General features: G+C 36.4%; 20 protein-coding genes and 7 long non-coding RNA genes across 48 annotated transcripts; 13 read left to right on the plus strand and 14 right to left on the minus strand.

Annotated features, from left to right (window-relative positions):
* Window positions 1–9,802: 9,802 nt before the first annotated feature.
* LOC126724175 (uncharacterized) lies at window positions 9,803–10,564 on the plus strand. Its single transcript, XR_007654664.1, has 3 exons — window positions 9,803–9,922; window positions 10,026–10,121; window positions 10,505–10,564. It is a non-coding gene; the product is annotated as an uncharacterized LOC126724175 (long non-coding RNA).
* Window positions 10,565–23,070: 12,506 nt separating this feature from the next.
* Window positions 23,071–26,251, plus strand: LOC126724177 (uncharacterized). The gene is made up of 2 exons (XR_007654666.1): window positions 23,071–23,276; window positions 25,955–26,251. It is a non-coding gene; the product is annotated as an uncharacterized LOC126724177 (long non-coding RNA).
* A 17,644-nt stretch (window positions 26,252–43,895) lies between these two features.
* LOC126724167 (putative disease resistance protein RGA3) lies at window positions 43,896–44,791 on the minus strand. Its single transcript, XM_050428531.1, has one exon. The coding sequence runs from the start codon at window positions 44,789–44,791 to the stop codon at window positions 44,228–44,230; it is 564 nt and encodes a 187-aa protein (XP_050284488.1). The 3' UTR covers window positions 43,896–44,227.
* Window positions 44,792–67,016: 22,225 nt separating this feature from the next.
* Window positions 67,017–69,333, plus strand: LOC126724168 (uncharacterized). Its single transcript, XM_050428533.1, has 2 exons — window positions 67,017–67,268; window positions 68,977–69,333. The coding sequence occupies exons 1-2, from the start codon at window positions 67,051–67,053 to the stop codon at window positions 69,221–69,223; spliced, it is 465 nt and encodes a 154-aa protein (XP_050284490.1). The 5' UTR covers window positions 67,017–67,050; the 3' UTR covers window positions 69,224–69,333.
* A 1,862-nt stretch (window positions 69,334–71,195) lies between these two features.
* LOC126724170 (uncharacterized) lies at window positions 71,196–158,987 on the minus strand. 2 transcript variants are annotated; one of them, XM_050428536.1, is made up of 3 exons: window positions 158,820–158,987; window positions 71,734–71,841; window positions 71,196–71,597 (listed from the first exon to the last, which is right to left on the minus strand). In XM_050428536.1, the coding sequence occupies exons 1-3, from the start codon at window positions 158,880–158,882 to the stop codon at window positions 71,376–71,378; spliced, it is 393 nt and encodes a 130-aa protein (XP_050284493.1). In that variant the 5' UTR covers window positions 158,883–158,987; the 3' UTR covers window positions 71,196–71,375. The 2 variants fall into 2 exon arrangements, with proteins under 2 accessions (XP_050284493.1, XP_050284492.1); XM_050428535.1 differs by lacking the exon at window positions 158,820–158,987 and adding an exon at window positions 73,614–73,789.
* Window positions 143,421–319,801, plus strand: LOC126724163 (callose synthase 2-like). Of its 16 annotated transcripts, none has more exons than XM_050428516.1 (43): window positions 217,175–217,806; window positions 219,685–219,909; window positions 222,150–222,250; window positions 223,609–223,733; window positions 223,835–223,910; window positions 224,106–224,216; window positions 224,302–224,418; window positions 297,303–297,395; window positions 297,488–297,579; window positions 297,834–297,960; window positions 299,131–299,268; window positions 299,365–299,441; window positions 299,537–299,630; window positions 302,058–302,180; window positions 302,275–302,392; window positions 304,538–304,872; window positions 305,065–305,117; window positions 305,212–305,272; window positions 308,038–308,119; window positions 308,196–308,245; window positions 308,338–308,424; window positions 310,111–310,248; window positions 310,638–310,732; window positions 310,858–310,939; window positions 311,021–311,181; window positions 311,288–311,411; window positions 311,499–311,596; window positions 311,682–311,814; window positions 313,471–313,622; window positions 313,906–314,018; window positions 314,125–314,247; window positions 314,356–314,424; window positions 314,520–314,709; window positions 314,793–314,952; window positions 315,310–315,429; window positions 315,688–315,806; window positions 315,923–316,006; window positions 317,197–317,309; window positions 317,404–317,633; window positions 317,723–318,517; window positions 318,605–318,655; window positions 318,821–319,006; window positions 319,191–319,801. In XM_050428516.1, the coding sequence occupies exons 4-43, from the start codon at window positions 223,660–223,662 to the stop codon at window positions 319,437–319,439; spliced, it is 5,493 nt and encodes a 1,830-aa protein (XP_050284473.1). In that variant the 5' UTR covers window positions 217,175–217,806; window positions 219,685–219,909; window positions 222,150–222,250; window positions 223,609–223,659; the 3' UTR covers window positions 319,440–319,801. The 16 variants fall into 16 exon arrangements, with proteins under 16 accessions (XP_050284470.1, XP_050284477.1, XP_050284476.1 ...); XM_050428511.1 differs by lacking the exons at window positions 219,685–219,909; window positions 222,150–222,250; window positions 223,609–223,733; ... (1 more) ...; window positions 224,106–224,216; window positions 224,302–224,418 and adding exons at window positions 292,593–292,818; window positions 294,603–294,703; window positions 296,396–296,517; ... (1 more) ...; window positions 296,908–297,018; window positions 297,104–297,220; XM_050428515.1 differs by lacking the exons at window positions 223,609–223,733; window positions 223,835–223,910; window positions 224,106–224,216; window positions 224,302–224,418 and adding exons at window positions 296,396–296,517; window positions 296,619–296,712; window positions 296,908–297,018; window positions 297,104–297,220 and having other exon boundaries at window positions 217,176–217,806.
* Window positions 210,114–214,132, minus strand: LOC126724172 (uncharacterized). Of its 3 annotated transcripts, none has more exons than XR_007654657.1 (5): window positions 213,763–214,132; window positions 211,672–212,470; window positions 211,303–211,358; window positions 210,711–210,812; window positions 210,114–210,415 (listed from the first exon to the last, which is right to left on the minus strand). It is a non-coding gene; the product is annotated as an uncharacterized LOC126724172 (long non-coding RNA). The 3 variants fall into 3 exon arrangements; XR_007654658.1 differs by having other exon boundaries at window positions 211,672–211,860; window positions 213,763–214,124; XR_007654656.1 differs by lacking the exon at window positions 213,763–214,132 and having other exon boundaries at window positions 211,672–213,712.
* On the plus strand, window positions 225,182–227,134 carry LOC126724169 (callose synthase 2-like). The gene is made up of 4 exons (XM_050428534.1): window positions 225,182–225,635; window positions 226,421–226,558; window positions 226,655–226,728; window positions 226,824–227,134. The coding sequence occupies exons 1-4, from the start codon at window positions 225,561–225,563 to the stop codon at window positions 226,963–226,965; spliced, it is 429 nt and encodes a 142-aa protein (XP_050284491.1). The 5' UTR covers window positions 225,182–225,560; the 3' UTR covers window positions 226,966–227,134.
* Window positions 234,832–235,609, minus strand: LOC126724178 (uncharacterized). Its single transcript, XR_007654667.1, has 2 exons — window positions 235,301–235,609; window positions 234,832–235,175 (listed from the first exon to the last, which is right to left on the minus strand). It is a non-coding gene; the product is annotated as an uncharacterized LOC126724178 (long non-coding RNA).
* On the minus strand, window positions 267,664–268,271 carry LOC126724171 (60S ribosomal protein L39-3). Its single transcript, XM_050428537.1, has 3 exons — window positions 268,174–268,271; window positions 267,981–268,084; window positions 267,664–267,911 (listed from the first exon to the last, which is right to left on the minus strand). Exons 1-3 carry the CDS (start codon window positions 268,174–268,176, stop codon window positions 267,863–267,865), a joined length of 156 nt encoding a protein of 51 aa, XP_050284494.1. The 5' UTR covers window positions 268,177–268,271; the 3' UTR covers window positions 267,664–267,862.
* Window positions 319,802–334,592: 14,791 nt separating the features above from the next.
* LOC126722839 (uncharacterized) lies at window positions 334,593–335,633 on the plus strand. Its single transcript, XM_050425979.1, has one exon. The coding sequence runs from the start codon at window positions 334,593–334,595 to the stop codon at window positions 335,631–335,633; it is 1,041 nt and encodes a 346-aa protein (XP_050281936.1).
* Window positions 335,634–340,852: 5,219 nt separating this feature from the next.
* Window positions 340,853–341,590, minus strand: LOC126722840 (uncharacterized). The gene has a single exon (XM_050425980.1). The coding sequence runs from the start codon at window positions 341,588–341,590 to the stop codon at window positions 340,853–340,855; it is 738 nt and encodes a 245-aa protein (XP_050281937.1).
* Window positions 341,591–355,084: 13,494 nt separating this feature from the next.
* Window positions 355,085–363,669, plus strand: LOC126722848 (serine/threonine-protein phosphatase 7 long form homolog). Its single transcript, XM_050425993.1, has 6 exons — window positions 355,085–355,703; window positions 355,903–355,972; window positions 360,596–360,707; window positions 360,813–361,576; window positions 363,311–363,401; window positions 363,514–363,669. Exons 3-6 carry the CDS (start codon window positions 360,597–360,599, stop codon window positions 363,667–363,669), a joined length of 1,122 nt encoding a protein of 373 aa, XP_050281950.1. The 5' UTR covers window positions 355,085–355,703; window positions 355,903–355,972; window position 360,596.
* Window positions 363,670–365,817: 2,148 nt separating this feature from the next.
* On the minus strand, window positions 365,818–367,663 carry LOC126724166 (uncharacterized). Its single transcript, XM_050428530.1, has 2 exons — window positions 366,224–367,663; window positions 365,818–366,125 (listed from the first exon to the last, which is right to left on the minus strand). Exon 1 carries the CDS (start codon window positions 367,469–367,471, stop codon window positions 366,224–366,226), a length of 1,248 nt encoding a protein of 415 aa, XP_050284487.1. The 5' UTR covers window positions 367,472–367,663; the 3' UTR covers window positions 365,818–366,125.
* A 4,693-nt stretch (window positions 367,664–372,356) lies between these two features.
* Window positions 372,357–402,233, plus strand: LOC126724162 (callose synthase 1-like). 2 transcript variants are annotated; one of them, XM_050428506.1, is made up of 43 exons: window positions 372,358–372,570; window positions 372,996–373,221; window positions 373,870–373,970; window positions 375,655–375,776; window positions 375,878–375,971; window positions 376,167–376,277; window positions 376,362–376,478; window positions 376,561–376,653; window positions 376,747–376,838; window positions 377,045–377,171; window positions 378,322–378,459; window positions 378,556–378,632; window positions 378,714–378,807; window positions 381,715–381,837; window positions 381,932–382,049; window positions 388,290–388,624; window positions 388,816–388,868; window positions 388,964–389,024; window positions 389,401–389,482; window positions 389,561–389,610; window positions 389,740–389,826; window positions 390,783–390,920; window positions 391,049–391,143; window positions 391,278–391,359; window positions 391,441–391,601; window positions 391,707–391,830; window positions 391,919–392,016; window positions 392,102–392,234; window positions 392,822–392,973; window positions 393,855–393,967; window positions 394,064–394,189; window positions 394,290–394,358; window positions 394,456–394,645; window positions 394,731–394,890; window positions 395,239–395,358; window positions 395,480–395,598; window positions 395,715–395,798; window positions 399,700–399,812; window positions 399,906–400,135; window positions 400,225–401,019; window positions 401,107–401,157; window positions 401,302–401,487; window positions 401,669–402,233. In XM_050428506.1, the coding sequence occupies exons 2-43, from the start codon at window positions 373,038–373,040 to the stop codon at window positions 401,915–401,917; spliced, it is 5,847 nt and encodes a 1,948-aa protein (XP_050284463.1). In that variant the 5' UTR covers window positions 372,358–372,570; window positions 372,996–373,037; the 3' UTR covers window positions 401,918–402,233. The 2 variants fall into 2 exon arrangements, with proteins under 2 accessions (XP_050284462.1, XP_050284463.1); XM_050428505.1 differs by having other exon boundaries at window positions 372,357–372,570; window positions 393,855–394,189.
* Window positions 402,234–414,666: 12,433 nt separating this feature from the next.
* On the plus strand, window positions 414,667–418,518 carry LOC126724179 (uncharacterized). Its single transcript, XR_007654668.1, has 3 exons — window positions 414,667–414,878; window positions 415,332–415,425; window positions 418,038–418,518. It is a non-coding gene; the product is annotated as an uncharacterized LOC126724179 (long non-coding RNA).
* An 11,693-nt stretch (window positions 418,519–430,211) lies between these two features.
* On the plus strand, window positions 430,212–432,657 carry LOC126724180 (uncharacterized). Of its 2 annotated transcripts, none has more exons than XM_050428540.1 (2): window positions 430,212–430,506; window positions 430,710–432,657. In XM_050428540.1, exon 2 carries the CDS (start codon window positions 430,928–430,930, stop codon window positions 432,221–432,223), a length of 1,296 nt encoding a protein of 431 aa, XP_050284497.1. In that variant the 5' UTR covers window positions 430,212–430,506; window positions 430,710–430,927; the 3' UTR covers window positions 432,224–432,657. The 2 variants fall into 2 exon arrangements, with proteins under 2 accessions (XP_050284497.1, XP_050284496.1); XM_050428539.1 differs by having other exon boundaries at window positions 430,213–430,506; window positions 430,808–432,657.
* A 954-nt stretch (window positions 432,658–433,611) lies between these two features.
* On the plus strand, window positions 433,612–438,421 carry LOC126724182 (N-acylphosphatidylethanolamine synthase). 2 transcript variants are annotated; one of them, XM_050428543.1, is made up of 7 exons: window positions 433,612–433,883; window positions 433,994–434,121; window positions 434,329–434,414; window positions 434,951–435,088; window positions 435,416–435,703; window positions 437,791–437,990; window positions 438,107–438,421. In XM_050428543.1, exons 1-7 carry the CDS (start codon window positions 433,669–433,671, stop codon window positions 438,117–438,119), a joined length of 1,068 nt encoding a protein of 355 aa, XP_050284500.1. In that variant the 5' UTR covers window positions 433,612–433,668; the 3' UTR covers window positions 438,120–438,421. The 2 variants fall into 2 exon arrangements, with proteins under 2 accessions (XP_050284500.1, XP_050284499.1); XM_050428542.1 differs by having other exon boundaries at window positions 437,791–438,421.
* Window positions 438,240–452,213, minus strand: LOC126724181 (myosin-12). The gene is made up of 40 exons (XM_050428541.1): window positions 452,058–452,213; window positions 451,826–451,954; window positions 450,836–450,979; window positions 450,597–450,742; window positions 450,346–450,502; window positions 450,213–450,271; window positions 449,947–450,106; window positions 449,717–449,866; window positions 449,500–449,636; window positions 449,242–449,388; window positions 448,854–448,955; window positions 448,729–448,786; window positions 448,548–448,649; window positions 448,420–448,457; window positions 448,031–448,157; window positions 447,777–447,947; window positions 447,561–447,692; window positions 447,351–447,457; window positions 446,999–447,059; window positions 446,700–446,877; window positions 445,981–446,186; window positions 445,240–445,359; window positions 445,016–445,114; window positions 443,538–443,753; window positions 442,801–442,940; window positions 442,623–442,724; window positions 441,631–441,736; window positions 441,387–441,434; window positions 441,250–441,309; window positions 440,964–441,134; window positions 440,606–440,761; window positions 440,322–440,528; window positions 440,093–440,242; window positions 439,941–440,011; window positions 439,739–439,838; window positions 439,602–439,658; window positions 439,456–439,512; window positions 439,068–439,148; window positions 438,740–438,822; window positions 438,240–438,652 (listed from the first exon to the last, which is right to left on the minus strand). The coding sequence occupies exons 1-40, from the start codon at window positions 452,058–452,060 to the stop codon at window positions 438,529–438,531; spliced, it is 4,662 nt and encodes a 1,553-aa protein (XP_050284498.1). The 5' UTR covers window positions 452,061–452,213; the 3' UTR covers window positions 438,240–438,528.
* LOC126724183 (uncharacterized) lies at window positions 438,520–440,514 on the plus strand. Its single transcript, XR_007654669.1, has 2 exons — window positions 438,520–438,647; window positions 440,008–440,514. It is a non-coding gene; the product is annotated as an uncharacterized LOC126724183 (long non-coding RNA).
* Window positions 448,072–450,333, plus strand: LOC126724184 (uncharacterized). Its single transcript, XR_007654670.1, has 2 exons — window positions 448,072–448,180; window positions 449,033–450,333. It is a non-coding gene; the product is annotated as an uncharacterized LOC126724184 (long non-coding RNA).
* Window positions 452,214–469,141: 16,928 nt separating the features above from the next.
* Window positions 469,142–469,720, minus strand: LOC126722851 (uncharacterized). Its single transcript, XM_050425995.1, has one exon. It carries the CDS (start codon window positions 469,718–469,720, stop codon window positions 469,142–469,144), a length of 579 nt encoding a protein of 192 aa, XP_050281952.1.
* A 38,888-nt stretch (window positions 469,721–508,608) lies between these two features.
* LOC126724186 (uncharacterized) lies at window positions 508,609–511,363 on the minus strand. Its single transcript, XM_050428544.1, has 7 exons — window positions 511,030–511,363; window positions 510,634–510,720; window positions 510,257–510,505; window positions 509,984–510,148; window positions 509,835–509,888; window positions 509,587–509,733; window positions 508,609–509,396 (listed from the first exon to the last, which is right to left on the minus strand). Exons 1-7 carry the CDS (start codon window positions 511,225–511,227, stop codon window positions 509,016–509,018), a joined length of 1,281 nt encoding a protein of 426 aa, XP_050284501.1. The 5' UTR covers window positions 511,228–511,363; the 3' UTR covers window positions 508,609–509,015.
* Window positions 511,364–532,653: 21,290 nt separating this feature from the next.
* Window positions 532,654–535,242, minus strand: LOC126724583 (uncharacterized). Its single transcript, XM_050429064.1, has 7 exons — window positions 534,968–535,242; window positions 534,663–534,749; window positions 534,318–534,557; window positions 534,048–534,212; window positions 533,888–533,944; window positions 533,654–533,800; window positions 532,654–533,055 (listed from the first exon to the last, which is right to left on the minus strand). The coding sequence occupies exons 1-7, from the start codon at window positions 535,151–535,153 to the stop codon at window positions 532,684–532,686; spliced, it is 1,254 nt and encodes a 417-aa protein (XP_050285021.1). The 5' UTR covers window positions 535,154–535,242; the 3' UTR covers window positions 532,654–532,683.
* A 10,620-nt stretch (window positions 535,243–545,862) lies between these two features.
* Window positions 545,863–547,074, minus strand: LOC126722852 (uncharacterized). Its single transcript, XM_050425996.1, has one exon. The coding sequence runs from the start codon at window positions 547,072–547,074 to the stop codon at window positions 545,863–545,865; it is 1,212 nt and encodes a 403-aa protein (XP_050281953.1).
* Window positions 547,075–549,677: 2,603 nt separating this feature from the next.
* LOC126722855 (uncharacterized) lies at window positions 549,678–550,637 on the minus strand. The gene has a single exon (XM_050426002.1). It carries the CDS (start codon window positions 550,635–550,637, stop codon window positions 549,678–549,680), a length of 960 nt encoding a protein of 319 aa, XP_050281959.1.
* A 6,421-nt stretch (window positions 550,638–557,058) lies between these two features.
* Window positions 557,059–557,953, minus strand: LOC126724187 (non-specific lipid-transfer protein 8). Its single transcript, XM_050428545.1, has 2 exons — window positions 557,448–557,953; window positions 557,059–557,304 (listed from the first exon to the last, which is right to left on the minus strand). Exons 1-2 carry the CDS (start codon window positions 557,801–557,803, stop codon window positions 557,295–557,297), a joined length of 366 nt encoding a protein of 121 aa, XP_050284502.1. The 5' UTR covers window positions 557,804–557,953; the 3' UTR covers window positions 557,059–557,294.
* Window positions 557,954–576,716: the final 18,763 nt, after the last annotated feature.

A 576,716-nucleotide genomic window follows, 5' to 3' on the forward strand; every position in this document is an offset into this window, starting at 1 on the left:
GGTTATTTTCTTTGCGGAAATTGTAATTTCGTACACCCAAAACATATTATCAAATAATCAATTATTAGCAAAATCTAAGAATTAAATTTCTATATATGCATTATTATAAAATAATAATAATAATAATAAAAATAAAATTGCGAAAGATAAAATTTGTCTCTCATCCAATAACTTTTGTTTAGCCAACATTTGCTTTTCTCTAAATAAATTGCATTATAGAGTACTTTTAATACTATTAAGAGTACTTTGTCCACCACAAAGGATTAAAAAATAAACAAAAATGATTAAAGTCTCATAGTTTAACATCTAAATTGAGCACTATAAAAATCATGCTATCAAATTACAGTAACTAACAAATTAAATTATCCAAATCATGCTATGTATTAGAATAATATTATATTTTTATATTTAATCATTTATAACGCAATAGGATAACATTTAACAATCAAAGAGAGAGAGAGAGAGAAAACTGAATCGCATTAACCTAAAGTAGATTAAAGAATATAAAAAATTATCAACCTAAAGCCAAGATGCAAGAAAAATAAAAAATAAAAATCCACTCAAAAATTGTGTGTGTGAGAGAGAGTGAGAGAGAGAGAACCTTTTTTTTGTAAGGGAAAACTATGCATGGAATGAATGAGATAGTGACAAATTTATAGTAAGAGAGTGTGAATAAGAAGAGACAAAAATAGAGGAAGGTGAAGGGAAAGATGAAGAATGATATTAATGTAGAGAGTAGTGGGGAGATGAGAAGGTGAGAGAATGAGAGAAGGAGAAAGGTTAGAAAAGTAGTGGAGAGATGAAAAGGTAAGGGAGGGAGAAAGGTTGGAGAAGTCTAAATATGATATAAAAAAAATTATAAATAATTATAAGAAAAAGAAAAAAAAAAAAGATGATGATGTGGACGTTGACGTGGCTCAACGTGAGCGTAGCAGCATTAAACGCTACGCTTCAGCTTTTAGTAATATATTGATTTATATTGGGTTCATTGTAACTGAATCGCATTAACCTAAAGTAGATTAAAGAATATAAAAAATTATCAATCTAAAGCGAAGATGCAAGAAAAATAAAAAATAAAAATCCACTCAAAAATTGTGTGTGTGTGTGTGTGAGAGAGAGAGAGAGAGAACCTTTTTTTTGTAAGGGAAAACTATGCATGGAATGAATGAGATAGTGACAAATTTATAGTAAGAGAGTGTGAATAAGAAGAGACAAAAATAGAGGAAGATGAAGGGAAAGATGAAGAATGATATTAATGTAGAGAGTAGTGGGGAGATGAGAAGGTGGGAGAATGAGAGAAGGAGAAAGGTTAGAGAAGTAGTGGGGAGATGAAAAGGTAAGGGAGGGAGAAAGGTTGGAGAAGTGTAAATATGAAATAAAAAAATTTATAAATAATTATAAGAAAATGAAAAAAAAAAAAAAAAAGATGATGATGTGGACGTTGACGTGGCTCAACGTGAGCGTAGCAGCATTAAACGCTACGTTTCAGCTTTTAGTAATATATTGATTGATTGGGAAGGAGTTCTAATCAAAGTGACGGTAGTCCTGCTCCTACTCCTAATGGTAATGTAACCAACATACATAAGTCTTCTTTTTCATTTCAATTTCTTTTGATACTATAGAAAACTTCTTAAATTTGTGGGTAATTTATTTGGCTACAGGTGAAGGGAGTTCCGCGAGTGCCAAAAGTGAGGGGACTATTGGTCAAGACAAGAATGAAGATTATTATTTGCGGGGCCTTAACATGGTGTTTCATCAGTTCACACTTGTCATATAGGCACTTGGACTGTCACTCTTCAGTAACTTTGGTCTTGACTACTGTTTTGTTATCGTTATAATACTCCCTACCTCTATTTAGCTCGTAATAATAATAAAACCCTTCCAACTCTCCCTTTGTCTCAGCTTTTCCACAAGGGGTGTCATTTGGACTATGTTTTTCTTATAAATCTTCCCAATGAAGACCTATGAATCCAAGGATAAAGTACATCTATATGTATCTAGTATGAGAATAAAAAAGTTATAGATAAAATTAAACTCTAATCACTATCCTTGAAGTGAAGCTCAAAGGATGTTGCAAAAAATACAAAAGAGTAACTTTCTCAATTGTCTTACAAGAGAAATTTCTCCAATTTTTGTAGATACCATATATCTTATCCTTGATTAGATTGGGGAAAAAAACTACTATGAGAATTTTGCTAAATTTCTGAAGATTCCAATTTTTTTTTCCTTGAGCTTTCAAGGTATTCATTTAGTTAGAATGATATCAATATTGTTTTCTTTCTGCATCACTATCACATTGAAAGCCAACTTGTGCCCAAATAATTATTTGTGAATAATCTTATCAATAGAATGAAACTTCTGTACACATATACTCAATTCCAGGATTCACTACTTCAAGGATCCTACCTAAGAACAAAACATAACTAAAAAAATAAAAATAAATGAAAAACATACATATTCAAATATCCAATTTGTGCCAAGACTATATTTACAAATTTTTTTGGAACCTCAACTATTGGAAATGTAATTACCTGATATTTTACAGGTTTCCTATTTCCAAATATCTATAACTTCATGGTATAGTAAACAACCTTGAGAATAAAGTGCAAAGATTTCATGGTATGGTAAGCAACCTTGAGAAATTGGTGCAAAGATGAAATCAAATGTCTTGTTCCTGATTTTACAACACTCACCAAACAATCCTTTTGTTCATGGAACTCATCAAGTTAAGAAGTCCAAGAATCACTTGAGAAAGCCACATATTGTTGTAGAAAGCTGGCTATACAAATGCACTTGATAAAAGCTTGAAACACCTGCATTAAAATGATGCATCAGGTTCTACTGTTACTATCAGTAGAAAACATAGCTCCAAAAAAATAAGGATTTGTCTTGACAGCAATATTTAGTTTGTAATGACAATAACAATAATTAATAGGTGCTTGATCTCTATAAAGTATAGTTGGTGTTATAAAACATGTTAGAGGTAGAAACTTTTTTTAAATCAACAAAGTGAGAAAACTTAGTTTGTTGTTTAGGTAACATATAGTAATATTTTCCTTATAAATATCCGGCAAATTTTCACAATAAAACCATGATGCTTGAAAATTATATTTTACTAGTCGCTAATCCATGCGTTGCACAAGATTGTTTTAGATCGAATGTTAACATGTTAAGGTTTAAACATCTCTCTAATAACTATTGAAAGCTATCATCTCCAATATAAGATGAAAAATGTAGTTTGAACATTTCTTGTGATGAAACATTCAAAATTTTACACACAATATCATTAAAAATGAGATACATACAAATATTATGAAGTAATATATTATAATAATCATAATGTGCTCTTACATTTGGTTTAATAAGTTTTTTTTTTTTTTTTTTTTTTTAGAGTCAATTTGGTTTAATAAGTATTACAAAAGAATCAGTAAATCAAATAAGTATACAACTGCACTTACATCTTAATATCAATAAATTTACAATTAAAGATATTAAGATTGAGTCAAACTCAAATTGGCAAAATCCGCCACAAACTTGTAATTCAACTAATTGGCACCTCTTGGTATTTCCAATGGAGACATTCAAGATTCAAATCCAATAATCTCCAACTATCAAACAAATTGAAGTTGCATTAAAAAAATAAACATAAAAAAATCTATTCCCATAAAAATATTATATTAAGATAAATCCTATGATATATTTGGCTATGTAAACAAATAGAAAAGATGGAAAAAGAAAATAATTTGAGAAAATGAATGTCACAAATTGAGAGCTAAGGGGAGAGAGAATGTGACAAGCCTATTAATGTGATCTCTTGACAAAGGGAAGAATTTGGATCTCCTTTAAAATTAATAAAATCAAACAACTGTTATTATACTAAATAAACCAAGTATTTCACAAATTAACCAAACCAAAAAAAAATTAAAAATAAGGATGGGAGATTTTTACTATTCTTTAGTTGAAAATCAAATTAGTAATGCATCAAAACCCAATCATCACAAAGATAATAGAACTTCTAGACCATACAATCATCACTGCAAATTACCTATCTAGATCATTGGACTTCTCACAACAATTGCACCAATAACAAATAGGATTTTGTCATATTTTCCTATTCAAATCATAGTTTCACGCATGTTTTATAAGGACGGGCCAGTCAAACAACAATTCACCTCATGAATGTGAAACACAAAATTTATATATTATAAGTTGGAAACTAAATGAAACTCACAAATATTTTACTTTTTGTACTTAAAAAACCCATACGCATCAACCACTGCAATTGGCTTTGATGCTTCAACAACCATGATAGCCCCTGGACATCATTCCAAATTTAGATGTTAGAGCAAATGGCAAACTACTTGAATGAGGACAATCTCATCAATACACAACAATACATTTTAAAAAAAGAAAAAAAAAAAAGGCACCTCACCATTATTATTGATCACAAATCTAGCCTAGAAGGAGAATAGCATCAAATATGTCCACCCCAAACATGCCCAAAATTGTGTAAGTCCTTGCAAATAATTTGAGCCTAACTTATTTAAGCATAACCCAACTTCAAATTCTAATGGATGTGGCTACGACTTATGACCCACAACCTCTAATTCTCCCTTTCTCATTTTATTTTTTATTTTTTGTAATACTACTCTTTGAAGAAGTCAACAATAAGTAAAATTAGACAAAGCAAGGAAAAAATATTTAAATTGTTAAATGGTAGGAAGTACAAAGCAACCAAGAAAGAAAATTAAACGGAGACATGCAGTATGGTTCAAATAACTTGAACCCAACTATTGATTTATTTTTAAAAATCCAATATATTAAAAATCTTCATGAAAAATAAGTATTCTATTAGTCTTCATCATGAAATTCAGAAATAAATAACAAAAGTGAGTATACACACAAAACAAATTCAATCTATCCAAGTTATATATAAAACACCAATACTAGTTGTACTAAGGTGGAAAATGGTACTCTCTTTTGTCATATTTAAATACAACATGACCTGAGACCTCAAAAGCTTATATGAAACATGTTAAAATGGTACCATATAGTTTTATTCAAACATTAAGAATACAAAAGTCACAAATCCAGATATTTGTGGCATTTGTTTCAAGTTTATGCCAAACCAAAACTAAAGCCAGGCCCTAAAAAAACACACAAAAATATACATTTAAATGCAAATTTGTTAAAAAATATATGGTAAAACTGCTTGGAGTCATTTAAGTACATACCATTAATGAAACATACAAATAATTACCAGCATAGACAATTCAAAGAAAGCATTTAAGAACCTAAGACAATTCAAAGAAAGCTTTTAAGAACCTAAGACCAAGAACTTAATCTGAATAGAATAACATAGCTTTCACCTAATATGATAGGTAAAATAGTTGGGTTCATAGATTGTAAATGGATTTTGCATATTGATTGTTTGAAAGACATGGAGCATGTACTGTCATGTCATGTGTACTTGTTAGACATTGTGCATGCTCTGTCATGTATTCTATAATTGATTAGTAATGTGAGTCAAGCTTGAATTCAAGCCAATGAGTATCTATATACTAAACAAAGGGGAGAAAAGAAAATTCTTACCAAGACTAAATGATGGAAAATTAACTGAATCTTAGCTTTTCTTGTCTATGTTCCTACTTTCAAATAAGGATTAAAACCAAGAAAGCTGAAAGTTCAAATAGTGTAAAAACACCCTTGAACGTTTAGACCCTCAATTTACAAATTAGCCAATTCAAGTTTTATGTCAAACAACTTGTGTGCAGAAAATGAACAAAAGCTATAATATAGAATTGGAAAAAACTATCTAAGCCAAATTAAAATCACAACCCATAGCAAATAATAAAAGGCAAAGATAAAAGGGAAGGAAGATGCAAACACAAAGACAACACACGATGTGTTATCGAAGAGGAAATCGAAGCCCTCAGCGTAAAACCTCTCCGCCGCCCTCCAAGCGGTAAACAATCCACTAGAAAATGTAGTTGGGATACATGGACAGCAATAGACCCTCCAAGCCTAATATACCCAGTGCACCTAAGCCCTCCAAGCTTCTTGCTCCAACGAGGTTGCGCCGAACCTTTTTCTTTTCTAGCTTCCCGGATTCCGCTACTAGACCATAGTATCAACCAATGTAGATTGGTTCCTTCCTAACTGCTTCCCAGAACACCAAACAGCCCTCTCACAGTAATGAATATGGTGAGAACAAGGTTTTGGTAAAATGCCTCTCAAGGGTTTGACAATGGAGAGGAAGAGAGTTGAGGAATTTTAAGAGACTCTAATGTATAGATTGTAGGTGAATCAATCTTGTTTTACTCTAGGGTTTCTCTCTCAAAATTCTCTCTGGAAGCTCTCTTTCATTTGTGGGTATAAGGGGTATTTATACTGAGGAGAGAGGAGAATGTGAAACGTCAGGTTTTTCAAAACAGGGGTGGCTCGCAGCTTGGCCTCACGACTTGACTGAGTCGCGAGATCCAGTTGCGAGATTACCGTATGGCCAGTTGTCCTGTTTTGTCCTGTAGTGCTCCAGCTAATATGACTGCTCACCTTCTGGCATGCTTGGCACGTGTGCTGCATCTGGTGGCTTGCAGCCGCGAGTCACCCGCGAGATCAAGCCATGAGTCTCTGTTTTTTTGCACACTCTTAAGCAATCAACACTCTATCTCACTCACTACCCTTACAACAAACCCACCTAAATACAGGGTTACTAAATGCTGAAATACAAGCAAATTTGGCACGGAATAAAGCCAATAAGATGGTTGATTAAATTCAACCTTACAAAAGTAATTCTACAAAAAGAAGTACATCACACATTAATTAAAAAAAAAATCTAAAATAAACCATGTGCTAAATGGGCATTATATACTGCCAAGACCATGTATATAATGTGTAAGAAGAACATCTCCATTTACAATTTTTGGACTTAATTCTAGGGAAGGAACAAAACAATCAGGTATTTTATCGAACAAATTTCGTGCATGTAACAGAGAATCTACTTAATTAAGTCCTCAACTCCACACCAAAATAATATAGCAATATTTTTTAGAGGGGTGATTGGCAGAGAGAGACAAACAAATCAAAGCTTCAGAGAAACAAAATAGTCAAACACTAAATTAGAAGGTCAAATCAAGGTGACCTAATTATGGTTGCTAAACAAAAGATTTGATTGCTTCTATTAAATCAGACTATCAAACATTTGACCACAAATGTATGAAAACTATTAGTGGTGAGCAAAGGCTTATAGTTGATTTCGTAGTCCCATACATTGCCCAAAAGGAAAGTCATAGGTTTTTGGACCCAAAAGTACCACCACCTACCCCATTGGAAATGGAGGCATTGGCATTTGTTGCGTCCCTAGCATTGGATTGTGTAAGTGAAAGTGCACTTCGCCCCTCAATGACTAAGGTTGCAAACAACCTACAAAGTGCCTTGGAAGGGATTTTGGAAGGGCAAGGTGATTGCTGTGGGCAAAAGGATGGTATGTAACACTACAGGGTGTGCAGCTAAGGTAAAAGGAATTAGATGGGCAGTTTTATTGAGTCAAGAACTAAATTTGAGGAAAGTAGTAATTGAAGGAGGCTCAAAAGATTTGTATCAATGCTATTAACAAAACTTTGAAAGGGCAAGGCCTATCTCTGTTCCTTGGCAAGCTATATGTATTGTAGAAGACACTTGTGATATGGCTAAAAGGTTGAATCCAATGGCATTCTCTTGGATAAATCATGAATAGTTTGTTAATAATAGGTGGCAGGGGTTTGTTAATGAAAAGTCCTTACCCTGATCAGTTTGTGAATGTGATCAAGAAGGATACTTTGAATGAATAGTCTTTACCCTATTCAGTTTGTATTTATCTATTGAAGCTTGCTTGGCATTTCAAAAAAATAAAAAATAAAAAGCCTTGGATTCATGTGTTGATCTTGATCATAAAGAGTGTTCATTTAAAGATTAATTAGGTTAATTGTGGTTAAACCAACTGAACCTTAATGTGTCTGTGGCATTTCTCACAGGCAAGAATAATAGCTTGATGTTAATAGTTTCCATCTGTCTTTGATAATCCTAATGCAGTCTTCAGGTTGTTCCTTTGAAGCATTTGACCACAGATATACAATAAGTATCTGTTTGTATTGCACGTTTTACGTGTCCATGTTCAGCGTTTTTGGTTTTTTTTTTTTTTTTTCCTCAGCTCAGCGCCTCTTGCACTGTTCATGGGACATGAACAGTGTAAACAGGCCAATGAACAGTACCCGCATGTGAACAGTAATTTTTATTTTTTTTTATTGTTTTCAGTTTTCAGAAAAATAAGCTGTATCCAAACGGATCCTAAAACTTGAAGGATGCTTAATGTTAACACTATCTTTATAAGCCATGCCTCGAAGCCCAAGCCCCCTTTTTTTCAGTTTGGCTTAGTCATTTTGTCGAACATTTTGAGTGTGAAGGGTTGGCCTCTCTTCTCTTGTCATGCATAAAGAATTATCATAGTCTACTGGTTTCCATTATTTAGTTCAAGCATTCCACCATAAAAAAAAAAAAAAAATATATATATATATATATATATATATCTTGTAAAGGGAAAAAATTACAAAATAGAGTCTTTGTTTGTAGACTTCTCAACCTAGTCTAAAACAAAGACATCAAAAATTGAAATCATAGAACACACAGGTGTTGCAACCAAATAGACAGCCAAACTAAATCTTTGTGTGCACAATGAACATACCAATTTTTTGGGTTTTCTCAACCTAGAAAATCCCCAAAAGAACTCAGAATGGACATACCCAAAAGAAGTAGTGCTCCAATTAAATAACCCAGCAGTAACAAATTCAACACCCCAACAAAAATGATTTAGAAAGTAAATGTAACGTAACAACCATCCACACCACAGCACGAAAAAGGCAGAAACAAATGTAGAAAGGGGGAAAAAAAACCATCAAGCAAAAGAATAGAGCACAAAAGAAATTGGGATGTAGGGATACCTCAACTGAATCACCTGGCTCATGTCAGTATTTATATAGATGTGAGGAGAGGAAGGAAGATAGAGAGGCTGCCGTTAGAAGTGAAAATAGAAGCTGAAACCGTAGAACAGGAAGATGAAACCATGAGTGAAACAGTGGAATAGAAGCTGAAACCGTGATATGGTGTGGATGAAACAAAACGTGAAATGATAGAACAGAAGTTGAAACAGGTGGGGAAGGGGAAGGAACTAAACTTGAAAAGGAATAGCATAAGTTGTAACCGTGAAAAGCATTCAGGTTTGACAAAAGGAGTTAGCTGAAAAGGCTTTAGTTGTGGGTTGGAATTAAAGTAGAGATAGGGCTCCATGTAACAGAAGGAAAGGGAATAGCATAAGTTGTAACCGTGAAAAGCAATTAGGTTTGACAAAGAGAGTTAGCTGAAAAGGCTTTGGGTGTGGGCTTAGGCTTTGTAGTGGATTTAAATGTATAAGAAGTGGACTTTAAAGTAGAGATAAGATTGGAAATTGAATTAAAAATTGGCAAAAACTATTTTCAAATCTATTAACTATATAAAAAGAGGCTATGCCTCTACAGTGATTTGGTACTGTGCAACCAACGTTTTTCACTATTCATCTACAGTGCAATTTTGGTGAGTCCCTCTATTTTGTCTTTTTGTGAAGCCAAAACTGTTCGTTTGGCTGAAATGTGAAAACCAAATAAAAAAAGAAAAGAAAAAGAAGGCAGAGATAGAGGGCGAGAGGGCTAGAGAGTTTTGGAATCTGGAACTCTCTCTGCCTCTCAACCTTTATTTTTCTCTCTTTCTTAATGTCTAGAGATTTTTTGGAACGAGAGAGCAAGCCATGGTTGCCAATGGCTTTTTTTGGATGTCTATGGTGGTATATTGACTAATCTGTATAGAGCAAAGGGGGATGGGTAGATCGGAGTGAGGGAAGGCTTTGAGTTGAAAGGTATGATCTTTTGCTTTCTTCCTTTTTGCTTCTATATAATTTGCTTTTATTTCTTTCTTTCTTTCTTTCTTTCTTCCAGATTTTTGATATGTGTTATGGGTAGGTGTGGAAAGGACCCTCCCAAGACTTCTCATACCCTCTTCCGTCCCTTCCAAGATCACAGCCAAGCATATGAAGGTTGAGAGAAGGAGTCTGTAAGGTAGAGATTGAAAACTGTGGGCCGCCTCCACTGTCAGCATGGCCGTTCACCACCGTTAAACCGTTGGAATTCAGTTTAGAATTGGTTCTTTTGTTTTTTAATTTTTATTTTTTGGTATTTGGGTTATATTGGGTTTTGCCTAAAGAAATTGGATTAGAATTGTTTTTGTTTTTGTCTATTTGGGTTGCATTTGTTTTGGGTATCTGTTTAAACTCAACATGCATGCCTTTTTATTTATTTATTTATTTATTTTTAAATTGGTATTTATTTCATTCCTTCTTCCTATGTTTTTGTTTCTAATGTTCTCTTTGTTCGTTTTTGTCAAGTTATTTGAGTGCTTTTTTATTAAAAAATTAAAATAAAATTTAATTTTTTCCTTGCAGTTGCGATACATAGGCTTCAACGTTCACAGATTATAGCGATTGAGTCATTGCATTAGAACGTGTAAGGTTGAATTTAATCAACCATGTGTTGGCTTTTATTCCGTGACAAATTTGCTTGTAATACAGCACTTAGAAACCTTGTATTTAGGTGGGAATCATGTAAGGGTAGTATGTGAGAAAGTGTGAAGAAATGCTCAAGACTGTGCAGTGAAGCAAGGACTCGCGGCTTGATCTCGCGGGAGGCTTGCGGCTTGCAAGCTGTCAAAAGTTGCACACACACAGAGCATGCAGGGGAGCTAAACAGTCATGCTACCTGGAGCACTACAAGACAAAAATCCAGACTGGCCATTAAGTTAGCTCGCGGCTTGAACTCGTGACTCTGTCAAGTTGCGAGGTCAAGTCGCTAGCCAGCCCTGTTTTTGGAAAAACTGACTCTTCGCATTCCATTCTCACACCAGTATAAATACCCCTCATTCCCACAAAATATGTGTGGCTATTCAGAAAGAAAAACTCTAAGAGAGGTTTCTTCAAAACACCCACCTAATTAGAGAGAGCTACTCATTCTTAGAGAGAAATCTTTGTAGTCTCTTCTCATTCCCTCTCTCATTGACAGTTTTTAGACCCCTTAAACAATTGATTAACCCTAGTTAATTAGCCAAGTTGTTACTTAGTCAGATTAACAAATCTAGGTTATCACAATAATAAAGATCAAATCATGCAAAGCAGCGGAAAATAAATAACACACGATATGATCACCCAGGAAACCAAACCGGTAAAAACCTGGGGAGAATTTGACCTAGCTATCCTCAAGGTAAACTTGAATCCACTATCAGAAAGAATCGAAATTCATACAAAAGGACTTACAAGTACCCCCGCTCGACTTCCTAATGCTACCAACCAGTAGAACTTACTGACACGACCACATGCAAGCTCCGAATCCACGGACTCCTTCTTTCTTTGGATTCCACCAGCTACAAGCACCCCCGCTTGTGTATTCTTTAAGCTTTAATGGCAGCAACTGTTTTGATCATCAAGGTTTAGAGAATATCTCTTCCTTGAAAACCCTAAGTTTGTGTAAAGGAAAGCTCCTCTAGATCTCACAAGAGATTTACACAAACCGCAATATGAGCAACACTAAAACGTGGCTAGGGTTTGCCTTTTATACTTAGGACAAATAAGAAACCCTAAAAACGTTTTAAACACATAGGGCTGAGTTGGACGAATCTGCAGAAAAGCAATCTGCCCGACGTTCGATCGGTCGAGCCTAAGCTTCGATCGATCGAGCCAGGCCGAAAGCCATACTACTTTCTGCTTTCCACTCGATTCCAACTTTACATTGACATACAACTTTGAGCTAGCTTTAAACACTTCTAAACACATTGTTTTGATCATGGCTTGCCAACATTACACATTAGAGTTCTAAAATACATAAAGTCCTAAACTTTAGAACCTAACAAACTCCCCTTTTGGCAATCCGTACACAACTTAAAAGCTCAAAGTTTACAACATGAAAAAACCCTTTACAAAATAATGCCCATAAACAAAAATTCAATCCTAACTATTATCCATCAGTTGCAAGTTTAGACAGAAACTCAATTGAATCAACCTATATATTTCTTGAAACACTAAACAAAATGCATAACCGCATGTGTGGAAATAATACAAGTAAACTAAGTAACTTCTTGAATTCAAACAACACACAAATAAAGACATATATCAATGAATAACTCATGAATATAAATCAATAAGCAGTTTGAAACAAGAAACAAATAAAGTACTAACAAAAAACATAAAACTCCCCCTAACATGAATATCTATCAAAAACAAGGAAAGAGCTAAAAAAGTTAAGTACACAGTGAAGCACCTAGATACAATCTAAAAACTCCACAAGCTCCAACCAAAAACAAAAATCTCCCCCTGAAAGCAAACTCCACAAGTACTCCCCCTTTTTGTGACGGAATGCCAAAGGGCACACAAGAAATCCATCATCAAAAGGGAGGTGGTCCAAACTGCGCCAACTTCGCACGCAAAGCACGGATCTCATCAAGCACGTCCACCAAAATCTGTCCTTGAGCTGCCTGAACGGTCAAGAGATGATCCAACATGCGACGAATGTCTGAATCATCCGTAGCAGTCGGTGGAGGAACAACAGCATCAGCAGTACCTGAAGGCTCAGCAGCATCTGTACCTATAAAAGAGGGAGGAGGGGGAACACTACTAGACAACGCACCTCTAGGACGAGAAGGAGGACCCTTCAACTGAGCAGCCCTCTGACGAAGAAAGGTGGCACCTATAGGAGCTATCACATGAATAGGCTCACCTGAAGAAAAACCATCTAAACCCAAATAGAGTAGAATCCTATGAATGAAAATAGGATGAATCAGCACATGCCCTACGGCAGAACTCCTATGAACCTCGTTCAAAGAACGAAGGAACAAGTGAGGAAAATTGATAGACGCTCCAGAAGCTAAGGCATACAAAAACACACATCGCTCTAAAGGGATGGTGTGGAAGTGAGAGATAGGCCACACTGAATGACACGCAATCCTAAAAAGGAGATAAGCAGTCTCGGTAAGCTCAGCGGACGTGATCCGAGGATCAGAACCCCACTGGATAGATGACCCAGTGATGTAAGACATGACTACATCTAAAGAGGGTGACTCCTCATAGGGATAGATAGCATCCCGAACTACCGGCACCCCTAGAGCATCAGCCACCACCCGAGGGGTAATGGTGAACTCTACATCTCGTATCCAACTCCTAACAAGGGTGTTGGAATCATAGATGTGGCAAGAGAGATTCACATAGAACTCTCTAATCAGGGCGGTCGGAGGTGGATGATCTATCTGTACGAGAGGCAACCAACTCCTAGACTCAAAGTTAGCCCTAATGGCCGGATCAAGCGCATCTAACACAACAGCTCGCTCAGACCAGATCTTACGCCTACAGATCAAGGTGTCATAGGCTTCTCTACACTTATCATTCTTAAACAGCTCTACTCTAGGTGGAGACTCAGAGAAAGTGGAAGTGGTCCTATTAGCTCTAGTTTTCCTAGGCATGGTGCTAAGAGAAGGATCAAAACACAGAGCGAAAGAACAAAAACCACAAAACAGAAACCAAGGGCAGACTGCAAGTTATCACAAAAAACAAAACAAATCAAAACCTATATGATGCATGAACAAGTTAAAATGTCATGATGCATGTGCTAATGCAGTGAATTGAGTCAAAAAGATTCAAATTATAAAAATGGCTTGCACATAAAGGTTTTTAACACAAAAACCCCAAATTAAAGAAACCACTTGATCAATTTTTAAAAAAAATTGACGAATTGATCATTGCACATGATAGAATAACAATAATAATGACCAATTACATCAATTGGAGAAGCCAATTTCATCAATTTAGACCTAATTTGACAAAATCCCTAATTCGGATCAAATTCAAAACCCTAGAATTTTCAATTTTTCAAAAACCACCAAATTGATCAAATTAAATCATAGGGAACATTAATATAACATCATGGCATAAAAACCCATTGATCAATTACACAAGAATTGGCTTGAATCATCAAAAACCCCAATAATTTTGAAAGTGCCGAAAATAGTCATGACAATGCATGAAATCAAGAAATAAACTTGAAAAAGATGGGCAAAAGGATCTTACCGGCTTCCAAAGACAAAAACACAGCAAGAATCTTGAAGGAAAATGACAAAAATTGATGGTGGAGCCAAGTGCCAACGCGGAGAGAGAGAGGAACTTTGAAAAAGTTTGAATAGTGACTTTGAAAAAGTCCTATTCTGCCTTTTCTAAAAACCAGAAACCCGAGTTTCGATCGGTCGAAAATCAGCCTCGACCGGTCGAAACAGACAGAGGCTCCCTCTCTTAAAAAAATTAAAATTTTAAAATTTCGATCGGTCGAAAAACAGGATGGACCGATCGAATCAGGCAGAGGCTTACCAAATTTTCTGAAAAAAAAAAACCCAATTTTTGAAAAACAAAAAGATTTGACTCAAAGCATTAAAATTTAAGACCAAAAATGCATGAGTATGAGATGATATGTTTTTCCAAACAAGATTTTTAAACCCAATATCCCCAAAAACAAAATTTTGCATTCTCCACAAATTTTTAAGCAACAAATTTAGTTTGCACATAATTCATAGTGATTGCAAAAACTTGGTTGGTCAGACCATAAACACACACAATAACATGTACAATGTTTAGCAACGAGTAACTCGTGTAGTGTGTGCGACTAGCAAAGACATGAGAAACATGTGAGATGATATGTGAATAGCAATTAATCACAAAGTCTACAAAATTCATCACAAAGAATTTTAAAAGAGACTATCACCTAAAGAGTTACATCATATAACTCCCACATCTCCTAGATCATAAGCTTGCAATCATGTAAGTTTCTTGTATTTATGCCTCATAATATACATTCCAATTTTTAAGTTTATTGTGAGTTTGGCTTCAAGCCTAATAGTACACGCCAATTAGATTTTAAGAATTAAGCACTTTAACCGAGGCTTCACCTTATGTTCTTTTTGTGCATGTGCTACACTTTCTCGAGCACAAAATCTTATGATATGCACTAAGGTATTCATGATTGGCTAGTGAACAGTGGTGAGATGGTTATTTATGCCTTTCTCTAAAAGTTCAAGTCCAACATTTAAAAACATGTGACTTCAAGATTAAGACATAGTAATCAAAAAACCATACACATCTTTCCCACACAACATGCACTACAAATCTTCAACTAGTAGAGTGCAATAAATAAGCTCATCAAAGCTAAACAAGGTACAAACAACATGTTATGTGAAAATATTTTGACCAACCTTGTTCTCAAAAACCAAGAAGAATAGTGCAAAAACAAAATGTGCTTCGTTTTCCCTTTTTTTTTTTTTTTTTTTTTAATACAAATAAAAACACCTAGAATGAAATGCATGAATGTTATGCAATGCAAATCCTAGAGACAACAAAAAACCAAATAACAATGGTCACAAAGGGTATAGCAATGAAGCACAAGGACCATGTCAGAAAGACTCAGTTAGGTCGAGTCTTTTGCATCCAAACTTTTTAGATGCACCACGAGCATTGGAGTTCTTATTCACTTGAGAATGATTTCCAACTCCAGGATTAGAATAAAAGTTTAAAGCCTTTACCAAATCACCAATAAGTACCATAGGATCAAGTGCTTGAGGCACAGGTACTTTTGGTTTGTTTGCTCTCTTTGCAGCTTGCAGCTTGTAGCAATTTGGACGTATGTGTCCAGTCTTTCCACAAAAATGACATACCCATGCAGGTTTATCATGTGTCTTGTCCTTAGATAGGGTAGGCTTCTTAGGCTTAGATTCTTTCAGATCAACCCTAATCTTCCTAGATGGTGAACCTTCTAAGGGTTTAGCAACCTCACTCACTATCTCACTCGCAGAAGGTTCAGAGGAAGAAGATGAAGGAACAAACTTAGTGGAATGGGGAGCGGACACACAGATGCTATCAACATAACCTAAACCAGTTTTGTCAGAAGATGACTTTTGAACACTTAGCATTTGATCAAGTTTAGAACTAGCAGATCTAGCAATAGATAAATCAAGTTCTAAGGATTTAACTTTATCAAGCAAAAGCATGTTTTCAGTTTTCACATTGTTCAAAAGGTCATTAGCATCAAATAATTTAACAAGCAAATTTTTCTTTTCAAGCTCAAGAGATTCAATTTTCTTTAGGCCAAGTTCAACATTCATAGCATCCTTTGCAGCAACTTTGCAAAGTTTGTTATAGGCCTCTTGAAGATCTGCATCTTCAGAGAGTTCCCCATCAGAAGAGTTCTCTTCAACAGATATGCTCTCATCAACTACAGCAGTAGCAGTGAAAGCAATGAAGTTTCCATCCTCATCACAATCAGAATCATGATCAGAAACTTCACTATCACTAAGAGTTACAGCCATAGCTTTACCCATAGACTTCAAATAGGTTGGACATTCAGATTTCAAGTGTCCATACCCTTGACATCCAAAATATTGAGAGCCCATAGAATTATTGGAAGTTTGACCTACTCTTTCTCTAGGTTTATCATTGTTGTTAACCTTAGTGGGATCATACTTCCTAAAATTTCTAGGTTCAGCAGTGTTTGTGCCTCTTGCCTTTCTATTGTTATTCCTGAGAAAATTTCTAAAATTCTTGGCAAGATAGGCAATCTCTGTAGCAGAGAGCTCATCATCAAATCCACCACCATCAACATCATCAACTGACTTAAGAGCCATTGATTTGGATTTGGAAGTTTTAGGTAGATCCAACTCATAGGATTGAAGAGATCCTACAAGCTCATCAACAGGGATGGAGTCCACATCCTTGCTTTCAGTAATGACAGTCACTTTGGGTCTAAAGTCTTCAGTCAAAGATCTAAGAATCTTCCTAACAATTTTAGGTTGATCATAGATTTCACCCAAGTTAAAAGTAGAATTAACAATATCATTCAGTTTAGCATAGAATTCATCAAACGATTCATCATCAGACATCCTAATGCTTTCAAATTTTGAAGTCAATTGCTGCAGTTTATTTATTTTGATAGCCTTTGTGCCTTCATGCACAGTCTGGAGGATATTCCAAGCAGTATGAGCGATCTCAACATTCGAGATTCTCTTAAATTCCTCCATAGAAACAGTATTAAAAATCGCATTCATAGCCTTGCTATTAAACGAAGCTGCTTCTTTCTGAGAAGTTTGCCACTCACTAACAGGAGTAGTGGGCTTCTCCCATCCGTATTCAACGGAATTCCACACCCTCTCATCAATGGATTTCAGGAAGGCTTTCATCCTTACTTTCCAGTAAGCATAATTATTCCCATCAAAGTGAGGAGGAATAACTAGAGAGTGTCCGTGTTCCATGACAACAGGGGTCAAGGATCAGCTCAAAGATCAAAAGATCAACAACAAAAGAGCTACTTGCTCTGATACCACTTGACAGTTTTTAGACCCCTTAAACAATTGATAAACCCTAGTTAATTAACCAAGTTGTTACTTAGTCAGATTAACAAATCTAGGTTATCACAATAATAAAGATCAAATCATGCAAAGCAGCGGAAAATAAATAACACACGATATGATCACCCAGGAAACCAAACCGGTAAAAACCTGGGGAGGATTTGACCTAGCTATTCTCAAAGTAAACTTGAATCCACTATCAGAAAGAATCGAAGTTCATACAAAAGGACTTACAAGCACCCCCGCTCGACTTCCTAATGCTACCAACCAGTAGAACTTACTGACACGACCACGTGCAAGCTCCGAATCCACGGACTCCTTCTTTCTTTGGATTCCACCAGCTGCAAGCACCCCCGCTTGTGTATTCTTTAAGCTTTAATGGCAGCAACTATTTTGATCATCAAGGTTTAGAGAATATCTCTTCCTTGAAAACCCTAAGTTTGTGTAAAGGAAAGCTCCTCTAGATCTCACAAGAGATTTACACAAACCGCAATATGAGCAACACTAAAACGTGGCTAGGGTTTGCCTTTTATACTTAGGACAAATAAGAAACCCTAAAAACGTTTTAAACACATAGGGCTGAGTTGGACGAATCTGCAGAAAAGCAATCTGCCCGACGTTCGATCGGTCGAGCCTAAGCTTCGATCGATCGAGCCAGGCCGAAAGCCATACTGCTTTCTGCTTTCCACTCAATTCCAACTTTACATTGACATACAACTTTGAGCTAGCTTTAAACACTTCTAAACACATTGTTTTGATCATGGTTTGCCAACATTATACATTAGAGTTCTAAAATACATAAATTCCTAAACTTTAGAACCTAACACTCATTGTCATACCTATTGAGAGGAGATTTCTATCCAAACACTACCCACACCCATTTAGAGTGTTGAGTGTTTTTGGAGCTTTGGGAAGCATTGGAAGATGCCAAGGATGGCGGATGCTATGGATTATAGCGGAATCCGGTAAGCTAGAAAAGAAAAAGGTTCGGCGCAACCTCGTTGGAGCAAGAAGCTTGGAGGGCTTAGGTACATCGGGTAGATTAGGCTTGGAGGGTCTACTGCTATTCATGTATCCCAACTACATTTTCTAGTGGATTATTGACCGCTTGGAGGGCGGTGGAGAGGTTTTATGCCGAGAGTTTCGGTTTCCTCTTCGATAACACATCGTGTGTTGTCCTTGTGTTTGCATCTCTCTTCCCTTTATCTTTGCCTTTTATTTTTTGCTGTGGATGTGATTTATAATTGGCTTAGATTGATTTCCAATTCTGTTTATAGCTTATGTTCATTTTCCGCACACTTGTTGTTTGTCATAAATCTTGAATTGGTAATTTGTAAATTGGGGGTCTAAATGTTCAAGGGTGTTTATACACATATTTGAACTCTCAAAATGAGCACCAAAAGTTTTGAAAGGTAAGTTTTTATGAATTTCCCCCTTAATTGTCCAGTTCTTAATTTATTCTTTTGTGAATAAATGGTTGATTAATTTGTGCTATATGTTCAAATTCCAACAGGATTTGGTTTTTGAGATTAATTTATGATTAGTTTTGGAGTTAGTTTACAAAAGAAACATAGTTGACAAAAATCTACATAAATAATTAGTTACATGTAAATCTATAGCTGTTGAACAATTATTGATTATGATGTAAGGGGGTGAATTCTATTGAATTTTGAGTCAATGTTATTTTTTTTAAGTTCAATGCAGCCAAATAGATGCATTGAGAATCGAAAAGAGTTTTAGTTTCAGCATTCAAATTTAGTTAGTTGCTTGGTAAATATTTGTTTTTAAGGCATTGAAATCGGAAAGATATGTTATCTATTTGTTTATTATTTTGACTCAACCTATTAACTGAGGATAGAACACAGAAATCATTTACTTTTCGTTTGTGGGTTTGGGTTGATACTCTTCAAACTTTGTATTACATTCTGAGATTGGTAACATAAATGCATGTGTATGTATGTTTTGTTTGAAATGTGATTTTACAATTAGCTTTTGTTTAGATAGTTTCCCTCACCACGTGTTTGATGTGGAGCAACTTAGATGTTGTAGCCTAACTATGTTCATATTTATTTTTGTATTGTAGCCAGTTTAGCCTCACTATATGCACTTTATCTTTGCATCTTATAAGCCTTCAAAGAGATGAACGAAAATATCTTCTTTGGTCTTGAAATATTGCTGGTATGCCCATACCATTCTCATCCTACTTAATCATATTTAACTGAGTTATATTTTAGATCAAGTTGCATTTTCAACAACAAATAATGACATAGGAATTATATGTGTAGCCGTTTGTAATTTCTTGTGGCTGGATTCTTTTAAAATAGAGTTCTAAACATGTTTATATCTATAATTATTTATAGCTAGGAATTGATTTTCTCATGCCCAACCTTTACCACTCCGATGCAAAAAATTATTGCAATTCTTAGCCTGTATGGATCATATCATTTGACTTTTGTGTTTGCCTTTGTCTTTGTTCTTTTGCTTGCAATATCCCCACTAAATCTGGACATTTTTTCCACTGTATTATTGTAGTTCTTAGCCTATATGGATCATTCTTCTTCAGTTGGTTTATAATCATTTAATCCTTTCATAATTTTCTGCACACTTTGTGTTGGCATCATTAGAGATGCTTTGGTGAGAAAGCATATAAAGTCTTTGGAAGTTATTTTCCTTTCTTTAAAAAGAACAATGTTAGTCGAAAATGCCTATTAGTTTTTTGATAAATGTACTGTGAGAGAATAGGAGATCAGTGGCACTAAATTGAGTGACCATATTATATTTTATGAATATGACTTCCATTCTTTCACCACTTTATTTTCACACATCATTGTTTGCTGATTTGAAGCTTTGGATCTTTGTATTCTCACATCATATTGGGGGCTCAATTGAGTTATTGTTTGCATTTGCTACATTTTTTAATTGGTTGCTTAAGCAGTAAATATTTTACTATGGGTTGGTAGTTTGAACAGTCAAGAAAGAAACCTGAGAAATCATAAAATAATTTTATAAAGATGCTAAATGTTATTGTCTGCGCCATTCTAACTTGCGCCTTTATTACTGTTAACTATGCTTTCCTCCTTTGAAAATTTGTTTGAACAATTTGGTGGGTTATTCTTATGAAAAACATGCCAATTATAAAGTTTCCAATTACTCATTATAGAACTCATAACCAAAAAATTTGCCACTACCAATAAAGGTTTTTTTTTTTTTTTTTTTTTTTTTTTTTTGTTAATATATATGATTTAGGTTTGGGTATTTTGGCTAGATTGGTTTTGATTTTGGTATTTGGGTTAGATTTGGTTTTGATTAAGTTATTTGGTAGACTTTTTGATATTAAATGATCACATAAGAACTTTTGAAGTGGAATATATACTCCACAAGTTTATGTGCTCAGTGCTCTTTACCTTAAGTGTCCAAATAGTGGGGTCACCTTAGTAGAAATAAATTTGAAGCAAAAAATAGTGTATTCTGTGAAAGCATAACAAATAAAATAAGTTAAGTTGGAACTTTTATTGTTTAATGAGTGGATTAGGTTTGGAGTAGATGATGGCTTAGGTGTTTACTATTTACCCTCCCTAAAAAATCGCTAACATAAGCACTCTAACCTTAGATACAGTAGAGAGAGAGACACTTTAGTGGCATAAAAACTCAATTCTTTGCAGGTCCACCAAGTTTCTTTCTTTTTCTTATCTTGTACTTCTTAATGAAGTTTAGGTGAATACCCAGTTGCTTATTTTGGATTCTAAATTGTTATTCAGCGTCCATTGCATTAAAATCAGTAAGTAGAGGTATTTCTTTGGTATATTTGTAAACTTGTAATGTAATCCTATTGTGGGAATTTGATTGGGCTTCTGATATTGGTGAATATATGCCAATATTTTGCATCATATTTCTGCTTTTTAAAGGGAAAGATACTATCTTCAAGTTCTTTTAAGCTTTATATTATGTTGGTTGCTATATTAAGTTGGTTTGAATTTTGATAATAAACCATATTAACAGTGGTAGTTAAGGTGTTACATGTGTTTTATGTAGTTTAGCATCCTAAAAGTATGTTTTTGGAGTTGAAATATCATTCATATTTTGCATTGGTTCTGCTTTTAGTGGGAAGATAGTATCTTGACATTCTTTGGAGCTTCATATTATTTGTTTTCCTTTTAAATATATCCGTGAAAATGTTAGGAATGAATTGCAGTTTGGGAGTATATGTGATGAGGACTAAATTAATGACTTTTCCAAGTAGATTTGCAATAAATTTAGATTATCGTCACTTCTTTGACATCCTAAACTTTCTAATAATGACAACAATGCTAACAAGTGGCAATGCAACTATTGCTCAACTCAAAATCCAATGGAAAGGTAGTTTTTTGCATTGTCAAAGTCTTTTTTGTAGATGGAATGGTAGTTTTATTTATACCATTAATAATTATGTTATTTTTACTAAGATGTTTCTATGATATTCTATTCTATTTTATTTTCGTTGGTTATTTCAATTTAATAGATTTGGGAACTCTCTTGACACCATTATTCATAGAGAGATGCTATGCTCACAATATTTTTACAACAAAACACAGGTGATTAGTTGTTATTGGTTCAAATTTGACCCTAACACTAAGTTACTTTTTTGCCTCAACAATAACAACCAGTAACAACTTGCCACTTAGGATTTGTTGTAAAAATGTTGTGAAAATATTGTGGACATATCATTTCTCTTATTCATATGGGAAGAACACCTTAATAACTTCTCCATTCGTTGCAGGTACTTGCAATTTTTTTTCCATATTTGTAGCTGAACTTGATTAAGCAAGGGTTACATATGATTTTTTGTTTATTGTTTTTTTTTCCTTTTTTTTTTTTTTTGGTTGTAATAAGCTTAATATAATTACTGCATTGAAGTGTTTTTTCTTTTTTGTTCTTTCTTATGTTGTTTTTTATCTCCAAAAGAATGTACTACTATATTTTTTTGATAATCAATGTTTTGCTATATATGTAGTATGTTAGTTGGATAAGTTAAATATTATGTTATGCTTGGTTAAATGAGATTTCTTTTTTGGGGCCTTAATTTTTATAATTTTTTGTTGTAACTTCCTGAGGGCATGAGTTTCTTAGGCATTTTGTGCATGATAAATCTCTCTTTTTTTCTTAAATTTGCTTATTTTTATAGAGTTTACCCAAAAAAAAATTTTAATGTGAATAATTTTGATTTTGTTAATTTTTAAAATTTTAAACAAGTTATCGAGGTTTTAGAACATGCATTTTGCAGTTAGATTAGTGTGCCAAATTTGGTGAATTTTGGGGAATGTAATAGTCTGAAAATTTTAGAAACGTTTACTGTCTAAAAAGCCATGAACAACATAAGTCCAACACTAAGGCCATGAACATCTAGGTAGTCTCTTGGCATATTTTTGTTTCAATTCTTTTCCTTCCCTTGATATAATTTTGCTGTTTGATTTTATGTATAGTTTTCAATGCAACTAACATCAATTCAATACACAAACATGAAGGTGAAAATGAGAGTTCTTGATGCTCTTTTTTAAAGTTCTCTCTAATTTATTAACTTGTGTTGCTTAGTGTTTCAATTTTAAGGACTCAGTGATTAACTTGTGTTGCTTAGTGTTTCAATTTTAAGGACTCAGTGACAAACTGATGCTGTATTTGTACTTCTATTTTACTTGTGGGGAAAATTTGATGAGTTTTCTATGTTTCTATTTTGCATTTCGTATTGTTCTGCTGGATGAGAATGGTGATGTGGTGGACTTAGACAAAGATAATGAGCTACTGTCTTCGATCTCAAGGTTTTTGTTTATCCTTTATATTAAGTTGTAAATGCATAATAGTTTCTTTGAAATCTTATATAGATTCTATTTATAATCATAGTGTCAACATAATATATTCAAAGAAACTCCTATTAATTTTATTTTCCTTGAGTTGTTGAATCAAACATGCATCCAAATTTTGTTTTAAATGGAAATAATGCAACTGAAGATTATTTACCTTTTTTTTTTGGCTAGACTATAAATGAATGATTACATTGAATTGTGTACTTGATGCTGCACTCTCCCACATAGATAGCGTGGAAGAAAACCATAAATTGGAGTTCTATGGAGTTCTTGAAAACTTGCCTCAATTTATGATTAGGAGTTCTACAATGATTGTATGTAACTCATTATAGAACATGGTGGAAAAATTGGATCTAAAGGAAAGAGGAAACATTTTGGTCAAGATCAAGTGTCACAAATGTCTAAAAGGCTATTATTAGCATATGTTGACAAGTTTGGAGTAAATTTATATTGTAAACACATAAATATTGGCAAATGTTGTACACATTTGCAAAATTTGTACCTTTTTTTTTATTTTTATTTTTTGCAAATGTATATAATATTTCCCACTTTTTGTGTGCATACAATGTAAGCTTACATTATAAGTAGAAAGTAAACATATAAAGAAAAGAAGCCAAAACCAAGTTGGTGAACTTGAAGGGAAAAAAGAAAAGAAAAGGAAAAAGGCAACTCACTAAACCAAAATTACTGTTCATGAACCTTTTGACACTTTTTATATATAGACTAGCCATTATGTTATTGTAGAGTAAATGTTTAAGCCATTTTCTCAATTTAGGCTCAACAACACTGAAAACACTACAGCCTTAAAATTATGCTTTTTTAAAATAGGGAATTGGTTTAGACTTCCTTCTGAGGTATTGCAAGTTCCTTAATATAAATTATAGGGAATTGGTTTAGACTTCCTTCTAAAATATTGCAAGTTCTTTAGAAATATACTTTTACTCTCAACAATTTAGTTTCATTGTAATGATTGTCTCTAACGTTACCAAGAGTTTCAGTTCACTGTTCAAAAATAAATATTTTGTTCAGATTTTTATTGTTCAATCAAATTCTCTAAAGCCTCATTGTATGTAATGTAAACTAGATAGTGACAGTAAGAATCCTAAAATCATGAAAATGTTGTTGTTTGTTGTAATCGCTTTGAATACTTGGGATATATTCTGATGGGTGCTTACTAATTAGGAACCTCATGATCTCTTGGTCATTGTTTGCAACTTACTCCAAGGGATTCTATTTTTCAACAAAAGGATTTGGTCCAACCATACATGTTATATTTTCCTCATTTTGATTAATGGTGAGCATCATGTATCTTGAACAAGAGCGTCATATTTTTTCAGACTTTCATTTAAAATTTGCTAATAGATGTTATTACATTACTGAAAGTTCAAAAACGTGTACAAAACACCTTTGAACGTTTAGACCCCCAAAATACAACTTAACCAATTCAAGCAATATGTCAAACAACTAGTGTGCGGAAACTTAACACATGCTATAATATGAATTTGGTTAAATACTATCTAAGCCATAACAAAATAAAACCACAGCAGATAATATAAAGGCAAAGATAGAGAGGAAGGAAGATGCAAACACAAAGACAACACGCGATGTGTTATCGAAGAGGAAACCGAAGTCCTCGGCGAAAAACCTCTCCGCCACCCTCCAAGCGGTAATCAATCCACTAGAAAATATAGTTGGGATACAAGGACAGCAATAGACCCTCCAAGCCTAATCTACCCAGTGCACCTAAGCCCTCCAAGCTTCTTGCTCCAACGAGGTTGCGCCGAACCTTTTTCTTTTCTAGCTTCCCGGATTCCGCTACTAGACCATAGCATCAACCAATGAAGATTGGTTCCTTCCTAACTGCTTCCCAGAAACCCAAACAACTGTCTCACAGTGATGATGATGATGAGAACCAGGTTTGGTATAAGACCTCTCAAGGATTTGACAATGGAGAGGAAGAGAGTTGAGGAATTTGAAGAGACTCTAAGGTATAGATTGTGGGTGAAACAATCTTGTTTTTCCCTAGGGTTTCTCTCTCAAAATTCTCTCTGGAAACTCTCTTTCAATCGTGGGTAAAAGGGGTATTTATACTGGAGTGGGAGAGGAATGCGAAACGTCAGGTTTTACAAAACAGGGGTGGCTCGCGGCTTGACCTCGCGGCTTGACTAAGTCGCGAGATCCAGTCGCGAGTTAACCGTATGACCAGTTGTCCTGTTTTGTCCTGTAGTGCTCCAGCTAGCATGACTGTTCATCTTCCAGCATGCTTGGCACGTGTGCAGCTTCTGGCGGCTTGCAGCCGCGAGTCCCAGCCGCGACTCTCTGTTTTCTTGCACACTCTTGAGCAGTCTTCACTCTATCTCACTCACTACCCTTACAACAAACCCACCTAAATACAGGGTTACTAAATGCTGAATTACAAGCAAATTTGGCACGGAATAAAGCCAATTAGATGGTTGAATAAATTCAACCTTACAATTACTTTTCAAAATTTTTGCTATACACTAACATTGATCTGATTCTATTTTAGCAATTTATCTTGCTAGATAGTAGATACAACTGATTACTTGATTTTGTTCTTTCCTATGTTCATAAAAGAATTTTGTTTGTTAATTTGTATTGTATGTATGGTGCAGTAAACAACATTTATTCCAAAATAGGTGGTCACCTTGTGTGATATGGCGATGTCAACTTATGAAGGTTTTATGACTTAAGACAACGGATACTTGAAAGCCTAAACCTTTGGTAGAGTAAGAAGTGTGGACCAGAAACAGAATTAGAAGTATAAGGAGTGAAAAGAAAGATCAATTTTTATGACATATAATAATATTTTTTCATTGTTTCATGACATATAATATATGTGTCTTCTTCAATTGGAATTTATTGTAGATGTGGGATTTATATTATGGGTGAAAGCTATAGTAGGTTCTATACTTGATCTTATATCACTATTCAACGTACTGGCTAGCACGTGCCTTGCACGTGCAGCCCAAACTAGTTGAATTAAAAATTCAAAAAAAAGGATGAGAATGACATGGCTGTTGACGTGGCTTAATGTGAGCGTAGCAACATTAAATACTACGCTTCGGCTTTTAGTAATATATAGATTATAAAGCATGATCCCATAGTGATTTAATTTTAGATAACAAATTGTGATACATGGTGTTATCCGTAGACATAAAAGAAAATTGTAAGCTTATATATAGAAAGGAATTGAAGCAGAGGGAATACCTGTACAATGAGGTGATTCCTATAGCGTGGTTACTGGATTCAATTCCCCAAGTAATATTACCTTGTGCCAATTTGATTCTATTTACACAATGGGAAAAAAAGCACATCAAATACATCCCGATTGAAAATACAAAGATGGAATTTATTCAAATGTAAGAAATTAGATGAAAGAAAATTTCACATTATTTTTTTGCTTAACATCAAAAGATATAAGTCAAAGAATGAGAATATTATGAGCAGATAAAGGGGGAAAGAGAAAGAAAAGAAAGGTGATAGTACCAGTGAGTGAGTTATTGAGTTGTTGAACAGTTGCAGCACCCAAAAGCTTTAATTAAGTCCCACTTCTTAAGAGTAGGTTTCTTTGGTTCTTCATCTGAAATTTCTTCAATTGAAATTTCAACATCTGAAGTGAAAAACATAAAGATTCAAATATCCAATCTGTGCCAAGACCATATTTACAAATTTATTTGGAACTCAAACAGTTGGAAATAATATTACTTGATATTTTACAGGTTTCCTATCTCAAAATGTGTCTATAACATCATGGTATGGTAAGCAACATTGAGAAATTAGAGCTAAGATCAAAGCAAATGTCTTGTTTACAATTTTACAAAATTCACCAAACAATCCTTTTGTTCACAGAACTAATCAAGTTAAGAAGTCTCTAAGTGCCAACAGCCTTCATTTATAAGAACCTATTAGATTAACGTTTAAGAAATAAATTTAGAGAATAAGTGAGAAAGTAACAAATTTTCTACCAATCCATGCTTATTGCCAAAACAATGAAGAAGAGAAACATAAATTAAAAATAGAAGGTAGAAAGTAATACTTTTTCTACCATATTTGTGAGTGCCAGGAGGGGGGGGGGGGGCAGTCCAGCACACAGCTGGGTTGGATTTCAGCTCAAATGCAGTTGATAAGGCACCTTTGTAGTCCTTGACAGTTCTCCTAGCAATTTCCCATAATTGGATGGGAAGTGATAAGGTTGACTCACGCACCATTTGATTCCGGTTGTGCCAAATAGGCCAGGCTGTGACAAAAAAAGTTTCCAAGTATTGAACGGTGCTATTGGTGATGAACTGAAGTGCTACTAGATCAGTAAAATCCCTAGAATTTGTCTCCTAATCCACTGGATAGTTTAGCCAATTGCTCCACACCTCTTTGAGAGTGTCACAATGTATGAGGGCATGCAGAGTACTTTCAGGGCACAAATCACACACATGGCAAATACCATCTGTGCTTACTACTCTGGTTCTTAGGAAATGCAGAGTGGGGAGGGCATTCATGCAGGCACACCAGGCGAAGATTCTGATCTCTGTTGGGATGTTGAGGTGCCAAATCCTTTTCCAGAGAGGGGAACGAGGATCATCTCTTGAGCTTTCACCCTCATTAAATGGAAGGTTCTTCTAACAACATCAACCTTCCAACGCCTTGTGTCTTCATCAATTAGCACCGAGACCATGGGAAAATATCTTCAAATAACAATTCTGATGCATGCATAATAATACTTAGAAACAGATACAAGCATGACAAGCAAAAATTTACAAACTTAATGTACTGGAATACAAAAGCAACTGTTCAACCATTACTAATTCAGATACGTAAGCTACCTCTCACAGGAGTCATGAGTTTATTTACGTACTTTGTCAAAGTAATTATCATGTATCTCAATGTAAGTATGGAATTGGAAAGCACTACATCACCTTATACATGGGTTATCATTTACTCTACACTTCTCATCATATTAGCACATGAAATGGAACAAATCAAGAATAGATATTAGTTCATAAACTGACAACAAGAAGTCATATGGAATAACAAACAATCTACAAGTAAATCAGGTCTTAAAGAGGTGAAAGAAGAAACAAGGGGGAAATAACAAAAAGGACTCTAGAGAGGGAAATTAGGATATTGTATGAGTTGCCTCCTTGGATGATTCACTAAAGGAAGCTATGGATTGTTATGAGAAACCGCCAACATGAATGCACATGATAAAAGCTTGAAAGTGCACACATTAAAATGATGCATCAAGTTCTGTTGCTAATATCTCTATAGAAAGGATTGCTTTACAAAACAATAGTGCTAACTAACTATATTATTTAGTCTGTCATAGCAACACCAATAATTAAAAGATTTTTGGATCTCTAGTTTTATAATATATGATAATTAGTGTTATGAAACATATGCTAGAGATTTTTTCTTTTTCTTTTTCTTTTCCAAGCAACCTACAATTCAAAAATTGATAGTGAGAAAAATATAGTAGTTTACTGTTTTGATAACATATAGGAATATTTTCCAATTTATTTGAATTTATCAAATGATTTTAAAAAATTCAGCTGTGTTTTCAAATAAGACCAAGCTATAAGAGAAAATTGCGAGTCATTATTATTAGGGATAATTACAGTAAACCTACCTGTGGTTAGGCCCATTTTCACTTTGCCTACCCGTGGTTCAATCATTTACACTTTGCCCACTTGAGATTTGTTCTGTTAAGGATCCATTACCCACCTCTCCTTTTGCTGTTAAACAAACACTTTTTTAGGGAAAAACAAACATAACAAAAATAAAAAAGCTAGGGTTTTGATTGCTTAAGAAGTTCTATAAGAACAAAGTGGAGAAGAACGCAAACCAAGAAACTACTCTCCGATCATTCTATAAACCTCTCTAGCTTAATCCCACTCTCCCCCATCATTCTATAAACCTCTCTAGCTTTAGTTACAAGATTTCTATCCCTAAGTATCCTAAGAATCCTATTACAATTTTTGACATCTGGCAACAACCCATTTGCTATCATCTTATCAAAAATCAACAAGCATTGCTCAATCATGGATTTCTTCGTATAAACCCATAACAAAAGATCGAGAAGCTAAACCAAAATCTCATAACCAATATACCCATCAACCAAAACATCCACAATTCCATGCATATCTACACTAATAACCCTCTCCACCACCCAATAAGCCGACCTCATCAAATTATTCTTCACAAGTATTTCAAGCATGGCACAAAACGCAAACTCAGACTGCTTAAACCTCGGTTGACCCTCAACCCATCGAAAGAACAGCAAAGCGATTCTGGGTCTAATCCGAATCGAATCAAGAACTCGGACGAACAACTCAGGGTCAACAATAACAGCTCGAAATTGATTAGATACCTAGTTGTTGTTACAAAAAGCCTGGGGCTTTTCTTCAATTGTATCGAAAATAAGGTCTCTGTATTGGGTCTCAGAGATTGTAGCAGGAGTAGAAGCTATGCCTATGGTTGTAGTGCTAGCGGGACAGTTGTGGAAAGAAGAAAATAAAGGAAATAAAAGGATATCAATTTGGTTGACTAAAGTAATACTACTCTAATTTTTTTTTTTTTTAAAATCTCTCTACCTCTCAAACCCAAAAACTACTCTTGGATCCACGAGCTAAGAGGGGCTTGTACAACGCGTGAACCACTAAAAGTGATTTTCATTGAGCCCAATGATTTGTGTGCTATTCCTCCACTTTGTTCTTTCTTAAGCAATTAAAACTCTAGCTTTTTTATTTTTGTTATGTTTGTTTTTCCCTAAAAATGTGTTTTTCTAATGACAAAAGGAGAGGTGGGTAACAGATCCTTAATGGAAGGTACCTCAGGTGGGCAAAGTGTAAATGATTGAACCACGGGTACGCAAAGTGAAAACGGACTATACCACAGGTGAGTTTACTGTAATTATCCCTTATTATTATTGTGATTGTGATTTGAAGATATAACAGCAAGTTGGGTGCTTACATATAAAAAGGATTTGAAACAACAAAATTCCTGTACAATGAGCTAATTCCAGCAGTATGGTTGCAAGATTTAATTCTCCCTGCAATATTACCTCTATATCATCTTGAGCCAAATTTTTCTCGGTTTAAACAATATTTGAATCACATCAAATACATCATGTCATCACACAATTTGAGATATAGCGATGCAATTTATTAGAATGAAGAAAATTTTGAAGGAAAAGTCACATGTTTTTTATTAAAATGCAAAAGTCATAAATTAAATATCTAAGATCCTTAGAGCAGATAAAGGGTAAAAAAAGGAAATGAGAAAAATACCAGTGAGTTCAGTCAAATAAGCCTTGGTATCCATTCCAACATCCCGCGACTAAAAATAGAGGAAGTTCATGTTTAAAAGAATCGATCTTAGTCGTTTACGTGAACACTCTTGCCTTCACCTTGAAAGCCAAATTCTACCCCGAAAAGAATTTACTTATATAACATAATTGGAAATATTTATGAAAAATGAAGAAAAAGGGAACAATTTGTGTAAAGGCCTTATAATTTTACTTTGGAACTCAAATCACTGGAAATAAATCATTTATTCTCTTCTGTCTAATAGCTGTTGTTGTCTAGTATTCAATTTAAAAGCCATTAGAAAGGTTATGAACTACTGTTCTTGAGAATAGAAGGTGCTAGATTTTATTTTATTTTATTTTTGGGTAATCAGGCAGAAATTTCATTGAAACCAAGCTGAAAACCAGCAACTCAAATACAACAGCAAGTCTGAAGCAGAAGACAGAGCACTAAGACAATTACAACTCAGGACAACAAAAGAATGACTCTTTACAGCAGCAATACAAATACACCAGCAAGCCTAAACCTATCTGATAGAGCACTAAACAAAAAATTCCAACAAGGTGTTAGATTCATGTGATATTTCACAGGTGCCATATCTCTAATATAACTCAATGGTATGCTAAGCAACCTCAAGAAATTAATCCAAAGATGAAAGAAATGCCTTCTTTATTAAGTAACGGAACTCTCCAAGCAACCCTTGTTCACATAGTCTTACTGGTTGAGAAGTCCAAAAATCATTCACCATGAAATTAAGCTATCCTTAAAAGCAAGTAATACTTTGAGTGGTAACACCAAGCTATAGCTTTCATCCATGGTAACCTATCAGACCAAAGTTTGAGAAATAAAAAGGTGAATAAGTGAGTGAATAGGTTTTCCACCATATTTCAAAAAAGGAAAAAGTTTTGAGAGGAAATGAGGATCCATAGCTAACCTCAAAACTTAGGAATATCGCTTTATTGATGATGTTGCCTATCATATTGCTAGGAAAAAAAATTAAAAAACTCAAAAATTGAAGCCAAACCTACGAGGAAAGATTTAATGTGGTAAGGAACGAGATAGTTACCATTATTTTCTCGTTTCTGTGTAAACTTCGCATGGTCTAGTTTGGAGAAAAACATGCACTTTTAAATTCTTGCCTACTTTAGTATTCAATCTCCTCAAGTTTCTGCATATAAAGCCCAATACATGATAAACTCATCAACTTGAAACCAAAGGGTAAATTTAAGAGTGAACGAGATTAGCATCTAAAAATTTTGGTTTTGTAGTATACTAACTGTATATTTGGACCTTGTCTTTTTGTTTGATAAAACACTTACTTATATACTGATAAAATAAAGTACTTGAGAAATTTGGAGGGATATGAGAAACCTGTATACACACTGGAGCTAAATCCTTCCAAAATAAATTTCAATCTTTTAAAAAGTAAAGCAAAGTGCATAATTGTAGTCATAGAGGAGATATGTGGGGGGGGGGGGGGTTCGTAGTTTTCTCATTGAGTCCAAATTTTTTCAATTAGTTGTAGAGGAAGGGGGTCGTTATTTCTTGTTACGGATTTTTGAGAGGGGCAAATTCATTATGAGATCAGTTTTCATGGGCAAGAATGCAGTTCAATGGCTGATGTTTAACATTGAACACCTTGTTGTTGGGGAGAGTTTCAAATAGTTTTTTACTTTTAGAGAGGGTGACACTGCTTTCACTCTCCAATGGTGTTCCAACTCTTCTGGTCAGTTCTTGCTGTTGACTGAACTCAAAGCTAGTGGGTCTAGGAGGTCGATTATTATACCAGAAGGCAAAGAGAGATATGGTTGGAGGTTTTTTGGTCTAGAACTAAGGAAATTGTTGAACCCTTCTCAATATGCAATGGGTGGAAATGGTCTTCCTAAATTCATTCCTCAGGTGCGGAAGTATAACTTGGAGGATCAAAACTCTAGAACTTTTGCTGAAGTTATGCAAGGCTTTCATGGAAGAACAGAGGATAGAAAGCAGCTGAAACAACTAGGACTCACAGCCAAGGGGAAGTTAACACAGTTAGGAGAGGAGAGAAAGGGGGTGAATCTGAGACTTACTGGTGCAAAAGTGGGGGAAATTCCAGTAGGCAAGTCTGAAAAGATGGAGGTGGTGGGAGGGGTTAGGAGGGAGCAACGGTTGAATGAGGTGGCAGAGGTGGGTAAGCAAAAGCTGGCAGATACTAGGTTACATTTCCCAAGCTTTTTGAATTCAAAAGCTGATGAAAAGGGGAAGAAGTGTGATTTTAGGAGATCTTGCTGGTCAGGGAGAGGTCTTGTCGTAGAGGTTGATGTGAAAGGGAGGAGACGGGTCTCTTGGGTTAGAAAGAAAGGGGGAGCTTCAAAGATCAGAGGGGAAGCACGTGAAGAGGAATGGGATTGCATTTCAGATGCTTCGAAGGCCCTTAAATGGGTTCCAAAGGGAACCAAACAGGCTGTAGTTAAGCCAGTTTTGGGCCTTGGAACAAGCCTAGTGCTGACTGACTCAGTTTTGGGTCATTCTTATTCGGGCCCAAGCTTATTTGAGGTGGGTGAGAGCTCTCTGGCTGGGGAAGGTATTTCAGCCCAGATTCTGTTGTCGATAGAGGCATGCCCCAAGGCTCGTCACCAATCTCTTGAGCCAGGAGCGTCAGACTGGTGCGCTAAGCCTCTGGTGGAGGCCAATAGCTCTTTCTTTGCCGGAACCAGCTCCGACGAACTCTTGGTGCCACCGGGAAAGACCGTTGGTCTCCTCACTGCCGGTACTTGGTCCGTTGAGTCTCCGATGTAGCTGGTGGAGGCTGATGGCCCTTTCTCTACCGAAACCAGCTCCGACGAGCTTTTGTTGCCACCGGGTAAGGCCGGTGACCCCTGCGCCGCTGGTTCTAGTTCCGTTGAGCCCCCGATTCCTCCGTTTAAGGCTGGCAGCCCCTCCTTTGATGGAATTAGCTCTGATGTGCCCACGGTGCCATCGGGTAAGTCAGATATGGTGCCGTTGAGGTCATCGGTAGAAAGCTTTTTATCCGATTTCTTTTTGAGCTTATTGCGGGTTGGGCTTGTGGTTTTGAGTGATAATGTTGGGGTTGAAGGTGGCTGGGACAGTTGTACCAACTTCAAGCCGAAAGCTGCCCTTGAACTTGAGCAACCTAGTTTAGCAGTGTCACCCACGAAGGCTTTGTGCGTTGTCCCTAGGGCGAGTGCTTTGGTGGAGAAGAATTGATTATTTCAGATATGGGTTTGGGTGGAGATGATAGTTTATCAATACCTTTGTTGTTTATCACGCCCTTTGGGTTACCTTTGTCAGCTGAGTTGAATTGTAGCAATGAGGCAGTGGAGAGTGTGAACATGTTGGATATTTCTAGATGGGTGAAGAACAGACTTCCTGGTTTTAGTAAACTGGTGGGGCTGCCTTTGAGCCGGCATGAGAAGTTATGTATTGCCTTGCTACAAAAGATTGAGAGGGAGACGGAGGCTGCCAAAGAGTTGAACAGGAAAGCTACAGTTTCTAGAAAAGTTGTCATCTTTAAGGATAAAGGGAAGAGAGAACTGAGGAATTTGCAATCTTCGGTTAATTATGATGGTAGGTAGTGTGTTGGCTGCTGAGCTTTTTGTCAGTTGGGGATTTCTTGTCTTTATGAATTTGAAAATTCTTTCGTGGAATGTTAGGGGTCTGAATGACTGTCGAAAACGTTTGGTAGTGAAAAATTTATTGCGTGAATGGAAGTGTGATGTAATCTGCCTTCAAGAAACTAAGCTTGTTGGCCTGGATAGACAGTTGGTTGGTAGCTTATGGAGTTGCCCTTTTATGGATTAGGTGGCTTTAGATGCTGTCCAGACGGCTAGTGGGATTTTGATGATGTGGGATAGGAGGGTTTTAGAGAGGTCGGAGTTTTTGGTGGGTTCTTTCTCTGTGTCTGTTCGGTGGCATGGGGTGGGGGACGGTTTCACTTGGGCATGTTCGGGGGTTTATGGCCCAATTGATAACAATGAGAGGGGTCTAATGTGGGACAAGTTGGTTGGTGTTCAGCATTATTGGAACGTCCCTTGGTGTTGCATCGGGGATTTTAATATTGTTCGTTTTCCTAGTGAACGGTTGGGTAATTCTCGTCTTACTCTGGCCATGGAACTCTTTTTGGAGTTCATTGGGGATCTTAATTTGATAGACTTGCCTCTGGAGGGTGGGAGATATACTTGATCTAGCGGGTTAGATCAACCTTCGATGTCTAGGATAGACAGAGTTTTGGTGTCTCATGACTGGAAGGAGCATTTTCCAGATGTGACCCAACGGATTTTACCTCGCCCTATTTCAGACCATTTCCCAATTCTAGTGGAGGTAGGGGGAATGGTGAGGGGTAAAAGTCCGTTTAGGTTGAGAATATGTGGCTAAAGATGGATGGGTTTACTGATAGAGTTCATTCTTGGTGGAATCGACATTCTTTCTCTGGTACTCCTATTTTCTGTTTGCCAAAAAGCTGAAGGCTTTGAAAGAAGATATCGTTCAGTGGAATCGTTTGGAGTTTGGTCATGTTGGGCACAAAAAGTCACAATTATTAGAGGCTTTGAAATCCTTTGATGCCAAGGAAGGGGAATTTGGCCTCTCTGATGCTGAGTCTTGTGAGAGAGATGTGGTGAGAACTGAAGTAAAGAATCTTCTCTCTTTGGAAGAAATTTCATGGAGACAGAAATCAAGGATGTTATGGATTAAGGAAGGAGATAATAATACTAAATTTTTCCATAGGGTGGCTAATTCCCATAGAAGGTTTAATAATCTGAGTATTTTGGAGGTGGATGGGGTGATTTATGAGGAGGAATCCGAGGTGGCTGCCCAGGTAGTAAATTTTTATAAAACTTTGTATCAGGAGACAGAGGAGTGGAGGCCTTTTGTGGAAGGTTTGGAGTTTGATCAGATATATGGGTTGGAGAGGGGTTGGCTTGAAAGGAGGTTTGAGAAGGAGGAGATTCTTCTAGCTGTTAACGAGCTGGTTGGAGATAAAGCTCCAGGTCCAAATGGTTTCTCTATGGCCTTTTTCCACCATTGTTGGAGAGTGGTGGAAAGGGACGTCCTAGCAGTTTTTGAGGAGTTCTATCAACATAGTAAGTTTGAGAAATCTTTAAATGCTACCTTTTTAGCTCTAATTCCTAAGAAGAATGATGCTTCCAATATTCGAGATTTCAGGCCTATTAGCTTGGTGGGGAGCTTGTACAAGACCCTGTCTAAGGTTTTGGCGAACCGTTTGAAACTGGTATTAGATCAACTGATTCTGAGTCTCAGAATAGTTTTGTGGGAGGAAGACAGATTCTTGACTCAGTTCTTATTGCCAATGAGTGTATTGATAGTCGAGTGAAGAGTAAGATCCTAGGGGTTATTTGTAAGCTAGACATTGAGAAAGCTTACAATCATGTGAATTGGGAGGCTTTTGTAGATCTTTTGAAGAGAATAGGCTTCGGGGAGAGGTGGTGTAGATGGATTCGCACTTGTATCTCAACAGTCCAGTTTTCTATTTTGATTAATGGGGCTCCAGCTGATTTTTTTGGGAGCACGAGGGGTTTGAGACAAGGGGATCCGCTATCTCCATTGTTGTTTTTAGTCATGATGGAGGTCTTAAGTAGGATGTTGAAAAGAGTTGAAGGTGCTGGCTTGATCAAGGGTTTCAAGGTTGATGGAAGACGGGGTGAAGGGGAATGTGTCTCGCATCTTCTATTTGCAGATGATACTATTTTGTTCTGTGATGCGGAAGTGGAGCAGATCCTTCATGTGTGGATGCTTCTCCTCTATTTTCAGGCTGTGACAGGTTTGAAGGTTAATGTCCTGAAGAGTGAGATGGTTCCAATAGGGGAGGTTAATAATATTCATGCATTGGCAGAGATTCTGGGTTGTCGGATTGGGTCCTTGCCTATGACCTATCTTGGTATGCCATTGGGGGCTTCCCATAAGTCCCCTTCTATTTGGAATCCTATCTTGGAGAAGATTAATCGGAGGTTGGCCGGGTGGAAGAGGTTGTATTTGTCAAAAGGTGGAAGATTGACGCTGCTCAAGAGTACGCTTTCCAGCCTTCCTACTTACTATTTATCTCTTTTCACCATCCCATCGCATGTGGCTAATAAAATTGAGAAGATTCAGAGGGACTTCCTGTAGGGGAAGTCGAAGGTTCATTTGGTGGGGTGGGATAAGGTGTGTGCTCCTAAGGCAAATGGTGGCTTGGGTATTAGGAAATTGACTTCCTTTAATAAAGCCTTACTAAGAAAGTGGTTGTGGCGGTTTGGGGTTAAAGAGACTCGTCTTTGGAGGAGGGTTGTAGCTTTGAAGTTTGGGGAAGAGTGGGGGGGTTGGTCTTCCAAGCTAGGTAGGGGTGTTCATAGGTGTGGTTTATGGAGAAGCATCCGAAAAGGTTGGGAGGTTTTTAGCAAGTTTATCCGGTTTGAGGTAGGGGTGGGGGATAGAGTGAAGTTTTGGACAGATCAGTGATGTGGGGACTCACCTCTCCATATATCCTTCCCAGTAGTGTATGGGATTGCTACTAATAAAGAGGCTTCTGTGGCCTTGTCTCTCGAAAGATTGGGGATCGAGGCTCGGAGAAGCTGGAAGGTTCTTTTACTTAGGGATCCTAATGATTGGGAGATGGGAGATGTGGATGAATTTCTTCATACCTTGGGTTCTTGTTTACCACTTTCTGAGCAAGGAAACCGCATGATTTGGAAATTGTCAAAGAAGGGGGATTTTGACATTCACTCATTTTATGACAAGCTTCGAAGTCCCTTGCCTTTTACTTTTCCTTGGAAAGGTATTTGGAAGGTTAAGGCCCCTACGCACGTCTCTTTCTTTGTTTGGATTGCTACTTGGGAGAAGATTCTTACAGGGGACATTTTGCGGTGTAGAGGCTTTGATCTGGTTGACTGGTGTATTATGTGTCGTTGCAATGGGGAGACGGTGAATCATTTGCTTCTCCATTGTGAAAAAGCTTATAAGTTGTGGAGCTTGATTTTCAGATCTTTTGGGATTTCATGGGTCTTGCCAAGATCGGTTGCAGAAACGCTCTTCAGTTGGTGGAACTGGTTTGGAAAGCACTCTTCTAGCATTTGGAATTTAGCTCCGTTGTACCTAATGTGGTGTATTTGGAGGGAGTGGAATTGGCAAACTTTTGAGGACAGGGACAAATCTGATGACCAGTTGCTTGCTTATTTTTGTGGTTCTCTCTTTGATTGGTCTAGGGCTTGGGGACTCACCTCTAGTGATTCTCTCCCTTTGTTCCTTTGCTCTCTCCTTTGTAATTAGTTCTTTGTTGTTCTCTGTTTGTTTTCTTGTTCTCTTTTCTTTCTTCTGTTTGTTTCTTTCTCTGTATTTTCTGTTCTGCCTCTGTTTTCATGAGGTAGCCTATTGAATATACTTCTTTCTTACTTATCAAAAAAAAAAAAAAAAATCAATCTTTGGGATGTGAGCAGCTTAATGCACTCATGACCTATTTCCTCCTGCATTTTTCAAATAAATTCATATTATTTTGGTTCACAGGACTCAAATTCCTCCTCTTCCTCTTCCTTTCCCATTCAATAGATAAAGCTAAAATGTCTCAAAAAAAAGCACTATGATGCAAACACATCTAGTTTGCTATACAAACGGGTGAAAAAGCTCCCACATTACTAGGGGAAGTATCATTGGATATTTAGAGGGGAAAAAAAAGGACATACAAAAATTATACCTAGTAACAGAATTAGATAGAGGTAAAAGTTGCAAATATAAAATACTAAAATATACAAAATTAGTAGTTAAACAATTGCGATTTTAGATAAGTTGGCTTACCTTTCACAGGAGTCTTGAGGCTATATGCAAACTGTATGAAAGCAATCATCTCTGTATTTCAATGTACTTTGAGATCAAATGCACTACATCACTTACACATGGGGACCTATATTTATTCTCTACTTCTTGTCTTGTGCTGATGCATGTGAAATACAGTAAAACAAGAATTGATGTTAGTATCTGAAGATGCAAAGATGCGAAAGAAGAAACAAAAGAAGTAAGGACAAAGGACACTTGAGAGGGAGGTTAGGATATTGTATATGAGTTACCTCCATTGATGAATCACTTGAGAAAGCCACATATTGTTGTGGAAAGCTGGCTATATAAATGTACATGATAAAAGCCTGCAACACTCTACATTAAAATGATGCATCAGGTTCTACTGTTACTATCAGTAGAAAATCTAGCATTAAAAAGAAAAAAAGGAGAAGAACGATTTGTCTTTACTGCAGTATTTAGTCAGTAATGATAATAAAAATAATGAATTGGTGCTTGATCTCTAGAAAGTATATTTGGTGTTATAATTTATAAAACAGGTCAGTGGTAGAATTCATGTTTTTTTAGCTCAAACCAGCCAACAATAATAAAATCAACAAACTGAGAAAACTTAGATAGTTCGATGTTTTAGTAACATATAGTAACATTTTCAAAATAAAACCATGATGCTTGAAAATTATATTTTGCTACAAAGCATGATCCCATAGTGATTTAACTTAGATAACAAATTGTGATAAATGGCATTATCCGTAGACATAACAGAAAATTGGAAGCTTATTTATTTAAAAAGGAATTGAATACCTGTACAATGAGCTGAATCCTATGGCACGGTTGCCCAGTTCAATTCTCCTAGTAATATTGACTCTGTTTACACAATCGGTAATGAAAGAAAGTTCACATTAATTTTTTTTCCAAAACATAATTTAAAAAATGAGAATATTATGAGCAGATAAAGGGGGAAAAGTAAAAGAAAAGAAAGTAGATAGTCCCAATGAGTGAGTTGTTGTGTTGTTGAACAATTGCAGCACCCAAATGCTTTAATTAAGTTCCAATTCTTATGATCAGGTTTCTGTGGTTCTTCTTCATCTGAAATTTAATCACCAAGAAATACAGACGTTGAGAGAGAACAATGGAGAAGAAGAATTGGGCTTTTGGATTATTTTTTAATTGAAGGTTGGGAGTAAAATGATGACTTTTACATACCTAGTTCTTCTTCTTGCGGAGACAGTTCTCCTCCCAAATTGGAAATGTGAGAAATTTTATTCCAATCTTCCCCAATTTGCTTCTTGCATCTTTTTAGTAAGATGGGACATCCAACAATTCCTAGTGTTTGCAAAGAGGTAAGGGCACCGATTCCTTCTGGCAATGATTCCAAATTAGGGCAATCCCTAATTGTAAGAGATTGAAGAGATATGAGTTTGCATATCCACTCTGGTATAGCTATCAAACTAGGACATTCCCAAATTCGGAGATTTTGTAGAGAGCTGACATATTGAAGTCCCATTGGGAGAGAGACCAACTTCGGAAGTTTATTGAAATGCAAAGTGAGAAGGGTCCTAAGTCCTTGCCATTCCATCTCATCCCAATCATTGGATAAATCAACTACCTCAGAGTCCCAAACATACAGATATTGAAGTGCAGTAAGATATCGCATGCCTTGAGGAAGAGGACATTTGTCTAGATGCAGAGAACGAAGAGAAATGAGATTTCGTAGCCATTCCTCTGGCAGAGATTCTTCTATTTTCATGTAACTTAATTGGGAGAAAGGGGCAACAATTGTAGAAGAAGAAGAAGAAGCGATTGATGGTAGATTCCCTGAAGAAGTCTTGTTATTTATCATCATCCTCTCCAATGACTGCTTCAAGTTCAAGCTACAATTACTCAGGCTCAATATTTTGAGATATGGAAACAAAGGAAAGGAAGTCAACTGAGGGCAACCCCTAATATCTTTTTTTTTTTTTTTTGAGAATCCGCCCCAGGAAGATGAGAGGGGAAGAAAATTTCATTAAACTATTTCAGAAGAGTACACAGAGAGGATGTCTGGAGGAACATCCTCCATCCAGACAATAAAAGGAGAAAAATTACAAGCTCGCCTAGCAATCGAGTGAGCTACTTTGTTGCCTTGTCTGCGAGTATGAAAAAAACTGATCTCACTGAATGCTGCAGAAGCAATCTTGATATCTCGGATTATATGCCCAAAGCTGGTGGAGGAGGCGTTTGAACTGTTAAGAGCCTTAATCACCACTTCCGAGTCACCTTCAATAATTACCTTATTAAATTGAAGCTCCCGAGCAAGACAGATGGCATTACGAGCTGCCAGCACTTCCACCGTCTCTACCGAGGTAGGCAGCGGAATGACTTGTGCCGAGGCAGCCATTACTAGACCAAGGTCGTTTCTTATAATCACTCCCAACCCAGCAGAATCGGTCTCCTTGAATAAAGCCCCATCGAAGTTAACTTTCACCCAACTTACAGGAGGCGGAGACCATTTGACAGGAATAGGGGAAGGGGATGGGCCACACGGGAGAAGATTTACATCCTGGAATTCTTGAAGCGAGTCACAAGCCATGAAATTGATTTTCTGTAGCGGGATAGGAATTTCCCCAACTCTCAACCTATTCCGTCGGGTCCAAATAATTGAGGATATGGTTGCAAACAACTCAAAGGACTCACTCCTAGAGCAACAGACTTGAATAATATCCAGGAAATTGGAACATAGCCTCGTTTTCCTGATTAGCCAAGCAAAGCGTAAGGACCAAACCCCATCTAAGGTCGGACAAGACCAGAGGGCATGAAGAGTCGTTTCTTGCTCAAGACTACAACTGGGACAGACCGGATCACATTGCACCATTCTTTTAACCAAATTCACCCGAGAAGGCAGAGCATCCAGCCCCGCCCTCCACATTAGTATTTTAACTCTGTTTGGACCATTCAAATTCCAAATTGCTTTCCAGATTTGCTTGGATTGGGAAATGTCCGAAGAGCTCGGGTTATCGCTGGCACCCAAATTCGAAAGTAGCCTATATCCAGTCTTCACCGAGTATTTACCATTAGGAGACAAAGGCCAGAAAATTTTATCTTCACAATCCACCAAGCTGATAGGAATAGATTTGATCATTTTTGCTTCGTGAGGTAAGAAGAGGTTATCTATTATCTCATGCAGCCAGCTTCTATTGACACCATCCATCAACACAGACACTCTAGCATCTATGCTAAGAAAATCAGGGGGAGACAAAACTCTATTAAGGTAAGGGTCTAGGAGCCAATTGTCCTGGAAAATTCTTATCTCCGAGTCGTTACCCACCCTCCAGCGCATCCCTTTGCTGATCACTTCTCGCCCTTTGAGAATGCTTTTCCAAGCAAAAGAACCAGTCCCAGCCTTTGCATCGAGAATACTCCCATTCGGGAAGAACTTAGCTTTGAAGAATCTATGGAAAAGAGAATGTTCCCTGCCTAAGAGACGCCAAACTTGCTTAGCCAACATAGAGTCATTAAATTTTTGGAGGTCCTTGAAGCCCAATCCACCCATACACTTGGATTTACACCGAGAATGCCAACTTGTCCAGTGGATTTTCCTTTGATTACCACGCTGCCCCCACCAGAACTTTCTAATTAAAGTTTCAATGTCGTTGCACAGAGAGATGGGGAGCTTAAAGCAACTCATGGCATAAGCCGGGATGGCTTGGACAACGGCTTTTAGAAGGATTTCCCGGCCCGCTTGAGAGAGGAGCTGCTCTTTCCAGCCTTGGAGCTTTGCCCAGACCCGCTCCTTAATAAAATTCAGACTGGCTCTCTTAGACTTACCGACTAGAGCAGGGAGACCGAGATACTTTTCATATAGCTTGATGTCCTGAACCCCCAGGGAGTCTTTTATTTGAATTTGGATCTCAGTAGGCGTGGATTTACTGAAGAACAAGCCAATTTTGCACCTATTTAACATCTGCCCCGAAGCTCTTTCATAACATGTCAGCAATTTCTGAATCATATGACATTCGGCTAAGGAAGCCCTAATATCTAAATCAGAAAGACGAGGAAATGAAGGAAGAGAATCCCTCCTTCCCCACCACCATCCCTTCAAATTAGGGCATTCCACAATACTGAGTGTCTTCAGAGATGGGTAGAATAAAGAATCACTGTTATCTCTCTTTGAATTTGATATGTGCTCTAAACAATCCAATCTGTGCAACTCGATAATTTTGAGAGAAGGAAATTGGTCCAATGGTGGAAGATATTCACATTTTTTACATGAATATAATTTAAATTGGACAAGATTTGTGAGGGACAGAAACCAATGTGGAAATATCACTCCCCCATATAGCACTAAACTCAGTGCTTTGAGATTTATATGTGGTTGCAAGGCTTCCAGTGACATGTCATCATAACCAGCACCCGTCTCATTAATGTCTTCTTCTACCCACTTCAAGTCCAAACTATCAAGACGTTTTTCTTTCAAATTTGCATCCTTATACTCTAATGCGGCATCTTTTCTGTGTTTGAGATTTGCAATTGACAGATTTCCTCTTAGCTCATTTAGCCTGTCAAGTTCCTTCAATCCACCGTTACTTCTAGGCACTGAATCGATCTTACCCTTACTCATCACAAATCTTGACAATGTCTGTAGATTAGTCAATTGGCCCAGTCCATTTGGCATATGAGTCAAACCCCAACACATATCAATTTCAAGAAGCTTGAGGTTGACTAATTTGTTAATATCTTTTGGCAATTCTTTAAGGTTTCTACACTTAGAGAGTTTAAGTGTTTGCAAATTGTACAACTTCACCATAGAATTAGGAAGCATCTCAATGTCTTTATTCTCAGAAAGATCAAGATATCTTAAATGCTTCAACTTTTTTATGGAACTTGGAATTGTTTTGATCCCCATGTTATGCATATCCAACAAGCATATGAACTTAAAACTTGCAATAATTTTACTACAAATTGATTGGTCCAAATTTCCAAACATATACCCTTGTTGACATGGCAAAAGAAATGTCTTTATCTTTCTTGCTTTATATAATGAGATCGAAATCTCCGATGATGAGTACAACGTATCCCCAAATGACACATGATAAGTTTTCTCGTCAATGACATTCTCTTTTGAATAAATGATGGTGCTCCCTGATCCCGTTACTTGTATTGCTATATCATGCATGAGATCATGTATTTTGAATTTTGAAATATTGCCAAGTTCATCTTCTTCAACTTATTGAAAGAATGATCTCCAAAGCAAATCCATATAATACTCATGACCAACATCTTCTGGACATTGCTTTTCGTCATACAACGTGATGAACCCATGCGCCATTCACATATTAATCAAACTTGATTTGTCAATCTTGTAATCCTTTGGAAATAGACTACAATAAGCAAAGCACTGCTTCAAGTGTGATGGGAGATGATCGTAATTCATCTTTAGTGTTGGTAAAATGTCATTTTCATTCTGATGTGTTCATTGTTTTTGAATAATAACCCCTCTATTTCAGATTTTTTTAAATACAACATACCTCCTATTGTTCTTATTGCGAGCGGGACTCCTACACACTTTTGTAAAATTTCCTTCCCAATTTCTACAAAGCTTGCATTCTTTGGTTCTTCCCCCTCCTTAAACGCCATCTTCTTAAATAAAGACAAAGACTGTTGATCATCTAAACCCTTTAACTTGTGTGGTTGCATAGATTGTATTATCTCTGCCACTTTTTCACTACATGTAGTCAACAATATTCTACTGCCTCTTGTGCCACCCTTCAAAATAGCTTTCAAGCTAAACCATTTTTCACGATCCTCATTCCACACATCATCTAGCACAAGCTAGTATCTTTTTCCATTAATTTCTTTTTGAAGATCATTGACTAATGTGTTCATTTCAAGGTCCTCTGGTTTCTTGTTTTTGAGACACTCCATGATTTTCTCAACAATTATTTTCACATCAAAATCATCAGACACACATACCCACAATTTTAGCTCAAAATGGTTCTTGATTTGTTCATCATTGAAGACAAGTTTAGTGACTGTCGTCTTTCCTAGGCCTCCGATTCCAAATATCGGAAGGACCGAAACATTCTCTTCAGCATTAGCATAATCCAACAGAGATTCAATAATAGCCTTCTTAGTGGAGATTTCGTCCAGCAAGTCATCCGCATCACACATGGCATCCTCAAGGCTTTTCAGCCACGGTTTGATCGCTTCACTCCGTTCGCTGTTGTGTTCCTTCGCCTCTGCATGCAAAATCACAGCACTGATTGTGGAAACTATCTCCTTGAGTTTGTTGATCTCGTCTTTGACACCCCAGATGAGCGCAACCTCTTGTAGTGCTAGCTTGCCCGCCATCCCAGTGATTCCCTTAGCAAAGTCGAACAGAACACCTTCCGCCATTTCTTGAATTAGAGAGAATTGAATGAATGCTAAAGCTGTCTTTGTGAGAACAGAGAACTGAGAGCAGAAGGATCTGTGATCTGTGATAAGGGATGGGGAATATGCTGTTTGACTCTTTGAGTGCTTCGATGACAGTGAGCTCTTAATTAGTATAATAACACGTAGTAGTGGAATACAACGATGCAAACGAAAAATATATACATATTTGCCCAACTTGCATCAATAATCAAAATCAGACAAAACACCAATGGCAATGGCCCCGAATGCAAACCGCGTTCATACGTGATTCAGGAAGGGCTTGCAAAAGCCTAGTCCAAAAACTTCTGTTGATGGGCTTTGAGTGCGGCCCATGACTTAAAAAAAAAAATTGCTGATGGGATTCTAAATAATAGCCTTTTTCACATAATGTAGCTTTCTTTCTTTGGTGAAAAAATTTGCACCTGAGTTTTCCGCACTTATTAGATTTTTTTTTTTTCATATGTGAACTTAAAATGGCTGGCATTATTCACCTTCACTTGTCTTTGAGGATAAAAATATAATTTCAAAATGATAGTTATAAGATTTAGGAAGATAAAAATCTTACGACAATTTATATATTCATGGTGTCTTTTTGACCTATTATAAATATGTACAATGCAATGTTGTATTTGTTTATTTAGTACATTCAATTGCTAAAGCTCTTCAATTCTAGTTCTTGGTTTCTTTTGGCTCTATGTTTTATCTGAAGGAGCAATTAACCCTATACACAAGAATTAAAAGTTGAATTTATAGAATTCTTAGCGTTTCATGTGAGAATTTATCATTGACATTTTTTGATGCATAACTACCTAGTATGCTGGCATTTTTCTTAGTTCTTCCATGCTTGAATCTATCTCATCCATCTCTTAAGTATCATACCATAAGAATCCCTATAATGGACTCATTTTTCAAGATACAAGATGTAATAGTATAGAACCATTGGTTAATTTGGTTTTAAACCATAGGTGTTCTTCATGTTTAACGGTAGAAATGAATAAGCTATTATAATTTCTTAATGATGGTTCCAAAACTAGCTCTTCTTTTTTCTTTTTTCTATTTTGAGGGGGTTTAGGATTTAGGTTTTAGAAACTAGCTCTTTTTAATAATAAAAAAATTCTTTAAAATACTTTTAAAAAAAATTAATGCATCAAAAACTTTTTTTTTTTAATTTCATGTACAAGAATTATTTATTTGGATCTTGAAATTCTAGAATAGATTTTTTGAAAAGAAAATTCTAGATTAGATGATGCTGCCATTTGTTTAATAAGATTGATTCATTCCATAATAAAAATAATTGTACAAAATTGCAATCCTTCGATTGACTAAGGAATTACTTTGCCTTTTTCAGACCAGTTGTTTAGTGCACTTCTAAGCATGTCACAATGCTTACGTTTCAATGCCTTTGTAATAGTTACCTTGTTGGTTTTTTTTTTTTTTTTTTTTTTGAGGGGGGGGGGAGAGAATTTATCTATTGGAGATCAAGGATATTTTTGAGCTATGGTGGTGTTGGAGGAAGCAATGAAAGCATGACTAGTGCATAATAAAATTAGGTCAGATTGGATGTCACAAGCAAGCTTCTCCAATGCAGTCGAAATATTCAACAAAATGTTAGATATATTGGTGGTAGCTAATATGTTTTTTCACAGCTAAAAATTGGTATATTAGATATCGCACAAAAATTAATCTCACTGGGAGGCCGTTGAAGAGTGAAGACTTGAAGTGTAGTATTTGTGTAAAAGATATAGCAAATTGGTTAGGGAAATCAATGCTCTTGCTGCTTCTATTTTTTTCCTACTACGTGTAGGTAGGTACAAAGTCATACATTTTTAAGAAGAGAAGCTAAAAACTAGTGGCTCCTTGTACCTTCATATGTCATGATCAATTGAGGTGGATTGATGGTACTGCAAACTTGCTCCATGAATCGTTGTAACTCTTGTTTTATATTTCTACCCTCTCTTGGGTACAATTTTTTTTTTAGTGAGTTTCAATCTATGACGTCCACTCATGATGATAACTCTTTATTATCAGACTAAGACACCAATCAGTTTTTGGTGTAAGCAGGAATTAAACTCTAGATCTCTTATTCAACCATAAAAAAACTTTACAAGTTGAACTAACTTGAATTCACCTCTTTGGTACAAGTTTGTCCAACCGGAGAATGTTGTGGTCCAAATCCCCTAGCTCATTCCTAAAAGGAATTGAGGCCCGAATAGAATAGAGAGAATGCCGGCCCAAGAAGTGTAGAAAGGAAAACAAAAATGAAGGACAAACAGGGATTGTATTGTGATGATTATATCTGTATAAAATATTTTAAAGTTTTTTTTTGAAGGATATAACATTTTAATTTTGAATAGTAATATATATATATATATTTCTGCACTCATGTTGAGCAACGTTAGCATAGCACTTAAGTCCATTTCTATCCACTTTGGTCTAATTCAATCAACTTCGGTCCAACTCGTAGAATGAGAAATTTGAAAAAAATATTTAGTTGTACAAAAAAAAAGGAAAATATAAAGCATAATAATAATAGTTAAAAGAAAATGGACCACTTCAAAAAATATTAATATCAATCAAAAACATAAAAAATAATGGGTGAATATTTACTGTACATAAGGCTAGGCCCTCTCTCCACTTTATTGTTAAATGAAAGTAAAACCATAGATCTCATTCTTCTAGAGATTATGGTGGCTTGCCCCATTGAAAGCTGTCATGAAAGGAGGAGCATGGAGAGGAGTATCTGCTTAGGTTGTGTGCCAAGTCTGCACATACATGTTTGTTGCTATTGGTAATCTATTTGGGTTTACTCATAATTTTTTGAGGTATGTCCCTAAACCTTATATATTTATTGATTATTTGTGTTCTACTATCATGCCTTTAATTTTTACAGTAGGTCCTTACCAATATTTTCCATATCCATTAGAAACTTTTAAAGAATTCTTGGGTTCAACCAAAACCCACACTTGCGTACCTGCAAGTCTCAGTTTCAAATGCATTACTCATTAGTGAACCTTTTTGGAAATTTGTTAAAGCAGTACAAGAAACGAAGATTAAAGACAGATGTAGACAAACAGCGTGTTGTTTTTTCCACAAAAATTAAGGCTCTCTCAGCAACATGTCGTCCTAGTCTAAAGGAAAATCTCTCATTACTAAACGACATGACGTTTTAGAACTTGTTTTTTCTACAACTTGTGACTTTATATTGGAGGAACATACACAATGTTAATAACGTTTTGTAAAGATAATTTTCCATATTTTCCAGTGTTTGGTAACATTAAAAAAAAAACTGGTCAACGGAAAACTATCTTTAGTTAACGGAAAACACTAATAAAAATAAAGCTTATTTTCTATAGGCTGTTTTCCAAAATATTTTTTTGGAAAACAATTTCTCTCTCGTGTGTTGCATTTCCTATAAATATTATATTCATCTGTAGCCGCAGGAAACATAATTTTTTTGCGCCTTCTCTCTCTCATAGTAAGCTCTTTCATTTTCTCTCTCTTCCTTTTACTTTTTCTCTCCTTAGTCCTCATACCCTCACTGTCACTAACTCTGGTCTCCCCTCTTCCTATAGATTTTTCTCTTTCTCTATCTGTTTCTCATCTCTCTTTTCTCCATGTTTCTCTTCACCTCTATAATGTAGTTCTTTTTTTTTCCCCCTCACTAATTGGTCAATAGCTCCGACTTGTAAAGGAGAACAGATTTGCAACAGTTATTATTTCATTCCTCTCTACCAAAATCTCAATTCTTTGCTTTGAATTTCAAGCTTGATTTTATTTTTTCTCTTAGAAATTTTCGGTTTAATGGATTCCAGACAGAAGTTACTTCTTTTTTGCACATAAAAGTGCAAAAAAAAAAAGAAAAAAAAAAAAGAAAAAAAAGAAGAAGACGAAAATAAAATTTTAAACATAGTGCCTCAATGGCTCTAAATTGCTTTTACATAGGACAGTATTTATGGTAAATTAAAAATATTGTTATATAATTGTTTAGGGGAATTGCATTTGTTGGCGGATACATTATGCAATGATGATATATTATACAAATACAACACATAAATACATAATTTAGAGTAATATTGAAAACTTTTAGTTGACCATAGTTAACAATTAGTTTACTAGTAAAAATAGTAGACAATTAAAAATTATTGTTATTTATACTTATTGAAGGTATATTCCCCTGTCAATTTATATATATGTGTGTACATGTTTTAAATTATATAAGAAATATAAATAAAAAAATTGCATACCAAACACCAGAAAACGTTCTCAAGCTTATTTTCAAGGTTGTTACCAAACACCGAAAAATGAGATAGTTTTCTAGAAAATGCTTTTCAGAAAATGAACTCTTTTCCAGAAAACAATAATGTTAAAACAAACAGAGCAGTAGTATTGTTGAATATGCATGTCCTATCTAATGGACACAAAAGAAGCGGATAATGTGGCTTTGTAGCCCATTGCCATTACTTTTGCTTGGATCTTTATCTTTATTCCTGGAGATGGGCTGGGCCAACTTAGATGTTTTCCTACACATCAGTATAGATGCTTATCCAGCAAAAACTAACATGGATCTTACCCATCTATTTTTAAGGATGAGTTTAATTTTGTGTACGTTTTGTACAGGATTTATTATATTAAAAGAAAGTGTAGGATTTGTTTTGTTTAAAATAGAAACAGTATAAAAATACAATAAATTTTTAAAGAGTTGTACCAAACCAAATGAACAAAATAAGTTGGGCAATAAATAAAACGAAATGGAGTCGCAAATAAATAGATTGCTTGAAGTGACTGTGTCATATACACTTTTCTCATAGTCAAGGATGTAGGATTTCCTTGCCAAAAATGTAGGTGTTCTATGTATTATCATCACAATTTATATTTTTGATAGTTTTTAGTGCAAATATAAAATTTTCGTTAAACTTTGTTATGTTAATAGCAATTTTTACTTTTAGGTGTTTTCAACTGAGACATCTAAAATTCAAATCCTCCATTACTTGTTATAAACTATTGAGTTTATCCAAAAAAAAAAAAAAACTCATTAAATAAATACATCAATCTTAAATTGAGATGAATGAAAATAATTGGCAAAAAAGAGGACCCTATAAACACATGCATAACTCATCAAAAATATTAAAAAATATATATATACATATATTTTTTTTTGAGAAGAAAATTATATAAAATTGAGTTCAATCTATATCATATGCCAATTATTATGATCCAAATTCTAAGAACTTATGATTACCATCTATAAATTAAAGAAGCTAGTTCAATTCTTCTATAAAAAAAAAAAGTAAGTCGAATTTATTTTATTAATTGTGTGAAAAATGTAACTATGATTTAAAGTATACAAATCTCACCACTCTTTTGCAGTAGACATCTTCCAATTTTCTAATTAGTATATCAAAATGCTTATTATTAAGTTACATTGAAGGAAAATAATTATATATAAAAACTAGAAAAAGTCACACTCTTACTATGAAAAAATTATGATATAACTTTCACTTTGTTTTCTCTCATATGATAGGTTTTTTAATCCATTGAATATTTATATTATGATGACCTATTATTGTGTGAAAAAATTGAATATCGGCCTATGAATCTTAATAGTCCATATTCCAGATAGATGATCCTCACATTATCATTTTTTTTTTTTTTTGATAATTAATACGTAAGGGTACTATACCAAGCAGGCCATATATATCCTGGATTTTATCATACTATTTGTCTAACTATATTTCCTATATATACTGATATACATTTCTATGTGTATATTATAATATATATAGTTTAATAATAATGGTCCAAATTCCTTTAGAAATAGATAACATTTATTAATAAATAATGTGTGCTTGCTTTTGATAGAATAAGATATTGAATTAATATGCAATTTCCCAATGTTCAATTTTAGATATCATGCAATGGTTTCTCAAAAAAAAAAAAAAAAAAAAAAAAAAAAAAAAAAAAGATATCATGCAATTGAAAATTTTATTTGTTATGTTATTGTTGATGGCTTTGACCTCACAATATTTCTATTCATTTTCAAGTTAAATTTTATGCTCGAAATTGCTACATATCAATGAATTAAAAAAAAATCCTCATATATATGATTTTATATTAAAAAAAAAACTATTGGTTTCTATATTTTTCATCATTAGAAATCATTTTGATTCTTTTTACCGTTTATTTTCATGTGTTTGCATATGATTATAAACTGTTAAAATTGCAATTAAATAGTCTTCATTTGTTTGATTACACCATATATTTCTCTAAATATTGGTATACTTGCTTATTTTAGCAACAAAAATATTGAAAATGGTGCTAAGCAATGTAATATAATGATTTTTTTTTCTATAGATATAGACAAATAACAAATGGTTTTTAATGTATAACATAGAATTGTTTTAGAAAATGATTAAAAATATATAATTTTTTTAGGTTGTGATGAATATCACCCAAAATCTCCTAATGGTACTTCTTTATGATTTATTGGTGAATATTTCCAGTAAAATTTATTAAAGTTGTTGTTATAGGTTGATGCAATTATAATTGATTATTACTAGCTTTTTTTCTCTCTCTCTAATTTCTAAGGGCATCTTTGCAGATTCAAGCATTTCAGAAGTGTTGAAAAAATATTTCATCATATGAAGGTTGTGAAATTCACAAAATTATGTTGATAGAAATCTTTTTTTTTTCCTAACAAATTTACTATAGAACTAAAATTTTACATAGAAGACTATTGACAAAGTTAAGTGGTTCTTTTTTTCAAACGTTTAGTTTCAAAATATTATATAAGTAAGCTATAGATTAACTTTTTACATTTCATTATATTGCACTGGAGTCACACACACATACACACAAATAAAAGGAGTAACATAGGTATAAAGAAAATGCAATAAAATTCAAACCCTTTGATAATATTTTTTAAATTTCTAAGGAAATACTTATAAAAAGTAATTTGGGCATCTAAAAGAGTAATATTATAAATTTAAAAATAAAAAAATTTTGGGTCCTAATCAGTCCTATTCGGTCCACCTTGGTCCATTCGGTCCACTTTGGTTATATTCGGTCACATCGGTCAACTTTGGTAATATTTGGTCTACTTCAGTTCTATTCGGTCTACTTCGGTTTATTCAGTCTATTTCTATTCTATTCGGTCCATTCTGTCTACTTTGGTCTTACTCAGTCCATTTTAGTTCTAATCGGTCCATTCTGTCAACTTTGGCCTTAATCGGTGCAATTCATTCTAGTTCGGTCCTATTCAGTCCATTCTGTCTACTTTGGTCTTATTCGGACCTATTCAATACACTTTTGTTCTCTTCGGTCCACTTTGCTGCAATTCAGTCTTATTTGGTCCATTATGTCTACTTCGGTCTTATTCAATGCATTTCGGTCCATTTTGGTCCAATACATTCCATTCGGTCCTATTCAATCCTATTTGTTCTTATTCGGGTCTTTTCGGTCCTATTCAGTCCATTTGGTCAGACTTAGTCCATTTTGGTCCTATATAGTATACTTTGGTCCTATTCGGTCCATTTGGTCCATTTTGTTTATACTTGGTCCATTCGGTCCTATTCAGTCCACTCAGTCTTATTCGATCTATTTCTCTCCTATTCCATCCTATTCTGTCCATTTCGGTCATATTTGGTCCACTTTGGTCTTAATAGGCCTATTCTGTCCTATTCGATCTTATGCGGTCCATTTTGGTCGTACTTGTCCATTTTGGTCATAATCGGTCCTTTCAGTTCATTTTGGTCTTATTATCATCACAATGTGTATTTTTCGTTGTTTTTAGTGCAAAACTGCAAATATCAAATTTTCATTAAATTTCGTTATGTTAATAGCAATTGTTACGTGGGTTCCGGTTAGCTCAACTGGTAAAGTCTCTGATGATTGTATAACAAATCTGTGGTTCAATCCCCGCCTACACCAAAAACTGATTGGTGTCTTGGTTTGATGATAAAGAGAGCTATCATCAGGAGTAGACGCCATAGGTTGAAACTCTTTCAAAAAAAAATAGCAATTGTTACTAAAGAATATATATATATATATATATATATATATATATTGGAATGATCAACTAAAGGCATTTTTTTTTTTATGACAAACATACATCAATGAAAGGCATTGAATCATCAATTAGCAAAAAGCATTACAATATGTACCATGAACATAATGTATTGAAACATTTTGCTATTTGGTTGGTTGTAATTTTCTACATACATAAATTATAAATACACGTATATAAATAATTTTAATAGATGGGTATAAAGCAAATGGCTAGATCAAGGATTGAGGATGCTAACAGAGCCCAAGAGACGTCGGGGTTTCGCCGGCCAAGGGCGAGCCATACGCGACCCGGCAGCAGCGGCGCATAGTCACCAGGGAATTTTGGAAAGTGAGGATGAACTTCGTACCACAGATTGTTTAAAGGGGCGCATTCACTGTTAGGGTCGCGCTGTGTCTCTTCCCCATCGGACTGGTCCAACTCAGAGCGTTCCGTCTCCTCACCTACATCAGGAATGGCGGGAGAGTGAGAAGCGATTTCCTTCCCTTTACAGCGGGAAGAGCCTTGGCTTTTCACCGGTAACATGGTAAGAGGACTTAGTTGGAGAAGATGGGTATGGGTGTTTGAAAAGGAAAAGATAGTGAAGAGTAGGAGACGGAGAGTATGTGTTCTTGGAAAAGAAGGAGTTTGTGTTTAAAGTGCAGAAAGATTCCTCTTTAAATACCCTGGTCATTAATAACGGCATGAAGGAAGATGACGGGTCAGCCATCAGAATGGGATGATATTAATGAAACGGTAGCTATGCTTAGAGAATAACTACCAAACTGGGAAATTCGAAGAGACAACCTTGTTCGCAGTAGGAAAGAAATAAAAAAAAATATATATATATATATATAATAATATATAAGGAGGGGTCCACTGCTTAAAAAGGCCCACGAAGAAAGAAGAAAAGGAAGAAAAGAGAGAGGACAGAAACGTCTTTTCGTTCACATATGAACCGTAAGAACGTTTCATATGTTCAGGGGACTAAATGTTAAGGGTCATTTGTGAGAATCCAGGTGGAAAGAAAGAAAGCCCAATAACAAGGGCAACAAAGAATTGGCACAAGAGACAGTAAAACTATCAAGCCCAAATGGCAGGAATAATGAATCACAGGCCCAAGAAATAAACAAATAGACCTTGAAGAGGCAAGTGGGCTTAAAGAAGCCCGGAAAGAGAAAAATAGTATCCCATGGGCAGTGTATGATGCAGAAAAGTGAGAAAGGGCCGCCGGAGGCCCAAAGTAATGCAAACTAAGAAAGTAAGGGGTTTATGGCAGGCCCACGAACCCTAAGGATAAAAATAAGGTTATTGGGCCAGGGAAGCCTAATGAAGTTAGTAAAAGCCTATGGGAATGCAGAATTAGCAAAAGGGCTGAGGAAGCAAAAGAAAGCAAATGGGCCAAGGATGCCTAAGAAAAAGACAAAAGGGACATAGGAGCCCATGAATAAGAGAAAACCAGTGGTCATACCAAGCCACTAGGAGAAGGAGTAAATGGCTAGCCTAAAAGAGGCCCAGCAGGAATAACAGAACGATATGGTAAGAAATGAGAGAAACCAAGGAGTGGGCCAAAGAAATATAAGGCCTATCATCAAATAAAGCCCAGCTCCTGAGAGGAGCGGGAAAACAAAAAGCAGTCCACATAAAAGATCAAAAAACATGGACGGCGAACCTCTAGACCATGGTAGACGAATGGGTAGTTGGCAGAATTTGGACACATATGGAATGAAGGCACGCGCAAGGCCTAGGCACCACCAGCCTGTACCCAGCCAATACAGAGCATGGTAAGGTTGGTGGGTCAGAGATTCAGAGGGCATGGTTTGGTGGTGGGGAGAGGGGAAAAAATCTATTTTTAAGGTTCCGACTCAGGCTCTTTTGGGGAGGTATCCTGCTGGGATGGCTTACTACCCAAAAGAGGCAAGTTGAGTTGGAACCATTAGGTGCATGCCATGAGGGATAAGGAGAGAGAAATAACCGAGACCGTAGCAGGAAAGGGTGCCACGACAAACTAGCAAACAAAATACTCTTTCTTGTCTGGTGATGGGAGGGTGATACACAGACAGAATAGTGATGGTCGGCCAGTATACCCAGACCAGACAAAGGGAGTTAAAGGCTAAAATAGTAAAATTTGGTCACGGCAAGCAATATAAAAGGAGGGTCTTGCCGTGAACAGAGGAGGGAGGAACAACGGGAGCTTCGACTAAGAGATAGAAAAAAACTTAAAAAGAAATAGCAAAGAAACGAGTGGGAAAGGAAAGAAAACCGCAAGAAAGAAAGAAAAAGTGAGAATTAGGATAGTAGGCATGCACCTGTAGATTGGTCCCTTCTCTCCCTCATGAAATCCGACTCTCTGTGAAAACCTCAAAAGCATCTGTGCAGAAAAACCACTCAGGGCCGTTTCCCTCAGGGCAGTTAATCTCCACGGCAGAACCTTTTCCTGAGAGATTAACTACGTTAATAAGGAATGTTCTTTCCTTTTTGGCTCTGTTCCCTCGGATTGGATTTTGATTGATTTCCCTAATATTCTGACTAACTCATGTGTATTAATGTTTAATATCCTCTGTTATGTTCTTTCCTTTCTACAACGAAAACATTTAATATTGCTGTTGTAATTGAGTTTAGGGGCTATTTGGTCATTTCCCACTGAGTGACTAGATATTTTCTTTTGTTTATTTTATTATTATTATGTCTGTCTGCCGCGATTTGCCTGAAACAGTTTTTCCTGCTGTGAACACGTTCGTGGCAGACCTGGCCTAGTTTGCGCACAAGCCGAACCAACCCAAGCTGAAGCTGGATCGGTCCTAACTCTCTTATCCAGAAAACTTGGGCTTAGTGCAGCAGGAGGCAACCCAACACCACTAGCACAGCCCACCACCTTACAAACGTCATGTGCACTGGTCGTCCAACCGTCGAACAGGATCGTCACCTGGTTCCCCCAATAAAACGTCATGTGCATCATCTTCTTCGATCTGATCTTGTTTTTCTGACTTTGCTTTTCTTTCTTTTTTCTTTTTTCTTTTCCTTTAAATTCCAATTTTTTTTTTAAAGAAAAAAAAAAGAGTCAAAACGACGTTGTTTTGGCTCAATTAACAGCAGGACATAACTATAGTTTAACAGAGTACCAAATTAACAATAATTGAAAGTTAGAGGATTGAAATGACAAAACTAAAAGTTAGAGGACTGAAATGAAAAAGACTGAAAGTTAGAGGATCAGTTTTGCATTTTTGCCCAAAAAAGATTATGGTCATAACACACCAAGTGCCAATAAATTCAGAGTACTAGCCCACTTCTCGTTAGTGGGCTAATTTGGAGTATGTAAGCCTCTTAATTAATTCTTAAATTATTTTGGACGTAAGATGAAGGGCTAGGAATTAATGCTTATATTCTTAAATAAGCTAGAAGTGGGCTAGGAATTGCCATGAGTAAGGTGAAGTGGTACGTATAAAACGTTTTCACCAAAAAAAAAAAAAAAAGTGTCTATAGGTATCAACCGCTTCCATAAATAAATTTAACCATTTCAAGCTATATAGCGGGGATAAATCTAATTGTGTCTCTGTTTATAGAACTATAGAGTGGGGATAAAGTTATTACTTATTATGTCTTTATAAATTATTATATGACTCATTAAATCATTTAAATAAATTATATTATTATGAAATAAGTCATATAACAAAAAATATATATTTTTTAATAAAGTTTCAACCTATGACGTTCACTTCTGACGATTGTGCTTTTAATCATAAGACCAAAACATCGATCGGTTTTTGGTATAGACAAGGATTGAACTTTGTGAGAGTGCTTTTTTTCTTTAGCACACAGGCCCAAGGATCCTGGGCCAAATAGTTGTATTTTGGTGGACTGAGCTTGGTTCACCGCAGCTAAATGGGGGCTGATTACGAACCAAGTTGTGCGCAAGTCACATAAATCTCCTCAAGGCAAAAATGCGATTCCTCCTAAGCAATAAAATACCATTATAAGTGTTTTAGTATCATAAAATGACCCTTTACTCTTACAAAATAAGTAAAATAGATGTTCATAATATTCACAATGAGAAAGAGATTGAAATAGAATATTTAAGGCTTATCTTTTATCGTATAAACATTTTAAAGAATTCCTTCACTTGGTACCCCGGGCATACTGTCGTGGGATCCCGGGACGTACTGTCGTGGGATCCCGGGGCGTATTAGGCCTGTAAGAACCCAGAATCTCTGGTTCTCTGCACTATACAATCTTTCTCCATGCTTGTTATGCAATGGAGTTTTGTCATTTCCTTTTACCTCTATAGGTCCTACACAAGAACAACTATACAATGCACATATCTTCAAATAATTGTTAGTTTCTTAGATTAGAATATATATATATATATATATATATATATTAATACATATACATATATGTAAATGAATTTTATGAGAATGATTCAGCCACAAGGATCCTGACCCCAATTCTCACAGACTTAGTGCTTTTGCACCAGACTTGTGGGATTTGGAACTCAAGTCTGAGTGGCTTTACTTGGGCAAAAGACTTAGCTTTACAAGCAAGAATATATGTATTGAGCAGCAAGAAGCAGTAAAGGAAGATAATACAATAAAGAAATATGCAAAGTAATTGTTAGAAATTCTCAAATCAATATGAGATATTTCATTATTTTTCTTAATTATGGATTACAAATGTGCTCACTAAAATGTGATACAAGGTTCAAATAAGCTCAAAAATTACAAACTTTGATGGCTATTCAAGCCTCTAAGACTTGCAAAGTTTGAATCCTTTTGAATCCAAGTATGTGCTATAGTGGCTGTTTCTGGGATACCGGGAGACAAATATGTGCTATAGTGGCTGTTTCTGGGATACCGGGAGACGTTCCTTTGTTTTTCTTAAATTTTACAGAGTTCTCATGGCTCTGTTATGATATTCTTCCTACTGAAAATCCTCCCCCCTTTTCAACATGGGTTTTCTCTTCTTTTTATAGTGTGTTTTCTAGGGCTCCATGGTACTAGTGATTTCTCTCTTTTGCCCCTCAGAACTCGTGCTGTGATAGTTGCTCAAGGGCAGGTCTCTTCGCTTTTTTCTCATAGTTTTCATCTTTTATTGCTGTTTCTCTAAAAGTCATTTGCTGACTTTCCATTTCAAGGCATCCTCAGCAATTAGCCTTCAATCTCTCTTCTTTCAAGGTTTCTTATTTTTCAGACTTAGCTGTCGGTGTTATTTCCTTGTTGTCATTATTCCCAAATAGTTGGAATCTTTTACTGCTGGGTTGAAAGTTCTCTTCCAGTTGCTTCTACGTATGATTTTCTCATTCTTGGTTCCTTGTGATACAGCTCCTTTGTTCATGAATGTTTGCTTTATACTTTCTGATTCTTTGCTGCACCAATGGGTACTTGAGAAGGACATCTATGTTCTTCATTTCTTGTATTTCGTGGTACCTTTCTTGAGTTGTCTCAATCCTACAGTAGCTATCCTGCATTACCTGAGGATCCCGGGCGTCTGGCAGCCTCTGGGTATCCCGGCCCTCTGGCAACCTCTGGGTATCCCGGCCCAGTTCTTTCACTGAATTTTGCTAGACTTCTTAATGACCTTTTTGCTGGAAATCTGAACATAAATAGGGCCTTAATGTTGATTCTTCTTGCTCCTTGAATTGGGCCTTCTTTACTTTTCATGGAATGGGCATTCTTGTGAAATTTTGGCCTTCAACAAACTCTAAATCTCTTATTCAAGAATAAGAGACTTTACTAGTTAAACTAACTGAAACCCACTCAAAATATATGTTCATACTCAATTGAGTTGACATGTAGTGGGTTGGATAAAATATTTTTCAAATTGATTTAATTAGTAGTAAATCCTATTCATTATAAATATGCTACTTGTATGGTACCACTAGCCATAAACTGATGAACGGAGGGACCTGTCCTAGCGCTTTTGAAAGCGCTGGAATGGGGTCCACCTATCCCAGCGCTTTCAAAAGCGCTGGGACAGGTCCCTCATTCCCTTATGGAGAAAGACCTATCCCAGCGCTTTTTGAAGCGTTGGAATAGGTTAACCTTATTCTAGCGCTTTTAAAAGCGCTGGGATAGGTCTTTCCCCCTAAGGGAAATCAATAACCCTATCCTAGTATTTTTGGGCTTCCTATACCAGCATTTTTGAAAAACGCCGATATAGGCCTCCTATTGTAGTGCTTTATAAAGCGCTGGTTTTGAGCCGCCGTAATAGGATTTCCTATACCAGCGTTTTCAAAAAGCGCTGGTACAGATTTATCTATTACGGCGGTTTGTAAAAACGCCGGGAAAAAAACGTTGGGACAAGACGATTTTTTTGTAGTGAACATAAAACCATGTGCCTGGTCCTCTGGTTCCTCTTAACTCTCCTAGTCAATCCCTCTCTTATTACGGAAGTTAATTCAGACTGGCATATACACTAGCACCAGATTTTATATGAATGAATGATCTAATTAAAAGCTATCTCTACCTTCTAGAAGTCAGCCTACCGAAACAATCTACTAATTATTTGTTATTTTCTATTAGATGAACATGAAATTATGCATGTTTATTCAAACAATTACAAAAAACACATCAAAGGCTAATACTTAGGAATGAAGCCCACTAGCCCCATCCCCCCTATTTTTTACCTATCAAAAACATATATTTCCTTTAAAAGAAAAACCGAGGAAAGGTAATACTTAGGATGATAAGCTGATTATGACTCTGCTAAGTACTAGTTACCCAAGGCTACTAATGCCCAAGGGCAGTAAGTGCTCTGGCAACACCTCAAAAAATACAACCTCAATTTGTATTTTTCATCTAATGCCCATGAGAGTCATGAGCAATGGAGACCTATAGTGCTACAGACAGGTCCCCCCAGTCATTATCACTATTACACTATCAATAAACTTTTCATGCCCAATACTGAAAGTATTTTTCCATATCTCAGTCAAGAATGTAAAATTCCTTAGTGCAACCAACATGAACTTGGAAACAGTACGAGCAAGGTCCACTTACTTTTCACATGCTCCCTTCCTGTACTTATCTGCCTGAAATATTTTTGCACCTCTATCATACCAGGATTTTGTATAATTTGGATCCGACTTCCATTTCCTTTGATGTTTTAAACTCTAAAAAAGAAAAAGATAGAAAATCCTTGATGAGAATAGTGCCTTTATATGCGTGAGAAGGTTTGTATTGAACTAAGTATGTGTGAAGCTTACTGGTCTCTCAGCATTAAGATACCAAGGTGCAGACGACATCTACTGAGGAATGTGAGGGTTAATCTCTTTTCCATCTTCATCAACCTCTGCTGGTGCAAGCCCCGCTTTACGCGCTTCCTCCAATTCAAGCTGCTTCCGATGATCCTCTCTAGATTTGAAAGCCACTGCAACACCCAGGAAGTAAAACAGATTAACCAAAAATAGATATTCATGATAGAAAATTAGAAACAGTCACCAAAAGGTCAAAATAACAAGGGCAGCCACTGCAGTTTACCATAAATGACCTGTACTCCTCATGTTCAATGTTTCTAACTTCAAACTTAAGACACTACTACAACTACAGTACATAAACAATGAAATGAGTATTAAGATAATTATTAATTAGCGCCATACATGGCAATCATTATTGGCTATTATAATGTGTATTTCTATTTTTTTATGGTCAAATACCTCTTTACAATTTTATTTTTTTGATAGTTGGCCATAATAATAGTAGCTACAAATTTCATTATCACTAGTTATTCAATATATATATATATATATATATATATTTATTATGCAAAAGACATGCAACGCTCCCCTCACATAAAGGTGGGACCAACCCTATGTAATAGAAGACATATACCTGTTATATTATATCCTCACTTAGTCAACAGCTATAATATCAATTTTAATAGGTTGGTATGAGTCAGTTTTATCGTAAACCAACCACTTTAATCAAACCAATTAGGTGAAACTGCGCAATTAATATTGTAAGAACCTTAATTATGTGTGCAAGCCATGGCCACGTATCTTAAATACAACCCTTCTTTGATGAAATCAAATCCCTTCTCTTAAAGTCCAATTTGGCAATGTTCAAGGACATATGTGTGCAAACCATTGCCACAATTTGTTTTTCCCTTACTCTTTGATGAAACGAAAGCCCTTCTTCTTAAAGTCCAATTTGAAGAAAATTTTTGTAAAAAAAAAAAAAAAAATTAATAAAAAAGAGACCATCCCTAACTCTTAATAAATACAACGAGACCTCTTGTCCCCCTATCTATTTATTATGTGTATGGAGATGTTGGGTTTCCTTATCTCATAAAAGTGTGATGCAAAGCTATGGGATCCATGAGAGCTTCGAGAAATTTTCTTGCATTTTTGCATTTATTCTTTGCGAATGACCTGATATTATTTGCCAAAGCAAACATGAAAAATTGCTATAACATGAAAGAAGCCCTTGACTCGTTTTGTGAACTCTCTAGCTAGAAAGTAAGTCTTAATAAGTAAGTCTTTGGGACATATTGTGGGTGTTGGATTGACAACTTTGCCAGATATATTTACTTTACCATTAAATCATGAAATTGAGGACCCTAATTGAATATTTAATCCATTCATTTAGTGGTCAATTAAAACATCATTAAATGGTTGATTAACTTATCATTAAAGATATATGTTACACTTTATGATTAGAAAATTATTCACTACTCTTTGAGAGTAGACATGCTACTCTCTCCTTTCAATAATTTTATTTTTTATTTTTTTAGAGGGTTTCAACCTATGACGTTCGCTCCTAATGATAGCTCTTTATCATCAGACTAAGATACCAATTAGTTTTTGGTGTAAGCAGGAATTGAACCCCAGATCTCTTATACAACCATTAGAGACTTTACCAGTTGAACTAACTAGAACCCACATATAGCTCTCTCCTTTCAATAATTGATAGATCTAACCACACTATTAATTAGTAAGACCCAAGATTTATACTAGGGAAGGAAGTACCATGTCATAATTTTTCTTCAAGGTTAGTGTTTCATGCATATATTAGGGATTTTGTATTCTAGTAACTCTCTCTCTCTCTCTCTCTCTCTCACACACACACATTTTATGAGAAATCGATCTAAGAGTTTTATACACATATGGGCTAAATTGCCTTCAAGTACATTTTGTAAGTTTGGAGTTGTACTCTTACCACTCAAACCATCAAATTGAATGTTTAATGTGAAATTGATTCCCAAAAAAGAAAAAAAAAAAAAAAGGAAAAAAAAAGAGTTCCTAATTAGAGTTTGAACTCTCAATTTGATCATAATCTGATTGGATTAAAGCAATTCAATAAAAGGGAGATTTTTTTTGGTCACCTTAAATTAAGAATTTTCAACCCTGTTAGGTTTCATTGTTTGGGTTTGGCTTACCTCCAATACATTTTAGAATTTTGACAAAAACATAGTCCATATGTACTTCAAACTCCCTACCGCTTTGTGTAATGAGATTGAAACGATGATATGCAAATTCTGGTAAGGGCAGTGAGGCGATCAACGGAAGATCGATTAGACCAAATGGAGCAAACTGTTGTTGATGGCCATTTTGGAAGCCCAAGTGGAAAGGAGAAGCCCAGCAACACGGACAGAAAAGAGTTGGCAAATGAATAGAAAACCCATTAAGCCCAAGCGGTAGGAATAATGGATCACAAGTTCATTAGATAAACAAATAAGCCTTGAGGGAGGTAAATGGGCTTAAAGGAGCCCAAAAAGAGAGAAAAAAAGCAAACCATGGACATTATATGATGTGGAAAAGTGAGAATGGGCTACAGCAGGCCCAAAGTAATGAAAGCAAAGAAATTAAGGGGTTGATGGCAAGCTCATGAACCCCAAGGATAAGGGATAATGTAATTAGGCTGGGGAAGCCCAAAGAACTCAGTAGAAGCCCATAGGAATGCAAAGTTAAGAAAAGGACTGAGGAAACCCAAGGAAAGCAAATGGGTCAGGGACACTTAAGAGAAAACAAATGGGTCAGGGACACTTAAGAGAAAACAAATGGGACACAGGAGCCCGCCAGTGATGTAATAAAAGAATCAATGGCCGTACTGGGCCATTGGGAGAAGAATAAACGGCAAGCCCAAAGAGGTTCAGCAGGATTAAGGCAAACAACTTCGTAACAGGAATGATAGAGTGGTATGGTAGGAGATGGTAGCAGGAAAAATGGTAGGTTGAAGAAAGGCAAAGCCCACCGTCAAGCAAGGCCCAGTCCCTAAGTGGTGCAAGCCATAAAGGAAAGGGGAACCAAAAAATAGTAAAAAAGGGACGGCAGACTATGCAGGCCAACCACGACAAACGCATGAGCAATAGGCAGATTTTGGACATACATGGAAGAGAGGCACGTGCAAGACCTAGACCTCGCCAACCTGTACCCAGCCAATACAAGACATGGTGAGGTCATGGGTCAGAGGTAAGAGGGCATGGTTTGGCGGTGAGGAAAGGGGGAAAACCTATTTTGAGGTTCCTGCTCAGGCTCTCTTGGGGGAAGTGTCCTCTTGGGATGACATACCACCCAAAAGAAGCAAAATTGAGTTGAAACCACTAGATGCATGCCATGAGGGATAGGGAGAGAGAAGACATCCACACCATAGTAGGAAAGGGTGTCACGGCAAACAAACAAACAAAATAGTTTTCTTTTGTCTGGTAATAGGGAGTGGCACACAGACAAACCAATGGTGGTCGGCAAGTACACCCAGACTAGACAAAGGTGGTTAAGGGCTAAAATAGTAAAATCTGGTCATGGCAAAGCACTATAAAGAGGCCCTTGCCATGTACAAGAGGGGGACGACACAAGCAACACGGTATTAGGAATTTGAAAACCAAGAAATAGAAAACAAGTATTAAGAAAAAGAAGTAGAAAGAAAAAAGATAAAAAAGGAGAATATTAGAAGAGAAGGAAAGAAAAAGATAGAGAGTTAGAGCGGCAAGCATGCACCAATAGGTTGATTCCCTCTCTCCCTCTCAAAGTCCTGCTCTCTGATGGAAACAAAAAGTTCTCTTATGCACCAACCATTCAGGTCCGCTTTCCCTCAAAGTGATTAATTTACATGGTAGGATCTTCCTGAGAGATTATTCACTTTAAGAAGAGGCGTTCTTCCCTCTCTGGTTTTGGTCCTACAGATCAGATTTAATTTGATTTCTTTCCTCTTTTAATTAACCCATATACTACCCTTTTGTTTCCCTTACTTTCCTTATAAAAATAATTGTTGTTAAACTTTGATTACCTTTTCTTAAGTAGGGATTACCTACTTACTTTAATAAAGAAGTCAAAGTACTTTCTTTTATCTTATTATTATAATATCTGTCTACCACGACTTATCTGAAACAGTTTTGCTCGCCGTAAGTGTGCTCTTGACAAACGAGGCATAGTTTGGACACAAGCCGGATCAAATTGAGTTGCAGTTGGACCGGTCTCAACTCTCTTACTCAGAATATTTGGGCCCAATACCACAGGAGGTAGCCCAACCTAGCCTGATTTAACCAAAAAGGCCCACTACAACTGTGTCAACCCAAACACCTCGATGGTATGGGTTTCAGAGAACTATAGAAATTCAATGATGCTATCCTAGCTAAACAAGTATGGTGGTTAATGGATTATCCAGAGACTCTCTTTCACAGTTTTTTTATGGCAAAATTTTTCCCTAATGGCAACATTATGGAAGTGAAGGAGGGGAATGACTCTTTTGCTTGGAAGAGCATCCTCAAAGGCAAAGATGTGATAAAGAAAGGAGCCTAATGGAGAGTGGGTGATGGATCATCAATACAGATATTCAAGGATAGCTAGCTACTTACTCCTCATCACAGTAGGATTATCTCCCCTATAACTTTCTTTGATCCTGATGCTCCAATTTCGGTTTTAATTGATAAAGAGAGGAACTGCTGGCTAGCTGATGCGAATGATAATAATTTTCTGCCATTTGAAGCTGAGACAATCAAATCCATCCCTCTCAACCTGTCTGTTAGCAAGGATAAACTATTTTGACCTAGCAACTTGGATGGAGTTTATTCCATGAGGTCAAGTTACAAGTTGCTACTCTAGGAAGAGTCCAATGATAGACCAGGCTCATCCACTGATGTAGGGAATAAGAAGTTTTGGAAGAGTATATGGAGTTTAAAGGTCCCTAATAGACTAAAGTCTTTATTCTGGAGAGCCGCATCAAATTCACTACCATCTCAGACCAACCTCTTCAAAAGGAAAGTTGTATTAGGCCTTTTATGCTAGTGCTGTGGTTCAGACCAAGAAACTGTCCACCACGCCATTTGGTCTTGCCCAGCTCTAGCTACAAACTGGAATTAACACTTCAGTTGGCTGACCAAGGAAACCAGTAGCAGTAGTAACTTCTTGGATGTTATATAGCTCTGTTTGGAGAGAAGCTTCCTCACCAATCTCTTAGCCATGACTACTGCACTAATCTGGATGAGAAGGAACAAACTGAGAGTGGGTGAACCAGCAATGCCTCTTAACAAAATCAGTTCCACGGCCATGGAGAATCTGCAAGAATTCCAGAGGTCACGGCCTATTAGAGAGATTCCTAAATCATTCCCTTGTCAAGATAGATGGAAACCTCCTCCTAAGGATTAGGTTAAAATCAACTTTGATGGCACTACCTTTGCTGAGAGCAACCTTGCAAGTCTTGGAGCTATAATCCACAACGACAAAGGTCTTGTTATGGCTGCCTTTTCACAATCAATTCCACTGCCTACCTTGGTAAAGATGGTGGAAGTGTTAGCAACACGGAAAGCAATATGTTTTGCACAAGAACTGAACTTTGCTCAAGTAATTTGTGAGGGAGACTTCGAAATTATCATTAAGGCACTGAATAGTAATAATTTCTCTTCCTCTAGCTTTAGACATATCCTACAAGATATCAAGTTAGTTTCCTCCTCTTTCCAAAACTCCATCTTCTGCCACACTAGAAGATAGGGGAATAGAGCAACACTTGGTCTTGCTAGATTAGCCAATTTGTTTTTCAATTTTTAAGTTTGGATGGAGAATGTTCCACCAGATATAGCTAATGTCTACCTTTCTAAAATTACTTAATAAATTTCCTCCTACTCTGATTAGGGTGGTTTCTCAGGAAAAAAAAAAATTATATATATATATATATACATACTTTTTTTTTTACGTGAATATTCCCTCTAAAAATAAATTTTAAAAAAAATCATACACTAAAGGTGAGTGTGTTAAAAAAAGTTATGTGACATTTGGTATAAGGTAATGTTTTAGGATTTTCAGTAAAACATGTGGGTATCTAGATTCCCAAACTTTTAAAAAAAAAAAATTGAATTTTTTATAAATTGAAAATTTTAACCCATTTTCCCTTATCATTTAAGCAATTGAGATAAAATATAAAATAAATCATCAATATCTTTTCCTTTGTCTTTATCTCTACCTACCAAAACAACATAAAAAAAATAAACAAGATAGACAACTTTATTGATATATTCCTTAACAAAGTTCTATATAGGTTTCACGTGTGAAAAAAAAAAAAAAAGTTTGAAGGGAACCCTCTATTGTTGTCAAGTATTCACTTTTAGTGTTGTATGTGTGTTGCTTAACAAATTATTAATGGATCTATTTTCAAATTATTTGACCACTATTTACTATATTCAAATAATGGTGTAAATTATTTGTTTGCTTTATAGATACTTTTTCTTTAATTGGTATGATTTATTTTATTGTATTCGGCCTTTAATTTTGGGGTAACTTTATCTCTTATTATTGCAGTTTATTATTTTAAAATGTTAGACTATAATTTTAGCGAATTTGTCATAATTTATTGTTTATACCTTATATTTCATTATTTATTTAGAGGAATATTAAAAAAAAAAAAAAAAAAAACTTGATATTGTATTTACAAATCTAAAGATAAAATGAAAAAAATAAATAATTCATTTAAGATTTTTAGGAATAAACCAAACATAATAATTTCACATTCTTAAGAATCTTATTAGATTTTCAATTAAATCAAATGTAGAAATAATTACATTTTTAGGCATTCAGATTACAAAACATCACATTCTCAATAATCTAAATGCTAGGAATAATGTGAAATTCCCATGTCAAACGTGGCCTTAAAAGAATTTTTAAAGTTTGATGCATGATGTCATGATGATGAGGCCTAACATATATTTTTTATATTGGGAAAAGCCCACGTGGCATAACATCCATGATCCAACACAACAGTATATTCGATTAGGAAAAGGAATGGAGGCATTTGTCGGATGTGAACATTCATTGAGTTTCACGAAACAAAGATTGAAAGAAATGGCATCACTCTCTGCTTCTGTTTCTGCTTCTGCTTCTGCTTCCCTCCTAGGGTTTCGTAGTGGAAGTGGAAGTGGAAGAGCTCAAATATCCACCACTGATGTCCTCAATCTTAAGCAATTTGCTTCTAAAGTCTCTCCAATCCCATCTTGTTTCAGGTACTTCCAATCTGTACTGTATTTTTTCTAAAGTTGCCTCCTTTTGTTTATTTCTGCTCAAACCCATCAATCAAGCAGCTGCCTCCTGCCTTGTTCCGTTTGCCTCAATGTATTCGCTGGATTTTTCTTGATGTGAGAGAGAGAGAGAGAGAGAGAGAGATTTGGCCTGTGAATGTAGGCTTGTATGAATCCTGTCATTTGAAAAATTGAAGACTTTGCATCATTTAATTTATTTTGTTATTATGCTTTCTATCCTCCCCATTTATGTCGATGTCATTATTTACACTTGCTTGCTTTAGGCAACCAGTGAAGCAGCTTATGTAATTTAGTCTTGAGTTGTTTTTTTCTTATTTGGTATGATATTTAAAAGTTGTATAAAAAATTGTGCTTAGTCTCAATTAGAAATTTTCCTTTATATTCTTACTCTTGTCAAATTGACAGAGAAGTGTTGATTGACAAGTCTTATCATTTTTGGGAAAGCATCCCCTCCCATTTTAAGCCTCCAATTTCCTTCAATTTTAATCAAAATGTAAGAGATGTGGCATTTTAAAAATCCATTGGTCTTAAGAAAAAACTCATGTAAACCACATGAAACCAAATAATTGGCATGTGCCTCACATCTAGTTGAAAATTGTGGGGAATTGGAAGTTTAAATGAGAGAGGATCTCATCTCATCATTTTTATTTTGATTGTGTAACAAATTTTTTATCAACCAAAAAATCTACTTGAAAATTAGTGGATATCTTTTGAATTTATGTGAGTTTTAGGGGCAATTCTTAGTTTCTTACATAGTCTGAAGTAGTGCTGCAAGACTACCTAATAGCCCGTTTGGATTGAGGGGAGAAGAAGGGGGAGTGGAGGGAAATAGAGTAGAGTTGTTTGAAAATAGGTTAATTTTAGGCCAACTCTACTCTACTCGCTTTCCCTCTCCCTCGATCCAAATGGACCATAAGTTTTTTCCAAGTTTTAGGCACAGACTGATGCACATTACCTGACGTGAGATGTCTTGTCTCAGCTGTTTTTGTTATCCTTAATAGGTATAGAAATTAAAGTTTCTGAGAATTGTCTTGGTTGGATGCCAGTTTTTGGTTATCTTTGACTTTGACCAGACAATGTGGGTCTGATCCTATTTACTGATAAAAAAGCAGGGTTATTGACACTCATAAATCCTATCAATGCATATTGTGTAGTGCAGAAAAATAATATTAATAGTAGCACTATCCACCATCATTTTCACAATTTCAACAGTATCCAGGGATTCTTTGTATTGCATGATTAATGTTCATTATAATTTTCTGGCAGCTGCTGAATTAATCATAGAGTTCCTTGTGCAGTTCATTACAGCTTCTTTTGTTCTCTAAAACCTATTGCACTGTTTAGTACCTTCATTGTTCTCTGAATAAATATGCACAAGAGATGATTTTAGTACATTTGATGGTTTTCTAGTTTTAGGCTTCTTGCATAAGTTCAATAGTTTTGGACCTTTAGGCGCTCTGTTGAATTTACTGTTTTCTGCATTTTTTTTACTAAAATAGTGTACAGATATCTCTCTTGCTTTTGCTTTATCAATGGCAGAAGGATTGAGTAATTTGCAATTGCCATGTTCTCTTATACATGAATGAAGTTCAATTAATGGTGTGTAATACTCATAAAGTTGCTGGTAAAATTTTACTGCATTGTATTCTAAATATTAATTTCTTTCATTCAGGTTCAAGAACACTGCAAGATTGCAAAAAAGGCAAAGGTTGGTTGTTGCATCTGCATCAAACTCTATTCCTTCAGGAGATTCCAACAAAGAGAAATCAAGTGGGATTAAGACGAGTGATGCTCCCCAGGGACCTCCATTCCTTACCGTTTTGGCTGGTTTCTTAGTCTTTTTGCTTGTATCTTGGATTGTCGGATCCATTATCTTGTGGCTGATTGGCATAATTGTTAAGGTGCCACCATCAAAGTAGGACCGTAGTTGCAAACTCCTGTTGAAAGCTTGAATGGATTTATAATTCAGATTGGAGTTCATCTTAATTAATTAGGATATATAATATCCTACATTCCTCTTCCTGCCTAATTAATTGTTGTTGATGATGATGGGGAGGAGTTAATATATTATTTTAATGTATAGAATTGAAAGAATAAAACATGTGATGAATGAGATATTGTAAAATGATGTGATAAAATAATAAAGTATATTTTTGGTGTGTCAAAATGACATTTTTTTATAGAAGAGCTGATAGTAATGCTCTAGGAGTCTAGATATTACATGGAAATAGACTGGTACGTAATTTTCATTTTGGAACCTGTTGTAGAAAAGATTTATCCCCTTGCCTGCGTTTTTCATAAATCAATTCCAATTGTAATTCTTTAACGTGCATAAGCATTAGATCTTGGTCCTTTTTTATTTTCATGATGTCATATTTTATTGCAAAACTTATGGAACGTATAACAATGTAGTAAAATTTTGTGAAGTGATTAATGGGGCTGTGTATTGGAAAGGATAACCATACATAAGTTTTTTTTCCCTCTCTCATAAATCAGTAACATTGTTCGAATGCAGAAGTATGCACAAAGTTCACATTTTAATGGGAGGTGGAATTTGAAAGTTCATTGGTGTCATAAGAATTTGGTAGTTAATATTTCTTTTAACTCTATTTTCTTGATTCTCCACAAAATTCTGTAGCAAGATTGGCAGTTCTGCTTAGTAGGAGGTAGACTTGTTTGGGTAGTTTGTGCTCCAATGCCCTGATCCTACATCCTAAGATTCCTAACCAAGATTCTTCTAGGTTTATTGACCAACTACTAAAGAAGATTAGACAAAAATTTGCTAGGCTAATCTAAGGACATGGTAGTATAAACGTCTAACCTTAATAGAATACATAAAGTATGAGATGTGTAATAAACTATCATATCTGTAAGCCTATATCTTCTAGGAAAAATAAAAATTAAAAAGACCTCTAAATCATAACTTAGCTTAAAAGTAAGTGATCATGTAAATGTAATAAATGACAATTTGACGTTCACTAACATTATTCCAGACGCAGTTGGCGTCCATTGGTAATGACTAACTTCTTCCTGGTACATAAAATATCATGAGCTCCGGGAATATTCATGATCTACATGTAAAATCCCCATTTTATGTAAGAGAAAGATATAATACACTGGACTGGACGCATCAAATAATTTGATTCAAATCCCCACAAAAATAAATAAATAATAAAATAAATTTAAGTAACAAGAAACCAATGAACATTCATTGGATCTTGCCTGATTGCATTTAGAGCTAGCTTAAGGTCTGTTTGCATTTGTGCATCCCCATGTTAGGCCAGTCAAACTTGTGCAAATGAGGAGGGTGAGGAACTCTGCATTGCAAATGACATAAAATAGAAGCCAAAAGTAGGCTTAAATGCATTATTAGTCCTTCAAGTTTAGGCCATCAACAATTTTAGTCCCTAAAGTTTAAAGTGATCACTTTTGGTTCCTTAGATGACATGGTTAAACTAATAACAGATACATCATCACTCTATAGGGACTTAGAGATCACTTTTAAGTTTATTAGAGACTAAAATTGACCACTTAAGTTTTGTACAAACTAAAAGTGAGGACTTTAAGTTTTAGGGACTAAAAGCAATCACTTTAAACTTCAAAGATCAAGATCGCTCATGGGCGAAAGTTAGGGACAAAACAAAAGTAAGAGGCCTGGGGGAGATCCATAGAATCTATCTATGTGGCTGTTAACAAACCAAATAAGTAGTTCCAATGATGGGAGTTATTCCTAACTCTAATAGTAGACCTCTATGAATAAGCAAATCAACCTTGAAATGTATCTTCCAGCATAGTCAATCTTGGCACCAGAATTATCAACATCTCCAATAATCTTGTGCAGAATTATAAAGGATGATTCTGATAGCTATTTTCAAAAAGAAAAGACAAGGCTTTGATAAATGTGCAGTAAATAATGAAAAGGGGTCGATTGTTGCAGTAACCATCTCCTGCTAGTACAAATAATTCATTAATGAAAAAAAAAAAAAAAAGGCATTTCATTTCATAAGGAAGAGAAGGCAAACATGAAAATAAAAATCGAGAATCATATAAATAAGCATTAGATTTAAGGAATTAATTGGAAGTTTTCCCTCCGACTTCAGAGCAATCATCTCCGGTTGGTGCAGAAAAATTAAGACGCTCCTCAGCAGTAGCAGTGATAACTGGCATCCATACATCAGCAGTACCACTCAAGAGTGACTGCACCTTTGGGTCTTCAGCCAATGCTGATGATATCATCTCATCTACATCATCCAACTTTGTGGATAATTTATCCAACTCCTTGGCTATTTCCAGCTATATAAACAAGGATTAAAAAGTGCAATGAATAAAAGATGATAAGATGAAATTTATTTTCCTTGATATAGCACACTTGGGAGTACAAGAGAAACATGAACATTGGGAAATGGATGTAAGAGGAAGTCAAAATTACCTCATCAAGATGCTGTGCAGATTTTGAAGGAACTTTTGTAACTTCTAAACCAAGGGCTTCAATTTTTGAACGCAGTTCAACTTCTTCTTGATTGGTCAATGCTTCGACCTGCACAATACAAGTAACTGAGAAAACCCTATTGGAAAACATTGTACATCTAAGAGAAACAGCAAAAGAGTAATTCCTTGCAAAGATATATTATTACTCAGTAATTGTGTGGTAATATACCCTCTTTTTTCAATAAAAATTGTGATGTGCACCTAGTAACAGGATCATTGTCTTGTTATCAAAACCCGAAATCTCATTAATCTCCCTTTTTCTTGCCCCAGTGATATGTAAACTTTGCTATTAGGTAATAAATGAATTTGATGACAATCGTATACCAACAGATATCAACAGGGAAAACCATGAGTAACAAGTCGCTGAAGAAAAAGTCAGAGGACTGATGTATCATAAAATTTTCCTTCCAATCTATGACTCTCAATGAACTTTCACTTTCAAATTCATGTCAATGAAAGAAAATGAGAGCAAGTACACAGAAATTTCCCACACATTACACCCCAAAAGCTTCTGGCCATCCATATCTTGTATTCAAAATTCAAAATTACATAAAAGTTCATCAAAAAATTTCATATAGCAGTATCATTAAAAATAGCCTTCGTAAGAAAAGATTTGTCTTTTATTAACATCAAACCTTTTTTTCAACACACAGCATTAAATATGTACCCTTAACATTAGCAACATTGATAATTAATCTTCCTTCATCTTCCCCAATTCCATTAGACTTTCATGAACCAGGAAATCATATTAATTGGCTACTGCATCAGGTTTAGATTAATAGACATCGTGTGGTGCAAAGACAGTAACTGCATGATTAATAAGTGGAAATTGCAGGTATATGGCCAATAAAGCAAGCCTGTATACTATTGTCATATGAGATGTGCCATGAATTGTTTAACATGCATATACAGATTATATAAATAGCATGGGCTATTGCAGCCATCTCAAGAACTATGACGTGTTGTCAGGGCCAATTCCTATCTATCCTTACTAATTTTAGACCGACTCGAATTTACCTACCACCTAGCATTTTTTCTGGTGATAGGCAACTCTGAAAAAGCTTAAGACACATGTCAAATATGTCAAGTGCTTGAACTCTACAAATTGGTGGGCACTCCCCCAACAACAAAAAAAAGATTATTTCCATCCTAGTAGATTTGGAATTCCTAACTCTTGACGTGTGATCAATTTTGAATCTCAATCAATTAGATGAAGAACCTTTGATGTCTTCTTTCCTATTAAAGAAGTACTAACACAAAGTAACAAAGATTATTGTATCCATGATTAGCCACCCCGGTGCATCTTAGTGTCTAGATAGCATAGTGTAGACAAAATTATTGCACAATAGTGTAGACAAGAGCGTGATTATGCCAAATTCATTCTTATTAACCTAATCATATGCTGAAAATTGTTTCCAAAAGACCACACAAGACAAGAAAGAAATAGTAACAAATCAATTACAATGAAAATATAAGGGGGAGGGGGGGAGATTACAATGGCAACATATTACAAACTTTCCCCAATTTATTAGGAAAAATATGCTTCAACAAGTGAAATTTGACTTAAAGATCACCAAATCCAATGCAGAAATTGACAAACTTTGCCGAGATCATTAATACCCAGATCATAAATTTGAGAGAAAGCGGTAACCAGAAGCTTATCAAGTCATACCTAGATGATTATTCACTCTAATTACTGTCAATAAGCTAAGAATCAAAATCAACCGCCATAGCAGACGAAAGTAAAAAGATTGAATTTTTAGCTCATTACAAAATCATATTATGATGTGAAAACGAAAGAGAGAATGGGAAAAATGAAACCTGGTGGAGGAGACTGGAGAGGAGCTGAAATAATTGCTCATCTGCTTTTCCTTCCTCTGCCATGATTCTCTGTTTCTGTATTTTGGTTTTTGGGTACTTCTGGCTTACTCTGTTTTAGCCAATGTCACCACTTGTTGAGGCGAAAAACTGTTGTTGTTAAAGCAGCCGGAATTCTCCATGCCTCCAACAACTTCATTTATTTTTTATAATCGGGTCCCGTAAGTTACCCAATGGGTAATTGTTAATAAACAATTTAAAGAAAATTTAGAAAATACTTTTATGAAAAATTAAAAAATTTGTTAAAATATTAATTTTTCTTTTCTTTTTTTATAAAAATTTTATTAAAATAGTTTACTAACAAATAGCCTTAGAGTATTTATTAACTTTTCTCAATTTGATAATTATATATTATAATGAATGTAAGAAAATTTGAATTATGAATGTCTATTGAAAGTACTAAACAACCACATATTCCTCTTAAAGTCTTAACCAATATGTTTACTAAAGATATATTATAGATATATTTTCTCTCTTCATTTGTTTCATCAGAAAATCTTATATAAAGATAGTTTTTCAAATTTTTCTATATTTGGCAGTATTAAAAAAAAAAGGGTCAAAGGAAAACTATTTCTTAACTTATCTTATTTAGCTTTGCATGTGATAAAGTTGTTTTCCGCTATATTTTCTAGAAAACAACTCTATCTCACGTGGAGCTAAATAAAGAAAGTTAAGAGGATTTTCCAACTCATTTTGTGGTTGTTGCAAAATATAGGAAAATGAAATATTTTCTAGTAAATACTTTTTGAAAAATAATTTATTTTTAGAACATGTTAATGTCAAAACAATCAGAGAGACTCTATAAACACAAAAAATTTCACACTGACTAATATGACAAATTGTTAATAGTAGGTAAAAAATAATATTAGTGGTGAGTCAAGATAAAGATTCAACCCTTAAGAGTGGCAACAATTATTTTCTGCTGCATACAGTCTAAACTGTAATTAGGCATATGCGAGAAGCCAAATTTAGTTGTTTGCCGGTCATAGAACAAGAGGAACAACTACTGGTTTTACCTAATAAGCTTGTCTAGAGTCTAACAATACCTAAACCAAAAGCTAAGAACTACCACATCCTACCATGTCTAGCAGGAAATGAAGACAGTCGCACCCTTTTGGCACTGAATCAAAAGGAACCACACTCTAGTGAAATCACATAGACTGGCCAAGTGAAACCTCATAAGCAAACCTTACAAGTAGCTAGGAATTAGAACCTCATGGAAACACAAAAAATCAAGCTCTTCATTAATAAACATTGAACATCTCAATCGCCACTGTCAATCCAAGTAAATACTTTAATCATATGAAGAAATTAAGATTAAGTGATTAACCTACAAATCAATATTAGTCAAAAAAAGTAAATAAACGTTTAGGAAGGGACTCTTATAAGTTCCTAGTGATAATGTTCCGGTGCTTGTCGTTGGAGACCAGGGCAGGCCCAAGGCCTAGGCCTAAGGCCCCCACCACAAAAAATATTTACCCTTTACAGAAAAGGCCCCCATCCCATTGTAAAAGGCCCAAAATTTTATAAAAGATATGAATTTTTTCAAATAATTGTGCACTTTTAATTATTAGTGATGTTAAGGATATTACAAATTTTACTATAGATTTATAAATTGACATGTTATCAATCACAAAAAAATATTTTAAATATTCATCAATTACATTATTGAAGTTCATCAACCACATTATTGAAGTTCATCAACCACTGTTATTGTCATATTATATTGTGAACATTTTGTAATAACTTTAGCATTTTTTTTTCTAACAAGGCTTTAAAAAAAATTTGCAAATGTGTTAGATCATCAATGATGATTAATCTCCCTTAATAGTTTGAAACTTTCATATTTGTAAACTAATCTACTACAAAGCCACACATCAATTAATATCATAGATTATACATTAGATTATAAATGTAATTAACTATGTATCGTCATATATCCAAGATAAATTAATTTTCTTCTTAAAAATAATATATATTTTTTCTTTTTGTTAAATTTATGTTTCAACTATGATATTCAATTCTCTATATGAAATTAACCTTAGTTTTAATTAGTATTTTTCATTAAATTATGTATTTAATTCATCAAATTAACCTCAATTTGATTAACATTAAATAATTTTATTTAATTAATATATACATATAAAATGCCCCACATAAATCTTTTGCCTTAAGCCCCAAATTAGGTTGGGCCAACCCTGATGGAGACACTGTAGTTGCTGACTCTTTTGCCATCCTCATGGTATAATAATTCCATTTTATATATATATATATATATATCCATCCCTTTTTACCAATTTTTCATTTTCTTTATCATTTTCATTCACCAATCTTGAAGCATCTCTAAATTTAGCGCTTGATGAAGGGCTAGCCAGAGAAGATTTGCGATTGCGGCAAAATTCTAGAGAGTTGTGGATTAAAGAAGGAGATCGCAATTCTAGATTCTTCCACCTTTCAATCATCATTAGACGGAGAAGGAACTACATTTCTGAAATCAAGCTGGAAAATGAGTTTTGGATTAGAGACCGAGAGGATATTCAAAGATATTTTTTGGATAATTTTTTATCCTTATACAATACGAGCCATCCTCAGTTTCCTGAGAATCTTGAGCGTCTCATACAAACTTGTGTAACTGACCAAGATAATTTGGAGCTTTGTAGAGTACCCTTTAGAGATGAGATTAAAAAGGTAGTGTTTGGAATGAAGGCTCTTAAAGCCCCAGGGTCAGATGGATTCCCAGTGCTCTTCTATAAGCACCACTGGGATATTGTTGGTGATCAACTAACACTTGCTGTCTAGGGCTTTTTCCATAATGGCTGGCTGCTGAAGGAATTCAACAAGACCTTTATTTCTTTTATTCCTAAAAAGAAAGGTGCGCACAATTTTAACCATTTTCGCCCTATCGATCTTTGCAAATTATTGTGAATAGGCTGAGACCTTTGCTAAACAAAATGATAGATCTTGCTCAAGTGGCCTTTGTACCGAATAGGTGGATAAATGAGAATGTGGTACTAGCCATTGTGCATACTTCCAAACATACACGGAAAAAAAAAAGGTTACCTTGGTATCAAATTAGATTTCCAAAAAGCTTACAATAGAATGGAATGGAGTTTCTTGATAGCGGTTCTTAAAGCCTTTAGGTTTAGCAGCAATTTTACCAAGCTCATCCACCAATGCTTATCGTCAGTAGAGTTTACCTTGCTGTTAAATGGGGGCCAATGTCCAAGCTTCTTCCCTTCTCGAGGTCTTAGACAAGGCGATCCTTTATCACCTTATCTCTTCATCCTAGGAAGTGAGGTGCTCTTGAGGCTCTTAAACAGGGAAGTGTCACAAAAAAGGCTTTTAGGGGTTAAAGTTTCTAACACTGCTTCGCCCATCTCCAAGCTATGCTATGCAGATGACATTATTTTGTTCTGTAAAGCTAAATCTGCCGAGATTGCCATCCTCACATCCTACCTAGAGAAATTTTGCTCTTGGTCGGGTTAGCTTATTAGCATGGAAAAATTTGGCTGTTTCCCTTCTAAAAGGGTAAGTTCCCAGTTCATTAGTCAAGTTAAGCATACTTGGGGACTCAATACGTTGCCTCAAAACTCCACCTATCTTAGGGTCCCCTCTTTATTTCCAAGAACAGAAATAAAGATTTCAGATTTATTAAAGAGAAGCTGGACAACAAGTTATGTGGCTGGAAAAGCAAAAATTTGTCTTGGTCAGGTAGAGCTACTTTCATCAAATCAATTGCTCAAGCAAATTCCGATCTATGCCATGTCCACTATTTTGCTCCCTAAAGGCTTGTGTGACCAACTTGATGCTTCAATTCGTAGATTTTGGTGGAATCCAAAAGCAAAATTTTGATCGATTAAGCCAGGCAGATTTACACAGTAAATCCTACAGAACACTCGATTCCAACTTTACATATTAACACACTTTGAGCAAGTTTAAAACAAGACTAAAAACATTTTGATCATGGTTTGCCAACATTACAAATTGAAGTTCTAATACATTAGCTCCTAATTCCTTAGAACCTAACAGGGATCAATAGATCGCACAGCAAGGATTCAAAACTAATCAAAGTGTGCCTGCTCTGATACCACTTGATAGGCTAAGAATGTATTGACCCCCAATGGTAAATTAACCAATTAATTTGCCAAGTGAATTAATTAAGTCAATTTAACATGCAAAAAGCGTTGTAGCACAAACAAATCACCACCTAAGTTAAATGCAGTGGAAAATAAATTTGACACAGGTGATTTGTTTACAAATGGGGAAAACCACTGAGGGAAAACCCCACCGAGTTAATTTAAGGTAAAAAATCCCAATAATCCACTATTATCAAAATAAGCGGTTACAAGTAAAAGGAATCCTAGTACTTAATGCCAACTTATAGTTGAACCGTTACCCCAATACACAATCAAACTTGTAATGTAGTGACAATCTCTCCATTAAATGCGCGGCTCCAAGTACGTGAAAAACCAATTAATGCACGGATCTCAGTACGTGACTAACACACCAACTTGAGAAAGATGTTGGCTGCAATGTTCTTCACTTCATTCAAATGATGAAGATCAAGAAATTCATTGGTTACAAAACTCTTGGCGTACAAACGCAGTAGTTTTTACAAGAGAAAGATGAACTAGGGCAAATTGTCTCCGGTCACAATTCGAGTGAATGATCACTTTGCATCAAGTTGCATCACCTTAGACGGCCCTTAAAATAATCATTCTATATGTCTAGGGTTATGAGAAAAGAAACCCAACACAAATAATTTGGATATGCATGAAATACATATTTGGAAATCTAAATTTTGTAATTCTCAATAGATACTGTATCTGTCGAGCTGCTATCGAGATCACTCATTAAACCTCGATAGATTTATCTATCGAGCTTTAATGAACAGCACTTCTTCACTTGTTTAAGCAGTGATGAGTTGTGTCAGGTGAACACCTGTGTTGGTTGTATTGCACAACGAAAAGCTGCCATGGGTGGTTTCATTGCTTATACTTCACCATCTTCATCGGCTTCGGAGGATGTGAGTGGTGATGGCTCTAGCAGTGATGATGCTGATGAGGACGACGATGCTAGCTCGTCCAGTGATGATGAGATGTCTACTTGATGGACTTACCCTTTGTCACTCGTGACAAAAAGGGGGAGTAGTTTTGATATGAGAGTAGTCATATACATAGAGGGAGAGTTAGCATAGGAGATTTTTGTGATATGGGGAGTGTTATACTATGAGGGATATAGTGAGGTTTTTAGGTATTTTCTTTTCTTTCTTTTACATTTACCTCATGTATATTGGTCTTATGACCATTTGACATACATTCTACTTATATTTGGGTTTATATCTATTGATGTATGTTATTCACCTATCTTTACATGTGTTGTTTCTTTTCTCTCTTTATGCACATGCTTCTTATATATTGTATGCAATCTTTTATTTTTATTTCACACTAAGATACCGTGATGAGTTTTGTTTAAAGTGTTTCAGAAATACAGGTTGTCAAATTCTTCTTGCAAAGTTTTTCAAGAGTTTTTGTTAGGATAGATTTTATTGTATTCAACAAGTGAATATGAGTTAAGTGATTTATGACTTTTCTCATATGTTCATTTGTTTGTTGTGGTTTTGTCACGGCTTGCCAAAGGGGGAGATTGTTAGGACATATTTGATTCAATGTTAGGAACATATGTCAATATAGAATTGGCTAATCCTTTGACAAAACACACTTTACTTGTAATTGGGTAGATCTATGATGTGTTTAATGCTTCAAGGAACAAGGTTTCAAGTTCAAGTGTTAAAGCCATGCAAGTCTGTCCAAGAATAAAGTGAAGAAGTGCTGGATTTTAAAACTCGATAGCTAGTATCTATCGAGGTTTAAAAGACTGCTGAAGTTCGATGCTCGACAGCTTCTCAACAGATAAGCTATCTATGGAGGTTTATGAAATTCAGTTTTTCAGAATTGATTTCAATTCAATTCATGAATAGATGTTTGGATTTTCTTTTCTCACAACCCTAAACATATATAAGAGTTGTTTCAAAGGCCGTCAAAGGTTGCGCAAGTGTGAAGCAAAGTTGTGTTCATGCAAATTGTGACCGGAGACAGAATTTGCCCTAGTTCATCTTTTTCTTGCCGAAGCTGCTGTGTTTGTACACCGTAGGGTTTTGTAACCAAGGAGCTTCGTGATCTTCATTGTGTTGATGAACTGAAGAACTTTGCAGCCAACATCTTTCTCAAGTTGGTGAGTAATACGTGCATCGAATTTGTTAGTCATGTACTGGTGTAGACACCCTATTTTACAACTTGCATTTAACCAACCGGTAGATCTTCAGATTTGTGATAGAAAACAAATCTTGATGCTCTAACGATCATAATGGTATGTCATAGGTTTTGATCGGACCACCTGATCAAAAGTTATCATACAGACAATTTTCAATGATCATGGCTTGCCTACACGATGGGCCTAATCACGTCCTATTTTAAATACTTAATTTTGATTGGTTCTCACAAGAACTAATTTAAAATTAATTAAGTGTGATTTTTGATTGGATTTCATTTTATTTCATTTTAAAAAAATAATAATAATAAAAAATGTTTTTCTTTATGGCATCTTATCTGCTCTTTTAAAAATTTTTGGAGATATGATCCATGAAAACTTCAAAAAAACAGAAAAATGTTAAAAAAAAGTCATTATTTTCAGCGGCAACTTGAATCACATTTTTTGCCAGAAAAAAAGTTGAAATTTGGATTTCTCTATTTCTATAAAAGTTGTAAAGAATTAAATTTCCTTTCAAAAAACATCAATCCCGAATCAATTGGAATTTTGAGCAGTAAGTTAGGGCCAAAATACGAAACAGGTGCAGAAGATAACACAAATTTAGCATTATCTTCAATTTTCTCTCAAAAGTTCAAATGGGGATCAACATCAAATCTGTTCAAGCCTATCTAATAGACTTAACCTTTCCCTTTGCTTCAGAAGAAATATTTTTGAAAAATAAATTGGATAAAAAAACAGATACATCCTGTGAAAAAATTCAAAAATGCTCAAAAGACGTTACTATTTTCAGCAGCAATTTGAAACACATTTTTGGCATGGATAACGTTGAAATTTTGCTTTCTCTATTTCTGAAAAAGTTGTAGATAATTGAATTTCCTTTCAGAAAATACCCATCTTGAATCAATTGGAATTTTGAACGGAAAAATTAGAGCCAAAATACGAAGCAGGTGCAGCATCATTTCAAAATTTGAATGGGGATCAATACCAAATCCGTTCCAACTCATTTAAACAGGTTATCTCCTCCCTTAGCTTCAGAAGAAAGCTAATAATTTAGCTTTAAAGCTAAGCCATCCCTTCCCCTATAAATAGAGAAGACTTCTTCCATTTTCTGGACCCCGAATTCCCTCTAGAGAGCTAGTGAGAAAGCAGAAAAGAAAAGCTGTTGAGCAACCATTGTTCTTACTTTGGTTGTAGTTTAGTACTTCCTTGCTTTCTCCCTAGCCCTTTAAGTGATCACTTCCCCCTTTTAATTTATGCTGGTAAGTAGTTAATTGTTTTTTTTTTTTTTTTTTTTTTAAATTCTTTATACATGCTAGAATAAATGCTTACAAATCATTATTAACTTCTTTTATGCTATGCTCGGATGAACATGCCTCTATGTCTTATTGATTTTCTCTTACATGCTTAGATGAACATTTCTAGGTGATACACAATTTTCTCTTGATTGCTTAGATGAACACTTCTAGGCTAATACACAATTTTCTTTTGAATGCTTAGATGAGCACTTCTAGGCTAAAACACAACTTTCTCTTTAATACTTAGATGAACATGTCTAGGTAGTTGTTTTACTTTTTTAAATGCTTGAACAAACATGTCAAAGTATTTTGATTTTGTCTAGATAAACATGTCTAGGGCTTTTTCCTTTACTTCTCTTCATAATTGCTTGGATGATCAAATATGCTTAAAGGTTTTATTTTTATTTGTTTCTCTTTGCAATTATGTTGATGACAAATAACATGACAATTTTGTTTTTCCTTCACATGCTTAGATGAACATGTCTAGGCTAGGAATTCTTTATTTATATTGATCTCTTGGATGAACATGCTTACCTTCATTTTTTTACATTAAAATTGTTATCTAACATGTTTTTTTTGTTTTTTTTTGTTTTTTTTTGTTTCTCTTTATGTCAAATTCCCTTAACACATATTTATTTACAATTCCTGCAAATCACATGTTTATATGACATATTCTTTGTATTTGTTTGACATGACATGACATTGGCCACCTTAACCTAGGAGACCGGTTTTACCAGGCGAGATGGGTGCTTAATCCCTTCCCATCTCGTAAATTAGCCTCCGAACCAAGGGTTCTAGACAATGCTCTTGTATATACAATTTTACTTTTTTTTTTTAGAATGTAACTAGGAAATAAAGCAATGTAATTTACTTTTCTTAGATTGTATCTAGGACAAAAAGCATTGTAAATTTTTGTTACAAAATTCGATGTAAATTGTCATATACATTAATACAACAGAAGTATTTTTCATTAAAGGTTTTCTTATTTTTCCTTTTAAATTAAATAAGTGACGACTCCATGTAAAACCCTTGATCTAGGGGGGAGCACATTTTACAACTGGGAGCCGTGCATTAAAAGGAGAGATTGTCACTGCAGAATAAGTCCAATTGGGTATTGGGGTAAGGGTTCAATTGTAGGTTGGTATAAGGTACTAGGATTCCTTTACTCGTAATCGTTTGTTGTGATAATAGTGAATTCTCGGAAGTGATGACCTTAAAATCACCCGATGGGATTTTTGCCGTGTAGGTTTTCCCCATTTGTAAACAAATCACCGTGTCAATTTAATTTATGCTGCAGTTAGTTATTTGGTGATTTTTTTTTTATGCTACCATGCGTATTGCATGGTAATTGAATTAATGAATTAACTTGGCTAATTAATTTATTAATTCATCACAAGGAGTCAATACATTCTTGGCCTATCAACCATGACAAGTAAAAAATTTCAAACTTAATGTACTGGAATACCTAAGCAACTGTTAAACCATTACTAATTCAAATAAGTAGGCTCACCTCTTGCAGAACTCATGAGGTTATTTGCATACTTTGTCAAAGTAATTAGTAGAACACAAACATTGAATTGGAATGGATTATGATGTAAACAAAATTTTTAACCTTTTTTTTTAAATTTATTTATGGATTTGAACGTGTATTTGAAAATTGAATGTGGTGTGGTGCAGTTAATGGGTTTTATTTTACGTATTTGTTCCCAAGTTTTCTCATAACTTAAACTTAGGGTTTAAGGGTATTTTTGAACCACATAAAAGTCTAGTCCAAAAAAGGGAATCTTATTATAGATAATACTAGCCTCTACACATGCGTCTTCTGTGTGCTTAGAGGCTCTTCTACTTATTTTTTTTTTCTAAAAAAAAAATCATATATTACTAACTTGGAATTCTTGCACTATCCAACCACCAAAGTTCCTAGGGAAGTGATGAGCGTAGTATGGAAAATTTATTTCATTCACAAACGGATAAATCATCACACTCATAGAAATTTTGGTGATTGGATAATGCAACAACCCCAAATTAATATATATGAAAAAAAAATTAGATAAAAAAAAAATAGAAGAACCTCTGAGGACACGCATGCATAAATGCTAGTATTTATTAAACAACCTAATAACATGCCAGTAAAAAGGACTATTCTTTTCCACGCCAAGCCTCATCTTAGGTTATACCATGTTATGCCAAAACTCATCTCACATAAAATAGGGAACTTAAGGATATTCTATTTTAAGTGTATGAGTTAAAGTAAACAACTAATGTATTTCTAAATTGCTACAAAATACAAAACCGTGAATCACAAAAGAAAAAGAAAAATAGTAAAAAGGAAAACCAAACAAACAAAAAACGTAATGATGAGGGAGAAAGAAAAAAACTGAAGTCGGAGAACAAACTCTTTCCCCATAAGATTTAATATATAGAGCATGGCTCTCCAATTTTTGTAAAGGACGTATGGAAAGAGGGTGAGTGCTCCTAGTTATTGAGGGCCCCTCTTGAGCAGACGTTTTCTCCTAGCTATTGTTTTGCAAATATTTCAAAAATTACTAGAGCAAATATATATATATATATATATATATATATATATACTCTAAACTCATCACACATGCTTTGTGTGTGCAATAATACTCTTATTTATTTATTTGTTTTTTTGGTTTAGTATTATAATTTTTAAAAGTGGTATATAAATAACTGTTTGTATTTTTATTTTTTAAAGAAAGAGATAAGGTAATGTGGAATAATGTTTAAAAATGAGATAAAGATAGTGTCCTAAGTTTTAGGCTAAATGGAGAAGATAAAGAAAAAAGCCTAAAACTTAAGAATAATAAATTACTCTTTTAACCAATTTGTGTTTTAATTTGTGTGGGTATATATATATATATATAACCGAAAATTTTGAAGCTTTCATAATTTTCCACGTTAGCACAATATTTAAATTAAATTATCATTTTATTTAAATAAAATTATTATTTTTAGTTCAAACTTAACTAAGAGTGAAACTCTATCTCTCTAGTAAGTCCAACTTTAACTCAAACTCATCATTATCATTTTTTTTAAACAAAATTATTTTTTTAATCAAAACTTAATGAAGAGTGAAACTCTATTTCTCTAACAAGTCTAACTTAAACTCAAACTCAAAAGTTGATAATCTATATTAAAACAACAAAAATTATGATAGGCCTAAAAAAAAAAAAAAAAAAAGACTCACGTTGATAATCATGAGTTTGATTTTTAGGTTGAAATTTCTACTAATTATTTTTTTATATTGTACATGGCAGATGTGGGGCCAGAGAATTCACGGCCCAGGCCCACTCTACATTAGGGCCAGAGGCCCAAGCCAAGGAGAACCATTCGCCGAGGACGCATAATGAAATCCCAAAAGGAGCATAAGGATATTGCCGAGGACGACCTCATGCTCAGCACCTCACAAAATGCCTGAAGAAAGGGCAAACTCAGTATAGGGGCAGGACAAAGGAAAAAGCTGCCAACATCATAATACAAAACCCTGTATTTGACAAGCCCATGCTCCAAACCATGCCATTTAACTTTTCCAACAACCCCCAACCACTCTAGGTATGGGTTGACAGGACAAGTCTGCACCCCAGAAAGTAAGAACTTACACGTGGACACTAAAAGGGGAATGAAAACTAGTATAAAAGAAAAAGAAAGCGAAGAAGAGAAGGGGCCCCCTCCCCCTGCTGGAGGAGAAAAAGAAATCCTGCAAAGGGGAGAAAAAGGGAAGGGTACAAGCTCCTCGGACGCTGTCCGAGGACTTAAACCCTGTAACTCACTCTAATGAGAGGCTTAGCTAGTCAAACTAAGCCCACCCATAGAGAAGCTTCCACAGAAACCCCGACTAAACCATTAACCTGCGGCTAAGGTCCCGCCTTTCAAGCCCACTCTCTACAAATCATATTATTAGGGTCCTTTACTTACGAGCCCAACGTCATTCTTGGGCCGTTAAATAAATCGTGACCCTACAATTGGCGCCGTCTGTGGGAAAGGCTTGCGCATTGGCGCAGGTGGCGGTGGAGTTGAGCCTCTGTCAAGCAAATGTCTATGAAGGTTCCTACATTTCCAGCGACGTCTGTGAAGGTTCCTCCATTTCCAGCGACGTGCTGTTGTTGCTCCGACATAGATTTCCACTAGGGGCTACGCCTCGCAGTGCCAATGGCATGGGCAATTCTAGGGGCTTCAAACATCGAGCTAGCTCCCCCCACCTTGGTCAAGGGGCTAACCTTCGGAAAATAAATAACTAAATGAACGACTACAAGTTTTGGACAGAACCAAGGCCTTGTATGGTCCTCGGACTCAAGCCTCTGGGGAAACCAACTACTTAGAAGAAAAACTACAAGTTTTGGACAGAACCAAGGCCTTGTATGGTCCTCGAACTCAAGCCTCTGGGGAAACCATCTACTTAGAAGAAAAACTACAAGTTTTGAACAGAACCAAGGCCTTGTATGGTCCTCGGACTCAAGCCTCTGAGGAAACCAACTACTTAGAAGAAAAACTACAAGTTTTGGACAGAACCAAGGCCTTGTATGGTCCTCGGACTCAAGCCTCTGGGGAAACCAACTACTTAGAAGAAAAACTACAAGTTTTGGATAGAACCAAGGCCTTGTATGGTCCTCGGACTCAAGCCTCTGGGGAAACCATCTACTTAGAAGAAAAACTACAAGTTTTGGACAGAACCAAGGCCTTGTATGGTCCTCGAACTCAAGCCTCTGGGGAAACCAACTACTTAGAAGAAAAACTACAAGTTTTGGACAGAACCAAGGCCTTGTATGGTCCTCGGACTCAAGCCTCTGGGGAAACCAACTACTTAGAAGAAAAACTACAAGTTTTGGACAGAACTAAGGCCTTGTATGGTCCTCGGACTCAAGCCTATGGGGAAACCAACTACTTAGAAGAAAAACTACAAGTTTTGGACAGAACCAAGGCCTTGTATGGTCCTCGGACTCAAGCCTCTGGGGAAACTACTTACTTAAGAGGAAAAATGCAGGGTTTGGACACAACCTGGACGTTATATGGCCCTTAGAATCTACCCCGGAGAAGGGTTACCCATTGATAGTTAGGTTAATCCCTAGACTGAATAAAATACCCAGCCTGCCCTCGGATCCTCAATACCAAGGGAATTAGTGCAACTGTTATAGGGTCAGGCGTTATCGAAAACACGGCCGAAGTCCCTCACTACTTGGCAACCCTCTCGGATGGTATATTTAGAGTTTATCGTTCTCGGACGGTCGCCTCACATGCATTACAGAGTATTCAGCTGTTATCTCGGTTAGTTTCATGAGTTTAATCTATTGGGAATTATCATTATTATGCTTGATAATGTCGATAAATTAGAACTAGTAGGGTTCTGTTACAAGGTATCCTGCTCTAAGTATCATTAAAGAAAAACACACATATAGCACACCCGTTCACAAAATAATTGCTGTAGAAAGGAAGAGTATTTAAAAAGAAATAACTTCATAAATTCATCTTTTATTAAGACAAAGAAATAATACAACGTACAATGAAAGAGCTTGAATAAGCTAATACTCGAACTGACTACATAAGCGAAAAGAAAAAATACAAGGGAATGAAGGAAAAGGAAGAGGCGCAGGGAAGGGGGATGCTGCCGTTCCAAGATGTTGTCTAAGGAAACCATTCCTCAATACTTTTACATGCCTATAACTCAGGCAGCCAAAGAGCCCAACTTCGGACTAGCACCGTTGAAGAAAAGGTGCAGGGAGCCCAACTTGAGGCTAGCACCGTTCAAGAAAAGGTGCAGGGAGCCGGAAGTTGATGAGCCTCCGTAAAACCACGCCTGCGATAGAGCAGACGGCGCTGATGGCGGAGAACCTTACTTCTGACGCACCAAGAATCTGATGCGACCAGTACCTGCTTCGGATTTTGACTGAAAAAGGAAGAAATATCATTTCTCCCTTGTCAAAACAGAGGATTCCGTTGAATCTGTGCCTCCCCTGTCCATACCACGCCACCTTCAGTCTCAGAAGGACCCGGTGCCTCTGTGGCGGATGTAGTTCCTTTACCCTTGCCCATGTCTCTAACATATTGCATAAAGGGTGGATAGCACTGATTAAAGCTGAAGGATTATGATTTTGAAGAGTGCCGAAGGGTTTGTATGAAAGGAGAATAACCTTCTATCCTACTTATATAAAGGGTAAGGTGGTGGCATTCAATTCGTGCAGCTTTCCAAGGAATGCTACGGACAAGGCAGATTTGGCTCAATTTCCAACACCATTCGCAACCGTAGGATCTGAAGATCCTCGTGAAGGCGCGCCACGAGTATTGAAGCGTCAAAGGACTCCGCGTGAGTGGATAAAGGAATGCCTCTTAATTTGGCACGTTTCCCATGTAAGTGGAAAAACACAAATATTAGTAGAGTACAGAATTTGAGTGAGCTATGATGTAGGCCCAACATCACCAAAACCCTCCTCCCCAACTAAAAAGTCGGGCAGCAGGATTTTGAGGGGCTATTGTGGGGCTAGAGAATTCACGGCCTAGGCCCACTCTACATTAGGGCCCGAGGCCCAAGCCGAGGAGAACCATTCGCCGAGGACGCATAATGAAATCCCAAAAGGAGCATAAGGATATTGCCGAGGACGACCTCATGCTCAGCACCTCACAAAATGCCTGAAGAAAGTGGCAAACTCAGTATAGGGGCAGGACAAGGGAAAAAGCTGCCAACATCATAATACAAAACCCTGTATTTGACAAGCCCATGCTCCAAACCATGCCATTTAACTTTTCCAACAACCCCCAACCACTTTAGGTATGGGTTGACAGGACAAGTCTGCACCCCAGAAAGTAAGAACTTACACGTGGACACTAAAAGGGGAATGAACACTAGTATAAAAGAAAAAGAAAGCGAAGAAGAAAAAGGGCCCCCTCCCCCCGCTGGAGGAGAAAAAGAAATCCTGCAAAGGGGAGAAAAAGGGAAGGGTACAAGCTCCTCGGACGCTGTCTGAGGACTTAAACCCTGTAACTCACTCTAATGAGAGGCTTAGCTAGTCAAACTAAGCCCACCCATAGAGAAGCTTCCACAGAAACCCCGACTAAACCGTTAACCTGTGGCTAAGGTCCCGCCTTTCAAGCCCACTCTCTACAAATCATATTGTTAGGGCCCTTTACTTACGAGCCCAACGTCATTCTTGGGCCGTTAAATAAATCGTGACCCTACAGCAGATAAAGCATCTCTATTTTTTTGGAGAAAAATCTAAGATACATCCTATGTCTTCCAACCTAGGAAACGATAATTTTTATTAGATACATTATATATAAATTTGTTGAATTTGGTTTGGTTCTAAAGTAGAATTTGGGGATTCAACAATTTTGAAATTTTAAGTCTTGAGGTTTTTGGTATTTGCGTCTCAGTAGGTTGATCATAATTCTTTACCTTAAATGCTTTTTATTTAAGTTCATGTGATTTTTTATTTTCTTATTAAAAGCTATATTTTTTGTTGATTAATTTTTTTTAGATTAATTTCAATTAAATTTTTTTTTTTCAGAATGTCAATAGTTTTTCCTTGCATCGCACAGGTTAGCGACTAGTTAATAATATATATATATATATATATATATACACTAGACCCATCACACGTGCTTTGCACATGCAATAAGATACTTTTATTTTATTTTATTTTAGGTTTAGTGAAATAATGTTCAAAATTTAGATATAGATAAAGATAAAGATAGTTTCCTAATTTTTAGGATTTTGATAAAAGCTTGAAAGCCTAAAATTTAGAAACTCTTTTAAAAATAGTAAATTACTCTTTTAACCAGATTGTATTTTTAAATTTAAAATTATTGAACTTAAAGATAGAGGTATTTTAGAGAGTTTAAGAATTTGTGTGAGGGTATTTTAGTATGCAAAATGTTGAAAACTAAACAGGGAATCTTGTTATTAATAGTACACACACACACACACACTATTAATAACAAGATCCCCTTGTTTCATCTTCAACTTTTAGCGTACCAAAATATCCTTATACAAATTTTGAAATAATGTACCCTTTAGTTTAATTTTATTTCCTACAAAAAAGAAAAAAAATGTTAAAAAAAGTAATACTATCTCATATAAAAAAGAAAGAAAAATTCAAATATCTGATTCCTATCTGTATTTGTTATCTATTTAAATTCAAATATTTCAATTATGTTTATAAAAAAAAATACAAAATTACCTCAAAAAAAAAAAAACCTTATTCTCACCACCCATTTGTATTCAAATGTCTGATTCTTATCTATATTTGTAATTTATTTTAATTCAAATACTTCAATTATGTTTATTAAAAAAAAAAAAATTACTTCTTCCCAAAAAAAAACCCACTGCCTCATTGAGAAACTACCCATTCTTATCCTGAAATATATATATATATATATATTATTCTTTAAAACATTCCAAAATTTTTGTTATCCAAATTATATATAGTTATCACAAATCTCCATCCATCCACATTGTTGAGTTAAGATAGCTTGATCCTAGTTAATTAATTCAATTTACCCAAGTTGATTAATTAGGTTCAATTGTATGCAAATTGTGGAAGAATTAACAAATCACCAATAAACTAATATGCAACAAAAAATAAATAACTTGGTGATTTGTTGACGAATAGGGAAAACCTCTCGTAAGGCAAAAACCCCACAAGGTGAATATAAGGCCTCCACTCTCAAGAATCCACTAATCAACAGTCAAGCGGTTACAAGTATAAGGAATCTTACCAACTACCTTCGTCTATCCCAAAACACCAACCTACAATTGAACTTTCACTCCAATAACCAATTCGACTTGATCCTGTAGAGCATTCTCTCCCTTTATGCACAAATCTCCAATCTGTGACTAACCCTTTTGCACAGATCCAAGTACATGACTAACTCCAGCAACTTGAACGATGTTGTTAGCTACAAAGTTCTTCACTTCATCAACAATGAAGATCAAGATGCACTTGGTTATAAAATCTTATGGTGTACAAATGTAGTAGCTTCTCACAGAGAAAACAAATCTCTAGGTCGTTGTATCTGTGTAAGACGACTCTTAAAATAAGCCTTATATATGTCTAGGGTTTTGAGAGAAGAAACCCTAAACAAATACATAAGCTTGGACCAGATTTTAGTCTTGGAAATTCTAAAATCGTATTTCTCAATAGATCGAGCTGCTGTCGGGCTATTTATCGAGCTTCACATTAAGTTTCGATTGTAAAGTTGAATTTATTCAACTATGTGTTGGCTTTGTTCCATGCCAAATTTGCTTATAATTTAGCATTTAGAAACCTTGTATTTAGGTGGGAATAATGTAAGGGTTGTGTGTGAGAGAATGTAAAGAATTGATCAAGTGTGTGCATCAAAAGGCATCTCGCTACTAGATCTCGCGACTAATTCGCGAGTGGTGACTCACCAGAATCCAGCATACGTGTGAAACATGCAGGAAGTTGAAGGATCAGGACAACTGGATCATTACAGGACAAAAAGTACAGTTTGGCCATTCTGTTATCTGGCAACTGGAACACGTGACTTATCCCAGTCACGAGTGACTCGCTAGTACAACCTGTTTTGCTGAAAAGTGACTTTTCACATTCCTTCTCATGCCCTATTATAAATACCCTTATATCCACGAAATGTAGAGAGCTTTCAAAGAGAATTTTGAGAGAGAAACCCTAGAAAAACAAGATTGACTCATCCACAATCTTATACATTTGATTCTCCAAATTTCTCTACTCTCATCCTCTCCATTGTCATACCCATGAGAGGATCTTAAGTCAAATCCTAACCTCACCAGATTTAGACTAGTGAGAAGGTTCTTAGTGTTTGGAAAGCAATTCAAGAGAAAACCAATTCATATTGGTTGATGCAATGGGCTAATTGTGGGATCCAGTAAGCTAGAGAAGACAAGGTTGGGTGTAACCTTGTTGGAGCAAGAAGCTTGGAGGGCTTAGGTGCATCAGGTAGATTAGGCTTGAGGGTCTATTGTTATTCATGTATTCTAACTAATTTTATAGTAAATCATTTTACCGCTTGGAGAGTGGCGGAGAGGTTTTTCGCCGAGTTTTTTAGTTTCCTCTTCGATAGCACTTGCTGGTGTTATCTTGTGTTTACTTCTCTCTATTCCTTACTCTTTACTTTTAATTACTGCTAAGTTGTGATTAAGATATGGCTTAGAGTAGTTTGCATATTTGGGTATCACTTATATTTCATTTTCCGCACATATATTGTTTGTATATAAGCTTGTATTGGTTTATTTGAATTTAGGTGTCCAAACATTCACTAGTGTTTTATACACTAAGTGATCTTTCATTTGGTATCAGAGCGGGTACACTTTGACGGATTTCTATATCCTTAGTGTGATCCTTGACCCCTAGGATGGATAGGTCTCAATCCCTCAATGCACCTCCTTTCTTTGATGGGAGTAATTACACTTTTGGAAAGTGCGTATGCGTGCATTTTTGTGCTCCATTGATGAGAGTGCGTGGGATGCTGTAGAAAATGGTTGGACAAGGCCAGAGGCTACCAAATCTACTTGGGATAAGGTAGCTCTCACAGCAGCTAATGCTAATAACAAAGCATTTAATGCTATATTTTGTGGTGTCTCACCAGATGAATTTCACAAGATTTCTGATATGTCAATTGCCAAGGAGGCATGGAAAATTTTGGAGACTACCTATGAAGGCACCAAGAAGGTGAAGGATACCAAGCTTCAAATGCTTACCACTTGGTTTCAAGAATTGAAGATGAGTGAAGATGAATCATTCTACTTATTCTATGGAAAGTTGAATGAAGTGGTAATCGGGAAATTGAACTTAGGTGAGAAGATGGAAGACTCCAAAGTAGTAAGAAAGATTCTTAGATCATTGCCAGAGAGCTTCTGACCAAAGTGACCATCATTAAGGAGAGCAAGGTTCTTGATGAGATAAAGGTTCATGAACTTGTGGGTTCTCTTCAAACATATAAGCTCTCTCTACCATCTCAAAGGAAGAGCAAATTCCTTGCTCTTAAGACGATCAATGAGAGAATTGAAGCTCAAGATTCCTCGCATGAGGATGAAGTTGAAAAAGAGGTGGCATACCTTGCATAGAACTTTCGCAAGTTCTTGAAATTCAAAAAGGATGGGAAGTCATTTGAGAAAGGAAAATTCTTTAATTTCAAGAAAGACAAGAAGGACTTCAAAAGGAAGGATTTCAAAGACTCTTCTCCTTCTCAAGTAGTCACTTGTTATAAGTGCAACGGGCATGGTTATGTGAAGAAAGAATGCCCCACCTATTTGAAGGCAAAGGGTAAAGTTCTTGCTACAACCCTTAGTGATTCGGATAGCTCAAACTCCGATTCTGAAGAAAGCTATGATAGGGAAGGAAACTACTCCGCTTTCATGACCATTGCAGCCGTAAACTCTTCGGAAGATTTAAGCAATCTAGTGGAAGAGCTTGGTGAGGATACTGAAGCGGAATCTATGGGTGTTGGAGATGAATCCGATGATGATGAAGAAGAATGAATTTAGGAAGGAACAAATAGATTGCAAGAATCCTACAATGCGCTTCTTGAAAAGAGAGGAGAATATACAAGAGTGGTTAAGACAGCCATTAGAAAAATGAAGAAAGTTGAACAGGATTACAAAAGCACCCTTGTGTGGTACAAAGAGACCAAGTGTAAAGTTGAAAAGTTAAATGAAGAACTAACCAATGCCTATTCCAAGATAAAGTTTCTTGAGCTTGAAGTTGTTCAAGCATGTAAAGTTGTAATTTACAACTATATGTTTTGTTGGCTTTAATTCCGTGCCAAATTTGATTGCAATTTTATTCAATCTTTTGTACCCTGTATTTATTGTGAGATTTAAGTGTAAGGGTTGTGTGATAGAGAGAGAGTGTGAAGACTCAAGCAATTGAAGACAGAAGAGTTTTCTCAGGTAGCTCGTGACTAAGCATCCCACGAAATGATGCATCTGCCCTGCAAATGACTGGAATGCGAAAAGTCAGGACAGATGGAGACAGTTGTGTTTAGCGAGCAGCTCGCGGGCAAGGCCTTCCCGCGAGACACTCACGAAACATTCTGTTTTGCCAAACTGTGCTATCCGATACACACTTTCTATACCCACACTATATATACCCATATTACCCACAAAAGTTGAGGAGTGCTTCAGAGAGAAATCTTAAGAGTTAGAGATTGTTATACCCACATTTCTCTACACAATTGCTTGTGGATTTTCCTCAACTCCTACCTCTCCATTTCCATACCATTGAGAGGTTGATAGCCCAAACACTTACCACACCCTTTCAGAGTGTTCAGTGAGGTTTTGGTGCTACTAGGAAGCATTGGAAGAAACCAAGGATGGCAAATGCAACATGGAGCTTGTTGCGGGATTCAAAGAGCTAGACAAGACACGGTTCCGAGAAGCCTTGTCGGAGTAGGAGCTTGGAGGGCTTAGGTACATCGGGTAGATTAGGCTTGGAGGATCTCTTGCTAACCCATGTATCCCAACTGATTGTCTAGTGGATTGATTATCGCTTGGAGGGTGGTGGAGAGGTTTTTTGCCGAGTTCTTCGGTTTCCTCTTCAATAACACATCGGCGTGTTATCTTGTGTTTGCATTCTTCTTCCCTACTCTCTTACCTTTCATTTTACTGCTGTGTTATAATGTTTATGGGTTAGAGTAGCTTGTTTGTTTATCCGCTCGCATTTACTCTATTCCGCACTTAGTATTAAGTTAGAGTAAAATCAATCGAGTCATAACTTTAATTTGGGCGTCTAAATAGCTCTTAAGTTTTCACACATTTTCGAGCATTCAAAGCAAATGCCAAAGTGGAGCATGTTGCTTCCAAGAAACTTGATGAAGTGCTTGCCTATTAAAAGCCCTCTGCGGATAGAAGTGGCTTAGGATATACTGGAGAAAGTAGCTCAAGCTCTAAAGTGTCTAAGGAAATGAAGTTTGTCAAGGCTGAAGAACCATCAAATCCTCTAGTTAATAATGTAAAGATTGAAAAAAAGCCAAATGTTGTAAATCAAATGGTTATGACAAAGCCTCCAAATCCAATTGTGGCTAATCCCAAGGCAAAAGGAAAGTCTCTTCCTAAGGTACAAAGAGTTCCTCAAGCACAACACTATTGCCATCACTGTGGAATCTGAGGGCACAATAGGCCAAATTGCCACAAGTTCCAAGCATTGAAGAATGCGGATCTTCAAAAGCTAGGAAGACAAGGAAAATGAAATGGGAAACCCAAGCAACCAAAAGGGCAAGAAGAAGAACCCATTATGAGTGATGTGATGAAGATGATTGACACCATCATCTCATGTTTGGCCAACTTCACCTTAAGGTTTGAGAATCATGGCTCAAGTACCCAATCCTCAAAGGATATCACCCCAAACGCACGTGTCGTGTGGGTGAAGAAGGGTACTCATGTATAAGCATTATAACATGTCCATGCATTAATTCTTTCTATATGATGTGACATTGTTGGTTGTTTGCTTATTTTACATTCTAGCATGTTTTCATTGTTTTTGTTGTTTGGAAAGCTTTGGTAGTTTGTTGTTTTTTATCATTCTTTTCTTGCTTTGTGTCAAAAATCCAAAAACACATAAAAGTTTAAAATCCAAAAAGTTTGATAGGCGTTGTTGTGTATTGTCACATGCATGTTTAGCTTTGTACCTCCATACAAATGGCTTTGTGCATTAATGAGCTTAGCTTATTCTCTATGCACTTGTAGCTTTGTGGGAAACATCTTGACATCTATGTGATTGTTGTAAATAGATCTTTAAATTGTCATGAATGATTAGTTAATAGTTTTGTTGATCTTGAGACATGCGTAGACTTATGCCTATATCTCTTCCCATTCATTTTTTTTTGCTTAAGAGCTCAACCAATGTCAAATCTCAAAAAAAGATAATGAGCTATAAAAGCCATCGTGCAAACTAGTATTTGACTAGGAAAAAAGGAAAGCGACATGTATTTAAAATGTATGGTGCCAAAAAGCCAAAGGCTTACTCATCAAATTGAAATATCAAAAAAGTGATGTGCTCAAGCAATTGTTGATCAAACCCAAAAAGATTTTTGAGTATTTTAATTGTTTTTGGAAATTATTTTTTTTTGAAAAATTTTCACCAAAATTCCAAAAATTTTCAACTCTTCCTTTTGGTGACTCACTCACAAGTCATGAGTTTTTAAAGCTTTAATCGCAAGTTTACCTAGAACGTGTCACGAGTCATTGGCGAGTAAGAGTTCAAGTAGTGAAAAAGACTTGGAAATTTTTTCAAAATCTTGGTTTTAGACTTTTTGGTGACTCACTTGCGAGTTAGTTGAGTCGTGAAAATTACGTGTTTTGCAAAAATAGGGTTAAAACTCAGATAGTTTTTCAAAAACTTTTCAGTTTCCCTCGCATCATGTGCTTTTCTCTTTGTCTTCTCTACCTCTTCCTCTCTTAAAACTGCCATTTTCAATACAAGAACCTCTATTTTCATCTTTAATCTTCACTCCAAATCCAAGAAAAGGTCTGGGTTTTCACTCCTTTTTACTTTGTTTCAAGTAATTCATTATTTTTCATGGATTTGTTGTTTGTGTTGAGATATTGAGATATGGTTGAAGAACATGGGTTTTTATTGTTTTTTATGATATTGATATATGGGTTTTGTTGAGATAGATGGTATAATGCTTGTGTTACATGTCTTACATGTTTTTATTACATGCTCATGCATTATACTATGTTTTGTGTTGTGGTGTGCATACCATTTTGTTGATAAAATGTCCATTTAGATGTTTTTGTGTGTATTTTTGGACTCTGTTGAGTACAAAATTGGGGGATAATCATGTTTCCATGTTTGGAACAACTAATGATTATTTGTTTTCACACTTTGCCCTTTGCATGCTTTCATGCCTAATATGCACACTTTTTCATATGATGCACACACAGAAAAAATCTTTGACATGTTGTATGTCTAATGCCATCATCATATCATGCTTTGATGTTTAGCATCTTCACATGTCAAGTTTTTTTGAATTGCTTTTTAAATTTTAGTTTTTAGGGTTTAATTCATAGTTTATGTTTTTGGTACTAACTTGTTGCTAATCAAGTTTGTTACCGTTTATTGTGCTCTGTTTTTCTGGTATTTACTCCTATATTTTGTATCTGGCTCCACAAAAAACCGTTGCTCAACGTGGTGACAAGAGAAAGCGTCTTGACAATAGCCTGTTTCGCTCCCCTTAACACTATGAGAAATATTCCCATCAACTCGAAATAGCTCCAATCATTTAGGAGAGACCTATAAATCTTCTTAATCTTAGGGATTCCTTCATTCCTAGCTGTTTTGAAGGACGGAGCAAGGATAAACTCCTTGGTGAATTCCTCGGAGTTTGTGAACCTTTGATCAGAGAGTTCTATGCTAATGCATCACTCAAAGAGGATCACATAGATTGCTGGGTTAAAGGTCGTGCATTCACTCTTGACATGGAGGGCATTGATGGTATACTTGGGCTTGTAGAACAAGATCATGAAGGGTTCATTCCATTCAAGGACAGAATGGTCTCTCTAGAATCTGTGTAACTTCACATTGGTGGCTATAGGGAAGGAAGATGCCTCAACACAATCTCCTTTCCTTCGGATTTGAGATGCCTCGCCTACATCATGATGTTCAACTTGTATCCGTTAAGGAAGTTGTCAACCATCAACAGTGCTAGAGCCATATTCCTCATGGAGGTTCGTGAGAAAATCTACATTGACATTGGTACACACTTGTACTACATCATTATCGAAGCCACAAAGACAACTTCATGGTCAAATCTTGTTCTCCCAAGTCTTATAATGAGGATTCTTCATGAAAATGGTGTGAAGACTCCACAACACATAAGCCTAATGACTCCATCTTCGTCCATTAACACTCAAACAATCCTAAGGAGTAGGGTTCAACTTCCTGGAGATGAACAAGCTGAAAAGCCTGAAGAAGCACCTCCTGTTGATACAAAGACTAAAGTGGAAGGACAACAACCTCCTCCAAGATGTAGTGGTGGTCAAGGTAGAAGTGGAGCATCATCATCTTCATCAGTTCCTCCCGATGCTTTTCAGATCATACTTGAGAGGATTAATGGTCTTCGAGATGTAGCAAATGAGCATTCCAACAGTCATGCAGCAATCCAAGACTAAATCAACTTGTTGGCAGCCAAGATTGATAGCTTTACTCACTAGCCTTAGCCCTTTGGCCATTCCGGTCAAAAAGGGGGAGTATTATGGGTAGCTCTTGAGGGGGAGAACATAGAATTGGTTTTCATACCACTAATGGTTTTTAAAGTTTTTATGGTTTTCATAGCACCTTGATTTAGTACTCTATTGGTTTTAGTACTTTGTTTTTAAGAATGCTTGGACATTTTGTGTTATGGATACTTGGATGTTTTAGCTATTTAAACTATGCTTTTATGTACCTTTGCTTATGTAGCTTAGTACTTTTAGTTAATGTTGTGCATTTTCTTTAGTACTCTTGTGCCCTTGTTGGATCTTTTATCCTTGGTGCAATTGCTTTAGTGTTCTTGCATTGGTTGAGTGTAGGACATGCAAATGATACATTGCATTAACCTTATTTGCTTGCATGTCCGGATGTTCATTCACCGAGTGAATGTTCATTGTAGTCACTATTTATAGTGATTGTTCTTGTATGGTCAAGTTATGCTTCATTATCATATTCTTTCTTGCTTGATCGTATTGTGCTTGCTCCATATGCTTTCTAAGATTTCCACTTACAATGAACTTAATGATTGCATTTTGCGATATTGTTTTTCAGGAAACTTGTTCGTATGGTTCAAGAGCTTCACATATCTAGAATTAGGTGTGAGTGAGTTTTTGTAACTGTTCCCAACTCACATATTTAAGTCTAGAGTATGTTTTAGGGTTTTGTCACGGAATAGCCAAAGGGGGAGATTGTAAAGTTGAATTTATTCATCTATGTGTTAGCTTTATTCTGTACCAAATTTGCTTGTGATTTAGCATTTAGAAACCTTGTATTGAGGTGGCAATAATGTAAGGGTTGTGTGTGAGAAAATGTGAAGAATTGATCAAGTGTGTGCATCAAGAGGCATCTCACGACTGACTCGCGAGTGGTGACTCGCCAGAATCCAGTACACGTGTGAAGCATCCAGGAAGTTGAAGGGTCAGGACAGCTGGATCACTACAGGACAAAAAGTACAGTCTGGCCATTCTATTATCTGGTGACCGAAACTCGTGACTCATCCCAGTCGCGAGTGACTCACTAGTACAACCTGTTTTGCTTTTTCACATTCCTTCTCATAACCTACTATAAATACCCTTATACCCACAAAATGTAGAGAGCTTCCAGAGAGAATTTTGAGGGAGAAACCTTAGAGAAAAACAAAATTGACTAATCCACAATCTTATACATTTGATTCTTCAAATTCTTCTACTCCCATCCTCTCCATTGTCATACTTATGAGAGGATCTTAAGCCAAATCCTTACCTCACCACATTCATAGTAGTGAGAAGGTTCTTGGTGTTTAGGAAGCAATTTAAAAAAAACCAATTCATATTGGTTAATGCAATGGGCTAATTACGGGATCTGGTAAGTTAGAGAGGACAATGTTAGGCGTAACCCTGTTGGAGCAAGAAGTTTGGAGGGCTTAGGTGCATCAGGTAGTTAGGCTTGGAAGGTCTCTTGCTATTCATGTATTCCAACTGATTTTCTAGTGGATCATTTTACCGCTTAGAGGGTGGTGGAGAGATTTTTCGCCGAGTTCTTCAGTTTCCTCTTTGATAACACGTGCCGGTGTTGTCTTGTGTTTGTTTCTCTATATCCCTTACTCTTTACTTTTAATTACTGCTGAGTTGTGATTAAGATATGGCTTAGAGTAGTTTGCATATTTAGGTATCACTTATATTTCATTTTCTGTACATATATTGTTTGAGTATAAGCTTGTATTGGTTTATTTGAATTTGGGGGGTCTAAACATTCACTAGTGTTTTATACACTAAGTAATCTTTCATCGATAGCAAGCATATGTCGACCTATCCGTCGAGACTTAAAGAACAACTTATTTTTCACTTGTTTCTTGGACCAATCTTCATGCCTTTTAATACAAACACTTGATATGCTTGAACAACATATTTCTTGATGTATTAAACCCATCTTAGATCTATCCAATTACAAGTAAAGTGCATTTTGTCAAAAGATTAGCTAATTACATAAAACATGACCCTAACACACGCTAACGTATATCATCTTTATTTTTTTCAAATCTTAAATTGTTTTACTTATCACAATTCTTATCTCAATCAATAAATTCAAATATCTCATTGGGTTTCAACTTCTTACGGTACAAAATTGCCCTCATTTGAACGTTAAAATTGCATTTACCCACTACTATCACAACTCCCTTGAGCCACTATCAAGCATATCATGTCTCCCACCTTCTTACTTCGCAAATTCATTCTAATTTAACAAACCCACTAGTTTTATGATAGAATCAAATGCAACGACCTTTGAAATCCGCTGAATTTCAATAGTTAAAGGTACATTATATCTAATTTATCTGAAGAAAAGAATTTTTATTGAGGTATGTATTTAAATGTGTTTGTTGTTGACAAAGAGCTTGGCGAGAGAGATAGAGATCATTGACTACAAGCCCAGTCTTAATTTTTATTGAGGTATGTATTTGATTCCTTTGTAATTTTTTGTAATGTTGGGCCTATTTTGATCGATTTTTGGTCTTACCTTGAGCATAATTACACGCGCTTTGCACGTGTGATGAGTCAGTATATATATAGTTCTATTTCACAATTAAAATTAAGATATGGTACAAGTTAATTGTATGGTATTGATGAAGATAATTGCAACTTCTTTTAAAAAAAAATGAAAAAAAGCAATCCAAAATATCAGTTATCCATTTTTTTTTCATAAGATATCCGTGCAATTACAATTAAGAGATGGTAACTACAAAATTCAATAAGCTATAAGAATCAATTTAATGACTTCCAAAATTTGAAGTTTATTCTTACATACCTTCTTTTCTAGGTAGTGTTGATTATGTATCTCTGTCACGAAATGTCTCTAGCAAAAAATCTACATGAGTTTTGTGTTTTTTTCCTTTCCAAAAAAAAAAAAAAAAAATTAAAAAAAATTAGTGCAACTAAACTTTAATGATGACTACCAAAATTTAAGGTTTACTATTACATACATTCCTTTCCCTTCCTTTCCAACAGTATTAATTATGCAGATCTATCCCAAAATGGCTTTAGCAAAAAAACTGCATAAACAAAAAACAATAGTGCATAATTGTCTATAAAGAGGATGAGATGAACAATTTTGTAAAGAACGTACTAGAAGAAGGTGGGTGCTCTTAGTTACTAAGGACCCTTCTAGAGTAGACTGCTCTCCAAATTTTGTATTTCTGTTCCGATTGTTTTTTTTGCAAATATTTCAAAATTAATTGTGAATTGAGATTAAAAAAAAAAAAGAAGATGAATGTGATATATATTTTTTATTTTTAAGCAAAATGATAAACTTTAAAGATAAGCAGAAAATATAATTTGTTTTTTGAACGTGTGTTTTAAAGTAGTGTAGTGATATAGAGAAAAGATTAGAATAAGGATAAGTAATTCTTTTTTAAATGAGTATTATGTTTTTTTTATTAAAAAAAGTGGAGGTATTTTATTTGGAATTTGGACTTCTTGTGACGAGATTTTTTTTTTCTTCAAACAAATAAAAATGATTAATTTCAGAAATAAACAGTAACTATAATTTCTTTTTGAACGTAAGTTTGAAAGTGGTGTAGTGATGTAGAGAAAAGATTGGGTAGGAAAAGATAAGATGAACATAGGGAAAGAAGGCTAATTTTAGGAGTTATCTTATTTTTTTATAGGAATTTTGTTTTTAACTAGAGGTGTTTTATTCAGATAAAAAATTAATAAAAAAATAGAAAAAGTTTAGGGAATAAAAAGATGAACATGTAGGAAAAAAAAAAAAAAAAAAACCAAATTTTATGAGTTCTCTTTTTGAATTCCAAATGATAGTAGCTGTAAGTGTTGTAGAAAGTGTAGATAAATTTGTTATTTATTTGACATTTAACATCCTATTTCTAAGAGAAGTTATCTTTTGGGTTGTTGACTCTTTCAAAATTTGGTTTGATGCCAACCAACCCTGAAATTTGAGCTAATAGCAACCAAACTTTGGTTTGCTAACTGCATTTTACAAATTTTATAAAAGAAAACTAGAACTACAAATCTACAGCCACACTATAAATAAAGGGCATATTAACAACTCTATTTTATAGACAAACAAAATGAGTCATTTCGATAAAAACGTATCAACATTGTTGTTGCTTGCATTTTTTATAATTGTTGCTACTTTCTCTATGAATGCAGAAGCTGATCAATTTGTAGTCCAAAACAACGCGACTCGGACCTCGAAAATTAATATCACTTGTGCAGACGGCTACAATGATTTTCCTTCCTTTTTCGTTGCCTATGCTGAGAAACACGTTTTCGAAATTGAGAATTCTGATCTAAATATCAACTGCTTTTTTGAATGGACGGGGGTATCCCACAGGTTCCAGATTTACGATGTTGAGAGGGACCAGTGCGTTACTTGTAATTGGCATCTTATAGCTGATGGTCCATGTTTTCAAGACGAATTGAGACATGGTGAAAAATGTTATCCTTGGTATAGTTAATTCTATGCTTTTCCATGGTGTGTTGTAATAAAGGAGATTCATTCACAATAGTGTTCTCCTTCTGGGTTTTAGAAAAAAATAACAATAATATTTGGGATATTATGAATGTATGGTCTTGTCAAATAACAATTTCAACAAGATCTTTATAAATATGTATGTTTGAGTTTGGATGAATGATATGAATAAGTCTGAGGCCTTAAATGATCAATTGGGATCATGCCTCGTGAAATAGTTGTCACTAATTTGAGTTTGAGATGACTAATGCATTTGGGTCTAATTCTTGTTATTGCCATGCTACATTAGTGGTCTCAGATAATGCACCCTCTAAAGCAATTGTTGTCGTGCTTGCCAATGTATCTATTTGCCATGTGCATGGCATCCCACATTTTTATTTTGTATTTTTAAGGTCTTGGATATTGTTTAGTGTTGGACTCACTAAGTGTAGTTTTGTGAACATTTTTTGAATTTGTAATTTACTTGGATTAATTGGCTCAAAATGTTCATACCAGAAGAAGTGTGCTCTTCAACCAAAGTTTTACAAATTTTAAAAATTTGTTTTTAGATTTTATTTCTCTTATTGTTTTATGTATTATTTTGTTTTAAGATGAGAGATACATAAATGTGAGAAAAATACATATTTACCCTTATTTTTAATAGAGGTGGATAACAGAAGACTAACGGATATAACCTCAAGTAGGCAAAGTGTTAAGTTTTGAACCATAGGTAGGAAAAGTGTAAAAGAATCAAAACATAGATGGGTTTACTATAATTTGCCCTTAACTTTAACATAGACAAGGCTAGCTCATTAAGAAAATTGCAATTGAATGAGTTGGAAGAAATCTGGCGTGATGCATATGAGAATTTTAGGAGTCATAAAGAAAGAATGAAGGTTTTTCATGACAAACATATTTTAAGGAAATCTTTTGAATCATCTCAAAATGTTCTTTTGTATAATTCTAGGTTACATTTGTTACTTGGAAAATTGAGATCTAGATGGACTGAACTTTCATTGTTAAAATTTTTTTCCCTCATGGTGCAATAGAAATTGAGAACCCTAAAAATGGTAACATATTTAAGGTGAATGAACAACATCTTAATCCATTTCTTGAGAAATTTTCACAAGCAGAGGAATCCATTAATTTGGAATCCCATTTATCAAGACTTGCCAAGCAATTAGCATTAGTGTTTGTTTCGTAGTTTAGATTGTGTTTTTCTTTTTATTATTTTTGTTGTTTTGTTTTCTAACCCCTTTTGCAGGTGTTAATTTTTTTTTTTTGTTCATTTATATTTATTTCTTCAAGGTACTCTCTATAATCTCTACTCTTTATTGCTTTTCCATGTTAACATTGATGACAATGTAAATTTTAGGTTGGGGGAGGACATTGAGATAATTTTCATTTGGTTTTATTTTATGTTAATGTTTTGTTGTTGTTATTTTTAGTCCAATTTTTTTTTTAAGAAAAAAATAAATTATTTCTTTAGCATGAGTTTTAAGTTGAAGTTCTTTATGCTATTTCTATCTAAAGAATTCCACTATTTTTTTTAACAAAAAATGAAAAAAAGAATTCCACTATATTTCATACTCAACTATTATGCACATGCACTTTAGTCACATGAACATGTTTCTTAGTTAAGAGACAGAGATGACTTTGAAAATCTTGAAAATAAAGTGTAGATACTTTAACTCATGTGAGAATTAAGTCATTCATTTCTTTTAGAGAGTTATTTTCTTTTTATTTCATTTTTCATTTAGAAGCACATAACTTTGTTGTTTCTTAGTCTCATTATTCTTTCTTTTGGTTGAATACTAAGAAATATGCACGTGAATAAATACACAAACTCTTTTGCAGTACACATCACCAGCCTACTGCTGTAGCACAGGCTATAGCCATATCAAATAGCTGCCTCAGCGAACCACATGCACCAACAGACGCCACTGTTCAGCCAAGTCATGTTCGCAATTTTGGATGTGCTGCTCAACAACTCACCACTGAAGAATACACTATCAAGTCATATCATCTTTATTCACGTGAATACTTACCCTTACTTATAGTCAAATCCACGTGAATACTTGCCTTTGCAAAACTCCTATATAAAGTCCTATTTACATCTACCCTTGCAAAATAACTACACATACCGATCTAAAGTCACATTTTCCAATGTCAACGCATAATTGGATGCTATCTTGTTTTCTAGATAACTATAGGAGCGAGAGAGATTTCGATGAGAGGGAATATTACGCTGGACTACGACAGGAGTGGGACTTCCGCGTGAATGAGTCCAACGCTCTACACGATGATCTCGTGCAACTCAGATCGCCTCTTGTCAACCGTATCTCGCTCACACTGCCACGATGAAACATGAACCAATATGAGTGTGCAGTGACTAAAATATAAAAAGAGAACAATCTTATGATACTCCGTAGGTGCAGGTATCACATGCTACAACTTGCGGAAGAACTGGCCGCTACAACCAACAGGCAACTCACTCCAGCAGATCGTAACAATGTCCTCAACTACGAGGATTACCTGTCAGAATGAATGTTTATGTGGTGTGTGTCTTATGTCTATAGGTTAAGTTAATAATGTTAGTAGCATTAGTGTTCGATATGCAATGCATGCATATTGGTGGCATTGTGTAAGAATATTTAAGTTTTCTGTGTTATGCTGTAGGTGCAGCCACCACAACCAACAGACAACTCATTCCAGCGGAACATAACAATGTCCTTAACTACAAGGATTACCTGTCAAAATGAATTCCTATGTGGTGTGTGTTATGTCTAGGGTTAAGTTAATAATGTCAGTAGCGTTAGTGTTCAATATGCAATGCATGCATATTGGTGGCTTTATGTATGTTATTTTAAGTTTTCCAATGTTATGTCATAGGTACTTATTAAAAAACATCATGTGTGAGAATATTTAACTTTTATGCGTTATGTGGGAATAATCTAGATTACGAATAACTTGCATGCTCCTCACAATCAATAATAAAGTTTACATAGTACAAATGCAACAACAATGACACACATACATATATAACATAGTTAAGCAAAATAATTCTCCAACAAAGTCCAATTACATCACGACACGATTACTCTTCATTTGACATCTCCACATCTAACTAATAAATGGGATCAGCAAGAAGTGATTGCATGTATTGTGCATGCTCGTACAACTTACACTCCACTGACTCTCGAATTTCGACTTGGGTCCGATATCGATTAAGACGTATCTTCATTCGATTATTTTCTTCTCTTATGCGGTTCAATGCTTTACGAAATTCGTCGATTGTGTCTCTTGGCAACTGTGATGCGAGTCGTAGAGGCACTAGCAACTTATAACCAACCAACTTATCATAAAACATTTGTTGTTCACGGAATAACCAAGCCCACTCTTGTCTCATGGTATTATGAACCCTTACACTATTTCGCAGATTTGGATCGATTAAATAGCTGAACTCATCTCCCAATACCCAACAACGACCCATAGCAGTGAATACATCACAAGGCCTATAGATGAAAGGGTTGCTAGAACCAAACATTGATGCTGAATACAATAACATCAAATGATCAAGTTAACAGTGTGCATCAACTGTTGGTAAATAATGTAATGCTACATAAGATGTGTAAGGTTGAATTTATTCAACCATCTTGTTGGCTTTATTCAGTGCCAAATTTGCTTGTATTTCAGCAATTAGTAACCCTGTATTTAGATGGGTTTGTTGTAAGGGTAGTGAGTGAGATAAAGTGTTGCTCAAGAGTGTGCAAGAAAACAGAGTCTCGCGGTTTGATCTCGCGGGTGACTCGCGGCTGCAAGCTGCTAGAAGCAGCACACGTGCCAAGCATGTCAGAAGTTGAAGCATCATGCTAGCTGGAGCACTACAAGACAAAATAGGACAACTGGCCGTTCTGTTATCACGCGGCTGGATCTCGCGACTTAGTCAAGCGTGAGTCACCCCTGTTTTGAAAAACTTGACGTTTCACATTCCCTTCTCACCCCAGTATAAATACCCCTTATACCCACAAAAGAAAGGGAGTTTCCAAAGAGAATTTTGAGAGAGAAACCCTAGAGTAAAACAAGATTGATTCATCTACAATCTTTACATAAGAGTCTCTTCAAATTCCTCAACTCTCTTCCTTTCCATTGTTAAACCCTTGAGAGGTCTTTTACCAAAACCTGTTCTTACCATATCCATTACTGTGAGAGGGCTGTTTGGTGTTCTAGGAAGCAGTTAGGAAGGAACCAATATACATTGGTTGATGCTATGGTCAAGTAGCAGAATCCGGGAAGCTAGAAAAGAAATAGGTTCGGCGTAACCTCGTTGGAGCAAGAAGCTTGGAAGGTTTAGGTGCACTGGGTAGATTAGGCTTGGAGAGTCTATTGTTGTCCATGTATCCCAACTACATTTTCTAGTGGATTACTTACCGCTTGGAGGGCGGCGGAGAGGTTTTACGTCGAGGGCTTCGGTTTCCTCTTTGATAACACATCGCGTGTTGTCCTTATGTTTGCATCTTCCTTCCCTTTTATCTTTGCCTTTTATTATCTGCTATGGGTTGTGATTTTAAATTGGCTTAGATTGTTTACCAATTCTGTTTTATAGCTTTTGTTCATTTTTTGCACACTAGTTGTTTGACATAAAACTTGAATTGATTAATTTGTAAATTGGGGGTCTAAACGTTCAAGGGTGTTTTTACACTATTTGAACTTTCAATTGGTATCAGCGCGGGTACACTTCTAATGGTTTCATTACCATAGTATGATCCTTGACTCCCTATTGAGATGGATCGGTCTCAATCCCTAAATGCACCTCCATATTTTGATGGTAGTAATTATGCTTTTTGGAAGGTTCGCATGAGAGCATTTCTGTGTTCCATTGTTCCATTGATGAATCTGTTTGGGATGCTGTTGAGATAGGTTAGACCAGACCTGAGGCAGCCAAATCCACATGGGATAAGGCAGCACTCACCGCATCTAATGCTAACAGTAAAGCACTCAATGCTATTTTCTGTGGTGTGTATCTAGATGAATTTCATAGGATTTCTCACATTACCGTTGCCAAAGAAGCATGGGAGATATTGGAGACCACTTACGAAGGCACGAAGAAAGTAAAAGATACCAAGCTGCAGATGCTAACCACTCAGTTTGAGGAGCTAAAAATGAGTGAGGATGAGTCCTTTGACTCTTTCTATAGCAAGCTGAATGAGGTGATTGTAAGCAAGTTCAATTTGGGAGAGAAAACGGAGGATTCTAAAATTGTAAGGAAGATCCTTCGATCATTGCCGGAAAGTTTTCGTGCCAAAGTGACAGCGATTGAAGAGAGCAAGGACTTTGATGACATCAAAGTCCAAGAGCTGATTGGTTCTCTTCAGACTTATGAAATATCACTGCCCAATCAACGGAAGAGCAAATCTCTTGCTCTTAAGGCCATTGATGAGAAGGTGGAAGTCCATGACTCATCGGAAGAAGATGTGGTTGACAAAAATGTTGCATACCTTGTAAAAAATTTCCGAAAATTCTTAAAATTCAAGAATAATGACAAATTTGGTGATAAAGGAAAATTCCAAAGTTTAGGAAGGGAGAAAAGGGAATTCAAAAAGAAATATGGAAAAGAATCCCAATCTATACAAGGTGTCACTTGTTTTGAATGCAACGGGCATGGACACTTTAAGAAAGAATGTCCGAATTATTTGAAATCGAAAGACAAAGTGTATGTCACGACATTGAGTGACTCGGATTCATCCAACTCTGATTCTAAGGAAAGCTGTGACGGAGAAGGGAATTACTCCGCTTTTATGACTATTGCTCATGTTGATTCTTCAGACGAGTTGAATCTGCTTGTACAAGAGCTTGGAGTACATAGTGATGAAGAATCATTAGGAGCTGTTGAGGAATCAGATGCAGAAGAAGATGGAAACACAGCCAATCTTCAAGACAATTATAACTCACTCCTGGAGAGGTTGGGTGAGTACACAAGGGTGGCCAAGGCAGCTGTGAGAAAAATGAAGAAGGCAGAGGAGGACTATAAAAGTCTCCTAATTCGATATAAGGAGGCCAAATGTGAAATAGAAACATTGAATAATGAGCTGTCAAAAGCTTACACAAAAGTGAGATTTCTTGAGCAAGAGGTTGTGCAAGCAAATGCCAAAATAGAGAGGGTCACCACCAAGAAGCTAGATGATGTTATTTCATCACAAAAGAGCTTTTCAGATAAATCTGGATTGGGATATACCGGAGGGAGTAGCTCATCTGGTAATATCACTAAAGAAGTGAAGTTTATAAAGGCCAAAGAATCAGCTGAAGTTGGCCCTACTACTGAGAAGCCCAAGATAGAGGAGAAGAGGAATGTGGGGAACGAATGGTTGTTGAATCCTCGTAATCCATCTTTGGGCAGGTCTGAATCTCGAGCCAAGTCTCGTCCACAATCACAAAGAGGTCCTAGATCGAACTATGTGTGTCATCATTGCGGACTTCAAGGGTATACTTAGCCAAATTGTCAAAAGCTGAGAGCAATGAATAATGCAACTGCTCCAAGGTCACGAGGACCTAGAAATGACAGAAGAAATTGGGCTGTTGAACCATCAAGAGATCAAAGTGGTGATACCGGAATGATGGACGTGATGAAGATGATTGGTGCTTTCACCAACTACTTGGAGAGCTTCACACGAAGGTTTGAAAGCCCTAACTCTCGTACCCAATCCTATAAGGAAATCACCCCAAACGCAAGTGACATGTGGGTGAAAAAGGGTACTTATGCATAAGCATTACAACATGTGCATGCATCAATTCTTCCTATGCTTTGTGACTTAGTTTGGTTGTTTGCTTTTTAATTGTGTTGGTTGAATTGTGTTTATTTATTTTTGCATTCTATCATTTATTCCTTTTTTTTGTTTTTGATCAATCTTTTCCTTCTTATGTGTCAAAAATCCAAAAACCACATAAAAAGTAGAAAATTAAAAAGTTTGATCGACATTGTTGAAGTTTTGTCTCAAAACTTGTTTTGCCTTGTACCTTTGTGCTAATGGCTTTGTGCATTTCGAGCGTAGCTTGTTTCTTTGCACTCTTATCTCTGTGGATGAAATCTTGAAATCTATGTGACTGTTGTAAATAGATCTTCAAACTTATCATGAATGATTAGTGAATGGTTATGTTGATCTTGAGACATGCATAGACTTGTGCCTATATATCTTCCCACTCTTTATTTTTTTTTGCTAAAAAGAGCTCACCAAATGTAAATCTCCAAATGAAAAGAGATATTGAGCTGTAAAAGCCTGTCGCACATATTAGTATTTGACTAGGAAAAAGGGAAAGCAACCAAAAATTAAAGTGAATGATTATTCAAAAAGCCAAAGGCTATCTCATCAAGGTGAAATATCAAATATCACTCTCACAATGAGAGGTGATTGTCTCAAAATGATCAAAAAGATCAAATGTTATAATTGAAAGTGGAGTCAAATGTAAAGCTCCAAGTTATGTTATCAAGTCTTGTAGGAGGTCATATATGCATACTTCTATAATTGAGATGGGTCACATGATCTAGTGCTAATTGTGTATGCCTTGATTGAATTGATCATTGAAACTTCACATTAGACTAAGGACTATCTCATTGTTGATATCCACACACAACATACAAGTTTATGTTCAATAAATGCCATATTCATTTGTGTGATTGTACTTGATAAAATGTGTTTTCACATGCTCAATCTTTGTTGATTCAAGCACAAAAAGATTTTTGAGTGTTTTAGGTGTTTTTGGAAAGTATTTTGTTCTTCAAAAACTGAAAATTTCAAAAAACAGTATTACCCTGTTTTGGCGACTCAGTCGCGGGTAAGTCAAGTGGCATGCCACAGTCGTGAGCTCGCGGGTCAATTTTGGCGACGTGTTCACGAGTGAAACTTCCAGTCGAGAAAAACACTTAGAAAATTTTTCAAAATTTTTTACTTAAGTGTTTTGGCGGGTGGATCTGGCGACTATCTGGCGACTTACCTCAGCCACGAAAAACGCGTGTTTTGCACAGTAAGGGCAATTTTTAAAATCTTTTTCAGTTTTCCCTCGAACTTTTTGTAACTGTTGATCTTCTCTCTCAACTGTTCTTACCCAAACACTCCGTGTCTCCATTTTTGAACTCCATTGTTGCTTCCTTTCAACTCAAAATCTTCAAGAAAAATTTATGGGTTTTCTTTCTCACACTCTGTATTTCTTGTTTTTGTGTTTTTCCCTCTTGATTATTTGCATTTTTTGATTTGAGTTGGGTTTATGTTTCGGCTATTGTTCTTTGTCTGTGCCTAGCTAGTAGAGGCTATTGATTTATTTTGAACTTGTTTAAGTTGCTAGTTTTGGTCTTCATCATGTGACTTTCTCCCAGCGTAGGGTTTGTTATTTGTCATTTACCCATCTTGTTTGATCTTATTTTGATGTGTTGTTTCAAAATGTTCTTGTTTTGTTTGTTGGGTTTACTGTGTTGTTTCTGTGCTTGTTTATCTAGTGTATGCATCTGTCTTGTGTTCTCTGGGTCATTTCATACTCATCAAACTGTATGTCTCATTGACATATATTTGTCCTTTGGGTGATATCAATCTCTGTAGCTTTAGTACTCTCTTGCATAATGCTAGTTGTTCTTGAGTATCTACCTTTAGGTTCATTCATCTGTGTGGTTGATTTAATTTATGAGGCTTGTCCTTTTATTTTTGTCTTTGTTACTAACAAAGTACTGATTTGTTCTACACATGTATTGTACTATGTTGTTGTGGCATTTTCTGATTGTTCACAGATGGCTCCTTCATCCCCAAAGAAGAAAACTCCTGCAAAGAAAGCAGATAAGAGAATGAAAATAGACCCTAATCTATTTAGGTCTGTTTCCCATTTTGAGAGATACAAGGATTTCTTCTTAAAGGCAGGAATCATTCAAGAAAGGTTTGTGGATTTGGAAAATTTAAAAGACACTTTTATCCCTAGCTGTTTTGAAGGGAGAGGATGGGAAAAGCTCCTGTGTGATCTCCTAGTTGTGTGTGAACCCCTGATTAGGGAGTTTTATTCCAATGTTGTGATAAGGGAAGAGGAACTAAGCTGTTGGGTTAGAGGTAAAGAATTCACCTTAGATGCACATGACATTAATGATGTGCTAGGTGTTGAGGGGTTAGAAGATCAAGAGTTTGTCAACTACAAGGATAGGATTCTGTCTATTGAAACTGTACAACAGAGGATAGGTGGACAGAGAGAAGGGAAGTGCCTAAAAACCACAGCTTTTCTAGTGGGCATGAGGTGTCTCACTATTATCATGATGTTTAACCTATATCCTATAAGGAAGTTGACTACAATTAACAGTGCAAGAGCAATTTTTCTGATGGACCTCAAAGAAAAGTCATTCATTGACATCAGTTCCCACATATTTGACACTATTATGGATGAGACTAGAACCATTTCTAGGCCTAAACTGATCTTCCCTAGTCTGCTCATGAGGATTTTTAGAAAGAAGAGTGTTACAATCCCTCGAGACATCAGTCCCATGTCCACACCTTCTGCAATTAACAAGCTCACCTTCAAGAGGATAAGTGTTCATGTTCCAGGTGAAGAAGATGAAGGAGAGGGTGTCCCAATGGAGACTGAGGTAGAGGCAGCAGGCCAGGCATCAACTTCAACACCTAGGAGGAGTGGCAAGAGGACTAGAGCATCAACTTCTTCAGATACACCTTTAGATGCATTTCAAATCATTCTGGTACGACTTGATGGAATCAGAGGGGTCCAGACCGAGCACTCTGAGAGGATAGCAGCCATGCAGGACCAAATTGATGTTCTATCAGCAAAATTTGACAATTTTACCACCCAGCATGGACAGTAACCCTTTGGCCATTCCGGTCAAAAAGGGGGAGATAAAGTTTTTTTTTTAAGAAGCGGCTCTTAAGGGGGAGTAATATGTTAAGGGGGAGTAGTCAAAAACAGTGTCCATCTTGTTATCTTTGTTTATATTTTGGATTAGTGTTGTCTCTATGGTTTTGAAACTTTGTTGGTTATGGTTTATGTTTGTTTCTAACTCATAAACTTGGTTTATTTTATATATATATATATATATATAGTTGATGTTCTTCAGAAGTATAATGTGTTTGTACCCATGCTGCTTTTGTAAACTTTTAGGGTTTCTTGTAGGCTTTATGGTTTGTACTATGCTTTATGCAGCCTCTATGTTTTTGTTAAATCAGTACTTCTATCTAAATGTCATGCATTTTTTGGTTAAGTACTGTCACTCTTGTGCCCTTGTAGGATTGTTCCTAGATGCATATACTTAGTGTATTATGCATTGGTTGAGTGTTGGGCATACAAGTAACTTGCATTGTTCTTGTTAGCTTGTATGTTCAAGTGTTCATTCCAAGTGTGAATGAGCATTGTGATCACTACCTTGTAGTGATTACTTGTTTGATCAAGCCATGGTTAGTTTCTTAACTTCATCTTTGCTTGATCACTTTATGCTTGTTTCATATGCATTTCATGTTTTCTGCATACAATGATCATGGTGTATTGTTGTGTTTCAGGAGTTTCATGTTCATATGTTTCAAGTGCCTCACAGTTTCTAGAATTAGGTGTGAGTGAGTTTTGTTCAACTGTTCCCAACTCACATGTTAAGTCTAGAGTCTGTTTTAGGGTTTTGTCACGAAATAGCCAAAGGGGGAGATTGTAAGGTTGAATTTATTTAACCATCTTGTTGACTTTATTTTGTGCCAAATTTGCTTGTATTTTAGCAATTAGTAACCCTGTATTTAGGTGGGTTTGTTGTAAGGGTAGTGAGTGAGATAGAGTGTTGAATGCTCAAGAGTGTGCAAGAAAATAGAGCCTCGCGGCTGGATCTCGCGAGTGACTCGTGGCTGCAAGCCGCCAGAAGCAACACACATGCCAAGCATGCCAAAAGTTGAAGCGTCATGCTAGCTGGAGCACTACAAGACAAAATAGGACAACTGGCCGTTCTGTTATCACGCGGCTGGATCTCGTGACTCAGTCAAGCAGCGAGTCACCCCTGTTTTGAAAAACCTGACATTTCACATTCCCTTCTCACCCCAGTATAAATACCCCTTATACCCATAAAAGAAAGGGAGCTTCCAGAGAGAATTTTGAGAGAGAAACCCTAAAGTAAAACAAGATTGATTCATCTACAATCTTTACATAAGAGTCTCTTCAAATTCCTCAACTCTCTTCCTCTCCATTGTTAAACCCTTGAGAGGTCTTTTACCAAAACCTGTTCTCACCATATCCATTACTGTGAGAGGGCTGTTTAGTGTTCTGGGAAACAGTTAGGAAGGAACCAATATACATTGGTTGATGCTATGGTCAAGTAGCAAAATCCAGGAAGCTAGAAAAGAAATAGGTTCGACACAACCTCGTTGGAGTAAGAAGCTTGGAGGGCTTAGGTGCACTGGGTAGATTAGGCTTGGAGGGTCTATTGTTGTCCATGTATCCCAACTACATTTTCTAGTGGATTACTTACCGCTTGGAGGGCGGCAAAGAGGTTTTACGCCGTGGGCTTCGGTTTCTTCTTCGATAACACATCGCGTGTTGTCCTTATGTTTGCATCTTCCTTCCTTTTTATCTTTGCCTTTTATTATCTGCTATGGGTTGTGATTTTAAATTGGCTTAGATTGTTTACCAATTCTGTTTTATAGCTTTTGTTCATTTTCCGCACACTAGTTGTTTGACATAAAGCTTGAATTGGTTAATTTGTAAATTGGGGGTCTAAACATTCAAGGGTGTTTTTACACTATTTGAACTTTCAAGATGGTACACGACAAAGACATTTATAAATTTGTGTACTATTACATACTAAAAATGAAATACTAACACTCACATTTGACCATAAATATTAGATGTTGTTAATGTCTACACGTTGTGTGCAATACAAAATGTTGTTGTTAATGTCTAGCCAATGATGATTATGTACACGCCCCTATATGATTGTGACCAATGATGATTATATGCAATATAAAATGTTGCTATGGTAAAGATTTCATTCTCTTGTGATTAAAATTTACTACAACAAACAACCAAAATCACACCAATTCTGGTGTGAGTTTTTTACCTGAGGTGATACAAATTTTAGTTGAGTTTGTAAGCAGCTGTGGATTTGTGGAGCAGAGTGGAATTCAGTTCAGACGGAAAGCAAGACACTTTGAACGAGAGGAGAAGTGAAGCTATTATACGAGAATAACTCAATTTTGGGGAGTGTGAGTTTGCTTTATAACTCGACATTAGAGTAATCGAGTTATATTAAAACTTTGACAAGCTACACCTGACACCAAAACAATCTTAAACAGCTATAACACAAGCATAACTCGATATCTATCTAGTCGGTTATATAACTCGATTTTATGATAATCGAGTTATTCAAGGATTAAAAAACAAGAAAATGCCACGCTGGCTGGCCAGCATGGCACAAAGTTGAGGCTAACTCGATTATACAAGGATTGAGTTCTTCACAAAACTTGACTTTTGCTATTATCGAGTTACAAAAAATGGGCATTTCCCTAATTAGTTTGAGAAAAAGGGTAAAACGCTGGTATTTTTGTACGAAAAGAGCATTTGTCCATTTTGGCCATAAATATTTTAATGTCAAGTTAGCTTATGATTAGTATCTCTATAAATATTTCCAATAGCCTCATTGTAAACTGACAATTTATTATATGGTACATATATAATCCTTTTAGAACTTTTTTTGGAAAAGAATCTTTTAGTAGTTTTTATTAATGTAAGTGTAAACGAAAAAAAAATCACATGTACACAGCACACTTTCTATTATTTCTTCTTACTTGTTTTCTCAATCTCATTAACAATTCTAACATCCAAAGTACATACTTTAGTAAACATTTTTCCCAAACCACAATTCACTCTCTATTTTTTCTTCGCTCTCATTTTCTCAATCTCATAAACAACTATAACACCCAATATGCATACTTACAAGTGTTGGTTTATGAAAGTTCAAATATGTGTATAAACACCCTTGAACATTTAGACCCCCAATTTACAACTTAACCAATTCAAGCATTATGTCAAACAACTAGTGTGCGGAAAATGAACATAAGCTATAATATAGAATTGGAAAAACTATCTAAGCCAAATTAAAATCACAACCCACAGCAGATAATAAAAGGCAAAGATAAAAGGGAAGGAAGATGCAAACACAAAGACAACACGCGATGTGTTATCGAAGAGGAAACCGAAGCCCTCGGCGTAAAACCTCTCCGCCGCCCTTCAAGTGGTAAACAATCCACTAGAAAATGTAGTTGGGATACATGGATAGCAATAGACCCTCCAAGCCTAATCTACCCAGTGCGCCTAAGCCCTCCAAGCTTCTTGCTCCAACGAGGTTGCGCCGAACCTTTTTCTTTTCTAGCTTCCCGGATTCCGCGACTAGACCGTAGCATCAACCAATGTAGATTGGTTCCTTCCTAACTGCTTCTTAGAAAACCAAACAGCCCTCTTACAGTGATGAATATGGTGAGAACAAGGTTTTGGTAAAATGCCTCTCAAGGGTTTGACAATGGAGAGGAAGAGAGTTGAGGAATTTGAAGAGATTCTAATGTATAGATTGTGGGTGAATCAATCTTGTTTTTCTTTAGGGTTTCTCTCTCAAAATTCTCTTTGGAAGCTCTCTTTCATTTGTGGGTATAAGGGGTATTTATACTGGAGTGAGAGAGGAAAGAGGCTGAATGCTTGAGGAAACAATATTGGCTGCCTACATATCAAGTTATAAAGGCAATTCCATTATTGTGTGAATATTAGCAAAAAATGGATAAGGTACAGCAAAGAATTATGCCTGATTAGATCAGGAAGCTCTAAACGTTTCCTCAAGGCTGGACAAGAAAGTAAATCCGAAGAGTAATTTTGAAAAATATTATCTAGACTAATTTTCTTTTTTGTTCCAAAAGTTTGCATGAATTTCTTTTTTTCATCCCTAAACTTTAATTTTTTTTTCCCTAAACTATTGAAAACATTACACCATTTGTCATTAAACTTTAAAATTTTCTCTTTTAGTCACTGAACTATTAAAAAAAGTTCTTTTATCATCACTAAACTTTAAAAAAATCTTCCATACTAAGTGTGTGACCAATAGTTTCTTGCCACTTGTTCATCTAATGTGTGCCATTTTTTTAATTTATAAATGTAATGGTCCATGTCAGATTCTCTAATGCTAAAAATAGTGCCACCTAAACACAGGATAAAACTGATTAGGAGTGGACAAAAATATGATAAGTGTAATGTTTTCAATAGTTTAGTGATGAAAAAATGATCTTTCTAAAGTTAAGGGATGGAAACTGAATTTCATGAAAATTTTACAAATAAAACAGTATTTTTTTCCAATTACAAGACCAATCCTTTTAGTGTTATTTATCATGTGTGTGGCACAATAACTTGCAGGTGTGTTGGCAAGGTTGTATGGAAAAGAACCCTCCCCATTTGCTTTTGAAATGGGGTGTCCAATTCAAAGTGAAGATTTAGTATTTAAAAAATCTAAGGATGAACATGATGCCACCTAAATCAATTATCATTCCTTAGTTGGTGGAATACAATTTTAAATGATGTTGCACCAAATACATCTTAGATTTTAGAAAGCTAAATCTTTACCATGACATGGACCATTTCAATTTAAAAGCAAACGGATAGAAGCCTGATTCTAGGCACCAATACACAAGGCATAATTTACTTTATTTCAAAATTACCATAGCGGACACAGCCACTGGACTCTCTCAACACAGCAGAGGAGAAATAGTTTGGGCTAAAGCCGACATCAAAAGAGCCATAAAAATTGCAAAACAAAGACCACTTGGCTAAAATGTGGGTAGTCCCATTAAAGATCCTAGGCACCCATCTAACAGCTACATTACTATAACTAGACAAAAAGGACCTCAAATCAGAGCATAAAAACCTGATTCTCCAAGGGGGAGGCCCTGTTAAGTTCGAGATGAGTTTGGCCACAACTTGAGAGTCTGTTTCCACCGAGACAGAATCACACCTCAAGTTCGAAACTAAAGAGAGCGCCCATCTCACTGCTTCCACTTTAGCTTGAAGAGGGATGGTGGTGTTCACCTTTCTTGAACTAGCAAATACCACTTTCCCTTTCCAATCTCTTGTGATTGCAGCAATGACAGAGAATCTTGGACCTACCGCAGCATCTACATTTATTTTTAAGCCAAGCCTCGGTGGAGAACTCCAACCCAAGGCTGAAGCAGAAACTTGAGATCTCACAAGGGGGGGTCTAGCACTTTTATGCTCAACAAAAAGGATGAAAATTCTGGCTGCAACACCTTCCAAATTTATGTTCATGTTCTCAAATATGGAACAGTTTCACTACTTCCAAACAACATCACAGAGGATGGCACCAAATAACAAAAAGTCCTTTCTTTGGCTAGGCAACAGATTACTCGCAAAATTCAGAGATAAAAGAAAATTGACAAACTTCGGAGGGGATTCAAAATTCAAAACTTCCATTCTCAACCCCCATTGGCTTTGGTACCACAATGATTTAGAAAAGGGACAAACCATGAATAGATGCAAGGTTGTCTCCACTGTAGAACTGCAGAGAGGGCAGCATAAACATACTTTCATTAAATTTGCTAATTATCTCTTTAGATGGCAGCAAGTTAGCAGCAATTCTCCAAAGAAGCTTCTTGAAACGTTCATGTATTTTTGTCTTCCAAATTTGACCCCTAACAGCATCAATATTGGAGGGAGGAGATTCCACTCGAGAGCCAATAAGCAGATTTAACAGAGAACAACCTGGAGTTTGAAGTTGTCCAAGCCCAGCAATCTTCCTTTTGGAAAATAGGGATGGGAATGCTTAGAATTAGCTTAACCACTGGTTCTTCAAAAAAATAGTTTAATTTGGCCATGTCCCAATTTCTTTGCTTTGGTGTTAATAGTTGCGAAAGCACCAAGGCCAAATCTGAGTTAGCACCCTCTTTAGGAGAAGGGATAAAGCCTGGGAGGTTGGAAATCCAAGGATCAGACCAAATTCGAATTGAAGCACCATTCCCAACTTGAAAGCAAGCTGCCTTAGCTACAAGGTGTCTAATGCCCATTTAAATTTTCCAAAAAGGAGAAGATTTACTTGAAAGGGAGAGGGAAAGCCAATTATTTTGAACCTTGTATTTTGCTTTCAATACCTAAACACAGAGGCAATCCTTTCTTGAAACAATCCACTAGCCAAATTTGGAGAGGAGAGCTTGGTTGAAGACCCAGAAGTTTATGAAACCCAAGCCTCCCTCCTTTTGGGGCCAACACAAAGACGACTATGACATAGGAGTCCAATAGAATGTGTAGACATTAACAACAACGTCTAATGTTCATAGGTAGAAATTTTTGGAAATCATCATTGCTTGAATCTGAGAAGTTTGAAATATCTCTTTCATCACCTAACGCAGTAATTTTATTAATAGACTTGATGGCTCACTCTTGCACCTTCCCCTTTAGATGCTTCCTAGCTTTTTGAATTGCGTAGGTTCATCTCTAGGTAACTCGGCTGAGCGTGCCTTAGGAACTCATAACCCATGCCATCGACAATACACCTCCAACTAACACTTCTTCTCGTATAAGGTTGATCATGGTGGTTTTGCTATGGTGAACTCTATTGCAATGGTATCTGTACTTAGTTTTGTAGGTTTTCCCACCATGATGTGCCCGACTCTTCCAAGACTCTCGTACATGTATATTGGCATATTAACGAACTCTCTCTTCTTTCCAACCCATTTCCCTCCATAGTAGTTTATGTATGTCTATAGTTGTTGATCTGTTGGAACTTGTGATGATCCATTTATTGAAGTAGATCCAAACTTGTTTCACATTGTACGATTTGATATTGAGGCGTTGCGACTCATAACTTAGTCAATCTATGAAGTTAGTGGGGTAGAAAGAAGATCATTATTGTGGTGCATTTATAACCTCATTTCATGGTCCAAGCATTACAATTTTAGTTATTAGGGCTTGTCATGTCAATACAGGTTGGAAAACACTATATGAATAGGATTTTAAATGTTCCCAATGTCACATCAAAGGTGGGCAGTAGTTGCAACATTAGATGTTAATGGGACATCTATGCATCCAATTGCACAACTGTGTATTCACGTGAGTGTGGGTGTGAAATAGTGCCAAGCTGTTGAGCAGCATATGCAGAATTGCGAACATGACTTGGCTAAATAGCCCCGTCTGTTGGTGCATGGTGTTCGTTGAAGGAGTTTGACATGACTACAGTTGGTGCTACAGCAGCGGGCTGGTGACGTGCCTTCAAAGTTCGAACTTGGTCATCTTGAAACTTTGCTATATTAATTGTGTTTGGTCTTTCACGCTGAAATTTCGCTATATTAATTTATTAATCGTGTTTGGTCTTTCACAAAACATTAAACATCACAATGTTTATTATCTTTGGTCATTTTCAAGGTGTTTAAACATCACGGTGTTTACTATCTTTGGTCATTAAACATTAAAAGTATCACTTTGCTTTCAGGAACCATCACTCTTACAAATTACGCAGCCCCACAGCCTAAAACACTGAAATATTTCTTGTAATCGTAGCCAATTAACGTGACACTGTAGATTTGGAATACATATTTACTTGATTGTTCAATCAAACATTGTGGTCATATACGTTCGATTATGGTAGCTAAATCAAAGACTCGCCAGTCTGAAGTGAAGCCCAACTAGAATTGACTTTGAAATCTGTTATACCTTTGATGTCGGTGGCTTGAGCTCATTGTTATATCTGTTTAATTGTGTTTGTTCCTTCACAAAACATTAAACATCAAGGTGTTTATTATCGTTGGTGATTTTCAAGGATTCCAGTCAAAACGCTCTTCCCATAATCCATGACTGCTGGTTAAAAGGGATTGCACATGGTAAAGCCATCTTGAACCCTGAAACTGAGCTCTTAAAGAATTGCGTCCCATAAACATTTAGAGGTTAAAAGCATCACTTTGCTCTCAAAACTTTGACGTTGGTGGCTTGAGCTCACTGTTATATCTGTTTAATTGTGTTTGGTCCTTCACAAAACATTTAACTTCACGGTGTTTATTATCTTGACCTCATTGTTATCTATACTATTATTTAAGGGGCTTCCCCTATTTGGATTCCTCATATTTTAGTTCAAAAATGCCCCTACACCCCTATGTTTAAGTAGAGACAACACTAAAAGACAATCCGGTAAAAATGCTGTTAAGGACATATTTTGTGTAATTGGCTAATCCTTTGACAAAACGCACTTTACTTGTAATTGGGTAGATCTAGGATGTATTTAATACTTCAAGAAACAAGAGTTCAAGTCTAGTATTGAAACCATGCAAATCTGTCCAAGAAACAAGTAAAGAAGTGCTAATTTTTTAAAGCTCGATAGTTGTTCAACACCTGGCTATCTGTCGAGCTCTTCAGTTGATTGTTATCGCAATCTCGACACCTCTCGATAGCTAGTGGATCGATCAAGAAAGCTCCTGTCTCCTCAACAACTCCTCAACAGCTTCTCGATAGTTATATCTATCGAAGTTTAAAGCTCGACACCTCCCGATCGATTGAGGTTACGGGAATTCAGATTTTCAGATTTGATTTTCGGCCCATGATGACATGTATGTGTAGGGTTTCTTTTCTCACAACCCTAGACCTATATAAGGCTTATTTTAGAGGCCATCACATAAGAGAATAAAAAGGAGAACATATTCAAAAGGTGACCGATGCCTTATTCTCTTTGAAAGAAGCTACTGCATCTTTTGCGCCTTAGGGTTTTGTAACCAAGTGCTTCTTGATCTTCATTATTGATGAAGTGAAGAACTTTGCAGCCAACATCTTCTTCTAGTTATTGATTTAAGTCGCGTACTGGGATCCGCGCAATTGGTTAGTCACGTACTGGGATTCGTGCATCAAAGGGTGACGTTCATATATTGAAGAGTTCAGAGGTTCTGAAGTGGTAGAAGGTTTTTGCTGTGAGTTCATCTACGGGGATTGTAGAGTCTAGGGACAAAAGTTTTATACTAGATCTGAAACTTCTCTTTACTATAGTGGATTGCTTTTCGCGAAGGTTTCCCTCCAGGTTTTTTACTGTGAAACTAGTTTGTTTCATTGGTTTTCCTGGGTCATCATATCTTGTCTTATTTATTTTTTTCCGCTGCATGATTTTGACATGATATTGATGTTTGTTTGTTTTAATAAGTTTTATTCATAATAAATCTAATTAACAAACTTGGATTTAAAACTTATTAATTCTATCAACTGGGGTCTAAATTTCCCAACAAATGCAACTCTAACTCTCACTAATACATTACCCAAAATACCCTCATCATACCCACCTACAAGTTTTCAAGTAATGTGGATAAATCTGTAAATTAAAAAACCTACACTTTAAGACCCACAAACTCACGTACACTGCCAGTTTCTATCTCACTTTCTATCTCTCACTCTTCTTCAGATTGAAGGCATTTAATTTAGCTTTACATCCTCCTTTATTTTTCTTTAGATTGAAGACATTTACTGTGAGAGTCTCCAACAACTTTTTAGGTTCTATCTTTTCATGATGGCTTATTATCCCCGTTGACTTCGAGATTTTAAATAGGAGGGTTTGTGCCTGAAATGGCTGTTTGAAAAAGAATATTGGTATACTACTTTTTTTAGTGTTTTTTTTTTTTTTGGGAATTTACGGTATTTTATTAAGGGAATTAAGCTACTTGGATGAGAATTAAGACTGATTGGTTTTGCATTTACGTGTGTAGGTATTGGATAAGGTTCAATTCAACAAGACTCTCTCTACTTATGCGTGCAGGTACTTATATATTATTCTTCTCTATTTTGGTCCAATAACGTAATATTTAATGTAATTTTAGATTGCTAACACTTTTTCGGGTTTTTGGGTAATAGATTTGGTGAACAATTTGGGTGCAATTGCGAGGTCTAGGACTAAGGAATTTATGGAGGCATTGCAAGCTGGAGTGAATGTATGCATGATTGGTCAATTTGGGGTTGGGTTTTAACGGAATTAAGCTGCTTAAAGTGGTAATTTACACTACACTTTTTTCTACTGTAATTTACACTAATTTTTTTTTAGAGAGTATTATGTAAACAAGTTCTTCCATGTAATTTACACTATTTTTTGTAAATTAATGTAATTTATGCCACTTTTTTTTAGAGGGTATTATTATATACTTGATGTATCGTGTTAATAGTTACCCAATTGAAACATCACATGAAGTGGATGTTATCTATCATCCTTGTAAACAAATTTCTATTGTATCATAAGTTATATTTATCATTCGTATAATTCTATGTGAAATTCAATTTACATTTTTTTTTTATAATTATTAATTTACTACTCCACAAAAGATGTTAAGCACATTTGCTTAGTTTTAAGGGTAATTGATATCTTTGAAAATTAAACTCTTTTTAACTTTTGTTATGGATGTGTAGTAAGTGGCAAACCATTATTGGTCCTTTCACTATAAAATAAATATATTTGAAATTTAAACTCTTTTTCACCTTTGTTATGGATGTGTAGTAAGTGGCTAACTTTTAGTATTAAAACAGTACATGTAGTTTTTAATCTTTGAATTTGAGAAAAAAAGGGTGGTCGGGTAGTTTTTAAACTTGGGATAGAAAGTGGGATTTTTTTTAAATAGTACATGGATAGAACATTGGATTTTTTTTTAAACGTGTAGTTTTTCTTTTTCTTTTTTTTAACTTTTTTTTAGCATTTTATTTTCTTTCAAAATCAGATATGTTAGTGCCTAAATATAAGGATATGGATAGAGAAGTTATAGTAGTGGCTTTATAGTAGGAGTCTTTTTTTTCCCCAAAATATAGAAGAGATTTTAAAAAAAAAAAAAAAAAAGATATAATTAAGGAAAAACGTCAGATATTTCTTTTTTTACAAAAGAAAATAGTTTTGAAAAGTGGGATAGACAGTGAGATTTTTTTAAATAGTACATGAATAGAACATGGGATTTTTTTAAACATGTAGTTTTTCTTTTTTTGATAAACTTTTAAATAAGGATAGGGTCACACCAATTCCCCACCTTAATGTTTTAAATTTCCCTACTATTTAGCCTTTTATTTTCCTTCAAAATTAGATATGTTAGTGCCTAAATATAAGGATATGGATGGAGAAGTGGAAACATATATACTTTTGGATAATCAGTGACAAGAAACAGGAAACATAGGTACATATTATTAAAATAAATCTACGTGTATTAGTGCGTAAAAATTGATAAATGTTATTAATTGTTTTTTTTAAAAGAACAACAACACCAAAAATAACGTGTATCTCTTGCCATAAAATTTTAAATTTAAGCTTTAATTGACTTATGTTATGGATGTGTGGTAAATGGCTAAATTTTAGGATTAAAAAATGACATTTTAGGATTAGACAAAAAATGATAACTGCCATACATAAAATTTGAAAAAAAGAACAACATCAACAACACCACAAAGGAAAAATAAATAAATAAAAACGTGGATGGGTAGTTACTAAATTTTAGGATCTTTTCAGGAGCATTTCTTTGAACAAAAGTCGGCTTTAATTTACTACTCCATAAAAACTGTTACGTACCTTATAAAATACAATATAAGTATTGATAATGATAGTCTATCAATTTTAAAGTCATTGGATACTCATTATTGTAAAAATTAGTAGAAGCATCCAAATCCCAATCCAAAAATGCAAGCCATGTATCAGTATGTCCCATGTATTCGTCTGTCAATTTTAACCTTTACCCAAAAAATAGAAGAGCCTCTGAGCATGTGCGTGCTCAAAGGCTAGTATCTGTTTAATCTACTTTTATGATCTCTTTTTATTTTTTTGGTATAGCCATTGCAGAGGTAATCGATAATGCATTTGATGAGGTAGGTTCCTTTCTGTTATCATTTTAATGACTGTAGTTTTTCTTCAAATACACATATGTTATTAGTGAGGTTACCTTATCCACATTCCAGTTGAAGGAAAAAAATAAAGAAAAGGATCATTCAATATAAAAGTCATCACACGTTGTGCATATGGTCATATTATCATAAAATTAAAACCATGTTTGTGGACCTTGAAGAGTACATATAATAATATACAAATACTTGAAAATCACTTTAAATAACTTTCATATAATCTACATAAGCTACAAAAACTACTCTCCTCCCTAAGCTATAATCCCTACTTCCCCTGTCTGTTATGTATTGCCAAAGGCAACCATCAAGTGTCAGAGGGTGGAGGAGGTGGAAAAGCACTCCTATACTCTGAAAAATCCACTCTCAAAGCAGCAACTTGGCAATAAGCTCATCTAAAAGCTGTCCATGAGCTGCTTGAGTCATCATAAAGGTCTTCATCATAGCACGAAGAGAGGGAGGAGGGCGGCTTGTATGCACTGTAGTAGCAGTGTCAACATCTACCTCATCATCACCGTACTCATGGTCTCTTGGATGAACCAACACTGGGGTCGACAAACTTCTTTTGGGCACTTCGCTGTTTCAAAAATTTGGCTCCCATGGGGGCTTAGATGTGGACCAACTCTTGGGAAGGAAAGTTCTCCAATCCTAAATATTTGAGGACCCTATGGTTGAAAACTGGAAAGAACAGACCATGCCTCTTATTCTTGCTCCTACGCACCTCCACAATGGTTTCAATGAAAAGGGAAGGAAAACAAATGGAACTATCAGTGACGAGGGTGTAAAGAAAGAAACACCTGTCTACAAGGATTGTACGAATATGAGATATAGGGAAAATGTTGTGATAAGCTATCCTAAAGAAGATATAATTAAGTTCAGTTAACTCACTTGAGCTAATACTTCGGTTAGAACCCCGAGGGATTGATCTTCCGCAATGAACATCCATAACATCATCAATACGAGGAGACCTAGAGTATGGATAAGTAGGTGTACAACTTATAGGTACATCAAGAGCTTCATATACGTCGTCCCTAGTTATTGTAAATGGTACACCACGTATCCACGATGCCACTTTGTGACCATCGTCATCCTCATGCACCGAGTGATTTGAATAGAATTCTCTAATCAAGTTAGCTGTAGGGGGTTGTATGTTTGTACACAGGGACAGCCAATGCCTGGACTGTAGATTATCACGGACAGAAGGATGAAGTTCATGTAGATTGATTTGCCTTTCTCCCTAAATACACCTATTAATCAAGGTTTCAAAGGTTTGCTCATTTGCGTGCATGAGGAACCTTAACTGATCAAACACCACTTCAGGTTCGGATGCAGCTTTGGATTTTCCCCTCTTAGCCCTCCTCGGAGCCATAACTAACTGATGGTCAGCAGTGGAAACACAATTAACTCACAAAAAAACAAAATCAAAGACCGCATTATGAAGAGATAAACACAACATTCATACTACCTAACCCATTGATATTTTCATAGCCAAACAAATCATTACATCACAATCTACATAGACAATGAAGTTTGAAGCAGAGAATAAAAATTGGAGAATAACGCACCACCATGTGTAGAAAATCATCCATACAATGTACTGCCTAGAGCAGTTTACAAGTATACAATGAAAAAACAATATTCTGATTCACAGGTTGTTTAGTTGGTGAAATAATTGTAATGCATTTTGGTCCGAGTCAATAATTTGAAGATAGAGATGATTATCAACTTTAGTTGAACTCAAAGAGCCAACATGTAATTTGTTAACATATTGAATTTTGTCAAAATGATCAATAATGTGACGCACCGATAGCTTCTTGCATTCTAACAGCAATAATATTCTATAGGAAACATACAAGTGGATGTAGGACCTAACACATTTTAGAAATTCCTAGTTACATGTAGTAAGTTTCACCAACTCGTACAAAAAACATTAAATTTCACAATGTACAGTTCAGACATACAAACAGTAACACACACATATGGAGCCACTGGCAAGTTCATTTTGTAGAAGGAGACTAGTCGAAGACAGCCTACGAGATAAGCAAGTAACCTTACTAACAACAAAGCTTTTGGCTAGCCAAATATCCAATTTCATCACAATCTACATAAACAATGAAATTTGAAGCAGATAACAAAAATTGGAGAATACTGCATCACCAAGTGTAATTTTAAAGACAATAACGTTTAAAAGAGTCTTATTGCATAAAATCCTCAAAGAATTTGCATAGGAAATTGTCGATTCTAACCGGATGCAGCGAGAGCAATTGAAAATGTCAATTTTGAATTGTTACAAATTCTACAAAACTGGGAAATTTATATTAGTGGGTAATATATAAAACTCGATTATTAAGAAATTGAGTTATTAAGCAACTCAATAATACCAAAATCGAGTTATATGCATTCTCTACTCCAAGCCAGTCCACATATTTTTGGACTGATCTAGATGTAGTCCAAGAGGAATCCAACTGTGCAGAATGGGCTTCCACATAACTCGATTTTCCCATAATCGAGTTATGTTAACTGTAACTCAATTTCTAAAAAATTGAGTTATGTGCACATCCAAACCCAGTCCAGGTGTTTTTGGACTAATCCAGATGCAGTCCAGGAGGAATCCAACTGTGCAGAATGGGCTTCCACATAACTCGATTTTCCTATAATCAAGTTATGTTAACTGTAACTCAATTTCTGGAAAATCAAGTTATGTGCACATCCAAACCTAGTCCAAGTGTTTTTGGACTGATCCAGATGCAGTCCAAAAGGAATCCAACTATGCAGAATGGGCTTCCACATAACTCGATTTTCCCATAATTGAGTTATGTTAACTGTAACTCAATTTCTGGAAAATTGAGTTATGTGCACGTCCAAACCCAGTCTAGGTGTTTTTGGATTGATCCAAATGCAGTCCAGGAGGATTCCAACTGTGTAAAGTAGGCTTCCACATAACCCGATTTTCCTATAATTTAGTTATGTGTAGTGTAACTCAATATATAGTAGATCGAGTTACTTGGGAATATGTTCTCTACATTAACTAAGAACTCATGTAGCTATTCACACCTATACTAATTTGACCTGTTTATTCATCATAAAAGTGGACCTGGTCACAACCATACTATAAACAACAACTCATCCATATACTGAATGGAGGCTTCCATAATCAAATCGTCCATACAATTCCAACCACATCCATAAAAAAATCATTCCCTCATTTCCAATACACGAATAATAAAATCATCCATACAATCTTCAAAGTAAGTAAAGAGTCATTATAAATTTAAATCCATTGAATGCTCAACCTATTGTTCACAATCTAAGTACAACCATTTACATATAAATGATGTCTTCTTATAGTTTACAAAAAGAGATTTGAGTTCAAGTAGCACCACAAAAACTGTCTCCTTGCCACGAATCCCATATCTGCACAAGTACAAAGAAAAATACATCAACACCGCATCTTTTACTCATGCAACTACTTGAACAACTAATCACAAGATTGCCCAAAGTGTAACTAATCACAACTATGACTTGTAATTGTGACCTATTATGTAGCACCACGGCTTGTTGATTCCACATTTCAAGTCGGACATCTACAACAGTTATGGCCCTCTTGGCGACACAACCCACACTTCGACTTTAGTCCGTTCTCAATTCACAAAGAGGTTGGAAACTCCCTATCCTCGTCATCCATCTCATTGCGGATTCTTGTGGACTTAGGCCGACCTTTCTCTTGGATCAACCGTGGATTTGGCATCACTGTTCTCCTTTCTGCCGACTCCGACCATTCTAACCTATCTTTCAGTGGTTGGAATATCGACTCATAGCTTTAATACCATTCGGACACACGGTAGAAACGATCCATAAACTCCGTCGCATTGTGGTTGTACTTGGCACAAACTGCTATCAAGTATGAACAGGGGATCTTGTTTGCTTCTCATTTCCCGCACGTGCACGTCCTATCCATGAGCGAAACCCTATGGGTGTGAGCTCCCCCTCTAGTAGACAACAGTTGCGCGCTCATCCTTCTAACTATATTGAGCTTCACCTTCTCTTGATTTGCCTCGAACTTGTCATAGGCATATTTGCACCACTCTTGCCCCTCTTCCAACTGCTCTAGGGTCGATGATCATCAAAGTACAAATTCACTTTGTAAAATGTGAACTTCACCATTGCGGTTATGGGCAAGCTAAATGTGCCCTTAAGTACCCCATTGAAGCACTCTGACAGGTCATGTGCAAGTGTCCACTTTTCATGAGCTACATCCTTAAGATAGTCATACACATCCGGATTGACATTCATGATGCAATCCATGGTGTTTTCAAACTTCTTAACCTGATTCGCAATTGCTACCTTCCATACCAAGTTCTTCAATGCCACACTATTGAAGTTAGTGTTAACATTGCTTACTAAATGGCGGAGGCAATACCAGTGATGGGTTAAGGGCACTTGCAAATAACCCCTAGTGGTGTTATCAAAGCATGATTGTATCCCACAATGCTTGTCGGAGATTATACACAAATTGGTCCGATCTGTAACTCGACTGAGTAGGCATGCCAAGAACCATCCCCATGTCTCCGTACTCACTTTCAACAATGGCAAACGCGAGTGGATAAACCTCATTGTTACCATTTATTGCCATTGTTATCAACAGCTTTCCTTTGTACTTGCCATAAAGGTGCATTGCATCTATGCTTATCACTGACCTACAATGCCTAAACCCCTTAATACACGGATCAAAAGCCCAAAACGCAAAGTTGAATATACAAGTCCCCGGGACACGGGGGTCACACTTTAGCAAAGTTACAGTGTTCGGATCTGCATCATCCAATGCCACTAGAAACCGTGGCAATGCCGCGTATGACTCATCAAAATCCCTGTAAATACGCGCAACTACCTTCTATTTGGCTTCCTAAACCTTGTACATAGTTACATCATGCCTGTGCTTCGCATGCAGCATACTACTCAGGTCCTTTATGGATCGAGTTATGTCCTCTTGTATATATTGCTCAAGTGCAATGGAAATGAACCTTGAATCCATCATCCATCCATCGGTCGCTACCTGGAGGGATGTGCAACTGTGGGACCCTTACATTTACTGATGTACCAGATAATAAATTGTCATTTACAATGAGGCTATTGGAAATATTTATAGAGATACTAATCATAAGCTAACTTGGCATTAAAATATTTATAGTTATAATGTACAATACAAGTAGTACTGATAAATTGAGTATGGATTAACTAAAATGGACATGAATCTTGGGTGTTTAACATTGATGCTTATAATACACCTTATGAAATGGCACAGTGACGTCTTCAAGGGGATTCTTTCTACATCAATGTTAAACAACCCCTTTGTAACAATAAGGTGGGAGGGTTAGACTGCGTGTTTTAGACTTTTTTCGTTGATGCATACATAACTTTTTTTTTTTTTAGAATGAACTTTTTGCACTTTTATTGACGTAAATGAGTTACATCCAAACGTAAAAACGGAACAATATGCGATGGAACATCCTCCATCCATACTTGAAAATCTGATATGCAAATTGCATGTTTGGCCAGATTATGTGCTACACTATTGCCATTTCTCTTAACATGAGAATACAATACTCTTCTAAATTTACTTCCATACACTTTCACATCGTCTACTAGCAGACCCCACGGTGATAGATTCTGATCTTGTGACTTCAACTGCTGAATTAAACTCAAAGCATCACCTTCAAGAACTACATTTTGGAAACCCAGTTCATGTGTGAAAGTCAAAGCCTTCAGTGCAGCCATGGCTTCGGTGTCTTCTGCCTTATAACTTTGATCAATTTTTTCTGCACAAGAAGCTAAAACATCACCATTAGAGTCTCTTATTACCACCCCTACACCAGACAGCCGTGAGACTTCAGAATTTGCTGCATCAAAGTTTGCTTTCACGAATCCTATTGGCGGAGCTTTCCACCTATTTCCCCCACTGCTGCTACTCCCTATCTTTACTTCTGAAACGTCAATGTCGGCTCTGTATTGCTCCAGCTTAGTCCGTGATTGAGCAACAACCTGATGAAGCAGGCTGGCTTGCAAATTCAAACGTGCTTTATTTCTCTGATTCCAGATATTCCATGCCGTGAAAGCTAGAAGCTCCAGAGACTTCCCTTTGTCCACCATCCATAGCAGCAACTCCTTAACACTTATGAATCCAACTTCACACCGAAAACTCCATGCTTCTTGATCTGACCACACCTCATCCAGTTCCGGACACAACCATAGTGCGTGTAACGGATCTTCCACTGCCTGTTCACATCTCTCACATGTTGGATCCTCTGCAATCTTTCTTCTCATTAATGCTTGTTTGGTTGGCAGAGCATTATGGCAGGCCCTCCAAAGAAAGTTTTTAATCTTTGGAGGGGCTTGTATCTGCCATATTTCCTTCCAAAGCCGCCTCTCACAGATTGGGGGGGCTTGCGGATTGGATTCTAGTTCCACCTCTTCCTTAAGAAATCTGTATCCAGATTTACATGAGTAATTTCCGAATGGAGTATAAGGCCAGTATAGGTTGTCCTCTGCTGCATTACGGCTAAGTGGGATCTTCTTAATTAATTCAGCGTCCTCGGTCACAAATAACCCATCCACCAACTCTTCATTCCATTTTCTTGTGCTTGGATCAATGAGGGTGGCTACGGTATGATTTTCAAAGCTATAGGGCAAGTTGGCAGCTGTGTTGGGTGTTTTCTTGGCAGCCAACACTGCTGCCAAATGTTAATTTTTTTCTCCATTTCCAACCCTCCATAAAGCCCCTCTTTGAATTATGTCTCTACCCCTAAGGATGCTCTTCCAAGCATATGACCCCATCTTTGAATTTGCAGCCTCCATAATTGTCGAATGTGGGAAGAAACGAGCTTTAAACACTTTGTAGAAGAGTGAGGTTTTATCATGCAAGAGCCACCAAGCTTACTTTGCCAAGAGAGAGTCATTGAACATAGCAAGATCTCGAAAGCCCTTACCTCCAATAGTCTTCGATTTTGTCATTTCCTCCCATTTTACCCAATGGATTTTCCTTCGATCACCCCTTTGACCCCACCAAAACTTCTTGATTAGAGTCTCAATCTCATTGCATAAACCCAATGGCAATTTGAAACACCCCATAGTGTAAGTAGGGATGGCTTGTATGATTGCCTTTAGGAGCACTTCTCTTCCCGCTTGCGAAAGCAATTTAGCTTCCCACCCTTGGAGTTTCCGCCATATCTTCTCCTTTATGTAATTAAAACTCTCTTTTTTACCTTTGCCAACTAAAGAGGGTAGCCCAAGGTATTTTTCATAGTGCAAGATTTCGGGGACTCCAATGGCCACCTTGATTCCATGCTTTTCCTCCTCCGATACAGACTTGCTAAAGAACAAAGAGGTTTTACTTCTATTCATTTTTTGTCCCGAGGCTTCCTCATACTCCTTTAGTATATTCAAGACCTTTCCACACTCCTCCATTGTTGCCCTGCAAAAAATCAAACTATCATCTGCAAAGAGCAGATGCGTTAGTTTTGGACCCCTCCTGCAAAGGGAGTATCCATGGATATCACCCTGTAATTCAGCCTTCTTAATTAAGCCATTCAAACCTTCCGTACAAAGAAGGAATAGGAAAGGAGAGAGTGGGTCTCCTTGCCTAATACCCCTTGTAGGAAAAATCATCCCACATGGATCACCATTTACCAAAACAGAATAGGAAATAGTTTTAACACAACCCATTACAAGATTAATCCACCTCTCCCTAAAACCCATCTTCCTCATTATCCCCTCCAAATAAGACCATTCCACCTGATCATATGCCTTACTCATATCCAATTTTAGTGCCATATAACCATAATTACCTCCCCTAAAACTTTGTAAACTATGCAAGGTCTCAAAGGCCACCAAAATATTATCCGAAATTAATCTACCCTTAGTGAAGGCAGATTGGTGTTCAGTGATAATGGAAGGAAGTATATTTTTAAGGCGATTAGCAAGAACCTTGGAATAGATTTTATAAAGGACATTACAAAGGCTAATTGGACGAAATTGGTGAGGAAATTCAGGAGATTTTATTTTTGGAACAAGAGTAATGAAAGTATGATTTAGATTGGTTGGTATGGTACCTGAGTTTAACCAAGACAAAATGGATGAGGTGACGTCCTGATTAACCATGCTCCAAAAATGCTGGTAAAAGAGCGGGGGCATACCATCCGGGCCAGGTGCTTTGAGGGGCGCCATTTGTTGGAGGGCATTGGCAACTTCACTTGCCTCAAACTCACGACAAAGACTTTCATTCATCTCCTCATCTATCATTGTTGGTACACAATCAAAAGTACTTGTGGATACTATCCCCTCTGATGCGGTAAATAGTTACTTAAAGTAGTTAACCATAATTTCACCCATCTCCTCTTGTCTGGTTCTCCAAACTCCTCTCTCATCTCTAATACCCTCCAATGTATTTTTCTGGAATCTCCTTGTAGCACAACAATGAAAGTATTTCGAGTTTTTGTCCCCTTCATTTGCCCATAGAATTCTTGACCGTTGAGCCCACATCGTGGCTTCCCTATCCTGCAACACCTCAATCTCTTTTTTAAGCTGTCTCACCCTGTAGTTGTTTCCACTCACCATGGCTGCCCTCTCTTCTTTAGTTAGTGCTTTTTTCAAATGGCTCAATTCCATCCTAACATTACCGAACACATTTTTCTCCCATTGCCCCAACTCCTTCCCACACTTTTCAATTTTACTTAAAATATTACCCTCTATCCCAACATCACTTCCACTACCCCAAGCCGAAACCACCATATCCTCACAGCTCGAATTTGAGAGCCACATTTGTTCGAAACGAAAAAAAATTTTCCGAATTGGAGGGTTCAAACCCGATAGAGAAATTAATATTGGGATATGATCCGATGACGTGCATGACAAGTGGTACACTTTTGAACCTCCAAACTTCATGAACCAACTATTATTAACCAAACACCTATCCAATCTCTCCCAAATTGAAACCCCACTTTCAAAGTGTTTACTCCACGTAAATTTATTTCCCTCAAATCCCAAATCCATGAACCCACACTCATCGATCACTTCCCTAAACTGTTGCATCTGATAATATGGCCTTCTTGCACCTCCCAGTTTCTCCTCTTGTCTGATAATCTCATTGAAATCCCCGAAACAAAGCCATGGCTTTTTTGGTTGTGAGTTTAAAGCCCTTAACTTTCCCCAAGCTTCATGTCTTCTACCTATATCAGGTTCCCCATAAAACCCTGTTAATCTCCACTCATTCTCCGAATTTTTATCAATTACCACATCAATATAATATCTATCCGAGCCTTCCACCATCAAATTGACTGATGCTTTCCAATACAGAACTAATCCACCACTCCTCCCCACTTTTGGCACAACCCATCTATGATCAAAACCAATATTTCTCTGCACAACCTCTAGCCTTGCATCATCTGTAAGTGTCTCGGCTAAAAACACCACAGAGGGATCTTTTGCCCGAATAATTTCACCGAGCTCCCTTCTTGTACGTAGGTTCCCAAGCCCACGACAGTTCCAAGCTAAACAACTCATTGCCCTTGGCAGGGCTGAACATCAGCTCCCGCCACTACAAAAGTTTTTTCCTCTTCACTGTGAGTTACTTTGAATCGTTTAGCTGAACCTGCCATGTGGGAAACCTCGGGTGCAGCCATTCTTTTTTTTCCTTGCACCTGAACTCCTACTGTCGTGTTAATTTTTGGACTACTTCTTTCTCTGCGTGTCCAAGAACGAGATGTACGTGGAGGCTTTTGTTTGTGAACCCTATTTTCTCCAATATCACGTGACAACTTAAGTGATGATGTGCCATTTAAATTGTTACGTGTAATAGGGCTGGGATTATCACCTGGAGTAGGGTTTTTACTAGCCTTCCTTTCTAATCCCAAAAACTTAGCCGCCCCAAACTGTTTTGCTAGACTTAACTCCTCATTACACACATCCACCTCAATTTCAGTTTCCTTAGGAGTCTTTAATTCCCCAATTACTTCCTCATTAACTCTATTTTGAATCAACATATCTTCTCTCATAATCCCTACTCCTTTATTGCGCTTTAATGACCTAATTTCATCAGCTTCAATGCTATCATTAGTGCTGTCCGTTACTTCTTGTGGCTGTTCCGGTGTACCTCCTCTGCCAGAAACAGAATTTCGGCCTGAATTGTTTTCCTCTGATTTACCTAAACTCACCTTCTTCTTCTCGGCATAGAATCCAGGGACCATGACAGCACTACATCTTGCAGCAACAAAAGGAGGCGTTCTTAAGTATGGTCCAAATTCACGCTGTTCAGGTTTGAGGGTGCCCTCACTCTCAATCCACAAGTCACAGTCTCTATCATCATGAGTAAGCCAACCACACCAGTAACATATGTTAGGCAGCCTTTCGTACTTGAAAGATATCCATACTTGCTTCCCTTCTTCACCTACGGACACCAATCTACCACGGCACAATGGTAATGACAGATCAATGGACACTTGAATACGAATAAAATGACCACCATCAAATAATTTTGGGTTTGTCGGTGCAAACACCTCCCCCAAAACACTACCAATTTTCTTGGCCGCCTCAATAGTCATATACTTGATCGGAATCCCATGAAGTTGAACCCACAACTTTGTCTTCTCAAATTTTACATCTTGAAGTGTGGACTCATCCTCGTATCGATTCATGACCACTAGGTGCTTATCAAATGTCCACGGTTCACCTTCTATAATTCTATCCACATCCTCCTTATTATCAAAGATGAAGAGAAATTTGTGGTCTCCAAAGCTCTGAATTTTGAAACCATTCTTGGCTCTCCATAGCGGGTTAAACGTCTTAGCTATGACTTCCATATTAATTGCTCGCCTAGTCAAAAACTTAGCAGCAATGGAAAATTTCTGACTACTATCATCATCAAGCAAGCAACACCCTGGCTCCTCTCTATCTGAAAGAGTAAGCCTATTCCAAGACTGAGCCAAATCATCCATCCTTCCACACACTCAAAACTATTTCCCCACCCCCGGAAAAACAACCCAACAAGCCTAGGAATAACAGTGTTACTCCTAGGATACTACACACCTTCGATGAAGGGACTCACTAATTCTACTGTGGAAAGAAGTTAGAGAGACACCTAGCTTCTAAAACCACAAAGAAACTTTTTATTTATTTTTTGTGGTTCATACGTAACTTAGAAATAAAAATAATAATAATAACAATAATAATATTTTAATGAAGGTATCCGGAGTTTAAATCCCACTCCCCAACAATTAAAAAAAAAAAAAAAAAATCAGCAATACATCTCGTCATCAATGGCTATGATTTAATAATCAACACTTTTGAACCGGTCACTACTAACATGAAAATGTAGACTATCTTTTGACCATTAATATCTACCATTTTGGACACATATGTAGCTTTCATTTTTTGGGCAATGTTTTCGTGATTGTATGTAAACTATTATTGACAACTATCTTAAGAGCACATGTTAAAGAATATTTAGCTTTGAATTGTAAATTATTTTAAATGTTTTTAATAGAAAAATTAAAAGATTCATTAGTTGTTTGCGTTCCCTGTGTATACAGATTCAAAATTGCTGTATGTTTTTTACTTATTATTTGTGTAGTGATACTCTAAATGAGAAGTTAATATAACATATAAGAATATCATTCCACCTAAAGATAAACATATGAGGTAAGCCCCAATTATATTGTATTAACCACTCATTTTTGTCATTAGTATTTCATGTGTGACTTTAAAACACAACTAATCACACAACTCACAATGAATATTTCAACAAAAAATATTGATGATGTGGTAGAATTCATGATGATTTAATCCATAAGTCTTGAATGAAAAATATTTGGATAGAAGTTTTTTTTTTTATTAATTTTAGAAAATTGATATTAGGTTTGATTTGTGACAAACCTAACATCCAAACGGTTAATTCTTCAAATTAAATGTTCAAGAGCCAATTTAACTCTTAGGTCAAATTCAATTAATATTTGTAAAAATAAAACCCCTTATAATCAAAATAATCATTTAATTTTAAAATTAGTATTAAGTAAAATAAAGTTTTGCATAATATAACTTTTTCTTAACAAAAATGAGGCTGTGACAAAGCTAAAGAAGTTTTGAAAATTTTTGGTAAATGAAAATATAAGATAATTGTTCGTTTGCTAGAAGCCTCAATTCTTATTCATAATAGAAACGAAAAAGAACCTCAATTTACTCTTCTTCCATCCGCTTAGCTCTTACTGATGAAAACTTGGCTTAACCAGTAGTACCATAAAATATGAGATCATCTCAAAGTCACACCCATTCATATGATACAAGAATCATATTAAATTTTCAAGGGAGCAGTGATCATCTGTGCTCAATTCCATCCAAGCAAATGAAGTCATGACTTAGTTATTGACTAAAATATTAACCCAGCTTTGCTTGTACTCTAAAGTCCTACCAACTCCTAATTTTTCAGATTCTTTTTTTATTATTATTATAAAAAATGGGAGAAGGGAATGTTACGAAATTGTGTGGTATATAGATTTGTAAAGCTAGAAGTGTTTTTAATTTAAAAGGCGTTTTAAGATTTTTTATTTAAAAAAAAAAAAAAAAAAAAAAGCTTTTGAAAAAGCAGTTTTATCCAAAATTTTGCAAAAATCACCTTTTAAAAAAGGTATATCAAACCAAGATTAAAGTGTGAAAACTTAAAACTATTGACAAAGATTCTATGATATCTGTGTGTGTAGCACATATATTAGTAATAGAAAAATACAAATGATAGTGGATTGTTCTTTATCTTTTAGTAGCTTCCATTTTATACAAAGGTATATCACGAACTATTTTAAAATTTTATGGTAACTTTTAAGAAAAGGTGGAGTAGTAACTCGCAATCTTCTTAAACATTAACTTTATAGTTTTCGTAGATTCCAAATAGTTTAACTCATGAAGTACTATGTCATCAAATAAGGAACTTTAGTTCAAATCCCATCTACACCAATTACCAAAAGTTAATTGATGTATTGAGTCATCAATCATCATGAATTAAATTTCATAAGTTCAAATTTATTGTATTTATCAAAACTTCATAGTGTTTTAGTGTTTTTTTTTTTTTTTTTTTTTTCTCATTAGATTATGATAGGTCAAATAAGATAGTGTCTATGTCAAATCTAATGGTAAGTTTCGCCATATCTTATGATAACCCATGCTTCTTTTTTCTTTTTTATTCATCTTGTACTAACAGTAAAATAGTCACACACTCACACATGATACTAATTTTGTTACAGTCATTAATCCATAACCATAACTTTTTTATTATTGGTATAAATTCACTTTTAGTCTCTACATTTTGTGTCATTTCTCAATTTGGTCCGTAAACTAATTTTGCTCCTAGGTCAGTCCTCAAAATTAGAAAATCGATTCTATTTTGGTCCCTACTGTCAATCCACTAACAGAAAATACATATGTGGTAGACAGAATACATTGTTTGCTGACGTGGCTAATAAAATTATAATAAAAAATATATATCTTACATTTTTTAAATGCCACGTCAGCATTTAAATTAATAAAAAAAAACTAGCTCAAAAATTTAACAAAAAGTAAATTAATTTTTTTTTTTAAAAAAACCTTAAATCGAATTTAAACTAAAATCATTTCTTAAAAAAAAAAAATCCTTATCTTTTTAATTATTTTCTTTTTCTTTAACCTCATCAGCTTTAAAAACTATAGCAGCTTTATCTTTTGAGATTATCTTTTTTTCCTTTGAGATTATCTCAAAAGGACTAATCTCGATGGTCCTCCACCAAATATCCAAATAGGTCAAATTCTCTATTTGAGATAATCTCATCAAAGATTAATCTCAAATTCTCTCTCTCTTCACTATCCATCGATAGAATCTCTCACTCTCCACTGTAGGTCCATCGCCGGAACTCACTCAGCCTTCTTCTCCACCACGCACCGGAGCTCACAAGCAGACCAACGGCGAGTTGATCATGCTTCTCTCTTGATGCAGAGAAAACGATGGGGACAATGGATTTCACCGGAAAAACGAACTTGACCTGCGTGAGAGAGAATGATGCGATGAGGCCAAACTCTCTCTTTGATTGATGAGGACGAAGATGACGAGGAGGTAGTCATTTGTCAAGACAGCGTTGTTTGACAGAGTGGCCGAGGAGGCAGAAACAGTGCGGTTTGACGGCATCGTTTTGGTGGAGTTAGGGTTGGTGGTGTGAAACGATTTCGTTGGATTTGAGGAGGCAGAAATGATGCCATTGGATCTACTCCAAACCCAAAAACTCAAATCTGCTCCAAACCCAAAAACCATAGAATTTTTCTTTGAGTTTTTTGTTACTTGCTGCTGTGTTTGGTTACTAAGAGATGAATGTGAAGTTTGCTGGGTATTCTTGTTCTTGTTCTAGGTTTGATTATGAGAAGGTGAAGTTTGATTCTAGGTTTGCTCTTGTTCTCTTCGAAATGCACTGTTGGTTTCTTTGATTTATTTCTTGTTTTTCTATATTTGATAGAGATTAGATTTGGTTGCTGGATTTTTTTTTTTAAAACGATTTGGTTATTGGATTTAGATTCGGGATTTTTCATATATTGGTTTGGGTGTTGGGTTTATTTCTTGGATTTGGGAAGAACATGAAGAATAAGTTCTTATTTTCTTATTAAAAAAAATAATGAAATAAGATTTAAGGTTTGTTTTTTTTTTAATTTAGTTTAAATTTTCTGAGCTGGCTTTTTTATAAATTTAAAGCTGATGTGGCATTTAAAAAATGCTAAATATTATATATATATATATATATATATATATATATATATTTTAAAAATTTTATTAGCCACGTCAGCAAACAGTGTATTCCGTCTGGCACGTATGTATTTTCTGTTAGTGGGTTGACAGCAAGGACCAAAATAAAATTGATTTTTTAATTTCGAGGATTGACTTAGGAGCAAAATTAGTTTAGAGACCAAATTGAGAAATGATCTAAAATGTAGGGATCAAAAGTGCATTTACGTCTTTATTATTTTACTTTTTTTAAAAAGCTAGGCGTAAATGCACTTTTGGTCCCTACATTTTATTTTTACCACTTTTAGTTCATAAACCAATTAACGCGTGACATTTAAGTCCTTACCGTCAGTCAACTAACGAGAAAAGCTGAGGTGGCAGACGAAACACCCTATTAGCTGACGTGGCACTGACGTGGCGATTAAAATATTATTTGGCATTTTATATGCCATGTCAGCATTTTAATTTTTTATAAAAAGCCATGTCAGACAATTTAAACCAAAAAAAGAAAATAAATTAAAAAAAAACTTTTTTTTACTTTCATTATTTTTTCGTAAGAACTGAAGTTCTTCTTCATGTTCTTCCTAAATCCATGAAATAAACCAATCTCTAGCAAACCCCAAATCCAAATCCAGCAACCAAATCTACTCCATCAAATCTAGAAAAATCTCAATTTGAAATCCAGACATATATTTCAAGACTTCTTAAACCCCAATTTCAAATCCAGACATATATTTTAGGACTTCTCAAATCCAGAAAAATAAAATTCAAATCAACCACTCCACAGATCTCAATCTCGAGACCCACAGCAAGCTGCTACCCATGGCCCCACGAACCTAGGTCCACCCACAACACCACGACCCCATGTTGATGTCCATCGTGACAACCCAAAATCTCAGATCAACCACCACCAAAACCCAAATCGCAACCTACATGTCATGCTCCTCAAAACCCAGACCCAAATTAGTCATGCTCCTCCTCCACAAATCAAAACCCAAACCCATAGATTGGCTTTGCCGGCAATAGATCAAAGATGTTGGAGGTGGGTATGGCTTCGCCGGCATGAAGGAGATTTTTGCCTTGGTGGATCGGGTACATGCAGAGCTCGAAGTGGGCAGAGGTGAGAGAAGAGAAGAAAAGGGAGAAAACTCACCAGACTGGCGTCGGAGTGTGGGGTGGAGCTGCGTCTCTTTGTTGTCGGTGTGTGGGGGTGGAGCTGAAGTGAGCTTGAGGATGAGTTTCGGAGTGTGTGAGGAGTGACCAATCCAGAAATCTATTGAAGGTAAAATGGAAAGGGAAATTCATTTACGGCATGAGAAGCTTATTTTACAGCGTGGGGTCGTGTTTCTAAAGAAAAATTCTGGGTTTATGGGTTTGCTAGAGATTGAATTGGTTACTGGGTTTATGGGTTTATTTCTTCGATTTATTTATGGTTTGCTTTGGTTTCTTGGATTTATTTCTTTTTTTCTAGATTTGATGGAGTGGATTTATTTGGGGTTTGCTGGAAATTGGTTTATTTCATGGATTTAGGAAGAACATGAAGAACAACTTCAGTTCTTACGAAAAAGTAAAAAAAAAAAAAAAAAAAAAAATTAAGTTTTGTTTTTTAATTTATTTTCTATTTTGGTTTAAATTGTCTGACATGACTTTTTATAAAAAAAATTAAAATGCCGACGTAGCATATAAAAATGCCAAATAATAATTTAATCACCACATCAGCACCATGTCAACTAATAGGGTGTTCAGTCTGCAACCTCAGCTTTTCCCATTAGTTGGCTGATGGTAAGGACTTAAATGTCACGCGTTAATCGATTTAGGGACTAAAAGTGGTAAAAATAAAATATATGGACTAAAATGAAAAAAGTGCAAAATATAGGAACCCAAAGTGCATTTACACCAAAAAGCTTTTTTTTTTTTTTTTTATATATAAAAATGCTATTTTTTTTTTATATCTAAAAAAGCTATTGTTATAGATTTTTTTTTTTTTTTGCTGAATTATTGTTATAGATTGAACAACGGCTATATGCTATATCGTATCTTAAAAATATTATAGATAGTACATCTAGGTTTTCAAAAAAAAAAAAATTCAAAAGCCATTGAAAGAAAAAAAAAAAAAAAAAAAAAGATAGTACTGTACATTTAAAGACATAAAATTGTTCTTATATCTAGCTTTTTATTTTTGTAAAATGTTACATTATTCTTAAATTTTAAAGTGCACTATAGTGTTTTGTATTGGCTATTTTTTAATTTCACCCTCTCTCTCTCATAAATGGTGGTCTAAGTTGATGTCTTCAATGATGGCAAATTTGGCTATAGGGCATTGTGATGGTGGTTGAGCATCTCCAATAGGCTCTCTAAAGCCATTTATGAAAAGCAAACACACAAAAAAACCCTTCTAACAGCCTCTCCAACTCCATTGTTTTTTTAGATTTGCTACAATGGCGACATGGAGAACACCGTAGCAATTACTGTAGCACCTCTAAACAATATTCTCTCTTAAAATAATACCCGGTTGAATAAAAAAAGAATTTTTTTCTCTTTCCTCCATTTCTCTTTCCTCTGCGCTCCCTCTCTCTCTTGCTTCTCTTTAGAAAAAATCTCTCTCTTTGCTTCTCATCAGAAAACAATGGTGAAGCACAAAATCGATAGAGCTCTCAATCAAAACACAAACTCAACTCACAATTTTAAAACTAATCAAATTTTAACAAAAAAAAAAAAAAAGCAAAGCTGACCCATCTGAGCCTCGGTGGGGAGGAGAAAAAAGGTTGTCCTCTAGCCTTTGTCATCCGCCGAGGATGTGAGAGAGAGAAAGAAAGAGAGAGAGCTTCCTAAAAAGTGAAGATAGCTCCAGACGAAGTGCTAGAGAAGAAAAGAAAAAAGAAAAGTGAAGATAGAGATAAGGGAAAGGTGTGGAGGAGAAAAAAAAGAGGAAAAAAGAAAAAGAAAAGAAACATGTGGGTGAAAAAAAAAGAGATAAAAGGGAAAAATAAAATAAAGAATAAGAAATTAAAATTGAGAAATGCTACTACAATATTTTCACAATAAATTTTAAGTTGTTGGTTGTTACTAACTAATACTGATGAAAAAAAAAATTAAGTGATGTGTTCAAATTAAAATCAGTAATAACTTACCACATATAATTTATTGTGAAAATATTGTAAAATGTTAAGGACGTAGCACTTCTCAATAAAATTAGATGAATGAAAGAAGATTGAAAAAGAAATATTAAAGAAAGAATGAAGAAATAATATTTAAATGAGATAGAGAAAATGATAGAGGGTCTGTTGGAAAGTGTATTTGAAAAAGTAGGTAGACAAAAAGTAAAATGAACTGTTCACTCTCCAAACAATACAAAAATTTGAAGAGGATGCTGGAGATGCTCTAAGACAATAGTGTTGGAAGCAAGATGGAGTGAAATTATTATTTTAGAATATTTTGAATAAAATATATTGCAAAATAAAGAGTAAAGCTGAGAGAGAGAGAAAGAGAAAGGAAAGAGAGAGGAAAGCTGAGAGAGAGAAAAAGAAAAAGAAAAAGAAATTAAAAAACTCTAGCATCTTGTTATAGTCATAGTTCTCAGAACTGGACCAAATCGGAAGGTCGGACCGTGAAGATCGAGAACTAAGATGAAAACTGGTTTTTTAAGCATAAAGAACCGGACATATGTGACAATTCCGTGAACTCCTAAACCGGGGTTGGACTGCATGAACCGATGGCAAGAACTGTGTGGTCCAACCCCTTAGCAATTTTTATTTTTTTTATTTTTTTTTATGAAAACAACTTAACACAATTTTATTCTATTTAATTAAATTATTCATCTCTTACAAGGAATAAAAAAAATTATAATTAAAATCCTTCAAAGATATTCAACTTTACTTCAAAAATTAATCATAAATTTTAATGTTTTCATCGTTATTATTTTATTTTATTAACTTTCTTATTTTTTAATTATTAAATATATTCTTGAAAATCATTAAATTTCCCTCACATATATAGATATATTAGTTAATTTTGCAAGTTTTATAAATTTGATATCTATATTTAGGCTTTAATTAATTATGACGTTATCACAGTTTGACCCCGGTTCGACTTTGGTTCGACCTCAAAAACTTTGAGTCTCTCCCTTTTACAGTTTAATGAACAGCCTGGATCTGAAAACCTTGGTTAACAGAGCAATTTGACTTTCGACATGTAATAATATTTGCTTCCGCATCTTCTGATTCTGCGTTGCCATGAAACAGACCAATCACTCACCAACCACTCTCTCTCTCTCTCTCTCCGTTACTTTTTTTATGTAAGTTCCCACTCTCTCTCCTTGTTTATGCTATACTATTTATGCTTTTTTGGTTTTCTGTCTAAGACACAGTTCTCTGTGTATATCTGTGCCTGAGTAATTGAAAAAATGCTTCAACCATTTTGAGAGGTACATATAATGGCTTAGTTGAAGTATGCTTTACATTTGGATTTGGAAACACTCCATTATTTCTTTTGTTTCTGTACTTCGTTATTACAGAAATAACAAAAAAAGAAAAGAAAAGAAAAGAAACAATACTATTTTTTTTTTGATGTGAACAATACTATTAGTATTACACTTTGTTTGATACTAAGGAAGTGAACCAAAAGAATAGTAGGTAACTAGATACACAGTTTTTGCCTCTTCTGCCTTTTGATGGTTTTTAATATCTTGAATTTGGGGGGAAAAATGGAGTCAAATATTGAGTTATGTATCAGTTGGGTGAAGCTTTTTTTTTTTGAATTTCAGGGGCTTATACTTTATATATAGTGAAATTGTGGCAGACCTATAATTTGGATTCAAACTGATGGGAGTTTCTCTATTTTACTTGATTGATTTTGGCAGGTAAACAAGGTGGCTTGAGTTGATATTTGTTGGGGTCTAGAGATGTCAAGTAGAAGTGTGTCTGATCAGCCACCGCCTAGGTGGATTTTGCGAACTCAGACTGCCGGAAATTTAGGAGAGCCAATCTTTGATAGTGAGGTGGTGCCTTCTTCCTTGGTCGAGATTGCTCCAATTCTTCGTGTGGCTAATGAAGTCGAGTCTAGCAACCCAGGAGTTGCTTATCTCTGTAAGTAGCAGTTTTATTTTATATGATTTGAATTGTATATATGCTTGTATGCTTTGTGTATGTATCTATACCTGATTAAGTATCCTTTTTGATCCACTAGAATTAAGAAGTCAGTGGATTTAACATACTTAAAACTATGTTGATTTATACTTTGCTTTGATCTGTATCCAAAAAAGTGAAAGAAAAAAACTTGCTTTGATCAGTTAGCTGTATATATGATGTAGTTATCAGGTCTTCCGTTGTTTTCTGGAGGTAGAACTTATGTTGGAACCAAAATTCACCATCAACAGTATCACATGATTAATTCTCTTAAATCAAACTGACAACTCTCATGATCAGTACAAACATAATGACACTCAAAACTCTTATGAACGTAAACTAACCCAGATCCCATTAAATCCAAAGTAAACTTTCAATATCAATTAAAAAACTCACAAAGGAGGCACTCACTATCCCAAAAGCACAATACATCCAATGATGCTCTCTCATTCACACAATTATTCAAAGAAACCCACTCTATGTTCTTCTAAGAGTCTTTTTCTCTCCCCAGGGGCAACTTGATGTATTTGGAGGCCTAAGGCGAAAATTAATTATTTTATTTTAGATGCAAAATTACTATTAATTAACATAAACTACGTAAAATAAATTTTTAAAAAAATTTTATGAACAAAAAAAATTTGACAAAATTTTTCATATTTATTGATATGGTAGATTGATAATATTAAGTAAAAGAATGGTGTTAGTGGTAGACTTAGACGAGAACTAGTAAAAGTTTGCTAACTAAACTCTTATTATTATTCTTATTTTTTTTAGAAGTACAACATTCACAATATTTTTTTACAACAGATCCTAGGTTTTAAGTTTTTTTTTTTTCCTCTCTCTCTTTGAAAATATCACTATAATTATTTTTTTGCCATCAATAACAGGTTGTAACAACCTGCTACTTATCATAATTGTAAAAGTGTTGTAAAAAATATTGTAAACATTGCATTTTTCTCTATTTTTTTTTTTTCATATGGTAAAAAAATATTATTTTATTTATTGATTATAAATAACCCTATTGGTTAAAATTTGGGGGCTTTTTTTTTACTTGGGGCCTTAGGCGACCGCCTCTCTTGCTCCACTATTCAGCCGGCACTGCCTCTCCCAATGTGGGAGGAGCCTTTATCACCACTGTATATATAAAACTTCACTACATATTCCTTGGCAGAGTATGAATACCTTCCATAGTTAACAATGAATACCAAATTACTTTCTTAACAAGGCATAGACTTTAATCCCACACTAAGAAAATTCAAACCAAGTCAAGTTAGGAATTTGAGGCAAATTCTAACGAAAATTCCACCAAGCAATTCACCTTAATCTAAGAAAGTTTTCGCGAAAAAATTGATCATTTTTTCTACATCTGAAGTTAAAATTGAGTGCGCATATATTAAACCAAAATTGTACAAAAACTCTTTTCTTGAACCACACTAGGGTGAACCTTGAGCTTTGATATCAGTTTGTAGGAATTTTTGGGGCTAGAGAAAGTGCATTAAAAAAAAATCATATAAGACACAAAAATTTAATGTAGTTCGGCCAACTTCATGTATCAATGGGCAATGCCAACCAAAATTTTGTATCAATGATATCACATAACTAATTCTCACAAACCAGACTCACAGACACTCCCACATAATATTCATGGTATTTTTCAATCACAAACACGCTCAAAACTCTCACAAACACAAACTAACCCAAATCCCATTATACCCAAAGCAATCTCTCAATACCAACTAACAAAATCACAAACGAGACACTCAGCATCCCAAAACCCCAATGCATCCAAAGGTGCTCTCTCAAATAATAGAAAAATACTCTTTAAAGAAACACACTCCATGTTCTTCTAAGTGTCTTTCCTCTTCCTATGCGTGAGATCCCTTCAGCAAGAAAATATCCATTCTGTCTGTTTGACAGTTTTTCACTTTTGGTAACTCACACTTATACTATTTATATGGTTTTTTCTATAATCAATAACATTTGAGTTTGCTGTTCAATTGCTACGACATTCTTCCTTCGTTGATTCTATTGTATATCCTAAATAATAAATCACTGCATTTGGTTTTGTCTATTTTTATATGTTATAATATGTCAGAATTTAACATGGTGTATATCTCTTAATGAATACAATGGGATGCTTTCTGAACTCTGATATGTATCTGAACTCAAATGCATATTTTTGTCAATGCTGGAATTAGGTCGGTTTTATGCCTTCGAAAAAGCTCACAGACTGGATCCTACATCTAGTGGACGTGATGTTCGCCAATTTAAAACTGCACTTCTTCAACGTCTAGAGAGGGTGAGCTTTAAAATCACTTGCTCATTAAATCTACTTTTTCTTCTCTAGTAAGCAATATTATTCTAGAAGGATCATGATCAAAGGTGTAACAATTTATATAGAGATTCATATAACTATCATGATTTGCGTTTTTTTTAGTGAATTAGTAATTTCATTCCTACAATCAGTGCAGAGAATGTCTCCTGTATAACTCCAATTAACCTGTTTGATCCCTGGTTGATAACTTATTCCTGATTGCAATTTAGTTTATAAAGGAATGATTTGGAATAGATTTTGTAAACCATACCAACTTCAACCAAGAAACAAAGGGGAATTTCTAAGTGCTTCCAAGTTGAAGTACATTAATATTTAGCATCCTTTGAAGGAAGCTAAGTAATTGAGTCTGCAGTACTCAAAACAACTTTATGTAGTCTGGGCTGAATAGACAGTGAGTCCTCAGATCTAACCAGGGGCCAACACGGCAAGACCATTTATCATCTTGAAGTAAAAAAATTTTTTAATGTCATTTTGTTTGCCATGTCACAGAGAGCTATATGGTTATTCATAATATATATATATATATATATATATATATATATATATATTGATAAGTAATAAACTTCATTGAAAAAAGAGAAAAAACAGAGGAAAAAATTAGAATATGGTGGTCCATCAGGATGCCAAAAATCATGACAAAGGAAGATAGTATCTCCTTGTCCCACTGAGAATTTCAAAAAATATCTTGCTCTGTTCCTCAAGCTGAGGATCCTTTTCCATTCCCATGTGCTCTCTTGTGGGACTCTAACTACCCAAATGCTTATTGCTCTAAAGCTTTACCCAAGCAACCATGATAGAGCATGCCTGAGCAAAGAGATTCCATATATGTCTCATAACTGCAGCTGTATTATTCTACTCTTCCACCTTCCTCAAACTGCTAGGACCAAGTTAGAACTCAATTGAATCAAGAAACAAAGGAGGACACTCGAGTATTGGAGTTTCTGACCCTAAGTGCTGATCAGCACTTAGCTTAGAAAACACCTCACTCTAACCAGAATTGGCCGTCAAACCAGACAACATTTCAAACTCGTCTTGTACCTGCTTGATAGTCTCAATGGTGATCTGGTATTTTTATCTCAGATATTGCTTTTGTGTGAAGACTGACTTTAAATGATATACATGTTCAGTGCCTTCTATCTGCTTTCTCCTTTTTTTTTTCCTTTCATTTTTCATTTTTCTTCCTTTTGGAGTAAAACTAATTTGCCCTACCTTAGAAAGTGTTCCATAATGTTTCAAGATGTCATTACCTTTTGGCTTTAATTCCCTACAATTTCTAATCAAGGGTCTCTCTGAAGAAATATTTATCCACTCTTATTTTATTTTCAGGAAAATGAAACGACATTGGCAGGAAGGGGGGCGAAGAGTGATGCTTGAGAAATGCAGAGATTTTATCAGGATTACTACAAAAATTATATTCAAGCTTTGCAGAATGCTGCTGATAAACATGACTGGTTGGTTCTCTGAGAGAATTGATGTCTTGTTGATTACTTTCTTGGGGGTTGGCTCTAGTGCATTATATTTATTTGATATTAAGTTCATGCTCCTGACTCAGTGCCCAACTTACAAAAGCATATCAAACTGCTTCTGTCCTATTTGAGGTTTTGAAGGCTATTGCAATGTCTATTGAGGTGAAACTGAATGCATTTTACATCTTACTTCTGAATGATATCAATATATTGGGACTTTTTGAAAAGAATACTTTTTTTGTCCGAGAACCCTCATGTGCTGTGGTTGCATTTATATATATGGATGTAGTAATTATTTTCTTTTTTCTCTTTTGTTGTGGTAATTGGATAGTGTTTCCCTTTTGATTTTTTTTGTAGATTTTGCAAGCTCATGCTAAGGTCGAGGAGAAGAAACAGTTATATAAGCCTTATAATATTCTTCCTCTTGATCCAGATAGTGAAAATCAGGCTATTATCCTGAGGTTTGTTCCAGTTTTCTGGTGTGGAATAGTTGATTTTCCTTAGTTCTTGCACACTTGAGTTTGATTTTGAATTATTTATTTGCAGATTCAAGCTAGTGTTTCTGCACTTTGTAACATCAGGGGTTTGCCATGGCCAAAGGACCACCAGAAGAAAGTAAATGAAGACATTCTAGACTGGCTTCAGGCCATGTTTGGTTTTCAGGTGACTTGCCAAATTGTTTGTTGACAATTACTTGGTTTTTCATGTTTAATCAGCAGGCTACTTTCCATTTATTAATATACAGAAAGATAATGTTGAGAATCAAAGGGAGCACTTGATTCTGTTGCTTGCAAATGTACGCATAAGACAATTTCCAAAGCCTGATCAGCAACCCAAGGTCTTATTTTTCTTAGATTGCTTGGGATTTTATTTTTACTTTCTGAGCCAATCTTTAATTTTCCATAACATATGCTACTTTTTGCCTCTTTAGTTGAATGATCGTGCTCTGACAGAAGTGATGAAGAAACTTTTTAAAAACTACAAAAGGTGGTGCAAGTATTTCGATCGCAAAAGTAGCCTTTGGTGAGGCTTCCTTTTTTTTTTTGTCTTTTTTTCTTTTATATATATATTTCAAAAATATGTTTTGTTTTGAAGTGCCAAGTGAATTAGTTATAGTGTTGCGTGCAACAGTGCTATACTGCTGCTTCCTTCTGCTGTAGTTGGTACTTAAAAAGCACCTTATTTTCTCTGTTTGGGCATTTCCTATTCTCTTTCATGCGAGTTGATGCTAAACGGTCAGGCACTCATGATTTGATATATTGCTCTTACTTTATGGCTTTTTTAATTGGCAGGTTACCAACAATTCAACAAGAAGTGCAGCAGCGAAAATTACTATACATGGGTTTATATCTTCTTATATGGGGAGAAGCTTCAAACTTGAGATTCATGCCAGAATGCCTCTGCTATATTTATCATCATGTATGTACAGTTCAAATTGTTCCTGAGATTGCAATGAGAGAAAAAAGAATTAGCTTTCTTTTTCATTTCTTTAGGGCTCTAAATCGTAAGGAGATGTATGAGAGATTTAGATACTTATGAGAATTAATTCAAGTGTGGGGATGTTGCATGGAAGTTGAAGGAACCAAAATATCACAAAATTACTTTTAATAATTTTTTACTAGATATTATAAAGAGATTATAACTGAAAAAATATACATAATTTGTTTTTTCATTTGATTTTTGATGTGCTATAGCGAGTAGTTGGGAATGCCAAGGTCATGATGTGAAGGGATACATGTTTGTTCCTATTTGCAATTTTATCATCTATTGGTAGGAGAGGTTTGGAAGATGTATGCGGGGTTGAATGGGCTGCAAGAATATGCAAGTCAACTCACTGACTTCGTGGTTTTTTGAAATTACTTTATACAATATGATAGAGGTGCCACCCCAGGCTTTCATGTACTTGGTTTTTGTTGTTCTCATAGACTTCATAGGTAGTGTAATATTGCAAGCTAAGGACTTACTAATAAATATATTAATCAGTAAGCAATATCTAGCTTGTTCAGTCTAAACATTTTGATGAGTATGTACTAATTATGTCCAAATATTTCTCTCCCCTTTTTTTAGGAAACAGAGATAGAGGTTTTTCTCTTAAAATAATAATTCCATAAATAAACCTTTACAGTTTATTCAAGTAATGAGATATTGTCAAGCGTCTAGTCATTAGAGGTTGGTAGGTTTAAAGTGTGCAGTGATATCATTGTAACAAGTATACCATTACAAATTTCTAAAACGTTGAACCATGGTGTACATCAGAATTTTCCATAAACTTATTTGTAGTAAATCCTGGCCATTACCATGTTTCATACATTCTGCCTTATACTAAAAAAAATTTCTTTAGTTGAGTTGTGGAATTTTGGGTCTCAAACCCAAAAAAAAAAAAAAAAAAAAAAAAAAAAGAAGAAGAAGAAGAAGAAGAATAAGAATAGGTATGGAGTGGTTGAACTTTGGCCAATTTAAAAGATAAATTATGGATGTTCAGAATAAATTTTAATAGACTTGCTCTGAATTTTCAGGTTCTTATACATGTTTCATATTTATAGTTTTTATGATATTTATTAACTTTTATGATATTTATAGTCTCATTGAATTGGTTACTATCATTGAAAATTGAGTATCTTGATTGATTTAAGTATAATTATTCAGTTGTTGTACTCCTATCTTTATAGATGGCTTTTGAGTTGTATGGGATGCTGGATGGAAGAATTAGTCCAATGACTGGTGAGCCTGTAAAGCCAGTCTATGGTGGTGATGATGAGGCTTTTCTAAAGAAAGTGGTAACTCCAATATATGAGACAATAGCAAAGGTGTTGCTTTTGCACGTTCTGTTGGGTCTATAAAAATGCATTTTGTTCTATTGATATTTGACTGCTTTGTCTTACCATTTATTTTGTGCTTTACAGGAAGCTAAAAGGAGAAGAGGAAAAGCAAAGCATTCTCGGTGGAGAAATTATGATGATTTAAATGAATACTTCTGGTACAATGGGTTTTTTTTATATTTTTTGTATTTTTTATTATATGAATTTCATATGTACAGATTATTAAAAATTATGTTGGTGTGAATTGTAGGTCAGTTGATTGTTTTCGGCTAGGTTGGCCTATGCGTACTGACGCTGATTTCTTTTGCCAACCTCTGGAAAAGCTTCGAGCTGACAAAAAGTTTGTATGTTGTAATTTTTGGTTATATGTTGCTTGTTTGTTAGTTTTCTAGTCTTGTTTATGTTTCTTTGAAACATATAAATCTAAATTTATTTCTTTTATTGAAGAAGATTTTTTTTTTTAATGAATCTTATCTTATTTCATTGTAAATTCATGAAATATTGTCCCTTGATGGAACAGGGAATTTTCCTACTCTATCTTAAGCTTTTTTGTACTAAATATGCTTCAAACGTATATCCATACATTCAGGGTATGTTTGGAATGGAAAGAAATGGAAGGAGAGAAGATGAGAGTAGAAATGTAAAAGCTGTGTCTTGAGGAGACGGCTTCATGCTCCTAGTTATATTTGTAATATTTGCCTCTTACAAGTGGCTTATATTGCTGTCCATTACCTACATGTACAAAGACACTACGAGTCTGTTTGGATATCGCCTATTGTTGAAAACTGAAAACTGAAAACTGAAAACACTATAGCAAAATAATTTTTAAATATGTAAATAGTGCCATGAGACCTAGTTTTAAAGTTGATTTTGCTAGATTCCGTACAACACGCAACTCCAGGCCTAAAACACTATCCAAACTCACACCACCTAGGTGAGGAAAAGTTAGAGAAGAGAAATATAAGGTTGGGGTAAATACTAAACAGGGAGGAATCAGATGTAACAAAAAGTAAAGGCTAGGTTATTGTAATTATTGAAATGAAAAGAGAGGGGATAAGGGAATTGAATCCGAGAAGAAAGAGCCAAAATCCAGGGTTTGGAAGAAAGATATAATGTAAGAGGATAGACGAGCAAAAAAGCCACTTGCTGCAACCCTAGGTTTTGGAGTAGAGCTTTAGTGGGATTGGAGAACCTTACAAGAAAAAGTCCTGAACAAGTTTGAACTGGAGTTCAACAAATCAACAACAAAAAGCAAGGAAACAGTAGTACGTCAATTGTAACCAGATTAATTTGAGGAACTATTTAGATTAAGAGAGAGCTAGCACATACTTAGCCAGATACTTAGTTCCTTTGTTCTTGTTGATCAAAATTTTATGGGTGGTTCTCGCAGCTTTTTTATTCAATTCAAATTTGTTCAATTGGTGGTAGAGGAAGGGGGACAGTATTTTTCTTTAAGGATTTTCAAATGGGGAAAATACTTCATGAAATCGATTTTTATGGGTAAGAATGCGACACAATGGCTAATGAAGAATATGGAACACATTGTCATTAGGATTAGTCCCAAACAATTTTTTACTTTCAGAAAGGGTGATATAGCTTATACTTTCCAAAAGAGTTCCAACTCTTTTGGCCAGTTCATACTATTTACTGAATTCAAAGTTGGCAGGTCTAAAAGGTCTGTTATTATTTCGAAGGGTAGAACAAAGAATGGGTGAAGGGCTTTTGGGTTAGAACTAAGGAAGATGCTGGAACCTGAATACTATGTGAATGGTGGCTTTGATCATTCGAAATTTGTTGCTCAGCCTCATAAGGATAACTCAGGGATTTAAACGTCTAAAACTTTTGCTGAGATAATGTGTGGCCATCAAGCACAAGTCAGGGGCAGAAATCAGCCACTATTGTTAAGCATCCATGATAAGGGGAAGTTGCACTTAGGGGAAGATAGGGTGGTGAAGCAGAATCCAAAAGGTGAACAGATGGTGTTGAGCAAAAATCCGGCGGGCAAACCATGTCTGATGGCTCTTGGAGGAGGAGGAGATATGGGTTCTCGGTGCATTAATGTGAATTTTAATTTGGGTGAGATATATCTTGTAGGAAATAAAAAGTGATTTCCGTTAAGATTCAGTTCAAATTTGAATGAATCTGTATATGGAAAAGAACGTGATCTGAGGAAGTCTTACTGGACAGGGAAGGGCTTGACTGTGGAGGTCATTGGAGAAGGAAAGAGACGTGTTGCATGGGATTGCAATAAAGGTGGATTTAATAGCTTTAAATGGGTCATAAGAGGTCAAAAGGAGCACATGGTGGGCTTAGGCATGAATTGTGACCCATGGGGTCAAGTAAAGCCAATTGTGGGCTCAGACCCATGTTGTGACACAACCTTCGGCCTTCCACATTTACTGAACCCGAAGTTTACAGGCCCAATCAGGTTTGAAGTTGGTGAGAGTTCTTCCCTGGCTGACCCGAGACCATTAACACACGAAGCCCATAAGTTGGTGATGGTGGCAAACTCCAAAATAGGTCACGACATTTCTGTTGCTTAGACCGAGGGGATGGGTCGACCTGCAAAGCCTGCGAGGAAGGTTGATAGCTCTGTTTCCAGTGGGTTTCACACCAAAGAGTCACCAATGACATCGGGTAAGGCCGATACAGTGCTAACTTACTCATTGGTGACGGTGACGAGCTCTGATTATGCTCATGAGGTTTTTGTTCCTCAGATCGAGGCGATGGGTCGACTCGCGAACTCATCAATGGAGGTCACATGTCCTTTTTCTGATGGGTTTCGCGCAGGTGAGCCTTCGATGACATTGGGTAAAGCAAAAACAGAGAGTTATAGGGCATCAATGGGTCTTTTTCTGTCCAACTTTTTTTTGAGTTTATCAAGAGCTGGGATAGCAGATTTGGGTGTCCAAGATGGAGATGAAGGTGGTTGGGTTGATTTTGCAAGTGTTTCTCAAGGGATAGATACTCTTCATCAGGGTAACCAGTTAGTGGTTTCAGCAGACTGTGGTTATACTAAGGTGAGAGTATCGACAAAGGGAGAAGCGGTTAGTGCAGACTTGGGGTTAGGTAATGTGGATAGTCCTTCCCCTTTGATGACTATCACTCCTCTGGGGTTGGCTGTGTCACCTAAGTCGAACAGTGGTGTGAGGTTTTGGGGCTTGAAAATACTTTGGATATTTCTAATTGGGTGAAACATAGAATCCCTAGTTTTAGTAAATTGATAGAGAGATGAGGAGATGAGGAGATGTGTATTATGCTTTTACAAAGGCTTGAGAGGGAGATTGAGGCTGCCAATTTGCTACATAGAAAAGATGCAACCCACTGGAAAGCTGTGTCCAAGGACAAAGGGAAGAGGGAGTTGAGGAATTTGATTTCCTCGGTTAACTATGATGGTAGATAGCCTTCTTTGACTGCAATACTGAGATTGGAGTAGGGAGTTAACAGTTTTTATGAAGTTGAAAATTCTATCATGGAATGTTTGAGGATTGAATGATTCACGGAAACGTTTGGTGGTTAGAAATTTACTACAAGAGTGGAATTGTGATGTAGTTTGCCTTCAGGAAACTAAGCTTGCTGGTATGGATAGACAATTGGTTTACAGCTTTTGGATTTGTCCTTATGTTGACTGGGTGGCTTTGGATGCGGATCAAACAGCTGGTGGGGTTTTGATGATGTGGGATAGAAAGGTTTTAGAAAAGTTGGAAGTAATGGTGGGTTACTTTTCCATATCGGTTCGGTGGCAGGGTGTGGGGGATGGATTTATTTGGGCTTGTTTTGGGGTTTACGGCCCAAATTATAATAACTTAAGGGGGCAGATGTGAGGTGAGCTGATTGGAATTCAGCATCTTTGGGACGTTCCATGGTGTCACATAGGGGATGTTGCTCGTTTCGCAAGTGAACGGTTGGGGGGATCGCGCCTTACTCCGGCTATGGAGAATTTTTCTGAGTTCATTGAGGTGCTTAATTTGATAGATTCGCCATTGGAAGGAAGGAGTTATACTTGATCTAGTGGCTCGGGATTAACCTTCGATGTCCAGGATAGATAGGGTTTGGTTTCTCATGATTGGGAGGATCACTATCCGAATGTGATCCAGCGGGTCTTACCTCGTCCTCTCTCAGACCACTTCCCCATATTAGTGGAGGCAGAGAGGATATTGAGGGGGAAGAGTCCTTTTAGGTTTGCGAATATGTGGTTAAAGACAAAGGGGTTCACAGATAGGGTTCATTCGTGATGGAATCAATACTCTTTCTCAGGTACTCCCAGTTTTGTGCTTGCTAAGAAGTTGAAGGCTCTAAAAGGAGACATTTTTCAGTGGAGCCATAATGAGTTTGGAAATGTAGGTTGTTAGAAGAAAGAGCTATTGGAGGCCTTGAAATTATTGGATGCTAAAGAAGGGGAGTTTGATCTTTCAGAAGTGGAGATAGATGAGAAGGTTGTGATGAGATCTTAAATACAGAACCTTCTTTCTTTGGAAGAAGTTTCGTGGAGATAGAAATTGAGGATGCTTTGCATCAAGGAAGGAGACAACAATACCAAATTCTTCCATAATGTGGCTAACTACCGGAGAAAGTATAATCATATTAGTATGCTGAGGTGGATGGGGTTACTTACGAGGGTGAATCAGAGATGGTGGACCAAGACGTACAGTTTTATAAAACTTGTACAAGGAGACAGAGGAGTGAAGGCCTTTTATGGAAGGTTTGGAGTTTGATCAGATTAAAGGGTTGGAGAGGGACTGGCTTGAACGAAGGTTTGAAAAAGAGGAGATTCTTTGTGTTGTTAAAGAGTTGGAAAGAGATAAAGCTCCAGGTCCTGATGGATTTTCTATGGCCTTCTATCACTATTGTTGGGGAGTTGTGGAAAGAGATATTTTTGCTGTGTTTGAAGAGTTTTATCAACACATTAAGTTTGAAAAATCTCTTAATGCAACTTTCATAGCTGCAATCCCTAAGAAGTTTTGAAGAGTTTTGGCAAAGCGCTTGAAAGAGGTTTTGGATCAGTTGATATCTGAGTCTCATAACAGTTTTGTAGGTGGCAAACAGATACTTGATTCAGTTCTTATTGCTAGAGAGTGTGTGGATAGTAAGGTAAAGAGTAAGATTCTAGGGGTTATTTGTAAGCTGGACATTGAGAAAGCCTATGATCATGTGAATTGGGAGGCTCTTCTAGATTTGTTGAAGAGAATAGGATTTGGGGTGAGGTGGTGTAGGTGGATCCGTACATACATATCTATAGCCCAGTTCTCTGTTTTGGTTAATGGGTCTCCAATTGAATTTTTTGGGAGTTTGAGGGGATTGAGACAAGGGAATCGGCTATCTCCTATATTGTTTCTGGTTATGATGGAGGTTTTCAGTAAGATGATGAAAAGAGTTGAAGGTGCTGGTTTACTTTGAGGTTTCAAGGCTAATGGTAGAAGGGGTGAAGGGGTGGGTGTCTCATACCTTTTGTTTGCGGATGATACGATTCTGTTTTGGATGCAAATAAGTAGCAGATTCTACATGTTCAGATGCTCCTTCTTTGTTTCCAAACTGTGACAGGATTAAAGGTTAATGCTTTCAAGAGTGAAATGGTTCTCATTGGGGAGGTTCCTAATATTCATGTCTTGTCAGAGATCTTGGGTTGCCGAATTGGGTCTTTGCCTATGACCTATCTTGGTATGCCACTGGGGGCATCCTACAAGTCCCCTACTATTTGGAATCCTATATTGGAGAAAATTAAGCACAAGTTGGCTGGTTGGAAGAAGATGTATTTGTCAAAAGGTGGAAGACTGATGTTGCTTAAGAGTACATTATCTAGTCTTCCGGCCTACTTTTTCTCTCTTTTTACAATCCCTATGCATGTCGCCAATAAAATGGAGAGGTTGCAAAGAGATTTTTTGTGGGGGGACTCCAAGACACATCTGGTGGGATGGGATAAGGTGTGTGCACATTTGGAAATTGGTGGGTTAGGAGTAAGGAAATTAATTACTTCTAATAAAGCCTTACTAGGAAAATGGTTATGGCGGTTTGGAGTTAAGGAGACAAGGCTTTGGAAAAGGGTTGTAGCTCTAAATTCGAGTGAAGCTTTGGATAGATCAATGGTGTAGGGATGATCCACTTCAATTGACCTTTCCAGTTATGTATGGGATTGCCTCCAATAAAGGGGCATCAATGGCCTCTTCTCTTGAACGGTTGGGGATAGAGGAACGGAGAAGTTGGGACGTTCGTTTCATTGGGAAACCAAATGATTGGGAAATGGGTGGTGTGAATGCATTTCTCCGTACTTTGGGCTCTAATTTACCTCCAACTGAGAATGGAGATCGTATGCAATAGAAGTTGTCGAAGAATGGGGATTTTGATATTCGATCGTTTTATAATAAGTTAAGAGGACCCTTACCCATTATATTTCCTTGGAAAGGTGTTTGGAAGGTTAAGGCCCCTCGGCATGTTTCTTTCTTTGTGTGGACTGTTGTATGGGATAAAATCCTTACAAGTGACAATTTGAGGGGTAGAGGTATGGACTTTGTTGACTGGTGCATTATGTGTCATTGTAATGTAGAGATGGTGGATCATTTGCTATTGCATTGTGTTAAGGCTTACCGGTTGTGGAGTTTCGTGTTTAGATCTTTTGGGATTTCTTGGGTCTTGCCAAGATCAGTTGTAGATACTCTCTTTAGTTGGTGGAATTGGCCTGGAAAGCATTTGTCTAGCATTTGGAATTTAGCTCCGCTATGCTTAATGTGGTGTGTGTGAAGGGAGCGAAATTGGAGGACATGGAAAGTTCTGATGATCAGTTATTGGTTTCTTTTAGTGGCTCCCTTTTTGATTGATCTAGGGCTTGGGGACTCACCTCTAGTGACTCTCTCCATATGTTCCTTAGCTCTCTTCTTTGTAATTAGTATCTTTTCCTTCTTTTTTTATCAGCTTTTTCTGTAATTTTTATCTCTGTCTTATGTTTTTCTGTATGAGGCAGTATTTTTGAATATATATCTTTATTACTTAAAAATATATATATAAAAAAATAAAAAATAAAATAAAATAAAATAAAATAAAAAACTATATGAGGAACTTGAGTAGAAAGTCACAGTTGAATTTGTCCAATCAGTCTTTTCAAACTCATTATGGAAAGAACAGGAAGCCTATAATGGATGGTAAACAGTGCTGCCTTTCAAAATACCATGCACTAATTGATTTTTTCTTTTTTCTTGTAAATATTTGTGCGTGTTTGCGCGCGCGTAATCAATCTTACCAAATTGGGCGAGGATCTTTGAAGACAACCTGCACATGAGCCCTTATTCTCTGGAGTAAGGCCCCGAGTTAACCGAAGTATCCATTCTATGTTAATACAAAATTCAGATACAGGTGTACGAATATGGATCCATTGATGCCCTTCTTGAGAGCAGTAATGACTTAAAACTACTAGTAGTACTAGCATAGTTAGTATCAACAGCTATTGCTTTTGTTGCTATACCCTTAATTATGATTAATAGATTTATAGGTTTCTGTTTTTGTATCTACACATTTATATTCTGCTCTTTGTCTTCCTAAATTCCTGTATTTATAGTAACTGTCATAGTCAGTGATATGGATCTTTTATACAATATGCCACTAGTCCACTTAGTTTCTTAATCTTATTGATGGCATTTAAGAGTAGCACATACATTGAGGACTATAAACTGCCAATTCCTATCTATCCTTATTAATTTTAGACTGACTCCAATTTGCCTACCACCTAGCATTTTTATCTGGTGATAGGCAACTCTGAAAAAGCTTGAGACACATGTCAAATGTCACTCCTTTGCCAAATATGTCAAGTGCTTGAACTCTACAAGTTGGTGGGCACTCCCCCAACAACAACAAAAAGATTATTTCCATCCTAGTAGATTTGGAATTCCTAACTCTTGACGTGTGATCAATTTTGAATCTCAATCAATTAGATGAAGAACCTTTGATGTCTTCTTTCCTATTAAAGAAGTACTAACACAAAGTAACAAAGATTATTGTATCCAAGATTAGCCACTCCGGTGCATTTTAGCGTCTAGATAGCATAGTGTAGAAAAAATTATTGCACAATAGTGTAGACAAGAGTGTAGACAAGAGCGTGATTATGCGAAATTCATTCCTATTAACCTAATCATATGCTGAAAATTGTTTCCAAAAGACCACACAAGACAAGAAAGAAATAGTAACAAATCAATTACAATGAAAATATAAGGGGGAGGGGGGAGATTACAATGGCAACATATTACAAACTTTCCCCAATTTATTAGGAAAAATATGCTTCAACAAGTGAAATTTGACTTAAAGATCACCAAATCCAATGCAGAAATTTACAAACTTTGCCGAGACCATTAATACCCAGATCATAATTTTGAGAGAAAGCTGTAACCAGAAGCTTATCAAGGCATACCTAGATGATTATTCACTCTAATTCCTGTCAATAAGCTAAGCATCAAAATCAACCGCCATAGCAAACGAAAGTAAAAAGATTGAATTTTTAGCTCATTACAAAATCATATTATGATGTGAAAACGAAAGAGAGAATGGGAGAAATGAAACCTGGTGGAGGAGACTGGAGAGGAGCTGAAATAATTGCTCATCTGCTTTTCCTTCCTCTGCCATGATTCTCTGTTTCTGTATTTTGGTTTTTGGGTACTTCTGGCTTACTCTGTTTTAGCCAACGTCACCACTTGTTGAGGCGAAAAACTGTTGTTGTTAAAGCAGCCGGAATTCTCCATGCCTCCAACAACTTCATTTATTTTTTATAATCGGGTCCCATAAGTTACCCAATGGATAATTGTTAATAAACAATTTAAAGAAAATTTAGAAACTACTTTTATTAAAAAAAAAAAAATTGTTAAAATATTAAAAAAAAAATTTCTTATAAATTTTTTATTAAAATAGTTTACTAACTAAAACCCTTAGAGTATTTATTGAAAGTTTAGAAACTATTTTTATGAAAAATAAAAAAAAGTTGTTAAAATATTAATTTTTCTTTTCTTTTCTTATAAAAATTTTATTAAAATAGTTTACTAACAAATACCCTTAGAGTATTTATTAACTTTTCTCAATTTGATAATTACATATTATAATGAATGTAAGAAAATTTGAATTACGAATGTCTATTGAAAGTACTAAACAACCACACATTCCTCTTAAAGTCTTAACAAATATGTTTACTAAAGATATATTACAGATATATTTTCTCTCTTCATTTGTTTCAACAGAAAACCTTATATAAAGATAGTTTTCCGTATTTTTCTATATTTGGCAGTATTAAAAAAAGGGGGGTCAAATGAAAACTATTTCTTAACTATATCATCACTACATAATATCTGCCAACAAAAAATGTATTTGCCAGCAAATGCAATTCTCCTAAACAATTATCATTCATTATATAACAATATTATTAGTCCACGGTAAAGATTGTCCCATGTAAAAGCAATTTAGAGCAATATAGGTACTATGTTTAAAATTTTCGTATTTTACTTCTTTCATTCTTTCTTCTTCTTCTTCTATTATTTTTTTATTTTATTTTATTTTATTGCACTTTATGTACAAAAAAGAAGTAACTTTTGCCTGGAATCCATCAAATCGAAAATTTCTTAGAGAAAAAAGAAAATCGAGCTTGAAATTCAAAGCAAAAAATTGGGATTTTGGTAGAGAGGAATGAAATAATTATCGCTGAAAATTTGTTCTCCTTTGCAAGTTGGAGCTATTGATTGATGAGTGAATTAAATAAAAATCTAATTAGAGAATTGTGTTATAGAGGAGAAGAGAAACATGGAGAAAAGAGATAAAAGAGACAATTAAAGAGAGAGATCTATGGGAAGAGGAGAGACCAGAGTTAGTGACGGTGAGGGTGTGAGGAGAGAAAAAGCAAAGGAAAGAGAGAAAAAGTGAGAAAACTTACCATGAGAGAGAGAAGGCGCCAAAAAATTATGTTTCCCACGGTTATAGACGAAGATAATATTTATAGGAGATGTAACACATGAGAGAAAGATTGTTTTCCAAAAAAATTTTTTGGAAAACAGCTTATAGAAACTAAGTCTTATTTTTATTAAAGTTTTCCGTTGACCAAAGATAGTTTTCCATTGACCAGGTTTTTTTTGTGCTACCAAACACTGGAAAATGTGGAAAACTATCTTTAAAGAAGGTTTTCTAACGAAACAAACAGAGCGTTATCTTATTTAGCTTTGCATGTGATAAAATTGTTTTCCGCTATATTTTCTAGAAAACAACTCTATTTCACGTGAAGCTAAATAAAGAAAACAATTCTATCTCACGTGGAGCTAAATAAAGAAAGTTAAGAGAATTTTCCAACTCATTTTATGGTTGTTGCAAAATATAGGAAAATGAAATATTTTCTAGTAAATACTTTTTGAAAAATAATTTATTTTTAGAACATGTTAATGTCAAAACAATCAGAGAGACTCTATAAACACAAAAAATTTCACACTGACTAATATGACAAATTGTTAATAGTAGGTAAAAGGTAATGTTAGTGGTGAGTCAAGATAAAGATTCAACCCTTAAGAGTGGCAACAATTATTTTCTGCTGCATACAGTCTAAACTGTAATTAGGCATATGCGAGAAGCCAAATTTAGTTGTTTGCTGGTCATAGAACAAGAGGAACAACTACTGGTTTTACCTAATAAGCTTGTCTAGAGTCTAACAATACCTAAACCAAAAGCTAAGAACTACCACATCCTACTATGTCTAGCAGGAAATGAAGACAGTCACACCCTTTTGGCACTGAATCAAAAGGAACCACACTCTAGTGAAATCACATAGACTGGCCAAGTGAAACCTCATAAGCAAACCTTACAAGTAGCTAGGAATCAGAAACTCATGGAAACACAAAAAATCAAGCTCTTCATTAATAAACATTGAACATCTCAACCGTCACTATCAATCCAAGTAAATACTTTAATCATATGAAGAAATTAAGATTAAGTGATTAACCTACAAATCAATATTAGTCAAAAAAAGTAAATAAACGTTTAGGAAGGGACTCTTATAAGTTCTTAGTGGTAATGTTTCGGTGCTTGTTGATGGAGACTAGGGCCGGCCCAAGGCCTAGGCCTAAGGCCCCCACCACAAAAAATATTTACCCTTTACAAAAAAGGCCCCCATCTCATTGTAAAAGGGCCAAAATTTTATAAAAGATATGAATTTTTTCAAATAATTGTGCACTTTTAATTATTAGTGATGTTAAGGATATTACAAATTTTACTATAGATTTATAAATTGACATGTTATCAATCACAAAAAAAATATTTTAAATATTCATCAATTACATTATTGAAGTTCATCAACCACTGTTATTATCATATTATATTGTGAACATTTTGTAGTAACTTTAGCATTTTTTTTTTTCTAACAAGGCTTTAAAAAAAATTTACAAATGTGCTAGATCATCAATGATGATTAATCTCCCTTAATAGTTTGAAACTTTCATATTTGTAAACTAATCTACCACAAAGCCACACATCAATTAATATCATAGATTATACATTAGATTATAAATGTAATTAACTATGTATCGTCATATATCCAAGATAAATTAATTTTCTTCTTAAAAAATAATATATATTTTTTTCTTTTTGTTAAATTTATGTTTCAACTATGATATTCAATTCTCTGTATGAAATTAACCTTAGTTTTAATTAGTATTTTTCATTAAATTATGTATTTAATTCATCAAATTAATCTCAATTTGATTAACATTAAATAATTTTATTTAATTCATATATACATATAAAAGGCCCCACATAAATCTTTTGCCTTAGGCCCCAAATTAGGTTGGGTCGACCCTGATGGAGACACCGTAGTTGCTGACTCTTTTGCCATCCTCGTGGTATAATAATCCCATTTTTTATATATATCCATCCCTTTTTACCAATTTTTCATTTTCTTTATCATTTTCATTCATCAATCTTGAAGCATCTCTAAATTTAGAGCTTGATGAATGGCTAGCCAGAGAAGATTTGCGATTGCGGAAAAATTCTAGAGAGTTGTGGGTTAAAGAAGGAGATCGCAATTCTAGATTCTTCCACCTTTCAACCATCATTAGAAGGAGAATGAACTACATTTCTGAAATCAAGCTGGAAAATGAGTTTTGGATCAGAGACCGAGAGGATATTCAAAGATATTTTTTGGATAATTTTTTATCCTTATACAATACGAGGCATCCTCAGTTTCCTGAGAATCTTGAGAGTCTCATACAAACTTGTGTAACTGATCAAGATAATTTGGAGCTTTGTAGAGTACCCTCTAGAGATGAGATTAAAAAGGTAGTGTTTGGAATGAAGGCTCTTAAAGCCCTAGGGTCAGATGGCTTCCCAGTGCTCTTCTATAAGCACTACTGGGATATTGTTGGTGATCAACTAACGCTTGCTATCTAGGGCTTTTTCCACAATGGCTGGCTGCTGAAGGAATTCAACAAGACCTTTATTTCTCTTATTCCTAAAAAGAAAGGTGCACAAAATTTTAACCATTTTCACCCTATCGATCTTTGCAAATTATTGTGAATAGGCTGAGACCTTTGCTAAACAAAATGATAGATCCTGCTCAAGTGTCCTTTGTACCGAATAGGTGGATAAATGAGAATGTGGTACTAGCCATTGTGCATACTTCCAAACATATAGGGAAAAAAAAGGTTACCTTGGTATCAAATTAGATTTCCAAAAAGCCTACGATAGAATGGAATGGAGTTTCTTGATAGCAGTTCTTAAAGCCTTTGGGTTTAGCAGCAATTTTACCAAGCTCATCCACCAATGCTTATCGTCAATAGAGTTTACCTTGCTGTTAAATGGTGGCCAATGTCCAAGCTTCTTCCCTTCTCGAGGTCTTAGACAGGGCAATCCTTTATCGCCTTATCTCTTCATCCTAGGAAGTGAGTTGCTCTTGAGGCTCTTAAACAGGAAAGTGTCACAAAAAAGGCTTTTGGGGGTTAAAGTTTCTAACACTGCTCCACCCATCTCCAAGCTATGCTACGCGGATGACATTATTTTGTTTTGTAAAGCTAAATATGCCGAGATTGCCATCCTCAAATCCTACCTGGAGAAATTTAGCTCTTGGTCGGGTTAGATTATTAGCATGGAGAAATTTGGCTGTTTCCCTTCTAAAGGAGTAAGTTCTTAGTTCATTAGTCAGGTTAAGCATACTTGGGGACTCAATACGTTGCCTCAAAACTCCACCTATCTTAGGGTCCCCCTCTTTCTTTCCAAGAGCAGAAATAAAGATTTCAGATTTATTAAAGAGAAGCTGGACAACAAGTTATGTGGCTGGAAATCAAAAATTTGTCTTGGTCAGGTAGAGCTACTTTCATGAAATTGGTTGCTCAAGTAATTCCGATCTATGCCATGTCCGCTATTTTGCTCCCTAAAGGCTTGTGTGACCAACTTGATGCTTCAATTCATAGATTTTGGTGGAATCCAAAAGCAAAATTTTCGATTGATCAAGCCAGGCAAATTTACACAGTAAATCCTGTAGAACACTCGATTCCAACTTTACATATTAACACACTTTTAGTAAGTCTAAAACAAGACTAAAAATATTTTGATCATGGTTTGCCAACATTACAAATTGAAGTTCTAATACATTAGTTCCTAATTCCTTAGAACCTAACAGGGGTTAATAGATCACACAGCAAGGATTAAAAATTAATCAAAGTGTGCCTACTCTGATACCACTTGATAGGCTAAGAATGTATTGACCCCCAATGGTAAATTAACCAATTAATTTGCCCAGTGAATTAGTTAAGTCAATTTAACATGCAAAAAGTGTGGTAGCACAAACAAATCACCACCTAAGTTAAATGCAATGGAAAATAAATTTGACATAGGTGATTTGTTTACAAATGGGAAAAACCACCGAGGTGAAACCCCACCAGGTTAATTTAAGGTCAACACTCCCAATAATCCATTATTATCAAAACAAGCAGTTACAAGTAAAAGGAATCCCAGTACTTAATGCCAACTTACAGTTAAACCGTTACCCCAATACACAATCAGACTTGTAATGTAGTAACAATCTCTCATTTCAATGCACGGCTCCAAGTACGTGAAAAACCAATCGATGCACAGATCCCAGTACGTGACTAACACACTAACTTGAGAAAGATGTTGGCTGCAATGTTCTTCAGTTCATTCAGACGATGAAAATCAAGAAGCTCATTGGTTACAAAACCCTTGGTGTACAAACGCAATAGCTTCTACAACAAAAAGATGAACTAGGGCAAATTGTCTCCAATCACAATTCGAGTGAATGATCACTTTGCATCAAGTTGCATCACCTTAGACGGCCCTTAAAATAATCCTTATATATGTCTAAGGTTGTGAGAAAAGAAACCCTACACAAATAACTTGCATATGCATGAAATACAAATTTGGAAATCTGAATTTCGTAATTCTCGATAGATACTGTATCTGTCGAGCTGCTATCGAGATCACTCATTAAACCTCGATAGATTTATCTATCGAGCTTTAGTGAACAACACTTCTTCACTTGTTTAAGCAGTGATGAGTTGTGTCAGGTGAACACCCGTGTTAGTCGTATTGCACAACGAAAAGCTGCCATGGGTGGTTTCACTGCTTATACTTCACCATCTTCATCGGCTTCAGAGGATGAGAGTGATGATGGCTCCGGCAGTGATGATGCTGATGAGGACGATGATGCTAGCTCGTCCAGTGATGATGAGATGTCTACTTGATGAACTTACCCTTTGTCACTCGTGACAAAAAGGGGGAGTAGTTTTGATATGAGAGTAGTCATATACATAGGAGGAGAGTTAGCATAGGAGATTTTTGTGATAGGGGGAGTGTTTATACTATGAGGGATATAGTGAGGATTTTAGGTATTTTCTTTTCTTTCTTTTACATTTACCTAATGTATATTGGTCTTGTGACCATTTGACATACATTCTACTTATATTTGGGTTTATATCTATTGATGTATGTTATTCACCTATCTTTACATGTGTCGTTTCTTTTCTCTCTTTATGCACATGCTTCTTATATATTGTATGCAATCTTTTATTTCTGTTTCACACTAAGATACCGTGATGAGTTTTGTTTAAAGTGTTTCAGAAATACAGGTTGTCAAATTCTTCTTGCAAAGTTTTTCAAGAGTTTTTGTTAGGATAGATTTTATTGTATTCAACAAGTGAATATGAGTTGAGTGATTTATGACTTCTCTCATATGTTCATTTGTTTGTTGTGGTTTTGTCACAGCTTGCCAAAGGGGGAGATTGTTAGGACATATGTGATTCAATGTTAGGAACATATGTCAATATAGAATTGGCTAATCTTTTGACAAAACGCACTTTACTTGTAATTGGGTAGATCTATGATGTGTTTAATGCTTCAAGGAACAAGGTTTCAAGTTCAAGTGTTAAAATCATGTAAGTCTATCCAAGAATCAAGTGAAGAAGTGCTGGATTTTAAAGCTCGACAGCTAGTATCTATCGAGGTTTAAAAGGCTGCTGAAGCCCGATGCTCGACAGCTTCTCGATAGATAAGCTATCTATCGAGGTTTATGAAATTCAGTTTTTCAGAATTGATTTCAATTCAATTCATGAATAGATGTTTGGGCTTTCTTTTCTCACAACCCTAAACATATATAAAGATTGTTTCAAGGGCCGTCAAAGGTTGTACAAGTGTGAAGCAAAGTTGTGTTCATGCAAATTCTGACCGGAGACAGAATTTGCCCTAGTTCATCTTTCTCTTGTTGAAGCTGCTGTGTTTGTACACCGTAGGGTTTTATAACCAAGGAGTTTCATGATCTTTATCGTGTTGATGAACTGAAGAACTTTGCAGCCAACATCTTTCTCAAGTTGGTGAGTAACCCACATATTGGGATCCGTGCATCGAATTGGTTAGTCACTTACTGGGAGCCATGCATTAAAAGGAGAGATTGTCACTGCAGAATAAGTCCAATTGGGTATTGGGGTAAGGGTTCAATTCTAGGTTGGTATAAGGTACTAGGATTCCTTTACTTATAATCACTTGTTGTGACAATAGTGAATTCTCGGAAGTGGTGACCTTAAAATCACCCGGAAGGGTTTTTGCCATGTAGGTTTTCCTCATTCATAAACAAATTACCGTATCAATTTAATTTGTGCTGCATTTAGTTATTTGGTGATTTTTTTTGTGCTACCACGTGTATTGCATGGTAATTGAATTAATTAATTAACTTGGCTAATTAATTTGTTAATTCATCACAAGGAGTCAATACATTCTTGGCCTATCAACCATGACAAGTAAAAAATTTCAAACTTAATGTACTGGAATACCTAAGCAACTATTAAACCATTACTAATTCAAATATGTAGGCTCACCTCTTGCAGAACTCATGAGGTTATTTGCATACTTTGTCAAAGTAATTAGTAGAACACAAACATTGAATTGGAATGGATTATGATGTAAACAAAATTTTTAACCTTTTTTTAATTTATTTATGGATTTGAACGTGTATTTGAAAATTAAATGTGGTGTAGTGCGGTTAATGGGTTTTATTTTATGTATTTGTTCCCAAGTTTTCTCATAACTTAAACTTAGAGTTTAAGGGTATTTTTGAACCACATAAAAGTCTAGTCCAAAAAAGGGAATCTTATTATAGAGGCTCTTCTATTTTTTTTTTTCTAAAAAAATAATCATATATATACTAACTTGGAATTCTTGCACTATCCAACCACCAAAGTTCCTAGGGAAGTGATGAGCGTAGTATGGAAAATTTATTTCATTCACAAACGGATAAATCTCATCACACTCATAGAAATTTTGGTGATTGGATAATGCAACAACCCCAAATTAATATATATGAAAAAAAAAATTAGATAAAAAAAATAAAAGAACCTCTGAGTACACGCGTACATAAATGCAAGTATTTATTAAACAACCTAATAACATGCTAGTAAAAAGGACTATTCTTTTCTACCATGCCAAGTCTCATCTTAGGATTTTTTTTTGATAAGAACACTAAGATTTTATTGAAAACGGGAAAATGACAATACATCTTGGATAAGAGCTTGCTCAATGCATCAAGAATCCTCTTCAATCCAACTAATAAAGTCAGCAACGTTAGATGCATTATTGGCTAAAAGGTGTGCAGGTAGATTTCCTTTTCTACGTACATGAGAAAAGTCGATATTCCTAAACTCCCTACACCGGTCCAGCACAGGCAGCCACTTATCCATCCAAACCCGAACATTTGCACCATTACCTATCCTCCACCTTATTCCTTCCTTTACCAAATTTTGTGCCGCCATAATACTTCGCCATGTATAAGAAGGATTGTGACCGATTGAGGCATTAATAAAATCACTCCTTGGGAAATATTTTGCCTTCAATACTTTATACACAAGTGATTCATGTCCCACTTGTAACCGCTAGCCTTGTTTTGCAAGGAGTGCAAGGTTGAACAATTTCAAGTTCTTGAATCCTAACCCTCCACCTCCCTTAGGCTCACATAACTTTTCCCAACTAATCCAAGGGATTTTCCTCTCTTCATGTCTTTGTCCCCACCAAAAATTACTGATCATGCTCGTTATCTCATCACACAGGGAGCCTGATAGCTTAAAACAGCTCATTGTGTAAGTTGGAATAGCAAAAGCCACAGCCTTGATAAGAACTTCTATACCCGCTTTAGACAACATTTTCTCCTTCCATCCGGCTAACTTCTTCCCAATCTTTTCTTTGATATCATTGAAAGTGCCCCTTTTATTCTTCCCCACAAGTGATGGCAGACCTAGGTACTTCTCATGTTGCTTAATGACTTGAGCACCAAATCTCCTTTTGATCTCCTCCTGGATTTCCTTGGGAGTGTTTCTACTGAAATAAAGTGAGGCTTTTGCCAGGTTCAATTGTTGGCCAGAGGCTTTCTCATAAATTTCAAGCACCCTTTGAAGAGAGGCACACTCCTTCAGAGAAGCTTTGCAAAAGATGAGGCTATCATCAGCAAAGAATAGGTGAGATAATTTCAGACATCCTCTACATATAGCAATGCCCTCCATATGCCCAGAGTTAACTGCAGCCTTGATCAGTGATGATAAACCTTCTACACAAAGAAGAAACAAATAAGGTGATAAGGGATCTCCTTGACGGATGCCCTTTGATGGAATAATGCGACCTCTAGGACTCCCATTAATTCTAATAGCATAGGTAATAGAAGTAATACACTGCATAATAAGATTTATCCACCTCTCAACAAACCCAGTTTTTCCATAATTTTCTCCAGACATTTCCATTCCACCCTATTATATACCTTACTCATATCAAGTTTAAGTGCCATCTTACCCTCCTTCCCCCCTCTTTTCTGGTTTATATGGTGCATGGATTCAAAAGCTAACAAAACATTGTCAGTAATAAGCCTCCCTTGTACAAAAGTACTCTGGGTATCACTGATAATAGTAGGAAGGACTTTTTTGAGCCTATTTGCTATCGCTTTAGAAGCTAGTTTTTAAACCACATTACATAAGCTAATAGGCCTATAATCTATGACTCTTTTAGGGTCCTTAATTTTTGGAATAAGTACAATATGAGTATCATTAAAGTTTGGAGGGATAATACCATGATTGAGGAAGTCAAGCACTGTTTTTGTGACCACAGCACCACTTGTACTCCAAAAGTGTTGATAAAAGAGAGGAGGCATGCCATCTGGACCCGGGGCTTTGAGAGGGAACATCTGCTTCAAGGCTACTCAAATCTCCACACCAACGAACTCACAGGTCAGCTCTTCATTCATTGCCAAGGACACTTTTGGCTGGACTGCATTCAGTAACTCAGTAAAATCAACCGGGTTGCTTGTAGAAAACAGCTCCTTATAGTACTCCACTACAATTTCCTCCACCTTAGCATCATCCTTCTGCCACATATCATTGGCAACCATCAACCCCTCCATAAAATTTTTCTTATGTCGAGCCAATGCTTTAGCATGAAAGAAACTTGTGTTTCTGTCACCCCCCTAAAACCAGTTTAGTCTTGACCTTTGCCTCCACATCGCATCTTCTTTTTCCAACCAACAATTTAATTCAACTCTGGTACTCTTCAACTCACAGACCTGCTCTGCAGAAGGTGGTAGCAATTCTAGCTCTTCTAACCTGCTTTGTAATTCTGATATCTTCCTTCCCACATGGCCAAATTCTGACTTATTCCACGTAGACAAATCAGCCCTGCATCTTTCCAAACATCTTTCTAGCACTCTTCTGTGGCTATCATTTCCTCCTCCACCCAAGCTGTTTTGACTACTTCTTCACACCTTTTATCTTTAAGCCACATGGACTCAAATCAGAACATCTTCCTAGCTTTTCTTCTTCTTTGTCGGTGCACTAAATGGAGGCAGAGGGGAGAGTGGTCTGATGCAGAAGAGGAGAGGTGGTGAAGCTTTGCTGTAGGAAAAAGCTTCAACCACTCCTGGGTTGCCAATGCCCTATCTAACCTCTCCTTTATTTGTTCTCCATCCTTACATTGGTATATCCAGGTAAACCTAGGACCCACATAATCCACTTCTCTAAGACTACACTGATTTATGGCTTCAACAAAAATCTCAATTTGTCTTTAAGCCCTCATACTTCCCCCTTCCTTTTCAGATGGACCAGTGATCTCATTAAAATCCCTTATGACCAACCATGGTAAAGAGGAGGTATTCTTCAGGTGTTTTAGCTTTACCCATGATTCTGGTCTTTTCGTTGTCTCCGGGTTGCCATAGAACCCCGTAAGATGCCACCACCCTACCTCAGCTCCCCCATCCACCCAAGCATCAATATGGTCATCTGAGTATGTCTGCACATCTAGTGTAACCCCTTCCTTCCACAGCATTGCCAATCCACCCCTACTACCATTGCTAGGAACAATAAGGCCATGCTTCATATTACATCTTTCCTTTACTTCCTTCATCCAATCTCTACTAGACTTTGTCTCCATTAAGAAGACTATTATGGGATCTTCTTTATTTACTATCTTTTCAAAGGCTTTAACTGTCCGAAGGTTCCCAAGCCCCCGACAATTCCAACTGAGAAGACTCATTGGTCTCAGCAGGGTTGCCCAGCAACTTCCGCCGTTTCTACAATATTGCACATCTCCGTCACCTTCTTCTTTTTTTCATGCAAGTTCACATGAAGTAGGTCTATATTAGAACCTTTAGGATTTCTTTTTGTTCCCGCCCCAATACTTAATGGTGGATCCAGAACAGTTGATGGGCTTTTTCTTGCTCTTCTCTTCCACGACCCCTCACTAAAGCCCACGATCTCTTTAATTATTTTGTCACTTCTATGCTTCTGACTTGTAACTTTGGGCTTTAGTTTTTGTTTCCCTTTGCTTGCACCCTTACTGGGCTTACCCATTTGTGTCACTCCTTTCAAGCCTGTACTAGCCTAGCCCAAACTAAACCCAGCCTCTGACATCATGGTGTCCGTATTTAACTCCACTATCCCTCCCTTTCGATCCTGATCTTTATTTCTCCAACCCGGATTATCCTCCAAGATTTCAACGTCAACTAGATTTAATGCGCCTTCATTCTGATTTGCCGTAAATTCAGAAAATGCAGCCTTTAACTCCGGATTCCTAGGACCGTTACCTATAGCTACATCAATCTCATTTAAAACTTCCTCAAAATCCAGGATGTGCGCCCGTGAATCTCGTACACCCACATCATGCTCACGTTCACCAACTCCCATCTCGGCTCCTCCACCGTTTACTGTCCTCGGCGCCATTGTCTCGGGTTTAGACGTCGACGTCGCTATCCCAGGGACCATACCTATAGTTCTTCCATCCGAAACCACAACTTCCTGTCCTGATCTCACTTCTCTGGGACCCATTGACTGTGTCTTCATGCTCTGTGGTTGGTCGTAACCCTGCACCTCAACGACTGATCTTCTCACAGGGTTGAACTGCGAAGCTCTAATCCAAGGTCTGAATTGTTGATCTTCAGTCCGTAGTGTACCTTTGCTGTTCAGCCACAAGATGCAATCCTTGTCATCATGCGAGACAAGTCCACACCAGTAGCATATATTTGGCAGCCGTTCGTACATAAACGCTACCCAACCCTTTCCTGTTTCATCCCATGATATTTTCCTTCCCCCGCATAGCGGTTTGGTTATGTCCACCTCTCATCTCTCCTAGATCCTTTGGCCGACTCACCACTCCAATGGTCTCCCCAATGCTAAGCGCCGCCTCTATTGTCAATAACTGAAAGGGAAGATTATGGATCTGAATCCAAAAGGTTGTCGACTTAAACGCTAGATCCTGGACATGAACTGACCCGTCGTACCTCTGCATCGCCACTAAGTTCCTGTCAAACGCCCAAGGTTGCCCTTGAATGACCTTTACTGCATTTGCTTCCATCTCAAAATCAATCAACAGGATGTTATCTTTTCCCTCACAAACCTCAAAATTTCCTCTGGTTCTCCATAACGGTTGGAATGTCTTCACCACCGCCTCAACGCTTATTGTCCTCCGAGTAAAGAACTTCGTGGCCAAAACTGCACCTATTTTCATTTTTTCCTTCGTAAGATCAACCCTTGCCTCCTCCTCCTCTATTAGCGAGAGACTCCACCACCTATTTGTCAAGTCCTCCATGCTGGTAAAACTGTCCGAACCAAAACCTCACTCCAAACTAAGCAATAGAAAAACTAATACCCTCCTAGTAGCGAGAAGACTAAAGGGACCTCAGCATCCTCCACAGGGAGGGAAACGCACTACTACAATGAGAGAAGTGAAAACCGCTCCCACCGAGAACTCGTTTTTTTTTTCTTTTTTTTTTTTATGGGGTTAATATATCTTCTTTATTAATATAAACTAGTCGTCAACCCGTGCGATGCACGGGAAAACTATTAAATATGGGACAAAATTTAATTACAAAATTAGTTGTAACCTTAGGCTACAAACTTAATATTTTTTTTATTGGAGGTGAATTTTGACAAATCTACCATTAAATTACATCTTCTTCTTATATCCTCCATGCTTGCAAAATTTCAAGAAAATTAAAAATCAATAACTATGACATTAATAATTTTTTTTTAATTGCAAGTTTTTGTAATTTAAAATTATGCATAAAATATAAGCTTATAGATCATATAGTAAATAATACCCGATTGATACAAAATTTAACATGTATATTAAAAGCGTAAAAAATATGCAATTCAATGGTTAGATTTTCAAAATATGTTGTAATATTTATTTTATTGAGTGAATTTGTAGCCTTAAGTTACAACCAATTTTGTAGTTAAACTTTATCCTTAAATATGAGTTATTGCATATTCTATTTGGGTAGTTTAAGAGATTATTTTAAATCTCCATTTCATTATATTTTAGCTGGAAAATACTATATTGTCCCATAAATATTGGAACACAAATTGTCTTTTAAGGCAAATGTTTATGAAGTTGCATTTCAATAATAAATTCCCCACAAAAATAATATAAATCAACCAAAAAAACAAACTTCTATGAACAACTACTAATGTGAGTTTCATATTTTGTTGTTATTTCTATAGTATAATATAGTCGCTAACTCATGCGATGCACAGTACAATTTAATTAAAATTATATATATTTATTCAAATTTGTATGAAAAAAAAAAAACTAAATTTTGGTTCAATTTTCAATCTCTCTATTAATTCACATGTTGTGAGTTTTATAGACAAACTTCATAAACAAAAATGATAGAGAACATCATACAAACATATAAAGGCAAAGCAAATAATGATTTTTTTTTAATTTAATTAAGAATAGTTGTATCAATAGGAGTCAAGGTTTCATGTTTCAGTTTGGATGTTTCTTTTTAGTTGTATCAAAATAATTACATACAATAAATGATATATCAATTTTTATTAATTGATAATAATAATAATATAATAGATGTACATGGCCTAACTTCTCTGAGGTAACCAATTAGACTCATAATTAAAAATTATAATAATCTACAATAAAATGCCCCAAACAATTTCACAATATTTCTAAATTAGTATATCAACTCAAATAAGAACAATATAATGCATTAGGACTTGGGCTTGAGCCATATCTGTAACATTTATTACTATAAATTTTTTTGGGTAAAAAAAATTACATATGATACAATCATAAGTGAGACCAAAAATTAGAAGTATTTGATGAAGTAATTAAATTGAAATATTGCACTACCTTGCAGATAAGGATTCTGAGCATCTGTTGGTCACCACCATAGTCGGAAATAGGGCTGAGGGATCCACCCAACACAAGTTCCTTGTTAGTTTGAAAAAAGCTTGAGCACAGCATATTGTAGCAACAGTTGTTATTATTTGGAGAAGTCTGCAGGCATTATAAAAAACTCATTTCAAAAACCAGTAAAAAGAAACAATAATAGGCTGGTGCTAGCGGGGGAGTCAAAAACACTAAAATGGGCATAGCTATTATAAAAAAACACTTACATAGTTTAAAATCGTGGCATGCTTTTTCACCACACATTGAAAAGTGGTTGCAGCCTTTTTAGTTGGTCTTGTTCCCTCCTTCTATGCTACTCAAATACTCTCTCGGTAAAGTGCCATTTGAGCAAGACACAAACTTGTTTGATTCAAATTCATTCATACACAATACAATGAGAGAGAGCAGGGCTGTGTGTGAAGAAGATAAATAGAGGAAAAGAAGAAGAAAATTAGAAGAAGAAGAAGAAGAAGAAAAACTTACATCTATTATATCTCCTAGTGGATGATAAATCTGAGTTTTTCAAACTAATGGAGTCATTGGTCTGCGTTTAAGGTGTAAAAAAAGGGTTCACCTTGCCTTCAAGGTGGCACCGCCAATGCCTCAGCCGCATTGATGCCAATATTCAAAGCAAAGAGAATCTACTCTTTAGGGTTTTGAGTTTGTTGGTGTTATAAAATAGGAGTCGGGTTTCACATTTTAGTTTGATGTTTCTTTTTCTTTTTTTATATAAAATTTGAAAATAAATTAGTAATGTGGAAAATATTTCTTTAGTATATATATAGAAATATAAAATCAAAATTTTTGTTTTTTTTTAAATAATGCTGACATGGAAAATTGCCTCCTTCTATGCTACTCAAATACTCTCTCTGTAAAGTGCCATTTGAGCAAGACACAAACTTGTTTGATTCAAATTCATTCATACACAATACAATGAGAGAGAGCAGGGCTGTGTGTGAAGAAGATAAATAGAGGAAAAGAAGAAGAAAATTAGAAGAAGAAGAAGAAGAAGAAGAAAAACTTACATCTATTATATCTCATAGTGGATGATAAATCTGAGTTTTTCATACTAATGGAGTCATTGGTCTGCGTTTAAGGTGTAAAAAAAGGGTTCACCTTGCCTTCAAGGTGGCACCGCCAATGCCTCAGCCGCATTGATGCCAATATTCAAAGCAAAGAGAATGAACTCTTTAGGGTTTTGAGTTTGTTGGTGTTATAAAATAGGAGTCGGGTTTCACATTTTAGTTTGATGTTTCTTTTTCTTTTTTTATATAAAATTTGAAAATAAATTAGTGATGTGGAAAATATTTCTCTAGTATATATATAGAAATATAAAATCAAAATTTTTGTTTTTTTTTAAATAATGCTGACATGGAAAATTGTGGTGCTAGCAAAAGCTTTGGTTATATATATATATATATATATAGATAAAATTCCAAAATTAATATAAATAAAATACCATGTTATGCCAAAACTCATCTCACATAAAATAGGGAACTTAAGGATATTCTATTTTAAGTGTATGAGTTAAAGTAAACAACTAATGTATTTCTAAATTGCTACAAAATACAAAACCGTGAATCACAAAAGAAAAAGAAAAATAGTAAAAAGGAAAACCAAACAAACAAAAAACGTAATGATGAGGGAGAAAGAAAAAAACTGAAGTCGGAGAACAAACTCTTTCCCCATAAGATTTAATATATAGAGCATGGCTCTCCAATTTTTGTAAAGAACGTATGGAAAGAGGGTGAGTGCTCCTAGTTACTGAGGGCCCCTTTTGAGCAGACGTTTTCTCCAAATTTTGTATTTCTATCCTGCTGTTGTTTTGCAAATATTTCAAAAATTACTAGAGCATATATATATATATATATATACACTCTAAACTCATCACACATGCTTTGTGTGTGCAATAATACTCTTATTTATTTATTTGTTTTTTTGGTTTAGTATTATAATTTTTAAAGTGGTATATAAATAACCGTTTTTATTTTATTTTTTTTAAAAGAAAGAGATAAGGTAATGTGGAATAATGTTTAAAAATGAGACAAAGATAGTGTCTTAAGTTTTAGGCTAAATGGGTAAGATAAAGGAAAAAGCCTAAAACTTAAGAATAATAAATTACTCTTTTAACCAATTTGTGTTTTAATTTGTGTGGGTATATATATATAGCCGAAATTTCTGAAGCTCTCACAATTTTCCACGTCAGCACAATATTTAAATTAAATTATCATTTTATTTTAATAAAATTATTATTTTTAGTTCAAACTTAACAAGGAGTGAAACTCTATCTCTCTAATAAGTCCAACTTCGACTCAAACTCATCATTATCATTTTTTTAGAAAAAAATTATTTTTTAAATCAAAACTTAATAAAGAGTGAAACTCTATTTCTCTAACAAGTCTAACTTAAACTCAAACTCAAAAGTTGATAATCTATATTAAAACAACCAAAATTATGATAGGCCTAAAAAAAAAAAAAAAAGAGACTCACGTTGATAATCATGAGTTTGATTTTTAGGTTGAAATTTCTACTAATTATTTTTTTATATTGTACATGGCAGATAAAGCATCTCTATTTTTTTGGAGAAAAATCTAAGATACATCCTATGTCTTCCAACCTAGGAAACAATAATTTTATTAGGTACATTATATATAAATTTGTTGAATTTGGTTTGGTTCTAAAGTAGAATTTGGGGATTCAATAAATTTTGAAGTTTTATGTCTTGAGGTTTTTGGTATATGCGTCTTAGTAGGTTGATCATAATTATTTACCTTAAATGCTTTTTATTTAAGTTCATGTGATTTTTTATTTTCTTATTAAAAGCTATATTTTTTGTTGATTAGTTATTTTTTTTAGATTAATTTCAATTAAATTTTTTTTTTAGAATGTCAATAGTTTTTCCTTGCATCGCACAGGTTAGCGACTAGTTAATAATATATATATATATATATATACTAGACTCATCACACGCGCTTTGCACATGCAATAAGATACTTTATTTTATTTTATTTTAGGTTTAGTGAAATGATGTTCACAATTTAGATAAAGATAAAGATAGTTTCCTAATTTTTAGGATTTTGATAAAAGCTTGAAAGCCTAAAACTTAGAAACTCTTTTAAAAATAGTAAATTACTCTTTTAACCAGATTGTATTTTTAAATTTAAAATTATTGAATTTAAAGATAGGGGTATTTTAGAGAGTTTAAAAATTTGTGTGAAGGTATTTTAGTATGCAAAATGTTGAAAACCAAATAGGGAATCTTGTTATTAATAGTGCACACACACACACTCACACACACACTATTAATAACAGGATTCCCCTGTTTCGTCTTCAACTTTTAGCGTACCAAAATATTCTAATACAAATTTTGAAATAACATACCCTTTAGTTTAATTTTATTTCCTACAAAAAAGAAAAAAAAATGTTAAAAAAGTAATACTATCTCATGTACAAAAGAAAGAAAAATTCAAATATCTGATTCCTATCTATATTTGTTATCTATTTAAATTCAAATATTTCAATTATGTTTATAAAAAAATAATAATAATTACTTCAAAAAAAAAAAAAAAACCTTATTCTCACCATCCATTTGTATTCAAATGTCTGATTCTTATCTATATTTGTAATTTATTTGAATTCAAACACTTCAATTATGTTTATTATAAAAAAAATTACTTCTTCCAAAAAAAAAAAAAAAACCCACTACCTCACTAAAAAACTACCCATTCTTATCCTGAAATTTATATATATATATATATATATATATATTTATTTATTCTTTAAAACATTCCAAAATTTTTGTTATCCAAATTCTATGCAGTTTTCACAAATCTCCATCCATCCACACTATTGAGTTAAGATAGCTTGACCTTAGTTAATTAATTCAATTTACCCAAGTTGATTAATTAGGTTCAATTGTATGCAAATTGTGGAAGAACTAACAAATCACCAATAAACTATTATGCAGCAGAAAATAAATAACTCAGTGATTTGTTGACGAATAGGAAAAACCTCTCGCAAGGCAAAAACCCCACCAAGTGAATATAAGGGCTCCACTCTCAAGAATCCAATAATCAACAATCAAGCGGTTACAAGTATAAGGAATCTTACCAACTATCTTGGTCTATCCCGAAACACCAACCTACAACTGAACCTTCACTCCAATAACCAATTCGACTTGATCTTGTAGAGCATTCTCTCCCTTTATGCACAAATCTCCAATCTGTGACTAACCCTTTTGCACGGATCCAAGTACATGACTAACTCCAGCAACTTGAACGACGTTGTTAGCTACAAAGTTCTTAACTTCATTAACAATGAAGATCAAGATGCACTTGGTTATAAAATCCTATGGTGTACAAATGTAGTAGGTTCTCATAGAGAAAACAAATCTTTAGGTCATTGTATCTGTGTGAGACGGCTCTTAAAATAAATCTTATATATGTCTAGGGTTTTGAGAAAAGAAACCCAAAACAAATACATAAGCTTGGACCAGATTTTAGTCTTGGAAATTCTGAAATCGTATTTCTCAATAGATTGAGTTACTGCCGAGCTATTTATCGAGCTTTACATTAAGTTTCGATTGTAAAGTTGAATTTATTCAACTATGTGTTGGCTTTATTCCATGCCAAATTTACTTATAATTCAGCATTTAGAAACCCTGTATTTAGGTGGGAATAATGTAAGGGTTGTGTGTGAGAGAATGCAAAGAATTGATCAAGTGTGTACATCAAAGGCATCTCGCTACTAGATCTCGCGACTGACTCGTGAGTGGTGACTCACCAGAATCTAGCATACGTGTGAAGCACATAGGACGTTGAAGGGTCAGGACAGCTGGATCATTACAGGACAAAAAGTACAGTCTGGCCATTCTGTTATCTGGCGACTGGAACTCGCGATTCATCCCAGTCGCGAGTGACTTGCTAGTACAACCTGTTTTGTTGAAAAGTGACTTTTCACATTCCTTCTCATGCCCTACTATAAATACCCTCTTATCCACGAAATGTAGAGAGCTTCCAAAGAGAATTTTGAGAGAGAAAACCTAGAGAAAACGAGATTGACTCATCCACAATCTTATACATTTGATTCTCCAAATTTCTTTACTCTCATCCTCTCCATTGTCATACCCATGAGAGGATCTTAAGTCAAATCCTTACCTCACTAGATTCAGAGTAGTGAGAAGGTTCTTAACATTTGGGAAGCAATTCAAGAGAAAACCAATTCATATTGGTTGATGTAGTGGGCTAATTATGGGATCTAGTAAGCTAGAGAAGACAAGGTTGGGCGTAACCTTGTTGGAGCAAGAAGCTTGGAGGGCTTAGGTGCATCGGGTAGATTAGACTTGGAGGGTCTATTGCTATTCATGTATTCCAACTAATTTTCTAGTCAATCATTTTACCACTTGGAGAGTGGCGGAGAGGTTTTTCGCCGACTTCTTTGGTTTCCTCTTCGATAACACGTGCTGGTGTTATCTTGTGTTTACTTCTCTCTATTCCTTACTCTTTACTTTTAATTACTGCTAAGTTGTGATTAAGATATGGCTTAGAGTAGTTTGCATATTTGGGTATCACTTATATTTCATTTTCCGCACATATATTGTTTGAATATAAGCTTGTATTGGTTTATTTGAATATGGGGGTCTAAACATTCACTAGTGTTTTATACACTAATTGATCTTTCATTTGGTATCAGAGCGGGTACACTTTGACGGATTTCTATATCATGAGTACAAAATTTGGGGATAATCATGTTTCCATGTTTGGAACAACTAATGATTATGTGTTTTCACACTTTGTCCTTTGCATGCTTTCATGCCCAATATGCACACTTTTTCATATGATGCACACAGACAAAATCTTTGACATAAAATCTTTGACATGTTGTATGTCTAATGCCATCATTATATCATGCTTTGATGTTTAGCATCTTCAAATGTCAAGTTTTTTTGAATTACTCTTTAAATTTTAGTTTTTAGGGTTTAATTCATAGTTTATGTTTTTGGTACTAATTTGTTGTTAATCAAGTTTGTTACCGTTTATTGTGCTCTGTTTTTGTGGTATTTGCTGCTATGTTTTGTAGATGGCTCCATGAAAAACATTGCTCAACGTGGTGACAAGAGAAAGCGTCTTGACAACAGCCTGTTTCGCTCCCCTTAACACTATGAGAAATATTCCCATCAACAAGAAATAGCTCCAATCATTCAGGAGAGACATGTGAATCTTGTTGATCTTAAGGATTCCTTCATTCCTAGCTGTTTTGAAGGACAGAGCAGGGATAAACTCCTTGGTGAATTCCCCGGAGTTTGTGAACCTTTGATCAGAAAGTTCTATGCTAATGCATCACTCAAAGAGGATCACATAGATTGCTTTGTTAGAGGTCGTGCATTCACTCTTGACATGGAGGGCATTGATGGTATACTTGGGCCTGTAGAACAAGATCATGAAGGGTTCATTCCATTCAAGGACAGAATGGTCTCTCTAGAAACCGTGCAACTCCACATTGGTGGCTATAGGGAAGGAAGATGCCTCAACAGAACTTCTTTTCCTTCGGATTTGAGATGCCTCGCCTACATCATGATGTTCAACTTGTATCCGATAAGGAAGTTGTCAACCATCAACAGTGCTAGAGCCATATTCCTCATGGAGGTTCATGAGAAAATCTACATTGACATTGGTACACACTTGTACTACATCATTATCGAAGCCACAAAGACAACTTCATGGTCAAATCTTGTTCTCCCAAGTCTTATAATGAGGATTTTTCATGAAAATGGTGTGGAGACTCCACAACACATAAGCCTAATGACTCCATCTCCGTCCATCAACACTCAAACAATCCTAAGGAGTAGGGTTCACCTTCCTGGAGATGAACAAGCTGAAGAGCCTGAAGAAGCACCTCCTGTTGATACAAAGACTAAAGCGGAAGGACAACAACCTCCTCCAAGATGTAGTGGTGGTCAAGGTAGGAGCGGAGCATCATCGTCTTCATCAGTTCCTCCCGATGCTTTTCAGATCATACTTGAGAGGATTAATGGTCTTCGAGATGTAGCAAATGAGCATTCCAACAGTCTTGTAGCAATCCAAGACCAAATCAACTTGTTGGCAGCCAAGTTTGATAGCTTTACTCACTAGCCTTAGCCCTTTGGCCATTCCGGTCAAAAAGAGGGAGTATTATGGGTAGCTCTTGAGGGGGAGAACATAGCATTGGTTTTCATAGAACTAATGGTTTTTAAAGTTTTTATGGTTTTCATAGCACCTTGATTTAGTACTCTATTGGTTTTAGTACTTTGTTTTTAAGAATGCTTGGACATTTTGTGTTATGGATACTTGGATGTTTTAGCTATTTAAACTATGCTTTTATGCACCTTTACTTATGTAGCTTAGTACTTTTAGTTAATGTTGTGCATTTTCTTTAGTACTCTTGTGCCCTTGTTGGATCTTGTATCCTTAGTGCAATTGCTTTAGTGTTCTTGCATCAGTTGAGTGTTGGACATGCAAATGATACCTTGCATTAACCTTATTTGCTTGCATATCTGAATGTTCATTCACCGAGTGAATGTTCATTGTAGTCACTATTTATAGTGATTGTTCTTGTATGGTCAAGTTATGCTTCATTATCAAATTCTTTCTTGCTTGATCGTATTATGCTTGCTCCATATGCTTTCTTAGATTTTCGCTTACAATGAACTTAATGATTGCATTTTGCGATATTGTTTTCAGGAAACTTGTTCGTATGGTTCAAGAGCTTCACCTATCTAGAATTAGATATGAGTGAGTTTTGGCAACTGTTCCCAACTCACATATTTAAGTCTAGAGTCTATTTTAGGGTTTTGTCACGGAATAGCCAAAGGGGGAGATTGTAAAGTTAAATTTATTCAACTATGTGTTAGCTTTATTCCGTACCAAATTTGCTTGTAATTTAGCATTTAGAAACCTTGTATTTTGGTGGCAATAATGTAAGGGTTGTGTGTGAGAAAATGCGAAGAATTGATCAAGTGTGTCCATCAAGAGGCATCTCGTGACTGGATCTCGCGACTGACTCGCGAGTGGTGACTTGCCAAAATCTAGCACACGTGTGAAGCATGCAGGAAGTTGAAGGGTCAGGACAGCTGGATCACTATAGGACAAAAAGTACAGTCTGGCAATTCTATTATCTGGTGACTGAAACTCATGACTCATCCCAGTCGTGAGTGACTCGTTAATACAACCTGTTTTGCTAAAAAGTGACTTTTCACATTCCTTCTCATACCCTACTATAAATGCCCTTATACCCACAAAATGTAGAGAGCTCCTAGAGAGAATTTTGCGAGAGAAACCCTAGAGAAAAACAAAATTGACTAATCCACAATCTTATACATTTGATTCTCCAAATTCCTCTACTCTCATACTTTCCATTGTCATACTCATGAGAGGATCTTAAGCCAAATCCTTACCTCACCACATTCATAGTAGTGAGAAGGTTCTTGGTGTTTGGGAAGCAGTTCAAGAGAAAACCAATTCATATTGGTTGATGCAATGGGCTAATTGCGGGATCTGGTAAGTTAGAGAGGACAATGTTAGGCGTAACCCTGTTAGAGCAAGAAGCTTGGAGGGCTTAGGTGCATTAGGTAGATTAGGCTTGGGAATTCTCTTGCTATTCATGTATTCCAACTGATTTTCTAGTGGATCATTTTATTGCTTGGAGGGTGGTGGAGAGATTTTTCGTCGAGTTCTTCGGTTTCCTCTTTGATAACACGTGCCGGTGTTGTCTTGTGTTTGCATATTTGGGTATCACTTATATTTCATTTTTCGCACATATATTGTTTGAATATAAGCTTGTATTGGTTTATTTGAATTTGGGGGTCTAAACATTCACTAGTGTTTTATACACTAAGTGATCTTTCATTGATGGCAAGCATATGTCAACCTATCCGTCGAGACTTAAAGAACAGATTATTTTTCACTTGTTTCTTGGAACAATCTTCATGCCTTTTAATACAAACACTTGATATGCTTGAACAACATATTTCTTGATGTATTAAACCCATCTTAGATCTATCCAATTACAAGTAAAGTGCATTTTGTCTAAAGATTAGCTAATTACATAAAACATGACCCTAACACACACTAACGTATATCGTCTTTATTTTTTTCAAATCTTAAATTGTTTTACTTATCACAATTCTTATCCCAATCAATAAATTCAAACATCTCATTGGGTTTCAACTTCTTACGATACAAAATTGCCCTCATTTGAACGTTAAAATTGCATTTACCCACTACTATCTCAACTCCCTTTAGCCACTATCAAGAATATCATGTCTCCCACCTTCCTACTTCGTAGATTCATTCTAATTTAACAAACCCAATAGTTTTATGATAGAATCAAACGCAACGACCTTTGAAGTCCGCTGAATTTCAATAGTTAAAGGTACATTATATCTAATTTATCTGAAGAAAAGAATTTTTATTGAGGTATGTATTTAAATGTGTTTGTTGTTGAAAAAGAGCTTGGCCAGAGAGACAGAGATCGTTGACTACAAGCCCAGTCTTAATTTTTATTGAGGTATGTATTTGATTCCTTTGCAATGTTTTGTAATGTTGAGCCTATTTTGATCGATTTTTGGTTTTACCTTGAGCATAATTACACTTGCTTTGTGCGTGTGATGAGTCAGTATATATATAGTTCTATTTCACAATTAAAATTAAGATATGGTACAAGATAATTGTATGGTATTGATGAAGATAATTGCAACTTCATTTAAAAAAAAAATGAAAAAAAGCAATCCAAAATATCAATTATCCATTTTTTCTTTTCATAAGATATCTGTACAATTACAATTAAGAGATGATAACTACAAAATTCAATAAGCTATAAGAATCAATTTAATGACTTCCAAAATTTGAAGTTTATTCTTACATACCTTCTTTTCTAGGTAGTGTTGATTATGTAGCTCTATCACGAAATGGCTCTAGCAAAAATCTACATGAGTTTTGTGTTTTTTTCCTTTCCAAAAAAAAAAATTTATTTTCTGCAACTAAACTTTAATGATGACTACCAAAATTTAAGGTTTACTATTACATACATTCCTTTCCCTTCCTTTCCAACAGTATTAATTATGCAGATCTATCCCAAAATGGCTTTAGCAAAAAAACTGCATAAACAAAAAACAATAGTGCATAATTGTCTATAAAGAGGATGAGATGAACAATTTTGTAAAGAACGTACTAGAAGAAGGTGGGTGCTCTTAGTTACTAAGGACCCTCCTAGAGTAGACTGCTCTCCAAATTTTGTATTTCTGTTCCGGTTGTTTTTTTTGCAAATATTTCAAAAATTAATTGTGAATTGAGATTTTTTTTAAAAAAAGAAGAAGATGAATGTGATATATATTTTTTATTTTTTAAGCAAAATGATAAACTTTAGAGATAAGCAGAAAATGTAATTTTTTTTTTTGAAAGTGTGTTTTAAAGTAGTGTAGTGATATAGAGAAAAGATTAGAATAAGGATAAGTAATTCTTTTTTAAACGAGTATTATGTTTTTTTTATTAAAAAAAGTGGAGGTATTTTATCTGGAATTTGGACTTCTTGTGACGAGATTCTAAAAAAAAAAAAGAAAAAAAGATGAACATGATTTTTTTTTTCTTCAAACAAATAAAAATGATAAATTTCAGAAATAAACAGTAACTATAATTTCTTTTTGAACATGAGTTTTAAAGTGGTGTAGTGATGTAGAGAAAAGATTGGGTAGGAAAAAATAAGATGAACATGGGGAAAGAAGGCTAATTTGAGGAGTTCTCTTATTTATTTATTTTTTATAGGAATTTTGTTTTTAACTAGAGGTGTTTTATTCAGATAAAAAATTAATAAAAAATGGAAAAAGTATAGGGAATAAAAAGATTAAAAAAAAAAAAAACCAAATTTTATGAGTTCTCTTTTTGAATTTCAAATGATAGTAGCTATAAGTGTTGTAGAAAGTATAGATAAATTTGTTATTTATTTGACATTTAAGATCTTATTTCTAAGAGAAGTTATCTTTTGGGTTGTTGACTCTTTCAAAATTTGGTTTGACACCAACCAACCCGGAAATTTGGGCTAATGACAACCAAACTTTGGTGTGCTAACTGCATTTTACTAATTTTATAAAAGAGAACTAGAACTACAAATCTACAGCCACACTATAAATAAAGGAAATATTAACAACTCTATTTTATAGACAAACAAAATGAGTCATTTCAATAAAAACGTATCAACATTGTTGTTGCTTGCATTTTTTATAATTTTTACTACTTTCTCTATGAATGCAGAAGCTGATGAATTTGTAGTCCATAACAACGTGACTCGGACCTCGAAAACTAAAGTCACTTGTGCAAACAGCTACGTTGAATATCCTCCCTTTTCCCTTGCCTACGATGAGAAACTCGCTTTCGAAATTAAGAATCCTGAACTAAATATCAACTGCTTTTTCGAATGGACGGGGGTATCCCACAAGTTCCAGATTTACGATATTGAGAGGGACCATTGCGTTACTTGTAATTGGAATCTTATAGCTGATGGTCCATGTTTTCAAGACCAATTGAGAGGTGGTGAAAAATGTTATCCTTGGGATAGTTAATTCTATGTTTTTCCAAGGTGTGTTGTAATAAAGGAGATTCATTCACAATAGTGTTCTTCTGGGTTTTAGAAAAAAAATAACAATAATATTTGGGATATTATGAATGTATGTCAAATAACAATTTCAACAAGATCTTTATAAATATGTATGTTTGAGTTTGGATGAATGATATGAATAAGTCTGAGGCCTTAAATGATCAATTGGGATCATGCCTCGTGAAATAGTTGTCACTAATTTGAGTTTGAGATAACTAATGCATTTGCGTCTAATTCTTGTTATTGCCATGCTACATTAGTGGTCTCAAATAATGCACCCTCTAAAGCAATTACTGTCGGGCTTGCCAATGTATCTATTTGCCATGTGCATGGCATCCCACATTTTTATTTTGTATTTTTAAGGTCTCGGATATTGTCTAGTGTTGGATTCACTAAGTGTAGTTTGTGAACATTTTTTGAATTTGTAATTTACTTGGATTGATTGGCTCAAAATGTTCATACCGGAAGAAGTGTGCTCTTCAACCAAAGTTTTACAAATTTTAAAAATTTGTTTTTAGATCTTATTTCTCTTATTGTTTTATGTATTATTTTGTTTTAGGAGGAGAGATACATAAAATGTGAGAAAAATACATATTTACCCTTATTTTTAACAGAGGTGGATAACAGAAGACTAAAGGATATAACCTCAAGTAGGCAAAGTGTTAAGTTTTGAACCATGGGTAGGAAAAGTGCAAAAGGATCAAACCTTAGATGGGTTTACTATATTTTGCCCTTAACTTTAACATAGACAAGGCTAGATCATTGAGAAAATTGCAATTGAATGAGTTGGAAGAAATCTGGCGTGATGCATATGAGAATTTTAGGAGTCATAAAGAAAGAATGAAGGTTTTTCATGACAAACATATTTTAAGGAAATCTTTTAAATCATCTCAAAATATTCTTTTGTATAATTCTAGGTTACATTTGTTCCTTGGAAAATTGAGATCTAGATGGACTGAACTTTCATTGTTAAAAATTTTTTCCCTTATGGTGCAATAGAAATTGAGAACCCTAAAAATGGTAACATATTTAAGGTGAATGAACAACATCTTAATCCATTTCTTGAGAAATTTTCACAAGTAGAGGAATCCATTAATTTGGAAGATCCCATTTATCAAGACTTTCCAAGCAATTAGCATTAGTGTTTGTTTCGTAGTTTAGATTGTGTTTTTCTTTTTATTATTTTTGTTGTTTTGTTTTCTAACCCCTTTTGCAGGTGTTAATTTTTTTTTTTTTTGTTCATTTATATTTATTTCTTCAAGGTACTCTCTGTAATCTCTACTCTTTATTGCTTTTCCATGTTAACATTGATGACAATGTAAATTTTACGTTGGGGGAGGATATTGAGATAATTTTCATTTGCTTTTATTTTATGTTAATGTTTTGTTGTTGTTATTTTTAGTGATTTTTTTTTTTAGTCCAATTTTTTTTTTAGAAAAAAATAAATTATTTCTTTAGCATGAGTTTTAAGTTGAAGTTCTTTATGCTATTTCTATCTAAAGAATTCCACTATTTTTTTTTAACAAAAAATGAAAAAAAGAATTCCACTATATTTCATACTCAACTATTATGCACATGCACTTTAGTCACATGAACATGTTTCTTAGTTGAGAGACAAAGATGACTTTGAAAATCTTGAAAATAAAGTGTAGATACTTTAACTCATGTGAGAATTAAGTCATTCATTTCTTTTAGAGAGTTATTTTCTTTTTATTTCATTTTTCATTTGGAAGCACATAACTTTGTTGTTTCTTAGTCTCATTATTCTTTCTTTTGGTCAAATACTAAGAAATATGCATTTGAATAAATACGCAACCTCTTTTGCAGTACACATCACCAGCCCGCTGCTGTAGCATAAGCTATAGCCATATCAAATAGCTGCCTCAGCAAAACACATGCACCAAGAGATGCCACTGTTCAGCCAAATCATGTTCGCAGTTCTGGATGTGTTGTTCAACAGCTCGCAATTCTGCATGTGCTGCTCAACAGCTCGCCACTGAAGAATACACTATCAAGTCATATCATCTTTATTCACGTGAATACTTACCCTTACTTATAGTCAAATCCATGTGAATACTTGCCCTTGCAAAACTCCTATATAAAGTCCCATTTACATCTACCCTTGCAAAATAACTATACATACCGATCTAAAGTCATATTTTCCAATGTCAACGCGCAATTGGATGCTACCTTGTTTTCCAGATAACTATAGGAGCGAGAGATTTTGATGAGAGGGAATACTACGTTGGACTACGGTGGGAGTGGGACTTCCGCGTGAATGAATCCAACGCTCTACACGATGATCTTGTGCAACTCAGATCGCCTCTTGTTGATCGTATCTCACTCATACTACCACGGTGAAACATGCACCAATATGAGTGTGCAGTGACTAAAATATAAAAAGAGAACAATCTTATGATACTCCGTAAGTGCAGGTATCACATGCTACAACTTGCAGAAGAGCTAGCCACCACAACCAACAGGCAACTCACTCCGGCGGAACGTAATAATGTCCTTAACTACAAGGATTACCTGTTAGAATGAATGCCTATGTGGTGTGTGTCTTATGTCTATAGGTTAAGTTAATAATGTTAGTAGCGTTAGTGTTCGATATGTAATGCATGCATATTGGTGGCATCGTGTAAGAATATTTAAGTTTTCTATGTTATGCTATAGGTGCAGCCGCCACAACCAACAGGCAACTCATTTCGGCGGAATGTAACAATGTCCTCAACTACGAGGATTACCTGTTAGAATGAATTCCTATGTGGTGTGTATTATGTCTAGGGTTAAGTTAATAATGTTAGTAGCGTTAGCGTTCAATATGCAATGCATGTATATTGGTGGCATTGTGTAAGTTATTTTAAGTTTTACAATGTTATGTCGTAGGTGCTTATTGAAAAACATCATGTGTGAGAATATTTAACTTTTATGCGTTATGTGGGAATAATCTAGATTACAAATAACGTGCATGCTCCTCACAACCAATAATAAGGTTTACATAGTACAAATGCAACAACAGTGACACACATACATATAAAACATAGTTAAGCAAAATAATTCTCCAACAAAGTCCAATTACACCACGACACGATTACTCTTCATCTGACATCTCCACGTCTAACTGAAAAATGGGATCAGCAAGAAGTGATTGCATGTATTGTGCGTGCTCGTACAACTTACACTCCACTGACTCTTGAATCTCGACTTGGGTCTGATATCGATTAAGACGTATCTTCATTCGACTATTTTCTTCTCTTATGCAGTTCAACGCTTTAAGAAGTTCGTCAATCATGTCTCTTGGCAACTGCGACGTGAGTCGTAGAGGTACTAGCAACTTATAACCAACCAACTTATCATAAAACATTTGCTGTTCACGGAATAACCAAGCCCACTCTTGTCTAATGGTATTGTGAACCCTTGCACTATTTCATAGATTCGGATCGATTAGATAGCTGAACTCATCTCTCAATACCCAACAACAACCCATAGCAATGAATAAATCGCAAGGCCTATAGATGAAAGGGTTGCCAGAACTAGACATTGACGCTGAATACAATAACATCAAATGATCAAGTTAACAGTGTGCATCAACTGTTGGTAAATAATGTAATGCTACATAAGATGATACACGACAAAGACATTCATAAATTCGTGTATTATTACATGCTAAAAATGAAGTACTAACACTCACATTTGACCATAAACATTAGATGTTGTTGTTAATGTCTGACCAATGATGATTATGTACACGCCCCAATATGATTGTGACCAATGATGATTATGTGCAATACAAAATGTTGCTATGGTAAAGATTTCATTCTCTTGTGATTAAAATTTACTACAACAAACAACCAAAATCACACCAATGTACTCACTTCACACTCATTCAACCAAAAAAATAAAAATTCAGTACAATATTAAATGAAAATTCCATTGCCATAAAATTCTGGTGTGAGTTTTCAAGACGAATTAAGACATGGTGAACAGTGTTATCCTTGGGATAGTTAATTCTATGCTTTTCCATGGTGTGTTGTAATAAAGGAGTTTCATTCAATTTCCATGGTGTGTTGTAATAAAGGAGATTCATTCAAAATAGTGTTCTCCTTCTCGGTTTTAAAAAAAATAACAATAATATTTGGGATATTATGAATGTATGGTCTTGTCAAATAACAATTTCAACAAGATCTTTATAATTATGTATGTTTGAGTTTGGATGAATGATATGTATCTTTATAATCATCATGCAATAGAAATTGAGAACCCTAAAAATGGTAACATATTTAAGGTGAATGAACAACATCTTAATCCATTTCTTGAGAAATTTTCACAAGTAGAGGAATCCATTAATTTGGAAGATCCCATTTATCAAGACTTGCCAAGCAATTAGCATTAGTGTTTGTTTCGTAGTTTAGATTGTGTTTTTCTTTTTATTATTTTTGTTGTTTTGTTTTCTAACCCCTTTTGCAGGTTTTAATTTTTTTTTTTTTTGTTCGTTGATTTATATTTATTTCTTCAAGGTACTTTCTGTAATCTCTACTCTTTATTGCTTTTCCATGTTAACATTGATGACAATGTAAATTTTAGGTTGGGGGAGGACATTGAGATCATTTTCATTTGGTTTTATTTTATGTTAATGTTTTGTTGTTGTTATTTTTTGTGATTTTTGTTTTTTTTTAAGTCCATTTTTTTTAAGAAAAAAATAAATTATTTCTTTAGCATGAGTTTTAAGTTGAAGTTCTTTATGCTATTTCTATCTAAAGAATTCCACTATTTTTTTTATAAAAAAAAATGAAAAAAAGAATTCCACTATATTTCATACTCAACTATTATGCACATGCACTTTAGTCACATGAACATGTTTCTTAGTTGAGAGACGGAGATGACTTTGAAAATCTTGAAAATAAAGTGTATATACTTTAACTCATGTGAGAATTAAGTCATTCATTTCTTTTAGAGAGTTATTTTCTTTTTATTTCATTTTTCATTTGGAAGCACATAACTTTGTTGTTTCTTAGTCTCATTATTCTTTCTTTTGGTCGAATACTAAGAAATACGCACGTGAATAATTACGCAACCTCTTTTGTAATACACATCACCAACCCGCTGCTGTAGCACAAGTTGTAGCCATATCAAATAGCTGCCTCAACGAACCACATGCACCAACAGATGCCACTGTTCAGCCAAGTCATGTTCGCAGTTCTAGATGTGCTGCTCAACAGCTCGCAGTTTTGCATGTGCTGCTCAACAGCTCGCAGTTCTGCATGTGCTGCTCAACAGCTCGCCACTGAAGAATATACTATCAAGTCATATCATCTTTATTCACGTGAATACTTACCCTTACTTATAGTCAAATCCACGTGAATACTTGCCCTTGCAAAACTCCTATATAAAGTCTCATTTATATCTACCCTTGCAAAATAACTACATATACCAATCTAAAGTCACATTTTCCAATGTCAACGCGAAATTGGATGCTACCTTGTTTTCCAGATAACTATAGGAGCGAGAGAGATTTCGATGAGAGGGAATACTACGCCGAACTACGGCGGGAGTGGGACTTCCGCGTGAATGAGTCCAACGCTCTACACGATGATCCCGTGCAACTCGGAGTGCCTCTTGTCAACCGTATCTCGCTCACACTGCCACGACGAAACATGCATCAATATGAGTGTGCAGTGACTAAAATATAAAAAGAGAACAATCTTATGATACTAAGTAGGTGCAGGTATCACATGCTACAACTTGTGGAAGAGCTAGCCGTCACAACCAATAGACAACTCACTCTGGCGGAACGTAACAATGTCCTCAACTACGAGGATTACCTGTCAGAATGAATGCCTATGTGGTGTGTGTCTTATGTCTATGGTTAAGTTAATAATGTTAGTAGCGTTAGTGTTCAATATGCAATGCATGCATATTGGTGGCATCGTGTAAGAATATTTAAGTTTTCTGTGTTATGTTGTAGGTGCAGCCGCCATAACCAACAGGCAACTCATTCCGGCGGAACGTAACAATGTCCTTAACTACGAGGATTACTTGTCAGAATGAGTTCCTATGTGGTGTGTGTTATGTCTAGGGTTAAGTTAATAATGTTAGTAGCGTTAGTGTTCAATATGCAATGCATGCATATTGGTGGCATTGTGTAAGTTATTTGAAGTTTTCTAATGTTATGTCGTAGGTGCTTATTGAAAAATATCATGTGTCGAAAAATTTAACTTTTATGCATTATATGGGAATAATCTATATTACGAATAACGTGCATGCTCCTCACAATCAATAATAAGGTTTACATAGTACAAATGCAACAGCAATGATACATATACATATAAAACAGTTAAGCAAAATAATTCTCCAACAAAGTCCAATTACACCATGACACGATTACTCTTCATCTGATATCTCCATGTCTAACTGATAGATAGGATCAATAAGAAGTGATTGCATGTATTGTGCGTGCTCGTACAACTTACACTCCACTGACTCTCGAATCTCGACTTGGGTCCGATATCGATTAAGACGTATCTACATTCGATTATTTTCTTCTCTTATGTGGTTCAATGCTTTACGAAGTTTGTAGATCGTGTCTCTTGGCAACTGCAATGTGAATCGTAGAGGCACTGGCAACTTATAACCAACCAACTTATCATAAAACATTTGTTGTTCACGGAATAACCAAGCCCACTCTTGTCTCATGGTATTGTGAACCCTTGCACTATTTCGCAGATTCGGATCGATTAGATAGCTGAACTCATCTCCCAATACCCAACAACAACCCATAGCAATGAACACATCGCAAGGCCTATAGATGAAAGGGTTGCCAGAACCAGACATTGACGCTGAATACAATAACATCAAATGATCAAGTTCACAGTGTGCATCAACTGTTGGTAAATAATGTAATTCTACATAAGATGGTACACGACAAAGACATTCATAAATTTGTGTACTATTACATGCTAAAAATGAAATACTAACACTCACATTTGACCATAAACATTAGATGTTGTTGTTAATGTCTACACGTTATGTGCAATAGAAAATGTTGTTGTTAATGTTTGACCAATGATGATTATGTACACGCCCCTATATGATTGTGACCAATGATGATTATGTGCAATACAAAATGTTGCTATGGTAAAAATTTCATTCTCTTGTGATTAAAATTTACTACAACAAACAAACAAAATCACACCAATGTACTCACTTCACACTCATTCAACCAAAAAAATAAAAATTCAGTACAATATTAAATGAAAATACCATTGCCATAAAACTCTGGTGTGAATTTTTTACCTGAGGTGATACAAATTTTAGTTGAGTCTGTAAGCAGATGTGGATTTATGGAGTAGAGTGGAATTTAGTTCAGATGGAAAGCAAGACACTCTGAATGAGAGGAGAAGTGAAGCTATTATACGAGAATAACTCGATTTTGGGGAGTGTGAGTTTGCTTTATAACTCGACATTAGAGAAATTGAGTTATATTAAAACTTTGATAGGTTACGCTTGACACCAAACAGTCTAAAACAGCTATAACACAAGCATTACTCGATATCTATATGGTCGGTTATATAACTCAATTTTATGATAATCGAGTTATTCAGGGATTAAAAAAAAATGCCACGCTGGCTGGCCAGCATGGCACGAAGCTGAGGCTAACTCGATTATACAAGGATCGAGTTCTTCACAAAACTCGACTTTGCTATTATCGAGTTACAAAAGAGGGGCATTTCCCTAATTAGTTTGAGAAAGAGGGTAAAACGCTGGTTTTTTTGCACGAAAAGGGCATTTGCCCATTTTGGCCATAAATATTTTAATGTCAAGTTAGCTTATGATTAGTATCTCTATAAATATTTCCAATAGCCTCATTGTAAAATGACAATTTATTATATGGTACATATATAATCCTTTTAGAACTTTTTTTGGAAACGAATCTTTTAGTAGTTTTTATTAATGTAAGTGTAAACGAAAAAAAAAAAAATCACACCTACACAGTACACTTTCTATTATTTCTTCTTACTTGTTTTCTCAATCTCATTAACAATTCTAACATCCAAAATACATACTTTAGTAAACATTTTGCCTAAACCACAATTCACTCTCTATTTTTTCTTCGCTCTCATTTTCTCAATCTCATAAACAACTATAACACCCAATATGCATACTTACAAGTGTTGGTTTACATGTTTGACACATTGAATTACACAAAATGAATGCTTCAAGATATCCAAATACCCACAACATGCGAGGTTGACCTCATTAAAACCAGGAATTGATTTCAACATGGTATATATAAAAGATAATTATATCTTATTTTTATATGACCGTAGGCATTTAATTAAAGAATCATGATCTCACTCACCGAGTAATATCTCTATTTTTCATATTACTGGGCTTTCTCAAAGAAAAAAAAAACTTGACACAAGCATGAGCATTGAGCACCTCCCATCACTTTCAAAATGACATGCGTAAAACTACTTCATTTATATGTCATGCATGAACTGTATTAATTAGTACAACTTTGATCTGGTCAATAAATTATTGCACCTTAATCTTGCATTTTAGCTCTCGGTTTTAGCAGTAAATTTTTCAGATAAGGGTATAACCGATTAAAACAAAAACCCTAATTCTTTTACCTCATTTATATATTGTAATAAGTTTTTTTTTTAAATAAAAATAAAAAATAAAAACCTGACGTGATGATTCCAATCATTCTTTATCCATTTTCTTAAATAGCTACATTCGAAAGGACTATTTTCTGCGTACATTTCTTTCTTCTTTTACATTTACCTAATCTTGTATGAATAACGTCTCCATCTGTCGATAACAATAGGTTAGAAAAGCATGGAAATTCAAACAATGAGACAATCTCTCTCTCTCGTCATGATTAATTAATGATTATGTAAAGCCGCCAGTGCTTATGGATTAATTAATGATTCACCTATTCTAATATCACCCATCCAGTTACCATCATTTTGGATGGGCCAAATACATGTGTATTTATCAAATGTAGGAAACTATAGTGCTATGTTTTGAGTACAATTAACCTAGGAGGTTGGCCAAGTTGGTTGAGCTCTTGGTCTCAAAGTGCTTGTATTGGGCTCGACTAGGTGTGCTCCCTAGTTCGAGTCCTGCTACCTGCACTTTGAAAAGAATTTCCTGGGCCAGTGCTTTACCCCTTCGTGGGCCCACCCGGCACGAATAGTGATTAGTCTCTGGTTGAAAGCCTTGAAGAAACACTATGGGAAACCAAAAAAAAAAAATGTTTTGGGTACAATTCTCAAGGAGGTGCTAGAAGAATAATGAGGATCATTAGGCCTTATAAATAGAGTTGTAGTGTAGCCTGTTGTTGTGTGCGTAAGAGTTAATTAGAAGACAAAGTTTTGTCTAGCAAGAGAGTTAGAGAATAAGCTGTCTAATATGCTATTATGAAAGCACCTTTAGGTGTATTGGGGATTTGGGTTAGTTTATATTTGTGAGGTTTATGAGAGTTTATGACTGGTTGTAATTATCATTGATAGTGGATATTTTTGTTTGGTGTCGCCGGATATTTATGTATTGTTTTGCTTTCCATTTATTATTTTACACGTTTTTCACAAGGAAAATCCATTGAAATTGAGCTATTTTCTTTTAGAGCAGATGCCGAGCTAATGAATGAGTCATTTCTAAATTTGGTACAATCCAGTAATACTTTTATACAAGACCAGAGACTTTCTGTCCAAATCCTGACCCAATTATTTCATTATCAAATGCTTCTGGATTGACCAGATTCTGATGCATATGTTATCAATTAAATAACATAGCAAAATGCAATATTTTTTCTGAAGTAAAGGTGAAAAGATTTTGAACTAATCACTGTCCCCTTAACTTGAGTGATTACATGGCTACTTTCACTGTCAACCATTGGCACATACACAAGCTAGATTTTAGGAAGTTGTTAGAAGTAGAAGCCATGTGCTGTATGAAACATAGCATGTGATTAATATGCATTCCCAAATTTGATCTAGCCTAAGCAGCAGCACATCACAGTCCCTGCATCAATTAGGTATATTTATATATTTTAGTCAAAAACTTAGTGCTTAGAGTTGAGTACGGTGCCTTCATGTCTCATAATCCATGGTTTGGGTTTGGGAGAAGAACCATCTTCAAATTGCAATCTTAAGGATTGAGAAGTGGGTTATACTATTTTATATTGTGTTCTGCTGTTTGTTGGTCTCAATACTTTATTTATTTATTTTTTTTTTTTGCTAGCATTGGTCTCAATACTTAAGGTTGTAATAGATTTACAAGGTAGCAAAAGAAAATCTTTGTTTGGTTGTAGAAGATAGACCGACTTTAGGATGGTTGACGACTTCCTTAGCAAAGGAGCCCCTACCAATATTGGAACATTTTGGTAGTAAAATGAAAATTCATAGCGATGGCCATTCTTTTGCAGGTAGAGGAACCCAGTTGTTAAAAAGATCAAGATAGTCCATGAAAATAAAATTATACAAGCCCTTGTTTTCCCACAAACTATTAGGATGATTTTTTTGGGAGATATGAACACTAATCTGATTGTCCTAACAAACAAACATGTATAATCCCTCCACCAGATCAAGTGTCAATTGTCCACTTAACTTGTCTTCCTTACTTCAGTTGAGTGTCCTTGTGTAGTAAGCTCTATTGAGCTTACAAAGTCCATTGACAATGTGCCAAAGTTATTTGCTAATCTTGTTAACCACAGACCATGGAGGGAGTTTGGAACTGATGCAGATAATTAAAATCAAGATCCAGTATCATTAGTTAGCTGTATCTCCTAAATAGCTCATGCAAGGACTAATTTCTCAGCTTGTAACTTTATAGTGCATGTATGTTTGCAAATACTATTTATCAGATAACTTCACTTATATTTTGCTAAATTTCTATATGTGTTTTCTCAATTTAAAAGAAAGTATAACTAGATCGGAGGGATTGGTCTTGTCATCAGCTTTTAAATTAAACCAGCCTTCAATCATACGAGACTGGCATGGTAGAAAGATATTTTTGAGTTTTTTGCTTTCATGGGCCACAAAAACTTCGTAATTTTTTTTTCCCGCTTTGGGGCCCGCCTGCCAGGGAAAGGGGGAGTACTGTGCAGCTTAGTAAAATCTTACCTACAAAGCCTTTTTTGATAAAATGTTGAACCCAAGCAAGTTTCACATCAGGATAAGAACAAATTTTTTCCTCAATGCGCTTCTATATATAGGAGCAAAAGCAGAAAAACAAAATTTATATCATATAAGTTCTAACAATTTCATGAAAATAACAACATAGGGGTGTATAACCACAACAGTCTCACAAGGATATATACCAGTGTGGTACTTTTTGAAGAGGCTGAATGCTTGAGGAAACAATATTGGCTGCCTACATATCAAGTTATAAAGGCAATTCCATTATTGTGTGAATATTAGCAAAAAAATGGATAAGGTACAGCAAAGAATTATGCCTCATTAGATCAGGAAGCTCTAAACGTTTCCTCAAGGCTGGACAAGAAAGTAAATCCGAAGAGTAATTTTGAAAAATATTATCTAGACTAAAATATTTGTTTTTGTCCCAAAAGTTTGCATGAATTTCTTTTTTTCATCCCTAAACTTTAATTTTTTTCCCTAAACTATTGAAAACATTACACCATTTGTCATTAAACTTTAAAATTTTCTCTTTTAGTCACTGAACTATTAAAAAAAGTTCTTTTATCATCACTAAACTTTAAAAAAATCTTCCATACTAAGTGTGTGACCAATACTTTCTTGCCACTTGTTCATCTAATGTGTGTCATTTTTTTAATTTATAAATGTAATGGTCCATGTCAGATTCTCTAATGCTAAAAATAGTGCCACCTAAACACAGGATAAAACTGACTAGGAGTGGACAAAAATATGAAAAGTGTAATATTTCAATAGTTTAGTGATGAAAAATGATCTTTCTAAATTAAGTTAAGGGATGGAAACTGAATTTCATGAAAATTTTACAAATGAAACAATATTTTTTCCAATTACAAGACCAATCCTTTTAGTGTTATTTATCGTGTGTGGCACAATAACTTGCAGGTGTGTTGGCAAGGTTGTATGGAAAAGAACCCTCCCCATTTGCTTTTGAAATGGGGTGTCCAATTCAAAGTGATTAAAAAATCTAAGGGTGAACATGATGCCACCCAAATCAATTATCATTCCTTAGTTGGTGGAATACAATTTTAAATGATGTCGCACCAAATACATCTTAGATTTTAGAAAACTAAATCTTTACCATGACATGGACCATTTCAATTTAAAAGCAAACGGATAGGAGCCTGATTCTAGGCACCAATACACAAGATAGAATTTAATTTATTTCAAAATTACCATAGCGGACATGGCCACTAGACTCTCTCAACACAGCAGAGGAGAAATAGTCTGGGCTAAAGCTGACATCAAAAGAGCCATAAAAATTGCAAAACAAAGACCACTTGGCTAAAATGTGGGCAGTCCCATTAAAGATCCTAGGCACCCATCTAACAACTACATTACTATAACTAGACAAAAAGGACCTCAAATCAGAGCATAAAAACCTGATTCTCCAAGGGGGAGGCGCTGTTAAGTTCGAAATGAGTTTGGCCACAACTTGAGAGTCTGTTTCCACCGAGACAGAATCACACCTCAAGTCCGGAACTGAAGAGAGCGCCCATCTCACTGCTTCTACTTCAGCTTGAAGAGGGATGGTGGTGTTCACCTTCCTTGAACCAGCAAATACCACTTTCCCTTTCCAATCTCTTGTGATCGCAGCAATGACAGAGAATCTTGGACCTACCGTAGCATCTACATTTATTTTTAAGCCAAGCCTCGATGGAGAACTCCAACCCAAAGCTGAAGCAGAAACTTGAGATCTCACAAGGGGGGGGTCTAGCACTTTTATGCTCAACAAAAAGGTTGAAAATTCTGGCTGCAACACCTTCCAAATTTATGTCCATGTTCTCCAATATGGAACGATTTCTCTGCTTCCAAACAACATCACAGAGGATGGCACCAAATAACAAAAAGTCCTTTCTTTGGCTAGGCAACAAATTACTAAAATTCAAAGATAAAAGAAAATTGACAAACTTCGAAGGGGATTCAAAATTTAAAACTTCCATTCTGAACCCCCATTGGCTTTGGTACCACAATGATTTAGAAAAGGGACAAACCATGAATAGATGCAAGGTTGTCTCCACTGTAGAACTACAGAGAGGGTAGCATAAATCCATACTCTCATTAAATTTGCTAATTATCTCTTTAGATGGCAGCAAGTTAGCAGCAATTCTCCAAAGAAGCATCTTGAAATTTTCATGTATTTTTTTCTTCCAAATTTGACCCCTAACAGCATCAATATTGGAGGGAGAAGATTCCACTCTCGAGAGCCAATAAGCAAATTTAATAGAGAACAACCCGGAGTTTGAAACTGTCCAAGCCCAGCAATCTTCCTTTTGGAAAACAGGGATGAGAATGCTTAGAATTAGCTCAACCACAAGTTCTTCAAAAAAATAGTTTAATTTGGCCATGTCCCAATTTCTGTGCTCTGGCGTTAATAGTTGCGAAACCACCAAGGCCAAATCTGACTTAGCGCCCTCTTTAGGAGAAGGGATAAAGCTTAGGAGGTTGGGAATCCAAGGATCAGACCAAATTCGAATTGAAGCACCATTCCCAACTTGAAAGCAAACTGCCTTAACTACAAGGTGTCTAATACCCATTAAAATTTTCCAAAAAGGAGAAGCTTTACCTGAAAGGAGAGGGAAAGCCAATTATTTCAAACCTTGTATTTTGCTTTCAACACCTAAACACAGTGGCAATCCTTTCCTGAAACAATCCACTAGCCAAATTTGGAGAGGAGAGCTTGGTTGAAGTCCCAGAAGTTTCTGAAACCCAAGCCTCCCTCCTTTTGGGGTCAACACAAAGACGACCATGACATCAGAGTCTAGTAGAATGTGTAGACATTAACAACAACGTCTAATGTTCGTAAGTAGAAATTTTTGGAAATCGTCATTACTTGAATTTGAGAAGTCTGAAATATCTCTTTCATCATCTAACGTAGTAATTTCATTAACAGACTTGATGGCTCGCTCTTGCGCCTTCCCCTTTAGATGCTTCCTAGCTTTTTGGATTGCATGAAAACGGTCTAGTCGCCTTTGCATTTGATTGTTCTCTTGTTCAAGACGAGCAAGTATGTTGATAGGTTCATCTCTAGGTAACTTGGCTGAGTGTGCCTTAGGAACTCATAACCCATGCCATCGACAATACAACTCCAACTCACACTTCTTCTTGTATAAGGTTGACCATGGTGGTTCTGCTACGGTGAACTCTATTGCGATGGTATTTGTACTTAGTTTTGTAGGTTTGCCCACCATGATGTGCCCGACACTACCAAGACTCTCGTACGTGTATATAGGCTTATTAACGAACTCTCTCTTCTTTCCAACCCATTTCCCTCCATAGTCGTTTATGTATGTCTGTAGTTGTTGATCTGTTGGAACTTGTGATGATCCAAACTTGTTTCGCATTGTACGATTTGATATTAAGGCGTTGCGACTCATAGCTTAGTCAATCTACGAAGTTAATGGGGGTAGAAAGAAGATCATTATTGTGGTGCATTTATAACCTCATTTCATGGTCCAAGCATTAGAATTTTAGTTATTAGGGCTTGTCATGTCAATACAGGCTGGAAAACACTATATGAATAGGATTTTAAATGTTCCCAATGTCACATCAAATGTGGGCATTAGTTGCAACATTAGATGTAAATGGGACATCTATGCATCCAATTGCACAATTGTGTATTCACATGAGTGTGGGTGTGAAATAATGTCGAGCTGTTGAGCAGCATGTGCAGAATTGTGAACATGACTTGGCTAAATAGCCCCGTCTATTGGTGCATGGTGTTCGTTGAAGGAGTTTAACATGACTACAGTTGGTGCTACAACAGCGGGCTGGTGACGTGCCTTCAAAGTTCGAACTTGGTCATCTTGAAACTTTGCTATATTAATTGTGTTTGGTCTTTCACGCTGAAATTTTGCTATATTAATTTATTAATCGTGTTTGGTCTTTCACAAAACATTAAACATCACAATCTTTATTATCTTTGGTCATTTTCAAGGTGTTTAAACATCACAGTGTTTACTATCTTTGGTCATTAAACATTAAACATTAAAAGTATCACTTCGCTCTCAGGAACCATCACTCTTACAAATTACGTAGCCCCACAGCCAGAAACACTGAAATATCTCTTGTAATCGTAGCCAATTAACGTGACATTACAGATTTGGAATACATATTTACTTGATTGTTCGATCAAACATCATGGTCATATACGTTCGATTATGGCAGTTAAATCAAAGACTCGCCAGTCTGAAGTGAAGCCCAACTGGAACTGACTTTGAAATCTGTTATACCTTTGATGTCGGTGGCTTGAGCTCATTGTTATATCTTCTTAATTGTGCTTGGTCCTTCACAAAACATTAAACATCAAGATGTTTATTATCGTTGGTCATTTTCAAGGATACCAGTCAAAACGCTCTTCCCATAATCCATGACTACTGGTTAAAAGGGATTGCACATGGTAAAGCCATCTTGAACCCTGAAACTGAGCTCTTAAACAACCACGTCCCATAAACATTTAGAGGTTAAAAGCATCACTTTGCTCTCAGAACTTTATCGTTGGTGGTTTGAGCTCACTGTTATATCTGTTTAATTGTATTTGGTCCTTCACAAAACATTAAACTTCACAGTGTTTATTATCTTGACCTCAATGTTATCTATACTATTATTTAAGGGGGCTCCCTGTTTGGATTCCTCATATTTTAGTTCAAAAATTCCCCTACACCCCTATATTTAAGTAGAGATAACACTAAAGGACAATCTAGTAAAAATGTTGTTAAGGACATATTTTGTGTAGTTGGCTAATCCTTTGACAAAATGCACTTTACTTGTAATTAGGTAGATCTAGGATGTATTTAATACTTCAAGGAATAAGAGTTCAAGTCTAGTATTGAAGCCATGCAAATCTGTCCAAGAAACAAGTGAAGAAGTGCTGATTTTTTAAAGCTCGATAGCTGCTCGACACCTGGCTATCTGTCGAGCTCTTCAGTTGATTGTTATCACAATCTTGACACCTCTCGATAGCTGGTGGATCGATCAAGAAAGCTCATGTCTCCTCAACAGCTCCTCGATAGCTTCTTGATAGCTGTATCTGTCGAAGTTTAAAGCTCGACACCTCCCGATCGATCTAGGTTAAGAGAATTTGGATTTTCAGATCTGATTTTCAGCCTATAATGACATGTATGTGTAGGGTTTCTTTTCTCACAACCCTAGACCTATATAAGGCTTATTTTAGAGGCCATCACGTAAGAGAATAAAAAGGAGAACATATGCAAAAGGTGATCGATGCCTTATTCTCTCTAAAAGAAGCTATTGCGTCTTTTGCACCTTAGGTTTTGTAACCAAGTGCTTCTTGATCTTCATTGTTGATGAAGTGAAGAAATTTGTAGCCAACATCTTCTTCTAGTTGGTGATTTAAGTTGCGTACTGGGATCTGCGTAATTGGTTAGTCACGTACTGGGATCTGTGCATCAAAGGGTGGCGTTCATATATTGAAGAGTTTAGAGGTTCTGAAGCAATAGAAGGTTTCTGCTGTGAGTTTATCTACGTGGATTGTAGAGTCTAGGGACAAAGGTTTTGTACTAGATCTGAAACTTCTCTTTACTATAGTGGATTTCTTTTCGGGAAGGTTTCCCCTCAGGTTTTTTACTGTGAAACTAGTTTGTTTTATTGGTTTTCCTGGGTCATTATATCTTGTCTTATTTATTTTTTTCCGCTGCATGATTTTGACATGATATTGTTGTTTGTTTGTTTTAACAAGCTTTATTCAAAATAAATCTAATTAACAAACTTGGATTTAAAACTTGTTAATTCTATCAACCGGGGTCTAAATTTCCCAACAAATGCAACTCTAACTCTCACTAATACATTACCCAAAATACCCTCATCATAACCACCTACAAGTTTTCAAGTAATGTGGATAAATATGTAAATTAAAAAACATACACTTTAAGACCCACAAACTCACGTACACTGGCAGTTTCTATCTCACTTTCTATCTCTCACTCTTCTTCAAATTGAAGGCATTTAATTTAGCTTTACATCCTCCTTTATTTTTCTTTAGATTGAAGACATTTACTGTTAGAGTCTCCAACAACTTTTTAGGTTCTATCTTTTCACGGTGGTTTATTATCCCCGTTGACTTTGAGATTTAAAATAGGAGGGTTTGTGCCTGAAATGGCTGCTTGAAAAAGAATATTGGTATACTACATTTTTTTTTTTTTATAGAATTTACGGTTTTTTATTAAGGGAATTAAGCTACTTGGATGAGAATTAAGACTGATTGGTTTTGAATTTACGCGTGTAGGTATTGGATTAGATTCGATTCAACAAGACTCTCTCTACTTATGCATGCAGGTACTTATATATTATTCTTCTCTATTTTGGTCCAATAACGTAGTATTTAATGTAATTTTAGATTGCTAACACTTTTTCTGGATTTTTGGGTAATAGATTTGGTGAACAATTTGGGTGCAATTGCGAGTCTGGGACCAAGGAATTTATGGAGGCATTGCAGGCTGGAGCAAATGTGTGCATGATTGGTCAATTTGGGGTTGGGTTTTAAGGGAATTATGCTGCTTAAAGTGGTAATTTACACTACTCTTTTTTCTACTATAATTTACGCTAAATTTTTTTTTAGGGGGTATTATGTAAACAAGTTTTTCCATGTAATTTACGCTATTTTTTGTAAATTAATGTAATTTATCCCACTTTTTTTTAGAGGGTATTATTATATATTTGATGTATCATGTTAATAGTTTCCCAATTGAAACGTCACATGAAGTGGATGTTATCTATCATCCTTGTAAACAAATTTCTGTTGTATTATAAATTATATTTATCATTTGTATAATTCTATGTGAAATTCAATTTACATTTTTTTTTAATTATTAATTTACTACTCCACAAAAAGTGTTACGTACATTTGCTCAGTTTTTAAGGTAATTGATATCTTTGAAAATTAAACTCTTTTTAACTTTTGTTATGGATGTGTAGTAAGTGGCAAACCATTATTGGTCCTTTCACCGTAAAATAAATATATTTGAAATTTAAACTCTTTTTCACCTTTATTATGGATGTGTAGTAAGTAGCTAACTTTTAGTATTAAAACAGTACATGTAGTTTTTAATCTTTGAATTTGAGAAAAAAAAGGGTGGTCGGGTAGTTTTTAAATGTGGGATAGAAAGTGGGATTTTTTAAAAAAGTACATGGATAGAACATTCGATTTTTTTAAATGTGTAGTTTTTTTATATGGATGGAGAAGTTATAGTAGTGGCTTTATAGTAGGAGTCTTTTTTCCCCAAAATATAGAAGAGATTTAAAAAAAAATTATAATTAAGGAAAAACGTCAGATTTTTTTTTTTTTTTTTTTTACAAAAGAAAATAGTTTTGAAATGTGGGATAGACAGTGGGATTTTTTTAAATAGTACATGGATAGAACATGGGATTTTTTTAAACATGTAGTTTTTCTTTTTTTGATAAACTTTTAAATAAGGATAGGGTCACATCAATTTCCCACCTTAATGTTTTAAATTTCCCTACAATTTAGCCTTTTGTTTTCCTTCAAAATTAGATATGTTAGTGCCTAAATATAAGGATATGGATGGAGAAGTGGAAACATATATACTTTTGGATAATAAGTGACAAGAAACAGGAAACATAGGTACCAATTATTAAAATAAATCTACGTGTATTAGTGCGTAAAAATTGATAAATGTTATTAATTGTTTTTTTAAAAGAACAACAACACCAAAAATAACGTGTATCTCTTGCCATAAAATTTTAAATTTAAGCTTTAATTGACTTATGTTATGGATGTGCGGTAAATGGCTAAATTTTAGGATTAAAAAATGACATTTTAGGATTAGACAAAAAATGATAACAGCCATACAGAAAATTTGAAAAAAAGAACAACATCAACAACACCACAAGGGAAAAAAATAATAATAATAAAAACGTGGATGGATAGTTACTAAATTTTAGGATCTTTTCAGGAGCATTTCTTTTAACAAAAGTCGGCTTTAATTTACTACTCCATAAAAACTGTTACGTACCTTATAAAATACAATATAAGTATTGATAATGATAGTCTATCAATTTTAAAGTCATTGGATACTCACTATTGTAAAAATTAGTAGAAGCATCCAAATCCCAATCCAAAAATGCAAGCCATGTATTAGTATGTCCCACGTATTCGTCTGTCAATTTTAGCCTTTACCCAAAAAATAGAAGAGCCTCTGAGCATGTGCGTGCTCAGAGGCTAGTATCTGTTTAATCTACTTCTATGATCTCTTTTTATTTTTTTGGTATAGCCATTGCAGAGGTAATCGATAATGCATTTGATGAGGTAGGTTCCTTTCTGTTATCATTTCAATGACTGTAGTTTTTCTTCAAATATGCATATGTTATCAGTGAGGTTACCTTATCCACATTCCAGTTGAAGGAAAAAAATAAAGAAAAGGATCGTTCAATATAAAAGTCATCACACGTTGTGCATATGGTCATATTATCATAAAATTAAAACCATGTTTGTGGACCTTGAAGAGTACATATAATAATATAAAAATACTTGAAAATCACTTTAAATAACTTTCATATAATCTACAGAAGCTACAAAAACTACTCTCCCCCCTAAGCTATAATCCCTACTCCCTTGTCTGTTATGTATTGCCAAAGGCAACCATCAAGTGTCAGAGGGTGGAGGAGGTGGAAAAGCACTCCTATACTCTGAAAAACCCACTCTCAAAGCAGCAACCTCAACAATAAGCCCATCTAAAAGCTATACATGAGTTGCTTGAGTCATCATAAAGGTCTCCATCATAGCACGAAGAGAGGGAGGAGGAGGGCCTATATGCGTTGTAGTAGCAGTGTCAACATTTACCTCATCATCACTGTACTCGTGGTCTCTTGGATGAACCAACACTAGGGTTGACAAACTTCTTTTGGGCACTTCGCTGTTTCAGAAATTTGGCTCCTATGAGGGCTTGGATGTGGACCAACTCTTGGGAAAGAAAGTTCTCCAATCCTAAATATTTGAGGACCCTATGGATGAGAACTAGAAAGAACAGACCATGCATCTTATTCTTGCTCCTACGCACCTCCACAATGGTTTGAATGAAAAGGGAAGGAAAACAAATGGAACTATCAGTGACGAGGGCGTAAAGAAAGAAACACTTGTCTACAAGGATTGTATGGATATGAGATATAGGGAAAATGTTGTGATAAGCTATCCTAAAGAAGATATAATTAAGCTCAGTTAACTCACTTGAACTAATACTTCGGTCAGAACCCCGAGTGATTGATCTTCTGCAATGAACATCCATAACATCATCAATACAAGGAGACCTAGAGTATGGATAAGTAGGTGTACAACCTATAGGTACATCAAGAGCTTCATATACGTCGTCCCTAGTTATTGTAAATGGTACACCACATATCCACGATGCCACTTTGTGACCATCGTCATCTTCATGCACCGAGAGATTCGAATAGAATCTCTAATCAAGTTAGCAGGAGAGGGTTGTATGTTTGTACACAAGAACAGCCAATGCCTGGACTGTAGATTCTCACGAACAGAAGGATGCAGTTCATGTAGATTGATTTGCCTTTCTCCCTAAATACACCTATTAATCAAGGTTTCAAAGGTTTGCTCATCTGCGTACGTGAGGAACCGTAATTGATCAAACACCACTTCAGGTTCGGATGCAGCTTTGGATTTTTCTCTCTTAGCCCTCCTCAGAGCCATAACTAACTGATGGTCAGTAGTGGAAACACGATCAACTCACAAAAAAACAGAATCAAAGACCACATTATGAAGAGATAAACACAACATTCATACTACCTAACCCATTGATATTTTCATAGCCAAAAATATCATTACATCACAATCTACATAGACAATGAAGTTTGAAGTAGAGAACAAAAATTGGAGAATAACACACCACCATGTGTAGAAAATCATCCATACAATGTACTACCTAGAGCAGTTTACAACAATACAATGAAAAAACAATATTCTGATTCACAGGTTGTTTAGTTGGTGAAATAATTGTAATGCATTTTGGTCTGAGTCAATAATTTGAAGATAGAGATGATTATAAACTTTAGTTGAACTCAAAGAGCCAACATGCAATTTGTTAACATATTGAATTTTGTCAAAATGATCAATAATGTGACGCACCGATAGCTCCTTGCATTCTAATAGCAATAATATTCTATAGGAAACATACAAGTGGATGTAGGACCTGACACATTTTCGAAATTCCTAGTTACATGTAGTAAGTTTCACCAACTTGTACAAAAAACATTAAATTGCACAATGTACAGTTTAGACATACAAATAGTAACACACACATATGGAGCCACTGGCAAGTTCATTTTGTGGAAGGAGACTAGTCGAAGACAGCCTACGAGATAAGCAAGTAACCTTACTAACAACAAAGCATTTGACTAACCAAACATCCAATTTCATCACAATCTACATAAACAATGAAATTTGAAGCAGAGAACAAAAATTGGAGAATAATGCATCACCAAGTTAATTTTAAAGACAATAACGTTTAAAAGAGTCTTACTGCATAAAATCCTCAAAGAATTTGCGTAGGAAATTGTCGATTCTAATCGGATGCATCGAGAGCAATCGAAAATGTCAATTTCGGATTATTGCAAATTCTGCAGAACTGGGAAATTTATAATAGTGGGTAATATATAAAACTCGATTATTAAGAAATTGAGTTTTTAAGCAACTCAATTATACCAAAATCGAGTTATGTGCATTCTCTACTCCAAGCCAGTCCACATATTTTTGGACTGATCCAGATGTAGTCCAGGAGGAATCCAACTGTGCAGAATGGGCTTCCACACAACTCGATTTTCCCATAATCGAGTTATGTTAACTGTAACTCAATTTCTAAAAAATTGAGTTATGTGCACATCTAAACCCAGTCCAAGTGTTTTTGGATTGATCCATATGCAGTCCAGGAGGAATCCAACTGTGCAGAATGGGCTTCCACATAACTCGATTTTCCTATAATCAAGTTATGTTAACTGTAACTCAATTTATGTAAAATCAAGTTATGTGCACATCCAAACCCAATCTAGGTGTTTTTGGACTGATCCAGATGTAGTCTAGGAGGAATCCAACTATGCAGAATGAGCTTCCACATAACTCGATTTTCCCTTAATCGAGTTATGTTAACTGTAACTCAATTTCTGGAAAATCGAGTTATGTGCACGTCCAAACCCAGTCCAGGTGTTTTTGGACTGATCTAGATGTAGTTCAGGAGGAATCCAACTGTGCAAAATAGGCTTCCACATAACCTGATTTTCCTATAATCGAGTTATGTGTAGTGTAACTCGATATATATTAGATCGAGTTACTTGGGAATACATTCTCTACATTAACTAAGAACTCATGCAGCTGTTCACATACTAATTTGACCTGTTTATTCATCATAAAAGTGGACCTGGTCACAACCATACTATAAACAATAACTCATCCATATACTGAATGGAGGCTTCCATAATAAAATCGTCCATACAATTCCAACCACATCCATAAACAAATCATTCCCTCGTTTCCAATACGCGAATAATAAAATCATCCGTACAATCTACAAAGTAAGTAAAGAGCCATTATAAATTTAAATCCATTGAATGCTCAACTTGTTGTTCACAATGTAAGTACAACCATTTACATATAAATGATGTCTTCTCATAGTTTACAAAAAGATATTTGAGTTCAAGTAGCACCACAAAAACTGTCTCCTTGCCACGAATCCCATATCTGCACAAGTACAAAGAAAAATACATCAACACTGCATCTTTTACTCATGCAACTACTTGAACAACTAATCACAAGATTGCCCAAAGTGTAACTAGTCACAACTATGACTTGTAATTTTTACCTATTATGTAGCACCACGGCTTGTTGATTCCACATTTCGAGTCAGACATCTACGACGGTTATGGCCCTCTTGGTGACACAACCCACACTTCGACTTTGGTCTGTTCTTAATTCACAAAGAGGTTGGCAACTCCCTATCCTCATCATCCATCTCATTGTAGATTCTTGTGGACTTAGGCCGACCTTTCTCTTGGATCAACCGTGGGTTTAGCATCACTGTTCTCCTTTCTGCCAGCTCCGACCATTCTAACCTGTCTTTTAGTGGTTGGAATATCGGCTCATAGCTTTGATACCATTCGGACACACGGTAGAAACGATCCATAAACTTCGTCGCATTGTGTTTGTACTTGGCACAAACTGCTATCAAGTGTGAATAGGGAATCTTGTTTGCTTCCCATTTCCCGCACGTGCACGTCCTATCCATGAGCGAAACCCTATGGGTGTGAGCTCCCCTGCCAGTAGACAACAGTGAAGACTATGTCTCCACTGTATATAAGCGCTGTTGCGCGCTCATCCTTCTAACTATATTGAGCTTCGCCTTCTCTTGATTTGCCTCGAACTTGTCATAGGCATATTTGTACCACTCTTGCCCCTCTTCCAACTACTCTAGGGTTTTGTTTCGATGATCATCAAAGTACAAGTTCACCTTGTAAAATGTGAACTTCACCATTACGGTTATGGTTAAGCTAAGTGCGCCCTCAGGTACCCCATTGAAGCACTGTGACAGGTTGGTTGTCATTGCCCCATATCGATGCCCATGGTCATGTGCAAGTGTCCACTTTTCACGAGCTACATCCTTAAGATAGTCGTACGCATCTGGATTGACATTCATGATGCAATCCATGGTGTTTTCAAACTTCCTAACTTGATTCGCAATTGCTGCCTACCATACCAAGTTCTTCAATGCCACCCTATTGAAGTTAGTGTTAACATTGCTTACTAAATGGCGGAGGCAATACCGGTGATGGGTTAAGGGCGCTTGCAAATAGCCCCTAGTGGTGTTATCGAAGCATGATTGTATCCCACGATGCCTATCAGAGATTATACACAAATTGGTCCAATCCGTAACTTGACTCAACAGGCATGCCAAGAACCATCCCTATGTCCCCGTGCTCTCACTTTCAACAATGGCAAACACGAGTGGATAAACCTCATTGTTACCATCTATTGCCATTGCTATCAACAGCTTTCCTTTGTACTTGCCATAGAGGTGCGTTGCATCTATGCTTATCACCAGCCTGCAATGCCTGATCCCCCTAATACATGGACAGAAAGCCCAAAAAGCAGAGTTGAAAATACAAGTCCCCGGGACACGGGGGTCTCACTTTAGCAAAGTTACAATGTTCAGACCTGCATCATCCAATGCCACTAGAAACCATGGCAATGCCGCGTATGACTCATCAAAATCCCTGTAAATATGCGCAACAACCTTCTGTTTGGCTTCCCAAACCTTATACATAGTTACATCATGCCTGTGCTTCGCTTGCAGCATACTACTCAAGTCCTTTATGGAACGAGTTATGTCCTCCCATATATATTGCTCAAGTGCAATGGAAATGAACCTTGAGTCCATCATCCGTCCATCGGTCGCTACCTGGAGGGATGTGCAACTATGGGGACCCTTACATTTACTAACGTACCAGATAATAAATTGTCATTGTACAATCACTACAACAAATCTGACTTTTTTCAAGGGTCAAAACCCTTAAAAAAAGTATTAAAAAACCTTGAAAAAAATTATTTTAAGAGTTCAACTGACCCTTGATAACCTTCGAAACATATACCATCGAAAAGGAAATTTTAACGACCTTCGTGGCCCTTAAAACAAGTGCTCTAATCTTATCTTGAGGGTCAAGAGACCCTTAAATAACCTTTTACCAAGGTTTAAAAATTTTATATTTACAACTCTTGATAAATAAGGTTATTTAAGGGATCTCTTGACCCTTAAAATAAGATTTTATTTTATATTTAAAAAAAAAAAAACTACAATCATGCACTATATACACACACACACAAAAAAATTCACAATTGTTGAGATGATATGCTATGATATTGATGTATAGCAAAAGTGGTATGTTGTTACAATTACACTTTCTTTGATCTCTAATCTCAAACCTACAAATTAATAGATTAGGGGCCGCATACAAACTGCCGATATGTCAATTATTGTTTAAGAGAAAAGATATCAACAACCACACTTTGTACAAAGACCAAATTTGTCCAAAAGTTAAAAGTTTTGATACATTTTATTCTTCATCATCATCTCCAAAGCAAGAAGTTATCAGCTAGTACAATTGAACATTTCAGCCATTATGGGTGCCCTCAAGTTTCTGGAAAAGAGAGAATGATACCAAAAGTTTGTTAATTTCCCAACAAATATATCTACACCTTTCCACAATATCAAATTCAAGATACCCACAATTTCAAAAAGAATGAAAAAGGCACAACAGAGTTCATAATACAAGGTTTTTTGCACAATTTGACATGGTATCCATTTCAACAGGAGCAAGAGTTTTAAATTGTAAAAACAAGGTTCTTTGCACAATCTAACATGGTAGTAGGTGAACAAAACAAAACCACATAAAAATATACTATCTATATTAATATAATTATAAGATTTCATACCAATGCATCTTGTGTTGGTTCATTTACTGCTTGCCCATTAGCTTGCACATGGGTGATGTCAAATAATTCAATTCTACTAGGGCTATGACCTGTCTTCTCTTTCTACCATTTGACAAAACAAATAGAAAGCATATAGTAATTAAGTATTGAAGATAAATAATGCAATAACTCAGCAAAACGAAGTCAAATAACAATAAATAGAAAGCATTCACAGAACTAAGAAACAAATAAAAAGTCAAGAAACATGGTTCTAAAATATTTTGGTATTGTCCAAGGGCTATACAACTGTAATGCAGATCTAGTGACAGGGCTATATAACTGTAAATAGGTCCATGCAATAACTCAGATGGGTTGAAAAGAACTAGCACAATGAAAGGAACCAAGAGCAAGCCCAAGGTTGATGTATGTGTAACTAAACTATATAAATGGTTCTTTAAAAGACAAAGCACTTCAAGAATGAGTATTTAAAGTTGTGGAGGAGAAAAACCATGATAACACATCATATAACCCAGCAGAGTCAGCAGACTAATCTAAAAGAATGGCAAACTTGGAAAAGGCTAAGTTCAAATAAAAAGAAGATTGTGTTTCTCACATTGCCAACAAACACTGATCATGCATCTGCCTCCTCCTTGTTTTCTTGAGAAGCAACTGCAGTGGCAAGGTTTGCAGAAAATGACACATACATAAATACAATCCAAGCATTAAAAGAAAAAAAACTTATACAAAAAAAGGTGACATGTCAAAAAACATAGAGGCATAGCAGTGCTCCACAAGGTGATGGAATATGAGACAGCCCCAGGGGAATGTCCATGTATAATATTGCATTTCAATTTCAGGGTTCTGTATCAATAGGACTTCTATTCATATTCAACATAAGAACTTCTTTATGTGTGCATGTAATATGAGTAGAAAACACATTCAGAAATGGCACTAAAAGTGTCACAACAGAAATTGGACTAACCTGTAACACATTCTCAAAGAACTTATTCAGATCTTGCAAGACAGAAAGATTCTCAATCAAATTGCTGAAATGAAATATTGGAGATAAAGGCCTTGAAATAAGAGATAATAATTTCCTATAACTTAATAATCATAATGACTCATAACCAGCAATAGCAGGTCCATGTTTCTGAGGAATTGAAGTTTCTATCTGTGAACGAGTAATTGTCACACTGTTAAATATTATTCACACAACATAAGTTAGTTATAATTGTAAAGATACCTAAAAAAAATAGCACTAAATAATGGAATGAACAGAATTTCATGCAACATGATTTTATTTATAATTGATATGCAATTTTTTTTGTAAGAGGAACACCCCTTGTACACAGGACATATAACCTAAAAAGGTACAATGTTCAAGAATTACAATCTAAAGAAATGAAATCAATAAAATCTACTTTTTTTTATAAGCAAAATTTCATTAAAAAAAAAGGGAGGGGGGGGGGGGGGGGGGGAGCTTGAAAGGACAACAAATTAAATGCTAGAAGTACATCGATCAATCAAATCAGGCAAAGAAGTAAAAGAAAACAACCCAGAAGCAATTATCCACTCAAACAGAGTGTTGAGGAATAAAAGCTTCAGATCATGAACAGATTTCTAACAACCCTCAAAATTCCAAGCAACCTCTCCAAATTGGGCACATTAAGCACAAGAGGATCATTTTTCAAATAGACCTCCTTGGTATACCGCAGCAGTTCTTCCATCCACCAAATACTTCAACTACCCTCTTAGGCATTACCCAAGGACCCCAGTCATGACTATAACAGATATAAAACAATTTGCAAAAACTGAGTTAGGAAGGACTTGTATCCATAATGGGAAAGAAAAAGAGAAAATTGCATCACATAATCCAAAGCATGGGTGTGTGGCCACATAAAACTAAAGATGAAACTATTTTGTTTATAAGGCAGGACCATTAAACAACAGAAACATTATTTCATTTAGCAAAAACAGCTCTTTGCCCATCTCAAATTGAGAATCAAAATGGAGAACTATGCTAGCAACTTCTAATGATTATAAGAAGACTCAGCTCATTTTACAAATGACTATATTATCAATAGCAAACGGATATATTTAGCAGTCTCACAAGCAATTATTACAGATGACACTTTCTGAATCTAAGTACATTTTTGTACGGCATTAACCCATAGTAATTACTTTTAATTTTAAGGTAAAGGTATGCATCATGAGAACTTGGAAGTCATCATTTAAATGTCAAATTGCCCATATCTGCAATCAAAATTTTAACTCAGATGGAAGGTCTTATTCCTGTTAACCACATACTCAAATGGTGAATTTTTCAACACTATAGGGAGTTTTACAAGTTTATAATGCTTCAATATGATGCATTGACACCATGCCATAACTACACCGAGTTAATACTTTCAGGTCAGACATAAACATCTTATCAAAAAGAAAAAAGAATGCAGGATTTGTATTCATTGGAATAGAACAATATCAAATATAAGGGAAAAATAGATTACCAATTCCAAGCTACATAACTTGAAAATGAATTTATAAAATTCATAAGCTCTAGTAAGTTTTATAAACAAAATGAGTGTAAAAATCTCTGCAATGTAAAGAAGCTGAACAGAGCATTGAATTGCAATGACCCAAATCAAGCAAAAATTAAATTGATACAATTGATAAACCAATGCTCGTTTCCACAAGAAACCTAAAATTAACAAACACAACAACACAAAAAAACCTCATAGATTCAACCCATACTTAAATTGATATTATTGAAATACTACACCATTAACACTTACCAACTCCTTTTTAAGCATTTCTTCAATATAATATGTAATTCCATTTCCAAAGTATCCAAACCCTTGCCCCAAATTATATTATTGGCGAGGAAGAGAAATATCAATGGAGAGAATGAGAGAGAGAAAACAAGAAAGAATACCGAAATTCCTTTGCAAAGTTCTACTAGGTAATTTCCAAATTCATTCATAAAAAAATTAAAAAAAAAAAAAAAAAAAAAAAGGTAATTTCCAGATTCAATTTTTTTTTCTCGGGAAACAAACAGAGAGAGAGAGAGAGAGACTTGTAATCAAACAAAGGGGCGGAGGAGATGGCTTTGACTATCAACCGCTGGTCGTCGTTGGAGATAAGATCGCCGACCACCGCGCCTCAACCGATCGTCGGAGATGAGATGAGCTCAGATGAGAGAGAGAGAGAGAATTTTCTAAGAGTTCTCATTTAGTTTGGAGGATGGTTGAACAAAATGAAAATGGGTTTTCATTCTGAGTTTGTGAGAGTGAGCAAAGACTTTATTCGAAAATGGTTTTCTGAAATATGAGTTTGTGAGAGAGAGACACTTTATTCCGAGGGTTAAAATATTTGGATATCTTTTATTAAGGGTTGTGTTAGAATTCCGTTGAAGAATGTAAAAATTTGGAGGCAACAATTAAACGGGATTTTAGTGTTTTAGTTTATTTCAAGGGTTTTAATGGCCATTGTAATAAAATTAGTCACATTTTAATTAGCGCGTTAGTTTTTAGTGTTTGTTTCAACTATTTTCACTGAACCCTTGGAAAAAGTGGGTTGAAACAAGTCATGTTTTTTTGTAGTGAATGAGGCTATTGGAAATATTTATAGAGATACTAATCATAAGCTAACTTGACATTAAAATATTTATAGTTATAATGTACAATACAAGTAGTACTGATAAATTGAGTATGGATTAACTAAAATGGACATGAATCTTGGGTGTTTAACATTGATGCTTATAATACACCTTATGAAATGGCACAGTGACGTCTTCAAGGGTATTCTTTCTACATCAATGTTAAACAACCCCTTTCTAACAATAAGGTGGAGGGTTAGATTGCGTGTTTAAGACTTTTTTCGTTGATGCATACGTAACTTAGAAATAAAAATAATAATAATAACAATAATAATATTTTAATGAAGGTATCCAGAGTTTAAATCTCACCCCCAAAAAAAAAAAAAAAAAAATCAGCAATACATCTCGTCATCAATGGCTATGATTTAATAATCAACACTTTTGAACCGGTCACTACTAACATGAAAATGTAGACTATCTTTTGACCATTAATCTCTACCATTTTGGACACATATCTAGCTTTCATTTTCTGGGCAATGTTTGCGTGATTGTATGTAAACTATTATTGACAACTATCTTAAGAGCACATGTTAAAGTATTAGCAAAAAAAAGAGCACATGTTAAAGAATATTTAGCTTTGAATTGTAAATTATTTTAAATGTTTTTAAGGGAAAAATTAAAAGACTTGCTCATGATTCATTAGCTGTTTGCATTCCCTGTGTATACAGATTCAAAATTGCTGTATGTTTTTTACTTATTATTTGTGTAGTGATACTCTAAATGAGAAGTTAATATAACATATAAGAATATCATTTTACCTAAAGATAAACATATGAGGTAAGCCCCAATTATATTGTATTAACCACTCATTTTTGTCATTAGTATTTCATGTGTGACTTTAAAATATAACTAATTAATCACACAACTCACAATGAATATTTCAACAAAAAATGTTGATGATGTGGTAGAATTCTTAATGATTTAATCCATAAGTCTTGAATGAAAAATATTTGGATAGAAGTTTTTTTTATTTTTATTTTTTAATTTTAGAAAATTGATATTAGGTTTGATTTGTGACAAACCTAACATCCAAACGGTTAATTCTTCAAATTAAATGCTCAAGAGCCAATTTAACTCTTAGGTCAAATTCAATTAATATTTGTAAAAAAAAAAAACCTTATAATCAAAATAATCATGTAATTTTAAAATTAGTATTAAGTAAAATAAAGTTTTGCATAATATAACTTTTTCTTAACAAAAATGAGGCTGTGACAAAGCTAAAGAAGTTTTGAAAATTTTTTGATAAATGAAAATATAAGATAATTGTTCGTTTGCTAGAAGCCTCAATTCTTATTCATAATAGAAACGAAAAAGAACCTCAATTTACTCTTCTTCCATCCGCTTAGCTCTTACTGATGAAAACTTGGCTTAACCAGTAGTACCATAAAATATGAGATCATCTCAAAGTCACACCCATTCATATGATACAAGAATCATATTAAATTTTCAAGGGAGCAGTGATCATCTGTGCTCAATTCCATCCAAGCAAATGAAGTCATGACTTAGTTATTGAAACTAAAATATTAACCCAGCTTTGCTTGTACTCTAAAGTCCTACCAACTCCTAATTTTTCAGATTCTTTTTTTATTATTATTATAAAAAATGGGAGAAGGGAATGTTACAAAATTGTGTGGTATATAGATTTGTAAAGCTAGAAGTGTTTTTAATTTAAAAGGCGTTTTAAGATTTTTTTTTTTTTTTTAAAAAAAAGCTTTTGAAAAAGCAGTTTTATCCAAAATTTTGCAAAAATCACCTTTTAAAAAAGGTATACCAAACCAAGATTAAAGTGTGAAAACTTAAAACTATTGACAAAGATTCTATGATATCTTTGTGTGTGTGTAGCACATGTATTAGTAATAGAAAAATACAAATGATAGTGGATTGTTCTTTATCTCTTAGTAGCTTCAATTTTATACAAAGGTATATCACGAACTATTTTAAAAATTTATGGTAACTTCTAAGAAAAGGTAGAGTAGTAACTCGCAATCTTCTTAAACATTAACTTCATAGTTTTCGTAGATTCCAAATAGTTTAACTCATGAAGTACCATGTCATCAAATAAGGAACTTTAGTTCAAATCCCATCTACACCAATTACCAAAAGTTAATTGATGTATTGAGTCATCAATCATCATGAATTAAATTTCATAAGTTCAAATTTATTGTATTTATCAAAACTTCATAGTGTTTTAGTTTTCTTTTTTTTCTAACTTCATTTTTTCTCATTAGATTATGATAGGTCAAATAAGATAGTGTCTATGTCAAATCTAATGGTAAGTTTCGCCATATCTTATGATAACCCATGCTTCTTTTTTCTTTTTTATTCATCTTGTACTGACAGTAAAATAGTCACACACTCACACATGATACTAATTTTGTTACAGTCATTAATCCATAACCATAACTTTTTTATTATTGGCATAAATGCACTTTTAGTCCCTACATTTTGGGCCATTTCTTGATTTGGTCCCTAAACTAATTTTGCTCCTAGGTCAGTCCTCAAAATCAGAAAATCGATTCTATTTTGGTTCCTACCGTCAACCCACTAACAAAAAATACATACGTGGTAGACGAAATATACTGTTTGCTAACGTGGCTAATAAAATTATAATAAAAATATGTATATTTAACATTTTTTAAATGCCACGTTAGCATTTAAATTAATAAAAAAAACTAGCTCAAAAATTTAAACTAAAATCATTTCTTAAAAAAAAAAAAAAAAAAATCCTTATCTTTTTATTTTTTTTTTCTTTAACCTCATCAACTTTAAAAACTATAGCAGCTTTATCTTTTGAGATTATCTTTTTTTTCCTTTGAGATAATCTCAAAAAGACTAATCTCGATGGTCCTCCACCAAATATCCAAACAGGTCAAATTCTCTCTTTGAGATAATCTCATCAAAGATTAATCTCAAATTCTCTCTCTCTTCACTATCCATGGATAGAATCTCTCACTCTCCACTGTAGGTCCATCGCCGGAACTCACTCAGCCTTCTTCTCCACCAAGCACCGGAGCTCAAAAGCAGACCAACAGCGAGCTGATCATGCTTCTCTCTTGATGCGGAGAAAACGATGAGGACAATGGATTTCGTCGGAAAAACGAACTTAACTTGCGTAAGAGAGAATGATGCGACAAGGCCAAACTCTCTCTTTGATTGATGAGGACGACGAGGAGGAGGAGGAGGTAGTCGTTTGTCAAGACAACGTCGTTTGACGAAGTGGCCGAGGAGGCAGAAACAGTGGGGTTTGACGGCATCATTTTGGTGGAGTTAGGGTTGGTGGTGTGAAGCGATTTCGTTGGATTTGAAGAGGCAGAAATGATGCCATTGGATCTACTCCAAACCCAAAAACCATAGAATTTTTCTTTGAGTTTTTTGTTACTTACTGCTGTGTTTGGTTGCTAAGAGATGAACGTGAAGTTTGCTGGGTATTCCTGTTCTTGTTCTGGGTTTGATTATGAGAAGGTGAAGTTTGATTCTGGGTTTGCTCTTGTTCTCTTCGAAATGCACTGTTGGTTTCTTTGATTTATTTCTTGTTTTTCTATATTTGATAGAGATTAGATTTGGTTGCTGGATTTTTTTTTTGAAAACGATTTGGTTGCTAGATTTAGATTCAGGATTTGTCATATATTGGTTTGGGTGTTGGGTTTATTTCTTGGATTTGGGAATAACATGAAGAATAAGTTCTTATTTTCTTATTAAAAAAAATAATGAAATTAGATTTAAGGTTTTTTTTTTTAATTTAGTGAGCGTTTGGGCTCCGCGTTCGCTGCGTCTGCGTTTTTCCAGTTCGCGTTTTCTCTTTTTTTTTTTTTTTTTTTTTTTTTTTTTTTGGCCCGCTTTTGTTGACTTTGGGAGACAAATTTCACTATTATGAACAGTAAATGTACTGTTCACGTACTGTGCTGTTACTGTTCACATATAAAAAATATTAAAAATGGGTCTCACGGTACTATTTACACATTTAAAAATTATTTTGCTACAGTGTTTTCAGCAACAATTTTCAGTTTCAGCAACAATAAGCTGTATCCAAACGGACCCTTAGTGCCCGTTTGCTTTGGACGTTTTGTTGCTGAAGTGCGTCTGCGTTTTGGGCATGGGACCCATGCTACAGTAACACAGTAAACGCGTCCCTTTTTTTTTTTTTTTTTTTTTGTTTTCTCGCGTTTCACTACTGTTCAGCCGTATATGTTGACTTTTCAACTGTGAACAGTGCATTTGTGTACTGTTCACGGACCCACAAATTCCACTTTTTACAATTTTTTTACTAAAAATGGGTCCCACGGTACTATTCACACATTTAAAAAATATTTTGCTACAGTGTTTTCAGTTTCAGTTTTCAGTTTCAGCAAAAATAAGCTCAATCCAAACGGACCCTTAGTTTAAATTTTCTGAGCTGGCTTTTTTTATTAATTTAAAGCTGATGTGGCATTTAAAAAATGCTAAATATATATATATATATATTAATTTTATTAGTCACGTCAGTAAACAGTGTATTCCGTCTGCCACGTATGTATTTTCTGTTAGTGGGTTGACAGCAAGGACCAAAATAGAATTGATTTTCTGATTTTGAGGACTAACCTAGGAGCAAAATTAGTTTAGGGACCAAATCAAGAAATGGCCCAAAATGTAGGGACTAAAAGTGCTATACTATTTATTATTATTATTATTAATATCAATAAGTACTATTTGCATGTTTAAAGCTATATATTTTCTTGTCGACTTAAAACTTAAAAGTCCTCTGCAGCTGGGACACTCTTCCTTCTTCCACTTCATTTTACTTCTGTTCCTATCTTTCTTCGAAACCCACTTCTTCAAATTTGAAGATTTTCTCTTTTGCTTCTTTGGTTTTCTGTCTAAGACAGTTCTCTGTGTATATCTGTGCCTGAGTAATTGAACAAATGCTTCAACCATTTTCAGAGGTACATATAATGGCTTAGTTGAGGTATGCTTTACATTTGGATTTGGAAACACTCCATTATTTCTTTTGTCTCTGTACTTCGTTATTACAGAAATAACAAAAAAAGAAAAGAAAAGAAAAGAAACAATACTATTAGTATTACACTTTGCTTGATACTAAGGAAGTGAACCAAAAGAATAGTAGGTAACTAGATATACAGTTTTTGCCTCTTCTGCCTTTTGATGTTTTTTAATATCTTGAATTTGGGGGGAAAAAAGGGAGTCAAATATTGAGTTATGTATCAGTTGGGTGAAGGTTTTTTTTTTTTGGAATTTCAGGGGCTTATACTTTATATATAGTGAAATTGTGGCAGACCTATAATTTGGATTCAAACTGATGAGTTTGATGGGAGTTTGTCTATTTTGCTTGATTGGTTTTGACAGGTAAACAAGGTGGCTTGAGTTGATATTTGTTGGGGTCTAGAGATGTCAAGTAGAAGGGTGTCTGATCAGCCACCGCGTAGGTGGATTTTGCGGACTCAGACTGCCGGAAATTTAGGAGAGCCAATCTTTGATAGTGAGGTGGTGCCTTCTTCCTGGTCGAGATTGCTCCAATTCTTCGTGTGGCTAATGAAGTCGAGTCTAGCAACCCAGGAGTTGCTTATCTCTGTAAGTAGCAGTTTTATTTTATATGATTTGAATTGTATATATGCTTGTATGCTTTGTGTATGTATCTATACCTGATTAAGTATCCTTTTTGATCCACTAGAATTAAGAAGTCAGTGGATTTAACATACTTAAAACTATGTTGATTTATACTTTGCTTTGATCTGTATCCAAAAAAGTGAAAGAAAAAAACTTGCTTTGATCAGTTAGCTGTATATATGATGTAGTTATCAGGTCTTCCGTTGTTTTCTGGAGGTAGAACTTATGTTGGAACCAAAATTCACCATCAACAGTATCACATGATTAATTCTCTTAAATCAAACTGACAACTCTCATGATCAGTACAAACATAATGACACTCAAAACTCTTATGAACGTAAACTAACCCAGATCCCATTAAATCCAAAGTAAACTTTCAATATCAATTAAAAAACTCACAAAGGAGGCACTCACTATCCCAAAAGCACAATACATCCAATGATGCTCTCTCATTCACACAATTATTCAAAGAAACCCACTCTATGTTCTTCTAAGAGTCTTTTCCTCTCCCCAGGGGCAGCTTGATGTATTTGGGGGCCTAAGGCGAAAATTAATTATTTTATTTTAGATGCAAAATTACTACTAATTAACATAAACTACGTAAAAAAATTTTAAAAAAAAAATTTATGAATAAAAAAAATTTGACAAAATTTTTCATATTTATTGATATGGTAGATTGATAATATTAAGTAAAAGAATGGTGTTAGTGGTAGACTTAGGCGAGAACTAGTAAAAGTTTGCTAACTAAACTCTTATTATTATTCTTATTTTTTTTAGAAGTACAACATTCACAATATTTTTTTACAACAGATCCTAGGTTTTAAGTTTTTTTTTTTTTTCCTCTCTCTCTTTGAAAATATCACTATAATTATTTTTTTGCCATTAATAACAGGTTGTAACAACCTGCTACTTATCATAATTGTAAAAGTGTTGTAAAAAATATTGTAGACATTGCATTTTTCTCTATTTTTTATTTTTTTTCATATGGTAAAAAATATTATTTTATTTATTGATTATAAATAACCCTATTGGTTAAAATTTGGGGGCCTTTTTTTTATTTGGGGCCTTAGGCGACCGCCTCTCTTGCTCCACTATTCAGCCGGCACTGCCTCTCCCAATGTGGGAGGAGCCTTTATCACCACTGTATATATAAAACTTCACTACATATTCCTTGGCAGAGTATGAATACCTTCCATAGTTAACAATGGATACCAAATTACTTTCTTAACAAGGCATAAACTTTAATCCCACACTAAGAAAATTCAAACCAAGTCAAGTTAGGAATTTGAGGCAAATTCTAACGAAAATTCCACCAAGCAATTCACCTTAATCTAAGAAAGTCTTCGCGAAAAAATTGATCATTTTTTCTACATCTGAAGTTAAAATTGAGTGCGCATATATTAAACCAAAATTGTACAAAAACTCTTTTCTTGAACCACACTAGGGTGAACCTTGAGCTTTGATATCAGTTTGTAGGAATTTTTGGGGCTAGAGAAAGTGCATTAAAAAAAAATCATATAGGACACAAAAATTTAATGTAGTTCGGCCAACTTCATGTATCAATGGGCAATGCCAACCAAAATTTTGTATCAATGATATCACATTACTAATTCTCACAAACCAGACTCACAGACACTCCCACATAATATTCATGGTATTTTCAATCACAAACACGCTCAAAACTCTCACAAACACAAACTAACCCAAATCCCATTACACCCAAAGCAATCTCTCAATACCAACTAACAAAATCACAAACGAGACACTCAGCATCCCAAAACCCCAATGCATCCAAAGGTGCTCTCTCAAATAATAGAAAAATACTCTTTAAAGAAACACACTCCATGTTCTTCTAAGTGTCTTTCCTCTTCCTATGCGTGAGATCCCTTCAGCAAGAAAATATCCATTCTGTCTGTTTGACAGTTTTTCACTTTTGGTAACTCACACTTATACTATTTATATGGTTTTTTCTATAATCAATAACATTTGAGTTTGCTGTTCAATTGCTACGACATTCTTCCTTCGTTGATTCTATTGTATATCCTAAATAATAAATCACTGCATTTGGTTTTGTCTATTTTTATATGTTATAATATGTCAGAATTTAACATGGTGTATATCTCTTAATGAATACAATGGGATGCTTTCTGAACTCTGATATGTATCTGAACTCAAATGCATATTTTTGTCAATGCTGGAATTAGGTCGGTTTTATGCCTTCGAAAAAGCTCACAGACTGGATCCTACATCTAGTGGACGTGATGTTCGCCAATTTAAAACTGCACTTCTTCAACGTCTAGAGAGGGTGAGCTTTAAAATCACTTGCTCATTAAATCTACTTTTTCTTCTCTAGTAAGCAATATTATTCTAGAAGGATCATGATCAAAGGTGTAACAATTTATATAGAGATTCATATAACTATCATGATTTGCGTTTTTTTTAGTGAATTAGTAATTTCATTCCTACAATCAGTGCAGAGAATGTCTCCTGTATAACTCCAATTAACCTGTTTGATCCCTGGTTGATAACTTATTCCTGATTGCAATTTAGTTTATAAAGGAATGATTTGGAATAGATTTTGTAAACCATACCAACTTCAACCAAGAAACAAAGGGGAATTTTGTTCTAAGTGCTTCCAAGTTGAAGTACATTAATATTTAGCATCCTTTGAAGGAAGCTAAGTAATTGAGTCTGCAGTACTCAAAACAACTTTATGTAGTCTGGGCTGAATAGACAGTGAGTCCTCAGATCTAACCAGGGGCCAACATGGCAACACCATTTATCATCTTGAAGTTAAAATTTTTTTTAATGTCATTTTGTTTGCCATGTCACAGAGAGCTATATGGTTATTCATAATATATATATATATATATATATATATATTGATAAGTAATAAACTTCATTGAAAAAAGAGAAAAAACAGAGGAAAAAATTAGAATATGGTGGTCCATCAGGATGCCAAAAATCATGACAAAGGAAGATAGTATCTCCTTGTCCCACTGAGAATTTCAAAAAATATCTTGCTCTGTTCCTCAAGCTGAGGATCCTTTTCCATTCCCATGTGCTCTCTTGTGGGACTCTAACTACCCAAATGCTTATTGCTCTAAAGCTTTACCCAAGCAACCATGATAGAGCATGCCTGAGCAAAGAGATTCCATATATGTCTCATAACTGCAGCTGTATTATTCTACTCTTCCACCTTCCTCAAACTGCTAGGACCAAGTTAGAACTCAATTGAATCAAGAAACAAAGGAGGACACTCGAGTATTGGAGTTTCTGACCCTAAGTGCTGATCAGCACTTAGCTTAGAAAACACCTCACTCTAACCAGAATTGGCCGTCAAACCAGACAACATTTCAAACTCGTCTTGTACCTGCTTGATAGTCTCAATGGTGATCTGGTATTTTTATCTCAGATATTGCTTTTGTGTGATGACTGACTTTAAATGATATACATGTTCAGTGCCTTCTATCTGCTTTCTCCTTTTTTTTTTTTCCTTTCATTTTTCATTTTTCTTCCTTTTGGAGTAAAACTAATTTGCCCTACCTTAGAAAGTGTTCCATAATGTTTCAAGATGTCATTACCTTTTGGCTTTAATTCCCTACAATTTCTAATCAAGGGTCTCTCTGAAGAAATATTTATCCACTCTTATTTTATTTTCAGGAAAATGAAACGACATTGGCAGGAAGGGGGGCGAAGAGTGATGCTTGAGAAATGCAGAGATTTTATCAGGATTACTACAAAAATTATATTCAAGCTTTGCAGAATGCTGCTGATAAACATGACTGGTTGGTTCTCTGAGAGAATTGATGTCTTGTTGATTACTTTCTTGGGGGTTGGCTCTAGTGCATTATATTTATTTGATATTAAGTTCATGCTCCTGACTCAGTGCCCAACTTACAAAAGCATATCAAACTGCTTCTGTCCTATTTGAGGTTTTGAAGGCTATTGCAATGTCTATTGAGGTGAAACTGAATGCATTTTACATCTTACTTCTGAATGATATCAATATATTGGGACTTTTTGAAAAGAATACTTTTTTTGTCCGAGAACCCTCATGTGCTGTGGTTGCATTTATATATATGGATGTAGTAATTATTTTCTTTTTTCTCTTTTGTTGTGGTAATTGGATAGTGTTTCCCTTTTGATTTTTTTTGTAGATTTTGCAAGCTCATGCTAAGGTCGAGGAGAAGAAACAGTTATATAAGCCTTATAATATTCTTCCTCTTGATCCAGATAGTGAAAATCAGGCTATTATGAGATATCCTGAGGTTTGTTCCAGTTTTCTGGTGTGGAATAGTTGATTTTCCTTAGTTCTTGCACACTTGAGTTTGATTTTGAATTATTTATTTGCAGATTCAAGCTAGTGTTTCTGCACTTTGTAACATCAGGGGTTTGCCATGGCCAAAGGACCACCAGAAGAAAGTAAATGAAGACATTCTAGACTGGCTTCAGGCCATGTTTGGTTTTCAGGTGACTTGCCAAATTGTTTGTTGACAATTACTTGGTTTTTCATGTTTAATCAGCAGGCTACTTTCCATTTATTAATATACAGAAAGATAATGTTGAGAATCAAAGGGAGCACTTGATTCTGTTGCTTGCAAATGTACGCATAAGACAATTTCCAAAGCCTGATCAGCAACCCAAGGTCTTATTTTTCTTAGATTGCTTGGGATTTTATTTTTACTTTCTGAGCCAATCTTTAATTTTCCATAACATATGCTACTTTTTGCCTCTTTAGTTGAATGATCGTGCTCTGACAGAACTGATGAAGAAACTTTTTAAAAACTACAAAAGGTGGTGCAAGTATTTCGATCGCAAAAGTAGCCTTTGGTGAGGCTTCCTTTTTTTTTTTGTCTTTTTTTTTTTTTATATATATATTTCAAAAATATGTTTTGTTTTGAAGTGCCAAGTGAATTAGTTATAGTGTTGGGTGCAACAGTGCTATACTGCTGCTTCCTTCTGCTGTAGTTGGTACTTAAAAAGCACCTTATTTTCTCTGTTTGGGCATTTCCTATTCTCTTTCATGCGAGTTGATGCTAAACGGTCAGGCACTCATGATTTGATATATTGCTCTTACTTTATGGCTTTTTTAATTGGCAGGTTACCAGCAATTCAACAAGAAGTGCGGCAGCGAAAATTACTATACATGGGTTTATATCTTCTTATATGGGGAGAAGCTTCAAACTTGAGATTCATGCCAGAATGCCTCTGCTATATTTATCATCATGTATGTACAGTTCAAATTGTTCCTGAGATTGCAATGAGAGAAAAAAGAATTAGCTTTCTTTTTCATTTCTTTAGGGCTCTAAATCGTAAGGAGATGTATGAGAGATTTAGATACTTATGAGAATTAATTCAAGTGTGGGGATGTTGCATGGAAGTTGAAGGAACCAAAATATCACAAAATTACTTTTAATAATTTTTTACTAGATATTATAAAGAGATTATAACTGAAAAAATATACATAATTTGTTTTTTCATTTGATTTTTGATGTGCTATAGCAAGTAGTTGGGAATGCCAAGGTCATGATGTGAAGGGCTACATGTTTGTTCCTATTTGCAATTTTATCATCTATTGGTAGGAGAGGTTTGGAAGATGTATGCGGGGTTGAATGGGCTGCAAGAATATGCAAGTCAACTCACTGACTTCGTGGTTTTTTGAAATTACTTTATACAATATGATAGAGGTGCCACCCCAGGCTTTCATGTACTTGGTTTTTGTTGTTCTCATAGACTTCATAGGTAGTGTAATATTGCAAGCTAAGGACTTACTAATAAATATATTAATCAGTAAGCAATATCTAGCTTGTTCAGTCTAAACATTTTGATGAGTATGTACTAATTATGTCCAAATATTTCTCTCCCCTTTTTTAAGGAAACAGAGATAGAGGTTTTTCTCTTAAAATAATAATTCCATAAATAAACCTTTACAGTTTATTCAAGTAATGAGATATTGTCAAGTGTCTAGTCATTAGAGGTTGGTAGGTTTAAAGTGTGCAGTGATATCATTGTAACAAGTATACCATTACAAATTTCTAAAACGTTGAACCATGGTGTATATCAGAATTTTCCATAAACTTATTTGTAGTAAATCCTGGCCATTACCATGTTTCATACATTCTGCCTTATACTAAAAAAAATTTCTTTAGTTGAGTTGTGGAATTTTGGGTCTCAAACCCAAAAAAAAAAAAAAAAAAAAAAAAAAAAAAAGGAAGAAGAAGAATAAGAATAGGTATGGAGTGGTTGAACTTTGGCCAATTTAAAAGATAAATTATGGATGTTCAGAATAAATTTTAATAGACTTGCTCTGAATTTTCAGGTTCTTATACATGTTTCATATTTATAGTTTTTATGATATTTATTAACTTTTATGATATTTATAGTCTCATTGAATTGGTTACTATCATTGAAAATTGAGTATCTTGATTGATTTAAGTATAATTATTCAGTTGTTGTACTCCAATCTTTATAGATGGCTTTTGAGTTGTATGGGATGCTGGATGGAAGAATTAGTCCAATGACTGGTGAGCCTGTAAAGCCAGTCTATGGTGGTGATGATGAGGCTTTTCTAAAGAAAGTGGTAACTCCAATATATGAGAAAATAGCAAAGGTGTTGCTTTTGCACGTTCTGTTGGGTCTATAAAAATGCATTTTGTTCTATTGATATTTGACTGCTTTGTCTTACCATTTATTTTGTGCTTTACAGGAAGCTAAAAGGAGAAGAGGAAAAGCAAAGCATTCTCGGTGGAGAAATTATGATGATTTAAATGAAAACTTCTGGTACAATGGGTTTTTTTTTTTATATTTTTTGTATTTTTTATTATATGAATTTCATATGTACAGATTATTAAAAATTATGTTGGTGTGAATTGTAGGTCAGTTGATTGTTTTCGGCTAGGTTGGCCTATGCGTGCTGACGCTGATTTCTTTTGCCAACCTCTGGAAAAGCTTCGAGTTGACAAAAAGTTTGTATGTTGTAATTTTCGGTTATATGTTGCTTGTTTGTTAGTTTTCTAGTCTTGTTTATGTTTCTTTGAAACATATAAATCTAAATTTATTTCTTTTATTGAAGAAGATTTTTTTTTTTTTAATTAATCTTATCTTATTTCATTGTAAATTCATGAAATATTGTCCCTTGATGGAACAGGGAATTTTCCTACTCTATCTTAAGCTTTTTTGTACTAAATATGCTTCAAATGTATATCCATACATTCAGGGTATGTTTGGAATGGAAAGAAATGGAAGGAGAGAAGATGAGAGTAGAAATGTAAAAGCTGTGTCTTGAGGAGACGGCTTCATGCTCCTAGTTATATTTGTAATATTTGCCTCTTACAAGTGGCTTATATTGCTGTCCATTACCTACATGTACAAAGACACTACAAGTCTGTTTGGATATCGCCTATTGTTGAAAACTGAAAACACTATAGCAAAATAATTTTTAAATATGTAAATAGTGCCATGAGACCTAGTTTTAAAGTTGATTTTGCTAGATTCCGTACTTGCGGGTCCCGTGAACAATGCACGGGACCCACAGAAATGAAACGCAAACACGCAACTCCAGGCCTAAAACACTATCCAAACTCACACTACCTAGGTGAGGAAAAGTTAGAGAAGAGAAATATAAGGTTGGGGTAAATACTAAACAGGGAGGAATCAGATGTAACAAAAAGTAAAGGCTAGGTTATTGTAATTATTGAAATGAAAAGAGAGGGGATAAGGGAATTGAATCCGAGAAGAAAGAGCCAAAATCCAGGGTTTGGAAGAAAGATATAATGTAAGAGGATAGACGAGCAAAAAAGCCACTTGCTGTAGCCCTAGGTTTTGGAGTAGAGCTTTAGTGGGATTGGAGAACCTTACAAGAACAAGTCCTGAACAAGTTTGAACTGGAGTTCAACAAATCAACAACAAAAAGCAAGGAAACAGTAGTAAGTCAATTGTAACCAGATTAATTTGAGGAACTATTTAGATCAGGAGAGAGCTAGCACATACTTAGCCAGATACTTAGTTCTTTTGTTCTTGTTGATCAAAATTTTATGGGTGGTTCTCGCAGCTTTTTTATTCAATTCAACTTTGTTCAATTGGTGGTAGAGGAAGGGGGACAGTATTTTTCTTTAAGGATTTTCAAATGGGGAAAATACTTCATGAAATCGATTTTTATGGGTAAGAATGCGACACAATGGCTAATGAAGAATATAGAACACATTGTCATTAGGATTAGTCCCAAAAAATTTTTTACTTTCAGAAAGGGTGATATAGCTTATACTTTCCAAAAGAGTTCCAACTCTTTTGGCCAATTCATACTATTGACTGAATTCAAAGTTAGCGGGTCTAAAAGGTCTGTTATTATTTCGAAAGGTAGAACAAAGAATGGGTGAAGGGCTTTTGGGTTAGAACTAAGGAAGATGCTGGAACCTGAATACTATGTGAATGGTGGCTTTGATCATTCGAAATTTGTTGCTCAGCCTCATAAGGATAACTCAGGGATTTAAACGTCTAAAACTTTTGCTGAGATAATGCATGGCCATCAAGCACAAGTCAGGGGCAGAAATCAGCCACTATTGTTAAGCATCCATGATAAGGGGAAGTTGCACTTAGGGGAAGATAGGGTGGTGAAGTAGAATCCAAAAGGTGAACAGATGGTGTTGAGCGAAAATCCGGCGGGCAAACCATGTCTGATGGCTCTTGGAGGAGGAGGAGATATGGGTTCTCGGTGCATTAATGTGAATTTTAATTTGGGTGAGATATATCTTGTAGGAAATAAAAAGTGATTTCCGTTAAGATTCAGTTCAAATTTGAATGAATCTGCATATGGAAAAGAACGTGATCTGAGGAAGTCTTACTGGACAGGGAAGGGCTTGACTGTGGAGGTCATTGGAGAAGGAAAGAGACGTGTTGCATGGGATTGCAATAAAGGTGGATTTAATAGCTTTAAATGGGTCATAAGAGGTCAAAAGGAGCACATGGTGGGCTTAGGCATGAATTGTGACCCATGGGGTCAAGTAAAGCCAGTTGTGGGCTCAGACCCATGTTGTGACACAACCTTCGGCCTTCCACATTTACTGAACCCGAAGTTTACAGGCCCAATCAGGTTTGAAGTTGGTGAGAGTTCTTCCCTGGCTGACCCGAGACCATTAACACACGAAGCCCACAAGTTGGTGATTGTGGCAAACTCCAAAACAGGTCACGACATTTCTGTTGCTTAGACCAAGGTGATGGGTCGACCTGCAAAGCCTGCGAGGGAGATCGATAGCTCTGTTTCCAGTGGGTTTCACACCGAAGAGTCACCAATGACATCGGGTAAGGCCGATACAGTGCTAACTTACTCATTGGTGACAGTGATGAGCTCTGATTGTGCTCATGAGGTTTCTGTTCCTCAGATCAAGGCGATGGGTCGACTCGCGAACTCATCAATGGAGGTCGCATGTCCTTTTTCTGATGGGTTTCGCGCAAGTGAGCCTTCGATGACATTGGGTAAAGCAAAAACAGAGAGTTATAGGGCATCAATGGGTCTTTTTCTGTCCAACTTTTTTTTGAGTTTATTAAGAGCTGGGATAGCAGATTTGGGTGTCCAAGATGGAGATGAAGGTGGTTGGGTTGATTTTACAAGTGTTTCTCAAGGGATAGATACTCTTCATCAGGGTAACCAGTTAGTGGTTTCAGCAGACTGTGGTTATACTAAGGTGAGAGTATCGACAAAGGGAGAAGCGGTTAGTGCAGACTTGGGGTTAGGTAATGTGGATAGTCCTTCCCCTTTGATGACTATCACTCCTCTGGGGTTGGCTGTGTCACCTAAGTCGAACAGTGGTGTGAGGTTTTGGGGCTTGAAAATACTTTGGATATTTCTAATTGGGTGAAACATAGAATCCCTGGTTTTAGTAAATTGATAGGGAGATGAGGAGATGAGGAGATGTGTATTATGCTTTTACAAAGGCTTGAGAGGGAGATTGAGGCTGCCAATTTGCTACATAGAAAAGATGCAACCCACTGGAAAGCTATGTCCAAGGACAAAGGGAAGAGGGAGTTGAGGAATTTGATTTCCTCGGTTAATTATGATGGTAGATAGCCTTCTTTGACTGCAATACTGAGATTGGAGTAGGGAGTTAACAGTTTTTTTGAAGTTGAAAATTCTATCATGGAATGTTTGAGGATTGAATGATTCACGGAAACGTTTGGTGGTTAGAAATTTACTACGAGAGTGGAATTGTGATGTAGTTTGCCTTCAAGAAACTAAGCCTGCTGGTATGGATAGACAGTTGATTTGCAGCTTTTGGATTTGTCCCTATGTTGACTGGGTGGCTTTGGATGCGGATCAGACAGCTGGTGGGGTTTTGATGATGTGGGATAGAAGGGTTTTAGAAAAGTTGGAAGTAATGGTGGGTTACTTTTCCATATCAGTTCGGTGGCAGGGTGTGGGGGATGGATTTATTTGGGCTTGTTTTGGGGTTTACGACCCAAATGATAATAACTTAAGGGGGCAGATGTGAGGTGAGCTGATTGGAATTCAGCATCTTTGGGACGTTCCATGGTGTCACATAGGGGATGTTGTTCGTTTCGCAAGTGAACGGTTGGGGGGATCGCGCCTTACTCCGGCTATGGAAAATTTTTCTGAGTTCATTGAGGAGCTTAATTTGATAGATTTGCCATTGGAAGGAAGGAGTTATACTTGATCTAGTGGCTCGGGATTAACCTTCGATGTCCAGGATAGATAGGGTTTGGTTTCTCATTATTGGGAGGATCACTATCCGAATGTGATCCAGCGGGTCTTACCTCGTCCTCTCTCAGACCACTTCCCCATATTAGTGGAGGCAGAGAGGATATTGAGGGGGAAGAGTCCTTTTAGGTTTGCGAATATGTGGTTAAAGACAAAGGGGTTCACAGATAGGGTTCATTCGTGATGGAATCAATACTCTTTCTTAGGTACTCCCAGTTTTGTGCTTGCTAAGAAGTTGAAGGCTCTAAAAGGAGACATTATTCAGTGGAGCCATAATGAGTTTGGAAATGTAGGTTATTAGAAGAAAGAGTCGTTGGAGGCCTTGAAATTATTGGATGCTAAAGAAGGGGAGTTTGATCTTTCAGAAGTGGAGATAGATGAGAAGGTTGTGATGAGATCTTAAATACAGAGCCTTCTTTCTTTGGAAGAAGTTTCGTGGAGATAGAAATCGAGGATGCTTTGCATCAAGGAAGGAGACAACAATACCAAATTCTTCCATAATGTGGCTAACTACCGGAGAAAGTATAATCATATTAGTATGCTGAGGTGGATGGGGTTACTTACGAGGGTGAATCAGAGATGGTGGACCAAGTCGTACAGTTTTATAAAACTTGTACAAGGAGACAGAGGAGTGGAGGCCTTTTATGGAAGGTTTGGAGTTTGATCAGATTAAAGGGTTGGAGAGGGACTGGCTTGAACGAAGGTTTGAAAAAGAGGAGATTCTTTGTGTTGTTAAAGAGTTGGAAAGAGATAAAGCTCCAGGTCCTGATGGATTTTCTATGGCCTTCTATCACTATTGTTGGGGAGTTGTGGAAAGAGATATTTTTGCTGTGTTTGAAGAGTTTTATCAACACATTAAGTTTGAAAAATCTCTTAATGCAACTTTCATAGCTGTAATCCCTAAGAAGTTTTGAAGAGTTTTAGCAAAGCGCTTGAAAGAGGTTTTGGATCAGTTGATATCTGAGTCTCATAACAGTTTTGTAGGTGGCAAACAGATACTTGATTCAGTTCTTATTGCTAGAGAGTGTGTGGATAGTAAGGTAAAGAGTAAGATTCTAGGGGTTATTTGTAAGCTGGACATTGAGAAAGCCTATGATCATGTGAATTGGGAGGCTCTTCTAGATTTGTTGAAGAGAATAGGATTTGGGGTGAGGTGGTGTAGGTGGATCCGTACATACATATCTATAGCCCAGTTCTCTGTTTTGGTTAATGGGTCTCCAATTGACTTTTTTGGGAGTTTGAGGGGATTGAGACAAGGGGATCGGCTATCTCCTATATTGTTTCTGGTTATGATGGAGGTTTTTAGTAAGATGATGAAAAGAGTTGAAGGTGCTGGTTTACTTTGAGGTTTCAAGGCTAATGGTAGAAGGGGTGAAGAGGTGTATGTCTCATACCTTTTGTTTGCGGATGATACGATTCTGTTTTGGATGCAGATAAGTAGCAGATTCTACATGTTCAGATGCTCCTTCTTTGTTTCCAAACTGTGATAGGATTAAAGGTTAATGCTTTCAAGAGTGAAATGGTTCTCATTGGGGAGGTTCCTAATATTCATGTCTTGTCAGAGATCTTGGGTTGCCGGATTGGGTCTTTGCCTATAACCTATCTTAGTATGCCACTGGGGGCATCCTACAAGTCCCCTACTATTTGGAATCCTATATTGGAGAAAATTAAGCACAAGTTGGCTGGTTGGAAGAAGATGTATTTGTCAAAAGGTGGAAGACTGATGTTGCTTAAGAGTACATTATCTAGTCTTCCGGCCTACTTTTTCTCTCTTTTTACAATCCCTATGCATGTCGCCAATAAAATGGAGAGGTTGCAAAGAGATTTTTTGTGGGGGGATTCCAAGACACATCTGGTGGGATGGGATAAGGTGTGTGGACATTTGGAAATTGGTGGATTAGGAGTAAGGAAATTAATTACTTCTAATAAAGCCTTACTAGGAAAATGGTTATGGCGGTTTGGGGTTGAGGAGACAAGGCTTTGGAAAAGGGTTGTAGCTCTAAAGTTTGGGGAAGATTTTTTGGGGGGGGGGGGGGGGGAGGGGGGAGGGGGGTTGGACTTCCAAGCTATATAGGGAGGTACATGGGTGTGGTTTATGGATAAGCATCCGAATGGGCTGGGAAGATTTTAGTAAAGATATTTGATTTAAGGTAGGAGTGGGGATTCGAGTGAAGCTTGGATAGATCAATGGTGTAGGGATGATCCACTTCAATTGACCTTTCCAGTTATGTATGGGATTGCCTCCAATAAAGGGGCATCAGTGGCCTCTTCTCTTGAACGGTTGGGGATAGAGGAACGGAGAAGTTGGGACGTTCGTTTCATTCGGAAACCAAATGATTTGGAAATGGGTGGTGTGAATGCATTTCTCCGTACTTTGGGCTCTAATTTACCTCCAACTAAGAATGGAGATCGTATGCAATAGAAGTTGTCGAAGAATGGGGATTTTGATATTCGATCGTTTTATAATAAGTTAAGAGGACCCTTACCCATTATATTTCCTTGGAAAGGTGTTTGGAAGGTTAAGGCCCCTCGGCATGTTTCTTTCTTTGTGTGGACTGTTGTATGGGATAAAATCCTTACAAGTGACAATTTGAGGGGTAGAGGGATGGACTTTGTTGACTGGTGCATTATGTGTCATTGTAATGGAGAGATGGTGGATCATTTGCTATTGCATTGTGTTAAGGCTTACCGGTTGTGGAGTTTCGTGTTTAGATCTTTTGGGATTTCTTGGGTCTTGCCAAGATCAGTTGTAGATACTCTCTTTAGTTGGTGGAATTGGCCTGGAAAGCATTTGTCTAGCATTTGGAATTTAGCTCCGCTATGCTTAATGTGGTGTGTGTGAAGGGAGCGAAATTGGAGGACATGGAAAGTTCTGATGATTAGTTATTGGTTTCTTTTAGTGGCTCCCTTTTTGATTGATCTAGGGTTTGGGGACTCACCTCTAGTGACTCTCTCCATATGTTCCTTAGCTCTCTTCTTTGTAATTAGTATCTTTTCCTTCTTTTTTTATCATCTTTTTCTGTAATTTTTATCTCTGTCTTATGTTTTTCTGTATGAGGTAGTATTTTTGAATATATATCTTTATTACTTAAAAATATATATATAAAAAAATAAAAAATAAAAATAAAATAAAAAAACTATATCAGGAACTTGAGTAGAAAGTCACAGTTGAATTTGTCCAATCAGTCTTTTCAAACTCATTATGGAAAGAACAGGAAGCCTATAATGGATGGTAAACAGTGCTGCCTTTCAAAATACCATGCACTAATTGATTTTTTTCTTTTTTCTTGTAAATATTTGTGCGTGTTTGCGCGCGCGTAATCAATCTTACCAAATTGGGCGAGGATCTTTGAAGACAACCTGCACATGAGCCCTTATTCTCTGGAGTAAGGCCCCGAGTTAACCGAAGTATCCATTCTATGTTAATACAAAATTCAGATACAGGTGTACGAATACGGATCCATTGATGCCCTTCTTGAGAGCAGTAATGACTTAAAACTACTAGTAGTACTAGCATAGTTAGTATCAACAGCTATTGCTTTTGTTGCTATACCCTTAATTATGATTAATAGATTTATAGGTTTCTGTTTTTGTATCTACACATTTATATTCTGCTCTTTGTCTTCCTAAATTCCTGTATTTATGGTAACTGTCATAGTCAGTGATATGGATCTTTCATAGAATATGCCACTAGTCCACTTAGTTTCTTAATCTTATTGATGGCATTTAAGAGTAGCACATACATTGAGGACCATAAACTGCCAATTCCTATCTATCCTTATTAATTTTAGACTGACTCCAATTTCCCTACCACCTAGCATTTTTATCTGATGATAGGCAACTCTGAAAAAGCTTGAGACACATGTCAAATGTCACTCCTTTGCCAAATATGTCAAGTGCTTGAACTCTACAAGTTGGTGGGCACTCCCCCAACAACAACAAAAAGATTATTTCCATCCTAGTAGATTTGGAATTCCTAACTCTTGACGTGTGATCAATTTTGAATCTCAATCAATTAGATGAAGAACCTTTGATGTCTTCTTTCCTAGTAAAGAAGTACTAACACAAAGTAACAAAGATTATTGTATCCATGATTAGCCACCCCGGTGCATCTTAGTGTCTCGATAGCATAGTGTAGACAAAATTATTGCACAATAGTGTAGACAAGAGTGTAGACAAGAGCGTGATTATGCGAAATTCATTCCTATTAACCTAATCATATGCTGAAAATTGTTTCCAAAAGACCACACAAGACAAGAAAGAAATAGTAACAAATCAATTACAATGAAAATATAAGGGGGAGGGGGGAGATTACAATGGCAACATATTACAAACTTTCCCCAATTTATTAGGAAAAATATGCTTCAACAAGTGAAATTTGACTTAAAGATCACCAAATCCAATGCAGAAATTTACAAACTTTGCCGAGACCATTAATACCCAGATCATAATTTTGAGAGAAAGCTGTAACCAGAAGCTTATCAAGGCATACCTAGATGATTATTCACTCTAATTCCTGTCAATAAGCTAAGCATCAAAATCAACCGCCATAGCAAACGAAAGTAAAAAGACTGAATTTTTAGCTCATTACAAAATCATATTATGATGTGAAAACGAAAGAGAGAATGGGAGAAATGAAACCTGGTGGAGGAGACTGGAGAGGAGCTGAAATAATTGCTCATCTGCTTTTCCTTCCTCTGCCATGATTCTCTGTTTCTGTATTTTGGTTTTTGGGTACTTCTGGCTTACTCTGTTTTAGCCAACGTCACCACTTGTTGAGGCGAAAAACTGTTGTTGTTAAAGCAGCCGGAATTCTCCATGCCTCCAACAACTTCATTTATTTTTTATAATCGGGTCCCGTAAGTTACCCAATGGGTAATTGTTAATAAACAATTTAAAGAAAATTTAGAAAATACTTTTATGAAAAATAAAAAAATTTGTTAAAATATTAATTTTTCTTTTCTTTTCTTATAAAAATTTTATTAAAATAGTTTACTAACAAATACCCTTAGAGTATTTATTAACTTTTCTCAATTTGATAATTATATATTATAATGAATGTAAGAAAATTTGAATTATGAATGTCTATTGAAAGTACTAAACAACCACACATTCCTCTTAAAGTCTTAGCAAATATGTTTACTAAAGATATATTACAGATATAGTTTCTCTCTTCATTTGTTTCAACAGAAAACCTTATATAAAGATAGTTTTCAGAATTTTTCTATATTTGGCAGTATTAAAAAAAAATGGATCAAAAGAAAACTATTTCTTAACTTATCTTATTTAGCTTTGCATGTGATAAAGTTGTTTTCCGCTATATTTTCTAGAAAACAAATCTATCTCACGTGAAGCTAAATAAAGAAAACAATTCTATCTCACGTGGAGTTAAATAAAGAAAGTTAAGAGAATTTTCCAACTCATTTTATGGTTGTTGCAAAATATAGGAAAATGAAATATTTTCTAGTAAATACTTTTTGAAAAATAATTTATTTTTAGGACATGTTAATGTCAAAACAATCAGAGAGACTCTATAAACACAAAAAATTTCACACTGACTAATATGACAAATTGTTAATAGTAGGTAAAAAATAATGTTAGTGGTGAGTCAAGATAAAGATTCAACCCTTAAGCGTGGCAACAATTATTTTCTACTGCATACAGTCTAAACTGTAATTAGGCATATGCGAGAAGCCAAATTTAGTTGTTTGCCGGTCATAGAACAAGAGGAACAACTACTGGTTTTACCTGATAAGCTTGTCTAGAGTCTAACAATACCTAAACCAAAAGCTAAGAACTACCACATCCTACTATGTCTAGCAGGAGATGAAGACAGTCACACCCTTTTGGCACTGAATCGAAAGGAACCACACTCTAGTGAAATCACATAGACTGGCCAAGTGAAACCTCATAAGCAAACCTTACAAGTAGCTAGGAATCAGAAACTCATGGAAACACAAAAGATCAAGCTCTTCATTAATAAACATTGAACATCTCAACCGCCACTATCAATCCAAGTAAATACTTTAATCATATGAAGAAATTAAGATTAAGTGATTAACCTACAAATCAATATTAGTCAAAAAAAGTAAATAAACGTTTAGGAAGGGACTCTTATAAGTTCCTAGTGGTAATGTTCCGGTGCTTGTTGATGGAGACCAGGGCCGGCCCAAGGCCCCCACCACAAAAAATATTTACCCTTTACAAAAAAGCCCCCATCCCATTGTAAAAGACCCAAAATTTTGTAAAAGATATGAATTTTTTCAAATAATTGTGCACTTTTAATTATTAGTGATGTTAAAGATATTACAAATTTTACTATAGATTTAAAAATTGACATGTTATCAATCACAAAAAAAATATTTTAAATATTCATCAATTACATTATTGAAGTTCATCAATTACTGTTATTGTCATATTATATTGTGAACATTTTGTAGTAACTTTAGCATTTTTTTTTTTTTCTAACTAGGCTTTAAAAAAAATTTACAAATGTGTTAGATCATCAATGATGATTAATCTTCCTTAATAGTTTGAAACTTTCATATTTGTAAACTAATCTACTACAAAGCCACACATCAATTAATATCATAGATTACACATTAGATTATAAATGTAATTAACTATGTATCGTCATATATCCAAGATAAATTAATTTTCTTCTTAAAAATATTTTTTTTTTCTTTTTGTTAAATTTATGTTTCAACTATGATATTCAATTCTCTATATGAAATTAACCTTAGTTTTAATTAGTATTTTTCATTAAATTATGTATTTAATTCATCAAATTAACCTCAATTTGATTAGCATTAAATAATTTTATTTAATTAATATATACATATAAAATGCCCCACATAAATCTTTTGCCTTAGGCCCCAAATTAACATTAAATTATTTAATGTTAATCAAATTGAGATCGGGAGGATATTCAAAGATATTTTTTGGATAATTTTTTATCCTTATACAATACGAGCCATCCTCAGTTTCCTGAGAATCTTGAGAGTCTCATACAAACTTGTGTAACTGACCAACATAATTTGGAGCTTTGTAGAGTACCCTCTAGAGATGAGATTAAAAAGGTAGTGTTTGGAATGAAGGCTCTTAAAGCCCCAAGGTTAGATGGCTTCCCAGTGCTTTTCTATAAGCACTACTGGGATATTGTTAGTGATCAACTAACACTTGTTGTCTAGGGCTTTTTCCACAATGGCTAGCTGCTGAAGGAATTCAACAAGACCTTTATTTCTCTTATTCCTAAAAAGAAAGGTGCGCACAATTTTAACCATTTTCACCCTATCGATCTTTGCAAATTATTGTAAATAGGCTGAGACCTTTGCTAAACAAAATGATAGATCCTACTCAAGTGGCCTTTGTACCGAATAGGTGGATAAATGAGAATGTGGTACTAGCCATTGTGCATACTTCGAAACATACGGGGAAAAAAAAAGGTTACCTTGGTATCAATTTAGATTTCCAAAAAGCCTACAATAGAATGGAATGGAGTTTCTTGATAGCGGTTCTTAAAGCCTTTAGGTTTAGCAGCAATTTTACCAAGCTCATCCACCAATGCTTATCGTCAGTAGAGTTTACCTTGCTGTTAAATGGGGGCCAATGTCCAAGCTTCTTCCCTTCTCGAGGTCTTAGACAGGGCGATCCTTTATCGCCTTATCTCTTCATCCTAGGAAGTGAGGTGCTCTTGAGGCTCTTAAACAGGGAAGTGTCACAAAAAAGGCTTTTGGGGGTTAAAGTTTCTAACACTGCTCCGCCCATCTCCAAGCTATGCTACGTAGATGACATTATTTTGTTCTGTAAAGCTAAATCTACCGAGATTGCCATCCTCAAATCCTACCTGGAGAAATTTTGCTCTTGGTCGGGTTAGCTTATTAGCATGGAGAAATCTGGTTGTTTCCCTTCTAAAGGGGTAAGTTCCCAATTCATTAGTCAGGTTAAGCATACTTAGGGACTCATTACGTTGCCTCAAAACTCCACCTATCTTAGGGTCCCCCTATTTCTTTCCAAGAGTAGAAATAAAGATTTCAGATTTATTAAAGAGAAGCTAGATGACAAGTTATGTGGCTGGAAAAGCAAAAATTTGTCTTGGTTAGGTGGAGCTACTCTCATCAAATCAATTGCTCAAGCAATTCCGATCTATGCCATGTCTGCTATTTTGCTCCCTAAAGGCTTGTGTGACCAACTTGATGCTTCAATTCGTAGATTTTGGTGGAATCCAAAAGAAAAATTTTCGATCAATTAAGCTAGACAGATTTACACAGTAAATCCTGCAGAACACTCAATTCCAACTTTACATATTAACACACTTTGAGCAAGTCTAAAACAAGACTAAAAACATTTTGATCATGGTTTGCCAACATTACAAATTGAAGTTCTAATACATTAGCTCCTAATTCCTTAGAACCTAACAGGGGTCAATAGATCGCACAACAAGGATTAAAAACTAATCAGAGTGTGCCTGCTCTGATACCACTTGATAGGCTAAGAATGTATTGACCCCCAATGGTAAATTAACCAATTAATTTGCCAAGTGAATTAATTAAGTCAATTTAACATACAAAGAGTGTGGTAGCACAAAAAAATCACCACCTAAGTTAAATGTAGTGGAAAATAAATTTGACACAGGTGATTTGTTTACAAATGGGGAAAACCACCGAGGCAAAACCCCACCGGGTTAATTTAAGGTCAACACTCCCAATAATTCACTATTAACAAAATAAGCGGTTACAAGTAAAAGGAATCCCAGTACTTAATGCCAATTTACAGTTGAACCGTTACCCCAACACACAATCAGGCTTGTAATGTAGTGACTATCTCTCCTTTCAATGCACGGCTCCAAGTACATGAAAAACCAATTGATACACGGATCCTAGTACGTGACTAACACACCAACTTGAGAAAGATGTTGACTGCAATGTTCTTCAGTTCTTTCAGACGATGAAGATCAAGAAGCTCATTGGTTACAAAACCCTTGGCGTACAAATGTAGTAGCTTTTGCAAGAGAAAGATGAACTAGGGCAAATTGTCTCCGGTCACAATTCGAGTGAATGATCACTTTGCATCAAGTTGCATCACCTTAGACGGCCCTTAAAATAACCCTTATATATGTCTAGGGTTGTGAGAAAAGAAATCCTACACAAATAACTTGGATATGCATGAAATACAGATTTGGAAATCCAAATTTCGTAATTCTCGATAGATACTGTATCTGTCGAGCTGCTATCGAGATCACTCATTAAACCTCGATAGATTTATCTATTAAGCTTTAATGAACAACACTTCTTCACTTGTTTAACCAGTGATGAGTTATGTCAGGTGAACACCCGTGTTGGCTGTATTGCAAAACGAAAAGCTGCCATGGGTGGTTTCACTGCTTATACTTCACCATCTTCATCGGCTTCAGAGGATGAGAGTGATGATGGCTCTGGCAGTGATGATGCTGATGAGGACGATGATGCTAGCTCGCCCAGTGATGATGAGATGTCTACTTGATGAATTTACCCTTTGTCACTCGTGACAAAAATGGGGAGTAGTTTTGATATGGGAGTAGTCATATACATAGGGGGAGAGTTAGCATAAGAGATTTTTGTGATAGGGGGAGTGTTTATACTATGAGGGATATAATGAGGTTTTTAGGTATTTTCTTTTCTTTCTTTTACATTTACCTCACGTATATTGGTCTTGTGACCATTTGACATACATTCTACTTATATTTGGGTTTATATCTATTGATGTATGTTATTCACCTATCTTTACATGTGTTGTTTCTTTTCTCTCTTTATGCACATGCTTCTTATATATTGTATGCAATCTTTTATTTCTGTTTCACACTAAGATACCGTGATGAGTTTTGTTTAAAGTGTTTCAGAAATACAGGTTGTCAAATTCTTCTTGCAAAGTTTTTCAAGAGTTTTTGTTAGGATAGATTTTATTGTATTCAACAAATGAATATGAGTTAAGTGATTTATGACTTCTCTCATATGTTCATTTGTTTGTTGTGGTTTTGTCACGGCTTGCCAAAGGAGGAGATTGTTAGGATATACGTGATTCAATGTTAGGAACATATGTCAATATAGAATTGGCTAATCCTTTGACAAAACACACTTTACTTATAATTGGGTAAATCTATGATGTGTTTATTGCTTCAAGGAACAAGGTTTCAAGTTCAAGTGTTAAAGCCGTGCAAGTCTGTCCAAGAATAAAGTGAAGAAGTGCTAGATTTTAAAACTCGACAGCTAGTATCTATCGAGTTTTAAAAGGCTGCTAAAGCCCGATGCTCAACAGCTTCTCAACAGATAAGCTATCTATGGAGGTTTATGAAATTCAGTTTTTCAGAACTGATTTCAATTCAATTCATGAATAGATGTTCAGGCTTTCTTTTCTCACAACCCTAAACATATATAAGAATTGTTTCAAGGGCCGTCAAAGGTTGCGCAAGTGTGAAGCAAAGTTGTGTTCATGCAAATTGTGACCGGAGACAGAATTTGCCCTAGTTCATCTTTCTCTTGCTGAAGCTGCTGTGTTTGTACACCGTAGGGTTTTGTAACTAAGGAGTTTCGTGATCTTCATCGTGTTGATGAACTGAAGAACTTTGCAGCCAACATCTTTCTTCAGTTGGTGAGTTACCCACGTATCGGGATCCGTGCATCGAACTGGTTAGTCACGTACTGGGAGCCATGCATTAAAAGGAGAGATTGTCACTACAGAATAAGTCCAATTGGGTATTGGGGTAAGAGTTCAATTGTAGGTTGGTATAAGGTACTAGGATTCCTTTACTTGTAATCGCTTGTTGTGATAATAGTGAATTCTCGGAAGTGGTGATCTTAAAATCACCCGGTGGAGTTTTTGCCGTGTAGGTTTTCCTCATTCATAAACAAATCACCGTGTCAATTTAATTTATGCTGCATTTTGTTATTTGGTGATTTTTTTTTGTGCTACCACGCGTATTGCATGGTAATTGAATTAATTAATTAACTTGGCTAATTAATTTGTTAATTCATCACAACAAGTCAATACATTCTTGGCCTAGCAACCATGACAAGTAAAAAATTTCAAACTTAATGTACTGGAATACCTAAGCAACTGTTAAACCATTACTAATTCAAATATGTAGGCTCACCTCTTGCAGAACTCATGAGGTTATTTGCATACTTTGTCAAAGTAATTAGTAGAACACAAACATTGAATTGGAATGGATTATGATGTAAACAAAATTTTTAACCTTTTTTTAATTTATTTATGGATTTGAACGTGTATTTGAAAATTGAATGTGGTGTAGTGCGGTTAATGATTTTATTTTACGTATTTGTTCCCAAGTTTTCTCATAACTTAAACTTAGGGTTTAAGGGTATTTTTGAACCACATAAAAGTCTAGTCCAAAGAAGGGAATCTTATTATAGATAATACTAGCCTCTACACATGCGTCTTGTGCGTGCTTAGAGGCTCTTCTATTTTTTTTTTTTTTTCTAAAAAAAAAAAAAAATCATATATATACTAACTTGGAATTCTTGCACTATCCAACCACCAAAGTTCCTAGGGAAGTGATGAGCGTAGTATGGAAAATTTATTTCATTCACAAACGGATAAATCATCACACTCATAGAAATTTTGGTGATTGGATAATGCAACAACCCCAAATTAATATATATGAAAAAAAAAAAAAATAGAAGAACGTCTAAGTACATGCGTGCATAAATGCTAGTATTTATTAAACAACCTAATAACATGCCAGTAAAAAGGACTATTCTTTTCCACCATGCCAAGCCTCATCTTAGGTTATACCATGTTATGCCAAAACTCATCTCACATAAAATAGGGAACTTAAGGATATTCTATTTTAAGTGTATGAGTTAAAGTAAACAACTAATGTATTTCTAAATTGCTACAAAATACAAAACCGTGAATCACAAAAGAAAAAGAAAAATAGTAAAAAGGAAAACCAAACAAACAAAAAACGTAACGATGAGGGGGAAAGAAAAAAACTGAAGTCGGAGAACAAACTCTTTCCCCATAAGATTTAATATATAGAGCATGGCTCTCCAATTTTTGTAAAGAACGTATGGAAAGTGGGTGAGTGCTCCTAGTTACTGAGGGCCCCTCTTGAGCAGACGTTTTCTCCAAATTTTGTATTTCTATCCTGCTGTTGTTTTGCAAATATTTCAAAAATTACTAGAGCATATATATGTATATATATACTCTAAACTCATCACACATGCTTTGTGTGTGCAATAATACTCTTTTTTTTTTTGATTTAGTATTATAATTTTTAAAAGTGGTATATAAATAACCGTTTGTATTTTTTTTTTTTTTAAAGAAAGAGATAAGGTAATGTGGAATAATGTTTAAAAATGAGATAAAGATAGTGTCCTAAGTTTTAGGCTCAATGGAGAAGATAAAAGAAAAAACCTAAAACTTAAGAATAATAAATTACTCTTTTAACCAATTTGTGTTTTAATTTTTGTGGGTATATATATATAACCAAAACTTTTGAAGCTCTCACAATTTTCCACGTCAGCACAATATTTAAATTAAATTATCATTTTATTTAAATAAAATTATTATTTTTAGTTCAAACTTAACTAGGAGTGAAACTCTATCTCTCTAATAGGTCCAACTTCAACTCAAACTCATCATTATCATTTTTTTTAAACAAAATTATTTTTGTTTAATCAAAACTTAATAAAGAGTGAAACTCTATTTCTCTAACAAGTATAACTTAAACTCAAACTCAAAAGTTGATAATCTATATTAAAACAAAAAAAAAAATTATGATAGGCCTAAAAAAAAAGAAAAAAGAGAGACTCACGTTGATAATCATGAGTTTGATTTTTAGGTTGAATTTTTTACTAATTATTTTTTTTTATTGTACATGGCAGATAAAGCATCTCTATTTTTTTCGAGAAAATCTAAGCTACGTCCTATGTCTTCCAACCTAGGAAATGATAATTTTTTTTAGGTACATTATATATAAATTTGTTGAATTTGGTTTGGTTCTAAAGTAGAATTTAGGGATTCAATAAATTTTGAAGTTTTAAGTCTTGAGGTTTTTGGTATTTGCATCTCAGTAGGTTGATCATAATTCTTTACCTTAAATGCTTTTTATTTAAGTTCATGTGATTTTATATTTTCTTATTAAAAGCTATATTCTTTATTGATTAATTATTTTTTTAGATTAATTTCAATTAATTTTTTTCTTCAAAATGTCAATAGTTTTTCCTTGCATCGCACAAGTTAGCGACTAGTTAATAATATATATATATATATATATTTATATATACATACTAGACTCATCACACGAGCTTTGCACATGCAATAAGATACTTTTTTTAATTTTATTTTAGGTTTAGTGAAATAATGTTCAAAATTTAGATAAAGATAAAGATAGTTTCCTAATTTTTAGGATTTTGATAAAAGCTTGAAAGCCTAAAATTTAGAAACTCTTTTAAAAATGGTAAATTACTCTTTTAATCAGATTGTATTTTTAAATTTAAAATTATTGAACTTAAAGATAGGGGTATTTTAGAGAGTTTAAGAATTTTTGTGAGGATATTTTAGTATGCAAAATGTTGGAAACCAAACAGGGAATCTTGTTATTAATAGTACACACACACACGCACACTATTAATAACAAGATTCCCTTATTTCGTCTTCAACTTTTAGCATACCAAAATATCCTTATACAAATTCTGAAATAACGCACCCTTTAGTTTAATTTTATTTCCTAAAAAAAAGAAAAAAAAATGTTAAAAAAGTAATACTATCTCATGTACAAAAGAAAGAAAAGTTCAAATATCTGATTCCTATATGTATTTGTTATCTATTTAAATTCAAATATTTCAATTATGTTTATAAAAAAAAATACAAAATTACTTCTTCAAAAAAAAAATAATAATAAAAACCTTATTCTCACCACCCATTTGTATTCAAATGTCTGATTCTTATCTATATTTGTAATTTATTTTAATTCAAATACTTCAATTATTTTTATTATAAAAAAAATTACTTCTTCCAAAAAAAAAAAAAACCCACTACCTCACTGAAAAACTACCCATTCTTATCCTGAAATTTATATATATATATATATATATATATGTATATGTATATATATTTTTATTCTTTAAAGCATTCCAAAATTTTTGTTATCAAAATTATATACAGTTATCACAAATCTCCATCCATCCACACTGTTGAGTTAAGATAGCTTAACCCTAGTTAATTAATTCAATTTACCCAAGTTGATTAATTAGGTTTAATTGTATGCAAATTGTGGAAGAACTAACAAATCACCAATAAACTAATATGCAACAGAAAATAAATAACTCGGTGATTTGTTGACGAATAGGGAAAACCTCTCGCAAGGCAAAAACCCCACTTGGAGAATATAAGGCCTCCACTCTCAAGAATCCACTAATCAACAATCAAGCGATTACAAGTATAAGGAATCTTACCAACTACCTTGGTCTATCCCGAAACACCAACCTACAATTGAACCTTCACTCCAATAACTAATTCGACTTGATCCTGTAGAGCGTTCTCTCCCTTTATGCACAAATCTCTAATCTTTGACTAACCCTTTTGCACAGATCCAAGTACATGACTAACTCCAGCAACTTGAACGACGTTGTTAGCTACAAAGTTCTTCACTTCATCAACAATGAAGATCAAGATGCACTTGGTTATAAAATCCTATGGTGTACAAATGTAGTAGCTTCTCACAGAGAAAACAAATCTCTAGGTCATTGTATCTGTGTGAGACGGCTCTTAAAATAAGCCTTATATATGTCTAGGATTTTGAGAAAAGAAACCCGAAACAAATACATAAGCTTGGACCGGATTTTAGTCTTGGAAATTCTGAAATCGTATTTCTCAATAGATCGAGCTGCTGTCGAGCTATTTATCGAGCTTCACATTAAGTTTCGATTGTAAAGTTGAATTTATTCAACTATGTGTTGGCTTTGTTCCATACCAAATTTGCTTATAATTCAGCATTTAGAAACCATGTATTTAGGCGGGAATAATGTAAGGGTTGTGTGTGAGAGAATGTAAAGAATTGATCAAGTGTGTGCATCAAAAGGCATCTCGCTACTGGATCACGCGACTGACTCGTGAGTGGTGACTCGCCAGAATCCAGTATACGTGTGAAGCATGCAGAAAGTTGAAGAGTCAGGATAGCTGGATCATTACAGGACAAAAAGTATAGTTTGGCCATTCTGTTATCTGGTGTTGTTGTGTATTGTCACATGCATGTTTAGCTTTGTACCTCCGTACAAATGGCTTTGTGCATTAATGAGCTTAGCTTATTCTCTATGCACTTGTAGCTTTGTGGGAAACATCTTGACATCTATGTGATTGCTGTAAATAAATCTTCAAACTTGTCATAAATGATTAGTTAATAGTTTTGTTGATCTTGAGATATGCATAGACTTATGCCTATATCTCTTCCTACTCTTTTTTTTTTTTTTTTTTTTTTTTTGCTTAAGAGCTCAACCAATGTCAAATCTCAAAAAGACATAATGAGTTACAAAAGCCGTCACGCAAACTAGTATTTGACTAGGAAAAAATGAAAGCGACATGTACTTAGAATGTATGGTGCCAAAAAGCCAAAGGCTTACTTATTAAATTGAAATATCAAAAATGTGATGTGCAAACTCAAGCAATTGTTGATCAAACCGAAAAAGATTTTTGAGTATTTTAGTTGTTTTTGGAAAGTATTTTGTTTTGAAAAATTTTCACCAAAATTCCAAAAATTTTCAACTCTGCCTTTTGGCAACTCACTCACGAGTCACGAGTTTTTAAAGCTTTAATCGCAAGTTTACCTAGAATGTGTCGCGAGTCATTGGCGAGTAAGAGTTCAAGTAGTGAAAAAGATTTGGAAAATTTTTCAAAATCTGGGTTTTAGACTTTTTGGCGACTCACTCACGAGTCAGTTGAGTCGTGAAAATCGTGTATTTTGCATAAATAGGGTTAAAACTCAAACAGTTTTTCAAAAATTTTTCAGTTTCCCTCGCATCACGTGCTTTTCTCTTTGTCTTCTCTACCTCTCCCTCTCTTAAAACTACCATTTTCTATCCAAAAACCTCCATTTTCATCTTCAATCTTCACTCCAAATCCAAGAAAAGGTCTGGGTTTTCACTCCTTTTTACTTTGTTTCAAGTTTAATGCATTATTTTTCATGGATTTGTTGTTTGTGTTGAGATATTGAGATATTTGAAGAACATGGGTTTTTGTTGTTTTTGATGATATTGATATATGGGTTTTGTTGAGATAGATGGTATAATGCTTGTTTTACATGTCTTGCATGTTTTTATTACATGCCCATGCATTATACTATGTTTTGTGTTGTGGTGTGCATACCATTTTGTTGATAAAATGTCCATTTAGATGTTTTTGTGTGTATATTTGGACTCCGTTGAGTACAAAATTTAGGGATAATCATGTTTCCATGTTTGGAACAACTAATGATTATGTGTTTTCACACTTTACCCTTTGCATGGTTTCATGCCTAATATGCACACTTTTTCATATGATGCACATACCGACAAAATCTTTGACATGATGTATGTATTTAGGAGAGACATGTAAATCATCTTAATCTTAGGGATTCCTTCATTCCTAGCAGTTTTGAAGGACAGAGCAGGGATAAACTCCTTGGTGAATTCCCCAGAGTTTGTGAACCTTTGATTAGAGAGTTCTATGCTAATGCATCACTCAAAGAGGATCACATAGATTGCTGGGTTAGATGTCGTGCATTCACTCTTGACATGGAGGGCATTGACAGTACACTTGGGCTTGTAGAACAAGATCATGAAGGGTTCATTCCATTCAAGGACAGAATGGTCTCTCTAGAATCTATGCAACTCCGCATTGGTAGCTATAGGGAAGGAGGATGCCTCAACACAACCTCCTTTCCTTCGGATTTGAGATGCCTCGCCTACATCATGATGTTCAACTTGTATCTGACAAGAAAGTTGTCAACCATCAACAGTGCTAGAGCCATATTCCTCATGGAGGTTCGTGAGAAAATCTACATTGACATTGGTACACACTTGTACTACATCATTATCGAAGCCACAAAGACAACTTCATGGTCAAATCTTGTTCTCCCAAATCTTATAATGAGGATTCTTCATGAAAATGGTGTGGAGACTCCACAACACATAAGCCTAATAACTCCATCTTCGTCCATTAACCCTCAAACAAATCCTAAGGAGTAGGGTTCAACCTGGAGATGAACAAGCTGAAGAGCCTGAAGAAGCACCTCCTGTTGATATAAAGACTGAAGTGGAAGGACAACAACCTCCTCCAAGATGTAGTGGTGGTCGAGGTAGGAGCGGAGCATCATCGTCTTCATCAGTTCCTCCCAATGCTTTTCAGATCATACTTGAGAGGATTAATGGTCTTCGAGATGTAGCAAATGAGCATTCCAACAATCTTGCAGCAATCCAAGACCAAATCAACTTGTTGGCAGCCAAGTTTGATAGCTTTACTCACTAGCCTTAGCCCTTTGGCCATTCCGATCAAAAAGGGGGAGTATTATGGGTAGTTCTTGAGGGGGAGAACATAGCATTGGTTTTCATAGCACTAATGGTTTTTAAAGTTTTTATGGTTTTCATAGCACCTTGATTTAGTACTCTATTGGTTTTAGTACTTTGTTTTTAAGAATGCTTGGACATTTTGTGTTATGGATACTTGGATGTTTTAGCTATTTAAACTATGCTTTTATGTACCTTTGCTTATGTAGCTTAGTACTTTTAGTTAATGTTGTGCATTTTCTTTAGTACTCTTGTGACCTTGTTGGATCTTGTACCCTTGGTGCAATTGCTTTAGTGTTCTTGCATTGATTGAGTGTTGGACATGCAAATGATACCTTGCATTAACCTTATTTGCTTGCATGTTCGGATGTTCATTCATCGAGTGAATGTTCATTCTAGTCACTATTTATAGTGATTGTTCTTGTATGGTCAAGTTATGTTTCATTATCATATTCTTTCTTGCTTGATCGTATTGTGCTTGCTCCATATGCTTTCTAAGATTTCCGCTTACAATGAACTTAATGATTGCATTTTACGATATTGTTTTTAGGAAACTTGTTTGTATGGTTCAAGAGCTTCACATATCTAGAATTAGTTGTGAGTGAGTTTTGGCAACTGTTCCCAACTCACATATTTAAGTCTAGAGTTTGTTTTAGGGTTTTGTCACGGAATAGCTAAAGGGGGAGATTGTAAAGTTGAATTTATTCAACTATGTGTTAGTTTTATTCCATACCAAATTTGTTTGTAATTTAACATTTAGAAACCTTGTATTTAGGTGGCAATAATGTAAGGGTTGTGTGTGAGAAAATGTGAAGAATTGATCAAGTGTGTGCATCAAGAGGCATCTCGCGACTGGATCTCGCGACTGACTCACGAGCAATGACTCGCCAGAACTTAGCACACGTGTGAAGCATGCAAGAAGTTCAAGGGTCAGGACAGCTGGATCACTACAAGACAAAAAGTACAGTTTGGCCAATCTATTATCTGGTGACTAAAACTCGTGACTCATCCCAGTCGCGAGTGACTAGCTAGTACAACCTATTTTGCTGAAAAGTGACTTTTCACATTCCTTCTCATACCCTACTTTAAATACCCTTATACCCACAAAATGTAGAGAGCTTCCGGAGAGAATTTTGAGAGACAAACCCTAGAGAAAAACAAAATTGACTAATCCACAATCTTATACATTTGATTCTTCAAATTCTTCTACTCCCATCCTCTCCATTGTCATACTCATGAGAGGATCTTAAGCCAAATCCTTACCTCACCACATTCATAGTAGTGAGAAGGTTCTTGGTGTTTGGGAAGCAGTTTAAAAAAACCAATTCATATTGGTTGATGCAATGGGCTAATTGCAGGATCTGGTAAGTTAAAGAGGACAATGTTAGGCATAACCCTGTTGGAGCAAGAAGCTTGGAGGGCTTAGGTGCATTAAGTAGATTAGGCTTGGAAGGTCTCTTACTATTCATTTATTCCAACTTATTTTCTAGTGGATCATTTTATCGCTTAAAGGGTGGTGGAGAGATTTTTCGCCGAGTTCTTCGGTTTCCTCTTTGATAACACGTACCGGTGTTGTCTTGTGTTTGTTTCTCTATATCCCTTACTCTTTACTTTTAATTACAGCTGAGTTGTGATTAAGATATGGCTTAGAGTAGTTTGCATATTTAGGTATCACTTATATTTCATTTTTCGTACATATATTGTTTGAATATAAGTGTGTATTGGTTTATTTGAATTTGGGGGTCTAAACATTCACTAGTGTTTTATACACTAAGTGATCTTTCATCGATAGCAAGCATATGTCGACCTATCCGTCGAGACTTAAAGAACAGCTTATTTTTCACTTGTTTCTTGGACCAATCTTCATGCCTTTTAATACAAACACTTGATATGCTTGAACAACATATTTCTTGATGTATTAAACCCATCTTAGATCTATCCAATTACAAGTAAAGTGCATTTTGTCAAAAGATTAGCTAATTACATAAAACATGACCCTAACACACACTAACATATATCATCTTTATTTTTTTTCAAATCTTAAATTGTTTTACTTATCACAATTCTTATCCCAATCAATAAATTCAAATATCTCATTGGGTTTCAACTTCTTAAGGTACAAAATTGCCCTCATTTGAATGTTAAAATTGCATTTACCCACTACTATCTCAACTCCCTTTAGCCACTATCAAGCATATCATGTCTCCCACCTTCCTGCTTCGTAGATTCATTCTAATTTAACAAACCCACTAGTTTTATGATAGAATCAAACGCAACTACCTTTGAAATCCGCTGAATTTCAATAGTTAAAGGTACACTATATCTAATTTATCTGAAGAAAAGAATTTTTATTGAGGTATGTATTTAAATGTGTTTGTTGTTGACAGAGAGCTTGGCGAGAGAGACAGAGATCGTTGACTACAAGCCCAGTCTTAATTTTTATTGAGGTATGTATTTGATTCCTTTGTAATGTTTTGTAATGTTGAGCCTATTTTGATCGATTTTTGGTTTTACCGTAAGCATAATTACACGCGCTTTGCGTGTGTGATGAGTCAGTATATATATAGTTCTATTTCACAATTAAAATTAAGATATGGTACAAGATAATTGTATGGTATTGATGAAGATAATTGCAACTTCATTTATAAAAAAAATGAAAAAAAGCAATCCAAAATATCAGTTATCCATTTTTTTTCATAAGATATATGTGCAATTACAATTAAGAGATGATAACTACAAAATTCAATAAGCTATAAGAATCAATTTAATGACTTCCAAAATTTGAAGCATATTCTTACATACCTTCTTTTCTAGGTAGTGTTGATTATGTAGCTCTGTCACGAAATGGCTCTAGCAAAAAATCTACATGAGTTTTGTGTTTTTTTCCTTTCCAAAATAAATAAATAAAATAATTAGTGCAACTAAACTTTAATGATGACTACCAAAATTTAAGGTTTACTATAACATACATTCCTTTCCCTTCCTTTCCAACAGTATTAATTATGCAGATCTATCCCAAAATGGCTTTAGCAAAAAAACTACAAAAACAAAAAACAATAATGCATAATTGTCTATAAAGAGGATGAGATGAACAATTTTGTAAAGAACGTACTAGAAGAAGGTGGGTGCTCTTAGTTACTAAGGACCCTCCTAGAGTAGACTGCTCTCCAAATTTTGTATTTCTGTTCCGGTTGTTTTTTTTTTTGCAAATATTTCAAAAATTAATTGTGAATTGAGATTAAAAAAAAAAAAAAGAAGATGAATGTGATATATATTTTTTTATTTTTTAAGTAAAATGATCAACTTTAGAGATAAGCAGAAAATATAATTTGTTTTTTGAACGTGTGTTTTAAAGTAGTGTAGTGATATAGAGAAAAGATTAGAATAAGGATAAGTAATTATTTTTTAAACGAGTATTATGTTTTTTTTATTTAAAAAAGTGGAGGTATTTTATTTGGAATTTGGACTCCTTGTGACAAGATTTTTTTTTTTTTTTTTTTTTTTTGAAAAAAGACGAACATGATTATTTTTTCTTCAAACAGATAAAAATGATTAATTTCAGAAATAAATAGTAACTATAATTTCTCTTTCAACGTAAGTTTGAAAGTGGTGTAGTGATGTAGAGAAAAGATTGGGTAGGAAAAAATAAGATGAACATGGGGAAAGAAGGCTAATTTTAGGAGTTCTCTTATTTTTTTTATAGGAATTTTGTTTTTAACTAGAGGTGTTTTATTCAAATAAAAAATTAATAAAAAAAATGGAAAAAGTTGAGGGAATAAAAAGATGAACAGGAAAAAAAAAAAAAAAAAAAAAAAAAAGAAAACCAAATTTTATGAGTTCTCTTTTTGAATTGCAAATGATAGTGGCTGTAAGTGTTGTAGAGAGTATAGATAAATTTGTTATTTATTTGACATTTAAGATCCTATTTCTAGGAGAAGTTATCTTTTGGGTTGTTGACTCTTTCAAAATTTGGTTTGATGCCAACCAACCCCAAAATTTGGGCTAATAGCAACCAAACTTTGGTGTGCTAACTGCATTTTACTAATTTTATAAAAGAAAACTAGAACTACAAATCTACAGCCACACTATAAATAAAGGACATATTAACAACTCTATTTTGCACCCTACCAGTTATACATTTCTAGACAAGCAAAATGAGTCCTTTCAATAAAAACGTATCAACATTGTTGTTGCTTGCATTTTTTATAATTGTTACTACTTTCTCTATGAATGCAGAAGCTGATGAATTTGAAGTCCATAACTTAGCGACTAAGACCTCGAAAGTTAATGTCACTTGTGCAAACAGCTTCAATGATTTTCCTTCCTTTTTCGTTGCCTATAATGAGAAACACGTTTTCGAAATTGACAATGCTAATGCAAATATCAACTGCTTTTTCCGATGGACGGGGGTAATCCACAAGTTCCAGATTTACGATACTGAGAGGGACCAGTGCGTTACTTGTATTTGGAATCTTAAAGCTGATGGTCCATGTTTTCAAGACCAATTGAGAGGTGGTGAAAAATGTTATCCTTGGGATAGTTAATTCTATGTTTTTCCAAGGTGTGTTGTAATAAAGGAGATTCATTCACAATAGTGTTCTTCTTCTGGGTTTTAGAAAAAAAATAACAATAATATTTGGGATATTATGAATGTATGTCAAATAACAATTTCAACAAGATCTTTATAAATATGTATGTTTGAGTTTGGATGAATGATATGAGTAAGTTTGAGGCCTTAAATGATCAATTGGGATCATGCCTCGTGAAATAGTTGTCACTAATTTGAGTTTGAGATAACTAATGCATTTGCGTCTAATTCTTGTTATTGCCATGCTACATTAGTGGTCTCAAATAATGCACCCTCTAAAGCAATTACTGTCGGGCTTGCCAATGTATCTATTTGCCATGTGCATGGCATCCCACATTTTTATTTTGTATTTTTAAGGTCTCGGATATTGTCTAGTGTTGGATTCACTAAGTGTAGTTTGTGAACATTTTTTGAATTTGTAATTTACTTGGATTGATTGGCTCAAAATGTTCATACCGGAAGAAGTGTGCTCTTCAACCAAAGTTTTACAAATTTTAAAAATTTGTTTTTAGATCTTATTTCTCTTATTGTTTTATGTATTATTTTGTTTTAGGAGGAGAGATACATAAAATGTGAGAAAAATACATATTTACCCTTATTTTTAACAGAGGTGGATAACAGAAGACTAAAGGATATAACCTCAAGTAGGCAAAGTGTTAAGTTTTGAACCATGGGTAGGAAAAGTGCAAAAGGATCAAACCATAGATGGGTTTACTATATTTTGCCCTTAACTTTAACATAGACAAGGCTAGCTCATTGAGAAAATTGCAATTGAATGAGTTGGAAGAAATCTGGCGTGATGCATATGAGAATTTTAGGAGTCATAAAGAAAGAATGAAGGTTTTTCATGACAAACATATTTTAAGGAAATCTTTTGAATCATCTCAAAATATTCTTTTGTATAATTCTAGGTTACATTTGTTCCTTGGAAAATTGAGATCTAGATGGACTGAACTTTCATTGTTAAAAATTTTTTCCCTCATGGTGCAATAGAAATTGAGAACCCTAAAAATGGTAACATATTTAAGGTGAATGAACAACATCTTAATCCATTTCTTGAGAAATTTTCACAAGTAGAGGAATCCATTAATTTGGAAGATCCCATTTATCAAGACTTTCCAAGCAATTAGCATTAGTGTTTGTTTCGTAGTTTAGATTGTGTTTTTCTTTTTATTATTTTTGTTGTTTTGTTTTCTAACCCCTTTTGCAGGTGTTAATTTTTTTTTTTTTTTTTTTGTTCATTTATATTTATTTCTTCAAGGTACTCTCTGTAATCTCTACTCTTTATTGCTTTTCCATGTTAACATTGATGACAATGTAAATTTTACGTTGGGGGAGGACATTGAGATAATTTTCATTTGCTTTTATTTTATGTTAATGTTTTGTTGTTGTTATTTTTAGTGATTTTTTTTTTTTTAGTCCAATTTTTTTTTTAGAAAAAAATAAATTATTTCTTTAGCATGAGTTCTAAGTTGAAGTTCTTTATGCTATTTCTATCTAAAGAATTCCACTATTTTTTTTTTTAACAAAAAATGAAAAAAAGAATTCCACTATATTTCATACTCAACTATTATGCACATGCACTTTAGTCACATGAACATGTTTCTTAGTTGAGAGACAAAGATGACTTTGAAAATCTTGAAAACAAAGTGTAGATACTTTAACTCATGTGAGAATTAAGTCATTCATTTCTTTTAGAGAGTTATTTTCTTTTTATTTCATTTTTCATTTGGAAGCACATAACTTTGTTGTTTCTTAGTCTCATTATTCTTTCTTTTGGTCAAATACTAAGAAATATGCATTTGAATAAATACGCAACCTCTTTTGCAATACACATCACTAGCCCGCTGCTGTAGCATAAGCTATAGCCATATCAAATAGCTGCCTCAGCGAAACACATGCACCAAGAGATGCCACTGTTCAGCCAAGTCATGTTCGCAGTTCTGGATGTGTTGTTCAACAGCTCGCAGTTCTGCATGTGCTGCTCAACAGCTCGCCACTGAAGAATACACTATCAAGTCATATCATCTTTATTCACGTGAATACTTACCCTTACTTATAGTCAAATCCATGTGAATACTTGCCCTTGCAAAACTCCTTTATAAAGTCCCATTTACATCTACCCTTGCAAAATAACTACACATACCAATCTAAAGTCACATTTTCCAATGTCAACGCGCAATTGGATGCTACCTTGTTTTCCAAATAACTATAGGAGTGAGAGATTTTGATGAGAGGGAATACTACGTTGGACTACGATGGGAGTGGGACTTCCGCGTGAATGAATCCAACGCTCTACACGATGATCTTGTGCAACTCAGATCGCCTCTTGTCAATCGTATCTCACTCATACTACCACGGTGAAACATGCACCAATATGAGTGTACAGTGACTAAAATATAAAAAGAGAATAATCTTATGATACTCCGTAAGTGCAGGTATCACATGCTACAACTTGCGGAAGAGCTAGCCACCGCAACCAACAGGCAACTCACTCCGGCGGAACGTAATAATGTCCTTAACTACGAGGATTACCTGTCAGAATGAATGCCTATGTGGTGTGTATCTTATGTCTATAGGTTAAGTTAATAATGTTAGTAGCGTTAGTGTTCGATATGTAATGCATGCATATTGGTGGCATCGTGTAAGAATATTTAAGTTTTCTATGTTATGTTATAGGTGCAGCCGCCACAACCAACAGGCAACTCATTTCGGCGGAATGTAACAATGTCCTCAACTACGAGGATTACCTGTTAGAATGAATTCCTATGTGGTGTGTATTATGTCTAGGGTTAAGTTAATAATGTTAGTAGCGTTAGCGTTCAATATGCAATGCATGCATATTGGTGGCATTATGTAAGTTATTTTAAGTTTTACAATGTTATGTCGTAGGTGCTTATTGAAAAACATCATGTGTGGGAATATTTAACTTTTATGCGTTATGTGGGAATAATCTAGATTACAAATAACTTGCATGCTCCTCACAATCAATAATAAGGTTTACATAGTACAAATGCAACAACAGTGACACACATACATATAAAACATAGTTAAGCAAAATAATTCTCCAACAAAGTCCAATTACACCACGACACGATTACTCTTCATCTGACATCTCCACGTCTAACTGAAAAATGGGATCAGCAAGAAGTGATTGCATGTATTGTGCGTGCTCATACAACTTACACTCCACTGACTCTTGAATCTCGACTTGGGTCTGATATCGATTAAGAAGTATCTTCATTCGACTATTTTCTTCTCTTATGCAGTTCAACGCTTTAAGAAGTTCGTCAATCATGTCTCTTGGCAACTGCGACATGAGTCGTAGAGGTACTAGCAACTTATAACCAACCAACTTATCATAAAACATTTGCTGTTCACGGAATAACCAAGCCCACTCTTGTCTAATGGTATTGTGAACCCTTGCACTATTTCATAGATTCGGATCGATTAGATAGCTGAACTCATCTCCCAATACCCAACAACGACCCATAGCAGTGAATAAATCGCAAGGCCTATAGATGAAAGGGTTGCCAGAACTAGACATTGACGCTGAATACAATAACATCAAATGATCAAGTTAACAGTGTGCATCAACTGTTGGTAAATAATGTAATGCTACATAAGATGGTACACGACAAAGACATTCATAAATTCGTGTATTATTACATGCTAAAAATGAAATACTAACACTCACATTTGACCATAAACATTAGATGTTGTTGTTAATGTCTGACCAATGATGATTATGTACACGCCCCAATATGATTGTGACCAATAATGATTATGTGCAATACAAAATGTTGCTATGGTAAAGATTTCATTCTCTTGTGATTAAAATTTACTACAACAAACAACCAAAATCACACCAATGTACTCACTTCACACTCATTCAACCAAAAAAATAAAAATTCAGTACAATATTAAATGAAAATTCCATTGCCATAAAATTCTGGTGTGAGTTTTTTACCTGAGGTGATACAAATTTTAGTTGAGTCTGTAAGTAGTTGTGGATTTGTGGAGCAGAGTGGAATTCAGTTCAGAAGAAAAGAAAGACACTCTAAATGAGAGGAGAAGTGAAGCTATTATACGAGAATAACTCAATTTTGGGGAGTGCAAGTTTGCTTTATAACTCAACATTAGAGTAATCAAGTTATATTAAAACTTTGATAGGCTACGCCTGACACCAAAACAATATGAAACAGCTATAACACAAGCATAACTCGATATCTATATGGTCGGTTATATAACTCGATTTTATGATAATCAAGTTATTCAAGGATTAAAAAAAAAGAAAATGCCACGCTGGCTGGCCAGCATGGCACAAAGTTGAGGCTAACTCAATTATACAAGGATCAAGTTCTTCACAAAACTCAACTTTTGCTATTATCGAGTTACAAAAAATGGGTATTTCTCTAATTAGTTTGAGAAAGAGGGTAAAACGTTGGTTTTTTTGCACGAAAAGGGCATTTGTCCATTTTGGCCATAAATATTTTAATGTCAAGTTAGCTTATGATTAGTATCTCTATAAATATTTCCAATAGCCTCATTGTAAAATGACAATTTATTATATGGTACATATATAATCCTTTTAGAACCTTTTTTGGAAAAGAATCTGTTAGGTTCTAAATGTTTAGAATAATTGGCAAATCATGAACACAAACTTATCTAGATATAGATTTTAGAATCTATAGGTTTTATTAGACAATGCTCAAGGTGATTCAAGTCAAGATTCAAGAATATACAAGCTGCAGGAAGAAGACTTCATATTCTGCGTGGTTCAATCAATCGAAGAACAGGCTCGATCAATCGAAAATCGTATTTGCAGAATTTTATGTCGGCCCAAACAGCAGCTTAAGCCCATTAAGGATTAGGGTTTCAGATCTACTTCTCCCACTATATAAAGGAAACCTTAAGCCACGTTTTTGAGACTGAAGAGAGAGAGATTAGAGTGCCTCTTGTGCCTCTTTTGGTTTTAGGGTTTTGTACCCAAACCTCTTTATAAAGTCTTGGTTGCTAGAGAGTTGTATTGTTGCTCATATTGTTGTTTGTGTAAATCTCTTGTGAGATCTAGAAGAGCTTTCCTTTGCACAAACTTAGGGTTTTCAAAGAAGAGATTTTATCTACACCTTGATGATCAACTCAGTTGCTGCCATTGAAGCTTAAAGAAAACACAAGCGGGTGTGCTTGTATCTGGTGGTGAATCCAAGAAAGAAGGAGTCCGTGGATTCGAAGCTTTCACGTGGTCGTGTCAATAAGTTCTACTGGTGGGTAGCAATAAGAAGTTGAGCGTGGGGGCTTGTAAGTCTTATTATATGAACTTCAATTCTTTCAAGATAGTGGATTCAAGTTTACCTTGAGGATAGCTAGGTCAAATCCTCCCCAGGTTTTTACCGGTTTGGTTTCCTGGATGATCATATATTTGTGTTATTTATCTTTCCGCTGCTTTGCATGAGATGATCTTTATGGTTGTGATAACCTAGATTTGTTAAATTGGACTAAGTAACAACTTGGCTAATTACCTAGGTTAATTCAATTGTGTTTTTAAGGGGTCTAAAAACCATCAGAATCTTTTAATAGTTTTTATTAATGTAAGTGTAAACGAAAAAAAAATCACACGTACACAGTACACTTTCTATTATTTCTTCTTACTTGTTTTCTCAATCTCATTAACAATTCTAACATCCAAAATACATACTTTAGTAAACATTTTGCCCAAACCACAATTCACTCTCTATTTTTTCTTCTCTCTCATTTTCTCAATCTCATAAACAACTATAACACCCAATATGCATACTTACAAGTGTTGGTTTACATGTTTGACACATTGAATTACACAAAATGAATGCTTCAAGATATCCAAATACCCACAACATGCGAGGTTGACCTCATTAAAACCAGGAATTGATTTCAACATGGTATATGTAAAAGATAATTATATCTTATTTTTATATGACCGTAGGCATTTAATTAAAGAATCATGATCTCACTCACTGAGTCATATCTCTATTTTTCATATTACTGGGCTTTCTCAAAAATAAAATAAAAAAACTTGACACAACCATGAGCATTGAGCACCTCCCATCACTTTCAAAATGACATGCGTAAAACTACTTCATTTATATGTCATGCATGAACTGTATTAATTAGTACAACTTTGATCTGGTCAATAAATTATTGCACCATAATCTTGCATTTTAGTTCTCGGTTTTAGCAGTAAATTTTTCAGATAAGGGTATAACCAATTAAAACAAAAACCCTAATTCTTTTACCTCATTTATATATTGTAATAAGTTTATTTTTAAAATAAAAATAAAAATAAAAACCTGACGTGATGATTCCAATCATTCTTTATCCATTTTCTTAAATAGCTACATTCGAAAGGACTATTTTCTGCTTACATTTCTTTCTTCTTTTACATTTACCTAATCTTGAATGAAATAACGTCTCCATCTGTCGATAACAATAGGTTAGAAAAGCATGGAAATTCAAACAATGAGACAATCTCTCTCTCTCATCATGATTAATTAATGATTATGTAAAGCCGCCAGTGCTTATGGATTAATTAATGATTCTCCTATTCTAATATCACCCATCCAGTTACCATCATTTTGGATGGGCCAAATACATGTGTGTTTATCAAATGTAGGAAACTATAGTGCTATGTGATAGTTTTTAGACCCCTTAAAAACACAATTGGATTAACCTAGGTAATTAGCCAAGTTGTTACTTAGTCCAAATTCCAAATCTAAGTTATCACAATCAAACAATCATATCATGCAAAGCAGCGGAAAGATAAAAAAACACAATGATGTGATCACCCAGGAAACCAAACCGGTAAAAACCTGGAGAGGATTTAACCTAGCTATCCTCACGGTAAACCTGAATCCACTTATGAAATAATCGAAGTTGTACAATAGGACCTAGACCGCTAACATCCTATTACTACCCACCAGTAGAAACTTACTGACACGACCACGTGCAAACTTCGAGATCACGAACTCCTTTTTTATTGGATTCTCCAGCAAGTACAAGCACACCCGCTTGTGTTTCTTTAAGCTTCTATGGCAGCAACTAAATGATCATCAAGTTCTTGAATGAATGTCCTTCTTGATAATCCTAAGCTTGTGTAAAGGAAAACTCCTCACAAATCTCACAAGAGATTTACACAAATAGCAATATGATTAACACTAAAACGTAGCTAGGGTTTGACTTATATACCTAGGGCAAAAATACAAAACCCTAAACTTTTTAAATGAACTAGGGCTGAGTTGAAATTCTACAGAAAACGCATTCTGCCCGAATTTCGATTATTCGAGCCTAAGCTTCGATCGATCAAACCAAGCCGAAATGCTTTATTAAATCTGCATCAACTTGAATCCAACTTTACATAAATAAACCAACTTTGAGCAAGTCTAAACACAACTAAACATCTTGTTTTGATCATGGCTTGCCAACAATACATATTAGATTTCTAAATACATAAGATCCTAAGTCTTTAGAACCTAACACTATGTTTTGGGTACAATTCTCAAGGAGGTGCTAGAAGAATAATGAGGATCAATAGGCCTTATAAATAGAGTTGTGGTGTAGCCTGTTGTGTGCGTAAGAGTTAATTGGAAGACAAAGTTTTGTCCAGCAAGAGAGTTAGAGAATAAGCTCTGTCTAATATGCTATTATGAAAGCACCTTTAGGTGTATTGGGGATTTGGGTTAGTTTATATTTGTGAGGTATATGAGAGTTTATGACTGGTTGTAATTATCATTGATAGTGGATATTTTTGTTTGGTGTCACTGGATATTTATGTATTGTTTTGCTTTCCATTTATTATTTTACACGTTTTTCACAAGGAAAATCCATTGAAATTGAGCTATTTTCTTTTAGAGCAGATGTCAAGCTAAAGAATGAGTCATTTCTAAATTTGGTACAATCCAGTAATACTTTTATACAAGACCAGAGATACTTTTTGTCCAAATCCTGACCCAGTTATTTCATTATCAAATGCTTCTAGATTGACCAAATTCTGATGCATATATTTTCAATTAAATAACATAGCAAAATGCAATATTTTTTCTGAAGTAAAGGTGAAAAGATTCTGAACTAATCACTGTCCCCTTAACTTGAGTGATTACATGACTACTTTCACTGTCAACCATTAGCACATGCACAAGCTAGATTTTAGGAAGTTGTTAGAAGTAGAAGCCATGTGCTGTATGAAACATAGCATGTGATTAATATGCATTCCCAAATTTGATCTAGCCTAAGCAGCAGCACATCACAGTCCCTGCATCAATTAGGTATATTTATATACTTTAGTCAAAAACTTAGTGCTTAGAGTTGAGTATGGTGCCTTCATGTCTCATAATCCATGGTTTGGGTTTGGGAGAAGAACCATCTTCAAATTGCAATCTTAAGGATTGAGAAGTGGGTTATACTATTTTATATTGTGTTCAACTGTCAGTTGGTCTCAATACATTTTTTTTTTTTTTTTTTTTTGCTAGCATTGGTCTCAATACTTAAGGTTGTAATAGATTTACAAGCTAGCAAAAGAAAATCTTTTTTTGGTTGTAGAAGATAGATCAACTTTAGGATGGTTGACGACTTCCTTAGCAAAGGAGCCCCTACCAATATTGGAACATTTTGGTAGTAAAATGAAAATTCATAGCAATGGCCATTCTTTTGCAGGTAGAGGGACCCAGTTGTTAAAAAGATCAAGATAGTCCATGAAAATAAAATTATACAAGCCCTTGTTTTCCCCCAAACTGTTAGGATGATTTTTTTGGGAGATATGAACACTAATCTGATTGTCCTAACAAACAAACATGTATAATCCCTCCATCAGATCAAGTGTCAATTGTCCACTTAACTTGTCTTCCTTACTTCAGTTGAGTGTCCATGTGTAGTAAGCTCTATTGAGCTTACAAAAGAAATTAGTATCAAGTCTATTGACAATGTGCCAAAGTTATTTGCTAATCTTGTTAACCACAGACCATGGAGGGAGTTTGGAACTGATGCAAATAATTAAAATCAAGATCCAGTATCATTAGTTAGCTGTATCTCTTAAATAGCTCATGCAAGGACTAATTTCTCAGCTTGTAACTTTATAGTGCATGTATGTTTGCAAATACTATTTATCAGATAACTTCACTTATATTTTGCTAAATTTCTATATGTGTTTTCTCAATTTAAAAGAAAGTATAACTGGATCGGAGGGATTGGTCTTGTCATCAGCTTTTAAATTAAACCAGCCTTCAATCATACGAGACTGGCATGGTAGAAAGATATTTTTGAGTTTTCTGCTTTCATGGGCCACAAAAACTTCTTAATTTTTTTTCCCGCTTTGGGGCCCGCCTGCCAGGGAAAGGGGGAGTACTGTGCAGCTTAGTAAAATCTTACCTGCAAAGCCTTTTTTGATAAAATGTTGAGCCCAAGCAAGTTTCACATCTAAGAACAAATTTATATCATATAAGTTCTAACAATTTCATGAAAATAACAACATAGGGGTGTATAACCACAACAGTCTCACAAGGATATATACCAGTGTGGTACTTTTTGAAGAGGCTGAATGCTTGAGGAAACAATATTGGCTACCTACATATCAAGTTATAAAGGCAATTCCATTATTGTGTGAATATTAGCAAAAAATGGATAAGGTACAGCAAAGAATTATGCCTGATTAGATCAGGAAGCTCTAAACGTTTCCTCAAGGCTGGACAAGAAAGTAAATCCGAAGAGTAATTTTGAAAAATATTATCTAGACTAATTTTTTTTTTTTTTTTTGTCCCAAAAGTTTGCATGAATTTCTTTTTTTCATCCCTAAACTTTAATTTTTTTTATTTCCCTAAACTATTGAAAACATTACACCATTTGTCATTAAACTTTAAAATTTTCTCTTTTAGTCACTGAACTATTAAAAAAAGTTCTTTTATCATCACTAAACTTTAAAAAAATCTTCCATACTAAGTGTGTGACCAATAGTTTCTTGCCACTTGTTCATCTAATGTGTGTCATTTTTTTAATTTATAAATGTAATGGTCCATGTCGGATTCTCTAATGCTAAAAATAGTGCCACCTGAACACAGGATAAAACTGACTAGGAGTGGACCAAAATATAAAAAGTGTAATGTTTTCAATAGTTTAGTGATAAAAAATAAACTTTCTAAAGTTAAGGGATGGAAACTGAATTTCATGAAAATTTTACAAATGAAACAATATTTTTTTTCCAATTACAAGACCAATCCTTTTAGTGTTATTTATCGTGTGTGGCACAATAACTTGCAGGTGTGTTGGCAAGGTTGTATGGAAAAGAACCCTCCCCATTTGCTTTTGAAATGGGGTGTCCAATTCAAAGTGAAGATTTAGTATTTAAAATATCTAAGGGTGAACATGATGCCACCTAAATCAATTATCATTCCTTAGTTGGTGGAATACAATTTTAAATGATGTCGCACCAAATACATCTTAGATTTTAGAAAACTAAATCTTTACCATGACATGGACCATTTCAATTTAAAAGCAAACGGATAGGAGCCTGATTCTAGGCACCAATACACAAGGCATAATTTACTTTATTTCAAAATTACCATAGCGGACACAGCCACTGGACTCTCTCAACACAGCAGAGGAGAAATAGTCTGGGCTAAAGCTGACATCAAAAGAGCCATAAAAATTGCAAAACAAAGACCACTTGGCTAAAATGTGGGCAGTCCCATTAAAGATCCTAAGCATCCATCTAACAGCTACGTTACTATAACTAGACAAAAAGGACCTCAAATCAGAGCATAAAAACATGACTCTCCAAGGGGGGGGCGCTATTAAGTTCGAGATGAGTTTGGCCGCAACTTGAGAGTCTGTTTCTATCGAGACAAAATCACACCTCAAGTCCGGAACTAAAGAGAGCGCCCATCTCACTGCTTCTGCTTCAGCTTGAAAAGGGATGGTGGTGTTCACCTTCCTTGAACCAACAAATTCCACTTTCCCTTTCCAATCTCTTGTGATCGCAACAATGAGAGAGAATCTTGGACTTACTGCAGCATCTACATTTATTTTTAAGCCAAGCCTCGGTGGAGAACTCCAACCCAAGGCTATAGCAAAAACTTGAGATCTCACAAGGGGGGGTCTAGCACTTTTATGCTCAACAAAAAGGTTGAAAATTCTGGCTTGCAACACCTTCCAAATTTATGTCCATGTTCTCAAATATGGAACGGTTTTTCTGCTTCCAAACAACATCACAGAGGATGGCACCAAATAACAAGGTTTCGAGGGATATTTTGGTCATTTTTTGGTTTTCGAGGGTATTTTGGTCATTTTGTAGGTTTTTGGTTTATTTTGGTAATTTTCATGTTTTTTGAGTATTTGGGTCATTTTTTAGGTTTAAGGGGTATTTAAGTCTTTTTTTAGGTTTTAGGGGGTATTTTGGTCATTTTTAGGTTTAGGTGTTATTTTGGTCATTTTTTAGGTTGAGGGGGTATTTTGGTCATTTTAGTGGTTTTGAGGCGTTTTAGAGTTGAGTAATTTGTAGAAATGATAGTTGGATCATAATTAGGTCTAATTAGGTACCCAATTAAAACCAAATAAACATTAATATTAATTGGGTTTAACTGGGTTAATACCCATTTAACCCAATTAATAATTGGGTGGGTTTGGGTCTCATTTAAGTGGGCGGGTTTGGGTGGACAAATGGGTTTGGGTTGATTTTGCCACCCCTAAACCTTGCCAACACACCTGCAAGTTATTGTACCACACACGATAAATAACACTAAAAGGATTGGTCTTGTAATTGGAAAAAATATTGTTTCATTTGTAAAATTTTCATGAAGTTCAATTTCCATCCCTTAAATTAAGAAAGATCATTTTTCATCACTAAACTATTGAAAACATTACACTTTTCATATTTTTGTCCACTCCTAGTCAATTTTATCCTGTATTTAGGTGGCACTATTTTTAGCATTAGAGAATTTGACATGGACCATTACATTTATAAAAAAAAAAATAATAATAATAATAAAAAATGACACACATTAGATGAACAAGTGGCAAGAAACTATTGGTCACACACTTAGTATGGAAGATTTTTTTTAAGTTTAGTGGTGATAAAAGAACTTTTTCAGTAGTTCAATGACTAAAAGAGAAATTTTTAAATTTTAATAACAAATGGTGTAATGTTTTCAATAGTTTAGGGGGAAAAAATTAAAGTTTAGGGATGAAAAAAAGAAATTCATGCAAACTTTAGGGACAAAAACAAATATTTTAGTCTAGATAATATTTTTCAAAATTACTCTTCGGATTTACTTTCTTGTACAGCCTTGAGGAAACGTTTAGAGCTTCCTGATCTAATCAGGCATAATTCTTTGCTGTACCTTATCCATTTTTTGCTAATATTCACACAATAATGGAATTGCCTTTATAGCTTGATATGTAGGCAGCCAATATTGTTTCCTCAAGCATTCAGCCTCCTCAAAAAGTACCTACACTGGTATATATCCTTGTGAGACTGTTGTGGTTATACACCCCTATGTTGTTATTTTCATGAAATTGTTAGAACTTATATGATAAAAATTTTGCTTTTCTGCTTTTGCTCCTATATACAGAAGTGCATTGAGGAAAAAATTTGTTCTTATCCTGATGTGAAACTTGCTTGGGCTCAACATTTTATCAAAAAAGGCTTTGTAGGTAAGATTTTACTAAGCTGCACAGTACTCCCCCTTTCCCTGGCAGGCGGGCCGCAAAGCAGGAAAAAAAATTAAGAAGTTTTTGTGGCCCATGAAAGCAGAAAACTCAAAAATATCTTTCTACCATGCCAGACTCGTATGATTGAAGGCTGGTTTAATTTAAAAGCTGATGACAAGACCAATCCCCTCCGATCCAGTTATACTTTCTTTTAAATTGAGAAAACACACATAGAAATTTAGCAAAATATAAGTGAAGTTATCTGATAAATAGTATTTGCAAACATACATGCACTATAAAGTTACAAGCTGAGAAATTAGTCCTTGCATGAGCTATTTAGGAGATACAGCTAACTAATGATACTGGATCTTGATTTTAATTATCTGCATCAGTTCCAAACTCCCTCCATGGTCTGTGGTTAACAAGATTAGCAAATAACTTTGGCACATTGTCAATAGACTTGATACTAATTTCTTTGGTAAGCTCAATAGAGCTTACTACACACGGACACTCAACTGAAGTAAGGAAGACAAGTTAAGTGGACAATTGACACTTGATCTGGTGGAGGGATTATACATGTTTGTTTGTTAGGACAATCAGATTAGTGTTCATATCTCCCAAAAAAATCATCCTAATAGTTTGGGGGAAAACAAGGGCTTGTATAATTTTATTTTCTTGGACTATCTTGATCTTTTTAACAACTGGGTTCCTCTACCTGCAAAAGAATGGCCATCGCTATGAATTTTCATTTTACTACCAAAATGTTCCAATATTGGTAGGGGCTCCTTTGCTAAGGAAGTCGTCAACCATCCTAAAGTTGGTCTATCTTCTACAACCAAACAAAGATTTTCTTTTGCTAGCTTGTAAATCTATTACAACCTTAAGTATTGAGACCAATGCTAGCAAAAATAAAATAAAATAAAATAAAGTATTGAGACCAACTGACAGCAGAACACAATATAAAATAGTATAACCCACTTCTCAATCCTTAAGATTGCAATCTGAAGATGGTTCTCCCAAACCCAAACCATGGATTATGAGACATGAAGGCACCACACTCAACTCTAAGCACTAAGTTTTTGACTGAAGTATATAAATATACCTAATTGATGCAGGGACTGTAATGTGCTGCTGTTTAGGCTAGATCGAATTTGGGAATGCTAATTAATCACATGCTATGTTTAATACAGCACATGGCTTCTACTTCTAACAACTTCCTAAAATCTAGCTTGTGCATGTGTCAATGGCTAACAGTGAAAGTAGTCATGTAATCACTCAAGTTAAGGGGACAATGATTAGTTCAGAATCCATTGAAAATAGCTCACTTTCAATGGATTTTCCTTGTGAAAAACGTGTAAAATAATAAATGGAAAGGAAAACAATACATAAATTTTGACATGATTTGGCAAACTCTATGTCTACATCCAGCAACACCAAACAAAAATATCCACTATCAATGATAATTACAACCAGTCATAAACTCTCATAAATATAAACTAACCCAAATCCCCAATACACCTAAAGGTGCTTTCATAATAGCATATTAGACAAAGCTTATTCTCTAACTCTCTTGCTAGACAAAACTTTGTCTTCTAATTAACTCTTACGCACACAACAACAGGCTACACCACAACTCTATTTATAAGGCCTATTGATCCTCATTATTCTTCTAGCACCTCCTCATTATTCTTCTAGATAATATAGAATTCCAAAACCAACTTAAAAACCTCCAAACTTATTCTTTCACGGGCTGGACTCTTGGCTGGCCATGTGCCATGTCAACATCTTCCGTGTATTGCATTAGACTCTTGCATCAGTCTTATACTGTACATGTATTAGTTTCACAGTGCTAGAATTTCACACTTCCTAAAATACTACATAACAGCAGCTTGCATGGATTTAGTTTCACAGTCTTATTCCTATCTTTGTTTTAAAATACAAATTCCATCTCTCTACATACTGCTAAATGCTTTGCCAAACGATAAAGCAAGATTTTGTAATAGTTTACAACATCGTCCAAGCAAATTAAATCTGAATGTGAATTTGATCAAAAGGCTCATTTCAATTCTATGCATTTTTGGAGGTATCCAATTCTTCAGTAGAGGGGTGGATGGTATGCATGCTTTGATGGGGCAAGGAAGGCAGTGTAGTGTGTATGCTAAAAGCTATACATACATACATACGTAGACAAATTAAGCAAAACCTCATAATCAAAAAAGCTCTTCATCAACCACCACTATCAATGCAAGTGTCAAAAACATCTGCGAAGGGAAGGGACTCTTATGAATTCCATACAAATTGGATTCTTAAGGAAATGAAAGCCCTATACCTATAAAAACAGTAAATAAACATTGTTTGTGTTTTGAAACTATGCAATGACAATAAAACGAACAAAAAACACCTCAGTCAGAATCCAAGCTTGGTACGGCGCCAGTGCCTGCGCTTTGCATTGTACCTGAAATAGGAAGAGTTAGTTAGAGTTAAACAGAGAATCAGAGACGAAGAAGCGGGAAATAGAGAGAACCTGATGGTATTGTCAGTCCTCATGCGGATCCAGTGAGGGATAGGCCTATTCTGTCTCATCTTCTTAGCCAGCTTCTTCTTAATCATGAATGTCTTGTGGGACGGCTGAGCATACAATAACACAATAATAATCATTCAGACCCATATCATAAAGGTTACTCAGTGACAGAGAGAAAGAGAGAGAGAGTAAGAACCATTTTTGCTCGCCGCTGCGAAAGAGACAAAGTCGAAGTCGCCGCTGCGAAAGAATCTGTTTCTGTTGGAGGTGGGTCGAAGATGATGAAACCCTAGGATTTTGTTGGACTTCAGACTTCTTTTATATGGCCCGTTGCGCAAAATTTGAATTGGGCCTAAACAAATCCAAAACTTCTAGGCCGGTTGCGCAATATTTAAATTGGGCCTAAACAAATCCATCTCTTTGGGCTCAAGATAGAAACAACACAAATAGAACCAAGGTAGCTGAATGCCAAGGATTTGTAATTCAAAGACCCAATAACTTCAGGTTAATGAAGTGGGTTTTAATGGGTACAAGATGATTTTGACGAGAGGGGCCAGCCACAAAGGAGAGCCCAAATTGGCAAGGAAATCATATGGGCCTTGAGCACCAAACCAACACTGTTACATGGACCAAGTTTAATTAGCTTCTTTTGTTTGGTTATAAAATATTTTTAGATGTAAAATGTTTTCGACGAAAATATTTTCTTTTGTTTGTTAGTCTTAGTTTCTCTTTGATTTCTTGGGATTGATTGTATTTAACAAGAATTTTATAGGGTTTAAATTTCGTAATATAGTTTTGTCATGGAATCGCCAAAGTAGGAGATTGTTAAGTTTAGAGTTGGCAAGTTTCCAGATAATATAATTGTCAAATGGATTCGTGATCAATTCATACTAGTTTATTTAAGTTGAAGACCTTACATCGATCTAAGCTCAATTGCCCCTTGATCGAGATTCAATTGGTCATGAATTGAGGGACTTGTGTCTAACATGTTTTATTGAAGTCAGTCTTGTGAATCTATTGAACCTTAATTGAAAACCTATAAAAGTGGCCTTTATGTGTGACTGTTACATTCCTTATTATTGAAGCCAGTCTTGTGAATCTATTGAACCTTAATTGAAAACCTATAAAAGTGGCCTTTATGTGTGACTATTACATTCCTTACCAATGAGAAGTTAACCTAAATCACATAAATTTAAAGGAAAGAAAAAGAATGAATTTGATTGAAAGTTTGAAACCATCATTAAAAAAAAAAAAAAAAAAAAAAAAACATTTACCTTGCATATAAAAATCCTTCAATCTAGATCAAAAGTATTCAACCAAAAACAAGGAAGAAAATGAAGAAAATTAATTGGATTAAAACCCTCATAGACAAAAAAAAAATAAAAAATAAACCCTTATAAACTTTGTATATTGTTTTAAAGAATTGTTGGATACAATAAAATCAGAACCTATAACAAATTATCGCTCTTTACTATCATATTAAGATTCAAGATATCAATTGATTTTAATTTAAAGTAGGCAGGATTCAAACTCAAATATTTTTTCACAAAAGAAACTTTAACAAAGAATTTAGATAACTGAAACTTCATATTTTATTACTTTCGGTAATGATTATGGACAACATTTTCTATTGTAATAAGAATATTCCAACAAGTTAATCTAATTATTAAAAGACTTAAAATTTGAATTAGCATAACTAATAGGTGATGATTAAATTGGTCATTACTTGAATATATCTCAAGTCTATAACAAATATAACTTCTACAAAGTAATATATGTAATACTTCTTCTAAAAACATTAGTGTTCGTATGGTGCACGATATAAAGAAGTGAAAGCCAAAGGCCTTGTAGCTAGTCTAGGGGGAAAAGGGTTAGAACTGTGGAGTTAGCAGCATGCTGTAATTATATATATATATATATATATATCTCTCTCTCTCTCTCTCTCTCTATATATATATATATAAAGAAGTGAAAACTCAATCCATCATGCATTTATTGTTTTGACATGTATGATTATAAGAACATTAATTGCAAGAGAAGCATGTTGTATGGTGCATGATATAAAAGCAGTGAGAACTTCAACAACTCTTTCTCAATAACAATCAATTACGATTACAAGAGGAGCATGTCGACTAGTTAACATATCATGCAACTTAGTTAGCTTGAGGAGGTATGTGCATCCATATTGGGGTGAGCTAATTCAGTTTACAGATAATGCATATAACACACCTATGAATTTTAACTAGAGTAAAAATGATCAATTACAACCATTTCTTATCTAAAACCACCAATATCATAAACAAAAAAAAAAAAAACAAAAAATGCATGAATATGAGGCTTCCAGTAGGTATTGTCATAAATTCACAAATATAGAGAGCAAAAGAACTTGATTCTAGTAAGCAAGCGTACAGAATTACATGAATCAAATATGGTGATAAAAAGTAGGAGCACAAAACAAACCAACACATTGGGAATTATGAGCAACAAATCCAGAAAACTTTCAAACATTGATGTTTCAACCATTTTTTTAATTATAAAAATGATCCAAATTCAGAAAAGGTGCCACCAATCACTAACAACAAATTTAAATTTGATTATCAATACATTTAACATAAGTAATGACCACCAAACTTCATAGTAGTGGCATGGAAAAAAAGCAAACATTATATGAATTTAAAAACCAACAAAGTCAATCGGTTTGCAAGCATACAAAAACCAGCTAAGGGAATGGGAGACATTTCATATCTTTTGTTTTGACATCTTTTTTTGGTGGACAATAAGTGGGATGGGGGATTCAAACCAAGGTGGTCAATACCGTACTGTACTTGCCGGTACTGTCGATATGTATCGTACCGATACATGCACCAGTAAGGAAACATCAACGTTTAGTACCGGTTTAAATACCGGCCATGTATCGACCATACCGAGTGATTTTGGGTGTTTCGGTCGGTACAGAACGGTACAAAAATAAGTGTTTTTTTTTTTTTTCCAGTTTTGCAATTTTTGAATTTTTGTAAGGGCCAGATGGTAATTTATTTGCATTAACTTATTAGTATTATTTGTTTTCTTAGTATGCTAAAGTCTAAAGTCTAAAACCAAGAATAATTTGTTCTGAATTGAGGTAATGTTTTAAGGTAAACTTTTATTTTTATTATGACAGTAAACCCAAAATGGTACACTAGTATTGACTGATATCGAAATACATCGTTCCACTGATCAAACCAGTATAGCCACTGATACGAGATTGACTCCCTTGATTCAAACCCAACTTTTCCTCAATACAAAAACTAGGCAATGCCACTAAACTACAAGGCTTGTGGCCCATTCTACCAACAAATTTAAACTGATAGAAACAATAAAATGAAACAGTGCAAGCCAAAACAAATGGAACAAAAATCAATGACATTCAATCATCAAACAGATAGCAACCTACATGCAGTTGGTTAGTATCTCAACACCAAACCAATATGGGTTTGAGGTGACACTGATTCAACCCTCAAGAGTGGCAACAATTACTTTCCACTACATACTATCTAAAGACTTTGAACTGTAGAGGAAGCCAAATTTAGTTTTTTGCCAATTATAGAACAAGGAGAACAACTAGTGATTACCAAATAAGTTTGTCTAGAACAATCTAACAAAATGATCGCACAACATAGTGACTAACTATACCTAAACAAAAAGAAAAGAACTACCACACCCTGATATGAATTAGCAAGCAATGAATACATGCACAACCTTTCAAAACTAAATAAAAAAGGAACCACACTCTAGTCTCAAATCAGATAAACATACCTTACAAGTAGCTTGGAATGAGAAACACAGAAATACATAATTAAGCTCTTCATCAGTAAAAATTGAGCAGCTCAACCACCACTGTTAATCCAAGAAAATGCTTTAATCATATGAAGAAATTAAGATTAATCCACAATTCAATATTAGCGAAAAACAGTAAATAAACATTTTAGAAGGGACTCGTATGAGTTCCATACAAAATTAGGTTCTTAAGGAAATGGAAAACATGAAAACTCTATAACATCCTCTTGGTATATCCTTAGAGCATACGCACCAGTGGGTGCAAAATACAAAATGTGCAAAAATTTGCACAATATAGTATAAAATAGACTTGCACCAGTGCTTGTAAAACTCTACATAACTTTGCATATATTCCCACTTGCTACAATAACCGTGCATATATGCATGGTTACTGTAGTTTTGCAAATTTTATTTTAATATTATCTAATATATTATAATATTAAGTTATAAAAACCTTTTTAGCTCTTTTTTTTCTATCTCCTGAAACCTGAAATTAACGCCTCTCCTTCTCTGTTTCATTGCTGAACTCAAAGACTCATCTTCTCTCTTCGTTCCGCCTCTTTCAGCTCTTGTTGTTGTTCATTCTCTTTACCACGGGAAAGAATGTGATTGTCTTAGGGGTTTTGCAGTCTAGTAAGGAGGGAGGATCAGCTTGGAGTTATCTTTATTGACAGATTTTGGGGCAAATTTCTCCAAAAAGGTATGGATTTTTCTAATTTAGATTTTAGGGTTTTGTTTTCTTTGGTTTAAAGCAAGAATATCACCAGTTTCTCTCAACTAATTTTTTAGGGTTTATTGTTAGTTCAAGACTTAGAAAACAATGTAAATAAATTATTGTTCTACTCTAAAATGTTGAGTTCCAGGAACTCTATCATCCTCTTAGAAGGGTGCTAGAAGCTGATGAGAATTGGAATTCAAGAAAATTATGCCCCTGAGGATGATTATATTGCTGTCGTATGGCCCTATAAAAATGGAAAGATAGGATTTACATTTACTTAAGGTTATTATGCTTTGCCTGGGTTCAATAATGTGAACCTTTAACTCAAGTGAGGGCATGAAAGTGTTAATTTTGGGACTCATTGGGATTCTATTTGTAGTGTGTGTGTGTGTGTGTGTTTTTTTTTAAGTAATAAAAATATATCATTAAAGGAATTCTATTTGTAGTGTGTTATGACTCTATCCTGTTGTTGTGTTTTGGTTGTTGATATCTCTGTCATGTAGTTGTGGTTTGTTATGACTCTGCTGTTTATGTCTTGGTTGATATTTTTGTACTGCACGTTTTTTAGCTTTCAATAAAATCCTCTTTAATGCAAAAAAGAAAAGAAAAGAGAGAGGTAATTATGCTTTGTAAAAGCACAAGTGTATGAATTATTTTCCAACCTAACTCAACACGGCTCAAGGTTTTTATTTATAATAGAATTTGTACATATACAAAATATGAAATACAAGAGTGTTTGAAATATACAACTCTATCCTAATAGATATAGAATTTGAAATACAAAGGTATTTGAGATGGAAACAACTCTATCCTATCTTATCACAATCCTAGAGTTACTAGGATTTGTATCTTATATTCTATGTTATCACTTGATCATAATCGTAATGCAACTGTAATGGATATGGACTAGTTGTTACCTTAACATGCTTTGACAATCTTAAGATCCTCTTTCAAACATGCTTGTAAAAATTTTTAGCACCTTCGGCAATGATCTTGAGCTTACAAGTCACTGGCTAAAAGTGATTTTCAACATAATCATTGTGCTTTTATATATATATATATATATATATATATATATCTCTACTTTCAGTTAGTGACTTGATCTTATCTTGTACTTTATAGAATTTCAGTTTTAGTATTAGATAGATTGAAATTACTTTAGTTTCTTATGCCAGTGCTACTTCTGAACTAATTTGGTTTTTTTTTTCTTTAGGTGATGAACTTGCAAAATCTCTTCTTCCTTGACATTTTATGAGATGAGGAACAAGGTTTTGACAATAGCATTTTGATGGCCACTCCACATTTAGATGTGAATGCCCATCAATCTCCACCCTAAGTTGAAATGGGATAATCTACACTCTCCATTGAAAAAAAAACAACTACTAAGAAAAGTCAATGGGGAAATAACTTCACTTTAGATAAAAACATTAAGCTAGTGTTGGCATGACTCTATGTCAGCTTAGATGCTGTGACCTCGATTGATTAAAAACACGAAACATTTTGGGATAGAATTTGGTCCACCTTCCACAAAGACAAGAAAATTAACTGTTCCAAGGACTCTTAAGTAGTCGGTAGCCAACAATTCAAAAGGAGATCAACAAGTTTTGTGGATTTTTGGCCCAAATTGAGAACCATAATGAAAATGGTAAAATTGAGCAAGACAAGGTACTGAAAGTTTTATGATACTCATTATTTTTAATTTGTTACTTTTGTAGATTGATGATGCAAAAACTATGTATAGAAGTAATAGCGAAAACTCATTTCAATTGGAACATTGTTGGAATATTTTAAGGAATGAAGTTAAATGGTTGAATTTAAGGGATAATGTGAAGGTCCGCGCAAGACAGCTAGCCACACAATCTTGCCCTACTTTTGCAAGCTCAATAAATCTAGACGAAGATAATGATGAGATGAATTTCGGCAAAACCTTGGAGAGACCCATAGGCAAAAAGGCCGAAAATGAGAAATTAAAGAAAAGAAAGATTAGCGATGCTGTGGTCCCAATACTTTCCTCCCAATTGGATGAAATCAAGGAACAAAAGAAGAGAATGCATGATGAGAAAAAGGAAAGTATGCACATTGCATTAGAAGAACGAAGAGAGATAATGCGCATTGCCTCATAAGAATGAAGAGAATTGATTCGTATCAAGGAAGAAAAGAATGAAGTAGAAAAGCTGAAAGTGGATGATGAAATTATGATGAAAGATACAAGAAACATGGATCTTGAGCAAAAAGAGTACATTCATCTACATTGGATGGAAATCTTGGGGATGTTAAAGTCTAAACATTAATTTGAATATTATTATTGACAATATCTAACCAAGTAACTTTTGTAGAGTGCAAAGATCCTAGCACATGGTTGACATAGATAATTTGATGTTAGATTTCTCTATTGTAGTATTTGCTTGTGCAAGGAACATGATAGTTCAATATCAATTCATGTTAGATATATTTTTTGTAGTTTGTACTTGTGCAAGAATAATAGCAATGTTATAATTTTTGTATTGTGCAAGGATAATAACACTTGGTTATTCAAGAAAATTTGATAGCATGTATGTGATTTGATAGCACTTTTGCATTTGTTATTGCTTTCGTTATTGTTCCTCCAAAAGGTATCAATGGATAATAGCAATGTTTGTGTGAAGTATCTCTTCTTTATTGCATCTGTGGCATTTGGATGGTGATGAGTATGCCTACTAGTTTCACTCCTCATAGCTGTATGTGTTCTGCTTATGTGCACACCATTGTATGCTATGTTTCTTATATCTGGCCTGTATACTATATGTTCATTTCTTGTGCCTAATTATGAATTATCATTGCAAGTTGGGTTTTGTTTGTGATGATAAGAGGAATAAGCTGCCATCTTAAAATAGTTCCAAAGGAAAGAGTTCCTAAAGTTGCATCTGATAATTTTCCTTCACGATTTAAGACTTTAATTTTTGTATACCAATATCAAACATAGACATGGTAGATTATCAACATTAGCCACCAAATCTCACATATGGTCGCACACCAAAAAAATTATATATTTTTCTTAATACAAAAATCAAAATTGAAAATTAGATTACAATTTTACTTGACTATGTATTGTCTTTTTCAAGATAAAGTAAACCACAATTTTCCTGAAAATATAATAAATTTTCACTTTTTATTATAGAATTTTATATTTGAACCATAATATTTGATTGTTTATATTAAATTAACCTTAGTTTGGCTAGTATTATTTCTTCAAATTAACCCTAATTTGGTTAGTATTAAATAAATTGATTGAGTTAAGCCTCAAAGTACATCAAGCCCACCTTACTTTTGGGATCCTGGCCATCAAGTCGACCTTGTATATGGAAGGGTGGCTTGGGATTGTCTGAATGTTGTGGTCTTGGACCAAATCGATGAGTCAAGCCTGGGCTCTGCGGGCTGCACGAAGGCCCATCCATTTTGGATGCATGAGACTTCACCCCATCAATAATAAGTTTTTTTTTTTTTTTTTGAGAAAAAGGTAAGCGAAATTTTATTAATAATAAAAACCGAACTACAAAAAAAAGCAACGAAACAAAAACCCAATTCAAGGAAGATCCGACTGGAAAACAACATCCACGTCCTCGGGTAAGTCTTCTACCCAAACCTCAAAACCTGCAGATAAAACTGCTTTTTTAGCTAGACAGTGAGCTAATCTATTCCCATCCCTCCTGACATGTTGGAACATACAACGTCGTAATACTCCACCAAGTCTTTTTGTCTCATCAATAAGTTTTTGAGATTGGCATTCATAATGTATCGCGAAAATTTGTCTTAAATATAAGGAAATAATTTGTAGCATTTCAAAAAAGGTTAGGATGCCTAATTTGACCAATGGTAGACATGAAATTCAGTCCTCGCAGGATCAATCCATTGCATGTAATAAGTAAATCTTGAAGAAGTAGATTTCAATTTACTCCTAATTCTCCTCCTACCAATAAAGTTATATATATATATATATATATGGAGTATTTTTTTTTTTTTTTGAGAAATATAGTTATATATTGACAAATGACAAAGTACTTTGCAAGTGGGCGATACTTTTTAACTCCTCTTATCTTTTAGTTCAGTGCTGTAGGATGCTTCCTAGCCAGTGTTGATGTTATGATTGTTATCTCACTTTTGTCTCTTTATCACTTCTTTCCTTTTCAACCAACACTAAAAACTAAAAAGTGACGACTCATCATATTTATCAGTTCATGGCCTTAATTGTAATTTAAAATCAATTGAAACTCTTTTTTTTTTTTTTTTTTTTAATAAAAAGAATCAAAACTCCTCTTTAGATATCAAAAATGACGACTCATCATATTTATACTTGAAGAAGTCTAGATACCCTAATTTATATATTAAAAAAAAATGCTAAAAAACTACTACAAAAAGGTTATATAATAATATGTTAATAAATGTGATTAATGTCACTTCAACTACTAATAAATAAAGGAAAATACTAAAATTATTACAAGTTTTATTTATTATAAAAGGTTAACAAGCTAATATAATATGACAATGATTATGATTAGTAGATTTCAATAATAAAATAAATGAATGTCATAAATGCTTTTATGTGATTGATAATGTTGTAATAAAATTTGTAATAACTTTAATATTTTATATTTGTTTATAAGGTTTATACAATAAATTTGTAATATCTTTAATTGCATCACTCAATTATTTAAGGATTAGAATAGATATTTATCCCCACCGCACTTGTTAGGTGGAATGGTACTTGTAGGGACACGATTATTCACGACCCAAGAATGACATTGGGCTCGCATGTAAAAGGCCCGAACAATATAATTTGTAGAGTGTAGGCTTGAAAGGTTGGACCTTGGTCACTGAATGGCGGTCTAGTCGTGGTTTTTATGGAAGCTCACATGAGGATGGACTTGGCGTGACTGACAAAACCTTTCCTCAATGCGACCTATGGGGTGTTCGTCCTCGGACCCCGTCCGAGGAGCTTAGTGTTCTTCCATTCTCCCTTTTTTTTAGGACTTCATCCTTTTTGGGATCCCCTCTTTCTTGGTCCTTCTTCCCTTTTATACTAGTAATTACTTCCCTTGCACTGTCTACGTGTAAGTTCTGCCTTCTGGGATGGAGACTTGTCCTATCAGCCCATACCTAAAGTGGTTGGGAGTAAACGTAAAAGTTGAATAGCATGGTGAAGAGCATGGGCCTGTCAGGCGCAGAGTTATTTATTACAGTATTGGCAGCTTTATCACTTGTCTTGTCCTTGCATTAAACTCGTCCTTTTTCTTTAGGTGTCTTGTGAGGTGCTGAACGTGAGATCGTCCTCGGCCACATCATTGGGCCTTTTTGGGGCTTTCATTATGCGTCCTTGGCAATAGGTCTCCTCTTGGGCCCTTAATGTAAAGTGGGCCGGGACCTCAAATTCCCCGGCCCCACAATAGCCCCTCAAAATCCTACTGCCCGACCTTAAGGTTGGGGAGGAGGGTTTTGGTGATGTTAGGCCCCAAACCGTGACTTGCCCAGCTCGGCACTTCATTAATGTTAGGGTTTATCTATTTGTATGGGAGGCGTGCCGGATTATGAGACATCCTTCTAGATGTACTCACGCGGCGTCCTCGACGTTTCAGTGCTCGAGGCGCGCCATTAATATGTCCCCTTCACGAGGCTATCTAAACTTTATGGTTGCAGACGGCGCTGGGAGTTGAGCAAAAACCGTCTCGTTTGTAGCATTTCTTGGGAACCTGCGTAGATTAAATGCCTCCAACTTGCCTTCTATATAAGAAGCAGGATAGGAGGTTACTCCCTTCACGTACAAAATCCTCTGTCCCCTTCAAATTCTTAATCCTTCAGCTGTGCTCCTAGTCTTCGTCTCCAGCGCAATCAAGCCTTAGAGTAATATGTTCGAGGCACGAGTGGGGGTGAAGGAACCACACCCGCTCCAGAGGCACTGGGTCTCTCCGAGCCTCAGGATGGCGCGGTCAGGGCAGGGAAGACAGAAACTTAAGACAGTTCTCCATTTCCACAAGGTGGGAGCGATTCTTCCGCCTCTTTCAGTCAAAATCCGAAGCAGGTACTGGTCACGTCAGATTTTTGGTGCGACAGCAGTGGGATTTCCCGTCATCAGCACTATCCGCTCTATCGCGAGCGCTGCTAATATGGAGGCTCATCAACTTCCTGTGTGGCCATCTACGAATACCCCGCTCCCTGCACCTTTTCTTCAAAGGTGTTAATCCCCCGTCAAGTTCTTTTGCTGCCTGAGTTATGGGCATGTAAAAGTATTGAGAAATGGTTTCCTTAGACAACATTTTGGAACTGCTGCATCTCTCTTCTCTGCACCTCTTCTTCTGCTTCTTCTTCTCTTTGCTTATGTAGTTAGCTTTTAGTATAGGCTTACTTAAGCTCTTTCATTGTACGTTGTACGTTGTTCTAGTTCTTTGTCTTAATAAAAGATGATTATCTTTCATTCTAAATATTTTCCTTTTCTACAGTAATTACTTTATGAATGGATGAATTTCATGTGTATTTTTATTTAACGATACTTGGGGCAGGAAAACTTGTAACAAAAAGCTATTAATTTGAACTTATTGAGACTATCAAATATAATAATACCAACCCGCAGTAGATTAAACTCATGAGACTAACCGAGATAATAGTTGAGTGCTCCGTAATGCGCATGAGGTAGTCGTCCGAGGATGAGAAACCCAAAATAAATCATCCGAGAGGGTTGCCAGGTAGAGGAACTTTGGCCGTGTTTTTGATAACATCTGGCCTCTAATCCGAAGACTGAGGTATGGTTGTATCGAGCCCCAACACATTCGCACTAGTTCCCTTGGTATTGAGGATCCGAGGATAGACCGGGACTTTCATTCGATCTAGGGATTAACCCAATTATCAACGGGTAACCCCTCCATGGGACAAAGTCCGGAGACCATACAACGTCCGGGTTGTGTCCAAAACTCAGTATTTTTCTTCTAAGTAGTTGGTTTCCCCATAGGCTCGAGTCCGAGAACCATACAAGGCCTTGGTTCTGTCCAAAACTTGTAGTTCTTCTTTTAAGTAGTTGGTTTCCCCATAGGCTTGAGTCCGAGGACCATACAAGGCATTGGTTCTGTCCAAAACTTGTAGTTCTTCTTTTAAGTAGTTGGTTTCCCCATAGGCTTGAGTCCGAGGACCATACAAAGCCTTGGTTCTGTCCAAAACTTGTAGTTCTTTTTTTAAGTAGTTGGTTTCCCCATAGGCTTGAGTCCGAGGACCATACAAGGCCTTGGTTCTATCTAAAACTTGTTAGTTTTTCTTTTAAGTAGTTGGTTTCCCCATAGACTTGAGTCCGAGGACCATACAAGGCATTGGTTCTATCCAAAACTTGTAATTCTTCTTTTAAGTAGTTGGTTTCCCCATAAACTTGAGTCCGAGGACCATACAAGGCCTTGGTTCTATCCAAAACTTGTAGTTTTTCTTTTAAGTAGTTGGTTTCCCCATAGGCTCGAGTCCGAGGACCATACAAGGCCTTGGTTCTGTCCAAAACTTGTAGTTTTTCTTTTAAGTAGTTGGTTTCCCCATAGGCTCGAGTCCGAGGACCATACAAGGCCTTGGTTCTGTCCAAAACTTGTTAGTTTTTCTTTTAAGTAGTTGGTTTCCTCACAGGCTTGAGTCCGAGGGCCATACAAGGCCTTGGTTCTGTCCAAAACTTGTAGTTTTTCTTTTAAGTAGTTGGTTTCCCCATAAGCTCGAGTTTGAGGACCATACAAGGCCTTGGTTCTGTCCAAAACTTGTAGTTCTTCTTTTAAGTAGTTGGTTTCCCCATAGGCTCGAGTCCGAGGACCATACAAGGCCTTGGTTCTGTCCAAAACTTGTAGTTTTTCTTTTAAGTAGTTGGTTTCCCCATAGGCTCGAGTCCGAGGATCATACAAGGTCTTGGTTCTGTCCAAAACTTGTAATTCTTCTTTTAAGTAGTTGGTTTCCCCATAAGCTTGAGTTCGAGGACCATACAAGGCCTTGGTTCTGTCCAAAACTTGTAGTTTTTCTTTTAAGTAGTTGGTTTCCCCATAGGCTCGAGTCCGAGGACCATACAAGGGCCTTGGTTCTGTCCAAAACTTGTAGTTTTTCTTTTAAGTAGTTGGTTTCCCCATAGGCTCGAGTCCGAGGACCATACAAGGCCTTGGTTCTGTCCAAAACTTGTTAGTTTTTCTTTTAAGTAGTTGGTTTCCCCACAGGCTTGAGTCCGAGGACCATACAAGGCCTTGGTTCTGTCCAAAACTTGTTAGTTTTTCTTTTAAGTAGTTGGTTTCCCCATAAGCTCGAGTTTGAGGACCATACAAGGCCTTGGTTCTGTCCAAAACTTGTAGTTTTTCTTTTAAGTAGTTGGTTTCCCCATAGGCTTGAGTCCGAGGACCATACAAGGCCTTAGTTCTATCCAAAACTTGTAGTTCTTCTTTTAAGTAGTTGGTTTCCCCATAGGCTTGAGTCCGAGGACCATACAAGGCCTTGGTTCTGTCCAAAACTTGTAGTTTTTCTTTTAAGTAGTTGATTTCCCCATAGGCTCGAGTCCGAGGATCATACAAGGTCTTGGTTCTGTCCAAAACTTGTAGTTCTTCTTTTAAGTAGTTGGTTTCCTCACAGGCTTGAGTCCGAGGACCATACAAGGCCTTGGTTCTGTCCAAAATTTGTAGTTTTTCTTTTAAGTAGTTGGTTTCCCCATAAGCTCGAGTTTGAGGACCATACAAGGCCTTGGTTCTGTCCAAAACTTGTAGTTCTTCTTTTAAGTAGTTGGTTTCCCCATAGGCTTGAGTCCGAGGATTATACAAGGCCTTGGTTCTGTCCAAAACTTGTAGTTATTCTTTTAAGTAGTTGGTTTCCCCATAGGCTTGAGTCCGAGGACCATATAAGACCTTGGTTCTGTCCAAAACTTGTAGTTTTTCTTTTACATCGCTTTCTTTTATTTTCGAAGATTAGCCCCTTGTCCAAGGTGAGGGGCGTAAGCTTGATGTTGGAAACCCCTAGAGCTGCCCGCACCATTGGCACTGCGAGGCGTAGCCCCTAGCGGAAGTTTATGTCGGGACAACAACAGCATGTTGCTGGAGATGAAGGAGCTTGACTCCGCCACCACCTGTGCCAACGCGCAAGCCTTCCCACAGACGGCGCCAATTGTAGGGACACGATTATTCACGACCCAAGAATGACATTGGGCTCGCATGTAGAAGGCCCCAACAATATAATTTGTAGAGTGTGGGCTTGAAAGGCTGGACCTTGGTCACTGAACGGCGGTCTAGCCGTGGTTTTTATGGAAGCTCACATGAGGATGGACTTGGCGTGACTGACAAAACCTTTCCTCAATGCGACCTATGGGGTGTTCGTCCTCGGACCCTGTCCGAGGAGCTTAGTGTTCTTCCATTCTCCCTTTTTTTTAGGACTTCATCCTTTTTGGGATCCCCTCTTTCTTGGTCCTTCTTCCCTTTTATACTAGTAGTTACTTCTCTTGCACTATCTACGTGTAAGTTCTGCCTTCTGGGATGGAGACTTGTCCTATCAGCCCATACCTAAAGTGGTTGGGAATAGACGTAAAAGTTGAATAGCATGGTGAAGAGCATGAGCCTGTCAGGCGTAGAGTCTTTATTACAATATTGGCAGCTTTATCACTTGTCTTGTCCTTGCATTAAACTCGTCCTTTTTCTTTAGGTGTCTTGTGAGGTGCTGAACGTGAGATCGTCCTCGGCCACATCCTTGGGCCTTTTTGGGGCTTTCATTATGCGTCCTCGACAATAGGTCTCCTCGGCCTGGGTCTTGGGCCCTTAATGTAAAGTGGGCCGGGACCTCAAATTCCCCGGCCCCACAGTACTTATCCATGGATGGGTGTGTGGGGATTTAGGAGGGAGGTGTTTGAGCTGCAGAACAAGCTGTAATAAATATTTCTAACCATCTAAAATACAAAGATATTTACCCAAATGTCTGATTGCAAATTTAATTTGTTGTCATTTAGATAAGAGGTTTCTGTTCAGTAACTCATATATGAAACTCATTCAACTTAGAACAAAAAGAAACTATATATATATATTTGAGAATTTGAGCAAGACGTACGTGATGCTTGACATAGTTCTTTGGTTAAGATAGAGTTTACACTTATTTGCCATAAGCTTTACTTAAAGTCAAAATTATATCTCATCCATTTGAAAAATGGTGTAATTAATTGACCGACATGCTGAATAGTAGTGCAGAAGAGTTTGTGATAACATAGCAAACGACAAATTAAATAGAAAGATGGATTTGGACAATGCTACTATATATGCATGGGATGTCATTTTCTGCTTAATTGGTTGCCTGTCTTGATAGGTAATAAAGAGTCGGGATTCATCAGGACCATACATTTTTTTAGTCGGACCCGCAGTAGCTTAACATCACATCAATTATAGTGGTACGTATGATCATTTTCCATTCATTTCTCTATACTATTCAATAATTCCCTGCTTTTACTTCCTTTTTACTCTCAACTGATCCAGTGTTATGTGTATAATATATAATGGTTAGAAAAAGAGAATTTGAAGCCTCGACGTCTCTCCCTCTCTGTGTTAATAAAAGTGTGTTAGAAGATTCTTGACAAAGAATTATTATCTCAATGGTTGAAATTACGTGCTCTCCTTAATTTGTCTCTTTGAATAATGCCTGCTATATATATAGAGAGGCGCTAGCTTTACATCTTTTTATCATTAGTAGCGTCACATCAATTATAAAACTAGGTGCTGTGATCATTTCCCATTTCTCCCTATCATTCAATAATTCCCTTCCTTTGTCTCTTTTAGTCTTAGTCTTAGTCTTAGATAAGGAGAGAGAGAGAGAGAGAGAGATTGTCTCATTATTTGAATTTCCATGCTTTTCTAACCTGTTGTTATCGACAGATGGAGAAGTTATTCATACAACATTTACCTAATCTTGTACAACATGTGACTATAGTCACAAGATTAGGTAAATGTAAAAGAAGAAAGATATGTAAGCAGAAAATAGTCCTTTCGAATGTAGCTATTTAAGAAAATGGATAAAGAATGATTGGAATCATCACGTCAGGTTTTTATTTTTATTTTTTATTTAAAAAAAAACTTATTATAATATATAAATGAGGTAAAAGAATTAGGGTTTTTGTTTTAATCGGTTATACCCTTATCTGAAAAATTTACTGCTAAAACCGAGAGCTAAAATGCAAGATTATGATGCAATAATTTATTGACCAGATCAAAGTTGTACCAATTAATACAGTTCATGCATGACATATAAATGAAGTAGTTTTACGCATGTCATTTTGAAAGTGATGGGAGGTGCTCAATGTTCATGGTTGTGTCAAGTTTTTTTTTTTTTTTTTTTTTTGGAGAAAGCCCAGTAATATGAAAAATAGAGATATGACTCGGTGAGTGAGATCATGATTCTTTAATTAAATGCCTACGGTCATATAAAAATAAGATATAATTATCTTTTATATATACCATGTTGAAATCAATTCCTGGTTTTAATGAGGTCAACCTCGCATGTTGTGGGTATTTGGATATCTTGAAGCATTCATTTTGTGTAATTCAATGTGTCATACGTGTAAACCAACACTTGTAAGCTTGAAGAAAACCATAGGAAACAAAACAACATAGTTGGTTTCGAGGACAAAATTCGATAATCTTGTCTGTGTTATATCATATTGAATCGTTAAGTTTAATCGTTTTTCTTCTGGGATAAATCTAGTTCTTCTATCCACGCTCTACAAATTTATTGTGTGGGCCGTTAACATTTGAGCCCATTCCTCGGAATTTAGGGTTTGATTAAAAATCTCGAAATCGTCTGAGGAGTCTGATAGTTCTACAACTTCCTCTGGATTTTCTTCTTCTTCTTCTTCTTCTTCTTCTTCTTCTTCTTCTTTTTCTTCTTCCCTTTTCTCTTCTACTTCCTCTTCCCTGGGGACAAGTTGGGATGAAGAGGCTCCTGTTGAGACAGTGGCAACAAAAAGGGGCTTAGTGCGGGGGGTGTCCTTAGGAAGTGGAACACCTTCTGGAACGATGAACCCCTGGCAGGTAACGCTGATACGACGAAGCCGAGGATCGCGGGCTCTGATCACGCACTTCGGTGCTTGGAAAGCAAACGAGAGGGGGTGTATCCGAGGATTAAATGGGCTGCCCAGAGTTGGCCGTCAATTTCGTTCACGTATATCTCGGCTTGCAATACCCTATCCAAACTTGCTTTGTTGACTAAACTGAGTTTGGGCTTGGTAAAACGTCTATCTGCAAAATCATTGAATTGAAATGAAGCGTCATTAGGGATAAGAATACTGAGAAAAAAAAAAGGGGGAAAATATGTATGTATAAACCAAACGTTATGAATCTATGGCTGTATTCCCACCTGGTGCTCCTTCCTCCATGGGGCATGGCAGACCATCATGCCATTCCCCAGAAAGGATAAGAAAATCCTTCTTTAAGTTCTTGTTTGAGGTGGGAAGGCACTGAATTAGCCTCATCGCGGGATACCTCGACTTGAGATAATATCCCTGCCCCTTCAAATGGTTGAGGTTGTACACCCAATTCACGTCATGATGGGTCAGATTTAGATTAATTCTCTCGTTCAAGGTTTTTATACTTCCCAGGACCCTAAACATGTTTGGGACACACTGAGTTGGGGATAACCTAAAGAACCTAAGGTAGTTCCTAGTAATGGCACCCATGGGGATGGTCATCCCGCCTTCCATGAAGGCAATCATGGGAATAACCACTTCCCCTGTTTTTCTAGCACCGGCCCATTCCCCTTGGGTTGCGTACCTCACACCCACTATTGGGGGGATCCTATACTTAGCGCGGAAACTTCTCATACCCTCCTCGGACTCAACCAGACATCAAAACTTACCCATTTTCCCCATTTTCCTAAAGGGTTTTGTAGAAAAATTAACGAGTTTAAGATGTAAGCTGAAAAGGTTTTAAGAAGACTTACAGGTTTGAAAGAGGTTCCTCGGACAAGATTCTAGTATTTGTAGATGCACAAGGAAACGACGAAAAAGGAGAAAGACAGGTTCAGTGTATGAGCTCTAGAATTGTGTAATCCCTGAAGGTAAGAAAGAGAACTGATTTGAGAATTCATTTATAGTCATGCAGAATTTACGAGCGGGAAAGTTCCCGCTCGCAAAACGAGACAGACCCTCCACCGTTCGATTTACATCTTACCGTTGAACGTGGAGGACAGGGGCATCACCAAAATTTAATGCTGCCGCGCTCGGGACGCTGAAGCGTCAGGAGCATGCCCAAAACATATAAAAGGATATGGGCTGGGAACATCAAAATCAACATTTTTTCCCGAGGAGTCGAAAAGCAAGATTTTGAGAGGCTGTTGTGGGGACCAGTTAATCAATAATTATTAAAACCGTGTTAACTGGGCCTGTGGCCCCATTCGAGGACATTAAACTATCCGAGGAGGCCCACATAAGGTTATAAGGGGAACCAAATGAAAAGAGGAGTAGGTATCACATGAGATGGGTCCAGTATTCGTCCGATGACAAAATCCTTCTTGGCAATATGTGTCTGAGGACGACCTGAACGCCTTATCGTCACAAACTCACTTCGAAGCTACATTACCACTAAAGGTGGGACATTGGGCCAAGGGTAAGAAAAGAAAGATAAACAAATATCTTCAACAACTACTGCCTCCGCATTAATGTGGAGGTGATGTCTGAACAGTGATGAAGCAGCCTTACACCTGCTGGTTGAAGGTTCCAGGAAGTGTTGGATGGGACAGGAAGGGATCCCTCGAATCCAACCTACACGTGTGTGGTGAAGATGACACCAAGATGGCAGTATATAGCATGGAAGAATGCATTGAGAAAAAGATCGGAACTCTGATACAATAGACTTCTTGAAGAAAACCATAGGAAACAAAACAACATAGTTGGTTCCGAGGACAAAATTCGATAATCTTGTCTGTGTTATATCATATTGAATCGTCAAGCTTAATCGTTTTTCTTCTGGGATAAATATAGTTCTTCTATCCATGCTCTACAAATTTATTGTGTGGGCCGTTAACGTTTGAGCTCATTCCTGTTTTGGGATCAATACAATTTTAGTCCCTACAGTACTGTGTACGTGTGATTTTTTTTTTTTTTTTTTTTTTTTTTTTTTTTTTTTTTTTTTTTTTTCGTTTACACTTACATTAATAAAAACTACAAAAAGATTCTTTTCCCAAAAAAAAAAAAAGTTCTAAACGGATTATATATGTACCATATAATAAATTGTCATTTTACAATGAGGCTATTGGAAATATTTATAGAGATACTAATCATAAGCTAACTTGACATTAAAATATTTATAGTTATAAACTTATAATGTACAATACAAGTAGTACTGATAAATTGAGTATGGATTAACTAAAATGGACATGAATCTTGGGTGTTTAACATTGATGCCTATAATACACCTTATGAAATGGCGCACTGATGTCTTCAAGGGGATTCTTTCTACATCAATGCTAAACACCCATTTGTAACAATAAGGTGGAGGGTTAGACGGTGTGTTTAAGACTTTTTTCGTTGATGCATGCGTAACTTAGAAATAAAAATAAAAATAATAACAATAATAATATTTTAACGAAGGTATTTGGAGTTTAAATCCCACTCCCCAACAATTAAAAAAAAAAAAAAAATCAGCAATACATCTCGTCATCAATGGCTATGATTTAATAATCAACACTTTGCTCTCAAAAATAATAATAATAATAATAACCAACACTTTTGAACTGGTCACTACTAACATGAAAATGTAGACTATCTTTTGACCATTAATCTCTACCATTTTGGACACATGTAGCTTTTATTTTTTGGGCAATGTTTTCGTGATTGTATGTAAACTATTATGGACAACTATCTTAAGAGTACATGTTAAAGTACTAGAAAAAAAAAAAAAAAGAGCACATGTTAAAGAATATTTAGTTTTGAATTGTAAATTATTTTAAATGTTTTTAATAGAAAAATAAAAGACTTGATCATGATTCATTGGTTGTTTGCGTTCCTTGTGTATACAAATTCAAAATTGCTGTATGTTTTTTACTTAATATTTGTGTAGTGGTACTCTAAATGTGAAATTAATATAACATATGTAAGGACTAGATTTGAATTCCTAGCCCAACAGATAGATGGACTGAGGCCCAAAAAGCTCAAAACAATGAATTTGTAGAAAATGGGTTGGAAAACTGGGCTCTAATGAATCAGACAAACACAAAAGTAGATTTAGATGACAAGAAGATATAAATGGACAGGTCTATAATGAAGAAAATCGTCCTCGGCAAAGTCTGAGAAGATCTGTTCTTATATATTTCTTTCAGATTTGATTACAAAATCAGTTCTTGATGCTACGGTAATTTTCTCTTTTCTTTTCCGATCCCTCAGTCTCATTGCCCCCTTCTTCTTTTATAATGTCTTTCCTTTTCATCTCTATCTTTCACGTGCATGCCAGACGGTTGGTTTTGATACTTGTCCCATCAGCACTCTCCATAAGTCCTCATGTAGTAACTGTAAGGCTGAAATCCACTGTTCAGATATCACCTCCACATTAATGCGGCCAGAGAGTTAGTTACAGTGCATTTAATGCGGATGTAGCAGCTTTCTTCTAAGATATTTTTAGGACTTCTCCCTGTCTGATGTCACTGCAATACACATCCGCATCAACGGAACTTCCTGAAACGTTACCTAGGACGACAACAACCTCTTCGGACCTCGACATTGGTTAGCCAAGGATGTGCTTATCCTCGGCCCACCCCTTGAACTGTTATGACCAAGACTAATCTCTCTACTTACTAATGCAGTCTCTTTTGACAAAGATATCTCTGGACAAACCCTCGTCCTTGGATTGGGTCACAGGCCCAGTATATAGACAGATAATGAACTTCTGGGCCCAATATCCCTACAACATATAAGAACATCATTTTACCTAAAGATAAACATATGAGGTAACCCAAGGGGTTGGTCGAGTTGGTTGGGTTCTTGGTCTCAAGGTGCTTGTACTGGGTTCAACTAGATGTGCTCCCCAGTTCGAGTCTTACTACCTGCACTTTGAAAAGAATTTCCTAGGCCAGCGCCTTACCCCTTTATGGGCCCACCCGGCGCGAACAGTAATTAGTCTTTGGTTGAAAACCTTGAGGATACACTGTGCGAGAGCAAAAAAAAAAAAAACCATATGAGGTAAGCTCCAATTATATTGTATTAACCACTCATTTTTGTCATTAGTATTTTATGTGTGACTTCAAAACATAACTAATCACACAACTCACAATGAATATTTCAACAAAAAATACTGATGATGTGGTAGAATTCATGATGATTTAATCCATAAGTCTTGAATTAAAAATATTTGGATAGAAGTTTTTTTAATTTTTAATTTTTTTAATTTTAGAATATTGATATTAGGTTTGATTTGTGACAAACTTAACATCCAAACGGTTAATTCTTCAAATTAAATGTTCAAGAGCCAATTTAACACATAGGTCAAATTCAATTAATATTTGTAAAAATAAAACCCCTTATAATCAAAATAATCATTTAATTTTAAAATCAGTATTAATTAAAATAAAGTTTTGCATAATATAACTTTTTCTTAACAAAAATGAGGCTGTGACAAAGCTAAAGAAGTTTTGAAAATTTGTTGGTAAATGAAAATATAAGATAATTGTTCGTTTGCTAGAAGCCTCAATTCTTATTCATAATAGAAACGAAAAAGAACCTCAATTAACTCTTCTTCCATGCGCTTAGTTCTTACTGATGAAAACTTGGCTTAACCGGTAGTACCATAAAATATGAGACCATCTCAAAGTCACACCTATTCATATGATACAAGAGTCATATTAAATTTTCAAGGGAGCAGTGATCATCTGTGCTCAATTCCATCCAAGTAAATGAAGTCATGACTCATGACTCAGTTATTGAAACTAAAATATTAACCCAGCTTTGCTTGTAGTCTAAAGTCCTACCAACACCTAATTTTTCAGATTCTTCTATTATTATTATTATAAAAAATGGGAGAAGGGGATGTTACGAAAGTGATTTGTAAAGCTAGAAGTGTTATTAATTTAAAAAGCGTTTTAAGATTAAAAAAAAAGCTTTTGAAAAAGAAGTTTTATCCAAAATTTTGCAAAAATCACCTTTTAAAAAAGGTATACCAAACCAAGATTAAAGTGTGAAAACTTAAAACTATTGACAAAGATTCTATGATATCTCTGTGTGTTTGTGTAGCACATCTATTAGTAATAGAAAAATACAAATGATAGTGAATCTCTTGGTAGCTCCCGTTTTATACAAAGGTATATCGCGAACTCTACTAAAAATTTATGATAACTTTTAAGAAAAGGTGGAGCAGGTTAAGTAACTTGTAATCTTCTTAAACATTAACTTCATAGATTTTGTAGATTCCAAATAGTTTAACTCATAAAGTATTATGTTGTCAAATAAGGAACTTTTGTTCAAATCCCATCTACACCAATTACCAAAAGTCAATTAATGTATTGAGTCATCAATCAGCATTAAGTAAATTTCATAAGTTTAATCTTATTGTATTTATCAAAAGTTCATAGTGTTTTAGTAATTTTTTTTTTTACTTCATTTTTTCTCATTAGATTATGATAGGTCAAATAAGATAGTGTCTATATCAAACCTAATGGTAAGTTTGGCCACATCATATGATGACCTATGCTTCTTTTTTTCTTTTTTATTCATCTTGTACTAAAAGTAAAATAGCCACACATGATACTGATTTTGTTACATTCATCAATCCATAACAAGAACTTTTTTATTATTTTAACTTTTTTAAAAAGCTATTGTTATAGATTGAACAACGGCTATATGCTATATCGTACCTTAAAAATATTATTGATACCATAGAAGCAGGGACGGAGCCAGGACATGGAGTTGGGGGGGGGCGATTCTCCTGCTAGCTGTGTACGGCGTCTCCAACCTTTGAGTCTACTGTTTTACTACTAAGGATTTTTGCTTAAAATTTTTTAAATGGCCAAGTTGTTTGTTTTGGGTAAAATAAATTAATTGGACTTAATTTTTTTATTTTTATAATTGGTAATTTTTGTTGTTGGACTAATTTTTTTGGGCTTGTATATTTTGTTTTAGATTTAATCTATTAATTTTTTATGTTCTTTAAAAGGTGAAAAATGCTAAAACTACAAAATTTTTACAAATTGCTAATGTGGTAAGTGGTTATTGATAAGTAAAAAATGATGCAAGTGTATGAACCAATAAAAATTTGTTATCTCAATAGTTTGTATAAACGTTGTAAAAACGTTTGTGGCTATAATATTACTCTCAAAAGAATTGATGACATTATTAAGGGAGGGCAAAGTGTAATTTTTTGGAACAAAATTGCTAAATTTAATACCTATTAATATAGTAATATTTTTAAAAAAAAAATTAGGGGGGCCAATGCCCCCCATAGTCCAATAACAGCTCTGCCCATGCATAGAAGGGAGGTGGTATTTTAGAGTATTTACATCTAGCTTTTCAGAAGCCATTGAAAGAAAAAAAATAGATAGTACTGTACATAAAATGACAAAAAATCGTTCTTATATCTAGCTTTTTGTTATTGTTCAAATTTTTGTAAAATGCTACATTATTCTTAAATTTTAAAGAGCACTATAGTGTTTTGTATTGGTTATTTTTTAATTTCTCTCTCTCTCATGAATGGTGGTCAAGCTAGTCGTAAGTTGATGTCTTCAATGATGGCAAATTTGGCTATGGGGGCATTGTGATGGTGGTCGTTAGACAGTAGTGCTGGAAGCAAGATAGAGTGAGATTATTATTTTAGAATATTTTAATAAAATATATTGCAAAATAAAGAGTAAGATGTATGATATATTGCAAAAATGAACCGCTAATGTGAAAAAAAATTAATTTTTTTAAAGATGCTATTTAGGGTAAAAAAAACTTTACAAAATGGAATGTGACTCAGATGTTGTGCTTAGTGTCTTGCAATAGTGGGGTCGAATAGTTATAGGTCTTGTTGTAATATAATATGCAGGAGCCCTTCTAAAAGGAAAAAAGAAAAGTGTTGCATGATGTTAATCCATATTTGTAGATTGCGTGCAGGTGCAACCGATTTACAAAAATATCTTTCTCCCTCCGATTGGGCATCCAATTTCACACGAATCACAGCATGTTGCCACTTGCCAAAACCGGAAAAAGGAAACGTTTGAATGACTTGGCATGTTGTGATTGGAGTATTAATTAAAACCCATGAAACAGAGCAATTTGACTTTCGACGTGTAATAATATTTGCATCCGCATCTTCTGATTCTGCGTTGCATTGGAACAATATTTGCCATTTGCTTTGCAATATTATACCTCACTTTCCTTCTTCCTTCTTAGCCCCTAAGTCACTCACCAACCTCTCTCTCTCTAGATCTATCTTGCTTTTTTATATATGTAAGTTTTCACTCACTCTCTCCTTGTTTATTTATTTATTATTAACAATAAGTGTTTGCATGTTTAAAGCTATATTATATATTTTTGTTTACTTAAAAGTCCTCTGCAGCTGGCACACTCTTCCTTCTTCCACTTCATTTCATTTTACTTCTGTTCCTGTTTTTCTTCGAAACCCACTTCTTCAAATTCGAAGATTTTCTCTTTTGCTTCTTTGGTTTTCTGTCTAAGACACAGTTCTCTGTGTATATCTGTGCCTGAGTAATTGAACAAATGCTTCAACCATTTTGAGAGGTACATATAATGGCTTAGTTGAGGTATGCTTCACATTGGGATTTGGAAACACTCCATTATTTCTTTTGTTTATGTACTTCTTTATTACAGAAATAACCAAAAAAAAAAAGGAAAGGAAAAGAAAAGAAAAAATACTGTTAGTATTAAACTTTGTTTGATACTAAGGAAGTGAACCAAAAGAATAGTAGGTAACTAGATACACAGTTTTTGCCTCTTCTGTCTTTTGATGTTTCTTAATATCTTGAATTTGGGGGAAAAAAAGGGAGTCAAGTATTGAGTTATGTCTCAGTTGGGTTTATACTTTTATATATAGTGAAATTGTGGCAGACCTATAATTTGGATTCAAACTTATGGGAGTTTGTCTATTTTGCTTGATTGGTTTTGGCAGGTAAACAAGGTGGCTTGAGTTGATATTTATTGGGGTCTAGAGATGTCAAGTAGAAGGGGGTCTGATCAGCCACCGCCTAGGCGGATTTTGCGGACTCAGACTGCCGGAAATTTAGGAGAGCCAATCTTGGATAGTGAGGTGGTGCCTTCTTCCTTGGTCGAGATTGCTCCAATTCTTCGTGTGGCTAATGAAGTTGAGTCTAGCAACCCAAGAGTTGCTTATCTCTGTAAGTTGCAGTTTTATTTTATATGATTTGAGTTGTATATATGCTTGTATGCTTTGTGTATGTATCTACACCTGATTAAGTATACTCTTTGATCCACTAGAATTAAGAAGTCAGTGGATTTAACATATTTTAATCTATGTTGATTTTTACTTGCTTTGATCTGTATCCAAATAAAGAAAAGAAAAAAACTTGCTTTGATCAGTTAGCTGTATATGATGTAAATATTGGGTCTTCCGTTGTTTTCTGGTTGGAATTTGGATTAGCAAAAGTGAATTCAGAAAAACAAGAAATAAAAACATTCATATAAGATATAGAATTTTAACATGGTTCTGCCAACTTTATGCCTACATTCATGGATGATGCAACCAAAATTCACCATCAACAGTATCACATGATTAATTCTCTTAAATCAAACTGACAACTCTCATGATCATTACAAACATAAACACTCTCAAAACTCTTATGAACATAAACTAACCCAGATCCCATTACATCCAAAGTAAACTTTCAATATCAATTAAAAAACTCACAAAGGAGACACTTGCTATCCCAAAAGTACAATACATCCAATGATGCTCTCTCATTCACACAATTATTTGAAGAAACCCACTCTATGTTTTTCTAAGAGTCTTTTCCTCTCCCAATGTGGGAGGAGCCTTTATCACCACTATATATATAAAACTTCACTACATATTCCTTGGCAGAGTATGAATACCTTCCATAGTTAACAATGAATACCAAATTACTTTCTTAACGAGGCATAGACTTTAAACCCACACTAAGAAAATTCAAACCAAGTAAAGTTAAGAATTTGAGGCAAATTCTAAATAATATTCCACCAAGCAATTCACCTTAATCTAAGAAAGTTTTCACGAACAAATTGATCATTTTTTCTACATCTGAAGTTAAAATTGAGTGTGCATATATTAAACCAATTGCAAAATTGTACAAAAACTCTTTTCTTGAACCACACTAGGATGAACCTTGAGCTTTGATATCAGTTTGTAGGAATTTTTGGGGCTAGAGAAAGTGCATTAAAAAAAAATCATATAAGACACAAAAGTTTAATGTAGTTCGGCCAACTTCATGTATCAATGGACAATGACAACCAAAATTTTGTATCAATGATATCACATAACTAATTCTCACAAACCAGACTCACAGACACTCCCATATAATATTGATGATATTTTCAATCACAAACAGGCTCAAAACTCTCACAAACACAAACTAACCCAAATCCCATTACACCCAAAGCAATCTCTCAATACCAACTAACAAAATCACAAATGAGACACCCACCATCCCAAAACCCCAATACATCCAATGGTGCTCTCTCACTTAAATAATAGAAAAATACTCAAAATACTCTCTAAAGAAACACACTCCATGTTCTTCTAAGTGTCTTTCCTCCTCCTATGCGTGAGGTCCCTTTAGCAAGAAAATATCCATTCTGTCTGTTTGACAGTTTTTCACTTTTGGTAACTTATATCAGGAAGTACTGGTCTTTTATTTCTAACTCACACTTATACTATTTATATGGTTTTTTCTATAATCAATAACATTTGAGTTTGCTGTTCAATTGCTAAGACATTCTTTTCTTCGTTGATTCTATTGTTTATCCTAACTAATAAATCACCACATTTGGTTTTGTCTATTTTTATATGTTATATTATGTCAGAATTTAACATGGTGTATATCTCTTAATGAATACAATGGGATGCTTTCTGAACTCTGATATGTATCTGAACTCAAATGCATATTTTTGTCAATGCTGGAATTAGGTCGGTTTTATGCCTTCGAAAAAGCTCACAGACTGGATCCTACATCTAGTGGACGTGGTGTTCGCCAATTTAAAACTGCACTTCTTCAACGTCTAGAGAGGGTGAGCTTTAAAATCACTTGCTCATTAAATCTACTTTTTCTTCTCTAGTAAGCAATATTATTCTAGAAGGATCATGATCAAAGGTGTAACAATTTATAGAAAGAAAATTCATATACCTATCATGATTTGCGTTTTTTTAGTGAATTAGTAATTTCATTCAACTGAATGGAGAAATATAAGAGGAGAAACTGTAAGCACAGTACAAACATACTGGCAAAAAAACTGCATACAGAAAAAAAGGAATATGCCACGTACTATGGAGAACCCTGTTCGGAATGGAATTTTTCACCTTTTTTCTTGTTTCAGAATGCAAATTCTTCATTTTTGTGCTTGCAGCAAGTATCAATCTAACAGCATTCATGATGTTCTGCCAAACTTGTCTCACTATCTTCATCGAACACGTAATTAATATAGTCTGCCAAACTCTCTTAGTGAAATGATCACTCAGAAAGTAGGTGACAGCTGCTTTCCAGTTCATTCCTACAATCAGTGCAGAGAATGTCTCCCATATATCTGCAATTAACCTGTTTGATCCCTGGTTGATAGCTTATTCCTGATTGCAAGTTAGTTTATAAAGGAATGATTTGGAATAGATTTTGTAAACCATACCAACTTCCACCAAGAAACAAAGGGGAATTTTGTTCTAAGTGCTTCCAAGTTTCAGTACATTAATATTTAGCATTCTTTGAAGGAAGCTAATTAATTGAGTCTGCGGTACTCAAAACAACTTCATGTAGTCTGGTCCTAATAGACAGTGAGTGTGTCCTCAGATCTAGCTAGGGGCCAACATGGCAGCACCATTTATCATCTTGAAGTTAAAATTTTTTTTACTGTCATTTTGTTTGCCACGTCACAGAGAGCTATATGGTCGTATTCATAATATATATATATATATATATATTTTGATAAGTAATGAACTTCATTGAAAAAAGAGAAAAAACAGAGGAAATAAATTAGAATATGGTGGTCCATCAGGATGCCAAAAATCATGACAAAGGAAGATAGTATCTCCTTGTCCCACTGAGAATTTCAAAAAATTTCTTGCTCTGTTCCTCAAGCTGAGGATCCTTTTCCATTCTCATGTGCTCTCTTGTGGGACTCTAACTACCCAAATGCTTATTGCTCTAAGATAAAGCTTTACCCAAGCAACCATGATAGAGCATGCCTGAGCAAAGAGATTCCATATTTGTCTCATAACTGCAGCTGTATTATTCTACTCTTCCACCTTCCTCAAACTGTTAGGACCAAGTTAGAACTCAATGGAATCAAGAAACAAAGGAGGACACTCGAGAATTGGAGTTTCTGACCCTAAGTGCCGATCAGCACTTAGCTTAGAAAACACCTCACTCTAACCAGAATTGGCTGTCAAACCAGACAACATTTCAAACTCATCTTGTACCTGCTTAATAGTCTCAATGGTGATTTGGTATTTTTATCTCAGATATTGCTTTTGTGTGATGACTGACTTTAAATGATATACATGTTCAGTGCCTTCTATCTGGTTTCTCCTTTTTTTTTTTTTTTCCTTTCATTTTTCATTTTTCTTCCTTTTGAAGTAAAAGTAATTTGCTCTACCTTAAAAAGTGTTCCATAATGTTTCAAGATGTCATTACCTTTTGGCTTTAATTCCCTACAATTTCTAATCAAGGGTCTCTCTGAAGAAATATTTATCCACTCTTATTTTATTTTCAGGAAAATGAAACGACATTGGCAGGAAGGGCGAAGAGTGATGCTCGAGAAATGCAGAGATTTTATCAGGATTACTACAAAAAGTATATTCAAGCTTTGCAGAATGCTGCTGATAAACATGACCGGTTGGTTCTCTGAGAGAATTGATGTCTTGTTGATTACTTTCTTGATGGTTGGCTCTAGTGCATTATATTTATTTGATATTAAGTTTATGTTCCTGACTCAGTGCCCAACTTACCAAAGCATATCAAACTGCTTCTGTCCTATTTGAGGTTTTGAAGGCTGTAAATCAGACTGAGGCTATTGAAATGTCTGATGAGGTGAAACTGAATGCATTTTACATCTTACTTCTGAATGATATCAAGCTATTGGGACTTTCTGAAAAGAATACTTTTTTTGTCCAAGAACCCTCATGTGCTGTGGTTGCATTTATATATATGGATGAAGTAATTATTTTCATTTTTCTCTTTTGTTGTGGTAATTGGACAGTATTTCCCTTTTGATTTCTATTGTAGATTTTGCAAGCTCACACTAAGGTCGAGGAGAAGAAACAGTTATATAAGCCTTATAATATTCTTCCTCTTGATCCAGATAGTGAAAATCAGGCTATTATGAGATATCCTGAGGTTTGTTCCAGTTTTCTGGTGTGAAATAGTTGATTTTCCTTAGTTCTTGCACACTTGAGTTTGATTTTGAATTATTTATTTGCAGATTCAAGCTAGTGTTTCTGCACTTCGTAACATCAGGGGTTTGCCATGGCCAAAGGACCACCAGAAGAAAGTAAATGAAGACATTCTAGACTGGCTTCAGGCCATGTTTGGTTTTCAGGTGACTTGCCAAATTGTTTGTTGACAATTACTTGGTTTTTCATGTTTAATCAGCAGGCTACTTTCCATTTATTAATATACAGAAAGATAATGTTGAGAATCAAAGGGAGCACTTGATTCTGTTGCTTGCAAATGTGCACATAAGACAATTCCCAAAGCCTGATCAGCAACCCAAGGTCTTATTTTCTTAGATTGCTCGGGATTTTATTTTTACTTTCTGAGACCATCTTTAATTTTCCATAACACATGCTACTTTTTGCCTCTTTAGTTGGATGATCGTGCTCTGACAGAAGTGATGAAGAAACTTTTTAAAAACTACAAAAGGTGGTGCAAGTATTTGGATCGCAAAAGTAGCCTTTGGTGAGGCTTCCTATTTTTTATTTTTTATTTATTTCAAAAATATGTTTTGTTTTGAAGTGCCAAGTGGATTAGTTATAGTGTTGTGTGCAACAGTGCTATACTGCTGCTTCCTTGTGCTGTAGTTGGTACTTAAAAAGCACCTTAATTTCTCTGTTTCTGTATTTCCTATTCTCTTTCATGCTAGTTGATGCTAAACGGTCAGGCACTCATGATTTGATATATTGCTCTTACTTTATGGCTTTTTTAATTGGCAGGTTACCAACAATTCAACAAGAAGTGCAGCAGCGAAAATTACTATACATGGGTTTATATCTTCTTATATGGGGAGAGGCTTCAAACTTGAGATTCATGCCAGAATGCCTCTGCTATATTTATCATCATGTATGTACAGTTCAAATTGTTCCTGAGATTGCAATGAGAGAAAAATGAATTAGCTTTTCTTTTTCATTTCTTTAGGGCTCTAAATCGTAAGGAGATGTATGAGAGATTTAGATGCTTATGAGAATTAATTCAAGGGTGGGGATGTTGCATGGAAGTTGAAGGAACCATAAAGACAAAATTACTTTTAATAATACTTTACTAGATATTATAAAGAGATTATAACTGAAAAATGTACATAATTTGTTCTTTCATTTGATTTTTGATGTGCTATAGTGAGTAGTTGGGAATGCCAAGGTCATGATGTGAAGGGCTACACGTTTGTTCCTATTTGTAATTTTATGATCTATTGGTAGGAGAGGTTTGGAAGATGTATGCGGGGTTGAATGGGCTGCAAGAATATGCAAGTCAACTCACTGACTTGGTGGTTTTTTGAAATTACTTTATACAATATGATAGAGGTGCCGCCCTAGTTGTTCTCATAGACTTCATAGGTAGTGTAATTTTGCAAGCTAAGGACTTACTAATAAATATATTAATTAGTAAGCAATATCTAGCTTGTTCAGTCTAAACATTTTGATGAGTATGTACTAATTATGTCCAAATATTTCTTTTCCCCCCTGTTTTAGGAAACAGAGATAGAGGTTTTTCTCTTAAAATAATAATTCCATAAATAAACCTTTACGGTTTATTCAAGTTATGAGATATTGTCAAGTGTCTAGTCATTAGAGGTTGGTAGGTTTAAAGTATGCAGTGATATCATTGTTACAAGTATACCATTGCAAATTTCTAAAACGTGGAACCATGGTGTATATTAGATAAACTTATTTGTAGTACATTCTGGTCATTACCATGTTTCATACATTCTGCCTTACACTTAAAAAAATTTCTTTAGTTGAGTTGTGGAATTTTGGGTCTCAAACCAAAAAAAGTAGAAGAAGAAGAAGAATAGGTATGGAGTGGTTGAACTTTGGCCAATTTAAAAGATAAATTATGGATGTTCAGAATAAATTTTAATAGACTTGCTCTGAATTTTCAGGTTCTTATACATGTTTCATATTTATAGTTTTTATGATATTTATAGTCTCATTGAATTGGTTACTATCATTGAAAATTGAGTATCTTGATTGATTTAAGTATAAATATTCATTTGTTGTACTCCAATCTTTATAGATGGCTTTTGAGTTGTATGGGATGCTGGCTGGAAGTATTAGTCCAATGACTGGTGAGCCTGTAAAGCCAGTCTATGGTGGTGATGATGAGGCTTTTCTAAAGAAAGTGGTAACTCCAATATATGAGACAATAGCAAAGGTGTTGCTTCTGCACGTTCTGTTGGGTCTATAAAAATGCATTTTGTTCTATTGATATTTGACTGCTTTGTCTTACCATTTATTTTGTGCTTTACAGGAAGCTAAAAGGAACAAAGGAGGAAAAGCAAAGCATTCTCAGTGGAGAAATTATGATGATTTAAATGAATACTTCTGGTACAACGGGTTTTTTTATTTATTTATTTTTTATATGAATTTCATATGTACAGAATGTAGTATATTATTAAAAATTATGTTGGTGTGAATTGTAGGTCAGTTGATTGTTTTCGGCTAGGTTGGCCCATGCGTGCTGATGCTGATTTCTTTTGCCAACCTCCGGAAAAGCTTCGAGCTGACAAAAAGGATGTATGTTGTAATTTTGGGTTATATGTTGCTTGTTTGTTAGTTTTCTAGTCTTGTTTATCTTTCTTTGAAACATATAAATCTAAATTTATTTCTTTTATTGATGAAGATTTTTTTTAATGAATCTTAACTTATTTCATTGTAAATTCATGAAATATTGTCCCTTGATGGAACAGGGAATTTTCTTGCTCTATCTTAAGCTTTTTTGTACTAAATATGCTTCAAACATATATCCATACAGTCAGGGTATGTTTGGAATGGAGGGAGATGGAGGGAGAGAAGATGAGAGTAGAAATGTAAAAGCTGTGTCTTGAGGAGACGGTTTCATGCTCCTAGTTATATTTGTAATATTTGCCTCTTACATGTGGCTTATATTGCTGTTCATTACTTACATGTACAGAGACACTGCCTAGGTGAGGAAGAGTTAGAGAAGAGAAATATAAGGTTGGGGTAAATACTAAATAGGGAGGAATCAGATGTAACAAAAAGTAAAGGCTAGGTTACTGTAATTATTGAAATGAAAAGAGAGGGGATAAGGGAATTGAATCTGAGAAGAAAGAGCCAAATCCCAGGGTTTGGGAGAAAGATATAATGAAAGAGGATAGACTAGAGCAAAAAAGCCACTTGTTGCAGACCTAGGTTTTGCGGTAGAGCTTTAGTGGGATTGGAGAACCTTACTAGAATAAGTCCTGAACAAGTTTAAACTGGGGTTCAACAAATCAACAACAAACAGCCAGGAAACAGTAGTAAGTCAATTGTAACCAGATTAATTTGAGGAACTATTTAGATCAGGAGAAAGCTAGCAACTATATCAGGAACTTGAGTAGAAAGCCACAATTGAATTTGTCCAATCAGTCTTTTCAAACTCATTATGGAAAGAACAGGAAGCCTATAATGGATGGTAAACAGTGCTGCCTTTCAAAATACCATGCACTAATTGATTTTTTCTTTTTTCTTGTAAATATGTGTGTGCGCACGCGCGCGCGCAATCAATCTTACCAAATTGGGCGAGGATCTTTGAAGACAACCTGCACATGAGCCCTTATTCTCTGGAGTAAGGCCCCGGACTAACTGAAGTATCCATTCCCTGTGTGTATGTTAATACAAAATTCAGATGCAGGTGTACAAATATGGATACGTTGATGCCCTTCTTGAGAGCAGTAATGACTTAAAAACTACTAGTAGTACTAGCATAGTTAGTATCAACAGCTATTGCTTTTGTTGCTATACCCTTAATTATGATTAATAGATTTATAGGTTTCTGTTTTTGTATCTACACATTTATATTCTGCTCTCTGTCTTCCTAAATTCCTGTATTTATAGTAACTGTCATAGTCAATGATATGGATCTTTTATACAATATGCCACTAGTCCACTTAGTTTCTTAATCTTATTGATGGCATTTTAGAGTAGCACATACATTGAAGACCACAAACTGCTCCACTTAATAAACAACATTCTTTTAATTTTGGGCTTTAAATAGCTGACATATATATATATATATATATATATAAGTTACACACACACACACACACAGATATATATATATATATATATATAAGTTACACCTAGTGTAATTTTAGGGAATATGACATCTCTCAATATCTTTTTATTGGATCCAACTTTTGACAAATCCACTTTTGGATTACATTTTCTTCACATCCCCTCCATGATCGAAAAATTTCAAGACGATCAAACATTTGTAACTATGTCATCATTCAAATTTTTAGATTTCAAGTTTTTGTACTTTAAAATTATGTATAAAAGATGATTTTGTGGATTGAATAGAAAGATGATTAACATGAAATTTGGAGTATGTTAAAAACATAGAGACCATGTAATCCAACAGTAGGATTTTCATAATATTAATAAAAGTAAATAAGTGGTGTAATATTGGTTAAAGTCACACTAGGTGTAACTTGAAATCATTCCATATGTGTATATATATATATATATATATATATATATATATATCAACTCAGTTAACCATGGTATCAATACTCAGCTTGTAAATTATGTTCCCCTTTTGTAGGAGAATATAAACCCTATTGCTGGAGTTGACAAAGTAGGATTTTTAAGAATTATAATTTGCATTTTAAAAAAAAAAAATTTGGCTAAAATGCAAACTGCACTCTCTAAGTTTGACAAAAATTCATTTTAGTCTTTTAACTTTACTTTCCTTCAATTGAGTTCTCTAAGTTTCAAATTTATCTAAAATGCAAATTGCACCCTCTAAGTTTGAGAAAAATTCATTTTAGTCTTTTAACTTTACTTTCGTTTAATTGAGTTCTCTAAGTTTCAAATTTATTCAATTGCCCAATTTCATTAGAAAATTGCCATTAAAAAAATATTTTTCTCACTACTAAATCTGTCAACCTGATTTTGGTTAAAACTATTGCATTTCTAATTGTGGAAATTATTGATATTCAGGATGAGAAACCTTATACTGGTGATCGATGGATTGGGAAAACTTATTTTGTTGAAATACGCTCATTTTGGCATATCTTTAGAAGTTTTGATAGAATGTGGAGCTTTTATATTTTGTGTTTACAGGTAATCCTTTTTCTAATCTTCTTATCATTGTGTTTCCTGCCTTTTTTCCCTTCCTAATATTATGAACAATGTTCAAATACTCTGTCTAATTTAGGCGATGATCATCCTTGCTTCGAATGGGTCAGGGAAATTAAGTTCCGTATTTGATGGTGATGTTTTCAAGAAGGTGTTGAGTATCTTCATAACTGCTGCAATATTGAAGCTTGTACAAGGTAGGAAACCAGTTGAACGGGTTCTGTTGGTGCATTATTTATTTCTAATCTCATGCATGTGGACAAAACTGTATTTGGCTATTTTCTTTCTATTTATTGCTTCTCTCCTACTTGTACTATATCTCTGTTCTTCAGCCTTAGAGAATTAACATCAGATGTTCTAAAAAAAATGCTATTTGGACATATCAAAAAGTTACTTTATCTTTTTTAACACACCACTTTACAATACACCCTACATCACATCTTCTATTTTTAGATTACAACAAATTAAAATAATCTAAAATAAACCTGATCTATGTTAAAAAAATTAATAAAACAAATATATTTTATCATGTGGCTCCATTTGATGAAGAGAGGCAGAGAAAGAGGGAGAGAGAGGACGTGGGGATGTGTGTGGGAGAGAAAATTGAATAAAAATAAGAGAGGAGAGAGAGAGGACGTGGAAATGTGATGTGCCGGAGAGAAAATTGAATAAAAAATATCAAAAGATGAGAAGGTAAAATCTATATATTTTTCAGTTTGGCACAAGGAAAGAAAGGAACAAGGTTTCCTCTATATTGCTATGGTATAAAATGCCTTTCTCTCTTTCAAAAAGACATGCATTAAGTGGTTTATATAGGTGCACAAAATAGGGTAAAATTTGAGCACAAATCCTTCTTCTAGCAGAACTCGGATTGCAAGTCTTAATGAATTCGCTCAAGTGAATGTTGGTGAAATACTGGAGAAGTTTCTGTCTGCATTATTTTCTTGCTCGAGTGAGTCTTCATTTTTCTTGCACAAGATTCATTTTGCTTGAGCAAACTTAGTTGCGCTTGGGCGAAAAATGAAAAAGTTGTTCTTAAATTCTTTCAACGGGAGCTCTTGACAGATTTTTAAGCTAACCCAAAATACAACCAATTCAAAAACGTTTGACACGTTTTTTCATAGGAAGCAGCCAACACTAAAACCTAACAGATATGTTTTCATCAGAATTGCATCTAGGAGTCATGGCAAGATAGGGTTGTGGGCCCATTTGATAATCTATGATTTATGGATTCTCCAATCTGAAAATAGGCTTGCCAAACACTTCAGAAGCAACATCCATGTCCAAAAATAATATCCAAACTAATAAAATATCATCTTTATTTTTTTTTAGTACATTTAGAATTATAAGATTGTTAAACATAGTATCTTTATTAAATGTTTCATTATACATTGATTTTTGGCATGCAAACAGTGAAATAAATATGTCAAATATATATTCAGTCAAATACTTGCCATCTCCACATATCCAGATTTTTGGGATTTACCATTTATGACACCCATGTCGAACTGTGAATGAGTAGACATGTCTGTCTCCAAATCAATTATCTAGAGGGAAAATCAGCTGCATAGGAATTAATACAGCTGCTTGGGAGTTTTGGTGAATTGACGAAAAGAAAAAAAATTCCTTATTTTGTTAGTCCTTAGGCATGATGACATCAAATAATTTTGCCACAATTCATAATAGTATTAGATTGACTAAAATTTAAACTGACTGTCAACATACCGCAACCTTCCACATTTTTCCGGGCTTGAGGCTGGTTATGAACAAAATCAATGACACAAAGCATAGGCATAGGTGATAGGCAGAGTTAAAATGACCCACTAATCTATTCAAGGAAGCAATACGTGGCAAGAATTAATACAATGTACCAACAAGAACATATTTCTCCATCAAGATGTCAAAATCATTAACATTGCACAAAACTTAAAAAAAGAAGATGTACTTTATTAGGGCCCAAAATAGAGATAGTGAATTCAAGCACCTCGATTTACAAGATTAACAAAAATATCGAAGTGTGTCCTAGAGGAGAGTGGGGTGAAAATTCCCTAGCAACCATTAGTTCTCTTCAACATTTTCATGATTTTGGTCTTTTTAAGTCTCCTGCTTGTTTTGCTAAAACCTGTTTGGGGTTTTTGGTTTTCGTAGCCTAAGCATATTTTAGTTTTGGAAAAGTTTGGGCATTTTCTTAAGACTCAGTGATATAAAGAAGCCCACCATATCCTTCGCATACATCTTTACATTCAATTATCAATATGACATTCTCCTGCTTTATAAGATAGTTGTGATTTGATTATTTTTGTGTTACTGCTATTATTATTATTATTTTGGAACAATTGCAGCTGTCCTTGATATAGTCCTGAGCTGGAAAGCAAGGCAGAGCATGTCATTACATGTCAAGCTAAGATACATTTTGAAGGCTGTTTCTTCTGCAGCATGGGTCATACTTTTACCAGTAGCATATGCCTATAGTTGGAAAAATCCTCCGGGGTTTGCACAGACCATTAAGAGTTGGTTTGGAAACAGTCCAAGTTCACCATCTTTTTTCATTTTGGCTGTCCTCATTTACTTATCTCCAAACATGCTCTGCACAGTGTTGTTTCTGTTCCCATTCATTCGCCGATTTCTTGAAGGATCAAACTATAAGGTTGTGATGCTCATGATGTGGTGGTCTCAGGTATGCAGATGCATGTTTTAAAACTTTTCAATGATAATTGTCTATTGCTGAATGAACATTACATTTTGCATGCCTATGGGTATGACATGTGAAGCTCATTTTTAGGTTGCTGTTTAACTTAATTCATTCCATACAGCATCTCTACCATCTTAAATTTTTCTTTCTTTCTTTCAACCTTTTGATATCTTGCAGCCTCGGCTCTATGTTGGAAGGGCAATGCATGAGAGCACGATTTCTCTTATCAAGTAAGAGAACAGTGTTTGATTTTTGGGTCAGCATGGCTTGAATGCGATTCACTGATGCTCTTGCTGATTATCTTCTAATTTTTCGGATTTCTAGGTACACTGTGTTTTGGGTTCTCCTGATTGTATCAAAATTAGCATTCAGTTACTACATAGAGGTATTTCATTTATCTTTCTTCAGAGCTTATGTATGAGTCTTATTATTGCTGCTATGTCTTTCTTTGTTGTTATTTCTTGTATGGTATACCTTTATTTGTCTAAATCATATACATCAAACAAATTAGTGCTAATAAGTGAAATATTGGATGGGTTTATTTACCAAATAATCATTGATTTTATTCAACTTTTATGGTCAAATATTATCTTTGAATTGCTCTGGCAAAGAACTGACCTTTTGGGAAACATTTGTGCTTATTGTGGAAGTTAAGGGAATTTTTTTTTTTGGTATTGATTAGTTAGTTCTGCACGTCTGTTCATTCTCATGATATGTAATTACAATATCCTTGGGTGTTTTACTGACAAAGTTGTGGGTGAATTATAAATGCTCACTATTTTTTTTTTAGTAGTCACTAGGTATTGCTAGTAGATAAATTATGGTATTAGATTTCAATGAGTGGATTGTTTCAATTGGCAAAAAAGTTGAAACATTTTGGATTGTTTTTGAAATTCAATGGAAACAATTTGAAAATTTGGAAAAGCATTAAAGCTCTAGGAAATATGAAACAAAGCTTCTTACCTTTGATGCTTGACCAACTGGCATGCAAGAGATGTTTGGATATATGGAAGGAACCTTTCACTTTCACTGATAAGCCTTGTAACTGACTATTTAAGGTATGTTGCATGCATATTGAGCATCGTTATCCAATGATATTAGTGAGGAATGGAAGAAAGATGCTACCATGACTTTAAACTACTTTAAATATTTGCTCTGAATTTGTTAATCAGTTAAAAAATTCAGAAAGGCATGAAAATGTTTGGACAAGCAGGGAAATTCTTGGTAATATAGAAGGAACCTTTCACTTACATTGATAAGCCTTGTAAATGACTATTTAAGGTATGTTGCATGCCTTTTGAGCATCTTTATTAAACGATACAAGTCAGGAATAGAAGAAAGATGCTGACATGAATTTAAACTGCTATAAATATTTTCCTTGAATTTTGTCAAGCAGTTAGAAAGTTCAGAAAGGCATGAAAATGCTTGGAATGGCAAGGAAATGTTTGGTAATATGACAAAAAAAATTTAACATTACTAAGCATCCTTTTTTTTTGATAAGTAATAAGAATTTTATTAATCAAACTGAAAAATAGAATAAAGCAAGTACAAGGTGTTCATGATGGTGAACACAAAGAAATGCTACAAACAAACAAACAGCAACAAACAAACAAACAGCACCAAACAACAAAAATAAACTTAATGAGCAATACTAAGAGACGAAATAAACTCCAAGATAGTGGAACAATCTGAGAAGCCCCAACATCTAGACCAATCAAATAAAGTCTTTTGGCATAGCGCTTGTAACTGAACCAAGGATTTCTCGGTATCCTCAAAAGAGCGCCGATTTCTTTCCGTCCAAACAATCCACATCAAACAGCCAGGAACCATATTCCAAATGTCTGAATTAAATTTTCCCAGCCAAAAACTCCAACAATACACCAAACTTTCCACAGAACCTGGCATGACCCATTGCGTCCCAAAGATTTGAAACATAGAAACCCACAAAGAGTGAGCTATAGGACAGTGGAGGAGAAGATGATCCACCGTTTCCTCATTCCGATGACACATACAACACCAATTCACCAAAATGCGACCCCTAACTATAAGATTATCCAATATAAGGATCTGCCCATGAATCGCTGTCCACACAAAAAAAGCGACCCTCTTAGGGATTATAGCTTTCCAAACACCCTTCTACGGAAAAATGGATACAGCTGCACCCCTAATGGTATTATAATAGGACCTGGTATCAAATTTGCCATTCCCTTTGAGAGACCAATGAGTAGTGTTACTCCCACCTCCCCTAGGGATCCGAGGTTGAATAATAGTACCATATACTATTAATAGTATTTTGTAGCTTGTTTGTGTGGAGGGGAAGGGGAGAGGAGTAGTGAGGAGGGGAGGACTGAGGAGTATGGTTTAATGTACCTTGTCTAAAAGCTTTTTAAGGGGGGAGGGGGAGGGGTTTGAAGGGATTTAGGAGGGGTATCTTACTGCTCCTAACCCCTCTTTTTTAATTCCCCAAAATTGGAGGAATTTGGAGGGGGAGCGGAACGGAGGGGTTCCAGTTCTGCCTATATTAAAAATTTTAAATTGTCAGCTTTTCCCCTATGATGCCAATTTGTATCTATTTCTTTGAAATTAGCAAATGAGAGTCATAATTGTCAATTTATAAGACCATTCCCCTCCCCTCTCCTCCCTCTACTTAATTTTTAAAACATCCAAACAAAGGATATGGATATCTATTCCCGTTCCCCCGCTTCATGTTTAAAACATCCAAACAAGGGTAAGGGGTAACCATCTCCCTCCTTCCCCTCTCTTCTCCTCCCCCCTTACCCCTACTCTCCTCTTTTTCCAAACTTCCAAACACACTTTTTGCCTGTGTATTTAAGACTATATAACATATACAAAGTACAAAAATTATTTTTAGAATTATAAGTTGCGAATGAATATATGTGCATATGCATGGGTGTGCAAAAGAGAATTTTCTGCAGTCCATAGGAGATCAACCATGTATAACATTAATTGTAAGTTGGATAGAATCTAATATGGTAAAACCATGAACATTTGACTGAATTGGTTTGACTGATTCCACAAATTCATGTAGTCGAGTGATTTAAACATATTGTTTGATGTTAGATCTATAGATGTAATATATTCTAGGATCTAGCATTGGTTAAATCCATCTGAAAATTTTCTTCTTTGCAGATTAGGCCTCTTGTGGCTCCAACAAGACAAATAATGCAAGCTACTGTGAGAACATTTCAGTGGCATGAGTTCTTCCCTCAAGGTAATAGCTTGAGTTGGAAGAATTTTTTTAATTTATTGTGGACATGGTTTGTAATGTCATTAGTTGCTGTTTGCAGCCAAGAACAACATTGGTGTTGTGATTGCAATTTGGTCTCCAATAATTATTGTAAGTTATGTTTGTCCTGGTGTCTATCTGCTCCATAATTCTTTAGCTTTATTCATTTTCATATGAGTTTCTAATGAAAGTAACTTTTTCAGGTCTACTTTATGGATACTCAGATTTGGTATGCTATCTTCTCCACGATATTTGGGGGTCTATATGGTGCATTTCGCCGTCTTGGAGAGGTTGGTGGAGCTCCTTCTTTTGTTCTTTGTTATTATGTGGCTTGAATTTTAAAAGGTTGCATGAATGGCACCAAGAAGATTTTTTCCTGTTGTCTACATTTTGAGAGAGAGCTCTTTGGGTGTATTTGGGTTTGGGTTTTGTGATGCTCGTGTGCCACTCTTGTAATCTCCTTATTTTCCTAGTAAAACATTCTCCTTGGCACTATCCATGGATATAGGTCTAAGACCAAACCATGTAAATCTTGAGTTTCTTGTGTGATTGTTTTTTCAAATTTTCTATTTCTATTTTACGTAAACCCACTATAATTGACTACACTCACAACAAATTGATATCAGAGCTTTCACCTTCTCAGCATTCTTGGTAACCTATATCCTTAGATTCAAGACTTTGATGTTATAATGGGGAAGATGGTTTAGAGTATAGTTGAATACCATACACTTCGTGCATCACCAAACAACAGTGAAAGGGTCCAATCTGTATAGTTCTTTCAAGAGGAAATCTTTATATAAATTATTAGTGGTAGAAGAAGTTAGAAGAAGGAAAGGAATTGATAAGTTTGCACATGTAGTACAGTTCAGATGTACCTGACCCATTAATAGTTGGTGCTTGAATGGAGGTACATCACTCTTTCCACGTGCTTTCAAAGGATTTTGGTCTATTATGAAATTGATTATTAGAACATCGTGATAGAAAATGAGAGAGAATATGAAAAGATCGTGAGAACACACACACACACACACACACACACACACACACACATGTATATGTTATTTCCAAGAGACTTGTAGTTTAGTGGCATAGCCTACTCTCCTTTAGTAGGAGAACTAGGGTTCAAATCCTCCCTCCCCTCTTGTTATAACTATCAAACTTTCAATATGTATTATTTATTCTATGTTTATATATTTTTAAGTAATCTCCACTCTCTTAGGGTCCGTTTGGATACAGCTGAAAACTGAAAACTGAAACTGAAAACTGAAAAACACTGTAGCGAAATAATTTTTAAATGTGTGAATAGTATCGTGGGACCCATTTTTAATGAAAAAGTTGCTGAAAAGTGAAATTTGTGGGTCCGTGAACAGTACACGATGTGCTGTGATTGGTCCAAAAAAATTTGAAAAGTCAAAGTTTACGGCTACTGTTCATTGAACAGTGCATGAACAGTAGCCGCAACACCCAAAACGCGTGAAAAAAAAAAAAAAAAAAAACGTAAACGCAGACGCAGAAGTTTTCATCCCAATCCAAACGCAACCTTAGTCTGTTATCATTTTTGATGGGCCTTAATGTAGATTAAGATGTTTTTTGCTTGATTAATTTTACTTTCATTGGTGCATTGTTGGCATGAACTCCATGAGGATTTATATTTTCAAGCATGTTTTGACCTTTACTCCTGATTTGCTGCCAAGGAATTAAATGTCCTAATGTAGATCTATAACGGGATCTTGAATTCCATGCATATACATGTAATTTTCTGGTTTTGACTACTCTCAAACCTTCTGTTTAGATAAGCTCTTACATGAGTACCCCATTCCTATATGTTAATAGCACAGAATTGCTCTTTCTCCTTTGTTGTTTACATAAAATTTATATAAAACCATTGAAGAGTTTAATAAAAACATTGAGGTTTCCTTTAGCTTGAATTCTTTAATAAGTGTCTTGAACACTCAACCCATTGTTTGACTTCTCAGATTCGAACATTGGTAATGCTGAGGTCTCGATTCGAATCACTGCCAGGTGCTTTTAATGCCTGCTTAATTCCAGTGGAAAGGAATGAGAAAACAAAGAAGAAGGGACTGAAGGCCACTTTCTCTAGCAAATTTGATGAGGTTTGGTTATTGTTTTTTATTATTAAATACCATGATAATGATCAATTAACCCCATTAGAAGTATGTTTAAGCGAATTAAATTCACCATTTCTTAAAAGCATAAACTTTTGGGAGAATCGGTGATTTAGCATGGTATCAGAACAGGAGATCTTGAGTTTGATCCCTGTCTCTACTTTACCTTCCATTAAAAATGTTAAAAATCCCATGTGCTGGGCCTACACGTGAGGGGGAATGTTAGAATTATTTTTAAGTGAATTAAATTCACCATTTCCTAGTAGTTTAAGCTTTTTAGACAATTTTTAATTTAACAAACCCAATTCGGCACCTGTTTCTTTTGGTGCCTACAAGGCAGTTTTTTCGAGTCTTAATGAGTTGCTTGTTTATTTCAGATTCCATCTGATAAAGGGAAGAATGCAGCACAGTTTGCTCAGTTGTGGAACAGAATAATCAGTAGTTTTAGAGAGGAGGATCTAATAACTAACTGGTAAAATGATGTTCCAGCGTTGGATATGTTTTCCTTGATTCTTGGGTGAACCTTAAGTGTTGCTCTTCTTTTTTAATAAATATTTTGGGCCTTGGGAATTAAAACCTTAGATGTAAAATTTGCAGGGAAATGGACCTGTTGCTTGTTCCATACTGGGCAAGTGGTCTGGATCTTATCCAATGGCCTCCATTTTTACTTGCTAGCAAGGTTAATCTACTTCTGAGTTAAATTTCTTCCATTAGCTACACTAAAACCTGTAACTGAATTAAACCTGTACCTGCTGTGTAGATTCCAGTAGCATTGGATATGGCTAAAGACAGCAACCAAAGAGACAATGAGTTGAAGAAGAGATTGAAAAAAGATCATTACATGACTTCTGCTGTTTGCGAGTGCTATGCTTCATTTAAAAATATAATAAACTCTTTGGTTCTTGGAAAACGTGAAAAAGAGTGAGTTTGCTACTAATTGATATATATCTAATCAAAAGAGCAAGGGAGTATAATTTCATCTGTCCTAATGTATTGTGTTTTCTCTTTGATGGTTTGCTCTGTCCAGGATTATAAATGAAATTTTCTTGAAGGTTGACAATCACATAGAAAACGAAGATTTGATAAAGGAATTGAATTTGAGTGCCCTCCCTAGCCTCTATGAACAATTTATTACGCTCATTAAATATTTGGTAATTGTTTTACCGATGACCTTCACATTTTTCTTTTGAACCAAAGTTGGCAATAAATCATAACTGGATTCTAAATACTTACAACAGTTAGAGAATAAAAAGGAGGACAAGGATCAGGTTGTAATTGTCTTGCTCAACATGCTAGAAATTGTGACCAGAGACATACTGGAAGATGAGGTTATCAGGTAAATTATTTGGGTGCAACTATCTCCTTGAAGTAGATTAATGTGCTAATGTTATTATCATCCTTTTGTTATTTTTCTTATGTAGTTTGGTAGAGTCAAGTCATGGTGGTGGCTATCATGGAAAAGATGAGGGAATGAAACCCCTTGATCAACAATATCAGTTTTTTGGTGAACTTGGATTTCCTGTTAAACGAGAAACAGAAGCTTGGAAGGAAAAAGTAAGTTATATTTGTAGTTGAAAGATAATACATAACACCCTATGTATATATTTAGACACCAATTACCAATTTTATGGTTAAATCACATGTTGATGTTGGTTTTTCTCTGTATACCTGGCAATTTTGGTGATTTATTAAAGTTTATTACTTATGAAAAGAAACAATTAATGCCCAATATAAGTGATTAACCAGATTCCATTTCATGCATATTCATATAGAAATGATTACAAAGCAATTAAAGTATGGAATAATAAATAAGCAAACCAAACAAAAACACAGGAATGTGTTTTTGAAGAGGTAACCAATGCCCCCAACAAAAAACCTCTCTGTGGCACCGTTGCAAAATCTCCACTAGTGAATAGTTGCATTACAAGATTGAATAAAGACCCTCCAAGCCTAAACCTCCCCTAGTACTTGAGCCCTTCAAGCTCTAGCTAGCAACTGACTTCTCAAAGTCCACGCGTTGAGTGATCAACGGTAAGCCACCAAGACCTCTTGAATTTGTAGTGTTTCTTCTCCAATGGTTCCTAGCAATAATTACTCAAGGTATATCACTCAAAAGATAATATGGAGTGTTTGGGAAATCACAACTCAATATATGAATATGGTGAGAGGGAAAGAAAAGGCAAAAGCTATGGATTTTCTCTCTCAAAGGATGAGCACACTAAACTTTCACAAAATTCTCCATGTACTCTCTTAGGGTTTTCTCATTTTGTTCTTGCGGATTGGAATGGGTTGGGGATGGTACAAATTGAGCTAGCTTAGGATAAGAATGAGGTGCTGGAATTTTGTCCTCAGGCAAGTAGTGACCGCAACTAGGTCGCAACATGCTGAAATAAAGGACTCTCCTTTTTATTACACTTGTGCAGCTCGTGGGCAACTCAATTTGCAGTCAGGTCACAAGTTTCACTCTTCAGCAGCTTTGACCACGGCTCAAGTATACAACCCAAATACATGTAATTCCCAAGAATACATCAAACACCAGAAGTACAAGCAAATTTGGCATGGAATGAAGTAAAAAAAAAAAAAAAACAAAGACTTTACTGTAATATTACAAGTGTAGCTCAAAACGTGAAAGTTACTATGAGTAATTTTACCATGGAATACCTATGTTACATTTACAAAATAAAGGAGCCAGTTCTTGCCTACATAATTCCACCAATGGACCTAGGGGAGGGCTAACAGGGCCATTGCATTGATTAATACATCAACCCTACTTTAATATTCTTTGTTGCAATGATGTTAAAAAATTTGATCATGACTCCTGTTAACTTCAGGAAGTGTGCTTAGGGTTCATTAATATATACCCTAACACACATGAATGTTATTTATATGCAGGTAATTACACTAATAGCAAAATTTTACAATTTTCCCCCAACCACAAACGTACTCATAACAACTCCATACTCCAAAATTGATTTCTTCTTTGAACCAAAGCCAATTAAATATGTAAATCCTTGTTATGTATAGATTGATATAATATGCGTTTTAGTATTGCAAAAAATAGCCTTGTTCTTGTTCTCTTATTTGAGATAATTAAGTGCATCTAAAATAAATTGCATACAATAGAAAAGTTCCTTTTAATTTTCAACTTTGGCACTGCTTATGATTAGTTCCAAGTTCTGTTCCAGCGTAACTCCATTATTGTCTAGACAGATTAAAAGGCTTCATCTACTGCTTACCGTAAAGGAGTCTGCTATGGATGTGCCATCCAACTTGGAAGCTAGAAGACGTATTTCTTTCTTCTCCAATTCATTATTTATGGAGATGCCTCCTGCACCCAAAGTTCGAAATATGCTTTCTTTCTCGTAAGCTCTCTAGGCATTGAACTTTTCTGACAGAAGCTATTGCAGTTTTCCTTGTATACATGTACTGCACATATTGCTGTAAAACTTAATGAGTTGTAACCCCTTGGGTTTGTGGGTCTGGATCAATTCTTACTTTTAAGTCAAGATCTGAAGGCTGGTTTCACCTTTTTCTGTTTGTTTAAAATAATTTTCCATGCAAATTCTCTCTCTCACTCTCTCTCTTTTCACAATATATCTTAGTTGCAACATATATTACCTGACATATTTGTTATTTCTTTTGTAGTGTCCTAACTCCTTACTATATGGAGGATGTTCTTTTCTCCATAAACGACCTGGAAAAGCTAATTGAAGAGGATGGAGTTACAATACTTTTTTATTTGCAAAAGATATTTCCAGGTTCTCCTCCTCCTCCACCTCTTTTGGAACTACTTATGTTCTCTTTAAGTATCATTTCTGTTGGCAAAACTGACTTGCTCTTCCATAAAATGGTCATTTACTGCAGATGAATGGAAAAATTTTCTAGAACGGGTCAAGTGTAGTAATGAAGAAGAACTCAGAGGAAATGAACATGAAGAAGAACTCCGTTTATGGGCATCGTATAGAGGCCAGACATTGACCAGAACTGGTATAAGTTCTCTCTCTCTCTCTCTCTGACATGAAGAAGCATTCTTTTGCCTTTATCTGATAATGAGTGCTCTCTGCATATATCATCACCCTACTCTCAACAAATAAGTTCGAGGCATGATGTATTACCGGAAAGCTTTGGAACTTCAGGCCTTTCTGGATATGGCAAAGGATGAAGGTGATTATGGAAAACATGGTTGTGAACTTGTAATTTCATATTTTCTTTCATTGTGCACCATCTTATTTTTATAAATGTTAATTGCATTTATTCAGATCTAATGAAAGGCTACAAGGCTGCTGTATTAGATATTGAGGAAAACTCAAAGAGTGAAAGGTCATTATGGTCACAATGTCAAGCATTAGCCGACTTGAAGTTTACATATGTGGTGTCATGCCAGCAGTATGGCATTGACAAACGCTCTGGTCATCCTCGTGCCAAAGACATTTTGAGGCTTATGACAAAGTATTTCTTCCAAATTCAATTATTGTCATATTAATGTTTCTCTAAGCAACTGTTATTTACATATCCTACTTTCCTTCTCTCAGGTACCCATCTCTTCGGGTAGCTTACATTGACGAAGTTGAAGAACCTTGTAAAGATAATTCCAAAAAAACTGTTCAAAAGGTCTATTATTCAGCTCTTGTAAAGGCTGCTCCACCAACAAAGTCAATTGATTCATCTGAGCCAGTACAAAATTTGGACCAGGTACAAGTGTTAGATTATTCTGGAAACTGGGTCAGATAACTCAAGAAATTAAACACTGATGGTACTTTTATAAAGACTTTTTGTTTCTCTGGCACAGCCTCCTGTATTCACAAGTGATACATATATAGAGATGACCTTGTGGTCCGTTTCAAGAGATTATAATGATTGACAGATGATTGAACAAAAATTTGTATATTCTGTCTTTTCTTTTTCTATCCTGCAGTTCTCAGAATTGGAATGATATTGTGATTGTTCATTTGAATCCAACAATAGGCATGATATGACCAGCATTGTTCCGTAACTTTTCCCAACCAGGTGTAATGCTTCATGAGTTATTGTTTGGATATTCTATTGCAGGTTATTTATCGGATAAAGCTTCCTGGGGATGCGAAATTGGGTGAGGGCAAGCCAGAAAATCAAAATCATGCCATTATTTTTACACGTGGGGAAGGCTTGCAAACAATAGATATGAATCAGGTACTGCAGGAATATATATGGTTTTTTGTTTGTGGATCTATGTATGTGCGCTTGTGCACACTTTTTTTGGGAACTCAGGGCCCGTTTGGTGGAGGAGTTTGAGTAATGTTGTTTATATTTTTTTGAAATACGTGTAGGTGAAAAAGTATGTGGAAATGCATGTAATGTTGTTTAAAAACTGAAAATGAGTTGTTTAACAATTTTACCAAACGGGGTTTCATACGCAAAAGTCATATTGTTAAGTGAACTGTTCAACAGGATAACTATATGGAAGAAGCCTTCAAAATGAGGAACTTGCTTCAAGAATTTCTTAAAAAACATGATGGTGTGAGACTTCCAACCATCCTTGGACTTCGGGAGCATATATTCACTGGCAGGTACTTTTATGGGCATTGCTTATCTCAATCCGGATTTTGGTTGTAGTGCTGCTGGTAAATGAGACTACATATATGTGATTTTTGTGTAGCTCATCATGATTTTGTTATTATTGCAGTGTCTCATCTCTGGCATGGTTTATGTCAAATCAGGAGAATAGTTTTGTAACTATTGGGCAGCGACTGTTAGCTAGCCCTCTAAAGTAAGATTTCTCTATATATATATTATCTGTGTGTGTATAAACCTATCAAAAAAAATATGTGTGTGTATGAACATATATTATCTTAAAGTATAAGTTTACAAGAAATCTAAGTTCCATTTCATCTAGCTTAGATAGTAAACCCGCATGTTTCAGTACAAGAAGCATAGAACAAAATCCGGCCTACACAAGGGTTATGGGTTTTAAGGGATGGAAGAGAGCTACCTCTCATTTGAGTAGCTCATACGCCCAATGGGCCAAAAAATCTAAGTTTCATACTTGTGCAGCAAATTATGGTTCCTGCAATGCTTCAATCTTTGTGCCATTTGTGGCTTGAGCAGATTTTTCTGATCCATTATCTATATTGTCAAGTTATTGTTGGTAGGCCTGAACACTAGGTTATTAAGTCTAAGGAAGTAAAATTTTCTAATGACATAATGTGAAAAAAAGTCAATACTTAGTGCATAAGCTCCTGCTTCTGTGGGTTTGGGAGAGGTGATAGGTAGGTTGCCTTACTCCCAATTTTTGGAAAGACCAATTCGTAGACTAGGACCCACGACACATCACTTGGGCAGAGGGAACTGGATATTGCACCAGCATCAAACAATGTAAATTCATGAATCAATAAAAATAAAATTCAATTCAGCACTAGGATCAAATCCTTTGAATGTAAATTGCTTTTTCTTCTTTTATTTAGATTGTTAAAATTACAGTGGAGTCATGATGACTCAAAATTTCAATGTTTCTATATAATTTTCCAAAGTTCAAATGTTTGGGTTAAAAATTCTCCTTAGTTGACCAATGGTTATCTCCCCTATAAAAAATTCTATACAACCAGTCTTTTTGAAGTTTAAACCATTTTCTCTTAGTTCTCTTAAAATATTCAATGGTGTTCAAGGTTTCTACACCCATATTTTACCCCTATATCATTTTGGGATTTTTAAGCCTAATACAAGTGACCAGCTACAATTGATAGATGAATTCCAAACTGTGAAATGAAATGTTTGAAGCTATAATATGGACAGTTACCTTCTTAAGCTTGTGTTCATGTATGAAATTATGATATGAATGAAGTTTCTCCACCCAAAATTTACATTTTTTTTCAGTCGCATTTTTCCCACTTGATGTGTCTTTTGGTTATTTAATGATCATATCTGATTCACTGAATCCATAATTTTCTGCTGCTCATTCAGAGTTCGGTTCCACTATGGTCATCCAGATGTGTTTGATAGACTGTTCCACATTCCTAGAGGTGGTATCAGCAAAGCTTCCAAAGGCATCAACTTAAGCGAGGACATATTTGCAGGCATTTTCTAGCTGGAGAGCTTGTCTTGTACTAGACTAAATTAGTTTGTGATTTAGCTTGGCCGTTTATCTTAGCATCTCTCCATGGTATGCAGGTTTCAATTCTACATTACGTGAAGGCAATGTTACTCATCATGAATATATACAAGTTGGTAAGGGGAGGGATGTTGGCCTTCAACAGATCTCAATGTTTGAGGCAAAGATAGCTAATGGAAATGGTGAGCAGACATTGAGTCGTGACATATATAGGCTTGGGCACCGATTTGATTTCTTCCGAATGTTGTCATGTTATTTCACCACAGTTGGATTCTATTTCAGTACCTTGGTATGTATGAAATATTACTTATTTTCCTATATATATTGTATGGTCCCATATAGTTATGTGAATCATTACTCTATTTCTGGTTTTGACAGCTGACTGTGCTCACAGTCTATGTGTTTCTCTATGGCCGCCTTTATCTTGTTCTCAGTGGACTTGAAGAGAGTCTGAGCACTCAACCTGGTATTCGAGACAATAAGCCTCTTCAAGTAGCTCTTGCTTCTCAATCTATTGTGCAAATTGGATTTCTGATGTCCTTGCCTATGATGATGGAAATCGGTTTGGAAAGAGGCTTCCGTAGTGCATTAACTGATTTCATATTAATGCAATTACAGTTGGCTCCTGTCTTCTTCACATTTTCTTTGGGAACAAAGACACACTATTATGGAAGGACATTGTTTCATGGGGGTGCACAATATAGAGGCACTGGTCGAGGTTTTGTAGTGGTCCATGCTAAGTTTGCTGAGAACTACAGGCTCTATTCTCGCAGCCATTTTGTTAAGGGCATTGAATTGATGATTCTGCTTATTGTGTACCAATTATTTAGCCAATCATTTAGAGGTGTAGTTTCATATGTTTTGATCACTTTTTCAATATGGTTCATGGTGGGGGCATGGCTTTTTGCTCCTTTCCTCTTCAATCCATCAGGCTTTGAGTGGCAAAAGATTGTTGATGACTGGACAGATTGGAATAAATGGATAAGCAACCGTGGGGGGATAGGTGTTCCTCCAGAAAAAAGTTGGGAATCTTGGTGGGAAAAGGAACAAGATCATCTCCGATATTCTGGGAAGCGTGGTATTATTGTTGAGATATTGTTATCATTGCGCTTTTTCATCTATCAATTCGGGCTTGTATATCATTTGAACATTACAAAGAGCAAAAGCTTTCTGGTATATGCTGTGTTTTTCTTCAACATTAAGAAATGTTAATAAACTGGGTAGCTACAATAATTCTAATTAATTTGATCTGGTTAACAGGTTTATGGAGTTTCATGGCTTGTGATCATTTCAGTATTGTTTTTGATGAAGGTAAGTAGCAAAAGCCTTCAGACTTCTGTTGAAGCATAACGTAAAATGCTCCTTCTCATGTTTGAGAATAAACTCATAGGAAACTCTATCCCTTGATATCACATCATGACAGCAACAAGTTTTAAATTAAATTATATCTTAATATTTTGATTGAACCTTTTGCAGTTTGTGTCAGTTGGAAGGCGACGATTAAGTGCAAACTTCCAGCTTCTGTTTCGATTGATCAAGGTTCTAATTTCCCTGACATTCCTTGGTGTTTTCATTACCTTAATAGCAGTTCCTCATATGACAGTTCGGGACATCGTAGTGTGCATTCTTGCATTCATGCCAACGGGTTGGGGATTGCTCCAGGTCAGTAAACTATCTTACTATCACAGTAGTCCTTCCATATGTTATTTTATTTACTCTCTTTTGGTCTTTACCTTCTCTTTTTTCCAAGGTCTATGCAGATGTGGGCTTCAATTGTTGTTAATGGTATTTATCAAACCTAATATTTGTTTCTTTTCTTCCTTCTTTCTTTTTGTTTTCATTTTAGATTGCACAAGCTAGTAAGCCATTGATTGAAAGGACTGGATTTTGGGGATCAATCAAGGCGCTTGCTCGTGGATATGAAATAATCATGGGCTTGCTTCTGTTCACCCCAGTTGCATTCTTGGCTTGGTTTCCATTTGTTTCTGAATTCCAAACACGAATGCTCTTCAACCAAGCATTCAGCAGAGGTTTACAGATTTCCCGTATTCTTGGCGGAAAGAGGAAGGAGCGCTCTGCTAACAACAAAGAGTAAATGCATTCCCAGCAACAGTTCCCTTAATTTAGAAAAAAAATATCTTACTCTTCAGTGTTACTTTTACCCTTGCACATCATATGGAAAAACCATTTCATTGATGTGTTTGTATAACATGTCCCACTTGATCATGTAAATCAATGTCTCTTTTTATTAGAAACTTGAGAAGATAGCAAATTAGCTATTTGTAAATTGTGCTAGCTAGCTACTTGGTTACGCTTATTGGGCCTTGCAATCAGTTTAAAGTTGACTATGTAAGCAGCTTTCATTGCATGCCTTTTTCAGTAACCATTCACAGGAAACTTCTTATTTTGAGTTTTGTAATTTTTAGAATTTTCTAGAATGTGGTTTTATTTCCTTGATTTTGGATATTATTAAGATTTTCTAGGCAAATTCAAATCCTTATATGGTAATATATTAAGGGTGTGTCTAGCTTTGCATCAAGGGAGAGTTGAAGAGCTTTATGGAAATGCAAAGCTCTTTCGCCTTTTGTTTTGTTTTGTTATTAGTAACAGTGCTTCCCTATCTTTAAGGAGCAACTATTCATTCCCTATATATATATATAATTTTTTTTTTTTTTTTTTTTTGGATAAGATCATTCCCTAAATATTTGTTTAATGATTTTAGATATTATTAAAGTTTTCTAGGCAAATTCAAATCCTTATTTGGTAATATATTAAGGGTGTGTCTAGCATTGCACCAAGGGAGAGTTTTGAAGCTTGATCGAATTGATTCGACCCAAAGTGTTGCACCTTGCAAGTGGTTTCGAATTGATGGGTCCATTAGTAACATATGCATATTTTACGCATACTAATGTATTTTTTAATAAAATTCTTGTTTATGTACCCAAAAAAAAAAATAAAAAAAATAAAAAAATACGTGTTTTCAGCAATTGAATGTATTAAACATGTATCAAAAGTTTCTTTTATCTTTTTTTTTTTTTTTTAATCTATATATTAAGAGGATTCAGAAAATTAGTTATAATTTAAAAAAATGTCAAAAATACCCATAATCTAATTAGATAATCTTTATTCTAAAAAAAATAAAAAATAAGGACAAAATTGTAACTCAAAAACATTAAAAAAAAATACCAGAGAAATTTTTTTCCCTAAAAATTAACATTTTCTATTTAAATATATCCCATGTAATTTTAATACATTTTTTCCTAAAAATTAGCATATACTAAAACCCAATTGTTTAATCAATTTCAATTTCAAATTTTAAATTTTAGTTTCTTAAGAATCTTTTCGTGTGTAATCTCACTAATAATAGATAAATTCAAATTAAAAAATTATATTAAATTCAAAAAAAAAAAAAAAAAGTCTCATTGAACATGCGAAGCATGTGTGATGTGGCTAGTTATCTATAACAGAATTCCCCTTTTTGAACTAGATTTTTATGTGATTCAGAATTAGTCCTAGACTATGTTTAATAGGGATAAAACTTGAGGACAATCCGGTAAAAATATATCTTCATTTTTATGCTTACAAAATAAGATACTCTCGTACTAATCCATGTCTTCAAAGCAAACTTTTCTTAAAAGTTAAAATTAAATAAAAAAAAAAGTTCCCAGTCCACTTTGATATTTCCCTCAAGACCACATTCCATTTTTTTTTTTTTTTAAAATCAAGACTCACCAGTTTCTTTTATTTAAATTTTTTTTTTTGAATTTCTAGTGTGGGTTTGGATACAAGTCTGCATTTTAAGTCTGCGTTCCACCCCCCCCACCCCACCTTTTTTTTTTATTTTTTTTTTTGCTTCAGCCGCAATTGTTCACCAAGTCAGCAGTGAACAGTGCACCCGTGCACTGTTCATGGATCCCACAAACTTCATTTTTCAGCAACTTTTTCATTAAAAATGGGTCCCACGATACTATTCACACATTTAAAAATTATTTTGCTACAATATTTTCAGTTTTCAGTTTCAACAAAATAAATTTTATCCAAATGGACTCCTAGTTTCCTTAATTCCTATTGCGAATGTAATTGTTTATTTTGTTAAGGTTTGTCATTATATATAACAAATAGAAAATTGAAATTAATATTTTTAGTTCCATATTTTATTATTTATATTAAACATCAAAATTTTCATTTTTTATTATAATATTCAAAAAGTTTTTATAATCTATTAAGATTTTTCTATAATCTGAATTATTAGATCTTATTTTCATATATAATTTATATACCGGATTTAAAATAAAAAATAATATCATTTAAAATTATAATAATATGAGACAATAAATACTTAATTTTTGGCTAAGTAAGCACACAAAAAAATATTAAAAATTTAAACATCATCTCCTTCATCACTTGTTATATATTTGTCTTAAAAATACAACTAAAATTTGAAGAACAATATGTACTAAAAGTATTATATTCTTAATTAGTTGAATTTTCATACAATATTATAAAATTATATTAAGATAATATAAGTATGCTTCTAAATTGAAATATAATAAAAGTAACTTAACATATATATAATTCTTTTGTTCATAATTTTTTGTTCTAATTCTTAATATAGCTGTACATATGTATTTACAATTTTTTTTTTCATTTTTGGTTTTTATGCCGTATTCTGTCAAAAAACTAGTTGCAGTCTTGCAGACTCATGTGATACTTGGAAATATATAATTATTTTGAGATCTAGTATAATGTATAATTTAGTCTTTAATTTTATTTTAGATAATTTTTTCTCCCTAAAAATTAAACAATTTCTAAAAGCAATATATATTTATATATTTTTACAAATATATAAATATATAAATTTATTTATTTATTGGTATTTTTGATTGATGTTATTCTTTTGTGAAGTGGTACATATTCTTCTAACTATTGTTATTGTGCATTATATTTTCCTCATTTCTTTTGGTACAACTAAAATTTTGAAGTTTTAAATTTCTCATTCTCTTAAGGTAATTATCTTAATAATCATAACTTATAACATAATTACAATTGATATTATTTAAATAATTGATAAGCACATTCAAATATATAGCCATGTCGATTGTGTTTTGATATAAACTAAAATTCTCACTTCCAAACTAAAATAAATTCAAACAAAAATCAAACCAAAACTATGAGGGCGTTTGGGCTCCGCGTCTGTGTCCACGTTTTCTCCAATTCACGTTTTCTCCTTTTTTTTTTTTGGCCCGCATTTGTTGACTTTGGGAGACAAATTTTACTGTTATGAACAGTGAATGCACTGTGCTGACACTGTTTACGTATTAAAAAATATTAAAAATGGGTCCCACGGTACTATTTACACATTTAAAAATTATTTTGCTACAGTGTTTTCAGTTTTCAGTTTTTAGTTTTCAGTTTCAGTAACAATAAACTCAATCCAAACAGACCCTATAAAGGGGAGAGAGAGAAGAGTTGTGATGGGGAACTCAAAAAACACAATACCAAAACATATTTGTACGGCACCTAATGCCCAAGTACATATTGGGCCTTGGACCATGAATCAATGATATGGGCCAAGGGTCTAACCTTCACATCAACAAGAGCCCTGGCCCAAACCCACGAATAACTACCAATGTAAACTGAGCGTTGTCCAGACACATAAAAGGCGGACTGCGTACGCCCCGCTCACAGGGTGCTCGAGAAACCATTTCCGGGCACTATGCACCTGCATGGTCACATTGTCCGGTCACATCGCCATTTAAGTGCCCGGCAGAACCTTAGAAAACTCCGCTGCCAAACACATTTACTGAAGTGGGAACCATTTCCAAAGCCACTCATTCCTAAAAATCCACTTAAGTTCATCGACATTGGACCTTTCTTTGCACTAAGGGAGAAGATAATGATGATCACCCCATTAACAAAGGCTATAAATAGGAGAAATGAATGGATAGTTGGGGGATACAATAATGAGGAAAGAAAAGAGTGAGTGAGATAGAGAGGAGATAACATTGAAAAAGAGAGAAAAATGATCCCATTGAGTCCCTTAGCCTAGGACAACCCAAGGTAGGATACCCAGACCCTCTAGATAAATAAATTGTGAGCCCAAATAGTGGTTTGGCTCAGCAAGCCCGTCTTTGGAGCCTACAATTGGCGCCCACCGTGGGGCTCTCCTACGACGCTGTAGTTCTAGAGGGACTCAAACTCGGGGACAATGTCTGAAAGGCATTTGGGGGACCATGCGGGAACTGGATCCGTAGGGTCCTCTTGGGGGTCAAGTTGGCGAGAGCGCAGACAGAAAGAACAAGAAGATAGGAGGCATGACCAACTAGAAGTGATGTCCGGTACGGGAAAGGGGTCGTACCAAACCCAACGGATGGTTTCTGGTGCTACGGGACGTAGGCAGAGGGAGGAACGGGATGAAGAGCTCAAACGGCTCCGCAGACTAGTCAGGGGTTTAGAGCTGGAGGTGAGAGGTAGGCGCCGGGAAGGAGACAGAAATGACCGGCAACAGGAGGACGGGATTGGGGGAAATAGATACAAAGAGGGATCCAATCAGTCTGGACCTCGACTATGGTGAAGTTATTCACATTCTCGGGAATCCCATTGGTACCAAAACCGTTCGCACTCGAGAGGGTCTCGACGAAATAGGAACTGGTCTCCCTCCCGGGAATTGGGGCAACGTTGAGACCGTTCACATTCTCGGGAAAATCAAGTGAGAGACTCACTCTCCCCAGAAGAGAGGCGACCCTGGAATGCTGCCATGGACGCCATGAGTCGCGCTCTGCGAAAAGCAGCTTGGTCTCCGTTTTCAAACGAAATCGAGCGAGCCGAAATGCCAGACAGGTTTGCATGCCCACCGTTCAACTGCGATGACAGGAAGACTGATCCAGTAGAACACATTAGCCATTATATTCAGATGATGTCTTTGCATACTCATAACGATGCGCTCATGTGCAAGGTATTTCTTTCGAGTTTGGGACCGACTGCATTGAGGTGGTTTAATGGATTACGGAAAGGATCCATACGTAGTTTCTCCGAGTTGATTCAAGAGTTCGGAGCCTGGTTTGTGATGTGCAGTCGAGTACCTCAGCCATTAGATGCGCTTCTCTCAATGAAAATGAGGGCGGGAGAGACCCTCCGTAGTTACGCCAGCCAGTATTAGGAGCTATACAACAAGATAGGCGGGGATAACGAAAGGGTGGCAACAAGCACATTTAGGATGGGGTTGCTCGAGGATTCTAGGCTACGAGAGTCGTTAACCAAGAAGCCGCCCGAAGGCATGCGGCAGCTTATGAGACGCATCGAGGAATACAAACGATTAGAAGATGACCAGCTGTAGAGCAAAGGCAAAGCGCCGATGATAACTCGTCCCTGGCATGCAGGTTTCCCGTTCAGGCCTCATGGGGGTCTGGCGATTTAAGAGCCGGCCGCACAAATAGGAGAAGTGAACGTGACGTTTAAGGAACCGGTACACAGGATTCTTGACCGGATCAAACACGAGCCGTATTTTCGATGGCCGAACAATATGGGAGGGGACCCATCCAGAAGGAATCAAAGTCTGTACTACATTTATCACCGAGACAAGGGTTACACCACCGAACAGTGCCGGGTATTAAAGGATCACCTCGGGCAGCAAGTCAAGGCCGAGCACTTAAAGAATTTCATGCTAGACTCGGGGGACAGAGTCATAGGGCAAGATACCTGGCAAAGAGGAAACCCTCTCCCACCCCCTGTGGGGGTAATTGAAGTAATCCATGTTGTGTTGGAGAAGCTCATTGTAGGAAGGAGGAAAGGAGTGTTGACAATGGTATCGGTAGAAGGTAACTCGAGTCTACAGTCGCCGGGTAAGAAGATGAAGTTTGCATGGGAGCCCATCTCGTTTGATGATGACGATTTAGAGGGGACGATTCAGCCACATGATGACGCATTAGTGGTCACGGCCCGGATAAACGGCTTCTTAGTAAAAAGGGTGATGATAGACCAGGAAAGTGGGGCCGACGTGATGTACCCCGATCTGTTCAAGGGCCTCGGTCTTAAGAATGAGGACCTTATGAAGCACACTTCATCCTTGGTTGGGTTTAATGTCAAAGTAGTGATTCTTGAGGGGCAAATCTCCCTCCCCGTGATTATGGGAGGGAAAGAGGTATTTGTGACGTTCACAATAGTAAGTTCATTTTCCCCATATACTGCCATCCTGGGAAGACCATGGATCCATTCAATGAGGGCCGTCCCATCAACACTGCATGTAAAGATTAAATTCCCAACCGAGCGGGGTGTCATTGTAATAAAAGAAGACCAGCAAGCGGCTAGACAGTGCCTTACTGCCGTAGTGAACTGGTAGCGGGGGAATCAGGTCAGTCAGGGAGAAATTACCGGACAACTGGTAGGAGACGAGGAGACTGGGCGGCTCGAACAGGGGCATGTTGAACAGGAAGATGTGTCCCGAAAAGACCCATTATAGCAATTAAAGGATCCCCGAGAAGGGATGGGGGTTGGCTGCGCTGAGGAATTAGTAAAGGTAAAAATACTGCCGGACACTAATAAATATTTTCAGGTCGGAGCAAGCATGAGTTGGGAGGAAAGAGTCTAAGTATTACTGTTTCTGGTTCAAAACTTAGATGTTTTCGCTTGGGATCCTTATGAAGTTCTCGGGGTCGATCCCGGGTTTATTGTCCACAAACTTAATGTAAACCCCTCATATCCCCCGAAGAAGCAGAAGCCGAGAAGGTCGGCCAAAGACTATGTTGAGGCAGTAAGACAGGAGGTAGAGAAGCTGAAGGAGGTAGGAGCAATAAAGGAGACCTTTTTCCCGGAATGGCTGGCGAATACCGTGGTTGTCCGGAAGAAGAACGGCAAATGGAGGGTTAGTGTGGATTTCACGGATCTGAACTGGGCATGCCCAGAGGACCCGTTTCCCATGCCAAAGATTGATCAATTAGTGGACGCTACTTACGGGCACTCGAGGATGAGCTTCCTGGATGCTTTCCAAGGGTACCATCAGATTGCCCTGGCCGGTGAAGATCAGGAGAAAACGGCGTTCATATCCCCCGATGCTAATTATCATTACACTGTGATGCCTTTTGAGCTAAAGAATGCCAGGGTGATATACCAGCGGATGATGACGAGGATGTTTCGGGATAAAATTGAGCATACGGTTGAAGTGTATATCGACGATATGGTGGTAAAAAGCAAGCAAGAGGTCAGGCATGTAGAGGATCTCCGAGGAGTGTTCGAGGTGTTGCGAAAGCACAGATTGCGTCTTAATGTAGAAAAATGCGCCTTTGGAGTGGGGACCGGCAAATTTTTGGGGTACTTGATCACCAACAGGGGGATAGAGGTCAATCCCGACCAAATAGAGGCCGTGAAGCGTTTTCGGTCGCTGAGCAACCCGAAAGAAGTACAGCTGTTGACCGGGATGCTGGCCGCTCTCAACCAGTTTATCTCAAAATTTTCAGATCTGCTGTCCTTTTTATCAGCTTTTGAAGAAGTGGAAGGGGTTTCGGTGGGATGATGAATGTGAAAAGGCTTTCCAGAACCTTAAGGAGTACTTAGTGCGAGCACCGATGTTGAGTGCACCAGAGCCCGGAGAGGAATTGTTCATGTATCTCTCGGTATTCGAACATGCTGTAAGTGCTGTGCTTTTAAGGGACCAGGGAGTACAACAACCCGTGTATTATATCAGCAAGACTCTAGTCGACGCCGAGACTAGCTATTTTCCCTTGGAGAAATTGGTGTTGGCCCTAGTGCATGCTACCAGGAAATTGCCTCAGTACTTCTAGGCTTATACCGTATATGTGCTAACCGAACATCCCCTACAATCATTATTGAAAAGATCTAATCTCACGGGGCGAATAGCTAAATGGGGGACACGGCTTGGGGCATTCGACGTGAGGTATAAGCCGAGAAGTGCCGTAAAGGGGCACGTATTAGCAGATCTTGTAGTAGAATTCTCTCTTAAAGGGGAGATGGTCTGTCAGGTGGAGCATTGCCCGTGGAAGGTACATGTGGATGGGGCTTCCAGCGCCAAAGGGGCCGGAGCCGAGGTAGTCATAATCACCCCGGAGGGAATTATCTTGGAGCATTCATTCAGGATGGGGTTTAATGCCTCCAACAATGAGGCAGAGTATGAAGCTTTGCTTGCCGGACTGAGGGTAGTTTCACGGTTAGAGGCCCGAGATGTAGAGATTTATTTTGATTCAAGACTTATAGTCAACTAGGTGCAGGGGAGTTTTGAGGCTCGAGATCCTCGGATGAAAGCATACTTAGACTTGGTGAAGCAGGTCATAGACGGCTTTTATACGGTGAAGGTGATTCAAGTGGCTCGAGCATAGAACAGACATGCTGACTCTCTCGCCACTTTGGCATCGTCAATTGCCAAGGATATTCCCCGACTTATCAGAGTGGAACTCGTCCCCGAGCCCAGCATTAAGGTGGCAGGAAATGAGGGGGCTACGAGAGTCGAAGTCACAGCAGTCGCAACACTTGGACCGAGCTGGATGGACCCCATCATAGATTTTTTGGCCGATAACCGAATTCCGGACGATGAGAAGGAGGCCAACAAGGTCCACAGGGTGGCTGCCTGGTATTGATTGTCTGGAGGGCCATATTTGTTATGCTTACACCCAGAGAAAGTAGGCCAACTCCTGGCCGAGTTGCATGAAGGGGTATGCGGCAGCCATGTAGGGGGACGGTCACTGGCACACCGGGCAATGACTCAGGGATTCTGGTTGCCCCAGATGCAGAAGGACGTCGTGGAATACGTTCGGAAGTGTGAGCAGTGTCAGAAGCACGCCCCTCTGATACACCGGTCTGCCGGGCATTTAAACCCGATTAGTAGTCCTTGGCCCTTCGCACAATGGGGGTTGGACATACTCGGGCCATTTCCTCGAGCAATGGGCAATCGAAGATTCGTGTTGGTAGTCGTTGATTACTTCACCAAATGGGCGGAGGCAGAGGCTTTGGCCAATATCCGGGACGTAGACGTGAAGAAATTCATATGGAAGAATATAATCACCAAGTTCGGGGTCCCGGACTCCCTTATATCGGATAACGGGCTGCAGTTTGACAGCCGAGGTTTCCACGAATTTTGCAGCAATCTCGGCATCAGGAACAAGTACTCTACTCCGGCGTATCCCTAGGGTAATGGCCAGGCTGAGGCCGTGAATAAGGTAATCGTGAACGGCTTGAAATGAAGGCTGGAAGGAGCGAAGGGCAACTGGGCTGAAGAACTACCTAATGTTTTGTGGGCATACCAGACAACTCTTCGAAGATCCATGGGTGAAACCCCATTCTCTCTCACTTACAGGGCTAAAGCCGTGATACCAGCCGAGGTCAACCTATGTAGCACATGAGTTTCAGAATTCAATATGAAACATAACGAAGGTCAGCTGACAGAGCGCCTAGATTTACTTGAAGAATATTGAGAAGCAACAACCATAAGGCTAGCAGAGTATCAACAAAAGCTTGCCCGGCGCTACAACCAAGGTGTAAGGGTGAGAGAATTCAGCGCTGGAGACCTGGTACTAAGAAGGGCAGTAGGAAGCATGCGAGATACAAATGCCGGGAAGCTAGCCCAAACTTGGGAAGGACCGTACAGAGTTATAGCCATTGCAGGCGTGGGGGCGTATTATCTTGAAGACATGAACGAAGTACCATTGCCACGACCTTGGAATGCTTATAATCTTAAGAAGTTTTATCATTGACCGTCCATGCATGAAAAAATGTACATTGTACTGACTCATATGATAAAGATGCAACTAGTTCATTCTTGTCGGGCAAATTCTTTTTGTTCACTATGTCCGGTTGATGGACAAGGGGGAAGCTAAGGAAATTCAAGTAGCTAAAAAACTTTTCTAAGGACAGAAGCTTGCTTCTCGGTTCGATGCCTATCACCGAGCAGGTAGAAACCTTACTCAAACTATTTTAAGGACAGAAGCCTGCTTCTCGGTTCGATACCAATCACCGAGTAGGTGGAAACCTTACTCAAACTATTCTAAGGACAGAAGCCTACTTCTCGGTTCGATGCCAATCACCGAGTAGGTGGAAACCTCGCTTAAAACATTTCTAAGGATAGAAGCCTGCCTTTCGGTTTGATCCCCATCACCGAGTAGGTAGAAAACTTACTCGGAATTCCAAAGAGCATAATCCGACTTCTCGGTTCAACCCCTATCAACCAACAAGGGAAAACCGCACATACATTTGCGGAAACTTTGAAACATACACAAGAAGGATATAATATACATGCATTATCACAATTGATCGGCAAATAACACAAATTTGAATTCAAGCATGATAAATCAATTTTGTCATCACCAAAACCTGGTGATACTGAGATTCAAATTCAGAAATCAAGCAAACTGTTAAAACCAGAAAATAATTGTTTAGTCGCCACAGCCCAGTGACATGGGCAAACCAACATGAAATTAAATAAAAACTGTAAGAATAAAAGCAAATAGAAGAAAAGTAAAGCAGGTTCGGCAATTACGAAGAAAGATCCACGGGTTGCGTTTCGGAGGTCATCTCGGCGGAGTGGTGCTTGAGTATGGGAGGCTGGGAATGGACATCTTAACCTTGAGGGCCTTCAGTGGGAGGGTTGCTGGTTACTTCTGCCTCGATCATCTCCACGTGGGCATCAATTTGCTCCACCAGCTCCCTCAAGCTATCCGTCTCCTCCTCTTCGTTTGGACCGGCGGGGTTCTGAGCGGCAGGGACAGAGACTGGAATGAGGATCTGACCAGGGTCCCTAAGAGGGGAGTCCTCGAGCACCCCTAGGGCCTGTAGAGCAGCCATCCAGCCCTTTTGGAAAGATAGCTGCCGAGCTTGCATTACCACCGACTCCATACTCTTCTCTGCATCGACAAACCCCTCATCATACCACTTGCTCTCACAAGCTTCAAGGGCCGCCCGCAGATCAGCAACCTTTTCGGATAGAGTGGAGTTCAAGTTTGCTGTTTCGGCCAACTTCACTTCCGTTTCATTCTGCCACGTCACCAGCTCCGCCAATTTCTTCTTTGCCGAAGCCCGGGATTTCTTCGCAGCAGTAGCCCTCTTCTCGACAGATTCAGCAATTTTTGTTTTCTCCTTAGCCGCTTTCACAGCCTCTTCCTTACCGGCTTTCTCGCAATCAACCTCCTCGGCAAGATCCTTCACCCTCTCATTTAGTATGTGGGCTAGTTGGGCGGCTTGTTAAAGACAATGTTATTCATGCACGACAACTTAAAGTTACAATGAACACAAAAATTATAAGGATGTGCACAGAAGGAAAATGATAATAATAAGAGTGCAAAGGAAGAGGACTTATTGCGATGGTGTTCCATTGGAGTCTTCTCCCCATGGACTCATCGGTCCCATCAGCAAATGCGCTCACATCCTCGAGTAGGAGGAGACCGTGGACAAAGTTTTAGGCAACACGGCCCCCTTCACCCTTCTCCCATGTCTGGACGCTTGCGCTAGCCGGGAGTGGCGTGCCGTCTAGCTCGTATGTTGGTTGCCACGGTTGCGCCGGTCTAGAGGATGAGGCCACATTTGTTCCAACCTAGGTCGGTGGCTCCCAGATGGTGATACCCTGAGAAGGTTGAAGGGGAGTTTGGACTTGACCTTCTCCCGGGCCGGTGGAGGATTGATCGGCAAGCCTTTGCCTCTTGCGTTACTACCCGGGAGCAGGGGGAGGCGGAGGATGAGCGGGAGGAGCCGGGACGTGCCCTTGAGGTGAAGGCTGCTGCTGAACGGCCTGGCTTGCCCCAGGAATGAAACGGCTGACAGTTAAAGTCTTTCTGGTCACCATGTCTTCGGGAGCGGAATGTGTCCTGGAAAGTCACTAGACTCCACGACTTCTTGCGCGGCTACTTGAACTGGATTCGCGGGTTTGGCTCGTATGGCTTCACGCTGAACGGCCTCGTGAGCACGTTCCTAGAGATGTCTGGATGCTGCTTCAGCTGATTCGTCCCTTATAGGCGCGAGTTCGTTCGAACAGGTATACCGCGGGCCGAGGTCTCGGGCTTCACCTACAGTAATGCTGGGGGGGAGGAAGTTCGCATGCCGAACATCTATATAAGAAAGAAATGGGCTACTATAATGAGGGCTTGGCTGAAAGGTTACCAAGTGGAGTACACCGGGTCCACGTCGAGAATGAGGTGAGAAGCACGGAGTTGCTCGTCCCAGTGCACGAAGATCTTGGACATTAGCACAAAATTCAGGTCCCAGACGTGAACTGTTCTGATATCCTGAGTGAACACTGAACTGTCTGCAGCAAAAAGAAAACAAATCAGGGTTAGAGTAAATAAAGTATTTAAAAATTTAAGAAACATGAGGAATTGAAGATTAGGACGAACCAACTTCGCGCCATGACAAAGGGGGAGGGATGTCACCGGCAAACCAATTGCCGCGCACCCGGATATATTCCCTAGCGGAATTCCTATTAGAGTTCGGCAAACAAGAAATCAGCTGTACCCTGTTATCTCTAGTCTTTAAGTACTAATTTGATTTCTTCTTTCCACAAAGGCTGTACATGTGGTTTATGTTGTGGTGATCTAATTGCAAGCCGAACATTTGGTTCAGCCTACCCACACAACTCACTACCCGGTAAAAGTTGGAGGGGAGTTGCTCGGCACTCAATCCGTAGTATCTAAGGGTGTTAAGTAGAAGCGGGTCTATAGGAAACCTGACCCCGCCTTCTAGGACGGACGTCAGCGGGAAAAAGGCCGTGTCTGCCCCTCTGTGGAGGGTGATTTCACTTTTGTGACAATAAGCCAACTCCACATCATCAGGGACGCCAAAGGCTTGCCTAAAGGCGGCTAAGGGCGCTCCAGCGTTCAAGAGGTAAGCAAAACCCATCCTATGACTAGAAATTAAAAAGGGCTCTGGGGAGGGAAATAAAAGCAAAGGAAAGGGGAAGAAGACTTACTTCTAGCTCTAAGGGAGAGGAGGATTCTGGGTTAGTGGACTGGAGCGCAGGAGAATGCTCGGCAGAGAGAAATTTCGGAGTGACGGAGAGTGAAAAGTGAGAAAATGGATTGAGATGAGTTATTTATAGGAGACAAGGAAAGCATCAGTTGGTATGCAATAAGTGACATTAATTAGCAATGATGAAGTAAAAAGGGAGTGACCTTAGAGATGCCCAGAGCAATCCACACGAGCGCCTCGATTTGTGAGCCGCCAGGTAATAATGACGGTAGAACCACAGGGTCTGAAGCGACGCGTCTTTTGAGGAGCACATTTATGGACCGCTGTAACCACCCAAGCACATCCGTTGGACTTCTCGGGCAAAACACTGCCTCTCCGACTCCTTGATTCGTCCCCGGGGGCCGAGGATGAATCAAGGGGGGGCTATTTTACGGCACCTAACGCCCAAGTTCATATTGGGCCTTGGACCATGAATCAATGATATGGGCCAAGGGTCTAACCTTCACATCAACAAGAGCCCCGGCCCAAACCCACGAATAACTACCAATCTGAACTGAGTGTTATCCGAACACTTAAAAGGCGGATTGCGTACGCCCCGCTCACAGGATGCTCGGGAAACCATTTCCGGGCACTATGCACCTGCTTGGTCACATTGCCCGGTCACATCGCCATTTAAGTGCCCAGCAGAATCTTAGGAAACTTGCTACCGAACACATTTACTGAAGTGGGAACCATTTCCAAAGCTACTCATACCTAAAAATCCACTTAAGTTCATCGACATTGGACCTTTCTTTGCACTAAGGGAGAAGATAATGATGATCACCCCATTAACAAAGGCTATAAATAGGAGAAATGAATGGATAGTTGGGGGATGCAATTCTGAGGAAAGAAAAGAGTGAGTGAGATAGAGAGGAGATAAAATTGAGAAAGAGAGAAAAGTGATCTCATTGGGTCTCTTAGCTTAGGACAACCCAAGGTAGGATACCTAGACTCATCAGATAAATAAATTGTGAGCCCAAATAGTAGTTTGGCCCAGCAAGCCCGTCTTTGAAGCCTACAATATCAATTCAAAGTAAAGATATTAAAAAACACAAAAATTCATCAATATAAAGTAGAGTTGCAACAAAGATTGAGGGAGAGAAAGAGAAAGAACATAATGGAAAAGGTGGACCGAAATAGACCAAATAGATCAAAATGGACCAAAATGGAGAAAAGTGAACTAAAATGGACTGAAGTAGATTGAAATGGATTGAAGTGGAATGAGTGGACCGAACAAGACAGAAATGTTACTTTGATGTGGCTCAATAGGATCATAGCAATAATGAATGTTATGCTTCGGCTTTTAGATATTTTGTAGATTTGTAGATTGTCATCAACACTCCTGCTTTTACAACAGCTGAAATGCTTTACTATCTTCTTCCTCGTTGTCCATGGATGGTATTCTAATATATCAATTCATGCATTTATTTATACAGGTTGTGGCAAAGTTGATAAGCAAGTGGAAGCTCATTTTTGTGTTAATAAATGTGTTATACTCCCCAATGATTAAACTTTGGCCACAATGCCTTTGTAGTTCAAAATTATCCTAAAATTGTCAAGTGGTTTACGTACTCGATGTTTTGAATTGTTTGACCTTTCTCTTCGGTCCTTTGTGAATGTTCTTCTTGTAACTTGTTAAAACAGCTAGTCTGTTTTGTTGCAAGAATGATCTTATAGCATAGCACTTCATAGCACATATGACCGAGTGCCGGCCATTCGTACAATTCGCAAGGTCATTTTGGTAACAATAAGATCATACCTTTTATCATGATTAAGTAGTTGAAGAGAAGAATTTGACAATGTCATTGACCTTGTAGAGATGATTACTTGAGTACAAGCTTTTGTGCCCTTAATATGTATTGCGTGTTACTGACTTTAACTTGGAGTTTTTTTTAAGCTTTAGCATCACACAGGAAACGCCTATATGGCATATCGGTATTACAAGAATATATAGTTAGGATCATCTATCTACAATGTGAATGTGAATATAGAGTAACTTATACTAAGCTACCTAAACAAATTCATTTTGATTTCTTAAGCCTCATGAAGTCTGCATCTAATTGCATATTGTGTTTATAATATGTTTTTTTTTACTACTATATACTACAATATCCCCCCAAATTGCCACTACAGATGCCTTTAATAATTAGCTACAATTAACTATCAAACTTCCATTCCAGCCAGCTCAGAAGTTGATTGGCAAATTCAACACCCTCATTGCCAATAATAGAAGTTGACATTGACTCTGTCTATCACATTATTGGTTGACTTAGCTCGCTAGACTCGACATTATAAGCTTGGTTTGCACTATATGAGTTTAATACTTCAATTGCACAAACCAATTCTGAGAGATCAGAAAGAGAAAGCGGTGGGAGAAAAAGTGAGCTACATTGGTATAATGAATGGCCAACCTGAACCTGAAATTCACCATTTCAGCCACCAACATCCATTACAGCTCTCCAACTATCTACCACAACAAACCCTAAACTTAGCCTTGTGTTCAGGCTGCAAACTCGGAGCCTCTGGATCAATTTACTGTTGCACATTCTGCAGCTACTTCCTCCATATCTCATGTTCACGATTGCCTCAGCAAATTACTCACCCATTTGACCAAAACCATATCCTTTCTCTATTCCCAAAACCTTTATACCCAGAAGGATTATTCAACTGTGATGCATGTGGGAAGGAAGGTAATAGCTTTTCCTACCATTGTGGATTGTGCAACATCGATCTCCATACTACTTGTGCTTCCATGCCATTAATGATTAGTCACCAATCCCACTATCACCAGCTCAATCTCACATTCTCATCTCCTGATGATAACAAAAGCTTCTCATGCGATATATGTATGGAGCAGCTGGGGGTCAAACAGTGGCACTATCGATGTAGGTTGTGTGATTTTGATGCTCATTGGGGCTGTACTAAAGCAAATCCAAGACCTCCTCTAACCCAAAACTGCATAGTTCCAGCTAGTCCTCATTATCAGGTTCTTGGAAATCAATCACAAACAGGACCTCTCATGCAAAACTATATGGCTCCAAGAGCTGGTCCTCAGTTTCAAACAAGGTATCCTGTGCAAAATCATGTGAACTATGCCCACCAGGGTTCCTATGGATCTGTTGGGACTACTGGAAGTAGGCAAAGAAATGGTATGCTGAACCAGGCAATTAAAGGAATTTTAGAGAGTTTAGGCCAGACATTGGTGCGAGGACTACTAGGTGGCGGCGATGGCAGCAATGGTGTTATGAATACTTCTGGAGGCGATGGTAGTGCTAGCGAGGGTGGTATATTTTGGGGATCCACAGACAATTCTGGTGGAATAGATAACTATCAAGATTATTCTAGATTTTAAGATTTACACACATGAATTTTACCTAGTTTGTTGTTTGTTTTTGTTATTGCGAATGAGTAAGTTAACTACTATGAGAATACAGTTAATGTGATCATATATACCATGTGGCAATTACACAAACTTGATGATAGAAGCTTGAAGTTGAGATGCAAACAAATGAAGCTTTGGAATCAATTACGATTTAAGTACTTCAGAGTTCCACTCAATTTATTATAGCATTGGGGATATGAGTTGCCAGGAATGAATAATTATAGGACCATGCTGTACCCTCTAATTTTGAAAATAAATCTACATGTCGTCCAAAATTTATATTTGCATTTTATGATGATGATTTTCCAGTAAGCTTACTGTAAGCATAAGCAAACATGTAGATTATTTTCCCATTTTAAGACGCAATATGCCAATTATTTATCTTATGGGATAGGTTGGATGATGGATGAGGATCTGTATTTCTCTTTGCCTCAAACGCAAATATTTAGTGAAATTTCTGTTCATATACTTTGGTTATGTTGTTTAAATAACAGTTTTCGTTGTTTATATAACACAACACATATTTCCACAAAACTTTTTCACACACGTATTTTCACAACATTTAAACAACGTTACTAGAATAATATTACCAAACGGGCCCTAATACTCTGTAATAAAAAGCTTTGTTGGGGAGCATGGCTGCACAAGGGAAGTGAGGGTACTGGGTAACTGTGTTATCATGTTTAGCACAGGCTACAATTAAAATGACTGTATATCCTCAACATCAAATTTAAGTCCTTTTTGGTATTTCTTCTTTAAAAAAAAAGTTCTTTTTGGTAATTTTCATCCACAACAAAAAATTTATAGTTTTCAAACCGCAATTTTTACAAGTTTTACCAAACGTTTAATTGTGGCTTTCAAAATTGAGGACCCGTTTGATAAGAGATTTCTAGTAACGTTGTTGTTTTGTGGAAATATGTGTGGGTGAAAAAATGTGTAGAAATGCGTATAATGTTGTTTAAATACTGAAAATTGTTGTTTAAACAACAATACCAAACACCCTCCGAGTTTTTAAAATGCACATTTTTAAAACGCTATTTAAAAAAAAACCCAGTTTTCAAAACAACCTATCCAAATAGACTCATAGTCTTCTTTTTATTTTATTTTACACAAGATAGAATTCTACTTTAACTTAATCTAAGTGTATATGTGTCTGAAAGTTCCTCCTGGAGACTTGAACTCGGCTCTTGCCCCCTACACCCCACAAGTACATATACTTATGGAGTGACCATCGCATCAAGGGTGTGCAGCGGTTTTATTTTTATTTTTTGGATTTGCTTTTCGTAGGACATGTTTAATTTAAATTAATTTGCTTCCTCAAAATATCCTTAAATTGATTTGCTACTGAAAGCTTAAATAGTGTAAACACTATAGCTTGTTTAGAGCCCCAATTTTAAACTTACGCCTAAATTACTTTTATTCTATTTATCTAAGTGCGAAATAAGAGTAAATGAAGAACAATAAACTGAAACTACTCTAGTGCATAAATATAGGCGTTACACAATAAATGTAAAGCACAAGAGTAAGGAGAGAGAGATGCAAATATAAGATAACACCAAGACGTGTTATCGAAGATTAAATCGAAGAACTCGGCGAAAAATCTCTTCACGACTTACCAAGTCGAAATGATCCACTAGTGAATAAGTTGGAGTACAAAGATATCAAAAAGACTCACCAAGCCTAATTTACCCAAAGTACTTGAGCCCTCCAAGCTCCAGCAACCAGCGGACTTCTCAGAGTCTTATTTTCACTAGTTATCCGGATCCCGCAATACCACCCTTGCACTGCCAACCCTTACTGGCTTCTTTTGGCAAATACCTATTGCTTCCTAACTCCAGAACACTTTCTACACTTTGAATATGTGAGTTGTATTTTGGTACAAATCTCCTCTCAAGGTATAACAATGGGAGAGGGGAGGAGAAGAAACTACAAAGGAATTCTCACTTAAGCATGAGTAATTCTCTCTAAAATGGTGGGTGTTGTAGAAACTTCTCTAGGATTTTATTCTGAATAGTCTCCTTACAATTTTGTGGATAATGAGGATATATATAATATGGGTGAAGCGTATAAGAGTCACACTTAAAATCCCAGCTATTTAAGGCTGTTCACAGGTTGGGCCGGGTCGGGTTTGTGCCCAACCCGGACTTGACCCAAATGATTCGGGTGGAGGAAATTATGACCCGAAACCGACCCAAATGATCTGGTCGGATTTTTTGGTTTGGGTCTTGTCGGTTTCGAGTTGTGTTGGGTTGGTTTCGGGTTTTATCACTGAGGCCAATATTTGGCCGGATCTAGCCTAGATTTGGTAGGATCTAGACTAGATCTAGACAGATCTCGATGAGATCTTGTCAAATTTCGTCCGAAAAGGTTAAAGCTTTCAGTTCGGGTCGGGTTTCACGGGTTTTGAAATAGAAAACTGACAACCAACCCGTTGGGGTCGCGTTAGAGAGTTAGGAACCCGCGTTCAACCATTGGAGTCGTCGAATTGAGTGGTATTGCTCTTTGTAATTGTATGTTGGCAACGTGAAGAAGTTGAACTTATAAATTTTCCACGTATTTTTAAATGATATTATTGGTTAATAATCTACGTATAAGTCAAAGTAAGAGATGTGGTATATCTGTCCTTGCTTCTAGTACCCTTATCTGAAAAATGTACTGATAAAACCGATAGCTAAAATTCAAGATTATGGTGCAATAATTTATTGACCAGATCAAAGTTGTTCTAATTAATACAGTTCATGCATGACATATAAATGAAGTAGTTTACGCATGTCATATTGAAAGTGATGGGAGGTGCTCAATATATGCTCATGGTTGTGTCAAGTTGACCCAGTAATATGAAAAATAGAGATCTGACTCAGTGAGTGAGATCATGATTCTTTAATTAAATGCCTACGGTCATATAAAAATAAGATATAATTATCTTTTATATATACCATTTTGAAATTAATTCCTGGTTTTAATGAGGTCAACCTCGCATGTTGTGGGTATTTGGATATCTACAAAATTGGCCTTTGTCCTTTTTCATCAAACAATCTAGCATTTTGCCCTATTTCTCAAACTAATTAGGCAAATGCCCCTTTTTTGAAACTCGATTTTCTCAAAATCGAGTTAAAAAAAAAAAAAAAATTTTGGAGCCATATAATGATGTTTTAAAGAGCTTATAATGACATTTTAAGGAGCCTATAGTGGCGTTTTAGAACTCGAGCTCCATGAACTCAAGTTCCATGCAAGTTTTTTTTTTTTTTTTTTTTTTTTTTTTTTTTTTTTTTTTTTTTTTTTTTTTTTTTTTCTCTCTCGAGCTCCTTAAAACATCATTATAGACTCCTTAAAATGCCACCATAGGGCTTAACTCGATTTTGAGAAAATCGAGTTTCAAAAGATGAGCATTTCCCTAATTAGTTTGGGAAATGGGGCAAAATGCTGGATTGTTTGATAGAAAGGAGCAAAGGCCAATTTTGTCCACTCATTTTGTGTAATTCAATCTGTCATACATGTAAACCAACACTTGTAAGCATGCATATTGGGTATTATAATTGTATATGAGATTGAGAAAATGAGAGCGAAGAAAAAATAGAGAGTGAATTGTGGTTTGGGAAAAATGTTTACTAAAGTTTGTATTTTGGATTTTAGAATTGTTAATGAGATTGAGAAAACGAGTGGGAAGAAATAATAGAAAGTGTACTGTGTACGTGTGATTTTTTTTTTTCCGTTTACACTTAAATTAATAAAAACTACTAAAAGATTCTTTTCCAAAGAAAGTTCTAAAAGGATTATATATGTACCATATAATAAATTGTCATTTTACAATGAGGCTATTGGAAATATATATAGAGAGACTAATCATAAGCTAACTTGACATTTAAATATTTATAGTTATTGTGGGTATCTAAGGCATGCTTGCAACGTCCTAGGCATGCTCGGCAACGTCCTTGGCCGACCTCAGCATGCTTTGCAATGTCCTAGGCATGCTTGGCAACGTCCTTGGCCGACCTTGGCATGCTCTGCAACGTCCTAAGCGTCCCACATTGAAGAGAAATCCCCCCACTTTCTGCCTTATAAGCTTTGAAGCGAAGGAGTAGTGTACTGATAAATTGAGTATGGATTAACTAAAATGGACATGAATCTTGGGTTTTGATATCTCTAACATTGATGCTTATAATACACCTTATGAAATGGCACACTGAAGTCTTCAAGGGGATTCTTTCTACATCAATGTTAAACACCCCTTTGTAACAACAAGGCAGAGGGTTAGACTGTGTGTTTAAATCCCACTCCCCAACAATTAAAAAAAGAAAAAGAAATCAGCAATACATCTCATCATCAATGGCTATGATTTAATAATCAACACTTTTGAACCAGTCACTACTAACATGAAAATGTAGAGACTATCTTTTGACCATTAATCTCTACCATTTTGGACACATGTAGCTTTTATTTTTTGGGCAATGTTTTCATGATTGTATGTAAACTATTATTGACAACTATCTTAAGAGCATATGTTAAAGAATATTTAGTTTTGAATTGCAAATTATTTTAAATGTTTTTAATAGAAAAATAAAAGACTTGCTCATGATTCATTGGTTGTTTGCATTCCCTGTGTATACAAATTCAAAATTGCTGTATGTTTTTTACTTAATACTTGTGTAGTGGTACTCTAAATGAGAAGTTTTTTTTTTTTTTTTTTTTTTTTTTTGAGAAAGAAGGCTTGAATTTTATTTAATTAAGGTATGTCTACCTGATAAACATTCAAACAATGGACTGAAACATCCTCTATTCATACATAATAACCTGTGATATGACGTGTATATCTAGCAAGGTTGTGAGCTATTTTGTTGCCTTCCTTACCAACATGTTGAAACCTAACCCCATTAAACCGATTCGCCAAAGTTTGTGCATCCCGAATCAGCAAGCCATAAGTTGCAAATGGTTGTGATGAATCTGTTAAAGCCCTTATGACAGTTTTATAATCACCTTCAAAGATAACTCTGTCGAAAACCAGCTCGGAGGAGAGTTCAATGGCTCATATGGCTGCCATGGCTTCCATTTCCACCATTGAAGTCGTGAGATGAATATTCTGTGATGCAGATACCATTACCAACCCCTTGCTGTCGCGCAAAATGACATCGATACCTGCCCTTTCATCCTCTTTGAACGTTGCTGCATCAAAGTTTGCTTTGTACTAGCCATCAGGAGGAGGTGACCACCTTGCACCTGTTCTGACCGATGTTCTTGTTCTGATTGTCCATTGCTGAGCTGCTCTGTACTCCATCATTTGCTCTCTGTGATATCAGATTCAGAGGGAAGCCTGGAGGAGCTGTTCTAACCTTATTTCTTCTGAACCAAACCATCCAAACTTGCATTGCAAATAGTTCCACACTGCACTCCGAGTTAAGGACATGTAGGAGCAATTGTGGGAAGTCATGGAAGGTCATTCGGTCTTTGAAACTCCACTGGTTGTCTTCATTCCACACCTGTGCTAGCTCTGGACAGGACCAAAGTGCATGGAGCACGTTCTCCTCATGTTGCGAACAGAGAGGGCATAGTGGATCATCAACCACACAATGGCGCTGCAAATTTTTCATTGGAATGGCATTCCTACAAGCTCTCCACAGAAAATTTCGGACTTTACATGGCAAGGACAATTTCCATATTTTTTTCCACAATGGTCTCAGCATCTCGGTATTGTTTCGTCTCAAAGGAATGGTTGATCTTGCTTCTGTTTTAAGGTAAAAATACCCAGACCTGACGGTGTACTCTCCAGATTGAACAGAAGGCCAGAATAGAGTGTCATTTACGGTGTATCGGCTGAGTGGAATTCTTTGTATCAGCTCTGATTCCTCAGCATTTAAAGAGTTTTGCAGCAAACTATGATCCCATTGCCTAGTGATAGGATTTATGAGAGAACTCACCGTGGCTCCTTGCATTTCTGCCGTGAGAGGTCCATGGACTGTTGGAGTATTTGAAGAGGGCAGCCATTTGTCACCCCATATTTTGATTTTTTTTCCCCATCACCAACTCTCCACTTTGCACCTCGCTGGATAACCTCCCTTCCCCTCAAAATACTCCTCCAAGCGTATGAACCACCATGACCTTCCTTAGCTTCTAGAATTGAACTACTTGGAAAGAAATTTGTTTGAACACTTTGTAAAACAAGGAATTTTGGTTAGCAGCAACCTCTAAGTTTGCTTTGCCAAGAGAGCATCGTTGAATAAAGCTAATTCCTTGAAGCCCATACCACCTTCGGATTTTGGTTCACACATATCCTCACATTTAACCCAATGAATCTTCCTTCGATCACCCCTTTGTCCCCACCAAAACCTTTGAATGAGCTTTTCAATTTCATCACAAAGGCCAATTGGGAGTTTGAAACAAATCTTTGTGAATGTGGGGATTGCTTGCACCACCGCCTTAATCAACACTTCCCTCCTTGCTTGTGAAAGCAATTTTTCTTCCCAACCCTATAATTTCCTCCACACCCTATCTTTTATATAATCAAAACTCGCCTTTTTGTGTCTCCCCACTAGTAAGGGTAAACCCAAATATTTGTCATAATGCAGAATTTCAGGAACCCCCAAAACTTCCTTTATTTCTATCCTCATGGCCTCAGTAGTGGACTTGCTAAAAAAGATGGAAGTTTTGCCTAGGTTAATTTTTTGCCTCGACAAACTTTCATAGGAAGCCAAAATTTCCAACACTTTTTGACATTCACTTCTGCTAGACTTGCAAAACAGTAAGGTATTATCTACAAAGAGCAAATGGGTTAGTTTTGAACCTCCCCTATTTAGGGGAAATCCATGGATAAAGCCTTCCCTTTCTGCCTTCACAATAAGACTATTAAGTCCTTCCGTGCATAATAAGAATAGGAAGGGGGATAGGGGGTCTCCTTGGCGAATACCCCTTGAAGGTTGAATCAACCCCTTTGGTTCCCCATTTACAAGCACTAAATATGACATTGTTTTGACACAAGTCATGATAAGAGCAATCCATTGTTCATTGAAACCCATCCTTCTCATCACTTCCTCCAAAAAAATCCACTTCACTCTATCATAGGCCTTACTCATATCTAATTTTACTGCCATATAACCTGATTTGCTAGATTTATGGATATTCATGCTATGCAAAGTTTCAAATGCAACAAGAATATTATTCGAAATCAAGCGGTGTTTGGTAAAAACACTTTGGTGTTCAGTTATTATGGAAGGTAAAATTTTCTTTAACCTATTTGCAAGTACATTAGAAAATATTTTTTAAAGAACATTGCATAGGCTAATAGGACGGTAATCAGTGACAGCCAAAGGGTTCTTTGTTATTGGGATTAGAGTCATAAAGGTGTGATTTAGGGGTGGGGTATAGTGGCAGAATTTAACCTGGATAATATTGTTTTAGAAACATCATCACCAACAAGACTCCAATAATTTTGATAGAAAAGAGGGGGCATACTATCGAGGCCAAGAGTTTTTAGGGGAACCATTTGTTTAAGTGCTTCTTCAACCTCCAACTCTGTGAACTCTTGCAACATCATTGCATTCGTATCATCGATAACACTTCTTTCCATGTGGTTCAAGGCTACCTCCCCCATTATTGGATTTGAAGAGGCAAAGAGTCACTAGTATGACTCAATGAAGGTCTCGGCAATGTCATTGGGGTGAGTTACCCAATCCTTTAAGGAGTTCTGTATGCCCAAAATTCGATTTCGTCGATACCTTTGGGTTGCCCGATTGTGGAAATATTTCGAGTTCATATCTCCTCCCACCAACCAAAAGGATTTTGCACGCTGCCTCCACATTGTATTTTCTTTGATCAATAAATCATTTATCTCCAATTTCAACTCCTTAACCCAAAAACTACATCCAGTCTGCCTTGCCTCCAATTTAGCCTTAGCCAACCACTTTCTTTTCTCCATAATTTCCTTCCTAACATGTCCAAAATTCCTCCTACTCCATTGTGTAAGTTCAGTTCCACATTTTTCAATTCTTTTCAGCACTTGAGTCTCGGCCCCATGGTAGGAAGTATTTCTCCATACCGCTTCAACTACCCATCCATACCCTTTATCCGACAATCACATTTCTTCAAAACGGAAAGGCCTTGACATGGGGGGGGGGTAGTATGTCACTTGGAGTCATCCATAAAGGAGAATGATCCAATGTAGTGCATGTAAGGTAACTGACCTTTGTACCGGAAAATTGGGTGAGCCACTCCGGTGTACATAGAGCTCTATCTAGTCTTTCCCATATTGAGTACCCATTACTGTAGTGTTTGCTCCATGTAAATTTTGAACTTGAATACCCAAGATCAATAAAACCACACATATCAATTGCATCCCGGAAGAGTTGCATTTGGTTGTTCTCCTATTTCCACCCAATATTTTGTCACTTTGAACCAGCTCGTTAAAATCCCCCACACACAACCATGGCAATCTGAATATCTGATTTAACTCTCTAAGCAAGTCCTAAGATTCAACTCGCTTCTGTATGTCAGGTTCACCATAGAAACCAGTGAATCTCCACTCACCTTCTTTGTTTTTGTTGATGATGGTATCGATATGGTTCTTATCAAAACCCTTCACTGAAATGTCAACTGACTCCCTCCAAAAAAGAACTAACTTGCCTCCTCTAGTGTTTCTTGGTGATACAAACATATTTTCGAATTGAATTTTCCTTTTCACATCTTTTAGCCTTGCTTTGTCTGCTCATGTTTCGGCTAAAAACACGACAGAAGGATCATTTGCCTGCACCATTTCAGCAAGCTCGTTCCCTGTACATGGGTTCCCAAGCCTATGACAATTTCAGACTAAGCAACTTATTGTGATTGGCGGGGCAGATTCTCAGCCTCCACCCTTGAATAAAACGATTCCCTCTCATCTTTAGAAACCCGTTGATGTTTACTTGGTAACTCCAGATGAGACACTCCCCTCCGCTTCCCAAAATTTTTTTTCTCCATTGCCAACCCGTCTGCTGCCCTCTCCTTGACCCCCTGCCTTTTTTTTTTTTTTTTTCGTTGGTGGTTGTGGTGAATTTTTTCCCCCGTGTTGCCCTAGTGCCAACTTGTCTAGCTCTTTCCCTTTCATCAGAAACGACTTGCTTTACTGGAGAATTTGATTGCGAATTAATTACGGCAGTTGGAATTTCCTTAAATTCTGAGTTATTCCCAAATGCCTTTAAAGCCTCATCATTCTCCCTTATTTGTATATCAAATAATTCTGCCTCTGAAACCGAATTTAGAATTAAATTTCTGGATTCCATATTAACTTCCTTAGAATTAGGAGCATTAATAGGAGGTGATAATGTTGATATAGAATCTGAAATTTGTTGTTCTTCCTGATTCGGTTGTAACGTTCCCTCCACGTCCGCGCAATTATTGTTCAGCGCTTCACCCTTTTTAATGCCATCAATGCTCTTGAATGCCTCACCATCAACGCTCTTTTTTGTCACCCTCTTAGCTGGTTGCACCACCATCGGACTGCCATCCTCACCTGCCCTCACCGATGAACTTGACTGGGACTGAACACCATGAAACTTAGCACGTGCTCTAGGCTTCGAATGCTTATAATAACCAGGGGCGTAAATAACATCCTTCCCTGCCGATGTATAAGGGGCTACCCTCAAAGTGGAATTAAACTGTTGTTGATCTGGAGTAAGAGTTCCTTTACTATCAATCCACAATTTGCAATTTTTGAAGCAATGGTTCAAGCATCCACACCAAAAACAAAAATTCGGTAGTTGTTCATATTTGAAGCTAATCTAGATTTTTCCTCCATTCTCCATTGTGACCAGTAGGGGTGTCCAGGCAAACCGAAGACCCGCCGGAACCGACCAACCCGACCGAAACCGACCCGTCACAGCCGGGTTGACACCTCCGACGGGTCGATGACGGGTCTGAAACCGTCAGAACCGACTCCGGCGGGTCGAGTGGCGGGTTTCGTTCTCAAGGAACCGAGCCACCCGACCCGCCAGACAAAAACTCAAAGAACCCAGAAAATCACCAAGATCTGGCGACGATCTAGCGCTTCGTAGCTCCGATTCGGCCACGTTTGGGCTTCCTTCACTTAGATCAGCTCAAATCCGGCCAAGATCTAGTCTTTTCCTAACTCAGACATGCTTAATTCCGGCGAATCCATCCCAAATCTACTCAAACTCGGCCAAAACTCTGGTAAGCCCGACTCCAACTCAGCCAAATCTCAGCCAAATTTTCATAGATCCAAAGGAATCTCGCCCAACCCTCGTTAGATCCGGCCAGATCTGACAAGATCCAGCCAGATTTCGGCCAAAAACCAGCGAATCGGAAAACCTGAAACCGACCGATTTACACCCGAAAACCGATGCGACCCGACCCGGTGATCTGAAACTTTCGGTGGGTCGGTTGCGGGTCGAAATCTTCCCCACCCGATAATGTCGGGTCGAGTCCGGGTTGGGCACAAACCCGACCTGGCCCGACCCGTGGACACCCCTAGTGATCAGCCTACCTCGACACAGTGGCAGAGAAATATCAATAAGAACTTGAACCCTTATGAAATGTCCACACTCCTCATCAACTGTACTCGTGGACTTCTGTACCTCTTCGATTGTGTCACATATTTCTTTAGCTACCTTTCTCGTCTTGAAACGCACCGGAATTTCTTGGACCTGAACCTAAAATAGTGTTGTCTTGAAAACTAGATCTCTTTCTGGAATATCCGAATTGTACCTTTATAGCATTACTAGGTGTTTGTTGAAACTCTAGGGTTGACTCTTCAGTATCCGATCCACATCACCCAAATTATCAAAGACAAATAACACTTGATGCTCCTTATGATTATGTATCTTGAAACCATTCGTGGACCTCCATAATTGTTTGAAAGTTTTTGCCATGGCTTCCATGTTAAGGAATCGTGGCGTCAGGAACTGTGCTGCTAGAATGAACTCACCCGTTTGTTGGTCTCTTTGAAGTACAAAGCCTGTGTTCTCCCTCTCTGATAGAGTAAATTGACTCCATTTTTCAGCTAAGTCCTCCATACCCGTGATAGGTAGTATGCAAACTGACTATCTAAGGATTCTTGAGTACCTACAATTATCATTGAAAACATGTAGTCATAAAATATGTTATTTATAAATAATAATAAAAACCAAAATAAAAAAGTAGGAATTCTTCATCGGACATACCATCCTTTTTTTTTTTTTTTTTGTTAACCCTTCTCATAGGTATTTTATCAAACATGTGACATAGAACTACAAATGGTGGGATTATCTTCAGCATATCACTTTGTTGGTGGTAATTTATAGTAAAAGAGATATAATAGAAATAGAAATACCACTTAACACTCCAAAATATCTAACATTATATATATATATATATATATATATATATATATATAATACTAAACATATTAAATATTAAAATATTCAATATTGGACATAAAAAAATCAAAATTGCATTATCAGTTTATGACCATACACATTCTCTTGACTGAACATATGAATACTAAACGATTCCCAAGTGCATTATGGCAAAATAAATTGTCATATGAACAGAATAGTAGAAAACACACCCAATATTGCATTATGAGTTTATGACCTTACACATTCTCTTGAACAGTCATATATTAAGTTATGCCAAAGTGCATTATGACAAAATAAATTTTCATATGAAAATGAATAGTATAAAACACACCCATGAAGAAAATAAAAGAAAACACACCCATCAAGAAACTCTGGATTTTCTTTACTAAGATTGAGATGATTTATTCGATCAGAGATAACAATTCAACAAAAAGTCATCGGCTCAATTTGGTAAGTATTTCAATGTGCTTACAATACTCTTGATCTTCACTCTATTGTTTTTTTTTTTTTTTTGGTACATTTTAAATGTTTTCCACTTCTTCTTTTGAGTAATGGTTATTTGCCTTGATCACAATTTATCAAATCGCTTCCATCATATCGAAATACATTACCATCTTGCTAATTTCTTATTTTGTTTTAGTACATGGTCTTTTGCCTCCCATTTGTTTATTTTATTTTCTGAATAGCTTTGTTATTTTTTAAATTAAATACTACACAAATTCTTGCTAAAATCCTTTATTCTCATCTAAATATATGCTAATTTATAATTTCTTTCTTAGGATTCCTTGGGAGAGGAAACAAAATATTATGATTTATAGGTATGGCGTTTCTCTTTTTCTTTATACTTGGGATTATACCATGTGTTTCTCTTTTTCTTTGTATTTGAGATTATACCTAATCTTTATATGGTTTTTTTTTTAAATTTTCAACAAAATACAATGCAAATAACATTATGGTAATTCAAACACACTAAAGGTTTTTTTAAATTTTATTTTAAGATCTAATCTCTAAATCTTACCATTTGTAATTTTCAAGGAAACAATTTTGGGACACTTACAATATTTAAGTATTGCATCCATTTTATGACTATGGGCATGCATGCAATATTTCTTTATGTTTTTCATGGTTAACCTAATATCCATTTCTTTGGATTTAAAAATTCTTTCAACTGAAGCATATACCTTGATGTAACTTATTCTTAGAAAATTCCACAACTTAATTCAAATCATGCTAGCCAAATATATATATATATATATATATATATATATAGACACACACACTATTATTCCTCACCTCAGTTAGCTTAAACTTATCTCATTCTCAAGGGGAAAAAAATGCTTAAAATTATCTCTTTTTTCTGAGTTCAATATGTTCTTTGTATTTATTAAGACAGAGCACAATGATTTTGTACCTTTCTATATGAATTAAATCATCATACCTTATTTAGCTTAAACTTATCTCTTATTCCAAGTTCAATTTGGCTATGACATGTTGCTCTTCAATCCATAACACTCCTTAAATATTTTAGTGTAATACATATTTCTTTAGTACTTTTTTCTTATATTCATCTGCATAAACTTCTTATAAGTTCTTGAATTGATTAGAATTTAAGAAGGTTGTATCAAGATAATGGCAACAATCTTTTGTGTTAGCACTACTCAAAGAACCAAAACTATTAAACACAAAATTACTACCATAATTTTTTTTTCTTTAGGATAATAAGTGATAAATGGTTGTTAGTTTGTTTACATTTCTTTGTAAATAGTTGTTTTTGGTTATTTTGGGTGATGATGTAGGTATTACTAATCAAATTCTCTTACATTTAAAAAAAAAAAATTATCACTAAAATTATGTTTCACATATGTCACACTTTTTAGCAAGTGTTCTGAATATATATATATATATATATATATATATATATATATATACACATATATTATTTCATTGGCAATTCTACAATCAGCAATGCAATACTCTTGCGGTGTAATTTATAATTTATTTCATTGATTATTAACATGTGATAGTTTATCAGTTATTATCTTTATCTCTTCCTTCTTTCTAGAATGTATAGAATGTATTTAACAACTGTTATCATATTGGACAACACAATATGAATTGGATATATTGCACTTTTTTTTTTTAGGCTTGGTGCTTCACAAACAAATATGCTCTTCTTCGAAATTTTCTTTTGTTTTCTTCTCTTACTATTTTCTTGGCTGATTTGTTAAAATTTAGAAATTGTGTTTGGCTTCATCTTGCTAGCTAGGTTCATTTTGAATGATCATTGGCTTATATGCTATAATTTGGGCTAAAGCTACACCTAGAACTGGAAGAGATCAAACTAGATATATAGTCGTAGAGAACAAGAGTATTAAATGTATAAATTTGTGAATAGCTCAACAAAATGAACTAGTTCTATGGTATTTAAACACAATTATGAGCATGTATAAACAATTCTATCATGTCTAATTTTGCTTTCTCCTACCCCTTTTGTGTTATTTATTGATTGACTAAGATTTACTACACATTTAGATTCCTCTGTTTTCAGGTTTATTAAATTGTGGAGAAAAAATTCTATAAAATAGTTGATTCTCATATATGAGTTTAGTGAATATCAAAATATAAATTGTTATAGCTTGGTTTAATAAACAAAGTTTGTATAAATTGCTCATTAACTTCTCAAAAAATGAAAAATAATGTTAGCTTCCATATGAAATAATCAAGATTCATTTTCATGTTGTAATCAAAATTGTACATTCTCCAATTTTTTTTTTTTTTTTTTTTTTTATTGTGTTGGGTTTTGATGCATAACTATATTATAACATGTTACAAAATATCTTGCCATATATAATAATTGAAAGCAAATTGCAAAATGTTTCCTTGGATATATATATATATATATATATCAAGATATAGACTTCTTTACCTACATAATATATACTACTCTATATTAGAATGTAATCACATTATTTTGAGATGAGTTTGTGACTAATACTTATAAGTCTCAAGTCCAACTTAGGTAGCCCCATCTACCCATTTTTTTTCATTAAAAAAAAAAAAAAAAATCACTAGTACTATTCTCATTTTTTACTTCACCACAAAAAAAAAAAAAAAAAAAAATTATGATGTCAAATTTTTCCGCGCATTGCGCGGGTTTGCGACTAGTATAAGATAATTGTTCCTTTGCTAGAAGCCTCAATTCTTATTCATAATAGAAATGAAAAAGAACCTCAATTAACTCTTCTTCCATGCGCTTAGATCTTACTGATGAAAACTTGGCTTAACCAGTAGTACCATAAAATATGAGACCATCTCAAAGTCACACCCATTCATATGATCCAAGAGTCATATTAAATTTTCCAGGGAGCAGTGATTGTTTGTGCTCAATTCCATCCAAACAAATGAAGTCATGACTCATTTATTGAAACTAAAAGGGTAAATTGCAAAGTACACTCCTAAAGTTTGGGGTTACTTGGATTTTACACCCTGAAGTTTGGTTCCGTTAGCAAAACCTAACCGTCAGTTAGTTTGAGCTGTTAAGTGACAAGTGGTGTGCTAACGTGTTTTTTTCTTTGCCAAATCAGCACTACAAAACAACACTGTGTCACTTATGTAACACCGTTTCCCATCACAGCAACCCAATTCCCAAATCAAAACCCCCATGAACTCAGCATACGAACGAGGGCAGAGCCAAGAATTTTTGTTTGAGAGGGCCAAGTTACAACACTAATATATTTATCAAAACAGCCCGGAAAAAATTGGCCTTTGCCCTTTTTGGGCAAAATAAATAGCATTCTACCCCCTTTCTCAAACTAATTAGGGAAATGCCCCTCTTTTGAAACTTGATTTTCTCAAAATCGAGTTAAAAAAAAAAAAATTTATGGAGCCCTATAGTGGCGTTTTAAGGACTTATAGTGGCGTTTTGTAACTCGAGCTCCATCAACTTGAGTTATATGCAAGGTTTTTACTTATAACTCGATTTCATGGAGCTTGAGTTAAAAAATGCCACTATAAGTCCTTAAAAACATCACTATAGAACTTAACTCGATTTTGAGAAAATCGAGTTTCAAAAAATGGGCATTTCCCTAATTAGTTTGGGAAATGAGATAGAATGCTATTTATTTTACCCGAAAAGGGCAGAAGCCAATTTTGTTCAAAACAATCCCTCACACACACATATATACACATGTTTTTTTATTATATACACACTTTTTTATTTGATAAGTTATATATATACACACTCAAAAAAAAAAAAAAAAACCTTAGTATTTTCAATCACAATTATGTTTGATGGCGATCTTTTATAAAATATTTTTACCATTTTTATAGTGAAATTCTTAAAAAGTTTCATTTTTTATACAAATTATCAAATTTTATACTAAAGTAAGTAAAAAATCTTTCAATTGAACTAATAAAATTTTCAAAAACATGAATGATCCAAAACTTGGAATAAGAAGTTAAGCTTCAAACACATTTGAAGCTATCTTTCTCTAATCCATTATGTGGCAACTAAAAAGACATTTCATGTGTAGTTTTAGTGACAATATTTTTTTAATGAGTCAATGATTTATTAATTGCCACACAACAAGTTGAAAAAAATATAGATTCAAATATGTTTGGTGTCAAACTTTGTCAAATATTTAACAAATATAAGAGCACATTTTATAATAAAAAATAAAATTGCGAAAAATAATGTTATATCTCTATAACTATTAGAACAATTTTTTTTTTTAAGAACATCATTTTGGGCTAAATCAAATATTGGGGGACTCTTATTTTTGTAGACTAAAATTTGAAAATATTAAAATAATTATATATTTTTTCTAAATTTGGGGGAGGCCCCCCAGCCTTACACATAGGTACGCCCCTGCATACGAACCGTTCGTGAGCCTATCAAGCTCCGCGGCGGTGGCAACGATGAGTTTCTCTTCGCTTTCTTTCTCTTGTGCTTTTTTCTTGCCATTATTGGATTTGGATTTGTTGGGGGGTTTTTGTCACCATCGAGCCACCGCCATCGAGCTGAAGCAGATCTCTTACCATTGCCGACAACCTAGAATGAACAAGATGGAAAGGTTTTGTGTGTGATGAAACAAAGAGGTTTGGGTTTCAGCAGGTTTATTTGGAATAGGCTTTTGTATTTTAGTCACTGCACTTTGTTTGTGGGTTTTTAGCAAGTTTGATTATGGATTTTGGATTTTGGGAGTGCCCACTTAAGTCGCCAATAGGCAATATCCATGTTGAATCGTCCCACACACCTCACGTGCCACTAGGACTCCACACGCACCAGTTTACACTGATAGCCTCAATCATGTTTCCCCATGCAGTGACATCTCCTCTACTTATGCCACGAGTCATTTGTATCTTGTCAATGGCAGTCTGCTCCACTAAGATGGATGAAATTTTATTAGACACGAATTTTAAAGACTGTCTCTGTGTCTTTGCTTCCATCGAGTTGTATAATCATAGGATGCCCTATTGAGTGAAGACATATCAGTAATGATGTAGTTTTGAATTTATTTGGAGATCAAATTAAAAGGAAGTGATTTTTTTTTCTTTATGCCACAAGGATCTACCCTGGAAGTTATTTTGGAATGAGTTTTTGATTTCTGGTAATAGGTCGTGTTGTAGATGGTTTTGTGTTTTAAGTTTGGGCGAAGGTGTTTTGGGAGGTTGATTTGGCAAAAACAATACACATTAGCACTCCACCTTCTTAGAGCATCAGCATTGAAGAATGCTACTCTATCCTATTTTACCATCCCAAAAAGCTACTTTATCAATTATACCATACCATTTTATAATGCATCTTACATCCAAAAACTCTATTATTTTACTTTTTCATTAAAATATTATTTTTTAATCTTTCTTTATTATTTCTTTCATATCATCACTTTTTTTCAACTAAGGATTTGATTCCAATAGAAAAGAGGTGGAATAAAATATATATATTTTTTTATCATAGTGCTACAGTACAATTCTAAGTTTAGAATTGTACTGTAGCACTATTGCAAAAAATTTTGCAATAGTGAGGTATACCATTTTTTGATGCAAAGGTTTTTGAACTATGAAATGCCAAAAAGGCCTTAGATATAGCATTAGCATAATGCTAATGCTCTTATTTAACAGTTAAAACAAACTGAGGGTGAGGTTTTGATAACGGAACTAAATTTTAGGTTGTAAAATCCATTTTTTCAAACATCAGGGTGTAAAATTCAAGCAACTCCAAACTTCAAGGATGTACTTTGCAATTTACTCAAACTAAAATATTAACCTAGCTTTGCTTATACTCTAAAGTCCTACCGTGGGTTTCAGTTAGCTCAACTGGTAAAATTTCTGATGGTTGTATAAAAGATATGGGGTTCAATCCCCGCCTACACCAAAAACTGATTGGTGTCTTGGTCTGATAATAAAGAGCTATCATCAAGAGCGAACGCCATAGATTGAAACTTTCTCCAAAAAAAAAAAAAAAAGTCCTACCAACTCCTAATTTTTCAAATTCTTCAATTATTATTGTGGAGGAAGATTTGTTCCAAGCCCGCAAGCAATTTGTTCGCTTTGAGGTCGAAGGACAGGGCTTTGTTCTTTGCAAGCGACGTGAGCAATTTTTTAGGCTTGCTCCTGCATCGAAGAAAGATGCGCCCCACTCATGCCTTATAAGTCTTAATTGAAGGCAAGAGTGTACTAGATTTGTTCCAAGCTCACAAGCAATTTGTCTGCTTTGGGGCCAAAGGACCTACACGGCTTTGTTCTTTGCAAGCGACGTGACCAAAGCGGACAAATTGCTTGCTGGCTTGGAACAAATCCTCCCCCACAATTATTATTATAAAAAATGGGAGAAGGGGATATTATGAAAGGGTGTGGTATATAGATTTGTAAAGCTAGAAGTGTTTTTAATTTAAAAAGCGTTTTAAGATTTTATTAAAAAAAAAAAAAAAAAAAAAAAAAAAAAAAAAAAACATCTTTTGAAAAAGCAGTTTTATCCCAAATTTTGCAAAAATCACATTTTAAAAAAGGTATATCAAACCAAGATTAAAGTGTGAAAACTTAAAACTATTGAAAAAGATTCTATGATATCTTTGTGTGTAGCACATCTATTAGTAATAGAAAAATACAAATGACAGTGGATTGTTCTTTATCTCTTAGTAGCTGCCATTTTATACAAAGGTACGTCATGAACTTTACTAAAAATTTATGGTAACTTTTAAGAAAAGGTGTAGTAGTAACTCGCAATCTTCTTAAACATTAACTTCATAGTTTTCGTAAGTTCCAAATAATTTAACTCATGAAGTACTATGTCGTCAAATAAAGAACTGTAGTTCAAATCTCATCTACACCAATTACCAAAAGTCAATTGATGTATTGAGTCATCAATCATCATGAAGTAAATTTCATAAGTTCAAATTTATTGTATTTATCAAAACTTTATAGTGTTTTCATTTTTTATTTTTACTTCATTTTTTCTCATTAAATTATGATAGGTCAAATAAGATAGTGTCTATGTTAAACCTAATGGTAAGTTTCGCCACATCATATGATAACCCATGCTTCTTTTTTCGTTTTTATTCATCCTGTACTAACAGTAAAATAGTCACACATGATACTAATTTTGTCACACTCATCAATCCATAACAACGGCTATATGCTATATCGTATCTTAAAAATATTATAAATACCATAGAAGGGAGGTGGTGTTTTAGAGTATTTACATCTTGCTTTTCAAAAGCCATTGAAAGAAAAAATATGGATAGTACTGTACATAAAATGACATAAAATCGTTCTTAGGCGAAAATGGGTAATTACCCATAAGGATGAAACTATTCAGTTAGTTGGCCCGGTTTTGAAAGTATTTGGCAAACTAGCAACTCGAGCCTCAGAGGCTCGATTTTGGGCCCCTAAATCGAGCCTCTGAGGCTCGGTTTACGTGCTTTGACCACGTCTGATGTGGCAGAGCTGCCATCTGGCATTGACATGGAAATCGAGTCTCTAAGACTCGATTTCCACGTGTATTCCAACCGGAAATCGAGTCTTAGAGACTCGGTTTCCAATTGGGGTTTTTCAAATTTAACGTCTTCGTCGTCTATTGCATTTGTCTCACTTTCACTCACACTCACGCTCACACCCTCTCACTCTCACACAAACCAGAGCGCTCTCACTCTCTCACCCTCAGTCTTACATTTCCATTTCCCACACTCACAAAACTCTCTCATTTCTCTCTATCTCTCACAAAACTCTCTCATTTCCCACACACACACAGAACCCCGCCGGCGTCGACGAGCAGAGCCCAGCCCAGCCCAGCGACGACGCCGACGAGGCTGAGCCCAGCCATCGGCTCCTCTCCTCATCGATCTCTCTCTCCCTCACTAGGAGATCCTTTCTCCTTTTCTCCCTCTCTCTCATTACCACCCCCATACCCATTCATTTTTCCTCACCATACCCATACCCATACCCATTCCGATTTTGGTTGGTAAGTTATTTATATGATTTTTTGTTTTGATTAATGTGAAATTTTGGGTTTGGATTTGGATACTTAACATCTAGGTTATTTATTTAATTTTCAGTTTTGATTTTTGTGAAATTTGGGTTTGGATTTTGTGGTAGATACTTTATTTAATTTTTATTTTATGATTTTTATGAAATTTGGGTTTGGATTTGGTGAGTGCAGATGACATTCAACTCTCTTTGGCTGAAGTCAAACTTGCTTGGTTACCCATTCCGATTTTGCTTGGTAAGTTATTTATTTGATTTTTTGTTTTGATTATTGTGAAATTTTGGGTTTGGATTTGGATACTTAACATTTAGGTTATTTATTTAATTTTTCAGTTTTGATTTTTGTGAAATTTGGGTTTGGATTGTGTGGTAGATAGTTTATTTAATTTTTATTTTATGATTTTTATGAAATTTGGGTTTGGATTTGGTGAGTGCAGATGACATTGTTGCTTGGATAGTGCATATTGTTGCTGCCATCCTTAAGAGTTTCCAAATTTCTGCCTTCAGGTTAGATTGTTATTGCTGATTAGGATTATAGCTTTTACGAGAGAATTGTATATCTCATTAGGCCCATTTGCTTGTCTATTAGGAGCTTAGAACTTACAAGTTTATATGAAATAGTTATCTCATATATTTATAGTGCTTGCGTACCATTACAAATTACTAAATTATATGCATATAAAAAAGCACTTAGTAGTTTGCTATTGAAGAAACAAATTACATAGTCTTTTTTCATTTATGTATTTTGGTTGATTGGTTATGATTTAGGTTTTTCGGTTAGGAATGATTTTGTTTAATTAGTTTAAATAGATGGATTAGATTTAGTTTTGATTAAGGGATTTTGGTTAGAAGTTTTGTTTACGTTAGCTGGCTTGGCATAAATTGGTTTTAGGTATCTAGAAATTTCCATATAAGGAAGTAATCTCCCAGCCTTTATCGGACTATTCCACTCCCAATTAATAGGACACCTCAGAATTCCCATGGACTGATAGCATAGAGAATGGAACATTGGATGTTTCTATATTAAAACTCAAAATAAAATTTCAAATTAATAGAAGAGCAATTCATTGTAAAAGTTACCAAATGACAATTTCCTTTTTGATTCGAATAAGAACCAACTCGTTTACAAAAAAAAAATGGCAGCAAGCCGTCATCATTCTTTCTTGCCAACGTTTTTTAGCAAATTGCACAGAAGGAATACATAAAACCGTTTATAGAATGTCATGTTATTTGCATCATTGCTTCATTTTTAATGTAAGTTTCCAATACACGTGGTATATACACAAGACTGAAACCACTCAAATGGTGCTGCATATTTCTGCTGCTTATAGGGCCTCGTATAGAACTCGGTGCTCCAAAAGTTCTGATAAAATGCTCCTCATTTTATCAACTGAAATGGGTTTCTATATTACTCCATTTATACCAACCCTCATACAGTTCTCCTTGGTAACCTTGTCTGTGTTTCCAGTAAGTGCTACTATAAGTGGCTTTTCATGACGTCTTGCGAATTTTTCACGTATAGTGACAGCAAGCTCAAAACCATCTAATGAATACATGCACACATCCAAGAACACCACCTGGTGTTCATGAGAAACAACATGCAAGCACTCCTCGCTTGAGCTTACAGTTGACACATCACATCCCAAGTGCTCAAGTAGCCCCTTTGTCACCATCCTGCTAACCCTGTATAACACAAATAAAATTCAACATTCAGTAATGTGATTGAAATTGCTAACAGTAGTTCCATTGAACTTGAAATGAAATATTGAAATGATAGTAATTATCACTAAATATAAACACATTTTAAACTAGAAGTGCCACACCATCCCATTGTTTGTAATTTCAATATACAATTTAGACTTCTTACAGTCTAAGTCCAATGTAGAGAAGTTGTCTAGTTCAGACTTTGTCAAGATTACTTAAATTAAAATCCCAGTTTTCAAGAACTTCAACCAACACAACACAATAAAGCCGTAGACTAAAGCAAATTGTAGCTGTTTTTAAGCATTTCAAGTGCCAGGGTTTTAAGTCCAAATTTTTATGCACGATCAGTGGTGTAATTAAGTAAATAAAGACTTACATACACAACAAGAGAGAGAGAGAGAGAGAGAGAGAGAGAGAGAGAGAGAGCTGATATTAATGGAAATTTGGAAAGTGGTAAATGGTAACTATATTTTCCTTATCCTAATTAGCAAGCCTTGCCCTAAAAAGAATGCCATCCTTATTAAAGCCTTCTCCCTTGTCAATGTTTGAGATGCCAGGTTTTGCCAATTGTTGTTGTTTATATTATGACTTCTATCAGTTTGCCTGGTGGCAACTTGGAATTTATGTTCTTTAGATGACCTGCCTTACCTGCCAGATGTCCAGCTGCAAAAGGAAGAGGTTAGGCTAACTTCATTGGAGACATTTTGTTAACTCAAAGTCTGAGCTAACTTGGATTTCATGTTCTTTAGATGCCCGCCTTGCCTTGGTTGGAGACATTTTGCAAGCTCAAGGCCTGAGCTAGAGGTCAAATATGACACATCCCAAGTGATTCAGGATTAGTTAGAGCCCAGTTACCAGAACATCTGATCTCAAGTGTGATTCTGTTTATAGTGTGTTCAAAGTCAAACAGAAACATAGATGAACTAACAGAAATGCCATGGGAAATGTTTTGGAGACAAAAAGACATCATTTCAGTATCTCCAAGAAATTTCACAAATTTTGGCAAATATTAAACCAATGCATTTTGCTTAATTCTCAAAATCAGATTAAATCCCAGCCTCTCATTTCCCAAGCTGTTTCTACTCATCAAAAAAAAAAAAAAAAAAGAGCCATTTTTATTAACTGTTTCAAGGATTGTAACCATAGATTAAACGTTGTTTTATTCCAGCCTGTCTATACCTCACTAAGTGAGTAAATAATTTATAAACCCCTAATAAGATAGTGGTACATGTTAGAATTTTTTTTTTTTAAAAAATTTCGTATAAGACTCCTATACCTTCAATATAAGAACTATGGTTAAATGATTAAATTCACCATTTTCTAATAGCTTAAGTTTTGGGGAGAACTGGCAATTTAACATGGTATCATGGCAGGAGATTCTGATTCTACCTTCTATTTAAAATGTTAAAAATCCCACTTGTTGGGCCCCATTTATTAAGGGGGAGTTTAGACTCATATGAGAGAAGGGGGGGGGGGGGGTTAAAACTATTGTTAAATGATTAAATTTACCATTTTCTAATAACTTGAAGCTTTTGGGAGAAATGGTAATTGAACACTCAACAACCAAGTATAAGAATTTATTATTTAATAATAAACGTCATATTCGCATGCATGATTATTATGGGTATAATTATTGATAAAGTGAGACATATGATGTTGACATAGATTTTGTGAGGGCATCAACTTAGAAAAATCATACTGGTGGTTAATGAACCAAAGGCAAGGAACCCAATAGTCTCTAAAAGGAGATAGTATATAGCAAAAATTTCTATGGGGGTTGGACTTTAATGAAACTTGGCTGGTGACATTTTTCAAACTACATATATACACATGTATTAAGAGTTTTTAGAAATTGTTTTGAAGTAGAGGCTCATGTGGAATATTGAATGGAGGAAGGAAAAATATGAGAAATTGTAGGTGCAGACCTCACTTGAAATTTTCAAATCTTCAATTATCCGTTGAATGAATGATTTGATTACGGAAAAGAGTTTACAAGTTTATGTCAATAGCCTTTTAAAGGAAATGATTAATTTTTATAGCTAAAGATTAATATCACTAAGGATCCCACATTCAATCTCTCTATAAGGTTTTTACCTAAAGTCTTATAAATAAGACAAACCACAACCTAGTTGGCCACCAAAACTATTTTGGGGAACTGCACCTATCCACAAAACACTAAAGAAAAAGAGAAAGAGTAACATAAATACATTGGGAGACAACGCACTTCGATTGCTAAGAGAGGTATGCATTATAAGATACTCAAAATCCAGGATTACGTGGTCTAATGATCTTAGAACCAATTAAATGACATTTTGTTTGGTATTATTTCGCAACCATAGATACAATTCCAGGACTAAGTACAAAAGATGGCAAAGTTACTGACCCGTTATCATCCATGACAAGAACTTTCAGCCCTGAAAAATTTGTATGACCATGATTTGCTGGTACTTTAGGTGTGAAGGGAAGCTTAGATTCAGCTAATTACTCTCGAATTCCAAGTTTTACAATGAAAGTGGCAGTACATCCCTTGGCAAGGCCGTCACTTTCAAGCCAGATATGTCCCTCCATAAGATTTACAAACCTGATCACATCATAGGAAAGGAAAAAGAATTACAGCTGCATCTTTATATGAAAATAGTCTTTTCAAATCTAGTCCACAAAAACTGCAATACAAAAAAAACAGGCAGAGACACCTGCATATACTGAATGTATAGCCTAACAAAACCAAACCAAAGCTAAACATCTAACAACAAAAGATTTAAGTACCTCTTACAAATTGCAAGGCCAAGTCCGCTGCCACCAGAATTTCTAGTTGCTGATGATTGACTTTGATATTTAAAACACATAAATAAAAAGTAATTAAGAAATTTACTTATTATGTGGTTGTCATGACATCAATCACAATTATTATGATGTCATTTTTTTTTTTTTGAGAAGAATTATCATGTCAATTTGTAAGCATTTTGTAATAAAATTGATATAAAAAAAATTGTTTCTTTCATTCAAAAATTAATTTATTTACTTGTTGATATGAAATCAATCAATACTATTTAATACATTAGTTTCTTTTTTCTTTGTGTTTTTTTATGTTCCTAAATTACCCTTTAATCTCACGTTTGATAGTAAGTTTATCAAAGCCCTTCATTGTATTGTGGTATTTGTAACTAAGCATTATTCTGTGTGTGATCTTCTTCTAAAAAATAAAAATAAATAAAAAAAACTGCGTGTGTTCAAAACTGTAACCTTAAAAATAAAATCCTAAGTCTAAAAAGCTTTGTGCTCATATTGGTCTCTTTTGGTTTACTCTTTCATCTTTTACTGAATTCTCATTGTACAAATTGGCTTTAGTTGCTCTAACTCATACCTATATATTTAAGCATATTGTGTGTTCAATTTTGAAACTAACTGCTTATCATTCTTCTTCAGTATGGCTGCTGCAAATGCTGGACGCATTGACTATACACAGCCTGGACCCATTGACGACTCGGTGTTGTCACAGCAGGCGACGCATCGGTCCGAAGCTATTTGGAATGGGCGGGTAAAACACTCAACTAAATATTTACTTGTGCACATGCATTTAATCCATACAATGTACACGTATTTGCATATACTATATTAATCCATAACGAGATGTTATGTGCAGGATCCAGGGTCCATTACCTGCCGTAGTCGTAGTTCAGAGTTCTCCAAGCAACCTCCAATGGTGGACGACCGAGTGAGGAACATCATCACCACAGTTGGTTTGGAGGGACTCCTGTGGGTCCCGGGTAGAGAGATTGACAATGGCCTCATAACGGCCTTAGTGGAGCGATGGCGGCCCGAGACTCACACGTTTCACATGCCACATGGTGAGGTGACCATCACATTGCAGGATGTGGAGGTTCTTCTCGGGCTTCCTGTTGATGGTGAGGCTATAACAGGGAGCACACAAAAAACTTGGGTGGATGTGTGCCGGGACTTCCTTGGCTTTCGACCTGTAACTCAAAACAACCATAAGCAACTTGATGGGCAGAGGATTCTCATCAACCGCCTTTTGGAGGAAGTTGCTAACCCATTGCCGCCTGATGCTGAAGAGGATCAGCTGCATAAGTACGCACGATGCTACATCCTAGCGCTATTGGGGGACACAATATTCATGGACAAATCCGGCGATAGGGTGCATCTAATGTGGGTGCAGCAGTTGGAAGACCTTCACAACCCACGAAGGTACAGTTGGGGAAGTGCTTGCCTTGCATGGTTGTATCGAGAGCTATGCAGGGCAAGCGAGGACACCAGTCAGATTGGTGGGTGCTTGCTGTTGCTCCAGTACTGGGCATGGGCCAGGTTCCCCTATTTGTGCCCGACAGTTGAGCGAGGCCCGCCAGTGGGTGCTTACGGTCCTCCAGTACGTGGTCCACTATCCCTGAAGTAAGTCTCTACCTCATACTGCTATAACATACTGTCTTCATCAAAGCACGAGTCTTATATTATGTTTTGAGTTCTTTTTCTATTTGGTTCTAACTTCTTCTTGAGTATTTTTATTTGCTATTTGAAGTCCTAGTCTCTTTAGGTTATTTATAAAGGCTTTATTGTAATCAGTAACACTCATAGAGAGAGTGAAGGGACTGTCAAACCAAACAAATATTTACATCACCTCAGACCTTTTCTATCTTCAAAGTCTATGACAGACTTTGCCTTTTCATTTACTCAATTGCTAAATTACAACTTTTTATTAGGGCCAACTTAGTCCTTTGCTTCTTATCATCTAGTTGTTTTTTCTCCAATTTTTGAGGATAACAAAATCTCTGTACTTTCTGGCATATTCTGCTTGTATAAGAATCTTCTTTCTATTGTGCTCTTTTTTCCTTTTTTTTTTTGTTTTTTTTTTTGGGGGGGGGGGGGGGGAGGGGGGAGTGGTTCTAGTATAAAAATTGACATAGGAAGTGGCTGGTATTATTAAAATAATTGATCTTATAGTGGAGACCCAAACCTTATGTATTGGTAAGGATTTCAATTAGAAAATACCCATATGTTCATTGAGCTCCTTGTCTATTTTTGCTAGGTGTGTGTGTGTGTGTGAGAGAGAGAGAGAGAGAGAGACCTCTTTGTATCATTGCTGCATGTGTGTGTTCATGCCCTTGTGTTCCCGTATATAAGTGATTGTACCTGCCTTTTCTATCTGTATGTTTATTTCTTAGGGGTGGATGCATAATCTAAATGGGCTACAATTTATATTTTGTCTGTTCAGAACAAAATTAGTTCTTAGGATAATTCCGTGGCCTGAAAAGAAAATCTCAGTTGGTTCTGACTTAGCAGGGACATAGCTTTTGACTGTGGAGATGAATATTTATTTTATTAAAGAAATTAGGGGTTTTTAGATATTTGTACTCTGACTTAATCCTCTTTCTGAATAGAAAGCATGACATCCATATGATAGATCACCAATGCCTACTCCACTTCTAGTGGGACATCAGAATTGGACTCCTTGGGATTTTACTAGTAAGCCCAAACTAAATAACTAAACTCAAAATAAGACTATTAGGACAACCCATCTCTAAAAACCAAAAAATTATACATTGGTCATAACACCTAAAATTAAAATGATATTAGCTTGCTACTTGCGTCATTCTCTCCTGGTAGAGAAAACTTGCCCTCGAGTTTTAAAGTGTTGAAGTAAGAGAAATCTTGGTTTCTTGAAGTACATCCTTGACTTAAAATAAAATGATCAAATTTAAATTTCCTTTTATTTCTTCATCTTAAGTAGCAATGATGATAATGATACACTCACTATGTATTTGAAACCGAGGTCCAATGTAGTTGATTATGTTAATCTACTATAATTTTGTGACTCTCAATATAGCTGGTTTGTGCTTTGTCTTTTAAAAGGGCCGTTTCTTATTCCAGTGATATTATTAATTACTTTAATATCTTTAAGATTATCTCAGTAGTTATATGTGATTACATTATCTTAGTTTTAACAGACTCATAAGTTTTATATTGATATTGATATTATTAATTAGTTTAATATCTTAGTTTTAACATCCAATTAACATTAATTGCTACGTTTCAGCTTTTAGTATTATATTCATATTTAATATATGTGATTACATTATATTTTTAAGATTATCTCAGTACTTATTGATCCATTCTTCTTGATTGTAGGTGGTTGTGGGTCCCAAACAAGAAAAATAGGCCCGCCCACATTTTCAGGGACAGGTATCGCGAGCAACTAGCTTCCATGTTGCCAGACCAGGTATGAAAATGCCTTATTTTACGCTTTTACGAACATCCATATAGGTTTTGTGAACTTTGAAATATAAACATTGTTCCCTAATGTGTTGTGTACTTTTTTTTGGCTATTGTAGGTGGTGTGGCAGCCATATGAAGCTCATTTTGACGACCTCCCGCCGTGGTGTGTTGCAGGGAGGGCCGTATGGACGGCAACGGTGCCGCTTGTATGTTTCCACCTAGTAGAGAAACATACACCGGATCGTGTTGTTCGTCAATTCGGGATGATCTAAGAAATTCCCGAAGCTGTTAACACTGACAGAGTGCTTCATGGCATTGATTTGAGGGGGAAGATCGGTGTTAATTGGATGCAGAAACATATGACATGATTGGCGGTCTTGACCAGCAAATTAAAGAGATAAAGGAGGTTTGCCTCGTGTACCCTTTTACTTTCTGCATTTAAACTGGTAGTGGCAATGGTGACAGTGAAGTGCAGCGGACTATGCTGGAGCTTCTCAACCAGCTGGATGGATTTGAAGCATCAAATAAAATAAAGGTATCGTGTGTGTTTTCATTATGCAGATTGGGTTGTTTAGTTTTTGGTACTTTTCTTTATTGTGACCTCAACTATTTAAACAGATTCATCTCTTATTGTAAGTATTTGGCAAGCATGTCAAAATAGGCTTCATTCTTGTAAAGATTGCCAGTATTTTATTCAATTTAAACAATCTCAACTCTTTTCGATGGATTTGGACAGAATGATAAGTATTGTCTTGTTAATTCCATAACGACCTATTGCACTGGGCTATTAAACTCTTCAGAAGTGAAAGATTGTGTGTTTTCTCTGTGCATAATCATATTATCCCTTCTTCCTTTTATCGTTTATTTTGTTTGCTGCAGGCTGTGTGCACAGAATCTGGGATGTTTGCTCTGAGGGAGAGGAGGGTTGATGTAACAGAAGAAGATTTTGAGATGGTAGTGGCAAAGGTAATGAAGAAGGAGACCGAGAAAAACATGTCATTGCGGAAGCTATGGAAGTAGTGTGTCTCCATGTTAATGTTTTGTTTCACTCCACCACCCTGAATATAATTGATCTGTGGATTTGTTCTTCACACACAGCTAACAGCTCTGTTCTTTGTATGGATATAAAAGCCACATGGGGGTGCCCACACTTTGTTGAAGTTTTTTAAATACCACTGGCATCTCATTTTATTTTGTTAAATATTCTTATTGTGATACATTTTTATGTAATATGTGTTTTACTTCAAGTATCTGACAAGAATGTCCGTAGACAATGACTGTCAATCTGTTATCAATCTATTGGTTAGACGACCAGAATGATAATTAAAAATCTGTGCTTAGTGGACAAGCACATGTGGCTTAGTTTTCTGGGCATGTGTAGCTGTAGCATGAGACATAGCACTCAGGGATCAATCCTACCATGTAGTGGTTGTAAATGAGCTAATTAGAGTTAGAACTTCAATTATATTCAAAATAAAATTAAAAGAACAAGTTTGAACTTTTAATAGTCCACTCAATTTTCTTGCTTATAGTTTATGCATTACAATGTGATATGAAATTATACTGAATGTGTGCTTTTTGTGTATTGTTGGATTGTGAAGACTCATGATGTTGATTTTCTTTTCTTTTTCTTTTTTTTTGGATTTACAGGGTTGGGTTACTTAGATGTTGGCAGTTGAAAACAAATAAACCAGATTGTATAATTTTATTTTGTTCATTTCAGTTATATTTTTGGATTTACAACGTTTACTCTTCGATGTTGGCGGTTTAGTAAAAAATTACCTGAAATTAGTTCTCAAATGGGGTAATAACAAAAAATTGAAAAAAAAAAAATCGCAGTAGAAATGGGGTTACCATAAATGGAAATCGAGTCTAAGACTCGGTTTCTACTTATAGAAATCGAGTATCTTATACTCGATTTCCATAAATAGAAATCGAGTCTCTAAGACTCGATTTCCATTTATGGAAACCGAGTATAAGATACTCGAGTTCCACTGGGAATTTTTTTTTTTTTTTGGTGTGTTTGGCCGCAGGTCACCAAATTGAGGCAAAATTAAAAAGGAAAAAAAATTCCCAGTAGAACTCGAGTATCTTATACTCGGTTTCCATAAATGGAAATCGAGTCTTAGAGACTCGATTTTTATTTATGGAAATCAAGTATAAGATACTCGAGTTCCACTGGGATATTTTTTTTTTTTTTTTGCCGCAGGTGCATGGACCAGAATTAATTTTCTCTCCTGCAGCAAATTTTCCAGGGTCCAGAACACATCAAACAACTACATTCGCTGTGATACGCGAACGGAGCATACATTAAAGTTCTACAACCAGATTAAAACAGTAACTATTCAATAAAATTATTGTTGGATAAAAAGTCTTAGCACACAATGGCAGTTCAATACTAGAAGGGCAACTTGCCAAAGTAATATCATTGTTCGTATTATAGGAAAAAGCTGCATCACGCAACTAATGTAACGAGTAAAATGGATAGCAAATAGTTCAATTATCCGTAATTTACAACAATAAACAAAATAACAACTAAGTTAATACAACATAGTCTACATATTCGCCTAGCGGAAGCTCCATACTGATATAACATATTATACATATTCACCTAACACTTGTCCATACTGATACAACATACTCTACATAATCACCTAGCTTGTCCATACAGAAGATCACGACAAGTCCCACGTACAATGTCACTTACGAAAATCAAGTCTCCGCTTGCCTGACAAACATTAAATACGGTTATTAGTTTCCAAATGCAAAGAACAAAAACCAAATGACATTCTGAGTATATTATATAAAAACAGTGACGGCACTTGCCTAGTTCATAGCACTACCACTTGTCGAAGCCCCATGGGAATTGGGACAGCATCTACGGTTATGCCCCTCTTGATGACACACTCTACATCGTTGCCTCGGTTGAATCTCCCTCAACTCTGGATCTTCCCTCCGGCTTCCCCGTTCTCGCCGTACCCCATCCATTTCATTCCTTATTCTTGACATCGTAGGACGACCTTTGGCCCGCAACAATTGTGGGTCAGGCACCCACCGTGGTCCGCGAACGTCTGTCCATAATGACTCTGACTTTGGCACCACAAAATTATGTGAATATGTGAGAATGGCGTTGTTCAGACTGTAACATGGGTCAATATAGCTAGGCGCATCGAGATGCAGACCTTTAAGAACTTTAATTGCATGTGAACAAGGGATCTTCAAGTTTTGCCACTTTCCACAACCACATGTTCTATCAAATATGCGCACATCATGACTGTGATTTCCCCCTCCAACTCTATGGTCGTTATACGGGGTAACCACTTGATATATACCCTCTGCATGATTATAATTCCTCAGAGTGTGTCCTGCAATTTTCTGCTCATTTTTGTTATAGATCTCCATTGCATAATCACTCCACACCTTACCTCGAGAGAGATCAGAAGTAATTTGTTTATGTCGATCGTGGAAATATGCAACAAATTTAAAAAAAGTGAACTCAACCATTGCAGCAATGGGCAAACCGCTGGCACCTTTAAGAACCCCATTAAAGCACTCAGAGATATTGGTTGTCATTGCCCCGTAACGTCTTCCACCATCATGTGACTGGGTCCATTTGTCTACATCCTCACTCATTAGATATGTGTATGGCATATAACGTATAATCCGGCGATCAGTAGGGTCTACACCCCTCAGTAAATTAATCTCGGCCTCTTTAATGGTTTGCATTATGGACACAAATTTAGCATCATGAGTCGCATATCCAGCTTTCAAGGCCAATGCCTTTAGAGTCGGGTTATCAAAGTGTGTGTTGAAGTTGCTAGCAACATGTCGAAGGCAATATCGATGATATACCTGTTCTCTTCCGTCTTGCCCTCTAGGCCACTCTCGAATGGCGCATTTGATACCTTTATGTCGGTCAGAAATAATGCAAATGTCCTTGTTTTCAATAACACGCTCTATCGAAGTCCTGAGACACTCTAAAAACCACCCCCAACTAGCCCCTGACTCCTTATCCACAACAGCAAAGGCGATAGGCAAAACCTTTTGATTAGCATCCGTTGCCATTGCAATCATCAATACCCCTTTGTATTTACCATATAAATGAGTTCCATCAATACTGATCACTGGCCTGCAATACTGGAATGCAGCAATGCATGGAACGAATGCCCAATATACATAGCGCAGTAACGTAGTACCTTCTAATGGCTTAGGTATGGTGTGATAGCTATACTGGGTACCCGAATCCTGATCCAAGTATGCCAACAACAACTTTCACAACCTTTGGTAAGACTCCTCCCAATCCCCAAAAATCTTAGCAATTGCCTTCTGTTTTGCGTCCCATACTTTATAGTAAGAAAGCTCATGATCATACTTAGTACGTATGATCTCCCAAAGCTCATCAATAGTAGCAGTGTGCTTTTTTCGCAATCTTCCCACAATTTCTGATGCAACAAAATTAGAATCCATCATTCTACCGTCTCTTCGCAGCCCAAAAGGTATACAACTGTGTGGACCCACATAAGACGTGACCATCCACAGACCATTCAATTTAGACTTCATGTATGCCCCAACGTACCACTTGCAGTTGTCGTCAACGCATGCGGCGCACAATTGAGTTGTGCTCGACCTTTGGATGGAGAAATTTCTATTATCCTTTGCTGCGTATATTATCAATGCACGCTTCACCGCAGCTTTATTTGCAAAAGTCAACCCTTTACAAAAATGCATCCCATCTTGCCAAGTACAAAGAAATGGTATCTGAAGAAGTGAAGGATCAACCATATCTTCCCAAGTATTTGCGTAGAATGAGTCCGCAGGAGCTCTGTAGCCAACGGTCGTATCTGTATCATGCTGGACACCAATATCATCATCATCTGCATCACCTTCATCATGGTACTCCATATTTTCCTCTTCAAAATTAGGAACGACTTCATGCTCATCCACATCGTTCTCAAAGTCACCTTGCTCAATCCTCTCTTCGTACTGATCCATATCATCATTATTTATGTTATCATTCGCAGCATGATCTTCGTCTTCGTCTTCGTCTTCGTCTTCCTCCTCTAAATGTGTCTCTTGAGAGTAGAGGGTTTCACCAGTATTTGCAACATAATCTTGAGATGGGAGCGTATAACCTCCCATTGCATACCCTCCCATTGTAGTGCATCCATTATCTAGGGTTGTAAATTGTAAAGCCGTAGATGTTTCTTGCACCACCTCAGTACTGTTGTCTACACTCGCCTCCAAACTTACATACAACTCAGCAGCATTTACTTGGGATATTTTCTGGATCCTATTAAACATCATCTTTACATGTTTATCTTCTTTAATCGCCATATACCCGTAATTTATCCGTTCATGAAGAACTTCTTGTGGGTAACGATAAATAATCTTGATGTCATACCAAGCAGGGTTCAATTTCAATTCGTCCATTATTTTCCTCTTCAAATCAGTCAACGTCTTCAACTTACGACGTAACATCATGTAGTAGCATTCAATACCCTCCCCTCTAAATGGAAATCCGTCAATCCCTTCAGGATTGTAAAGGGGTCCACCGAAGTATACATTTATGTCAATATTCTTCAAAGATTGTGAACCTATTAGAGAGCCAAGTAAATTTATGTTAGTGACATATTTGATCTCTTTGATTTAACATCAATTACAAAACCTTTTCTATCTACTCAAAGTACAACAATCGCAACTTCTAAAAGTGTAACAATTGCATATACTCACCCCACATCACATACAAACACACTCAATCATTATAATTTCATACTCAAACAAATAAAAAAACTGAAGACAAAACTCACCCTCTTTACAAAATTGAAACTCAGCTCTAACAAAAATATAAATAAAAATATCAAACCAAACAACAAAAGTCATGAGGATGTGCAAATGAATGAGTGCAATTATATAACAACATCATTCAAGTAATTTTAAATTAATGCCATACCCTATTACACTACTATTGATGAAATAACATAGAGCAGGGTTCATCAGACAAAAAAAGAAAAAAAAAAACACTAATGTGAATATAATCATGATCAATCAAATTAGACATATCATCTAATTTAATATATAAATATAAATATATTTGTATATTTAGCCTATTTATACAACTATATAATTAAATATTTATATAAATATATTTATATTTAGCCTATTTATACAACTATATAATTAAATATTTATATAAATACATTTATATAAATATATTTATATTTAGCCTATTTATACAACTATATAATTAAATATTTATATATTTATATAAATATATTTATATAAGTATTTATATATATAGTTGTATAAATATAAATATATTTATATAAATATTTAATTATTTAATTATATAGTTTTATAAATATATAAATAAAAATATGTATATATAAATATTTAATTATATAGTTGTATAAATATACATATAAATATAAATATAAATATAAATATATATACGTATTTTTTTTTTAAGCCAAACGTATGCAGCCACAAATACATAAACACCTTTATACCTATGCCCAAATAACAAAAAGCAAATACCATGTACTATCCAACTAAGAGAGCCTCAAAAAGCTTATTAATCTCAAAGAACTAGAACCTTAAACCACAAAACATTCCCAGCTAAACAAAAGCTACAACTATATAATTAAATATTTATATAAATACATTTATATAAATATATTTATATTTAGCCTATTTATAAAACTATATAATTAAATATTTATATAAATATATTTATATAAGTATTTATATATATAGTTGTATAAATATAAATATATTTATATAAATATTTAATTATTTAATTATATAGTTTTATAAATATATAAATAAAAATATGTATATATAAATATTTAATTATATAGTTGTATAAATATACATATAAATATAAATATAAATATAAATATAAATATATATACGTATTTTTTATAAGGAAACAAATATACATATTTTAATACAAACAAATATCTTATTAGGAAACAAATATATTTGCCTAATACAAACAAATATTTTATTACGAAATGGCATATACACTAAAACAATGCAAGCAATAATGGTTAAAGCAGCTATATACACTAAACAACTAATTAGAGAGTGAGGAGACCCTTACTTGACATAATGATGTGCAAATGTACTGCTGAGATTGTATGAGAGTGAGAGGAGCAATGTTTTGCTGCTAAATATGTATGAGAGTTTCAGTCTCTGTGAGAGTTCTTAAGAGAGGTTTTGTGATTGAAGTTGCTGAAGGTGTGAGAGTTGTTGAGGCTTTGTGATTCAAGTTGTTGAAGGTGTGAGAGTTGTGTTTAGTCTGAGAGTTGTGGTTCAACATAGTCTGAGAGAAGTTGTGGTTTAACATATTTTTTGAATATGTCTCAAAACAGACAAATTATATTCACGTGTACCTGCAACAAAGACTGTTGTTGTTGTTAACTAGCACAAGCACCAAAATAGACTAATAGGCTAACAAGCAACGGACAAATAATTCAAGTCCTTCAGCACTAGCACAGAGCACAATGTAATAGACTAGCACAGAGCACACAGCTAATAGACTAGCAGAGCACAGCAAAGACAGCTTGATATGACCAGATAGGCAGAGATGAGAGTGCTTTGAAACTCGAGTCTCTAAGACTCGAGTTTAGTTTGCCTTAAAACTCGAGTCTCAGAGACTCGGTTTCAAAGTTAAAATGCGCGCGTTTTTTTACTTGAAACTCGAGTCTCTGAGACTCGGTTTACTTAAAGTGAAACCGAGTCTCAGAGACTCGAGTTTCACGTGGCATCTACGTGGAACTTGAGTTTCTGAGACTCGAGTTTCATGTAAACGCCACGTGGATTTTTTGCCACATCAAACAACGTAAACCGAGCCTCAGAGGCTCGATTTTGGGCCCTAAATCGAGCCTCTGAGGCTCGAGTTGCTAGTTTGCCAAAAACTTTCAAAACCGGGCCAACTAACTGAATAGTTTCATCCTTATGGGTAATTACCCATTTTCGCCATCGTTCTTATATCTAGCTTTTTATTATTATTATTATTCAAATTTTTGTAAAATGCTACATTATTATTTTAGAATATTTTGAATAAAATATATTGCAAAATAGAGTAAGATGTATGATATATTGCAAAAATGGACAGCTAATGTGAAAAAAAAAAAAAAAAATTAAAGATGCTATTTAGGATAAAAAATACTTTACAAAATGGGATGTGATTCATGCGAATGATGTTGTGCTTAAGGTCTTGCAACAGTAGGGTCAAACAGTTACACGTCTTGCGTTTTGCGTGAACAGTTCAGTTTTTTTTTTTTTTTTTTCCTGCCCGAACAGTAAAATCACATGATTTTACCATGCAGAACAAAAAAACACTGTTTATGAACGGTTTATTTACTGTTCATGGGTCCACAATACTATTCATATATTTAAAAATTATTTTGATATAGTATTTTCAATTTTCAATTTTCAATAATAATAAGTTCAATCCAAACGGACTCAATATATGCGATGATTATATGCACATGCCCTTCTACGTGTTGCCACTTGTTAATCCATATGTATGGATGGTTTGGTTGCCACTTGTAGATTGCGTGCAACCGATTGGACCAATCACAGCATGTTGCCAAGCTGAGAAGAAACCCGAAAAGAAACTTCTAAATGACTTGGCATCTTGTGATTGGACTATTAATTAAAACCCAAGAAACAAACAGAGCAATTTGACTTTTGACTTGTAATAATATTTGCTTCCGCTTCTGATTCTGCGTACCAGGTACCTCACTCACCTTCTTCCTTCTTAGCCGCTTAATTCACTCACCAACCTCTCTCTCTCTCTCTCTCTCTCTAGAACTCTGTTAGTTTTTCTATGTAAGTTTCCACTCTCTCTCCTTTTTTATGCTGTACCATTTTTTTTTTTTTGTTATTAATATCAATAAGTACTGTTTGCATGTTTAAAGCTATATATTTTTTTTTGTTGACTTAAAGCTTAAAAGTCCTCTGCAGCTGGGACACTCTTCCTTCTTCAACTTCATTTTACTTCTGTTACTATTTTTCTTCGAAACCCACTTCTTCAAATTTGAAGATTTTCTCTTTTGCTTCTTTGGTTTTCTGTCTAAGACACAGTTCTCTGTGTATATCTGTGCCTGAGTAATTGAACAAATGCTTCAACCATTTTGAGAGGTACATATAATGGCTTAGTTGAGGTATGCTTCACATTGGGATTTGGAAACACTCCATTATTTCTTTTGTTTCTGTACTTCTTTATTACAGAAATAACCAAAAAAAGAAAGGAAAGGAAAAGAAAAGAAAAAATACTGTTAGTATTAAACTTTGTTTGATACTAAGGAAGTGAACCAAAAGAATAGTAGGTAACTAGATACACAGTTTTTGCCTCTTCTGCCTTTTGATGTTTTTTAATATCTTGAATTTGGGGGGAAAAAAGGGAGTCAAATATTGAGTTATGTATCAGTTGGGTGAAGGTTTTTTTTTTTTTTTTTTTTTTTTTTTTTTTTTTTTTTTTTTGAATTTCAGGGGCTTATACTTTTATATATAGTGAAATTGTGGCAGACCTATAATTTGGATTCAAACTGATGGGAGTTTGTCTATTTTACTTGATTGGTTTTGGCAGGTAAACAAGGTGGCTTGAGTTGATATTTGTTGGGGTCTAGAGATGTCAAGTAGAAGGGGGTCTGATCAGCCACCGCCTAGGCGGATTTTGCGGACTCAGACTGCCGGAAATTTAGGAGAGCCAATCTTGGATAGTGAGGTGGTGCCTTCTTCCTTGGTCGAGATTGCTCCAATTCTTCGTGTGGCTAATGAAGTCGAGTCTAGCAACCGAAGAGTTGCTTATCTCTGTAAGTTGCAGTTTTATTTTATATGATTTGAGTTGTATATATGCTTGTATGCTTTGTGTATGTATCTACACCTGATTAAGTATCCTCTTTGATCCACTAGAATTAAGAAGTCAGTGGATTTAACATATTTTAAACTATGTTGATTTATACTTGCTTTGATCTGTATCCAAATAAAGAAAAGAAAAAACTTGCTTTGATCAGTTAGCTGTATATGAGGTAAATATCGGGTCTTCCATTGTTTTCTGGAGGCAGAACTTATGTTGGAATTTGGATTAGCAAAAGTGAATTCAGAAAAACAAGAAATAAAAACATTCATATAAGACATAAAATTTTAACATGGTTCTGCCAAATTTATGCCTACATTCATGGATGATGCAACAAAAATTCACACTTTTACCATTTATTTGGTTTTTTCTATAATCAATATCATATGAGTTTTCTGTTCAATTGCTAAGAAATTCTTTTCTTCATTGCTTCTATTGTTCATCCTAACTAATAAATCACAGCATTTGGTTTTGTCTTTTTTATATGTTATATTATGTCAGAATTTAACATGGTGTATATCTTGTAATGAATACAATGGGATGCTTTCTGAACTCTGATATGTATCTGAACTCAAATGCATATTTATGTCAATGCTGGAATTAGGTCGGTTTTATGCCTTCGAAAAAGCTCACAGACTGGATCCTACATCTAGTGGACGTGGTGTTCGTCAATTTAAAACTGCACTTCTTCAACGTCTAGAAAGGGTAAGCTTTAAAATCACTTGCCCATTAAATCTACTTTTTCTTCTCTAGAAAGAAATATTATTCTAGAAGGATCATGATCAAAGGTGTAACAATTTAAATAAAGAAAAGTCATATACCTGTCATGATTTGCGTTTTTTTAGTGAATTAGTAGTTTCATTCAACTGAATGGAGAAATATTAGAGGAGAAACTGTCAGCACAGTACAAACATACTAGAAGTGAAAAAAAAAAACTGCATACAGAAAAATAAAAAGGGAATATGCCACATACTATGGAGAACCCTGTTCGGAATGGAATTACTCACTTTTTTGCTTGTTTCAGAATGCAATTCTTCATTTTTGTGCTTGCAGCAAGTATCAACCTAACAGCATTCACAATGGTCTGCCAAACTTGTCTCACTATCTTCATCAAACACTCGGTCAATAAAGTCTGCCAAACTTGCTTAGTGAAATGATCACTCAGAAAGTAGGTGACAGCTGCTTTCCAGTTCATTCCTGCAATAAGTGCAGAGAATGTCTCCTGTATACTCCAATTAACCTGTTTGATCCCTGGTTGACAGCTTATTCCTGATTGCAAGTTTGTTTATAAAGGAATGATTTGGAATAGCTTTTGTAAACCATGCCAACTTCCACCAAGAAACAAAGGGGAATCTTGTTCTAAGTACTTCCAAGTTGCAGTGCATTAGTGTTTAGCATCCTTTGAAGGAAGCTAAGAAATTGAGACTGTGGTACTCAAAACAACTTCATGTAGTCTGGGCTGAATAGACAGTGAGTCCTCAGATCTAGCTAGGGGCCAACACGGCAACACCATTTATCATCTTGAAGTTAAAATTTTTTTCCTGTCATTGTGTTTGCCATGCCACAGAGAGCTATATGGTCATATTTAGAATATATATGTTTTTGATAAATAATAAACTTCATTGAAAAAAGAAGAGAAAAAACAGAGGAAAAAATTTAGAATTTGATGGTCCATCAGGATGCCAAAAATCATGACAAAGGAAGATAGTATCTCCTTGTCCCACTGAGAATTTCATAAAAGTTCTTGCTGTGTTTCTCAAGCCGAGGATCCTCTTCCATCCCCATGTGCTCTCTTGTGAGACTCTTAACTGCCCAAATGCTTATTGCTCTAAAAATATAAAGCTTTACCCAAGCAACCATGATAGAGCATGCCTGAGCAAAGAGATTCCATATTTGTCTCATAACTGCAGCTGTGTTATTCTACTCTTCCACCTCCCTCAAACTGCTAGGACCAAGTTAGAACTCAACTGAATCAAGAAACAAAGGAGGACATGGAGTTTCTGACCCTAAGTTCCGATCAGCACTTAGCTCAGAAAACACCTTCTCTAACCAGCATTGGCTGTCAAACCAGAGAACATTTCAAACTCATCTTTTACCTGCTTAATAGTCTCAATGGTGATTTGGTATTTTTGATCTCAGATATTGCTTTTGTGTGATGGCTGACTTTAAATGATATAAATGTTTGGTGCCTTCTATCTGCTTTCTCCTTTTTTTTTTTTCTTTTTTCATTTTTCATTTTTCTTCCTTTTGAAGTAAAACTAATTTGCTCTACCTTAAAAAATAGTCCATAATGTTTCAAGATGTCATTACATTTTGGCTTTAATTCCCTACAATTTCTAATCAAGGGTCTCTATGAAGAAATATTTATTCACTCTTATTTTATTTTCAGGAAAATGAAATGACATTGGCAGGAAGGGCGAAGAGTGATGCTCGAGAAATGCAGAGATTTTATCGGGATTACTACAAAAAGTATATTCAGGCTTTGCAGGATGCTTCTGATAAACATGACCGGTTGGTTCTCTGAGAGAATTGATGTCTAGTTGATTACTTGCTTGATGGTTGGCTCTAGTGCATTATATTTATTTGATATTAAGTTCACGTTCCTGACTCAGTGCCCAACTTACAAAAGCATATCAAACTGCTTCTGTCCTATTTGAGGTTTTGAGGGCTGTAAATCAGACTGAAGCTGTTGAAATGTCTGATGAGGTGAAACTGAATGCATTTTACATCTTACTTCTGAATGATATCAAGTTATTGGGATTTGCTAAAAAGAATACATTTTTTGTCCAAGAACCTTAATGTGCTGTGGTTGCATATTTATATGTGGATATGGTAATTATTTTCTTTTTTCTCTTTTGTTGTGGTAATTGGATAGTATTTTCCTTTTGATTTCTATTGTAGATTTTGCAAGCTCACACTAAGGTCGAGGAGAAGAAACAGTTATATAAGCCTTATAATATTCTTCCTCTTGATCCAGATAGTGAAAATCAGGCTATTATGAGTTTTCCTGAGGTTTGTTCCAGTTTTCTGGTGTGGAATAGTTGATTTTCCTTAGTTCTTGCACACTTTTTGATTTTGAAATTATTCATTTTGCAGATTCAAGCTAGTGTTTCTTCACTTCGTAACACCAGGGGTTTGCCATGGCCAAAGGGCCACCAGAAGAAAGTAAATGAAGACATTCTAGACTGGCTTCAGGCTATGTTTGGTTTTCAGGTGACTTGCCAAATTGTTTGTTGTCCATTTCTTGGTTTCTCAAGTTTAACCAGCAGGATACTTTCCATTTATTAATATACAGAAGGATAATGTTGAGAATCAAAGGGAGCACTTGATTCTGTTGCTTGCAAATGTGCACATAAGACAATTCCCAAAGCCTGATCAGCAACCCAAGGTCTTATTTTTCTTAGATTGCTCGGGATTTTATTTTTACTTTCTGAGCAAGTCTTTAAATTGCCATAACATACACTACTTTTTGCCACTTTAGTTGGATGATCGTGCTCTGACAGAAGTGATGAAGAAACTTTTTAAAAACTACAAAAGGTGGTGCAATTATTTGGATCGCAAAAGTAGCCTTTGGTGAGGCTTCCTATTTTTTATTTATCTATTTCTAAAATATGTTTTTGTTTAATTGCCAAGTGGATTAGATATACTGTTGTGTGCAACAGTGCTACACTGCTGCTTCCTTCTGCTGTAGTTGGTACTTAAAAGCACCTTATTTTTCACAGTTCGTGTATTGTCTATTCTCTTTCATGCTCTTACTTTATGGTTTTTTTAATTGGCAGGTTACCAACAATTCAACAGGAAGTGCAGCAGCGAAAATTACTGTACATGGGTTTATATCTTCTTATATGGGGAGAAGCTGCAAACTTGAGATTCATGCCGGAATGCCTTTGCTATATTTATCATCATGTATGTACAGTTCAAATTGTACATGAAATTGCAACAAGAGAAAAAAGAATAATTTTTCTTTCCCATTTCTTTAGGGCACTAAATCGTAAGGAGATGTATGAGAGATTTAGATACTTATGAGAATTAATTCAAGTGTGAGGATGTTGGCATGATAGTTGAAGGAGCCAAAATACAATAAAAAATTTACTTTTAATAATTCTTTATCAGATATTAATGAGAGATTATAACTGAAAGAAAATGCATAATTTGTTTTTTCATTTGCCTTTTGATGTGCCATATTGAGTAGTTGGAAATGCCTAGCTTATGGTGTCGAGGACTGCATGTTTTGTTGCTATTTGCAGCTTTATGATCTATTGGTAGGAGAGGTTTGGAACTTTGGAAGATATATGAGGGGTTGAATGGGCTGCAAGAATATGCAAGTCAACTCACTGACTTGGTGGTGTTTTTAAATTACTTTATACAATGTGATAGAGGTGCCATCATAGGCTTTCATGTGCTTGGTTTTTGATATTCTCATAGACTTCATAGGTAGTTTAAATTTGCAATCTACAGACTTAATAATAAATGTATTAATCAGTAAGCAATATCTACCTCATTCAGTCTAAACATTTTGATGAGTATGTATTGATCATCTCCAATTTTTTCTCTTTCCCCCCTTGTTTAGGAAGCATAGATAAAGGCTTTTCTTTTAAAATAATAATTCCATAAATAAGCCTTTAACAGCTTTTTCAAGTTATGTGATATTGTCAAGTGTCTAGTCATTAGAGTTTGGAAGGCTTAAATTATGCACTGATATCATTGTACTAATTCTACTGTTGTAAATTTTCTAAAACGTTGATTATAATTTCCATAAAGTTTTTTGTAGTACATTCTGGCCATTACCACGTTTGATACATTGTGCTTTACACTTGATAAAAATTTCTGTAGTTAAGTTGCGGAAGTTTGGGTCTCAGACCAAAAAAGATAAATTATAGATACTCAGAACAATTTTTAATAGACTTGCTCTGAATTTTCAGGTTCTTAAACACATATGTTTCAAATTTATTTATGCTAACATTGAAATGGTTACTATCATTGATCATTGAGTATAATTAATTCTTTTATTGATTTTAAGTATAATTATTCAGTTGTTGTACTCCAATCTTTATAGATGGCGTTTGAGTTGTATGGGATGCTGGCTGGAAGTATCAGTCCAATGACTGGTGAGCCTATAAAGCCAGCCTATGGTGGTGACGATGAGTCTTTTCTAAAGAAGGTGGTAACTCCCATATATGAGACGATAGCAAAGGTGTTGCTTCTGCACATTCTTTTGGGTCTATAAAAATGCATGTTATTATATTGATATATGACTGCTTTGTCTTACCATTTGTTTTGTGATTTACAGGAAGCTAAAAGAAGCAAAGAAGGAAAAGCAAAGCATTCTCAGTGGAGAAATTATGATGATTTAAATGAATATTTCTGGTACTATGTGTTTCTTTGTTTATATGAGTTTCGTATGTACAGAATGTAGTATATTAAAAGTTATGTTGGCGTGAATTGTAGGTCAGTTGATTGTTTTCGGCTGGGTTGGCCTATGCGTGCTGATGCTGATTTCTTTTGCCAACCTCCGGAACAGCATCGAGTTGACAAAAAGGATGTACGTTGTAATTTTGGGTTATATGTTGCTTGTTTGTTAGTTTTCTGGACTTATTAATCTTTCTTTGCAACATATGAATCTAAATTATTTCTTTTATTAATGATTTTTTTTTTTTTTTGAATCTTGACTTATTTCATTGTACATTAATGAAATATTGTCCCTTGATGATACAAAGAATTTTTCTGCTCTATTTTCAGCTATATTTATACAAGAAATGTTAAAGTTGTGTCTTGAGGAGTCCAAGAAAAAGCTTCGAGGGTCACCCTTTGGGTTTATAATTCAAGGCGGAGACATACAATCTGTCTCATGCTTCTAGCTATATTTATAATATTTGCCTCTTACATGTGGGTGCAGCTTACATTATTTATGTCCATTACTTACATGTACAGATATACTGCTTAGGTGAGGAAGAGTTAGAGAAGAGAAATATGAGGTTGGGGTAAATAGGGAAGAGCCCGATGTAACAAAAAATAAGGCTAGGTTACTGTAATAAATGGACTAGAAGAGAATGGAGAAGAAAATTGAATCCAAGAAAAGAAAGCCAAAACCCAGGGTTTGGGTGAAAGATATAATGAAATAGGTTAGACAAGAGCCAAAAAAAAAAAAAAAAAAAAAAAAACACTTGCAGTACTAGGCTTTGCCATAAAGCTTAAGTGGGATAGGAGAGCCTTACGAGAATAAATCCTGAACAAGTTTTGAACTGGAGTTCAACCAATCAACGACTTACGGCCAGGAAACAGAAGTGAGTAAATTATAACCAGTGTTTAAGTTGAGGAACTATTTAGATCAAGAGAAAGCTAGCAACTATTTCAGGAACTTAAGTAAAAGCCACAGCTGAATTTGTCCAATCAGTCCTTTCAAACTAATTATACAGAGAGCAGGAACACTATAAGGTAAATAGAGCTACCTTTGAAAAAACCATGCACAGAATGATTTTTCTTTTTTTTTTACTTGTAAATAAGAAATTTTTGCAATGAATCTTAGCTGTAGTAAACCACCAAAAACTAACAACAATACGACTATATTAAAGGAGACAAAGAAGAAAGGATTGAAATATAATGACTGAACCAATAAGAATAGAGAAAGGAAGGGTTTTACCAGGTTGTGGGGTATGGTATTTTCTTTAGGAGGATAACGGTAGTAATGGCCTACGTGGTTACCTCCACATGGTTTCAAGTCTTCTTACTCTGATTTAGACACTCACAATGTTCAGATTTTACCTTAGTGTTATTCCCAAAAGCTAGACACAGCTTCTAATCTCCTACATGGTTACCTCCACTGTTTGTGCTTCTTGATAACTTGTAAAGAATAAGGAATGCTAGTTATGTAGGATGTGCTTTAGCAGATACTCCACTCTCTTCATCCTCAAGGCTGCATAACCTGATACAAAATTGGGTGAGGATCTTTAAGAGAACCTGCACATGAGCCCTTATTCTCTGGATTAAGGCTCTGAAGTAACTGAAATATCCTTTCCTGTGTGTATGTGTGGATACACAATTCAGGTACAGGAGTTCAAATATGGAAACATTGATCCCTTCCTGAGAGCAGTAATGACTTAAAACTACAAGTAGTAATAACATAGTTAGACTCAACAGCTATAGCTTTTCCGGCTATATGTTGCTGTTTTTGCATCTATACATTTATATTCTGTTCTTTGTCTTCCTAAATGCCTGCATTATCGTAATTGTCATAGTCAATGATATAGATCTTTTATGCAATATGCCACTAGTCCATTTAGTTTCTCATTCTTATTGATGGAGTTTACTTAATTAACAACATTCTTTTAATTTTGGGATTCATATAGCTGACACCTATCACTCTGGGACTTATATATATGGGTTGGTGATGCAGTTCATTTTTAAAGATAATTGTTTACTAGTGCTTATGTTGTATGATAAGTAGATCCTTTCACTTGTAACAGAAAGTTAGTTAGTTGATAGGTTGTTAGTTGTAAGTACAATAACCTATTAGTTAGTGGAGATGTTTGTTAAGCTTTGGCCAATCACATGGCAGCCATATAGTAAATTCTTGTAACTAACTTTTTAGCCAATCAGCAGCCTGCTTATGTATCTATAAATAAGCAAGGTTGCTCTCATTGTAACTAGTTGAATTTGAATTCAAGAAATTTACCTATGAGGTATTATTTTAAGAGTGTGTCTCTTAAATAGATAGTTCATTCTTTTTTTTTCTCTAAGCAACTTAGCTTTCTAAAACATCTTTTCTTTTCACCATTTTTTCCTCCATCAGTTGGGTTCAAGTAATATTTAGTATAATTCTAAGCAATATTACACTATTTAATATCTTTTTTTATTGGAATTGAATTTTAACAAATCCTTTGCTGGATTACATTTTCTTCGCATACCCTCCATGCTTGAAAATTTTCAAAATTATTAAAGATCTATAACTGTATCATCAATCAAATCAAATGTTTAGATTTCAAGTTTTTTATTTATAAAAGATGAATTTATGGATTGAATGGTAAATAACATCCAATTGATATACAATTTGGCATACATGTTAAGAACATAGAGACCATGTAAACCAACTGTTAGATTTTCAATGTATTAATCCAATAACAAGTAATTAAGTGGTATGACATTGCTTAAAATTATATTTGGTGTATGTATATGTATATATATATATATATATATACATAAAATATCAACTTAGTTGACCATGTTGTCAATACTCTAGCTTGTAAATCCTATTCGTCTTCTGTTGTAGAATTTAAAACCCAATTGTTGGAGTTGACGATGTAGGGTTTTTAACAACTATAATTCGCAAGGTTTTTAATTTTATTTAATTATTTTTAATCTATTACATTATAGAAATAACACTTCTAAATCTGTCAACCTGATTTCGACTAAATATATTGCATTTCTAATGTTGGAAATTGTTGATATTCAGGATGAGAAACCTTATACTGGGGATCGATGGATTGGGAAAACTAATTTTGTTGAAATACGCTCAGTTTGGCATATCTTTAGAAGTTTTGATAGAATGTGGAGCTTTTATATTTTGTGTTTACAGGTAATCCTCTTTCTACTTTTCTTATCATTGTGTTTCATGCATTTTATTCCTGCCTAATATTATGAACAATGTTCTAATACTCTGTCTAATTTAGGCAATGATCATCCTTGCTTCGAATGGGTCAGGGAAATTAAGTTCCATATTTGAGGGTGATGTTTTCAAGAAGGTGTTGAGTATCTTCATAACTGCCGCATTATTGAAGCTTGTACAAGGTAGAAAACCAGTTGAACGGGTTCTGTTGGTGCATTATTTATTTTGAATCTCATGCATGTGGATAAAACTATATTTTTCTTTCTACTGATTCCTTCTCTCCTACTCATGCTTGATCTCTGTTCTTCAGCCTTAGAGAGTATGATTAAATGTTTTTATTTGAAAATTTCCACTTCGTTTTCGTATTTATCTGGAAGTTCACCAGAGTGGTGTGGTGATTCTTTTGGAAAACAAGCCACAACTGCTCTGATCTGAAATTTTTAACTGATATTGAAAAACTCCATCTTAACCCTTAGTTAACTGAATGGTGGAATTGTTGATTGAATGAACAAGTTGATTACGGATTCTATGCATAAGCAGATATGACAATCACATTTACAGCACGTCAAATCTAAAGCAATAAATATATACAGTAGTAAAGTGCACACAAAGATTTAGTAACAAAGTGGGAAACCAATAAAGAGCATTTCTAATTAATGGAAAAACCACTTGAAGAATATAATCCCATTAGAAAATCCACTATAAAGGAACAGTTATATTAGTCTACACTCACAAAACCTTTTTAGTCCTAGAGTCTCCATGTAACCTCTGCAAATGCACCGCTTGCCTTCTTACGGCTGTAATCATAGGACCTCTAAAATCCTTCTACAAGAATCTTCTTGACGAATGTCACAATCACATGAACCAGAACTTCTAGTTCTAGCACTCCAATGAACTTCTTGTAGATTTGCTTCAATGAACTCACTAGAAATGATCACTATGATTTCAAAATGTCTCACAAAAACTCTCTTTCTCATCACAAGATGAGAAGGTAAAATCTATGTATTTTTCAGTTTAGCACAAGGAGAGAAAGGATCTAGGTTTCCTCTATATTGCTATGGAATGAAAGCCCTTCTCTTTTTTAAAAACTTCATGCATTAAGTGGTTTATATAGGTGCACAAATTAGGGTAAAAGTTAAGCATAAATCCTTCTACTAGCAAAACTTGGATTGCATGTCCTGATGATTTTGCTTGACTTGGATTGCATTATTTTCTTGCTTGAGTGAGTCTTCATTTCGCTCGTGTGAGATTCATTTTTCTTGAATGAACTTAGTCACGCTTGAGCAAAATATGAAAGATTTGTTCTTCAATTCTTTCAACAGAAGCTCTTGACGGACTTTTTATGCTAAGCCAAAATACAACCAATTCAAAAATGTTTGACACACGTTGTCATAGGAAGCAGCCAACACTAAAAACCTAGCAGATATTTTTTCATTGGAATTGCATCTAGGGGTCATGGAAAGCTAGGGTTGTGGGCCAATTTGATAATCTATGATTTATGGGTTCTTTAATCTGAAACAGGATTGTCAAACACTTCCAAACGACACCCATGTCCAAACCAAAAAAATACCGTTTTTGAATACATCTAGAATTATAAGATTGTTAAAAAAAAAGTTTCCTTATTTAAGTGCTGCATTATATATAGTTTTTTGGCATGCAAGCAGTCAAATAAATATCTCAAATATATATTCAGTAACATACATGCCATCTCTACATGTCTTGATTTTTGGGATTTACCATGTATGACACCCATATCGAACTGTGAACAAATAGACCTGTCTATGTCCAAATCAATTATCTAGAAGGAACATCAGCTCCATATGAATTAATAAAACTGTTTGGGAGTTCTGTTAAATTGAGGAAAAGAAAAATAATTTATTTTTTCTCTCTCTTCTTCTACTTCTTAGGCATGATGACATCAATTACATTTTGCCACAATTCATAATAGTAATAGATTGACTAAAATTTACACTGACTGTCAACCTACCGTAACTTTCCACCTTTCTCTAGACTTGTGACTAGCTGTAAACAAAATATATGACACTAAGCATAGACACAGGCAGAGTTAAATGATCGATAACAATGACCCACTAATCTACTCAAGGAAGTAGCATGTGGCAAGAATTAATACAATGCACCAACAAGAGTTTACTTCTCCACCAAGATGTCAAAATCATTAACTATGTACGAAACTTAAAAATAATCTACTCAAGGAAGTAAAATGTGGTAAGAATTAATACAATGCACCAACAAGAATGTACTTCTCCACCAAGATGTCAAAATCATTAACTATACACCTAACTTTAAAAGGGAAGAAGAAGAGGATGTATTTTATTGGGGCCCAAAATAGAGTTAGTGAATTCGAGCACCTCGATTACAAGATTAACTAAAATATCAGAATGTGTCTATTAGGGAGATAACACCTTGGGGAATCTCCAATAGAGTAATTAAATATAACGTGTAGGGATACCACTTAACCTAAAAGACTTAAGCCTGTGGGTATAAGCCTAGCTATGTTATATTAACCACTCACTCTTCTCATTTATATTCAATGTGAAACTTCACTCCTTAACCAATCACACTAGTCACATATGAATGTCACAACAACTGTCCCCCTTCATGTGTAGGTCTTCTAGCTACCAAGTCACTTATGGCACTTTAGTTAGTTTTCCCCTTGAATGAAAGCCTTTTTTTAGCAATCCAAGTTTCATATATCATCATCACCAATAGTGTGCCCTTTACTTGACCATGATTGGGGCAAAAATGGGAGTTTTCCTTGCACAACTTTGGGAGTCACCAACATGCACCTAGTAGAACCCTTTATTCAAACATGGGTGGAAGCATAAGAGTTTTCCTCATTCTACTTGGTGGGATCCACAAACAAACACTTGCCCTCAAACCATTGGCTTTTGATACTACTTTTTGGGGAGATAACACCCTGAGAAAAGTCCAATTGAGTAGTTATTATAACATATAGGGACGCCACTTAGCCTAGAAGTCTTAAGCTTACGGGTATGAGCTTAACTATTTTATATTAACCACTCACTCTTCTAATTAATATTCAACATGGAGCTTTACTGCTTAACCAACCATGCTACTCACACATAAATATCATAACAATGTCTTATGGAAGAATGAGAAATTACCTAATGCAACCTAGGTAATTATTTAGACCCCTAGTTTCATGAATATATGATTAACCCATTGATATAAGCATAGCTACCAACAATTTCCGGATAAGAACATTAAGAAAATTAAATGAACAAATCATAGGAAATAACAGAACTAAACCAAAGATAACACTGGATTTGTTGTTGAAGAGGAATTCAGCAGAAAAACCTTTTTATGGCTAGCTGCCGAAATGATCCACTTAGTATAGACAGTTGCAGTACAAATTGACACTCAAAACCCTCAAGTCTAGTGCTTGAGCTCTCCAAGCTCCTGGTTGCAACCAACTTCACCTACTCCTTTCTCTAACTTAGGGCTCATTTGGGAGGAGGGAATAAAATGGAATGAAAATGAATAAAAAGAATCATTTTAGAATATTTTTCCATTCCCTTGTTTGGGAGTTTTAATGGAGGAAATGAAAAATTTATTCCCTTGTTTGGGAGTTTAAGTGGGAGGGAATGGGTATGAGGGAACACCCATTCCTCTTTATTCCCTTAAAATTTCAAATTTTCATTCCCCTCCGAAATTGGGAGGAATGGGTGGGAATGAAATTAGATTTAATGATTTTTTTACTAAAACTTCCAAAATACCCCTATATATTCAATTCTTTATTTTAAAATAGGGGTCTAATAGTAATATTGTCATAAAATGATTCCATTCCATTCCCTCCATGTTGCTTCCAAACAAGATTCCTTACATTCCATTTATTTTCATTCTTTTTCATTCCTTTATTTTAAAACATCCAATCAATGATACTTAATTCCATTCCATTCTTTTCCTTTTACTTAAATACATTCCATTCCATTTCATTCATTTCCATTCCCTTATGATCATTTCATTTCATTCCGTTCCATTCCATTCCATTCCCTTATGAACTCTCAAACGGAGCCTTAGTCTCCAAATCCACAACCAAGCACCAATTGCATCTTCAAGCCACCATGGTTGAAATGGTAGTGTTCCTCTGATTCCCAAGGCTGCAATCAGCTCTCACAGCTCAAAGGTAGTGATGGGCATGATGGATTTAATCTCCTTTCAAGGATTTGAGGGAAAGGCTAAGTGTTTGGCTCTCATAATTTGCTGGGTTTCTATAAATTTTTTTATGGGAATTAGGGTTTACTTTTGTGGGAAATGAGGCTTATAGAGAGGGTAAAAATTGAATTCTCTCAAGTTTTGATAATGTCAGCCCTGCACGAGTTAGGCAAAACTCAGATGAAATCCATCTCAACTAATTTTCAAATGCAAGCCATGTGTCAGGTTGGAGGACCAAAGTGCAATTTCAGTTCGTTGGGTTAAAATAGATTGACCCCGGTTAATTAATTCAATTACCCAAGTTGATTAATTAGGTCAAATTACATGCAAATTGTGGAGGCACCAATAAATCATCAAATAAACTAAATACAGTAAAAATTAAATTGACACGGTGATTTGTTAATAAATGGGGAAAACTTCTTGCAAGGTAAAAACCCCACCGGGTGAATTTAAGGTCACCACTTCCAAGAATCCACCAATCAATAATCAAGTTGTTACCGATTGTCCCAAAAGTTTAAGCTCTTAGGAAATGGTGAATTTAATCACTTAACCATAAGTCTAACACTCCCCCTCACTTGTGAGTCTAAACTTCCTCTTAATAAGTAGGAGCTCAACAAGTGGGAATTTAACATTTTAAATGGGAGATAGAGTAAAGCCAGGGATCGAACGCAGGATCTTCTGCTCTGATACCATGTTAAATTACCGATTGTCCCAAAAGTTTAAGCTCTTAGGAAATAGTGAATTTAATCACTTAACCATAAGTCTAACATGGTGTACAAACACAGTTGCTTCACATAGAGTATATGAGTCCTAAGTCTCTGTTTTCGTGTGTGATGACTTTTAAAATATGCTTTATATATGACTAGGGTTGTGAGAAAAGAAACCTTAATCAAATTAGTCATCATGGACCGAATTTTAGATCTGGAAATTCTGAAATCATAGATCTTGATAGATCAAGTTTCTCCATTAATCTTCGATATTAGCATTTGTCTAGACTTAATGAGACAACTTTTCTTCATTTTTTTCTTGGATCAATCTTCATGTTTTTAACAATACCACTTGATATGTTTGAACAATATACTCCTTGATATATTAAACTCAACTTAGATCTACCCAATTACAAGTAAAGTGTATTTGTCAAAGAGTTAGTCAATTACATAGAAAATATGACCCTAACACAGTCAACCAAAATTCCTCTTTCAGCAACTCCAATTTTTAGCACTAGAACTACCCCAAATACAACCCACTCAAAACAAATTACAATGTAATTGAATGAAAATTACAACCAAATGTTGACACAGAATTAGCCAACAAGAACACAAGACTTAACTAAGAATGAGGTGAAAAGTCCCTAACAACCATCAGTTCTCTTCAATATTTGCATGGTCTTAGTCTTTTTAAGTCTTCCTTCTTTTTCTGTTAACACCTGTTTAGGTTTTTTATTTTTATTTTTGTTGCCTAAGCATATTTTAGTTTTGCAAAATTTATGGCATTTTCTTAAGAAGCCTACCATATCCTCCACCTATGAAGCACAGGTTCGTTTCTGGATTCGGGTGCAGGGTGTGGGACTCGGCAATTTTTGAAAAAGTAGGGTGTGGGTACAGCGATTAAAAAATTATTAAAAATATTTTTACTTATATTTTCTATATATTTTTACTATTAAAATATTCTTAAAATACACTTTACTATGGCCTTGGTTCACAAAACAAAGAAAGAAGAAGGCAAGAAATACAAAACAAAACAAAACACAAAACAAAAAAGAAAACACAAAAGAAGCAACAAATATTCAGAATAAAATTGAGGAAGGACAGATTTAGGATGTTTGGGTCTCATTCAAAGCCGATTTCAGCTGTTCCGGCATGATTCAAGGCCGATTTCGGCCTTTTTCGACCGCCGGTCGATACGATCCGATTTGGCTGATACAATCCGATTCTGGCTGAATTGGTGCGAACCAAAGCCGAGTCGGTGCGAATCTCAAAAAAAAAAAAAAAAACTCAGACGCGGCACCGACGTGCAGGCAGCCGCGTTGATGGCCGCATCCCGCATCGGGCCACGTCAGACTCCAGTGCGGCACCCTCCCAGCCGTGTCAGGGCTTCCTAGTCCTCCACATACGTCTTTACATTCAATTATCAATATGACAATCTCCTGCTTTATAAGATAGTTCTGATTTGAATTTTTTTTTAGTGTTACTGCTATTGTTATTATTATTTTGGAACATTTGCAGCTGTTGTTGATATAGTCCTGGGCTGGAAAGCAAGGCAGAGCATGTCAATATATGTCAAGCTAAGATACATTTTGAAGGCTATTTCTGCTGCAGCATGGATCATAGTTTTACCAGTAGCTTATGCCTATAGTTGGAAAAATCCTCCGGGGTTTGCACAGACCATTAGGAGTTGGTTTGGCAACAGTCCAAGTTCACCATCTTTGTTCATTTTGGCAGTCCTCATTTACTTATCTCCAAACATGCTCTGCACAGTGTTGTTTCTGTTCCCATTCATTCGCCGATTTCTTGAAGGATCAAACTATAAGGTTGTGATGCTCATGATGTGGTGGTCTCAGGTATGTAGATGCATGTTTTAAACTTTTACAAAAACACTTTTACAGTGATAATTTCTATTTCTGCAAGAACATTACATTTTACATGCCTATGGATATGATATGTGAAACTCATTTTTAGCTTGCTGTTTGATTTATTTTCATTTCTCTACCATCTTTTTTTTTTTTTTTTTCAACCTTTTGATATCTGGCAGCCTCGGCTCTATGTCGGAAGGGCAATGCATGAGAGCTCAATTTCTCTTATCAAGTAAGAGAACAGAGTTTGATTTTTTGGGTCAGCATGGCTTGAATGCGATTCATTGATTCTCTTGCTGATTATCTTCTACTTTTTCTAACTTCTAGGTACACTATGTTTTGGGTTCTCCTGATAGTATCAAAATTAGCATTCAGTTACTACGTAGAGGTATTTCACTCATCTTTCCTCATGTCGCTACCATGTATTACAATAATCCTAAGTTGGATAGAATCTAATATAGTAAAACCATGAACATTTGACTGAATAGGTTTAACTGACTGCACAAATTATGTAGTCAATTGATTTAAGCATATTGTTTAGGTTAGATCTATAGATATAAATATATTTCTATAAATTTAACTTGTGCATTTTGATACTTTGAATCTTAAAAATGATTTCACCTGATGCAATTAATTTTGTAATGAAAAGTGTTGCTCAATATATTCGTTATAAGAATTGTTGCTAGTTGGAGAAGGTTGGAAAATGTCAAGACTTCTGGGATCAAGTACTGGTTAAAGCCATCTGAAAATTTTCTTCTTCGCAGATTAGGCCTCTTGTGGGTCCAACAAAACTTATAATGAAGGTTCACGTGAAAGTATTTCAGTGGCACGAGTTCTTCCCTCAAGGTAATAGCTTGAGTTGGAAGAATATTTTAAATTTACATTGTGGACATGGTTTGTAATGTCATAAGTTGCTGTTTGCAGCCAAGAACAACATTGGTGTCGTGATTGCACTTTGGGCTCCTATAATTATTGTAAGTTATGTTTGTTCAGGTGTCTATCTGTTCCATAATCTTTAGCTGTATTCATTTTAATATGATTTTTTTTTTTTTTTGATAAATAAACAATGCAAATAAAGTTTCTAATAAAAGCAACTTTTTCAGGTCTACTTTATGGATACTCAGATTTGGTATGCCATCTTCTCCACTATATTTGGGGGTCTATATGGTGCATTTCGCCGTCTTGGAGAGGTTGGTGGAGCTCCTTCTTTTGTTCTTTGTTATTATGTGGCTTGAATTTCAAAAGGGTGCATGAATGGCACAACGAAGATTTTTTGCTGCTGTATGTTTTTTGAGAGAGAGCTCATTGGGTGTATTTTTAGTTTGGGTTTTGTGAGAGTCTAGTGTGCCACTCTTGTAATCTCCAAATTTTCCTAGTAAAACTTTTTCCTCGATATAGGCCTAAAGAGCAAACCATGTAAATTCCATCTTTCTTGTGTGTTTGATTGTTTCATTTTTTTATTTCACATAAACCTAATTGATTACACTCAAAACAAATTGGTATCAAAGCTTTTGCTATCTCAACATTCTTGGTAAACTGTATTCTTAGATCCAAGACTTTGATGTTATAATGGGGAAGATGGTTTAAAGTATAGTTGAATGCCATACACTCACCAAAAACATCGATAGAATCTATTCTGTATTTTTCTTTCAAGAGGAAATCTTGATGTATATTATTACTGGTAGATGAAGTTAAAAGAAAGAAATGTATTGAAAGTTTGCACATGCAGTATGTTCAGACACGGCTGACCCATTGATTGTTGGTACTTGAACAGAGAAACATCTTGAGGGTTTCAGTAGTGTGGTGTTCACGATAGATAAAAAGAGAGAATTTGAAAAGATCATGAGAATATATATATATATATATATATATATATATTGCCAAGAGCCTTGTAGCTTAGTGGCATAACTTGCTTTCCTTTAGTAGGAGAACTAGGGTTCAAATCCCCCCTCCCCTGTTGTTACAATTATCAAATTATCAACACACACATATATAATTTGATGTTTATATATTTTCAAGCATGATTTGACCTTTACTCCTGACTTTCTGCCAAGGAATTATATGTCCTGATGTAGACGTATACAGAATCATGAATTCTATACGTTTAATAAGTGTCTTGAACACAACCTAATCTTTGGTTTCTCAGATTCGAACATTGGTAATGCTGAGGTCTCGATTTGAGTCACTGCCAGGTGCTTTTAATGCCCGCTTAATTCCAGTGGAAAAGAATGAGAAAACCAAGAAGAAGGGGCTGAAGGCCACTTTCTCTCGAAAATTTGATGAGGTTTGATTACTATTTTTTATTATTAGCAGCCATAATTGATAACCAGTTAACCCAATTCAGAACCTGTTTCTTTTGATGCCTACAAGGCATTTTTTTCTGAGTTTTAATAAGTTCCTTGGTTGTTTCAGATCCCATCTAATAATGGGAAGAATGCAGCACAGTTTGCTCAGTTGTGGAACAGTATAATCACTAGTTTTAGAGACGAGGATCTAATAACTAACGGGTAAAATGATGATCCAGCATTGGGATATGTTTTCCTTGATTCTTGGGGTGAACCTTAAGTGTTACTCTTGCTTCTTCTTCTTCTTTTTGGGTGGGGGGCCTTGGGAATTAATACCTTAGATGTAAAATTTGCAGGGAAATGGACCTTTTGCTTGTTCCATACTGGGCGAGTGGTCTGGATCTTACCCAATGGCCTCCATTTTTACTTGCTGGCAAGGTTAATCTACTTATGAGTTAATTTTATTTGAATAGCTTCACTAAAACCTGTAACTGTATTAAACTTTTACTTGCTGTGTAGATTCCAGTAGCATTGCATATGGCTAAAGACAGCAAGGGAAAAGCCAGTGAGTTGAAAAAGAGATTAAAAAGAGATAATTACATGACTTCCGCAGTTTGTGAGTGCTATGCTTCATTTAAAAAAATAATAAACTCTTTGGTTCTTGGAAAACGTGAAAAAGAGTGAGTTTGCGACTGACTGATATATATCTAATCAAAAGCTCAAGGAATATAATTTCATCTGTGCTGATGTATTGTACTGTTTCTTTGATGGTTTGCTCTGTCCAGGATTATAAATGAAATTTTCTCAAAGGTTGACTATCATATAGAAAAAGAAGATTTGATAGAGGAATTGAATATGAGTGCCCTCCCTAGCCTCTACGAACAATTTATTATGCTTATTAAATATTTGGTAATTGTTTTTCCCGATGACCTTCACATTTTTCTTGTGAAACAAAGTTAACAATAAATCATAACTGGATTCTAAATACTTACCACAGTTAGAGAATAAAAAGGAGGACAAGGATCAAGTTGTAATTGTCTTGCTCAACATGCTAGAAATTGTGACCAGAGACATACTGGAAGAAGAGGTTAACAGGTAAATTATTTGGGTGCAACTATCCCCTTCAAGTGGATTAATGTGCTAATATTATTATTATCCTTTAGTTATTTTTTTTATGTAGTTTGGCAGAGTCAAGTCATGGTGCCTATTATGGAAAAGATGAGGAGGGAATGAAACCCCTTGATCAACAATATCAATTTTTTGGGGAACTTGGATTTCCTGTTAAACAAGAAACAGAAGCTTGGAAGGAAAAAGTAAGTTATATTTTTAGTGTTAGAAGTGTAGCTCAACACATGAAAGTTACCATGAGTGACTTTACCATTGAATACCAATACACAATCAGAAAATCAATGAGCTAGTCCTTGCCTACATAATTCCACCAATGGCTTAGGGGAGGGCTAAAGGGGTCATTGCATTCATTAATATATCAACCCTACTTTATATTCTTTGTTGGAATGAAGTTCTACAGTTATACAATTTTGCTTCATTACTCCATTTAACTTGGGGAAGTGTGCTTAGGGTTCATTAATCTACCCTAACATTCATGAATGCTATTTATATGTGGGTAATTACTCTAATTTCATAATATTACAATTCTCCAAATTAAATTTTATTTGAAACAAAGATAACTAATAGATAAATCCTTGTTATGTATAAAATGATATAATACATGTTGCAGCATTGCAAAAAAATATTAACTTTGTTCTTGTTCTCTTATTTTAGATAACTGAGTGCATGTAAATTAAAAATATTGTATAAACTATAAAATTTTCTTTTAATTATCAACTTTGGCACTGCTTCCATGTTCTGTTCTTGCATAACTCCATTATTGTCTAGACAGATTAAAAGGCTTCATCTATTGCTTACCGTAAAGGAGTCTGCCATGGATGTGCCATCCAACTTGGAAGCTAGAAGGCGTATTTCTTTCTTCTCCAATTCATTGTTTATGGACATGCCTCCTGCACCCAAAGTTCAAAATATGCTTTCTTTCTCGTAAGCTCTCGAATCATTGAACTTTTCTGACAAAAAATATTGCAGTTTTCCTTGTATACATGAGTTGTAGCCCCTTGGGTTAATGAGTCAGAATCAATTCTTACTTTAAGTCCAGATATGAAAACCAGTTTCGCCTTTTTCTCTTTGTTTAAAATACTTCACTGTGAAAATTATCTATCTTTGAACATAGGTCAAGACACAAAACAACAATATCGGTTAGACGTATAATGGAGAGATATAATCTTGTATTAAGTTGATTAAGGATACTTATAAAGGAGTTGTAACTAGTGTGAGAATAAGTGGAGGAATCACAAGTGAGTTTCCTATCCCTATAGGTTTGCATCAAGGATCATCATTAAGTCCATATCTCTTTGCACTTGTGATGGATAACCTCACTAAATCGATTCAAGAGGAAGTCCCTTGGTGAATCCTTTTTGCAAATAATATAGTTTTTGTGGATGGAACTATAAGTGGAGTTGATGCCAAGTTAAAAATTTAGCAAGATGCTCTAGAATCTTAAGGCTTTCAATTAACTAGGACTAAAACAGAGTACATGGAACGGAAGCTTTATAAAAAGAGTGAGTTGGTCCAAGTTGAGGGAATTAAAAAAGGTAGAGGAAGACCTAAATTAACATTAGTAGAAGTAATAAAAAGGGACTTATCAATTAAGAAAATAACAAAGAATATGACTTTAAATAGAACATAATGGAGGAAAGAAACACGTGGCTAACCCTAACTAATCTATTGAGGATCCATAGCCAACCCCAAAAATTTGGGATTAAGGTTTGTTGTTGTTGTTGTTGTTGTTTTAGCAAGTATCTCTTTCACAATAGATCTTATTTTCAGCATATAATACCTGACATTTGTTTTTTCTTTTGTAGTGTCCTAACTCCTTACTATGCAGAGGATGTGCTTTTCTCCATAAATGACCTAGAAAACCTAATTGAAGAAGATGGAGTTTCCATACTTTTTTATTTGCAAAAGATCTTTCCAGGTTCTCCTCCTCTTTTTGAACTACTTCTTCTCTCTTTGACTATCATTTCCGTTAGAAAAACTTATATGCTCTTCCATAAAATTGTCATTTCTACAGATGAATGGAAAAACTTTCTAGAACGGGTCAAGTGTAAAAATGAAGAAGAACTCAGAGAAAAGGAAGACCTGGAAGAAGAACTGCGTTTATGGGCATCCTATAGAGGCCAGACATTGACCAGAACCGGTATAAGTTCTCTCTCTCTCTCATGAAGATGCATTCTTTTGCCTTTATTTGATAATGACTATTCTCTGCATGCATCATCACCCTACTCTCAACAATTAAGTTCGAGGCATGATGTATTACCGGAAAGCTTTGGAACTTCAGGCCTTTTTGGATATGGCAAAGGATGGAGGTGATTCTGGAAAGTTTGGTTGTCAACTTGTAATTTTATCATCTATTATACATGGTGCACCATCTTATTTTTATAAATGTTAATTGCTTTTATTCAGATCTCATGAAGGGCTACAAGGCTGCTGAATTAGAGAGTGAGAAGAACCCCAAGAGTGAAAGGTCATTATGGGCACAATGTCAAGCAATAGCAGATTTGAAGTTTGCATATGTGGTGTCATGCCAGCAGTATGGCATTGACAAACGGTCTGGTCATTCTCGTGCCAAAGACATTTTGAAGCTTATGGCAAAGTATTTCTCCCAAATTCAATTCTTCTCATATTTTTGTTTCTCTAAGAGACTGTTAGTTATATATCCTCCTTTTTCCTTCTCTCAGGTACCCATCTCTTCGGGTAGCTTACATTGATGAAGTTGAAGCACCTCGTAAAGATAATTCCAAAAACACAGTTCAGAAGGTCTATTATTCAGCTCTTGTAAAGGCTGCCCCACCAACAAAGCAAATTGATTCTTCTGAGCCAGTTCAAAATTTGGACCAGGTACAAGTCTTATATTATCCTGGAAACTGGGTCAGATGACTCAAGAAATTAAACATTGATGATACTTTTAGACAGACTTTGTGTTTTTCTGGCACAGCTTCCTATATTCACAAGTGATGCATATACTTTTGGTCTGGTTTTAAGAGATTTTGATGATTGACAGATGATTAAACAAAAATTTAGACATTCTGGTTTTTATCCTTTCATTTTGCAGTTCTTAGGGTCGTAAAGATTTTATGATTGTTCATTTGAATCCAACCATAGGCATCATATGCCAAGCATTGTCATGTAACTTCTCCCAACTGGGTGTAATGCTTCACAAGTGATTGTTTGGATATTCTACTGCAGGTTATTTATCGGATAAAGCTTCCTGGGCCTGCGATATTGGGTGAGGGTAAGCCAGAAAATCAAAATCATGCCATTATTTTTACACGTGGGGAAGGCTTGCAAACAATAGATATGAATCAGGTACCATAGGAAAACATATATGGTTTTTTTGTATGTGGGTCTATGTATGTGTGCACACTTAGAAATTTTGGGGAAATAGTTTCTTAGGCAAAAGCCAGATTATTAAGTAAACTTTCAACAGGATAATTATATGGAAGAAGCCTTCAAAATGAGGAATTTGCTGCAAGAATTTCTTAAAAAACATGGTGGCGTGAGATTTCCAACCATCCTTGGACTTCGGGAGCATATTTTCACTGGCAGGTACTTTTATTGGCATTGCTAATCTTAAACTGTATTTTGTTTGTAGTGCTGCTGATAAATAAGACTACATTTGTCTGATTTTTGTGTGGTTCATCATGATTTTGTTGTTAGTGCAGTGTTTCATCTCTGGCATGGTTTATGTCAAATCAGGAGAATAGTTTTGTAACTATTGGGCAGCGATTGTTAGCTAACCCTCTAAAGTAAGATCTCTCTCTCTCTCTATATATATATGCACACACACATACATAATGATGTGTGCATTTGTACTTAAAATATCTTCAAGTATAATGCTTCAAGAAAATCTTAGATAGTAAAGTCTCTTGCTTATGTATAAGAGGCATAGGACAAAATCCGGCCTACACCATAGTTATGGGGTTTAAGGGATGGAAGAGAGCTACCTCTCATTTGAGTATCTTATAGGCCCAATGGGCCTCCAAAAAAATGGAAGTTTCATATTTGTGCAGCAATTGAGGTTCCAGAAAACTTCCATCTCTGTGCCATTTGTGAGTTGAGCAGGGTTTTCTGATCCGGTCTATTTTGTCAAGTTAATATTGGTAGGCATGAACTGCAAAATGAGTAATCAAGTGTAGATTATGGTTTTAAAAACCGGTATGGTCAAAGAATCGGTAAAGGGACTGGTTATCAATTTTATAGTTTGACTAGGGTCAAACTGATGGTCGAACCGATGATGTCATAAATAATTTAATTTAAAATATTTAAATAAATTTTATGTGAATTTTTAGTTTTCATAAATTATATTAAGAAAATATTTAAAAAATAAAAGATTTTCTTTATTCTTCATTTTTTTTCCTAATTAATAATTGTTGAAAAAGTATAATTTGCTATTTAAGTTCCACATATATATATTATAAATAATATTTTTTTTTTTGTCGAATTATATAAATAATAGTTTGATATTTAACTTTCAACTTTTAACTATTTATTAAAAAAAAAAAACCAAAAACCAAAGTTCAAAAGGTCAGAATGACTAGACAAGTCATTCATTACCTTTCTTACTTTCATAGCATACTTTCATAGCAATTGTCACACTCACTCACACGTTTGCTCTTGTTTTCTTCTTCTTCTTTTTTTTTGGTTTTTTTTTTTTAATTTCCCTTAAATCTATAACCACACATTACCACCTACCCTCAACCTCAAGGCCTCAAATCAGATTCAAACTCCTTTTTAAATTTTACTCCTCAATTTTCTTTCAACACTTTTTCGATAATGCAGTAAACTTCGTCTCAGCCGCTCCCTCTCAAATCTCAAGTCTTTCTCTTTCTCAAGATAAGTTTTAGATGGTCTTTCTTTACATTTTATTCTAGTCAAAGCTCAAAGCATAGATTTCTTATACATATCATCCAATAGAAGTATTTCTTTTATTTTATTTTCACCACAAATTTGAAAATTTCCCCAATTTTACTTTAGTGCAAATCTAAGAAGTTTGTTCCATTTTATTCTAGTTTTTCTTCTTATTCTTCTTCAGATTCAAGAACCGGTTTAACCATAGCAGTTTCCAATTTTTCCGGTTGAACCAACGGTTTTCGGTTTTTCTCAGTTTTTCTTCTATTTCGGTTTTTAATGATAACGGGACCAGATTGGTGTCCGGTTCCTGGTTGCACTGGCCGGTCTGGTCTGGTATTTAAAATATAGGTGTAGATAGTAGATTTTTCAATGACATATATTTTTATGGCATCGAAAATGAGAAAAATGTACATACTCACTAGGGGCGGAGCTAGGGGGGGGGGGGGGGTAATTGCCCCCCTGGCCTGCCCAAAATTTACTAAGAGGTTTACTTATTTATCATATTACCTAGTGAGTTTGGTACCTCCAATCAATATGCCTACACCAAATAACAAGATTATGAGGAAATAGAGCTCAAAGAGTAATAATTTTTTTGTGAGTTTCAAGGTTTTTTTTTTTTTTTTGGTTGTCCTTTTATCAACTTGTTCCCTCCCCTTCACGTTGCTGGTCCCATCTTAATTTTTGTATTTCATTTATTTTTTTACCCTGTTTGTATGAATTTGCTTTTACATATTTTTTTTCATTTGTGAAATTATCTTTAGACTACTATTTTTTTTTATATGAAAACTTCATTAAATATAAAAGAAAAATAAAATCATTCATAATCTATCAATGTTTTTTAAAGCTCAAAATATAAAAAAGAAAGACAAACATAAAAAAATGAATAAGTAAAGAAGCACAAGTTTTAATTGAAAAGATTGAAAAAGAACATTATTATTGCTTTTGAAGTGATAAAAATGATAAAAGAAAAATAAATTTCTAGTGCAATAATTTATTCTTCTTTTATTTGCGTAAGCAAAAAATGTAAAGATAATTATATAATAAATTCTAGAGCTCAATATTGTTTTCATTTTAAACTTTGAATTTTCAAGTGTTTATAAGTTCACAATTTTGTTTTTAAAATATTACAATTTGTTCACTAAAATATCATATTCATATGTGTCAAAGCACCCCAAAAATCCCAAACACCACACTTGGTACTGAGAACAAAACCTTGCGGGCTTGGCTCCCCAAAGAGGACAAACAGCTTGCGAGGCGTGGAACAAAATCTGTGTAGTAGTGGTAGAGGCGTGCCCCTTGAGGGTAACAAAACCGTGCGGGTATCATGCGGTGTCGGACATGGCCAAGCCAATCCCACCCTTGCCCCAAAGCGGACAATACTCGAGATGGGCATAGTCCCTCAAAAAGCGCCTTTTTGTGGGGAAGGATTTTGTTCCACGCCCCGCAAGCTATTTTTCCTCTTTGGGGAGCCAAGCCCGCAAGGTTTTGTTCTCAGTACCACGTGTGGGGTTTGGGATTTTTGGGGTGCTTTGACCCTGTGACACCCTAGTCCCACATCAGCAAGAGATGCGCCTCACTCATGGTTTATAAGCCCTTGGAGCGACCATGAGTGTACCACTAGGGTGTCATGGTCGCTCATGGTCGCTCCAAGGGCTTATAAACCATGAGTGAGGCGCATCTCTTGCTGATGTGGGACTAGGGTGTCACAGGGTCAAAGCACCCCAAAAATCCCAAACCCCACACGTGGTACTGAGAACAAAACCTTGCGGGCTTGGCTCCCCAAAGAGGAAAAATAGCTTGCGGGGCGTGGAACAAAATCCTCCCCCACAATATGATTTGTACTTGAGTATCCAACTACTAAAATCTTTTATGAGAATTGTAAATGGAATTTTTAATTAAAAAAATTATTCAAATGTAAATATATGCCTAATAGAAATAATAGTATAGCAAACATATTAATGTTATTTTTTGTGTGTGTGCCCATGTGCGTTGCTTATAAATTTTTCCCCCTTTGAACTCAAATCTTGGCTCCACCTAACTCAAGTCATAAGGCTCCTGCTTTTGCAAATTTGGGAAAGGTGATTGGTAGGTTGCTTACACCCATTTTAAGAAAAGTTGATCCCTAGACTAGAACCCTTGACACATCATTTGGACAGAGGGAACTTGCCATCGTACCAGCATCAAAAAATGAGAATGCTAGAAAAATTATGTGAAGCTTCAAAAAAAAATTTTTTTCAATTTTTAATTCAGCACTAAGATTAAATCCTTTGAAGATGAATTATTTTTTCTTCTTTTATTTAAATTATTGAAATTACAGAGGATTCACAACACACAATTTGAATGTTTCTATACTATATGACCAAATTTCAAATGTTTGGCTTCAAAATTCTCTCTTTTGTTGGCCAATGGCTATCTCCCCTATAAAAAAATTGATACTACTGGGCTTTTCAAAGTTTGAACCATTTCCTCTTAGTTGTGTTAAAATATTCAGTGGTGTTTGAAGATTTTGCACCCAAATCTTACCCCATGTCCTTTTGGGATTTTTAAGCCTGATACAAGTGACAAGCTACAACTAATAGATGATTCCAAACTATGAAATGTAATGTTTGAAACTATACTATGGCCAGTTACCTTCCTAAGCTTGCATTCTTTTATGAAGCTATAATATCAATGAAGTTTCTCCACCCAAACTTTACATTTTTTTTCCAGTTTCATTTTTCCCACTTGATATATCCTTTGGTTATTTAATGCTCAAGTCTGATGCACTGAATCTGTAATTTTCTGCTGCTCATTCAGAGTTCGGTTCCACTATGGTCATCCGGATGTTTTTGATAGACTGTTCCACCTTCCTAGAGGGGGTGTCAGCAAAGCTTCCAAAGTCATCAATTTAAGCGAGGACATATTTGCTGGTATTGTCTATCTGGAGAGCTTGTTTCGTATAGACTAAATGAGTATGTGAGTTTAGATTGGCCCATTTGTTTACATCTATCCATGGTATGCAGGTTTCAATTCTACATTACGCGAAGGCAATGTTACTCATCATGAATATATACAAGTTGGTAAGGGGAGGGATGTCGGCCTTCAACAGATCTCAATGTTTGAGGCCAAGATCGCTAATGGGAATGGTGAGCAGACATTGAGTCGTGACATATATCGGCTTGGTCACAGATTTGATTTCTTCCGAATGATGTCATGTTATTTCACCACGGTTGGTTTCTATTTCAGTACCTTGGTATGTATGAAATATTACTTATTTTCCTATATATATTGTATGGTCCCATATAGTTATGTGAATCATTACTCTATTTCTGGTTTTGACAGCTGACTGTGCTCACAGTCTATGTGTTTCTCTATGGCCGCCTTTATCTTGTTGTCAGTGGACTTGAAAAAGGGCTGAGCACTGAACCTGCTATTCGAGACAATAAGCCTCTTCAAGTAGCTCTAGCTTCTCAATCTATTGTGCAAATTGGATTTCTGATGTCCTTGCCTATGATGATGGAAATTGGTTTAGAAAGAGGCTTCCGTACTGCATTAACTGATTTCATATTAATGCAATTACAGTTGGCCCCTGTCTTCTTCACATTTTCTTTGGGAACGAAGACTCACTATTATGGAAGGACATTGCTTCATGGGGGTGCACGATACAGAGGTACAGGTCGAGGTTTTGTAGTGGTCCATGCTAAGTTTGCTGAGAACTACAGGCTGTATTCTCGCAGCCATTTTGTTAAGGGCATTGAATTGATGATTCTGCTTATTGTGTACCAAATATTTGGCCAATCATATGGAGGCGGAGTTTCATATGTCTTGATCACTTTTTCAATATGGTTCATGGTGGGGGCATGGCTTTTTGCTCCTTTCCTCTTCAATCCATCAGGCTTTGAGTGGCAAAAGATTGTTGATGACTGGACAGATTGGAATAAATGGATAAACAACCGTGGAGGGATAGGTGTACTTCCAGAAAAAAGTTGGGAATCTTGGTGGGAAAAGGAACATGATCATCTCCGATATTCTGGGAAGCGTGGTATTATTGTTGAGATATTGTTATCATTGCGCTTTTTCATCTATCAATATGGGCTTGTATATCATTTGAGCATTACAAAGAGCAAAAGCTTTCTGGTATATGCTGTGTTTTTCTTCAACATTAAGAAATGTTAATAAACTGGGTGGCTACAATAATTCTAATTAATTTGATCTGGTTAACAGGTTTATGGAGTCTCATGGATTGTGATCGTTGTAGTATTGTTGTTGATGAAGGTATGTAGCACAAGCCTTCAGACTCATTATTTTCTCTTGTTTGAGAATAATCTCATAGGAAACTCTATCCCTTGATATCACATCATGACAGCAACAAGTTTTAAATTAAATTATATCATAATATTTTTATTGAACCTTTTGCAGATTGTGTCAGTTGGAAGGCGACGATTAAGTGCAAACTTCCAGCTTGTGTTTCGATTGATCAAGGGTCTAATTGCCCTGACATTCCTTGCTGTTTTCATTACCTTAATAGCAGTTCCTCATATGACGCTTCGGGACATCATAGTGTGCATTCTTGCTTTCATGCCAACGGGATGGGGAATGCTCCAGGTCAGTAAAACATCTTACTATCATAGTAGTCCTTCCATATGTTATTTTATTTACTCTCTTTTGGTCTTTACCTTCCATTTTTTCCAAGGTCTATGCAGATGTGGGCTTCAATTGTTGTTATTTGTATTTATCAAACCTAATATTTGCTTCTTTTCTTCCTGCTTTTTCTTTATTATTTTAGATTGCACAAGCTAGTAAGCCACTGATTGAACATAGTGGATTTTGGGGATCAATCAAGGCGCTTGCTCGTGGATATGAAATAATCATGGGCTTGCTTCTGTTCACCCCAGTTGCATTCTTGGCTTGGTTTCCATTTGTGTCCGAATTCCAAACACGAATGCTCTTCAATCAAGCATTCAGCAGAGGTTTACAAATTTCCCGTATTCTTGGTGGAAAGAAGAAGGAGCGCTCTGCCAACAACAAAGAGTAAATGCATTCCCAACAACAGTTCCATTAATTTAATATATCTCTTACTCTTCAGTGTTAATTTCACCCTTGCACATGATATGGAAAAACCATTTCATTGATGTGTTTGTATAACATGTCCCACTTGATTGGGAGATGTGATCATGTAAATCAATGACTCTTTTTATTAGAAACTTGAGAAGATAGAAAATTATCAATTTGTAAGTTGTGCTAGCTACTCGTTTACGGTTATTGGGCCTTGCAATCAGCTTAAAGTTGACAATGTAAGCAGCTTGCATTGCATGTCTTTTTCAGTACCATTCACAGGAAGCTTCTTATTTTGAGTTTTGTAATTTCTAGAATTTTCTAGAATGTGGTTTTATTTCCTCGATTTTAGATATTATTAAGATTTTCTAGTCAAATTTAAATCCTTATTTTTTTAATATGTGTGTCTAGCATTGCATTAAGGGAGAGTTGAAGAGCTTTATGGAGATGTAAAAGCTTTTTAGCAAAATTTGTCATCTGTTTGCATTTTGTTTTGTTTTTGTTTTTGTTTTTTGTTTTCTTTTCTCTTTTTTTTGGGGGGGGGGGGGGGGGGGAAGGAGATAATTTGGTAGTTGGGAGATGGGGAATTTGAAGATTGTGTTTCTTCATTCAAACACCATGAGATGTCAACTGATTGAACTACAAGACTTTTGAAGGTTTGACATTTTGTTAAAGAGCTTTTACCTTAAAAATAGCCTTTAGCTAAGCTAAGACCTAGAGCATTGGTAAGTGGTTACCTAAAATAGGGTAAGAGATGAAAATATGGTAACTCGAACTTGTCCACAAGCTACTTTATTCGCTTATTCTTTCCTTACACATATAGCGAACAGTACAACGAATTTTTTTACCCCTTCAAAAATCTATTCTAATAACTTACAACTAAATTATAGTTGCAACTTTATTATTTGAGTTAATTAGATATAATAGTTTTTGTGGTTGCACAATTTTCCTGGCCCAACTTATGTTGATTAGGCCTTGGCCCAAAGCGCAACCCACAATAATTATTTGTAGAGAATGGGTCAAAGAGCTTAGCCTCAGTGAACTTGTTCGGTCTAATGCATGGACAATATTGTTTGCAAAAAGAAAAATAAAAACACCAGAATGGACCTTTCTCAAGTCTGATTTTATTTCTTTTTTTGTTCCTGATACAGTTCTCTCGTCCCCTTCTTTGAGGGACTCCACTACATTATATATTTCTCTTCTTTTCATCTCAACCTTACACCTGTTAATCATCCAAGCATCCACTTGAGCACCTGTCCCATCAGACGCCCTCATCAGACCCTTTGTGAGTTGCAGAGGCCAAGGCGGTACTGTTCAGGAGTCTTTTCCTCATTAATGTGGCCAAGAGGGTGGTTGGGGCGCAATTAATGTGGTGGTAGCCTTCCATGAGATATTTTGGATTTAATTCATTTTATATGTTGGGAAGATGAGCTGAAATGGCTGGGGAAAGTTCCTCGTCTGGGCTTCGTGATGTCCGAGGAGTTGCTCCTCGGACAGGTTTCCTTGGCGCTATTGGGGTTGAGTAACGCTTCATATGAGGCTTCTCTTCGGACAGTACGCTCCTCGGACGGGCCTGAGTTTGGAATAGCCCATCATTTTTGGGCCGGGCCCCACAATAGCCCCTCAAAACTCCGGTTTTTACCTCCCTCCGAGGGGAAAAGCGGGGTTTTGATGTTTGTGAGTGGAGGGAAATAAGGAGATCGTGGGGCGCGCGTGCGGACCGTTACTTTTGACGCGCTACAATTTACGAGGCGTGGCCATTAACTTCTGGAGGCGTTATGTTCCCTTCATCCAACGGCTTGGCGTGGATCGAACGGCCATCGTTCTTTCCCGTATTTTTAGGCAGGGATGATCTTTTCTCTCTCCTCCCGGCTATATAAGACGTCAGAGGGGTTCAGTTCCTTCTTTCATCTGCATTTCACAAACCTCAAAAGACTCCAGAGAACTACATCGAATCCTAGAGATATACGAACACTTGCGTTCGTTACGCCGCCGTAGCCGTTTTTGTGAAGCATTTCGTCCAAGAGAGATTTCCAAGCGTCCCCTTGAGCGTTTTGTGAAGGTACCAGTACATTTCGCTTTTCTCTCCGTTTCAATTCCCTCCTCGGACTTTACTTTTCTTCGTGGTCTCTACTTTCATTTCCCCCTTTCAGTTCAGATGGGTAGATTCGAAAAATTAGTAAAAACTCCAGCCGCTATGGAGGCCTTTAGGGCTAAATATCACATTCCCCCTGGGGTTGGGCTGCGGTACTGTCCTCTGGAAGGAGTATTGACAGATAGAGTTGTGGGAGAAGTCGTTATCCCCATGATTGCTTTCATAGAGGGAGGGATGACACTTCCCATGCGTAGGATCACGAGGGAATACCTGTTCAACCATAGGTTGACGCCGTATTAGTGTGCCCCGAATATGTTCAAGATACTAGGCTGTGTAGATGTCTTAAACGAGCGGATGAATCTAGGCCTTACTTGGCACGATGTGGCTTATCTGTACGAATGTCACCGCCTCGGGGATGATGGGTATTATCTTAAATCCCGGAACGAGGACGTTAGGTTGATCTCTTGTCTTCCAGTTTCCAATAAGACCGTGAAGAATGACTTCCTCATTGCTTCTGGGGAGTGGTTCGACGGTATTCATTGTCCAACTCGGGCAGGAAACCCAGGTGCGGCGCTTTTAGGATTGATCCTTTTTGGGGAAAAGATTTAGTGTTGAGGGGTTATTTTTCTTGCTTTCTTTGTAATTGGAAAATTTCATGGTCTAACCTCACTTTTCTTGGTTTGTTTGCAGACAAAAGTCACGTTGCTCCTCGGATAAGCCTTGTGAACGTGCCAGCGCTGAACTATCTTCTCAGGTCGAAGATTTACGTCGCCCAGGACGGACAGTTGTGTGCGGCCCATCTGGTTCTGGGTTACCAACCTCTGAGCAGCGCTTTTCAGGCAGTCGGTCACGCTATAAGGGCTGGCAGTCCGAGGCTGGCTAGAATTGACGTGTCCCAGGACGGATTCCTAGCTGACCACGATTTGCCACCAGTTGTGTTGCCAGGTGTCAGAAATCCCTACTTAGCAGAGCAGCTACCTCCGGTAAACGAGCCTGGCGCTGCTGTTTTGGTTGAAGAAAAGGCTGAATCATCTCGTCTTTCCCTTGAGGAAGAGATAGATAAGTTTTACTTCGAGGAGGAAATTCAGCAAAACCCCTTGGTGGAGCTTTCTAATCCCGAAGCAGAGCAGGACCAACATTCCGCAGTTGGTATTCCCTCAATCGTTATCTGCTCGGACGATACTTCAGACGAAGAGATAGAGCCCATGGCAGGAAAGGGAAAGACTCTAAAGGAGCTGATGTCCTCCCGAGGGAAAGGTCAGTCATCGAAGAGTCAGTCATCGAAGGGACCAACTCCTCCACAGGTCAAAACCCTTCCCCCTGTGGTCCCTCTAGGCGTCTTGGACCCTGGTCTTAAGGTTGATCCGGACCTTAAGAAGAAGAGGCCGGTTGACACTACTGAGGAAGGTGAGGTGATTGCCCAGCCGACCAAGCAACAAAAGACCACGCGGGCGCCAAGGAGCAGAAGGGGTAACTCCTCGGAGAGCCGGGATGAGGAGAACGTTGCTGAAGTGCGCGCTGCCCCTCGTGCATGGAACCCCAAGTTGGAACTGGATGGGGTGGCCATCCTTTCCAATGCTTCGGTCCGAGAGTATAACCGAGGCCGAGCAGGGTACGTGGCTGACGCCTTAGAGCAACCCCTACTCCTTCCTCGGGACATGGAGGCTTATAGGCGGTTCTCTCAGCACGAGCTCTTCCTATCCCTAAAAAGGGATCTCGCGTTGGTAAGTAATCCTTTTACTGTTTTATTAATTTACCTATCCCTGCTAGATTTCTTTAACACTCTTGTTTCGTTCGCAGATTACCCAGCAGGTGTTCGTGGCTGATGAGTTTTGCCGCGATAGCCGTAGTCGGGTTGAGGCTGAGACCCAGGCTCGGGCAGAGATGGAGAAAGCCTTGGGGTCCCTCAAGCACGAGCACCTTAAACTCACGGACGAGTTCAAGGTGTCGGAGAACCGGCGCAAAAGTGCAGAGGCTGGTTTAAAGAGTGCTGAGACCTAGGCGGAGGACCAGCGCAAAGAGCTGTACACGACGCAGCTTAACCTCATCACCGAGAGGCAGGCAATGCAGGATCTCAAGATTGCCCTGCAAAAAGTAGAGGATGAGCTGAGGCAGGTAAAGGAGGAGGCCCAGCTGATCCGAGAGGCTACAGAGGCCGAGAAGAATGCTGCTCGCCAGCTCGGGGCTGAAGAGACGGAGGCCAGGCTGTCTGAGGAGATTCCCGAGGTATGCAGGGAGTACTGCGGCATTTCATGGGCTCATGCTCTCGACGCTGCAGGAGTTCTTGCGGATTTGGCACTAAGACTGCCCGAGAGCATCTTCTATCCTAGGGAGATCCGTGCGAATCCTGAAGACGCCCAAGTGGCCTCGGAGCAGGACCTGGCGGTGCCTGATGCCGTCCTTGTGCCTGATATGGCGGAGGATCCCGCCGCAGACTCTACCATCGAGGTTCCTCCTCCTCAGCCCGAGCAGAAAGAAGATCCTCCTGCTCAAGCTTAGCCTTTTAGGCTTTCAATCTCTGTAAATAGTTTTTATTTTTTATTTTATTTTATTTTTCTTTTAAATGAGAGTTATCCTACTTTTCCCTTTTTTGTAAGGACCTCTCTTTCTAATGTACTCGGAATATTAATATAAAATGTTCGTTTTGCCTACTACGGATGTGTGTTAGTAGCACTCTTCTTTAAACATTTACGATCGATGTGGATATGGGTAATCGGTCAAAATAAAATGGGTTTTTGGCGCTACGCATTTGACGATTGCGATGGTACTAAACTGCGCGCACGCATTAAAATGATTTCCTTTAAGTAATAATCTCCCAATCTATCACAAGTAATAATCTCCCCAAAAGTCTGTGGTCCAAGGAGCCAGGCAGGACTTAGGTTCTGCTTAAAACTATGAATTGTCATGAGTAATAATTTCCCCAAAGTCTGTGGTCCGAGGAGCCATGCAGGACTTAGGTTCTGTTTAAAACTATGAACTGTCATGAGTAATAATTTCCCCAAAAGTCTGTAGTCCGAGGAGCCATGCAGGACTTAGGTTTTGTTTAAAACTTATAAATAGTTGGCTTAAGTATTAATTTCCCCCAAGTCTGTGGTCCGAGGAGCCATGCAGGACTTAGGTTCTGTTTAAAACTTATAAATAATTGGCTTAAGTATTAATTTCCCCCAAGTCTGTGGTCCGAGGAGCCATGCAGGACTTAGGTTCTGTTTAAAACTTATAAATAATTGTAATGTAGACTGGCAAGCGGCAAATAGTCATAAAAGAAAATGTATGCTAAGCCATTCTTATTAATAATAATACCTCCTGAGGTTATTTACATTCCATGGTCGAGGTACAGCTTTTTCATCCAAATCTTCTAGGTAGTAGGCGCCTATTCCGGCCACGGATGTGACACGGTATGATCCCTCCCAATTGGGCCCCAACTTGCCCCAAGAGGGGTTCTTTGCGCTGCCAAGAATCTTCCTCATCACGAGATCACCTGGACCCAGAGGCTGCAATTTGACGTTAGCATCATATCCTTGTCTTAGCTTCTGGTGATAATAGGCCATGTGAATCGTGGCCATTTCCCTTCTTTCCTCGGCTAGGTCCAGACTTCTTCCTAGCAACTCATCGTTATCGCTTGGGGTAAACGAGCTAGACCTCAACGTGGGGAAATTGTTCTCGATCGGAAGCACAGCCTCAGCCCCATAAGTCATTGAGAAGGGGGTTTCACCAGTTGAACGCTGCGGCGTTGTCCGATAGGTCCATAAGACGTGCGGTAGTTCTTCTACCCATCTCCCCTTTGACTCATCCAGTCTTTTCTTCAATCCGTTCACTATGACCTTGTTTACGGCCTCGACTTGCCCATTTCCTTGGGGGTATGCGGGGGTGGAATATCGATTAATGATCCCGAACTCACGGCAATACTCCCTAAAATTCTTGCTGTCAAACTGAAGACCATTGTCGGAAATGAGTGTTCTCGGAATTCCGAAGCGGGTGATAATGTTCTTCCAGATGAATTTCTGGGCGTCCACGTCCCTGATGTTGGCCAAAGGTTCAGCCTCCACCCATTTAGTGAAGTAATCGGTTCCGACTATTATGTATCGCTTGTTCCCCGCAGCCTTGGGGAAAGGCCCGACAATATCAAGACCCCATTGCGCGAACGGCCATGGACTGGAGAGTGGGTTGAGAACCCCTCCGGGTTGGTGGATATTTGGGGCGAATCTTTGGCACTGATCGCACTTCTTAGCGTATTCCTGGGCCTGTCTCTGCATGTTCGGCCACCAGTATCCTTGGGTGAGTGCTCTGTGCGCCAGCGATCTTCCTCCGGTGTGACTTCCACATACTCCCTCATGCAACTCCTCAAGAAGAGACTCAGACTCTTCTGGATGTACGCAGAGTAAGTACGGTCCAGAGTAGGAGCGCCGATAAAGTTTGCGGTCCTCTGATAGCCAAAAACGAGGAGCATTTCTACGTATCTTCTCGGCTTCTAGTTTTTCTTCCGGTAGGATATCGTCTTGGAGGAAATTCCTTATAGGGTCCATCCAACTGGGGCTCTGTCTAATCTGATGGACCTGGGTCGGGTTTCCGCTGATGAGACTGGCCTTGACTAGATCTTCGACTAGGATCATTCGTGGCAAATTATGTGCCGAGGACGTGGCAAGAGTGGCCAGCGAGTCTGCATGAGTGTTTACGCTCCTGGAGATGTGCGTCAGACTGAAGGATTCAAAACTCGTCTGTAGCCGTTTGACTTGCCCCAGATACTCTTGCATCCTAGTATCTCGAGCTTCTAGCTCTCCCATCACTTGTCCGACCACTAATCTGGAGTCCGAGAAGGCTTCTATTACTCTTCCACCCAATCTTTGAACCATTGCCATTCCTTGAAGTAAGGCTTCGTATTCGGCTTCATTGTTCGTAGCCGAGAATCCGAGTCTTAATGACTTTTCAATGACAGCGCCGTCCGGCGATATTAACACTATCCCAACTCCTGATCCTCTCTGGTTGGCCGCGCCATCCACGTAGACCTTCCAATGCATGGTCTCCCCGGCTGAAACTGCGCCAACCAGTTTTCCACCCAGGTCTTTCTTCTTGGTCATCGTTTCTATAGAGGGCTCAGCAAACTCCGCTACCAAGTCTGCGAGGACCTGTCCTTTGACGGAGGGTCTGGGCATATATTTAATATCAAAAGCCCCCAAAAGAGCACTCCACATGGCGATCCTTCTTGTGTAGTCAGCGCTTCGAAGCACGACTCGAAGGGGAAGCTGAGTCAGAACGATGACCGTATGCGCCTGAAAGTAATGAGGAAGCTTCCGGGTTACATGCACTATCGCCAGAATTGCCTTTTCTAAGGGTAGGTATCGCACCTCGGCCTCATGTAGTGATTTGCTCACATAGTACACCGGTCGCTGCACCCCATTATCATCCCGTATCAGTACCAGGCTTACGGCGTGGGGAGCTACGGCGATGTAGACAAACAGCACCTCGTCTGCCTCCGGACTGGACATGATGGGTGGTCGGGACAGGTAGTCCTTAAGCTGTTGGAAAGCCTGAACGCAATCCTCCGACCATTTAAACTCTTTCCACTTGTTTATCAGGAGGTAAAAAGGCCGACATCGATCCGCTGATCGCGATATGAACCGGTTTAATGCCGCAATCATGCCAGTGAGCTTCTGCACCTCCTTCGGGTTCCGAGGAGTCTGTAGACTGTTAATGGCTTTGATTTGGTCGGGACTTACTTCTATTCCCCTATGGGTGACCATGTACCCTAGGAATTTCCCAGACCCGACCCCGAATGAACATTTGGAGGCATTCAGCCGCAACCGGTGCTCCCTTAAGATAGCGAAGACTGTTCCAAGGTCTTTTACGTGCTCGGACTCCCTTTTACTCTTCACAACCATATCGTCTATATACACCTCAATGATCTTGCTCAGTTGTGGCTCGAACATCCGAGTCATCATCCTTTGGTAGGTTGAGCCCGCGTTCTTTAGCTCGAATGGCATCACCTTATAATGATAATTTCCGATGGGCGTCATGAAGGCCGTTTTCTCTTGGTCCTCTAGCGCAAGGGGTATCTGATGATAGCCCTGGAAGGCGTCCAGGAAGCTCATTCGAGGGTGCCCCACGGTTGCATCCACCAATCGATCGATTTTGGGTAGAGGGAATGGGTCCTTGGGGCACGCCTTGTTCAGGTCCGTGAAGTCCACGCAGACCCTCCACTTCCCCGTCTTCTTCCTTACCACCACTGTGTTCGCCAACCATTCAGGATAAAAGACCTCTTTGATAGCCCCTGCTCTTTTCAACTTGGCCACCTCGTCTCTTACGGCACTAGCGTGTTCCTTTGAAGGGCGTCGGGGTGGCTGCTTCCTCGGAGTGGAAGAGGGGTTGACGTTCAGGTGGTGGCTCATGAGGTTGGGATCAACTCCAGGGGCATCGTAGGCGTCCCAAGCGAATACGTCGACATTTTCTCTGAGAAATCTGACCAATTCCTCCTTTTCTTGAGAGGGCAATTCAGAGCCGACCTGAAAGAACTTCTCCGGGTCATTGCTGACAGCAACCTTATCTAAACCTTCACACCTTATCTCCTCGGCCAGCCCCTCGTCTTGCTTTGCCAAGGAGGCTGGTTGCTATAAGCTTTTTGGGACCGAGGACTCGTCCAAGGGCCGATGTAAAATGGCGGCCACCACACACTTCCTGGCCACGGCCTGATCTCCTCGGATCTCTTCCACTCGTCCTCTGGATGGGTATTTTACTTTTTGGTGAAGTGTGGAGGTCACGGCCTCTAGGCTGTGGATCCATGGCTTTGTAACTATCGTGGTGTAGGGTGAATAAGCGTCGACCACGATAAAATTCACCTCCACCACTTCCGCCCCAGTCTGTACGGGCAGTCGGATTTGCCCCTTTGGCGTAACAAACTTCCCCTCGAAGCTGAGAAGGGGGTAGTCGTAAGCTGTCAAATCTTCCGGCTTCAAGTTCAGCCCCTTGTATAGGTCAGGGTACATTATCTCCACCGCACTTCCAGAGTCTACTAACACCCTTTTCACATCGAAACCCCCAATCCGCAAGGTGACCACCAAGGCATCATCGTGAGGTTGAATTGTTCCTCTCTTATCCTCATCCGAGAATCCCAGTATCAAAGAGCTTCCCTTTGCCTGCTCTCAGAGGGAAGGCGATCCACGGCTAATACCCTGGGGATGGGTGGCCCAGTTCTTCCCGGTGCAGCGAGGATGACATGTATCGTCCCGGTGGGGGGTCTTAATGACACGTCCCTTCGAGGTTTTTGTGTTGCTTGACCGGGATGGCCGCTCGATGGGTGCAGCAGGTGACGTAGCTTTCCTTCTCGGACCAATTGATCCAGGTGATTCCACAGATTCCTGCAGTCCTCAGTAGTATGCCCGTGGTCCTGATGATAGTGGCAATACAAGTTCTGATTACGTCTGGCAGGGTCTCCAGCCATCTTTCCCGGCCATCTGAAATAGGGTTCATCCCTTACTTTCTCCAGTACTTGTTGTACCGGTTCTCTGAATACGGCATTCACTGTTTGCGGGCTATTCTGCCCAGCCTGTCGCGGAAAATCTCTCCTCGGCTGACCAGGATTGTGACGTTCCGTCCTGAAATCATTTGCTTTAAGGGGGATAACCTTCTCCTTTCCCTTCCGTTGCAGTTGATCCTCCTCCACTCTTTTGTACTTGTCGATCCTATCCATTAACTGTTGGACGTCAGTAACTGGTTTTCCGGTGAGGGATTTCCTCAAGCCATGCCCGGTAGGGAGGCCGCTTTTGAAAGTGCTGATAGCAACATTATCATGGTTGTCATCTAAATCGTTATACACCTCCCAATACCTATCCGAGTATGCTTTCAGAGTTTCTCCTTCATGCATGGATAAGGACAGTAGCGAACTGAGAGGTAGAGGGACTCTGGTGTTTGTAATAAAACGGGAGCAAAAAGCTTGAGTGAGCTGCTTGTAGGAGCCTACGGAGTTTGTCTTCAGGCTGTTGAACCACCTCATTGCCATCGATCCCAAGCTGGATGGGAAGATCTTGCACATTAGGGCTTCGTTTTGCGAATAGATCGCCATTTTTTGGTTGAACTGACTCACGTGCTCTACCGGGTCTGTTCTGCCGGTATAGATGGCGAATACCGGTTGGTTGAAGCGTCTTGGCAGCTTAGCCCCTTCGATTCTACTCGTGAAGGGTGACCTTGAGACCTGATCCAACGCCTTCTTCATGGCGTCGCTCCCCGAACCTTTGCTGGATGAGCTCTCATACTTCCGTACTGGGCGTGGTTCCTTTTCGTAAGAAAAGGTCTCACTTGGGGGGGTCCTTGACCTTCGTCTGTAACTCATGTCCTCCGCATTAGAAGAATCGCCTGAGTCAGAGGGAGATCGTCTTCGCTGTACACGTCGTAACTTCCTTTTTAAGTCATCTATCTCTCGCTGCATGGCTTGGTGACTATTTCGCCTCTGAGACACGTGACTTCCTGTCTGAGTGTGACTCTGGCTCGTCTGGATAGTATGCACACTTCCCTCACGATTCCCCCTGCCGCCTGGGTTGGTTGGGTTATTTTGCCTCTGGGACTCGGCGGGTCGTGTCCGTTGGGAGTTAGCTTGGTGAGGATCCTCCTGGTGCGGATCTAGTTCTTCCATGCTCGACCGTTGCGCTAGCTGATGCCTTAGCTCTTCCCACAGACGGCGCCAATTGTGGTTGCATGATTTTCCTGGCCCAACTTATGTTGATTAGGCCTTGGCCCAAAGCGCAACCCACAATAATTATTTGTAGAGGATGGGTCAAAGAGTTTAGCCTCAGTGAACTTGTTCGGTCTAATGCATGGACAATATTGTTTGCAAAAAGAAAAATAAAAACACCAGAATGGACCTTTCTCAAGTCGGATTTTATTTCTTTTTTTGTTCCTGATACAGTTCTCTCGTCCCCTTCTTTGAGGGACTCCACTACATTATATATTTCTCTTCTTTTCATCTCAACCTTACACCTGTTAATCATCCAAGCATCCACTTGAGCACCTGTCCCATCAGACGCCCTCATCAGACCCTTTGTGAGTTGCAGAGGCCAAGGCGGTACTGTTCAGGAGTCTTTTCCTCATTAATGCGGCCAAGAGGGTGGTTGGGGCGCAATTAATGTGGTGGTAGCCTTTCATGAGATATTTTGGATTTAATTCATTTTATATGTTGGGAAGATGAGCTGAAATGGCTGGGGAAAGTTCCTCGTCTGGGCTTCGTGATGTCCGAGGAGGAGTTACTCCTCGGACAGGTTTCCTTGGCGCTATTGGGGTTGAGTAACGCTTCATATGAGGCTTCTCTTCGGACAGTACGCTCCTCGGACGGGCCTGAGTTTGGAATAGCCCATCATTTTTGGGCCGGGCCCCACAGTTTTTGTTTATGAACTTCTAAAAATCAGATTTACGAACTTTTTAGTGTCAATAATTGAAATAGGCTATTTATACTTGCAATAAATCAATATCATATCATATACTATATATAATAGCAGAAGCTGAGAGAAAGTGGAATCCTACAACTAAGGCCGTGCTGACAAATAGGATAACTGCCTATCTAAAATTCAAACACATTCCACTTTAAAAAGCGATACATTATATTGTTTTAAAAGCAACAACACCGTTTGACTGTTTTTTTGGTATATTAAAAAATAAAAAACCCAAAATAAAATAAAAAACACGTTGCAATTAAAAAAACCCTAGCTATCTTTTGTCATCAGACTCCGCTAGGGATGGCAATGGGGCGGGGTGGGGCCGAAGGATGAGATCTTCGCCCCCACCCCGCATGGATTTTTCTTGCCCCATCCCCGCCCCGCCTCGCATGATGGGGAAAATTTCTTGCCCCATCCCCGCCCCTTAAGGCTCCGCGAAGACCCGCGAAGCCCCGCCCTACACCGTAAAACTTTATTTCTTGTTAATTTTCCCTACAATTATTACCATTTTTTCAAATAAAATGACATGTTTCAATAATAAAAATATACTTGAAATTATAAATAAATTTATCCTATCAAATCAAACTAATTTTTAGCAAAAACTAAATAATATTATCTAAATGTTTAACAAGACAATATCACAACAAAAATCTCATAACATGATAAAATAAAATTTTAACAAGCTTAAAGAAACAGTGTTGTTAAGCAGTCAAATGCCCACACAAAATTATAAAAACAATGACACAGACACATATTTAGAGCCACAGAGCCGTAACTCATTAAAAAAAATTATATTATGTTCATGATGAAAAGTAAGTTGAGAAAGACCGTATGAATCATGAATGAAATCATCAATTCAATAGTATATAAATTTGTTTCCAATAAAGACAAAAAAAAAAAAAAAAAGTTAAAATTGGTACCTTATTTCCAACTTTGCTAGAGAGAAAAAAGAGGTAGAGCCACGTTAGGTAGAATAAAATAAGCTGATGATATTTTTGTTTAAATAGTAGAGTTTTAGGATACAATAAAATTACAATTTAACCCTTATTAATGCGGGGCGGGTTTAAAAAGTGTAAACCCATCCCCGCCCCGCCCCGTGGTGTGGGTCTAAAATCTCGCCCCATCCCCGCCCCACCACCTTTGCGGGGCGGGGAAAACCCGCATGGGGCGAAGCGGAAGGGGGCGGGTCAAGCGGGGCGGGGAAAAATTGCCATCCCTAGACTCCGCTGGACATTTCTCTCTCTAAAAGAAAATGCCTACCGATACTGCGGCACAGAGGAAGGGAAAAACTTGCGATCTAGTGAAGATTCGTATGGCCGGCCATCGCCATCCCATGCCAGACTTAGACAATCAAGCCATATTGTGATGCAGAGAAACGGAAGAAAAAAAAAATAGAAACTGCGATCCAGCGGAGAATCGTGCGATTAAAGGTTTCTCTTCTTTCTTTTTTTCGTTTCCTTTTGGATTTTCTTTCTTCGTATGTTTGTTGGTTTGAAACACGCTATTTTGATCTGTGTGTATATGGATTTGCACCGGAGAGGTGGAATTGTGGGTGAATCTAAACTTTCGATCGGGCACTTTCTCCTTCCCTCTCTGTGTCGCTAGGTTTTTTTAGTTGCAAGCCTTTTGTTTATTTTGCTTAAACCGTTTTTAATTAAAAAATTTAATATATATTTATACATGCACAAAGCCCATATGTTCTGTTTTTAATTTTAGACAGTGGGGTTTGTTTTTGAGAGATCCATTTGGGCATTATCTATGATTCAGGTATTTTGGTTAGATTGGTTATGATTTAGGTTTTTTGGTTAGAAGTAGTTTTGTTTAATTTATGTAAATAGACAGGTTAGAATTGGTTTAATCTCTTACTCTATTGTTTTCTTTAGGTTTGCTATCAATTTAGGGATTTGAGATATGGAGGTAGAGTTTGGCGCAACTCCGTGACTAACCGAATCGGAACTAACAACAGACCGACGAAAGGTACGTATCAATTTTCTGTGTTTGGATATGAACTTAAATTCAGATGTTCATTCTCTTTCTTTAGATGTTTTGTTGTGAATATTAATTCTTACGGCATGATCTGCATTCAGAAATGCATAATAGTGAAAGCTTTTCAAACTTGACAGAACCAAATCACAAATGCATCCTATATAGATCCCTATCACTTTTTTAATCTCTGTGCTTCTGAACGTTCGTTTGTTTAATTAATGACTTTTCAAGCTCTTTGAATTGCTGCCTCTCCTCTCTTTTTACTGTTTTCTCTAGCAGAAAATGAAAAACCCATTTCTTTTTTACTGTTTTCTCTACTAGAAAATGAAAAACCCATTCCTTCTTTGATATCTAAAATTTCAAATACAGTTATAAATCATTTTGTTCATTTACTCTATTCCTGTTTCAATTGGCTTTGATTTGCATGTTTTAGCCAACTTCTGTCTTTACAAATTGATTTCTTTAGCCAATTCTCTCCTCTACTTAATTTACATCTTTACTACTGCTTTTTGTTATTCGAATTTGAATTAAAATCCGGATGTTTATTCTGTCTCTTTCAATGTTTTGGCCTCAGATTATAATTTTAGTTTTTCCTACTTTATTAATATTATAATCTTTTCCAAATTGGAATTATTATATTCTTTGATTATTTACTACCTTCTTTGAAATTGAAAATTATAGATAATACTAAACAAAGGTGCACAATGTCATCAGAGACAATCTAAGTCATTATTTGTTCTGCATTCATAGGGATAGGTAGTTGGTAAAAGAAAAAATGGCCAAATAAAACCTCTCCCTCCTTCCAATTGTTAATTTGACACCCATTCTGTTTCGCTTCTTTTCTGTAGCACCTATATCCAAGGTCAGCATTTTGTTACTTGATGTGTTATACACTTTATTTTGATGCTTTCTTTTTGATTTATTGTAATCCCTTTTTTTTTTTGGGGAGTGGCATCATGGGGTTTAGTCCTTGAATATGTGTAGGAAAAAATATGTTCGTCATTCAATAATGGTTGATTTCTTAGCATTTAATTTTTTTCAATGTTTGTAGGTTTTTCTGTTTGGGCTGCTCTGAATAAGTATATGATTCATAAAATATTTCATGTTCACATAATTCTTCATATGTGCGTGCATCCAGCCTTTGGTGTTAGTTTTTGAGTTTTTATTTAAAATTTTGCTTTGCAACTCAATGAAAAGATAAAAAGAAGGTAGTGGGCTGATTTTATATTGATGAGTAAATACTGTTTTGTTGCATTACTGAATCAAGATTTAAGGTTAGGCTACCTTTTTCCCTAATTTCCTTCTTTTTTTCCCCAATTTCTTTAGCTCTGTTTTGTTTAGTTTCTTGAACTGATTATGTTCTGTCGATGGCTGCATGTTAAAGGATTACAAAATCAAAGTTTTTTTTTTTTGGGAGTGATATGATTTGGAGGTAACAATAGATGAAGCTTTGCCTTTGTTGTTTTTCTTCTTGATATTTAATTTAACTATTATTTTTTTATTGGTATATATCTTTGATTTGCTAGAATGCTTATTTTGTTTTTGTTTTATTTTTTTGGAGCATCTTACGCTTTCCTTTTGCTTTAATAATAATTTCTCATATATTTCAAAATTGTTCTATTAGACTTTGTTTCTTTTAATTTTCTCAGGCTGATAAACTTATTTATTGGCAGGTTTTCTTAAATGTTGTTGTGGTTAGATTTGTTTATTTTCTTAATTTATTTGTTTTTATTGTGTATGTCTTTGTGTTTTGGATTGAGTGCTTATAGATGCTTTAATTTTATTCATTTATTGTATGAATAGAAGATTACATAATAATGGGTGAAAAGCTTCATGAATTCCATAACTTGGATGTGTGTATAATCTAAAATTTCCAATTATTAACTCCGGCTCTTATATATAACTAGCTTATAACCCGCACAATGTGCATGATACTTTTATCATTCTTATCATTTTGACTCCTACTCTTTTCAATTCCATATTAATATGATAAAATTTATTCAATTTGTCATTGAAGTTGGCTTCATTTTTGCCTCCACTGGTGAAAGAAAAATCGAAATAGATACTTATCAAAGAACATTGAACCATATTTAAAAGCTGATAGGTGTTAGTGATCACAATGAAAAGATGGAGAATTTTCTTTTACATATTAATCTGTATTAGTGCTTTTTAAGTATTTTCTTTTGGTTCAAACACAAGCTTCTGATATGTGAGTGTATATTTATGTTAAAGCTCCTGCTATATATTGATCATAGATTAAGAAAGGTGAATGAAGAAAAGCACCAGCTATATTGACCTATGTTGTAGATAGATACTTTAATAAAGAAAGGAGGAGGGTAATTATTGTTGTTTATCGATTTTTGCTGAAAAGTTTACTGCGTATAAAAGAAATTGCATTTTCTTCAATGATCAAAATGAAACTCATGTTTTCAACTTGAAAGATAGTAGCTTTAGAGATTTACAGAATATCCATCTAGCTTGGCTTTTCTCAAATTTGCTTTAGGCATATGTAAGGTAGTACACTTCCAAAGTTTCTTATTGAGTTAAAATAAAGGAAAACATTATGAAAGTGTATGTAAATGATGCTGACAAAATGTGAATAGGTACCGTTTTGCTGCTGACAAAATGCATCCATCTAGGTCTTCAACACCAGTTGATGGTGCCCAGTTTGTTTCACCTGCGCTGATTCAATTAAAATCTGCCATTTTAGAATCTCAAGGGAGTCTATTACCTCCACAAGTAGCATTTACTTCAGTTGAAATTGAATGTTACAGATTTTTTTTTTTTTTCCCTTTGATTTGGTTATGAACTAAGAAATATAAGTTAGTTTTGATTTAAGCTTTTGGGTTGGGTTATTTGTATAGTGAAAAGGCATGTCTGTTTTATTTCAATGTAATTTGTCAGGCTCCTAAGTAAATACCACCAAAGTTCAAAATGTGAAGTTGTATTTCTATTGTACAATTTTATTATATTTTCACTTTGACACTTGATTTGCTGTCATTTTTAACAGCATGATCAAATGATTAAAATAAATAGAGTGAGAAGTATGATATTTTGAGATTTGAATACAAAGTAGATTTACCCACTAAGCTGACCATTATTTTAAGTTATGTGTGTTCGGCTATCTACATAAGCTCATTAGATTATTGTATATGTAAAAAATGCTGTGTAGAGTCATTTTTGGTGAGTAGGCACAGTTTTGCTGCTAGCAAAATTGAAATTGAAAGTTACAATTTTTCATTTTTCATTTTTTAATTTTTTTTCTCCTGGGTTGTGATGACTGAGAGTCTTTAGAATGTATAGTGATAATAATTTCTCTTCTACTTATGAGATTTCAAATGATCCCGTGCATTGCGCGGGTTAAACACTAATCTATATAATACTAAAAGCTGAAGCGTAGCATTTAATTTTGCTACGCTCACGTTGAGCCACATCAGCAGCCATGTCATTTCCATCCTCTTTTATGAATTTGTTCTACAATTTTAAAAGAGTTTTTATTAATTTTAAAATGGTGATAAATATAAAATAAATTCTAGCCCTATCTCTACCATAAAGCCCACTTCTTCAAAATTTAATTCCACCAAAAAGCCCAAACCCAAAGTCTTTTAAGCTGAAATCCTTTGTAAAACCCTTTGTTTTCACGCTTTAAACTTTTGTTTTTCTTTTTCTGTTTGTTACACGGTTTCAATTTCCTCTCCCTACATTTTAGTTCTTTCCCCTTCCCCTTCAACAGTTACACATTCTCCCCACGTTTTAGTTCTTTCCCCTTCCCCACCTTTTGTTCTACGGTTTCACACGCCAGCCTCACTCCCTTCTAACGGTAGCCTCTTTGTCTTCCTTCCTTCCTGTCTTCCTCTCTTCACACTATATATATAAATACTAATAGAAGCTGCTATGGTATCTCTAAATCTCAGTTCCTTTTGTGCTCTATTCTTTTGCCTGATGTTTTTTTTTTCCCCTTCTTACTGCCTCATTCATGCTTTAGGGCATTGAATTTTTTATTGCTGGTGGGTTTTTTAATTGGAGCTCTACTTCTTTTGGGTCTGTTTGTTTTGAGTTTTTAGATTGCTGGATTTTAAATTCTGTGTGATTCCAACAACTTAGTGTGACTCTGAGTTCTTAGTGTAGTGCTGTGGTGTTTGCTTCCGTTGTTTATTTAGTGTGACTCTGAATTCCTGGTGTTTGAATTTTCTGCTGCAATTTTTCTGCATAATTGTGTTTATTATGGTCTTTGGTTTAGACATGGTTTATTCCGGCAGTAGTGATGAAACTGTTCCGCTTTGGGACTACCGTATGTTCAATCATCAATGTGCTAATGTGATTAACATTGGTGACACTAAAATGAGTATTGTTTTGCTCTCAATGATTTGTTCTTATTTTGCTATTGTCACTTTTTTTTTCTTTTGTTCATTTTTCATTTGCTCAGTGCAAGATGTGATCTAGATTTGGCATGTTGGTACTGTTGTGGGTGTGGATACCGAAACAAGTGCTGAATACAATCTTAATGGACCTGCTGCCTAGGAAGTTGTTAACGAATTGCTTTTCAACATTGGTAACATTACAATGAATAATGTTTTGCTCTAAATGTGTTGTGAAGGTGAACATTAACAAAATAATGATTTGTTCTTATTTTGCAATTGTCACTTTTTTTTTTTTTTTCCTTTTGTTCATTTTTCGTTTGCTCAGTTCAAGATGTGATCTAGATTTGGCATATTGGTACTGTTGTGGGTGTGGATACCAAAACAGGTGCTGAATACAATCTTAATGGACCTGCTGCCTAGGAAGTTGTTAACGAATTGCTTTTAGCTGAGGTAGAGGGTAGACCTAAACTTCTTTGCTAACCATTTATTGTTGGAATTGGACTTTTGGATTCATAAACGGGTTAGATGTGAATCAATTATGTATTTGGTTTGAGAAATTATATAATATTTTGAGATGCAATTCACTATCACTAGCACTGTTAGCATATATGCACATCCTAGCTACTCTTACAGCACAAGATTCCTGGTGTTTGAATTTTCTGCAGTAATTTTTTTGCATAATTGTGTTTATCATGGTCTTTGGTTTAGACATGGTTTGATGTTCATGGTTTCAATTTTAAGAATTTGTGAATTCAAGAAACTCAAGTCACTTTGCAAGCGTTTTTATGTTATTAGCATTAGAACATCCCTCACATGCTACTTCAACGTCTGTCTTCTCAACCTATACATTGGTGCTCTAGAAATTAGTCAGGGTATGTATGGGGTTAGTGATGGATTTATTATATTGACCTTTATGCCAATGTGAACTAAGAATTCTTTAGTGCTGGAAAAGTACTTTTCAATTTGTTTTGTTTATTTGATTTCTTTTATCATTCTTCTTTATGACTAAATCCTGTTATAAAAATTCTTTTTCTCATGGGGCCTTTAACTTTTATCCTCTAAAAGCCGGTTCATATGGAGTTCTTTTATCTCCAAAGAATATGGTGAAAAGGAAGGCACTAAAAGAACAATTACTCCTCCAATTGATTTCTTTTTCATTTTCCTTTTAATTTAATTGTTCTAAGAGGTTTCAAATCTAATGTCTAAGTTATGGACTACAAAGAAATCGTTCCTTCCAAAACGAGATATGGAGTTGTTCTTCTTTTGTCTTCAGTAGTTGATCTGGATATTAATTAATTTTCAGCTATTTTAAAATTATTAATAATTTATTTATATATACAACTTATGCAGGGTTTATGTTTGGACGGCTCTTTTTTTTCCTTTCTTCTTGCAATATTCAATGCTTGCATTGTCATCAATAGATATCTGATTTAAGTTAGTGATATATAGTTATATACAATTATTAGTGATATAATTTTATACTTTTTTATCAAATAAAATTAATACTAATTAATTGTTAAGAATAAGAATTGTTATTCAATTGTAAAACAAACTCATGCTGGTTGTGATATGGTGATATCTTAGAAATAGAATCATTTGGGGTCATATTAACTTCTCACCTTCTCTACACTGCTTTAAAGAACAAAAAAGCAAAGTTGTGTGTGTATGGCACAAGTTTGTTAAGATAAAGTCAAAGCTATTTATTGAATAGTTTACATGTTCAATCTAAAATTTACTACTATGTTATGCAAAAGATATAGAACTATTCGGTTGCCCACAACTGTTATTTTACCATTAATGAAAGTAACTGACACGTGTTAATTTAATTGCTATCCTCATCATTTGCTGATCATTTAGATATATGGAATATGTGATTGCTAATGAAAACTCTATAAAATTGTTTAAGACATTGCTAGGTTGGCAGATGAAAATTATGCATCACAAATCAATTCAAATCAAGACATCTCAATAATGATACACTTTATGGAGGAGAACATTAAACGTAAGTTACAATCGAAATATATATTCAATACTATAAGATTTAAGCTTTATAGTGGAGGGTATATGAAAGGCTTCTATTCACCCAAAAAATAAATAAAAATAATTGCTAATAACTTAAACAATCACTCATCCATAAAACAAGCAAAACACTATAAATTACAATCCTAAACAACTTCAAAAATACAAACCAAAAATATCATTAAAATACACTACACAATCACGAAAATGAGCATACAACATAAAATACCTATAGAATTATTGCTCGAAATATTTACCAATTTTGGAAGACAATCGCCAAAATTTTTTGGCAACATCAAAGTGAGATACACAGTTTTGAATTCACAATTGATGTCTATTACTTTCACAAGAACTACTTTTTTTCTACTAATCACAATATATCACATTCAAAATTGTGTCACGAAATATTGTAGTCCTATATTTTCTCTTTTTATTAAATTTATCTAATGAATTTGTGCACTGTTCTAGAGTCATTGTTATATTTTTGGAAAAAAAAAAACTGACTTCATGGATTCAATATTGCAATTAATTCTAAACCAACCAGATGGAAAATAATTGCTGCAAAACTATCGACAAATCCTTCGACATACAACTTTTGGAACAAACATATTTCGTATCCCAAAAAAACCAAGCATGCAAGAAAAATGAAGTGGGTCATTGGGATCATGAATGCCCTTACCCTTACGGAAACGAAGAACTACATGTTACATGAAAAATGTGCTCAATTGACTTGGAAATGTACAAATTAGCCAACCAAGTATGGTAGAAATTTTGTTTTCAAAATAAAATCTACAATAAAATTTCCTCATTCTATTCCGAATACAAATCTCTAATAATACAAAATTAATTCCATCACCAAAACCTCCAATCACCATGAATCCTGTAATATATTGGTTAAACATATAAAATGCAGCTTGAGCGGTAATACATAGAAAAATATTAATAATTAATAATATATAATAAGAACACTATCATAAACAAATTTATCACGCGCAACGCGCGGGTCCGCGACTAGTATATATAAAAGCAGAGACCTCATTCAAGAGAGCATGAGGTTCTGCCATGTGGCACACTCTATAAAGAGAATTGAGATATCCTTAAGCCATATCAGAGATAAGAACAAATTTAAAAGTGGAGACTCTTTATTTGGTTCAATAGTTTTTTTTTTTTTTTTTTTGAGAATATTAAATATTTTTAACACTTACATGGGAAAAGGGGAGAAGATCTTAAAGAAACTTACAGTAGTATATATCCAAAAGGGCTTCACTCTTGAATATAAAGTATAGACTTTAAACCTCTTTAACTCACACTCATTTTTCAATGTGGGATATACCTACTGTTTTTTCTTTTGAGAATACTAAATATTTTCAAGACTAATTTTTGTTACATTTTGTATTCAATGTTTTAAAATTACTATTTATTTCATTTGGTTCAATGTTTCAAGACCTTCCATCTCTCACACACACAAAAACTCTTTGCATTTCCATTCATCATTTTCACTTTTACTCCTTTATATATACATGTTTATAGCCTTTCATATCATCCTATCTCAAATACACTTAAGAAAAAAAATGATGTCATTTAGCTTTAACCTTTCAATGACGTCTACATAACTCCAACGTTGTAGTATCATTTGATTGTAACCCGTATGAGTAGGCTATGACCAAGGAAGGGGGCTTGCGTTTTTTATTTAATGACGGTAGCTTACAGTTTTGATGTTGAAGTCAGACATTGTAGATTTTGTGAAGGTTATGATTCACTTGAAGTCTTTGGGTGTTTGAGATTTTGGTTTGGGAAAGTTATAATTATATTTTATTTTAGAACTAAAGAAAAAGAAACATTTTAATCGATTATTTATAAAGTTAGCTTTTTTTATTTTTTTTTTATAATAAATTTTGTGTTAGAATTCATAATTTGTAAGTTTCTTTATATATAGCCATAGTGGTAAAAAAAAAAAAAAAAAAAATTTCCATGGTTACTTAAAAAGTATTTTTGCTTTTTTTTTTAAAGGATACAAAAGTCCAACTAAAGTCAATTGAATTTTGATATCTAAATGTATTTTTTACAAATTTCTCTTTGTTTAATCAGGTTTTCTTTATGTTGATACTTACAAATGATTTCCTTAATTCCATTGAGATAATTAATTGGGTGTTTATGATCAAGGTCTCCATATTTGGTTGTGAGAATAGAGTGATTGACAAAGTGTTTGGTAGATTGCTTAAATTTATGTAATTTTAGGATATAAAAATATTTTATATTTTGAATTCTTATTTGTAGATTTCAAAATCATTTAATCAGTTTGAAAAATAAAATCTACTCTTAACGGTAAATATTATAATATATTATAATCTTACAATGTTATACAATTTTTTAAAATAAATTATGAATTAAAAAAAATATATCAAGTGCAAAGTATTTAACAATATTGTGGGCAAACATAAATATTATACAACAAAATAAGTATTAAGTATTATATGTAGATTTTAATATACATAAAAATTATTTCAAATGAAATTGTAAAGTAGTCTACACATCGCGTGAGATATCATCTAGTTTCATATAATATTTTGATATCTTATGAATTTATTTACAAACTTACTTACTCTTTGGCCAAAAGTGTGATGCCGAAAAAATGTGAAATTGAAATACCTCTTCGAAAGGGGTTTTGTAGAGGAGGCAATGCAACAATTCCAGAGAAGAGATATCTTTTCTTTGTTTTAGGTACAATCCCAACTTTGTATTTAGCCCCATACTGTATATTTGAAAGAGAATTTTGTATACGATGTGTGAGAATAATTTTGGGTATTGAGATTTGGGTTTTGTAAGAGTGCATCTATACCATGTTGTATTCTCTAAATCTTTTAGTGAAATTTCTTCTTGTCACCACCCATGGATGTAGGTTGGAAGCCGAATCACATAAATCCTTAGTGTTCTCTCTTTGGTGTGTTTGTGTCTATTTTTCTTTCTACTTCTCTTTGTTTCATATAATTTTTTTTGGAGATCTTTCTAAAAGCCACATTCCACAATTAATCTTGAGTGGGAATGCTATTCTAAAGGTCATTTCCTACCACAAATCGGTAATAAAGCTTTGTTTATTATAAAATACAAGTAAAATGCGTTTTGTCAAATGATTAGCCAATTATATAGAAAATATGACCCTAACAAAGCAAATACTAAATGGTAATTAAGTAACTAAAGGCTAATACCAAATATTTTATTAATATTTTTCCTTCCTTCTCTCCCTACGGTTTTCTTTTGTATTTCCCTTTTCATCTCACGCTAGCTAATACATGAATGTAAAAATCCTAGTTAATACCAAAGTACATGTTTAATATTGTTAAAACGATATAGTTCATGAACTTCAAAAATCCTAAAAAATTAAAGAATTAATCCCACAAATCAAATAAGTGTAAATTGTAAATCATCTTGAAGATAAAAATCCCAAAAAAAAAAAAAAAAAAAACGATATAACCCCACAATTACTATATACCACCACCACCACCACCATGTACATTAACACATCCATGTACAACAAAGTAAATCATGAATCATCTTGAAGATTAAATCGCAATAAATAAGAATAAAAAACAATATAATTCCACAATTACAAGACCACCACCACCATGCACAAACCCACAAAAAACTCAACAGTTGTGTGGTAGAATGAAAAGGCTCTACCTGGTTAAGCAGGAGTTGAGGATGCAAGAAAAAGCAAGGCGTAGGATAGGCTCTAGCATAGAAGCTCTTTATGGTCGTCATGAAAAAATTTAGGCGTTCTAGGGCTTTTGTGTTAGGAATAACGTGCGTGTTCTTTTCTTTCTGTGAAAGAGGCCAATCGTGTTTCTTTTTAAAAAAAAAAAAAAAAACTTAATTGAGAAAAAAAAAAAAAATACTAATTTGGAAAATTGTGGAGCTAGCAAAGTTGACGTGGCAACATAGTATGAAGTCAACAAAAAGTCAAAAGTTTTGGTTTTATAGTATATATATATATATATATATATATATATATATATAGACTAGTTGCATACTCACACAATGTGTGAGAATATATAATTATTATTTTGAAATCTGGTATAATGTATAATTTATTCTTTAAATTTTATTGTAGATAATTTGTTCTCCCTAAAAATTAAATAATTTTATAAGTTATTTATATTTTTCTATTTTTACAAATATATAATTTTATTATTTTTGGTGTTTTTTATTCAAGTTATTCTTTTGTGAAGTGGTCCATATTCTTCTAACTATTGTAATTGTGCATTATATTTTCCTAATTTATTTTATTTCTACTAAAATTTTTAAGTTTCAAATTTTTCATTCTCTTAAGGAGATTATCATGATAATCAAAACTTATCACATAATTACAATTGATATTATTCAAATAATTGATAAGCCCATTCAAATATATAGGCATATAAATTTTGTTTTGATATAAGCTAAAATTTTCACTTCCAAAATAAGATTAATTCAAATAAAAATCAAAATAAAGTTATAAAAGGGAGAGAGAGAAGACTTGTGATGAGGAACTCAAAAAACACAAAATCATAATGTATCAATTAAAAGTAGAGATATTAAAAATATAAAACTTCATCAACATAAAGGAGAGAGAGAGAGAGAGAGAGAGAGAGAGAGAAGTGGACCAAATAGACCGAATGGACTGAAATTGACCGAATTGACTGAAGTGGAATGAATGGACCGAATTGGACCGAAATGTTAAGCTGATGTGATTCAATAGAAGAGTAACAACAGTAAGTGAACGTTTGGATCCCACGTTCACGTCCACATTTTGCGTTTCTTCTTTTTAGTTTTTTTGGCTGAACCAGCGCCTCTTGCACTGTTCATGGGACATGAATGGTGCATTAAGGCAAATGAACTATAACCCACACATGAACAGTAACTTTTTTATTATTTTTTTATTGTTTTTAATTTTCAGTTTTTAGCAAAATAAGCGGTATCCAAACCCACCCTAAATGTTAGGATTCAACTTTTAGATCTTTTGTAGATTGGGTATCAGCACTCCTACTTTTACAACAGCTGAAATGCTTTACTATCTTCTTTCATCGGTCTCCATGGATGGTATTCTAATATATCAGTTCATGCATTTATTTATACGGGTTGTGGAAAAGCTGATAAGCAAGTGGAAGCTCAGTTTTGTGATAATAAATGTGTTATATTCCCCAATGATTAAACTTTGACTACAATACCACGCCTTTGTAGTTCAAAATTATCCTAATATTGCCTTGGTATGCAACGTGTTTCCAGTCAAGTGGTTGGTTATATACCTGATGTTCTGAATTGTTTGACCTTTCTCTCCGGTCCTTTATGAATGTTCTTTTTGCACCTTGTTAAAACAGCTAAGTCTGTTCAGTTGTAAGAATGATCTTACAGCATAGCACTTCATGACACATATGACTAAGTGCCGACCGTTCACAATCACAATTCACAAGGTCATTTTGGTAACAATAAGATCATACCTTTTATCATGATTAAGTAGTTGAAGAGATGAAGATGCTGACAATGTCATTGAACTTGTAGAGATGATTACTTGAGTACAAGCTTTTGTGCCCTTAAATGTATTGCGTGTTGCTGACATTGACTTGGAATTTTTTTAAGCTTTAGCATAGCACAGGCAACGCCTATATGGCATATTGGTATTACAAGAAGATATAGTTAGGATATCATCTATCTACAATGTGAATCTAGAGTAACTTATACTGGGCTGCCTAAACAAATTCATTTTGATTTCTTATGACTCATGAAGTCTGCATCTAATTGCATATTGTATTTATAATATATATTTTTGTACTACTATATACTACAATATCCCCCCAAATTGCCACTATAGATGCCTTTAATAATTAGCCACCTACAATTAACTATCAAACTTCCATTCCAGCCAGCTCAGAAGTTGATTGGCAAATTCAACACCCTCATTGCCAATAATAGAAGTTGACATTGACTCTGTCTATCACATTATTGGTTGACTTGGCTCGCTAGACTCAACATTATAAGCTTGGTTTGCACTATATGAGTTTAATACTTCAATTGCACAAACCAATTCTGAGAGATCAGAAAGAGAAAGTGGTAGGAGAATAAGTGAGCTACATGGGTATAATGAATGGCCAACCTGAACCTGAAATTCACCATTTCAGCCACCAACATCCATTACAGCTCTCCAACCATCTTCCACAACAGACCCTAAACTTAGCCTTGTGTTCAGGCTGCAAACTCGGATCCTCTGGATCGATTTACTGTTGCACATTCTGCAGCTACTTCCTCCATATCTCATGTTCGCGATTGCCTCAGCAAATTACTCACCCATTTGACCAAAAACATATCCTTTCTCTGCTCCTAAAACCTTTATACCCAGAAGGATTATTCAACTGTGTTGCATGTGGGAAGGAAGGTAATAGCTTTTCCTACCATTGTGGATTGTGCAACATCGATCTCCATACTACTTGTGCTTCCATGCCATTAATGCTTAGTCACCAATCCCACTATCAACAGCTCAATCTCACATTCTCATCTCCTGATGATAACAAAAGCTTCTCATGCGATATATGCATGGAGCAGCTGGGGCTCAAATAGTGGCGCTACCGATGTAGCTTGTGTGATTTTGATGCTCATTTGGGCTGTGCTACAGAAAATCCAAGACCTCCTCTAACCCAAAACCGCATAGTTCCAGCTAGTGATCATTATCAGGTTCTTGGAAATCAATCTCAAACAGGACCTCTCATGCAAAACTATATGGCTCCAAGAGCTGGTCCTCAGTTTCAAACAAGGTCTCCTGTGCAAAATCATGTGAACTATGCCCACTAGGGTTCCTATGGATCTGTTGGGCCTATTGGAAGTAGGCAGAGAAATGGTATGCTGAACCAGGCAATTAAAGGAATTTCAGAGAGTTTAGGCCAGACATTGGTGCAAGGACTACCAAGTGGTGGCGGCGGTGGCAGCAATGGTGTTATGAATACTTCTGGAGGCGATGGTAGTGATAGCGAGGGTGGTATATTTTGGGGATCCACAGACAATTCTGGTGGAATAAATGGGACAGATAATTATCAAGATTATTCTAGCTTTTAAGATTTACACACATGAATTTTACCTAGTTTGTTGTTTGCTCTTGTTTTGTCATTGTGAATGAGTAAGTTAACCATTGTGAGAATAAAGTTGACGTGATCATAGCATGTGGCAATTAGACAGACTTGATGGTAGAAGCTTGAAGTTAAGATGCAAACAAATGAAGCTTTGGAAGCAATTGCGACTAAGTACTTTCCACTCGATTTATTATAGCATAGGGCGATATGAGCTGCCAGAAATGAATAATTATAGGACTATATATGCTGTAGCCTCTAGCCTCTGAAGTGATTAATTTTGAAAATAAATCTAAAATGTCGTCCAAAATTTATGTTTGCTTTTTATGATGATTATTTGCCAGTAAGCATAAACAATCATGTATTTATCTTATGGGATGGGATGGGATGGATGATGGATGAGGATCTGTATTTCTCTTTGCCTCAAACGCAAAGAGGTAGTAAAATTTCTGTTTATATAGTTCTTTTTTATTTATTTATTTATAAGACCCTCAAAATGTTCTTAAATCAATTTGCTACAAGTTGGTGACATGGCACATGAAACTTTAAAAAGTTTAGTCACACTAACAATTTCATATTGTTCACACAACTATTGTGGTAGCATATTGTAATTGGTGTATGATAGACGTAATGTCATAATAGGTTAATAAAAATGACGTTTTACCAATCACAACTTATCATCATAATAAGTTATGAAATATTTTGTGTCTTATTATTGTTAAGGAAAATTTTGCTTTTAAAGTTACAGTTGGAATTTCAAACTAGATACGCAAGTGACACTACAATATTCCACATGAGATGAGGTGATGTAGGGTTGTCATCACCTTGAAAAGTTGCTATTGTGGGTTGATTGGCATTGTTGGGTCACCGATTTACCTCGTTGGACCCCTATTGTGGGATGAGGGTGATGCTAATGGTTGTGGGTGGCTAATAACTGTAGTGGTTAGGGGGGGGGGGGGTGTGGGAAAAAATATATAAAACGAATTAGTTATTTTAATAAAATGAGGAGTACAACATAGAATATACCTTATAACTTTGATCAATTATCATTTAAGTTCGTTAAATTTAAAAGTTTAACATTTTTTTTTTTTGATCAATTGACAATTTAGTTCACTAAGTTATAAAATTATCATTTTTTGGGTATAAATAATTTAATAAAAAATGTCTAATTTTTTTAATCCCATAAAAAAAAAAGGTTTTTTAATGTAAAAAATATCAAACAACATCGTTTTAAGAGAAGTAATAAAAACCTTTTAAGGGAGATCAAAGTGATTGAGAGAAACTAATATAAAAAAGAAAAAGAAAAAAAAGGATGGATTGTATTTGTAATCCTAATTTAGGGAAATTACATTTACATAGGAGAATCAATTCTGGTTGTCCACCCACGCAGAGTGGAGCGGGAGGACACTTATCATCATCATCATCATCATCATCATCTCCTAGATAGTTTGGCTTTGGCTCCTCTCCTTTCCCTACCAACGAAGAAGAAGAAGAAGAAGAAGAAGAAGAAGAAGAAGATGGGTACGATCCCGTTACTTGTGTTCTATCGTGGTGGATCACTACCTCCTCCGATCAATTCTTCTTCTGCAACTTTGATTCTGGTACCTCTCTATCTTTCTGTCCATGAATGATTTTTAATTCACTCTTTAGTCTTTATCCTGCTTCCCCTAAACCCTATTACCTGTTTGTTTGTTTCCTGAACAATTTTTTATTATTATCTGGGTATTAGATGTTTCAGAAATTAAACCCCAGTAAACCACACAACTTTCACTCTGCTAACCCTTACTTGTTATATTTCTGATAGATTCAGTAAAGTTATTGAAGAATAAGCCTTCATATAATTTTCTCTTGGTTTGAGGAAGCTTATTCTCATCTCATGAATGAAGACTATTGTATTGGCAGGGAAGGATCACGGTTGCAATTATCTTGGATGTCTAAATACTCTGAATTTTAACCAAAAGGAGTGAGCATATTGATTTGTGTTGTTGCTATACTTCTAAATTTTATTATTATTATAATTTTATGGGGAGCAACATGAGGGAAGATGTAATCATTCTTGATTTGAACCAAGAACCTTTTGACCAGCCTCACGTTTCAGAAGTAAGATTCGATTCTATAGTCGATGAACTAGAAACTGCCCACATACGCATTGAAGAGCGTATCAGACAGCTCGAAGCAGTCACCTCTAGAGCTAGGCAGCGTCAGAGATGGCGACAAGCTCAATCTCACCCTCAACCAGATAACTTCACAGAAGCTATTGTTCAAACTGTAACCAGGCGTCCTCCTGCAGAGCTTGGTAATACTGCTGGCAAAGCCAAAACTAGTAGACCTGGGAGCACGTATTTGATAGCTAAGGCACTGGGAATTGATTCTGATGAAAAGAAGGCAGCAAGTGGTAGTGGGGGTTTTTACGATTGTAATATTTGCTTTGAAATGGCAAGAGATCCTGTTTTGACCTGTTGTGGTCACTTGTTTTGTTGGCCATGCTTCTTTAAGCTGTCATATGTTGATTTAAATGTAAAGGAATGTCCTGTATGTAGGGGAGAGGTAACAGATACAAGCATCCTTCCAATATATGGCAGTGGAAGTAGTGATAGCACCTGCAAGTCAGAGTTAAAAGAGACTGGATTCAAGGTTCCTCCTCGGCCCCGTGCAAATAGGATTGACAGTGTGAGGCAGCAGCTAAGGAGTAGAAGAGTATCTTCTCCCATTGAGGAAAGAATTCACAGCATTGTTGGTGTAATGGGAGAGCGAGCTAGGACACTAGATTCTGATGGTCCACACATTGTGCATGAAAGAGTCAATTCCCCAGTTAATCAGAATCAAACTTCCCAGACTGAGAGCAACCAGCACCATCGTTCCCTTCAAGTTTCAAGATTATTATTGCAAGGGGCTGCATCATTTTCTTCACTTTCAACTGCATTAAATACTGCAATGGATTCTGCTCAAAGATTAGTTGAGGACCTTGAGACATATATTCATGGTCGTCATACAAGAGCAAGCCATGATCAGTCTCCAAGTGTTGATAATGGAGATATGTTCTCAAGTGATTCTGCTGTTGTACAACTGGAAAGCCAGACTCCAGATATTGCTGCTGAAATCAATTACACTGTTTACCCTTCTGCTTCATCTTTCAGGGGGAGTGGTTTTGATGATCCTGTCGTACACTTGGAAAACCACACAATGGATAATGCTATCGAAATTAATTTAGTATTACCACCGTCTCCTTCATCTTCCAGAACAAGATCAGGTGCCCCAAGAGTTTCAGGTTTGGATGATGGAGTTTCACGTGCGGCTAGAAGGAGAAGGCTGAGATGATATAGTATTTTCCCCAAGGAAATGGATTAAACTGAATCAAGGTTTCTTTTGGAATTGCGTAATATAGTTGTGAATTAATGAAATGTTTTAGGTTTCTTCATTTTTGAATAAATATGTTTGCCAATTCATGTGTTAGGCATGGATCACAATTTAAGCAATCTTCTGTCTGTTTTATAAGGAGATGGGCTGGCAAATGTGTTGGGTCCTCTTAATGTGCTTGGCTATTCATAAAAGCACAATGGTGTTTCCATTGTTAAGGATTGGATTTAAGTGGAGGAAATCTGTTGTTGCCCTCCTCCTTTGAGTACGTACAAAACTTACATCTCTGATGGAGTGTTATGGCTTCTTTACCAAAGAGTTATAAGTCATCATATTTGTAAGTTGTGTAGATGCTTCATTCAATTTGTTAATAATTAAACAGTTTTGCTAAGCAATCCTATTCTATTCTTTGTAGCCTATCAAGTGATAGCTCGGTTTTACTTCGCACCAATAAAAGTATACTACTTAATACAGAAATGAACTTTTACACAAGCTCATTTGCATCACACTCATCATCTTTCGACATGCAATGAGTTTATCGTTGTATGAAATATAATAAAAACATGCGAGCTCATGTTGCATACTTTTTTTGGAGAGGTTAAGAAAAAGGCCCCCGGGCTAGACTAAGAAGAAAAAAGATTCAAGTTGGGTAAAGTGAAACCATTCAAACATGATATTGCCAAGGGGATTGGCCCTAATTGGAAAAAAATTATTGAGCGATGGAGCTAACCCAATTGCGGTGTGTTTGGGAAAATAAAATTGGTTTGATATTTGGTTGGCCACTCCCATTTAAGAAAAAGAATTGTGTTGTGGAAGTTTGGATCTATTATGTATGTATTTATTATTATTATTTTTTTCAGAGAGATTTTCAACCTATGATGTTTGTGACAAAAAAACCAATCAGTTTTTGGTGTAGGAATTGAACTTTAGATTTCTTATTCAATTATAAACAACTTTACCAGTTGAACTAACTGAAACCTACTATATGTATTTATTATGGTATAACAATAAATGATTTTACATTTATTATTATTATTATTATTATTTAATAAATAAATAAAAGTATTTAGACCTCTTCTAGTATTTGATTATTTCATATCAAATGTATATAGGGAGAAAACCGAGAATCTCATTAATATCATGACACGGGTTATTCTAGTTGAAATGGTTGCCAAATTACATTTATTAATTACATCCAAAAAAAGAAAAATAATTTTAATAATTGATTATTTGAAACAGCAATAATAATAATAATAATATAATGATTTGGTGTGTTGGGGCCGGCGTGGCAGAATAAGTAAGTAAAAGAAGTGGAGGCGGAGTGAGTGAAGGCGTTTGCTTGTTTGTTTCCTAAAGAAGCAAAACAGCAGTTGAGGAGTAGAAGGAGTGAAGAGTGAAGAGTGGGGATGGGATTGGGTCGGAAAATGGAGTGGGCAGGGCGGGCGAAACACTTGGGAGGAATACCAAGAAAGGTAGTGTTGATGGGAGTAGGAGGTTTCGCAAAGATAGTGGCCACTATTTTCAACACTACCTCCGTTCACAATGCTCATACTCTCATTCGTCTTGTTCGCTCCAGACCTCCTGCTCTTCCTCTCCTCACTGTTAGCAATCACATGTCAACGTTCGTTTCTTTTCCTCTCCTCTCCTCTCCTCATTATGTTTTTATTTTTTTCTTTTATAATTTATAATTAACAACCACACTCTCACTTTTACTACGCTAACAACACCCAGTTTGGACGATCCTCTTATGTGGGGTTTCAAGGGCTTCCCCACCTGCCACCCTAATTTGGCTCGATGGGTTCTTGCTGCTGACGACATTTGCTTTAAGAATCCCTTTTATTCCTACTTCTTCCGACTTGGTATCTCTCTCTCCCTTTTCTAATTTACATGTACCTTCTTTCAACTCAATCATATTTATATAGGTATATTTCAACTTCACTTGCTCATATATTAGACTTGCTCAAGCTTAAGTTAAAAAAAAAAAAAAAATAGCTCCTAAGAAGGGCAATTATAATTTTCACTGACTTTTCCTCTCAATCAAATAAATTAGATCAATTCTTGTGCAGGAAAATGCATACCTATAATTAGGGGTGGTGGAATTTATCAAGAACACATGAATGAAGCTCTTGAGCGCTTAGCTGATGGAGAATGGGTATTCATTTTACTTCACATTGTGCCAATTTTACTTCATATATATTAATTGGAAAAAAAAGCATACCTATATTTTATGTTCAGTTTCTTTTGCAGTTTTACTCTGGCCGTGTGTGTGCGTGTCCAGATCCTTTCATTCAATCTCTCATGTTTCATCTCCATGTTCAATGTTCATGCAACTTTGATTATGGTTAATGATTGCTTTAGTTCAGATCATTGAGCACTAGGCAAAGTGAATCAATTGCTTTTATGATATTATCATAAGAGTAGTTGCCTGGTTTGATGAGCATTGTCCAATGGCTCGATGGGGCCCTCTTAGGAGACTCATTAATAGCTTATCATTTGTGGCTTACCTTATCAAATTGGTGCTGTGTTACGCATTGAGCTCAAGTTATCATAGATACCAAATTTTTTGGTGGACATTTTTTTTTTTTTTGTAACTTTATTGACTTGCGCTTTGATTCAAAATAATCCTTTTATTTTATTTTTTTTTCTTCTGGGTGCGAATTTGAATATTTTATTTTTCCTGTTGGTCAGCTGCATACATTTCCTGAGGGAAAAGTGTCCCAAGAAGATGCACCAATAAGACGATTAAAATGGGGAACTGCTAGTCTCATTGCTCGTGCCCCTGTAACCCCAATAGTTTTGCCAATTTTCCATCATGGCTTTGAAGAGGTAGTTTTCATAGTATCCCCCCCCCCCCCCCCCCCCTTCTTTTTTCTCATGAGTTACTGCTCTTCAATTTATGTATATTTTTCAAGTTCCATTACTTAATTTGGTCCAGTTAGTTAGATTGGGTGGCTGGTAAAACAGTCCCTTGGTTTGTGAGTTTTTGTTTTTGGACTGGTTTATGTAATTGTAGCACACAACTTTTGGCATTTGAATTTTTTTTTTTGAATCTGTTGTCATAAATGATAAATCTATGCGAAGATGATTTCATTTGATTTGCTAATGTCCCAATTATTTGTTTTGGCCAACTTCTCATTTGCTCCTATTATCCAGGTGATGCCTGAGAAATTTTTGTGTGGTAGAAGGCCTCCTTTTCCACTATGTAATAAGAACATTTACATATTTGTTGGTGAGCCAATAGAATTTGACCTCCCAAAAATGAGGCAGACGGCAATATCTCTGTCTCGTAATTTGTCACTTCCGCCTGTAGGATGGCCCACGACTTCCCCTCATGGAATGGATGAGGCAGCGCAGAGATGTCTCTATGCTGCGATTTCTGAGCAAATTCAAACTGTAATGGAGAGCTTAAGGAATTTCTCTAAAAGTTTTATGAAGTCAAAGGTGTAAAAGTTTTGCAATTTTAAGAAGGAAAATATCTAGCTTGTGCATTTCTATTCTGAAGCATGTTGAGCAGTAGATAAATTGCATTTTGACCATAAAATTTGTTTCTAACAGTGGAAATTCTTTTCTTTTGGTTGAGGATTTAGTCATTTTTATTTTTATTTTTGGTCATAATTAATCATGAATTCCTTTGTTTAATAACAGAGACAATCCTTTTGGGCTTTCTTGTTTTCCATTATGGAAATGCAATATACATCTTTGTAATCACAATAAATAGTAGATTTGTTAATTTGCAGAACTATAAAATTGGCTTTTCAGAATTGATTTGTCTTCATGTTGAATGTTTGAAACCATCATTTTAGTGTTATTTTCATGTAAGACCTGATGTGTGAGGCAGAGAAATAGACCAAAGATGGGTTCATAAACATCATTTTGGACAGTTGGAGTTGAAATTAAAAGAAGTCCCTATTTTCTGCTCCAAGCGGCTTTCAGGTATTCTATTTGATCTCAACATTTCTTCACTTTATTTCTATCTTGGTAGGATCCTTCTCATTTTATGCTGCTTTCTTAGGTGAGGTAGGCAAGTTAGAATAAGAAGCAGAAAACTCTCTCCCATTGCCACGCGGCCATTGCTTCCATCAGTTGCTTATTTAGTGCCAAGAGATTCTTGTGGACATAACATTGAATTTTGAGATAAAAGAAGAAGTTCAAAGAATTTCCTGAAATGTTTGTTGGACTGTTTAACAGCAGCTGTTTAAGTCATTGCAATTTTTGGTCTTTGTGGGATTGGCCTAAAGACAAGGAATGGTAATGATGAAGCAAAATACATTCTGGAAATAGAGATCCCAAAGAACTACTGATGAAAGATACAAGTATTGAAGTTGATTTGGGAGAGGGTGGGAGATATTAAAACAAAATTGGAAGACAAAGCCTGTGGCTTGCACCTGGACTGTCAACTACAATGTTGTTCAATCCTTGGGTAGCTCAAGCAAATAATGATGTGCCTTTTGCACTGGACTTTGGGAGTTCCGGGATGATTATTAGGAAATGATTATGAGTGCCATTCTATGGAATAATCATTGTTGTTTTAATAACTTTGAAGAATGTTGCTTGTGATAAGCAACTTCTTTTATTTATTTGCAGTTTCTCAGTTTATATTGAGCAGCTCAAATGATGTCCCAAGAAAGTAAAACAGGTGAAGTAGAAGTACATGTTTTATATATCAGGTGGCGGGAGGTCTGACGAGAGAGAGAGAGAGAGAGAGAGAGAGAGAGAGAATTTATGTATTCCCGACTGAACAGTGAGTAGCATCCATGATTATTAAGTACATAACTTGTTAAGATGTGGCTTGAGGACTTAGGTTCGATCTTATTATAGAGTATTAGCTCATTTAGTTTCTGACAGTTTCCCGTGGAAGAGCATTTGGAAACCGCTTGTCCCCAATAAGGTGGCGTTTTTCCTTTGGGGAATATCCTTACAGTGGAGAACCTGAGGAAGCGAAACATTATTTTGGTGAGCTGCTGTTGTATGTGCAAGAGGGACAAGGAGATAGTAGACCACTTATTGTTGCATTGCCCTAATGCTATAGATTTATGGGATTTGGCTTTTGCTCTTTTTGGGGTGGAGTGGGTGATGCCTAGAAAGGTTGATCTTCTAGCATGTTGGCAAGGTCATTTTGGCATCATTGGAGCTGTGAAATATGGAAACCCATCCCTCAATGTTTAATGTGGTGCATTTGGAGGGAAAGAAATGCAAGGAGCTTTGAAGGATTTGAGCAGAAAACTTTAGAATTAAAAATCAAATTTTTTGAAGACCTTGCTTGAGTGGATGGTAGCTTCAGGGAAGTTTTCTTTTTCAAATTTATTTGATTTTATCATTCATTTTAATTTTAGAACTCTTGTGACCTTCAGCTAGTATACTTCATGTGTACTTGTTGATTTTATTTTTTTGAATCAGTATTATTACTTATTAAAAAAGAAGAAGATGTGGCTCAAGGACTCATTTCATTTGCATATTCCAATATGGCTTCAAAAACCAACCGGAAATGCAAACTTTCCAACACTAACTGTGAAGCACGGTTCTTGCAGGTGGGATTGTACATAAGTGCCTCTTTTGTTTATGAGGTTGTACATATTCAGGTCTGCTGTCTGCATTCCTCTCATGATCAGCTTCAAGAGCACATGCAGATTCTGATACTCAGCATCAAAACTCTTGACTTAGGATTTCAAAATGCGACAGGGAAAAGGGCATATGAAATGAATGAAATAGAGATGGTGTATATGTGTTGGTGTGTGCTGTTTTTCAGTCCACTCAATTCTATAATTGAGATTGGATTACGTTAAAACAACAATAGTACTAGTGTACTTTGTTCAAATCAACAATATGTATTTGCTACTTGTTTAGGAAAGTCACGTGAAGGTTTGGGCTTTTGTGGTGCATGGTTCCACTCTACACAGCTGTATTAAGCGGATGATGACAGCCGTGAGCAATCCTTGATCAACCCCTAGAATTTTCCAAATACATTGAAAAAAGTCAGTTGATACAAAGCAGATACTTTATAAGATTTTCCTTCTCATTTCTCTTTAATATACAAATTCACCACTTCATTCTCTGTTAAAAAATTCACTCCAATTGCCACAATATGAACAAAAAAAAAAAAACACGGATAATAAATAAAAATTACATTCCTGAACAATCAATCACTCTCTCCTCTCCCACCCCACAAAAGCAAAAGCAACTAATTACAAATAGGCAAATGGGCAAAGCAAAAGCAAGAATGCGCATGTAATTACACCATCATGTTTAAATACATCCATGTGCTAACTCTAATCCGTTTGTTGTAACAGGAAATGGAAATCAGATCTTTGTCGGAGAATGGGTGGTGGATCCATGTCAGAGAGGCTGATGTCACTCAAGGATCGGAACATCTCTTCCATTGAGAATGGTATGCTGAAATTTTTGCAAGCAATGCCATCAGCATTTTTTTTTTTTGGAATTAAAATGGGTAGGAGAGAATTTGTAAAAGTAAATTATTACCTGGAATCAACATCGAGCAAGAAAGAATTATTGGGCATATTAATTGAATCTTCTGCCATCATCATTCTCATTTTGCCAATTACCTGAGATTTTCCATTATTGTTGCTCACAATTAAAAACCAAGATCCCAATTTGGCATCAATACTAATATGCTTGTCTCTTGTTCTTAAGTTAAGGACTGCAAGGAAATAATCCAAAGTAATCTGAAGTCTCCTAACCACATACTTAGTACGTAGCAATGAAACTCGCGAGAGAGAGCATATGATTTCAAATGATGTTAGAATTATAAAATTTATCTTAGTATAACAAAATTTGCAAGAGTACTTACATCTGGAGGTAATCCATGGGTTCCATATTTGTCATCCCAGAACATAGTTCCAATGCGATATATTTGTGGAATGCTCAATATCTATGGAGAATAGGAAAGGCAAGAAAAGCCATTAGCTAGGTGTTGTCACTAGTTGAGAATTTAATTTTATCCTATATTGGATAGCTGAGAAATCTGATTAAAAAATAATGGATTAGATATACACTTTTAAGCCTTTTCTTGTTTTGGTTTTTAATGAAAATATCCTACTAATCCATGCAGTAGTATTACTGCAATTAGAGTGTTATCTTTATTTATTTTCATATCAATAGATCCTGACTGAAATGGTTATCAAAGGGAATTTAAAAGAAATTCAAGATGCTTTTCATTGTAGCACTAAGTCTGTTACCAGGCAGAGTTCATTTGTGATCTCATCCAATGATTTCTGAGCTTTCTGATGTAACACCTGCAAAATTTAAGCATATGTAAATAATTCTAAATCTTTAGCTTTAAATAGCTTTATTGGCTAAGTCATCCGGGTTCAAGAAAATCTACCAGAAACCCGACAGCTTGCCTTATGTGTTGGAGTTCATCCCAGGACGATCCGGCAAACTGTAAAAACAACAAAATTGTATAACGTTCTCCTCCTCTGCTCTTCAGTCTTGGAAAAAAGTGCAAACAATTTTCATTACCTGATCCGTTGTTTTGAGACACCAATGTTCCAATTCCTGCAAACCTGCCTTTAGATATTCTCCATTGCTAAATGAGCAGCACTCACGACGAAGCAATAGACTGCCAGACCATAAATTTGGTACTTTGATGAGTGGTTTTAAACTGAATTCAATCCCTTTCTGAAACTTCTCTTGTATAGATTGGAATTGAAACTCTACTCACCTATTAAGGAGCTGTACATTGATGAATGAAAAGACCTGACTAAAGATCTTTTTTGTGATCATTGAAGGTACCTGAAGATCACAAAAATCAGATGAATCTGCTAAATTGGAAAAACCAGAAAAAGAACCGGTGGAAGAGTGGATTATGCTTACGTGGTTCCCAGACATTAAACCCAAGGTATGATCAAGCTTATTAACAATGCTCTGCCAATGTATGTTTGATGCTTGTTGCTTTGCAACTATATTTGAATGGATACTTTTAGATGACCCTCTTATTGATCTAACCCGTGATGATCTAGGTGCCTGTTTTTGATAATTAAGAGTTTAGTTTTGCATGTTGATTTGTTGTCATCTAAATTTTTTGCCTACATAAGATGCTTACCTGAATGCACAAGTTAAGGAACTGGCTGATCTCTTTCTTCAAATTGTCACGGATCATCCCATATATTTTCTCAACACATGCAGTTAGATGTTGTTTAAATAGTAGGGCTGGGTACTTAGCTTCCACTTTCAATTGTTCATTCGGTTTTCCCTCCATTCCACTGTAGCCGCTTGAAATTCCCGTGCCCAATGAAGATGGACGAAAACCCTGAGATTACCATATTTAGAATTGTAAATGTTCACACGAGCTTTGATGTATAAAAGAATTCACTTGTGGAAACTTACTTGTGCCATTCTGCCAAATAAGGTGGTTGGGGAGTTTCGGTTACGATGAGAAGCTGAACTGGTTGTATTGCTTGCCTTGAGTGTACTTTGTAAAAGAAACAGAAGGGTAGAAGTTGTTGAAAGCCAATATGCCAAATCAGCAATGTTGTCCTGACCCTTCAAGGATATAACATAGAAAAATTAATTACACCTGTCAAATTAAGTTGATCACTTTATCATAAATTAAAATGCTGAAAGCATGCATTTCAGTATAAGCTTTATAAAAGGTTTGAGATCTCAGGTTCCATCCCTGGCCCCAGCGAATTTGTAATATTTTTACTTAAATTATTTTTATTTATAAAAAAAAGAAGTATGCTACCTCTATGGATGAACGAATTGTTTGAATAATCCTATCAAATATATTTGTCTTCTCAGCTTCAAAGGATCTCCACTGGAGAAGTGCTTTATAGACAATACAGGCTGCGATAGGTCTATTCTTATCAAATCGTTTATCTTCTATGAGATATTTGAGTAGTACATCATGATTTTCCTGTTCAAATGATATAAATATGAATTTACTCATTAGTGACCACCCAAACTAAAATAAGTTTTTAGACTTCCACATTTGCAGTGTCTGCTTATAATTTCAGCTTTCAATGACATACCTGCTGCCTGTCTGTGAGTGATCTTTGTCTAGTTAGGAGGGGGGCAATAGGCTCTGTTTCCTGAAAAAAGGAATAAACTCATCATATTGGAAATGTATATTCATTAATGATCTATTATCCAAGAAAGTTCATGATACCTTTGTTGTTTGAAGTTCTTCGTCTGTTTGATGTCCATTGTCCAAACACTGCACCATTATCGAAGGATAGTGTCAAATAGTGAAGTAATTTCACGAAAACAACCAAGCCTTAGTGCCAATTTTTTTGGGGTTGGCAGTGAAGTAACTTTACCAAAAAAGGAAAAATGGAAGCACCCTCTTTAACACCTGCCCTCCCCCCCACACAAAAAAAAAAAAAGAAAAATAAAAAGAAAAGGTATTGTACCTTGACTTGTGGCAGTGGCCTCTCAGGTGTAGCTATCTGCTTCACAACTGCCTGGTTTTGAAGCAATTCATTCTCTGACTCGAAACTTGCAATCTTACTCTTGAGGCTGGACCAAAAGTAAAACTTTCAGAAATGTGCTATGTTGAGTATGTTCCTAAAGCTCATTGTGAGCTGAGCTAGTGGCCTAAACAACACATTTTGACAAAGTGGAACTGTAGATAAAATCTTGTAGTTGGTTTATGTCATGGAGTAACTTCTACTGCACTATTGGCTGTATTTATTACTTGTTAAGATCTTGGGTTTGTGAGAGTTGAACATTAATACCTTAGGGAGCCTCTTTCTAAGGGCTTAATACAACATGTTGGAACACCGCCTTAACCCAAATGATTTAGTACGTTAGGCACGAACAATGTTATGTTAACTATTTACTCTTGTCACTATAGTCTGATGTGGGACTTGACCACTTAACAACCTCACATCTCATACATGAATATTCTAACATCACTTAAATGAAATCATTCCCTTGGTGAATTCACTTGATAAGGAGCCACATTCAAGAAAAGCTGTGGTTTAAAAATAATTGTTTTGATGATATGTCTAAATGTCCATGGTCTAGTTGTTATTTATATATTGTATAAATATATATTCAACAAAGGTATTAGCTGTCCCTGAACTAGATTTATGTATGTTTGTCCCCTTGTTGTCATCACCTTGCGTAGTGATAAAGAGAAATATGTCAATCACAATTTTCTAATTTAAGTTTACCGATTTCTACAAAATAAAATGAGCTCATATCTGGCATTTTCCTTTTCTCACTTGACAAACATTGTAGCTTTGATCTTCTTGAGAGATCAATTGTTCAGATTTTCCTAAAGTTTCTGCAGTTTACTCATGACAAAATAGTAAAAAGGTTATCAAATTTCTTAAGAACCCCACTCATGCCCCTCCCCCGTGAAGGAGGGCCCAAGAAAAAAAAAATTGCTTGCTCTTACATTCTCAGTTCTTCAGAGATGTCCTCCTTTGGTGATGCTACCAAAGCCTGTTGGCGTAGAACCTGATTCTCAGATTCAAGGTTTGATAAGTTCAATTCTAATCTGAAATTATAAATACAAGTTAGTAAACCCTAGATTTTGATGATAGAGATGTCACGACCAATTCTTAGTTGACTACCTTTCAATAGTCTCTTGAAGTAACGTTGCTTTTAGCTGTGCTTCTTCTGCCTCTCTTAGCCTTGTTTTGCTCTCTTTTTCAGCTTTGGAATACTTCTCCTCAAATTCCTCAAACTTTTTCTTCAGCTCTCCTAGCTCACCCTACAGACATTTATGTAAGCCACCTGTCACCATATTTGTTAACTGCTAAATTTGTCCATGAATTTATACAGATGTATGCTCACTCACAAATGCATTGGTATCTTTATGGGTGGTGGGACTCATCCTTCTCCCATTCTCTAAAACTTTTGTGTTTGGCAATTTTTATCTAAAGGTTTTACATTCACTTTTAGTTTTCTCATCCATGGTGCACTATCCACGTATAGCTGCGTAAAAACAGATGTTACCTTCTGTGGGGATATCACGCACAAGGGCTTTTGACAGTTGGAAATTCTTTTTCCTTTTCTTTAACTATTAAGGGAGTTTTATTTCTGTTAATAGATTATGTTAGAGAGATAACTTTTCTTTCACTATACTTAATTACGTTTTCATGTATTACTTTGAAAAAAGAGATATCAAGCCAACTTCAGGCATATCTTCGTACATAAAGTGAGCAAATTAATATTTTCTGTTCTTATATATTTATATTCAGATTTTCCTGAATATTTTCTCCTTTGTCATGGTCCAATACTTACGTGACCATGTAGATCTTAAGTTATTTGTTGCTGATAATGCTAAAAGAGAGTTTTTGGAAGTTACCTCCAGTTGCTCATTGTGATTTCTTAGTAACTCCAGCTTGGTGTTGTCCACAACTGGAACCTCTTTAATGACTGGTGGAGCTTCTTCAATGGCTAGCTTTGCTGCTTCTTTCTCGCGAATGATTGCAGCATGGGCTTCATCCAGTTGCCCTTCCATTTCATGTAAAGCATTTTGTAACTTTGCAATTTCTTGTCCTTTAGCCTCTTCAAGATCAATCTGCAAAACATTGTTTTCTGATGAACCTATAGTGGACCAATTCATTTATGGACTCAGCATCAAATTGACATGTTCCAATTGATCTGGACTGCTGTAGAATTGATTAGACTGAATGTGGTGACAGAAACTTAGAAAATGTGATACAATTTAAATGTGTTCAGAGAAGTGGTTCAGGGTTTTGTTGAACCAAATCTAGATGACTTAAATTGAAACTACAATTCAAAGACGTGTTAAAAATGGCTGAGTCTCCCCAGCTAGAACTGTGGATAAGATGCGGACAAGAAAGAGTTCAAGGGAAAACAAGATTAAATACTAAAAGAATCAAGATTTGTGGTCTAGTTTTGATGTCGGACTTTCTTGACACCTTTAATAGGTTATTTTAGTTATTATTGAGTCTTCGCATTGAGTGTTTTAGGTTGGGAAGCTTTAGAGTAGTTTCAATTAAGTTTACTAGAATAAGGGCAATTTGGTAATTTTCATATTTTATGGAATGGGATGTCCTAGAGGCCCATGAGTCTTAGTTTATGTTTTGAGTCCTCCTCTTATTTGGTTTAGGAGATATTACATCCTTCTTTTGTTTGTTATTATTATTCCTAGTCATTCTAGGAATATGTTATTTAGAGTCCAAATACTTCTAGGAGGGGATTAACAATAGCCTCTATATAAAGGCTTTATTGTATTCAATGTTATTTGAATGGTGATTGATTGATAAATCTCAGCAGCTTATTTAAGTTTTGAGGGTGTGATTACCTTCTCCTACTAGCTGTGATTGCTTAGGAAGGCCTAGGTGTGATTGCCTAGTGTTTTATTTATTTTATTTTCTGTTTATCCTCTGTTTCCGCTCCAAAACAGCTATCAATTGTCATTCTTTTCTAACCTAATACTCTTTAACATTAATCCTTACTCACTTATCAAAAAAAAAAAAAAAAAAAAAAAAAAAAAAAATCAATCCTTACTCAAAACTCATTAATAGACCTAGTATAGTGCTGATTTCTAAAAGATCCTGCATCCGGATATGTAACTAGTTAGCATATGCTTTAAATCAAATGTCATTTGTTTTTTATTTTTTATTTTTTTTGTTTTTTCCTTTTTCATCAAATGGTGGTAGTAAGCTATAAAAATGGGGAAGAGGTATTGCCTAGCTACAAAGGATGGTAGTAAGTCAAAATCTATTCACATTGCTTTAATGATATACTTTTCGACTTTGTGTAATTGGACTTGCGCCAACCTATTCACATATTTGTAGTTGATGGAGAATATACCCTTAAGTGTTTTTCAAATTCTAGTCGCCATGTTAGCTCTTCAACACGCTTCTCCAACTTGTCCTTAGCCTCCTTAAGTGCCCCTGTTTCTCTTGCAGCCTGCATCAGAGAGTTTCTTATTTTTACTATGCACATAATTTAGATAACTCTAGTCTTAGAGAATAAATCAAGCCAAGAATTGGAGAGAAGTGCCAGGATATGCTTATATGAGAAGTAAAGCTCACCATCCTAAGCTTTCTAAGCTCCTTCCTTGCAACCCTTGCTCTCCAAAGACATTGAAGTGTTAGATTTGCCTTCTTCTGCTGTTTATAAGCAGAAAGAGCTTGAAATCTTCTCCATTGAGTCTGTCAGAAGAATGAGTAATAGCATAATCAATAATATTACTCCAAGGTTGTTGATTGATGAATGATTCAATGTTGGAATATAAACCTTTCTCAGATGGCTTGAATTATAATCCAGCTATATTATGTGACAAATGACAAAATTTATCATGCATGTAATAGAAGTAGTAAAAAGGACATGGAAGGGAGTAACAAAGAGTATTGTTTGGGATAGGATAGAAGGGGAGATAAAAAAACATGTGTCCAATCAGTTAGTCTTTTGAGGATCTTTAGTCGACTCCAAAGTTTTGGGATTAAGGCTTTGTTGTTGTTGTTGTTGCATGTAATAGAGGGATCTGAATCTAGTTTGTATGAATCATTATTTTCACAATTGCTTTTATTCGTTCGAATCTTGAAATTTTTTCCTTTGTTATTTCTGTAATTCTAAAAAACTTTCTTAAATGAAGACATCCAATCAATGAAGGTGCATTTCTAAGTATCATCAAATATTAAATTTCATTTCTTGTTCCAACAATATCCTTGATTATGAATTTTTTAGATGCAATATAATGTCCAATCTTAACATTTTCTCTATGCAGCCCTGCATTTTATGTTTTAGTGATTTATCCCAGCCAGAGGAGTTACCTGGATGATGGTTGCAGCCTTTGTTCTTCTTTTGTATCTGTATTCATTTCGAGCTGCCATTGCTCGTAACCCAGTTTGAATAACAATTGCTGATGCTAGTAATTTTGTGTAAAATTTTCTTGCAGTGTGAGCACGAACATGTTTTTGTATGCGGATTGAAGCAGCTACCTTTCTCATCTGTTCATACAGCTTACGTGCTATTTGTGCTGCATATGGAAGAGGCAAGAGAAACTGTCACATTTACATTTATTTCCAGCAATAACTGTCAAAGTTGGTAGTTTCTCAAAATAGATTAGGAATCAATTTTTTCAAAAGCTTAAACCAGAAATGTATATCAAGCTCAAACAACCAAAAGTGAAAAGGGCTCTGAAATGGTGATAGTCAGGTTATTGAAATAGCCTAAAGTTTAAATTTCCTGGAAGAGGGCCAACACTGTATATCTAGTTCAGGCATGACAACAAAGTAATCAAGACCTTTCTATAGGTTCAAACTGAAATCCAATCCACCAACCTGATGATGGAGTACAAGAGAAAAAAGAGATATGGGTTGAGGGGTTGAGAAATCTAACCCAAATACCTAATTACACACTACTAAATGAAGCAGCCTACATTTTGTCTATTATAGGAGGGTGAATTAATCTGGTTTGGTAGTTCTAACAGACACTTTCTGATTTATGTGCTATGATGCAACATGGAATAACATAGGAAAAAGAGTATAACCTCTCCAAAGTTTCTGTACATTAATAGTAGCCCATCGCAGGGTGATGAAGTCTTTTCTGGTCAGATGTGTTCGAATTTGCCTTTGGATGCGTCTGGCCGCATTAGCCAAGACTTCAGTTCTCCGTGCGTCTAATTCAGCCATCTGCCCAGCTCTAAGAAACACCTTTGTTTTCCCAATCTGAAATACAGGATGAGGGAGGCAACTATCAGAATACATAATGAAAATTTTCTTGAGAAATTTGTGCACAATGATCCTAACTATTGCCATGTCATATAGGTAGGTCCAAGTGTAGAGTGACCTGATAGCCCTTCAAGCCCATTCTGTCACAGATGGCAATACAGGCTGATTTTTCGTCGGATCTGCATAGAAGAAAGCAGTGGATTATCAAAGTTGAAACTACAAAGTCAAAATCATTTTTGCTAAATTCATCTAAAATGAAATTATATCAATGGTATTTATATCCAAAATATCTGCCTGATTGCATGTGAGTATTTGCTAAGGTATGTATTTGTTAATTAGAGCATGCAGCTTAATAGGGAAACTGTAGCCTTCAACCTTGAGGTCCTGGCTTCCTTCCTATTCTATAGAATAAAGATGTGAAACAAAATCAGAAGATAAATATTTTACTTTCTAAATTTAGAAGTTTATACCCATCAAGAACATCTGGAGCTAGCATTCCAAAACGGTCAAGGAACTCATCAAATGATCTTTTTGTTGGATACCCAGCACAACTTATCCTAATAGCCTCTAATACACCCTGCAACAATATCATTTGAAGGAACATTATCAACCAGTGCAACATATGATAGTTTCTGGGAAATGCGATTTATTCTGTGGGGTAGAAGTGGAATTTTAGTTACCCCGCATCTTAACTGGTTTAAGACATTAAAGTTTTCAAAGATTCCAGGCTTCAAAACTGTGTTGGGCTTTACACATCTGATGTAATGTGGTTCTGTTGTGTTCAGTGTCTCCATCAAAGCTTGTAGTTGTTGCTGGTTGTTGAAGTTTGAGTCAAGAGTAAGTCAGGGTCTCAGGGTTTACAAGATCTGATAATGCTACTATGGAAAAAGGCTTACCTTGAAGCGGGTACCAATGGAAGAGAATTTAGATTGCTTTGATGTCTCATCAGGTAGCGGAGGGAAAAGGTTAGCGACGAATGGGCACTTGGATGCATCTAGTAGTGCTTGGTGTTCTGCTACAACATAATCCTTGTTTTTATCAAGAAATTGGTCTGCTTGGTATGTGACCTGTAGAGCATGAGGCTTTAAAATGAGAAACCAAATTTTATTGTCTTTAGCTGGATGGTTGTGGAAATGAAAAATTCTCTTACATCTCCTGCATAATGGTTGATTGTGAAGTCTGTTCGGGCAAGTTTTGGCTTGCTGAAGCGCTTGTGTCCTTTATATGTCTGATACATCTTTTGTGCAAATGTCTCATGGGTTGCCTTGGGAAACATACTGCAGCAGAAGTGAACTTGTCTGTATCCTTGTTTTCAATATTGATGCATTATCTCTATCTCTTATTTTCTTTGTTTTTCAATGTTTTATTAGTTCTTCTATTTTTGGTGTCAGGAGGAGATAATGTCTCCTTTTACCTAAGGTAGCATGTGCCATTGGTGCAAGGTTTAGAACCTGCTTAATTACTTCATAACTCATAAGTAGGTGATTTTCATCTGTTTCTAGATACAGATATTCATTTGCATGTAGAAAAAATGCGTACCAGGCTTCATCAAGAAGAGCAATTATACCCCCGGGTTTCTGTAAGGATATATAATCAATATTTCATGTTCCATATAATAGATATAAATTGTGTAAGTTGGACATACAATGTTCTTTGTGAGTTGGTACCTTCTCAATAAGATCCAAAACATCCTGGTTGTCTACGAATTCTACGTAACTCCAATTTATTTCCTCTTTTGTGTACTCTTCTTGCTCCATCTTGAATACGTGCTGTTAAGAAAGATGCTTGTTAGTATAAAATTACTTCAGTATAATGATGCTCAAACTGTACCTATAATGTCATTCTAACCTGATTAAAATGTTGTTGCAACTTCTCATTTGTGAGGTTGATACATAGCTGCTCAAAACTACCAAAAGTAATGTTCAATATATCTTTCTGTAGATTGTAATAATGTTTTTCTGTTTATTATGTACCTGTTGATCTTGAAGCTTTCAAAGCCATAAATATCTAGGACTCCAATTAAGCTTACTGCATTGGGATCTTGGCCAATTGAACTGTTTATATTATCCACAATCCTGCCATAGTTCAAGAATTTACTCAATTTAATTCAGTCCTTGTCCAGTCAAATAAATTTTTTTTCTGAACAAATTAGAAATCAAATTGGTTTTGGTTCTGAGACAGTCATGATTGCCTATTCGTTGAGCTGGTATCAGGTTTCCTATGTAACTTTGCTTCACTTTGATCTTGGCTGTGTTAGACATGTTTAAATTTTCATGTTGGAGTATTATTGCTACTTGCCTGGATGACGTCACTAATTGCTATTGACAGATTAATTAAAGGAGTTGAGTCTAGTTTGCTTACCAATCAAACAATCTGGAGTATACAGTCTTTGCCAAGGCATCACGACTTAGGGCAGCTTGGCCTGGGTCCAGTGGTTTTGTAATGTTACCATCGGGAGTCACTATGACACGCTTACAGAGTGAGTCTTCTAGCATCTTCGCGTCAGACCTGAAGAAGTATACAGGAGGCCATGGAGGCATCATTAGAATGTAGATATATATATATATATATATATATTTTTTTTTTTTTAAGGTGGTCCAAATAGATCAGAGTTCTAACATGAGGAGCTCTGCGGCAGTTTGAAGATGGAATTTTGATTTCTCATCTTTCAGTTTCGAAGAATCAACTTCATTCCCTTTTATGAAGTCAATGTTTCCAAGATGTAGAATTGCAGCCACCACACGGAATATAGCATCCTACAGATAGCACCATCTCTGTTAATTTTATTAATGGACAAAGGAAATCTTCTATTTATTAACATTGAAAGGCTCAACACCTGCTCATCTGGGCTGATCCCCACAATATCCATGGCATTTCTCGTCTCCAAATATTCTCTCGCATCATCTACATTTGCTACTTCATAACAATTTGATTGATTAAGATAATGGAATGTTCTTGGGTCCCCCAGCTTGAATTTCTTAACATCCTGTAAGGTGACAATATAGTTCAGCTAAATGTTTGTTATGCCTGACTTGGTTGCTGAGTAGGAAAATGTACGGAGGTCACCTCTGGTGGTGCTGCACAGAGCATGTAGAAACAATGATAGTTTCTCTCTGGATCAGAGGCTTGGCACACACGTGACCTCTCAAGAAGATATGTACGAATTGCAGCACCAGATATCTTTCCGTGCTTATCAAATTGAATCTCAACAAATTTACCAAAACGACTGGTAAAATCACAGATTATTGTAAGTTAAACCAGAAAGAAAATTATTCTAAAAAAGTTATGAAAAAAGTCTCTGTAATAAAAGAAAGAGTGCGAAAGTATATCACCTTGAATTATTGTTTTTCACAGTTTTGGCATTGCCAAATGCTTCCAGGACTGGGTTGGACTGAAGATGTGGAAAAATTACTGTTTAATTATCAATTGGAAATAGTTAATTTACAAACAGAAGTTCAAACTCACCTCCAAAACCTGTTGTTCTACTGTTCTTCCATCTGTAACAGATCTGCCCCCCATGAACGCAAGGTATCTCATGAGCATTTTTGTTGTCTCTGTTTTACCAGCTCCGCTCTCTCCACTTACCAAAATGGATTGGCTTCCCTGTTCATTTATCATTGCCCTGATATTTGAAATTAATGAGTCAATTCTACTTCTTTGAAGATAAGAACAATACTCTGGTTGAGCCAAAGCCAGTTTGTACACTGTTTATATACCTGTAACAAGTGTCTGCAACGGCAAAAAGGTGTGGACTTAGCTCTCCAAAGGCAGCTCCCTTATACTGCTCCATCATGTGGATGTCATACAAGTGTGGCAGTCTCCGAAAAGGATTCACCGCAATTAGAATGTTCCCAGTGTAAGTCTGTTTATTTCATCGTTACTTGTCAGATTTCTTATATCTTTCATTACAAAATAACTTCACTGCAGTGGTGTTGGGTAGGTGGTAGTTACTCACATATATTTCATTGAGGGAAAATCGACAGGCAAGGTTATATAGGACTCCTGGTTCATGGAGGTAAGCTAACTTGGTCATGTCATCGACCCCTGCTGGTGGTGCTTCTGTGTCTTTTGGATATATACTAGAAATGTCTGCAATTATCTGAAATTGAGGCAAATGCCAATGTTTAGTTTATATATCATGCAAGCCTGTTTGGCCAATGAGCTCTGGCTCAATTGGCACCTCCTTGCCTTGCAAGTGCTTGATGGAGGGTGAGATCATGAGTTCAAGATCCACTTGGTGCGTGTATAATTTACCCAAAAAGGAAAATCATGCAAGGCTGTTTAGATGTCAATAATTTAAAGTTCATAAGACCTATCATCATCTACAGAAATCCTCATTGATTCTCCCAAATAAAATTTTAGTGGCAGATGGATTTTTAAGTTAAATAGTCATCTTGACAGTCCAACTAAATTATAAATTCTGTTTTAAGTTGAGAAAACAAATTTGTGCCTAACGACCCCTTTCTTTGAGTTTTCTCCATTGCAACAGGAATACTTGTTTGAGGCTCATCGGTTCTTATTGAAATCCTGTTTCATTTTTTCTTAAATCATGCATGCTTTACAATAAACCTTACTACCAAAAATTTATGTGGTGATGGGTTGTTTTATAGATCTTCTACCTTTTATGTTTTTATTTAAAAGTTCGTCTCCTGGAGTTAATTTTTTCTTACTTTTTCACTATTAGTAAAATACATGTGACTAATCCTAACTAGTCTATAGAGGATCCAATAAGCTTTGTTGTCATTTCCAGTAAAGTTATACAAAGTGCCTACAGAGGAGCCCTATGAGGTTATGTATACGGTTTGAAAGTGCATGTTATATTAACATGAAGAGTATGAAAGGATGGACAAAAATCTGTCCTGCTAGATGATAAAAGTGAATAAAGAAATAAATAAATGAAGGGGTTTTACGAATTCCAGAAATATGGGAGGTGGCAGAAGCATACAGTTTTGCCGTTAGTGGCAATAATTGTGGCATCTCTGCCATTGATTTCTTGGACGTCACCATCGACCCATGCATCCTCAGGATCCTCTGCCCACACATGTGAGCCAACAATGATGTTCACTGGGCTTCCCTGGATCACCGTCCATATAAGAACAAGAAAAGTTAACTAACATCTTGTAGGGAAAAAGGTCAGTAAATTAAAACTGAAGGAAAACCATGATCAGGAAGCTTACCATTGCTAAAAGTCTATATTATCATCAAAATTCAGAAGGAGAGTGAACATAAGAGGATGAGTGTGTGTAAGAGAGAGAGAGAGAGAGAGAGAGAGAGAGAGAGAGAGCGTTTTGGAGGATGATGGTGTTGTTCTTTAAGGAATGATATTACAACACCTGAAAGTAGAAAAGAATGTTAAAAAGGAATTCAAAAGCAGAGGAAATGCCAGTGGTGTAACTCAAAAAAGCAAAAGGCAGAGTAGCCAGCTACACCTCACCTCCCTCCCTCTCTCCCTTACTCAATCTTTGTCAAGCTGTCAACTTTTCTGCTCATTCCACATAGGATGCTGACTTGGCACTTAGAGAAGCCCTCAGAACCATTAAACTGTATCATTGAAATATATACTATTAGTAGCTGGGTCAGTTGTGTACTGGTCTGTGTACCTACAATCCATTGCTTAAGCCATACGAAGAAGAAAGAGGCTTTGGAGCTGGCCTGGTACAGTGAGTAAATAAATGCTTATTGTATGCATCAATCGCTTTGCTGTGGCTTTGCTTATTGTATGCATCAACACCAAAATGGCTGTACCAATTTTGCCCATATCACGGTGTTGTGCATAGGAGTTTTTAAGTAGCAGCATTATTTTGATTAAAATTTTGGCACATAAAAATAAAAAGAGTTATCTTCTTTTGAATGGTCATTACTTTACTTTGTATTAAATCAAGGAGTGGGATTAAAGATGGCTAGTTATTATTATTAGCTTTAGCTGGTTGTACAAACACGACTAAAAACAAAGTCTCATTGAATGTTAGAAGGCCCCATGTCGAGTACTTTTGGTTTTGTGTTTCCGAGAGGCCTAAGGTAGAGAGAGTTGGAGTAAGAGGCTCCAAATCCAACACCAATAATAGGAAATAAATTTTAGATATGTGTGTATATGGGGGTGCATTTTCATTTAGATCTAAGGCTATTCTAGTGATTCTCATCTTAAAACTCAGTGGGAGGGACACATAATAGAAGAAATGGCAAATGCATACTATAGTCTATAATTAAATTAGGGACCCAACATTTCCCTACCTCGGCTTTTTGAATACCTCTTCCCACCACCCACCAAACCCTGATGTGGCCTTGTGGGCCTTTTTTATTCCCTTATTCTGGAGGGGCGGTGGAGAATGGACTAGTGGAGGAGAAGGTTATGAAGTAGAATTGGAATTTCCTTTTATTGGACGGCTGAAGCCGGTGCCGGAATTTAGCCAATGGCCGTTCACATGGGAAAAAGGTACCCTGTCGTGGGACCATGGAAACAATTAAAAAAAAAAAAGCTAACACTAGGGTAACATGGCTTTCCAACCAAGCTTTCTCTATTACTTGTCAGTTTTTTTTTTTTTTTTTTTTCTTAATAATAATTATTTGCTTATGTCTAGTATCATTAATCATCATTACTGTTGCTTATACTAGCTATTTTAATAATATAAGAGTCAGGAGGAGCAGGGCAGAACCAGCTTGTGAGTTGTGACACTCGTATATTATACTAGCAATTTTAATAATACAGTATACGTGTTTTATTGAGCACCAAGTCCTATATATATATATAAAAGCTCTGGATTGACCTTAACCTTTTCTTTTCTACTAATTTGATAGTTAATTGATTAATTTTAGGCAAAAATGCAAAGCTGACCATCTAACTTTCAGTTTTTATTTATTTTTATTTTTTTATTTTAGTCCTCTAACTTTCAGTTTTGTCATTTCAGTCCTCTAACTTTCAGTTTTGTCATTTCAGTCCTCTAACTTTCAATTGTTGTCAATTTGGTACTCCGTTAAACTCCAATTATGTCTTGCCGTTAATTGAGCAAAAACGACGTTGTTTTGGCTTTTTTTAAAAAAAAAATAAATTTTGGAATTTAGAGAAAATTAAATATTAAAAAAAAAAAAAAAAACTGAGGGTCAATTCCGATGGCTTACCCTTTTGTGGAATCTTGAACATACTCAACAGGATTCATTTCATCACCACCACAAGGAGTAGCTGATTCCTTCCTTGGTGACACACAATCTTCGATTCCGGCTTCTTTATCCGACGGTTTCAGATCCTCCTCCTCCATTATCATTGTTATTGCAACGTCCACCTCTTGCTGTGATTCCAATGACACACACTCTTTTGGTGAAGAAGAAGTTTCAGTCTTTTCAAGCTGTTCACTTTCGATTTCACTGTTCTCAACCGTACTCGAACTTTTCTCACCCTCCATTTTCCTCTTCTTTGTACCTACAATCACAAAACGATGAGGTGTTAGGGAGATTTAGATTTTTACAGGAGCGAGCTTTTCTCGGGATAGAGATGCCAATCATTTCATCGGCAACTTTCTAGTGCCTTGAGGATCTCGCCGGCCAGCAATGGTTGTTGTCGTCGATGATGACGGTGGAGTATTCTTCGTCCTCTTCATCTTCGACGCTTTCTTCCGTGCTTTCCTCTCCTTCTTCTCATTTAGAATTGGTTCTCTTCCTCTTGCTCCGATTGTTCATTGTCTCGGAGACTATTAACCCTCAGTTTTTTATTTTATTTTATTTTTTTTTAAATTCTAAAATTTATTAAAAAAAAAAAAGAAGGCCAAAACGACGTCGTTTTGGCTCAATTAATGGTAGGACATAACTAGAGTTTAACGGAGTACCAAATTGACAAAAATTGAAAGTTAGAGGACTGAAATGACAAAACCGAAAGTTAGAGGACTGAAATGAAAAAAACTGAAAGTTAGAGGGTCAGTTTTGTGTTTTTGCCTTACTTTTATAAATAGTAAAATAATTAGATTTAGAATTTGTATACTAAAAATTAAACTTTAATGTTTCTACACAATGTCGTGTGGTATTAAATTATTTTATTTATTTTATTTTCCATTGGGGAAATTTTGCAGTAACTTTTTTTTTACAATAAACTCATGTTATTCTCCGCTGACATAAGTACAGCATATAATGAACTCATAAAATCAAAAATATTTGCTTGTTTGCTGTATTCATAAACTCCCAGGGTGCTAGATAAATTATTTGAATTTAGTTTAGTAATAGAATATGATCCAGAACTTAATATAATCAAACTGTAAAAAAGGGGAGGTTCTAATTCAAGCAGTGGTCTTTTGCATTCAGTTTTGATTCTTCGTCTTCCTTGGAAAGTCATTCTCGCTCTCAGTAAAAGTAAAGGGTAGAAGTGCAGAGCCATACAGTTGTTGTTGGCCAACGAAGTAATTGATTGTTAGTGGGAATTTTAGGATCAGGTTTTTTGGCCAATTTTAAGTTTGAAACTATGAGATTGCTACTGCTTTGTTGGCCATTTTTTATTTATTTATTTTTTATGTGAAAAGTATAGGCAAAAACACTATTTTGGTCCTTACATTTTGGGGTCACAATCAATTTGGTCCCTATATTTTAAGAACATTCAATTTGGTCCATGTTATTTTCAATTTACAATTAATTTGGTCCCTGCCGTTAAATCACTAACGGAAAATACTTACGTGGCAAACCGTTAACACAGATGGCATGTCTAATATTAAAAAATTAAATGAAACACTGATGTGTCTTAATTTCAACAGCCAACTCAGCGCTTAGTTGGCAAATAAATCCCACATCAACGCTTAAATTTTATTTTATTTATTTATTTATTTTTTCCATTATTGTATGAATTCCTTTCCTTAGAAATTAGAATACGCCACAATGGCCACATCCCATCTAAGCTTATCCTGTTTTTCCTTCATACATTTTTCTTTTATCTTGATTTTCCTTCATCTCATCTCTAAGCTTATCTCTCTCTCTCATTAATCTTTTGTTCTCTCTGATTCATGATTGAAGAAGCCAAATCCCATATACACAAAACTCGAAATCCAGATCCACTAGGCCCAGCTTCTCCAAACCTAGATTCAACACAGATCGACCACGACTTCTCTGACATCTCAGATCAGTGGTCTCGATAAGGGTTTTGAGCTCCACGCCATACGAAGGCGATTGGTTGGTGAACCATTCTATGGTCAGGTTCGAAAAGCTAAAGGGATTGGGTATGTTTTTTGAGCTCAGAGTCCGCATTGCTATCTTCTTCTTTGATGACCCCTCCACTTCCATGGCTATGTGGGTTTGCTTTTCAAAGCTTTCTCATTGTGTCTATGTCTTTGGGTCTCCATTACACTACAATGGCTTGACTTTGGGTTTGTTTGTGTTGAGTGATCAAAGTTGTAAAATGGGTATTTTTAACATGCACTTGCAAGCTGGCATAGTGGCATTTGAGCTTTGTAGTGGATTTGTGGTGTTGGAAGATTTGGTTGTAGAAAATCTGGGTTTGATTTTTGGACTAGATTAGTGTTCGGTTACCAAGAAATTGCAAGAAGGGAATTAAAAGGAAATTTTGTTTGGTTAGCAATTGTAAAAGGAAAAATAAAATTGAGAAAATAAAAATAAAAATTTGATTGGTTAAAAAAATTGTAAGAATATTAAAGGCCGAATAAAAAAAGCAAAGAAATTCGTACAATGAAAGAAAAATATTTTTAAACGTTGACGTGGCTTTTGTTTGCCAACTAAGCGTTGAGTTGGTTGTTGAAATTAAGACACATCAGTATTTCATTTAATTTTTTAATATTAGACTTGTCAACTGTGTTAACAGTTTGCCACGTAGGCATTTGTTGTTAGTGATTTAATGGTAAGGACCAAATTAATTGTAAGTTGAAAATAACAAGGGCTAAATTGACTGTTTTTAAAATGTAGGGACCAAATTGATTGTAACCTCAAAATATAAGGATCAAAATAGTGTTTTTGCCAAAAAGTATATTTACTAGGTTGTCCTCCAGTTTTGTTTGTGCTTAAAAGTAGGGTGTGTGTATATTTTTGAACCAAAGAAAAGTCTATCCCAAACAGGAAAAGCCTCTTATATAGTGGTATCAACTATCCTCTAACATTTAAAATGAGAGTTTAATTGTGGAGAAAAAAAAGGTTGATAATAAAAAGAGTTCTAAGATTAAAGTAGGAGAGAAAAAGTTCTTTTTAGGTAGAATTGTTGCAATTTGGTGCAACCAATTGGCGCAGTATATGATATGATATTATAGGGAAGAGGGGATATAATGTGGGTTTGGATTCAGCGTTTCCGCTGAATCTTGCGTCGCGTTTTCCCTTTTTTTTTTTTTTTTTTTTTTTTTTTTTGCTTTCACGCGTTTAAGGGAGAGACAAAAGTTACTGTTCATGAGACATGTCACTGTTCACGCACTGTTTAGTATTGTTGAGCACTATTCATACACTGTATAGCACTATTCACGGGTTAAAAAAAATTGAAAATGAGTCCCACGGTACTATTCACACATTTAAAAATTATTTTGCTACAGTGTTTTCAGTTTTCAATTTCAGTAACAATAAGTTCAATCCAAACAGACCCATAGTCAACTGATACTCCTTTGTATGATTGAAGTTCTATTAATTGTGCGATCTTTGTCCATGCCATATCAGTATGGGTAACTTTTTAATAAATTATAACTTATTTATGTCTCTAGAAGCCATGATTTGCTTTTTCTTTTTTAAAATATATTTTATAGAAATAAAAGAGGTTATTGATATTCATTTTTTTTAGCTAGATCTTGTCATGCTCTTGTCGATTTTGGTGGTTGGCAAACTCATAAATTGCACGGAAAAGCATACAAACCTGAATGGGGATAACTGAACAATTTTGACAATTAAAAAAAAAAGAAAAGCCTATGAGTAGATTTAAACTATGATGGAACACTATTGTTTGTGCAAAATTGTCTTTTTAAATCTTGATAGATTTTTTTTTTTTGGATAGAATAGATTAGAATATTTAAAACTAGGCGTAAATGCACTTTTAGTCCTTATATTTTGACGTTTTTCCATTTTAGTCCCTACATTTTATTTTTTCTACTTTTAGTCCCTAAAACCAATTTACGCTTTCCGTTTTAGTCCTTGAAGCACTATTCCGTCACCAAACTAACGGGAAAACTGGACGTGGCTGACGTGAGTATTAAAATATTATTAAAAAAATTATTTGACATTTTTTAAATACCAAAATTAAAAAAAATAATTAATTACTCAATTTAATGTTATTGTAGAAAGAATAGAAACCCACCGAATCAAAGAACATGAAACCCAGCAAAACATGAAACCCAGCAAAAGAATAGAAACCCAGCAACCAAAACCTCATACTCTCTCTCTACCCTCTCTCATTCACCGCTCGCCCTTTCGTCTTCATTCTCTCTCAAAACGATCTCAAAGACGCCACTTCATCCTCCTTCGATGACTCGCCCCCCGATCCCACCACTCCCCATGACTCGACCGAGTGGGACGAGTTCGGCTCTGAGTCCCACTCACCTCACAAGTCCGAGGACGAGCTTGACCCTGGCTCCTGGCACCCGATCTTTGAACCTGACTCCTCCTCCTCCACCTCGGCCCCACCCTATCTAGTCCCTGCCTCGGAGTCCGATTCGCTCTTGATAGGGTGGCCATGGATATCGACATCTTGTAAGGTATCCTTGGCGGCCTTAGCGACTTCGATTCGCTTGAAGAAGACGAAAGCGTAGCTGCGAGAAGAGTAAGAGGTGACGCTATCGAGCGCACCGTACTGGACAAAGAGATCCATGAGATCTGAGTCCGCAACGTCGCTGGCTAGGTTACCGACCCAGAGATTGTTCGATGGCGTCTCCGATTCGTCGGAGTCGCCGCCGATTCTTCTTGGCCTGGTGTTCATCATCATCGATTTGTTGTTCAGAGGTGGCATTTACGGATCAATTGGGAATTTGGGTCTCACCACAGAGAGAGAGAGTGATTGGGTTTGGAGAGAGAGAGAGATAGAGAGATTTGATTTAGGGGAATGGTCTAGAGAGAAAAAAGAGAAGTGGATGAGAGTGAAAAGAGGGGCAGATGAGATTTGATTGGGTTTGGTGGTTTCAGGTTGCTGCTGTGTTTACTTTAAATTTCTGGGTTTGTTTTTTTCATGTGGAATTTATTATTTTTCTGGGTTTATGGGTTTGATTTGTTGGAGGATTCAGTGGAGGAAAGGGATTTTGAATGAATTTTTGCATGTGAATTTTTGCATGTTTAATTTTCTGGGCAACCTTCATGTTCTTTCCCGAAGAACATGAAGAACATGTAACTTTGTTCTTCCGAAAATAATGAAAAGAAAAAAAAGAAAAATTTTTAATTACTCTTTTTAATTGGTTTATGTTTGTTATTGTGTTCTTTGTGTTTGTGTTTGTGTTTGTGATCTTGTGGTAATGTTTAAATTTGAGTTTGTGTTTTTTGTGTTTGGTAAGAATATGAATCATATACGGGAAACAACATAAAGAACATGAATATGTTCTTCTGAGTTCATCAAAAAAAGAATATGTTCTTCTGAAAAAAAAAAATTTGGAAAAAAAAAATTCTTTTTAATTAAAAGAAAGTAAATTTTTTTGTTGGAAAGAAAATAATTTTGTTTGTTTGTTTTTTTATTTTAATTAAAATTGAGTAATTAATTAATTATTTATAATTTTAGCATTTAAAAAATGTTAAATAATATTTTAATGCTTAGGTCAGTTTTCCCGTTAGTTTGGTGACGGAATAGTGCTTCAAGGACTAAAACAGAAAGCGTAAATTGGTTTTAGGGACTAAAAGTGGAAAAAATAAAATGTAGGGACTAAAATGGAAAAACGTCAAAATATAAGGACTAAAAGTGCATTTATGCCTTAAAACTACTCCTAAATTAAATTTTAAAGCCATAAAAGCAAATTTCATTTAAGAATTCTTTTAAAAAATTGATAAATTTCTTTCACAAAATTTAAACCTCATCACTTCTCACTTTCCAGTTTCCACTACATTCTTATATCTTATCATTCTTCAAATTGAAAAAATCATATTCCCTCATGTTCTCTTCGCTCTTAAAATTAGCCTATATGTTTTACATTACCAAAATTTTCGGGTTACTATCCTAAAATTAAACCATTACAAATTTCTCATTTATCTCAATTCTATATCTATATCTATATAATAATAAAAAAGTGAAACATTTGACTTTTTGTTGACCATTCTCTATTGTGCCATGTGTCTATATAAATTTATGCCACATATTCATTTAAAAACACTGAGCAGTTGTATCTTTTCATTTTTTCCGTTAAGTTTCAGTATCTACTCACCATTTTAGATAATATGTATATATTTAAACAAAAAATTGTCATTGAAAAGAAAAGTGTAGGGGCGGTTTTTTGGGGCCCAGGCCCAGCAAGTAAATGGTTCTAGCCCAAAAGTCCCCAGACAATGAATTTGTAGAGAATGGACTACAGAGCTAGGACTAGACGAAGTGAACGTCAGTTAGATGTGCGCCATGCAACATGTTGAACGTGAAAATACTCCATTTACGTTTAATAGGATATCGGTTTGAGGAGACGTATAAGTGCACCTCTTACTCTGTTTACAAACTATAGAGTTCTTTCACCTTTCTCTCTCTCTTTTTTCTTGATTCTCCGATCCCCTCTTCGTGGGGATCTCCTTCTCTTATATAGCCTCCTTGAATTGATAAGGACCTTACACTTGTTAATCATCTGGACCTTCACTTGAGTGCCTGTCCCATCGGACATCTTCCCTATCTTTCTGTGAGTTGCACTGGCCAATGTAACATTGTTCGCCTGTCTTCTCCACATTAATGCGGCTGAAAAAGTAGCTTCTTGCATTTAATGCGGCAGTTGTGGCTGTTCCTCGATGTCTTACATTTTCCTCTTCTATGTTGTGTGAGGCTCACCCTCCTGCTCATGTTCGCCTGGATGGGTTCTTCACTGTGGAGGGGACGCACATTGGGCCCGTATTAGTGTGTCCGAGGAGGCATTCCTCCTCGGACGTCTTTTAGATCAAACCGGGCTCAACAGGGTTGGGCCAGGAGTCACTTGGGCTCCTATTCCCCGTTGGGTCAAGGTTAGGCTTCGTGTGGGTCCCCAGGCCCATTCGTTGATTTTGGAAATTTCACCCCTACAATAGCCCCTCAAAATTCCGGCTCCTTCTTTCTTGTTCGAGGAGGAAGGGCGGGATTTTGACATTCATAAGATTATTTGCTGTAGGTCCCTCCTTCACTCACGCGGAGGTATGCTCCTTACGTGCCTCATTAATGACGGAGGGGGTTGATGAACCACGCGGCGCTAATTACTGCTTTTAGCGGTTTTATATATTTTGATCCGACGGTTGGACGCTAGATCAACGGTTGGGATCATTTCCGTTTCCCTAGGCGGGAAGACGTCTGTCCGGCTTCTCCTGGATACATAAGATTTTCAAAGGCATTTTCTTCCACTTTTTGGACAAGCACTCAAGCACTCAGAGCACTCTCGCACTCTCCCTTTTAAAGAGTTCAAGCCCTCGCAGTCGTCCCCTTGAAGATTTCCTGCAAATTCCTCACCCGTAAGTGTACGTTCCTTCTCCCTTGCCTTTTTCCGGTATTACTCCTTAAATAAATCATCTTCGCGTCACCTAGGATTAGGGGGATGGGTAAACTTGAGAAATTGGTAAATTCCCCGGCCGGTATGGAGGGCTTTAGGGCCAAATACCGTATTCCACCGGAGGTAGGTCTAGAGTATTGTCCTTTGGAGGAGGTCATAATCAAGAGGAGAATGGGGGAGGTCGCCATTCCAGTGATAGCCTTTGTGGAAGGAGGAATGACCATCCCTATGGGGAGGATAACTAGGGATTATTTGCGCGGTCATAGGTTGGCCCCTCACCAATGCGTCGTAAATATGTTCCGGATCCTGGGGTGCATAGAGGTCCTGAACAATCAGATGAACCTCGGCGACTCATATTACTTGAAGTCCAGATCCGATGAGGTGAGGTTGATATCCTGCCTTCCCAAGTCCAACAAAGGCTTAAAGGACGATCTTTTGATCGTCTCCGAACGGTGGCACGACGGTCTTCACTGCCCAGTCAAGGCAGGAGAACCAGGTGGGGCACCATAGAGTTAGATCCTTTGGAAAGGATCTTAGTTTTGATCTTTTCCCCTTTTTCTTTTATTATTTCGATTTTGACTTTACTTGTTTGCCTCCTCGGACTAACATATCCCTCTCTTCGGATCTTGCAGACAAGCAGCATACGACTCCTCGGCTTAGTTTGGTCAACGTCCAGGCACTCAACTTCCTTTTAAGGTCTGAGATTTACGTGAGTACCGACGGGCAGTTGCGATCTGCGCCTTTGATTTTGGACTACGTGCCCCTTAGTCGTGCTCTAGTGGAGCCCGGCCAAGCAATTAGGGCAGGTAGTCCGCGATTGGCACGGATAGACGTCTCCGTACCAGGCTTTCTTGCTTCGAGAGATTTACCCCCCGTCCAGCTGCCTGCTCAGCGTGCCTTTCCCGCAGTAGTTATCCCAGAGGAAGAAGCCGGTTCCTCGCACTCGTCTTTGGAGGATCAGATAGACCAGTTCCACTTTGCCGAGGAGGGAGAGGTGTCGGCCAGGATAGTAGAGCTCTCGGATTCTGATTCAGATCTAGACCGCGCCTCGGCAGCCCCTGACTTGGGTTTAGTAACCACACAAGTTGGTACTAGCCAAGAGCTTGAAGAAGAAGAAGGAATGGACTTGAGACAAAGGTCTGGCCTCAGGGGCCTCCTTGCCAACAGGAACAAAGGGCAGTCCTCCAAGGATGCCTCAAAAGAGCAGCCGACCTCCAAGGCTCCTCTTCCTCCTCCTCCCACATCGGATGTGGCGCTGTAGCCCATGCCCAATTTAAGGCGAAAAAGGCCTGTGGGGGAGTTGGAGGAGGGTGAGGTTGGCCAAGAAAAAGCCAAACCTTAGAAGAAGGGCAAAGAGACCAAGGAGCCCAAAGAGAAGAGGACCAAGTCCATTGATAGCCGAGATGAGGCGGCTATTCGGAGAGAACAACGGATATGGTCGCCGCGGCTCGAACTGGATGGCGCTCCAATTTCTTGGGATGCAACCTTGTGGGAGTCCCAACGACGGGAGGCGTCATTCTTGGCTGAGGCCCTGCAGCAGCCTCTTCTTTTGCCTCGTGACATGAAGGGGCTCCGTGACACTCAGCAACCAGAACTCTTCATGTCGCTGAAGAGGGACATAGCCATGGTAAGCGAAAACTTTTACTATCTCGTTCTCTTGTTACGCATCCATTTATTCACCATTCTTTTGATTAAGCTCTTATCTTCCTGGTGCAGGTCACTCAGTAAATCTTCGTTGCTGAGGAGTGGGCCAAAAAGGCACGTGAGGACCTTCATAATGAGGCTCAGTCTCGCCGTATTGCCGAGAGGACTACAGGCGACCTTAAGAAGGAAAACGATAGCCTAAGCCATGAGGTGAAGGAGGCAAAGAAGAACCATGCAAGCGCGGAAGCCGGCCTTAAAAACGCTACTAAGCAGGCTGAGGATCTGCGCCTACACCTCCGTCAATCCGAGGAAAATCTCGCGACGGAGAAGCGGGCGGTTTCAAATCTCAAGTCCGAGCTTGTAAAGGTAAAGGGGGAGGCCCGACTGGCCAGGGAGGCGGCCGAGAAAGTAGTGGCAGCCTTTTATGATCGCGGGGTCAAGGACACTGAGGTCAGGTTGGCCGAGGAGGTGGCTACTGTATGCAGGGAATACATCACCCTGTCTTGGGGTGTGGCCTTGGACTGGGTGGCAGTCCCAGCGGATTCCGATCTTAGGAAAACTGAGAACATCTTTTTCCCTGAGGATGTTAGTGAGATCCCCGACGAGGTCGCGACTGAAGTGCCTCTTCCCACGAAAGCTTTAGCCTCGGACTCCACTACGCCTGAAGTTGAGGATGTGCAGCCGGCCGTGAAGGGCAAGTTGCCCGAGGACAGTCTTTCAATCAGGGAGGTTGATGCACAGGCTAAGGAGACTGTTCCAGGGCCACAGCCAGCAGACGACCAACCTGGGCCTGCTCAGGGATCAGATTTAGGGAAGTAGTGTAGGATCTTTCTTGTTAGACCTTTCATATTTTGTTTTGTTTAATGATTGTAAAAGGATCGCTTTTGGGGATTTTAATGAAACGTGTCGTTTCCTTTTCTTCTTGTTGTTTTACTTTCGCTTCTGTTTTTATCATAAATGGATGTTTATTCTGCCCTTAACTGCTGAAAACCAAGCGTGAATGAATGAATGTATAAAGAATGATAGTCAATAATTAAGATAGAATTGCTTCGTGGTTAATTTCCCCCAAGTCTGTGGTCCGAGGAGCCATGCAGGACTTGGGTTCTGTTTAACGTTTAATGAGAATCGCTTCGTGGTTAATTTCCCCCAAGTCTGTGGTCCGAGGAGCCATGCAGGACTTGGGTTCTGTTTAACGCTTAATGAGAATCGTTGCGAGGTTAATTTCCCCCAAGTCTGTGGTCCGAGGAGCCATGCAGGACTTAGGTTCTGTTTAACACTTAATGAAAATCGTTGCGAGGTTAATTTCCCCCAAGTCTGTGGTTCGAGGAGCCATGCAGGACTTGGGTTCTGTTTAAAACTTAATGAGAATTGCTTCGTGGTTAATTTCCCCCAAGCCTGTGGTCCGAGGAGCCATGCAGGACTTGGGTTCTGTTTAACACTTAATGAAAATCGTTGCGAGGTTAATTTCCCCCAAGCCTGTGGTCCGAGGAGCCATGCAGGACTTGGGTTCTGTTTAACACTTAATGAAAATCGTTGCGAGGTTAATTTCCCCCAAGTCTGTGGTCCGAGGAGCCATGCAGGACTTGGGTTCTGTTTAACACTTAATGAAAATCGTTGCGAGGTTAATTTCCCCCAAGTCTATGGTCCGAGGAGCCATGCAGGATTTGGGTTCTGTTTAACGCTTAATGAAAATCGTTGCGAGGTTAATTTCCCCCAAGTCTGTGGTCCGAGGAGCCATGCAGGACTTGGGTTCTGTTTAACACTTAGTGAAAATCGTTGCGAGGTTAATTTCCCCCAAGTCTGTGGTCTGAGGAGCCATGCAGGACTTGGGTTTTGTTTAACACTTGTTGAGAATTGCTATACAGTAACACGGCGTCAAGTATGGTGTCTTTCATTAATAACAGTACCTTTTCAAGTTATTTACATTCCATGGACGTGGTACTACATGTTCGTCCAAGTCTTCCAAAAAGTATGCCCCAATGCCGGCTACGGAAGTGATACGGTATGGGCCCTCCCAGTTTGGTCCAAGCTTTCCCCATGCAAGGTTCCTCGCGGTGCCTAGGACTTTCCTCAGCATTAGATCCCCGGGCGTCAAGGGCCTTGACTTCACCTTGGCGTCGCAGCCCTGTTTGAGCTTTTGCTGATAATGAGCTAGGTGAACCATCGCACTTTCCCTTTTTTCTTCGAGGAGATCCAGGCTTTTTTCCAGAAGGCTGTTATTAGCAATGGGGTTGAAGGTAGTGGTCCTCTGGGTTGGGAAGTTTATCTCCAGTGGGATGACAGCCTCGGCTCTGTAGGTCAATGAAAAGGGGGTTTCTCCCGTGGACCTGCGAGGCGTGGTGCGGTATGTCCACAAGACGTGGGCTAACTCTTCAACCCACCTCCCTTTCGTGTCGTCCAACCTCTTCTTTAGTCCATTCACTATGGTTTTGTTGATGGCTTCTGCCTGTCCATTACCCTGCGGGTAGGCCGGTGTGGAGTATCGGTTGATAATTCCCGGCTCATTGCAGTATTCTCTAAAAGCTTTGCTGTCAAATTGGAGGCCGTTGTCCGAGATCAGGGTGTGCGGGGTCCCGAACCTAGTGATAATATTTTTTCAGACAAATTTCTTAACATCAACATCCCTGATGTTTGCCAGCGCCTCAGCTTCGACCCACTTTGTGAAGTAATCAGTGCCGACGAGAAGAAATTTCTTGTTCCCAGCCGCTTTGGGGAACGGCCCTAGTATGTCTAGGCCCCATTGTGTGAATGGCCAAGGGCTGGACAACGGGTTAAGTTCTCCGCCCGGCTGATGTATGTTCGGGGCGAACCTTTGGCATTGGTTGCACTTCTTCACATATTCTAGAGCCTCTTTATGCATGCTCGACCACCAATAACCCAGCGTCATGGCCCTGTGGAGAGGGACCTGCCCCCCGTATGGCTTCCACAAATCCCTTTATGTAACTCCTCCAGGATGAGTTCCGTAGCCCCTGGGTGCACACACAGCAAGTATGGCCCCGAGAACGAGCGTCTGTAAAGTTTGGAGTCCTCGGACAGCCAGAATCGAGAAGCTCTCCTCCTGATTTTGTCAGCCTCAACCCTATCGTTCGGTAAGGTGTCGTGCTTTAAGAACAGCACCAGAGGGTCCATCCAGCTAGGTCCTGCCCCGACGTTGTGTATCCGAATATCGTTGGCCTCCTCTGTTGTTGGGCGGCAGAGATCTTCAACTAAAATAACCCGTGGAAGGGGCTGAGCCGAGGAGGTGGCCAGTGTTGCGAGAGAATCAGCATGGGTGTTCCCACTTCTGGGTATATGCGATAAACAGAAGTCACCGAAATGGGTCTGCAGGTGTTTAGCCCGAGCAAGGTACCCTTGCATTCTTTCATCCTTCGCCTCCAACTCCCCATTTACTTGTCCCACTATGAGTCTCGAATCCGAGAATATGCTTGCGCATTTCCCACCCAATTTCCGGATCATCTACATCCCCTCCAACAGTGCCTCATACTCGGCTTCGTTATTCGTGGCCGAGAATCCGAGCCTCAACGACTTTTCTATGGTTATCCCTTCGGGAGAGACTAGAACGAGCCCCACCCCTGATCCCCTTTGGTTTGCTGCACCATCAATGTGTGCTCTCCACCTATTGTGCTCATGCTGAGAGACCGTGCTGACCAGTTTCCCATCAGCGCTTGGTGACCCCGACATTTCCATCCCTTCTAGGGTGGGCTCCGCAAATTCAGCTACTAGATCGGCGAGGACCTGCCCTTTTATGGCGGTGCGAGGCATGTATCTAATGTCGAAGGCGCCCAGTGCCTCATCTACATCCCCTCCAACAGTGCCTCATACTCGGCTTCGTTATTCGTGGCCGAGAATCCGAGCCTCAACGACTTTTCTATGGTTATCCCTTCGAGAGAGACTAGAACGAGCCCCACCCCTGAGCCCCTTTGGTTTGCTGCACCATCAATGTGTGCTCTCCACCTATTGTGCTCATGCTGAGAGACCGTGCTGACCAGTTTCCCATCAGCGCTTGGTGACCCCGACATTTCCATCCCATCTAGGGTGGGCTCCGCAAATTCAGCTACTAGATCGGCGAGGACCTGCCCTTTTATGGCGGTGCGAGGCATGTATCTAATGTCGAAGGCGCCCAGGATTGTTCCCCACTTAGCTATTCTACCTATGTAGTCGGAGCTGCGGAGGACCGATTTCAGTGGAAGTTGAGTTAGCACAACTACTGTATGTGCCTGAAAATAGTAGGGGAGCTTCCGCGTGGCTTGTACGACGGCCAATATAGCTTTTTCGAGGGGGAGATACCGGGTCTCTGCCTCCTGCAGCGATTTTCTTACGTAATAAACGGGCCGTTGCGTGCCGTTGTCTTCTCGGACTAGCACTAAGCTCACCGCATGAGAGGCTACTGCGATGTATGCGAATAACACCTTGTCGGCATCGGGACTGGACATGATCGGTGGTTGGGCGAGGTATTCCTTGAGCTGTTGGAAAGCTAAAGCACACTCTTCAGTCCACTCGAAACCCTTCCACTTGTGCAATAGGAGGAAAAAAGGCCTGCATCTGTCCGCTGAGCGGGAGATGAAACGGTTTAAAGCAGCTATCATGCCGGTAAGCTTCTGAACCTCTTTGGGATTTCGAGGAGGCTGTAAGCTATGAATGGCTCTTATTTGGTTAGGGTTAACTTCTATTCCTCGGTGGGTCACCATATAGCCCAAGAACTTTCCTGATCCCACCCCAAATGAACATTTGGATGCGTTCAGTTGTAGCTTGTACTTTCTTAGAATTCGAAACACTTCACCGAGGTCTCTGATGTGGTCGGCCACCAATTTGCTCTTCACTACCATGTCATCTATATACACTTCAATGGTCTTACCCATCTGCTGTTCAAACATCCTAGTCATCATCCTCTGATAGGTCGACCCGACATTCTTCAGGCCAAAGGGCATCACCTTATAATGATAGTTGCCAGGGGTGACAAAAGCGGTCTTCTCTTGGTCTTCGGCAGTCAGGGATATCTGATGGTAGCCCTGGAAAGCGTCCAAAAAACTCATTCGGGGGTGTCCGACAGTCGCATCTACCAATCGGTCTATCCGTGGCATTGGGAAAGGGTCCTTCGGGCAGGCCTTGTTTAAGTCCGTGAAGTCTACGCAGACCCGCCATTTCCCGCTCTTCTTCTTTACCACGACTGTGTTTGCCAACCATTCGGGGTAGAAAACTTCCTTGATAGCCCCAGCTTTCTTCAATTTTGTGACCTCTTCTCTTACAGCGTCTGCATGTTCTTTTGACGGGCGCCGAGGAGGTTGCTTCTTTGGTGTTATGGCCAGATTAACATTAAGGTGATGGCATATAAGATCTGAGTCAACCTCGGGGGCTTCATAGGGATCCCAGGCGAATACGTCCTCATTCCGCCAAAGAAAATCAATTAGCGCTGACTTCTCCTGTGCTGGTAATTCCGAGCCAATCTGAAAAAACCTTTCAGGGTCTGATCCGACGAGTACTTTCTCCAGCTCCTCACAGCTCACCTCCATGGCCGGTCCTCCACTATGCGCAGTTGGGATCGGGGTCATTGATTGCTATAAGCCGTTCTCGACAGAAGTGGAAGGTTCGCTATTTGGTCGTAGTGATATTACCGACACCATGCATTGTCTGGCCATTCCTTGGTTCCCTATTATTTCTTTGACTTGACCTCCTGACGGATACTTCACCTTTTGGTGCAAGGTTGACGACACAGCCCCTAGTGCATGAAGCCATGGCCGGGCCACAATAGCTGTGTAGGGGGAGTATGCATCCACGACAATGAAGTTTACTTCTACTACGTCTGAGTCTGTTTGCACAGGCAGCCTAATCATGCTTTTCGGGATGACGATTTTTCCTTCAAAGCTGACCAGGAGTGAATCGTATGGCGACAGGTCTTCCTGCTTCAAGTTCAGCCCCTTATACAAATCCAGGTACATTACTTCCACGGCGCTGCCTTGGTCAACTAACACCCTTTTTACATCATAACCTCCTATTCTGAGCGTCACGACTAGGGCATCTTCATGGGGTTGAATAGTTCCTTACTTGTCCTCCTCCGTGAACCCAATTAATGGCGTGACATTCACTCTGGCTCTCTTGGATTCCCTTTCGTCTAGCTTCGTCGGGAACCTGCCCACTGACATTACTCTGAAAGGGTTGGAACCGGTTCTCCCAGGTGCGACAAGAATGACATTTATTGTGTCAATGAGTGGCCTCAATGTGCCTTGTCTGGTTTCAACATTTGACTGTTCCTGCCATCCTTCAGGGCGGTGCAGCAGATGCCTCAACTTCCCTTCTCGGACAAGACGATCCAAATAGTTTTTCAGATTCCTGCAATCATCGGTGGTGTGACCTGGCTCCTGGTGGTACACGCAGTACAGATTCTGATTGCGTTTTAAGGGGTCACCCGCCATCCTGTTCGGCCACTGAAAAAAGGGTTCGCACTTCACCTTCTCCAGGATCTTGTGCAACGGCTCTCGGAACACAGCATGGACTGCCTGAGCCCCAGTAGGTCCGGACTGTTCTGCGTAGTCCCTTCTCAGCCTGTTACTGCTGTTAAAGCGGTCCAACCTGAAGTCCCTCCTCTCCTGAGGGACAACCTTCGCTTTACCCTTCCCCATCTACTGGTCTTCCTCGACCCTTTTGTACTTGTCTATTCTGCCCATGAGCTGGCGCACGCTGGTGACTAGCTTCCCAGTGAGGGACTTTCTTAAGCCACGCTCTGTCAGCAGGCCCCTTTTGAACGTACTAATGGCGACGTCATCGTAGTTTCCTTCTATCTCGTTGTACATTTCCCAGTATCTGTCCGAGTAGGCCTTCAGCGTTTCTCCTTCCCGCATGGACAAGGATAAGAGGGAGTCGAGGGGCTGAGGGACTCTAGTGCTGGTGATGAAGCGGGAACCAAAAGCCTGCATCAGCTGTTTAAAGGAATCTATGGAATTCGGCGGGAGGGCATCAAACCATCTCATCGCCAGGGGTCCCAAGCTGGATGGAAACACCTTACACATTAACGCCTCGTCCCTGGAGTGGACGGCCATCCTCTGGTTGAATTGGCTTACATGCTCCACTGGGTCAGTCCGACCATTGTATATGGCAAATGTTGGCTGATTGAACCGCCGAGGAAGCACTGCCCTCTCTATTCTACGCGTGAACGGCGACTGGGAGATGCGATCTAGGGCCTTGCTCATGGCATCATTGGCCAGGCCTTGGTAAGACGGGCTTTTGTGGCTGTGTTTGCGAGGCCGCTCTTCCTCATAGGAAAAACTCTCGCTCGGAGGGGTTCTTGACATTCGCCTGTATTCGCCGTCCCCATCACTACTAGTGTCTGAGGCGGGCGAAGGGCGTTTGCGCTGCGCTCGACGCAGCTTCCTCTTCAAATCATCATTCTCTTGCGGTAGGGCCTTTCACTCGTTCTGCTTATGGGATGCATGATCTTTCCCTTTTGAGCGGCTTCTACTCGTGTGAGAGGTGTTCACACTGCCCTCTCGTTGATTATCTTGGCCCTTCCTTCGCTCGAGATTTAAAAAGTTGTCCTGCCGTTGAGATTCTGCACGTTCGGTTTGGCGTGGACCTGATCCTTCCATCTCTTACTGTTTCACTTGTCGAGACACAAGTTCTTCCCACAGACGGCGCCAATTGTAGGGGCGGTTTTTTGGGGCCCAGGCCCAGCAAGTAAATGGTTCTGGCCCAAAAGTCCCCAGAAAATGAATTTGTATAGAGTGGGCTACAGAGCTAGGACTAGACGAAGTGAACGTCAGTTAGATGTGCGCCATGCAACATGTTGAACGTGAAAATACTCCATTTACGTTTAATAGGATATCGGTCCGAGGAGACGTATAAGTGCACCTCTTACTCTATTTACAGACTATAGAGTTCTTTCACCTTTCTCTCTCTCTTTTTTCTTGATTCTCCGATCCCCTCTTCGTGGGGATCTCCTTCTCTTATATAGCCTCCTTGAATTGATAAGGACCTTACACTTGTTAGTCGTCTGGACCTTCACTTGAGTGCCTGTCCCATCGGACATCTTCCCTATCTTTCTGTGAGTTGCACTGGCCAATGTAACATTGTTTGCCTGTCTTCTCCACATTAATGCGGCTGAAAAAGTAGCTTCTTGCATTTAATGCGGCAGTTGTGGCTGTTCCCCAATGTCTTACATTTTCCTCTTCTATGCTGTGTGAGGCTCACCCTCCTGCTCATGTTCGCTTGGATGGGTTCTTCACTGTGGAGGGGACGCACATTGGGCCCGTATTAGTGTGTCCAAGGAGGCATTCCTCCTCGGACGTCTTTTAGATCAAACCGGGCTCAACAGGGTTGGGCCAGGAGTCACTTGGGCTCCTATTCCTCGTTGGGTCAGGGTTAGGCTTCGTCTGGGTCCCCAGGCCCATTCGTTGATTTTGGAAATTTCACCCCTACAAAAAGCATCAGCAAGGCGTAGGGAAGAGAATGAAAAATTTGAGAAGAAAAACATTCGTAAGACGTTTAAAGAAATCATTCAGTAATATTGTTGCTACTGTTGGTGTGGCATGGTTCCTAGACCTTCTCACTATTTAAAAAAAAAGAAAAAGAAAAACGACTCACATAAAAATCAATTGTCCAAATTGTTGGGAATTTAGAAGAGTAATATAATGAAATAACAAAATGATCCAGTAGACAAACTGAAAATTTGATGGACTTGGAGGCACAATTGAATGTTATTCTTAGACAATATTTTCCACTCACACAAGAGTTGCTAAAGGGTTACTACAAATTTTTTCGTATGATACAACTAAATTTATTAGGTTCTACAAATAGCAATTTTGGAGAAGACCCATATGTTTTTTGTGTTTTTAAGAAAGATGAAAAAGAAGAAGTTGAGAAAAGGTTACCAAATGAATATGAACCACTATTTATACCCAAATGATTATGATCATTCAATATGCACATTTTCATTTAATATGCACATTTTAGGTCGATAGACGCATATTCATTTAATAGGCACATTTTCATTTAATAGAAACATTTTTGGTCATTAGAGACCTTTCTGTTCAATATGCACATTTAATATATATCCAATACAAAGGGTTATGACCTTTCAATAGGCACATTTTGTATATCCAATATGAAGAGTTATAACCTTTCAATAGACACATATTGGTATATATATTACAACCTATCTTGTATATACCTATATATACAACACAAATTAAACTAGAGATGCAACATTCTGTCTTTTATTCTTTCCTAAAAAAAAACTAATAAATAAAACAACATTGATTTCTGCATAACTAATAAAACTTTGTGTTATTTCTTTCAATATCTTTTATTTATTTATTTTTAATTTCATGCATTTTTGCTTTACTACTCCAACTCAAAAATAATAGTTTTTTTTTTTTAATTTTTTTATTTCCTGAAACTCATCCAGTAGCTATATTTTTGTGCATTGCATTGGCTAGCGACTAATATAATATAAAAGTGAAACGTTTGACTTTTTTATTGGCCATTATTTATTGCGTCACGTAGCAATATAAATTTATACTACGTATACATTTAAAAACACCAAACAGTTTCAGCAAAAAAAAAAAAAAAAACACCAAACAGTTGTGTTTTTTCATTTTGCTTATTAAGTTTCAGTATTTACTCATCGTTTCACATAAGATGTATATATTAAAACAAAAAACGGTCATTGAGAAGGAAAGTGCTATGGTCACCATGACCACGTCCTCTTCCGCATTTGCCTCGAGGTGCTATGGTGGTCGAGAAAATAGAACAACACACGCACACAGTAAACTTACTTAACACAATGGGTTTGTTTCAAGGACAACCCAACCTCCACAATGTTTTAGCTTAAAATTTACATGCCCATTCTTTATTCATTCAGCCATATATAAAGGCTTAGATCAAAACATGATAACTTCTGTTCCTAAAAGATAACAACGATAACAAATGGCTTATCACAAAGTTCAAACAACCAAATGATAAACCCAACAATCCTAAGTGATAAACCTCACTAGATGAGGTAGTTTATTTGATAAGATAATCCTAAGAGATAGATGATAAAAGAGAAAATTATAGAGTGGAGTCACAAGCAAGTCATGCCACTTTAAGCTTATCCTGTTGATGGTCTCGAGTTGACTCACTGAGTTGACTCAGCAAACTTGGTTCACTACGCATGCATGAGCTAAGTGCAGTGTTACATAGCAAAAAACATTAACTAGTAGGGGAGAGAATGAGAAATTTGAGAAGAAAATCATCAGTAAGGCGTTTAAATAAATCATTCAATATTATTGTTGCTACCGTTGGTGTGGCTTGATTCTGGGACCTTTTTACTATTTAACCCAAAAAAAAATTTGACTTATAAAAAAATCAATTGCCCAAATTGTTGGGAATTTAGAGGAGTAATATAATGAAATAATAAAATGATCCTATAGAAAAACATAAAATTTGATTGACTTGGAGGCACAATAGAATGTTATCCTTAAACAATTTTTACCCCCACACAAGAGTTGCTAAAGGGTTACTACAAATTTGTTCCAAGAATACAACCAAGTTTATTGGGTTTTACAAATAGCAATTTTGGAGAAGACTCACAAGTTTCTTGTGTTTCTAAGAAAGATGAAAAAGAAGAAATTGAAAAGAAGTTACCAAATGGATATGAACATTATTTATACTTAAAGGATTATGACCCTTCAATAGGCAAATTTTCATTCAATATGCACATATTCAGTCAATAGGAACCTTCAATACATATCCAATATGAAAGGTTATGATTTTTCAATAGACACATTTTGGCATATCCAATATGAATGGTTATGACATTTCAATAGGAACCTTTTGGTATATCCATTTTTAAGGGTTATGACATTTCAATAGGTACTTTTTGGTAAATATATTATAACCTATTTTGTATATACCTTTATATACAACATAAGCAAAACTAGAGACATAACATTCTCGTTTATTCCTTTCCACAAAAAATTAATAAATAAAACAATATTGCTTTCTTATTTATATGCTCTTCTCTCCCTCTCTCTTAAATTTATTTCCTGTGCACAATTTTGAAATAATTTCTTCATAAAAGTTTTCTCCCATTTGTTGAAAAAATTTAGAAATACGATTTCTCTTTTCAGTAACTCAGGCCAGCAAAGCGCCAAAGCAAGTTTCAAGGTTAGATACATTTCCTCAAATGTCTTCCTCATTTTACATAGCCTCATACAACCCTATAATTACAACTAAAGTAGAACTTGAACAAGACAAAATGTCTAATAAAAAAAAATCAATTAATTCTAATTTTTGAAGTAAGGAACAACTCCCCTAAATGAAATTTCCAAATTATATCCATCATAAACCTAAATCGACAGGGATAGAATTGCTTTAACTTTCTCAGTTACTCTCTGTTTACAACTTTCTCAGTTACTCTCTATTTACGGACTCCACGTACTGACAATGTGTGTACTGTGTTTCCTGGTGTTGCCCAATTTGGAAGTTTCATTGGCAAATCTAAAAAAAGTGAGTTTAATAAGAGATAGGAAAAGAACATGGCGTTAAAACGCTAAAAGGAATTGTAAATTAAAATCAAAGGTTCACCAGAGAGAGAGAGAGAGAGAGAGAGAGAGAGAGAGAGAGAAGAAGAAGAAGAAGAAGAATAGTAACCTTTCATATTGAAGAAGAATTTGATATCAATCCACTGTTTCATTTTAATAATAATATCTCTATTTGAGGAGACATCATATACAAAGCATTTTTTTTTTTTCCTTTGATAAATAGTGGATGGTAGCATTATAGAAGATGTCTATCATAACATTAGAGTAAGGAATCCTAAAAAAAATAGGGCTTTCAATTTAGTTAATGATTCTAATGAGATTAGAGTCCTTAACAAATGATCTTGCATTTTATTAAAGGACGCATTATAAATAACTAGCTTGTAACCTCATGCATACGCATGAATACACTTAAAAAAAAAAAAAATACAAGATATAAATTCTATTCTAGCCCAATCTAAGTGTATATGTGTGTGAAACTCTCTCCTGGAGACTTGAATCTCGGCCCTTACCCCCCACACCCCACAAGTACTTGTACTTGTGGTGTAACCATCGCACCAAGAGTATGCATGATATAATAAGATGCACCAAGGGGATACACTTAAAATCATACATTAAGATGCATAATATAATTATTATATATATAATTCAAATACCATTGATAGTCATTTTTACATTTTCTTAATTCTTAAAAATTTTTTGTAAGGATATTATTAGGTATAAAATGTAAATTGTCCATTTTAAAAAAAAATTATTGTGAAGCACTCTTATTTTATTTTATTTTTACAATTAATTTATTCTAAATTGTACTTAATAACTCACTTGAATGAATACTTATGATGTGGTCCCACATTTGATTTTAAATTAAGAAATAAAACTCTTTAAGAATAAATAATTTAGGATATATGACGCAAAATTTGAACTTTAATTTGGAATTCTAATTTGTAATCCCAGATATATTTAAAGATATACAATAAGATGCATAATATAATTCTTATATATATAATTTAAATATTATTGATAGTCATTTTTATATTTTGTTAACTCTTTAAAAATTTTTGTAAGGATATTATTATGTATAAAATGTAAATTGTCCATATATATTTTTTAATTATTGTAAAGAACTTTTGTAGGGATTAGGGCCCAAAATAATGTATTAGGCCTTGGGCCTTGTCCGAGGACACTAACAAGTCTGAGGGGGAGGAGATAACTATTAAATGACTCCTAGTAAAAGTCTCATCAGTGGGAGATGAAGGGAAGGAGGTCCGAGGAGGAATTCCTCATCGGACACAACAAATACAGTCCAAGTATGTACTCCAGCAATTGAAATGTGCCCTATGAACATGTGAGAGGGAAGGAAACTCGAAATATCTAAGGAAAAACTGCTACCACCGCATTAAGTGCACTGTAGCTACTTTTCTAGCCACATTAATGTGGAGAGGACCTCTGAACAGTGCTGCCTTGGCTACCACAACTCACAAAAGGCTGAAAGGGGTGTCTGATGGGATGGGTACTCAAATAGAGATCTAGATGATCAAAAAGTGTAGGGTCTAGATGATTAGAAATGAGCTATATAATGTGGAAGAACCCTCATGAGAGGGGGGTAGTGAAAAATAGAGAGAAAACACTGTAACATACTAAACTATCTTAATATCCAACTGTGATCAGTATACATTAACTTTGGCCTCCTCGGACTAAAAATCCATTGACACCAATGTCTCTTATTTGTGTTTGATTGTCTTTTAATTCAACATTAGCCGTTGCCCAACTCATTAAGACCTAGTTCTTTGACCCATATTCTACAAATTCATTGTATTGGGCTCATTAGACCAAAACTCCATACATTTTGGGCTTGGGCTCCAAATCGTGCCCCTACAATTGGTGTTGTCTGTGGGAAGAACTTGTGTGTTAGTGAGTGCAACAGTTAGACATGGAAGGATCAGGTCTACACCAGGAAAACCCATGCCAAGCAGGTCCCTAATGGACAGAACCCATAGGGTCCCAGCGACAAAGTAATTTTCCCGGCCCTGAACTTGAACAAAATCAGGAGAATGAAAGGAATCTAGAGGGGAGTGTGCATGTCACCTATACAGGGGGCTGAATTTAAAACCCAAAGACCTAACGGCGTACGATTCCCCTTTAGTAAGTTTCGAGGGGGAAGACCGTTACTCCGAGGGGCCAAATTAGACTGCCCATATAGACCAATTCAGACGTGGCAGAGGTGGATTTCATTGTGGTCGATGCCTATTCACCTTACATAGCTATTGTGGCAAGACCTTCGCTTCATGCCCTAGGGGCTGTCTCTTCTACACTTCACCAGAAGGTGAAATACCCGTCGGAAGGCCGGGTCGAAGAGATTGTGGGGAATCAAACCATGGCCAGACAGTGCATGGTGGCTGCCATCTCATGCCAACCCAGTGTTGAGCCCTCGACCTTTACTAGAAAGGGCTTATAGCAATCAGCCACCTCGGCATTGCCCGGTAATGAGTCAGCCGAGGAGGTAAAATGCGAATCTAGAAAAGGTAACTGTTGGCGTTGATCCGGAGAAGCTCTTTCAAGTCGACTCAGAATTACCTCCCTAAGAGAAAGAAGAACTAATTGGATTTTTTAGAGAAAACGTGGACGTGTTTGCCTTGTACGCCTACGAGGCCCCAGGGGTTGATTCGAGCTTCATCTGCCACCACCTAAATGTTAACCCATCCGTCATTCCCAAAAAGCAACCACCTCGGTGCCTGTCAAAAGAGCATGGCAACGCTGTTAGGGATGAAGTGATGAAGCTCAAAAAAGCAAGGGCTATCAAAGAGGTCTTCTACCCCGAGTGGTTGGCCAAAACTATAGTGGTAAAGAAGAAGAGTGGGAAGTGGCGAGTTTGTGTGGATTTCACAGACTTGAACAAGGCGTGCCCAAAAGACCCGTTCCTAATACCTCGGATAGACTGGTTTGTGGATGCAACTGTAGGCCATCCTCGAATGAGCTTCTTGGATGCCTTTCAGGGCTATCATCAAATACCACTCGCCCCGGGTGATCAAGAAAAAACGGAATTCGTGACTCCTATTGGAAATTACCACTATAAAGTGATGTCCTTTGGTTTGAAGAATGTAGGGTCTACCTACCAAAGGATGATGACTAGAATATTTGAACCACAATTGGGTAAGAGTATTGAAGTCTACATAGATGACATGGTAGTAAAGAGTAAAGTGGTGTCCGAGCATGTGGAAGACCTCAGAGTCATTTTTGACATCTTAAGGAAACACAAACTGCGTCTCAGCGCTTCTAAGTTCTCATTTGGTGTGGGGACTGGCAAATTTTTGGGCTATATGGTGACTCACAGGGGAATTGAGGTGAACCCAGATCAGATCAAAGAAATTTACAATCTGTAACCTCCTCAAAACCCCAAAGAGGTCCAGAAACTCACTGGAATGATCGCAATCTTGAATCGGTTTATTTCCCGATTTGCAGATAGGTGCTGACCTTTTTACCTCCTGATGAACAACTGGAAAGGATTCGAGTGGTCTGAGGACTGCGCTTTAGCCTTACAGCAACTTAAAGAATACCTATTGCGGCCACCCATCATGTCTAGCCCTGAGGCCGACGAGGTTTTGTTCGCCTACATCGCAGTGGCCCCTCATGCTATTAGCTTGGTGTTGATACGAATTGATGGTGGCATACAACGGCCAATTTACTATGTGAGTAAATCATTACATGAGGCCGAGGAGCGTTATTTACCATTGGAGAAGGTAATTTTGGCAGTAGTGCATGCCACGCGAAAACTCCCTCATTACTTCCAAGCGCACACGGTCGTTGTTCTAACTCAGCTTCCACTTAAGTTTGTACTCCAGAGTGCTGATTACACGGGAAGAATTGCCATGTGGAGCACGGTCCTAGGGGCTTTCGATATCAAATACATGCCTCGGACCTCCGTCAAGGGCCAGGTCCTCGCTGATTTAATAGCCGAATTTGCCGAACCCCTAATAGAAATAGTAGCAAAGGAGGAAAACATGGATGGAAAATCGGTTGGCACAATCTCCGCACAAGGAATCTCACACTGGAAAGTGTACGTTGATGGCGCAGCAAACCAAAGAGGGTCCGGGTGAGGCTAGTTCTAATATCCTCTGAGAAGATTACCATAGAAAAATCATTGAGACTAGGGTTCTTGGCCACGAACAATGAAGCCGAATATGAGGCTTTATTGCAAGGAATGGCCATGGTGCAGAAAATGGGGGGAAAAGCAATGGAAGTGTTCTCGGACTCTAGATTGGTTGTGGGCCAAGTAAAGGGCAAGCTAGAAGCCAGAGATATGAGAATGCAGGAGTCCCTGAGTCAGGTCAGGCGCTTGCAATCAAATTTTGAATTCTTCAACTTGACACACATCTCTAGGAGTGGAAACACGCATGTAGATTCATTGGCCACTCTCGCCACGTCCTCAGAGTAGGGTTTACCTCGAATCATCCTTGTCAAGGACTTGTACAGGGCAGATGTAGTCAAGAAGGACATGGTTTGAATCCATCAAGTTAGAGTGGGTCCGAGTTGGATGGATCCTATAGTGAGCTTTCTTAAAGATGATATACTACCAGAAGAGAAATCAGAAGCCGAGAAAATACGAAGAAAAGCTCCTCGGTTCTAGCTATCCAAGGATCACAAGTTATATAGGCGCTCCTATTTTGGGCCGTATACATCCCAAATCTTCAGAGCTACTACTCTAGGAGTTGCATGAGGGAATTGGCGAGAGTCACACAGGAGGAAGATCACTGTCCCACAGAGATATCACTCAAGGATATTGGTGGCCGAGTATGCAGAAGGAAGCCCAAGAATACGCCAAGAAGTGTGATCAATGCCAGAGGTTTGCTCCAAATGTCCACCAACTGGGAGGGGTCCTTAATCCCTTCTCCAGTCCTTGGTCGTTCGCTCGGTGGGGCTTGGATATTGTAGGCCCTTTCCCTAAAGCAGCAGGAAATAAGAGATACCTATTGGTCGGCACAGATTATTTCACCAAATGGGTCGAACCGAGCCCCTGGCCAACATCAGGGATGTGGATGCAAAGAAATTTATCTGGAAGAACATCGTTACTTGATTTGGAGTCCCTCATGCCCTCGTCTTGGATAACGGCATTCAATTTGATAGCAAGGCCTTCAGGAGATACTGTTGTGACCTGGGAATTACAAACCTATATTCCACTCCGGCTTACCCCCAAGGGAATGGGCAGGCCGAGGCTATTAATAAGGTCATAGTCAATGGGCTGAAAAAGAGATTGGATGATGTGAAGGGAAGATGGGTTGAAGAGCTGCCACGCGTCCTGTGGACGTATCAGACTACACCACGTCGGTCAATAGGAGAGACTCCCTTTTCCATGACTTATGGGGCCGAGGTTGTCCTCCCCCTAGAGATTAGCTTCCCAACGCTAAGAACAAGCACCTTCACTCCAAGCAATAACGACGAACTGCTAGGAAAGAGTTTGGATTTAATTGAAGAAAAAAGAGAAAAGGCAATGATTTAACTAGCCTATGACCACCAGAAACTCAAGCAGGGGTATGATGCCAATGTAAAACTACGGCCACTAGTGCCAGGAGACTTGGTGTTGAGAAAAGTTTTGGGTAATGCCAAAAACTCGTCTTGGGGAAAGCTGGGGCCCAACTGGGAAGGTCCATATCGCATCACTTTGGTAGCAGAAATAGGTGCATATCATTTGGAAGACTTAGATGAGAAAGCTGTACTTTGCCCATGGAATGTAAATAACCTAAGAAGATATTATTATTAATAAAAGCAGTTTTGTTTGCACTCTGATTTATTGTAATTGTGTGTCATGCGGTTCACTACCATCTAAGTGTTAAACAGAACCTAAGTCCTGCATGGCTCCTCAGACCACAGGTTTAGGAGAAATTAATAACTTACGGCATCTATTCAAGTGCTAAATAGAACCTAAGTCCTGCATGGCTCCTCGGACCACAGGCTTAGGGAAAATTAATAACTTAGGACATCCAATCAAGTGTTAAACAGGACCTGAGTCGTGCATGGCTCCTCGGACCATAGGTTTAGGGGAAATTAATAACTTGTGGCATCTATACAAATGTTAAACAGAACCTAAGTCTTGCATGGCTCCTCGGACCACAGGCTTAGGGGAAATTAATAACTTATGACATCTATTCAGGTGTTAAACAAGTTAAATGGATCTTAAAATGGGCCAGGTCTTTCGAACCACATATAAGGATGAAACTATGCATTCTGTAATCTTAAAATGCATATATGTAGATTTTTAAACAGGACTTGAAGCCAAAACAAACCCAAGGCAAATTTAAACCTATACTTATGTGCGATATACAGACTGTTTACCCCTTTTTGTTCTTTTACGCATGAAATAATTCTATGCATGTCAGTCTTCATTACCTAAGATTCACTTCACAACTTTACCCTTGACACATAGTCATATTGGTAAACAAAATATTATTGTAAACTTTAATTGAAGACACAGTTACATTAATTCAGAGCTACGCAATAAAATTCAAATAACATCAGGCAAAAGGACAAAGGATGAAAGGAAGAGCATTCTTATTAAGTAATAAAGATAGTACATTACGCTCGGACGTGATGTCTTTAAAACAAAAACAAAAATACACTTCTACTAGAGAAACCCTAGGGGCTAAGCTTCAGCAGGAGGGTCTTCATTTTGGCCTGGCTGAGAAGGAGGAACATCCTTGGCTTGGGGGTCAACTCCATGGTCCTCGGCCTCTGCAACCTTCTCCTTGGTGGCATCCTTTGATTTGGCACAGAGGTTTTTCCCTTTGCCCTTGCCTTTGCCCTTCTCCCCTTTGGCTCCCTGGCCTTGGTCGGTAGCTTGGCTAGACCCCTTTGTAGTTTTAGCTAACGGGATAGCATCTGGGATAGCCGTAGGTTGCTTGGAGGATTCTGGGGCATCAACAGGGACCTCCCAAATCTCTGGGGGGTAGAAGACGCTTTCAGGCAGCCTCCAAACAGAGTCTGCAGGGACACCCGCAACGTTGAGGGCCTTGTCCCATGTAACACTACAGTAGTCCTTGCATACCTTTGATAGCTCCTCGGCAAGCCTTACTTGCGTCTCCTCCACGCCAAGTTGGTATGCAGCTCTCTTCTCGGCCTCGGCTGCTTCCTTGGCCAGCTGGGTTTCCTCCTTGGCCTTCTGCAACGCATCTTTGAGATCTAAGACAGTTTGTTTCTCAGTGGCTTGATTAATCTCAGTCACATGTAACTTCTGGCGCTGATCCTCAACTTGTTTCTCCATAGTTTTCAAGCCAGCCTCGGCGCTCAGACGAACTGATTGTGCCTCTTTCAGCTTCTCAGTTAGCTCGTATTATTCCTACTTGATAGCCCCTAGTGTTTTCTTTATCTCAGCACGAGAGAGGGCTTCAGCATCGGCCCACTTGTGAGCGTCACGATACCATTCCTCGACCACAAAAACTTGTTGAGTAATCTACCCAAAGATCACAAAACAACATGAGTTAGAACAAAATATGATTTAGCATTTATGTGTGTAAAGGGATAAGTTGCCTTATCATCACAAGGTCCCTCTTCAGGGACAGGAAGAGTTCATTTTGCGAGAAATGCCTATAAGAGTCCATGTCCCTAGGAAGGAGTATGGGTTGCTCCAGGGCTTTAGCAATGTATCCTGCTCGGCCCCTCTAATATTCTCGGACAGAGGCATTCCAAGGAATTGGTGCCCCATCCACCTCGAGTCGAGGGCTCCAAGTACGCTGTGCCATGCGCACTTTAGCTCTATCCTGCTCCTCACGACTGTCCACAAACTGGGCCCTCTTGTCCTGAGGCTCCTGGACCACCTTTTAATGTTTTGTCCCTTGCCGAGGACCCACCTCGCCTTCCTCGAGTGACTCGGCTGGCCTTTTCTTCTTCAAGTCAGGGTTAGGCTTTAGGTCGAGGTCGGCAGGGACTTGTGAAGGAGCAGGAGGAAGGTTGGAGGGAGCTTGAGACTTAGTGGGTGCCTTCAAGGTTGACCCCTTTCCCCTGGCAGCCATGAGCTCCCTTAGGCTCTTATTGCCTTTGTTTAAGGCCATATTACCTTCCTCTTCGTCGTAGGAGTTATCCAGGCAGGCGATCACAAGAAAAGGAGTGCGAATGCCGGAGTTTCTATCTAACTCACCCTTGGCGTCTGAGGGGTTAATCAAAGGAGCTTTTGGATTTTTTTCTTCAAAGTAGAACTCGTCTATCTCCTCCTCTAATGAAAGGTGAGATGAAGCAATCTCCTCTTCAATAAATGCTACTACTTCGGGATGGTCTTGTGGAGGTGGCTATGCAGCTGGTGGAAGGTTTTGTGGAACTGGCAAGGTAACAGGGGGAAGTTCCCTTCGAGCCAAAAATCCTAGCTTAGAGACGTCGATCTGAGCTAACCTTGAACTCCTGGCTCTTATCGATTGGCCTATGTCCTGAAAGATACTCGACAGAGGCTCGTAATCCAAGATCAGATGAGCGGCTCACAGTTATCCGTCCTTGCTTACAAAGATCTCCGACCTCAGAAGGTAATTAAGGGCCTGAACGTTGGTATGGCTGAGCCGCGAAGCAACATGGGCCTTATCTGCAAAACAGCCAAGAAGGAAATTATGGTCAGATCGCCAAAAGGATATTTTCTACCAAAAGAAGATGAAGTGCCAAGTAAAAAGAATAAAGCTAAAAGGTTAAGTCCCCTTCCAAAGGGATTGATCCTAAAGGTACCACACTTGGATCTCCTGCTCGAGTTGGACAATGAAGATTGTCGCTCCATTCCCCTGAGGCAATCAGGTAGTCATCCTTTATACCCTTATTGGACTTGGGGAGACAGGATATTAGCCTAACGACCTCGGACTGGGATTTAAGGTAGTAACCCACGTTGGTAAGCTCGTGGCACTCATACATGTGAACCACATCGTGCCACGTGAGCCCTAAGCCCATCTGCTCGTTCAGGGCATCTACGCAGTCCAAGACCCTAAATAGGTTGGGAGCGCAATGGTAGGGGGTCAACCTATGGTTAATCAAGTAGTCTCGAGTTATCCTACCCATGGGAAGCGTTATTCCTCCCTTTATGAAAGTGATCATGGGAATGACGACTTGGCCCACATCTCTATCGGTCAGTACTTAGTCCGTGGGGCAATATTCTAAAACCACCCCCTGTGGAATACGGTACCTAGCTCTAAAGCCCTCCATACCGGCTGGTGTGTTTACTAAACACTTGAATCTACCCATCTAGATAAATTGAGAGGCCGAGGAGAAAGGCCGAGAGGAAAAAAAGGTAATATAAAGAAATGAGAACTTACGGGTACTCATAGGACAACCTCTGAAACTTTCAGAGATTTTTTCAAAAGAAAAATTCTTATAGGAAATGATGACGGAAACTCAAGAGTTTGGTTCTTTTTATGAAGACTGGGCGCTGGAGTTCTTTGAAGTTCTTGAAGATTCGTAAAAAAGAAAGGCAAAAGGGGTTCCTTCAAGGCTTTATATAGAAGGAGAAGATGGAAAGGAGTACTCTCGCTCAAAATACTAGGAGAAACGTCAGTCATTGGATCTGTGCTTCGCCATTGGATGTGGGGGACACAAAACCGCCTGGAGTAATTAATAGCACCTTGTAGACTACGAAGCATTAGAAACAATCATGAAGCATAGAAAACCGTACTCCCACACGTGTGAATCAAAAATCAGTTGATCTTATCTCTTAAAAATCAAAACCCCACTTTTTCTCCTCAGATGGGAGGGAAAAATCGGAATTTTAAGGGGCTATTGTAGGGACTAGGGCTCAAAATAATGTATTGGGCCTTGGGCCTTGTCCGAGGAGGAGATAATTATTAAATGACTCCCAATAAAAGTCTCATCAGTGGGAGATGAAGGGAAGGAGGTCCAAGGAGGAATTCCTCCTCGGACATGACAAATGCAGTCCAAGTATGTATTCTAGCAATTGAAATGCGCCCCATAAACATGTAAGAGGGAAGGAAACTCAAAATATCTAAGGAAAAACTACTACCACCGCATTAAGTGCACTGCAGCTACTCTTCTAGCCGCATTAATGTGGAGAGTACTTCTAAACAGTGCTGCCTTAGCTACCACAACTCACAAAAGGCTGAAAGGTGTGTCTGATGGGATGGGTACTCAAGTGGGGATCCAGATGATCAACAAGTGTCGGGTCTAGATGATCAGAAAGGAGCTATATAATGTGGAAGAACCCCCATTAGAAGGGAGTGGTGAAAAACAGAGAGAGAACATTGTAGCATACTAAACTATCTTAATATCCAACTGTGATCAGTATACATTAACTTTGGCCTCCTCGGACTAAAAATCCATTGACACCAATGTCTCTTATTTGTGTTTGATTGTCTTTTAATTCAACATTAGCCGTTGCTCATACTCTACAAATTCATTGTATTGGGCTTATTAGACCAAGACTTCATACATTTTGGGCTTGGGCTCCAAATCGTGCCCCTACAACTTTTATTTTTATTTTTTATGATTCATTTATTCTAGACTCTTTGGTTTTTGTACTTAATAACTCATTTGGATGAATATTTATGATGTGGTCCCACATTTGATTTTAAAATTAAGAAATAAAAGTCTTTAGAATAAATAATTTAAGACATGTGGCACAAAATTAGAACTCTAATTTGGAATTCTAATTTAAGTTTCTCTCAGCTTCACCTATTATTATATATATAGATATATAGATTTCTTCCCAAAAAATTAAAAATGCATAGGTTCACAATATGGAAAACTAGCATGATGACAAAAAAAAAAAAAAAATGCCATATTAAATATAACAAAGTCATTATCATATATTTTGCATCTCGAAATTAATTCTTAGTTTTCTGCACTTTCTATCCTCGCTCATTCTTGAGAAAAGAATGAAGAAACACAATTTGTTTTGGTCTTTGGTTCCATGCCTAAATTAAAGAATTGTGGTTTGAAATGGGATTTTGAGTTTCGGTAGTATGTCGGTAACTTGCCTCCTATCAAGTTGCTTTGTATGAGATATTGTTTTAGCTACATGATTATGACTTATTTATCTCATAGGACCCATCTGGCATATCTAAATTTGACCTTTTTATTTATTTTATTTTTTATTTTATATAGTTTCTTACCAAAATAAGTTAAAAGATAAATTTAAAGTCGATAGTGGTAGCTCTAAGAATTTTTTTCAGAGTGGTCATTAAGAAACTTAAATTAAACAAAATTTAATAAAAATAAAACTTGAATATATTGACATAAAAAATAAAAAAAAAAATCTCAAATACATGAAGTTTGAAATTGCTGTATGATAGTTTCATTATTAATGCTATCAGTTACATCTTTTTCAATACACACACACACACATATATAGCAATTTAAAAATACGTCTTTTGAGAAAAAAAATTAAAATATCTCAATTAAACATTTGATTTGGACTTTTGGTTAATTTATTTGTTTGGACAATAGTTGAGAAATGTTATTTCTACAAAATTTTCACTACAAATCCTAGTTGGCAATTAATTGTTATTGGTTCTAATTTACATATCATTGAAATTGTTTTTTTGTTCACCGATAACAACCTACTAATTAGGATTTGTTGTGAAAATGTTGTGAATATTACATTTTTCGCAATTTTTTAGTTCAATTTTTAATGGACAAAATTTTGGAGAGGTCAAATTTTATTTTTAATGGGCTCAAATTTTTATTTAGAATGTTCAAGTTTTTTTTTAGGGTGGTCAGTTTTTTTTTAGGTGGTCAACAACCCATATTAATTTAAAGGCAAAAATGCAAAACTGACCTTCTAACTTTCACATTTTTTCATTTCAGTCCTCTAACTTTCAGTTTTGTTAATTCAGTCCTCTAACTTTCAATTTTTGTCAATGTAAGGCTCCGTTACATTTCTGTTAGTGGCTGTCGTTAGACCCACTGAAACAATGCCGTTTTGCATTTTTTTTTTAATTCGAAATTAAAAGAAAATAAGAAAAATCTGAAAAAAAGAAAAAAGAAAAAGAAAAAAAACACACATTAAGGGGAACGACTCCCCTGAGCTCTCAAAGTTTATTGCGGTTTCGACCCCACCGCTCAATCTCTCCACCTCGACAACCTCCTCGGCCTCATCATCCTCTCCTGGTTCCACCGCTTCGGCCACCAGCCCGTCGCCCTCGTCGGTGGCGCCACCGCTTGCGTCGGCGACCCCTCCAGTAAGTCCCTTGCCACAACACCCTCGGCATTCAGTCCACCATCGCCAAAATCCTCTACGAGAACTCTATCATCCTCAACAACTATGATTGGTGGAAGGAGGTCAAGCTATTGGATTTTTTGAAAGATGTGGGGAAGTACGCTAGGGTTGGGACTATGATGATGAAGGAGAGCGTGAAAAAGCGGTTGGAATCAGAGCAAGGAATGAGTTACACTGAGTTCACGTACCAACTATTGCAAGGCTATGATTTCTGAATTGGTGATGGGTTAGGGATTTGGGTCTTCTTTGTTCCCCTTCATTTTTTTTTTCTTTTCAGATTTTTCAGATTTTCTTTTAATTCTGAATTAAAAATAAAAAAATAAAATGCAAAACGACGTCGTTTCAAAGCCCTACATTGACAAAAATTAAAAGTTAGAGGACTGAATTGACAAAACTGAAAGTTAGAGGACTGAAATGAAAAAAAAAAAAAAGTGAAAGTTAGAGGGTTAGTTTTGCATTTTTGCCTAATTTAAAATTCATTTTTAAGGTATAAAAAAAAATTCCCAAGTTCAGGGTGGTCACTGAATCAGACATAGCGCTGCCCCTTAAAGTTGAACTTAGAGTTTGGATTAATATATTCCTCTCTCTTCTCTTATTCTACTACCATTTGTTAAACAATACACACACAGTATAAGACCATTACTGAAAACAATGTATTTAAAGTTACTTAAAACACAAGTTGCTTGAAGCTAAAATGCTATTTGGTGACCAAACTTGCTACAGGGCAGTTGTTGCTCTTTAAAAGATAAAACTCAAACAAAGAGGCCGTAAAAAACCTTTCCTCTGCCTAATTAATAAAATTTTGTATTATTTCTTTCAATATCATTTTTTTTTTTAAATTTTGTGAATTTTTACTTTCTACAACTCAAAAATAAAGTTTTGTTTTTTTTTTTTGGAAACTCATCTAATAGCTATATATTCCCATGCATCGCACAGGTTAGCAATTAGTTCTCTAGTATAAGCAAAACTTGAACTATCCAATTTCCTAAAAATTTGAAATGTTGAACGGTTCAAAGAGGACGAACAATGTTGTTTAAGTAGTTTATTACTGTCGAATTTTAACCAATCCTACAAAATGACAAAGAAACAAATGAATGGCAGTAGTCAATATGAAATCAAGCAAGGCCAAAAATAGGGTGGTATATATATATATATATATATAGAGAGAGAGAGAGAGAGAGAGAGAGAGAGAGATAGATAGATAGATAAAAAGCACGTGGAACGGTTCAAAGAGGACGACCAAATGCAGGTTTAAGTATTGTAAAAGGGACGACAAAAGCTAGCTATTACATCTTTGTACACCACAAACCCACCACTCTGTTTGAGTATTAGTCACTCATGGCTCCGCCTTGTGTCAGCAGGAGGAGGTGGTCGAGGGTAGTAAAGATGACCTTGTGCTTATGCTTTCTCATACCAATGGCAGCAGCTGGAATTAGAATCACTAATAAGAAACAAAAACTATAAGTTCAGAAACATGCCTGTTGTTAAATCCATCAAGGTTATTAATTAACATGCTTCTTAATTTTATATATTCCTACCTTTTTGGTCTTCTTTTTAGCTTTCTCTTTTTTCATTACAATGTTTGACTTTTTACGGGGTCTTTGGGGGGTAAGCAAAGCTTGTGTTCTATATAGTATTTTTAGCATTAGTCTTAGAATCATTTACTTTTGTGGGTTGTGGTGTCTCCATGACTACTCCCATGTACTATTATTATTGATGAAGTGCAAATCGTCAGTCTTGTAGGTTCGTCCAGATGGAGCCGTATCCTCGTCAGTGTCACTGTGGAAATGGTAAGATAGCTCCCTTAAGGTGGACACCGGTGTGGTGCCTGCCACAACGTCTCCGATGCCAAAGTCAGTATAAGAGAATTTTGAGGAAATAACAAAGTATCAGAATAACTAGTAATGCTTTTAGGTGTCTGTGTACCATGTATTGGTGCTGTGAGGGCTTTATATATGCTTCCACAGCCCCTAGTCGTTATGGTAGTTAATGTGGCTTTAATGTCTCTCTTGGTAACGCCTCATGCTCAATAATGTGTGCCTTAATGAGGCATCCAACGGTCTGTACAGCTGGTCTTGTAACCGCTCGGGACATTATTGGCTGTATTGAATGGTTTTGTTACCTTCGTCAGTGATATGGACGTGGTTAGTTCATCCCAGAGGACAGCCTCGTCGGTCTCGATGAGGTCGTCCAAGAAAGGTGAGTTCGTCAGTCCCATCAGATGGTGAGTTCGTCAGTCCCATCAGATGCCCCCCAGGTTCTGTGGTCGACGTGACGTGTTATGACGACCACCAGAAGATGAAAGGTTTCCTGATCAGACATGGCTCTTAGAGGCAGAGAACTCAAAGTTGAAAAAAGACCTAATTATCGCCATGGACGAGGCCAACACACTAAAGGAGAAGATCAAGGTCATCGCTGTTAAGGCCGTTAAGACTTTTCAACAGACTGAAGATCTGTTACGATACCTCGTCAAGCACCCAACTGGAGCGAATCTGGGGAACCTTGATCTTGAGGACGTAGACAAAGAAATCTTGAGGACGTCAGTAACTTACATCTGTCCAGGCGGAATCTTGTTACTTAGCCAGTTTTTTTTGTGACTTACACCCATTGAAGGGATCTTGTCATTTTTGGCTTCGTCAGTAACTTACATCCGTCTAGGCGGAATCTTGTTACTTAACCAGTTTTGGCTTCGTCAGTAACTTACATCCGTCCAGGCGGAATCTTGTTACTTAGCTAGTTTTGGCTTCGTCAGTAACTTACATCCGTCTAGGCGGAATCTTGTTAGTTAGCCAGTTTTGGCTTCGTCAGTAACTTACATCCGTCTAGGCGGAATCTTGTTACTTAGCCAGTTTTGGCTTTGTCAGTAACTTACATCCGTCCAGGCGGAATCTTGTTACTTAGCTAGTTTTTTTTGTGACTTACACCCATTGAAGAGATCTTGTCATTTTTGGCTTCGTCAGTAACTTACATCCGTCCAGGCGGAATCTTGTTACTTAGCCAGTTTTTGTTTTTTTAAGCTGCTCGGTTTGCTTGCACTAAGTCATTGGCTGAATAGTTTTTTATTGCTTTCAAAAATGAATACAACTGTTAGTTACATCTATTGATGGTACTTCTTCAAGTGCCCAATGTTCCCTGGTTGCGGTAGTTTTTGCCCGTCTATGGTCTCCAGGTGATAACTGCCTTGTCTGGAGTAATGGGCGACCCGGTAGGGTCCTTCCAAGGTTGGGTCGAGTTTCCCTTGGGCGGGGTCTTTTCCACATCCTTTATCGCGGCTAAATCATATTCAGCGTTCATGTACTTCTGTGCCTTCAAGAGCATCTCTGCCATTGTCTTTGGTGGATTCTTCGCAAGTGAAGTCACGAGATCTCTGGATCTCAGTCCTGCTTTGAAGGTCATCAGTTGCACCTTGTCATCAGCTTCGTCCACCTCTAGAGTCTCCCGAGTAAAGCGTTTCACGTACGACCTTAGGGTTTCCTTCTCTCCCTGTCTAATGGTGAGTAAGTGGTCTGCCGGCCTCTTTGGACGCTGCCCCCCTATGAAATGACGCAAGAAGGCATTGCTCAATTGCTCAAAGTTGTCCACGGACGATGTCGGCAAATTTGTGAACCATCCCTTGCAGCTCCTTTGAGAGTGGTGGGAAAAGAACGACACAATATCTCGTCGGGTGGCTGTTGAAGACCTAGCGTCGTCTTGAAGGTATTAAGGTGATCTTGAGGGTCTCTGAGTCCGTCGAATGACTCAAGCTGAGGTAAACGAAACTTTGACGGCACAGGGCATTGAAGTACCGCCGCGGTGAAGGGTGAATCCGTGGCCCTTACCATTCTGTCTACGCTTCGGTCTGTCTTCTCCTTGATGGCGTTTCTCAGTTCGTCCATCTCCTTCCTCATCTCTCGAAGGAGGTTTGAATTCTGTTCGTCTGGAGTAATTGGTCTTTGATGAATGCTCCTTCTATGGCTATCCCCTTCTCCTTCCACGTTATCCTTGGATCGATTCTCCTCATGTTGAGCCTGCTGAACCTGTTGAAGTCGTAGCTTCATTTCCTGATTTTGTTTGGTGAGTTCTTCAATGGTGGCTGCAAGAGCTTGAACTTGCTGGGCCAAGGCTGTGGAATCTGGATTGGGTTCCATCTAAACGTAGAAGTTGATGGAAACTACGTTTTCAAATATGAATCTGAAAATATCGTTCCCACAGACGGCGCCAAACTGATGAAGTGCAAATCGTCAGTCTTGTAGGTTCGTCCAGATGGAGCCGTATCCTCGTCAGTGTCACTGTGGAAATGGTAAGATAGCTCCCTTAAGGTGGACACCGGTGTGGTGCCTGCCACAACGTCTCCGATGCCAAAGTCAGTATAAGAGAATTTTGAGGAAATAACAAAGTATCAGAATAACTAGTAATGCTTTTAGGTGTCTGTGTACCTTGTATTGGTGCTGTGAGGGCTTTATATATGCTTCCACAGCCCCTAGCCGTTATGGTAGTTAATGTGGCTTTAATGTCTCTCTTGGTAACGCCTCATGCTCAATAATGTGTGCCTTAATGAGGCATCCAACGGTCTGTACAGCTGGTCTTGTAACCGCTCGGGACATTATTGGCTGTATTGAATGGTTTTGTTACCTTCGTCAGTGATATGGACGTGGTTAGTTCATCCCAGAGGACAGCCTCGTCGGTCTCGATGAGGTCGTCCAAGAAAGGTGAGTTCGTCAGTCCCATCAGATGGTGAGTTCGTCAGTCCCATCAATTATGATCTCAGCATGCCCAATAGCAGTGTAACATTAAAGGCAAGCTCTGCAGCAACTTATGGAAGGAGTAACCACCCTGATGCCACCAGTAAAAGTTCCCATGAGGTTCAGCTTAATTTTTAACCAGTAATAGGTTTAAGCTCAATGATATATACTACTAATTAAGGACTCAAGTCGACACTCACAACCTTTATTTTTTGGTGGAGTTTCTAGCATGCAAATTTTTTTGTGAGAGAAGATAATAAGTATCGTGGAGCTAAGGCAACCATGAACCTGTGGAACCCCATGTCCAGGAACCTAACGAGCTCAGCTCGTCTCAAGTCTTACTCCAAGGTACTATATTTGCTTCAGATCTAAGTACCATTGTAGCTGGATGGAAGGTATATATATTATTTAATTTCATCATCACCTTTTCTTTTAGGTGCATGTAAAACATTGAATTACTAATAATTTTCATTTTTACAAAATTATCTGTGTGGAGAAACAGGTCCACTATGAACTATATGAAGATTACAACATTATAATCTTCACTTTTTCGAGTAATGTACGAGTTTTAGTTTTTGACTTCCCCGCTAGCACCAGCCTATTTATTGTTTCTTTTTACTGGATTTTGAAATGAGTCTTTTATAATGCCTGCAGACTTCTCCAAATAATAACCTGTTGCTACAATATGCTCTGCTCAGGATTTTTTCAAACTAACAAGGAACTTGTGTTGGTTGGATCCCTCAGCCCTATTTCCGACTATGGTGGTGACCAACAGATGCTCAGAATCCTTATCTGGAAGGTAGTGCAATATTTCAATTTAATTACTTCGTCGAATACTTCTAATTTTTGGTCTCACTTATGGTTGTATCATATGTAATTTTTGTTACCCAAAAAAATTTATAGTAATAAATGTTATAGATATGGTTCAAGCCCAAGTCCTAATGCATTATATTGTTCTAGTTTTAGTTGTAACTGTGTATGTTTGAAATTCTTATTTCTCGGTTTATTTATTATTAAATAAAACTTTTTAAATATAAAGTTTCAATTTTTTCTATATGTGGACGATCTCAAAAATCTGGTTTTTGGGTGTATCGCACATTGGGTTCTTAGTGACGTGACTTTTTATGTGCATGTGTTTCTAGGTTGTGTATGTGAGTCCATTTTTTCTTATTTTTATTTTAGGAGCTGCCACCGACTGGTGGTTTTGTGTTAGGTGTGATTGGTTATTTATTTGCCTAATTCATTTTAAGTTACCTGATTAACTAAACCAATTTTAGGGGTTTATTAATTAAGGTAAACCAAAAATCTTGAACCAAAGATTTTGGACCTGGAAATTTGATTACATGTGGGGAAGGTGTTAGGCATTCCATACCGTCTATCTAATGGATAGTACCTCATTTTAATTTATTTCTAACGTTATCCTTTTTAGTGAAGAAATAAAATACTTGGCATTTTGTTTTTTATTTTTTTATTTTTTGAGGGAGAAAGGGTTTTGTACAAACAATACATAGAAATATACATGTGAGTATTCATTTATAACATAGCACATGAATATTTATCTCAAGAATTTATTTACAAGCAAAACATGTGAGGTACATATATTTAGCATGTGAGAAACATTTACCATGTAACAAGAATAATATATACAATAGCATGTGAATATTTATTTATTATATAGCTAGCATATGAAAGAATAACACCTTGTTGTCATCCACCACATTTCCTTATTTTATCATGCAAAAAAAGAACATAATAGAAAGACATTAGTGCCAAGAAGAAGAGGGACTATGTAAGCTTGATTGGTGCCTATGGGCTCAATGAGATTGAACCATAGGCACAAATCTCTAAAGATACAATCCTAAGAAAAAGTTTAAATGGCAATACTAAAAAGGAAATGCATGAATTATTTTGAAAAGGATTTTTCTTTGAAAAGTTTGCACATTTTGTAAAAAGAGTTTTTCTTTACTTTTGAAGACATTAATTTTTTTTTTTTTCAGAAAAGAAAGTTTTGGGAAAAAACATATTTTTGAGGGGGAAAGATTTTGACAAAAGAGAAAAAGCTTTAAAATAAAAACTATTTCCATAATTTTTTTTTTTTTTGAAAAGAGGAATCTCCTTTGAATGAGCAAAATTTAAAAATAGGAAAACAAGTTTTTATTATTTATTTAAAAAGGTTTATGAGAGGAATTTATTTAGAGAAAGGAAATGCCAATTTTGTTTTTTTAATAATAAAAAAGGGAACCAGAAAATTTCATTTTAAAATTTATTTTGAAAACCATTTTGTAAAAAATATTTATTCTAAGAAAAAAAAAGGGAAGGGAATTTTGGGAAAAAAGTCGATAGAAAAGAAATTTCATGGGGTTTTTAAAGGAGTGTTTAGCTTTTAAAAAGAATCCCATGATTTTTATTTTAATGATAAGATTTTAAAGAAAGAAGTTTTGTTTCGAAATTTATTTTTGCTTGTAAAGAAAGAGGAGATTTCGGAAATAAGGTTGGAGGAAAATATTTTTTTTGTTTGAAAAGAAGTTAAATTAAAGAAACGTTTTCATGGATTTTTATCTTTGAGAAGGAGAAAAGATTAAAAAAAGAAATAAAATCCCATGATCTTTTTTAGTAAAAGGAAGTTTATATTGAAAACACTTTTATAAGGAAAACATTTTTTTGAACTAAAAAGAAGTTGAGTAAATAAAAGTTTCAGGGGTTTTTTATTTCAAAAGGTTTGGGTCCCAAAAAATCCCATGATTTTTTAGAAAGAATTTCCCCCTTTAGAAACTTTGCTTATTCAAAAGATTTTTTTTATTACCTTAAAAAAAAAAAGAATTTCCAATGTGGTAAAAGAAAATCATTTTTTTTTCCTTGAAAGAAGAAAGATTTTTATTTATTCATTTATTTATTTTCAGGTTTTTGAAAAAAAAGGAAAAATATTTTTAAAAGAAAAGGGAAGGAAAAGTTAAAAAAGAGAAAAGAAAAAAGAAAAAATAAAAGAGTTTTTTTTTTGAAAACAATTCTTTGAAATAGAGTAAAGTTTATGAAAAATCATTTTCTTTTGGAAAGGCATGCTTTAGAGATTTATTTACCCAAGCTATTAATTTATAGCAACAGTGTATTTGAGATAGGATAAAGAGCAACAAAAATAAACAAGTGCTATAAATGAAATTACAAGAAAGTAAATAAAGTAAAGGAAAGGAAATAAAGTTGCTTGGAATTTAAATGATAAGGAAAAGTAAATTTATAGGAATTTAAATGACAAGAAAAGTAAATAATTTGAAATTTAAATGACAACTTGAAATTTTAATGGTAAGAAAAGTAAAGGTTTATTGGAAAAATTAGATGTTTTTTTTTTTAAGGATTTCTTCTAAATAAGCTATAATCTCATTCAAGCCTTATTATAGGTCTTTTGCCAAAGAAGAAATGGGAGTTCAAAACCATCAACCATTTTTTAAGGCAACATACCCATATTGTGCTTTAAACAAGGTTTAAAGCCTATGTAGGAATAGATAGAAAATCTTTTTAAGTGATGAGAGAGCAATATATAGCATAACATACATACATACATACATACATACATACATACATACATATATATATAGAACAATAGAAATAAAGAACAATAAATAAAGGGAATGGGGATGAACATAGATGTAAATGGGATAACAAATAAATAAAGGGATGGGGATGAGCATAAATATAAATGGGATAACAAATAAATAATGGGATGGGGATGAGCATAAATATAAATGGGATAACAAGTAAATAAAGGGGATGGGGATGAGCATAAATGTAAATGGGATAACAAATAAATAAAGGGGATGGGGATGAGCATAAATGTAAATGGGATAACAAATAAATAAAGGGGATGTGAATGAACATAAATGTAAATGGGTAACAAATAAATGAAAGGGATGGAGATGAACATAAATGTAAATGAGTAGCAATATATAATAATGTAAATAAATAAACAATAAGGTAAACGGAACAACAAAAATGTTCCTAGATTCCTAGAAGAGATGAGACTTCTTCCCCCAAGGGTACTTCTCACATAATGTCTAGGTGAAGGTTCAATACCCATCTAGAAAACCCACAATAATAAAAAATCACCCACAAATAAAATATGAATAAGGAAATAGAGTGATAAATACAAACAACAACACAAATAAAGAACTAGGAGTTTAAAGCAAGATATTAAAGAGACAACAAGTAAAAAGAACCATTTCATATATGGAATGTATGATATTACAAAGGAAAAGAGGAGATAGGGGATGGGCATGGAAGCTACCATATCCCTATACAACTTACCCACTTACCAAAAAGATTACAAAAAAGAGAAAGGTTGAAATTTTGGAAGGGGGCTGTCATTTTTGGATGCATTTTTGAATTCTTCTTTGTACTTACTACCTTCTGGTTACCTACTGGGAATATTTGGAATATATATATATATATATATATTTAAAAAAAAAAAAAAAAAAACTAAACTACACGTAGTTTAGTGGGGAGGCTTAAACTATATGTAGTTTAGCCATCAGGTGCCTTCCCGCCTCTTCATATTTTCCCAATGGTTACCAAACATTTCTTTTTCTTCTCATTCTTCTTCATATTCTTCACCCTTTCATTTTCTACCTACCTCCTCAACTTCCACATTTCCTCCCTACAAATACTCTCTACCTCGCTCTCATTTCCTCACCTCTCTCACAATCTGAAACTCACTTTCTCTCTCAAACTCTCTCATCTTCTTCAATGGCACCCAAGTCCAAGAAAACCTCCTACCTGATTTCTAGTGATGTGTTCAACCTCACTTGCTGGAATGGGGCTATAAGGTTAAATGAGTCCCCTCCACTGACTCACAGGCCACATGATCATCTTTCTGAGAGTGCAAGGGCCATATTGGTAAGTTTTTCAAACTTTTCTTATTTTTCAAGTTTTGCTCTAATCTTCTGCTTTAATTTATTTTTTTGGACATGTAAATGCTTGGGTTTTGCTGTGAGATGGGTTTAGATGAAAACTTGATACCTTAGGAGGGGTAGGAGCATGTTTAGAATGAGTTTTGATCAAAATATGACCGAAGCTATCGAAGAACACTTTTTGTCTATGTTCATGTGTGCGCATTTATCGGGCATACATATGTAGCTTGTATTCATGCGTACGCATACTTCCTCCTGTGTATGTGGGTTGTGTTCATGCATATGTGTCCGTGTTCTTTTGTTCACACGGATGTATGATCCAACCTGCGTACACATGTAGAGTCCCAATGTATGCATACGCGGGCTTGCGTGTGCATGTTGGCACGTAGAAACCCTTATCTGATTATGTTAACTCTTTTTTCACTTGTTTTTCCATCCACATTGCTTCGTGGTATAGGGTTTTAACCGATGACACAAAGGCCTTCATACGTGTAGTGGGCTTCGAGCCTGTTATCCATCTATTGCCGGAGAGCCATGCTAGTGCCATTTTGGTGCAGTCTTTGGCTGAGAGGTGGTGGGACACTACCCACACCTTCCACATTATTGACACGGAGATGACGGTGACCCCCTATGACTTCCATCGAATGACTGGCCTTTGATGTGACAGGCCACTTATTACTTTGGAGGGCAAGTTGGGTATACAGTTAGGCATAGACCTACTCAGGAGGAGGTACATGACGAATACGATCCGCTATTTCGACATTGAGACAGATTACAGACCTTTCCCATAGGTGACGCCCAAGGATTGTGCTTAGATGGCTAGGGCATTTCTATTGTACATGTTAGAGGCATATCTCTTCACCAATGGAGGGCAAACGGTGTCTTTAAGGTGGTTGGCCCTTTTTCGCGACTTTAGGGAGGCTTGGGAGGCCAACTAGGGTTAGACTTGCCTTGCCTACCTTTACTTCTCCTTGGATATACTCAGTTGAGGGACCTTGCGTCAACTAGTGGGGCCTTGAAAGCTCCTTAAGGTTAGTCCTTTCTTCCCTTTTCTCTTGTAGCTTCTTACAAACATGTATTTCCTACTCTTGCAGGTGTGTTTATTTATATGTCATCTAGGCTTAACAAAATTATACCTCATGCTCATGCAAGCTGTATTCATATCTGTACCTTGCAAACTATTATCTTGCAAACTACATTCATATCTATACCTTGCAAATTGTACCTACTTTTCTTGCAAACTATCATCTTGCAAATTGTCATCTTACACTATGTTTCCTCTTTTCAATGCTGGGCTATGACATATAGACTCATTGCTCATGGAGCGGATGTGGACCTAAAGAGCTTTTCCTCAGTTAGGGCTCATTTCGATGGACTTTCTTTTGATGAGGTAAATTGAAGTTCACTTTTTCTCGTTAGTTCTCCTTGCATGTTTCTTAGGACTTTTCTTTGTGAGAGACTGCGCCCTCGGCCCGTTTTTTATGATGTTGGGCCAAACCCATGTGAATGGGTGGAGTTGTGTTATTGCCTCTCAAAATGGAGGTTCGACTAGTTATATTTTCCCCTTTAGATTAAGGGTTTTACAATGAATTCGCCACTTATTTAATTATTGGGATAAATAAGGAAACCAAAATTGAAAAATTCCTCATTTTATTAATTTTCAATTGAATTTACTTGGTCTATCAACCCTTGATCTAAGTTCGGAGGCTATGTTACAAGGTGGGAAGGTGTTAGGCACCTACCTTGCCCGGTGAAACCAGTCTTCTAGACTATGGTGGCCAATATTCATATCACATCATCCAATATGTTATCAATTAATTTGCATGTTGAATTTAAAGTGTGTGTATGTGATAAACCCTAATTCAATTTATTAAGCATTGCATTTGGATTGAAAAATAAATTCTAGTGAATGTGTGTGGATGGTGATATCTTAGTTTCAAGGATTTAAAATAATTATTAAACAAATATATTTTTCATGTTTTTGATGTGGATTTAAGATCGAAACTAGTATTATGCATGAACATGTGATGAACAACCAAGAACATATAAGAACAATTAAGAACATTCAAACATATTCAAGGGAATTTAAATAATTATTATCATACTTTAATCTTAAACTTTCATCATGGCAATACAAAAAACTATTAGGGAAATAGATTATACCTTCATGCAAGATCCATATGGTGGAGGAGGAGACTCTTGAGGGACGTCCTAAGGGTGGAGGAAAAGAAGAGTTAGGAGAGGAAGAGTGAGTCTTACTCAATACCTTGAGTTTCAGGAAAATCAAGATATGGCAAGACTACCCAACTTCCTAGAACTCAAGAGATGAGAAGATAGGAGGTTTTTGTGTGTCTTAGAATGGAGAGGGGGGGGGGGGGGGGAGGGTTATATAGTAGTGGTTGAGGAAATATGAATGGAAGGCTATTTAATGAGGGTTGAAAAAGAATCATGAACCTAGACCTCATTTTAGCATTTGGGGAAATCTGGTGAATTAAATGTAGAGATTGGTGGGAGTGAGGAGCAAGCAAAATTCGGTTTTCCCGTAATTACTATAACAATCTATAGAGCCAACTTCAAAAAATCATATCTTGCTTAATTATTATCAGAATTTTCTCATTCTTGTGCTCAAATTGAAGCCCCAGATGTCTAGTTTTTGGGAAAATTAATTTTATTCATAGATTCAAAATATTTTAAGAGATATCAATGAAATTGTGAGCAGAGGTCATTTGTTAGAAAACAATTTCAGTACAATTAGCATTAATAGGTCCCAAATTAGTTTCCAATTAGCACTAATAGGCTCCAATCACTCCTATTTCAGATCTAATTAGTTCCAAATTTACCCTAATTAAAAGATAATTGCACAAATTACTCATTGAATGATTAATGTTTAACTATCTAGTTAATTAGGTATGTGCAACCCTACTATAAAATGTAGTCCTAACCAATCAAATTATGACACATCATCAATCTCAAATTGATTATACTTATAACCAATTGAAATCAATTGTTCATAATCACATATAGTCGGACTCAATTTGTGATAGTGCATCTTAGCCATTAAAACTTAATTTGATGATAACTTTCAATCTGGTAGTCCGGTTAGGGCTTATGACCAGTCGATTTGATCGTTATAACATTAAGATCATTTTGGTGAAATGAGATTAAGGATCTAATGACCAAAATTAAGAGGCATATTTCCAAGGTGAAATTACCCTTTTACCCTCCATGTGAGGTTAAATGTGGATTGCAAAATGGGGTGTTAACATTCTTCTAACCCTATGTACTATGACAGGTCATTTGGAGTCGATGGACGGGTCTTCCTTTTGTTGCGGACCCAAACTTGGAGGCAGTTGCCATCATCGATTTCGGGATCACCTAGCCTCTAGAAGGTGCTGGTTTGAGGGTCCTTTACTTGGCGGAGAGGGTATGCTACCAGTTAGTGGGTGAGGATGCGCTACGGGTTTCGATGGATCCTTCATAGTTCATTCTTGTCCCACTTTCCATGACTGATGCTGAGTACTAGCTGTGGAGGAGTGGCATTTCCCACATCGAGCATCTCACAGATGAGATGGGCTATGATGAGTTCAGTGAGACCTGTCTCATGCCTTCTCTCATTTTGGAGGTATGCATCCTTTTCTTGTCCTTTCCTTTCTTTTTGTATTTTCTTGTACACGATAATACTCAAGTGTGATGCTCATGTTAGGCTAGTCCTATTGTTGGTGGCCTTGTTGACCCCCCTCATCTTCCCTAGTCAGTTTATACTTATGACCCTGATGGCTTTGCTCGGAAGCATCTTGTGGTATGTAACAAAAATGTCATGGGCTATCCTTTTCTAGAGGGTACACAAGCGGTGAGCTCTCTTTCATCCTTGTCTTTTCTTTTTCTTTTTTTGGTATCTCTCAACACTTGTTTTAACATTGTCTTCTTTTCAAATTTAGCTTGTTGTAGAGGAGCATGAGGAACTTGTTTGACTTGTCGGGAACCTCAAGCTAGAGTTGACTGAGTATTCCAGGCATATCTATGGTCCTAGGGGGTTTGCCCACTCGGATGATGATGATGATGATGATGATAATGGTGGTTCAGAGACCACTCCCGGCTACTAGTCGAGGAAGAGGCGTTACTGGTGATCTTGCAGTTCAGACATATAGATAGATAGACACTTAACATATTTATTTTTCTTTTATTAGCATATATTTCTGCACTTTATTTCTTATTTGAGACATAATGTTGTATTTAAGAACATTTTTTTACATTTCTGCTTTTATCTAGTACATGTACTTATTTTACAACTCATAGGAATTGTCTTGCTTTTCTCCTTTCATTTATGCTTGAAAATCTGAGTTTGGGTATGCCTTGAATAATCCTCTAGGTCATAGGAATCACGAGAGAAACCTTGGTGGAGGAACCATAACCCAAAATAGGAAAAGGAATTCGAATCTATATGGCTTCTTGCGTGCGCATACGCGAGCTTACATACGTTGGTGTTGACCATGTGTATGCAACTTTGACCATGCGTGCGTATGCTGCCAAACAGAAAAAACCCTAGTCAGCTTTCTTTAGTATAAAATAGTTGAAGAAGGCCTTCAAACCTTCATAAAATGTGTTCTAAACTCAGGAAACACTCAGTAAAGTCCCCTAATGGCTGAATCTCTCATTCCTTTTGGTCTCTCTTGCGTTTCTTCTTATATCAAATTAAGGTGAATGAGCCTTTTCTTCGTGTTGCTACTAAGCTTTGGATCCCTATTTGGCATGTCTTCCAATTCAATGGTGTGGAATTATACCCCACCCTTGAAGAGTTTGGTGCTATCATGGGTGAGCCCAACCTTGGTTCTATTATCACTTCCACTCTTTAAGAAGATCTTTCTGACATGGCTCATCAACTTTTAGGGGTTCCTCTAGCTATGGCCAAAAGATGGTGCACACTTGATAAGTTGAATGTTCAAATGTTCTTCAAGTATTTTTCTCAACAAAATGTCCCTTTGGTTGGGGTGGAGTGCTCTTATTATCTCAATGCCTATTGACTATGTATTCTTGCAAGGTATTTCTTGGTGCATGAGACACCTCATGTGGACTCAAGGATTCTTTCGGTGGTCAACAATCTAGGGAGGGGAAGACTAATCATGCTTATCTTTGTTGAAACCCTCAATGATTTAGATGTGGTCCATAGGGAGGAAGCAACATTCTTTGTAGGGAGTCCTCTCCTCCTTCAGGTATAATCCTTAATTTTTGCCTAGGTTTTTGGCCTAGCAGGATTCCTCTAATTTTCGCATGGATTGCCTTTCAGTTTTCAACTTATTGAAGCTCCTTATATTGTCTTTAGTATTTCTCTCTTTTTTTTTTTCCTTTTTATCTCTCCTTTTTCCACTCAATGCTCATGCTCTCTTTTTCTCTCCCTTTGATATGGCTATATGAGAGGCTCCAGTTACTTCATCCTTCCATTATTTCTCCTAATCAATATCTGCCAATGCATTATTGTGATCGCAAGCTCACAAATGGAGACATGGATCCTGCTGAGTTCATTGAACTTCTGAAGCGTCTCTCTCCTTTAGGTGTCCAATGGGTGGTGGAATGGTGGCGCATCACGGGCATGGTCAACTGTAGCTTTAAGGATAACTATGTTCCTTTGGTTGGGTTTTGTCGTTGCTCTTAATACTCTACATGTTGCATTGCAAGGTAGTTTGGCGACCGCCAAGGAGCTTTTAGTGATGATTGTTCCTTCCATACCTTGGCATTTACTGAGAGGATCTTAGATAGAATTTGTGAGACTTGGTTGTGGAGAATACTAAGGACATCCGCTGTCCTCGATTTCTTCATCCAACTTCATGGTACAAGGCTTGGCTAATTGCTGATATAAGGTGGGTTCATAGGGACTAGAAAGCTTACAAGAAGTCCAACAAAAGAAAGAGGACTGATTGACTACCTTGATATGCCCTAAATTTTATTTGTCTGCACTTTATGATTCTCATGTCTTTTATTTTTGAATTCAATAAAATATTGGAATGTTCCAAATCCCTTATGGAAACAATTTAGTATTTTTTTGATTTGAGCAATAAGAGAATCAACCATTTATCTTCACTTATTGTCTTCATTTTTCCTTTTCTTTTTCTTTTTTCTTTACCATGTAACTTATTTCCCATGACGTCCTTGTGAGAATTTTCTCCATACCCATGGTCTTTTCCTCTATCTTTTGCCTACCCTTTTGGGTTTTCAACCTAGCGGGACTTTTGCTCAGGCCGCCCTTTTGGGTTTTCAACCTAGTAGGCTTTTTCCTTTTCTTTTCCAAATGTTATACTTTCTGAGTCTATTCAGGTTGATGGGGCGAAGCATCTCTCCTCCATCCAAATTTGTGATCCTTGTAGCATTTCCTGACATAATCTTCTTGATAAAAAAAGGCCCAGACTATCTTGGCTTCATCTTTTCTCTTGGATCGAAGGTCTTGTCTTTAAGCACCTTTAGGACTAGATCTCCTTCCTTAAGGTTCTTAGGTTTCACTTTCTTGTTAAATGCTCCAGCAATCCTCTTTTGATAACCCTTTGCATGGTATTGTGCTTTAGTTTTCTTTTCATCTATCAAAGCCAGCTATACACATCTTTCTCTCATCCAGTCTTCTTCTAGGACCTTGTTTTCTACTAGCACCTTTAAAGATTGTATCTCCATCTCAATAGGAAATACCTCTTCACTCCCATATACTGAAGAGTAGGGGGTTGCCCCAGTTGATGCACGGATAGAATTTCTGTAACCCCATAAGGTAAACGAAAGCTTTTAGCCCAATCCTTGTATTTCACTACCATTTTGGCTAGGATATTCTTGACGTTCTTGTTGGCTGCTTCTATGGCTCCATTAGTTTGCGGTTGGTATGGTGAAGACTTGTGATGCTTAATATTATACAACTCCATTATCTTTCAAACCTCCCCCTCAAAGTGGGAACCATTGTTTGAGATGATCTTTTGTGGTATCTCAAACCGATGGATTATGTTGTTCTTTATGAATCGAGCCATATGCTTGGCTTTCAATACTTAGTAGGAGGTTGCCTTTACCCACTTAGTGAAATAGTCAATTGCCATTAGAATGTATTCGTGTCCATTCGAGGCCTTAGGGGCTATCCTTCCAATCACATCTATGCCCTATACTGAGAAAGGCCATGGATAGGTCACATTGTATAGCTCACTAGGTGGTACATGGTTCAAATTTGCATGTGTTTGGTAGTTGTGGCAACTCTTCACGAAGTTCACACAATCGGTTTCCATCGTTTTCCAATAGTATCTAGACCTTAGGATCTTCTTTGTTAATATTCTCCAATTCATGTGAGGACCATAAACTCCTTGATGGACTTCTTCCATGACTCTTTTGGTTTCTTCATTCTTCAAGAAACGAAGGTGTACACCATCATAGGACCTCCTATAAAGCTGACCTCCACATAGGATTTACTACATTGCCATCATCCTAATCAAATGACATTCCCTTTTATCGGCACCGTTAGGGTATATTCCCAATTTCAGGAATCTCATGATGTCATAATACCATGGAACTCTTTCTTCTTGTATAGTTAAGACTGAAGACTTCACCTTCCCTTTGTGTACCAACTCATAACTTTGTTCGATCTCTAAAGGTCGTGTCCATACTCCCTTGGGTATTTCAATCAAGGAGGCTAAAGTAGCATTCGCAAACTAATTCTGAGTTCTAGGAATGATGGTGTATTTGATCTTATCAAAGGTTTTGGTCAAATCCTCTAAGTATTGCTGATAAGGTTTCAAGTGTTCTCCCTTCACTTTCCACAATTTCCGCGCTTAGACTATGACCAAAGTTGAATCTCCAAAGACCTTTGCCTCTTTTACTCCTAACTCTTGAAGAGCTTCCATTACGATAACACAAGCCTCTATTCTACCATGTTGTTGGTTTCCTCGATGTTTAACTTGACGGCCAAAGGTATATGGGATCCATCAGGGGTGATCAAAAGTACTCCTATCCCATTTCCATATTGGTTCACAGCTCCATCAAAATACATCTTCCATGCCTCTAGTTTGATGTCCAAAATATCCTTATCTGGGAAATCCTCTTTACCATTTTTTCCTTCTATGTGGTTCTCATCACAAAATTCTAACACGGTGCTTCATTTGATGGTTTTTCTAAACATATACTTCAAGTCGAATTCTGACAAAAGGATCAACCACCTTGATAACCTTCCACTTAAGGTAGGCTTCTCAAACTGATACTTCAATGGGTCCATTCTAGCTACTATCCATATTTGGAATGGTAGAATGATGTGTCTTAGTTTCTACAAGGCCTACGCAAGAGTAAAGCATGAATTTTCTATAGGTGTGTATCTAGCGTCATAATCATGGAATCTCTTGCTTAGGTAATAAACGACTTTCTCATATTTTCGACCGCATCTTCTATGATTGAGAGATAAAGGAGTAGTGGCTTTCCATTCTTCAGGAGTATTGGGATAGGTGGATGGAGAAGGTATTCTTTAATGAGCTCGAAGGCTTTTTGACACTCATCATTCCATGCAGGGGTTCATTCTTTCTTAAAAGCTTGAAGATGGGCTCACAAGTAGAGGTGAGCTTGGTTATGAATTGGCTGATGTATTGTAGCTGACCTAAAAATCCTCTTATTTCTTTCTCACTCTTAGGTGAAGGCATGTCCAATATGGCTTTAATCTTTGATGGGTTAATCTCTATCCAGCTATTGGAAAGGGACTGTCTGACCAACATTGGCAAAAAACATGGCCCTTACCACGTGAAGCAAGAAAGCTTTAGCTATCTGAGCTCCATCCTCAGGAGTTACTTGAGAATGAGAAGCAAAGTCCCTAGAAAGGAGGTAATACCAAACAATCTCGTTTGGATAAGCACAACCCAGTAGCTCCACTGTAAGAGCCCTCCTAAATGCGTCCCCAAGATGGAAAGCAGGGCCATGTGACTTCAAACTCGTCAGCTTGTGGATGTCGTAGAGATTCATGGACATCTCCCTACTAGCAATGTGAAAGGTGTGGGTAGTGTCCTACCACCTCTAGACAAAAGCGTGCACTAGTATCCAGATAGTCGTACCAAACTTTGATAGAAGTTATAAAACCCTTACCTGTGAAAGGTGGAATGGCCTTATTTGGAAAATCGTATTTGGAAAACCAAAGTGAAAGAAAAGCATTGAATTCATGAAGGTTTAAAACTGTGTTTGCAACCCCAAACATGCGTATGCATGTATTAGACCGCATATGCATAGATGAACCTAGAATGTGTTTATCGTTGTTCTTCGACCCCCTTGGATCAAGACTCTTGGAAACCCCATAATAGAAGAGATTGAGATAAAGACGAAGGCCATCTAGAACAGAAGAGATTGAGACAAAGGCGTGAGCCACCTAAAGGCCAAAGCCACTTAGAGAAGTTTGAGGCAAGAGCCATAGATTGACACTACAAATATGTTCCATTTCTAGATCGTAAAAGCACCTTGTTTGTTTGATTAATGATTGAGGCCATTGGCCATATTAGTTTTTCTTCTTTGGTGACTCTAGGATAATGAGTCACTTGGCTTTTGCTTGACAATTGGCAAAACAGGCTCTTGGATAATGAGCCTGTCGCTACTCGTTTCCCAAGAAGCACCCATGGGACTTCAGAAATACGAATCCCATGCAACTTTTGGAGTTGCACCCCACCCCATGTGTGCATGTTGTTTGCCATGTGCATGGGTTAGGCCTGAGCTGCATGTTGAAAAAAAATTGCTTGTCTCTTTTTTCTTGATTTCGTTAGTGAAGCTCATAAATAAAAAAGGGGCAACTGTAGACAACTCATTTTAAACCCCTTAAGACTTGAACCCTTGCTCCCCAATGAAGATGATACTAGGTAGGTCTAGGACTGGTCTAGGGCCTGGCCAAAGAAACTCTTTAGTTAAAGGATGTTTTTGGAAGAAGGAAAATTGTTATAGGAACCCTAAGGGTTGTGTAAGTAGCCTTGAGCATGTGTACGTAGCCACAAGCATGTGTACATACTAGGGTTTTAAAAGAGATATGTAAGACAAGTTTGTATGGAAAATGTGGCAAAACTAATCCCACATCACTTAGGTAGGGCTCCGCCCCTTCTCATTGAATACTATAAAAAGGCTCCATGTCCCTTTTCCTAATCAACAAAATCTACTCCAAAAAAGTGATTCAAGAGAAGCGTACTTCCCATGAGGAAATTGCTCATCGTGGGCGCTTACACCCACATGTCTCCTTAATATCCTCTTTAGAGTAAAGTTGGTACACTTTCAAATAAATTGAAACATGCCCAACAAAGATAGACATGATCTTCTCCCATTGTCTTTAGTCTTTCCTAATATGGATTCCTGTACATTTACATTAGTTTTGTTGCACATATCCCATCTATATGGGTAAATACATCTTGTAATATTTTTCTATTTAAGTAAATGAAAGATATCTCTGTGATTCACCATGAGACAGAGTTTCTCAAAATTCTTTAATATGCACATATGAGAATACAAATTATTTGTCCTACTTTTTGTGTTCGACTTTATGGTGCACCAATCATAGCTTGTCATGTATTTATTTGACTTTTCTTATAAAATAAATGTAAAATTGTGATTTATAGCTATGTTTTATGTTGGCTTTATTCCATAACAAAAAGTGTTGTAAGTGCATTAAATTATTTCCTTGTATTTTGTGGGATTTTATTGTATTGGATTTAGTATTAAATTGATGAAGAATCGAGCATGAAATGAAGATTAGTGCAATTTTGTGACTAGCTCACAAGAAGTTCACGAGAAAGGTTCCCGCGAAAAGGGCACATGAGAAGCATATGCTGGAAGCTGAAGAGTTAAGTGCTAGGCTGTATTTCGCGAGTACTTCACGAGATAGGCCATCTCAAGAGTTACCCTCGATACTCTCTACCTGGAGGATTTTAAATGTGACTTTCTAACCCATCACCCATACCATATATGCCATCGTTATCCACAAAAGTAAAAGAGACTATTTAGAGAGAAAACCCTAGATAAGTTTCTACAATACAACACACACCTTTAGAGAGAGAGCTACTCATCCTTTAGAGAGAAATCATTGTAGCTTCTTCTCCGTCTCTCTCCCATTGTCATACCTTGAGAGGAGATTTAAACCCAAACACGACCCACACCTATTCAGAGTGTCGAGAGTGTTTTGAAGCTTGGGAAGTTTTGGGGATTTGCCAAAAGAAGTTGGTGAGGCTTGGCAGATGCAATTGGGCGGTATTGTGAGATCTGGAATGCTAGAGAAGACATGACTCCAAGAAGTTCGTTGATATCAGGAGCTTGGAGGGCTCAAGTACATGGGGTAGACTAGGCTTGGAGGGTAATTTGTTATTCGTGTACTCCAACTTATTCCTAATGGATTGATTTCGACTTGGAGGGTCGCGGAGAGGTTTTTCGCCGAGTTCTTCGGTTTCCTTTTCGATAACACGTCATTGTGTTATCTTGTGTTTGCATCTCTCTTCCCTTACTCTTGTGCTTTAAATTTATTGTTTATTTTTCATGTTTGTGCACTAGAGTAGTTTCGGTGATTGCGCTTCATTTACTCTTGTTCCGCACTTAGATAAGTTAGAATAAAAGTAATCTAGCCGTTATTTTAAAATTGGGATCTAAACAAGCTCGTGTGCTTTCACACAAATCTAAGCTTTCAATAAATAAAATTTAAAATGGAAAAAATCAAACACTTGGCATACCATAATCTCCGGAGCATAAAGTGATATATAGAAAGTGAGATAAAGAATTAGTTTTACGTATGGTGCTCCAAACAAACATTAGTAAGAACCTATAGGATTCTTTCTACTCTAAGCTTTTTGCGGAGTGTTCTTCCTGGTACAATCTTTATGTGGGACAACAATTGGACAAATAGGCTACATCAACAAGTTCAACCCAAAGTTCTTTGGACATTCTCATGCTCTTTAACATTCTTTTGGCCATGTTATCACTATCTACCTTGCACATTGGGATCTAAGTAATACCTTCCAAATGAAAAACGCCATTTTCACCACGAATCTACTAGCTCTAGTACCACTTTTTGGAAGTTTGTGGGCCTTTACACAATCACATTCCTACTAAACACTGATACACCACTAAAATATCTGGAAGAGACTCACTTACAAAGCACACCAAGGAAAGTAGAATGAAGGTAGAAGAGGATGAGAACTCTTGGTTTGGAATGAAGGAAAGCATGAGCATACATACTACACCGTGCAATCTTAACTTCCACTATATTAAATTACGCAATTTAAAAAATTTACTACTCCATACAATAACTCTTTATTTCATTAATGAAACGGAGAGTTTCATAATCTAAATGAAGCATAACTCACAACAATAGGGCTAGGGAAATTTAACACCTACTCTCCAACAAATTATATGGAGAGCATTAAAGGGAGTCAAATCTCTTAATTCAGATGAAGAACGAGAAAAAGATGTACAAAAGAGTGACAATTCACGACTCACTAGCCTAAACTAAGTGTACTTTAAAGAAGATAAGGGCATATGGCTTCTAGGTATATTTTTTGTGACATGAAAAGAAGAAGAAAATAATTCTTCTTTTTTTTCTTTTGTCCTCTTTCTCCTTAATTTTGAAAGAATAATCTAAATGATCATAGACAATTGGGGTTTTTACCAGGACCACCATAATAAAAGTAATTTCCCCAATTATCGCCGCTTTTCCTATTTTGGACATTATAGCAATTGGGTTGCTCAGTGAAAGTGGCAATGTCCTTGGGAGGCCTAAGATTGTTGGAGCCATCAACAATTTGGATATTCTTGAAGTAACTAGCTCTGCCAAACCCTTCTCCAGAGAAATGACCACTGCCCATTTGTGTTGAGGTGTGCTGCCCATCAGGCTGTGAGTTCACCACCTCTCCTCCCCATTCGACCATTGAAGCACTGTCAGATAAGTATGAGAATAGGAAGGCCGGCCAATATCCCAATACATGCTCATTCCCAAATTGCATCCACCAGTTTCCCTCTTTTGGGTCCTATATATACCTCATTAATATGCCAATTAGTTTGTAATATTTTGAATGACAATTAAAGTTATAAAGCCTAAATATTTTGTAACATTTGTTACTATGAATGTTTTTTAGAGAAAAAAAATACATATGACATGGTCACATATCTGTATCCAAAAATTAGAAGTATTTCATATAAATGGAAATATTGTACTACCTTCCAGACAAGTATGCTAATATCATATTGGGAACCACCGTAGCCGGAAACAGGGTAGATGCTTGCACCCATTGCAATTTGGTTGTTGATTTGAATAAAGCCAGAGCACAGCAAATTGTAGCAACCAGTGGCTTGATATGCATCACTCTGCAGCCATGATAAAAGACTCTTTTCAAAAACCAGTAAAAATAAACAATAACCAGGCTGGTGCTGATGGGGAAGTCAAAAATTAAAACACGGAAACTTACAGTCCAATAAGTGAAGAGTCTAGAGTTGCTATCTCCATATAGATCAGGGCTGACCTATTTTTCCACACAAATAGTTTTGTGAATGAATATTATTAGTAAAGAAAATATTATAGAAAATAATATAGGATGAAATTAAATAATTTATGCACCTGCCAGCCAGCTTCAATGCTATTAAGATCTTCACCAAAAGAACCACCTAGGATCCAGATTTGAGACAAGCTAAACTCATTAGGTTCTTGGATTTGGGGTTTCCACACGTTTATAGTTGCCTTAGCTCCGTAATACTTATCTCCTTCCACATAGACTATTGCATGCTAGAAAATCAACCAAAAGAAAAAAAGTTAAAGTGTTGAGTTCTTAATTTAATCAGTTGTAGATATCATTGAGCTCAAACCTATTATTGGTTAAAAACTAAGTTGTACCTGATGGCCACCTTGATTGATGAGATCAGGCTGAGCGGAACTTGGTTTAGGGATGGTAAGGTGTTTTTTCCTTCCATAACTTTTGATAGAGCTTGCCCTCAATAAATCATCTTCTTTGGTTCTTCTAACAGGAATTGTTCCTTCCGGGCACCTTCCATTCAAGTGCCATAGCTGATTAATGGACTTGGACTTTGAAGACACCTTGCTCTCATCGAATAAACGCCCGTCTGGGTGGAAACTTGGTCTCATCTACGACATGACAATGCAAAACCCCATACATAGTTAATTGATATCAAATTATTATCGATACCAAATTAATGAAAGTTAATTAAAGACCAAAACTAGGATATATATGTATGTATTATGTATATAGCCACCTGGATTGTATGATTTTTGAAGAGAGGATGATCAAAAGCTGGCTGGTTGTTGATATGTATGCAGTCGATTATATCTCCATCCGAGCTCTGTTTTGGACATTTTCTCACACACAGAGACATCAGTCCGAATTCTCAGTTCTATCATAAAATTACACTAGTACTGGGCATGCTGAGATATAGTAGTACATGGGAGTCATGGAGACAACATTGCCCACAAAAGTGAATAATTCTAAGACTCAAGCAGCTGATAATCCTATAGTACCCAAATAAGGTATATATAGATAGAACACAAGCTTTAATTAAAGCAAAAGGTTAATCATTGTTATGTAAAAAAGAGAGCAAAACGTAAAGATGGGAATCTATAAATTAAATTGAGCTAGCATTTTAAGTAATAACCTTGATAGATTTATGAGCAGGCTTGTTCAAGAGCTTCAACTGCTGCTGCACCTCCAGTTTAAGTTTCTGATCACCAAAGATGCTGTTAGTATTTCTAATTCCAGCTGCTGCCATTGGTATGAGAAAGCACAAGCACAATCCCAGGGCCATCTTTACCGCCCTCCACCACCTCCTCCCGCTTCCACAAGGCAGCGCCATGAGTGACTAACTCGAACCAAGTGGCGGGTTTAATTAAAGATGTTTAATAGCTACTAGCTACAGGTTAAAACCAATACTTTGGTGGGTGGCTATTGAGTGCGTGACCTTTTATTTTCAAGTCTTCCTACCTTATCTTATGCACCCCACCACCAAACCAACCCTTCCCTACAAGCTACAACTACATAATACAAACAAAGGAGCTTGGACATTTTTATCTTTTTTTTACAGGGCCTAGCCTTTTGAAAACGCAAAAAAAAAAAAAAAAAAACAAAAATTTCTGGTTACTGCAACAAACCAAAGAAAAAGAATATGAGAAATCCGTGGTTCATTCTTGATTCTTCCGCTGTTCCCTTTGCAATACTTAAACAGCATTTGTTCCTCCTCTTTGGACTGTTCCACATGCTATATTTCTCTCCATATTTATGCACAAACAAACTTCTACAAGGATCACCTTTTCCTAATCCTCTCGTTCGCAGTCTGAAACTGACACATTACACATAATTACTCAATTGCTCCTCAACTAACATAACCCTATTTTTGGCCATGTCTAAATGGGACTTTGAATTAGCTTTTTTACTGTAACATTTCAGCTTAGAAGTACAATTTTTTTATAATCTTATATGTATAACTATATTTTTGTTAACTTTCAACGAGTAACTAAATAAATTTTTAGTATAAGAAAATCTAGACACAATTAACAAACTTGCATAACGATTGCAAATTTAGAAAGAACGCCGAGAAAGTAGTAAATGAAATTATGGAGGTTTTTTTTTTTTGGTGTCTTTTTTGGGTGTGTAGAAGAGAAAAGAGAACCTATTTAATTTTGTTATTGCACCCTTTGATTCTTTGATTGGTTTAAGAAGGTCATTAATTACCTTCAGGAAACCTATTCAAATCAAGTCCCTGAAATTGCAGTTTTGAACATGTAAGCACCAAAAGATAGCTAACCTAAAGGAGTTTGCAAAAACAAATGTAACTTTTGGGGCTTTTAGCCTAAAGTGGGATAAAAGATTTATATATTACTTAAAGATATTGACACATATATCTTATCAGTTTTCGAGATAATTTTACCGGTTTCGCTGATTTTTAAGTACAATGATTTAGAAAAAAAATTGACTTTTAATATTTGTCTTTTTAATTTTTTCTCATTAAAATATTATTAAAATTTTTCAAAAATAATATATTAACAAATTACAAAGTGCAATAATGATAATTTAATAAATTTAAAAAAATACTAATGAATGTCCTTTAGACACTGAATTCAATATTGAGTCCGATATTTTCCTGTCATCTCAGACTGCACTGTGGATCCTAACTTCACATGCATACATTGTCGCGGTCATGAATTGATTGGCTAATAGGCCTTCGTGACCAATAAAATTACGTGATTTTGAATGGCTGGCCTAGGTATTGTGGCCGATAGTTTGTCCTGTTAGCAACATGTCGACAATGAATCAATGATAATAAGTGCACTTGTCATCAAGTAATTGGACGTAGACAAAACCAGATAGTATCACTGAGTGGCCGATGGTTTCCTTTTCCTTTTTTTGGTTGTAAATAAGCCAACAATATTGAATTAGACTCGTGAAAAAACTTGTTCATATTAGTTAGTTTAGAAAATAAGTCAATTTCAAATCTTAAGTTTATGTTTGATTTTTAAATAAGTTAAGCTCAAACATAATAATTGTGTTTATGAACAAGCAAGTAAATATGAAGGTTAAATTTAAGTATATATAATATTATATTTATATAAATATTTGTCTAAAAATATATTTAGATAAACTTGAAATTGAATTGTATAAGTTTAACAATAAGTTCATATAATATTTAATTATTATTTGTAGTTTATTGATGATACAAACAATCTATTAATAGTAAAAATTCATAGAATTGTGAATAGATAAAATATTTTAGTCATGATTTTACAATATATAGAAAAAGAATAATTTAATCATATAGCTCATGAACGAATTCAGGTTTGCTCAACAAAAACATGAGTCATACTTCAACATAAAATCTTGTTTGGAAATGAGTTCGAACTCGACTCATGTTTAAAAAAATTTTAATGAACAAATTTAAATTTTTAATACTTAACTCAACTTGGCTCATTTATTAAACAGGATACAGTTATAAATATATTTGACCTTTGGGTATTTTCCAGAGATGCTAAAAGTGCAAATGGTTTTTGCATCCAATTTGATCTAGTCCCCACTCCCCACTATTATCTTTTCGTATTCAAATATATCTTAAATTCCCCAGGAAATTCCAGAAACTATTGCACAAATTCTTTTATCTACTCAATGGCGCTCATCATATGGTTCGTATCATTACTCATAAATATTCTTCATTAAAATAATTAGAAACCTTTTTTTTAGTCCCATACAAATATTAGTGTGACATGACAAGATTCCCAGAAAAATTGTCTGTGCTGCTACTAATCATTACTTTTCCAGATCAATTTGAAAGGCCAAAATTAAAACAAGTCATAGAGGTGCATGAATATTGTAAGTAGAACAACTACGATAAGTCCAAAAAAAAAAAATATATATATATATATATATATATATAAAATTACAGTTGTCCACCACTATTGTAGTGTGGGATTTCGAATATAATGGTCGAAGTGATGAGTCTATCATTTCCTGTGGAATCACAAGCTCGAAGTCTCATCTTGAAAAGTAATGAGGACAGCAGCCCTTACTACTGAAACCCATCATCAAGCATTTTCCCGTCACAAAAAAGTATACAGTTGAAAGTGATATAATCCAAGAACATAACCGAAAGTCTTCCATGTGATTCAAAATTGTCCGCACCTTCCTTATCGTTGATCTTCAACATTAATGATTTAATTATATATATATATATATAGAGAGAGAGAGAGAGGCGGTAGGTGTGTATACCATTTTGACACTATTATATTATTTACTAATTTTATTATATTAATATTTTCAAAATCTTTTTCTTATATAATTAAATTACACATTTTCTTTGTTTACAAGATGCACATCAAATTTTATTCTAATAAGATATTATTTATTATTTGATTCATAAATATATGTTTTATGTATAATATATTAAAATACAAAAAAAAAAAAAAAATTAAAACTTGAACATTTTATAAAGGAGATAATTATTCATATTATCTTGATAGTTTACTAGTGTTAAAGGTTATATATAAAATATTACATTCTCCTAATCAAACAATAGTCTCCTCAATCTCTTTTGCAATACTAGAAAAAGCTAGAGAATTACAATTACATGTGAAGGTATACTATTACTTAAAAAACGATATATTATTAAAACTATCATATATGTGCTTAATATCCTCAAGAATCTAAGCTACTACAGTGAACAAAAATGATCTGAACTTAGAAAAAGAAGTCATTAGATGCCTATACAAACCAATTAAGTGCAAAACAACACCCTTCAGATTCACCACAGCAATTAAGAAATACAATCTAAAGGATTAATTTTCAAAGTGTATATACATATATATATATATATATATATATATGAAATATTTTCACCAAAGCAAAATAAATCTTACTTACAAGAATCATCAGATCTCCAAAGGATCATCACGTGCAGGAGGATCGTTAGGTACCTATATTTGGTGCCATATGATGTGATCCATCCAATGCCTATTCGTCCAATACCCCAGAGCAGTGGATGGACTAGTCTTGACGGACGATACCTTGTACTTAGTCCTCTAAACCTTTGCATATTATTCTCAATTCCATTATCTTTATATGGAAAGAACTTGCATACCATACCCAAGATCCTTCTACATATTCATATCCTTCAAATATGGAAAGGTAAACCTAAAGATCTTGACACATTAACCCCAATACACTCCCTATAAGGGAAGTGCCTAAATACATGAGAATTGGTCAGCTCTATACCGCTATATAAGCACCAAGCCCCCACCTCTCTAAGGTACGTAGAATTTCCTAACTCATACATTTGGAGTTGTTGGAAACCATTGAGTTACTGACTTAACATTTAGAGGGTTTTTGGCTAGCACCACACCGGTGTACTTTACAGGTCTTTCATTCTTTATGTACCCCCCTGTAGACACCTCATTTTGTACTCGATTAATAAACTTTAGTCTCCAGTCCCAATGATAAGCTTAGCTTGTATACAAAAAGTAATTAAAGTTATTTTGATAGTTTGGAAGTAATCACAACTCAAAAGTGCTCAAATCGCTTTGAAAATGATTTTGAAAAATGACTTTAGCTCACTGTTTTGACCATAACTTTTGAGTCACAAAGAATGTTTGAGTGAGGTTTATTTCATTAGAAAGTAGATATCTTGAGCTTCAATTAAAATATATATATAAATATATATATTTTTTTTTCTAATTTGAATTTATATTGAGTGAGTTATGACCGTTTGAAGTCGGGCTATCTAAGTAGTCAAAATTAGGGTTTTTGGGGAGCGTGCATATGCAGGCCTTTTTTTGGGGTTCTAGAATTTTAGTTTTAGGGGCCTAAAACATCATTCATTGATGTGGGCTGGCCCCTAGACCCTTGGGAAAGTCCAAAGACATCTAAAAAGTCCTGAAAACCTTAGTTTAAACATAAAAATACAACCTTATGCCTCCAAACTCAAAACCTAGCTAGAAAGAGTGCCTCTTTTCTTTCTAAATCATATTTTATCTCTTAAAAACCCTAGGGCAGCAGCTAGCACTTTTTTTTTAAACAAATATTCAAAACATTTTTCTAGCACAAAACTAAGGCAGAAACTTGTTTTTAAGGGGATTTCTCAAAAACCTTTTTTTTTCCTTGAGTTGTGATTACCAATGAACTATTGAATACTTTGATTCCTTTGATTATCACTTGATCTTGTTGTGTAGGTACAATGGGGCCGATTAAATATCAACCAAGTTGTGTTCAATAAGCAAGGTGAGTCTCTCTTCATGACTCTTCTTTAATTTGGGTTTTATAACTTGTATTCTTTTTGTTCTTAATTTTATTTACATGTCATATATGCTTAGAAATCTATTTTTCTTTATTTGACTTTGTTTTGTTGTGTCTTACCATGCCTTGAATGAAGGGTTGAATTAGATATTAGAAGCATGCTAGGTTTTGTTTGATTGTTATTTGGTTGTGCTTTAAAACTATTTTTCTGGGCGTGTATACTCGAGGCATACGTATGCATACTTCATGTATGCACACGCATACTCGTGCCCAGAAACCTAGATTTAGGATCCTTGTTTTTTATTTGTTTTGCATAGTTTTAATCACATGTTTAGGTCATGTTAAGTCTAGTTTTCACATTTTTAGTATTAGATTTAGTAGAATAACATGTTTCACATGCTTTGATTGTTGACAAATAATTAGGGTTTATATCTTGGCTAAATCACATGAACATGCAATGATGAATAGGTGTTGTGGTGCTATGAGGTAAGTGAGGTAAGTCATGCATAATTACATAAACATGCATTTGATTTGGTTGATGAACATGACGAATATGCTTAATGATTAATGTCTTGTTGATGTTTTTGTTTTGTGATGTGCTTACTGCCCTTGAATATATATTGATAAATGAATGGTATGGTTTGATGCTATGGATGAGTGTGGGACATATGCCATGTTTGATTGTTAGATGCATGTCAGTGTGTGTAAGTTTAGAATAACATATTAAAGGAACCTTTGATGGGATTAAAATTTGGAACACAATAAGTGAAGGTCAACCTACGGGTTTGGTGGGGTTGGGTGCCTATCACCTTCCCATCCTCATACCTAAACTCTGAACATGTGCTCTGGTAAAGATTAGTCATTCTACAAAGGGCACTATATATATGGTTCCTAGACCTAATCTAGGTGGCGACTCATTGTTTCTTCGCCCTGGTCCACTTGGTTGAGGCGTACACCCGTTGTTGCGCAACCACACCCAGCAATTGCGTGATTAGACAATTGACTCACTAACAATAAATTGCATCATTAGTTGGCACTATTTGTAGGAAAGTGTGACTAGCCATATCACCACTCCAAGTTGTATGATCCAAACCCAATCAATGACTACCACAAACCTTGAAAACGAAAATCCTTCTAATGCAATGGAAAGACAACAATAGACTCTTGTTGCCATTGTTGAACAACTCACAAAAAAATCAAGAGCTTAAGCAATAGGTTAACCAACTGTAAGAGTGCCACGCTGTGGGCACAAGGTGGGGGGGAGTCGTCACCTAGTTTTTGCAATAGTCTAAGAACCATATATATAGTGTCTGCTTGAGGAAGGACATTTTGATCTTACTACCAGAGATATGAGTTCGGAGTTTAGATACATTCTTAGGAAGGTGTTAGGCACCTAAGATCGCCCTAAGGTTGGCCTCTCATCATTGTGTCTTACGACTTAACCTCATTAACAACATGTTTAATACTTGTATTCTAACTCACTCACACACTAGCATACATCTAAGCATACAACATGGCATCATTCATCCTTAAACACATACATATCTACCTTTAAACAAAAGAGAGCCAAACCCAAATGCATATAAGAAACCCTAGCATGTGAAACCCTATCATACATCTTAAAACAAGGAAGCAACCCAATCATGGTAGCTAGGCATCATGACAATTAAAAAATCATAAAAAGCATACAATTGTACATAAAATTAACATTCAAACGACATACATCATCAGATGCATGTTCATACTAATGCATGACTTACCTTCACTTACATTTCAGCAACACAACACCTATGGCATTAATGCATGGACATGTGAATGAATGACTTGGCATTTAAACTAAGAAACCCTAATCTAAACATATGATAGCAAATAAACAAACAATCATGTGAAACAGAAACTTTGGAAATGTAAAAACATAGAAAAGAAACTAAACAAGACAACATATGAAAGCAAAAGCAAAACAAACAAATAAAAATTAGGGTTTCTGGGTAGCAACTCAAGCAAGCAAGAATAGGCTTGCGTATGCATAATCAAGCCTGCTTGCGCAAGCAAGATCATGCATACACAAGTCCTTGCCCAGGAAACCTAAAAACACAGAAGTAGTGCAGAACCTCAAAACAGAAATTCTAACAAACTAACATGCATTTTAAGCATACAAAAATGTAAACCTAATCTAGAAAATCATATTAAAATGTATTCTAACAAACAAACAAAGAAAACAAGAAGATTTAAAGGCAGAAAATAAAAGAAAGGAAAAAAGAAAAGTTTATATTAGATACCTCACACAAAAGCTTTCCAAGCTTGACTTTGATCGTTCCCCTCAATCAAGTCTATTCACAAACCAATAAGAAAGTGATTAGCAATGTTAAACTAGAAACTCCCTTTCGATTCACTATTTTCTAGTGAATCTTTTATTTTTCCTATGGGATTTCTGTGTGTTTTGAAAATGTACCCTATAAGGCTTTATATATTGAAAACAATGGGGGTTGGAATGGCTCCTAGACAATGAGGGATTCATTCCAAACCTTAGCCATTATTGTAGAAAACTTGCATTTTTTATGTTTTTGAAACCTACATATGTAGGAGTGTGCCTGCGTACGCATGCTTTAGCCCATGTATGTAGGCCGCTACCCACGTATGTAGGCTAAAGGCCACTTTGGTCTTTCATTTCCAAAAATAGATTTTTGCTTATTTAAAATGTTATATTTTCTATTTTAATACTCCTCAAGTCAATTTGATATCTGATTGGGCTCTAAATTGGCCTTGGGCTTAAAGTTTGTGCATCATTGAGAAAAGGAGGCCCGAGCCATAAGGGGTACAAAATGCGGTGTCTACAGATGCCCCTCTTTTGATTCGTGGGCTTCGCTAACTGAATCAAAAGAATAACAGACAAAACATTTTGTTTCAACTTACGGCTCGAGCCCAACCCATGCATGCGACACACATCATGCATACATGGGGCAGGGTGCAACTCCGGAGAGCTGCGTAAATTTGTATGTTCGAAATCCCAACTTTGCTGCTCAGGAAAAGAGAAACGACAGGTTCACTACCCTAGAACCTATTTTGCCACTTGCAAGCAAATGGCAAGTTACTCACTATCCTAGATTCACTTAAAAAGAAAAAGAAAAACAAACAAGGGCACTCTTTGAGCTAACCCAACAAACAACAAAAGGATATAGTCTTGTGGTATCCATCTGGGGCTTTTGTCTCAAACATTTCCGGGTGACTTACTCATTTTGTCTTCTTCGCTTCTTTCTCTACTTTTTCTGATGAGGCACTTGCCTCGGGTTAACCTTGGCCTCTTTCTCTATCTCTATCTCTACCTTTTTCTATCATGCTTGCATGTTCAATTCCTGGAGGATATGTGCACAAATAGTCTTGATTACTGGATCCACTAGATGTGATGAAAACTCGCTGAGGAGTAAGTGTGTATGGGGAGGAATCTTATGCCTCCTCCACGACTTACTTGGGGATGAAAAACTCACTGAGGAGTAGTAGAAATGGACTTATTAAGGAGTAATGTAGCTTTGTAAATATGTGATCCACTGGGAAAGAATCTTCTACTTCCTTCATGGTATGTTGAGGACTTTAAGGAAGAATCTTCTGCTTCCTCACTAGGGATGCTTTTATGTGTACTTGATCTACTGGGGAAGAATATTCTACTTCTTCACTGGAGATTGTTTAAGTATGCTGAGGTCTATCAGGGAAGAATCTTCTGCCTCATCCATAGGGATGATGTTTTAGATATGCTTGATCCATTAGGGAAGAATATTCTACTTTCATACTAGGGATAGTGTTTTTGATTTTATGTGATCCGCTGGAAATCGTTTTGGGATGTACATGCTTAATTGGGGGGAAGAGTCTTCTGCTTCCTTCATTGCTCACTAGGAGCCCTTGATGATTTTGTGTTTGATTGGGGAAATCTTGGGATGTTTTCCTTTTTTTATGGATTTTTTAATACTGTTCCTGACTAAACTACACGTAGTTTAGTGGTGAGGCCTAAACTACATGTAGTTACCCATCAGCCCGCCTTTTCATTTTTTCTCCAACGGTTACCAATAGTTTCTTTTTTTTCTTTATTCCCTTCATCTCCCTCATCTCTTCACAATCTTCATAACTCTTCTTTTTCTCTCTAAAAAAGACCTCCCTCTCCTCTCTTTTCCCCATACCTTCTGGTTCTCTGATTCTCTAATTTTCTCCTTAAACTCTCTTCATCTTCTCCAATGGCACCAAGGCCAAGAAGTCCTCCAATGTCCTTTCCTCTAATGCATTTCACCTCACCCGCTGGAGTGGGGCAGTGAGATTGATGGGGCGTCCATTGACATACCAGTAGAGAATCACATTTCCATGGTTGAATCTGTAAGTTTTTCAAACCTTTCTCATTTTTCAAGTTTCTCTTTTATCTTCCATTTTGATGTGTTTTTGGCCATGTAAATGCTTGGGTTTTGTCATGGGATGGGTTTAGATGAAAATTTGACACATTAGAAGAGGTAGAAACATGATTAAGATTGATTTTGGGTGATATATGCTGGAAAATGTCGAAGGATTGTTCCTGTCTGTGCTTCTACATACGTGGGCTCGAGCCTGCTTATGCAGCTTGTATTCATGCATACACAGTTCTGTTCATGCGTACGCAACTCTGTGCTTGAGACTTTGTGTACATAGGGATAGGCTTTCATACGTGGGGTCTTGTTTGTGAACATGGGCTTTAACTTGGATAACGTGTCGGGCATCTAGTTGGGTCTTGGCATGTTGGGGAGGAAGTACTCCACCAAGACCATTCGCTACTTCGACTTGGTGTGGGATTACATGCTTTTCCCATAGAGGACTATGGAGAAGCGCGTCCATATGGCTAGGGCCTTCGTTCTACACTTTTTAGGAGCTTTCCTATTTGCTAATGGTGGGCAAACGGTGTCTTTGAGGTGGTTGACCCTTTTCCAAAACTTTCGAGATGCACAAACGGCCAATTGGGGGCAGGCATGTCTCACCTATCTTTACCCCACCCTCGACACTCTCAGTTGAGGCACCTTGCGGTAACTTATGGGGCCTTGGAAGCTTCTTGAGATTAGTTCTTTTTCCATTCCTTGCATCTTCATTTGTAGCTCGTAGTCTTGTAAACTGTATTGTCTTATAAATTGTCATCTTGCAAACTATCATCTTGCGTCTAACCTGTGGCTTGTGCTTCTTTTCGCAACAATGGGTTGCTAGGTATGGCCTCATAACCTCGGGCAATGATCTAAGTCTGAGGTAGTTCCCTTGAGTGAGGGCTCACCTTACTGGGTTAACTTTAGATGAGGTAAGTTTAAGAGTTCTATTTTTTCATGCTTCTTCATGCATTTCCCTTAGGATACCCTTCTTCTAATCTTGTGTCACTATAGGTTAACTAGACTTTATGGGTCAACCAGCCCTTTCCTGCTTTTTCGGACTTGGAACCTGCCACCCTTATTGCTTTGGAGATTACTCTGTCCTTTAAAGGAGTGGGCTTAAGGGCACTCTACCTAGCAGAAAGGGTGCGATGTCAACTAGTGGGTAGGGATGACCCACAGATTCCGATGGATCCTCCTGAGTTCATACTTGCCCCACACTCCCTAACCGATGTAGAGTACAACTTATGGGGGAATGGCGTTCCCTACGTTGGGTGGCTCCTTGAGGGATTGGACTCTGAGGAATTCAACATCACTTGCCTCATGCCTTCCTTTATTGCTCAAGTATATGCTCTATCTCTTCTTCTTCTCTTCTTTTTCCTTTACCTTGTTTGTCATGATCTCTAATGGTGGAAAACTGTAATAGAAGGAGTTGTTGCCGGTGAGCTGATTGACCCTCCACATCTCCCTTGGATGGTCTATGCTTATGGCCTTGATGGCTTTGCTTGGGAGTGTGTTGTGTCCCGTAATCCTAATGTCATGGGCTATCCTTTTCCTCCCAACACTTGAGAGATGAGTTCTTCCTTCCCTTTGTTCTTTCTCTTTTTTCCATTTCTCTCTTTTCATTTTGGTCACTAACCTTTCTTTATTTGAACTTCAGCCCACCATCCAAGAGCATAAGGAGTTGGTATGGTTGGCTGGGAATCTCAAGTTAGAGGTAACCAACTATTCAAGAAGCTTGTACTATCCTAGAGGGGCAGCCCACTTGAGCGGTGGTGATGATGATGATAATGACAGTGGTGATGAGGAGGATTCGGAGGCGACTCCTAGCTACCAACAAAGGAAGAGGTGGTACCATTGATTACTTGCAGTCCAGACATATATGCATACAACACATATCTTTCTCTCTCTCTTTTTTTCTTTTTTTTTGCCTTTTTTTATTTATTTAGTTTTTAGTTTTTATTTCCTTTAGCAAACATTTGAAGTTAGTTTGAGACAAAGGTTTTATTTAATAACATTTTTTTTTTAACATTTATGCTTTTAATTGGGACTAGCACTTAATTTACAAGATATATGGTCAATTGTATGTTTCTATACAACATTGCTACTTTGATGCTTGAAATCTTGTGCTCGGAATATGCCTTGAATGATCCTTTAGGTTGTAACCCTAGGAATGCCTTGGAGTAAAAAACTATGCTTAAAACAAGGGCGAATGGGCTTCTGCCAAGTGCTGTGCATACATAGGGCTGGGCATACGTACGCAACTTTGACTTTGCCTACATAGGGTTGACCATGCATACATGGGCCGCGAATCAAAGGAAACCCTTACCGCCCTACTTAAGTATAAAATTAGTCGTTTGAGTCTAAAACCCTCACCAACATATTTTCAACCCAGAGAGCCCTTTTTTGAGGTCCACTAATGGCAGAAAACTCTCCACTCAATGTCTTAGCTTGGATTAGGAGGCTTGGTCCTAATTTCAAGGATTCCATCGCCCCCTGTGGTCTTTCTTGTGTCTTTCCATACCATCAAATAAGGGTGGATGAGCCTCTTCTTCATGCAGTTGCCATCTATTAGGTTCCTTCTCAACATGTTTTTCACTTCAATGGAATAGAACTATGCCCCACTATCAAAGAATTTGTTGCCATCATAGGTGAATCGGAGATTGACAATCTCATCTTCCCTACCATGGGAATGGATCTTCCCTCCTTGCTACAAGTTATGTTAAGCATCCCTTCTGTTACAGCCAATAGGTGGTGTGTCTTCGACAAACTCAACCTTAGGCTGGTTTCTAATCGATCCACATACGCAGGTTGCTGTCCACGTATGTGGGTCGAGAGCCACTTTGGTCTTTCATTTCCAAAAATTGATTTTTGCTTATTTAAAATGTTATTTTTTCCATTTTAGCACTCCTTAAGTCAATTCGATATTTGATTGGGCTCTAAACTAGCCTTGGGCCTTAGAGTTTGAGCATCATTGGAGAACGGGGGCCCGAGTTGTAAGGGGTATAAAATGCAGTGTCTACACACGCCTGTCAAACAATTAGAATGAAGCTGAATGTGACAATTGTCTCCCTTAAACAAACAACCAACATGAAAGAGAAAAAGAAGAGGAGAGAAATGTTGCTAGGAAGCGCACTACGAGGGATGGTAGCAATTGCTCGTCCAAGTTAGAGAGGCAAACTTTTCATGGAACATTACTTGCAAACGATGAAGGATAAGACAAAATTAATGATGAGTGCCATGTCAGGGCAAGTAGCCACCAATCTCGACAACCTATTCCACCACACCAACTCTCCCTTCACAGTGCAAATCACTTCATGCATTTTGCTACTCAAGTTTAGAATGCCTCAATTGGAAACCTATGATGGGTTAATGGATTCAATTGTTAATCTTAAGTACTTCATGTACTGAGCCTTCCTTACTACCTTGAAGGGGCTAGCTAGAATCTAGTTTAGGAAGATCATTTTGAATTTCGTCTCATCCTTCAAAGAGCTGAGTGGCCTAATCATCACCCACTTCATTGGAGGGTAGAAGCATAAGCATTTTTTTGCAAACTTACTACACATCAAATAGCATGATAATGAAAGCTTGAGGTCATTTATGGCTCAATTCAACAAGAAGACCTTTCTAATCAACGAGGTAGATGATAAGGTTCTCATGACGGCTTTTACCAATGGGCTCTACCCAGAAGAACTCCTCTTCTCTGTGTATAAGAACAACTCGAAAACTATGGTAGATGTCGATACCTTGGGGTAATGACCACCCTGAAACAATGACCTATGTGAGAATGGTAAAAGCAAAGAGGGACACGAGTGTCCCCTTAAAAATGTACACATTGGGTGTGAATTTTGATAGTAAGCCATTTTAATTATGGTTCAAGAGTAGCCACCGATTTTTGGGTTTTTCTAGGTGTAATTGGTCACCTACTTTGATTTTATTACCATTCCTATGTTAAGAAAAAGTTGGTTTTTCCTAATCTAAAAGGAATATAAGAAAATCTTGATTTATGGATTTAGAAGTTCGGTTATGCGTGGAGAAAGTGCTAGGTACCCCACGACACATGTCACAAGATAGTCCTTTGTTTTAATAAATTCTTAAGTTTTGGTCATTGGCAGATAAAATCAAGGTATTGGCTTTAGCTTTGAGGGCTTAAAAACTTTGGGTTTTGAGGTTTGATTTGGAAAGATATGTGGCAATCATCAAGATAAAAAAATATCTCGACTTGCTTTACATGATTCTACATCAAAAAAACTTTCCTTATAGAAATCTGGACCTTTAAATGCGTGTGCATACATGGGGTATGCGTACGTATGTTTTCAGTATGCGTGCTCATGAATGAAACATGTGTATGCATACTTAGGGTTTCTACAAGTTTTTCTACTCACCAAAACATCCTTCAAGCTAAAGATTCACAAGATTGGGCCCTAAATCAATCCTGGGCCTCTGACTGATGTCGTTGTTGGGAAATGGGGCTTGAATTGTAAGGGATACAAAATGAGGTGTCTACAATCACCAAATTCTATGTTGATTTTATTACCAATCCTAGACTATGAAAAAGTTAGTTTTTTCCTAATCTAAATGGATGATAAGAAAAAAAATCTTGATTCTTGGATTTAAAAGTCTGGTTACGTGTAGGGAAGGTATTAGGCACCTAACAAAAACTTTCGTGAGACAATCCTTTGTTTTGGTAAACTCTTAATTTTTGGTCAATGGTAGATAAAAACAAGTTGTTGCCATTAATTATGGGCTTTAAGGTTTAAGTTGGGAAAGGTGTGTAGCCTTTTGTAATGCTTTGCTAGCACATTGGAATTACTACCAAATTTTCACAACGAAAATCTGGTAGCACTTTGCCTTATTTTTGTGGTGGAAATCCTGCAACATTTCAGGTCAGTGCATTTTGGCAAGGATAATGCTATCCTTACCAAGCTTTCACGATGGGAATATGGCAAGAAGATGTCACATTTTCACAGTGAAAATTTGATAGAGTTTTGCATTAGGTATGTCATGGAACACCGATAGGTTTTCATGGTTATGTATATGATATGCATCAATATGCTCAGACTAAGGTATTCTAAGGTTCACCAAAGTATCAAACACGTGATGCATGTTGTATACATGAAGAAATCAATGTCACTAACTATCATGGATTGGGGCAATCACATAAATGGTAGGTCATGCATACAATGAAGCACGAATATGCATCTACAACATAGGCCTTGAATGCATACCCACACTCCAGAGTTAAGAGCATCCATGATTAAGGTGGGGTTGCCTTCCTAACTAGTTATGTCCATCATCTGAAATGCATGACTACTTTTACAACATACATAGCATGCACAAGATTTATCAACATACAGAGCGTAAATGTAGACATATCCAAACCCAGAAGGTGCGGTCCAAGGCAAGATGCAAGAAAAGAACCGTAATCTAGGAAAGTGACTAGACATGATTATAAAGGAAAGGCTTGGAAAGAAGGGACCTCACAGAGGGGATAAACTCCATAATATAACGATCAACGCCCTTTTTGCTTGCTTCTTGGAAGTTATGTGCATGCTCCATCAAACTCATGAAATAAATAAAAAAGGAAGCTAACAGACAAGTATAGAAACAAGCAAAGAAAGAAAGCAAACATGCAATCGAAGGAAGCATGTGAACAAAGAGAGTATGCAATTGTGGACACCTAATTTTGTCCATTGAACCCCTTTTTCTATTGCTTTAAGGAGGGATATCATCATTTGTTGAACATTGGGTTCTTAGCAACGTGACTCGTGTGATTGTGTATCTAGAGTGGGGTGTGTGAGTGTGTGCCCCTTTTTCTTACTTTTATTTTAGGAGTTGTCACCAACCATTGGTTTTGTATTAAAAGGGGGCATCTACAGTGCAAGCAAAGTTTAAAGGGGGCATCTGTAGACAACTCATTTCGTACCCATTAATAAATTTTGGCCCCCGGCCCCAATGATAAGCTTGAAATATGTCAACCAAGAGTAATTAAAGAGGTCACAATAATTTGGAAGTAATCATAACTCAAAAGTGCTCAAATCGCTTTGAAATCGATATTGAAAAATGACCTTTGCTTACTTCTTTGACCATAATATTTGATCCATAAAACAATTTTGAGTGAGGTTTATTTCATTGGATATTAGACATCTTGGGCTTCAATTTGAACGCAAAATTTTCTTAATTTGGACTTATATTGAGTAAGTTATACTGATTTGAAGTTGGGCCAACAAGACAGTTCGATTTTCTGGGTTTTAAAACTTCATTTTAAGGGCCCAATGTATCATGCTTTGATGGGGCTGGCCCGTAGATTCTTGAGAATGTCCAAAGATCATTAAAATGCCCCCAAACCCCTAATTTTAACTTATAAATAATAATCTTATATCTCCAATTAAAACCCTAACTAGAGAGAGTTATTTTTTGGCCTCTATCTTCTCTAAAACTCTAATTCTCTTTTCCAAAACTCACACATAGAACGTTTTTACAAATAAAAACCTCTATTTAGTTAGTTCTAAGGACGAAAATATTTTCCAGAATTGATTTCTCAAAACTTTTTATTCTTGAGTTGTGATTACTAACAATTGTGGTGTTCTTTGATTATCTTTGTCTTCTCCATCTAATCTTTGTGTTGTAGGCACCGAGGGGCTAGTTAAACAACTTCAAATTTGTGATTCTAAAGCAAGGTGAGCCTCTTTTCTATGGTTTCCCACTTTGCTTAATATGATTCGCATGATTTTCTTGGTATACTTTCTCCATTTTTGTTATATTTGATTTGTTTGATGTTCTTAACTATGTTTGATATGTTTTAATATGATATTAGGTTGTTTATAATCTATTTTAAGTTGTTCTTGTATCATTATTTTGGTTTCATGAAAAGTATAACATGCATGTTTATTTTATGCTAGTTTAGTATACTTGTCGATTTTGTTTCATGTTTATTTGTTTATATTGTTGTTTGTTTTATTTGCTTCATGTTAGTTTAAGTGTTTAGGGTTCTAACTTGTTTGATTTCTATTGTAATATCTTTGAATGATGAAATTTGTAAAAATGTCATTTTTTCGAATTTGTGCTAAAGGATGCATACGCATGATTGAGTATGCGTACCCACCCCGAATCTAGATTACGGCAAAATCTTGTTTTTTTAATATTATTTTAGTCAATTTGTAACGTAATATTTGATTCAATTTGACTCCATTTAGGTTAATATGTTGTGTTTAATTATTTCTCATTCTTAGTATATTTGATATTCTTTCCTTGTTTGTTTTATTTAGTTATCAACTTGCCATGTTTAATTTATTTTGTTTGATTATGTTTTATTTGTTTCCTTTTATATTGTGATCTTTAATATGTTGTGTGTTTTATTTTCCTTGAGTGCATGATGTATGTTTAACTTAAGGATTAGGGCTCTCTTAATAAACTTTTTAATAAAATATGGCCTAGCAATAAATAATGGAGGACAGCCCACAAGCCACGCAGTCTTGGGTGTCTAACACCTTCCCAAGCCATACCCAATCTCTGGACCCATAATTTGGTACGTGGACCCATGTATGTAAGTGATTGGCCCAAAAGGCCCAATATGGTTTCTAGACTTAATCTAGATGGCAACTCCACTTTTCTCTGCCACGATCCATTCGGCTGGGACGTACTTTCCTATGCACCCACAAATTGCAAGGAATGTAAAGGAGGATGGGGATGTTGCAAGAAAGTAAAAAGGGATTGCAAGTGATGTAAAGGGGAATGGGGATGTTGCAAGAAAATAAAAAGGATTTCAAGGAATGTAAAAGCAAGTAAATAAAATCCTAGATAATTAGGTGGTATGGGATTTCTTCTCCCTAAGGCTCCACTTGGGAGGAGGGAATGGAATGGAATGGAAAGGAATGAAAAGAATCATTTTAGAATATTCTTCCCTTCCCTTATTTGGGAGTTTTAATGGAGGGAATGGAAAGTCTATTCCCTTGTTTGGAAGTTTAAGTAAGAGGGAATGAAATGAGTAGGAGGAAACACTCATTCTTCTCCTTAAAATTTCAAATTTTCATTCTCCCAAAAATTGGGAGGAATAGGAGGGAATGAAATTTGATTTAATGATTTTTTTACTAAAACTCCCCAAATACCTCTGTATATTCAATTCTTTATTTTAAAATTGGGGTCTAATAGTAATATTGTCATAAAATTATTCCATTCCATTCCCTCCATGTTGCTCCCAAACAAGATTACTTACATTTCATTCATTTTCATTCCTTTCCATTTGTTTATTTTAAAACATCCAATCAAGGTTACTTAATTTCATTCCATTCCATTCTTTTCCATTCATTTCCCTTACTTAAATACATTCCATTTCTTTCCTTTCCTTTCTCTTATGAACTCCCAAGCAGAGCCTAAGGGTACTTCCCATTCATGGCTTAGGATGATGGTCCAAAACCCATCTAGGATAAACAATAAAGATATAATATCCAACATTAATATTGAAATCATTAAAAGAAAGGGATTAGAAACAAACACAAAATATACAAGAACTTAATAAATCAACTATTTACACAACAAAGCAAAGGAAATATTTGTTTTTTTTTTTTTTTATATATGAAAAGATGATTACAATATACAAAAGAGGTGGGATGGTTTAGTTATTAATGAACTAAGTCCACCCCCAAATCCTTACCCATAAAAGATTACAAGAATGGAGGAAGGATGGAGCTTTTGGTGTGGGGTTTCCTAAAAAGAGAGGGTGAGATTTTTTTTTTCCTAGGGTTTTTTTTTCTTTTTTCCTGGCTTCTCGCTTTTTTTTTTTTTTTTACACCAATTTCTACATGAATTTTCTACCTCACTTTTCTACCTTATTTTTCCAAAAAGGGGGGGAGGGGGTATTAATAGGAAAAATGAGGGAATGAGAGGCTAGCATTAGTGTACCATGGTACAATAGTGAAGGTGCACCAATGCTAGCTCCATCCTTATCCGCCACGTCATCTGCCTTATCAGTATTTTTTGTCTTTTTTGATTTCTAGGCCGATCTTTGTGCAGCTGTTTGGAGACCTTTCCGAGCTCTGTTTTCTTCGAGTTTTATATACAAAGAAAGCTTTGTATGTCTAGTTTCATATGGTTCTGGCCTTTTTTGATTTGAAGCTACGATTGTCGAGATATCGTGCTTGGAAGACGCAAAGCTAAAAAGTATTTAACATCTTCCCTTGAGAATTCATATCTTTTAATTCAGAGCTGATATCGTCGAGTCCTTTTGGTGAAAATTAGCTTAGACCTTGCTCTTCAAGATGGTCTAGCCCATTCATTCCAGTTCTTGCCAATCGGTACAGTTTATTGTGCGAAGCCGGATAAAAAACTGCCAGTTTTCCTAAAACATACAATGAAGACATTATTAGGGTTTTGGTATTTTTGTGATATCTCATCCATTTTAATACCAATTTTGGCCTGCAAACTATCATTTCTATGGGGAAAATATGCCCTACAAGATGATCCAAAATTCAATATGATCCAACATTTGGATGAAAAAGTCAACTTTTTTATCATACTTGATTAGGGTTTTGGCCAAATTTTCTGTGAAATTTGTTTTTCCAATGTTGTGACTTTTTGATTCACCATTCAAACATGTTGTATTTGTTTTTGTTTTTGTCTTTTTTTTTTTCTTGTTTTTTTTTTTTTTTTTTGGCTTTGAAATTCATGGTTTTGCACCTTTTTGGCTTTGAAATTCATGGTGTTTCTGGTCTTTTTTGGCTTTGGAAATCATGGTGTTTCTGGTCTTTTTTGGCTTTGGAAATCATGGTTTTTCTGGACCTTATTTCAACGCGTGAATCGGGGCTGGACAAAATATAGTTTCGACAGCTTCTCCTTCTTTGTTTAAAATTTATTGTCACAATAATTGTTAGACAAAGAATTAGATAGAGTATTTTCTCTTTCTCGATTCTAGCACTGACAAACCATCTTAGTTGATGTGTTATAGTCTTTACAGATGAAACGCCCAATTTCAACATCGATTACGAACTATATTTTGAGTTTACAAGGAACTTGTAATTTATATCTTCTGTGAGTAAATCACATAAATCACATATAATGCATTACAAGGACTATGATAATGTCCCATTAGTTCATTTATAAAAAGTCTCATATAATTAAACAATTTAATTATTTATGACATGCCAATAAATTAGATTTTAGGGCATAAATCCCAACATGCATGCACATGCTTCATGCATGAGTACACATACTCGAGGTATGGGTATCTATGCTTCATGTATGTGTACATATACTCGTGCCTAGAAACCCAGATTTTAGGATTTTTGTTGTTTTGCAATTTTTCTTTGCTTTTATCATATGTTTATATTCTATGTAGTTTAGATATTACATGTTTAGCTTTAGGGTCAATAAAATAACATGTTTATTTGTTTATTTTGTTAGATTAATAATTAGGGTTTATGTGCTTTGATGAACGATATAAACATGCATAAATCACATGAACATGCATTGATATATAGGTGCGAAGATGATGATGATGCAGTAAGGTAAGTGAGGTTAGTCATGCATGAATTATATGAACATGCATTTGATTTAGATGATGAACATGATGTGTATGATGGATGTGATGCTATGTTTAATGTGTGAATGTGATGGTTCATGTTGTTCATAACTTAATGTCTTGTTGATGTTTTTATCACATAATGCTTATTGTGCTTATATTAAATATGAATGTTAGGATATGTGTCATGAATGTGTTGAGATGAATGATGAATATGGTATGCATGTTTAGATGAATGTTAGGATGCTTGTCGATGTATATTGCTACCTCAATCATGATATTAATGAGATGCCATGTTGGGTGCCAGATGCATATTAGGGTAGGCTTAGTATTTGTGTGTGCATAGAAAATCCTATTACCCTTTGATGGAATTAGGACAAGGAACACAATGAGTGGAGGCCAAGGCACAGGTTGGGTGGGGTTAGGTGCTTAACACATTCTCATCCCCATACGTAAACTCTGAACACATAAGGGCACTATGCATATGGTTGCTAGACCTAATCTAGGTGATGACTCCATTTATTCACCCCTCCACCTAGTCCAATCAGCGGAGGTGTACTCTGCATTCATCTTAGAGGAGGCCTGTTGCAGGCGCTTGCGCCCACACCTTGCAACTAACAACACTACTCACATCTAATAAACCTCTGGTAACCTTTTATAATTTTTTTACACTATTTCCATTTCAAATCTTGCACAACTTATATAAATCCTATTGGTTCACTCTTTACAATAGATTAAAAACAAAAAGATAGAGATCATCTATATTCTTCACTGACTCAGATATCCTTGAAAATTCACAATTTTCTTAGTCTTTCATGAATAAGAGATGCTAGTGATGAAGGTGGACAAGGAAGCTCTTCTAGAACTTCATTCACCTTCTCATCTTCATTAAATAAAGGGATAAATTACACACGTGTGCGTGTGTGCGCACTCTTGGACCTTTCTTGATCTGGTACATGCACATATGTTATGCTCCCAAACAAAAGTGAGAGACTATAGGAATATTTATGCTCCAAGCTTGCTACGTGGGGTTATTCTTCATACAATCCTTATGCGGGACAAATAGACTACATCAACAGGTTCAACCCAAATTTCTTTGGACATTCTGATGTTCTTTAATATTCTTTTGGGTGTTACCACTATCTACCGTACATGTTGGGATTTGAGTAACACCTTTATTCAGATATTCCAATTATCAAAATTTAATTTTCTTTGATAATCCATAAAAATTTAAATGACACCATCTAGTTCGAAGATGCCATTTTCACCACGAATTTACTAGCTCTGGGACTACGTTGTTGTTTTTTTTTTTTTTTTTTTGGTGCTGGTCAGCCTTTACATAATCACATTTCCAAACATTGATACACCACAGTTAATAGAAGAGACACGCACTATTTAATAGAAGAGACAAACAGTCTCAAAGCACACCAAGGAAGATAGAATGAATGGAGAAGAAGATGAGAAATCTTGGTTTGGAATGGAGGAAAGCATGAGTATATACACTACACCATGTAATCTTAACTTCCACTGTAAATTACATAATTTCGAAATTTTACTACTCCGTAAAATAACTTTATTTTCATTAATGAATCAAAGAGATTCATATCACATATGGCTTGTAGGTACATTTGGTGTGACATGAAGAGGAAGGAAATGATCATAGACAATTGGGGGTCGTGGTAGATCTACCAGGTCCACCATAATAAAAGAGGCTTCCCAAATTTATGACATTATAGCAATTGGGTTTCTCAACCAAAGTGGAACTATTTTTGGGAACCCTGAGAATGTTTGAACTATCAACAAATTGGAAATTTTTGAAAAAACTAGCCCTGCTGTACCCTTCATCAGGGAAATGACCACTTCCCATTTGTGTTGAGGTGTGCTCACCACCTTGCTGCGAGTTTATCACCTCTCCTCCCCAATGGATTTCCGAAGCGCTGTCAAACAGGGACGAGAATAGGGAGGCTGGCCAATATCCCAATAGATATTTATCCCCAACTTGCAGCCACCAATCTCCTCCTTTTGGGTCCTACCTCAATGTACATGCCATGTGAATCAGTTTGTAATATTTCGAATGATAAATGAAGGTATAAAAGCTAAATATTCTCACTTGTTTATGTGCATTTTACACACATATATGCCTAATTGGTGCAAAAAAATACACATTAAAAAAAAAACTATATTTAGAACATAAAAATAAATACAAAAAAAATGAATGTAAAAGAGAATAAAAACCTATTATAAATGCATTATATATTTTGATGTCATATATTTCAATTGGTAGAGAAAAAACAAATTGACTTTTTTGTGTGCAAAACAATTGGACACTTAAATTAGCGGTCTTAAAAAATAAGTTAGGTTAAAATAAATCAGGTATAGAAAAAATTGAAACATTAAACTTAAAAAGTTATATATTAAATAAACCGAGAAATAAGAATTTTAAACATACAGCGTTACAACTAAAACTAGAAGAATATAATATAGTCTAGCTTGGGCCTTGAGCTATATCTGTAACATTTTTTACGATGAATGTTTTTGATAAAAAAAAGTTACATATGATATGATCATATGTGTATCCAAAAATCAGAATTATTTAATAAAATAATTAAATTGAAATATTGTACTACCTTCCAGACTAGGAACTTGAGTTCATATTGGGAACCAGCATAGTCGGAAAGAGGCACAATGGTTCCACCCAGCCCAATTCGGTTGTTGGTTTGAACAAAGCCAGAGCACAACAGATTGTAGCAACCGGTGGCTTGATTTGCATTAGTCTACAGGCATGATAAAAGACTCCTTTCAAAAACCAACAAAAAGAAACAATAAGTGCTGGTGGGGAAATCAAATATAAAAACACATACATTAGTCCAAAAAATGTAGAGTCTAGTGTTGGTATCTCCATATAGTTCATAGTTGACCTGTTTCAAAAAATTATTTTGTAAAAATGAAAATTATTAGTAATTTAATGTTTCTCATGTGCCTAAAAGAAAAAGTGATGTTGAAAAAAAGTAGTACATATACCTGCCAGCCAGCTTCAATGGCATTAATACCTACACCAGAAACATCACCTAGGATCAAGATTTGAGACGAGCTGAACTCGTCAAGTTGCTGGACTTCGGGTTTCCATGCGTTTATGGTTGCCTTAGCTCCACGATACTTACCTCCTTCCACATAAACTAATGCATGCTAGAAACTCAACCATAAAAGAAAGGTTGTAAGTCTCAACTTGAGTTCTTCATTAGTAGATATCATTGAGCTCCAAGCTATTATTGGTTAAAAATTAAGTTGTACCTCACGGCCATCACCTTTAACGGTGACTTTAGTGTTAAACTGAGGGTGTTTTTTCCTTCCATAAGTTGCTACAGAGCTTGCCCTTAATAAATCTTCTTCTTTAGTTCTTTTGATGGGTATGGTTCCTTCTGGGCACCTTCCATTCAAGTGCCATAGCTGAGTAATTTTGGACTCGGACTTTGAAGAGACGTCCTTGCTCTCATCAAATGAAAGCCCTTCTGGGTGAAAACTTGGTCTCATCTATGACATATGCCAACGCCAACACCATACCATGCATACAATATATAGTTATATCAAATTATAAGCGATACCAAATGAAATTAGTTAATATATTAAACTAATCACCTGAATTGTATGATTTTTTAAAAAAGGATGATCAAAAGCTGGCTGTTTGTTGATATGTATGCAATCAATTATATCTCCATCCGGACTCTGTATCAAATGCATTTTCTCATCACACACAGATAGATATCAGTCCGGCATCTCAATTTCATAATAAAATTACACTACTATAGGGCATGTTGAGATCATAAAAGTAGTGGACTAGCAAAAATTCAATTATTGTAATGTAAAAAGGATAGAACTAAGAAGAGAAAAATATGTGGGAATATATAAAATTAAGAAGCATGTTATATGAAGCAATTAATAACCTTGATGGATTTAAGAGCAGGCTTGTTGAGGAATTTCAACTGCTGTTGAACATCGAGTTTTTGTTTCTGACCAAAGCTGGTATTAGTGTTTCTAATCCCAGCTGCCATTGGTATGAGAAAGCACACGCACAAGGTCATCTTTATTGCCCTTGACCACCTCCTCCTGTTACCACAAGGTAGCGCCATGAGTAACTGGTCTGGGGTGTACAGAGATGCAATAGCTAGCTTTGGTTGTCCCCTTTGCAATACTTAAATCTACATTTGTTCATCCTCTTTGAACTGTTCCACATGCTATTTATCTATATATACACGCAAAAATCTTCTATAATAAGGATCACCCTAACTTTGGTCTTTCACTTTTGTTTTGTTGTCATTTTGCAGGATTAGTTAAAATTCGAGGGAAATAAACTACTTAAATAGCATTTTGTTCATCCTATTTGAACTTTTCCAAATGCTAAAAATTTGGGAAGTTGGTTGATTCAAGTTTCTCTTAAAAAAAAAAAAAAAAAAAAAAAAAAAAAAAAAAAAAAAAAAAAAAAAAAAAAACCCTTAAAATTAGAGAAGCTTAGATAAATGAGAAATGTGTAATGGTTTAATTTTAGGGTAGCGTCGTCCCAAAAATTTGGTGGTGTAATACTTTTTTTCTTTTCTTTTCTTTTTATTGTCAAAAAATTTCATTTATCCCCATTCATGTTTGTATGTTTTTCCGTGCAATTTATGATTTTCCAATCACCAAAATTAGCAGGAGTGTGATGAAATTTAGCTAAACAAAAAATGAACATCAATAACCTCTTTTATATCTATAGAAAAATTTAAAAAAAGAAAAATAATGTTTTCGCCTAAATTGTAGTAATTTATTAAAAACTGACCCATAATGACATGGCATGGATAAAGTTCACACAATTAATAGAACTTCAAACACACAAAGGAATATCAATTGGCCGCATCCCCTCCTCCATATAATATCATATCAAATCATATACTACATAATAAAAATTGGGCTTTGAAGTAATGGCTGCACCAAATTGCATGAATTTTTTAGACAAAAACAACTACTTATTTGTTCTTATCAACTATTTCTCTCTTTTCTACAAGAAAAGAAAAAAAAAAAAAAAAAAAAAAAAAAAACCTTTCACTTCTACCTTAAATTTAGAACTCTCTCTTTTTTTTTTTCTTTTTTTATCCACTTTTTTAAAACAAGATTAAAATATCATTTTTAATGTTTGTGGATAGTAATCAATTAATATGTTTATGTGATACTTTGGTATTGAATAAGGGTGTATTTGTTGTTGATAACTAATAACGTAGCATTATCAGTTATTATCCCCCCCCCCTCCCCCAAAAAAAAACTTAGCATTATCCATTTGAATCTCTTGTCCCACTTTTATGTTGTTTTACGTATGTACGAAAGTTACAAATCTATATTTATATATATCTAAAAGCTAAAGTGTGGCATTTATTATTGTTACGCTTTAGTTAAACCATATCAACGGCCACGGCATTTTTTTTACTCTCTTTTCTTTATATTTTCTCTCTTTTTTATAATATAATTAAATATTGATTGGATAGAATCATTGATGCATTTGGTACCATTCATTTGTTCCTCAACCTTTGGCCTTCTATGCCACATCACACTACTATCTCTCCCTATCTCTTTTTAGCCTAACCGTTCCATGTCCTACCTTGTCGTTATAAGTTACAACATAGATAGTGAACTGGTGTGATGTTTATTTTTAGGATATATATATATATATAGTTCCCCATGTCCTTCCTTCCACCATTAATGACAATCTACTTCTCCATATACATGTAGGATTCACTACTTCCTACTGTTAGGGTTATAAGTTCTATGTAATTAACTAATCTTTTGACAAAACACACTTTACTTGTAATTGGGTAGATTTAAGTTAGGTTTAATGTATTAAGAAGTAAGTTGTTCAAACATATCAAGTGGTATCATTAAAAACATGAAGGCTAATCCAAAAAACAAGTGAAGAAAAAACTGTTTCATTAAGTCTTGACACAAGCTTGACAGATGCTGCTATAGAAGATTAATGGAGAAGCTCGTCACAAACTCGATCTATCAAGATCTACAATTTCAAAATTTTCAGATTTGAAATTCGGCTCATGAATGATTAGGTTTTCTCTTCTTACAACCCTAGTCATATATAAGGCTTATTTTAAAGGTCATCATACACGAATAGGGATAGCAATTTTTACCCAACCTGTGGGTACCCTGTCTGGCCCGACCCTAATGGGGTGGGTTTTACTTGGCTCGATAGAGAATTGGGTTGGGTCTGGGCTTTTTAAAAAAAAAAATAAAAAAAATAAAAAAAAAAACCTGAAGTGGGTCTGGGTCAGGTTTGGGTTTTGAAAAAAAACCCAACCCGAACCCAACTCGACCCGACCCAGTTAGCTAAATATAAAATTACAAAAAACCCTACCTACCTATATATATATATATATATATATCATAAACCTAACCCTAAAACTCATTTCTCTCTCAACTCTCAACTCAGCCACCTATCTTAAGTCTCACCTCACCTTCACTGACTCTCACTTTCACCCTCACTCACATCTCATTTGTCCCTCACCACCTCACTGACTCTCACTCTCACTCACATCTCATCCTTACCCTCACTCTCATTCACTCACCGACCCACCCTTACCATTATGGAGGAGCATGGATCTCGTGGTGATTGTCGTTTGTCACGGAGGAGCATGGATCTTGTGAGGTCAAGCGAAGATTGTTGAAAGCACTGTCGATGAAGCTACTATCTGAGTTCTTCATTTTTTTTTTTTGGTTCATTTTTTTTTTTTTTTGGGTTCATTTCCTCTCATTAGTTTTTGTTTTTGGGTATTTGATGTTTGAGGATTCATGTAAGAATCGGTCCATAAATGGAGTTTTGTTTCTTCTATTTTTTATGTTTATTTATTATTTATTATCTAAAAATCTCATTTCAGCAAGATTGATGCTTCAATGTTGATTGATTTGTATTTGTGTTGCTATTTGTGCTTGTGCTTTTTTTTTAAAAAAAAAAAAAAAATTAATAAGATTGGTCGGATTGGACCACAAATTAGGCCCAGAAGTGTCTGGATGGGGCCTGCGGGGCCTACGGAGACTCGACGGGGTAGGTATGGGGCTACAAAAAGACCCGTTTATTAAATGGGCCAGGTTCAGGTAACAGGGGAGGGCCTGCGGGTTGGGTCCAGATATAAAAAAGCCCGCCCCGAACTCGACCCGTTGCCATTCCTATACACGAAAATAGAGACCTGGAACTCATACCCTCAATGAGAAGCTACTGCATTTGTGCGCCTTAGGGTTTTGTAATCAAGTGATTCCTGATCTTCATTGTTTATAAAGTGAAAAACTTTGTAGCCAACAACAATCATTTAAGTTGCTACAGTTAGTCATGTATTAGGATCTGTGCAAAAGAGTTAGTCATAGATTGGAGATATGTGCAACAAAGGAAAGAATGCTACTACAATATCAAGTTCAATTGGGTATTGAAGTGAAGGTTCAACTCTAAGTTGGTATTTTGGGATAGACTAGGGTAGTGGTAAGATTCCTCATACTTGTAACTACTTGATTATTGATTAATGGATTCTTAAGAGTAGTGAACTTAAATTCACCTGGTGTGGTTTTTGCCTCGTGAGAGGTTTTCTCAATTCACAATTATAGGGTGTTTATGCAAGCTAGGACAATGACAAAAAAATAAAAAATAAATAAACCATAGAGCAAATGGACGGAAGTCTATATACTTGAGGGTGACTGATGCAATAATAGATTTGCCATGAAGTGTTCATAAAAGAAATGTTCAACTTGTGTTGATGCAAAGGATAACTTCCACTCTTCTAAGTTTATGAAATTTTATATGTACTACTTTTGTGATCTATTGCCTCTATGAAATTGTATATATGTTTCTACAAATGTTGTGGTTTAAAATGTGACAAAATGTATTGTTTAAGTATTGTAAACTAAACAAAAAATGAAAAACCTTTAAATATTTGAATTATTGTTTTGAAATATACCATGGAAATCGAAATTTATTAAAATTGTGAAACAAGTACTTTTTAGGCTCGAGTGACAATCCAGATGTAATTACAAATTTCGAGAACCTTTTCAAATATGTACATTAAGAGCTGTTCTAAAAAGTAAACTTTAAAGTTTTCACCCACTTGTTTTAATTCCATCACTTTTACACGAATTGTTTGAACTTCTATTTTGAACAAAATTTTTATTCTCATTCCTTTTACAGTCAAGTACCTTTTCTTCTAAAAACAGTCAGTACCTTCAGCAAAATAAATATTTTAAATTTTTATTTAACTATCTCATACATGGTATGGATTAACGACTTAACGACTAGTATATATAAATTCTATCTCCACACCGAGCCTAACAAATATTCCAATGTTTCTCACTCCAAAAATCCACAGTCATTATTTTTTTTCTTTCTAATTTTCTTATAATTGTTTTTAACATTTATTTATTTTTAATATTTACACTTCTCCAACCTTTCTCCCTTCCTTACCTTTTCATCACCCCACTACTTCTCCAACTTTTCTCCCTCCCTTCCCTTTTCATCTCCTCACTACCCTCTACATTAATATCATTCTTCCTCTTTCCCTTCATCTTCCTCTATTTTTGTCTCTTCTTATTCACACCATCTTACTATAAATTTGTCACTATCTCTTCCATTCTATGCATAGTTTTCCCACAATAAAAAGGTTCTCTCTCTCTCTCTCTTAAATTTTTGGTGGATTTCTTATTTTTCTTGCATCTCTGTTTTAGGTTGATAATTTTTTATATTCTTTAAAACTCTACTTTGGGTTAATGCAATTTAGCTTTGTTTTTTAAATTGTTATTGTTGTTGTTGTTGTTGTTGTTTTTTTTTTTTTTTTTTTTTTTTTGTTGATTATTAAATGTTATCCTATTGCATTATAAAGAATTAAATATAGCATATAAAAATATAATGTAAGGACTCAATTTGTGATAGCCTCAAAATGATATTGGGTTCGCACGTAAAAAGGCCCAAATAATATAATTTGTAGAGCGTGGGTGTTCAAGAACCAGATTAACCTCTCCAAAAGTAAAAAGATTCAACTTCACGTTTATAAATGGATCAGAGCTGATACAACAATCGGTTTTTCTTTGAAATAGATACAGTTCTTTTCTTTCTCAAGTTTTCTTCCTCTGTCTTTTTTTTTTACTCTCTGTGTTTCGATCCCTCTTCTACATGTTCTTCTTTCATATTATATACCACCCTTTGTATTCCATCCTCACCACACACGTGTAGGTTGGGTTCGGGGGATATCTTTCTATCCCATCTAACACCTTCTAGAACCTCCTTCCAGCAGCTGTAAGGCTGCTTCATCACTGTTCAGGCATCACTTCCACATTAATGCGGCCAGAGAGTTGGTTGAGAGGCAATTAATGCGGAGGCAGCTGTTACCATAGATATTTGTTTGCCTCCGTTCTCTCTCACCTTTAGTCCCTTATCCCACCTTGAGTGGTGACGTAGCTCCGAGGCATGTTCATAGCCAGATGGCGTCCTGATCGTCCTCGGACTCATGTTGCTAAGAATGGTTTTGTCCTCGGACGAATACTAAAATCTCCTTTCGTGATACTCACTCTTTTCCTCGTTTGGTTGCCCCTCCAATCTGATATGGGCCTCCTCGGGCAGGTTTGCCTTCTCGGATGGGCCACAGGCCCAATTAACTCGACCTTAATAACTTCAGTGACTGACTAGCTCCCACAATAGCCCCTCAAAATCTTGCTTTTCGACTCCTCGGGAGAAAAGATGGATTTTGACGTCATAAGCCCATACCCAGTCATGTTTTTAGGCATGCTTCTGGCGCTTCAGTATCCCGATTTTGGCAGCATTAAATTTTGGCGACACCCTTGTCCCCCACATTCGATGGTGAGATGCGAATCAAACGGTAGAGAGCCTGTCTCGTTTCATGAGCGGAACTTTTGCCGCTCATAATTTCTACACAACTATAAAGGCGTCCTCAAATCAATTCTCTTTCTTACCTTTGGTGACCACACAGTTCAAGAGCTCATACACTGAACCTGCCTTTCTCCTTTCTCATCATTTCCCTGGTGCCTACAAATAATCACATTTTGTCCGAGGTCCCTCTTTTAAACCTGTAAGTCTTCTCAAAATCTTTACCGCTTTTATCTTAAATTTGTTAATTTCTTTACTAAATTCTTTAGAAAAATGGGGAAAAAGAAAAGTCCCTTTCGGTGTCTAGTTGAGTCCGAGGAAGGTATTAGAAATTTCTGCTCTAAGTACGGGATTCCATCCACAGTGGGTATGAGATACGCAGCCCAAGGGGAATGGATCGATGCTAGGAAAACAGGGGAAGTGGTTATTCCCATGATTGCCTTCATAGAAGGCGGGATGACCATCCCCATGGGTAGTATTACTAAGAGCTATCTTAGTTTCTTTAGGCTATCCCTTACCCAGCGCGCCCCAAATATGTTTAGAGTTCTGGGGAGCATAGATACTTTGAACGAAAGGATGGACCTAAAACTGACCCACCATGATGTGAATTGGGTGTACAATCTCCACCACCTGAAAGGGCAGGGGTATCACCTTAAGTTGAGATATCCAGAGGTAAGACTGATCCAGTACCTTCCCACTTCGAACAAGAACCTAAAGGAGGATTTCCTTATCTTCTCCGAAGAATGGCACAATGGTTTGCCATGCCCCATGGTGGAAGGAGTACCAGGTGGGAGCATAGTCTGAGACTCATAATGTTTGGTCTATGTATACGCTCTTTTTTTTTTTTTTTTTTTTTTTTTTTTGTGTCTCGGGATTCCTACCTCTAACAACGCTTTGTTTCAATTTAATGGTTTTGTAGATAGACGCTACACAAAGCCCAACCTTAGGTTAGTCAATAAGGTGAGCTTGGATAAGGTATTGAGAGCCGAGATATATGTGAATGAAGCTGACAGCCAGCTCCGGGCGGCACATTTAATCCTTGGCTATACCCCCTTATCATACACTTTCCAGGCGCCGAAGTACGTTACTAGAGCCCGCGATCCTCCACTTCACCGTATCAGTGTTGCCTATACAGGATTCATAGTCCCAGAAGGTTTTCCACTTCCCCAACATACATCCCATACCGGGCTTCTTTTTGTGGCCAAAGTCTCGGTAGGAGCCTCTTCATCCTAGCTTATCCCCCGAGAAGAGGAAGAAGAAGAGAGAAAGGAAGAGGAAAAAAATGAGGAAGCAGTCGTAGAGGTCTCTAATTCCTCGGACGATTTTGGGATTTTTGATCAATCCAAAAGTTCCGGGGAAGATACCGACGAGATGGGGATACAGAGAAAACCCCAAAGAAGCTTGCTGGAGTTGATGGAAGGTCAGCCCGGGAAGAGTGCGCCAGCCAAATCAACACAACCCCAGGCTCCATCTCTTTCCACTAGGTCTCCTTCTCCTGCACCTCGCTAGCCTTCTCGCCAACCTTTTTAGCCAGCCCGTCTTGATGCCACCGAGCTAAAAAGGCGCAGGGAACAGAGGAGCAAGGATGTGGCAGACGTTGGTAGGTCTCGTTCTACTCGCGAGGAGGATGCCCAACGAGCTGCAAAGCAGCAAAAAACCAGACACAAAACTCCGCAGGGTCAGGAAAGGTCTGATTCCCAACTTTCCGAGCCACAAGCATGGCTGCCAGTACCTATGCACGGCGGGGAGCCCCTGCGAGAGGATTCATCTATAAGGGACTTCAATGGCGGCATAAGGTGTCATGTAGCCTCGGCCATAGAGGAGGCCTTATTACTCCCAAAAGATATAGCCGAAATAAAGAATGTGAGAAAGAATGAACTCATCCTTGACAATAAAAGATACTTGGGCATGGTAAGAAACTGACTCTTTTCTTCTTTCCTTTTACGATCATGACTCACCAATATATATGCTTTTCACTGACTATAGTAGCAACCTCTTTCCCGCAGATCATCCAAAATACTTTCAAGCTAGATTAGATGCTTAATATCTGCTCCGATTAGTTAGATGATGAAAGGAGGAGACGGGTAACGATTGCGTAGACCTTATCCAAATTTGAACAAGACTTAGCTGATGTGAAGAAAAAGTTACTTACTAAGGAGCAAGCATGCAAGAGCGCCAAATCAGCCCTAGAAGGCTATCAAAAGCAGGTTGAGGACTAAAGGAACCGCTTGCGTGAGGCGAATGCAGAACTGAAGAAGGCTCAGGAACAAATCCTAGTTCTAAAGAAGCACTCGGAGGAAACCCAAAAGCTAAGGGAGTGAGCTGAAAAGTCCAAGGAGGAAGTCGAGAAAGCAAAAACCGAGGCCGAACGGGCAATGAATGAAGCTGAGCAAAGAGGCTATGAAGTTGGCATAGCAGAGACTGAGGAGGCTTTGAAAGCCGAGGTTCCGGTAGTGTGCCGTATCTACTGCGCAAAAACTTGGGATGAGGCCCTTAACCGTGCTGGGGTGGAGGCTTCATCTGAGTTACGTAAGCCAGAGAACGTATTCTATCCTGAGGCGATTTGTCCCTTAGCTCTTCTACCCCATCAGACTGATGCTCCTTCTTTAGTCATTAATCCCAACGAGGAGGTTTTACCTCACAGTTTTCCTCTCCCTGGCCAGCCAGAATCAGCTAAAGGGGGAATTGCCCCTCCAGGAGCTTCCTCGGATAAGATTGCCACTACTTCGGAGGCAGAGATGGCCTCCCAAAGTTTTCAACAGGATTTAGCCTCCACAGTCTTATCAACTGGTGGCGTTACTAAGGACAAAGAGGGAATCACCACTTCAGAAACAGACAAATCTGCCAGCCAGAACTCGAAGATCCAATTGAAATTGAAAAAGTAGGACTTGTTTTGTAGTTTAATTAGAAATTTAGTAAGGGCTCTCATGCTAATTTTCTTACCGCTCTTGCTGTTTTATGTTATTTATGTACTCGTTCCCTGTGTTATTGTAATTTGGATGGGTTCACTTCAACTATCTTTTGCTTGCATGGGGCAATTCTACTTATACACATCATCAATTGGCAATTAAAAATAGATAAAACAAGCATTAATACAACGGGGTCTTAGGGAGACGTTTTAGATACGCATGTATTCTTTCCAATCAATTGTAGCTCTTTACAAAAGTTTGAAAACTGAATAAAATTATGCCTTCAGTACCTTGATTGTACATTAAATGACGTTCATAGATTCCTCTTTAATACTCCAATAAGTGGTATAGGGCATTAATTCCCACTAAGTTTGTGATCAAAGGATCTGTCACAACTTTGTTACTGTTCAACACTTCAATACACATCATAGGGTGTTAATTTCCACCAAGTTTGTGGTCTGAGGACCTGACATAACTTAACCTCTGTTTAACACTTCAATATACATCATTGGACATTAATTTCCACCAAGTTTATAATCCGAGGACCTGACATAACTTAGTTTCTGTTTAACATTTCAATATACATCATAGGACATTAATTTCCACCAAGTTTGTGATCCAAGGACTTGACATAACATGATTTCTGTTTAACATTTCAATATATATCATAGGACGTTAATTTTCACCCAGTTTGTCCGAGGACCTGACATAACTTGGTTTCTATTTAACATTTCAATATATATCATAGGACGTTAATTTCCACAAAGTTTGTGATCCGAGGACCTTACATAACTTGGTTTCTGTTTAACATTTCAATATACATCATAGGACGTTAATTTCCACCAAGTTTGTAATCCAAGGACCTAACATAACTTGGTTTCTGTTTAACATTTCAATATACATCATAGGACGTTAATTTCCACCAAGTTTGTGACCCAAGGATCTTACATAACTTGGTTTCTGTTTAACATTTCAATACACATCATAGGATTTAGGAACACAGGATGTATGGCTAACGTAAATTAAAAGAAAAACTTGAATTGAAATACATTTATTAATAATAATACCTTTTGAGATTATTTACATTCCAAGGATGAAGTACAACTTTTTCATCTAGGTCTTCCAAATATTAGGCTCCTATTCCTGCTACAAAAGTGATCCGATATGGCCCTTCCCAATTAAGTCCCAGTTTTCCCCAATTTGGATTCTTGGTGGTCCCCAGAACTTTTCTCAACACCAGATCTCCTACGGCTAACGGCCTCATCTTCACATTACTATCATAACCTTGCTTGAGTTTATGTTGGTAGTAAGCTAGTTGAGCCATCGCGCTCTCCCTTCGCTCTTCGACCAAGTCCAAACTTTTCTCCAACATTGCATCATTATTGTCCGAAGAGAATGTACTGGTCCTTAACGTTAGGAATCCAGTTTCTAGGGGGATGACGGCCTCGACCCCATAGGTGATGGAAAAGGGAGTTTCCCCCGTTGAACGTCAGGGTATTGTTCGATATGTCCAGAGAACATGTGGCAACTCTTCCACCCACTTTCCTTTTGCGTCATCCAGTCTCTTCTTAAGCCCATTGACTATTACTTTGTTAACAGCTTCAGCCTGCCCATTCCCTTGAGGATAAGCCAGAGTGGAATATCTGTTTCTTATACCTAGTTCCGAACAATATTCCCTAAAGGCATTGCTATCAAATTGGAGTCCATTATCTGAGACAAGAGTGCGTGGAGTTCCAAATCGCGTGACAATGTTCCTCCAAATAAACTTCTTCACGTCTACGTCTCTGATGTTTGCCAAGAGCTCAGCTTCGACCTGTTTAGTGAAGTAGTCTGTGTCGACCAGCAGATACTTCTTGTTTCCTAGGGCTTTAGGAAAAGGGCCGACAATGTCCAGCCCCCATTGAGCAAAAGGCCAAGGGCTGGAGAGTGGGTTAAGAACTCCTCCTGGTTGATGGATATTTGGAGCGTATCTTTGACACTGATTACATTTCCTAACGTACTCCTGCGCTTCCTTCTACATATTTGGCCACCAATATCCTTATGTGATGGCTCGGCATGATAGAGACCTTCCCCCTGTATGGCTTCCACAAATGCCCTCATGCAATTCTTTTAGGATTGATTCTGCAGTCTCAGGAGGCACACAGAGCAGGTATGGCCCAGAGAAGGGCCGTTTGTATAACTTCTTATCCTCAGATAACCAGTACCGAGGAGCTTTCCTTCGTATTTTCTCAGTTTCTACCTTATCTTTGGGCAATATGTCACTTTCAAGAAATTTTAATATGGGATCCATCCAATTCGGCGATAGACTGGTCTGATTGACTTGGCAAACATCCTTTTCTGGTGAGGTAGGGGTACACAGGTCTTCAACGATGATCACCCGAGGAAAATTCCATACCGAGGAGGTGGCAAGGGTTGCCAAGGAATCAACATGAGTATTTTCACCTCGAGGAATATGCAATAAGTCAAAAGACTCAACCTTCGTTTGCATACACCTAACCCGGCTCAGATACCCTTGCACCCTTGGATCCCAGGCCTCCAGCTCTCGTCTCACCTGGCCGACTACCAATCTCGAGTCTGAGAATAATTCTACTATCCTTCCGCCCATTTTTTGGACCATTCTCATTTCCATTAACAAAGCTTCGTATTCTGATTTGTTGTTAGTAGCCGAGAACCTTAACCTTAATGACTTCTCGATGATGACCTCCTCGGGGGATATTAATACTAATCCCAATCCTGCTCCCCATTGGTTTGCTGCCCCATCCACGTACACCCTCCAAGAGGATCCGCCTTGTGTGGATATTAGGCCAACCGATTTTTCATCCATGTGGTCTTGCTTGACATTAACTTCTTCTAGGCATTCGACGAACTCGGCCACTAGATTGGTAAGGACTTGACCTTTCACAGAGGTGCGAGGCATGTACTTGATATCAAAGGCACCCAGAATCGTGCCCCATTTAACAATTCTTCTGGTGTAGTCTGCACTTCTGAGTATGGACTTGAGAGGTAGTTGGGTCAGGATAACCATGGTATGCGCCTGAAAGTAATGCGGAAGTTTACGTGTTGCATGGACTACCGCCAAGATGGCCTTTTCCAATGACAAGTATCTCACCTCGGCCTCATGGAGGGATTTACTTACATAGTAAACTGGCCTTTGGACGCCATTGTCTTCTTGTATCAAGACGAAACTAACTGCATGAGGGGCAACCGCCAGATAAGCAAACAACACCTCATCCACCTCAGGACTAGACATGATAGGCAGCCCGGACAAGTATTCTTTCAACTGTTGGAACGCTATAGCACATTCCTTGGTCCATTCAAATCCTTGCCACTTATGCAATAGACGGGAAAAAAGGACGACACCTCTTGGCTGACCTGGAGATGAACCGATTCAAAGCAGCAGTCATTCCAGTCAGTTTCTGAACTTCTTTTGGATTCCGAGGTGCTTGTAATTCGTTAATGGCCTTAATCTGATCTGGGTTAACTTCAATCCCTCTATAGGTCACCATGTACCCCAAGAACTTCCCGGAATCTACACCAAAGGAGCACTTTGAAGCATTCAGGCGTAGCTTGTGTTTTCTCAGTATCCCAAAAATACTCGTGAGATCTTCCACGCTTGGACACCACTTTACTCTTCACAACCATGTCATTAATATAAACTTCAATACTTCTACCTAGTTGTGGTTCAAACATTTTCGTCATCATGCGTTGGTAGGTAGATCTGGCATTTTTCAAACCGAAAGGCATCACCTTGTAATGATAGTTCCCAATTGGGGTGACAAAAGCAGTTTTTTCCTGATCATCCACGGCCAGCGGTATTTGGTGATACCCTTAGAAGGCATCCAAGAAACTCATCCTAGGATGACCTACGGTTGCATCCACCAACTGGTCTATCTTCGGCATAGGAAATGGATCTTTGGGGAAAGCCTTATTGAGGTCCGTGAAGTCCACGCACACCCGCCACTTTCCAGTCTTTTTTTTTTTACCACCACCGTATTAGCCAACCATTGAGGATAAAAAACTTCCTTGATAGCCCCAGCCTGTTTGAGCTTGGCCACTTCACTCCTAATAGCCTCGGCGTGCTCCTTCGATGGTCGCCGAGGAGGCTATCTCCTGGGAATAACGGCGGGATTCACATTGAGTCGATGACAGATGAAATCCGGGTCCACACCTGGGGCCTTATATGGGTCCCATGCAAACACGTCTACATTTGCTCGGAGGAATTCAAGCAACCTTTCCTTCTCTTGCAAAGGCAATTTAACCCCAACCTGGAAGAATTTTTTCGGATTACGAGCAACAGTTACCCTCTCCAAGTCTTCACACTCTGCCTCATTGGCTGGGACATCCAAGCATAGTGCTGGAGGCTTTAATTGCAATAATTCATTATCAGCTGTAGCCGAGGTCTCTGCCTCTGGCCGATGCTGTATAGCCGCTACTAGGCATTGTCGAGCAACCGCCTGGCTTCCTACTATTTCCAACACTTGGCCTCCGGACGGATACTTTACCTTCTGATGCAAAGTAGATGAGTTCGCTTTAAGAGTATGTAGCCAAGGCCTGCCCATAGTAGCCGTGTACAAAGAGAAAACGTTTACGACAATAAAGTCCACCTCCACCACATCCGTACCTGCTTGTACAGGCAGCCTGATCAATCCTTTGGGAGCGACCATCCTTCCTTCAAAACTTACTAGAGGGGAATTGTAGGTTGTTAAATCCTCTGGCTTCAAACCTAGCCCCTTATGCAAGTCTGGATACATTATATCCACAGCGCTACCCTGATTTACTATCACCCTTCTGACATCGTACCCGCCAATTCTTGGCGTTACCACCAAAGCATCATCATGGGGCTGTATGGTTCCAACCATATCCTCATCCGAAAAGTTCAGAATCAGGGGGACACCCACCCTGGCCCTCTTCGATGCTTGGGCATGCTTCTCGGCCGAAGGTCAGATCACATACAGTACCCTAGAAGGGCAAGATCCAGTCCTCCCCGGGGCCGCAAAGGTAACGTTAATCGTACCTAGTGGAAGTCTTGAAGAAGCGTCCCCACGCATCTCTGAGCCTGCTTGGCTTACCCTACCACTGGAGTGAAGCAGGAGTTGCTTTAATTTCCCTTCTCAGACCAACTGTTCCAAGTGGTCCCATAAATTCCTGCAATTTCCCGTCGTGTGCCCATGATCCTGATGATAATGGCAATATAAGTTCGAGTTGCGTTTCCTAGGCTCTCCTGCCATCTTGTTCAGCCATTTGAAAAATGGTTCATTCTTTATCTTCTCCAAAACCTGCTGCACTGGCTCTTGAAATATTGCATTAACCACCTGGGTGTCCGCAAAACCTGACTGCCCGACAAAGTCCTTCCGGGGTCACGGTCCGACCTGAAATCCTTCTTCTCCTGAGGGATTATCTTGGCCTTCCCTTTTCCCTAAAGTTGATCCTCCTTTACCCTTCTGTACTTATCTATCCTGTCCATCAACTAGTGTACACTGGTAACAGGTTTACCCATCAGGGATTTCCTTAAATCGTGGTCGACTGGGAGGCCAGCTTTGAAAGTGGTTATGGCCACATCGTTGTTCTTTCCTTCTATTTCGTTAAACATTTCCCAGTACCTATCCGAATAAGCCTTGAGAGTTTCGCCCTCTCGCATAGACATAGTCAGCAAAGATCCCAAAGGCCGAGAAACCTTACTGCATGTATTAAAGCGAGCACCAAAAGCCCGGGTCAGTTTTTTGAAAGATTCAATAGAATTGGCCCCCAAGCCGTTGAACCATCTCATCGCCACCGGACCCAAACTTGATGGAAAAACCTTGCACATCAAAGCCTCGTCCCTGGAGTAGATAAGCATTTTCTGGCTAAAATAGCTTACATGTTTTTCGGATTACCAGCAACAGTTACCCTCTCCAAGTCTTCACACTCTGCCTCATCGGCTGGGACATCCAAGCATAGTGTTGGGGGCTTTAATTGCAATAATTCATTATCAGCTGTAGCCGAGGTCTCTGCCTCTGGCCGATGCTGTATAGCCGCTACTAGGCATTGCTGAGCAACCGCCTGGCTTCCTACTATTTCCAACACTTGGCCTCTGGACGGATACTTCACCTTCTGACGCAAAGTAGATGAGTCTGCTTTAAGAGTATGTAGCCAAGGCCTGCCAATAATAGCAGTGTACAGAGAGAAAACGTCTACGACAATAAAGTCCACCTCCACCACATCCGTACCTGCCTGTACAGGCAGCCTAATCAATCCTTTGGGAGCGACCATCCTTCCCTCAAAACTTACTAGAGGGGAATTGTAGGTTGTTAAATCCTCTGGCTTCAAACCTAGCCCCTTATGCAAGTCTGGATACATTATATCCACAACGCTACCTTGATCTACCATCACCCTTCTGACATCGTACCCGCCAATTCTTGGCGTTACCACCAAAGCATTATCATGGGGCTGTATGGTTCCAACCATATCCTCATCCGAAAAGCCCAGAATCAGGGGGACACCCGCCCTGACCCTCTTCGATACTTGGGCATGCTCCTCGGCCGAAGGTCGGATCACTAACAGTACCCTAGAAGGGCAAGATCCAGTCCTCCCCGGGGCCGCAAATGTAACGTTAATCGTACCTAGTGGAAGTCTTGAAGAAGCGTCCCCATGCATCTCTGAGCCTGCTTGGCTTGCCCTACCACTAGAGTGATGCAGGAGTTGGTTTAATTTCCCTTCTCGGATCAACTGTTCCAAGTGGTCCCATAAATTCCTGCAATTTCCCGTCGTGTGCCCATGATCCTGATGATAATGACAATATAAGTTCGGGTTGCGTTTCCTAGGCTCTCCTACCATCTTGTTCGGCCATTTGAAAAATGGTTCATTCTTTATCTTCTCCAAAACCTGCTGCACTGGCTCTTGAAATATTGCATTAACCACCTAGGTGTCCGCAAAACCTGACTGCCCGACAAAGTCCCTCCAGGGTCAGTTACTGTTATAATGGTCCGACCTGAAATCCTTCCTCTCCTGAGGGATTACCTTGGCCTTCCCTTTTCCCTGAAGTTGATCCTCCTTTACCCTTCTGTACTTATCTATCCTGTCCATCAACTAGTGTACACTGGTAACAGGTTTACCCGTCAGGGATTTCCTTAAATCGTGGTCGACTGGGAGGCCAGCTTTGAAAGTGGTTATGGCCACATCGTCGTTCTTTCGTTCTATTTCGTTAAACATTTCCCAGTACCTATCCGAATAAGCCTTGAGAGTTTCGCCCTCTCGCATAGACATAGTCAGCAAAGATCCCAAAGGCCGAGGAACCTTGTTGCATGTATTAAAGCGAGCACCAAAAGCCCGGGTCAGTTTTTTGAAAGATTCAATAGAATTGGCCCCCAAGCCGTTAAACCATCTCATCACCACCGGACCCAAACTTGATGGAAAAACCTTGCACATCAAAGCCTCGTCCCTGGAGTAGATAGCCATTTTCTGGCTAAAATAACTTATATGTTCTACCGGATCCGACCGACCATCATACAGGGAGAACGTAGGCTGATGGAATCGCCGAGGAAGAACCGCATTGTCTATATTCTTCGTAAAGGGTGATTTAGAAATTTGGCTCAAGGCTTTGTTTATGGCACTGTTACCCAAGCCCCTGCTAGGTGGACTTCTACACCTACGTCAATGGCCACGCTCCTCCTCATAGGAGAAAGTCTCGCTTGGCGGAGTTCTCGATCTCTGCCTATAACTAGCTCCATCCGACTCCTCGGATGATGGTTCGGAGCAAGGTGGAGAGCGGTCCCGCCGGGCTTGGTGCAACTCTCTCTTCAAATCTGCAATCTCACGTTGTAGATTCCCATCACGCTCTGCATGGGAGACATGACTCTTCCCACGAGAATGACTTCTAGTGGTATGAGTTGTGCGTACACTCCCCTCATGGCCTTCCCTCCGTTCAGGACTCCTACAGGGATCACCATGTTGGGAGCCCTTTGACTCTGCTTGGTGCGGGTTGGCATCCTCCTGATGTGGTCCTGCCGCGTAATGATGTGGACTTGCTTCCTCCATCATAAACGTTGCACCAGAAGTCTTTCAGGTTAATACAAGTTCTTCCCACAAACGGCGCCAATTGTAAGGACTCAATTTGTGACGGCCCCAAAGTGATATTGGGTTCGCACATAAAAAGGCCCAAACAATATAATTTGTAGAGCGTGGGTGTTCAAGAAATCTCCAAAAGTAAAAAGATTCAACTTCACGTTTATAAATGGATCAGAGCTGATATAACAATCGGTTTTTCTTTGAAATAGATACAGTTCTTTTCTTTCTTAAGTTTTCTTCCTGTGTCTTTTTTTTTACTCTCTGTGTTCCGATCCCTCTTCTGCATGTTCTTCTTTCATAGTATATACCACCCTTTGTATTCCATCCTCACCACACACGTGTAGGTTGGGTTCGGGGGATCTCTTTCTGTCCTATCTAACACCTTCTGGAACCTCCTTCCAGCAGCTGTAAGGCTGCTTCATCACTGTTCAGGCATCACTTCCACATTAATGCGGCCAGAGAGTTGGTTGAGAGACAATTAATGCGGAGGCAGCTGTTACCATAGATATTTGTTTGCCTCCGTTCTCTCTCACCTTTAGTCCCTTATCCCACCTTGAGTGGTGACGTAGCTCTGAGGCATGTTCGTAGCCAGATGGTGTCCTGATCATCCTCGGACTCATGTTGCTGAGAATGGTTTTGTCCACGGACGAATACTAAACTCTCCTTTCGTGATACTCACTCTTTTCCTCGTTTGGTTGCCCCTCCAATCTGATATGGGCATCCTCGGGCAGGTTTACCTCCTCGGATGGGCCACAGACCCAATTAACTCGACCTTAATAACTTCAGTGACTGACCAGTCCCCACATATAATATTATTCTATTACATAGCATGATTTGGATAATTTGGTATTTATTGTATTTTAGTATTTATTCTATTACATAGCATGATTTTTTATAGTGCTTAATTTAGATGTTAAACTATAAGACTTTGGTCATTAATATATATGCACATGTATACATCTTTTTATATTTGCTTATATGTATGTTACCCTTTTGGACATATATGGACATATATGAAACACATGTTGGTATTTAATTTAAAATGACATAAGTAGCTTAATTGAATACTATCATGTGTTATTTTAAATTAAAACACTTTAGCTAATCAAATAATTCCATGTGCCCTTTGAAGAATAAGACTTAAAAGTCCATCCATTTAAATTATTACATGTGTCACCAATGAGAACCAATCATGTGTCTTCAAATCTCTTTAAGAATCTTATAAATAGAGAATCTCCTCAGTCCTATGGAGGACATTTAGACACATTTACAAATCTTGAATCTCTACTAGAATCAACCTTTAAAACCTTCAAAGAACTTCAACCTGTGAATATGTAAAACATTTGAAGAGAAATCATTCAAATCATCCTTCTAGACAGGAAGGGACCTAGGTGGGGGCCCAAAGGGGCCCACCCCCCCCCCCCCCCTTCAGAATTTGTGCTTGTGGTGTTCGTGTTTTTATTGATGAGTGATGGTGATTGTGAATTGAACATATGAATCTATGATTGTTTTTGTGCCCTCTGTCTCAAAGAGTTTTTTTTTTTTTTGGTGTTTAGGTTTGTGAGTAAAGTTATATTATATAGATAAGAGAGACATAGAGAGAGAGCGAGAGAGTAGAGTCTACAGAGATTAGAGAATATATTAGTGTTTGACTGTTTATTGCTTGGTAGTTAGGCAATAATAGGGAGAAGTGACAGAAAGAGGAACAGTGATTCAACTTTCAAGGGATAAAAATGCTAAAGTTAGGAAAAGTGTTTGTTGGTAGTGCGTAATAAATTCATAGTATTGGTAGTATGACTTGGTGAGTGACAGAAATATAGAGACTATACGTGCCAGTACCTTGGTTAATGGGCTAACTATCTTGTTGGGCTCACAATTTACTTGTTGTAGTGGGTATATGGATATCCTACAATGGGAAGTTCCAAAAGACAAAAGTTATTACTTAGGATGCGATTGCCTTCCTTCTTCCTAAGGTCGTTTGCTTTCAGTTTCTCTCTCTTTTTTTTATATCTTTTTGGTTCCTTGCCCTCTCATGTCTAACCCCTTTCTCTCCCACTCTTTTCCTATTTATACCCTTCCTTAGTGGATCAGTGATGATTGATTTTAGTATTTTTTGTGCAGGTGGGACCCCTTTGGATTATTCCTGACAAGCAAAGGCCCCACTTTGGAAACAGAGATTTCAGCCTTTGGGACTTGCAACAGATGCTGGATGTTGCTCGACAGTGATATCCCCCAAGGCATTACCGAGATACCTCGGAGTGAACCCCGAGAACTAACCAGTCCATGACCCAATTTGCCGAGCACCATGGATTGGGCCCACAGGGAAATTATTATCTGACCTATAGCCCATGGGCCTACCAATAAGGGGTCGATAACCGTACAGAGACAAAGACAAAAGAGAAAGACAAATAATAAATTGTCACACAAATTTAAGAAAATAAAATTGTCACCTTGTGTCTATTGTTAACTCATAATGCAGTAACTAGTAATTTGAAATTAGATAACTTTATAAATTGAAAACTAGTGAAAAATACTAAATTTATAATTAAATGCATCATGCATGTTACCTAGATTGTAGTATTTGTCTTTACTTAGTAACAACAATGAGTCCATTTGTGAGATAATATATATATATATATATATATATATAGTTCTTATTTTATTTGTAGATCATAAGAAAATCAACTAAAATGTTTGATTTTTTCAAAAGAAAAGATTCAAATTAGTTAATATAGTATTGCCAACAACTAATGTTGCTATTCCAATTCCAAAAAATGTCGATGTTCCAATTCTATAAAATGTTCATTCCCAAATTCTAGAAAATATCGATGTTCCAATTCCAAAAAATGTTGACATCCCAATTCCAGAAAATTACCATATACTTTAAACAAAATTTCAAAAAGCTAATTTTGATTCTTTGGATTATGATCCCAGAATGCATAAACAAATATGGGAATATCATATTAATCAACATGATGACATTCGACGGGCTTACATTAAAGTCGGGGTAAAAATTGTTATTTTCAAAGTCATATAGGGAAAGATCCTAACTTGGCTCATAGAATAGCAGAGAAAATGTGTAAGGATTGGATAAATCAATTGTAGCATTTACAAAAGGTGATTGATCATTTCACCACAGAACAAATTGCAAATAATTGGTCGCAACTAAAGGACTCAATTTATGTTGCCCAACATCTTGCCATTCTAGGTTTTTTGGGAGGACCATGTGAACGCATGCAGAAGCATGCAAATGCTTGGTCGTGGAGATGCATGCACATCCCTTGCTTAGAAAATGCAGCAGATAGCACACAAAAACAACATCTAAACCAAACCTTTTCTAACCTAGCATGCTTTTGACTAATAAAGCAATAAACCTAAGCCACAAAACAAGATATTAAAGTAAAAACATAAAAGAAGGGAAAAGAAACGGTAAGAGATATACCTCAAACAAAGAGCTCTTTGAGCTTTGATTTTGACTGTTCCCCTTAGTCAATCCATCAAGACAAAAACCAGAAGGTTAGTAAGCTTTTACTATAGGGTTTAGATCGAAATTGGTTCCAACCAAGAAAACTTTAACTAAAGGATATTTTAGAATAAACACTCTCTTTGATTACTACTTTTTAGTGAATTTAGTGTGTTCTGGGAAAGGGTCATGAGGCCTTTTTATAGTGATCAGAGGGGGTGAAAGTTTCTTTCTAACCGATATGAGACTAGCTTTGCATGCTTTTTATCATTAAAACTTTTCTTACAGGGCATTCTACAACACTATATATGCGTGCATGCCTAAGGGTGTACATGCATGGTCGGTGCATGCATAGGGTTCCTATAGGTTTTTCTTTTAAGAAAACATCCTCAAAGTTAAAGATTTTCTATAGTTAGGCTCTAGACTAGTAATGGACCCTTCTAATGATATCGTCATTAGGGAACGGGGGCTTGAGTTGTAAAGGGTACAAAATGAGGTATTTACACACATGAAGAGTAAAGAATTTCTAACAAGCTCATAATCATAGATTCATTAAAATTACCTTTCAAAGATCTTTCAACCCATTTTCCAATGAAAGTAAAGACAACTTGTGTTTGAATCAACATAATACTTGAATTAAAGACTTTACCAAGTAAATCGAATCAGAGGATTGTACCTACAAATTCATCAATACAAAATTAATTTATGAAACTATTTCAATTGCTTGATTCCCAAACATGAGATTTCGTGTCTACAATGATATCTTGTTCATTTTAAATCCCATTTAGGTTCTTGAACTATAAAATTGAAGAGAATTAAATTATTTGCGACATGGACTATAAATTATCCCAATCATATGGTTAGACCCTTTTTGGTCAAATATGGGTGGATTATGGTCAAAATTTTTGAAAAATGCTTGAAAATATTAATTTTGACATAAAAATGTTAGTAATTGAGTGAAATTTTGACTTAGTGTGATTGCTAGTGAACAAAGTCAAAGATTGGTCAACATAGGCATTTCGGTCATTTAGGTGGAGTTTGGATACAAGTTGCATTTCCTGCGTTTGGTTTCTTGCGTTTTTTTTTTTTTTTTTTTTTTTTTTCACGCGTTTCTCCCAACAAGCGGCTACTGTTCATGCATTGTACATGAACAGTAGCCGCAACTTTTGACCAGTCTTTCGTGAACAGAGCATTTGTGCACTGTTCACGGACTCACAAATTTTATTTTTTATTAACTTTTTCATTAAAAATGGGTCATACGGTACTATTCACATATTTAAAAATTATTTTACTACAGTGTTTTCAGTTTTCAGTTTTCAATTTCAGCAAAATAAGTTTTATCTAAACAGACCCTTAGAAGTTAAATGTGAAAAACATGGATAATTTGAGGTTTGATCGGGATAAATTCCAACAATTTTAAATATTCTTCAGACCTCGTGATTAAAATGGTAATTTTTTTTGTAATTTTGTGAAAAATATGAGATTTTAGCATGCAAAACGAAACAGGTAAAACTCAGTATCAAGTTAAATTTATCTGTACATTGGTGTGAATGGAGAAATAACTAATTGTGTGAAATCCATTAAGATGGTCATAAATTTCCAAACGTTGTTTACAAAAACAGTAAATACATAACCAGTTCTTAACAGAGATGGCGGGTTAGAAATATGTGAGTATGCATGGTACGGTACCCGAATATTATAGAGTGACCCTATAAGAAATTTCTCCAATTATCATACTAAAATTTGACTTTTATTATGATTAATGATATACATGTGTTGTACGTACACAATGATCAAGATCCACTCTAGCAGTAAGAGATAGAGTAATTGCTTTTATTCTTAGAAAGTAAACACCCACTTTCCAACATCATAAACAAGAAAGAAAGAAAGACGTTTAATTTACAACTGATGAAATAGCTTATTCTCTAGTGGGAGTTGGAAGTAGTTTATAATTCCCCCGAATTTCAACCAATCCTGCAAATGACAAAGAAACAAAAGAATGGAATTGGTCAGTACGAAATTAAACAGGAAGTTTGTACTGATGAAAAAGAAACGAAAACACCAAAGAAAGCAAGAAGGTATTATTTAATTAAGATGAAAGAGGTGCGAGTAAGCACTTGGAACAATCGACGTTTGGCGAAACAGTGAATGGCAAACTGATTCCACAGTCGCTAGGAAGAGTCTGGGCTGCTTGGGCATTTGGATTTATCTTTTGGGCTGCTGTCTTGATGCACTCACAAGCAGCCTTCTTATCAGCAGAGGTTGACGCCGCAGATGCAAGACCTGAGACTCCAGAACAACATGCAGCTGGTGGCTTCCCAGTGCCCTTCTCTAGGTAGCTCACACATGGTCTCAGATACTTAACTACGTCGCTACATGCAATCGTGGCCTCTGAACCTGGGGCTAGTAATAACATCAGAAGCAGCACAACTGCGGCCGTGGGTTGATTAGTAGCAACTTTGGGGTGTTTCATAGTTAGAGAGATTTAGGAGAGAGAAACTATAGAGCTTGCTCTTGATGTTTTATGTTCTAACAATTTCACCTTTATAAGAAATTCTGAAGAAGCTCAAGATTGCAAGAAAGGTGTGAAAATCAAAAGGAAAGAAATTAATTGTCACTTTGATTATTATTGAGACAATATTGAGTGCAAGAAAGAGAGGGAATAAATAAGTCATTTTGATTTCATTTTATTTCTTCTTTCATTAGGTTCAGTGGCCAAAGTTAGGTAGGATTGACAAATGAAGTAGGAACCAAATCAGAGACCAAACAAAGAGTGTCATACAAAGTAAATACAGCTGTATAGCTGGCTATCCAGCTAATAGATTTGGATGATAGGATTATTTTCCTTAAAACATATGCTGTTGGTCCCATGAATTGATATCTCAACCATGCACGTTATTATTGAATATATTAACTGGTGGAGTAAAGCAAGCGTATAACTGTGCAACTACTACTGCAATATATTAACTGGCTGGTTAGCCTTTGTTCAGCAGCTTAAGCCATATTGGCAATTACAAAGTTGTACTCTCTCATCCTCTCATAACAAAATACTGTTCACACACCAAAATAAAGTGAACTACGAACTAATCGTCTATTATGTTGGATTAAAATGTATTAACCCCTTACAAATTAATTAATTACCTAAGTTAATTAATTAGTTTCAATTAAATGCAATAACGTGGTAGCACAAACAAATCACCAATTATACTAAACGCAGCAGAAAATAAATTTGATACGGGTGATTTGTTTACGAATAGGGAAAATCACCAAGGCAAAACCCACCAGGTGATTTTAAGGTCACCACTTTCGAGATACCACTATTATCAATCACAAGTGGTTACATGTATAAGAAATTTTACCAAACCCTTTAGCCTATCCTGAAATACCAACCTACAGTTGAACCCTTATCCCAATACCCAAGTGGACTTGTATTGTAACGATAATCTTTCCGTTCAATGCACGAATCTTAGTATGAGACTAACCAATGATGCACAGATCCTAGTACATAACTAACGTGGAAGCAACCCTTTGATTGATGTAGTTGATTTGCAACAGCTTCACATAGAAACACCAATAAGATCTTCAATGATGGTGTGAGAAACTTTGCTTGGTTACAGAACCCAAAGGTGTACAAGAAATGCAACAAGAACTCTTTCTTCTGTAGGAGGAGGTTAGGGTTTCAAAAAGAAAACCTTATGAATCTCTCTAGGGTTAGGTTTTTCTTTTTCCACCTCCTTGTTTAAGTAGGAGCTCAATGGGCTCTACTATTCCAAATAGGTATACACAAATCTTGGGCTTTCCTAGCCCAATAAGGATTATACAAACCTATAAACAAATGACCTTTAAGAATGAAAACGTTGTTGGCTATAGTTTGAATCCCGTAGGCTCGATAGATTGAGACATGTGTCGAGCTTTAATGAATCTAGATAGATTGAGCTTTTGTCGAGATGGTATTGAGATCTGTAGATTGCACTTTTCTTGAGCAGTTCTTGAGTAATCTTCATGTCTTCAGTATAATCACTTATAATGATCATCTTGAACCTACTTAGATTTACCCAAATACAAGTAAAGTGTGTTTTGTCAAAAGATATGCCAATTATATAAAAATATGTCCCTTACAATCTCCGCCTTTGGCAATTCATGACAAAACCACAAGAGTGTATTTAATGTCCTAGAATACATTCTACTCAAGATTATAGAATAAATAAGCCTAGTTTGAAAGATCCGAACCTTGGAAGTTACTGCAAGAAGAAGGTTCAGAATCTTGACTTGGCTTTAACTTGTCTTTCTTGAAAGGTACCAAACAAAACACATTAAGGTACCATGTGGAAAATAATGACAAATTAAATAAATAAGAAATATGTGTATAAAGAGAGAAAAGAAACAACACATGTGAGATAAAGAGTGAAACACATACATCATCATCAAATATAGAAACAACATATAATGTATGTAAATGGTTACAAAACCAAAAGATACACAACACAAAATATACATCAATATCAAAGAGTATCAGACTAACTCTCCCCCTAAGCTAGTTGCATAAAAAACTTTCTTCCTTTTAACATGAAATTCTCCCCCTAAGGAATGATATTCAATTCTCAAAATTCTCCCCCTTTTTGACACGATTGTCAAAGGGCATAAAAGACCCAAAAAAAAAAAATGACCGGAGATAGACAGAAAACTGATATAAAGGGAACGAGGAGAACAAGGAACCATAGATCTACAAGAAAAAGAAAAACAAGATGCTATGGACACAAAGGAAAAAAAAAAAAAAAGCAAAAAAAAAAAAAATGAAATCCAAGCAAGGGTATCTCGATCAATCGAGGAGGTTTCGAGAATTTATCGAGAAGAAGGCAACCTCGATGGATCGAGAATCTGCTGAGGATGTGTCGAGCAGACAAAGAGCACAAGATTTTGGCTCAATGGATCGACCTATCTGTTGAGAAGCTGTCAAGGTCAAACCCATAAATATCGATAGAAGAGGTATTTGTCGATATTCTGTTGAGAAGCTATCGAGGATGCAGAAAAGAGGTTTTTCAAAGGGGGAAAAACACATAAGATGAGAAAGCAACAAGATGGCTACTCAAACAAGCATCCAAGCAACATGTTAAGCACTCAAACCGCACCTTAACTCTAGATGCAAGGCATTCCTAGATCCATAAACACACTAAAAAAGTCTAACCACTTTTATTTTCCAAAACAAGTTAAGATAGTTTAGAAAGTATATATAAACACATGTATCCCTTGTGATGGCCAAAACACATTGTACCTGCACATGTATCAAGAGTGGCAAAGAGTATGCGTGTTATGTGTGAAAACAAAACAAGTGTGGACAAGTTTCTCATATTATGACAATTTGAGATATCAGAACATCTAATACACTCACACACAATCATAACTGTTTGATGAGGACTATCACCTTTGAGGTATGTAAGGTTGAATTTATTCAACTATGTGTTGAATTTATTCCGTACTAAATTTGTTTGTAATTCATCATTTAGAAACCTTGTATTTAAGTGGGAAATAATGTAAGGGTTGTGTATGAGAAAGTATGAAGAATTGATCAAGTGTGTGCATTAAGAGGCAACTCGCGACTGGATCTCTCGACTAACTCGTGAGTGGTGAGTCACTAGAATGTGTCACACGTGTGGAGCATGCAGGAAGTTGAAGGGTCAAGATAGTTGGATCATTATAGGACAAAAAGTATAGTCTGACATTTCTGTTATCTAGTGACTGGAACTCGCGACTCATCCCAGTCGAGAGTGACTTGCTAGTGCACCCTGTTTTGTTGAAAACTAACTTTTCACATTCCATCTTATATCCTACTATAAATACCCTTATACTCACGAAATGTAGAGAGCTTCTAAAAATAATTTTGAAAGAGAAACCCCAGAGAACAAAAAGATTGATTCATCCACAATCTTATACATTTGATTCTCCAAATTCCTCTACTCTCAGCCTCTCTGTTGTCATACCCATGAGAGGATCTTAAGCCAAATCCTTACCTCACCACATTCAGAGCAATGAGAAGGTTCTTGGTGTTTGGGAAGTAGTTAAAGAGAGAACTAATTCATTTTGATTGATGTAATGGACTAATTGCGGGATCCGGTAAGCTAGAGAAGACAAGGTTCGGCATAACCCTATTGGAGCAAGAAGCTTGGAGGGCCGCAAAGAGGTTTTTCACCGAGTTCTTCAGATTCCTCTTCGATAAAATGTGTCAATGTTATCTTGTGTTTGCTTCTCTCTATCCCTTACTCTTTGCTTTTAATTACTACTAAGTTGATTAAAATATGTCTCAGAGTAGTTTGCATATTTGGGTATGGCTTATATTTATCATTCCACATATAAATTGTTTGAATATAAGCTTTGTATTGGTTAATTTGAATTTGGGGTTCTAAACATTCACTAGTGTTTTATAAACTAAGTGAGTTTTCAATTGGTATCAGAGTGGGTACATTTTGATGGATTTCTATATCCTTAGTGTGATCCTTGACCCCTAGGATCGATAGGTCTCAATCCCTCAATGCACCTCCCTTGTTTGATGAGAGTAATTATGCATTTTGGAAAGTTTGTATATGTGCATTTTTGTGCTCTATTGATGAGAGCGTGTGGGATACTGTAGAAACTAGTTGGACAAGGCCGGAGGCTACCAAATCTACTTGGCATAAAGCAACTCTCACAGTGGCTAATGCAAATAGTAAAGCACTTAATGTTATATTTTGTGGTGTCTCACCAAATGAATTTCACAGGATTTCTCATGTGTCAATTGCCCAGGAGGCATGGCAAATTTTAGAGACTACCTATGAAGGCGCCAAGAAGGTGAAGGATACCAAGCTTCAAATGCTTACCACTCGGTTTGAAGAATTGAAGATGAGTGAAGATGACTCATTCGACTCATTCTATGGAAGGTTGAATAGTGTGGTAATCGGGAAATTGAACTTGGGTGAGAAAATGGAAGACTCCAAAGTAGTAAGAAAGATCCTTAGATCATTGTTGGAAAGTTTCTGAGCCAAGGTGACCGCCATTGAGGAAAGCAAGGATCTTGATGAGATAAAGGTCCAAGAACTTATCGGCTCTCTTCAAATATATGAGCTCTCTCTATCATCTCAAAGGAAGAGCAAATCCCTTGCTCTTAAGATGATCAATGAGAGAATTGAAGCTCAAGATTCCTCAGATGAGGATGAGGTTGAAAAAGAGGTGGCATTCCTTGCAAAGAACTTTCATAAGTTCTTCATGACTTGTTGATCGATGAAAAAATTGATGTATGCTCTCATATCTTTCACATTTTGGTCAAAACTGTTGAAAGGAAGGCCTCTAAGAATTGTCTTCCATTTTGTTGCCTCATCACAAAGATATTGAACCTAAAAGGAGTACCCACATTGGAAGATGAATGTCCTCAACCCAATCAAAGACCAATCAACATTAGCACTCTCAATGCTATAATAGGCCATAGTCGAAAGAATGCTAAGCAAGAGAGTAATGCTCCTTAAGATGATACAAGCTCTAGCTCACACTCTTATGATGAGAAGTTGGACAACATCATGGCTTCTATGCAAGACATCAGCACAAAATTGTCCGGCCTAACAACTATCATGCACTCTCAGCACACCTGATTTGAAAAAAATTTTACCTATATCCAAACTCAATTGGATCAAATTCAAAGGAGGCTAGAAGAAGATGATGACTAGCTATTCCATGACAAAAAGAGGGAGATGGTGATCATGATAGAGGGAGAGAAATGATAGGGGGAGAGAGCTAAATCAAATCAAAGGGGGAGCAAGCAATGCAAGAGCAAGCAATTCAAACAAAAAGCTGTTCTAGTTTTTTTTTCTTCTTTGTTGTTATCACTAGTCTCTATTCATATTTCATAGTTTAAGCTTATGTTATATACTTGACTATGCTTTTATTATGTACCTTTGCTTATGTAGTTTAGTAATTTTAGTTAATGTTTTACATTTTCTTTAGCACTCTTGTGCCCTTGTTGGATCTTGTACCCTTGATGCAATTGCTTCAGTATTCGTGCATCGGTTGAGTGTTGGACATGCAAATGATACTTCGCATTGAGCTTATTTGCTTGCATGTCTGGATGTTCATTCACTGTGTAAATGTTCATTGTAGTCACTATTTATAGTGATTGTTCTTGTATGGTCAAGTTATGCTTCATTGTCATATTCATACTTGCTTGATCATATGTGCTTGCTCCATATGAATTCTAAGTTTTCCCCTTACAATGAACTTAATGAGTGCATTTTGTGATATTATTTTCAAGAGACTTGTTCATATGGTTCAAGAGCTTCATAGATCTAGAATTAGGTGTGAGTGAGTTTTGGCAACTGTTCCCAATACACATTTTTAAGTCTAGAGTTCGTTTTGGGATTTTGTCATGGAATAGCCAAAGGGGGAGATTGTAAGGTTGAATTTATTCAACTATGTGTTGGCTTTATTCCATGCCAGATTTGCTTGTAATTTAGCATTTAAAAACCCTGTATTTATGTGGGAATAATGTAAGGGTTGTGTGTGAGAGAGTGTGAAAAATTGATCAAGTGTGTGCATCAAGAGGCAACTTACAAATGGATCTCGCAACTGACTCGTGAGTGGTGACTTGCCAGGATATGTCACACGTGTGGAGCATGCAGAAAGTTAAAGGATCAGGACAGCTGGATCACTACATGACAAAAAGTACAATCTGGCCTTTCTGTTATCTAGCAACTAGAATTCGCAACTCATCCAAGGCGCGAGTGACTCGCTAATGCACCCTGTTTTGTTGAAAACTGACTTTTCACATTCCATATTATACCCTACTATAAATACCCTTATACCCATGAAATGTAGAGAGCTTCTGGAAAGAATTTTGAGAGGAAACCCCAGAGAACAACAAGATTGATTCATCATTCTTATGCATTTGATTCTCCAAATTCCTCTACTCTCAGCCTCTCCATTTTCATACCCATGAGAGGATCTTAAGCCAAATCCTTACCTCATCACATTCAGAGCAGTGAGAAGGTTCTTGGTGTTTAGGAAGTAGTCCAAGAGAGAACCAATTCATTTTGATTAATGCAATGGGCTAATTACAGGATCCGGTAAGCTAGAGAAGACAAGGTTAGGCGTAACCCTGTTGAAGCAAGGAGCTTGGAGGTCTTAGGTGCATCGGGTAGATTAGGTTTGGAGGGTCTATTATTATTCATGTATCATAATTTATTTTCTAGTGGATCATTTACCGCTTAGAGGGCGGCATAGAGGTTTTTTACCGAGTTCTTTGGTTTCCTCTTTAATAACACGTGTCAATATTATCTTGTGTTTGCTTCTCTCAATCCCTTACTCTTTATTTTTAATTACTGCTAAGTTGTGATTAAAATATGGCTTTGAGTAGTTTGCATGTTTGGGTATTGCTTATATTTATCATTTCACACATCAATTGTTTGAATATAAGCTATGTATTGGTTAATTTGAATTTGGGGGTCTAAACATTCACTAGTTTTGTATACACTAAGTGAGCTTTCAAGGTATATCCTTTAACTCTCACATTTCCTAGAAACATTCTTACAATCATATTAAAAGCATTTTAATCTTTTTGCTTTTATTTTTTTTCTTTGCAATTTTTTTTTTCTTTTAAGCATGGCATGCATGGGCATATAAGGGAGAGAAGAAATACTTATTTATGTAAGTTAAAACATCCCAATTTTGCTGTGCCTAATGACGGGAGATGATCGTTCGGACAGGAGATGTGGACGAGTTTTAGCCTAGCTCCTAGAAGAAGGTACCGGGACCTCATTGAGCACAAGATTTTAGCGCAGTTAATGGAGAGCACCAAACCCATGCGTTGGCTTTGGTGTGAGGATCAAGGAGGCCGGGTTTACCATTATGAAACTCAGCACGAAGTGGTTAGGTACACTCCTCCTATTGCCTTTACCCAGCGGTAAGACACTTAGTTTTGTCAAAAAGGGAATGCACATAAAAACTAGATGACTTAGTTTTGTCAAAAAGGGAATGCACATAAAAACTAGATGCAAATGCATGAAAGCGTGATTCCAAAAACAAATAAGAAATCATGTAAGAAAGTCCAACTTTAGATAGAAAGAATTAAAGCAGAGGACAAATAAGTAAGTCTTAAGATCCTTCATCACCCACACAGTGCGAGTCTTTGGCCATGAAGATGAAAAGGCACTTGTCCTAGTATGACTACTAAAGGATATAGAGGAATTAGAATTCCCCTGAAATTGAGTTAAAAAGCTTAAAACTTTTAATAACTCTCCCAAAATAGGTACAAAGCCTTTAGACAAAGGATGAGACCTATAGGACACTCGCTTATGAGGAAACAACTTGAAACAATTAGGGCGAGTACGACTAGAACCACCACAATGGTGACAAACATGAGTAGTTTTAGAGCTACTCGGCTTCTTAGAAGGAGGTCTAACCTTAGAGGTTGACAACTTAGGACAATTTGGCCTAATCAACAACAAGTTTGGAACTAGTTAATTTTTCAACTTCGGTTTTAGATTCAACTAGTTGCTCTTCCAAACTCTTAAATTTGTCTATCTGAGATGAAATTTGATTTTTAAATTTCTCATTCAAATTATTAGCTTCATCCAATTTTGCAATCAATTCATCTCTTTCAAGTTTGACCTTTTTAAAATTAGCTTTTAATTTTGTAGGACATTCAAGAGATTTCATACAAAAATTATAAAGCTTACAATAGGAATCTTGAATATCATCATCATCATTCGACACAAGATCATACAAATTAAAACAATCAAGATTTTCCATAACAATGGGGGTCAATGGATCACACAGCAAATATTAAAACCTAATTAGAGTGTGCCCGCTCTAATACCACTTGTTGGGTTAAAATTTATTGACCCTTTGCAAATTAATTAATTACCTAAGTTAATTAATTAGGTTCAACTACATGCAATAACGTGGTAGCACAAACAAATCACCAATTATACTAAATGCAACAAAAAATAAATTTAACACGGGTGATTTGTTTACGAATAGAGAAAACCACCAAAGTAAAACCCCACAAGGTGATTTTAAGGTCACCATTCCCAAGAATCCATTATTATTAATCACAAGCGGTTACAAGTATAAGGAATCTTACGAAACCCGTTGGCCTATCCCGAAATACCAACTTATAGTTGAACCCTTACCCCAATACCCAATTAGACCAGTATTGTAGTGGCAATCTTTCCGTTCAATGCACGACTCCCAGTACGTGACTAACCAATGATGCATGGATCCCAGTATGTGACTAACTCCTTTACACGAATCCCAATATGTGACTAACTCTACAACGACCCTTTGATTGATGTATCTAATTTGCAACAGTTTCACATAGAAACACCAATAAGATCTTCAATGATGGTGGGAGAGACTTTACTTGCTTACAAAACCCAAAGGCGTACAAGAAACGTAGTAAGAACTCTTTCTTCTGTAGGAGGAGGCTAGGGTTTCAAAAAGAAAACCTTATAAAGCTCTCTAGGGTAAGCTTTTTCTTTTTTCACCTCCTTGTTTAAATAGAAGCTCAATGGGCTCTCCTATTCCAAATAGGTATACATATACCTTGGGTTTTCTTAGTCCAATAAAGATTATACAAACCCATAAACAAATAGCCTTTTATAATAAAAACGTTGCTGGCTATAGTCTGAATCCTGTAATCTCGATAGATCGGGACATGTGTCAAGCTTTAATGAATCTTGACAAATTGAGCTTCTGCTGAGGAGGTATTGAGACCTATAGATTGCACTTTTCTTGAGCAGTTCTTGAGTAATCTTAATATCTTCAATGTAGCCACTTATAATGATTATTTTGAACCTACTTAGATTTACCCAAATACAAGTAAAATGCGTTTTATCAAATGATATGCCAATTACATAAAAATATGTCCCTTAAAATCTCCCCATTTGGCAATCCATGACAAAACCACAATAGTACATTTAATGTCCTAGAATACATTCTACAGAAGATTACAGAATAAATAAGCCTAGTCTAAAGGATTTGAACCTTGGAAGTTGCTGCAAGAAGAAGTTTTTTTTTTTTTTTTTTTTTTCCCCCCCCCTTCTTCTAGGGGTGTGGTCAGATTTATATGAAAAAATATTTTCACACATAAACCCATAAATTTCATCACACCTTTATGTAATTCTGTGATAAGAAAATGTAGCAATTCCAAATTATGATGAATGAAAATGATTAACATTTAGAAAAATATTTAAAAGAACCTCAAAGTACGTGCGTTAGCATCATAATTTTTCATTCATATTAATTTGAGATTTATATGTTTTTCCTCTATTATTACACATTTGCGTGTTTTTGATACATGCACATGTGTTTACTTTTATAAGCACTTTTTATAGTGCAATCTCTAAGGAAGTTGGATTGTTATTTCAACATGCTTTTCATCACAATAAATTTTGAATGAGGAAAATTTTGACGAGGGAAATTTAAATTAGATTTATTGTTCATCAAAAAATAAATTTATGTGGTATCTTGAAAGTTCAAATATGTGTATAACCACCCTTGAACGTTTAGACCCCCAATTTACAAATTACTAATTCAAGTTTTATATCAAACAATTAATGTGTGGAACATGAACAAAAGCTTAATACAGAATTGGTAAACAATCTAAGCCAATTAAAATCAAATCCACAACAGAAAATAAAAGGCAAAGATAAAGGGAAGAGAGATGCAAACACAAGGACAACACATGATGTGTTATCGAAGAGGAAACCGAAGGCCTCGGCGTAAAACCTCTCCGCCGCCCTCCAAGCGGTTAATAATCCACTAGAAAATGTAGTTTGGATACATGAACAGCAATAGACCCTCCAAGCCTAATCTACCTGATGTATCAAAGCCCTCCAATTTTCTTGCACCAACGAGGTTGTGCTGAACCTATTTCTTTTCTAGCTTCCCGGATTCCGCTACTTGACCATAGCATCCGCCATCCTTGGCATCTTCCAATGATCCCCAAAGCTCCAAAAACACTCAACACTCTAAACGGGTGTGGGTAGTGTTTGGATAGAAATCTCCTCTCAATAGGTATGACAATGAGAGAGGGAATGAGAAGAGACTACAAAGATTTCTATCTAAGAATGAGTAGCTCTCCCTAATTGGGTGGGTGTTTCGAAGAAACCTCTCTTAGGGTTTTTCTTTCTGAATAGCCACATATATTTTTTAGGAAAAATGGGTATTTATATTGGTGTGAGAATGGAATGCAAAAAGTCAATTTTTCCAAAACAGGGCTGGTTGGCGTCTTGAACTCGCGACTTGACTGAGTCGCGAGTTCATGTCGCGAGCTAACTGAGTGGCCAGTCTGGATTTTTGTCTTGTAGTGCTCCAGCTGGCATGATTGTTCAGCTCCCTCGCATGCTCTGCGCATGTGCAACTTTTGGCGACTTGCAAGCTGCGAGCCTCCTGCGAGATAAAGCCGCGAGTCTTTGCTTCACTACACAGTCGTGAGTATTTCATCACACTCTCTCACACACTATCTTTACACGATTCCCACCAAAATACAGGGTTTCTAAGTGCAATATTACAAGCAAATTTGTCACGGAACAAAGCCAACACATGGTTGATTAAATTCAACCTTACATATCTTCTTCAGTGTTATGGATATGAGAATCGGGCAATTGAAAATTCTAGGGTTTAGGGTTTAGGGTTTAGGGTTTAGGGTTTAGGGTTTAGGGTTTAGGGTTTAGGGTTTAGGGTTTAGGGTTTAGGGTTTAGGGTTTAGGGTTTAGGGTTTAGGGTTTAGGGTTTAGGGTTTAGGGTTTAGGGTTTAGGGTTTAGGGTTTAGGGTTTAGGGTTTAGGGTTTAGGGTTTAGGGTTTAGGGTTTAGGGTTTAGGGTTTAGGGTTTAGGGTTTAGGGTTTAGGGTTTAGGGTTTAGGGTTTAGGGTTTAGGGTTTAGGGTTTAGGGTTTAGGGTTTAGGGTTTAGGGTTTAGGGTTTAGGGTTTAGGGTTTAGGGTTTAGGGTTTAGGGTTTAGGGTTTAGGGTTTAGGGTTTAGGGTTTAGGGTTTAGGGTTTAGGGTTTAGGGTTTAGGGTTTAGGGTTTAGGGTTTAGGGTTTAGGGTTTAGGGTTTAGGGTTTAGGGTTTAGGGTTTAGGGTTTAGGGTTTAGGGTTTAGGGTTTAGGGTTTAGGGTTTAGGGTTTAGGGTTTAGGGTTTAGGGTTTAGGGTTTAGGGTTTAGGGTTTAGGGTTTAGGGTTTAGGGTTTAGGGTTTAGGGTTTAGGGTTTAGGGTTTAGGGTTTAGGGTTTAGGGTTTAGGGTTTAGGGTTTAGGGTTTAGGGTTTAGGGTTTAGGGTTTAGGGTTTAGGGTTTAGGGTTTAGGGTTTAGGGTTTAGGGTTTAGGGTTTAGGGTTTAGGGTTTAGGGTTTAGGGTTTAGGGTTTAGGGTTTAGGGTTTAGGGTTTAGGGTTTAGGGTTTAGGGTTTAGGGTTTAGGGTTTAGGGTTTAGGGTTTAGGGTTTAGGGTTTAGGGTTTAGGGTTTAGGGTTTAGGGTTTAGGGTTTAGGGTTTAGGGTTTAGGGTTTAGGGTTTAGGGTTTAGGGTTTAGGGTTTAGGGTTTAGGGTTTAGGGTTTAGGGTTTAGGGTTTAGGGTTTAGGGTTTAGGGTTTAGGGTTTAGGGTTTAGGGTTTAGGGTTTAGGGTTTAGGGTTTAGGGTTTAGGGTTTAGGGTTTAGGGTTTAGGGTTTAGGGTTTAGGGTTTAGGGTTTAGGGTTTAGGGTTTAGGGTTTAGGGTTTAGGGTTTAGGGTTTAGGGTTTAGGGTTTAGGGTTTAGGGTTTAGGGTTTAGGGTTTAGGGTTTAGGGTTTAGGGTTTAGGGTTTAGGGTTTAGGGTTTAGGGTTTAGGGTTTAGGGTTTAGGGTTTAGGGTTTAGGGTTTAGGGTTTAGGGTTTAGGGTTTAGGGTTTAGGGTTTAGGGTTTAGGGTTTAGGGTTTAGGGTTTAGGGTTTAGGGTTTAGGGTTTAGGGTTTAGGGTTTAGGGTTTAGGGTTTAGGGTTTAGGGTTTAGGGTTTAGGGTTTAGGGTTTAGGGTTTAGGGTTTAGGGTTTAGGGTTTAGGGTTTAGGGTTTAGGGTTTAGGGTTTAGGGTTTAGGGTTTAGGGTTTAGGGTTTAGGGTTTAGGGTTTAGGGTTTAGGGTTTAGGGTTTAGGGTTTAGGGTTTAGGGTTTAGGGTTTAGGGTTTAGGGTTTAGGGTTTAGGGTTTAGGGTTTAGGGTTTAGGGTTTAGGGTTTAGGGTTTAGGGTTTAGGGTTTAGGGTTTAGGGTTTAGGGTTTAGGGTTTAGGGTTTAGGGTTTAGGGTTTAGGGTTTAGGGTTTAGGGTTTAGGGTTTAGGGTTTAGGGTTTAGGGTTTAGGGTTTAGGGTTTAGGGTTTAGGGTTTAGGGTTTAGGGTTTAGGGTTTAGGGTTTAGGGTTTAGGGTTTAGGGTTTAGGGTTTAGGGTTTAGGGTTTAGGGTTTAGGGTTTAGGGTTTAGGGTTTAGGGTTTAGGGTTTAGGGTTTAGGGTTTAGGGTTTAGGGTTTAGGGTTTAGGGTTTAGGGTTTAGGGTTTAGGGTTTAGGGTTTAGGGTTTAGGGTTTAGGGTTTAGGGTTTAGGGTTTAGGGTTTAGGGTTTAGGGTTTAGGGTTTAGGGTTTAGGGTTTAGGGTTTAGGGTTTAGGGTTTAGGGTTTAGGGTTTAGGGTTTAGGGTTTAGGGTTTAGGGTTTAGGGTTTAGGGTTTAGGGTTTAGGGTTTAGGGTTTAGGGTTTAGGGTTTAGGGTTTAGGGTTTAGGGTTTAGGGTTTAGGGTTTAGGGTTTAGGGTTTAGGGTTTAGGGTTTAGGGTTTAGGGTTTAGGGTTTAGGGTTTAGGGTTTAGGGTTTAGGGTTTAGGGTTTAGGGTTTAGGGTTTAGGGTTTAGGGTTTAGGGTTTAGGGTTTAGGGTTTAGGGTTTAGGGTTTAGGGTTTAGGGTTTAGGGTTTAGGGTTTAGGGTTTAGGGTTTAGGGTTTAGGGTTTAGGGTTTAGGGTTTAGGGTTTAGGGTTTAGGGTTTAGGGTTTAGGGTTTAGGGTTTAGGGTTTAGGGTTTAGGGTTTAGGGTTTAGGGTTTAGGGTTTAGGGTTTAGGGTTTAGGGTTTAGGGTTTAGGGTTTAGGGTTTAGGGTTTAGGGTTTAGGGTTTAGGGTTTAGGGTTTAGGGTTTAGGGTTTAGGGTTTAGGGTTTAGGGTTTAGGGTTTAGGGTTTAGGGTTTAGGGTTTAGGGTTTAGGGTTTAGGGTTTAGGGTTTAGGGTTTAGGGTTTAGGGTTTAGGGTTTAGGGTTTAGGGTTTAGGGTTTAGGGTTTAGGGTTTAGGGTTTAGGGTTTAGGGTTTAGGGTTTAGGGTTTAGGGTTTAGGGTTTAGGGTTTAGGGTTTAGGGTTTAGGGTTTAGGGTTTAGGGTTTAGGGTTTAGGGTTTAGGGTTTAGGGTTTAGGGTTTAGGGTTTAGGGTTTAGGGTTTAGGGTTTAGGGTTTAGGGTTTAGGGTTTAGGGTTTAGGGTTTAGGGTTTAGGGTTTAGGGTTTAGGGTTTAGGGTTTAGGGTTTAGGGTTTAGGGTTTAGGGTTTAGGGTTTAGGGTTTAGGGTTTAGGGTTTAGGGTTTAGGGTTTAGGGTTTAGGGTTTAGGGTTTAGGGTTTAGGGTTTAGGGTTTAGGGTTTAGGGTTTAGGGTTTAGGGTTTAGGGTTTAGGGTTTAGGGTTTAGGGTTTAGGGTTTAGGGTTTAGGGTTTAGGGTTTAGGGTTTAGGGTTTAGGGTTTAGGGTTTAGGGTTTAGGGTTTAGGGTTTAGGGTTTAGGGTTTAGGGTTTAGGGTTTAGGGTTTAGGGTTTAGGGTTTAGGGTTTAGGGTTTAGGGTTTAGGGTTTAGGGTTTAGGGTTTAGGGTTTAGGGTTTAGGGTTTAGGGTTTAGGGTTTAGGGTTTAGGGTTTAGGGTTTAGGGTTTAGGGTTTAGGGTTTAGGGTTTAGGGTTTAGGGTTTAGGGTTTAGGGTTTAGGGTTTAGGGTTTAGGGTTTAGGGTTTAGGGTTTAGGGTTTAGGGTTTAGGGTTTAGGGTTTAGGGTTTAGGGTTTAGGGTTTAGGGTTTAGGGTTTAGGGTTTAGGGTTTAGGGTTTAGGGTTTAGGGTTTAGGGTTTAGGGTTTAGGGTTTAGGGTTTAGGGTTTAGGGTTTAGGGTTTAGGGTTTAGGGTTTAGGGTTTAGGGTTTAGGGTTTAGGGTTTAGGGTTTAGGGTTTAGGGTTTAGGGTTTAGGGTTTAGGGTTTAGGGTTTAGGGTTTAGGGTTTAGGGTTTAGGGTTTAGGGTTTAGGGTTTAGGGTTTAGGGTTTAGGGTTTAGGGTTTAGGGTTTAGGGTTTAGGGTTTAGGGTTTAGGGTTTAGGGTTTAGGGTTTAGGGTTTAGGGTTTAGGGTTTAGGGTTTAGGGTTTAGGGTTTAGGGTTTAGGGTTTAGGGTTTAGGGTTTAGGGTTTAGGGTTTAGGGTTTAGGGTTTAGGGTTTAGGGTTTAGGGTTTAGGGTTTAGGGTTTAGGGTTTAGGGTTTAGGGTTTAGGGTTTAGGGTTTAGGGTTTAGGGTTTAGGGTTTAGGGTTTAGGGTTTAGGGTTTAGGGTTTAGGGTTTAGGGTTTAGGGTTTAGGGTTTAGGGTTTAGGGTTTAGGGTTTAGGGTTTAGGGTTTAGGGTTTAGGGTTTAGGGTTTAGGGTTTAGGGTTTAGGGTTTAGGGTTTAGGGTTTAGGGTTTAGGGTTTAGGGTTTAGGGTTTAGGGTTTAGGGTTTAGGGTTTAGGGTTTAGGGTTTAGGGTTTAGGGTTTAGGGTTTAGGGTTTAGGGTTTAGGGTTTAGGGTTTAGGGTTTAGGGTTTAGGGTTTAGGGTTTAGGGTTTAGGGTTTAGGGTTTAGGGTTTAGGGTTTAGGGTTTAGGGTTTAGGGTTTAGGGTTTAGGGTTTAGGGTTTAGGGTTTAGGGTTTAGGGTTTAGGGTTTAGGGTTTAGGGTTTAGGGTTTAGGGTTTAGGGTTTAGGGTTTAGGGTTTAGGGTTTAGGGTTTAGGGTTTAGGGTTTAGGGTTTAGGGTTTAGGGTTTAGGGTTTAGGGTTTAGGGTTTAGGGTTTAGGGTTTAGGGTTTAGGGTTTAGGGTTTAGGGTTTAGGGTTTAGGGTTTAGGGTTTAGGGTTTAGGGTTTAGGGTTTAGGGTTTAGGGTTTAGGGTTTAGGGTTTAGGGTTTAGGGTTTAGGGTTTAGGGTTTAGGGTTTAGGGTTTAGGGTTTAGGGTTTAGGGTTTAGGGTTTAGGGTTTAGGGTTTAGGGTTTAGGGTTTAGGGTTTAGGGTTTAGGGTTTAGGGTTTAGGGTTTAGGGTTTAGGGTTTAGGGTTTAGGGTTTAGGGTTTAGGGTTTAGGGTTTAGGGTTTAGGGTTTAGGGTTTAGGGTTTAGGGTTTAGGGTTTAGGGTTTAGGGTTTAGGGTTTAGGGTTTAGGGTTTAGGGTTTAGGGTTTAGGGTTTAGGGTTTAGGGTTTAGGGTTTAGGGTTTAGGGTTTAGGGTTTAGGGTTTAGGGTTTAGGGTTTAGGGTTTAGGGTTTAGGGTTTAGGGTTTAGGGTTTAGGGTTTAGGGTTTAGGGTTTAGGGTTTAGGGTTTAGGGTTTAGGGTTTAGGGTTTAGGGTTTAGGGTTTAGGGTTTAGGGTTTAGGGTTTAGGGTTTAGGGTTTAGGGTTTAGGGTTTAGGGTTTAGGGTTTAGGGTTTAGGGTTTAGGGTTTAGGGTTTAGGGTTTAGGGTTTAGGGTTTAGGGTTTAGGGTTTAGGGTTTAGGGTTTAGGGTTTAGGGTTTAGGGTTTAGGGTTTAGGGTTTAGGGTTTAGGGTTTAGGGTTTAGGGTTTAGGGTTTAGGGTTTAGGGTTTAGGGTTTAGGGTTTAGGGTTTAGGGTTTAGGGTTTAGGGTTTAGGGTTTAGGGTTTAGGGTTTAGGGTTTAGGGTTTAGGGTTTAGGGTTTAGGGTTTAGGGTTTAGGGTTTAGGGTTTAGGGTTTAGGGTTTAGGGTTTAGGGTTTAGGGTTTAGGGTTTAGGGTTTAGGGTTTAGGGTTTAGGGTTTAGGGTTTAGGGTTTAGGGTTTAGGGTTTAGGGTTTAGGGTTTAGGGTTTAGGGTTTAGGGTTTAGGGTTTAGGGTTTAGGGTTTAGGGTTTAGGGTTTAGGGTTTAGGGTTTAGGGTTTAGGGTTTAGGGTTTAGGGTTTAGGGTTTAGGGTTTAGGGTTTAGGGTTTAGGGTTTAGGGTTTAGGGTTTAGGGTTTAGGGTTTAGGGTTTAGGGTTTAGGGTTTAGGGTTTAGGGTTTAGGGTTTAGGGTTTAGGGTTTAGGGTTTAGGGTTTAGGGTTTAGGGTTTAGGGTTTAGGGTTTAGGGTTTAGGGTTTAGGGTTTAGGGTTTAGGGTTTAGGGTTTAGGGTTTAGGGTTTAGGGTTTAGGGTTTAGGGTTTAGGGTTTAGGGTTTAGGGTTTAGGGTTTAGGGTTTAGGGTTTAGGGTTTAGGGTTTAGGGTTTAGGGTTTAGGGTTTAGGGTTTAGGGTTTAGGGTTTAGGGTTTAGGGTTTAGGGTTTAGGGTTTAGGGTTTAGGGTTTAGGGTTTAGGGTTTAGGGTTTAGGGTTTAGGGTTTAGGGTTTAGGGTTTAGGGTTTAGGGTTTAGGGTTTAGGGTTTAGGGTTTAGGGTTTAGGGTTTAGGGTTTAGGGTTTAGGGTTTAGGGTTTAGGGTTTAGGGTTTAGGGTTTAGGGTTTAGGGTTTAGGGTTTAGGGTTTAGGGTTTAGGGTTTAGGGTTTAGGGTTTAGGGTTTAGGGTTTAGGGTTTAGGGTTTAGGGTTTAGGGTTTAGGGTTTAGGGTTTAGGGTTTAGGGTTTAGGGTTTAGGGTTTAGGGTTTAGGGTTTAGGGTTTAGGGTTTAGGGTTTAGGGTTTAGGGTTTAGGGTTTAGGGTTTAGGGTTTAGGGTTTAGGGTTTAGGGTTTAGGGTTTAGGGTTTAGGGTTTAGGGTTTAGGGTTTAGGGTTTAGGGTTTAGGGTTTAGGGTTTAGGGTTTAGGGTTTAGGGTTTAGGGTTTAGGGTTTAGGGTTTAGGGTTTAGGGTTTAGGGTTTAGGGTTTAGGGTTTAGGGTTTAGGGTTTAGGGTTTAGGGTTTAGGGTTTAGGGTTTAGGGTTTAGGGTTTAGGGTTTAGGGTTTAGGGTTTAGGGTTTAGGGTTTAGGGTTTAGGGTTTAGGGTTTAGGGTTTAGGGTTTAGGGTTTAGGGTTTAGGGTTTAGGGTTTAGGGTTTAGGGTTTAGGGTTTAGGGTTTAGGGTTTAGGGTTTAGGGTTTAGGGTTTAGGGTTTAGGGTTTAGGGTTTAGGGTTTAGGGTTTAGGGTTTAGGGTTTAGGGTTTAGGGTTTAGGGTTTAGGGTTTAGGGTTTAGGGTTTAGGGTTTAGGGTTTAGGGTTTAGGGTTTAGGGTTTAGGGTTTAGGGTTTAGGGTTTAGGGTTTAGGGTTTAGGGTTTAGGGTTTAGGGTTTAGGGTTTAGGGTTTAGGGTTTAGGGTTTAGGGTTTAGGGTTTAGGGTTTAGGGTTTAGGGTTTAGGGTTTAGGGTTTAGGGTTTAGGGTTTAGGGTTTAGGGTTTAGGGTTTAGGGTTTAGGGTTTAGGGTTTAGGGTTTAGGGTTTAGGGTTTAGGGTTTAGGGTTTAGGGTTTAGGGTTTAGGGTTTAGGGTTTAGGGTTTAGGGTTTAGGGTTTAGGGTTTAGGGTTTAGGGTTTAGGGTTTAGGGTTTAGGGTTTAGGGTTTAGGGTTTAGGGTTTAGGGTTTAGGGTTTAGGGTTTAGGGTTTAGGGTTTAGGGTTTAGGGTTTAGGGTTTAGGGTTTAGGGTTTAGGGTTTAGGGTTTAGGGTTTAGGGTTTAGGGTTTAGGGTTTAGGGTTTAGGGTTTAGGGTTTAGGGTTTAGGGTTTAGGGTTTAGGGTTTAGGGTTTAGGGTTTAGGGTTTAGGGTTTAGGGTTTAGGGTTTAGGGTTTAGGGTTTAGGGTTTAGGGTTTAGGGTTTAGGGTTTAGGGTTTAGGGTTTAGGGTTTAGGGTTTAGGGTTTAGGGTTTAGGGTTTAGGGTTTAGGGTTTAGGGTTTAGGGTTTAGGGTTTAGGGTTTAGGGTTTAGGGTTTAGGGTTTAGGGTTTAGGGTTTAGGGTTTAGGGTTTAGGGTTTAGGGTTTAGGGTTTAGGGTTTAGGGTTTAGGGTTTAGGGTTTAGGGTTTAGGGTTTAGGGTTTAGGGTTTAGGGTTTAGGGTTTAGGGTTTAGGGTTTAGGGTTTAGGGTTTAGGGTTTAGGGTTTAGGGTTTAGGGTTTAGGGTTTAGGGTTTAGGGTTTAGGGTTTAGGGTTTAGGGTTTAGGGTTTAGGGTTTAGGGTTTAGGGTTTAGGGTTTAGGGTTTAGGGTTTAGGGTTTA

This window comes from Quercus robur, chromosome 4, assembly GCF_932294415.1.
Source record: "Quercus robur chromosome 4, dhQueRobu3.1, whole genome shotgun sequence".
Classification (NCBI taxonomy): Eukaryota; Viridiplantae; Streptophyta; class Magnoliopsida; order Fagales; family Fagaceae; genus Quercus; species Quercus robur.

What these genes read in the sequence shown, in the direction of transcription:
- LOC126722852 (XM_050425996.1), bottom strand. Translation starts at nt 547,074, where the DNA reads ATGTCTAGTCCTGAGGTGGATGAGGTGTTGTTTGCTTATCTGGCGGTT.
- LOC126722839 (XM_050425979.1), top strand. Translation starts at nt 334,593, where the DNA reads ATGAGTTTAATACTTCAATTGCACAAACCAATTCTGAGAGATCAGAAA.
- LOC126722855 (XM_050426002.1), bottom strand. Translation starts at nt 550,637, where the DNA reads ATGGTAGGAGAGCCTAGGAAACGCAACCCGAACTTATATTGTCATTAT.
- LOC126724169 (XM_050428534.1), top strand. Translation starts at nt 225,561, where the DNA reads ATGGGCTGCAAGAATATGCAAGTCAACTCACTGACTTCGTGGTTTTTT. An exon ending in TATATGAGAAAATAGCAAAG is followed by an intron (nt 226,559 to 226,654) that starts GTGTTGCTTTTG and finishes TGTGCTTTACAG; the next exon opens with GAAGCTAAAAGGAGAAGAGG. An exon ending in GATTTAAATGAAAACTTCTG is followed by an intron (nt 226,729 to 226,823) that starts GTACAATGGGTT and finishes TGTGAATTGTAG; the next exon opens with GTCAGTTGATTGTTTTCGGC.
- LOC126724186 (XM_050428544.1), bottom strand. Translation starts at nt 511,227, where the DNA reads ATGGCGCTGCCTTGTGGAAGCGGGAGGAGGTGGTGGAGGGCGGTAAAG. An exon ending in GCATTGAAGCTGGCTGGCAG is followed by an intron (nt 509,889 to 509,983) that starts GTGCATAAATTA and finishes GTGGAAAAATAG; the next exon opens with GTCAGCCCTGATCTATATGG. An exon ending in TTAGCATACTTGTCTGGAAG is followed by an intron (nt 509,397 to 509,586) that starts GTAGTACAATAT and finishes AGGTATATATAG; the next exon opens with GACCCAAAAGAGGGAAACTG.
- LOC126724167 (XM_050428531.1), bottom strand. Translation starts at nt 44,791, where the DNA reads ATGGCGGAAGGTGTTCTGTTCGACTTTGCTAAGGGAATCACTGGGATG.
- LOC126724182 (XM_050428542.1), top strand. Translation starts at nt 433,669, where the DNA reads ATGGGATTGGGTCGGAAAATGGAGTGGGCAGGGCGGGCGAAACACTTG. An exon ending in GTTAGCAATCACATGTCAAC is followed by an intron (nt 433,884 to 433,993) that starts GTTCGTTTCTTT and finishes AACAACACCCAG; the next exon opens with TTTGGACGATCCTCTTATGT. An exon ending in AAAGTTTTATGAAGTCAAAG is followed by an intron (nt 435,704 to 437,790) that starts GTGTAAAAGTTT and finishes CGGTTCTTGCAG; the next exon opens with GTGGGATTGTACATAAGTGC.
- LOC126724171 (XM_050428537.1), bottom strand. An exon ending in AGGACTGACAATACCATCAG is followed by an intron (nt 267,912 to 267,980) that starts GTTCTCTCTATT and finishes TTCCTATTTCAG; the next exon opens with GTACAATGCAAAGCGCAGGC.
- LOC126722851 (XM_050425995.1), bottom strand. Translation starts at nt 469,720, where the DNA reads ATGGGGAAGGGTAAAGCGAAGGTTGTCCCTCAGGAGAGGAGGGACTTC.
- LOC126724166 (XM_050428530.1), bottom strand. Translation starts at nt 367,471, where the DNA reads ATGATTGCAATGGCAACGGATGCTAATCAAAAGGTTTTGCCTATCGCC.
- LOC126722840 (XM_050425980.1), bottom strand. Translation starts at nt 341,590, where the DNA reads ATGCAAGGAGCCACGGTGAGTTCTCTCATAAATCCTATCACTAGGCAA.
- LOC126724170 (XM_050428536.1), bottom strand. Translation starts at nt 158,882, where the DNA reads ATGGCAGAGGAAGGAAAAGCAGATGAGCAATTATTTCAGCTCCTCTCC. An exon ending in TCTCCAGTCTCCTCCACCAG is followed by an intron (nt 71,842 to 158,819) that starts GTTTCATTTCTC and finishes TGTATTGTGCAG; the next exon opens with GTCGAAGCATTGACCAATCA. An exon ending in CTGCACAGCATCTTGATGAG is followed by an intron (nt 71,598 to 71,733) that starts GTAATTTTGACT and finishes TTGTTTATATAG; the next exon opens with CTGGAAATAGCCAAGGAGTT.
- LOC126724583 (XM_050429064.1), bottom strand. Translation starts at nt 535,153, where the DNA reads ATGGCGCTACCTTGTGGTAACAGGAGGAGGTGGTCAAGGGCAATAAAG. An exon ending in TAAAAAATCATACAATTCAG is followed by an intron (nt 534,558 to 534,662) that starts GTGATTAGTTTA and finishes CATATGTCATAG; the next exon opens with ATGAGACCAAGTTTTCACCC. An exon ending in TCTACATTTTTTGGACTAAT is followed by an intron (nt 533,801 to 533,887) that starts GTATGTGTTTTT and finishes TCATGCCTGTAG; the next exon opens with ACTAATGCAAATCAAGCCAC.
- LOC126724180 (XM_050428540.1), top strand. Translation starts at nt 430,928, where the DNA reads ATGGGGAGCAACATGAGGGAAGATGTAATCATTCTTGATTTGAACCAA.
- LOC126722848 (XM_050425993.1), top strand. Translation starts at nt 360,597, where the DNA reads ATGGCTGCTGCAAATGCTGGACGCATTGACTATACACAGCCTGGACCC. An exon ending in AAGCTATTTGGAATGGGCGG is followed by an intron (nt 360,708 to 360,812) that starts GTAAAACACTCA and finishes TGTTATGTGCAG; the next exon opens with GATCCAGGGTCCATTACCTG. An exon ending in CTTCCATGTTGCCAGACCAG is followed by an intron (nt 363,402 to 363,513) that starts GTATGAAAATGC and finishes TGGCTATTGTAG; the next exon opens with GTGGTGTGGCAGCCATATGA.
- LOC126724163 (XM_050428513.1), top strand. Translation starts at nt 143,436, where the DNA reads ATGTCAAGTAGAAGTGTGTCTGATCAGCCACCGCCTAGGTGGATTTTG. An exon ending in AAACAATAGATATGAATCAG is followed by an intron (nt 315,430 to 315,687) that starts GTACTGCAGGAA and finishes ACTGTTCAACAG; the next exon opens with GATAACTATATGGAAGAAGC. An exon ending in CGGGTTGGGGATTGCTCCAG is followed by an intron (nt 319,007 to 319,190) that starts GTCAGTAAACTA and finishes TTTTCATTTTAG; the next exon opens with ATTGCACAAGCTAGTAAGCC.
- LOC126724187 (XM_050428545.1), bottom strand. Translation starts at nt 557,803, where the DNA reads ATGAAACACCCCAAAGTTGCTACTAATCAACCCACGGCCGCAGTTGTG.
- LOC126724181 (XM_050428541.1), bottom strand. An exon ending in TACTCCAGATTGTTTGATTG is followed by an intron (nt 448,956 to 449,241) that starts GTAAGCAAACTA and finishes GAACTATGGCAG; the next exon opens with GATTGTGGATAATATAAACA. An exon ending in GTCTCAAAACAACGGATCAG is followed by an intron (nt 439,659 to 439,738) that starts GTAATGAAAATT and finishes TTGTTTTTACAG; the next exon opens with TTTGCCGGATCGTCCTGGGA.
- LOC126724168 (XM_050428533.1), top strand. Translation starts at nt 67,051, where the DNA reads ATGGAGGCATTTGTCGGATGTGAACATTCATTGAGTTTCACGAAACAA. An exon ending in CCAATCCCATCTTGTTTCAG is followed by an intron (nt 67,269 to 68,976) that starts GTACTTCCAATC and finishes TCTTTCATTCAG; the next exon opens with GTTCAAGAACACTGCAAGAT.
- LOC126724162 (XM_050428505.1), top strand. Translation starts at nt 373,038, where the DNA reads ATGTCAAGTAGAAGGGGGTCTGATCAGCCACCGCCTAGGCGGATTTTG. An exon ending in AGGCTATGTTTGGTTTTCAG is followed by an intron (nt 376,479 to 376,560) that starts GTGACTTGCCAA and finishes ATTAATATACAG; the next exon opens with AAGGATAATGTTGAGAATCA. An exon ending in ATTTTGAAGCTTATGGCAAA is followed by an intron (nt 394,646 to 394,730) that starts GTATTTCTCCCA and finishes TCCTTCTCTCAG; the next exon opens with GTACCCATCTCTTCGGGTAG.